Source organism: Taudactylus pleione, unplaced genomic scaffold (assembly GCF_031769625.1).
Source record: "Taudactylus pleione unplaced genomic scaffold, aTauple2 ptg001693l, whole genome shotgun sequence".
NCBI lineage: Eukaryota > Metazoa > Chordata > Amphibia > Anura > Myobatrachidae > Taudactylus > Taudactylus pleione.
The window spans coordinates 1-532,957 of record NW_028286090.1 but is presented as its reverse complement, the minus strand read 5'-3'; the positions used below and the strand labels follow the sequence as shown (position 1 = coordinate 532,957).

General features: G+C 45.7%; 4 protein-coding genes across 7 annotated transcripts; 3 read left to right on the top strand and 1 right to left on the bottom strand.

Moving 5' to 3' along the window:
- Positions 1-115,783: 115,783 nt before the first annotated feature.
- Positions 115,784-217,080, top strand: MSMP (microseminoprotein, prostate associated). Its single transcript, XM_088464584.1, has 3 exons — positions 115,784-115,874; positions 202,266-202,374; positions 216,883-217,080. Exons 1-3 carry the CDS (start codon positions 115,784-115,786, stop codon positions 217,070-217,072), a joined length of 390 nt encoding a protein of 129 aa, XP_088320710.1. The 3' UTR covers positions 217,073-217,080.
- A 1,217-nt stretch (positions 217,081-218,297) lies between these two features.
- RGP1 (RGP1 partner of RAB6A GEF complex) lies at positions 218,298-319,237 on the bottom strand. Of its 4 annotated transcripts, none has more exons than XM_088464579.1 (9): positions 319,136-319,237; positions 288,842-288,981; positions 288,098-288,231; positions 287,932-288,015; positions 234,454-234,603; positions 234,186-234,329; positions 221,130-221,257; positions 220,653-220,830; positions 218,298-219,346 (listed from the first exon to the last, which is right to left on the bottom strand). In XM_088464579.1, the coding sequence occupies exons 2-9, from the start codon at positions 288,955-288,957 to the stop codon at positions 219,123-219,125; spliced, it is 1,158 nt and encodes a 385-aa protein (XP_088320705.1). In that variant the 5' UTR covers positions 288,958-288,981; positions 319,136-319,237; the 3' UTR covers positions 218,298-219,122. The 4 variants fall into 4 exon arrangements, with proteins under 4 accessions (XP_088320705.1, XP_088320706.1, XP_088320707.1 ...); XM_088464580.1 differs by lacking the exon at positions 319,136-319,237 and adding an exon at positions 318,860-318,881; XM_088464581.1 differs by lacking the exon at positions 319,136-319,237 and adding an exon at positions 316,604-316,616.
- A 1,410-nt stretch (positions 319,238-320,647) lies between these two features.
- GBA2 (glucosylceramidase beta 2) lies at positions 320,648-485,203 on the top strand. Its single transcript, XM_088464578.1, has 18 exons — positions 320,648-320,888; positions 358,712-358,983; positions 362,218-362,309; positions 386,493-386,608; positions 415,467-415,685; positions 422,484-422,723; positions 427,825-427,924; positions 433,512-433,665; positions 437,960-438,085; positions 440,848-441,032; positions 454,305-454,409; positions 461,187-461,294; positions 461,419-461,570; positions 461,837-461,943; positions 465,176-465,318; positions 475,959-476,074; positions 476,187-476,378; positions 484,721-485,203. The coding sequence occupies exons 2-18, from the start codon at positions 358,808-358,810 to the stop codon at positions 484,946-484,948; spliced, it is 2,559 nt and encodes an 852-aa protein (XP_088320704.1). The 5' UTR covers positions 320,648-320,888; positions 358,712-358,807; the 3' UTR covers positions 484,949-485,203.
- Positions 485,003-499,472, top strand: LOC148439565 (uncharacterized). The gene is given in 7 exon segments (XM_088464585.1): positions 485,003-485,034; positions 491,319-491,603; positions 491,757-492,152; positions 492,306-492,458; positions 493,230-493,841; positions 493,843-494,559; positions 494,637-499,472. Coding segments are annotated over 7 exon segments (2,526 nt in total). The 3' UTR covers positions 494,968-499,472.
- The last annotated feature ends 33,485 nt before the right edge of the window (positions 499,473-532,957 follow it).

The window sequence follows — 532,957 nt, the reverse complement described above, 5'->3', positions numbered from 1 at the left end:
CCCCAACTGCCTCATCTCACGCTCATTACTACTACTGGCTCCCCCAACTACCTCATCTCACACTCATTACTACTACTGACTCCCCCCCAACTGCCTCATCTTACACTCATTACTACTACTGACTCCCCCCCCAACTGCCTCATCTCACACTCATTACTACTACTGACTGCCCCCCCAACTCCCTCATCTAACACTCACTACTACTGACCCCCCCCAACTGCCTCATCTCACACTCATTACTACTACTGACTCCCCCCAACTGCCTCATCTCACACTCATTACTACTACTGACTCCCCCACAACTGCCTCATCTCACACTCATTACTACTACTGACTGCCCCCCCAACTGTCTCATCTCACACTCATTACTACTACTGACTCCCCCCAACTGCCTCATCTCACACTCATTACTACTACTGACTGCCCCCCCAACTGCCTCATCTCACACTCATTACTACTACTGACCCCCCCCAACTGCCTCATCTCACACTCATTACTACTACTGACTCCCCCCCAACTGCCTCATCTCACACTCATTACTACTACTGACTCCCCCACAACTGCCTCATCTCACACTCATTACTACTACTGACTCCCCCCCAACTGCCTCATCTCACACTCATTACTACTACTGACTCCCCTCCAACATCTCACACTCATTACTACTACTGACTCCCCCCCCCCAACTGCCTCATCTCACACTCATTACTACTACTGACTGCCCCCCCAACTGTCTAATCTCACACTCATTACTACTACTGACTCCCCCCCAACTGCCTCATCTCACACTCATTACTACTACTGACTCCCCCCCAACTGCCTCATCTCACACTCATTACTACTACTGACTCCCCCCCCACCTACCTCATCTCACACTCATTACTACTACTGACTCCACCAACTGCCTCATCTCACACTCATTACTACTACTGACTTCCACCCCAACTGCCTCATCTCACACTCATTACTACTACTGACTGCCCCCCCACCTACCTCATCTCACACTCATTACTACTACTGACTTCCACCCCAACTGCCTCATCTCACACTCATTACTACTACTGACTCCCCCCCAACTGCCTCATCTCACACTCATTACTACTACTGACTCCCCCCCAACTGCCTCATCTCACACTCATTACTACTACTGACTCCCCCCCACCTACCTCATCTCACACTCATTACTACTACTGACTCCCCCCCAACTGCCTCATCTCACACTCATTACTACTACTGACTCCCCCCCAACTGCCTCATCTCACACTCATTACTACTACTGACTCCCCCCCCACCTACCTCATCTCACACTCATTACTACTACTGACTCCACCAACTGCCTCATCTCACACTCATTACTACTACTGACTTCCACCCCAACTGCCTCATCTCACACTCATTACTACTACTGACTGCCCCCCCAACTGCCTCATCTCACACTCATTACTACTACTGACTCCCCCCCCACCTACCTCATCTCACACTCATTACTACTACTGACTTCCACCCCAACTGCCTCATCTCACACTCATTACTACTACTGACTGCCCCCCCAACTGCCTCATCTCACACTCATTACTACTACTGACTCCCCCCCAACTGCCTCATCTCACACTCATTACTACTACTGACTCCCCCCCACCTACCTCATCTCACACTCATTACTACTACTGACTCCCCCCCCAACTGCCTCATCTCACACTCATTACTACTACTGACTGCCCCCCCAACTGCCTCATCTCACACTCATTACTACTACTGACTGCCCCCCCAACTGCCTCATCTCACACTCATTACTACTACTGACTCCCCCCCAACTGCCTCATCTCACACTCATTACTACTACTGACTGCCCCCCCAACTGCCTCATCTCACACTCATTACTACTACTGACTCCTCCCATCAATAACCATTGGAACTGGTCGTAGAGCTTAAGGTTGACCATATCCTCTCTTAAGCACTACGATCAGGTCAGTGTACAAACCACCCATGTCACGTGTGCCATGACACTACTTTGTTAATTATGCACTCCCATAAAATGCCGTTCGCATAATTAGGCACGCCTGCGTTCGGATCTCCACTCCCCCGTTTTCAAGCACCTTCCCCTGTTACCACCCACAAACGCCTCATTCTGTCACTCAAACTACCGACCTGGCTGTGTTCAAGGAGAGAGAAATTTCTGATCATAGCAGCTAGTTTGTGCACGTGCATTGCGAACTTTACGCATGCGCAGTTTAGCGAACATCGGTGGCGTACGACCGTGCGGCCGCAACGACCGACTCTGAATGAGGTCCATAGTGTGTGCTGGGAGCTGTTTATTACCCCTCATATAGCACTATAATCCCCTCTCCTCTATATAATAATACCACATATAGTGTGTGCTGGGAGCTGTGGGTCTGATTCAGATCCGCTCGCAAGTGCATAGTGCTCGCAAGCGGGTCGATGGTGGCCCAGTGCGCACACGCGGCATGCGCGAGCCCCGGAGCAAGCGCAAAAAGCACTCGCTCCGTGGCTCACTACAAAAGGGGCAGCTGTCGATGTTGGCGGCTTCACAAATGGGGGCGTTCCATGCGAACGCCTGCCATTTGTGGGCAGCCCCACTGACATCACCAGTGTTGTCAATGAGAGAGCTTCTAGTTCTATTAGAGCCAGAAGCTCTCTGGGGCTTTCGGCCACAAGACCCTACCACAAGGGTCTCGTTGCAAGCCCGATGGTCGCGATGGTCTTGACCATCAACCTGACCGCTAGCTATAGCTGTGGGTGGTCACCCACAGCTATTCGAGCGACCAGAAGGCCGCTCCAAAAAAAAACCAAAACGCCCTGATTCAGAGCGAGCGCTCTTTGAGAGCGTCCGGCTCTGAATCAGGGCCTGTGTTCCCTCCCTTCATATATCACTATATAGTCCCCTATATTGTAAATAATAAAATAATACCCCATGTCATTGTGTCCTGGGAGTTGATGATTAATACGGACTCCCTCAACTAAACCATCTCAGGCCAGTGGGAAGTCTCCACAGTCACTCACCAGTTTCTCATGACTCTGGATCTCACTGCTCCGACAATTATAGCGTGGCTGCCATAGAGGAGGAAGCAGGTCCTGCTGCATTGTGACCAGGAGCCATCACAGAGGAAAGGTAATCGCACCGTGGCCATACAGGCTGCGCTTCCGCAGCACGGCACTGCTGGCCACTGGCCCATTTATCACTTGTGTTCACACATACAGCCAGACGCACTGGGACTTGGCTCCGGGGAAGGCACTGTAACAGTGCAAATGTGTGCTAGTGTGATACCCCTAAGTTTGGGGGTCTCTTTAGTTACTTATTAGGGCCCCTTGTCTCACCAAATAGTACACAGGTTAGGGATGGAAATATATATATCTGGCAGAGATACACTAACATAATGATGGGTTTATGCAGTTCCACCCCTCATAGCCCCAGTTTTTTTTTATTTAAGTGTAAAAGGCAGCCCTACAGGACCTCATAGGCAGGCTGGTCTCCCTGGTGCTCCCTGGTCGCCTATAGAGTATGTGCAGACCAGGGGAGATTTTGTCCTAGGCCAGCAACCCATCTAGCCCGGGAAAGACTGTCCTCACCCATTGGTAGCTGTGTGTGGTAACCCCTGGGGCAGTCTGCCACCAAGGCCCCTTGTCCACTCAGGAGAGCCGTACTGGACCCTGTATGCAGGCCAAAGAGGGAACTGCAGTATAAGAAGCTGCACACTGTGGGGGGGGGGGGGGATTGATTGCTGGACGGAGCAGGGGGGTTAATGCTGGACTTGCCACCCCAGGGAGATGAGCTTGACACCGGAGAGAGATGAGCTTAACATAGTAGGGACACTAACCTGCCTCACTGCGGACCGCGGGGAGACGGACCTCGCCAGAAAACACTGTGTGCCACCACCGGAGTTCCCCTCCTCTGTCATCAGAAGCTGGGACACTGGCACCTTCTCAGCAGTGTCTCATCTGCCAGCCAATCTGCCGGAGAGCAGATCTGCTGTCACCGGGAACTGCTGGGAGAGCAGAAGGACCCAGAGGAAGATCCCATCGGCTGCCGGCTGCCCAGAGGAGTGCCTGAAGGCCAGAAGACTTCCACTAAGGACCGGAGGGAAGAGCCACCATGGCAAAGGACTTCACGCTGCTACTGCCCGTAATAAGGAAGACCTTATTAAGTAGTAGACCCCGCCAAGGAGCCCGGAGGGACAGCCTGACAGCCGCAGGCAGAAGAACAGCTAGTCCCTAAAGAGGACCACTGGGAAGAGGATGCTTTGGGGGCTTCCATGCGTGGGGGGAGAAGAGGCCACAACTGCCACATCTGCTACTGCTGTGACTGAAGCAGCCTCCGTCACCGCCAGAGGTACAGTCCCAACATCGATGCTAGACGGCCACCGGTCCACTATCCTAACCTCACAGTGGCCGGCCTTCACGTCACACATCCCCGCCCCCCGGCATTTCCAGCCTCGCGCATGCGCAGTCCGTATTTTGGGGGGCTCAGGAAAACCGGGAGTAGCGCTAAGGTTTGCGGGGCAGCGGGAGCCTGAGTTAGAAAGCGGGAGGGTAGGCATGTATGACGTAGGGATGGGTGCCGACCCCGTGTTTTGGTTTTGGATCTGGATCTCCCCTGGTTTTGGATCTGGATTGGTTTTGCCAAAACCTTACCTCCGTGTTTTGTTTTTCAGTTTTGGTTTTGGATTTTGTCTTAAAAAATCATAAAAACAGCTAAAATCACATAAAATTGCCCATTTTTTGTTCCTACAGTATTATTAACCTCAATATCATTTATTTCCACTCGTTTCCAGTCAATTTTGACCACCTACTGTAACAGCTCACAATATTGTTTTAATCCAGTTTTAGCCCAAAATTTGCACCAAGCTAGCTGCCTGACTAAGCTAAGCGGCAGCAGTGGGCGGCACAAACACGTGGCAGTTCAACTTCCTACATGGAGCACATCAGGAAACATATGTTTTTACTATTCAAGAGAGGCCTGAGGGAGTTGGAGTATGCATGTACCCAGTGGCGTAACTTCATCCCAGGTGCCCGGAGGCAAGATAAATGTTGGTGCCCCCCCAAATTAAAATGAACCCTCCCAGCACCTATGCCAGCCCCAGCTGCCACCGCCCCTATGCAGTTGCCCCAGTAGTGGTCCCCCTGTGCAGTTCCCTCTGCAGAGGTCCCCCTGTGCAGTGCCCGTCTATGTCATGCCCCCCAGTAATGGTTCCCCTATGCAGTACCTCCAGTAGTTGTCCCCCCTATGCAGTGCCCCTGTTAGTAAGGGCCCCTGTAGTGCCCCCAGTAGTAATGCTTCCTGCAGTGCCCCAGTAGTAATGCCCCTTGAAGTGCCCCCAGTAGTAAGGGCCCCCAGTTGTAGTGCTCCCAATAATGTCCCCAGTAGTAAGGTCCCTGCAGTGCCCTCAGTAATTCCCCCAGTAGTAAGCCCCCTGTAGTGCCCACAGTATTAAGCCCTCTGTAGTGCCCCCAGTAGTAAGCCCCTGTAGTGACCCCAGTAGTGTGCCCCCAGTAGTAAGCCCCCTGTAATGCCCTCAGTGGTAAGCCCCCTGTAATGCCCCTGTAGTGCCCCCAGTAGTAAGCCCCTGTAGTGACCCCAGTAATGCCCCCTGTAGGCCCCCAGTAGTAAGCCCCCTGTAGTGACCCCAGTAATGCCCCCTGTAGGCCCCCAGTAGTAAGCCCCCTGTAGTGACCCCAGTAATGCCCCCTGTAGGACCCCAGTAGTAAGCCTCCTGTAGTGACCCCAGTAATTCCCCCTGTAGGCCCCCAGTAGTAAGTCCCCTGTAGTGACCCCAGTAATGCCCCTTGTAGGCCCCCAGTAGTAAGCCCCTGTAGTGACCCCAGTAATGCCCCCTGTAGGCCCCCAGTAGTAAGCCCCCTGTAGTGACCCCAGTAATGCCCCCTGTAGGACCCCAGTAGTAAGCCTCCTGTAGTGACCCCAGTAATTCCCCCTGTAGGCCCCCAGTAGTAAGTCCCCTGTAGTGACCCCAGTAATGCCCCTTGTAGGCCCCCAGTAGTAAGCCCCTGTAGTGACCCCAGTAATGCCCCCTGTAGGCCCCCAGTAGTAAGCCCCCTGTAGTGACCCCAGTAATGCCCCCTGTAGGACCCCAGTAGTAAGCCCCTGTAGTGACCCCAGTAATGCCCCCTGTAGGACCCCAGTAGTAAGCCTCCTGTAGTGACCCCAGTAATGCCCCCTGTAGGCCCCCAGTAGTAAGCCCCTGTAGTGACCCCAGTAATGCCCCCTGTAGGCCCCCAGTAGTAAGTCCCCTGTAATGACCCCAGTAATGCCCCCTGTAGGCCCCCAGTAGTAAGCCCCCTGTAGTGACCCCAGTGATGCCTCCTGTAGACCCCCAGTAGTAAGTCCCCTGTAGTGACCCCAGTAGCGAGCACCCCCCGCAAGCATGTGTGTGCACACACAAAAAATAAAAACAAAATACGTACCTTAAGCCCTGTCCCAGAGCTGCTGCCGTGCGCCCCGGCGCCCGCTTCTCGGAACTATGGGAGTGATGTCATGACGTCACTCCCATAGTGCATTGCGGGGCCCAGAGCTCAGGAGTGAGCTTCAGCTGCCACTGACACCAGGGGACGGAAAAAGGAGCGGGCGCCCGCTGCTAACACACTCAGCGGGTGCCCAGCAAATGGAGGGTGCAGGGGGTACGACCGCACCCCCTGCACTGCCCGTAGTTATGCCATGGGAGGTGGAGCGTGGATCAGCGGCCAGGTGCTCCCTTCATGGCTGGCGCCCAGCGGCAAATGACTCAATTGTCTCCCGTAGTTCTGCCACTGCATGTACCTGTAGTTGTATGAAAAAATCTGCTTTAGAGCGTGATCTTCTCCACTGTCGCTCCTTCTGAAAAAGCATTTCCCAACCTGTACAGGGACAGTAAAAAAAACATAGTTAGTTAGTGGCCTTCAGTTCAAACTGCTGTTGTACCCACTGTTTACTTAACCGGAACAGATATTGTGGACAAGCGGAACAGAGTAGCAAATGCAACATTTAAGATTTAAGTTTTACGTTGTGTCTTGAGCACCATGCCTGCTGCTGGATTTTCAGCCCAGAAGACATTGTTTTTTCTTCCCAACGGACACAGATTTGAAGAGATGTAAATAACTACTGGCAGGAAAGAGAGGCAATGTGGAGGCCCTTACACAAAACTGCCTTTGCTTTACTTGAGCTGCCCACCCTCCAGTGTGCACTCAGAAAGAGTTTTCAGCACAGCCGGGAACCTTGTCAGTGATCAGCCTGAGACTACTTCCCCAAAATGTGTAAAAGATGATTCCATCAAAATGAACTACAAATTCTACGAGAAAGACCTTTACCGTCAATTACATGCAAAAATGACAGAGGCGCCTGTAATGGTGGATTCCAGCCGGGACAAATTAATATTGTGTGAAAAAGATGATGTATACATCACCAGGGGCGCCGAGAGGGGGGGAGCAGGTACAAATTACCCGGGTTTCCTGAGGGACCCGGAGGGGGCCCGGGTCCGACGCTGCCCCCCCTCCCTCACAGCAGTCCAGCACACAGCGTATGCTGAGCTGCAGTGGGAGACTGCTCGTGGCTGCCGAGCAGCAGCCACAGCAGAATCCTATGCCTGTGGGGGGGAGCGATCACACTGATCGCGCCCCCCCTGGCTTTGCGCCGGGCTGAGGGGGCTCAGAGCGCCCCCCTCGCCAACACGCAGTGCCACTTAGCAGCGCTGAGAATACATTTTTTCCCCCAAAGGGGGCGTGGCCACGTCTCCCGTGATTAGGCCACGTCCCCTGTTACCTGTGCACACCTTGGCTCTTGGCGGGCCTGTACATCACCCCAGATTATACCATCACCCAAACCTATATCGTCATCCCATCCTGTGCTGTGTATAAGTTACAGCTGCGCTCCCTGTTAGATTGGGGATTCATTGTGCACGTTAGTGGGTGTGAGCTCCATTATTAGTCCATATCACCACACACTACACATCTTCTGACCTGGGCTACAGGAGGAGCAGCTGCACTCTGGAATACAGCTGCATGGAGTTGCCCCTCTGACTCACTGAAATTCAGGTAGAGAGGCCATGGGTAGGGACTGGGAGTAGGGACACTATAATCAGAGAACACAGTTTTAGCCGTTTAGTTCCATTTTTTTAAACCATATCCTCTATTTTCACCAAAAATGTTTATGCAAATCTCAGCAGAGGCGTTTGTGATGCCACGGCTAACGCGCACATACACAGAAAAAAAACACCTTGATTGATTAATTAATAATTTTTTGGGGGGCACTTGGGAGGGACAGCACCCGAACGAGGCAGCAGCCTCTTGATAAACAACACAGGCAGCACAGCACCCCAGCGCAGCTACGTTGCTGATAACTGTGGATACCGCACACACACACACACAAAATAGTTTTTATTTTTTTTCACACTGGGGTGAAGAGCACCCCTGATGGACAGAGCTCCCCCTGGACAACACAGCAGCACAGCCAGTCCGCCCCTATATGGACAACAGCCAGCCCCTATGGACATTAAGCAGCCAGCGCCTGAGTGACAACATAACTGTATGCACAATAGCAGCACAGCTCCCAGCTCCCTCCCTCTTCACTCTCCACAGCCGGAAGGAAAAATGGCAGCGATCGCGGCACCTTTTATACAAGCCAAAACCCGTGAGAATCCGAAAGTGGGATGATGATGTTTTGACTCGTTTTGAGATCCGAGACAGCCGGGAAAACCCGTGCCGGCTCGGATCTGACTCGGATCCCCTAAGTTTTCTGAAATCCGAACCCGCTCATCTCTAATTACAGGTGATTGGTGGTTTTCATTGCATGGGGCGTATGTATTTGTTATTTACATTGGTATCCTGGGATTGCAGCATATTGTAATGTCTGCATGGTAAGCTGCTGGGACATTAGGTGGTATGATCCATGGGGTGGTATGATCCATGGGGTGGTATGATCCATGGGGCCTAATGAACATGTGTCACATGAAATATGCAGGGTTTTTGGGTGTTGGGGTGTTGGGGTGTTTGGGTGTTTGGGTGTTGGGGTGTGGGTGGTGGATGTCGTATAAAACTATGGGGGGTGGAGTTTTCTCCATATCTTACACTAGAAGGTAATAAATAAGTAATAGGTGTTGTAGGCTGCATTTATTACATGCCCATAATACAGTACATTAACCCTAGAAAGCTAACCAGGGTCTGCACCCCGGCCATTTGTAACTTTCCAATAAGATCAGTCAAGTGGCGACTTTATCTTGCGCAGTTAAGATGTTGTTACAGGATAATCCGCAAAGTGCACCAGCAGTTGGAACCAATATATGGTTGAGATGTGCGATGTGTCCATCAAAAAAAGACTGGAAGATATCATACCAATGTCACCAGCCGATGTGCAGGATACATCAGCCAATGGTTTGTTCTGATTGTATTTGAATGAAAATATCTTTGTTGCCATTCTCCCTCCATGTGCTCTCAGTCTCCCTCCATGTGCTCTCACTCTCCCTCCATGTGCTCTCAGTCTCCCTCCATGTGCTCTCAGTCTCCCTCCATGTGCTCTCAGTCTCCCTCCATGTGATCTCAGTCTCCCTCCATGTGATCTCAGTCTCCCTCCAAGTGCTCTCAGTCTCCCTCCAAGTGCTCTCAGTCTCCCTCCATGTGATCTCAGTCTCCCTCCATGTGATCTCAGTCTCCCTCCATGTGATCTCAGTCTCCCTCCATGTGCTCTCAGTCTCCCTCCATGTGCTCTCAGTCTCCCTCCATGTGCTCTCAGTCTCCCTCCATGTGCTCTCAGTCTCCCTCCAAGTGCTTTCACTCTCCCTCCATGTGCTCTCAGTCTCCCTCCATGTGCTCTCAGTCTCCCTCCATGTGCTCTCAGTCTCCCTCCATGTGATCTCAGGGCCTGATTCAGAGCCGGACGCTATTTGCGCTCGCTCGTTAAGAAAAAGGGACCGGATATTTAAATAGAGCACTCGCTCTTTGCGGTCTGTTGACGCCTCTATGGTGAACGAGTGAACGAAACATGTGCTCGCTATTTTGTAAAGACGCCCCCTGTCCGCTTGCATCCTACGTCATCTCCGCTATTAGATTAATCGAGTACATCGAAAGGCGTATGAACTGCTCGCAGTGCTGGTGGTAGGATTTTCCTACCACAATCAAGTGAGCAGTTCAGGCTAAAAGTGAACCAAGTGACGTGGCCGATGACGCTGCTTTGTTAATTATGCACACCCTTAAAACGCTCATTTTGACCATTTGGCACGCCTGCGTTCGGATCTCCACTCCCCATTTTCAAGCACCTTCCCCTGTTACCACCCACAAACGCCTCAATCTGTCACTCAAATTAGCAGGCATTCGCTAATTTGGGAGAACACAATTTCCGACCGCAATGACTGGTTCGCGCATGCGTATTACAAACAATACGCATGCGCAGTTGTGCGAACATCGCTCAGAGCGAACGAGCGGCCGCTTACGAGCGGCTCTGAATCAGGCCCTCAGTCTCCCTCCATGTGCTCTCAGTGCCCCTCCATGTGCTCTCACGCTCCCTCCATGTGCTCTCACTCTCCCTCCATGTGCTCTAACTCTCCCTCCATGTGCTCTAACTCTCCCTCCATGTGCTCTCACTCTCCCTGCATGTGCTCTCACTCTCCCTCCATGTGCTCTCAGTGCCCCTCCATGTGCTCTCAGTCTCCCTCCATGTGCTCTCAGTCTCCCTCCATGTGCTCTCAGTCTCCCTCCATGTGATCTCAGTCTCCCTCCATGTGCTCTCAGTCTCCCTCCATGTGATCTCAGTCTCCCTCCATGTGCTCTCACTCTCCCTCCATGTGCTCTCAGTGCCCCTCCATGTGCTCTCAGTCTCCCTCCATGTGCTCTCAGTGCCCCTCCATGTGCTCTCAGTCTCCCTCCATGTGCTCTCAGTGCCCCTCCATGTGCTCTCAGTGCCCCTCCATGTGCTCTCAGTCTCCCTCCATGTGCTCTCAGTGTTCCTCCATGTGCTCTCAGTGTTCCTCCATGTGCTCTCAGTCTCCCTCCAAGTGGTCTCAGTCTCCCTCCATGTGATCTCAGTCTCCCTCCATGTGCTCTCAGTGCCCCTCCATGTGCTCTCAGTCTCCCTCCATGTGCTCTCAGTCTCCCTCCATGTGCTCTCAGTCTCCCTCCATGTGATCTGTGTCCCTCCATGTGCTCTCAGTCTCCCTCCATGTGCTCCCAGTCTCCCTCCATGTGCTCTCAGTCTCCCTCCATGTGCTCTCAGTGCCCCTCCATGTGCTCTCACTCTCCCTCCATGTGCTCTCAGTCTCCCTCCATGTGCTCCCAGTCTCCCTCCATGTGCTCCCAGTGCCCCTCCATGTGCTCTCAGTGCCCCTCCATGTGCTCTCAGTGCCCCTCCATGTGCTCTCAGTGCCCCTCCATGTGCTCTCACTCTCCCTCCATGTGCTCTCAGTCTCCCTCCATGTGCTCTCAGTCTCCCTCCATGTGCTCTCAGTGCCCCTCCATGTGCTCTCAGTGCCCCTCCATGTGCTCTCAGTCTCCCTCCATGTGCTCTCAGTCTCCCTCCATGTGCTCTCAGTCTCCCTCCATGTGATCTGTGTCCCTCCATGTGCTCTCAGTCTCCCTCCATGTGCTCCCAGTCTCCCTCCATGTGCTCCCAGTCTCCCTCCATGTGCTCTCAATGCCCCTCCATGTGCTCTCAGTGCCCCTCCATGTGCTCTCAGTGCCCCTCCATGTGCTCTCAGTGCCCCTCCATGTGCTCTCACTCTCCCTCCATGTGCTCTCACTCTCCCTCCATGTGCTCTCACTCTCCCTCCATGTGCTCTCACTCTCCCTCCATGTGCTCTGTGTCCCTCCATGTGCTCTCAGTGTTCCTCCATGTGCTCTCAGTCTCCCTCCATGTGCTCTGTGTCCCTCCATGTGCTCTCAGTCTCCCTCCATGTGATCTCAGTCTCCCTCCATGTGATCTCAGTCTCCCTCCATGTGCTCTCAGTCTCCCTCCATGTGCTCTCAGTCTCCCTCCATGTGCTCTCAGTGCCCCTCCATGTGCTCTCAGTCTCCCTCCATGTGATCTGTGTCCCTCCATGTGATCTGTGTCCCTCCATGTGCTCTCAGTCTCCCTCCATGTGCTCCCAGTCTCCCTCCATGTGCTCTCAGTCTCCCTCCATGTGCTCTCAGTGCCCCTCCATGTGCTCTCACTCTCCCTCCATGTGCTCTCACTCTCCCTCCATGTGCTCCCAGTCTCCCTCCATGTGCTCCCAGTCTCCCTCCATGTGCTCTCAGTGCCCCTCCATGTGCTCTCAGTGCCCCTCCATGTGCTCTCAGTCTCCCTCCATGTGCTCTCAGTCTCCCTCCATGTGCTCTCAGTGCCCCTCCATGTGCTCTCAGTCTCCCTCCATGTGATCTGTGTCCCTCCATGTGCTCTCACTCTCCCTCCATGTGCTCCCAGTCTCCCTCCATGTGCTCCCAGTCTCCCTCCATGTGCTCCCAGTCTCCCTCCATGTGCTCTCAGTGCCCCTCCATGTGCTCTCAGTGCCCCTCCATGTGCTCTCAGTGCCCCTCCATGTGCTCTCACTCTCCCTCCATGTGCTCTCACTCTCCCTCCATGTGCTCTCACTCTCCCTCCATGTGCTCTCAGTGCCCCTCCATGTGCTCTCAGTCTCCCTCCATGTGCTCTCAGTGCCCCTCCATGTGCTCTCAGTCTCCCTCCATGTGATCTGTGTCCCTCCATGTGCTCTCAGTCTCCCTCCATGTGCTCCCAGTCTCCCTCCATGTGCTCCCAGTCTCCCTCCATGTGCTCTCAATGCCCCTCCATGTGCTCTCAGTGCCCCTCCATGTGCTCTCAGTGCCCCTCCATGTGCTCTCAGTGCCCCTCCATGTGCTCTCACTCTCCCTCCATGTGCTCTCACTCTCCCTCCATGTGCTCTGTGTCCCTCCATGTGCTCTCAGTGTTCCTCCATGTGCTCTCAGTCTCCCTCCATGTGCTCTCAGTCTCCCTCCATGTGCTCTGTGTCCCTCCATGTGCTCTCAGTCTCCCTCCATGTGATCTCAGTCTCCCTCCATGTGATCTCAGTCTCCCTCCATGTGATCTCAGTCTCCCTCCATGTGATCTCAGTCTCCCTCCATGTGCTCTCAGTCTCCCTCCATGTGCTCTCAGTCTCCCTCCACCCTGCATTCTCTCCCTGTAGCCCATCCCCTTGGAGACTGGTAAATGTCAATGTAAAACATTATTCATTTTACATCTTTGTGTGAATTCATTTAGATCTCAGGTATTTGTACACACTGCATATGTAATTAATGGAAATACAGTATATAACCATTTAGCAACAATGTCACTAGCTGTTTCAATGGAATCGGTATACAATACCGACAGACGGTATCCAGGCGGTCAGAATCCCGACACCTGCATCGCCACAGGGTTATCATACGGACACTTGGGGGTATTTTTTTTAAATAGTGACATAAGATATAAGATAGTGCACCTGAGAGAGGACCATGGCCTCATGGGGAAGGGCCAGGGAAGAGATAGGGGAGGCCAGGAGATGCTGGGGATAAATAGGGACATAATATAGTGCACCTGAGAGAGGGCCATGGCCTCATGGGGAAGGGCCAGGGAAGAGATAGGGGAGGCCAGGAGATGCTGGGGATAAATAGGGACATAATATAGTGCACCTGAGAGAGGGCCATGGCCAATTGGGGAAGGGCCAGGGAAGAGATGGGAGAGGCCAGGACATGCTGGGGATAAATAGGGACATAATATAGTGCACCTGAGAGAGGGCCATGGCCTCATGGGGAAGGGTTAGGGAAGAGATAGGAACTCTCCATCGGATGCTGTACCAGGTTGAGCATATGTAATGATGACTGTCTGGGACCATGTGAAAAGGAAAATGGCTGCTTACAGCTCCTTTAGCCCAGAATGCATTGCTAGACTACTATGAGAGGGACAAAATAGATCAGATTTAAGATGCTACTGTCCTAACCACTAGGTGGGGCTGCTAATGTGAATTAGTGTAACATAACAAACCCTATGGTGAAGGTATGACACTCCCCGTCTGGTATCGTTGATACCACAAATTGAAACTCTAAGTAGGTAACAGTAAAAACAGTTCAGACACTGGTCTGAGAAACGACTTAGTCTCTCCTTGCTTACGGATCTTGACCTCGACCTTACGAACTTTTCCGTCCTTGCTCGGGAACGTCTTGGTGACAATACTCAAAGGCCACTCGTTACGTTGTGACTGACAATCTCTGACAAGCACAATGTCACCAGGTTTTAGGTTGGGTTTGGCAACTTGCCACTTGGTCCTTGGCTGCAGGGTAGAGATATATTGTCTTTTACACCTGTCCCAAAAGGTATTTGCTAGGCTTTGAACTTGCCTCCATTGTCGTTTGAATAAGTCTTTGTTGGTGAACTCTCCAGGCGGAGCATAGATAGTCCCAGTCTTCTGAGTAAGAAGAGTAGCAGGAGCAAGCAGAAGCGGATCTTCTGGGTCATTAGAAACTGAAGTCAAAGGTCTAGCACTGACGATAGCTGAGACTTCAGCCAGGAAAGTTGTTAAACTCTCGTGAGTAAGTCTTGCAGTACCTACTTGTAGGAATATGGACTCAAGGATTGTGCGTATGATGCCAATCATCCTTTCCCTTGTACCTCCCATATGAGAAGAATGAGGCGGGTTGAAAGTCCATGTACAACTTTGCTCACTGAGGTATCTCTCTACACCTTTAGTGTTGATGTTTGAGTGAATTTGTAGTTCTTTGGCTGCATAAATATTTTGACAGTGATGCCAACCTTTACATTCAGTCACTCTTAGAGATGTGGCACGTTTAAATGAACGGGCGTTATGATCTAGGCAGGTAATTGGTCTAAGAAGTGATTTCCAAGTTGAGAATCTTTGGAATCTGTGTGGCTCAAGTTGACAATGTGAGATCATGGTATGGATCATTGTCACAGCTAGCACTGCAGCACAAAGTTCTAGCATGGGTATGGTGTGCTCTGGAAGTGGTGCTAACTTCGCTTTGCCCATGACAAACCCAATATGACACTGGCCTCTACTATCCACAGTTTTAAGATATGCAACAGCAGCAATTGCTTGGATTGAAGCATCAGAAAATACACATAGTCTCTGGTTTTGTACTTCTGTAGAAGGCACAGGAGCATATGAACGTGTAATATAAAGGTTGGTTAAGGTGGACAGAGAACTTTTCCACTCCTCCCATAAATCTCTTTCCTGAGGAGACAGTGGCGCATCCCAGTCAGATGACTCGCAGATTAGGTCTCTGAGCAAGGCTTTACCTTGGATAGTGACAGGAGCAGCAAATCCTAAGGGGTCATACAAGCTGTTTATAACAGACAAGACACATCTGCGAGTGTAGGGTCTTTCCTCACTGTTCACTTGGAAGGTAAAGTCCCATAAGACTCCAAGGCTACGTTGAACTGGTGGAGATTCAGTTCCTAAATCTAAATCCCTTAAGTCATTGGTATGATCTTGAGAAGGAAAGGCTTCCATCACTCTTTTGCTGTTGGAAGCTATTTTGTGAAGCCTGAGATTAGAGCATTCAAGCATTTCCTGAGCTCTCTTGAGGAGGCTGATTGCTGTCTCATCCGTTGGCATAGATTTTAAACAGTCATCTACATAGATATTTTTTTACACAAGTTGTCTAACATCAGAACCATACTCTAGCTCACCCTCTTGAGCTGAACATCTGAATCCATAGATGGCAACTGCAGGGAAAGGGCTGTTACCAAAGATGTGTACCCTCATGCGGTACTCTGCAATATCTTTAGAGGGGTCGTTGTCTCTGAACCAAAGGAATCTTAGGAAATGCCTGTCACTTTCCCTCACGAGGAAGCAATGAAACATTTGTTGAATGTCAGCTGTGAAGGCAATAGAGTCCTTACGGAAACTCCAAGGAGTCTGTTGTTAAGGTCTGGTCCTGTCAGGAGAACATCATTTAAGCAGATGCCTTCGAACTTGGCACTGGAATCAAACACGACTCTGATCTGACCTGGTTTCTTTGGGTGGTATACTCCAAACATTGGTAAGTACCAGCATTCATCTGTGTCTTTAAGAATGGGAGCTATCTCAGCATGACTGTTCTGAAATATTTTGTCCATGAAAGAGAAGAAGTGATCTTTCATTTCTGGCTTCCTGTGGAAGTTGCGTATTAGTGAAGAGAAGCATTTAAATACTTGTTCTCTGTTGTTAGGTAGGCACCGTCTGTGTGTTTTAAAGGGTAGAGGTGCAACCCAACTGTTGGCATCATCTTTGACTAGTCCCTTTTTCATTATATCCAGGAATAGATTGTCCTCTATGGACATTGTGACTTGGTCATCTCTTTTTGTTCTTTGGACGACTGTGCACCCCAAATGTTCTTGGTAGCTGTCACAGATGTGGTTGTCACTAGGAGAGACTATGACAGTGCAGTGTGGTAGTTCCTTTATGAGGAAGTGATTGTGATATGGTTGAAATAGAGAAGGACGTCCATTTTCTAAATACAGGTAAGCATGCTGTTGACGGTAACTGGTTTATGCACCTTTCCAAGACATACTTCTCCTATTATGACCCATCCTAGGTCTAATCTTTAAGCATAAGGAGCATTGTGTGGACCGTTAATCTGACTTCTGGCTTTGTGGATTTGTAAGGTATCTCTCCCAATGAGTAGAATTATCTGGGCTAGTGGGTCCAGTTCTGGTATCAGATGTGCTATACGTTTTAAATGTGCCTGATGGATAGCTGCGTCTGGTGTAGGGATTTCAGACCTATTATCAGGGATATAATTGCATTCATTGATAGTGGTAAGGGAAGGCGTGTCTTTCTGTCTAAGGACTTGACTTGATAGCCGATTACTCTCCTCCCCATTGTCTCAAAACTTCCTGCACAAGTCCTTAAGAAGTATGGAGTGCTGGGTCCTTTTATGTTAAAGGTCTCAAAGAAGGTTGCTCTGGCTAGAGACTTGTTACTTTGGTCATCTAGGATTGCATAAAGTTTGACGGCTTTCTCTGGTTGGCCATTGGGGTAGACTCTGACTAAAAATATTTTGGAGCAAGATTTGCCACTAATAGTGTCTTTGCAGACTTCAGTACATTGTGAAGTTATCTCTGGTATGACTGCAGTAGTGTCTCTTTGCTCCACACTGAGCTCCCCGCCATGCTCTGTGCCACCATAACTGTGTTGTAAAGTCAATGGGGAAGGTCCAGGGTGTAGAGCTGTGTTGTGTTCTGTGCTGTGACATTCTATGCAGTTAACAGTAACCTTACAATCCTTGGCAAGGTGGTTGTAGAAGAGCAGCACTTGTAGCAGATGCTATTATCTCTTAGGAATGCTTTGTGGTTCTCCGGGGACTTTTCTCTGAAGGTTCTGCATTTCAGGAGAGGATGCGGTTTGTTATGCAGGGGACACTGCTTGGCAGGATCTTTATCTTTGTTCTCTTGATGAGTAGAATAGGTAGACCTGTGGGAAGAATCTGTATAATGCACATTAGTCTTGTGAACTGCGACTGACATTTTGCGGGGGTTAGGTAGAATAGGGGTTGAGCTGGTCAGTGTAAAGGAAAAACTAGGATCATTCCTGGTCTAAGCTTGTTGGTGCACAAAGTCCACAAAAACAGAGAATGGTGGAAATGGTAAGTTGTGCCGCTGCTTATATTTATAACCATGGGTGAGCCATTGCTCCTGCAGATTGTAAGGTAGCTTTTGCACTATAGGGTTAATGCCTCTGGCTGTGTTGAGGAAGGCAAGTCCTGGTAAGTCTCCCTCACACTTGGCTACTTGAAGCTCCATTAGTAAGTCACTTAATTCTCTCAGGGCCTGATTCAGAGCCGCTCGTAAGCGGACGCTCGTTCACTCCGAGTGATGTTCGCACATCTGCGCATGCGTATGGGTCGTATTGCGCATGCGCCAACCAGTCATTGCAGTCAGAAATCGTGTGAAAGGCCTAACCCTTTGATTACATTTTGGAAAGAGGATTGCCAGGCTCTGAAGCTCTCAGGGCGATCATTGAACTTTGAGAGTCCGTTTGTGACCAGCTCACAGCGAGCAAGAAACTTGGCAAAGTCTAATGTGTCTTGATTGGCTCTAGGAGATGCTGTTTGTGCAGTAAATGGTGCGTGGTCATACCTGTTAGGATTGTTTGGTTCCTGTTGGCTTGTATCATACCACTTTTGTGTGCGGGTAGTTGTGCCTTTGTTGCAGTTTGCAGATTCAGACACCTGGTGTGGGGGAAGGTTGTTCCTCATGGGTTCCTTGTGTCTAGAAATATCTTGTTTGCAAGTTTGCAGTTCACTGTTGACTAGTGGGGGCCCTGCATAGTGTGTTTGGCTTGTTTCACTGATGAAATCTGAATGCATGCTTTGTACTGATTGAGGTTTGCTGTCCATTTTGGATGCTTGATTTACATATTCTGATGTGCGTTGCAATGAATTCTGCGATCTAAGCTCTGCGTCAAGCACATAGATCTTCCTTATATTAAGAAGTTCTACAGACTCTAAGAATTGTGCTTCAGCGACAGCAGCTGCTGCCTCCTTCTCTGCAGTGAGCTTCTCACTAATTGCTTCTAGGCGCTGTTTCTCCATAACTCTTTCTGCATCAGACGTGACCTCTCCATGTCTCTTTCTGCATCAGACGTGACCTCTCCATGTCTCTTTCTGCATCAGACGTGACCTCTCCATGTCTCTTTCTGCTTCCAGATGTGATCTCTCTATTCCTTTCTCTGCTTCTAAACCTGATTTTTCTATTTTCAATCCCATCTCTTGTTCAGCAAAGGTGGCCCACACTTTTGCAGCTTCCACTTTTGCGCGTGCCATTATGGCTGCATTGCTGACAGATAAAGATTTGGAGGAACTAGAGACTTGGGACCTTGTTTTGTATGAAGATGTCATTTTCTGTGACATGATGATGGAACGGAAATGCATGACTGTGTAGAGGCTGCTGTATTGTAATGTGCAGATAACTGAGCTGACACTGTAGCAGGTCTCTGAGCAGTCAGGGTATTGGGACTGTTGTTAGGCTGTTTGACTGTGCAGGGACTGTTGTCTTGCCATATGCAGGTGGCTGTACTGACAGCGTGAAAGTCCTGTGTAGTCAATGGCGGTACTCCTATTGCTGAGCTACCATGGATAGACTGTATAGAAACTCTTGTGCTGTCATATGCAGGTGGCTCTGGCTGGCAGTGTAACAGATCTGTGAGTCTGTATGTGTCCCACTTGCTGACAGACAAAGTTGCTGACGAAGTCAGATATATGCATCACACGCTGGGAGCCCGATGTTTTACTGTTCTGCCCCACAAGTGTCTGACATCTTCCAATAATCCAGTCAGATGTGATCTGAAGAACTGAGTTTATTATTCGATAGAGGAACTTGTGCGGATGTACACAGATCAATGCGTATAAACAAGTGTGTATGTGTGTGATGTGATGTGATGAGATTAAATCATAAGTGATGATGAGTGATGTGGTAAAACAATAAAAAGCTATTACTATATGTACATGGGAATGCAAGGCAAACATATACATTACATGGGATATGCAAACAACATGTAACATACAGTATGCAAAGTACAGCCTGCAATGTCACATAGTACAGCTAACATGCATTACTGACTTAGCAGATCTACAATATGATGGCACAGTTGAAGCTTAGAACTCACCATCGGATGTTGTACCAGGTTTAGCATATGTAATGATGACTGTCTGGGACAATGTGAGAAAGGAAAATGGCTGCTTACAGCTCCTTTAGCCCAGAATGCATTGCTAGACTGCTATGGAATGCTAAGAAGGTCAAAATGGATCAGATTTAAACTACTGCTGTCCTGACCACTAGGTGGGGCTGCTAATGTGAATTAGTGTAACATATCAAACCCTATGCTGAAGGCATGACAGTGATCCTATGAAGGGATACTACGTGTATGTGATCCTATGAAGGGATACTACATGTGTGTGTGATCCTATGAAGGGATACTACGTGTGTGTGATGCTATGAAGGGATACTACGTGTGTGTGTGATCCTATGAAGGGATACTACGTGTGTGTGATCCTATGATGAGATACTACGTGTGTGTGTGATCCTATGAAGGGATACTACATGTGTGTGTGATCCTATGAAGGGATACTACGTGTGTGTGATCCTATGAAGGGATACTACATGTGTGTGTGATCCTATGAAGGGATACTACGTGTGTGTGTGATCCTATGAAGGGATACTACGTGTGTGTGATCCTATGATGAGATACTACGTGTGTGTGTGATCCTATGAAGGGATACTACGTGTGTGTGTGATCCTATGATGAGATACTACGTGTCTGTGTGATCCTATGAAGTGATACTACGTGTGTGTGATCCTATGATGAGATACTACGTGTGTGTGTGATCCTATGATGAGATACTACGTGTGTGTGTGATCCTATGAAGGGATACTACGTGTGTGTGTGATCCTATGAAGGGATACTACGTGTGTATGTGATCCTATGAAGGGATACTACGTGTGTGTGTGATCCTATGATGAGATACTACGTGTGTGTGTGTGTGATCCTATGAAGGGATACTACGTGTGTGTGTGATCCTATGATGGGATACTACGTGTGTGTGTGATCCTATGAAGGGATACTACGTGTGTGTGTGATCCTATGAAGGGATACTACGTGTGTGTGTGATCGTATGAAGGGATACTACGTGTGTGTGTGATCGTATGAAGGGATACTACGTGTGTATGTGATACTATGAAGTGATACTACGTGTGTGTGTGATCCTATGATGAGATACTACATGTGTGTGTGATCCTATGAAGGGATACTACGTGTGTGTGTGATCCTATGATGGGATACTACGTGTCTGTGTGATCCTATGAAGTGATACTACGTGTCTGTGTGATCCTATGAAGGGATACTACGTGTGTGTGTGATCCTATGAAGGGATACTACGTGTGTGTGTGATCCTATGAAGGGATACTACGTGTGTGTGTGATCCTATGAAGGGATACTACGTGTGTGTGTGTGTGATCCTATAAAGGGATACTACGTGTGTGTGATCCTATGAAGGGATACTACGTGTGTGTGTGATCCTATGAAGGGATACTGCGTGTGTGTGTGATCCTATGATGATACTACGTGTGTGTGTGATCCTAAGAAGGGATACTACGTGTGTGTGTGATCCTATGATGAGATACTACGTGTGTGTGTGATCCTATGAAGGGATACTACGTGTGTGTGTGATCCTATGAAGGGATACTACGTGTGTGTGTGATCCTATGAAGGGATACTACGTGTGTATGTGATCCTATGAAGGGATACTACGTGTGTGTGTGATCCTATGATGAGATACTACGTGTGTGTGTGTGTGATCCTATGAAGGGATACTACGTGTGTGTGTGATCCTATGATGGGATACTACGTGTGTGTGTGATCCTATGAAGGGATACTACGTGTGTGTGTGATCCTATGAAGGGATACTACGTGTGTGTGTGATCGTATGAAGGGATACTACGTGTGTGTGTGATCCTATGAAGGGATACTACGTGTGTATGTGATACTATGAAGTGATACTACGTGTGTGTGTGATCCTATGATGAGATACTACATGTGTGTGTGATCCTATGAAGGGATACTACGTGTGTGTGTGATCCTATGATGGGATACTACGTGTCTGTGTGATCCTATGAAGTGATACTACGTGTCTGTGTGATCCTATGAAGGGATACTACGTGTGTGTGTGATCCTATGAAGGGATACTACGTGTGTGTGTGATGCTATGAAGGGATACTACGTGTGTGTGTGATCCTATGAAGGGATACTACGTGTGTGTGTGTGATCCTATGAAGGGATACTACGTGTATGTGTGATCCTATGATGAGATACTACGTGTGTGTGTGTGTGTGTGATCCTATGAAGGGATACTACGTGTGTGTGTGATCCTATGATGAGATACTACGTGTGTGTGTGATCCTATGAAGGGATACTACGTGTGTGTGTGATCCTATGAAGGGATACTACGTGTGTGTGTGATCGTATGAAGGGATACTACGTGTGTGTGTGATCCTATGAAGGGATACTACGTGTGTGTGTGATCCTATGAAGTGATACTACGTGTGTGTGTGATCCTATGAAGGGATACTACGTGTGTGTGTGATCCTATGATGGGATACTACGTGTCTGTGTGATCCTATGAAGGGATACTACGTGTGTGTGTGATCCTATGAAGGGATACTACGTGTGTGTGTGATCCTATGAAGGGATACTACGTGTGTGTGTGATCCTATGAAGGGATACTACATGTGTGTGTGATCCTATGAAGGGATACTACGTGTGTGTGTGATCCTATGAAGGGATACTACGTGTGTGTGATCCTATGAAGGGATACTATGTGTGTGTGTGATCCTATGAAGGGATACTACGTGTGTGTGTGATCCTATGATGAGATACTACGTGTGTGATCCTAAGAAGGGATACTACGTGTGTGTGTGATCCTATGATGAGATACTACGTGTGTGTGTGATCCTATGAAGGGATACTACGTGTGTGTGTGATCCTATGAAGGGATACTACGTGTGTGTGTGATCCTATGAAGGGATACTACGTGTGTGTGTGATCCTATGATGAGATACTACGTGTGTGTGTATAGGTACTACGTGTGTGTGATCCTATGAAGGGATACTATGTGTGTATGTGATCCTATGAAGTGATACTACGTGTGTGTGTTCCTATGAAGGGATACTACATGTGTGTGTAATCCTATGAAGGGATACTACGTGTGTGTGTGATCCTATGAAGGGATACTACGTGTGTGTGATCCTATGATGAGATACTACGTGTGTGTGTGATCCTATGAAGGGATACTACGTGTGTGTGTGATCCTATGATGAGATACTACGTGTCTGTGTGATCCTATGAAGTGATACTACGTGTGTGTGATCCTATGATGAGATACTACGTGTGTGTGTGATCCTATGATGAGATACTACGTGTGTGTGTGATCCTATGAAGGGATACTACGTGTGTATGTGATCCTATGAAGGGATACTACGTGTGTGTGTGATCCTATGATGAGATACTACGTGTGTGTGTGTGTGATCCTATGATGAGATACTACGTGTGTGTGTGATCCTATGAAGGGATACTACGTGTGTGTGTGATCCTATGAAGGGATACTACGTGTGTGTGTGATCCTATGAAGGGATACTACGTGTGTGTGTGATCATATTAAGGGATACTACGTGTGTGTGTGATCCTATGAAGGGATACTACGTGTGTGTGTGTGTGATCGTATGAAGGGATACTACGTGTGTGTGTGATCCTATGAAGGGATACTACGTGTGTATGTGATCCTATGAAGTGATACTACGTGTGTGTGTGATCCTATGATGAGATACTACGTGTGTGTGTGATCCTATGAAGGGATACTACGTGTGTGTGTGATCCTATGAAAGGATACTACGTGTGTGTGTGATCCTATGATGAGATACTACGTGTGTGTGTGATCCTATGAAGGGATACTACGTGTGTGTGTGATCCTATGATGGGATACTACGTGTCTGTGTGATCCTATGAAGTGATACTACGTGTCTGTGTGATCCTATGAAGGGATACTACGTGTGTGTGTGATCCTATGAAGGGATACTACGTGTGTGTGTGATCCTATGAAGGGATACTACGTGTGTGTGTGATCCTATGAAGGGATACTACGTGTGTGTGTGATCCTATGAAGGGATACTACGTGTGTGTGTGATCCTATGATGAGATACTACGTGTGTGTGTGTGATCCTATGAAGGGATACTACGTGTGTGTGTGATCCTATGATGAGATACTACGTGTGTGTGTGATCCTATGAAGGGATACTACGTGTGTGTGTGATCCTATGAAGGGATACTACGTGTGTGTGTGTGTGATCGTATGAAGGGATACTACGTGTGTGTGTGATCCTATGAAGGGATACTACGTGTGTATGTGATCCTATGAAGTGATACTACGTGTGTGTGTGATCCTATGATGAGATACTACGTGTGTGTGTGATCCTATGAAGGGATACTACGTGTGTGTGTGATCCTATGATGGGATACTACGTGTCTGTGTGATCCTATGAAGTGATACTACGTGTCTGTGTGATCCTATGAAGGGATACTACGTGTGTGTGTGATCCTATGAAGGGATACTACGTGTGTGTGTGATCCTATGAAGGGATACTACGTGTGTGTGTGATCCTATGAAGGGATACTATGTGTGTGTGATCCTATGAAGGGATACTACGTGTGTGTGTGATCCTATGAAGGGATACTACGTGTGTGTGTGATCCTATGAAGGGATACTACGTGTGTGTGTGATCCTATGAAGGGATACTACGTGTGTGTGATCCTATGAAGGGATACTACGTGTGTGTGTGATCCTATGAAGGGATACTGCGTGTGTGTGTGATCCTATGATGAGATACTACGTGTGTGTGTGATCCTAAGAAGGGATACTACGTGTGTGTGTGATCCTATGATGAGATACTACGTGTGTGTGTGATCCTATGAAGGGATACTACGTGTGTGTGTGATCCTATGAAGGGATACTACGTGTGTGTGTGATCCTATGAAGGGATACTACGTGTGTGTGTGATCCTATGATGAGATACTACGTGTGTGTGTATAGGTACTACGTGTGTGTGATCCTATGAAGGGATACTATGTGTGTATGTGATCCTATGAAGTGATACTACGTGTGTGTGTGATCCTATGAAGGGATACTACGTGTGTGTGTGATCCTATGAAGTGATACTACGTGTGTGTGTGATCCTATGATGAGATACTACGTGTGTGTGTGATCCTATGAAGGGATACTACGTGTGTGTGTGATCCTATGATGGGATACTACGTGTCTGTGTGATCCTATCAAGTGATACTACGTGTGTGTGTGATCCTATGAAGGGATACTACATGTGTGTGTGATCCTATGAAGGGATACTACGTGTGTGTGTGATCCTATGATGAGATACTACGTGTGTGTGTGTGATCCTATGAAGGGATACTACGTGTGTCTGTGTGATCCTATGAAGGGATACTATGTGTGTGTGATCCTATGATGGGATACTACGTGTCTGTGTGATCCTATGAAGTGATACTACGTGTCTGTGTGATCCTATAAAGGGATACTACGTGTGTGTGTGATCCTATGAAGGGATACTATGTGTGTGTGATCCTATGAAGGGATACTACGTGTGTGTGTGATCCTATGAAGGGATACTACGTGTGTGTGTGATCCTATGAAGGGATACTACGTGTGTGTGTGATCCTATGAAGGGATACTACGTGTGTGTGTGATCCTATGAAGGGATACTACGTGTGTGTGATCCTATGAAGGGATACTACGTGTGTGTGTGATCCTATGAAGGGATACTACGTGTCTGTGTGATCCTATCAAGTGATACTACGTGTGTGTGTGATCCTATGAAGGGATACTACATGTGTGTGTGATCCTATGAAGGGATACTACGTGTGTGTGTGATCCTATGAAGGGATACTACGTGTGTGTGATCCTATGAAGGGATACTACGTGTGTGTGTGATCCTATGATGAGATACTACGTGTGTGTGTGTGATCCTATGAAGGGATACTACGTGTGTGTGTGATCCTATGATGGGATACTACGTGTCTGTGTGATCCTATGAAGTGATACTACGTGTCTGTGTGATCCTATGAAGGGATACTACGTGTGTGTGTGATCCTATGAAGGGATACTATGTGTGTGTGATCCTATGAAGGGATACTACGTGTGTGTGTGATCCTATGAAGGGATACTACGTGTGTGTGTGATCCTATGAAGGGATACTACGTGTGTGTGTGATCCTATGAAGGGATACTACGTGTGTGTGTGATCCTATGAAGGGATACTACGTGTGTGTGTGATCCTATGAAGGGATACTACGTGTGTGTGATGCTATGAAGGGATACTACGTGTGTGTGTGATGCTATGAAGGGATACTACGTGTGTGTGTGATCCTATGAAGGGATACTACGTGTGTGTGTGATCCTATGAAGGGATACTACGTGTGTGTGATCCTATGATGAGATACTACGTGTGTGTGTGATCCTATGATGAGATACTACGTGTATGTGATCCTATGAAGGGATACTACGTGTGTGTGTGATCCTATGAAGGGATACTACGTGTCTGTGTGATCCTATGAAGTGATACTACGTGTATGTGTGATCCTATGAAGGGATACTACGTGTGTGTGTGATCCTATGAAGGGATACTACGTGTGTGTGTGATCCTATGAAGTGATACTACGTGTGTGTGATCCTATGAAGGGATACTACGTGTGTGTGTGATCCTATGAAGGGATACTACGTGTGTGTGTGATCCTATGAAGGGATACTACGTGTGTGTGATCCTATGAAGGAATACTTTGTGTCATCCAGCCATGGGGCGTGCTCCCATACATACATACATACACCTGCGCGTGTCATGCACATGTTATATGGAATTAGCTCTCGTCAGTGGATGTGATACAGAGTGGGAGGATTGTGAATACCCAGCACCGTGGACTGCGCTGGATTTATAAGCTTTATCATTTGGAAATATTGTGTTTATGTCAGACCTGAATCACCCGCTGGGGCTGCCAGTCCTGGAGGCCAATGATAAGTAACAGCCAACACAAACACATAAAACCTGAGTCCTGGGCAAACACATAAAACATGGATTTTATTTCTATAGCGGGAGAACAACCTGCACAAAAAGCCAGAGCAACATGTGCTAAACAATGACCTGGACAGCGTGTGCTGTACATGTACATATATGTAAGGACGGCAGCGAGGCTGGGGACACGGACGCCCATCAGAAGGGTAAAACCAGTGTAAATAGTTTTATTATTTCTCACTTTCCTGTAATTTGGCTGCAGGGAGTTTTGCTTATTACAAAGTACTAAAAGTCATTATGTAACTTCAGCGCCAGTCACTCAGCAATGTCAGTAAATTTATGTCCAGTCAGTAAATAATTTGTGAAATAAAAACAGAGATCAGTAAAATAAATAGGAGAGGTTGTGAGGGCGTAAGTGCGCATATTGTGCTCGGGGCAAGTTCCCTTGTTTCACTACACAGAACTATTTTCCTTCAGAAGTGACTATTTTACTGTTACTATTATCACTATTATCATTTATTTATAAGGCGCCACAATGCCGGTAATTCTCCATAGAACCACTGTTGTGAGTCACCATTGTGTCCTGGAGATGTTCTGGATGGGCACCATAGTGAGGACCTCTATCTATCTCAGATCTGTGTGGAAGGCTTCCTATATATCTCTGTATCTTTATATTCTGGTCGCTGCTCGGTGGGGACGATAGCTGGGCAGTAGGTCTCCCTGAAACAAGCTCCATCTTCAGCCGGCGCTTGTTCCCGTAGCCCCGCTCCCTCCTATGAGATGGAGTTCCGGGGATGCGTGGAGGGATCCCTCCTCCGCCTTCTCATGGACTCTGTGGTGGCTGTGCGCATGCGTAGCTGGGCCGACAGGGAGGAGGTACGTATTACAGCTACATTGCAGCTCGCAGCGAGTTCAATACTTCATCATACAGCCTCCGATGATGAATATGCCGCTAAAGCACTTGAGTTACCGTAAGTTTAACAAAGCACCACAGGAGATGACAGAGACAGCGAACAAGAGGGGGAAAGAGGAAGAGCCAGGGGCGTATTTATAAAGGGTTCAGAGGGGGCCAGTACCGCACACCTTGCACCCATATTATACTGACCTCTGTGGACTCCTACGTCGGCTCCGGTGTCAGGGCTGTAAAAATGCCTGCAAAATGGCTGCCGCGGCCATTTCCCGGTGACCTGCGAATGCGCTAAAGACTCTGGGCACACTCTTGTGCTTAGTGCGCTCCGGCCACCGGACTGAGAGGAGGGGGCCCATGACGGAGACTGCACATAGCCCCCTCCTCTCAGCATAGACCAATTAGTCTCCAAGTCTAGGATGACAATTTGCTAGTTGATGTGAGAGCTAGAATCTACCTTAGGCTGAAACAAGGGATCAGACCTTGAGAGAACTGACCCCTCACACTTTCTGGGGACGGTATGACTGGAACCTTAGATCTGGGGGCATTAACAGGTAAGAGGAAACTTTTGCCTCTTGGGGCCAAATAATGATGTTATCCAGCTCTTGATCAAACAAGGCCCCACCAGTAAAGAGAAACAATTCCAGGGTCTTCTTGAACTCTGTATCTATGTCCCAGGTTTTGAGTCAAATGGTAAATGTAGCAACGACTGGTGATGCTTAGAAATGTGCCTTCACTTCACTGTCATCTTATGCCAAATCACCTAAATAATCCAGATAATCCTTAACATGCTCCACGAATGTGAGTAGCTCTGTGGTTGCATGATTAGCATGTAAACCCTCTCAGAGGTCTACCATCCACTTGTCTCCTACCTTAATAACCTATGCTGAAGCCATGCTATACCTCAGAGATGCCATAGCCATTAGAGAGATGGGTCTTATACCTTTTATATGAGCAATTCATAAAAGATGCAGCACAATGATTGGAATAGTGGTGGCCTAGGATAATGGAGAATAATGGAGTTGTTGACTCATAATGGAAGTATACACCATCGGAGAGAATTCCAACAGCTATATCCTCACTGAGAAGAGGGTAAGTAGCCAGAAATCTGTGGGGGACATGGAAATTATGCTCCAGTTGAGCACAAGCCTGTTTATCTAAATGTAAAAGATCTGGAGAGGAGGGAAAATAAACAGAGGGTTTACTCAATGCTTAAAGTGGAACGTGGCATAACTTCCAACAACTCTTATACCTGGATTTTCAATGTCTGGTGCACAGCCATGTCCAAGACATCTGTTTAAAGCTCTGATCCTACCTCCCCCCCCACATGCACCTATCCTGCCACTACCTTACCTTACCACATCTAGCCTGTACCTACCTCACACCTATCTTGCCACTTTCCCACCATTTCCCTCATCTTTCCTGCCACTACCTCACCTTCCCCACACCTACAGTATCCTCTCACTACCTCCCCCTCATCTATCCTGCCACTACCTTCCTCTCCCCACACCTATCCTGTCACTACTTCACCTTCCCCCACACCTATCCTGTCACTACCTCACCTTCCCCCACACCTATCCTGTCACTACCACCTTCCCCCACACCTATCCTGCCACTACCTCACCTTCCCCACACCTACAGTATCCTCTCACTACCTCCCCCTCATCTATCCAGCCACTACCTTCCTCTCCCCACACCTATCCTGTCACTACTTCACCTTCCCCCACACCTATCCTGTCACTACCTCACCATCCCCCACACCTATCCTGCCACTACCTCACCATCCCCCACACCTATCCTGCCACTACCTCACCTTCCCCCACACCTATCCTGTCACTACCTCACCTTCCCCACACCTATCCTGCCACTACCTCACCATCCCCCACACCTATCCTGCCACTAACGCACCTTCCCCACACCTATCCTGCCACTACCTCACCATCCCCCACACCTATCCTGCCACTACCTCACCATCCCCCACACCTATCCTGCCACTACCTCACCATCCCCCACACCTATCCTGCCACTACCTCACCTTCCCCCACACCTATCCTGTCACTACCTCACCTTCCCCACACCTATCCTGCCACTACCTCACCATCCCCCACACCTATCCTGCCACTAACGCACCTTCCCCCACACCTATCCTGCCACTACCTCACCATCCCCCACACCTATCCTGCCACTACCTCACCATCCCCCACACCTATCCTGCCACTACCTCACCTTCCCCACACCTATCCTGCCACTACCTCACCTTCCCCCACATCTATCCTCTCACTACCTCATCTTCCCCACACCTATCCTGCCACTAACGCACCTTCCCCCACACCTATCCTGCCACTACCTCACCATCCCCCACACCTATCCTGCCACTACCTCACCTTCCCCCACACCTATCCTGTCACTACCTCACCTTCCCCACACCTATCCTGCCACTACCTCACCTTCCCCCACACCTATCCTGTCACTACCTCACCTTCCCCACACCTATCCTGTCACTACCTCACCTTCCCCACACCTATCCTGCCACTACCTCACCATCCCCCACACCTATCCTGCCACTACCTCACCTTCCCCCACACCTATCCTGCCACTACCTCACCTTCCCCCACACCTATCCTGTCACTACCTCACCTTCCCCACACCTATCCTGCCACTACCTCACCATCCCCCACACCTATCCTGCCACTAACGCACCTTCCCCCACACCTATCCTGCCACTACCTCACCATCCCCCACACCTATCCTGCCACTACCTCACCATCCCCCACACCTATCCTGCCACTACCTCACCATCCCCCACACCTATCCTGCCACTACCTCACCTTCCCCCACACCTATCCTGTCACTACCTCACCTTCCCCACACCTATCCTGCCACTACCTCACCATCCCCCACACCTATCCTGCCACTAACGCACCTTCCCCCACACCTATCCTGCCACTACCTCACCATCCCCCACACCTATCCTGCCACTACCTCACCATCCCCCACACCTATCCTGCCACTACCTCACCTTCCCCACACCTATCCTGCCACTACCTCACCTTCCCCCACATCTATCCTCTCACTACCTCATCTTCCCCACACCTATCCTGCCACTAACGCACCTTCCCCCACACCTATCCTGCCACTACCTCACCATCCCCCACACCTATCCTGCCACTAACGCACCTTCCCCCACACCTATCCTGCCACTACCTCACCATCCCCCACACCTATCCTGCCACTACCTCACCATCCCCCACACCTATCCTGCCACTACCTCACCATCCCCCACACCTATCCTGCCACTACCTCACCTTCCCCCACACCTATCCTGTCACTACCTCACCTTCCCCACACCTATCCTGTCACTACCTCACCTTCCCCACACCTATCCTGCCACTACCTCACCTTCCCCCACACCTATCCTGCCACTACCTCACCTTCCCCCACCTCTACCCCAGTAGTTTCACCTTTTCCTCCTCTCTTATTGGCTGGAGCTGACGGCCTGTTTCTATGTTTCCTGTCTGTAGTGGAAAATGCAGAGTTAATCACCGTATTGTAATGTGTATGATACCCAGGACAGACTGCCATCATATCTGCGATTACCTAGGTACACGCATGTTACCAGCATTGCTCAGACATGTACACAGATTCCTATTACCACGTAATATCTGCAATGTATATGCTGTATGTATATACTCCTAGAATCTATATACACTACAGTACCTATATATATATATATATATAATATATATATATATATATAATGTATGTATATACTGATATTAATATTTAGGCAGAGTCTGCATCTGCCCCCGTGAGAGCTCTGCACTTGCCCCTGTTCTGATATGAAGTTGTGCAGAGCTGGTGGCTCCAGGGTCCTGTAAAAGCACATTCTGCTGTCACCAGAAAGGAATGCCATGTCCCCCAGGGCTTGTCCTGCCACAGGAAATGCCCAGACTTATAGCTGCTCTGATGTTAGAGGCATGACCGGGAAGCTGGCACCAGTGTCTGCCACCGAGGTGCTGGCAAAAAACCCTCTCAGCCCTTCCAGCTGCCCACTTAACCGGCAATTTATATTTACAATATGCACTAATTGAAGGGACAGAGGAGAGAGGAATTCCAAGTGACCGAGTCAGCGCCCGTGCAGGGGTCGAGGCTGAATAACAAGAGCAGATTATTCATGAACCGGGCTGGCACCACTGCTAAGCAGCAGATGCTTTGAATGCCAGTGGGTGAGGGATGCTGTTCCTGCACAGAATTTACAATCCCAGCTTGGCCATGGCCTCATGTACTGATTTGTGACATTGAGAAGCTATAACATAGATGATGGTGGATTGAGACTAAAATGACCCCATTAAATGCCCCCCTCCTGTCCTCTGAAAGCCCTTTAACCCCAGTACTGTTATATGGGGAGCCTCTGCAAGGCATGTATTTCTTCTTTCCTTGTACATTAAGGGGTATATTTACTAAGAATTGTGTTTGCTAGAGATTGCATTCTCATGCAAATTTAGTTTGTTTTTCAACTCGCAAATTAACTAAAGCAAAACATGGGAGTAAAAACATGATCCAATCAGTGGTCGAAGTGGGGCGGTATACTGCGGTATGACATACCGCCACTTCCCGACCCCACTTCATTTTAGCCGCAGAAAAGAATGCACCAGCGCTGGGATGCAGTATGGCATCCCAGCGCTGGAACAGTGGCGGAAATGTGTAGAGATGTGTCCCGCAGGGGACACATCTCGATCGGTGGCAGTGGACACGCTGGCATGTAGCCGGGACAAAGCATCCAGTCACGGCTAGAGTCAGCACACACTGGCCGCCAGCCAATCGCAAGGCTCGCGGCTACAAGCCAATCACAGGGCTCGCAGCCATCAGCAAATCACAGGACTCGCGGCAGCCAGCCAATTACAGGGCTCGCGGCCGCCAGCCAATGAGAAGCTGCCAAGTGGCAGCTTCTCATTGGCTCGCACAACTGCACCAGCAACGTGGGACCCGGTGGTCCTGAGTCCTGGCAGCTCCATTCCAGCAGCGCACTGAGCGCAGGACAGAGGTTAGTGAGAGGGAATAGAGAGAGGGGCAGACAGAGGGGCAGAAGAGGGAGGCAGGCAGTTAGTATTGTAGGGGTGACAGAGAGGGACTTAGTGAGAAGGGCAGGGTGTGAGAGAGGGGAGCAGGCAGGGAGAGTGGGGTGGGGGGGTGAGATGTACAATGGGGTGATATGGAAGCAGGGGCCCAAGGGGAAGGGGGGGGAGAGATTAATTCGCCATACACCCACCTCTAAATTCCCACTTCGAGCACTGATCCAAATAGAAATAGATGACCAAACATACAAATAGAAGTCAATAGACCAACGGACCAACTCACAAGTGCTTTCCATTAGAGATGAGCGAATCCGTTTCTCCGAGAACCGGGCCCACCCGAACTTGCAGGTCCGAGGCCAGATCATAGTCCGGCTCAGGTTTTCCCTCCTGACTCGGGTCTCAAAGCGAGGTAAAACGTCATCATCCTGCTGTCAGATTCTCGCGGGTTATGGATTGTATAAAAGTCCCTCCCCACGGTGTTAGTGGAAAACGCAGTGTATTCGTAAAAACTATTGACACCGTTAGTGGAAACGCAGTGTATTCGTAAAACATATTGTGACACTGTTAGTGGAAGCGCAGTGTATTCGTAAAAAATATTGTGACACTGTTAGTGGAAGTGCAGTGTATTCGTAAAAAATATTGTGACACTGTTAGTGGAAGCGCAGTGTAGACGCAAAAAAAATTGTGACACTAAGTGGAAACCAGTGTATTCATAAAAAATATTGTGACACTAAGTGGAAAACCAGTGTATTTGTAAAAAATATTGCCTCTAACACCTGCCCTTGCAGTGTGGGGACAGAAGCTTCCAAAACCTGACCTTGCAGTGTGGGGAATCAGGACAGGAGCCTCTAATGCCTGCCCTTGCAGTGTGGGGACTCAGGTGCCTCTAATGCCTGCTCTTGCAGTATGTGAAATCAGGAGCCTCTAATGCCTACCCTTGCAGTGTAGGGAATCAAGAGCCTCTAATGCCTGCCCTTGCAGTGTGGGGACTCAGGAGCCTCTAATGCCTGCCCTTGCAGTGTGGGGACTCAGGAGCCTCTAATGCCTGCCCTTGCAGTGTGGGGACTCAGGAGCCTCTAATGCCTGCCCTTGCAGTGTGGGGACTCAGGAGCCTCTAATGCCTGCCCTTGCAGTGTGGGGACTCAGGAGCCTCTAATGCCTGCCCTTGCAGTGTGGGGACTCAGGAGCCTCTAATGCGTGCCCTTGCAGTGTGGGGACTCAGGAGCCTCTAATGCCTACCCTTGCAGTGTGGGGACTCAGGAGCCTCTAATGCCTGCCCTTGCAGTGTGGGGACTCAGGAGCCTCTAATTCCTGCCCTTTTACTTATTCCTTCCTTGCAGTTCATTTCACCTATTTCTGCAACACTGTCCTCTGTTGGAAATAAGTGTGTATAGGTTTTAGGTGTAGCAGAGTCCAGTACACACCAGCGGATGCCCTGAGAGTGGTTTTATTGGTGTTATATGAGATACTGCCAAACTCACTGTTATACACTGGTTTCATGGAGCAGAGCTGGAAAGGAGCAGGGTGATATACAAATGACCAGCCCGTGACTGTATCTGGTTACAGGGTAGCAATACATGGATGCTGCAAGGTGTTGTGGGTGGCGGGACTCTATGGAACTACTGTCTCCCACTGTCACACTCAATACAGTGACAAGATGGTGCCATGCATGTGCAGTAGCTAAGTCCGGCAACCATCTTAGATTATGGAATGAAACCTCCCTAGATGAAGGAAATGGAGTGTAGGAGTATGCACTCTCCACTTTCAGCACCCACCCCTCCCGCTGCAATCTTCACCATTCTACACAGACATTTAAATAAAGCTTCTGTGTAGTATGAAAGAAGGTTAATCCACATATCATGTGACTCTGATCCAGTCTTCATAGTAGACACATCAGCAAGATTTCCTCACTGAAGGCATGAGCTATAACAACAGTATTTTGACCCACAAACTCAGAACTGCTGTCACTCTCATGATTCCTGATTTCTTCCTTGTTGAAAGTGTAGTGCGCTGCTGCACAGACTCTATATTACTGTCCTTCATTGCCTGTACCAAGATGGCTGCCAAGGTTAGTACTATGCATGTGTGGTGCCATCTTGTCACTGTGTTGAGTGTCACAATGGGAGACAGGTGTCTCCTATTTAACTCCATATAGAGACCCACGATTACCTGCGATAGTAAAGCTGTGGTCATGCCAACCATATGCAAGTCAACCTTTGACCCGTTGACCTTCTTACATGTCGACATGCTTTCGAGAGCTTTTTCGAAAGTACTAGGTTTATAGCCTTTTTTAATAAAATGTGTAGACATCTCAGTATTTTGGGAATCACAAATGTTTTTTAGGTATAGTTTTGTTTAATCCTCAAAAACTGTCCATATGGAATACCCTCATGCCACATATGGTGATGCTGGCTTGACCTCTCAATGTATCCATTGTAATCTGTGGGTTTCCTATAATTTTTTGTACAAATCTCCCCATCTTTAATATAAATACTGAGATCTAAAAATTATATCTCTGTTTTACTAATCATAAAATGTAAAACTATAATACAATAATTCTTATTAAGCTCTTCACATAAAATGTTAAGGTCCTGCTCTGATCCCTTCCAAATAAAAAGGATATCGTCAATATATCTTTGCCAGGATACCAGGCCTGCCCTCAGCTGTTCATCATGCCAAATGGTTTGTTTCTCCCAAATGCCATGAAGAGATTGGCATAGCTGGGGACAGCCACTCAGGCAGCCCGCATGACTTGAAGATCTTTGGAGTGGAACAAGTGAGTATGGGCATTAGAGGTGAAGACATCACAAGAGCACTTTTAAGGAAGTAGAGTGCATGGACTTTCATATTGGGAACATTAACTCCCAATGGACTCAATGAAAATATAAAGTATAGTGTCTTTTTGAGGGACTAATATGAATTACAATATGCATGATTAATATCCATGATTGTCAACAAAGTCTAACACAGTAAATCCCAATGTACTAATATAACAAACTAAATAAACTACCAAAATAAATATGATCAATAAATTATAACATTTATGGATATCACACTTTTCCAACACATAATAATTTACATAATTAAACCTTTCTATTTTTAAAAAAAATTTTTACAGTGACTTCTCTTTCACATAAGTATCTGTATAAGCATGAGTGTCACAGCAATTTCATTTCTTTCATTACTTTTTTTGCACATAACCAAATATAGATAACCAATAACACTAAAATATATATACACCTAATTTATAATTTTTTTTTAACTTGCACAAAGTAGTTAAAAGCTACATATAATATCAAATTCTACATAGAACACATAGGGCCATATTCAATTGCCAGTGAAAAGTCAGTTGCCAGACATTTCACTGTCATTGCCGCTTTTGGGTGTGAGAAAGTTTCGCGCTCGTTCCCCATTATCAATTCCTAAATTGGTGAAAACTGGACCCAGCAAAAAATAAATGAGCAAAAATAACCTGTCATTTTTGGGGAAATCAGCCTGACACCCCCAAAAAGATGCACTGACATGGGGGATCACTATGGCTACCCCCAATTAGACCTGTTGAAGGTATTTGGGGTACTTAAATGGTCTCAATGGGTGCTGTTTAGCGTCTTTGAAAAAGTGATAAAGAATAGTATTTAGCAAGTTTTTGGGGGGAAAAATGAGTATACTCGTCAGGTCTGTATAATGTATCTGTGCTTGTGCTGTGAGAATACAATGTATATGAATTATATGTATCCTTACATAATATTTCCTCCTCTGATGGGTAAGTATATACTCGTCAGGTCTGTATAATGTATCTGTGCTTGTGCTGTGAGAATACAATGTATATGAATTATATGTATCCTTACATAATATTTCCTCCTCTGATGGGTAAGTATATACTCGTCAGGTCTGTATAATGTATCTGTGCTTGTGCTGTGAGAATACAATGTATATGAATTATATGTATCCTTACATAATATTTCCTCCTCTGATGGGTAAGTATATACTCGTCAGGTCTGTATAATGTATCTGTGCTTGTGCTGTGAGAATACAATGTATATGAATTATATGTATCCTTACATAATATTTCCTCCTCTGATGGGTAAGTATATACTCGTCAGGTCTGTATAATGTATCTGTGCTTGTGCTGTGAGAATACAATGTATATGAATTATATGTATCCTTACATAATATTTCCTCCTCTGATGGGTAAGTATATACTCGTCAGGTCTGTATAATGTATCTGTGCTTGTGCTGTGAGAATACAATGTATATGAATTATATGTATCCTTACATAATATTTCCTCCTCTGATGGGTAAGTATATACTCGTCAGGTCTGTATAATGTATCTGTGCTTGTGCTGTGAGAATACAATGTATATGAATTATATGTATCCTTACATAATATTTCCTCCTCTGATGGGTAAGTATATACTCGTCAGGTCTGTATAATGTATCTGTGCTTGTGCTGTGAGAATACAATGTATATGAATTATATATATCCTTACATAATATTTCCTCCTCTGATGGGTAAGTATATACTCGTCAGGTCTGTATAATGTATCTGTGCTTGTGCTGTGAGAATACAATGTATATGAATTATATGTATCCTTACATAATATTTCCTCCTCTGATGGGTAAGTATATACTCGTCAGGTCTGTATAATGTATCTGTGCTTGTGCTGTGAGAATACAATGTATATGAATTATATGTATCCTTACATAATATTTCCTCCTCTGATGGGTAAGTATATACTCGTCAGGTCTGTATAATGTATCTGTGCTTGTGCTGTGAGAATACAATGTATATGAATTATATGTATCCTTACATAATATTTCCTCCTCTGATGGGTAAGTATATACTCGTCAGGTCTGTATAATGTATCTGTGCTTGTGCTGTGAGAATACAATGTATATGAATTATATATATCCTTACATAATATTTCCTCCTCTGATGGGTAAGTATATACTCGTCAGGTCTGTATAATGTATCTGTGCTTGTGCTGTGAGAATACAATGTATATGAATTATATGTATCCTTACATAATATTTCCTCCTCTGATGGGTAAGTATATACTTGTCAGGTCTGTATAATGTATCTGTGCTTGTGCTGTGAGAATACAATGTATATGAATTATATGTATCCTTACATAATATTTCCTCCTCTGATGGGTAAGTATATACTCGTCAGGTCTGTATAATGTATCTGTGCTTGTGCTGTGAGAATACAATGTATATGAATTATATGTATCCTTACATAATATTTCCTCCTCTGATGGGTAAGTATATACTCGTCAGGTCTGTATAATGTATCTGTGCTTGTGCTGTGAGAATACAATGTATATGAATTATATGTATCCTTACATAATATTTCCTCCTCTGATGGGTAAGTATATACTCGTCAGGTCTGTATAATGTATCTGTGCTTGTGCTGTGAGAATACAATGTATATGAATTATATATATCCTTACATAATATTTCCTCCTCTGATGGGTAAGTATATACTCGTCAGGTCTGTATAATGTATCTGTGCTTGTGCTGTGAGAATACAATGTATATGAATTATATGTATCCTTACATAATATTTCCTCCTCTGATGGGTAAGTATATACTCGTCAGGTCTGTATAATGTATCTGTGCTTCTGCTGTGAGAATACAATGTATATGAATTATATATATCCTTACATAATATTTCCTCCTCTGATGGGTAAGTATATACTCGTCAGGTCTGTATAATGTATCTGTGCTTGTGCTGTGAGAATACAATGTATATGAATTATATGTATCCTTACATAATATTTCCTCCTCTGATGGGTAAGTATATACTCGTCAGGTCTGTATAATGTATCTGTGCTTGTGCTGTGAGAATACAATGTATATGAATTATATGTATCCTTACATAATATTTCCTCCTCTGATGGGTAAGTATATACTCGTCAGGTCTGTATAATGTATCTGTGCTTGTGCTGTGAGAATACAATGTATATGAATTATATGTATCCTTACATAATATTTCCTCCTCTGATGGGTAAGTATATACTCGTCAGGTCTGTATAATGTATCTGTGCTTGTGCTGTGAGAATACAATGTATATGAATTATATGTATCCTTACATAATATTTCCTCCTCTGATGGGTAAGTATATACTCGTCAGGTCTGTATAATGTATCTGTGCTTGTGCTGTGAGAATACAATGTATATGAATTATATATATCCTTACATAATATTTCCTCCTCTGATGGGTAAGTATATACTCGTCAGGTCTGTATAATGTATCTGTGCTTGTGCTGTGAGAATACAATGTATATGAATTATATGTATCCTTACATAATATTTCCTCCTCTGATGGGTAAGTATATACTCGTCAGGTCTGTATAATGTATCTGTGCTTGTGCTGTGAGAATACAATGTATATGAATTATATGTATCCTTACATAATATTTCCTCCTCTGATGGGTAAGTATATACTCGTCAGGTCTGTATAATGTATCTGTGCTTGTGCTGTGAGAATACAATGTATATGAATTATATGTATCCTTACATAATATTTCCTCCTCTGATGGGTAAGTATATACTCGTCAGGTCTGTATAATGTATCTGTGCTTGTGCTGTGAGAATACAATGTATATGAATTATATATATCCTTACATAATATTTCCTCCTCTGATGGGTAAGTATATACTCGTCAGGTCTGTATAATGTATCTGTGCTTGTGCTGTGAGAATACAATGTATATGAATTATATGTATCCTTACATAATATTTCCTCCTCTGATGGGTAAGTATATACTTGTCAGGTCTGTATAATGTATCTGTGCTTGTGCTGTGAGAATACAATGTATATGAATTATATGTATCCTTACATAATATTTCCTCCTCTGATGGGTAAGTATATACTCGTCAGGTCTGTATAATGTATCTGTGCTTGTGCTGTGAGAATACAATGTATATGAATTATATGTATCCTTACATAATATTTCCTCCTCTGATGGGTAAGTATATACTCGTCAGGTCTGTATAATGTATCTGTGCTTGTGCTGTGAGAATACAATGTATATGAATTATATGTATCCTTACATAATATTTCCTCCTCTGATGGGTAAGTATATACTCGTCAGGTCTGTATAATGTATCTGTGCTTGTGCTGTGAGAATACAATGTATATGAATTATATATATCCTTACATAATATTTCCTCCTCTGATGGGTAAGTATATACTCGTCAGGTCTGTATAATGTATCTGTGCTTGTGCTGTGAGAATACAATGTATATGAATTATATGTATCCTTACATAATATTTCCTCCTCTGATGGGTAAGTATATACTCGTCAGGTCTGTATAATGTATCTGTGCTTCTGCTGTGAGAATACAATGTATATGAATTATATATATCCTTACATAATATTTCCTCCTCTGATGGGTAAGTATATACTCGTCAGGTCTGTATAATGTATCTGTGCTTGTGCTGTGAGAATACAATGTATATGAATTATATGTATCCTTACATAATATTTCCTCCTCTGATGGGTAAGTATATACTCGTCAGGTCTGTATAATGTATCTGTGCTTGTGCTGTGAGAATACAATGTATATGAATTATATGTATCCTTACATAATATTTCCTCCTCTGATGGGTAAGTATATACTCGTCAGGTCTGTATAATGTATCTGTGCTTGTGCTGTGAGAATACAATGTATATGAATTATATGTATCCTTACATAATATTTCCTCCTCTGATGGGTAAGTATATACTCGTCAGGTCTGTATAATGTATCTGTGCTTGTGCTGTGAGAATACAATGTATATGAATTATATGTATCCTTACATAATATTTCCTCCTCTGATGGGTAAGTATATACTCGTCAGGTCTGTATAATGTATCTGTGCTTGTGCTGTGAGAATACAATGTATATGAATTATATGTATCCTTACATAATATTTCCTCCTCTGATGGGTAAGTATATACTCGTCAGGTCTGTATAATGTATCTGTGCTTGTGCTGTGAGAATACAATGTATATGAATTATATGTATCCTTACATAATATTTCCTCCTCTGATGGGTAAGTATATACTCGTCAGGTCTGTATAATGTATCTGTGCTTGTGCTGTGAGAATACAATGTATATGAATTATATGTATCCTTACATAATATTTCCTCCTCTGATGGGTAAGTATATACTCGTCAGGTCTGTATAATGTATCTGTGCTTGTGCTGTGAGAATACAATGTATATGAATTATATGTATCCTTACATAATATTTCCTCCTCTGATGGGTAAGTATATACTCGTCAGGTCTGTATAATGTATCTGTGCTTGTGCTGTGAGAATACAATGTATATGAATTATATGTATCCTTACATAATATTTCCTCCTCTGATGGGTAAGTATATACTCGTCAGGTCTGTATAATGTATCTGTGCTTGTGCTGTGAGAATACAATGTATATGAATTATATGTATCCTTACATAATATTTCCTCCTCTGATGGGTAAGTATATACTCGTCAGGTCTGTATAATGTATCTGTGCTTGTGCTGTGAGAATACAATGTATATGAATTATATGTATCCTTACATAATATTTCCTCCTCTGATGGGTAAGTATATACTCGTCAGGTCTGTATAATGTATCTGTGCTTGTGCTGTGAGAATACAATGTATATGAATTATATATATCCTTACATAATATTTCCTCCTCTGATGGGTAAGTATATACTCGTCAGGTCTGTATAATGTATCTGTGCTTGTGCTGTGAGAATACACTGTATATGAATTATATGTATCCTTACATAATATTTCCTCCTCTGATGGGTAAGTATATACTCGTCAGGTCTGTATAATGTATCTGTGCTTGTGCTGTGAGAATACAATGTATATGAATTATATATATCCTTACATAATATTTCCTCCTCTGATGGGTAAGTATATACTCGTCAGGTCTGTATAATGTATCTGTGCTTGTGCTGTGAGAATACAATGTATATGAATTATATGTATCCTTACATAATATTTCCTCCTCTGATGGGTAAGTATATACTCGTCAGGTCTGTATAATGTATCTGTGCTTGTGCTGTGAGAATACAATGTATATGAATTATATGTATCCTTACATAATATTTCCTCCTCTGATGGGTAAGTATATACTCGTCAGGTCTGTATAATGTATCTGTGCTTGTGCTGTGAGAATACAATGTATATGAATTATATGTATCCTTACATAATATTTCCTCCTCTGATGGGTAAGTATATACTCGTCAGGTCTGTATAATGTATCTGTGCTTGTGCTGTGAGAATACAATGTATATGAATTATATGTATCCTTACATAATATTTCCTCCTCTGATGGGTAAGTATATACTTGTCAGGTCTGTATAATGTATCTGTGCTTGTGCTGTGAGAATACAATGTATATGAATTATATGTATCCTTACATAATATTTCCTCCTCTGATGGGTAAGTATATACTCGTCAGGTCTGTATAATGTATCTGTGCTTGTGCTGTGAGAATACAATGTATATGAATTATATGTATCCTTACATAATATTTCCTCCTCTGATGGGTAAGTATATACTCGTCAGGTCTGTATAATGTATCTGTGCTTGTGCTGTGAGAATACAATGTATATGAATTATATATATCCTTACATAATATTTCCTCCTCTGATGGGTAAGTATATACTCGTCAGGTCTGTATAATGTATCTGTGCTTGTGCTGTGAGAATACAATGTATATGAATTATATGTATCCTTACATAATATTTCCTCCTCTGATGGGTAAGTATATACTCGTCAGGTCTGTATAATGTATCTGTGCTTGTGCTGTGAGAATACAATGTATATGAATTATATATATCCTTACATAATATTTCCTCCTCTGATGGGTAAGTATATACTCGTCAGGTCTGTATAATGTATCTGTGCTTGTGCTGTGAGAATACAATGTATATGAATTATATGTATCCTTACATAATATTTCCTCCTCTGATGGGTAAGTATATACTCGTCAGGTCTGTATAATGTATCTGTGCTTGTGCTGTGAGAATACAATGTATATGAATTATATGTATCCTTACATAATATTTCCTCCTCTGATGGGTAAGTATATACTCGTCAGGTCTGTATAATGTATCTGTGCTTGTGCTGTGAGAATACAATGTATATGAATTATATGTATCCTTACATAATATTTCCTCCTCTGATGGGTAAGTATATACTCGTCAGGTCTGTATAATGTATCTGTGCTTGTGCTGTGAGAATACAATGTATATGAATTATATGTATCCTTACATAATATTTCCTCCTCTGATGGGTAAGTATATACTCGTCAGGTCTGTATAATGTATCTGTGCTTGTGCTGTGAGAATACAATGTATATGAATTATATGTATCCTTACATAATATTTCCTCCTCTGATGGGTAAGTATATACTCGTCAGGTCTGTATAATGTATCTGTGCTTGTGCTGTGAGAATACAATGTATATGAATTATATATATCCTTACATAATATTTCCTCCTCTGATGGGTAAGTATATACTCGTCAGGTCTGTATAATGTATCTGTGCTTGTGCTGTGAGAATACAATGTATATGAATTATATATATCCTTACATAATATTTCCTCCTCTGATGGGTAAGTATATACTCGTCAGGTCTGTATAATGTATCTGTGCTTGTGCTGTGAGAATACAATGTATATGAATTATATGTATCCTTACATAATATTTCCTCCTCTGATGGGTAAGTATATACTCGTCAGGTCTGTATAATGTATCTGTGCTTGTGCTGTGAGAATACAATGTATATGAATTATATGTATCCTTACATAATATTTCCTCCTCTGATGGGTAAGTATATACTCGTCAGGTCTGTATAATGTATCTGTGCTTGTGCTGTGAGAATACAATGTATATGAATTATATGTATCCTTACATAATATTTCCTCCTCTGATGGGTAAGTATATACTCGTCAGGTCTGTATAATGTATCTGTGCTTGTGCTGTGAGAATACAATGTATATGAATTATATGTATCCTTACATAATATTTCCTCCTCTGATGGGTAAGTATATACTCGTCAGGTCTGTATAATGTATCTGTGCTTGTGCTGTGAGAATACAATGTATATGAATTATATATATCCTTACATAATATTTCCTCCTCTGATGGGTAAGTATATACTCGTCAGGTCTGTATAATGTATCTGTGCTTGTGCTGTGAGAATACAATGTCGTTTTTGATTCCTCAACTGGAAATGTTGAACTCCTATAAAATATAATCATAGTGGTAATAATGCTGTTGGAATAGGCAGAGTCTTATTGCAGTCACAATACTGAGACAATAAAACTAGCACTACCCATATGTATAATTCCTTCCACTAGGCAGCTCATACACCTGTACACTACAGCCTCTAGGCTCAGCTATGTACTGACATGCCAGGTTTTCTTACACTACATACAGCCCAGTCATGAAAGTCTGCATTGTATTATCACTTAAAGGCTGTAATGAGATCTTTACAGTCAGGGCTGGTGATTTGTTTTGTAGAGACAACCAGGGCGATGCTCCTTAAGAAATCCACGTAGGTATCCATATACACAAAAATAGAAAAAGGACGCTCACCGCGTAGATGAAAACATTGAAATCACATCTTTATTGAACTCTTTTACATCACCATAATAGAAGTCGACGTTTCGATCCTCACATGGACAGTTATCAGGACACATGTGTTATTGTGTACTGTGCATCTGATGTTGCTGTCCTGATGACTATCCATGTCAGGACCGAAACGTCGACTTCTATTATGGTGATGTAAAAGAGTTCAATAAAGATGTGATTTTAATGTTTTCATCTACCTGGTGAGTGCCCTTTTTCTATTTTTGTATATACAGTGTATATATATATATATATATATATATATATTCCATAGACAAAAAACTTTACGGTTTCACATGTCCCATTAAGGCTCCTTAGACATGATCTGAAACTTCACAAAATCTACTGAATTTCTGCCACTCCAACTTCAAAAAGCAATGAAATTACAATCATTAAGGCTGACACCTTAATGGACGTGCTCCTTGCGTAATACAGATATGGTATGCCAGGTTCAGCACTCTCACAGAGTCAGATTGCTGTCACTCACAAAATGGTGGAGCTGCTAATTCACAGATTTGTGTGCTCATTGGAATACACACATGCAGTTTATGCAACTGAGGTCTGAGCAGAATATAGAGCTGTGCAGATGGGATAATAGTATGGTGGATGGGGGGAGAAGACACAACGGTGTGGGTAGGGCAGACAGAAAGGCGTGGAGAGGGGAAGATTAGGCAATACAGATAGGGGTGAGCCAAAGGGATGCAGATTGGTGGAAAAAAGTGGTGCACATGGGGGGGGGAGACAGAGTGGTACAGTTTGGGGGAACAGAGCGACATGAATGAGGGGTACAGAGCGACATGAATGAGGGGTACAGAGTGGCATGAATGCGAGAAGTCAGAGCAGCACACATGGGTAAAGCCAGATTAGTGTGGATGAGATATACAGACTAGCACAGTGGGAGAAAACACAACAGAAGGGATTGGGGTAGACAGATTGGTGCAGATGGGAGGGGAAATACAGAGTGGGATGGTTGGGGGGGGGACAGAGTGGTATACATGTGGGAAGACAGAGCAGCGCACATGGGTAAAGCCAGATTGGTGTGGATGTGTAATCAGTGGGTTAAATAGTTAATTTCTACATAGGCATATAAGTTACAAACACATATATATAGTAACCCTTGCTAGGCCTCTTGAGGTTTGAAATGAGATTGTCTTATTACAGTTGCTGTTTTTCCATAGAATGGTCAAATAACCTTTTGGGGTCAAAGAAGACATAAATCGAGGCCTAGCTCATACCTGCCACTGCTTTTAGTAGAAGTAGAATGAGCCATTCATAGCTTACATGTTCTTATCAGTTAGCTACATTCCATTGTAAGATGTGTAGAGATGCTAAGCATTATGGGTAATTAGCAGTGATGTCTACACTCTACACAAAGAAGCTTTGAAACAGTTAATCTCCAGACATTAGGATATGTCATTACTGTATGTCTTTGTCTGGTAATATCTTAGTGCTTACGGAGTATGTGCAAGAGGGATAAGTTTGGTCAATGCTATGCTGGACCAATGAGTGCTTGATACCTAGCACTGTATGTAACTGATATGGGCTTAATATCCGGCAAGCCAACACCCCAGACTAAGGTATATAAACCAGAGGTACACAAAGGACCCATTAGCTCGTGGTAGACCTGAGTCTGCAGTAGGATGCTGCCAATGTAAATTGAATAACCTGGGCATTGGATACAATGGGCTCCCCAGAGAGAACATAAGATGAAGTACATCTTATGCTGAAGACGATGATTTACCAGTGTCATCTGAATACACAGACAAAAGTTGAGTATACAGTATACTTTGTATGTTGTTTGTTTATTGATTGTTTGTTACTTGTAAATAAAGTGTGTTCATTTGTACTCACTCATATTGGTCACATGTGTGTACTATTTCATTTCGATCAGAATGAAACCCACCGTTATGCAGGATGAGATATACAGACTAGCACAATGGGAGAACACATAACCAAAAGGATTGTGGAAGACAGAGTGGTGCAGATGGAGGAATAAAGAGTGGCAGAGATGAGGGGAAGACAAAGTGGTGTGACTAGGGGGAAGGTGGTGGTGGAGATAGAAGGAAACAGAGTGGCACGGAGGCAGGAAGACAGGGCAGTGTGAATGGGAAAAGACATATTGGTGTGGATCAGGGCATGCAGACTAGCACACTTGGGAAAACACACAGCTGTAGGGATTGGGGAAGTTATAGCAGCATGGAGGAGAAGATAGTATACATAGACAGAGTATGATAGTTTTAGCAATTGGGAAGCTGAATGTGTATAATGAGTGAGATGGATGTATGGAGTGAGAAGGATGTTGGAAACCAGTGGGATTATTGTTGTGACTGAATGGGAAGATTGTGGGCACTGAGAGCCACATAACTGCTCAGACCTCAGTTGCATAGACTGCATGTGTGTATTACAATGAGCACACAATTCTGTGAATTAACAGCTCCACCATTTTGTGAGTGACAGCAATCTCATTCTGTGAGAGTGCTGAATCTGCAGTTAACCACAGGGTGTGATGGCATACCATATCTGTATTACGCAAGGAACACATCCAGTAAGGTGTCAGTCTTAATTATCGTAATGTCATTGCTTTTTGGAGTATGAGTGGCAGAAATTCATTAGGTTTTGTGAAATTTCAGATCATGTCTAAGCAGCCTTAATGGGACATGTGAAACCGTAAGGTTTTTTTAAATGTATTAAAAATCAATGTTTGGGTGAGCAAACCGGGCCCCCTGCAAGGGAGAAGGGCAAGAAAATGGTACACTAGCGCAGGTGGAAGAGGGGCCAGCACACAGGTGGTGGTTTGGGAGGTGCAGGATGAGAGACAGCTGCAGAGGCAGGCTGTGGACATGCGGGGTAGCGACAGCAGCGGGAGTGCGGAGCAGTGGTAGAAGTGGTGCAGTGCACAGGGGCATCAGCGCATGACAGAGAGCTCACCGGTACTGTGCATGCACCTGAGAAAATAAAATCAATAAGTCACAGATGCACAGATGCATCAGTGAGATCCATCTATGTATATATATATATATATATATATATATATATATATGTTAAAAATTTAATGTGTAAAATTAGAAAATCCATGCACAACCAGCTCTAGGCTTTTCACAGCCAGTCCTGGTTGTAAAAATACAGGGTACAAAAAAAAACATAGGTGTCCCCTGTATCTAGCACAACCAGCACCGGGCTAGTCAGAACCAGCCCTGGTTGCCAAAATATGGGGGACAAACTACATAGGGGTCCCCCGTACTTTGCGCAACCAGCACTGGGCTCTAATCAGGTCCCTGGTTCTGGAAATATAGGGGAAAAATGCATAGGGTCCCCTTGTATTTTCCAGAACTAGTACCGCTCTCCGGGTTCTGCCCAGCATCCCCAGGTCAAAGTTCTGCCCAGCGTACACCAACGGGAAGTCTGCCCGGGACCTTAATCAACCAGTATGTCTTCTGGGAACCAATGTTACCACTCTGAAGTTTTTGTCCAAATCCATCCAGTGGAAGGCTTAGAACAGGCTCCCCAGGTCAAATTTCTGCCCAGCGTACACCAACGGCAGGTCTGACCGGGACCTCAACCCCCTGGTATGTGTTCTGGGATCCAATGTTACCACTCTGTAAAGTTTTGACCTGGGGAGCTTAGAACAGGCTCCCCGGGTCAAAGTTCTGCCCAGCGTACACCAATGGGAGGTCCGACTGGGACCTTAATCCCCTAAAGCCTGGCCAGGATCCAACTGGACCACCTCGTGTTGGTTTCATCCGATTCATGCAGGGGTGTTTGACAAACAATTGTCACGGCCAGCGCTACAGAAAGCTGCACTGCTCCTCTGCTGTCTGTGACGGCCGGGGCCTCTGCTGGTCCCTCTTGGCACATGCGTAGTATGCGGAAATCTGCAAGATCCGTGCGCATTGTGACCTGTGTGCGAATCAGAATCAGCCCCTAGATTGGTAAGTAGATCTAGGACAAGCTTTTCTTTAGTCACACAATAACCAGCAATATCACTTGTCTGCCACATGAATTCCAGGCCAGTAGAATCTACATAAGATCTGTCTTTCCACATAAATGTGCCACTTCTACTACCAGCGTAACATGCATCCATGGTATCACTGGCTCTTACCTCTCCCATGGTACAATAAGCCAGCTGGAAACCTCTTACCACAGCTCTAACTGCATTGCTACACTGGCAAAGTCCTGTAAGGGGAACTGTCCTAGTATCAGGCTAAAGTCCTCCTCTCTTACTCCGGCCACCAGCATTCTCCCTCTCTCTGCTAGACGGTGCTGTCCCTCTTTCGAACTTCCAATTCCATGATTTTTTCGCAATTGCTTAATCACGTCTCCTAGGTGAGCCTCCTGGAAGCACCACTCATTCAGACCAGCATCCTCCTTCCTCAATGGGTTATGGAGGACTCATAGGAGAGAGGAAAGTCTCGCTCCTACATAAGGGAACATGATAGTATTGTAACTATGGGCCTGATTCAGCAAGGAGCGCACGGATGCAGATGCACGCAATCGGTCAATGTTTTTGCTCTGTGCAAGTGTATGCATCGCAGTGGGCATGCGCGAACTAGCATTGCGATGGAAACTGCGTTTACAGAGGCTACGCAGACCCAGAGCACAGCCATGGACAGGAAGTGCCATTTGTGGGAGGTGACGGGAGGGTGGCCTGGCAAACGCAGGTGTGCTTGTGTGTTTGGACGGCATTTCAGGGGCATGCACAATTACGCCCTTGTGGTGACGGACGCAGCCTAAGGTCTAGTTGCACACACGAAGTCTCGCTATGTCTGTGGGAGGGTCAGGTCAACCACCATTGTGCATATGGTTCTGAAGGTTCTCGACGTTTCCGCTGTCCTGCCAGGTGTGGAGGACGCAAGTAAAGGGAAGTGGGTGGTATTATGTAGTGATGGGCGTCTGTTTATATTGCTGCGATTGCCGTGCGTATGCCTTCATTAGCATATTCTCACAGCGGCCGGGTGCGTGCGTCTGCATCTGTGCGTTTCTTCCTGGATCATGCCCTATGGCAGCTACAACCATGACACTCCCTATTTCCAATGGTGTCAGTGTCCCCCAGAGAAATGGATTGAAGTGTGGTGGTGGTTGGTCCAGGACCTCAGAGTTATTTTCAGGGGGTGGGAGGAATGTGGCCTAATTGCGGGAGATGTGGCCATGCCCCCCTTAGGAGGGGGAGGGGGGGTGCTGTGAGCCCTTCAGACGGGCAAATCCAGGGGGGGGTCACAATCAGTGTGAATGCTACATTGCCACCCCTGCACAGGCAGATGAGACTGCTGCTACTTCTCAGCGGCAGGAGCCCCCATAGCCCCACTGACAGGTAAGAGAGAGGGGATGGAGGTGGCGGCTGCGCCGGCTCCACTGGGCCCTCCTACAATCTTGGCCCTGGGTAATTATATCCCTCTCCCCCCGTCTGGTCAGGTCTCACCGATACCCCTGTGTGCATGCTGATAAATGCAGATTCTTGACACACTTCGGCTAATGACAAACAGCTTCTAACACAATCCGGCCAAATGCAGTAACGTATTAATGTCTCAGAATGAATATAAGTCATAACCACGCAGAACTGACCACTACGACATAATGGCTCTGTATATAGGGCAGATTACATAGGTACACAATGGCTCTGTATATAGGGCAGATTACATAGGGTACACAATGGCTCTGTATATAGGGGAGATTACATAGGTACACAATGGCTCTGTATATAGGGGAGATTACATAGGTACACAAAGGCTCTGTATATAGGGCAGATTACATAGGTACACAATGGCTCTATATATAGGGCAGATTACATAGGTACACAATGGCTGTGTATATAGGGCAGATTACATAGGTACACAATGGCTCTGTATATAGGGCAGATTACATAGGTACACAATGGCTGTGTATATAGGGCAGATTACATAGGTACACAATTCCTCTGTATATAGGGCAGATTACATAGGTACACAATGGCTCTGTAGCACAGTATATAGGGCAGATTACATAGGAACACAATGGCTCTGTATATAGGGCAGACTGCAGATTACATAGGTACACAATGGCTCTGTATATAGGGCAGATTACATAGGTACACAATACTCTGTATATAGGGCAGATTACATAGGTACACAATACTCTGTATATAGGGCAGATTACATAGGTACACAATGGCTCTGTATATAGGGCAGACTACATAGGTACATAATGGCTCTGTAGCACAGTATATAGGGCAGATTACATAGGTACACAATTCCTCTTTATATAGGGCAGATTACATAGGTACACAATGGCTCTGTATATAGGGCAGATTACATAGGTACACAATGGCTCTGTATATAGGGCAGATTACATAAGTACACAATTCCTCTGTATATAGGACAGATTACAAAGGTACACAATGGCTCTGTAGCACAGTATATAGGGAAAATTACATGGGGTACACACTGGCTCTGTAGCACAGTATATAGAGCAAATTACATAGGGTACACAATGACTCTGTAGCACAGTATATAGGGAAGATTACATAGGTACACAATGACTCTGTATATAGGGCAGATTACATAAGTACACAATTCCTCTGTATATAGGGCAGATTACATAGGTACACAATGGCTCTGTATATAGGGCAGATTACATAGGTACACAATGGCTCTGTATATAGGGCAGATTACATAGGTACACAATGGCTCTGTATATAGGGCAGATTACATAGGTACACAATGTCACTGTATATAGGGCAGCTAACATAGGTACACAATGGCTCTGTATATAGGGCAGATTATATAGGTACACAATGTCACTGTATATAGGGCAGATTACATAGGTACACAATGGCTCTGTATATAGGGCAGATTATATAGGTACACAATGTCTCTGTATATAGGGCAGATTACATAGGTACTCAATGGCTCTGAATATAGGGCAGATTACATAGGTACACAATGGCTCTGTATATAGGGCAGATTACATAAGTACACAATTCCTCTGCATATAGGGCAGATTACATAGGTACACAATGGCTCTGTATATAGGGCAGATTACATAAGTACACAATTCCTCTGTATATAGGGCAGATTACATAGGTACACAATGGCTCTGTATCACAGTATATAGGGCAGATTACATAGGTACACAATGTCTCTGTATATAGGGCAGATTACATAGGTACACAATGTCTCTGTATATAGGGCAGATTACACAGGTACACAATGGCTCTGTATATAGGGCAGATTACACAGGTACACAAAGGCTCTGTATATAGGGCAGATTACATAGGTACACAATGGCTCTGTATATAGGGCAGATTACACAGGTACACAAAGGCTCTGTATATAGGGGAGATTACATAGGTACACAATGGCTCTGTATATAGGGCAGATTACACAGGTACACAAAGGCTCTGTATATAGGGCAGATTACATAGGTACACAATGGCTCTGTATATAGGGCAGATTACATAGGTACACAATGGCTCTGTATATAGGGCAGATTACATAGGTACACAAAGGCTCTGTATAAAGGGCAGATTACATTGGTACATAATTCCTCTGTATATAGAGCAGATTACACAGGTACACAAAGGCTCTGTATATAGGGCAGATTACATAGGTACACAATACTCTGTATATAGGGCAGATTACATAGGTACACAAAGGCTGTGTATATATAGGGCAGATTACATAGGTACACAATGGTTCTGTAGCGCAGTATATAGGGGAGATTACAAAGGTACACAATGGCTTTGTATATAAGGCAGATTACATAGGTGCACAATGGCTTTGTATATAGGGCAGAATACATAGGTACACAATGGCTCTGTATATAGGGCAGATTACACAGGTACACAATGGCTTTGTATATAGGGCAGAATACACAGGTACACAATGGCTCTGTATACAGGGCAGATTACATAGGTACACAATGGCTCTGTATATAGGGTAGATTACACAGGTACACAAGGGCTGTGTATATAGGGCAGATTACATAGGTACACAATGGCGCTGCATATAGGGCAGATTACATAAGTACACAATTCCTCTGTATATAGGGCAGATTACATAGGTACACAATGGCTCTGTATATAGGGCAGATTACATAGGTACATAATGGCTCTGTATATAGGGCAGATTACATAGGTACACAATGGCTCTGCATATAGGGCAGATTACATAGGTACATAATGGCTCTGTAGCACAGTATATAGGGCAGATTGCATAGGTACACAAAGGCTCTGTATATAGGGCAGATGACATAGGTACACAATTCCTCTGTATATAGGGCAGATTACATAGGTACACAATGGCTCTGTATATAGGGCAGATTACATAGGTACACAATGGCTCTGTATATAGGGCAGATTACATAAATACACAATTCATCTGTATATAGGGCAGATTACATAGGTACACAATGGCTCTGTATATAGGGCAGATCACATAAGTACACAATTCCTCTGTATATAGGGCAGATTACATAGGTACACAATGGCTCTGTATATAGGGCAGATTACATAGGTACACAATGGCTCTGTATATAGGGCAAATTACATAGGTACATAATGGCTCTGTATATAGGGCAGATTACATAGGTACACAATGGCTCTATATATAGTGCAGATTACATAACTACACAATTCCTCTGTATATAGGGCAGATTACATAGGCACCCAATTCCTTTGTATATAGGGCAAATTACATAGGTACACAATGGCTTTGTATATAGGGCAGATTACATAGGTACACAATGGCTCTGTATATAGGGTAGATTACGTAGGTACATAATGGCTCTGTAGCACAGTATATAGGGCAGATCACATAAGTACACAATGGCTCTGTATATAGGGCAGATTACATAGGCACACAATGGCTCGGTATGTAGGGCAGATTACATAGGTACACAATGGCTCTGCATATAGGGCAGATTACATAGGTACACAATTCCTCTGTATATAGAGCAGATCACATAGGTACACAATTCCTCTGTATATAGAGCAGATTACATAGGTACACAATGGCTCTGTATATAGGGCAGATTACATAGGTACACAATGGCTCTGTATATAGGGCAGATTACATAGGTACACAATGGCTCTGTATATAGGGCAGATTACATAGGTACACAATGGCTCTGTAGCACAGTATATAGGGTAGATTGCATAGGTACACAAAGGCTCTGTATATAGGGCAGATTACATAGGTACACAATGGCTCTGTATATAGGGCAGATTACATAGGTACACAATTCCTCTGTATATAGGGCAGATTACATAGGTACACAATGGCTCTGTATATAGGGTAGATTACATAAGTACACAATTCCTCTGTATATAGGGAAGATTACATAAGTACACAATTCCTCTGTATATTGGGAAGAATACATAGGTACACATTGGCTCTGTATATAGGGCAGATTACATAAGTACACAATTCCTCTGTATATAGGGAAGATTACATAGGTACACAATGGCTCTGTATATAGGGCAGATCACATAAGTACACAATTCCTCTGTATATAGGGCAGATTACATAGGTACACAATGGCTCTGTATATAGGGCAGATTACATAGGCACCCAATTCCTCTTTATATAGGACATAGGGTACACAATGGCTCTGTAGCACAGTATATAGGGAAGATTACATAGGTACACAATGTCTCTGTAGCACAGTATATAGGGCAGATTACATAGGTACACAATGGCTCTGTATATAGGGCAGATTACATAGGTACACAATGGCTCTGTATATAGGGCAGATTACGTAGGTACACAATGGCTCTGTATATAGGGCAGATTACGTAGGTACATAATGGCTCTGTAGCACACTATATAGGGCAGATTACATAGGTACACAATGGCTCTGTATATAGGGCAGATTACATTGGTACACAATGGCTCTGTATATAGGGCAGATTACATAGGTACACAATTCCTCTGTATATAGGGCAGATTACATAGGTACACAATGGCTGTGTATATAGGGCAGATTACATAAGTACACAATTCCTCTGTATATAGGGCAGATTACATAGGTACACAATTCCTCTGTATATAGGGCAGATTACACAGGTACACAAAGGCTCTGTATATAGGGCAGATTACATAGGTACACAATGACTCTGTATATAGGGCAGATTACATAGGTACACAATTCCTCTGTATATAGGGCAGATTACACAGGTACACAAAGGCTGTGTATATAGGGCAGATTACATAGGTACACAATGGTTCAGTAGCGCAGTATATAGGGGAGATTACAAAGGTACACAATGGCTTTGTATATAAGGCAGATTACATAGGTACACAATGGCTTTGTATATAGGGCAGAATACATAGGTACACAATGGCTCTGTATATAGGGCAGAATACATAGGTACACAATGGCTCTGTATATAGGGCAGATTACACAGGTACACAATGGCTCTGTATATAGGGCAGATTACATAGGTACACAATGGCTCTGTATATAGGGCAGATTACATAGGCACACAATGGCTCTGTATATAGGGCAGATTACATAGGTACACAATGGCTCTGTATATAGGGCAGATTACACAGGTACACAATGGCTCTGTATATAGGGCAGATTACATAGGTACACAATGGCTCTGTTTATAGGGCAGATTACATAGGTACACAATGGCTCTGTATATAGGGCAGATTACATAGGTACACAATGGCTCTGTATATAGGGCAGATTACACAGGTACACAATGGCTGTGTATATAGGGCAGATTACATAGGTACACAATGGCTCTGTATATAGGGCAAATTACATAGGTACATAATGGCTCTGTATATAGGGCAGATTACATAGGTACACAATGGCTCTGTATATATTGCAGAATACATAACTACACAATTCCTCTGTATATAGGGCAGATTACATAGGTACACAATGGCTCTGTATATAGGGCAGATCACATAAGTACACAATTCCTCTGTATATAGGGCAGATTACATAGGTACACAATTCCTCTGTATATAGAGCAGATTACACAGGTACACAAAGGCTCTGTATATAGGGCAGATTACATAGGTACACAATACTCTGTATATAGGGCAGATTACATTGGTACACAATGGCTGTGTATATAGGGCAGATTACATAGGTACACAATGGCTCTGTATATCGGGCAGATTACATAAGTACACAATTCCTCTGTATATAGGGCAGATTACATAGGTACACAATTCGTCTGTATATAGGGCAGATCACACAGGTACACAAAGGCTCTGTATATAGGGCAGATTACATAGGTACACAATGGCTCTGTATATAGGGCAGATTACATAGGTACACAATTCCTCTGTATATAGGGCAGATTACACAGGTACACAAAGGCTGTGCATTTAGGGCAGATTACATAGGTACACAATTCCTCTGTATATAGGGCAGATTACACAGGTACACAAAGGCTGTGTATATAGGGCAGATTACAAAGGTACACAATGGCTCTGTATATAGGGCAGATTACATAACTACACAATTCCTCTGTATATAGGGCAGATTACATAAGTACACAATTCCTCTGTATATAGGGTAGATTACAGAGGTACACAATGGCTTTGTATATAAGGCAGATTACATAGTTACACAATGGCTTTGTATATAGGGCAGATTACATAGGTACACAATGGCTCTGTATATAGGGCAGATTACATAGGTACATAATGGCTCTGTATATAGGGCAGATTACATAGGTACACAATTCCTCTGTGTATAGGGCAGATTACACAGATACACAAAGGCTCTGTATATAGGGCAGATTACATAGGTACACAATGGCTCTGTATATAGGGCAGATTACATAGGCACACAATGGCTCTGTATATAGGGCAGATTACATAGGTACACAATGGCTATGTATACAGGGCAGATTACATAGGTACACAATGGCTCTGTAGCACAGTATATAGGGCAGATTACATAGGGTACACAATGGCTCTGTAGCACAGTATATAGGGCAGATTACATAGGTACACAATGGCTCTGTAGCACAGTATATAGGGCAGATTACATAGGGTACACAATGGCTTTGTAGCACAGTATATAGAGCAGATTACATAGGCACACAATGGCTCTGTATATAGGGCAGATTACATAGGCACACAATGGCTATGTATACAGGGCAGATTACATAGGTACACAATGGCTCTGTAGCTCAGTATATAGGGCAGATTACATAGGTACACAATGGCTCTGTAGCACAGTATATAGGGAAGATTACATAGGTACACAATGGTTCTGTAGCACAGTATATAGGGCAAATTACATAGGTACACAGTGGCTCTGTACATAGGGCAGATTACATAGGTACACAATGGCTCTGTAGCACAGTATATAGGGCATATTACTTAAGTACACAATGGCTCTGTAGCACAGTATATACGGCAGATTACATAGGCACACAATGGCTCTGTAGCACAGTATATAGGGCAGATTACATAGGTACACAATGGCTCTGTAGCACAGTATATAGGGCAAATTACATAGGGTACACAATGGCTCTGCAGCACACTATATAGGGCAGAATACATAGGTACACAATGTCTCTGTAGCATAGTATATAGGGCAGATTACATAGGTGCACAATGGCTCTGTAGCACAGTATATAGGGCAGATTACATAGGTGCACAATGACTCTGTAGCACAGTCTATAGGGCAGATTACATAGGGTACACAATGGCTCTGTAGCACAGTATATACGGCAGATTACATAGGCACACAATGGCTCTGTAGCACAGTATAAAGGGCAGATTAAATAGGTACACAATGGCTCTGTAGCACAGTATATAGGGCAAATTACATAGGGTACACAATGACTCTGTAGTACAGTATATAGGGCAGATTACACAGGGTACACAATGGCTATTTAGCACAGTATATAGGGCAGATTACATAGGTACACAATGTCTCTGTAGCACAGTATATAGGGCAGATTACATAGGTACACAATGTATCTGTAGCATAGTATATAGGGCAGATTACATAGGTACACAATGGCTCTGTGTATTGGGCAGATTACATAGGTACACAATGGCTCTGTATATAGGGCAGATTACACAGGTACACAATGGCTGTGTATATAGGGCAGATTACATAGGTACACAATGGCTCTGTATATAGGGCAGATTACATAGGTACACAATGGAACTGTATATAGGGCAGATTACATAGGTACACAATACTCTGTATATAGGGCAGATTACATAGGTACACAATGGCTCTGTATATAGGGCAGATTACACAGGTACACAATGGCTGTGTATATAGGGCAGATTACATAGATACACAATGGCTCTGTATATAGGGCAAATTACATAGGTACATAATGGCTCTGTATATAGGGCAGATTACATAGGTACACAATGGCTCTGTATATAGTGCAGATTACATAACTACACAATTCCTCTGTATATAGGGCAGATTACATAGGTACACAATGGCTCTGTATATAGGGCAGATCACATAAGTACACAATTCCTCTGTATATAGGGCAGATTACATAGTTACACAATGGCCTTGTATATAGGGCAGAATACATAGGTACACAATGGCTGTGTATATAGGGCAGATTACATAGGTACACAATGGCTGTGTATATAGGGCAGATTACATAGGTACACAATGGCTCTGTATATAGGGCAGATTACATAGGTACACAAATCCTCTGTATATAGGGCAGATTACACAGGTACACAAAGGCTGTGTATATAGGGCAGATTACATGGGTACACAATTCCTCTGTATATAGGGCAGATTACACAGGAACACAAAGGCTGTGTATATAGGGCAGATTACAAAGGTACACAATGGCTCTGTATATAGGGCAGATTACATAATTACACAATTCCTCTGTATATAGGGCATATTACATAAGTACACAATTCCTCTGTATATAGAGCAGATTACACAGGTACACAAAGGCTCTGTATATAGGGCAGATTACATAGGTACACAATGGCTCTGTATATAGGGCAGATTACATAAGTACACAATGGCTCTGTATATAGGGCAGATTACATAGGTACACAATGGCTCTGTATATAGGGCAGATTACATAGTTACACAATTCCTCTGTATATAGGGCAGATTACACAGATACACAAAGGCTCTGTATATAGGGCAGATTACATAGGTACACAATGGCTCTGTATATAGGGCAGATTACATAGGCACACAATGGCTCTGTATATAGGGCAGATTACATAGGTACACAATGGCTCTGTAGCACAGTATATAGGGCAGATTACATAGGTACACAATGGCTCTGTAGCACAGTATATAGGGCAGATTACATAGGGTACACAATGGCTCTGTAGCACAGTATATAGGGCAGATTACATAGGCACACAATGGCTCTGTATATAGGGCAGATTACATAGGCACACAATGGCTATGTATACAGGGCAGATTACATAGGTACACAATGGCTCTGTATATAGGGCAGATTACATAGGCACCCAATTCCTCTGTATATAGGACATAGGGTACACAATGGCTCTGTAGCACAGTATATAGGGAAGATTACATAGGTACACAATGGCTCTGTAGCACAGTATATAGGGCAAATTACATAGGGTACACATTTCCTCTGTATATAGGGCAGATTACATAGGTACACATTTCCTCTGTATATAGGGCAGATTACATAGGTACACAATGGCTCTGTATATAGGGCAGATTACATTGGTACACAATGGCTCTGTATATAGGGCAGATTACATAGGTACACAATTCCTCTGTATATAGAGCAGATTACACAGGTACACAAAGGCTCTGTATATAAGGCAGATTACATAGGTACACAATACTCTGTATATAGGGCAGATTACATTGGAACACAATGGCTGTGTATATAGGGCAGATTACATAGGTACACAATGGCTCTGTATATAGGGCAGATTACATAAGTACACAATTCCTCTGTATATAGGGCAGATTACATAGGTACACAATTCCTCTGTATATAGGGCAGATTACACAGGTACACAAATGCTCTCTATATAGGGCAGATTACATAGGTACACAATGGCTCTGTATATAGGGCAGATTACACAGGTACACAAAGGCTGTGTATATAGGGCAGATTACATAGGTACACAATTCCTCTGTATATAGGGCAGATTACACAGGTACACAAAGGCTGTGTATATAGGGCAGATTACAAAGGTACACAATGGCTCTGTATATAGGGCAGATTACATAACTACACAATTCCTCTGTATATAGGGCAGATTACATAGGTACACAATGGCTCTGTATATAGGGCAGATTACATAAGTACACAATTCTTCTGTATATAGGGGAGATTACAAAGGTACACAATGGCTTTGTATATAAGGCAGATTACATAGTTACACAATGGCCTTGTATATAGGGCAGAATACATAGGTACACAATGGCTGTGTATATAGGGCAGATTACATAGGTACATAATGGCTCTATATATAGGGCAGATTACATAGGTACATAATGGCTCTGTATATAGTGCAGATTACATAGGTACACAATGGCTTTGTATATAGGGCAGAATACATAGGTACACAATGGCTGTGTATATAGGGCAGATTACATAGGTACACAATGGCACTGTATATAGGGCAGATTACATAGGTACACAATGGCACTGTATATAGGGCAGATTACATAGGTACACAATGGCACTGCATATAGGGCAGATTACATAGGTACACAATGGCTCTGTATATAGGGCAGATTACATAGGTACACAATGTCTTTGTATATAGGGCAGATTACACAGGTAAACAATTCCTCTGTATATAGAGCAGATTACACAGGTACACAAAGGCTCTGTATATAGGGCAGATTACATAGGTACACAATGGTTCTGTATATAGGGCAGATTACATAAGTACACAATGGCTCTGTATATAGGGCAGATTACATAGGTACACAATGGCTCTGTATATAGGGCAGATTACATAGGCACACAATGGCTCTGTATATAGGGCAGATTACATAGGTACACAATGGCTATGTATACAGGGCAGATTACATAGGTACACAATGGCTCTGTAGCACAGTATATAGGGCAGATTACATAGGGTACACAATGGCTCTGTAGCACAGTATATAGGGCAGATTACATAGGTACACAATGGCTCTGTAGCACAGTATATAGGGCAGATTACATAGGGTACACAATGGCTTTGTAGCACAGTATATAGAGCAGATTACATAGGCACACAATCGCTCTGTATATAGGGCAGATTACATAGGCACACAATGGCTATGTATACAGGGCAGATTACATAGGTACACAATGGCTCTGTAGCTCAGTATATAGGGCAGATTACATAGGTACACAATGGCTCTGTAGCACAGTATATAGGGAAGATTACATAGGTACACAATGGCTCTGTAGCACAGTATATAGGGCAAATTACATAGGTACACAGTGGCTCTGTACATAGGGCAGATTACATAGGTACACAATGGCTCTGTAGCACAGTATATAGGGCATATTACATAAGTACACAATGGCTCTGTAGCACAGTATATACGGCAGATTACATAGGCACACAATGCCTCTGTAGCACAGTATATAGGGCAGATTACATAGGTACACAATGGCTCTGTAGCACAGTATATAGGGCAAATTACATAGGGTACACAATGGCTCTGCAGCACACTATATAGGGCAGATTACATAGGTACACAATGTCTCTGTAGCATAGTATATAGGGCAGATTACATAGGTGCACAATGGCTCTGTAGCACAGTATATAGGGCAGATTACATAGGTGCACAATGACTCTGTAGCACAGTCTATAGGGCAGATTACATAGGGTACACAATGGCTCTGTAGCACAGTATATACGGCAGATTACATAGGCACACAATGGCTTTGCATATAGGGCAGAATACATAGGTACACAATGGCTCTGTATATAGGGCAGAATACATAGGTACACAATGGCTCTGTATATAGGGCAGATTACACAGGTACACAATGGCTCTGTATATAGGGCAGATTACATAGGTACACAATGGCTCTGTATATAGGGCAGATTACATAGGTACACAATGGCTCTGTATATAGGGCAGATTACATAGGTACACAATGGCTCTGTATATAGGGCAGATTACACAGGTACACAATGGCTGTGTATATAGGGCAGATTACATAGGTACACAATGGCTCTGTATATAGGGCAAATTACATAGGTACATAATGGCTCTGTATATAGGGCAGATTACATAGGTACACAATGGCTCTGTATATATTGCAGATTACATAACTACACAATTCCTCTGTATATAGGGCAGATTACATAGGTACACAATGGCTCTGTATATAGGGCAGATCACATAAGTACACAATTCCTCTGTATATAGGGCAGATTACATAGGTACACAATTCCTCTGTATATAGAGCAGATTACACAGGTACACAAAGGCTCTGTATATAGGGCAGATTACATAGGTACACAATACTCTGTATATAGGGCAGATTACATTGGTACACAATGGCTGTGTATATAGGGCAGATTACATAGGTACACAATGGCTCTGTATATCGGGCAGATTACATAAGTACACAATTCCTCTGTATATAGGGCAGATTACATAGGTACACAATTCCTCTGTATATAGGGCAGATCACACAGGTACACAAAGGCTCTGTATATAGGGCAGATTACATAGGTACACAATGGCTCTGTATATAGGGCAGATTACATAACTACACAATTCCTCTGTATATAGGGCAGATTACATAACTACACAATTCCTCTGTATATAGGGTAGATTACAGAGGTACACAATGGCACTGTATATAGGGCAGATTACATAAGTACACAATTCCTCTGTATATAGGGGAGATTACAAAGGTACACAATGGCTTTGTATATAAGGCAGATTACATAGTTACACAATGGCTTTGTATATAGGGCAGATTACATAGGTACATAATGGCTCTGTATATAGGGCAGATTACATAGGTACACAATGGCTCTGTATATAGTGCAGATTACATAGGTACACAATGGCTTTGTATATAGGGCAGAATACATAGGTACACAATGGCTGTGTATATAGGGCAGATTACATAGGTACACAATTCCTCTGTATATAGGGCAGATTACATAGGTACACAATGGCACTGTATATACGGCAGATTACATAGGTACACAATGGCACTGTATATAGGGCAGATTACATAGGTACACAATGTCTTTGTATATAGGGCAGATTACATAGGTACACAATGGCTGTGTATATAGGGCAGATTACACAGGTACACAAAGGCTCTGTATATAGGGCAGATTACATAGGTACACAATGGCTCTGTATATAGGGCAGATTACATAAGTACACAATGGCTCTGTATATAGGGCAGATTACATAGGTACACAATGGCTCTGTATATAGGGCAGATTACATAGGTACACAATTCCTCTGTGTATAGGGCAGATTACACAGATACACAAAGGCTCTGTATATAGGGCAGATTACATAGGTACACAATGGCTCTGTATATAGGGCAGATTACATAGGCACACAATGGCTCTGTATATAGGGCAGATTACATAGGTACACAATGGCTATGTATACAGGGCAGATTACATAGGTACACAATGGCTCTGTAGCACAGTATATAGGGCAGATTACATAGGGTACACAATGGCTCTGTAGCACAGTATATAGGGCAGATTACATAGGTACACAATGGCTCTGTAGCACAGTATATAGGGCAGATTACATAGGGTACACAATGGCTTTGTAGCACAGTATATAGAGCAGATTACATAGGTACACAATGGCTCTGTATATAGGGCAGATTACATAGGCACACAATGGCTATGTATACAGGGCAGATTACATAGGTACACAATGGCTCTGTAGCTCAGTATATAGGGCAGATTACATAGGTACACAATGGCTCTGTAGCACAGTATATAGGGAAGATTACATAGGTACACAATGGCTCTGTAGCACAGTATATAGGGCAAATTACATAGGTACACAGTGGCTCTGTACATAGGGCAGATTACATAGGTACACAATGGCTCTGTAGCACAGTATATAGGGCATATTACATAAGTACACAATGGCTCTGTAGCACAGTATATACGGCAGATTACATAGGCACACAATGGCTCTGTAGCACAGTATATAGGGCAGATTACATAGGTACACAATGGCTCTGTAGCACAGTATATAGGGCAAATTACATAGGGTACACAATGGCTCTGCAGCACACTATATAGGGCAGAATACATAGGTACACAATGTCTCTGTAGCATAGTATATAGGGCAGATTACATAGGTGCACAATGGCTCTGTAGCACAGTATATAGGGCAGATTACATAGGTGCACAATGACTCTGTAGCACAGTCTATAGGGCAGATTACATAGGGTACACAATGGCTCTGTAGCACAGTATATACGGCAGATTACATAGGCACACAATGGCTCTGTAGCACAGTATAAAGGGCAGATTAAATAGGTACACAATGGCTCTGTAGCACAGTATATAGGGCAAATTACATAGGGTACACAATGACTCTGTAGTACAGTATATAGGGCAGATTACACAGGGTACACAATGGCTATTTAGCACAGTATATAGGGCAGATTACATAGGTACACAATGTCTCTGTAGCACAGTATATAGGGCAGATTACATAGGTACACAATGTATCTGTAGCATAGTATATAGGGCAGATTACATAGGTACACAATGGCTCTGTGTATTGGGCAGATTACATAGGTACACAATGGCTCTGTATATAGGGCAGATTACACAGGTACACAATGGCTGTGTATATAGGGCAGATTACATAGGTACACAATGGCTCTGTATATAGGGCAGATTACATAGGTACACAATGGCACTGTATATAGGGCAGATTACATAGGTACACAATACTCTGTTTATAGGGCAGATTACATAGGTACACAATGGCTCTGTATATAGGGCAGATTACACAGGTACACAATGGCTGTGTATATAGGGCAGATTACATAGATACACAATGGCTCTGTATATAGGGCAAATTACATAGGTACATAATGGCTCTGTATATAGGGCAGATTACATAGGTACACAATGGCTCTGTATATAGTGCAGATTACATAACTACACAATTCCTCTGTATATAGGGCAGATTACATAGGTACACAATGGCTCTGTATATAGGGCAGATCACATAAGTACACAATTCCTCTGTATATAGGGCAGATTACATAGTTACACAATGGCCTTGTATATAGGGCAGAATACATAGGTACACAATGGCTGTGTATATAGGGCAGATTACATAGGTACACAATGGCTCTGTATATAGGGCAGATTACATAGGTACACAAATCCTCTGTATATAGGGCAGATTACACAGGTACACAAAGGCTGTGTATATAGGGCAGATTACATAGGTACACAATTCCTCTGTATATAGGGCAGATTACACAGGAACACAAAGGCTGTGTATATAGGGCAGATTACAAAGGTACACAATGGCTCTGTATATAGGGCAGATTACATAACTACACAATTCCTCTGTATATAGGGCAGATTACATAAATACACAATTCCTCTGTATATAGAGCAGATTACACAGGTACACAAAGGCTCTGTATATAGGGCAGATTACATAGGTACACAATGGCTCTGTATATAGGGCAGATTACATAAGTACACAATGGCTCTGTATATAGGGCAGATTACATAGGTACACAATGGCTCTGTATATAGGGCAGATTACATAGTTACACAATTCCTCTGTATATAGGGCAGATTACACAGATACACAAAGGCTCTGTATATAGGGCAGATTACATAGGTACACAATGGCTCTGTATATAGGGCAGATTACATAGGCACACAATGGCTCTGTATATAGGGCAGATTACATAGGTACACAATGGCTCTGTAGCACAGTATATAGGGCAGATTACATAGGGTACACAATGGCTCTGTAGCACAGTATATAGGGCAGATTACATAGGTACACAATGGCTCTGTAGCACAGTATATAGGGCAGATTACATAGGGTACACAATGGCTCTGTAGCACAGTATATAGGGCAGATTACATAGGCACACAATGGCTCTGTATATAGGGCAGATTACATAGGCACACAATGGCTATGTATACAGGGCAGATTACATAGGTACACAATGGCTCTGTATATAGGGCAGATTACATAGGCACCCAATTCCTCTGTATATAGGACATAGGGTACACAATGGCTCTGTAGCACAGTATATAGGGAAGATTACATAGGTACACAATGGCTCTGTAGCACAGTATATAGGGCAAATTACATAGGGTACACATTTCCTCTGTATATAGGGCAGATTACATAGGTACACATTTCCTCTGTATATAGGGCAGATTACATAGGTACACAATGGCTCTGTATATAGGGCAGATTACATTGGTACACAATGGCTCTGTATATAGGACAGATTACATAGGTACACAATTCCTCTGTATATAGAGCAGATTACACAGGTACACAAAGGCTCTGTATATAAGGCAGATTACATAGGTACACAATACTCTGTATATAGGGCAGATTACATTGGAACACAATGGCTGTGTATATAGGGCAGATTACATAGGTACACAATGGCTCTGTATATAGGGCAGATTACATAAGTACACAATTCCTCTGTATATAGGGCAGATTACATAGGTACACAATTCCTCTGTATATAGGGCAGATTACACAGGTACACAAAGGCTCTGTATATAGGGCAGATTACATAGGTACACAATGGCTCTGTATATAGGGCAGATTACATAGGTACACAATTCCTCTGTATATAGGGCAGATTACACATGTACACAAAGGCTGTGTATATAGGGCAGATTACATAGGTACACAATTCCTCTGTATATAGGGCAGATTACACAGGTACACAAAGGCTGTGTATATAGGGCAGATTACAAAGGTACACAATGGCTCTGTATATAGGGCAGATTACATAACTACACAATTCCTCTGTATATAGGGCAGATTACATAGGTACACAATGGCTCTGTATATAGGGCAGATTACATAAGTACACAATTCTTCTGTATATAGGGGAGATTACAAAGGTACACAATGGCTTTGTATATAAGGCAGATTACATAGTTACACAATGGCCTTGTATATAGGGCAGAATACATAGGTACACAATGGCTGTGTATATAGGGCAGATTACATAGGTACATAATGGCTCTGTATATAGGGCAGATTACATAGGTACATAATGGCTCTGTATATAGTGCAGATTACATAGGTACACAATGGCTTTGTATATAGGGCAGAATACATAGGTACACAATGGCTGTGTATATAGGGCAGATTACATAGGTACACAATTCCTCTGTATATAGGGCAGATTACATAGGTACACAATGGCACTGTATATAGGGCAGATTACATAGGTACACAATGGCACTGCATATAGGGCAGATTACATAGGTACACAATGGCTCTGTATATAGGGCAGATTACATAGGTACACAATGTCTTTGTATATAGGGCAGATTACACAGGTAAACAATTCCTCTGTATATAGAGCAGATTACACAGGTACACAAAGGCTCTGTATATAGGGCAGATTACATAGGTACACAATGGTTCTGTATATAGGGCAGATTACATAAGTACACAATGGCTCTGTATATAGGGCAGATTACATAGGTACACAATGGCTCTGTATATAGGGCAGATTACATAGGCACACAATGGCTATGTATACAGGGCAGATTACATAGGTACACAATGGCTCTGTAGCACAGTGTATAGGGCAGATTACATAGGGTACACAATGGCTCTGTAGCACAGTATATAGGGCAGATTACATAGGTACACAATGGCTCTGTAGCACAGTATATAGGGCAGATTACATAGGGTACACAATGGCTTTGTAGCACAGTATATAGAGCAGATTACATAGGCACACAATGGCTCTGTATATAGGGCAGATTACATAGGCACACAATGGCTATGTATACAGGGCAGATTACATAGGTACACAATGGCTCTGTAGCTCCGTATATAGGGCAGATTACATAGGTACACAATGGCTCTGTAGCACAGTATATAGGGAAGATTACATAGGTACACAATGGCTCTGTAGCACAGTATATAGGGCAAATTACATAGGTACACAGTGGCTCTGTACATAGGGCAGATTACATAGGTATACAATGGCTCTGTAGCACAGTATATAGGGCATATTACATAAGTACACAATGGCTCTGTAGCACAGTATATACTGCAGATTACATAGGCACACAATGGCTCTGTAGCACAGTATATAGGGCAGATTACATAGGTACACAATGGCTCTGTAGCACAGTATATAGGGCAAATTACATAGGGTACACAATGGCTCTGCAGCACACTATATAGGGCAGATTACATAGGTACACAATGTCTCTGTAGCATAGTATATAGGGCAGATTACATAGGTGCACAATGGCTCTGTAGCACAGTATATAGGGCAGATTACATAGGTGCACAATGACTCTGTAGCACAGTCTATAGGGCAGATTACATAGGGTACACAATGGCTCTGTAGCACAGTATATACGGCAGATTACATAGGCACACAATGGCTCTGTAGCACAGTATAAAGGGCAGATTAAATAGGTACACAATGGCTCTGTAGCACAGTATATAGGGCAAATTACATAGGGTACACAATGACTCTGTAGTACAGTATATAGGGCAGATTACACAGGGTACACAATGGCTATTTAGCACAGTATATAGGGCAGATTACATAGGTACACAATGTCTCTGTAGCACAGTATATAGGGCAGATTACATAGGTACACAATGTATCTGTAGCATAGTATATAGGGCAGATTACATAGGTACACAATGGCTCTGTGTATTGGGCAGATTACATAGGTACACAATGGCTCTGTATATAGGGCAGATTGCACAGGTACACAATGGCTGTGTATATAGGGCAGATTACATAGGTACACAATGGCTCTGTATATAGGGCAGATTACATAGGTACACAATGGCACTGTATATAGTGCAGATTACATAGGTACACAATACTCTGTATATAGGGCAGATTACATAGGTACACAATGGCTCTGTATATAGGGCAGATTACACAGGTACACAATGGCTGTGTATATAGGGCAGATTACATAGATACACAATGGCTCTGTATATAGGGCAAATTACATAGGTACATAATGGCTCTGTATATAGGGCAGATTACATAGGTACACAATGGCTCTGTATATAGTGCAGATTACATAACTACACAATTCCTCTGTATATAGGGCAGATTACATAGGTACACAATGGCTCTGTATATAGGGCAGATCACATATGTACACAATTCCTCTGTATATAGGGCAGATTACATAGTTACACAATGGCCTTGTATATAGGGCAGAATACATAGGTACACAATGGCTGTGTATATAGGGCAGATTACATAGGTACACAATGGCTCTGTATATAGGGCAGATTACATAGGTACACAAATCCTCTGTATATAGGGCAGATTACACAGGTACACAAAGGCTGTGTATATAGGGCAGATTACATAGGTACACAATTCCTCTGTATATAGGGCAGATTACACAGGAACACAAAGGCTGTGTATATAGGGCAGATTACAAAGGTACACAATGGCTCTGTATATAGGGCAGATTACATAACTACACAATTCCTCTGTATATAGGGCAGATTACATAAGTACACAATTCCTCTGTATATAGAGCAGATTACACAGGTACACAAAGGCTCTGTATATAGGGCAGATTACATAGGTACACAATGGCTCTGTATATAGGGCAGATTACATAAGTACACAATGGCTCTGTATATAGGGCAGATTACATAGGTACACAATGGCTCTGTACATAGGGCAGATTACATAGTTACACAATTCCTCTGTATATAGGGCAGATTACACAGATACACAAAGGCTCTGTATATAGGGCAGATTACATAGGTACACAATGGCTCTGTATATAGGGCAGATTACATAGGCACACAATGGCTCTGTATATAGGGCAGATTACATAGGTACACAATGGCTATGTATACAGGGCAGATTACATAGGTACACAATGGCTCTGTAGCACAGTATATAGGGCAGATTACATAGGGTACACAATGGCTCTGTAGCACAGTATATAGGGCAGATTACATAGGTACACAATGGCTCTGTAGCACAGTATATAGGGCAGATTACATAGGGTACACAATGGCTCTGTAGCACAGTATATAGGGCAGATTACATAGGCACACAATGGCTCTGTATATAGGGCAGATTACATAGGCACACAATGGCTATGTATACAGGGCAGATTACATAGGTACACAATGGCTCTGTATATAGGGCAGATTACATAGGCACCCAATTCCTCTGTATATAGGACATAGGGTACACAATGGCTCTGTAGCACAGTATATAGGGAAGATTACATAGGTACACAATGGCTCTGTAGCACAGTATATAGGGCAAATTACATAGGGTACACATTTCCTCTGTATATAGGGCAGATTACATAGGTACACATTTCCTCTGTATATAGGGCAGATTACATAGGTACACAATGGCTCTGTATATAGGGCAGATTACATTGGTACACAATGGCTCTGTATATAGGGCAGATTACATAGGTACACAATTCCTCTGTATATAGAGCAGATTACACAGGTACACAAAGGCTCTGTATATAAGGCAGATTACATAGGTACACAATACTCTGTATATAGGGCAGATTACATTGGAACACAATGGCTGTGTATATAGGGCAGATTACATAGGTACACAATGGCTCTGTATATAGGGCAGATTACATAAGTACACAATTCCTCTGTATATAGGGCAGATTACATAGGTACACAATTCCTCTGTATATAGGGCAGATTACACAGGTACACAAAGGCTCTGTATATAGGGCAGATTACATAGGTACACAATGGCTCTGTATATAGGGCAGATTACATAGGTACACAATTCCTCTGTATATAGGGCAGATTACACAGGTACACAAAGGCTGTGTATATAGGGCAGATTACATAGGTACACAATTCCTCTGTATATAGGGCAGATTACACAGGTACACAAAGGCTGTGTATATAGGGCAGATTACAAAGGTACACAATGGCTCTGTATATAGGGCAGATTACATAACTACACAATTCCTCTGTATATAGGGCAGATTACATAAGTACACAATTCCTCTGTATATAGGGCAGATTACATAGGTACACAATGGCTCTGTATATAGGGCAGATTACATAAGTACACAATTCTTCTGTATATAGGGGAGATTACAAAGGTACACAATGGCTTTGTATATAAGGCAGATTACATAGTTACACAATGGCCTTGTATATAGGGCAGATTACATAGGTACACAATGGCTCTGTATATAGTGCAGATTACATAGGTACACAATGGCTTTGTATATAGGGCAGAATACATAGGTACACAATGGCTGTGTATATAGGGCAGATTACATAGGTACACAATTCCTCTGTATATAGGGCAGATTACATAGGTACACAATGGCACTGTATATAGGGCAGATTACATAGGTACACAATGGCACTGCATATAGGGCAGATTACATAGGTACACAATGGCTCTGTATATAGGGCAGATTACATAGGTACACAATGTCTTTGTATATAGGGCAGATTACACAGGTAAACAATTCCTCTGTATATAGAGCAGATTACACAGGTACACAAAGGCTCTGTATATAGGGCAGATTACATAGGTACACAATGGTTCTGTATATAGGGCAGATTACATAAGTACACAATGGCTCTGTATATAGGGCAGATTACATAGGTACACAATGGCTCTGTATATAGGGCAGATTACATAGTTACACAATTCCTCTGTATATAGGGCAGATTACACAGATACACAAAGGCTCTGTATATAGGGCAGATTACATAGGTACACAATGGCTCTGTATATAGGGCAGATTACATAGGCACACAATGGCTCTGTATATAGGGCAGATTACATAGGTACACAATGGCTATGTATACAGGGCAGATTACATAGGTACACAATGGCTCTGTAGCACAGTATATAGGGCAGATTACATAGAGTACACAATGGCTCTGTAGCACAGTATATAGGGCAGATTACATAGGTACACAATGGCTCTGTAGCACAGTATATAGGGCAGATTACATAGGGTACACAATGGCTCTGTAGCACAGTATATAGGGCAGATTACATAGGCACACAATGGCTCTGTATATAGGGCAGATTACATAGGCACACAATGGCTATGTATACAGGGCAGATTACATAGGTACACAATGGCTCTGTATATAGGGCAGATTACATAGGCACCCAATTCCTCTGTATATAGGACATAGGGTACACAATGGCTCTGTAGCACAGTATATAGGGAAGATTACATAGGTACACAATGGCTCTGTAGCACAGTATATAGGGCAAATTACATAGGGTACACATTTCCTCTGTATATAGGGCAGATTACATAGGTACACATTTCCTCTGTATATAGGGCAGATTACATAGGTACACAATGGCTCTGTATATAGGGCAGATTACATAGGTACACAATGGCTCTGTATATAGGGCAGATTACATAGGTACACAATTCCTCTGTATATAGAGCAGATTACACAGGTACACAAAGGCTCTGTATATAAGGCAGATTACATAGGTACACAATACTCTGTATATAGGGCAGATTACATTGGAACACAATCGCTGTGTATATAGGGCAGATTACATAGGTACACAATGGCTCTGTATATAGGGCAGATTACATAAGTACACAATTCCTCTGTATATAGGGCAGATTACATAGGTACACAATTCCTCTGTATATAGGGCAGATTACACAGGTACACAAAGGCTCTGTATATAGGGCAGATTACATAGGTACACAATGGCTCTGTATATAGGGCAGATTACATAGGTACACAATTCCTCTGTATATAGGGCAGATTACACAGGTACACAAAGGCTGTGTATATAGGGCAGATTACATAGGTACACAATTCCTCTGTATATAGGGCAGATTACACAGGTACACAAAGGCTGTGTATATAGGGCAGATTACAAAGGTACACAATGGCTCTGTATATAGGGCAGATTACATAACTACACAATTCCTCTGTATATAGGGCAGATTACATAAATACACAATTCCTCTGTATATAGGGCAGATTACATAGGTACACAATGGCTCTGTATATAGGGCAGATTACATAAGTACACAATTCTTCTGTATATAGGGGAGATTACAAAGGTACACAATGGCTTTGTATATAAGGCAGATTACATAGTTACACAATGGCCTTGTATATAGGGCAGAATACATAGGTACACAATGGCTGTGTATATAGGGCAGATTACATAGGTACATAATGGCTCTGTATATAGAGCAGATTACATAGGTACATAATGGCTCTGTATATAGTGCAGATTACATAGGTACACAATGGCTTTGTATATAGGGCAGAATACATAGGTACACAATGGCTGTGTATATAGGGCAGATTACATAGGTACACAATTCCTCTGTATATAGGGCAGATTACATAGGTACACAATGGCACTGTATATAGGGCAGATTACATAGGTACACAATGGCACTGCATATAGGGCAGATTACATAGGTACACAATGGCTCTGTATATAGGGCAGATTACATAGGTACACAATGTCTTTGTATATAGGGCAGATTACATAGGTAAACAATTCCTCTGTATATAGAGCAGATTACACAGGTACACAAAGGCTCTGTATATAGGGCAGATTACATAGGTACACAATGGTTCTGTATATAGGGCAGATTACATAAGTACACAATGGCTCTGTATATAGGGCAGATTACATAGGTACACAATGTCTTTGTATATAGGGCAGATTACATAGGTAAACAATTCCTCTGTATATAGAGCAGATTACACAGGTACACAAAGGCTCTGTATATAGGGCAGATTACATAGGTACACAATGGTTCTGTATATAGGGCAGATTACATAAGTACACAATGGCTCTGTATATAGGGCAGATTACATAAGTACACAATGGCTCTGTATATAGGGCAGATTACACAGATACACAAAGGCTCTGTATATAGGGCAAATTACATAGGTACACAATGGCTCTGTATATAGGGCAGATTACATAGGTACACAATGGCTATGTATACAGGGCAGATTACATAGGTACACAATGGCTCTGTAGCACAGTATATAGGGCAGATTACATAGGGTACACAATGGCTCTGTAGCACAGTATATAGGGCAGATTACATAGGTACACAATGGCTCTGTAGCACAGTATATAGGGCAGATTACATAGGGTACACAATGGCTCTGTAGCACAGTATATAGGGCAGATTACATAGGCACACAATGGCTCTGTATATAGGGCAGATTACATAGGCACACAATGGCTATGTATACAGGGCAGATTACATAGGTACACAATGGCTCTGTAGCTCAGTATATAGGGCAGATTACATAGGTACACAATGGCTCTGTAGCACAGTATATAGGGCAAATTACATAGGGTACACATTTCCTCTGTATATAGGGAAGATTACATTGGTACACAATGGCTCTGTAGCACAGTATATAGGGCAGATTACATAGGTACACATTTCCTCTGTATATAGGGCAGATTACATAGGTACACAATGGCTTTGTATATAGGGCAGATTACATTGGTACACAATGGCTCTGTATATAGGGCAGATTACATAGGTACACAATTCCTCTGTATATAGAGCACATTACACAGGTACACAAAGGCTCTGTATATAAGGCAGATTACATAGGTACACAATACTCTGTATATAGGGCAGATTACATTGGAACACAATGGCTGTGTATATAGGGCAGATTACATAGGTACACAATGGCTCTGTATATAGGGCAGATTACATTGGTACACAATGGCTCTGTATATAGGGCAGATTACATAGGTACACAATTCCTCTGTATATAGAGCAGATTACACAGGTACACAAAGGCTCTGTATATAAGGCAGATTAGTTGGTACACAATACTCTGTATATAGGGCAGATTACATTGGAACACAATGGCTGTGTATATAGGGCAGATTACATAAGTACACAATTCCTCTGTATATAGGGCAGATTACATAGGTACACAATTCCTCTGTATATAGGGCAGATTACACAGGTACACAAAGGCTCTGTATATAGGGCAGATTACATAGGTACACAATGGCTCTGTATATAGGGCAGATTACATAGGTACACAATTCCTCTGTATATAGGGCAGATTACACAGGTACACAAAGGCTGTGTATATAGGGCAGATTACATAGGTACACAATTCCTCTGTATATAGGGCAGATTACAAAGGTACACAATGGCTCTGTATATAGGGCAGATTACATAACTACACAATTCCTCTGTATATAGGGCAGATTACATAAGTACACAATTCCTCTGTATATAGGGCAGATTACATAGGTACACAATGGCTCTGTATATAGGGCAGATTACATAAGTACACAATTCATCTGTATATAGGGGAGATTACAAAGGTACACAATGGCTTTGTATATAGGGGAGATTACAAAGGTACACAATTCCTCTGTATATAGGGCAGATTACACAGATACACAAAGGCTCTGTATATAGGGCAGATTACATAGGTACACAATGGCTCTGTATATAGGGCAGATTACATAACTACACAATTCCTCTGTATATAGGGCAGATTACATAAGTACACAATTCCTCTGTATATAGGGCAGATTACATAGGTACACAATGGCTCTGTATATAGGGCAGATTACATAAGTACACAATTCATCTGTATATAGGGGAGATTACAAAGGTACACAATGGCTTTGTATATAAGGCAGATTACATAGTTACACAATGGCTGTGTATATAGGGCAGATTACATAGGTACATAATGGCTCTGTATATAGGGCAGATTACATAGGTACATAATGGCTCTGTATATAGGGCAGATTACATAGGTACACAATGGCTCTGTATATAGGGCAGATTACATAGGTACACAATGGCTCTGTATATAGTGCAGATTACATAGGTACACAATGGCTTTGTATATAGGGCAGAATACATAGGTACACAATGGCTGTGTATATAGGGCAGATTACATAGGTACACAATTCCTCTGTATATAGGGCAGATTACATAGGTAAACTATTCCTCTGTATATAGAGCAGATTACACAGGTACACAAAGGCTCTGTATATAGGGCAGATTACATAGGTACACAATGGCTCTGTATATAGGGCAGATTACATAAGTACACAATGGCTCTGTATATAGGGCAGATTACATAGGTACACAATGGCTCTGTATATAGGGCAGATTACATAGTTACACAATTCCTCTGTATATAGGGCAGATTACACAGATACACAAAGGCTCTGTATATAGGGCAGATTACATAGGTACACAATGGCTCTGTATATAGGGCAGATTACATAGGTACACAATGGCTATGTATACAGGGCAGATTACATAGGTACACAATGGCTATGTATACAGGGCAGATTACATAGGTACACAATGGCTCTGTAGCACAGTATATAGGGCAGATTACATAGGGTACACAATGACTCTGTAGCACAGTATATAGGGCAGATTACATAGGTACACAATGGCTCTGTAGCACAGTATATAGGGCAGATTACATAGGGTACACAATGGCTCTGTAGCACAGTATATAGGGCAGATTACATAGGTACACAATGGCTCTGTAGCACAGTATATAGGGCAGATTACATAGGGTACACAATGGCTCTGTAGCACAGTATATAGGGCAGATTACATAGGCACACAATGGCTCTGTATATAGGGCAGATTACATAGGCACACAATGGCTATGTATATAGTGCAGATTACATAGGTACACAATGGCTGTGTATATAGGGCAGATTACATAGGTACATAATGGCTCTGTATATAGGGCAGATTACATAGGTACATAATGGCTCTGTATATAGGGCAGATTACATAGGTACACAATGGCTCTGTATATAGGGCAGATTACATAGGTACACAATGGCTCTGTATATAGTGCAGATTACATAGGTACACAATGGCTTTGTATATAGGGCAGAATACATAGGTACACAATGTCTGTGTATATAGGGCAGATTACATAGGTACACAATGGCTCTGTATATAGGGCAGATTACATAGGTACATAATGGCTCTGTATATAGGGCAGATTACATAGGTACACAATGGCTCTGTATATAGGGCAGATTACATAGGTACACAATGGCTCTGTATATAGTGCAGATTACATAGGTACACAATGGCTTTGTATATAGGGCAGAATACATAGGTACACAATGGCTGTGTATATAGGGCAGATTACATAGGTACACAATTCCTCTGTATATAGGGCAGATTACATAGGTACACAATGGCACTGTATATAGGGCAGATTACATAGGTACACAATGGCACTGTATATAGGGCAGATTACATAGGTACACAATGGCACTGTATATAGGGCAGATTACATAGGTACACAATGGCACTGCATATAGGGCAGATTACATAGGTACACAATGGCTGTGTATATAGGGCAGATTACATAGGTACACAATTCCTCTGTATATAGGGCAGATTACATAGGTACACAATGGCACTGTATATAGGGCAGATTACATAGGTACACAATGGCTCTGTATATAGGGCAGATTACATAGGTACACAATGTCTTTGTATATAGGGCAGATTACATAGGTAAACAATTCCTCTGTATATAGAGCAGATTACACAGGTACACAAAGGCTCTGTATATAGGGCAGATTACATAGGTACACAATGGTTCTGTATATAGGGCAGATTACATAAGTACACAATGGCTCTGTATATAGGGCAGATTACATAGGTACACAATGGCTCTGTATATAGGGCAGATTACATAGTTACACAATTCCTCTGTATATAGGGCAGATTACACAGATACACAAAGGCTCTGTATATAGGGCAGATTACATAGGTACACAATGGCTCTGTATATAGGGCAGATTACATAGGCACACAATGGCTCTGTATATAGGGCAGATTACATAGGTACACAATGGCTATGTATACAGGGCAGATTACATAGGTACACAATGGCTCTGTAGCACAGTATATAGGGCAGATTACATAGGGTACACAATGGCTCTGTAGCACAGTATATAGGGCAGATTACATAGGTACACAATGGCTCTGTAGCACAGTATATAGGGCAGATTACATAGGGTACACAATGGCTCTGTAGCACAGTATATAGGGCAGATTACATAGGCACACAATGGCTCTGTATATAGGGCAGATTACATAGGCACACAATGGCTATGTATACAGGGCAGATTACATAGGTACACAATGGCTCTGTAGCTCAGTATATAGGGCAGATTACATAGGTACACAATGGCTCTGTAGCACAGTATATAGGGCAAATTACATAGGGTACACATTTCCTCTGTATATAGGGAAGATTACATAGGTACACAATGGCTCTGTAGCACAGTATATAGGGCAGATTACATAGGTACACAATGGCTCTGTATATAGGGCAGATTACATTGGTACACAATGGCTCTGTATATAGGGCAGATTACATAGGTACACAATTCCTCTGTATATAGAGCACATTACACAGGTACACAAAGGCTCTGTATATAAGGCAGATTACATAGGTACACAATACTCTGTATATAGGGCAGATTACATTGGAACACAATGGCTGTGTATATAGGGCAGATTACATAGGTACACAATGGCTCTGTATATAGGGCAGATTACATTGGTACACAATGGCTCTGTATATAGGGCAGATTACATAGGTACACAATTCCTCTGTATATAGAGCAGATTACACAGGTACACAAAGGCTCTGTATATAAGGCAGATTAGTTGGTACACAATACTCTGTATATAGGGCAGATTACATTGGAACACAATGGCTGTGTATATAGGGCAGATTACATAAGTACACAATTCCTCTGTATATAGGGCAGATTACATAGGTACACAATTCCTCTGTATATAGGGCAGATTACACAGGTACACAAAGGCTCTGTATATAGGGCAGATTACATAGGTACACAATGGCTCTGTATATAGGGCAGATTACATAGGTACACAATTCCTCTGTATATAGGGCAGATTACACAGGTACACAAAGGCTGTGTATATAGGGCAGATTACATAGGTACACAATTCCTCTGTATATAGGGCAGATTACACAGGTACACAAAGGCTGTGTATATAGGGCAGATTACAAAGGTACACAATGGCTCTGTATATAGGGCAGATTACATAACTACACAATTCCTCTGTATATAGGGCAGATTACATAAGTACACAATTCCTCTGTATATAGGGCAGATTACATAGGTACACAATGGCTCTGTATATAGGGCAGATTACATAAGTACACAATTCATCTGTATATAGGGGAGATTACAAAGGTACACAATGGCTTTGTATATAAGGCAGATTACATAGTTACACAATGGCCTTGTATATAGGGCAGAATACATAGGTACACAATGGCTGTGTATATAGGGCAGATTACAGAGGTACATAATGGCTCTGTATATAGGGCAGATTACATAGGTACATAATGGCTCTGTATATAGGGCAGATTACATAGGTACACAATGGCTCTGTATATAGGGCAGATTACATAGGTACACAATGGCTCTGTATATAGTGCAGATTACATAGGTACACAATGGCTTTGTATATAGGGCAGAATACATAGGTACACAATGGCTGTGTATATAGGGCAGATTACATAGGTACACAATTCCTCTGTATATAGGGCAGATTACATAGGTACACAATGGCACTGTATATAGGGCAGATTACATAGGTACACAATGGCACTGCATATAGGGCAGATTACATAGGTACACAATGGCTCTGTATATAGGGCAGATTACATAGGTACACAATGTCTTTGTATATAGGGCAGATTACATAGGTAAACAATTCCTCTGTATATAGAGCAGATTACACAGGTACACAAAGGCTCTGTATATAGGGCAGATTACATAGGTACACAATGGCTCTGTATATAGGGCAGATTACATAAGTACACAATGGCTCTGTATATAGGGCAGATTACATAGGTACACAATGGCTCTGTATATAGGGCAGATTACATAGTTACACAATTCCTCTGTATATAGGGCAGATTACACAGATACACAAAGGCTCTGTATATAGGGCAGATTACATAGGTACACAATGGCTCTGTATATAGGGCAGATTACATAGGCACACAATGGCTCTGTATATAGGGCAGATTACATAGGTACACAATGGCTATGTATACAGGGCAGATTACATAGGTACACAATGGCTCTGTAGCACAGTATATAGGGCAGATTACATAGGGTACACAATGGCTCTGTAGCACAGTATATAGGGCAGATTACATAGGTACACAATGGCTCTGTAGCACAGTATATAGGGCAGATTACATAGGGTACACAATGGCTCTGTAGCACAGTATATAGGGCAGATTACATAGGCACACAATGGCTCTGTATATAGGGCAGATTACATAGGCACACAATGGCTATGTATACAGGGCAGATTACATAGGTACACAATGGCTCTGTAGCTCAGTATATAGGGCAGATTACATAGGTACACAATGGCTCTGTAGCACAGTATATAGGAAAGATTACATAGGTACACAATGGCTCTGTAGCACAGTATATAGGGCAAATTACATAGGGTACACAAAGGCTCTGTAGCACAGTATATAGGGCAAATTACATACGGTACACAATGGCTCTGTAGCACAGTATATAGGGCAAATTACATAGGGTACACAATGTCTCTGTAGCACAGTAAATAGGGCAGATTACATAGGTGCACAATGGCTCTGTATATAGGGCAGATTACATAGGTACACAATGGCTCTGTAGCACAGTATATAGGGCAGATTACATAGGTACACAATGGCTCTGTAGCACAGTATATAGGGCAGATTACATAGGTACACAATGGCTCTGTAGCATAGTATATAGGGCAGATTACATAGGTACACAATGGCTCTGTAGCATAGTATATAGGGCAGATTACATAGGTACACAATGGCTCTGTATATAGGGCAGATTACATAGGTACACAATGGCTCTGTAGCATAGTATATAGGGCAGATTACATAGGTACACAATGGCTCTGTATATAGGGCAGATTACATAGGTACACAATGTATCTGTAGCACAGTATATAGGGCAGATTACATAGGTACACAATGGCTCTGTAGCACAGTATATAGGGCAGATTACATAGGTACACAATGGCTCTGTAGCACAGTATATAGGGCAGATTACATAAGTACACAATGGCTCTGTAGCACAGTATATAGGGCAGATTACATAGGTACACAATGGCTCTGTAGCACAGTATATAGGGCAGATTACATAGGTACACAATGGCTCTGTAGCACAGTATATAGGGCAGATTACATAGGTACACAATGTCTCTGTAGCACAGTATATAGGGCAGATTACACAGGTACACAATGGCTCTGTAGCACAGTATATAGGGCAGATTACATAGGTACACAATGTCTCTGTAGCACAGTATATAGGTCAGATTACATAGGTACACAATGGCTCTGTAGCACAGTATATAGGGCAGATTACATAGGTACACAATGTCTCTGTAGCACAGTATATAGGGCAGATTACATAGGTACACAATGACTCTGTAGCACAGTCTATAGGGCAGATTACATAGGTACACAATGACTCTGTAGCACAGTATATAGGGCAGATTACATAGGTACACAATGGCTCTGTAGCACAGTCTATAGGGCAGATTACATAGGTACACAATGACTCTGTAGCACAGTCTATAGGGCAGATTACATAGGTACACAATGACTCTGTAGCACAGTCTATAGGGCAGATTAAATAGGTACACAATGGCTCTGTAGCATAGTATACAGGGCAGATTACATAGGTACACAATGGCTCTGTAGCACAGTATATAGGGCAGATTACACAGGTGCACAATGACTCTGTAGCACAGTATATAGGGCAGATTACACAGGTACACAATGGCTCTGTAGCACAGTATATACGGCAGATTACACAGGTACACAATGACTCTGTAGCACAGTATATAGGGCAAATTACATAGGGTACACAATGGCTCTGTAGCACAGTATATAGGGCAGATTACATAGGTGCACAATGACTCTGTAGCACAGTCTATAGGGCAGATTACATAGGTGCACAATGACTCTGTAGCACAGTCTATAGGGCAGATTACACAGGTACACAATGGCTCTGTAGCACAGTATATAGGGCAGATTACAAAGGTACACAATGGCTTTGTATATATGGCAGATTACATAGGTACACAATGGCTCTGTAGCACAGTATATAGGGCAGATTACATAGGTACACAATGGCTCTGTAGCACAGTATATAGGGCAGATTACATAGGTACACAATGACTCTGTAGCACAGTATATAGGGCAGATTACATAGGAACACAATGGCTCTGTAGTACAGTATATAGGGCAGATTACATAGGTACACAATGGCTCTGTAGCATAGTATATAGGGCAGATTACATAGGTACACAATGACTCTGTAGCACAGTATATAGGGCAGATTACATAGGTACACAATGACTCTGTAGCACAGTATATAGGGCAGATTACATAGGTACCCAATGGCCAAACAAGACAGTTCTGCCCTGGCTGTAAGTATAGTGCTGGTCTCAGTGCCGGTACTTCCTTATAACCGATTCACCCAACACTACAGATGGGGTCTAGACTATAGAAGTAAAGAAAGAAAATAACTATAACTGCCCTAGAGGCAGCCTATTATGGGGGCTATTCCAGCAGCACTTAAAGAACTGAGGAGGGGTAAAAGGAACGAGCTTTTAGGTGACAGCTGCTGCCTCCGGAGCACAAAGCACAAAATTTGATGGTAGGAGAACATGAGGTGTTGAAATTAAATGAATAACTAGGCGCATAACATATAATTAAAAGTAAATAAATATTAATGCTGCTCTAATTAAGCAACTGGTACCCAAAGTTAGTAAAGCCATCACTAAGAAATGGAAAATGGTCATTTACTAAACCACCACTAGGAGCGCACTAAATTCAATTGTCTAACATAAAAATTAGAGATGAGCGAGTCTGGTTCCCAGAGAACCCAGACCTGCCCAACCATCGCTATTTCGATTCAGATCAGAGTCCGGCCCGGTGTTTCCCATCTGACTCGGATCCCAAAACAAGGCAAAACTTCATCCTCCCGATTTTGTTTTCTCGAAGGTTTAGGATTCAATAAAGGTCCCTGTGATCGGTGCCATTTTCACTCCAAAGGGGGCTCTTAAGTGTTATTCATCAAGGGGCTGCTGTGTCCATCCAGGGCAGGGGCTGCTGTGTCCATCCAGGGCAGGGGCTGCTGTCTCCATCCAGGGCAGGGGCTATGGTGTCCATCCAGGGCAGGGGCTGCGGTGTCCATCCAGGGCAGGGGCTGCGGTGTCCATCCAGGGCAGGGGCTGCTGTGTCCATCCCGGGCAGGGGCTGCTGTGTCCATCCATGGCAGGGGCTGCTGTCTCCATCCAGGGCAGGGGCTGCTGTCTCCATCCAGGGCAGGGGCTGTGGTGTCCATGCAGGGCAGGGGCTGCGGTGTCCATCCAGGGCAGGGGCTGCGGTGTCCATCCAGGGCAGGGGCTGCGGTGTCCATCCAGGGCAGGGGCTGTGGTGTCCATCCAGGACAGGGGCTGCGGTGTCCATCCAGGGCAGGGGCCGCTGTCTCCATCCAGGGCAGGGGCCGCTGTGTCCATCCAGGGCAGGGGCCGCTGTCTGCATCCAGGGCAGGGGCTGCAGTCTCCATCCAGGGCAGGGGTTGCTGTCTCCATCCAGGGCAGGGGCTGCTATATTCATCCAGGGGCTCTGCTGTGTCTGTCCAGGGGCTTTGCACCAGTGTAAAAAAACATATAAGTTTAAAAAATTTTGTGCTGTACCACAGTGTAATATTCATACAAGTACTGTGAAACTGCAGGCCTTACCGCAGTGTAATATTCATACATGTATTGTGACACTGTAGGTCATGCTCCAGTGTAATATTCAATTTCATATAAGTATTGTAACGCTGTAGGTCATACTCCAGTGTAATATTCATACAAGTGTTTTGACGATGTAGGTCGTACAGTAGTGTAATAGTCATACAAGTATTGTGACACTGCAGGCCGTACCACAGTGTAATATTCATACAAGTATTGTGACACTGCAGGCCGTACTACAGTGTAATATTCATACAAGTATTGTGATGCTGTAAGTTGTACCACAATGCACTCACATAAGCAGTGTGACTCCGCAGTGTCATTTGTGAACAGTTTAAAAAAAAAGTTAAAGTAAAAAATTTTTTTTACAAATTGTGTTGTGTGCTGTACCCCACTTCGTTTGTGTTTGTTGATATGAAGAACGATCAGTTGAGAGGAGAGCAGGAACCACATACTAATGCTGGAGCTGCTGTCACCAGTCATGATGATAATAGTCCGTCAACATCATCATCAACTAAAACTGATGCTCAGGGGCATAGAGGGCTTAAATCAGGGCATCTAAAATCAAAGAAGCAATATTTTAGAGTGGTAAAGAAGAAAACATCAAAGGGAAAGTTAGCTGCAGAAAGGCATAAAATTGCCAATATGCCATTCACCACAGTAAGTGGCAAGAAAAGGCTAAGGCCTTGGCTTCTATTTATGACTGGTGGTTCTGCCTCTTATGATGATGTAAGCCCTTCACCCTGTAGAAGTGTCAAAAATTAAAATCGTTAAGACAGAGGAACCAATTGTGTGCTAAGAAACATCGCAAATTCCTGAGGAGAGTCTAAGTATGTCCACAGGTGCCATGTGTGAGCCTGACCTTTCCAAAACTGTACTCGAAGAGGAGCCTCCTTCCACCATTTGTGCGCCCTCTGCAAATGTGGGGATGAGCAGCACAACACGCTGACATAGAAATTGAGGATGTTGCTGTGATAGTGCACCAGGATGAGGAGGATATTTGTGTAGCTGACACTAATTAGGATGTTGATGATGAGAATGTTGATAAGGATGTTGTTTGTGTAAATCAGGCACCAGTGGAAACAGTTGTTGCCCCTGATAAGAAAAAGCCCATTGTCATGCCTGGGCATAAGACAAAAAAATCCAATTCTTATGTGTGGAATTATTTCTATCCAAATCCAGACAACAATTGTCAAGTCATCTGTAGCAATTGTAAAGCCAGAGTAAGTAGAAGTAAGGACCTTAACCACCTAGAAACCTCCTCCCTGTTACGTAATCTGCAGTGCATTCATCAAAAGTTTATGCTAAATTCAGAAACTTTGGCTAAAAAAGTAACAAGCAGTCCAGCGTCAGCTAGCTCCCTTCTCTCTGCTAGATCCAAGCACCTGTCATCTCCACCACCAACACCTTCATCAACAATATCCTCAATCATGATCTGAAGTAGTCCTGCATCCAGCTTGATAAGGCTAACTGAGTCCACCCCTATCCAGGATTCCTCAGAAGAATCCTTGAGCGCTATGCTGCTGGGAGTGAATCTTCATCCCAGAAGGGGACCAGGAAGTAGTAGTTTAAAAAAAGAATTGACTGTTAAACAATCCTTTGCAAGGGAGAGCAAGTATGACAGCGGTCACCAAGTTGCACAGCGGAGCACTGACACCATAACATCTATGCTGGTATTAGATTTGTGTCCCATATCCGGCATTAATGTAGTGGGTTTTAGACAGTTAATTGAGGTCCTGTGTCCCTGCTACCAAATCCCATATAGGTTCCACTTCACTAGAAAAGCAATTCCCAGGATGTACAGGGTCGTTAAAAAAATTAGTGTCCTCCAAGATGCTGTTGTACCCACTGTCCACTTTACCACAGTTAATGTGGACAAGCAGAACAGGGCAAACTAAATATTACATGACTGTAACAGCCCACTAGGTGGGTGTATTGCCTTCAGCGGCACAAACAGCAGCAGCATCTTAAAAACAGCAGGTTATTCAGAGGCAGGCTACTCTGTGTATCACCAGTTTCACCAAGAGGCATACTGCTGACACCCTCTTACAAAAACTCAGGGAAGTCATTGCAAAATGACTTACCCCGCTTGGACTCTCCTCGGAATTTGTTATTTCTGATGCCACAATAATGTGAGAACATTACAGCAGGGTGAATACCAGCACAGCCCATGTTTTGCTCACACAATCAACTTGGTGGTGCAAAATAAAAAAAATGACAGGGCTATGCAGGAGACAAATAATGGATGAGTGCAATGCGCTTGTTGTGTAAAAGCAGCTCAGTATTATTCATAGTATATAAAAATGAGAATGAGCGCTATATGGATAAATTAGGCATAATAAACGTGTAACATAAAATAAACATAAATGATATTGATGTTTATAGTCTTTTGACTAATGTGGGAGGAAAGTCAGGACCCGGTCCGGGTGATGGTCCGCCTATGCCCGTACTACCTGTCCCTACCTTACCGCCGATCTTCTTAGGGGTTACCTCCGTCGGGGACTTCCCTCTGCTTCTTTGGCGGGGACTTGTTGTGGGCAGTCGGCTGTGCCGCGGCGCTGGTTGATGACGTCTAGCGCCCGGCGCCGGATGTAATACTCAAGTCCTGTTAGGCGTTTGTCAGAATTGAATGTACTGCTTCCTCTTTCCTCCTTGCTTCTACGCGTTTCAGACCATCTAGGTCCTTTCTCAATAATGGGAGAGACCTCTCCCACAGCTCTTTAAATAGGTAAGGCTACGAGATTTTATCTTTCCACACAGACAAACATCCCAAACAGACAAATTAATTTTATAATGGAAAACATCGATTTTATTCTTACGCACAATTATTTTTGGAACAGTGATGAATTCTTTTTACAAATCAAGGGAACCGCCATGGGGACTTCATTTGCACCCAGTTACGCTAATCTGTTTGTAGCGTACTGGGAAGACAATAATATATGGACAAATAATCCCTTTTTAGACAAATTGATATGCTGGCGTAGATATACAGACGACCTGTTTTTTATTTGGAACGGTTCAAATGAAGAATTACAACAATTCATTCTACACATGGGAAACAATAAATACAATCTGGAGTTTACAACTACACAAAGTAAAGACTCAGTTATTTATTTGGACTTGGAAATTTTTATTAAAGACATAGATAACCATATTCATACTCGTAATCACATAAAAGAAGTTAACGGGAATAATATCCTACCAATCGAAAGCAACCATCATAGGAAATGGATTCATAATATTCCAGGAGGACAATTCAGACAAATTACCATTGTGCTCAAGTGTGTTCAGAATATCTCTCCTGTGCTTGCAGCAATTACCTAATCATTGTGCTCCGGCGTGTTCAGAATATCTCTCCTTTGTTGCAGCAATTACCAAATCATTGTGCTCAAGTGTGTTCAGAATATCTCTCCTGTGCTTGCAGCAATTACCAAATCATTGTGCTCAAGTGTGTTCAGAATATCTCTCCTGTGTTGCAGCAATTACCAAATCATTGTGCTCCAGTGTGTTCAGAATATCTCTCCTGTGCTTGCAGCAATTACCAAATCATTGTGCTCCAGTGTGTTCAGAATATCTCTCCTTTGTTGCAGCAATTACCAAATCATTGTGCTCAAGTGTGTTCAGAATATCTCTCCTGTGCTTGCAGCAATTACCAAATCATTGTGCTCCAGTGTGTTCAGAATATCTCTCCTGTGCTTGCAGCAATTACCTAATCATTGTGCTCAGTGTGTTCAGAATATCTCTACTGTGCTTGCAGCAATTACCTAATCATTGTGCTCCGGCGTGTTCAGAATATCTCTCCTGTGTTGCAGCAATTACCAAATCATTGTGCTCCAGTGTGTTCAGAATATCTCTCCTGTGCTTGCAGCAATTACCAAATCATTGTGCTCCAGTGTGTTCAGAATATCTCTCCTGTGCTTGCAGCAATTACCAAATCATTGTGCTCCAGTGTGTTCAGAATATCTCTTCTGTCCTTGCAGCAATTACCTAATCATTGTGCTCCAGTGTGTTCAGAATATCTTTCCTGTGTTGCAGCAATTACCAAATCATTGTGCTCAAGTGTGTTCAGAATCTCTCTCCTGTGCATGCAGCAATTACCAAATCATTGTGCTCCAGTGTGTTCAGAATATCTCTTCTGTGCTTGCAGCAATTACCTAATCATTGTGCTCCAGTCTATTCAGAATATCTCTGCTGTGCTTGCAGCAATTACCAAATCATTTTGCTCCAGTGTGTTCAGAATAGCTCTCCTGTGCTTGCAGCAATTACCAAATCATTGTGCTCCAGTGTGTTCAGAATATCTCTCCTGTGCTTGCAGCAATTACCAAATCATTGTGCTCCGGTGTGTTCAGAATATCTCTCCTGTGTTGCAGCAATTACCAAATCATTGTGCTCCAGTGTGTTCAGAATCTCTCTCCTGTGCTTGCAGCAATTACCAAATCATTGTGCTCGGTGTGTTCAGAATATATCTCCTGTGCTTGCAGCAATTACCTAATCATTGTGCTCCAGTGTGTTCAGAATCTCTCTCCGGTGTTGCAGCAATTACCAAATCATAGTGCTACACTGTGTTCAGAATATCTCTCCTGTGCTTGCAGCAATTACCTAATCATTGTGCTCCAGTGTGTTCAGAATCTATCTACTGTGCTTGCAGCTATTACCAAATCATTGTGCTCCAGTGTGTACAGAATATCTATCCTGTGCTTGCAGCAATTACCAAATCATTGTGCTCAAGTGTGTTCAGAATCTCTCCTGTGTTGCAGCAATTACCAAATCATTGTGCTCCAGTGTGTTCAGAATCTCTCTCCTGTGCTTGCAGCCATTACCAAATCATAGTGCTACAGTGTGTTCAGAATATCTCTCCTGTGCTTGCAGCAATTACCTAATCATTGTGCTCCAGTGTGTTCAGAATCTCTCTCCTGTGCTTGCAGCCATTACCAAATCATTGTGCTACAGTGTGTTCAGAATCTCTCTCCTGTGCTTGTAGCAATTACCTAATCATTGTGCTCCAGTGTGTTCAGAATAGCTCTCATGTGCTTGCAGCTATTACCTAATCATTGTGCTCCACTGTGTTCAGAATATCTCTCCTGTGCATGCAGCAATTACCAAATTATTGTGCTCCAGTGTGTTCAGAATCTCTCTCCTGTGCATGCAGCAATTACCAAATTATTGTGCTCCAGTGTGTTCAGAATATCTTTCCTGTACTTGCAGCAATTACCAAATCATTGTGCTACAGTGTGTTCAATATATCTCTCCTGTGCTTGCAGCAATTACCAAATCATTGTGCTTCAGTGTGTTCAGAATATCTCTCCTGTGCATGCAGCAATTACCTAATCATTGTGCTCCAGTGTATTCAGAATATCTCTGCTGTGCTTGCAGCAATTACCTAATCATTGTTCTCCAGTGTGTTCAGAATAGCTCTCATGTGATTGCAGCTATTACCAAATCATAGTGCTACAGTGTGTTCAGAATCTCTCTCCTGTGCTTGCAGCAATTACCTAATCATTGTGCTCCAGTGTGTTCAAATATCTCTCCTGTGCTTGCAGCAATTACCTAATCATTGTGTTCCAGTGTGTTCAGAATCTATCTACTGTGCTTGCAGCTATTACCAAATCATTGTGCTCCAGTGTGTACAGAATATCTCTTCTGTGCTTGCAGCAATTACCAAATCATTGTGCTCCAGTGTGTTCAGAATCTCTCCTGTGTTGCAGCAATTACCAAATCACTGTGCTCCAGTGTGTTCAGAATCTCTCTCCTGTGCTTGCAGCCATTACCAAATCATAGTGCTACAGTGTGTTCAGAATATCTCTCCTGTGCTTGCAGCAATTACCTAATCATTGTGCTCCAGTATGTTCAGAATCTCTCTCCTGTGCTTGTAGCAATTACCTAATCATTGTGCTCCAGTGTGTTCAGAATAGCTCTCATGTGCTTGCAGCTATTACCTAATCATTGTGCTCCAGTGTGTTCAGAATATCTCTCCTTTGCATGCAGCAATTACCAAATTATTGTGCTCCAGTGTGTTCAGAATATCTCTCCTGTGCTTGCAGCAATTACCAAATTATTGTGCTCCAGTGTGTTCAATATATCTCTCCTGTGCTTGCAGCAATTACCAAATCATTGTGCTCCAGTGTATTCAGAATATCTCTGCTGTGCTTGCAGCAATTACCTAATCATTGTTCTCCAGTGTGTTCAGAATAGCTCTCATGTGATTGCAGCTATTACCAAATCATAGTGCTACAGTGTGTTCAGAATCTCTCTCCTGTGCTTGCAGCAATTACCTAATCATTGTGCTCCAGTGTGTTCAAATATCTCTCCTGTGCTTGCAGCAATTACCTAATCATTGTGTTCCAGTGTGTTCAGAATCTATCTACTGTGCTTGCAGCTATTACCAAATCATTGTGCTCCAGTGTGTACAGAATATCTCTTCTGTGCTTGCAGCAATTACCAAATCATTGTGCTCCAGTGTGTTCAGAATCTCTCCTGTGTTGCAGCAATTACCAAATCACTGTGCTCCAGTGTGTTCAGAATCTCTCTCCTGTGCTTGCAGCCATTACCAAATCATAGTGCTACAGTGTGTTCAGAATATCTCTCCTGTGCTTGCAGCAATTACCTAATCATTGTGCTCCAGTGTGTTCAGAATCTCTCTCCTGTGCTTGTAGCAATTACCTAATCATTGTGCTCCAGTGTGTTCAGAATAGCTCTCATGTGCTTGCAGCTATTACCAAATTATTGTGCTCCAGTGTGTTCAATATATCTCTCCTGTGCTTGCAGCAATTACCAAATCATTGTGCTCCAGTGTGTTCAGAATATCTCTTCTGTGCTTGCAGCAATTACCTAATCATTGTGCTCCAGTCTATTCAGAATATCTCTGCTGTGCTTGCAGCAATTACCAAATCATTTTGCTCCAGTGTGTTCAGAATAGCTCTCCTGTGCTTGCAGCAATTACCAAATCATTGTGCTCCAGTGTGTTCAGAATATCTCTCCTGTGCTTGCAGCAATTACCAAATCATTGTGCTCCGGTGTGTTCAGAATATCTCTCCTGTGTTGCAGCAATTACCAAATCATTGTGCTCCAGTGTGTTCAGAATCTCTCTCCTGTGCTTGCAGCAATTACCAAATCATTGTGCTCGGTGTGTTCAGAATATATCTCCTGTGCTTGCAGCAATTACCTAATCATTGTGCTCCAGTGTGTTCAGAATCTCTCTCCGGTGTTGCAGCAATTACCAAATCATAGTGCTACACTGTGTTCAGAATATCTCTCCTGTGCTTGCAGCAATTACCTAATCATTGTGCTCCAGTGTGTTCAGAATATCTCTCCTGTGCATGCAGCAATTACCAAATTATTGTGCTCCAGTGTGTTCAGAATATCTCTCCTGTGCTTGCAGCAATTACCAAATTATTGTGCTCCAGTGTGTTCAGAATATCTCTCCTGTACTTGCAGCAATTACCTAATCATTGTGCTCCAGTGTGTACAGAATATCTATCCTGTGCTTGCAGCAATTACCTAATCATTGTGCTCCAGTTTGTTCAGAATATCTCTCCTGTGCTTGCAGCAATTACCTAATCATTGTGCTCCAGTGTGTTCAGAATAGCTCTCATGTGATTGCAGCTATTACCAAATTATTGTGCTCCAGTGTGTTCAGAATATCTCTCCTGTGCTTGCAGTAATTACCTAATCATTGTGCTCCAGTGTGTTCAGAATATCTCTTCTGTGCTTGCAGCAATTATAAAAGCATTGTGCTACAGCATCCAGCCTCAGTACCGCTGTCACCACAGCATCCAGTCCTCAGTGCCATTGAGCTTTCTAGATCCTCCGATGTATATATTGGAAGCTATACAAGGGTATAGCCTAATCCTTGTAGAAGTATCCTCTAGGGCCACGGTAGCAAGGCTCTCTATTCCCGTGAGTACCAGTCCGCGACCTGCCACCTGGGTGCAGCTAAACCCATATTCCGCTTGGAGGGGTCACTGGAGAACACCTCCCGGCTGGTTAGACTCCACGCCTTTGGTCAGGTCTTGTCAATGACTGGTACTTGTGGATGAGGAGACCTTGTGTACAGGCCCCACGTCTCAGACTTCCTCTAGCCCTGAACCTCAGCTTGCACCCCTCCGTAGGGGTTTCCATACAGCCGGTCATGACAGCCAGTAGAGATCATTGCCAGCAATGTCAGCTGCCCATTGGTAACTTGTTTTGTGGGGGCCCAAACAAACCAATCGCTTCAGCCACAATTGGCAGTCCCTGTCGCTGAAGTGATTGGTTTGTTAAACTGTGAATGTCCTGTTTACTATATACAACATAAGGGTGAGTGGGAGGGCTCAAGGACAATTCCATCCAGCACCTCTTTTCTTTGCCTTATGCGCTGTTTGGGGCATTGCTGACTGTCTTTTTGCATAGATGACGAGCATTTTTTTATAGTCTATTAAACTGCCATCCTGTCTGCCACTGCAGTGCCACTCTTGTTTCCTAGATGTGCCATTTTGAAATTTTCTACATGCGGTTGATGAATCCCAAAAGTGTCCAGAAATTGTTATGGCCACGGACAGCATCCTCTGTATGCCCCTTTCATTTAAAAACAAAAAAAAATTCTGAACCAACAAGTTAATTGAATGGGCAAAACCTAGATTTTCAAATGTACCCAGTTTTTTTATTGCTCCCCACACCCAACCCAAACCCCAGGACCCTGGTGAATTGATAGGCTGTTATTATAAATAACGTTTCAGCTCAATAAACGCCTGCCTCCTTTGTATGTAGGGGACTCTAAGTGGAATAACTGGATAATGTAGATGGTGGGTGTCATGCGAGAGATCAGAAATATGAGCAGCAGCAGCACAGAGCATCTTCCGGCCAGGATGTGTGCAATAAAGTGCAAATACGGTACAAAAATTAGTAATGTATATTGGTCACATACATACACATTTACATGGTACATACCATGCGTAAAGCAGGTTGAGGTAACCTGAGGTACGCAACCCATTGTTGACAAAACTTCCAGCAGGCCCGGCAAAAAGCATGGATGCTGGGAGTTGTAGTTTAGCCAGAGAGCTACAGGATGCTTTGCTCTGATGTAAACAGCAAGTCTTGGTCCCATTATCCTTAACAACCTACCTGAGCACAAAGTAAACATCTGTTACAGCGTGTACTATTTAATAGCACCTCCACAAGCAAGGCCTCCACATTTCTATTAGATGTATAAAAAAAACTTCCTCCAGATCAAAGATGTCTTTCAGGAACTGAAGAACTTGATCCTAGATTGATTCTCCCTCAAATTTTCTTTAGAATCAAAACCTTAAAATAAATACATTTACAAACTAATCAATCTTTCCATCCTTTCCCTGTCTTCAGTCCATAAACATATTCCAACTCCCTCGGGCCTCTGACCTAGTTCTTGATTAATTAAAACATTCTTGGTTTTTAAACTTCCTATGTTGTCATATAGTTTATTAAACTGCCATCCTGTCTACCACTGCAGTGCCACTCTGTGCCATGTTGGAAGCCACATGTTAGTGCCACCCACTGTTGTCGCTTAGCTTAGTCAGCCAGCTAGCTCGATGCAACCTTTTGGCCTAAACTGGTTAAAATCAATATTGTGAGTTGGGAGGTGGTCGATATTGACTGGAAATGAATGTTATTGAGGTTAATAATACTGTAGGAACAAAAACAGGCCCAAATTATGTGATTTCAGCTGTTATTATTTAGAAAAAATACAGATACAAAACCAAAACACACAAGGGCGGTTTTGGCAAAACCAAATCCAGATCCTTTACCTGACGGAGATACAGATCCAAAATCAAAATACAGGGGTCGGCGCACATCTCTAATGAAAATATCACATTTTATAACTAATACATGAAAAACTAACAGACCTAAGAACATCACACTGACATAACTGTATTACATACATGTATATATCAGCACATAGAAACATCATATTAATACTCCCTGTAAGAAGTATAGGTAGATTATGTGTCCTTGTTGCTGTACTGATAAATGATCTACCTCACAGTCACACAGGGGCCAGGCAATCATACATGCGAGGGAAGAAAATCTGACTGCGCTTATTAGATGGTGTATCCTGGGCAATGACATTATGGACATTATATGAGAACGAGGACTGTTTCGGTAATAGATTGCTGTGAGATGGGTGATGATTCTGTACCCCTGTGCAATAGTGATAAGGCACACAGTATCAATGTTGAACCCTGCAGTTAGGGGCATAACCAGATCCTGAGCCCATAGCAAAATTTCCTCGGGGGCCCCTGCCCTCCAACCCTGTAATATCTACACCCACCCAGCCCTGTGATACTTACAACCCCTCCCTAGCCCCGTGATATCTACCTCCTGAGTGCGGTGCGCCGATGTCATTTTTAATCAGGCGCCGGTTGCGCGCCAATAAGAACTCACGGACCAGCATCCGCTGCTGATTGGCTGCTGGTCCACGAATTCCTATTGCCTCACGACAATCTCCTGAATGAAAAAGACATCGATGGCAGCAGCGCTGTACTTGGCTATGTACAGGCTGCAGGGGTTGCTTGCTGGGCAAACGGGCCCCATAGAAAGCGAACCCCTTGCACCCTCTATAGTTACGCAAATCTGGGAGTGCAATACGGACAGTAATTTGGCCCAAGAAAGGTGTTCTGATGTGAGATTGCTATGTGTCTGCCAGGAGGAGGAGCAGAGGGAAATGGGTGTGTCCCTCTGGGCTAGAATTAGTGATCTCTGTTAAGCTGGGTACACACTGGCAGATATGTCAGTCGATCAATTGATCTGCCAATATATCGGGTTCCCCATCGGCCAGTGTGACGTAGTTCACAGAGCTATTGCGTCGGCTCTGCTGCACAGCTGAAAGCAGATATATCTGTCTATCGGGCAGTGTGTACGGGCAGTCTGCCAACTGCCCGTACACTTGCAGCAGAGGCCGCAGGGAGGGGGGTGGAACACCCCCCCCTGACAGCAGGACCCACGGCTAGAGACAGATGATGGTCAGTCAATGTGTATGAACGACCATCATCGGCAGATAGATCTGCTCAGTGTGTACCCACCTTTAGCTGGAGATATCCCTGTGAGATCAGGGAGAGTGCATCAGCCGATAGACAGGAAGGAGGGGTCAGGCAGAGCTGGGTGTCAGAGCCTCTGCGTTCACAAAAAGTCCATTTATCTGAGATGAAAGCTTTTGGCAAGAGGCAGAATCCATAGCAGATGCTAAGGGGCAGGGGCATCTTAAGAGAGGAGGGGGCCCATGTGCATTTCCCATCCGGGGCCCCATCCTCTCTTCCCGGCAGCTGACTGACATGGCTGGCCGGCCACCACAGCATCAGTAGACTCTGGGCACTACAGTTTGCCCAGAGTCTACTGCACATGTGCAGATTACCAGGTAAATGGCGCAGCCGCCATTTTCCCGGTGATTTTCTCACTGAACATGCACACTATGCCAGAAAAATGGCAGCGGCGGTCATTTCTGATGTTTTGAGCAGCGCTGAGACCCCCCGACATGAACCATCGGAGATACGTTTTACATAATATGGGTGCAGGGTACGCCCCTGGGTACTAGTGAAATGACCTAGTGGGGCATTCCCCCTGCCTCCTCTTATTGGGGAATATAGATATTAGAATAGGGCTTGTTGCTGTTAGATTATCTGCCTCTCCCAGTGGCATACCTTCCCGTGGAGTCACCCAGTACGGGGAGGGATGCTGCCGCCAAAAAGGGAATGTGGCCTTCATACAGGAAGCGTGGCTACGCGGGAAGGGGCGTGGTTGCGCTGCCCGAACCACCGTCATCCTGGGGGTGGGGGGCTGCCAGGTGTGAACTGCCCTGTGTGCAGTGCCAGCTGGCTCCCTCAGTGTCAGGAGCCGAGTGCTGCACTTAATGCTACAGTGCAACACTCGGCTCCTCAATGTGAAGGAGCCAGCCGGCACTGCACGCACCTCTGGCACCCCCTAGTGATGACAACGGGATCAGGGGGTTCGGCTGCAAAGCCACACCCCTTCCCGTGAGGCCACACCCTTTCCCACGAGGCCACACCCCCTTTTATCCCTCCCCGCACCAGGTGACACCATGGGGAGAGACGCCATTGGGGCAGGGAATAGTTTTCATGTGATATTAGTTGTGAGGGCCGGATATGCGATGGGCATCACGCAGATGCACAAAACCTCAGTGTCCGGTGGAAGTCACCGGACAGGGGCGGAAGCAAACGTAATTTGAATGATGGCGAATTCTCCAGCAGTCAAGCTCTGAAAATATTATATTTTCAAAGCTTTATCTTAGAGGTCCCCATACTAGTATATAGGGACATCGGGACAGATCGGGGCTAAAAGGTAAGCAGGAGATATCAGTGAGACCTTCTACATTACCTGTATGGCCCAGATCCTTAATTTATACAAAAGTAGATGAAGCGGTTAATTCTCACCAGTTTTTGTAGAAATGAAGTGATGATGAAATACCCAAACCAAATGTCTATCAAAAATGTATCAAACACAAGATGTATTTTCAAAGCATATATCTTTACATTTCAGGATTGGGGAAATTTTGTGGCCAATTTACGGTCTAAATAGCAGAAATATATAATGTGTGTGAATTAGGAGAAACTGATGCACAGAGACCAATGTTAATCAGGTATCTGCTGTAGGGAAGAATATAAATGCCACAAAACTGTCATGTGTTAAAGCAAACTGTTCGGGAGGTTATGACTTATATAGTGGGGTTGGAATTATGTTTCAGTTTGAATTATCCTGGGTGACAATAATACACACATAGATGCAATTTCCTCCCTCTTATTAGCATCTGGACCTAGGGGCGTAGGGAGGGTGGCTCCGGTGGAGCGCATGGCTAGAGGGCGAGCCGCAGCCTGACTCCGGCACCTACCGCCTGGCCGCCCGCAGCTGTCTAGCATAAGCTTCCTCCCTCCGTGCTCCAGACCCATGTGTTCCGATGTCGTGCGTGTGACGTCAGATGGACAGAGACTGCGCAGGAGACTGGAGCCGCACGGGATGCACCGACCCAGAAAAAAGAAATGTGCATTCTGGCTGAACTGTTGTGCACTTTGTATATAGCGGCTTTATAATTTATAGTGCCTCCCCCCCAACGCTCACTGTTTGTAGCGGGTCCCCATCCCTTATATTTATTATTACACCCATCAGTCAGTGTCCTGTTGATTATATATCTGTAGGCCACTGATATATAATTAACAGGTCACTGACTGATGGGTTTAATAATAAATATAATGGATGGGGACCTGCTACAAATCGGTGAGGGGGGAGGAGGCACTGCCACTTTCAGGCCACCGGGAGCAGTTCCCATAAGATAATACATTGGTTTATTGCTTCTAAACCTTAACAACCTTCTATAACTTATTTACTTAACTAATAACGACACAGACAACAAGAGCTTGGCTTAATTATTTATAATTAATTCACCTAACCAGGGTGGCAAAGAGACACTGCAGACTCAGTTCCAGCTTTCACCTCACTCAAATACTCGGGGAACGACTGACGCACTAACAATGCGAGGGTCTCACTTCCCCCCAGGGCCAATCCAAGGCGCTTATGCACAGAAAGGCGCCCAGGTCCCCCCACATGGAGAAGGACAAAATTCACCAGGTTCTTCGGGGGTAAGTGTCCCCACAAAGTTATTTTGCGCCACATAAAGCCACTGAGCTGCACCGTACTCCCGACAAAGCCAGACTCCAATGGAAACTGGCCCGCCACTCAAAACGACCAAGCCCCAGAAACACAAGTCCTTATTGCTCACAAAGACCAAGGCCAATTACTAAGCCTTCCAACCAGACGGAAAATTCCAAGTTGAAGTTCCAACAAAAAGCTATGACAGAGAACCAAGCTACCCAGTGACATAGCATGACGGTCACTGACACATTCACCCTAGACTCTCTCTGACCAACACACCATACTTGCGCGCCACTTTCCAAGTCAAAAACAAGGCACCCTTTTGACCACACACTCCTCCCATCCAACGTTTATTCCAATAATACTCTCACCACGAATAATCGACTAGACACCTGCCTATTTTGTAGTCCTGGGCCCACAATTTCTGATGGCAGCCCTGGCAACCGATGTCGCAGGCTGGGATCACCATTGCGACTGATGGTCATGATGGTTGCTCCTTTGGTCAGGTTGTGGGAGCTGAAGCTACCGGGTGCTGGTCACGTTAGTGGTCAGGAATTTGTGTCAGTTGACAGACCCTGGTCTCATCCTTCTTGGAAACAGGGACCAGGCACTCCTACACTCCGCTGCCCAAACATTGCCAATCATGCAGCGCTTTGGGGGATCTGCAAGTGAGATTGCAAGATCCGTTCTGCACATGCGCACAAAGGATCCTGCGCAGGGGCAGAAACGTAACAATCGGATATGTACATCTCTGAATCAGGCCTATTGCTTGCAGCCATAATCAGTATCTGATATAAACTTTACAGCACATCTGAAGTATGTATGGAGCTGCAAATTGCTCAGGCAGAGTCTGTGGTACTATAGAGAGTAACAGCGGCTGTGCTCCTGTACTCCCCATCAGGAGGCACACTGCATAAGCTTTGCCTCAGAGATATAATTCTGCAGGTGCTTACCCCAGGTCCGCATCTCGTACCAGCAGATATGTCCAAGATGCTGAAGAGTGGTAGGTATTGGTGCTGTTCACGGTTCAGTGGCCTAACTAGTTTCTCCACAGTTATATAGGGCAGTTTCTTAGGAGGAAATGGGACTAGAAATAGTTGACACCTGACAATAAAGCAAGTAACGCACCTAACCATGCTGAACTCCTTCATTTCATTCCAATAATCTGCAAAATAAAAACACGTTTTTCACCATTCACAGAAAACAGGCGCAGTTGTGTGCTTACTGCGTCCTTCATGAGAAACCATCTTCCCAGAGCCCATCACCAGCTGAAGCAGACTTCTGTCCCTCCACATGTTGCCACTCCGAAAACACTTGGTTTCAGCACAAATCTGGACTGCGCTATTAGAGGTGCAGAGGATGTTTTGTGCAGGATCTTCTGTTCGCTTGTTGCGAGTTACTGTTACTAATTAACCCTCAAAGACGTAGATAGATAAATTTGTCCATCATGGGGCTTTTACAGTATAAGGTGCTGCATGTAAATGGTGCACAGCAGACGTTTGCAGTAACCCGAGTACGAGCGAGGGGTGTGTAGTAAGATTCTGGATGTGCAGTGCATAGGGAGGGTAGATGCAATCTGACTGCTTGTAAACTGTAATCTCTGACAAAAGTTCTTGTGAAATGTCAGGGCACAGAACCGTATATCAGCAGCACTGCACACCAGTGGCGTCACAAGGGGGGGGTGGGCCGCACCCGGGTGTCAACCGCCGAGGGGTGACACCAAGGTGCAGACTGACACTCCCCCACAGTGACAGGAACCGGCACTGCAACACAAGCAGTCAGCACCCCCTGCACCCCCCCCCCCAGTAATATTAAAAACGGGACCATGACATGGGATCGTGCTACGAGGCCACGCCCCGTCCTGCAAAACCATGCCACATCCCATGAGGCCATGCCCACTTTTCAGGGCGTGCGTGGCCACACTCAAAGCATTCCTCCCCGCGCCGGGTGACACCACGGGGAGGGACACCACTGCCGCACACCAAATAAGTTAGATTACAAACTCCAAATAAGTCCTTTACAAACTCATTATGGAGCTCAACAGAGGCCACTGGAGAGCCATGATCTTCTGCAACTACAAGAGTGGTATGAGACAGCAGGACAATTTTGACGAACTATGAGTTGGTTTTGGGGAGGAAGCTCCTTACCAAACCACTGTGTTTGAGTGGTTTAAGGAATTTTGGCACAGGAGACGGTCCCTGGCAGACGAGGAACTGTGCCCGTCATCACCGAGGATAATGTTGCTGCCATGTAATTGAGGTGGATGCCAGGGTGGCCCAGTTTAAGGAGATGGTATCTCATCAAGATCCATCAGCTCGAACTGTCAGAGTCTGTATTTGTTGTGGACCCGGGGTGGAAACAAGAGCAGACACAGATTTAAACTGAAAGGTGGGTTGTTTAATGTGACTGTTTGTAGACATGAATAAAGATAAACTAAAACAAGAGATATGGTAAGAACTTACCTTTGTTATCTCTGTTTCTACGAAGTCCATAGGGTCCACAGGGTTGACCATGGGGTATAGCTGGATCTGGATCCACGGGCACCACGCAGTTAAAGCTTTCACTGCTCCCAGGATGCACTTGGGTCCATCCTCCTCTATACCCCGCCCCCGAGCCACAGGCACCTCAGTTGGTAAGCAGCCAAGGCCGAAGGAGGAGACTAAACAGAGAGAAGGAAGACTGGAACACACAAGAAACCATACTCACAAAATTGAGAGACGGAAAAACCGGTGACCAGCCACACAGCCCATGTGAAGCCAGGTGCGTCAGTGCGGGCGCCCTGTGGACCCTATGGACTTCGTAGAAACAGAGATAAAGGTAAGTTCTTACCATATCTCTTGTTCTCTACTTCAGGGTCCATAGGGTTAACCTTGGGGATGTCCCAAAGCAGTTCAACTAAGGGTGGGGACGCTCCTGTGCAGAAAGGAGAATCCTGCGCCTGAAGGATGCATCCTGAGAGGCAAAGGTGTCAAACGCATAAAACCTCAAAAATGTCTGAATGGAAGACCAAGTGGCCACCTTACATAGCTGAACAGCAGAGGCGCCATGTCTAGAAGCCCAAGAAGGACCCACAGACAGAGTGGAATGAGCCTTAACAGAGGCTGGAACAGGTAAACCTTCCTGTATATAAGCCTCACGAATAACAGAACAAAGCCAACGGGCAACAGTTTGTTTGTTGGCAGGCCAACCCCTCCTGTGAAAAACAAAGAGGACAAACAAAGAATCGGACCTCCTAACAGAAGCTGTCCGATCCACATAAATTCTAAGAGCACGGACGACGTTCAACGAAGCCTCACCAGCTGTAAGAGCAAGTGACTGAAAAGCTGGCACAACAAGTTCCTGATTGATGTGGAACTTAGAGACCACTTAAGGCAAAAACTCAGGACGAGTGTGAAGCACTGCTCTGTCCTAGTGAAAAATCAAGAAGGGGGACTACAGGAGAGCGTCCCCAACTCTGACACCCTCCTGGCTGAAGCAATTGCCAGGAGAAAAACAGTCTTAAGTGTTAACCACTTGAGGTCAACCGACTCAAGGGGCTCAAAAGGAGGGCCCTGCAGGACCCGAAGAACCACCGCCAAATCCCACAGAGCCACTGGAGGCACAAAGGGAGGCTGGATTCTAAGAACCCCCTGGAAAGAGGTGTGTACATAAGGCAGTGTAGCGTTGAAACCACACTGACAAAGCCGACACATGAACCTTCAGGGAAGCAAGACGCAAGCCCAGGTCCAGTCCTGACTGAAGAAATGCCACAATCCTAGAAACCCTGAACACCTGAGGATCAAAGTTTCTGGACTCACACCACTGAAAGTAAGTGTGCCACACTCTATGGTAAATCTGTGCTGAAGCGGGCTTATGCGCCTTCAGCATGGTACTGATGACAGAGCTTGAAAAGCCCTGGGACCGTAAGATGGCTGTCTCAAGAGCCACGCCGTCAAAGACAGCCAACCCAGATCCGGGTAAAAGACAGCAGGTCCCAACGCTGAGGCTGAAGATATGGAATGTCTATGGACAAGCTCCTGAGATCGGAGTACCAAGGACATCTGGGCCAAGCTGGAGCCACCAGCAGAAACATGCCTCCGTCTTGTTTGATTTTTCATAGAACCCGAGGCAGCAGGGAGATCGGAGGAAACAGGTACACTAGGTGAAATGTCCATTTCATGGACAGTGCGTCCACCAGTCTAGCGCCTGCGTCTCTTGTCCTTGAGCCGTAAACGGGCAACTTGTAACTGTGACGGGAGGCCATCAGGTCCAACTCCAGCAGTCCCCATTTGTCCACGAGAAGTTGAAATACCTCCGGGTGAAGTGACCATTCCCCGGGATGCACGTCGTGACGGCTGGGGAAGTCCGCCTCCCAATTGAGACTGCAGTAAGGTGGCACTCCGCGCAAGCCAGGATGCGAGACACCTCCGACATCGCTGCTCGACTGCAAGTTCCTCCCTGGTGATTGATGTACGTCACCGTAGTGGTGTTGTCAGATTGCACCTGAACCTCCCTTCCATGAAGAGCAATGCCTGATGACAGAGCCCTGTACATGGCCCGCAGCTCCAGAACATTTATGGGAAAAGTTGCTTCCTCCGCAGGCCAACGGCCCTGAAGAGGCAACGAGCCGGTCACTGCCCCCCAACCCCGGAGACTAGCATTTGTTGTGAGCAGAACCCAGTCAAGGATCCAAAGGGGCGACCCTTGATGAGATGAGCTGCCTGAAGCCACCAAGCTAGACACAGGCGCACTTCCGGAGACAACACCAGTCTCTGAGATAGGATCCGGTGAGGTAACCCGTTCAATTCTGATAGAATCTGCCCCTGCAGGAGTCTGGAATGGAACTGGGCAAATTCCACCATGTCGAATGCCGACACCACGGACCCTAGAACTCTCATCGCCAAGTGGACCGACACCCTGCAACTGTTCAGGCAACTGTGTATCCTCAGCTGTAGGGAGGAGACCTTTTCTGGAAGATCCTTTGCTGACGAGAATCCAGAAGGGCTCCCAAATGGACCATCCATTGTGATGGGATCAGAGAGGACTTCTTCCAATTTATTAACCACCTGTGTGCTTGAAGACAAGCAATGGTCAGGTGGAGATGTCGAAGCAGTACCTCTGGGGAGCTCGCCAGCAGTAGAAGATCGTCCAGATACGGCAACAGCCGTATACCCTGGCTCCGAAGGTGGGCGGCCATAATTGCCATCACCTTGGTGAACACCCTTGAAGTCGTGGAAAGACCAAAAGGCAACGCCCGAAACTGGTAATGATGTTGCAGAATAGCAAACCTCAGATACCGCTGGTGTGCAGGTGCTATGGGCACGTGGAGGTAGGCATCCTGGATATCCAGGGAGACCATGTAATCCCCGGGTTCCATCGCCAGAATGATGGAACGTAACATTTCCATCCTGAATTTGGGAACTCTGAGGTATTTGTTTCTGGTGCAGAAGCCCAATGGTTCTCACCACCCTATCCTCAATTTGAAGTCTCTGAACAGAGTAGAGTAGTACCCCGTCCCACGTTGAGACTGTGGAACAGGAACAATGACCTCTGCTTGCAGCAAGGACTCTATAGATACCTGAAACTGTGAGGCTTTGGTCTTGTCCAGAGAAGGACTCGTGCAGAAAAACCGGTGGGGCGGCCTGAGCCGAAAAGACAGGGAGACTACTGGGAGACTAGTATCCAAAAGGGGCGACAGGGAGACTACTTCTCGAACCCAGGCATCCGTGGTGGTATTGTGCCAGCACTGGGTGAATTGAAGAAGTCGGCCTCCCATTCTGAGGTCCCCCAAAGGGAGGCCCGTCCCATCAGGCAGCAGGTTTATCCTCCTGCTTGGAAGAAGGGCGCCTAGCACTCCATGCCTGGTTCTTGGGCTTTGAGATGGCCTTGGTTGCCGAATGCCTTGGGAATGACTGACCCTTGGCCTTATCCTGAACCCGAAAGGACCAAAAAGCAGAGCTCCTCACCTTAGCCGGCGCTGAAGCCGAAGGGAGGAAAGTCCGACTTGGATTTAGCCAGGGTATCTACTATTTTGTCCAAGTCTGGACCAAATAGCAACTCACCATTAAACGGCAAAGCCTCCAAGCCCTTTTTAGAGTCTGCATCAGCCATCCAGGACCTCAGCCACAAGGACCGACGAGCAGACACAGCTGCAGCCGAAACCCTAGAGGTCAGCAGACCGGCATCCAACGACGCCTCCCCAATATAGAAAGCCGCATCCCTCATCCTATTAACGCTCTCTGGATGTCCGGAGCATCCTCAGGAAAGGAATCCTCTAAAGCGTTGGCCCAGCTCTCAATGGTTTAGCCACCCAGGAGATGGATATGGACGGGCGAGCCACCGCCCCTGAGAGAGAGTAAATGGACTTCAAACAAGTCTCCACCTTCCTGTCCGTGGGATCCTTCAAATAGGAGATGGACAGCAATGGCAGCGTAGCACTTTTAATCAAGCGGGTGACATGGGAATCCACCGCCGGTGGGGTTTCCCATTTCCTGCAATGAGTTTCAGGAAAAGGATAATTAAACGCCAACCTTTTCTGTGGTTGGAATCTCTTACTGGGCAACTGCCAGACAACCGCCATATGATCCGCCAATTGGTCAGACAGGGGAAAAACATTCGAAGTTACCTTAGCTTTTTTTTAAATTAGGATACTTCGACCTAGGAGCCGGCGCATCATCCTCTATATGGAGGATAGCCCGCACCGCCCTAACCAAAGCCGGCACATTAAGGGAGGACTTAAGCCCTCATTCAGAGGCGGTCGGAGGATGCAAGCGGTCGCTCAGAAACTGGGCGGCCGCTTGCCTCCTGACCGGCCGCCTCTGTTTCGGTCGTTAAGCTGTGGGTTTACACCCACAGCTCTAACGACCGCTAGGGTGATGGTCTATGACCATCGCGACCGTCGGGGCTTATGACGAGACCCTAGGGTAGGGTCTCACTTGTCATAAGCCCCAGAGAGCTTCTGGCTCTGTCAGAGCTGGAAGCTCTCCACTGACATCACTAGTGATGTCAGTGGGGCCTCCCCCATGGGAACGCCTCTGTTTGGGCTGCCACCCCCCCGGCCCGCCTTCCAAATGGGACGAGCTGTCAATCAACATCGACAGCTCGCCCCCTTTGGAAAGAGACCCGCTACGACCGGCGCTGTCGGTCGTAGCGGGTCTCACGCATGCGCACGAAGGAGCCGGCTCCCTCGTGCGCATGCGCACTGCACAAACATCGAGGTGGCCGTGCAGTCATAGACCGTACGGCCGCCTCTGAATGAAGCCCTTAGTCTCTACCTCCTGGACCATGGCATCAGAGTCAGAGTCCTCATGAATCTCTTCGTCATCTGAAGATACATGGATGCCTTTGGTGGCAGATCACTGTGCAACATCGACTGGAACGCCGAAGATGAGGCCGACAGACTCTGAACAGAGCTGGAGAGAACATCCACCCAGGGTGGAGGAGCCACCTGAGGAAAACTCTGAAAAGGCACCACAGTCTGGGATCTGGGGGGAGACTGCAATAATTGCGGAATACCTGGGGAATGGGGGATGGTGGGCTGGGGCAACGCCCTGGAAGGGACCATTGTTGGGACAGATAAACGGTCCACAATTGACGCCAGCACCTGGGAAAACATCGCCCAAGGAGGATCCTGCGCTATAGGGGGTTTAGAGGGGCCAGATACCAGCTGGCACCGCCCGCACAGACCATCCTGTGATAAATTCTCCCTATCAACCCCTGCCGAACAGCGTCTGCAGGAAACCAACACAGGAGCCACAGAGCGCTCAATCTCCTCATCAGAAACGATACAGTAAATACTCAATGAATACGTATCACCAGAAAAATAATGGTGCCAACACCCGCGCACTCACCAGTATGCAACACAAACAGCCCAAAATATGGTACTGTGTAGCACACAACTGTATGTGACTAACCCCACAAATACGTGCTTTATATATGTGAGGTCCACACAAAATGCCCTTCCCCCACACACCTGCCGGGCCGTAGGAGAAGGAAAGGGATAGGTATAAGCTGACAGTAAGTAGAAAGAAGTCACAGACAGCAGCACTAGCAAAGGTCACATACCATGCAGGAAGTTATACTCACTGCACCTTTCACTACAATCAACCGCCCAGATTCAGTGTCTGGGAGGACTATAGTGTACACTGTCCTTCAGCAGGGGAGAGGTACACAGGGGGACCACTTGTACCACCTAGGAGCTCTGCAATCTGCCAAAAGAAGATGGCCGCCGGAGACCTCAGTGGAGGAGTGGCCAAGAGATAACAACAGCTCAGCGACGCCAGACCAGAGTAGAAAGGCGCGCTGAGCTGAGAGGAGGAACCGCTAGACAGGGAACGCTGCCTCCCCTGGCTAGCAATTAACCCTAGGGTTGCCAGTCCTGCTTCCAGCCTGTTACCATGATGGTCTAGCGGTCACGCGGGGTATGCCTCAGAGAGGGGGAGCACGCCGCCGCTGCTAGCGCCTCCGGTCTGTCCCCAGAGACCGGAGGCAGCCAACTGCATACCAAGTATCCGCGGGTCGCCTTGATCCCCGGCGCTTCTAGCAGCAGTCTTGGGAATCCCCAGAGCCTGGCTAGTACAGACTCTGGGGTCCCGCCGCGATCCCCAGATCTGTACTGGCGTCACGGCGCCAGCAGGGATAGGAGTGGCAGCGTGGATGTCCTAAAGGACAGTCTGATGCTGCCGCTCTTACAGTGTAAAGTTAGAGAAATGTTTTTTTTTTTTCTTCCATTAAAAAAAAAAAGCTTTAGGGGCTGCTCCTACAACCCCACTGCGACAGGTGACCCGACTCAGGCCGGGCACCAACTAAAACTGAGGTGCCTGTGGCTCGGGGGCGGGGTATAGAGGAGGATGGACCCAAGTGCATCCTGGGAGCAGTGAAAGCTTTAACTGCATGGTGCCCGTGGATCCAGATCCAGCTATACCCCAAGGTCAACCCTGTGGACCCCCTATGGACCCTGAAGTAGAAAGAAGAGCATTTTGCTCTATTCTAGTGGTCACGTGATACAAGCAGAAACATTGCAAGAGGTTTATTGTTCAAATGTCTTTAAAAAGACCATTCTCCCTCGCTGAAGGTTCTCAGGGTAAATCCCAGCATACAGGTGTTACAGAAGTATTCTCAGAGTCAGAGCTCACCATTATTATAGCAAGAGGGCACAATACAACAGGCTACAACCTCCTCCTTTGGATGCATGCAGGCTATAGATATATGATGTATACACGCAGGCTATAGATATATGATGTATGCACGCAGGCTATAGACATATGATGTATGCACGCAGGCTATAGATATATGATGTATGCACGCAGGCTATAGACATATGATGTATGCACGCAGGCAATAGATATATGATAATACATTTATTTTAAAACTTGCAACATAAAATACATAAATAACAAATTATATATATATATATATATATATATATATATATATATATTATAATATACATGATAACAAGAAAAACTTAGGTACACATAATATTACCACATACTATGCCCCCTCCAAAATGAATATCACCTAACTTAACCATATCATCTAACACCTACAAAGAGAGACTAAGCAAGGATTTATAACACACATCACCTGTTCTAAATCACACAACTAACAAACTTAACTCTACCTGCCATCATTACCCGCCACCTCCAGGCAGATGTATGCAAAACTTTCTCATTAAAAAGTAATAACGAAATCTACGGGGTGTGTAAGAAGAAAAAGACTCCCAGCTGGACAAAAAGAGGCTATCCACCACCCACTCAAGGGGGCTTCGACTGACCCCACTGACGGAACGAGATAACAGCGTCTAGCCTCCCCCTATCCGGATCCATCATCCTCTTCACCTCTTGTAGAATCGAACCCACCACCACTTCACAGAGGAGGACTTTTCTCCATATGGAGACATGACACCGTGTGCCCCACGTGTGGTATCTAACCGCTAAACTAACTAAAAAATTGTGGTTAAATCAAATCCACCGTACCTTCTGAATACCCCATAAGCCCACTCAGGGTAACTAAGACCCGAAAGGCACAGGATTCCAATGGCCCTTGAAACCTACTCATAAACTTTTACATTAAAGGGGCACTCAAGCGGGAAGTGTTCCATTGTCTCCTCCACCCCTGGACATTCCTCCCATGGACAACCACGTTCACTGGCACTTCGCCACCTGAGGTACTCTCCAAAGTAAAGCTTTCCATGAAAATAGATCCAAGCAATATTTTTAAACTTCAGCGGTATCCTCTGTGAATTTAACAGCTAACCTGTCCGAAGCAACATCACCCGGGCAGTCCCTCAGTGACAGCTGGACATGAAAGCGAGTCTGCAAAGTTCTGTCCCCCCAACTCACTCCTGGAATCGTTTTTGACTTCACTCACTTCCATACCATATCGCTTTATCACCTTCAAGCTCTGGATGACATAGATCGGAAGGTAACCATGCCGAATCTGAAAACTTTTCACTTGACCTCCATCTATCCATAGACTAAGGAAGGGAGACACCCCTGGTCTGAATCCCTCTACCCGTCCAAGGGGGAGCATCCAAAAACATGCTCCCAACATTGAATTTTATAAAGGCTGTTTCAAAAAAGACCACTGGGTTTACCATATCTAAACACCTGTCTTTCCTCGGTTTGTAGGGAATACTCCTCTTGACTATGTTGGTCCTATTCCCCCACAACAGCAGAAAGAATAAAGAATTCAAGTTAGCCCACATGGATTGAGGCAAAAAACACACATAAATGACATACAAAAATATAGGGACCAGGTAAGTTTTGCACAGGTCAACCTTTTCCCTAAAAGATAACTTCTATCTTTTCCAACACTCTACCTTCTTGGCAGCATCTTCCAGTCTTTTAACTCAGTTTAAGGTGGCATAATCACCATGATCGAATTTGATGCCTAGGATTTTAATCTGATCATTGACCTGAGGGAAGCTGTCCGGAAAGGAAAATTCATCACCCCCCTCCCCCATCCAAAAAACTTCACACTTTTCCCGATTTACCCTGAAGCACGAGGCTTCAGAAAATTCACAGATAGGATGTACCATGTCATTGGCCTCAGCTTGAGAAGTCAAAACCACAGTGACATCATCTGTGTAGGCTACTACCCTCAAGGGACACTGCAGACTCCGCTGCACCCCCCCCCCCCGCCAGTTACACTCTCTACCCTTCTGATGAAGGGGTCAATCGCAAAAACATATAAGAGGGGGCTCAGGGGACAACTCTAATGAACTCCAGAACATACCTCAAAGGCAGGGCCCACCCAACCGTTCACAAGCGGGAAGCTTTTGGCCAGCTGATAAAGAGTCTGTAACCAATTAACCAACCGCCCTGGAAGACCATACCATTCCAGCAAAGCTCAAAGGTACTTGTGGTTTACCCGGTCAAAAGCAGACTGATTCAAAGCCAGTAGGTACTTTCCCCACTTCTCAGCCCTGCACCGCTCAATGGCCTCCCGGACACAAAGGACAGCACTAAAAGTGCTTCGACCCTTCACAGTACAGTGCTGAGAAGGTGAAAGCAAAGACTCAGAAAATTCTGAAAGCCTATTAAAGAGTATTTTTGCCAAAATCTTTCTGTCTGTATTAAGAAGGTCTATGGGGTGCCAATTCTCAATACGAGATGGGTCTTTCCCTTTGGATAGCAAAATAAGTGCAGATAACTTCATGGAAGGAGGGAGAATTCTCTCATCCAGGCTCACATTAAATACTTCCACTAGGCGGAGAATTAGGAGGTCTGAAAAGGTCTTATAAAACTCAAATGTTAAACCATCTGGTCCTGGTGATTTTTTTGGGTTCAACCCCATTATAACTTTCTTAACTTCCTCTGCGGTTATATCACAAGCCAAAGAGTCAAGAGAAGTACCTTGAGAATTCAGATCAGGGGTCTCCCTCAGAAATGACTCCATCCTCTCTCTAATAAGTGGCTGCTCAGACAACAGACCCGAATAGTAGGACACCACTACGTCCAAAATGCCCAGTCCGTCAACCAGTCCTCTAACATGTTTAGCATCGACCGACGCCCTACAGTTCTGGTAAGGATCTGGCGAGTGGTACGAACCATAATCCCTCTCCAAAACCAAAGACGTCAATCAGTTATATTGAACTTCTCTCATCTGAGCCTTTACTCAGGAGATTTCCCCACAATCCCCCTTCTCAGAGATCAAGAAATCCAATTTTCTTCTTAGACTGTGATAGACATTTTTCTTTATTAAGTTTCTTTTATCTAAAAGGCCACGGAAAAACTTAGAGATTCTCTTTTTTATTACCTCCCACCACTCCGATCTACTCCAACCAGCCTCCAAAAGCGTCTCATGAGATTGAAAGAAGACCCTAAAAGGACTGCCTAACTCCCTCTTCTTCTAGAAGCTCCGAGTTCAAATGCCAAAGACCCCGCCATTTCTGAGGGGTTTCTGAGGTATTCAAAGTTACTGAGCGAAAACAGTGATCGGAGAATTCCACCAACCTCACCCCAAGGGATGAAGTTACTGAAGTCTCCTTAACAAAAAACCTATCTATCCTAGACCTATGACTGCCACTAAAGAAAGTGAAACCCCTGAGGTCTGGGGAGTGACGAATATGCACATCCACCAGACCCGCCTGTCTAGCCATACTAACTAAAAAAATTAGAGTCATAGCCCAGAGGTCTCCTTGAGCCTCCTCCGTCCTTTGGCCTAATTATGGTATTAAAATCACCACCGAAGACAGCTGGGCCGTAAAAAGATAAGGTTTTATCTCCATGAAGAGACATTTCCTCTCCCATTGTGACTGAGGACCACAGATATTAATTAACCTAAGATCCTGTCCCTTCATGTTGACATCCAAAATCATACATCTGTCTGCTTGTAACTCTATAACCTTGTGCATAGTTACCATATCAGTAAAAAGAACTGCCACCTCACCGTATGGCTCGGCTGCAAGAGACCAGTAAGAAGGACCTCTTCTCCACTCCGGCTTCACCCTATGGAGAAGATCCAACTTACTAATCCGGGTCTCCAGCAAAAATTAAAAATCAACCTCAACCGTGCTGAAAAAATCAAAGGCCATCTTACGAGACATTCGGAAACCACGGAAGCCACGTTAATCGTGGCACATCATATAGGATGGGGATCCATGTTTTTAGGTTATAAAAAACAAGACCTTGCTTGCTTCTCCTTTGTCCAAAAAAATCACAAATCCAAAAAACCACAGCAAAAAACTTAACCCTACAAACCGACCCTCTGCGGGCCAGCTGTCACTCCTACTCCCCCGTCCCTCCCTGGGACAGAACACCTACTAAAAGGTTCAGGAGGCATCACTGTACCTTTACTATTCTGATGTTCATTTCCAACCACCATCACACCCCCAAATTCATTACAACCTTCTGCTAAATGTTTTTGAGAAGAAACCTCACACCTTTCCTCCAATTCTTCCGACTGGGTCTCCTCTACTAGATCTATCTCTTCCCCTTCATCCTCTAAAGTCTCTTTATTGTTCACCAAATCTGTCTCTCCGAAACCAAATATGGACTACTGCATTTTCCACAATGAACCCTTGCGCCACTTCCTTCCTCTTTTTCCCTTGATCACAATTCTGCATATTTCCTAATTTATCTCTCCTTTTTGCATTCCCTCTATCTTTCCCTGAGTTTTGCATCAACTCACCACCTACTCTAAACACCTCCCCCTCATCATCCGAGGAAAAAACATCAAACTCATTGGACGAGACCACCTGTTCCTCAACATTCTTCCTTTTCTTTTTCCTCTTCCCCATCACTATTTGTAAAGGTTCCTCTTCCGTATTTACCTTACTCACCCTCCCACCAACACTGTCCTGTTTTCCGTCTACTATCTCTTTCACAATTTCTATTGGATTTTCATCCCCACTTGCTTCTGCCTCCTCTTGCCCAGACATCTTAGACTCTGTATTATGGCTAGCCTTAGGACACCTACTATACAGGTGTCTTTCTTCACCACATAAATTACACCTCACCATGTTACATGACCTTGAAACATGCCCAATCTTCCCGCACAAGCAGCATTTTGTCACATTACAGTCTCCGCTAAGGTGGCGAAAATCCCCGCATTTGAAACACGTCCTCGGCTGCCCAGGGTAAAAGCATTGAACTCTATTATTACCTATATAGGCAGCCAAGGGAACATGCACAATACCAGAGTCTGACAACCGCAATTTAACCATAATCTCCCATGCTCCTCCCCATACCCCTAATGTATGTCCAGACTTCACCAAATTTGATAGCAATTCGCAATACCTCGACAGCCAAAAGGATATGTCCTCTGGTGGTAAGGACTCATTCCTTACCAACACCGTAATTTTCACTCTATCTTGGCGAGTAACCAAACTTGCAATAAAGTTTTTATAAGGGCAATTGTTTCTGTATGCCTGCCATACCACCCAAAAAGCTTGTAAACCTTGGTACAATAGGAAATTTAGATCATAATCCGGGGATCTCACTGGATGTATACAGGCGTACAGATCACCAGCCTCAAACCCCAAGCCGAAAAACATTAAAAAAAAACCCTCTGTATTCGGGCTCTCCCCTCCCCCCCCCACTTAAACTGGATAAGATTCCGCCTCTTACCAACATTCCCAGACCCCACATTCACAATTGGTTGCACATTTTGGCATAGGATATCCCACTTGGTGCTGGTTCGTTAACTGTACTGCTAGCCGATCTTAGCGTCCTGGCTGTAATGTCTTTCACAATTATTTCCACCACCTTCTTTGCCCTTACTGGGACAGACATCTTGTCACCATAAATAGTCTCTATTACAGTTATTTCAGCCATAGGGACCGCGCACAAATTTAACACCGGCATACCTTGCGCCCTTCTCTCTGTACCTATCAACCTCCGACCTATATCGATAGCGCCCTGCTCTTCGCAGGGACCGGCCCCTGATGTCTCCCCAGCTGCCTGCAAACTACAAACAGCGGACAACTTATCTTTGGGGCCCCCCTCCATGCTACTCTCTGCTAGTACCACCGCTTGTACTAGCTCCATATCTGTGGCCTCTACATGCCTTTCAGAACCGGCACCCACCTGTTCTCCTATGCCACCTGCCTTTCCTGCCTGCGGGACTGATTCACATGCGGCCTCAAGGACAACAGATGAAGCACCTATACCCTTTACCTTCCGAGAACCCCATGCATCGTCACTCACCAGACAGTCGGCACTGCGAATGCCCTTTCCACCGCACACCGTCTCCTGTTCCATTATCTGAGGTTCCGTCACCATCACTGCTGACTCAACTTGCTCCGATAATATCACAGGTTCACCACCAGATGCTGTACTGGATTCATTATTTTGTAATTGTTCCACCATTTTTTTGCCCCTTCCTTCCGACAGCTGGAAGTAAGCTTTTCCCTGCAGTCTCCTTTTTAATTTCTCTTAGTAGAACCAATTTCTTTCTTGCGTTTTCCAACACATCATACAAAACTGCAATCTCATCTTTCAGTACATCTCGCGCCCATTTGCAGCAAGAATTTTTTTTCTTCTTTTTTCTTTATTGTTTATCTTTGCATTTATCCTCCTTATTTCTTTCTGCATTTCTTCGATGCTATATGATGCATAGATATAACTTTCACCACCTTCAGAAGACTGCTCCCCACTCTCCTCCGTTTCTAATGACATGCTTCCTTCCACTACACCATCTGCGGAATCCAGCCCTTCCTCCTGAATTATATTCAGGTACTCCCCCCCCACCCCCACCAGCAGACCTGAGATTTATTTCAGCTTGGTCATGGGTCACCAGCACTGCCACTGTAGAAACATCCGACCCCTGACCTCCCAGGACCCCTGGGCCTCCTACAACCGGCTTCACCAGAACCCCCACAGCCGGGACGAATTCCGTTTGGGCTGGAGACCCTGACACCTGAGTTCCAGCTCAGCGCCTACCAGACATTGCTCCCCTGCAGACGCTGCCGGGATCTACCCGCCCGCGGCATCTATCTCCAGGCACAAGATCATTAGAGCCTGGGTCACCTGACTGGCATCTTCCGGCCCGCGGACTTCCTCCCTATCCACTGCCGGGTCACATGTGGCCAGGGAATCCAGCCGCCGCCGACTCTATCATGCAGACAGTGGCCGCTTACTGGTGAGACTCACCTCCTACTTCCATCTTTGCTGGTGCTGACGGCTCCGACGAAACCTCCGCCGATAAGCGCTGAACAGCCATAGCCAGTCCTGCACCTCTGGCTTTGTCCGGACCACCCCGGGACTTAGTTTTCTTTGGGGTCTTTGGCATTTCCTTATGCCTCCCCAGCCAAGTAGTCACTGGACCACACAGGGGGAGGATACTTAAAACTTTTAGTAATATAAACGGCAGTTCATAAGCCGAAGAACAAGGTCGAATAAGCTGCCCCACAGCAGCGGCCACACTTCCCCAGGCAGAGGCAACTTGCCTGGAGAAGCTCACAGGGGAAAGCCCCCTCCCACACCTACGTTCACCAGGAGCTGCAGCAACACACACCCTCTCCTGATGGATGCAAGCAGGCTATAGATATATGATGTATGCACGCAGGCTATAGATATATGATGTATACACAGGCTATAGATATATGATGTATACACAGGCTATAGATATATGATGTATGCACGCAGGCTATAGATATATGATGTATGTACTCAGGCTATAGATATATGATGGATGCAAGCAGGCTATAGATATATGATGTATACACGCAGGCTATAGATATGATGTATGCACGCAGGCTATAGATATATGATGTATACACGTAGGCTATAGATATATGATGTATGTACTCAGGCTATAGATATATGATGTATGCACGCAGGCTATAGATATATGATGTATGCGAACAGGCTATAGATATATGATGTATGCAAGCAGGCTATAGATATATGATGTATGCACGCAGGCTATAGATATATGATGTATGCATGCAGGCTATAGATATATGATGTATGCACGTAGGCTATAGATATATGCACGCAGGCTATAGATATATGATGTATACACTCAGGCTATAGATATATGATGTATGCACGCAGGCTAGATATATGATGTATGCACGCAGGCTAGATATATGATGTATACACGCAGGCTGTAGATATATGATGTATGCACGCAGGCTATAGATATATGATCTATACATGCAGGCTATAGATATATGATGTATACACGCAGGCTATAGATATATGATGTATACACGCAGGCTATAGATATATGATGTATACACGCAGGCTATAGATATATGATGTATGCACGCAGGCTATAGCTATATGATGTATACACGTAGGCTATAGCTATTTGATGTATACACGCAGGCTATAGATATATGATGTATACACGCAGGCTATAGATATATGATGTATACACGTAGGCTATAGATATATGATGTATACACACAGGCTATAGATATATGATGTATACACGCAGGCTATAGATATATGATGTATGCACGCAGGCTAGATATATGCTGTATGCACGTAGGCTATAGATATATGATGTAAACACGCAGGCTATAGATATATGATGTATACACGCAGGCTATAGATATGTATGCACGCAGGCTATAGCTATATGATGTATGCACGCAGGCTATAGATATATGATGTATACACGCAGGCTATAGATATATGATGTATGCACGCAGGCTAGATGTATGATGTATACACACAGGCTATAGATATATATGATGTATACACGCAGGCTATAGATATATGATGTATGCACGCAGGCTATAGCTATATGATGTATACACGTAGGCTATAGCTATATGATGTATACACGCAGGCTATAGATATGATGTATGCACGCAGGCTATAGATATATGATGTATACACGTAGGCTATAGATATATGATGTATGTACTCAGGCTATAGATGTATGATGTATGCACTCAGGCTATAGATATATGATTTATGCACGCAGACTATAGATATGATGTATACACACAGACTATAGATATATGATGTATACACGTAGGCTATAAATATATGATGTATACACTCAGGCTATAGATATATGATGTATGCACTCAGGCAGCTTTGCAAGTGCGACCCTTGCAGATATGGTAATGCAGGAGGAGGCATCACACCTCCTGTGCATTACTTATCCAAGCTGCGTTGTCCAATGCAGCATCGGATAATCTGCGTACCATTGGCCGGCTGCAGTGACCCATGCACAGAACGGGTCTGGCTCCTACGCAAATTCCCGAACATCGGGAATCTGCGTTGAGTGGTGCACTGCTGAGTTAGGCCCTTAAATCGGTGCTGCATTGTATGCTTGACCAAAACATTATTAAAAAAAACATTTACAGTACATAAAACATGATAGTTCATATGAAATTGGTGCAGCAGCACTAGATATTATCCCTCTCAGTACCACAGTCACCACAATCATTTATAATCTGTTATTTATGTGTAATTAAGAAACTGGTTTTACTACAGTGAGAAGGAAATCTATTGTAATTACACTACATGGTAAAACAGCAATAGGGGGGAATACTTTCCCCTTCAGGTTACAGCGCCGCTCCCTGCGCACCTGTTGTCATTGCTATGATCACACTCCGCACAGCAGGACCCACGTATACAGAGAGTGCAGCAGAGGTACCTATAGATACTATGCATGTGTACCACATATTGCCGGATGTAGCCCCTGTGCTGCAGAGCTTATGCTCTAATTCCCAATAACAGGTGTCTCATTTCCCTTCTCTCTCTTGACTAGGGCATTATAGCTGGTATGTGGTGTCACTACGAGACATGCAGCGCTCTGATGTGTGAGAGGTCCAGAGAGGGTTCCTCAGGATGAGTGCCAGCCCTGGGACCGACCCCCTCAGAGGGGCACTGAATCACATTTTCACACCTTGTTAAAAACAAAAAGAGCCTTCATCAGGGGGTTTGTTTTTCTGCCTTTCAAATCAGGAAATGAGTTTTATGGGATTTCCAGGTTCTGGCCGGAGCCGCCACCAAAATGATATAAATATGTGAGAGTGAGAGAGAGAGCGCGATATCTGTGTTCATAGAGAGACCCTGACACCCCAGGATCCAGGGCGAGACACTGCGAGATGCTGCACCCATCACCCTGCCTCCTTCTCCCTGTCCTCCTGAGCCTGTTCCTAGCACATGGGCAGTGTCGCTGCTACTTCCAAGCCCGAGGTGAGTGCCGCACGCTGCCAGAAATGCTCAGCACAGAAATATTCTCCGTGTCAGTAACCACAGACGCATATCACACTGACACTCACATGATGCTGCAATATATCACACTGGCACTCACATGATGCTGCAATATATCACACTGACAGTCACATAATGCTGCAATATATCACACTGACACTCACATGATGCTGCAATATATCACACGGCCACTCACATGATGCTGCAATATATCACACTGACACTCACATGATGCTGCAATATATCACACTGACACTCACATGATGCTGTAATATATCAGATACAGGAAATGCCCAGCACAGAAATATTCTCCATGTCAGTAACCACAGACACATATCACACTGACACTCACATGATGCTGCAATATATCACACTGACACTCACATGATGCTGCAATATATCACACTGACAGTCACATGATGCTGCAATATATCAGATACAGCAAATGCTCAGCACAGAAATATTCTCCATGTCAGTAACCACAGACACATATCACACTGACACTCACATGATGCTGCAATATATCACACTGACACTCACATGATGCTGCAATATATCAGATACAGCAAATGCTCAGCACAGAAATATTCTCCGTGTCAGTAACCACAGACACATATCACACTGACACTCACATGATGCTGCAATATATCAGATACAGCAAATGCTCAGCACAGAAATATTCTCCGTGTCAGTAACCACAGACACATATCACACTGACAGTCACATGATGCTGCAATATATCACACTGACAGTCACATGATGCTGCAATATATCACACTGACAGTCACATGATGCTGCAATATATCACACTGACACTCACATGATGCTGCAATATATCACACTGACACTCACATCATGCTGCAATATATCACACTGACACTCACATGATGCTGCAATATATCAGACACAGCAAATGCTCAGCACAGAAATATTTTCCGCGTCAGTAACCACAGACACATATCACACTGACACTCACATGATGCTGCAATATATCACACTGACACTCACATGATGCTGCAATATATCAGATACAGGAAATGTTCAGCACAGAAATATTCTCCGTGTCAGTAACCACAGACACATATCACACTGACACTCACATGATGCTTCAATATATCACACTGACACTCACATGATGCTGCAATATATCAGATACAGCAAATGCTCAGCACAGAAATATTCTCCGTGTCAATAACCACAGACGCATATCACACTGACACTCACATGATGCTGCAATATATCACACTGACAGTCACATGATGCTGCAATATATCACACTGACAGTCACATGATGCTGCAATATATCACACTGACACTCACATGATGCTGCAATATATCACACTGACACTCACATGATGCTGCAATATATCACACTGACACTCACATGATGTTGCAATATATCACACTGACACTCACATGATGCTGCAATATATCAGATACAGCAAATGCTCAGCACAGAAATATTCTCCGCGTCAGTAACCACAGACACATATCACACTGACACTCACATGATGCTGCAATATATCAGATACAGCAAATGCTCAGCACAGAAATATTCTCCATGTCAGTAACCACAGACACATATCACACTGACACTCACATGATGCTGCAATATATCACACTGACACTCACATGATGCTGCAATATATCACACTGACAGTCACATGATGCTGCAATATATCAGATACAGCAAATGCTCAGCACAGAAATATTCTCTGTGTCAGTAACCACAGACACATATCACACTGACACTCACATGATGCTGCAATATATCACACTGACACTCACATGATGCTGCAATATATCACACTGACAGTCACATGATGCTGCAATATATCAGATACAGCAAATGCTCAGCACAGAAATATTCTCCGTGTCAGTAACCACAGACACATATCACACTGACACTCACATGATGCTGCAATATATCAGATACAGCAAATGCTCAACACAGAAATATTCTCCGTGTCAGTAACCACAGACACATATCACACTGACAGTCACATGATGCTGCAATATATCAGATACAGCAAATGCTCAGCACAGAAATATTCTCTGTGTCAATAACCACAGACACATATCACACTGACACTCACATGATGCTGCAATATATCACACTGACACTCACATGATGCTGCAATATATCACACTGACACTCACATGATGCTGCAATATATCAGATGCAGGAAATGCTCAGCACAGAAATATTCTCCGTGTCAGTAACCACAGACACATTTCACACTGACACTCACATGATGCTGCAATATATCACACTGACACTCACATGATGCTGCAATATATCAGATACAGCAAATGCTCAGCACAGAAATATTCTCCGTGTCAGTAACCACAGACACATATCACACTGACACTCACATGATGCTGCAATATATCAGATACAGCAAATGCTCAACACAGAAATATTTTCCGCGTCAGTAACCACAGACACATATCACACTGACACTCACATGAAGCTGCAATATATCACACTGACACTCACATGATGCTGCAATATATCACACTGACACTCACATGATGCTGTAATATATCAGATACAGCAAATGCTCAGCACAGAAATATTCTCCGTGACAGTAACCACAGACACATATCACACTGACACTCACATGATGCTGCAATATATCACACTGACACTCACATGATGCTGCAATATATCATATACAGCAAATGCTCAGCACAGAAATATTCTCCGTGTCAGTAACCACAGACACATATCACACTGACACTCACATGATGCTGCAATATATCAGATAGAGCAAATGCTCAGCACAGAAATATTCTCCGTGTCAGTAACCACAGACACATATCACACTGACACTCACATGATGCTGCAATATATCACACTGACACTCACATGATGCTGCAATATATCACACTGACACTCACATGATGCTGCAATATATCACACTGACAGTCACATGATGCTGCAATATATCAGATACAGGAAATGTTCAGCACAGAAATATTCTCCATGTCAGTAACCACAGACATATATCACACTGACACTCACATGATGCTGCAATATATCAGATACAGCAAATGCTCAGCACAGAAATATTCTCCGTGTCAATAACCACAGACACATATCACACTGACACTCACATGATGCTGCAATATATCAGATACAGCAAATGCTCAGCACAGAAATATTCTCCATGTCAGTAACCACAGACACATATCACACTGACACTCACATGATGCTGCAATATATCACACTGACACTCACATGATGCTGCAATATATCAGATACAGGAAATGCTCAGCACAGAAATATTCTCCGTGTCAGTAACCACAGACACATATCACACTGACACTCACATGATGCTGCAATATATCAGATACAGCAAATGCTCAGCACAGAAATATTCTCCATGTCAGTAACCACAGACACATATCACACTGACACTCACATGATGCTGCAATATATCACACTGACACTCACATGATGCTGCAATATATCAGATACAGCAAATGCTCAGCACAGAAATATTCTCCGTGTCAGTAACCACAGACACATATCACACGGACACTCACATGATGCTGCAATATATCACACTGACACTCACATGATGCTGCAATATATCACACTGACACTCACATGATGCTGCAATATATCAGATACAGCAAATGCTCAGCACAGAAATATTTTCCGCGTCAGTAACCACAGACACATATCACACTGACACTCACATGATGCTGCAATATATCACACTGACACTCACATGATGCTGCAATATATCACACTGACACTCACATGATGCTGCAATATATCACACTGACAGTCACATGATGCTGCAATATATCAGATACAGCAAATGCTCAGCACAGAAATATTCTCCGTGTCAGTAACCACAGACACATATCACACTGACACTCACATGATGCTGCAATATATCACACTGACAGTCACATGATGCTGCAATATATCAGATACAGCAAATGCTCAGCACAGAAATATTCTCCGTCTCAATAACCACAGACACATATCACACTGACACTCACATGATGCTGCAATATATCAGATACAGCAAATGCTCAGCACAGAAATATTCTCCATGTCAGTAACCACAGACACAAATCACACTGACACTCACATGATGCTGCAATATATCACACTGACAGTCACATGATGCTGCAATATATCAGATACAGCAAATGCTCAGCACAGAAATATTCTCCGTGTCAATAACCACAGACACATATCACACTGACACTCACATGATGCTGCAATATATCACACTGACACTCACATGATGCTGCAATATATCACACTGACACTCACATGATGCTGCAATATATCACACTGACACTCACATGATGCTGCAATATATCAGATACAGCAAATGCTCAGCAAAGAAATATTCTCCGTGTCAGTAACCACAGACATATATCACACTGACACTCACATGATGCTGCAATATATCACACTGATACTCACATGATGCTGCAATATATCACACTGACACTCACATGATGCTGCAATATATCACACTGACACTCACATGATGCTGCAATATATCAGATACAGCAAATGCTCAGCAAAGAAATATTCTCCGTGTCAATAACCACAGACACATATCACACTGACACTCACATGATGCTGCAATATATCACACTGACAGTCACATGATGCTGCAATATATCACACTGACAGTCACATGATGCTGCAATATATCACACTGACACTCACATGATGCTGCAATATATCACACTGACACTCACATGATGCTGCAATATATCAGATACAGCAAATGCTCAGCACAGAAATATTTTCCGCGTCAGTAACCACAGACACATATCACACTGACACTCACATGATGCTGCAATATATCACACTGACACTCACATGATGCTGCAATATATCAGATACAGGAAATGTTCAGCACAGAAATATTCTCCGTGTCAGTAACCACAGACACATATCACACTGACACTCACATGATGCTGCAATATATCACACTGACACTCACATGATGCTGCAATATATCACACTGACACTCACATGATGCTGCAATATATCAGATACAGCAAATGCTCAGTACAGAAATATTCTCCATGTCAGTAACCACAGACACATATCACACTGACACTCACATGATGCTGCAATATATCACACTGACACTCACATGATGCTGCAATATATCAGATACAGCAAATGCTCAACCCAGAAATATTCTCCGTGTCAATAACCACAGACACATATCACACTGACACTCACATGATGCTGCAATATATCACACTGACACTCACATGATGCTGCAATATATCACACTGACACTCACATGATGCTGCAATATATCAGATACAGCAAATGCTCAGCACAGAAATATTCTCCGCGTCAGGAACCACAGACACATATCACACTGACACTCACATGATGCTGCAATATATCAGATACAGAAAATGCTCAGCACAGAAATATTCTCCGTGTCAGTAACCACAGACACATATCACACTGACACTCACATGATGCTGCAATATATCAGATACAGCAAATGCTCAGCACAGAAATATTCTCCGTGTCAGTAACCACAGACACATATCACACTGACACTCACATGATGCTGCAATATATCAGATACAGCAAATGCTCAGCACAGAAATATTCTCCGTGTCAGTAACCATAGACACATATCACACTGACACTCACATGATGCTGCAATATATCAGATACAGCAAATGCTCAGCACAGAAATATTCTCCATGTCAGTAACCACAGACACATATCACACCGACACTCACATGATGCTGCAATATATCACACTGACACTCACATGATGCTGCAATATATCACACTGACAGTCACATGATGCTGCAATATATCAGATACAGCAAATGCTCAGCACAGAAATATTCTCCGTGTCAGTAACCACAGACACATACCACACTGACACTCACATGATGCTGCAATATATCACACTGACACTCACATGATGCTGCAATATATCACACTGACAGTCACATGATGCTGCAATATATCAGATACAGCAAATGCTCAGCACAGAAATATTCTCCGTGTCAGTAACCACAGACACATATCACACTGACAGTCACATGATGCTGCAATATATCAGATACAGCAAATGCTCAGCACAGAAATATTCTCTGTGTCAAGAACCACAGACACAGATCACACTGACACTCACATGATGCTGCAATATATCACACTGACACACATGATGCTGCAATATATCACACTGACACTCACATGATGCTGCAATATATCAGATGCAGGAAATGCTCAGCACAGAAATATTCTCCGTGTCAGTAACCACAGACACATATCACACTGACACTCACATGATGCTGCAATATATCAGATACAGCAAATGCTCAGCACAGAAATATTCTCCGTGTCAGTAACCACAGACACATTTCACACTGACACTCACATGATGCTGCAATATATCACACTGACACTCACATGATGCTGCAATATATCAGATACAGCAAATGCTCAGCACAGAAATATTCTCCGTGTCAGTAACCACAGACACATATCACACTGACACTCACATGATGCTGCAATATATCAGATACAGCAAATGCTCAGCACAGAAATATTTTCCGCGTCAGTAACCACAGACACATATCACACTGACACTCACATGAAGCTGCAATATATCACACTGACACTCACATGATGCTGCAATATATCACACTGACACTCACATGATGCTGTAATATATCAGATACAGCAAATGCTCAGCACAGAAATATTCTCTGTGACAGTAACCACAGACACATATCACACTGACACTCACATGATGCTGCAATATATCACACTGACACTCACATGATGCTGCAATATATCACACTGACACTCACATGATGCTGCAATATATCACACTGACACTCACATGATGCTGCAATATATCATATACAGCAAATGCTCAGCACAGAAATATTCTCCGTGTCAATAACCACAGACACATATCACACTGACACTCACATGATGCTGCAATATATCAGATACAGCAAATGCTCAACCCAGAAATATTCTCCTTGTCAATAACCACAGACACATATCACACTGACACTCACATGATGCTGCAATATATCACACTGACAGTCACATGATGCTGCAATATATCAGATACAGCAAATGCTCAGCACAGAAATATTCTCCGTGTCAGTAACCACAGACACATATCACACTGACACTCACATGATGCTGCAATATATCACACTGACAGTCACATGATGCTGCAATATATCACACTGACACTCACATCATGCTGCAATATATCACACTGACAGTCACATGATGCTGCAATATATCAGATACAGGAAATGTTCAGCACAGAAATATTCTCCATGTCAGTAACCACAGACATATATCACACAGACACTCACATGATGCTGCAATATATCAGATACAGCAAATGCTCAGCACAGAAATATTCTCCGTGTCAATAACCACAGACACATATCACACTGACACTCACATGATGCTGCAATATATCAGATACAGCAAATGCTCAGCACAGAAATATTCTCCATGTCAGTAACCACAGACACAAATCACACTGACACTCACATGATGCTGCAATATATCACACTGATAGTCACATGATGCTGCAATATATCAGATACAGCAAATGCTCAGCACAGAAATATTCTCCGTGTCAATAACCACAGACACATATCACACTGACACTCACATGATGCTGCAATATATCACACTGACACTCACATGATGCTGCAATATATCAGATACAGGAAATGCTCAGCACAGAAATATTCTCCGTGTCAGTAACCACAGACACATATCACACTGACACTCACATGATGCTGCAATATATCACACTGACACTCACATGATGCTGCAATATATCAGATACAGCAAATGCTCAGCACAGAAATATTCTCCGTGTCAGTAACCACAGACACATATCACACTGACACTCACATGATGCTGCAATATATCAGATACAGCAAATGCTCAGCACAGAAATATTCTCCGTGTCAGTAACCACAGACACATATCACACTGACAGTCACATGATGCTGCAATATATCACACTGACAGTCACATGATGCTGCAATATATCACACTGACAGTCACATGATGCTGCAATATATCACACTGACACTCACATGATGCTGCAATATATCACACTGACACTCACATCATGCTGCAATATATCACACTGACACTCACATGATGCTGCAATATATCAGACACAGCAAATGCTCAGCACAGAAATATTTTCCGCGTCAGTAACCACAGACACATATCACACTGACACTCACATGATGCTGCAATATATCACACTGACACTCACATGATGCTGCAATATATCAGATACAGGAAATGTTCAGCACAGAAATATTCTCCGTGTCAGTAACCACAGACACATATCACACTGACACTCACATGATGCTTCAATATATCACACTGACACTCACATGATGCTGCAATATATCAGATACAGCAAATGCTCAGCACAGAAATATTCTCCGTGTCAATAACCACAGACACATATCACACTGACACTCACATGATGCTGCAATATATCACACTGACAGTCACATGATGCTGCAATATATCACACTGACAGTCACATGATGCTGCAATATATCACACTGACACTCACATGATGCTGCAATATATCACACTGACACTCACATGATGCTGCAATATATCACACTGACACTCACATGATGTTGCAATATATCACACTGACACTCACATGATGCTGCAATATATCAGATACAGCACATGCTCAGCACAGAAATATTCTCCGCGTCAGTAACCACAGATACATATCACACTGACACTCACATGATGCTGCAATATATCAGATACAGCAAATGCTCAGCACAGAAATATTCTCCATGTCAGTAACCACAGACACATATCACACTGACACTCACATGATGCTGCAATATATCACACTGACACTCACATGATGCTGCAATATATCACACTGACAGTCACATGATGCTGCAATATATCAGATACAGCAAATGCTCAGCACAGAAATATTCTCCGTGTCAGTAACCACAGACACATATCACACTGACACTCACATGATGCTGCAATATATCACACTGACACTCACATGATGCTGCAATATATCACACTGACACTCACATGATGCTGCAATATATCACACTGACACTCACATGATGCTGCAATATATCAGATACAGCAAATGCTCAGCACAGAAATATTCTCCGTGTCAGTAACCACAGACACATATCACACTGACACTCACATGATGCTGCAATATATCAGATACAGCAAATGCTCAACACAGAAATATTCTCCGTGTCAGTAACCACAGACACATATCACACTGACACTCACATGATGCTGCAATATATCAGATACAGCAAATGCTCAGCACAGAAATATTCTCTGTGTCAATAACCACAGACACATATCACACTGACACTCACATGATGCTGCAATATATCACACTGACACTCACATGATGCTGCAATATATCACACTGACACTCACATGATGCTGCAATATATCAGATGCAGGAAATGCTCAGCACAGAAATATTCTCCTTGTCAGTAACCACAGACACATTTCACACTGACACTCACATGATGCTGCAATATATCACACTGACACTCACATGATGCTGCAATATATCAGATACAGCAAATGCTCAGCACAGAAATATTCTCCGTGTCAGTAACCACAGACACATATCACACTGACACTCACATGATGCTGCAATATATCAGATACAGCAAATGCTCAACACAGAAATATTTTCCGCGTCAGTAACCACAGACACATATCACACTGACACTCACATGAAGCTGCAATATATCACACTGACACTCACATGATGCTGCAATATATCACACTGACACTCACATGATGCTGTAATATATCAGATACAGCAAATGCTCAGCACAGAAATATTCTCCGTGACAGTAACCACAGACACATATCACACTGACACTCACATGATGCTGCAATATATCACACTGACACTCACATGATGCTGCAATATATCATATACAGCAAATGCTCAGCACAGAAATATTCTCCGTGTCAGTAACCACAGACACATATCACACTGACACTCACATGATGCTGCAATATATCAGATACAGCAAATGCTCAGCACAGAAATATTCTCCGTGTCAGTAACCACAGACACATATCACACTGACACTCACATGATGCTGCAATATATCACACTGACACTCACATGATGCTGCAATATATCACACTGACACTCACATGATGCTGCAATATATCACACTGACACTCACATGATGCTGCAATATATCAGATACAGGAAATGTTCAGCACAGAAATATTCTCCATGTCAGTAACCACAGACATATATCACACTGACACTCACATGATGCTGCAATATATCAGATACAGCAAATGCTCAGCACAGAAATATTCTCCGTGTCAATAACCACAGACACATATCACATTGACACTCACATGATGCTGCAATATATCAGATACAGCAAATGCTCAGCACAGAAATATTCTCCATGTCAGTAACCACAGACACATATCACACTGACACTCACATGATGCTGCAATATATCACACTGACACTCACATGATGCTGCAATATATCAGATACAGGAAATGCTCAGCACAGAAATATTCTCCGTGTCAGTAACCACAGACACATATCACACTGACACTCACATGATGCTGCAATATATCAGATGCAGCAAATGCTCAGCACAGAAATATTCTCCATGTCAGTAACCACAGACACATATCACACTGACACTCACATGATGCTGCAATATATCACACTGACACTCACATGATGCTGCAATATATCAGATACAGCAAATGCTCAGCACAGAAATATTCTCCGTGTCAGTAACCACAGACACATATCACACGGACACTCACATGATGCTGCAATATATCACACTGACACTCACATGATGCTGCAATATATCACACTGACACTCACATGATGCTGCAATATATCAGATACAGCAAATGCTCAGCACAGAAATATTTTCCGCGTCAGTAACCACAGACACATATCACACTGACACTCACATGATGCTGCAATATATCACACTGACACTCACATGATGCTGCAATATATCACACTGACACTCACATGATGCTGCAATATATCACACTGACACTCACATGATGCTGCAATATATCAGAAACAGCAAATGCTCAGCACAGAAATATTCTCCGTGTCAGTAACCACAGACACATATCACACTGACACTCACATGATGCTGCAATATATCAGATACAGCAAATGCTCAGCACAGAAATATTCTCCGTGTCAGTAAACATAGACACATATCACACTGACACTCACATGATGCTGCAATATATCACACTGACAGTCACATGATGCTGCAATATATCACACTGACACTCACATGATGCTGCAATATATCACACTGACAGTCACATGATGCTGCAATATATCAGATACAGCAAATGCTCAGCACAGAAATATTCTCCGTGTCAGTAACCACAGACACATATCACACTGACACTCACATGATGCTGCAATATATCACACTGACAGTCACATGATGCTGCAATATATCAGATACAGCAAATGCTCAGCACAGAAATATTCTCCGTCTCAATAACCACAGACACATATCACACTGACACTCACATGATGCTGCAATATATCACACTGACACTCACATGATGCTGCAATATATCACACTGACACTCACATGATGCTGCAATATATCACACTGACACTCACATGATGCTGTAAAATATCAGATACAGCAAATGCTCAGCACAGAAATATTCTCCGTGTCAGTAACCACAGACACATATCACACTGACAGTCACATGATGCTGCAATATATCACACTGACAGTCACATGATGCTGCAATATATCACACTGACAGTCACATGATGCTGCAATATATCACACTGACACTCACATGATGCTGCAATATATCACACTGACACTCACATGATGCTGCAATATATCAGATACAGCAAATGCTCAGCACAGAAATATTTTCCGCGTCAGTAACCACAGACACATATCACACTGACACTCACATGATGCTGCAATATATCACACTGACACTCACATGATGCTGCAATATATCAGATACAGGAAATGTTCAGCACAGAAATATTCTCCGTGTCAGTAACCACAGACACATATCACACTGACACTCACATGATGCTGCAATATATCACACTGACACTCACATGATGCTGCAATATATCACACTGACACTCACATGATGCTGCAATATATCAGATACAGCAAATGCTCAGTACAGAAATATTCTCCATGTCAGTAACCACAGACACATATCACACTGACACTCACATGATACTGCAATATATCAGATACAGCAAATGCTCAACCCAGAAATATTCTCCGTGTCAATAACCACAGACACATATCACACTGACACTCACATGATGCTGCAATATATCACACTGACACTCACATGATGCTGCAATATATCACACTGACACTCACATGATGCTGCAATATATCAGATACAGCAAATGCTCAGCACAGAAATATTCTCCGCGTCAGTAACCACAGACACATATCACACTGACACTCACATGATGCTGCAATATATCAGATACAGAAAATGCTCAGCACAGAAATATTCTCCGTGTCAGTAACCACAGACACATATCACACTGACACTCACATGATGCTGCAATATATCAGATACAGCAAATGCTCAGCACAGAAATATTCTCCATGTCAGTAACCACAGACACATATCACACTGACACTTACATGATGCTGCAATATATCAGATACAGCAAATGCTCAGCACAGAAATATTCTCCGTGTCAGTAACCATAGACACATATCACACTGACACTCACATGATGCTGCAATATATCAGATACAGCAAATGCTCAGCACAGAAAAATATTCTCCATGTCAGTAACCACAGACACATATCACACCGACACTCACATGATGGTGCAATATATCACACTGACACTCACATGATGCTGCAATATATCACACTGACAGTCACATGATGCTGCAATATATCAGATACAGCAAATGCTCAGCACAGAAATATTCTCCGTGTCAGTAACCACAGACACATATCACACTGACACTCACATGATGCTGCAATATATCACACTGACACTCACATGATGCTGCAATATATCACACTGACACTCACATGATGCTGCAATATATCAGATGCAGGAAATGCTCAGCACAGAAATATTCTCCGTGTCAGTAACCACAGACACATATCACACTGACACTCACATGATGCTGCAATATATCAGATACAGCAAATGCTCAGCACAGAAATATTCTCCGTGTCAGTAACCACAGACACATTTCACACTGACACTCACATGATGCTGCAATATATCACACTGACACTCACATGATGCTGCAATATATCAGATACAGCAAATGCTCAGCACAGAAATATTCTCCGTGTCAGTAACCACAGACACATATCACACTGACACTCACATGATGCTGCAATATATCAGATACAGCAAATGCTCAGCACAGAAATATTTTCCGCGTCAGTAACCACAGACACATATCACACTGACACTCACATGAAGCTGCAATATATCACACTGACACTCACATGATGCTGCAATATATCACACTGACACTCACATGATGCTGTAATATATCAGATACAGGAAATGTTCAGCACAGAAATATTCTCCATGTCAGTAACCACAGACATATATCACACAGACACTCACATGATGCTGCAATATATCAGATACAGCAAATGCTCAGCACAGAAATATTCTCCGTGTCAATAACCACAGACACATATCACACTGACACTCACATGATGCTGCAATATATCAGATACAGCAAATGCTCAGCACAGAAATATTCTCCATGTCAGTAACCACAGACACAAATCACACTGACACTCACATGATGCTGCAATATATCACACTGATAGTCACATGATGCTGCAATATATCAGATATAGCAAATGCTCAGCACAGAAATATTCTCCGTGTCAATAACCACAGACACATATCACACTGACACTCACATGATGCTGCAATATATCACACTGACACTCACATGATGCTGCAATATATCAGATACAGGAAATGCTCAGCACAGAAATATTCTCCGTGTCAGTAACCACAGACACATATCACACTGACACTCACATGATGCTGCAATATATCACACTGACACTCACATGATGCTGCAATATATCAGATACAGCAAATGCTCAGCACAGAAATATTCTCCGTGTCAGTAACCACAGACACATATCACACTGACACTCACATGATGCTGCAATATATCAGATACAGCAAATGCTCAGCACAGAAATATTCTCCGTGTCAGTAACCACAGACACATATCACACTGACAGTCACATGAAGCTGCAATATATCACACTGACAGTCACATGATGCTGCAATATATCACACTGACAGTCACATGATGCTGCAATATATCACACTGACACTCACATGATGCTGCAATATATCACACTGACACTCACATCATGCTGCAATATATCACACTGACACTCACATGATGCTGCAATATATCAGATACAGCAAATGCTCAGCACAGAAATATTTTCCGCGTCAGTAACCACAGACACATATCACACTGACACTCACATGATGCTGCAATATATCACACTGACACTCACATGATGCTGCAATATATCACACTGACAGTCACATGATGCTGCAATATATCAGATACAGGAAATGTTCAGCACAGAAATATTCTCCATGTCAGTAACCACAGACATATATCACACTGACACTCACATGATGCTGCAATATATCAGATACAGCAAATGCTCAGCACAGAAATATTCTCCGTGTCAATAACCACAGACACATATCACACTGACACTCACATGATGCTGCAATATATCAGATACAGCAAATGCTCAGCACAGAAATATTCTCCATGTCAGTAACCACAGACACATATCACACTGACACTCACATGATGCTGCAATATATCACACTGACACTCACATGATGCTGCAATATATCAGATACAGGAAATGCTCAGCACAGAAATATTGTCCGTGTCAGTAACCACAGACACATATCACACTGACACTCACATGATGCTGCAATATATCAGATACAGCAAATGCTCAGCACAGAAATATTCTCCATGTCAGTAACCACAGACACATATCACACTGACACTCACATGATGCTGCAATATATCACACTGACACTCACATGATGCTGCAATATATCAGATACAGCAAATGCTCAGCACAGAAATATTCTCCGTGTCAGTAACCACAGACACATATCACACGGACACTCACATGATGCTGCAATATATCACACTGACACTCACATGATGCTGCAATATATCACACTGACACTCACATGATGCTGCAATATATCAGATACAGCAAATGCTCAGCACAGAAATATTTTCCGCGTCAGAAACCACAGACACATATCACACTGACACTCACATGATGCTGCAATATATCACACTGACACTCACATGATGCTGCAATATATCACACTGACACTCACATGATGCTGCAATATATCACACTGACAGTCACATGATGCTGCAATATATCAGATACAGCAAATGCTCAGCACAGAAATATTCTCCGTGTCAGTAACCACAGACACATATCACACTGACACTCACATGATGCTGCAATATATCACACTGACAGTCACATGATGCTGCAATATATCAGATACAGCAAATGCTCAGCACAGAAATATTCTCCGTCTCAATAACCACAGACACATATCACACTGACACTCACATGATGCTGCAATATATCACACTGACACTCACATGATGCTGCAATATATCACACTGACACTCACATGATGCTGCAATATATCACACTGACACTCACATGATGCTGCAATATATCAGATACAGCAAATGCTCAGCAAAGAAATATTCTCCGTGTCAGTAACCACAGACACATATCACACTGACACTCACATGATGCTGCAATATATCACACTGATACTCACATGATGCTGCAATATATCACACTGACACTCACATGATGCTGCAATATATCACACTGACACTCACATGATGCTGCAATATATCAGATACAGCAAATGCTCAGCAAAGAAATATTCTCCGTGTCAATAACCACAGACACATATCACACTGACACTCACATGATGCTGTAAAATATCAGATACAGCAAATGCTCAGCACAGAAATATTCTCCGTGTCAGTAACCACAGACACATATCACACTGACAGTCACATGATGCTGCAATATATCACACTGACAGTCACATGATGCTGCAATATATCACACTGACAGTCACATGATGCTGCAATATATCACACTGACACTCACATGATGCTGCAATATATCACACTGACACTCACATGATGCTGCAATATATCAGATACAGCAAATGCTCAGCACAGAAATATTTTCCGCGTCAGTAACCACAGACACATATCACACTGACACTCACATGATGCTGCAATATATCAGATACAGGAAATGTTCAGCACAGAAATATTCTCCGTGTCAGTAACCACAGACACATATCACACTGACACTCACATGATGCTGCAATATATCACACTGACACTCACATGATGCTGCAATATATCACACTGACACTCACATGATGCTGCAATATATCAGATACAGCAAATGCTCAGTACATAAATATTCTCCATGTCAGTAACCACAGACACATATCACACTGACACTCACATGATGCTGCAATATATCACACTGACACTCACATGATGCTGCAATATATCAGATACAGCAAATGCTCAACCCAGAAATATTCTCCGTGTCAATAACCACAGACACATATCACACTGACACTCACATGATGCTGCAATATATCACACTGACACTCACATGATGCTGCAATATATCACACTGACACTCACATGATGCTGCAATATATCAGATACAGCAAATGCTCAGCACAGAAATATTCTCCGCGTCAGTAACCACAGACACATATCACACTGACACTCACATGATGCTGCAATATATCAGATACAGAAAATGCTCAGCACAGAAATATTCTCCGTGTCAGTAACCACAGACACATATCACACTGACACTCACATGATGCTGCAATATATCAGATACAGCAAATGCTCAGCACAGAAATATTCTCCGTGTCAGTAACCACAGACACATATCACACTGACACTCACATGATGCTGCAATATATCAGATACAGCAAATGCTCAGCACAGAAATATTCTCCGTGTCAGTAACCATAGACACATATCACACTGACACTCACATGATGCTGCAATATATCAGATACAGCAAATGCTCAGCACAGAAATATTCTCCATGTCAGTAACCACAGACACATATCACACCGACACTCACATGATGCTGCAATATATCACACTGACACTCACATGATGCTGCAATATATCACACTGACAGTCACATGATGCTGCAATATATCAGATACAGCAAATGCTCAGCACAGAAATATTCTCCGTGTCAGTAACCACAGACACATACCACACTGACACTCACATGATGCTGCAATATATCACACTGACACTCACATGATGCTGCAATATATCACACTGACAGTCACATGATGCTGCAATATATCAGATACAGCAAATGCTCAGCACAGAAATATTCTCTGTGTCAGTAACCACAGACACATATCACACTGACAGTCACATGATGCTGCAATATATCAGATACAGCAAATGCTCAGCACAGAAATATTCTCTGTGTCAAGAACCACAGACACAGATCACACTGACACTCACATGATGCTGCAATATATCACACTGACACACATGATGCTGCAATATATCACACTGACACTCACATGACGCTGCAATATATCAGATGCAGGAAATGCTCAGCACAGAAATATTCTCCGTGTCAGTAACCACAGACACATATCACACTGACACTCACATGATGCTGCAATATATCAGATACAGCAAATGCTCAGCACAGAAATATTCTCCGTGTCAGTAACCACAGACACATTTCACACTGACACTCACATGATGCTGCAATATATCACACTGACACTCACATGATGCTGCAATATATCAGATACAGCAAATGCTCAGCACAGAAATATTCTCCGTGTCAGTAACCACAGACACATATCACACTGACACTCACATGATGCTGCAATATATCAGATACAGCAAATGCTCAGCACAGAAATATTTTCCGCGTCAGTAACCACAGACACATATCACACTGACACTCACATGAAGCTGCAATATATCACACTGACACTCACATGATGCTGCAATATATCACACTGACACTCACATGATGCTGTAATATATCAGATACAGCAAATGCTCAGCACAGAAATATTCTCTGTGACAGTAACCACAGACACATATCACACTGACAGTCACATGATGCTGCAATATATCACACTGACACTCACATGATGCTGCAATATATCACACTGGCACTCACATGATGCTGCAATATATCAGATACAGGAAATGCTCAGCACAGAAATATTCTCCGTGTCAGTAACCACAGACACATATCACACTGACACTCACATGATGCTGCAATATATCACACTGACACTCACATGATGCTGCAATATATCACACTGACACTCACATGATGCTGCAATATATCACACTGACACTCACATGATGCTGCAATATATCATATACAGCAAATGCTCAGCACAGAAATATTCTCCGTGTCAATAACCACAGACACATATCACACTGACACTCACATGATGCTGCAATATATCAGATACAGCAAATGCTCAACCCAGAAATATTCTCCTTGTCAATAACCACAGACACATATCACACTGACACTCACATGATGCTGCAATATATCACACTGACAGTCACATGATGCTGCAATATATCAGATACAGCAAATGCTCAGCACAGAAATATTCTCCGTGTCAGTAACCACAGACACATATCACACTGACACTCACATGATGCTGCAATATATCACACTGACACTCACATGATGCTGCAATATATCACACTGACACTCACATCATGCTGCAATATATCACACTGACAGTCACATGATGCTGCAATATATCAGATACAGGAAATGTTCAGCACAGAAATATTCTCCATGTCAGTAACCACAGACATATATCACACAGACACTCACATGATGCTGCAATATATCAGATACAGCAAATGCTCAGCACAGAAATATTCTCCGTGTCAATAACCACAGACACATATCACACTGACACTCACATGATGCTGCAATATATCAGATACAGCAAATGCTCAGCACAGAAATATTCTCCATGTCAGTAACCACAGACACAAATCACACTGACACTCACATGATGCTGCAATATATCACACTGATAGTCACATGATGCTGCAATATATCAGATACAGCAAATGCTCAGCACAGAAATATTCTCCGTGTCAATAACCACAGACACATATCACACTGACACTCACATGATGCTGCAATATATCACACTAACACTCACATGATGCTGCAATATATCAGATACAGGAAATGCTCAGCACAGAAATATTCTCCGTGTCAGTAACCACAGACACATATCACACTGACACTCACATGATGCTGCAATATATCACACTGACACTCACATGATGCTGCAATATATCAGATACAGCAAATGCTCAGCACAGAAATATTCTCCGTGTCAGTAACCACAGACACATATCACACTGACACTCACATGATGCTGCAATATATCAGATACAGCAAATGCTCAGCACAGAAATATTCTCCGTGTCAGTAACCACAGACACATATCACACTGACAGTCACATGATGCTGCAATATATCACACTGACAGTCACATGATGCTGCAATATATCACACTGACAGTCACATGATGCTGCAATATATCACACTGACACTCACATGATGCTGCAATATATCACACTGACACTCACATCATGCTGCAATATATCACACTGACACTCACATGATGCTGCAATATATCAGACACAGCAAATGCTCAGCACAGAAATATTTTCCGCGTCAGTAACCACAGACACATATCACACTGACACTCACATGATGCTGCAATATATCACACTGACACTCACATGATGCTGCAATATATCAGATACAGGAAATGTTCAGCACAGAAATATTCTCCGTGTCAGTAACCACAGACACATATCACACTGACACTCACATGATGCTTCAATATATCACACTGACACTCACATGATGCTGCAATATATCAGATACAGCAAATGCTCAGCACAGAAATATTCTCCGTGTCAATAACCACAGACACATATCACACTGACACTCACATGATGCTGCAATATATCACACTGACAGTCACATGATGCTGCAATATATCACACTGACAGTCACATGATGCTGCAATATATCACACTGACACTCACATGATGCTGCAATATATCACACTGACACTCACATGATGCTGCAATATATCACACTGACACTCACATGATGTTGCAATATATCACACTGACACTCACATGATGCTGCAATATATCAGATACAGCAAATGCTCAGCACAGAAATATTCTCCGCGTCAGTAACCACAGACACATATCACACTGACACTCACATGATGCTGCAATATATCAGATACAGCAAATGCTCAGCACAGAAATATTCTCCATGTCAGTAACCACAGACACATATCACACTGACACTCACATGATGCTGCAATATATCACACTGACACTCACATGATGCTGCAATATATCACACTGACAGTCACATGATGCTGCAATATATCAGATACAGCAAATGCTCAGCACAGAAATATTCTCCGTGTCAGTAACCACAGACACATATCACACTGACACTCACATGATGCTGCAATATATCACACTGACACTCACATGATGCTGCAATATATCACACTGACACTCACATGATGCTGCAATATATCACACTGACAGTCACATGATGCTGCAATATATCAGATACAGCAAATGCTCAGCACAGAAATATTCTCCGTGTCAGTAACCACAGACACATATCACACTGACACTCACATGATGCTGCAATATATCAGATACAGCAAATGCTCAACACAGAAATATTCTCCGTGTCAGTAACCACAGACACATATCACACTGACAGTCACATGATGCTGCAATATATCAGATACAGCAAATGCTCAGCACAGAAATATTCTCTGTGTCAATAACCACAGACACATATCACACTGACACTCACATGATGCTGCAATATATCACACTGACACTCACATGATGCTGCAATATATCACACTGACACTCACATGATGCTGCAATATATCAGATGCAGGAAATGCTCAGCACAGAAATATTCTCCGTGTCAGTAACCACAGACACATTTCACACTGACACTCACATGATGCTGCAATATATCACACTGACACTCACATGATGCTGCAATATATCAGATACAGCAAATGCTCAGCACAGAAATATTCTCCGTGTCAGTAACCACAGACACATATCACACTGACACTCACATGATGCTGCAATATATCACACTGACACTCACATGATGCTGCAATATATCACACTGACACTCACATGATGCTGTAATATATCAGATACAGCAAATGCTCAGCACAGAAATATTCTCCGTGACAGTAACCACAGACACATATCACACTGACACTCACATGATGCTGCAATATATCACACTGACACTCACATGATGCTGCAATATATCATATACAGCAAATGCTCAGCACAGAAATATTCTCCGTGTCAGTAACCACAGACACATATCACACTGACACTCACATGATGCTGCAATATATCAGATAGAGCAAATGCTCAGCACAGAAATATTCTCCGTGTCAGTAACCACAGACACATATCACACTGACACTCACATGATGCTGCAATATATCACACTGTCACTCACATGATGCTGCAATATATCACACTGACACTCACATGATGCTGCAATATATCACACTGACAGTCACATGATGCTGCAATATATCAGATACAGGAAATGTTCAGCACAGAAATATTCTCCATGTCAGTAACCACAGACATATATCACACTGACACTCACATGATGCTGCAATATATCAGATACAGCAAATGCTCAGCACAGAAATATTCTCCGTGTCAATAACCACAGACACATATCACACTGACACTCACATGATGCTGCAATATATCAGATACAGCAAATGCTCAGCACAGAAATATTCTCCATGTCAGTAACCACAGACACATATCACACTGACACTCACATGATGCTGCAATATATCACACTGACACTCACATGATGCTGCAATATATCAGATACAGAAAATGCTCAGCACAGAAATATTCTCCGTGTCAGTAACCACAGACACATATCACACTGACACTCACATGATGCTGCAATATATCAGATGCAGCAAATGCTCAGCACAGAAATATTCTCCATGTCAGTAACCACAGACACATATCACACTGACACTCACATGATGCTGCAATATATCACACTGACACTCACATGATGCTGCAATATATCAGATACAGCAAATGCTCAGCACAGAAATATTCTCCGTGTCAGTAACCACAGACACATATCACACGGACACTCACATGATGCTGCAATATATCACACTGACACTCACATGATGCTGCAATATATCACACTGACACTCACATGATGCTGCAATATATCAGATACAGCAAATGCTCAGCACAGAAATATTTTCCGCGTCAGTAACCACAGACACATATCACACTGACACTCACATGATGCTGCAATATATCACACTGACACTCACATGATGCTGCAATATATCACACTGACACTCACATGATGCTGCAATATATCACACTGACACTCACATGATGCTGCAATATATCAGAAACAGCAAATGCTCAGCACAGAAATATTCTCCGTGTCAGTAACCACAGACACATATCACACTGACACTCACATGATGCTGCAATATATCAGATACAGCAAATGCTCAGCACAGAAATATTCTCCGTGTCAGTAAACATAGACACATATCACACTGACACTCACATGATGCTGCAATATATCACACTGACAGTCACATGATGCTGCAATATATCACACTGACACTCACATGATGCTGCAATATATCACACTGACAGTCACATGATGCTGCAATATATCAGATACAGCAAATGCTCAGCACAGAAATATTCTCCGTGTCAGTAACCACAGACACATATCACACTGACACTCACATGATGCTGCAATATATCACACTGACAGTCACATGATGCTGCAATATATCAGATACAGCAAATGCTCAGCACAGAAATATTCTCCGTCTCAATAACCACAGACACATATCACACTGACACTCACATGATGCTGCAATATATCACACTGACACTCACATGATGCTGCAATATATCACACTGACACTCACATGATGCTGCAATATATCACACTGACACTCACATGATGCTGCAATATATCAGATACAGCAAATGCTCAGCAAAGAAATATTCTCCGTGTCAATAACCACAGACACATATCACACTGACACTCACATGATGCTGTAAAATATCAGATACAGCAAATGCTCAGCACAGAAATATTCTCCGTGTCAGTAACCACAGACACATATCACACTGACAGTCACATGATGCTGCAATATATCACACTGACAGTCACATGATGCTGCAATATATCACACTGACAGTCACATGATGCTGCAATATATCACACTGACACTCACATGATGCTGCAATATATCACACTGACACTCACATGATGCTGCAATATATCAGATACAGCAAATGCTCAGCACAGAAATATTTTCCGCGTCAGTAACCACAGACACATATCACACTGACACTCACATGATGCTGCAATATATCACACTGACACTCACATGATGCTGCAATATATCAGATACAGGAAATGTTCAGCACAGAAATATTCTCCGTGTCAGTAACCACAGACACATATCACACTGACACTCACATGATGCTGCAATATATCACACTGACACTCACATGATGCTGCAATATATCACACTGACACTCACATGATGCTGCAATATATCAGATACAGCAAATGCTCAGTACAGAAATATTCTCCATGTCAGTAACCACAGACACATATCACACTGACACTCACATGATGCTGCAATATATCACACTGACACTCACATGATGCTGCAATATATCAGATACAGCAAATGCTCAACCCAGAAATATTCTCCGTGTCAATAACCACAGACACATATCACACTGACACTCACATGATGCTGCAATATATCACACTGACACTCACATGATGCTGCAATATATCACACTGACACTCACATGATGCTGCAATATATCAGATACAGCAAATGCTCAGCACAGAAATATTCTCCGCGTCAGTAACCACAGACACATATCACACTGACACTCACATGATGCTGCAATATATCAGATACAGAAAATGCTCAGCACAGAAATATTCTCCGTGTCAGTAACCACAGACACATATCACACTGACACTCACATGATGCTGCAATATATCAGATACAGCAAATGCTCAGCACAGAAATATTCTCCGTGTCAGTAACCACAGACACATATCACACTGACACTCACATGATGCTGCAATATATCAGATACAGCAAATGCTCAGCACAGAAATATTCTCCATGTCAGTAACCACAGACACATATCACACTGACACTTACATGATGCTGCAATATATCAGATACAGCAAATGCTCAGCACAGAAATATTCTCCGTGTCAGTAACCATAGACACATATCACACTGACACTCACATGATGCTGCAATATATCAGATACAGCAAATGCTCAGCACAGAAATATTCTCCATGTCAGTAACCACAGACACATATCACACCGACACTCACATGATGCTGCAATATATCACACTGACACTCACATGATGCTGCAATATATCACACTGACAGTCACATGATGCTGCAATATATCAGATACAGCAAATGTTCAGCACAGAAATATTCTCCGTGTCAGTAACCACAGACACATATCACACTGACACTCACATGATGCTGCAATATATCACACTGACACTCACATGATGCTGCAATATATCACACTGACACTCACATGATGCTGCAATATATCACACTGACAGTCACATGATGCTGCAATATATCAGATACAGCAAATGCTCAGCACAGAAATATTCTCCGTGTCAGTAACCACAGACACATATCACACTGACAGTCACATGATGCTGCAATATATCAGATACAGCAAATGCTCAGCACAGAAATATTCTCTGTGTCAATAACCACAGACACAGATCACACTGACACTCACATGATGCTGCAATATATCACACTGACACTCACATGATGCTGCAATATATCACACTGACACTCACATGATGCTGCAATATATCAGATGCAGGAAATGCTCAGCACAGAAATATTCTCCGTGTCAGTAACCACAGACACATATCACACTGACACTCACATGATGCTGCAATATATCAGATACAGCAAATGCTCAGCACAGAAATATTCTCCGTGTCAGTAACCACAGACACATTTCACACTGACACTCACATGATGCTGCAATATATCACACTGACACTCACATGATGCTGCAATATATCAGATACAGCAAATGCTCAGCACAGAAATATTCTCCGTGTCAGTAACCACAGACACATATCACACTGACACTCACATGATGCTGCAATATATCAGATACAGCAAATGCTCAGCACAGAAATATTTTCCGCGTCAGTAACCACAGACACATATCACACTGACACTCACATGAAGCTGCAATATATCACACTGACACTCACATGATGCTGCAATATATCACACTGACACTCACATGATGCTGTAATATATCAGATACAGCAAATGCTCAGCACAGAAATATTCTCTGTGACAGTAACCACAGACACATATCACACTGACAGTCACATGATGCTGCAATATATCACACTGACACTCACATGATGCTGCAATATATCACACTGGCACTCACATGATGCTGCAATATATCAGATACAGGAAATGCTCAGCACAGAAATATTCTCCGTGTCAGTAACCACAGACACATATCACACTGACACTCACATGATGCTGCAATATATCACACTGACACTCACATGATGCTGCAATATATCACACTGACACTCACATGATGCTGCAATATATCACACTGACACTTACATGATGCTGCAATATATCATATACAGCAAATGCTCAGCACAGAAATATTCTCCGTGTCAATAACCACAGACACATATCACACTGACACTCACATGATGCTGCAATATATCAGATACAGCAAATGCTCAACCCAGAAATATTCTCCTTGTCAATAACCACAGACACATATCACACTGACACTCACATGATGCTGCAATATATCACACTGACAGTCACATGATGCTGCAATATATCAGATACAGCAAATGCTCAGCACAGAAATATTCTCCGTGTCAATAACCACAGACACATATCACACTGACACTCACATGATGCTGCAATATATCAGATACAGCAAATGCTCAACCCAGAAATATTCTCCTTGTCAATAACCACAGACACATATCACACTGACACTCACATGATGCTGCAATATATCACACTGACACTCACATGATGCTGCAATATATCACACTGACACTCACATGATGCTGCAATATATCAGATACAGCAAATGCTCAGCACAGAAATATTTTCCGCGTCAGTAACCACAGACACATATCACACTGACACTCACATGATGCTGCAATATATCACACTGACACTCACATGATGCTGCAATATATCAGATACAGGAAATGTTCAGCACAGAAATATTCTCCGTGTCAGTAACCACAGACACATATCACACTGACACTCACATGATGCTGCAATATATCACACTGACACTCACATGATGCTGCAATATATCACACTGACACTCACATGATGCTGCAATATATCAGATACAGCAAATGCTCAGTACAGAAATATTCTCCATGTCAGTAACCACAGACACATATCACACTGACACTCACATGATGCTGCAATATATCACACTGACACTCACATGATGCTGCAATATATCAGATACAGCAAATGCTCAACCCAGAAATATTCTCCGTGTCAATAACCACAGACACATATCACACTGACACTCACATGATGCTGCAATATATCACACTGACACTCACATGATGCTGCAATATATCACACTGACACTCACATGATGCTGCAATATATCAGATACAGCAAATGCTCAGCACAGAAATATTCTCCGCGTCAGTAACCACAGACACATATCACACTGACACTCACATGATGCTGCAATATATCAGATACAGAAAATGCTCAGCACAGAAATATTCTCCGTGTCAGTAACCACAGACACATATCACACTGACACTCACATGATGCTGCAATATATCAGATACAGCAAATGCTCAGCACAGAAATATTCTCCGTGTCAGTAACCACAGACACATATCACACTGACACTCACATGATGCTGCAATATATCAGATACAGCAAATGCTCAGCACAGAAATATTCTCCATGTCAGTAACCACAGACACATATCACACTGACACTTACATGATGCTGCAATATATCAGATACAGCAAATGCTCAGCACAGAAATATTCTCCGTGTCAGTAACCATAGACACATATCACACTGACACTCACATGATGCTGCAATATATCAGATACAGCAAATGCTCAGCACAGAAATATTCTCCATGTCAGTAACCACAGACACATATCACACCGACACTCACATGATGCTGCAATATATCACACTGACACTCACATGATGCTGCAATATATCACACTGACAGTCACATGATGCTGCAATATATCAGATACAGCAAATGTTCAGCACAGAAATATTCTCCGTGTCAGTAACCACAGACACATATCACACTGACACTCACATGATGCTGCAATATATCACACTGACACTCACATGATGCTGCAATATATCACACTGACACTCACATGATGCTGCAATATATCACACTGACAGTCACATGATGCTGCAATATATCAGATACAGCAAATGCTCAGCACAGAAATATTCTCCGTGTCAGTAACCACAGACACATATCACACTGACAGTCACATGATGCTGCAATATATCAGATACAGCAAATGCTCAGCACAGAAATATTCTCTGTGTCAATAACCACAGACACAGATCACACTGACACTCACATGATGCTGCAATATATCACACTGACACTCACATGATGCTGCAATATATCACACTGACACTCACATGATGCTGCAATATATCAGATGCAGGAAATGCTCAGCACAGAAATATTCTCCGTGTCAGTAACCACAGACACATATCACACTGACACTCACATGATGCTGCAATATATCAGATACAGCAAATGCTCAGCACAGAAATATTCTCCGTGTCAGTAACCACAGACACATTTCACACTGACACTCACATGATGCTGCAATATATCACACTGACACTCACATGATGCTGCAATATATCAGATACAGCAAATGCTCAGCACAGAAATATTCTCCGTGTCAGTAACCACAGACACATATCACACTGACACTCACATGATGCTGCAATATATCAGATACAGCAAATGCTCAGCACAGAAATATTTTCCGCGTCAGTAACCACAGACACATATCACACTGACACTCACATGAAGCTGCAATATATCACACTGACACTCACATGATGCTGCAATATATCACACTGACACTCACATGATGCTGTAATATATCAGATACAGCAAATGCTCAGCACAGAAATATTCTCTGTGACAGTAACCACAGACACATATCACACTGACAGTCACATGATGCTGCAATATATCACACTGACACTCACATGATGCTGCAATATATCACACTGGCACTCACATGATGCTGCAATATATCAGATACAGGAAATGCTCAGCACAGAAATATTCTCCGTGTCAGTAACCACAGACACATATCACACTGACACTCACATGATGCTGCAATATATCACACTGACACTCACATGATGCTGCAATATATCACACTGACACTCACATGATGCTGCAATATATCACACTGACACTTACATGATGCTGCAATATATCATATACAGCAAATGCTCAGCACAGAAATATTCTCCGTGTCAATAACCACAGACACATATCACACTGACACTCACATGATGCTGCAATATATCAGATACAGCAAATGCTCAACCCAGAAATATTCTCCTTGTCAATAACCACAGACACATATCACACTGACACTCACATGATGCTGCAATATATCACACTGACAGTCACATGATGCTGCAATATATCAGATACAGCAAATGCTCAGCACAGAAATATTCTCCGTGTCAGTAACCACAGACACATATCACACTGACACTCACATGATGCTGCAATATATCACACTGACAGTCACATGATGCTGCAATATATCACACTGACACTCACATCATGCTGCAATATATCACACTGACAGTCACATGATGCTGCAATATATCAGATACAGGAAATGTTCAGCACAGAAATATTCTCCATGTCAGTAACCACAGACATATATCACACAGACACTCACATGATGCTGCAATATATCAGATACAGCAAATGCTCAGCACAGAAATATTCTCCGTGTCAATAACCACAGACACATATCACACTGACACTCACATGATGCTGCAATATATCAGATACAGCAAATGCTCAGCACAGAAATATTCTCCATGTCAGTAACCACAGACACAAATCACACTGACACTCTCATGATGCTGCAATATATCACACTGATAGTCACATGATGCTGCAATATATCAGATACAGCAAATGCTCAGCACAGAAATATTCTCCGTGTCAGTAACCACAGACACATATCACACTGACACTCACATGATGCTGCAATATATCACACTGACACTCACATGATGCTGCAATATATCAGATACAGCAAATGCTCAGCACAGAAATATTCTCCGTGTCAGTAACCACAGACACATATCACACTGACACTCACATGATGCTGCAATATATCAGATACAGCAAATGCTCAGCACAGAAATATTCTCCGTGTCAGTAACCACAGACACATATCACACTGACAGTCACATGATGCTGCAATATATCACACTGACAGTCACATGATGCTGCAATATATCACACTGACAGTCACATGATGCTGCAATATATCACACTGACACTCACATGATGCTGCAATATATCACACTGACACTCACATCATGCTGCAATATATCACACTGACACTCACAGGATGCTGCAATATATCAGATACAGCAAATGCTCAGCACAGAAATATTTTCCGCGTCAGTAACCACAGACACATATCACACTGACACTCACATGATGCTGCAATATATCACACTGACACTCACATGATGCTGCAATATATCAGATACAGGAAATGTTCAGCACAGAAATATTCTCCGTGTCAGTAACCACAGACACATATCACACTGACACTCACATGATGCTTCAATATATCACACTGACACTCACATGATGCTGCAATATATCAGATACAGCAAATGCTCAGCACAGAAATATTCTCCGTGTCAATAACTACAGACACATATCACACTGACACTCACATGATGCTGCAATATATCACACTGACAGTCACATGATGCTGCAATATATCACACTGACAGTCACATGATGCTGCAATATATCACACTGACAATCACATGATGCTGCAATATATCACACTGACACTCACATGATGCTGCAATATATCACACTGACACTCACATGATGTTGCAATATATCACACTGACACTCACATGATGCTGCAATATATCAGATACAGCAAATGCTCAGCACAGAAATATTCTCCGCGTCAGTAACCACAGACACATATCACACTGACACTCACATGATGCTGCAATATATCAGATACAGCAAATGCTCAGCACAGAAATATTCTCCATGTCAGTAACCACAGACACATATCACACTGACACTCACATGATGCTGCAATATATCACACTGACACTCACATGATGCTGCAATATATCACACTGACAGTCACATGATGCTGCAATATATCAGATACAGCAAATGCTCAGCACAGAAATATTCTCCGTGTCAGTAACCACAGACACATATCACACTGACACTCACATGATGCTGCAATATATCACACTGACACTCACATGATGCTGCAATATATCACACTGACAGTCACATGATGCTGCAATATATCAGATACAGCAAATGCTCAGCACAGAAATATTCTCCGTGTCAGTAACCACAGACACATATCACACTGACACTCACATGATGCTGCAATATATCAGATACAGCAAATGCTCAACACAGAAATATTCTCCGTGTCAGTAACCACAGACACATATCACACTGACAGTCACATGATGCTGCAATATATCAGATACAGCAAATGCTCAGCACAGAAATATTGTCTGTGTCAATAACCACAGACACATATCACACTGACACTCACATGATGCTGCAATATATCACACTGACACTCACATGATGCTGCAATATATCACACTGACACTCACATGATGCTGCAATATATCAGATGCAGGAAATGCTCAGCACAGAAATATTCTCCGTGTCAGTAACCACAGACACATTTCACACTGACACTCACATGATGCTGCAATATATCACACTGACACTCACATGATGCTGCAATATATCAGATACAGCAAATGCTCAGCACAGAAATATTCTCCGTGTCAGTAACCACAGACACATATCACACTGACACTCACATGATGCTGCAATATATCAGATACAGCAAATGCTCAGCACAGAAATATTTTCCGCGTCAGTAACCACAGACACATATCACACTGACACTCACATGAAGCTGCAATATATCACACTGACACTCACATGATGCTGCAATATATCACACTGACACTCACATGATGCTGTAATATATCAGATACAGCAAATGCTCAGCACAGAAATATTCTCCGTGACAGTAACCACAGACACATATCACACTGACACTCACATGATGCTGCAATATATCACACTGACACTCACATGATGCTGCAATATATCATATACAGCAAATGCTCAGCACAGAAATATTCTCCGTGTCAGTAACCACAGACACATATCACACTGACACTCACATGATGCTGCAATATATCAGATACAGCAAATGCTCAGCACAGAAATATTCTCCGTGTCAGTAACCACAGACACATATCACACTGACACTCACATGATGCTGCAATATATCACACTGACACTCACATGATGCTGCAATATATCACACTGACACTCACATGATGCTGCAATATATCACACTGACAGTCACATGATGCTGCAATATATCAGATACAGGAAATGTTCAGCACAGAAATATTCTCCATGTCAGTAACCACAGACATATATCACACTGACACTCACATGATGCTGCAATATATCAGATACAGCAAATGCTCAGCACAGAAATATTCTCCGTGTCAATAACCACAGACACATATCACACTGACACTCACATGATGCTGCAATATATCAGATACAGCAAATGCTCAGCACAGAAATATTCTCCATGTCAGTAACCACAGACACATATCACACTGACACTCACATGATGCTGCAATATATCACACTGACACTCACATGATGCTGCAATATATCAGATACAGGAAATGCTCAGCACAGAAATATTCTCCGTGTCAGTAACCACAGACACATATCACACTGACACTCACATGATGCTGCAATATATCAGATACAGCAAATGCTCAGCACAGAAATATTCTCCATGTCAGTAACCACAGACACATATCACACTGACACTCACATGATGCTGCAATATATCACACTGACACTCACATGATGCTGCAATATATCAGATACAGCAAATGCTCAGCACAGAAATATTCTCCGTGTCAGTAACCACAGACACATATCACACGGACACTCACATGATGCTGCAATATATCACACTGACACTCACATGATGCTGCAATATATCACACTGACACTCACATGATGCTGCAATATATCAGATACAGCAAATGCTCATCACAGAAATATTTTCCGCTTCAGTAACCACAGACACATATCACACTGACACTCACATGATGCTGCAATATATCACACTGACACTCACATGATGCTGCAATATATCACACTGACACTCACATGATGCTGCAATATATCACACTGACACTCACATGATGCTGCAATATATCAGAAACAGCAAATGCTCAGCACAGAAATATTCTCCGTGTCAGTAACCACAGACACATATCACACTGACACTCACATGATGCTGCAATATATCAGATACAGCAAATGCTCAGCACAGAAATATTCTCTGTGTCAGTAAACACAGACACATATCACACTGACACTCACATGATGCTGCAATATATCACACTGACAGTCACATGATGCTGCAATATATCACACTGACACTCACATGATGCTGCAATATATCACACTGACAGTCACATGATGCTGCAATATATCAGATACAGCAAATGCTCAGCACAGAAATATTCTCCGTGTCAGTAACCACAGACACATATCACACTGACACTCACATGATGCTGCAATATATCACACTGACAGTCACATGATGCTGCAATATATCAGATACAGCAAATGCTCAGCACAGAAATATTCTCCGTCTCAATAACCACAGACACATATCACACTGACACTCACATGATGCTGCAATATATCAGATACAGCAAATGCTCAGCACAGAAATATTCTCCATGTCAGTAACCACAGACACAAATCACACTGACACTCACATGATGCTGCAATATATCACACTGACAGTCACATGATGCTGCAATATATCAGATACAGCAAATGCTCAGCACAGAAATATTCTCTGTGTCAATAACCACAGACACATATCACACTGACACTCACATGATGCTGCAATATATCACACTGACACTCACATGATGCTGCAATATATCACACTGACACTCACATGATGCTGCAATATATCACACTGACACTCACATGATGCTGCAATATATCAGATACAGCAAATGCTCAGCAAAGAAATATTCTCCGTGTCAGTAACCACAGACACATATCACACTGACACTCACATGATGCTGCAATATATCACACTGATACTCACATGATGCTGCAATATATCACACTGACACTCACATGATGCTGCAATATATCACACTGACACTCACATGATGCTGCAATATATCAGATACAGCAAATGCTCAGCAAAGAAATATTCTCCGTGTCAATAACCACAGACACATATCACACTGACACTCACATGATGCTGCAATATATCACACTGACAGTCACATGATGCTGTAAAATATCAGATACAGCAAATGCTCAGCACAGAAATATTCTCCGTGTCAGTAACCACAGACACATATCACACTGACAGTCACATGATGCTGCAATATATCACACTGACAGTCACATGATGCTGCAATATATCACACTGACAGTCACATGATGCTGCAATATATCACACTGACACTCACATGATGCTGCAATATATCACACTGACACTCACATGATGCTGCAATATATCAGATACAGCAAATGCTCAGCACAGAAATATTTTCCGCGTCAGTAACCACAGACACATATCACACTGACACTCACATGATGCTGCAATATATCACACTGACACTCACATGATGCTGCAATATATCAGATACAGGAAATGTTCAGCACAGAAATATTCTCCGTGTCAGTAACCACAGACACATATCACACTGACACTCACATGATGCTGCAATATATTACACTGACACTCACATGATGCTGCAATATATCACACTGACACTCACATGATGCTGCAATATATCAGATACAGCAAATGCTCAGCACAGAAATATTCTCCATGTCAGTAACCACAGACACATATCACACTGACACTCACATGATGCTGCAATATATCACACTGACACTCACATGATGCTGCAATATATCAGATACAGCAAATGCTCAACCCAGAAATATTCTCCGTGTCAATAACCACAGACACATATCACACTGACACTCACATGATGCTGCAATATATCACACTGATACTCACATGATGCTGCAATATATCACACTGACACTCACATGATGCTGCAATATATCAGATACAGCAAATGCTCAGCACAGAAATATTTTCCGCGTCAGTAACCACAGACACATATCACACTGACACTCACATGATGCTGCAATATATCAGATACAGAAAATGCTCAGCACAGAAATATTCTCCGTGTCAGTAACCACAGACACATATCACACTGACACTCACATGATGCTGCAATATATCAGATACAGCAAATGCTCAGCACAGAAATATTCTCCGTGTCAGTAACCACAGACACATATCACACTGACACTCACATGATGCTGCAATATATCAGATACAGCAAATGCTCAGCACAGAAATATTCTCCATGTCAGTAACCACAGACACATATCACACTGACACTCACATGATGCTGCAATATATCAGATACAGCAAATGCTCAGCACAGAAATATTCTCCGTGTCAGTAACCATAGACACATATCACACTGACACTCACATGATGCTGCAATATATCAGATACAGCAAATGCTCAGCACAGAAATATTCTCCATGTCAGTAACCACAGACACATATCACACCGACACTCACATGATGCTGCAATATATCACACTGACACTCACATGATGCTGCAATATATCACACTGACAGTCACATGATGCTGCAATATATCAGATACAGCAAATGCTCAGCACAGAAATATTCTCCGTGTCAGTAACCACAGACACATATCACACTGACAGTCACATGATGCTGCAATATATCAGATACAGCAAATGCTCAGCACAGAAATATTCTCTGTGTCAATAACCACAGACACAGATCACACTGACACTCACATGATGCTGCAATATATCACACTGACACTCACATGATGCTGCAATATATCACACTGACACTCACATGATGCTGCAATATATCAGATGCAGGAAATGCTCAGCACAGAAATATTCTCCGTGTCAGTAACCACAGACACATATCACACTGACACTCACATGATGCTGCAATATATCACACTGACACTCACATGATGCTGCAATATATCAGATACAGCAAATGCTCAGCACAGAAATATTCTCCGTGTCAGTAACCACAGACACATATCACACTGACACTCACATGATGCTGCAATATATCAGATACAGCAAATGCTCAGCACAGAAATATTTTCCGCGTCAGTAACCACAGACACATATCACACTGACACTCACATGAAGCTGCAATATATCACACTGTCACTCACATGATGCTGCAATATATCACACTGACACTCACATGATGCTGTAATATATCAGATACAGCAAATGCTCAGCACAGAAATATTCTCCGTGACAGTAACCACAGACACATATCACACTGACACTCACATGATGCTGCAATATATCACACTGACACTCACATGATGCTGCAATATATCACACTGGCACTCACATGATGCTGCAATATATCAGATACAGGAAATGCTCAGCACAGAAATATTCTCCGTGTCAGTAACCACAGACACATATCACACTGACACTCACATGATGCTGCAATATATCACACTGACACTCACATGATGCTGCAATATATCACACTGACACTCACATGATGCTGCAATATATCACACTGACACTCACATGATGCTGCAATATATCATATACAGCAAATGCTCAGCACAGAAATATTCTCCGTGTCAATAACCACAGACACATATCACACTGACACTCACATGATGCTGCAATATATCACACTGACACTCACATGATGCTGCAATATATCACACTGGCACTCACATGATGCTGCAATATATCAGATACAGCAAATGCTCAGCACAGAAATATTCTCCGTGTCAATAACCACAGACACATATCACACTGACACTCACATGATGCTGCAATATATCAGATACAGCAAATGCTCAACCCAGAAATATTCTCCTTGTCAATAACCACAGACACATATCACACTGACACTCACATGATGCTGCAATATATCACACTGACAGTCACATGATGCTGCAATATATCAGATACAGCAAATGCTCAGCACAGAAATATTCTCCGTGTCAGTAACCACAGACATATATCACACTGACACTCACATGATGCTGCAATATATCACACTGACAGTCACATGATGCTGCAATATATCAGATACAGCAAATGCTCAGCACAGAAATATTCTCCGTGTCAATAACCACAGACACATATCACACTGACACTCACATGATGCTGCAATATATCACACTGACACTCACATGATGCTGCAATATATCACACTGACACTCACATGATGCTGCAATATATCAGATACAGCAAATGCTCAGCACAGAAATATTCTCCGTGTCAGTAACCACAGACACATATCACACTGACACTCACATCATGCTGCAATATATCAGATACAGCAAATGCTCAGCACAGAAATATTCTCTGTGTCAGTAACCACAGACATATATCACACTGACACTCACATGATGCTGCAATATATCACACTGACAGTCACATGATGCTGCAATATATCAGATACAGCAAATGCTCAGCACAGAAATATTCTCCATGTCAGTAACCACAGACATATATCACACTGACAGTCACATGATGCTGCAATATATCACACTGACACTCACATGATGCTGCAATATATCACACTGACAGTCACATGATGCTGCAATATATCACACTGACACTCACATGATGCTGCAATATATCACACTGACACTCACATGATGCTGCAATATATCACACTGACACTCACATGATGCTGCAATATATCAGATACAGCAAATGCTCAGCACAGAAATATTCTCCATGTCAGTAACCACAGACACATATCACACTGACACTCACATGATGCTGCAATATATTACACTGACACTCACATGATGCTGCAATATATCAGATACAGCAAATGCTCAGCACAGAAATATTCTCTGTGTCAGTAACCACAGACACATATCACACTGACACTCACATGATGCTGCAATATATCAGATACAGCAAATGCTCAGCACAGAAATATTTTCCGCGTCAGTAACCACAGACACATATCACACTGACACTCACATGATGCTGCAATATATCACACTGACACTCACATGATGCTGCAATATATCACACTGACACTCACATGATGCTGCAATATATCACACTGACACTCACATGATGCTGCAATATATCAGATACAGCAAATGCTCAGCACAGAAATATTCTCCGTGTCAATAACCACAGACACATATCACACTGACACTCACATGATGCTGCAATATATCACACTGACACTCACATGATGCTGCAATATATCACACTGACAGTCACATAATGCTGCAATAAATCACACTGACACTCACATGATGCTGCAATATATCAGATACAGCAAATGCTCAGCACAGAAATATTCTCCGTGTCAATAACCACAGACACATATCACACTGACACTCACATGATGCTGCAATATATCACATTGACAGTCACATGATGCTGCAATATATCAGATACAGCAAATGCTCAGCACAGAAATATTCTCCGTGTCAATAACCACAGACACATATCACACTGACACTCACATGATGCTGCAATATATCAGATACAGAAAATGCTCAGCACAGAAATATTCTCCATGTCAGTAACCACAGACACATTTCACACTGACACTCACATGATGCTGCAATATATCACACTGACACTCACATGATGCTGCAATATATCACACTGACAGTCACATGATGCTGCAATATATCAGATACAGCAAATGCTCAGCACAGAAATATTCTCCATGTCAGTAACCACAGACATATATCACACTGACAGTCACATGATGCTGCAATATATCACACTGACACTCACATGATGCTGCAATATATCACACTGACAGTCACATGATGCTGCAATATATCACACTGACACTCACATGATGCTGCAATATATCACACTGACACTCACATGATGCTGCAATATATCACACTGACACTCACATGATGCTGCAATATATCAGATACAGCAAATGCTCAGCACAGAAATATTCTCCATGTCAGTAACCACAGACACATATCACACTGACACTCACATGATGCTGCAATATATTACACTGACACTCACATGATGCTGCAATATATCAGATACAGCAAATGCTCAGCACAGAAATATTCTCTGTGTCAGTAACCACAGACACATATCACACTGACACTCACATGATGCTGCAATATATCAGATACAGCAAATGCTCAGCACAGAAATATTTTCCGCGTCAGTAACCACAGACACATATCACACTGACACTCACATGATGCTGCAATATATCACACTGACACTCACATGATGCTGCAATATATCACACTGACACTCACATGATGCTGCAATATATCACACTGACACTCACATGATGCTGCAATATATCAGATACAGCAAATGCTCAGCACAGAAATATTCTCCGTGTCAATAACCACAGACACATATCACACTGACACTCACATGATGCTGCAATATATCACACTGACACTCACATGATGCTGCAATATATCACACTGACAGTCACATAATGCTGCAATAAATCACACTGACACTCACATGATGCTGCAATATATCAGATACAGCAAATGCTCAGCACAGAAATATTCTCCGTGTCAATAACCACAGACACATATCACACTGACACTCACATGATGCTGCAATATATCACATTGACAGTCACATGATGCTGCAATATATCAGATACAGCAAATGCTCAGCACAGAAATATTCTCCGTGTCAATAACCACAGACACATATCACACTGACACTCACATGATGCTGCAATATATCAGATACAGAAAATGCTCAGCACAGAAATATTCTCCATGTCAGTAACCACAGACACATTTCACACTGACACTCACATGATGCTGCAATATATCACACTGACACTCACATGATGCTGCAATATATCAGATACAGGAAATGCTCAGCACAGAAATATTCTCTGTGTCAGTAACCACAGACACATATCACACTGACACTCACATGATGCTGCAATATATCAGATACAGCAAATGCTCAGCACAGAAATATTCTCCATGTCAGTAACCACAGACACATATCACACTGACACTCACATGTTGCTGCAATATATCACACTGACACTCACATGATGCTGCAATATATCAGATACAGCAAATGCTCAGCACAGAAATATTCTCCGTGTCAGTAACCACAGACACATATCACGCTGACACTCACATGATGCTGCAATATATCACACTGATACTCACATGATGCTGCAATATATCACACTGACAGTCACATGATGCTGCAATATATCAGATACAGCAAATGCTCAGCACAGAAATATTCTCCATGTCAGTAACCACAGACACATATCACACTGACACTCACATGTTGCTGCAATATATCACACTGACACTCACATGATGCTGCAATATATCAGATACAGCAAATGCTCAGCACAGAAATATTCTCCGTGTCAGTAACCACAGACACATATCACACTGACACTCACATGATGCTGCAATATATCAGATCCAGCAAATGCTCAGCACAGAAATATTTTCCGCGTCAGTAACCACAGACACATATCACTCTGACACTCACATGATGCTGCAATATATCACACTGACACTCACATGATGCTGCAATATATCACACTGACACTCACATGATGCTGCAATATATCAGATACAGCAAATGCTCAGCACAGAAATATTCTCAGTGTCAGTAACCACAGACATATATCACACCGACACTCACATGATACTGCAATATATCAGATACAGCAAATGCTCAGCACAAAAATATTCTCCATGTCAGTAACCACAGACACATATCACACTGACACTCACATGATGCTGCAATATATCAGATACAGCAAATGCTCAGCACAGAAATAGTCTCCGTGTCAATAAGCACAGACACATATCACACTGACACTCACATGATGCTGCAATATATCAGATACAGCAAATGCTCAGCACAAAAATATTCTCCATGTCAATAACCACAGACACATATCACACTGACACTCACATGATGCTGCAATATATCACATTGACAGTCACATGATGCTGCAATATATCAGATACAGCAAATGCTCAGCACAGAAATATTCTCCATGTCAGTAACCACAGACACATATCACACTGACACTCACATGATGCTGCAATATATCACACTGACACTCACATGATGCTGCAATATATCACACTGACACTCACATGATGCTGCAATATATCAGATACAGCAAATGCTCAGCACAGAAATATTCTCCTTGTCTGTAACCACAGACACATATCACACTGACACTCACATGATGCTGCAATATATCACACTGACACTCACATGATGCTGCAATATATCACACTGACACTCACATGATGCTGCAATATATCAGATACAGGAAATGCTCAGCACAGAAATATTCTCCGTGTCAGTAACCACAGACACATATCACACTGACACTCACATGATGCTGCAATATATCACACTGACACTCACATGATGCTGCAATATATCAGATACAGCAAATGCTCAGCACAGAAATATTCTCTGTGTCAGTAACCACAGACACTTATCACACTGACACTCACATGATGCTGCAATATATCAGATACAGCAAATGCTCAGCACAGAAATATTTTCCGCGTCAGTAACCACAGACACATATCACACTGACACTCACATGATGCTGCAATATATCACACTGACACTCACATGATGCTGCAATATATCACACTGACACTCACATGATGCTGCAATATATCAGATACAGCAAATGCTCAGCAAAGAAATATTCTCCGTGTCAGTAACCACAGACACATATCACACTGACACTCACATGATGCTGCAATATATCACACTGATACTCACATGATGCTGCAATATATCACACTGACACTCACATGATGCTGCAATATATCACACTGACACTCACATGATGCTGCAATATATCAGATACAGCAAATGCTCAGCAAAGAAATATTCTCCGTGTCAATAACCACAGACACATATCACACTGACACTCACATGATGCTGCAATATATCACACTGACAGTCACATGATGCTGTAAAATATCAGATACAGCAAATGCTCAGCACAGAAATATTCTCCGTGTCAGTAACCACAGACACATATCACACTGACAGTCACATGATGCTGCAATATATCACACTGACAGTCACATGATGCTGCAATATATCACACTGACAGTCACATGATGCTGCAATATATCACACTGACACTCACATGATGCTGCAATATATCACACTGACACTCACATGATGCTGCAATATATCAGATACAGCAAATGCTCAGCACAGAAATATTTTCCGCGTCAGTAACCACAGACACATATCACACTGACACTCACATGATGCTGCAATATATCACACTGACACTCACATGATGCTGCAATATATCAGATACAGGAAATGTTCAGCACAGAAATATTCTCCGTGTCAGTAACCACAGACACATATCACACTGACACTCACATGATGCTGCAATATATTACACTGACACTCACATGATGCTGCAATATATCACACTGACACTCACATGATGCTGCAATATATCAGATACAGCAAATGCTCAGCACAGAAATATTCTCCATGTCAGTAACCACAGACACATATCACACTGACACTCACATGATGCTGCAATATATCACACTGACACTCACATGATGCTGCAATATATCAGATACAGCAAATGCTCAACCCAGAAATATTCTCCGTGTCAATAACCACAGACACATATCACACTGACACTCACATGATGCTGCAATATATCACACTGATACTCACATGATGCTGCAATATATCACACTGACACTCACATGATGCTGCAATATATCAGATACAGCAAATGCTCAGCACAGAAATATTCTCCGCGTCAGTAACCACAGACACATATCACACTGACACTCACATGATGCTGCAATATATCAGATACAGAAAATGCTCAGCACAGAAATATTCTCCGTGTCAGTAACCACAGACACATATCACACTGACACTCACATGATGCTGCAATATATCAGATACAGCAAATGCTCAGCACAGAAATATTCTCCGTGTCAGTAACCACAGACACATATCACACTGACACTCACATGATGCTGCAATATATCAGATACAGCAAATGCTCAGCACAGAAATATTCTCCATGTCAGTAACCACAGACACATATCACACTGACACTCACATGATGCTGCAATATATCACACTGACACTCACATGATGCTGCAATATATCAGATACAGCAAATGCTCAGCACAGAAATATTCTCCGTGTCAGTAACCATAGACACATATCACACTGACACTCACATGATGCTGCAATATATCAGATACAGCAAATGCTCAGCACAGAAATATTCTCCATGTCAGTAACCACAGACACATATCACACCGACACTCACATGATGCTGCAATATATCACACTGACACTCACATGATGCTGCAATATATCACACTGACAGTCACATGATGCTGCAATATATCAGATACAGCAAATGCTCAGCACAGAAATATTCTCCGTGTCAGTAACCACAGACACATATCACACTGACAGTCACATGATGCTGCAATATATCAGATACAGCAAATGCTCAGCACAGAAATATTCTCTGTGTCAATAACCACAGACACAGATCACACTGACACTCACATGATGCTGCAATATATCACACTGACACTCACATGATGCTGCAATATATCACACTGACACTCACATGATGCTGCAATATATCAGATGCAGGAAATGCTCAGCACAGAAATATTCTCCGTGTCAGTAACCACAGACACATATCACACTGACACTCACATGATGCTGCAATATATCACACTGACACTCACATGATGCTGCAATATATCAGATACAGCAAATGCTCAGCACAGAAATATTCTCCGTGTCAGTAACCACAGACACATATCACACTGACACTCACATGATGCTGCAATATATCAGATACAGCAAATGCTCAGCACAGAAATATTTTCCGCGTCAGTAACCACAGACACATATCACACTGACACTCACATGAAGCTGCAATATATCACACTGTCACTCACATGATGCTGCAATATATCACACTGACACTCACATGATGCTGTAATATATCAGATACAGCAAATGCTCAGCACAGAAATATTCTCCGTGACAGTAACCACAGACACATATCACACTGACACTCACATGATGCTGCAATATATCACACTGACACTCACATGATGCTGCAATATATCACACTGGCACTCACATGATGCTGCAATATATCAGATACAGGAAATGCTCAGCACAGAAATATTCTCCGTGTCAGTAACCACAGACACATATCACACTGACACTCACATGATGCTGCAATATATCACACTGACACTCACATGATGCTGCAATATATCACACTGACACTCACATGATGCTGCAATATATCACACTGACACTCACATGATGCTGCAATATATCATATACAGCAAATGCTCAGCACAGAAATATTCTCCGTGTCAATAACCACAGACACATATCACACTGACACTCACATGATGCTGCAATATATCACACTGACACTCACATGATGCTGCAATATATCACACTGGCACTCACATGATGCTGCAATATATCAGATACAGCAAATGCTCAGCACAGAAATATTCTCCGTGTCAATAACCACAGACACATATCACACTGACACTCACATGATGCTGCAATATATCAGATACAGCAAATGCTCAACCCAGAAATATTCTCCTTGTCAATAAACACAGACACATATCACACTGACACTCACATGATGCTGCAATATATCACACTGACAGTCACATGATGCTGCAATATATCAGATACAGCAAATGCTCAGCACAGAAATATTCTCCGTGTCAGTAACCACAGACATATATCACACTGACACTCACATGATGCTGCAATATATCACACTGACAGTCACATGATGCTGCAATATATCAGATACAGCAAATGCTCAGCACAGAAATATTCTCCGTGTCAATAACCACAGACACATATCACACTGACACTCACATGATGCTGCAATATATCACACTGACACTCACATGATGCTGCAATATATCACACTGACACTCACATGATGCTGCAATATATCAGATACAGCAAATGCTCAGCACAGAAATATTCTCCGTGTCAGTAACCACAGACACATATCACACTGACACTCACATCATGCTGCAATATATCAGATACAGCAAATGCTCAGCACAGAAATATTCTCTGTGTCAGTAACCACAGACATATATCACACTGACACTCACATGATGCTGCAATATATCACACTGACAGTCACATGATGCTGCAATATATCAGATACAGCAAATGCTCAGCACAGAAATATTCTCCATGTCAGTAACCACAGACATATATCACACTGACAGTCACATGATGCTGCAATATATCACACTGACACTCACATGATGCTGCAATATATCACACTGACAGTCACATGATGCTGCAATATATCACACTGACACTCACATGATGCTGCAATATATCACACTGACACTCACATGATGCTGCAATATATCACACTGACACTCACATGATGCTGCAATATATCAGATACAGCAAATGCTCAGCACAGAAATATTCTCCATGTCAGTAACCACAGACACATATCACACTGACACTCACATGATGCTGCAATATATTACACTGACACTCACATGATGCTGCAATATATCAGATACAGCAAATGCTCAGCACAGAAATATTCTCTGTGTCAGTAACCACAGACACATATCACACTCACTCACATGATGCTGCAATATATCAGATACAGCAAATGCTCAGCACAGAAATATTTTCCGCGTCAGTAACCACAGACACATATCACACTGACACTCACATGATGCTGCAATATATCACACTGACACTCACATGATGCTGCAATATATCACACTGACACTCACATGATGCTGCAATATATCACACTGACACTCACATGATGCTGCAATATATCAGATACAGCAAATGCTCAGCACAGAAATATTCTCCGTGTCAATAACCACAGACACATATCACACTGACACTCACATGATGCTGCAATATATCACACTGACACTCACATGATGCTGCAATATATCACACTGACAGTCACATAATGCTGCAATAAATCACACTGACACTCACATGATGCTGCAATATATCAGATACAGCAAATGCTCAGCACAGAAATATTCTCCGTGTCAATAACCACAGACACATATCACACTGACACTCACATGATGCTGCAATATATCACATTGACAGTCACATGATGCTGCAATATATCAGATACAGCAAATGCTCAGCACAGAAATATTCTCCGTGTCAATAACCACAGACACATATCACACTGACACTCACATGATGCTGCAATATATCAGATACAGAAAATGCTCAGCACAGAAATATTCTCCATGTCAGTAACCACAGACACATTTCACACTGACACTCACATGATGCTGCAATATATCACACTGACACTCACATGATGCTGCAATATATCACACTGACAGTCACATGATGCTGCAATATATCAGATACAGCAAATGCTCAGCACAGAAATATTCTCCATGTCAGTAACCACAGACATATATCACACTGACAGTCACATGATGCTGCAATATATCACACTGACACTCACATGATGCTGCAATATATCACACTGACAGTCACATGATGCTGCAATATATCACACTGACACTCACATGATGCTGCAATATATCACACTGACACTCACATGATGCTGCAATATATCACACTGACACTCACATGATGCTGCAATATATCAGATACAGCAAATGCTCAGCACAGAAATATTCTCCATGTCAGTAACCACAGACACATATCACACTGACACTCACATGATGCTGCAATATATTACACTGACACTCACATGATGCTGCAATATATCAGATACAGCAAATGCTCAGCACAGAAATATTCTCTGTGTCAGTAACCACAGACACATATCACACTGACACTCACATGATGCTGCAATATATCAGATACAGCAAATGCTCAGCACAGAAATATTTTCCGCGTCAGTAACCACAGACACATATCACACTGACACTCACATGATGCTGCAATATATCACACTGACACTCACATGATGCTGCAATATATCACACTGACACTCACATGATGCTGCAATATATCACACTGACACTCACATGATGCTGCAATATATCAGATACAGCAAATGCTCAGCACAGAAATATTCTCCGTGTCAATAACCACAGACACATATCACACTGACACTCACATGATGCTGCAATATATCACACTGACACTCACATGATGCTGCAATATATCACACTGACAGTCACATAATGCTGCAATAAATCACACTGACACTCACATGATGCTGCAATATATCAGATACAGCAAATGCTCAGCACAGAAATATTCTCCGTGTCAATAACCACAGACACATATCACACTGACACTCACATGATGCTGCAATATATCACATTGACAGTCACATGATGCTGCAATATATCAGATACAGCAAATGCTCAGCACAGAAATATTCTCCGTGTCAATAACCACAGACACATATCACACTGACACTCACATGATGCTGCAATATATCAGATACAGAAAATGCTCAGCACAGAAATATTCTCCATGTCAGTAACCACAGACACATTTCACACTGACACTCACATGATGCTGCAATATATCACACTGACACTCACATGATGCTGCAATATATCAGATACAGGAAATGCTCAGCACAGAAATATTCTCTGTGTCAGTAACCACAGACACATATCACACTGACACTCACATGATGCTGCAATATATCAGATACAGCAAATGCTCAGCACAGAAATATTCTCCATGTCAGTAACCACAGACACATATCACACTGACACTCACATGTTGCTGCAATATATCACACTGACACTCACATGATGCTGCAATATATCAGATACAGCAAATGCTCAGCACAGAAATATTCTCCGTGTCAGTAACCACAGACACATATCACACTGACACTCACATGATGCTGCAATATATCAGATCCAGCAAATGCTCAGCACAGAAATATTTTCCGCGTCAGTAACCACAGACACATATCACTCTGACACTCACATGATGCTGCAATATATCACACTGACACTCACATGATGCTGCAATATATCACACTGACACTCACATGATGCTGCAATATATCAGATACAGCAAATGCTCAGCACAGAAATATTCTCAGTGTCAGTAACCACAGACATATATCACACCGACACTCACATGATACTGCAATATATCAGATACAGCAAATGCTCAGCACAAAAATATTCTCCGTGTCAGTAACCACAGACACATATCACACTGACACTCACATGATGCTGCAATATATCAGATACAGCAAATGCTCAGCACAGAAATAGTCTCCGTGTCAATAAGCACAGACACATATCACACTGACACTCACATGATGCTGCAATATATCAGATACAGCAAATGCTCAGCACAGAAATATTCTCCATGTCAATAACCACAGACACATATCACACTGACACTCACATGATGCTGCAATATATCACATTGACAGTCACATGATGCTGCAATATATCAGATACAGCAAATGCTCAGCACAGAAATATTCTCCATGTCAGTAACCACAGACACATATCACACTGACACTCACATGATGCTGCAATATATCACACTGACACTCACATGATGCTGCAATATATCACACTGACACTCACATGATGCTGCAATATATCAGATACAGCAAATGCTCAGCACAGAAATATTCTCCATGTCTGTAACCACAGACACATATCACACTGACACTCACATGATGCTGCAATATATCACACTGACACTCACATGATGCTGCAATATATCACACTGACACTCACATGATGCTGCAATATATCAGATACAGGAAATGCTCAGCACAGAAATATTCTCCGTGTCAGTAACCACAGACACATATCACACTGACACTCACATGATGCTGCAATATATCACACTGACACTCACATGATGCTGCAATATATCAGATACAGCAAATGCTCAGCACAGAAATATTCTCTGTGTCAGTAACCACAGACACTTATCACACTGACACTCACATGATGCTGCAATATATCAGATACAGCAAATGCTCAGCACAGAAATATTTTCCGCGTCAGTAACCACAGACACATATCACACTGACACTCACATGATGCTGCAATATATCACACTGACACTCACATGATGCTGCAATATATCACACTGACACTCACATGATGCTGCAATATATCACACTGACACTCACATGATGCTGCAATATATCAGATACAGCAAATGCCCAGCACAGAAATATTCTCCGTGTCAGTAACCACAGACACATATCACACTGACACTCACATGATGCTGCAATATATCAGATACAGCAAATGCTCAGCACAGAAATATTCTCCGTGTCAGTAACCACAGACACATATCACACTGACACTCACATGATGCTGTAATATATCAGATACAGCAAATGCTCAGCACAGAAATATTCTCTGTGTCAGTAACCACAGACACATATCACACTGACACTCACATGATACTGCAATATATCACACTGACACTCACATGATGCTGCAATATATCACACTGACACTCACATGATGCTGCAATATATCAGATACAGCAAATGCTCAGCACAGAAATATTTTCCGCGTCAGTAACCACAGACACATTTCACACTGACACTCACATGATGCTGCAATATATCACACTGACACTCACATGATGCTGCAATATATCAGGTACAGCAAATGCTCAGCACAGAAATATTCTCCGTGTCAATAACCACAGACACATATCACACTGACACTCACATGATGCTGCAATATATCAGATACAGCAAATGCTCAGCACAGAAATATTCTCCGTGTCAGTAACCACAGACACATATCACACTGACACTCACATGATGCTGCAATATATCACACTGACACTCACATGATGCTGCAATATATCACACTGACAGTCACATGATGCTGCAATATATCACACTGACACTCACATGATGCTGCAATATATCACACTGACACTCACATGATGCTGCAATATATCACACTCACAGTCACATGATGCTGCAATATATCAGATACAGCAAATGTTCAGCACAGAAATATTCTCCATGTCAGTAACCACAGACACATATCACACTGACACTCACATGATGCTGCAATATATCACACTGGCACTCACATGATGCTGCAATATATCACACTGACAGTCACATGATGCTGCAATATATCAGATACAGCAAATGTTCAGCACAGAAATATTCTCCGCGTCAGTAACCACAGACACATATCACACTGACACTCACATGATGCTGCAATATATCAGATACAGCAAATGCTCAGCACAGAAATATTCTCCGTGTCAGTAACCACAGACACATATCACACTGACACTCACATGATGCTGCAATATATCACACTGACACTCACATGATGCTGCAATATATCACACTGACAGTCACATGATGCTGCAATATATCAGATACAGCAAATGCTCAGCACAGAAATATTCTCCGTGTCAGTAACCACAGACATATATCACACTGACACTCACATGATGCTGCAATATATCACACTGACACTCACATGATGCTGCAATATATCACACTGACACTCACATGATGCTGAAATATATCACACTGACACTCACATGATGCTGCAATATATCAGATACAGCAAATGCTCAGCACAGAAATATTCTCCGTGTCAGTAACCACAGACACATATCACACTGACACTCACATGATGCTGCAATATATCACACTGACACTCACATGATGCTGCAATATATCACACTGACACTCACATGATGCTGCAATATATCACACTGACACTCACATGATGCTGCAATATATCAGATACAGCAAATGTTCAGCACAGAAATATTCTCCGTGTCAGTAACCACAGACACATATCACACTGACAGTCACATGATGCTGCAATATATCAGATACAGCAAATGCTCAGCACAGAAATATTCTCCGTGTCAGTAACCACAGACACATATCACACTGACACTCACATGATGCTGCAATATATCACACTGACACTCACATGATGCTGCAATATATCACACTGACACTCACATGATGCTGCAATATATCAGTTACAGCAAATGCTCAGCACAGAAATATTTTCCGCGTCAGTAACCACAGACACATATCACACTGACACTCTCATGATGCTGTCATATATCACACTGACACTCACATGATGCTGCAATATATCACACTGACACTCACATGATGCTGCAATATATCAGTTACAGCAAACGCTCAGCACAGAAATATTCTCCATGTCAGTAACCACAGACACATATCACACTGACACTCACATGATGCTGCAATATATCACACTGACACTCACATGATGCTGCAATATATCAGATATTGGAAATGCTCAGCACAGAAATATTCTCTGTGTCACTAACCACAGACACATATCACACTGACACTCACATGATGCTGCAATATATCAGATACAGGAAATGTTCAGCACAGAAATATTCTCTGTGTCAGTAACCACAGACACATATCACACTGACACTCACACGATGCTGCAATATATCACACTGACACTCACATGATGCTGCAATATATCACACTGACACTCACATGATGCTGCAATATATCACACTGACAGTTACATGATGCTGCAATATATCACACTGACACTCACATGATGCTGCAATATATCACACTGACAGTCACATGATGCTGCAATATATCACACTGACACTCACATGATGCTGCAATATATCAGATACAGCAAATGCTCAGCACAGAAATATTCTCCGTGTCAGTAACCACAGATACAAATCACACTGACAGTCACATGATGCTGCAATATATCAGATACAGCAAATGCTCAGCACAGAAATAGTCTCCGTGTCAATAACCACAGACACATATCACACTGACACTCACATGATGCTGCAATATATCACACTGACACTCACATGATGCTGCAATATATCACACTGACACTCACATGATGCTGCAATATATCAGATACAGGAAATGCTCAGCACAGAAAAATTCTCTGTGTCAGTACTCACAGACACATATCACACTGACACTCACATGATGCTGCAATATATCACACTGACACTCACATGATGCTGCAATATATCACACTGACACTCACATGATGCTGCAATATATCAGATACAGCAAATGCTCAGCACAGAAATATTCTCCGTGTCAATAACCACAGACACATATCACACTGACACTCACATGATGCTGCAATATATCACACTGACACTCACATGATGCTGCAATATATCACACTGACAGTCACATAATGCTGCAATAAATCACACTGACACTCACATGATGCTGCAATATATCAGATACAGCAAATGCTCAGCACAGAAATATTCTCCGTGTCAATAACCACAGACACATATCACACTGACACTCACATGATGCTGCAATATATCACATTGACAGTCACATGATGCTGCAATATATCAGATACAGCAAATGCTCAGCACAGAAATATTCTCCGTGTCAATAACCACAGACACATATCACACTGACACTCACATGATGCTGCAATATATCAGATACAGAAAATGCTCAGCACAGAAATATTCTCCATGTCAGTAACCACAGACACATTTCACACTGACACTCACATGATGCTGCAATATATCACACTGACACTCACATGATGCTGCAATATATCACACTGACAGTCACATGATGCTGCAATATATCAGATACAGCAAATGCTCAGCACAGAAATATTCTCCATGTCAGTAACCACAGACATATATCACACTGACAGTCACATGATGCTGCAATATATCACACTGACACTCACATGATGCTGCAATATATCACACTGACAGTCACATGATGCTGCAATATATCACACTGACACTCACATGATGCTGCAATATATCACACTGACACTCACATGATGCTGCAATATATCACACTGACACTCACATGATGCTGCAATATATCAGATACAGCAAATGCTCAGCACAGAAATATTCTCCATGTCAGTAACCACAGACACATATCACACTGACACTCACATGATGCTGCAATATATTACACTGACACTCACATGATGCTGCAATATATCAGATACAGCAAATGCTCAGCACAGAAATATTCTCTGTGTCAGTAACCACAGACACATATCACACTGACACTCACATGATGCTGCAATATATCAGATACAGCAAATGCTCAGCACAGAAATATTTTCCGCGTCAGTAACCACAGACACATATCACACTGACACTCACATGATGCTGCAATATATCACACTGACACTCACATGATGCTGCAATATATCACACTGACACTCACATGATGCTGCAATATATCACACTGACACTCACATGATGCTGCAATATATCAGATACAGCAAATGCTCAGCACAGAAATATTCTCCGTGTCAATAACCACAGACACATATCACACTGACACTCACATGATGCTGCAATATATCACACTGACACTCACATGATGCTGCAATATATCACACTGACAGTCACATAATGCTGCAATAAATCACACTGACACTCACATGATGCTGCAATATATCAGATACAGCAAATGCTCAGCACAGAAATATTCTCCGTGTCAATAACCACAGACACATATCACACTGACACTCACATGATGCTGCAATATATCACATTGACAGTCACATGATGCTGCAATATATCAGATACAGCAAATGCTCAGCACAGAAATATTCTCCGTGTCAATAACCACAGACACATATCACACTGACACTCACATGATGCTGCAATATATCAGATACAGAAAATGCTCAGCACAGAAATATTCTCCATGTCAGTAACCACAGACACATTTCACACTGACACTCACATGATGCTGCAATATATCACACTGACACTCACATGATGCTGCAATATATCAGATACAGGAAATGCTCAGCACAGAAATATTCTCTGTGTCAGTAACCACAGACACATATCACACTGACACTCACATGATGCTGCAATATATCAGATACAGCAAATGCTCAGCACAGAAATATTCTCCATGTCAGTAACCACAGACACATATCACACTGACACTCACATGTTGCTGCAATATATCACACTGACACTCACATGATGCTGCAATATATCAGATACAGCAAATGCTCAGCACAGAAATATTCTCCGTGTCAGTAACCACAGACACATATCACACTGACACTCACATGATGCTGCAATATATCAGATCCAGCAAATGCTCAGCACAGAAATATTTTCCGCGTCAGTAACCACAGACACATATCACTCTGACACTCACATGATGCTGCAATATATCACACTGACACTCACATGATGCTGCAATATATCACACTGACACTCACATGATGCTGCAATATATCAGATACAGCAAATGCTCAGCACAGAAATATTCTCAGTGTCAGTAACCACAGACATATATCACACCGACACTCACATGATACTGCAATATATCAGATACAGCAAATGCTCAGCACAAAAATATTCTCCGTGTCAGTAACCACAGACACATATCACACTGACACTCACATGATGCTGCAATATATCAGATACAGCAAATGCTCAGCACAGAAATAGTCTCCGTGTCAATAAGCACAGACACATATCACACTGACACTCACATGATGCTGCAATATATCAGATACAGCAAATGCTCAGCACAGAAATATTCTCCATGTCAATAACCACAGACACATATCACACTGACACTCACATGATGCTGCAATATATCACATTGACAGTCACATGATGCTGCAATATATCAGATACAGCAAATGCTCAGCACAGAAATATTCTCCATGTCAGTAACCACAGACACATATCACACTGACACTCACATGATGCTGCAATATATCACACTGACACTCACATGATGCTGCAATATATCACACTGACACTCACATGATGCTGCAATATATCAGATACAGCAAATGCTCAGCACAGAAATATTCTCCATGTCTGTAACCACAGACACATATCACACTGACACTCACATGATGCTGCAATATATCACACTGACACTCACATGATGCTGCAATATATCACACTGACACTCACATGATGCTGCAATATATCAGATACAGGAAATGCTCAGCACAGAAATATTCTCCGTGTCAGTAACCACAGACACATATCACACTGACACTCACATGATGCTGCAATATATCACACTGACACTCACATGATGCTGCAATATATCAGATACAGCAAATGCTCAGCACAGAAATATTCTCTGTGTCAGTAACCACAGACACTTATCACACTGACACTCACATGATGCTGCAATATATCAGATACAGCAAATGCTCAGCACAGAAATATTTTCCGCGTCAGTAACCACAGACACATATCACACTGACACTCACATGATGCTGCAATATATCACACTGACACTCACATGATGCTGCAATATATCACACTGACACTCACATGATGCTGCAATATATCAGATACAGCAAATGCCCAGCACAGAAATATTCTCCGTGTCAGTAACCACAGACACATATCACACTGACACTCACATGATGCTGCAATATATCAGATACAGCAAATGCTCAGCACAGAAATATTCTCCGTGTCAGTAACCACAGACACATATCACACTGACACTCACATGATGCTGTAATATATCAGATACAGCAAATGCTCAGCACAGAAATATTCTCTGTGTCAGTAACCACAGACACATATCACACTGACACTCACATGATACTGCAATATATCACACTGACACTCACATGATGCTGCAATATATCACACTGACACTCACATGATGCTGCAATATATCAGATACAGCAAATGCTCAGCACAGAAATATTTTCCGCGTCAGTAACCACAGACACATTTCACACTGACACTCACATGATGCTGCAATATATCACACTGACACTCACATGATGCTGCAATATATCAGGTACAGCAAATGCTCAGCACAGAAATATTCTCCGTGTCAATAACCACAGACACATATCACACTGACACTCACATGATGCTGCAATATATCAGATACAGCAAATGCTCAGCACAGAAATATTCTCCGTGTCAGTAACCACAGACACATATCACACTGACACTCACATGATGCTGCAATATATCACACTGACACTCACATGATGCTGCAATATATCACACTGACAGTCACATGATGCTGCAATATATCACACTGACACTCACATGATGCTGCAATATATCACACTGACACTCACATGATGCTGCAATATATCACACTCACAGTCACATGATGCTGCAATATATCAGATACAGCAAATGTTCAGCACAGAAATATTCTCCATGTCAGTAACCACAGACACATATCACACTGACACTCACATGATGCTGCAATATATCACACTGGCACTCACATGATGCTGCAATATATCACACTGACAGTCACATGATGCTGCAATATATCAGATACAGCAAATGTTCAGCACAGAAATATTCTCCGCGTCAGTAACCACAGACACATATCACACTGACACTCACATGATGCTGCAATATATCAGATACAGCAAATGCTCAGCACAGAAATATTCTCCGTGTCAGTAACCACAGACACATATCACACTGACACTCACATGATGCTGCAATATATCACACTGACACTCACATGATGCTGCAATATATCACACTGACAGTCACATGATGCTGCAATATATCAGATACAGCAAATGCTCAGCACAGAAATATTCTCCGTGTCAGTAACCACAGACATATATCACACTGACACTCACATGATGCTGCAATATATCACACTGACACTCACATGATGCTGCAATATATCACACTGACACTCACATGATGCTGAAATATATCACACTGACACTCACATGATGCTGCAATATATCAGATACAGCAAATGCTCAGCACAGAAATATTCTCCGTGTCAGTAACCACAGACACATATCACACTGACACTCACATGATGCTGCAATATATCACACTGACACTCACATGATGCTGCAATATATCACACTGACACTCACATGATGCTGCAATATATCACACTGACACTCACATGATGCTGCAATATATCAGATACAGCAAATGTTCAGCACAGAAATATTCTCCGTGTCAGTAACCACAGACACATATCACACTGACAGTCACATGATGCTGCAATATATCAGATACAGCAAATGCTCAGCACAGAAATATTCTCCGTGTCAGTAACCACAGACACATATCACACTGACACTCACATGATGCTGCAATATATCACACTGACACTCACATGATGCTGCAATATATCACACTGACACTCACATGATGCTGCAATATATCAGTTACAGCAAATGCTCAGCACAGAAATATTCTCCGTGTCAGTAACCACAGACACATATCACACTGACACTCACATGATACTGCAATATTTCACACTGACACTCACATGATGCTGCAATATATCACACTGACACTCACATGATGCTGCAATATATCAGATACAGCAAATGCTCAGCACAGAAATATTTTCCGCGTCAGTAACCACAGACACATTTCACACTGACACTCACATGATGCTGCAATATATCACACTGACACTCACATTATGCTGCAATATATCAGGTACAGCAAATGCTCAGCACAGAAATATTCTCCGTGTCAATAACCACAGACACATATCACACTGACACTCACATGATGCTGCAATATATCAGATACAGCAAATGCTCAGCACAGAAATATTCTCCGTGTCAGTAACCACAGACACATATCACACTGACACTCACATGATGCTGCAATATATCACACTGACACTCACATGATGCTGCAATATATCACACTGACAGTCACATGATGCTGCAATATATCAGATACAGCAAATGCTCAGCACAGAAATATTCTCCATGTCAGTAACCACAGACACATATCACACTGACACTCACATGATGCTGCAATATATCACACTGACACTCACATGATGCTGCAATATATCACACTGACACTCACATGATGCTGCAATATATCAGATACAGCAAATGTTCAGCACAGAAATATTCTCCGCGTCAGTAACCACAGACACATATCACACTGACACTCACATGATGCTGCAATATATCAGATACAGCAAATGCTCAGCACAGAAATATTCTCCGTGTCAGTAACCACAGACACATATCACACTGACACTCACATGATGCTGCAATATATCACACTGACAGTCACATGATGCTGCAATATATCAGATACAGCAAATGCTCAGCACAGAAATATTCTCCGTGTCAGTAACCACAGACATATATCACACTGACACTCACATGATGCTGCAATATATCACACTGACACTCACATGATGCTGCAATATATCACACTGACAGTCACATGATGCTGCAATATATCAGATACAGCAAATGCTCAGCATAGAAATATTCTCTGTGTCAGTAACCACAGACACATATCACACTGACACTCACATGATGCTGCAATATATCACACTGACACTCACATGATGCTGCAATATATCAGATACAGCAAATGCTCAGCACAGAAATATTCTCCGTGTCAGTAACCACAGACACATATCACACTGACACTCACATGATGCTGCAATATATCACACTGACAGTCACATGATGCTGCAATATATCAGATATTGGAAATGCTCAGCACAGAAATATTCTCCGTGTCAGTAACCACAGACACATATCACACTGACACTCACATGATGCTGCAATATATCACACTGACACTCACATGATGCTGCAATATATCACACTGACACTCACATGATGCTGCAATATATCACACTGACACTCACATGATGCTGCAATATATCAGATACAGCAAATGTTCAGCACAGAAATATTCTCCGTGTCAGTAACCACAGACACATATCACACTGACAGTCACATGATGCTGCAGTATATCAGATACAGCAAATGCTCAGCACAGAAATATTCTCCGTGTCAGTAACCACAGACACATATCACACTGACACTCACATGATGCTGCAATATATCACACTGAAACTCACATGATGCTGCAATATATCAGATACAGCAAATGTTCAGCACAGAAATTTTCTCCGCGTCAGTAACCACAGACACATATCACACTGACACTCACATGATGCTGCAATATATCAGATACAGCAAATGCTCAGCACAGAAATATTCTCCGTGTCAGTAACCACAGACACATATCACACTGACACTCACATGATGCTGCAATATATCACACTGACACTCACATGATGCTGCAATATATCACACTGACAGTCACATGATGCTGCAATATATCAGATACAGCAAATGCTCAGCACAGAAATATTCTCCGTGTCAGTAACCACAGACATATATCACACTGACACTCACATGATGCTGCAATATATCACACTGACACTCACATGATGCTGCAATATATCACACTGACAGTCACATGATGCTGCAATATATCAGATACAGCAAATGCTCAGCACAGAAATATTCTCCGTGTCAGTAACCACAGACATATATCACACTGACACTCACATGATGCTGCAATATATCACACTGACACTCACATGATGCTGCAATATATCACACTGACACTCACATGATGCTGCAATATATCACAATGACAGTCACATGATGCTGCAATATATCAGATACAGCAAATGCTCAGCACAGAAATATTCTCTGTGTCAGTAACCACAGACACATATCACACTGACACTCACATGATGCTGCAATATATCACACTGACACTCACATGATGCTGCAATATATCACACTGACAGTCACATGATGCTGCAATATATCAGATACAGCAAATGCTCAGCACAGAAATATTCTCCGTGTCAGTAACCACAGACACATATCACACTGACACTCACATGATGCTGCAATATATCACACTGACAGTCACATGATGCTGCAATATATCAGATATTGGAAATGCTCAGCACAGAAATATTCTCCGTGTCAGTAACCACAGACACATATCACACTGACACTCACATGATGCTGCAATATATCACACTGACACTCACATGATGCTGCAATATATCACACTGACACTCACATGATGCTGCAATATATCACACTGACACTCACATGATGCTGCAATATATCAGATACAGCAAATGTTCAGCACAGAAATATTCTCCGTGTCAGTAACCACAGACACATATCACACTGACAGTCACATGATGCTGCAATATATCAGATACAGCAAATGCTCAGCACAGAAATATTCTCCGTGTCAGTAACCACAGACACATATCACACTGACACTCACATGATGCTGCAATATATCACACTGACAGTCACATGATGCTGCAATATATCACACTGAAACTCACATGATGCTGCAATATATCACACTGACACTCACATGATGCTGCAATATATCAGATACAGCAAATGCTCAGCACAGAAATATTTTCCGCGTCAGTAACCACAGACACATATCACACTGACAGTCACATGATGCTGCAATATATCAGATATTGGAAATGCTCAGCACAGAAATATTCTCTGTGTCACTAACCACAGACACATATCACACTGACACTCACATGATGCTGCAATATATCAGATACAGGAAATGTTCAGCACAGAAATATTCTCTGTGTCAGTAACCACAGACACATATCACACTGACACTCACACGATGCTGCAATATATCACACTGACACTCACATGATGCTGCAATATATCACACTGACACTCACATGATGCTGCAATATATCACACTGACACTCACATGATGCTGCAATATATCACACTGACAGTTACATGATGCTGCAATATATCACACTGACACTCACATGATGCTGCAATATATCAGATACAGCAAATGCTCAGCACAGAAATATTCTCCGTGTCAGTAACCACAGATACAAATCACACTGACAGTCACATGATGCTGCAATATATCACACTGACACTCACATGATGCTGCAATATATCACACTGACAGTCACATGAGGCTGCAATATATCAGATACAGCAAATGCTCAGCACAGAAATATTCTCCGTGTCAATAACCACAGACACATATCACACTGACACTCACATGATGCTGCAATATATCACACTGACACTCACATGATGCTGCAATATATCACACTGACACTCACATGATGCTGCAATATATCAGATACAGGAAATGCTCAGCACAGAAATATTCTCTGTGTCAGTAAACACAGACACATATCACACTGACACTCACATGATGCTGCAATATATCAGATACAGCAAATGCTCAGCACAGAAATATTCTCCATGTCAGTAACCACAGACACATATCACACTGACACTCACATGTTGCTGCAATATATCACACTGACACTCACATGATGCTGCAATATATCAGATACAGCAAATGCTCAGCATAGAAATATTCTCCGTGTCAGTAACCACAGACACATATCACACTGACACTCACATGATGCTGCAATATATCAGATACAGCAAATGCTCAGCACAGAAATATTTTCCGCGTCAGTAACCACAGACACATATCACACTGACACTCACATGATGCTGCAATATATCACACTGACACTCACATGATGCTGCAATATATCACACTGACACTCACATGATGCTGCAATATATCAGATACAGCAAATGCTCAGCACAGAAATATTCTCAGTGTCAGTAACCACAGACATATATCACACCGACACTCACATGATACTGCAATATATCAGATACAGCAAATGCTCAGCACAGAAATATTCTCCGTGTCAGTAACCACAGACACATATCACACTGACACTCACATGATGCTGCAATATATCAGATACAGCAAATGCTCAGCACAGAAATAGTCTCCGTGTCAATAACCACAGACACATATCACACTGACACTCACATGATGCTGCAATATATCAGATACAGCAAATGCTCAGCACAGAAATATTCTCCATGTCAATAACCACAGACACATATCACACTGACACTCACATGATGCTGCAATATATCACATTGACAGTCACATGATGCTGCAATATATCAGATACAGCAAATGCTCAGCACAGAAATATTCTCCATGTCAGTAACCACAGACACAAATCACACTGACACTCACATGATGCTGCAATATATCACACTGACACTCACATGATGCTGCAATATATCACACTGACACTCACATGATGCTGCAATATATCAGATACAGCAAATGCTCAGCACAGAAATATTCTCCATGTCTGTAACCACAGACACATATCACACTGACACTCACATGATGCTGCAATATATCACACTGACACTCACATGATCCTGCAATATATCACACTGACACTCACATGATGCTGCAATATATCAGATACAGGAAATGCTCAGCACAGAAATATTCTCCGTGTCAGTAACCACAGACACATATCACACTGACACTCACATGATGCTGCAATATATCACACTGACACTCACATGATGCTGCAATATAGCAGATACAGCAAATGCTCAGCACAGAAATATTCTCCATGTCTGTAACCACAGACACATATCACACTGACACTCACATGATGCTGCAATATATCACACTGACACTCACATGATCCTGCAATATATCACACTGACACTCACATGATGCTGCAATATATCAGATACAGCAAATGCTCAGCACAGAAATATTTTCCGCGTCAGTAACCACAGACACATATCACACTGACACTCACATGATGCTGCAATATATCACACTGACACTCACATGATGCTGCAATATATCACATTGACACTCACATGATGCTGCAATATATCACACTGACACTCACATGATGCTGCAATATATCAGATACAGCAAATGCCCAGCACAGAAATATTCTCCGTATCAGTAACCACAGACACATATCACACTGACACTCACATGATGCTGCAATATATCAGATACAGCAAATGCTCAGCACAGAAATATTCTCCGTGTCAGTAACCACAGACACATATCACACTGAAACTCACATGATGCTGTAATATATCAGATACAGCAAATGCTCAGCACAGAAATATTCTCCGTGTCAGTAACCACAGACACATATCACACTGACACTCACATGATGCTGCAATATATCAGATACAGCAAATGCTCAGCACAGAAATATTTTCCGCGTCAGTAACCACAGACACATATCACACTGACACTCACATGATGCTGCAATATATCACACTGACACTCACATGATGCTGCAATATATCACACTGACAGTCACATGATGCTGCAATATATCAGATACAGCAAATGTTCAGCACAGAAATATTCTCCGCGTCAGTAACCACAGACACATATCACACTGACACTCACATGATGCTGCAATATATCAGATACAGCAAATGCTCAGCACAGAAATATTCTCCGTGTCAGTAACCACAGACACATATCACACTGACACTCACATGATGCTGCAATATATCACACTGACACTCACATGATGCTGCAATATATCACACTGACAGTCACATGATGCTGCAATATATCAGATACAGCAAATGCTCAGCACAGAAATATTCTCCGTGTCAGTAACCACAGACATATATCACACTGACACTCACATGATGCTGCAATATATCACACTGACACTCACATGATGCTGCAATATATCACACTGACACTCACATGATGCTGCAATATATCACACTGACAGTCACATGATGCTGCAATATATCAGATACAGCAAATGCTCAGCACAGAAATATTCTCCGTGTCAGTAACCACAGACACATATCACACTGACACTCACATGATGCTGCAATATATCAGATACAGCAAATGCTCAGCACAGAAATATTCTCCGTGTCAGTAACCACAGACACATATCACACTGACACTCACATGATGCTGCAATATATCACACTGACACTCACATGATGCTGCAATATATCAGATACAGCAAATGCTCAGCACAGAAATATTCTCCGTGTCAGTAACCACAGACACATATCACACTGACACTCACATGATGCTGCAATATATCACACTGACAGTCACATGATGCTGCAATATATCAGATATTGGAAATGCTCAGCACAGAAATATTCTCCGTGTCAGTAACCACAGACACATATCACACTGACACTCACATGATGCTGCAATATATCACACTGACACTCACATGATGCTGCAATATATCACACTGACACTCACATGATGCTGCAATATATCACACTGACACTCACATGATGCTGCAATATATCAGATACAGCAAATGTTCAGCACAGAAATATTCTCCGTGTCAGTAACCACAGACACATATCACACTGACAGTCACATGATGCTGCAGTATATCAGATACAGCAAATGCTCAGCACAGAAATATTCTCCATGTCAGTAACCACAGACACATATCACACTGACACTCACATGATGCTGCAGTATATCAGATACAGCAAATGCTCAGCACAGAAATATTCTCCGTGTCAGTAACCACAGACACATATCACACTGACACTCTCATGATGCTGTCATATATCACACTGACACTCACATGATGCTGCAATATATCACACTGACACTCACATGATGCTGCAATATATCAGATACAGCAAATGCTCAGCACAGAAATATTTTCCGCGTCAGTAACCACAGACACATATCACACTGACACTCACATGATGCTGCAATATATCAGATACAGCAAACGCTCAGCACAGAAATATTCTCCATGTCAGTAACCACAGACACATATCACACTGACACTCACATGATGCTGCAATATATCACACTGACACTCACATGATGCTGCAATATATCAGATACAGCAAATGCTCAGCACAGAAATATTTTCCGAGTCAGTAACCACAGACACATATCACACTGACACTCACATGATGCTGCAATATATCACACTGACAGTCACATGATGCTGCAATATATCAGATACAGCAAACGCTCAGCACAGAAATATTCTCCATGTCACTAACCACAGACACATATCACACTGACACTCACATGATGCTGCAATATATCAGATACAGCAAATGCTCAGCACAGAAATATTTTCTGCGTCAGTAACCACAGACACATATCACACTGACACTCACACGATGCTGCAATATATCACACTGACAGTCACATGATGCTGCAATATATCACACTGACACTCACATGATGCTGCAATATATCACACTGACACTCACATGATGCTGCAATATATCACACTGACAGTTACATGATGCTGCAATATATCACACTGACACTCACATGATGCTGCAATATATCACACTGACAGTCACATGATGCTGCAATATATCACACTGACACTCACATGATGCTGCAATATATCAGATACAGCAAATGCTCAGCACAGAAATATTCTCCGTGTCAATAACCACAGACACATATCACACTGACACTCACATGATGCTGCAATATATCAGATACAGCAAATGCTCAGCACAGAAATATTCTCCGTGTCAGTAACCACAGACATATATCACACTGACACTCACATGATGCTGCAATATATCACACTGACACTCACATGATGCTGCAATATATCACACTGACACTCACATGATGCTGCAATATATCAGATACAGCAAATGTTCAGCACAGAAATATTCTCCGTGTCAGTAACCACAGACACATATCACACTGACAGTCACATGATGCTGCAATATATCAGATACAGCAAATGCTCAGCACAGAAATATTCTCCGTGTCAGTAACCACAGACACATATCACACTGACACTCACATGATGCTGCAATATATCAGATACAGCAAATGCTCAGCACAGAAATATTCTCCGTGTCAGTAACCACAGACACATATCACACTGACACTCACATGATGCTGCAATATATCACACTGACACTCACATGATGCTGCAATATATCACACTGACACTCACATGATGCTGCAATATATCAGATACAGCAAATGCTCAGCAAAGAAATATTCTCCGTGTCAGTAACCACAGACACATATCACACTGACACTCACATGAGGCTGCAATATATCACACTGACACTCACATGATGCTGCAATATATCACACTGACACTCACATGATGCTGCAATATATCAGATACAGCAAACGCTCAGCACAGAAATATTCTCCATGTCAGTAACCACAGACACATATCACACTGACACTCACATGATGCTGCAATATATCACACTGACACTCACATGATGCTGCAATATATCACACTGACACTCACATGATGCTGCAATATATCAGATACAGCAAATGCTCAGCACAGAAATATTTTCCGAGTCAGTAACCACAGACACATATCACACTGACACTCACATGATGCTGCAATATATCACACTGACAGTCACATGATGCTGCAATATATCAGATATTGGAAATGCTCAGCACAGAAATATTCTCTGTGTCACTAACCACAGACACATATCACACTGACACTCACATGATGCTGCAATATATCACACTGACACTCACATGATGCTGCAATATATCAGATACAGGAAATGTTCAGCACAGAAATATTCTCTGTGTCAGTAACCACAGACACATATCACACTGACACTCACATGATGCTGCAATATATCACACTGACAGTCACATGATGCTGCAATATATCAGATACAGCAAACGCTCAGCACAGAAATATTCTCCATGTCACTAACCACAGACACATATCACACTGACACTCACATGATGCTGCAATATATCAGATACAGCAAATGCTCAGCACAGAAATATTTTCTGCGTCAGTAACCACAGACACATATCACACTGACACTCACACGATGCTGCAATATATCACACTGACAGTCACATGATGCTGCAATATATCACACTGACACTCACATGATGCTGCAATATATCACACTGACACTCACATGATGCTGCAATATATCACACTGACAGTTACATGATGCTGCAATATATCACACTGACACTCACATGATGCTGCAATATATCACACTGACAGTCACATGATGCTGCAATATATCACACTGACACTCACATGATGCTGCAATATATCAGATACAGCAAATGCTCAGCACAGAAATATTCTCCGTGTCAATAACCACAGACACATATCACACTGACACTCACATGATGCTGCAATATATCAGATACAGCAAATGCTCAGCACAGAAATATTCTCCGTGTCAGTAACCACAGACATATATCACACTGACACTCACATGATGCTGCAATATATCACACTGACACTCACATGATGCTGCAATATATCACACTGACACTCACATGATGCTGCAATATATCAGATACAGCAAATGTTCAGCACAGAAATATTCTCCGTGTCAGTAACCACAGACACATATCACACTGACAGTCACATGATGCTGCAATATATCAGATACAGCAAATGCTCAGCACAGAAATATTCTCCGTGTCAGTAACCACAGACACATATCACACTGACACTCACATGATGCTGCAATATATCAGATACAGCAAATGCTCAGCACAGAAATATTCTCCGTGTCAGTAACCACAGACACATATCACACTGACACTCACATGATGCTGCAATATATCACACTGACACTCACATGATGCTGCAATATATCACACTGACACTCACATGATGCTGCAATATATCAGATACAGCAAATGCTCAGCAAAGAAATATTCTCCGTGTCAGTAACCACAGACACATATCACACTGACACTCACATGAGGCTGCAATATATCACACTGACACTCACATGATGCTGCAATATATCACACTGACACTCACATGATGCTGCAATATATCAGATACAGCAAACGCTCAGCACAGAAATATTCTCCATGTCAGTAACCACAGACACATATCACACTGACACTCACATGATGCTGCAATATATCACACTGACACTCACATGATGCTGCAATATATCACACTGACACTCACATGATGCTGCAATATATCAGATACAGCAAATGCTCAGCACAGAAATATTTTCCGAGTCAGTAACCACAGACACATATCACACTGACACTCACATGATGCTGCAATATATCACACTGACAGTCACATGATGCTGCAATATATCAGATATTGGAAATGCTCAGCACAGAAATATTCTCTGTGTCACTAACCACAGACACATATCACACTGACACTCACATGATGCTGCAATATATCACACTGACACTCACATGATGCTGCAATATATCAGATACAGGAAATGTTCAGCACAGAAATATTCTCTGTGTCAGTAACCACAGACACATATCACACTGACACTCACATGATGCTGCAATATATCACACTTACACTCACATGATGCTGCAATATATCACACTGACACTCACATGATGCTGCAATATTTCACACTGACACTCACATGATGCTGCAATATATCACACTGACACTCACATGATGCTGCAATATATCACACTGACACTCACATGATGCTGCAATATATCAGATACAGCAAATGCTCAGCACAGAAATATTCTCCGTGTCAATAACCACAGACACATATCACACTGACACTCACATGATGCTGCAATATATCACACTGACACTCACATGATGCTGCAATATATCAGATACAGCAAATGTTCTGCACAGAAATATTCTCCGTGTCAGTAACCACAGACACATATCACACTGACAGTCACATGATGCTGCAATATATCAGATACAGCAAATGCTCAGCACAGAAATATTCTCCGTGTCAGTAACCACAGACACATATCACACTGACACTCACATGATGCTGCAATATATCACACTGACAGTCACATGATGCTGCAATATATCACACTGAAACTCACATGATGCTGCAATATATCACACTGACACTCACATGATGCTGCAATATATCAGATACAGCAAATGCTCAGCACAGAAATATTCTCCGTGTCAATAACCACAGACACATATCACACTGACAGTCACATGATGCTGCAATATATCAGATATTGGAAATGCTCAGCACAGAAATATTCTCTGTGTCACTAACCACAGACACATATCACACTGACACTCACATGATGCTGCAATATATCAGATACAGGAAATGTTCAGCACAGAAATATTCTCTGTGTCAGTAACCACAGACACATATCACACTGACACTCACACGATGCTGCAATATATCACACTGACAGTCACATGATGCTGCAATATATCACACTGACACTCACATGATGCTGCAATATATCACACTGACACTCACATGATGCTGCAATATATCACACTGACACTCACATGATGCTGCAATATATCACACTGACAGTTACATGATGCTGCAATATATCACACTGACACTCACATGATGCTGCAATATATCACACTGACAGTCACATGATGCTGCAATATATCACACTGACACTCACATGATGCTGCAATATATCAGATACAGCAAATGCTCAGCACAGAAATATTCTCCGTGTCAGTAACCACAGATACAAATCACACTGACAGTCACATGATGCTGCAATATATCACACTGACACTCACATGATGCTGCAATATATCACACTGACAGTCACATGAGGCTGCAATATATCAGATACAGCAAATGCTCAGCACAGAAATATTCTCCGTGTCAATAACCACAGACACATATCACACTGACACTCACATGATGCTGCAATATATCACACTGTCACTCACATGATGCTGCAATATATCACACTGACACTCACATGATGCTGCAATATATCAGATACAGGAAATGCTCAGCACAGAAATATTCTCTGTGTCAGTAACCACAGACACATATCACACTGACACTCACATGATGCTGCAATATATCAGATACAGCAAATGCTCAGCACAGAAATATTCTCCATGTCAGTAACCACAGACACATATCACACTGACACTCACATGTTGCTGCAATATATCACACTGACACTCACATGATGCTGCAATATATCAGATACAACAAATGCTCAGCATAGAAATATTCTCCGTGTCAGTAACCACAGACACATATCACACTGACACTCACATGATGCTGCAATATATCAGATACAGCAAATGCTCAGCACAGAAATATTTTCCGCGTCAGTAACCACAGACACATATCACACTGACACTCACATGATGCTGCAATATATCACACTGACACTCACATGATGCTGCAATATATCACACTGACACTCACATGATGCTGCAATATATCAGATACAGCAAATGCTCAGCACAGAAATATTCTCAGTGTCAGTAACCACAGACATATATCACACCGACACTCACATGATACTGCAATATATCAGATACAGCAAATGCTCAGCACAGAAATATTCTCCGTGTCAGTAACCACAGACACATATCACACTGACACTCACATGATGCTGCAATATATCAGATACAGCAAATGCTCAGCACAGAAATAGTCTCCGTGTCAATAACCACAGACACATATCACACTGACAATCACATGATGCTGCAATATATCAGATACAGCAAATGCTCAGCACAGAAATATTCTCCATGTCAATAACCACAGACACATATCACACTGACACTCACATGATGCTGCAATATATCACATTGACAGTCACATGATGCTGCAATATATCAGATACAGCAAATGCTCAGCACAGAAATATTCTCCATGTCAGTAACCACAGACACAAATCACACTGACACTCACATGATGCTGCAATATATCACACTGACACTCACATGATGCTGCAATATATCACACTGACACTCACATGATGCTGCAATATATCAGATACAGCAAATGCTCAGCACAGAAATATTCTCCATGTCTGTAACCACAGACACATATCACACTGACACTCACATGATGCTGCAATATATCACACTGACACTCACATGATCCTGCAATATATCACACTGACACTCACATGATGCTGCAATATATCAGATACAGGAAATGCTCAGCACAGAAATATTCTCCGTGTCAGTAACCACAGACACATATCACACTGACACTCACATGATGCTGCAATATATCACACTGACACTCACATGATGCTGCAATATAGCAGATACAGCAAATGCTCAGCACAGAAATATTCTCCATGTCTGTAACCACAGACACATATCACACTGACACTCACATGATGCTGCAATATATCACACTGACACTCACATGATCCTGCAATATATCACACTGACACTCACATGATGCTGCAATATATCAGATACAGCAAATGCTCAGCACAGAAATATTTTCCGCGTCAGTAACCACAGACACATATCACACTGACACTCACATGATGCTGCAATATATCACACTGACACTCACATGATGCTGCAATATATCACACTGACACTCACATGATGCTGCAATATATCACACTGACACTCACATGATGCTGCAATATATCAGATACAGCAAATGCCCAGCACAGAAATATTCTCCGTGTCAGTAACCACAGACACATATCACACTGACACTCACATGATGCTGCAATATATCAGATACAGCAAATGCTCAGCACAGAAATATTCTCCGTGTCAGTAACCACAGACACATATCACACTGACACTCACATGATGCTGTAATATATCAGATACAGCAAATGCTCAGCACAGAAATATTCTCCGTGTCAGTAACCACAGACACATATCACACTGACACTCACATGATGCTGCAATATATCAGATACAGCAAATGCTCAGCACAGAAATATTTTCCGCGTCAGTAACCACAGACACATTTCACACTGACACTCACATGATGCTGCAATATATCACACTGACACTCACATGATGCAGCAATATATCAGGTACAGCAAATGCTCAGCACAGAAATATTCTCCGTGTCAATAACCACAGACACATATCACACTGACACTCACATGATGCTGCAATATATCAGATACAGCAAATGCTCAGCACAGAAATATTCTCCGTGTCAGTAACCACAGACACATATCACACTGACACTCACATGATGCTGCAATATATCACACTGACACTCACATGATGCTGCAATATATCACACTGACAGTCACATGAGGCTGCAATATATCAGATACAGCAAATGCTCAGCACAGAAATATTCTCCATGTCAGTAACCACAGACACATATCACACTGACACTCACATGATGCTGCAATATATCACACTGACACTCACATGATGCTGCAATATATCACACTGACAGTCACATGATGCTGCAATATATCAGATACAGCAAATGTTCAGCACAGAAATATTCTCCGCGTCAGTAACCACAGACACATATCACACTGACACTCACATGATGCTGCAATATATCAGATACAGCAAATGCTCAGCACAGAAATATTCTCCGTGTCAGTAACCACAGACACATATCACACTGACACTCACATGATGCTGCAATATATCACACTGACACTCACATGATGCTGCAATATATCACACTGACAGTCACATGATGCTGCAATATATCAGATACAGCAAATGCTCAGCACAGAAATATTCTCCGTGTCAGTAACCACAGACATATATCACACTGACACTCACATGATGCTGCAATATATCACACTGACACTCACATGATGCTGCAATATATCACACTGACACTCACATGATGCTGCAATATATCACACTGACACTCACATGATGCTGCAATATATCAGATACAGCAAATGCTCAGCACAGAAATATTCTCCGTGTCAGTAACCACAGACACATATCACACTGACACTCACATGATGCTGCAATATATCAGATACAGCAAATGCTCAGCACAGAAATATTCTCCGTGTCAGTAACCACAGACACATATCACACTGACACTCACATGATGCTGCAATATATCACACTGACACTCACATGATGCTGCAATATATCAGATACAGCAAATGCTCAGCACAGAAATATTCTCCGTGTCAGTAACCACAGACACATATCACACTGACACTCACATGATGCTGCAATATATCACACTGACAGTCACATGATGCTGCAATATATCAGATATTGGAAATGCTCAGCACAGAAATATTCTCCGTGTCAGTAACCACAGACACATATCACACTGACACTCACATGATGCTGCAATATATCACACTGACACTCACATGATGCTGCAATATATCACACTGACACTCACATGATGCTGCAATATATCAGATACAGCAAATGTTCAGCACAGAAATATTCTCCGTGTCAGTAACCACAGACACATATCACACTGACAGTCACATGATGCTGCAGTATATCAGATACAGCAAATGCTCAGCACAGAAATATTCTCCATGTCAGTAACCACAGACACATATCACACTGACACTCACATGATGCTGCAGTATATCAGATACAGCAAATGCTCAGCACAGAAATATTCTCCGTGTCAGTAACCACAGACACATATCACACTGACAGTCATATGATGCTGCAATATATCACACTGAAACTCACATGATGCTGCAATATATCACACTGACACTCACATGATGCTGCAATATATCAGATACAGCAAATGCTCAGCACAGAAATATTTTCCGCGTCAGTAACCACAGACACATATCACACTGACACTCTCATGATGCTGTCATATATCACACTGACACTCACATGATGCTGCAATATATCACACTGACACTCACATGATGCTGCAATATATCAGATACAGCAAATGCTCAGCACAGAAATATTTTCCGCGTCAGTAACCACAGACACATATCACACTGACACGCACATGATGCTGCAATATATCAGATACAGCAAACGCTCAGCACAGAAATATTCTCCATGTCAGTAACCACAGACACATATCACACTGACACTCACATGATGCTGCAATATATCACACTGACACTCACATGATGCTGCAATATATCAGATACAGCAAATGCTCAGCACAGAAATATTTTCCGAGTCAGTAACCACAGACACATATCACACTGACACTCACATGATGCTGCAATATATCACACTGACAGTCACATGATGCTGCAATATATCAGATACAGCAAACGCTCAGCACAGAAATATTCTCCATGTCACTAACCACAGACACATATCACACTGACACTCACATGATGCTGCAATATATCAGATACAGCAAATGCTCAGCACAGAAATATTTTCCGCGTCAGTAACCACAGACACATATCACACTGACACTCACACGATGCTGCAATATATCACACTGACAGTCACATGATGCTGCAATATATCACACTGACACTCACATGATGCTGCAATATATCACACTGACACTCACATGATGCTGCAATATATCACACTGACAGTTACATGATGCTGCAATATATCACACTGACACTCACATGATGCTGCAATATATCACACTGACAGTCACATGATGCTGCAATATATCACACTGACACTCACATGATGCTGCAATACATCAGATACAGCAAATGCTCAGCACAGAAATATTCTCCGTGTCAATAACCACAGACACATATCACACTGACACTCACATGATGCTGCAATATATCAGATACAGCAAATGCTCAGCACAGAAATATTCTCCGTGTCAGTAACCACAGACATATATCACACTGACACTCACATGATGCTGCAATATATCACACTGACACTCACATGATGCTGCAATATATCACACTGACACTCACATGATGCTGCAATATATCAGATACAGCAAATGTTCAGCACAGAAATATTCTCCGTGTCAGTAACCACAGACACATATCACACTGACAGTCACATGATGCTGCAATATATCAGATACAGCAAATGCTCAGCACAGAAATATTCTCCGTGTCAGTAACCACAGACACATATCACACTGACACTCACATGATGCTGCAATATATCAGATACAGCAAATGCTCAGCACAGAAATATTCTCCGTGTCAGTAACCACAGACACATATCACACTGACACTCACATGATGCTGCAATATATCACACTGACACTCACATGATGCTGCAATATATCACACTGACACTCACATGATGCTGCAATATATCAGATACAGCAAATGCTCAGCACAGAAATATTCTCCGTGTCAGTAACCACAGACACATATCACACTGACACTCACATGAGGCTGCAATATATCACACTGACATTCACATGATGCTGCAATATATCACACTGACACTCACATGATGCTGCAATATATCAGATACAGCAAACGCTCAGCACAGAAATATTCTCCATGTCAGTAACCACAGACACATATCACACTGACACTCACATGATGCTGCAATATATCACACTGACACTCACATGATGCTGCAATATATCACACTGACACTCACATGATGCTGCAATATATCAGATACAGCAAATGCTCAGCACAGAAATATTTTCCGAGTCAGTAACCACAGACACATATCACACTGACACTCACATGATGCTGCAATATATCACACTGACACTCACATGATGCTGCAATATATCACAATGACACTCACATAATGCTGCAATATATCACACTGACACTCACATGATGCTGCAATATATCAGATACAGGAAAATCTCACCTGGAGTTTTCCTTTTAAACTACTATAAAATAAATTTTTAAACTTAGGAGACTGGAGCATAGAGGGAAATGATGTTACCCATATTACCTGCCTCTGGTATATTCAGCTACATCTGCCCCTACATTAGCAAAGCTCAGAACAGGCAGAGCGAGCAGCCCGGGCCGTGTATCCAGACACTCTGGTCTATTAAAGATAGTTCTGTATAGTTTAAGCAACACAGCAATTTAACAAGCCTGACCGCAAGAGATATCGGAGGTTACCTAAAGCAGCGGGACTGCGGTCAGGTTCAATTTACCAACTTTGGCACTAATGGCCAACGCCATCTTCAGTGTGGAGTGATTAGCACTGAAGGGATCTACTGATCCCTCCCCGGCCTATTAGAGAGATTTTACTATATATACTATAGGGGTCAGCACACTGAGATGAGCGGCAGTAACAGGTGGTACAATGAGATATGAGAATGAGATATGCAGCGGGATAGGGGTCAGCACACTGTGAGATGAGCGGTAGTAACAGGTGGTACAATGAGATATGAGAATGAGATATGCAGCGGGATAGGGCTCAGCACACTGTGAGATGAGCGGCAGTAACAGGTGGTACAATGAGATATGCAGCGGGATAGGGGTCAGCACACTGATATAAGCGGCAGTAACAGGTGGTAGGATGAGATATGCAGCGGGATAGGGGTCAGCACACTGAGATGAGCGGCAGTAACAGGTGGTACAATGAGATATGCAGCGGGATAGGGGTCAGCACACTGATATAAGCGGCAGTAACAGGTGGTAGGATGAGATATGCAGCGGGATAGGGGTCAGCACACTGAGATGAGCGGCAGTAACAGGTGGTACAATGAGATATGCAGCGGGATAGGGGTCAGCACACTGTGAGATGAGCGGCAGTAACAGGTGGTACAATGAGATATGAGAATGAGATATGCAGCGGGATAGGGGTCAGCACACTGTGAGATGAGCGGCAGTAACAGGTGGTACAATGAGATATGCAGCGGGATAGGGGTCAGCACACTGTGAGATGAGCGGCAGTAAAAGGTGGTACAATGAGATATGCAGCGGGATAGGGGTCAGCACACTGAGATGAGCGGCAGTAACAGGTGGTACAATGAGATATGCAGCGGGATAGGGCTCAGCACACTGTGAGATGAGCGGCAGTAACAGGTGGTAGAATGAGATATGCAGTAGGACAGGGGTCAGCACACTGATATAAGCGGCAGTAACAGGTGGTACAATGAGATATGCAGTGGGATAGGGGTCAGCACACTGAGATGAGCGGCAGTAACAGGTGGTACAATGAGATATGCAGCGGGATAGGGGTCAGCACACTGATATAAGCGGCAGTAACAGGTGGTAGGATGAGATATGCAGCGGGATAGGGGTCAGCACACTGAGATGAGCGGCAGTAACAGGTGGTACAATGAGATATGCAGCGGGATAGGGGTCAGCACACTGATATAAGCGGCAGTAACAGGTGGTAGGATGAGATATGCAGCGGGATAGGGGTCAGCACACTGAGATGAGCGGCAGTAACAGGTGGTACAATGAGATATGCAGCGGGATAGGGGTCAGCACACTGATATAAGCGGCAGTAACAGGTGGTAGGATGAGATATGCAGCGGGATAGGGGTCAGCACACTGAGATGAGCGGCAGTAACAGGTGGTACAATGAGATATGCAGCGGGATAGGGGTCAGCACACTGATATAAGCGGCAGTAACAGGTGGTACAATGAGATATGCAGCGGGATAGGGGTCAGCACACTGATATAAGCGGCAGTAACAGGTGGTAGGATGAGATATGCAGCGGGATAGGGGTCAGCACACTGAGATGAGCGGCAGTAACAGGTGGTACAATGAGATATGCAGCAGGATAGGGGTCAGCACACTGTGAGATGAGCGGCAGTAACAGGTGGTAGAATGAGATATGCAGTGGGATAGGGGTCAGCACACTGAGATGAGCGGCAGTAACAGGTGGTACAATGAGATATGCAGCGGGATAGGGCTCAGCACACTGAGATGAGCGGCAGTAACAGTTGGTAGAATGAGATATGCAGCGGGATAGGGGTCAGCACACTGAGATGAGATACAGTAACAGGTGGTAGAATGAGATATGCAGCGGGATAGGGCTCAGCACACTGTGAGATGAGCGGCAGTAACAGGTGGTAGAATGAGATATGCAGCGGGATAGGGGTCAGCACACTGAGATGAGCGGCAGTAACAGATGGTACAATGAGATATGCAGCGGGATAGGGGTCAGCACACTGAGATGAGCGGTAGTAACAGGTGGTACAATGAGATATGCAGCGGGATAGGGGTCAGCACACTGAGATAAGCGGCAGTAACAGGTGGTAGAATGAGATATGCAGCGGGATAGGGGTCAGCACACTGAGATGAGCGGCAGTAACAGATGGTACAATGAGATATGCAGCGGGATAGGGGTCAGCACACTGAGATGAGCGGTAGTAACAGGTGGTACAATGAGATATGCAGCAGGATAGGGGTCAGCACACTTTGAGATGAGGGTCAGGAATAGGAGGTACAATGAGATATGCAGCGGGATAGGGCTCAGCACACTGTGAGATGAGCGGCAGTAACAGGTGGTACAATGAGATATGCAGCGGGATAGGGCTCAGCACACTGTGAGATGAGCGGCAGTAACAGGTGGTAGAATGAGATATGCAGCAGGATAGGGGTCAGCACACTGAGATGAGCGGCAGTAACAGGTGGTACAATGAGATATGCAGCGAGATAGTGGTCAGCACACTGAGATGAGCGGCAGTAACAGGTGGTACAATGAGACATGCAGTGGGATAGGGGTCAGCACACTGAGATGAGCGGCAGTAACAGGTGGTACAATGAGATATGCAGCGGGATAGGGCTCAGCACACTGAGATGAGCGGCAGTAACAGGTGGTACAATGAGATATGCAGCGGGACAGGGGTCAGCACACTGTGAGATGAGCGGCAGTAACAGGTGTTACAATGAGATATGCAGCGGGATAGGGCTCAGCACACTGAGATGAGCGGCAGTAACAGGTGGTACAATGAGATATGCAGCGGGATAGGGGTCAGCACACTGATATAAGCGGCAGTAACAGGTGGTAGGATGAGATATGCAGCGGGATAGGGGTCAGCACACTGAGATGAGCGGCAGTAACAGGTGGTACAATGAGATATGCAGCGGGATAGGGGTCAGCACACTGATATAAGCGGCAGTAACAGGTGGTAGGATGAGATATGCAGCGGGATAGGGGTCAGCACACTGAGATGAGCGGCAGTAACAGGTGGTACAATGAGATATGCAGCGGGATAGGGGTCAGCACACTGATATAAGCGGCAGTAACAGGTGGTAGGATGAGATATGCAGCGGGATAGGGGTCAGCACACTGAGATGAGCGGCAGTAACAGGTGGTACAATGAGATATGCAGCGGGATAGGGGTCAGCACACTGATATAAGCGGCAGTAACAGGTGTTACAATGAGATATGCAGCGGGATAGGGGTCAGCACACTGATATAAGCGGCAGTAACAGGTGGTAGGATGAGATATGCAGCGGGATAGGGGTCAGCACACTGAGATGAGCGGCAGTAACAGGTGGTACAATGAGATATGCAGCGGGATAGGGGTCAGCACACTGTGAGATGAGCGGCAGTAACAGGTGGTAGAATGAGATATGCAGTGGGATAGGGGTCAGCACACTGAGATGAGCGGCAGTAACAGGTGGTACAATGAGATATGCAGCGGGATAGGGCTCAGCACACTGAGATGAGCGGCAGTAACAGTTGGTAGAATGAGATATGCAGCGGGATAGGGGTCAGCACACTGAGATGAGATACAGTAACAGGTGGTAGAATGAGATATGCAGCGGGATAGGGCTCAGCACACTGTGAGATGAGCGGCAGTAACAGGTGGTAGAATGAGATATGCAGCGGGATAGGGGTCAGCACACTGAGATGAGCGGCAGTAACAGATGGTACAATGAGATATGCAGCGGGATAGGGGTCAGCACACTGAGATGAGCGGTAGTAACAGGTGGTACAATGAGATATGCAGCGGGATAGGGGTCAGCACACTGAGATAAGCGGCAGTAACAGGTGGTAGAATGAGATATGCAGCGGGATAGGGGTCAGCACACTGAGATGAGCGGCAGTAACAGATGGTACAATGAGATATGCAGCGGGATAGGGGTCAGCACACTGAGATGAGCGGTAGTAACAGGTGGTACAATGAGATATGCAGCAGGATAGGGGTCAGCACACTTTGAGATGAGGGTCAGGAATAGGAGGTACAATGAGATATGCAGCGGGATAGGGCTCAGCACACTGTGAGATGAGCGGCAGTAACAGGTGGTACAATGAGATATGCAGCGGGATAGGGCTCAGCACACTGTGAGATGAGCGGCAGTAACAGGTGGTAGAATGAGATATGCAGCAGGATAGGGGTCAGCACACTGAGATGAGCGGCAGTAACAGGTGGTACAATGAGATATGCAGCGAGATAGTGGTCAGCACACTGAGATGAGCGGCAGTAACAGGTGGTACAATGAGATATGCAGTGGGATAGGGGTCAGCACACTGAGATGAGCGGCAGTAACAGGTGGTACAATGAGATATGCAGCGGGATAGGGCTCAGCACACTGAGATGAGCGGCAGTAACAGGTGGTACAATGAGATATGCAGCGGGACAGGGGTCAGCACACTGTGAGATGAGCGGCAGTAACAGGTGTTACAATGAGATATGCAGCGGGATAGGGCTCAGCACACTGAGATGAGCGGCAGTAACAGGTGGTACAATGAGATATGCAGCGGGATAGGGGTCAGCACACTGAGATGAGGGGCAGTAACAGGTGGTACAATGAGATATGCAGTGGGATAGGGGTCAGCACACTGAGATGAGATACAGTAACAGGTGGTACAATGAGATATGCAGTGGGATAGGGGTCAGCACACTGATATAAGCGGCAGTAACAGGTGGTACAATGAGATATGCAGCGGGACAGGGGTCAGCACACTGATATAAGCGGCAGTAACAGGTGGTACAATGAGATATGCAGCGGGATAGGGGTCAGCACACTGATATAAGCGGCAGTAACAGGTGGTACAATGAGATATGCAGCGGGATAGGGGTCAGCACACTGAGATGAGCGGCAGTAACAGGTGGTACAATGAGATATGCAGCGGGATAGGGCTCAGCACACTGAGATGAGCGGCAGTAACAGTTGGTAGAATGAGATATGCAGCGGGATAGGGCTCAGCACACTGAGATGAGTGGCAGTAACAGGTGGTACAATGAGATATGCAGTGGGATAGGGCTCAGCACACTGAGATGAGTGGCAGTAACAGGTGGTACAATGAGATATGCAGTGGGATAGGGGTCAGCAAACTGATATAAGCGGCAGTAACAGGTGGTAGAATGAGATATGCAGTGGGATAGGGGTCAGCACACTGATATAAGCGGCAGTAACAGGTGGTACAATGAGATATGCAGTGGGATAGGGCTCAGCACACTGAGATGAGCGGCAGTAACAGGTGGTAGAATGAGATATGCAGCGGGACAGGGGTCAGCACACTGAGATGAGATACAGTAACGGGTGGTAGAAAGAGATATTATGCAGGATAGGGGTCAGCACACTGAGATGAGCGGCAGTAACAGGTGGTACAATGAGATATGCAGCGGGATAGTGGTCAGCACAGACTGAGATGAGCGGCAGTAACAGGTGGTACAATGAGATATGCAGCAGGATAGGGGTCAGCACACTGAGATGAGCGGCAGGAAAAGGAGGTACAATGAGATATGAGAATGAGGTATGCAGCGGGATAGGGCTCAGCACACTGAGATGAGCGGCAGTAACAGGTGGTAGAATGAGATATGCAGCAGGATAGGGGTCAGCACACTGAGATGAGCGGCAGTAACAGGTGGTACAATGAGATATGCAGCGGGATAGCGGTGAGCACACTGAGATGAGGGGCAGTTACAGGTGGTACAATGAGATATGCAGTGGGATAGGGCTCAGCACACTGTGAGATGAGCGGCAGTAACAGGTGGTAGAATGAGATATGCAGTGGGATAGGGGTCAGCACACTGAGATGAGCGGTAGTAACAGGTGGTACAATGAGATATGCAGCGGGATAGGGGTCAGCACACTGTGAGATGAGTGGCAGTAACAGATGGTACAATGAGATATGCAGCGGGATAGGGGTCAGCACACTGAGATAAGCGGTAGTAACAGGTGGTACAATGAGATATGCAGCGGGATAGAGGTCAGCACACTGTGAGATGAGCGGCAGTAAAAGGTGGTACAATGAGATATGCAGCGGGATAGGGCTCAGCACACTGTGAGATGAGCGGCAGTAACAGGTGGTAGAATGAGATATGCAGTGGGATAGGGCTCAGCACACTGAGATGAGCGGCAGTAACAGGTGGTACAATGAGATATGCAGCGGGATAGGGCTCAGCACACAGAGATGATCGGCAGTAACAGGACGTAGAATGAGATTTTCAGCGAGATAGGGGTCAGCACACTGAGATGAGCGGCAGGAAAAGGAGGTACAATGAGATATGAGAATGAGATATGCAGCGGGATAGGGGTCAGCACAGACTGAGATGAGCGGCAGTAACAGGTGGTACAATGAGATATGCAGCAGGATAGGGGTCAGCACACTGAGATGAGCGGCAGGAAAAGGAGGTACAATGAGATATGAGAATGAGGTATGCAGCGGGATAGGGCTCAGCACACTGAGATGAGCGGCAGGAAAAGGAGGTACAATGAGATATGAGAATGAGATATGCAGCGGGATAGGGGTCAGCACACAGTGAGATAAGCGGCAGTAACAGGTGGTACAATGAGATATGCAGCGGGATAGGGCTCAGCACACTGAGATGAGCGGCAGTAACAGGTGGTAGAATGAGATATGCAGCATGATAGGGGTCAGCACACTGAGATGAGCGGCAGTAACAGGTGGTACAATGAGATATGCAGCGGGATAGGGGTCAGCACACAGAGATGATCGGCAGTAACAGGACGTAGAATGAGATTTTCAGCGAGATAGGGGTCAGCACACTGAGATGAGCGGCAGGAAAAGGAGGTACAATGAGATATGCAGCGAGATAGGGCTCAGCACACTGAGATGAGCGGCAGTAACAGTTGGTAGAATGAGATATGCAGTGGGATAGGGGTCAGCACACTGAGATGAGCGGCAGTAACAGGTGGTACAATGAGATATGCAGCGGGATAGGGCTCAGCACACTGAGATGAGCGGCAGTAACAGTTGGTAGAATGAGATATGCAGTGGGATAGGGCTCAGCACACTGAGATGAGCGGCAGTAACAGGTGGTACAATGAGATATGCAGCGGGACAGGGGTCAGCACACTGAGATGAGATACAGTAACAGGTGGTACAATGAGATATGCAGCGGGATAGGGCTCAGCACACTGAGATGAGCGGCAGTAACAGTTGGTAGAATGAGATATGCAGTGGGATAGGGCTCAGCACACTGAGATGAGCGGCAGTAACAGGTGGTACAATGAGATATGCAGCGGGACAGGGGTCAGCACACTGAGATGAGCGGCAGTAACAGGTGGTACAATGAGATATGCAGCGGGACAGGGGTCAGCACACTGAGATGAGATACAGTAACAGGTGGTACAATGAGATATGCAGCAGGATAGGGGTCAGCACACTGAGATGAGATACAGTAACAGGTGGTAGAATGAGATATGCAGTGGGATAGGGGTCAGCACACTGTGAGATGAGCGGCAGTAACAGGTGGTAGAATGAGATATGCAGTGGGATAGGGGTCAGCACACAGTGGGAAGAGCGACAGTAACGGGTGGTAGAATGAGATATGATGCAGGATAGGGGTCAGCACACTGAGATGAGGGGCAGTAACAGGTGGTACAATGAGATATGCAGCGGGATAGGGGTCAGCACACTGAGATGAGCAGCAGGAAAAGGTGGTACAATGAGATATGAGATATGCAGCGGGATAGGGGTCAGCACACTGTGAGATGAGTGGCAGTAACAGATGGTACAATGAGATATGCAGCGGGATAGGGGTCAGCACACTGTGAGATGAGCGGCAGTAAAAGGTGGTACAATGAGATATGCAGTGGGATAGGGGTCAGCACACTGTGAGATGAGCGGCAGTAAAAGGTGGTACAATGAGATATGCAGCAGGATAGGGGTCAGCACACTGAGATGAGCGGCAGTAACAGGTGGTACAATGAGATATGCAGCGGGATAGGGGTCAGCACACAGAGATGATCGGCAGTAACAGGACGTAGAATGAGATTTTCAGCGAGATAGGGGTCAGCACACTGAGATGAGCGGCAGTAACAGGTGGTAGAATGAGATATGCAGCGGGATAGGGGTCAGCACACTGAGATGAGCGGCAGTAACAGGTGGTAGAATGAGATATGCAGTGGGATAGGGGTCAGCACACTGAGATGAGCGGCAGTAACAGGTGGTAGAATGAGATATGCAGCGGGATAGGGGTCAGCACACTGTGAGATGAGCGGCAGTAACAGGTGGTAGAATGAGATATGCAGTGGGATAGGGGTCAGCACACTGAGATGAGCGGCAGTAACAGGTGGTAGAATGAGATATGCAGCGGGATAGGGGTCAGCACACTGAGATGAGCGGTAGTAACAGGTGGTAGAATGAGATATGCAGTGGGATAGGGGTCAGCACACTGAGATGAGCGGCAGTAACAGGTGGTAGAATGAGATATGCAGCGGGATAGGGGTCAGCACACTGTGAGATGAGCGGTAGTAACAGGTGGTACAATGAGATATGCAGCGGGATAGGGGTCAGCACACTGAGATGAGCGGCAGTAACAGGTGGTAGAATGAGATATGCAGCAGGATAGGGGTCAGCACACTGAGATGAGCGGCAGTAACAGGTGGTACAATGAGATATGCAGCGGGATAGGGGTCAGCACACTGAGATGAGCGGCAGTAACAGGTGGTAGAATGAGATATGCAGCGGGATAGGGGTCAGCACACTGAGATGAGCGGCAGTAACAGGTGGTACAATGAGATATGCAGCAGGATAGGGGTCAGCACACTGAGATGAGCGGCAGTAACAGGAGGTACAATGAGAAATGCAGCGGGATAGGGGTCAGCACACTGAGATGAGATACAGTAACAGGTGGTAGAATGAGATATGCAGCGGGATAGGGGTCAGCACACTGAGATGAGCGGCAGTAACGGGTGGTACAATGAGATATGCAGTGGGATAGGGGTCAGCACACTGAGATAAGTGGCAGTAACAGGAGGTACAATGAGAAATGCAGCGGGATAGAGGTCAGCACACTGAGATGAGCGGCAGTAACAGGAGGTACAATGAGATATGCAGCAGGATAGGGGTCAGCACACTGAGATGAGCGGCAGTAACAGGAGGTACAATGAGAAATGCAGCGGGATAGGGGTCAGCACACTGATATAAGCGGCAGTAACAGGTGGTAGAATGAGATATGCAGCGGGATAGGGGTCAGCACACTGAGATAAGCGGCAGTAACAGGTGGTAGAATGAGATATGCAGCGGGATAGGGGTCAGCACACTGAGATGAGATACAGTAACAGGTGGTACAATGAGATATGCAGCGGGATAGGGATCAGCACACTGTGAGATGAGCGGCAGTAACAGGTGGTAGAATGAGATATGCAGTGGGATAGGGGTCAGCACACTGAGATGAGCGGCAGTAACAGGTGGTAGAATGAGATATGCAGCGGGATAGGGGTCAGCACACTGAGATAAGCGGCAGTAACAGGTGGTAGAATGAGATATGCAGCGGGATAGGGGTCAGCACACTGAGATGAGCGGCAGTAACAGGTGGTACAATGAGATATGCAGCAGGATAGGGGTCAGCACACTGAGATGAGCGGCAGTAACAGGAGGTACAATGAGAAATGCAGCGGGATAGGGGTCAGCACACTGAGATGAGATACAGTAACAGGTGGTAGAATGAGATATGCAGCGGGATAGGGGTCAGCACACTGAGATGAGCGGCAGTAACGGGTGGTACAATGAGATATGCAGTGGGATAGGGGTCAGCACACTGAGATAAGTGGCAGTAACAGGAGGTACAATGAGAAATGCAGCGGGATAGGGGTCAGCACACTGAGATGAGCGGCAGTAACAGGAGGTACAATGAGATATGCAGCAGGATAGGGGTCAGCACACTGAGATGAGCGGCAGTAACAGGAGGTACAATGAGAAATGCAGCGGGATAGGGGTCAGCACACTGATATAAGCGGCAGTAACAGGTGGTAGAATGAGATATGCAGCGGGATAGGGGTCAGCACACTGAGATAAGCGGCAGTAACAGGTGGTAGAATGAGATATGCAGCGGGATAGGGGTCAGCACACTGAGATGAGATACAGTAACAGGTGGTACAATGAGATATGCAGCGGGATAGGGCTCAGCACACTGTGAGATGAGCGGCAGTAACAGGTGGTAGAATGAGATATGCAGCAGGATAGGGGTCAGCACACTGAGATGAGCGGCAGTAACAGGTGGTACAATGAGATATGCAGCGGGATAGGGGTCAGCACACTGAGATGTGCGGCAGTAACAGGTGGTACAATGAGCCATGCATCGGATAGTGGTCAGCACACTGAGATGAGCGGCAGTAACAGGTGGTACAATGAGCCACGCATCGGGATAGTGGTCAGCACACTGAGATGAGCGTCAGTAACAGGTGGTACAATGAGCCACGCATCGGGATAGTGGTCAGCACACTGAGATGAGCGGCAGTAACAGGTGGTACAATGAGCCACGCATCGGGATAGTGGTCAGCACACTGAGATGAGCGGCAGTAACAGGTGGCACAATGAGATATGCAGCGGGATAGGGATCAGCACACTGATGAGCGGCAGTAACAGGTGGTACAATGAAACGCAGTGGAATAGGGGTCAGCACACTGTGAGATGAGCGGCAGTAACATGTGGTACTATGAGATATGCAGCAGGCTAGGGGTCAGCACACTATAATAATACACAATACAGAGGGAGCAGATAGAGGAACAAATTTGACAGATATAGTAGAAGTGTATTGGGCTAATATAAGGGAGAAAACCTCTTTATAGTGTCACTCTACCACGTCTGTCCTCCTGTTTTACAGCTCCATGTCGCTATGTCGGTAAGAGTTTTGGATTGGGGGAGTCATGGCTGGGAAGGGACTGTCAGCTCTGCACGTGCCTGCACCCTGTGGGAGTAGGATGCTGTGATATGTGAGTATCTATATCTCAACGTTAGTGTACACATCAGACAAGCTGAGGGTTTATGCTACAATGTGTCAGGTAGGGGCAATTATCCAATCCATAGGCAGGACATGAAGCAAGACTGCTGTACACAGACCAGACACTCCCTGCAGATCTGTGCGTGGCTCGCTCTCCCTCATCTGTGTATATATATATATACACACACACAGATATGTCCTCAAACATCTAGCATCAATACGCTATGCAGCATGACTTACCTGGCGTGGGTGATCTGACGGGTCCCATGTTACTCTAATAGCGTTGGGTGTCTTTTTTCCTTGAAAATGCTTTTAAGTCGCAATGCGATGCGACTAGGAGGAACCAGCAGACTGTAGGGATTAATGTGATATGTGACACCTGTATATCTGTGTGCTCCTGAGTCTGTATATGGGAGACTGCGCTGAGTAATGTGATATGTGACACCTGTATATCTGTGTGCTCCTGAGTCTGTATATGGGAGACTGCGCTGAGTAATGTGATATGTGACACCTGTATATCTGTGTGCTCCTGAGTCTGTATATAGGAGACTGCTCTGAGTAATGTGATATGTGACACCTGTATATCTGTGTGCTCCTGACTCTGTATATAGGAGACTGTGCTGAGTAATGTGATATGTGACACCTGTATATCTGTGTGCTCCTGAGTCTGTATATGGGAGACTGTGCTGAGTAATGTGATATGTGACACCTGTATATATATGTGCTCCTGAGTCTGTATATAGGAGACTGTGCTGAGTAATGTGATAGGTGACACCTGTATATCTGTGTGCTCCTGTGTCTGTATATGGGAGACTGCGCTGAGTAATGTGATATGTGACACCTGTATATCTGTGTGCTCCTGAGTCTGTATATAGGAGACTGTGCTGTGTAATGTGATATGTGACACCAGTATATCTGTGTGCTCCTGAGTCTGTATATGGAGACTGCTTTGAGTAATGTGATATGTGACACCTGAATATCTGTGTGCTCCTGAGTCTGTATATAGGAGACTGCGCTGAGTAATGTGATATGTGACACCTGTATATCTGTGTGCTCCTGAGTCTGTATATGGGAGACTGCGCTGAGTAATGTGATATGTGACACCTGTATATCTGTGTGCTCCTGAGTCTGTATATGGGAGACTGCGCTGAGTAATGTGATATGAGACACCTGTATATCTGTGTGCTCCTGAGTCTGTATATAGGAGACTGCGCTGAGTAATGTGATATGTGACACCTGTATATCTGTGTGCTCCTGAGTCTGTATATAGGAGACTGCGCTGAGTAATGTGATATGTGACACCTGTATATCTGTGTGCTCCTGAGTCTGTATATAGGAGACTGTGCTGAGTAATGTGACACCTGTATATCTGTGTGCTCCTGAGTCTGTATATGGGAGACTGCGCTGAGTAATGTGATATGTGACACCTGTATATCTGTGTGCTCCTGAGTCTGTATATGGGAGACTGCGCTGAGTAATATAATATGTGACACCTGTATATCTGTGTGCTCCTGAGTCTGTATATAGGAGACTGCACTGAGTAATGTGATATGTGACACCTGTATATCTGTGTGCTCCTGAGTCTGTATATGGGAGACTGCGCTGAGTAATGCGATGTGTGACACCTGTATATCTGTGTGCTCCTGAGTCTGTATATGGGAGACTGCGCTGAGTAATGCGATGTGTGACACCTGTATATCTGTGTGCTCCTGAGTCTGTATATGGGAGACTGCGCTGAGTAATGTGATATGTGACACCTGTATATCTGTGTGCTCCTGAGTCTGTATATGGGAGACTGCGCTGAATAATGCGATATGTAACACCTGTATATCTGTGTGCTCCTGAGTCTGTATATGGGAGACTGCGCTGAGTAATGCGATATGTGACACCTGTATATCTGTGTGCTCCTGAGTCTGTATATGGGAGACTGCGCTGAGTAATGCGATATGTGACACCTGTATATCTGTGTGCACCTGAGTCTGTATATGGAGACTGCGCTGAGTAATGCGATATGTGACACCTGTATATCTGTGTGCTCCTGAGTCTGTATATGGAGACTGCGCTGAGTAATGCGATATGTGACACCTGTATATCAGTGTGCTCCTGAGTCTGTATATGGAGACTGCGCTGAGTAATGTGACACCTGTATATCTGTGTGCTCCTGAGTCTGTATATGGGAGACTGCGCTGAGTAATGTGATATGTGACACCTGTATATCTGTGTGCTCCTGAGTCTGTATATGGAGACTGCGCTGAGTAATGTGATATGTGACACCTGTATATCTGTGTGCTCCTGAGTCTGTATATAGGAGACTGCGCTGAGTAATGTGATATGTGACACCTGTATATCTGTGTGCTCCTGAGTCTGTATATAGGAGACTGCGCTGAGTAATGTGATATGTGACACCTGTATATCTGTGTGCTCCTGAGTCTGTATATAGGAGACTGTGCTGAGTAATGTGATATGTGACACCTGTATATCTGTGTGCTCCTGAGTCTGTATATAGGAGACTGCGCTGAGTAATGTGATATGTGACACCTGTATATCTGTGTGCTCCTGAGTCTGTATATAGGAGACTGTGCTGAGTAATGTGACACCTGTATATCTGTGTGCTCCTGAGTCTGTATATGGGAGACTGCGCTGAGTAATGTCATATGTGACACCTGTATATCTGTGTGCTCCTGAGTCTGTATATGGGAGACTGCGCTGAGTAATATAATATGTGACACCTGTATATCTGTGTGCTCTTGAGTCTGTATATAGGAGACTGTGCTGAGTAATGTGATATGTGACACCTGTATATCTGTGTGCTCCTGAGTCTGTATATGGGAGACTGCGCTGAGTAATGTGATATGTGACACCTGTATATCTGTGTGCTCCTGAGTCTGTATATGGGAGACTGTGCTGAGTAATGTGATATGTGACACCTGTATATCTGTGTGCTCCTGAGTCTTTATATGGGAGACTGCGCTGAGTAATGTGATATGTGACACCTGTATATCTGTGTGCTCCTGAGTCTGTATATGGAGACTACGCTGAGTAATGTGATATGTGACACCTGTATATCTGTGTGCTCCTGAGTCTGTATATGGGAGACTGCGCTGAGTAATGTGATATGTGACACCTGTATATCTGTGTGCTCCTGAGTCTGTATATGGGAGACTGTGCTGAGTAATGTGATATGTGACACCTGTATATCTGTGTGCTCCTGAGTCTTTATATGGGAGACTGCGCTGAGTAATGTGATATGTGACACCTGTATATCTGTGTGCTCCTGAGTCTGTATATGGAGACTACGCTGAGTAATGTGATATGTGACACCTGTATATCTGTGTGCTCCTGAGTCTGTATATGGGAGACTGCGCTGAGTAGTGTGATATGTGACACCTGTATATCTGTGTGCTCCTGAGTCTGTATATAGGAGACTGCGCTGAGTAATGTGATAAGTGACACCTGTATATCTGTGTGCTCCTGAGTCTGTATATGGGAGACTGCGCTGAGTAATGTGATATGTGACACCTGTATATCTGTGTGTACCTGAGTCTGTATATGGGAGACTGCGCTGAGTAATGTGATATGTGACACCTGTATATCTGTGTGCTCCTGAGTCTGTATATGGGAGACTGCGCTGAGTTGATATATGACACCTGTATATCTGTGTGCTCCGGAGTCTGTATATGGGAGACTGCGCTGAGTAATGCGATATGTGACACCTGTATATCTGTATGCTCCTGAGTCTGTATATGGGAGACTGCGCTGAGTAATGCGATATGTGACACCTGTATATCTGTGTGCTCCTGAGTCTGTATATGGGAGACTGCGCTGAGTAATGTGATATGTGACACCTGTGTATCTGTGTGCTCCTGAGTCTGTATATGGGAGACTGCGCTGAGTAATGCGATATGTGACACCTGTATATCTGTGTGCTCCTGAGTCTGTATATGGGAGACTGCGCTGAGTAATGTGATATGTGACACCTGTATATCTGTGTGCTCCTGAGTCTGTATATAGGAGACTGCACTGAGTAATGTGATATGTGACACCTGTATATCTGTGTGCTCCTGAGTCTGTATATGGGAGACTGCGCTGAGTAATGCGATGTGTGACACCTGTATATCTGTGTGCTCCTGAGTCTGTATATGGGAGACTGCGCTGAGTAATGCGATGTGTGACACCTGTATATCTGTGTGCTCCTGAGTCTGTATATGGGAGACTGCGCTGAGTAATGCGATGTGTGACACCTGTATATCTGTGTGCTCCTGAGTCTGTATATGGGAGACTGCGCTGAGTAATGTGATATGTGACACCTGTATATCTGTGTGCTCCTGAGTCTGTATATGGGAGACTGCGCTGAATAATGCGATATGTAACACCTGTATATCTGTGTGCTCCTGAGTCTGTATATGGGAGACTGCGCTGAGTAATGCGATATGTGACACCTGTATATCTGTGTGCTCCTGAGTCTGTATATGGGAGACTGCGCTGAGTAATGCGATATGTGACACCTGTATATCTGTGTGCACCTGAGTCTGTATATGGAGACTGCGCTGAGTAATGCGATATGTGACACCTGTATATCTGTGTGCTCCTGAGTCTGTATATGGAGACTGCGCTGAGTAATGCGATATGTGACACCTGTATATCAGTGTGCTCCTGAGTCTGTATATAGGAGACTGCGCTGAGTAATGTGATATGTGACACCTGTATATCTGTGTGCTCCTGAGTCTGTATATGGAGACTGCGCTGAGTAATGTGACACCTGTATATCTGTGTGCTCCTGAGTCTGTATATGGGAGACTGCGCTGAGTAATGTGATATGTGACACCTGTATATCTGTGTGCTCCTGAGTCTGTATATGGAGACTGCGCTGAGTAATGTGATATGTGACACCTGTATATCTGTGTGCTCCTGAGTCTGTATATGGAGACTGCGCTGAGTAATGTGATATGTGACACCTGAATATCTGTGTGCTCCTGAGTCTGTATATGGGAGACTGCGCTGAGTAATGTGATATGTGACACCTGTATATCTGTGTGCTCCTGAGTCTGTATATAGGAGACTGCGCTGAGTAATGTGATATGTGACACCTGTATATCTGTGTGCTCCTGAGTCTGTATATGGGAGACTGCGCTGAGTAATGTGATATGTGACACCTGTATATCTGTGTGCTCCTGAGTCTGTATATAGGAGACTGTGCTGAGTAATGTGACACCTGTATATCTGTGTGCTCCTGAGTCAGTATATGGGAGACTGCGCTGAGTAATGTCATATGTGACACCTGTATATCTGTGTGCTCCTGAGTCTGTATATGGGAGACTGCGCTGAGTAATATAATATGTGACACCTGTATATCTGTGTGCTCTTGAGTCTGTATATAGGAGACTGTGCTGAGTAATGTGATATGTGACACCTGTATATCTGTGTGCTCCTGAGTCTTTATATGGGAGACTGCGCTGAGTAATGTGATATGTGACACCTGTATATCTGTGTGCTCCTGAGTCTTTATATGGGAGACTGCGCTGAGTAATGTGATATGTGACACCTGTATATCTGTGTGCTCCTGAGTCTGTATATGGAGACTACGCTGAGTAATGTGATATGTGACACCTGTATATCTGTGTGCTCCTGAGTCTGTATATGGGAGACTGCGCTGAGTAGTGTGATATGTGACACCTGTATATCTGTGTGCTCCTGAGTCTGTATATAGGAGACTGCGCTGAGTAATGTGATAAGTGACACCTGTATATCTGTGTGCTCCTGAGTCTGTATATGGGAGACTGCGCTGAGTAATGTGATATGTGACACCTGTATATCTGTGTGTACCTGAGTCTGTATATGGGAGACTGCGCTGAGTAATGTGATATGTGACACCTGTATATCTGTGTGCTCCTGAGTCTGTATATGGGAGACTGCGCTGAGTTGATATATGACACCTGTATATCTGTGTGCTCCGGAGTCTGTATATGGGAGACTGCGCTGAGTAATGCGATATGTGACACCTGTATATCTGTGTGCTCCTGAGTCTGTATATGGGAGACTGCGCTGAGTAATGCGATATGTGACACCTGTATATCTGTGTGCTCCTGAGTCTGTATATGGGAGACTGCGCTGAGTAATGTGATATGTGACACCTGTATATCTGTGTGCTCCTGAGTCTGTATATAGGAGACTGCACTGAGTAATGTGATATGTGACACCTGTATATCTGTGTGCTCCTGAGTCTGTATATGGGAGACTGCGCTGAGTAATGCGATGTGTGACACCTGTATATCTGTGTGCTCCTGAGTCTGTATATGGGAGACTGCGCTGAGTAATGCGATGTGTGACACCTGTATATCTGTGTGCTCCTGAGTCTGTATATGGGAGACTGCGCTGAGTAATGTGATATGTGACACCTGTATATCTGTGTGCTCCTGAGTCTGTATATGGGAGACTGCGCTGAATAATGCGATATGTAACACCTGTATATCTGTGTGCTCCTGAGTCTGTATATGGGAGACTGCGCTGAGTAATGCGATATGTGACACCTGTATATCTGTGTGCTCCTGAGTCTGTATATGGGAGACTGCGCTGAGTAATGCGATATGTGACACCTGTATATCTGTGTGCACCTGAGTCTGTATATGGAGACTGCGCTGAGTAATGCGATATGTGACACCTGTATATCTGTGTGCTCCTGAGTCTGTATATGGAGACTGCGCTGAGTAATGCGATATGTGACACCTGTATATCAGTGTGCTCCTGAGTCTGTATATGGAGACTGCGCTGAGTAATGTGACACCTGTATATCTGTGTGCTCCTGAGTCTGTATATGGGAGACTGCGCTGAGTAATGTGATATGTGACACCTGTATATCTGTGTGCTCCTGAGTCTGTATATGGGAGACTGCGCTGAGTAATGTGATATGTGACACCTGTATATCTGTGTGCTCCTGAGTCTTTATATGGGAGACTGCGCTGAGTAATGTGATATGTGACACCTGTATATCTGTGTGCTCCTGAGTCTGTATATGGGAGACTGTGCTGAGTAATGTGATATGTGACACCTGTATATCTGTGTGCTCCTGAGTCTGTATATAGGAGACAGTGCTGAGTAATGTGATATGTGACACCTGTATATCTGTGTGCTCCTGAGTCTGTATATGGGAGACTGCGCTGAGTAATGTGATATGTGACACCTGTATATCTGTGTGCTCCTGAGTCTGTATATGGGAGACTGCGCTGAGTAGTGTGATATGTGACACCTGTATATCTGTGTGCTCCTGAGTCTGTATATGGGAGACTGCGCTGAGTAATGTGACATCTGTATATCTGTGTGCTCCTGAGTCTGTATATGGGAGACTGCGCTGAGTAATGTGATATGTGACACCTGTATATCTGTGTGCTCCTGAGTCTGTATATGGGAGACTGCGCTGAGTAATGTGACATCTGTATATCTGTGTGCTCCTGAGTCTGTATATGGGAGACTGCGCTGAGTAATGTGATATGTGACACCTGTATATCTGTTTGCTCCTGAGTCTGTATATAGGAGACTGCGCTGAGTAATGTGATATGTGACACCTGTATATCTGTGAGCTCCTGAGTCTGTATATAGGAGACTGTGCTGAGTAATGTGATATGTGACCCCTGTATATCTGTGTGCTCCTAAGTCTGTATATGGGAGACAGTGCTGAGTAATGTGATATGTGACACCTGTATATCTGTGTGCTCCTGAGTCTGTATATAGGAGACTGCTCTGAGTAATGTGATATGTGACCCCTGTATATCTGTGTGCTCCTGATTCTGTATATGAAGCACAAAGGAATTTGGAATGAAAAAGCTGCGGCCGCTACATTGTAGCACTTCATATACAGATTCACAGACTCAGTAGCACACAGATATACCGGTGTCGCATTGTGTTTTATGCTGCTCATACACTAGTACGACCAGCATAAGATGAGATTCATTTTACGATTTCCCTTGATCTCCCCGGCAGCTCCCTGACAGTCCCGGCCATACGATTTGGTGCTTTGGACACACGATGTACATATGATCAGACAATGCTATTGATCGTGTGCCTGCTGAAATACTGATCATCATCTCTCCGTACAGTCACTCAAATGACGCCGGTCGGACGAACAATGCATCGCATGCACAAATACACGGCACGATCTGCATATGATTACGATAGATAATATGGGCTGCACATCTAATCATACGATACGTTTTAAGAGTGACGGGAGCGCACATCGGATCGTATCCTACCTAAATACTACACAATTTCCACACAATTCATTGTACGACGCATCTAAAATCGGGCAATCGGCACGTGCTCGTGTATGGCCAGCATTAGACTCATTTTTGGAGAAAAAGATGTGTTCTACGAGAGTCTCACGGAACGTGGCGCATCAAGAGGGAATTTTTACTGCGGCTGCAAAAAAGATGTATAATGTGTACACAGTCACTGCTCTAATCTATGCTGTGTCACTGCTCTAATCTATGCTTTGTGACTGGTCTAATCTATGCTGTGCCACTGCTCTAATCTATGCTTTGTGACTGCTCTAATCTATGCTGTGCCACTGCTCTAATCTATGCTTTGTGACTGCTCTAATCTATGCTGTGCCACTGCTCTAATCTATGCTTTGTGACTGCTCTAATCTATGCTGTGCCACTGCTCTAATCTATGCTTTGTGACTGATCTAATCTATGCTGTGCCACTGCTCTAATCTATGCTTTGTGACTGATCTAATCTATGCTGTGCCACTGCTCTAATCTATGCTTTGTGACTGCTCTAATCTATGCTTTGTGACTGATCTAATCTATGCTTTGTGACTGCTCTAATCTATGCTTTGTGACTGCTCTAATCTATGCTGTGACTGCTCTAATCTATGCTTTGTGACTGCTCTAATCTATGCTTTGTGACTGCTCTAATTTAGGCTGTGCCACTGATCTAATCTAGGCTGTGCCACTGCTCTAATCTAGGCTGTGCCACTGCTTTAATCTATGCTTTGTGACTGCTCTAATCTGTTTTGTGACTGCTCTAATCTATACTGTGCCACAGGTCTAATCTATGCCTTGTGACTGCTCTAATCTATGCTCTGTGACTGCTCTAATCTATGCTTTGTGACTGCTCTAATCTATGCTGTGCCACTGCTCTAATCTATACTGTGCCACTGCTCTAATCTATGCCTTGTGACTGCTCTAATCTATGCTCTGTGACTGCTATAATCTATGCTTTGTGACTGCTCTAATCTAGGCTGTTCCACTGCTCTAATCTATGGTGTGCCACTGCTCTAATCTATGTTTTTTGACTGCTCTAATCTATGCTTTGTGACTGCTCTAATCTATGCTTTGTGACTGCTCTAATTTATGCTTTGTGACTGGTCTAATCTATGCTTTGTGACTGCTCTAATCTATGCTTTGTGACTGCTCTAATCTATGCTGTGCCACTGCTCTAATCTATGCTTTGTAACTGCTCTAATCAATGCTGTGACTGCTCTAATCTATGCTGTGACTGCTCTAATCTATGCTTTGTGACTGCTCTAATTTAGGCTGTGCCACTGCTCTAATCTAGGCTGTGCCACTGCTCTAATCTATGCTGTGCCACTGCTTTAATCTATGCTTTGTGACTGCTCTAATCTGTTTTGTGACTGCTCTAATCTATACTGTGCCACAGGTCTAATCTATGCCTTGTGACTGCTCTAATCTATGCTCTGTGACTGCTCTAATCTATGCTTTGTGACTGCTCTAATCTATGCTGTGCCACTGCTCTAATCTATACTGTGCCACTGCTCTAATCTATGCCTTGTGACTGCTCTAATCTATGCTCTGTGACTGCTATAATCTATGCTTTGTGACTGCTCTAATCTAGGCTGTGCCACTGCTCTAATCTAGGCTTTGTGACTGCTCTAATATATGCTCTGTGACTGCTATAATCTATGCTTTGTGAAATGACCATGACACACATCTAGAAGCTCACATAAACCAGTGCAGGCCAGTTACCCTACTATGCAGTATCGTGCTGGGGTATGAAGGGCCTACCAGGGAAATGCAGTGGTAGGGGCCCATGCTTTAAGGGTATGGCCAGCCAGCACAGAGACTTGGATATCTATTAGGGTGCACGGTCTGAGCACCTTTATATATATATATATATATATATATATATATATAGTAAATACTGATAATTCATGCATTATAATGTACTAAACTAATAATAGTAATGCACTGTAGTGATTACATCTAAAGTTCTGGGAACACAGTATAATATAACATGTGAATAATAATTACACAATAGAGTAACAATGTATAATATGAGTACACAGTCTGGATCCTGACCCCTAGAGAAGGGAATGGGCTTGCAGGCACTGAGGATCTCCCCTGTACCCCTGTAGGTCAGTCCAACCCTGCTGCTATGACAGCGTTGTCCCATGTATGGAGCTGCAGCCTTCACCTAGGAATCTGGCCTCCACTAGCCCAACTAGAGACCAAAACTTCTATAAAGTAGAGAAGTTGCCCATAGCTTCTAGTTATCATATAGCAAGTCCTGGCCCTTGGGCGGCATGATGCCCTAGCAGTGCCAGCTCCTTATTGCTAAGTGGTCACATTGGGCTGTTGTAGCATGCAGTACTTGCTGATATCTTATTACAGATAGGTGTCTCCTTTGCTGATTGTATTAATGTAACTTCGTTACTGAGAGTAATGCTGGGTACACACTGACAGATACATTGGCCGAGCAATTGATCGGCCAATATATCTGCTGCCCGTCAGCCAGTGTGTACCCACGATATGTCGGTGAACGTTGTTGTACACCGACATATCGCATTGGCTGTGCTGCACAGCCGATAGACAGATATAGCTGCAGACATACAGTATCTGTCCATCGGCACGTGTGTACGGGTGGTCTGCAGACATATCTGTCCATCGGCACGTGTACGGGTGGTCTGCAGACATATCTGTCCATCGGCACGTGTGCATGGGTGGTCTGCAGACATATCTGTCCGTCAGCACGTGTGTACGGGTGGTCTGCAGACATATCTGTCCGTCAGTACATGTGTACGGGTGGTCTGCAGACATACAGTATCTGTCCATCGGCACGTGTGTACGGGTGGTCTGCAGACATACAGTATCTGTCCATCGGCACGTGTGTACGGGTGGTCTGCAGATATACAGTATCTGTCCATCGGCACGTGTGTACGGGTGGTCTGCAGACATATCTGTCCATCGGCACGTGTACACGGGTGGTCTGCAGACATATCTGTCCATCGGCACATGTGTACGGGTGGTCTGCAGACATATCTGTCCATCGGCACGTGTGCATGGGTGGTCTGCAGACATATCTGTCCGTCAGCACGTGTGTACGGGTGGTCTGCAGACATATCTGTCCGTCAGTACATGTGTACGGGTAGTCTGCAGACATACAGTATCTGTCCATCGGTACGTGTGTACGGGTGGTCTGCAGACATATCTGTCCATCGGTACGTGTGTACAGGTGGTCTGCAGACATATCTGTCCATCGGCACGTGTACACGGGTGGTCTGCAGACATATCTGTCCATCGGCACGTGTGCATGGGTGGTCTGTAGACATATCTGTCCATCGGCACGTGTAAAGATGGTCTGCAGACATATCTGTCTATCGGCACGTGTGTATGGGCGGTCTGCAGACATATCTGTCCATCGGCACGTGTGTACGGGTGGTCTGCAGACATATCTGTCCATCGGCACATGTGTACGGGTGGTCTGCAGACATATCTGTCCATCGGCACGTGTGTACGGGTGGTCTGCAGACATATCTGTCCATCGGCACATGTGTAAAGGCGGTCTGCAGACATATCTGTCCATCAGCACATGTGTAAAGGCGGTCTGCAGACATATCTGTCCATCGGCACATGTGTACGGGTGGTCTGCAGACATATCTGTCCATCGGCACATGTGTAAAGGCGGTCTGCAGACATATCTGTCCATCGGCACGTGTGTATGGGTGGTCTGCACATATCTGTCCTTCAGTACATGTGTACGGGTGGTCTGCAGACATACAGTATCTGTCCATCGGCACGTGTGTACGGGTGGTCTGCAGATATACAGTATCTGTCCATCGGCACGTGTGTACGGGTGGTCTGCAGACATACAGTATCTGTCCATCGGCACGTGTGTACGGGTGGTCTGCAGATATACAGTATCTGTCCATCGGCACGTGTGTACGGGTGGTCTGCAGACATACAGTATCTGTCCATCGGCACGTGTGTACGGGTGGTCTGCAGATATACAGTATCTGTCCATCGGCACATGTGTACGGGTGGTCTGCAGACATATCTGTCCATCGGCACGTGTGCATGGGTGGTCTGCAGACATATCTGTCCGTCAGCACGTGTGTACGGGTGGTCTGCAGACATATCTGTCCGTCAGTACATGTGTACGGGTGGTCTGCAGACATACAGTATCTGTCCATCGGCACGTGTGTACGGGTGGTCTGCAGATATACAGTATCTGTCCATCGGCACGTGTGTACGGGTGGTCTGCAGACATATCTGTCCATCGGCACATGTGTACGGGTGGTCTGCAGACATATCTGTCCATCGGCACATGTGTACGGGTGGTCTGCAGACATATCTGTCCATCGGCACATGTGTAAAGGCGGTCTGCAGACATATCTGTCCATCGGCACATGTGTATGGGTGGTCAGCAGACATATCTGTCCATCGGCACATGTGTACGGGTGGTCTGCAGACATATCGGTCTATCGGCATGTGTGTACGGGTGGTCTGCAGACATATCTGTCCACCAGCACATGTGTAAAGGCGGTCGGCAGACATATCTGTCCATCGGCACGTGTGTACGAGTGGTCTGTAGGCATATCTGTCCATCGGCACGTGTGCATGGGTGGTCTGCAGACATATCTGTCCGTCAGCACGTGTGTACGGGTGGTCTGCAGACATATCTGCCCGTCAGTACATGTGTACGGGTGGTCTGCAGACATACAGTATCTGTCCATCGGCACGTGTGTACGGGTGGTCTGCAGACATATCTGTCCATCGGCACGTGTGCATGGGTGGTCTGCAGACATATCTGTCCGTCAGCATGTGTGTATGGATGGTCTGCAGACATATCTGTCCGTCAGTACATGTGTACGGGTGGTCTGCAGACATACAGTATCTGTCCATCGGCACGTGTGTTTACGGGTGGTCTGCAGACATACAGTATCTGTCCATCGGCACGTGTGTACGGGTGGTCTGCAGACATATCTGTCCGTCTGCACGTGTGTACGGGTGGTCTGCAGACATATCTGTCCGTCAGTACATGTGTACGGGTAGTCTGCAGACATACAGTATCTGTCCATCGGTACGTGTGTACGGGTGGTCTGCAGACATATCTGTCCATCGGTACGTGTGTACAGGTGGTCTGCAGACATATCTATCCATCAGCACGTGTGTACAGGTGGTCTGTAGACATATCTGTCCATCGGCACGTGTGTAAAGGTGGTCTGCAGACATGTCTGTCTATCGGCACGTGAGTATGGGCGGTCTGCAGACATATCTGTCCATCGGCACGTGTGTACGGGTGGTCTGCAGACATATCTGTCCATCGGCACATGTGTAAAGGCGGTCTGCAGACATATCTGTCCATCGGCACATGTGTATGGGTGGTCAGCAGACATATCTGTCCATCGGCACGTGTGTACGGGTGGTCTGCAGACATATCTGTCCATCGGCACATGTGTACGGGCGGTCTGTAGACATATCTGTCCATCGGCACATGTGTACGGGTGGTCTGCAGATATATCGGTCTATCGGCATGTGTGTACGGGTGGTCTGCAGACATATCTGTCCACCAACACATGTGTAAAGGCGGTCGGCAGACATATCTGTCCATCGGCACGTGTGTACGGGTGGTCTGTAGGCATATCTGTCTATCGGCACATGTGTACGGGTGGTCTGCAGACATCTGTCCATCGGCACGTGTACGGGCGGTCTGTAGGCATATCTGTCTATCGGTACATGTGTACGGGTGGTCTGCAGACATCTGTCCATCGGCACGTGTACGGGCGGTCTGTAGACATATCTGTCCATCGACGTGTACGGGCGGTCTGCAGACATATCTGTCTATCGGCATGTGTGTATGGGCGGTCTGCAGAACACACAGCGGCATCCGTGAGGAGGGGGGCGGGATCTGCCCCCGCCCCGCCCCCTGGCCGCCGGGACCCGAGTGCACAAGCAGATGATGGCCGTATTTGCAGATATCTATGTCAGGTGTCTATGTGCAGCCCTTACACGGTTAGTGGGCCGCCTATCAATGCTATAAGATGCAACCTCCAAGCTGATTGGTTGCTATGGGTTGATACATGTCCCTCGCAGTTAGTCACCCTCACCCCTTGTCTATTACATTGCTACTACGTGTATATCCTGTATGGCGCAGTAATAATAAGGCGCAAAGAGCTCAGATTACATATAAATATAGATTTTATTTACACACAAATATGGCAGTTGGGAGGATGGAGTGAGTAACTGCGTGTCATGTTTTCCTCTAGCACCCAGCATCCCATTGACTTTCCCTCATGGTGTGAAGCTCGGTACGACCCTCGGACCTGTCACATCTCGGTGGTACAGAAGGCCAATCCTAACCTGCCGTGTGTACACAGCGCAGAGTACGAGTGGGGCTCAGCGGGAGCTCCGGAAGCGACTCCAGAGAGTGTCTACCCCACACACCTGGGCAGATAGAAGGGTCCCCCCCCATGGACTGGGACATCTCTAATCTTACAGCATCTCAGCTTATTCTCCCTCCAAACAAAAACCACTTCACCTGTGGCTCCAGTCAGCGAGCGAGCTGCCATTGCAGGACTAATACAAACCCTTGTGCTTTATCATGTCTGCAGTGTTAGATGTAGGGATTACCCGCTATGGAACCTATAGAGGAACCGGCAGGCAATATGTGCTTCAATGTAATACGCTGTATGACCACTGTGCACCTTCTGTGACTTCTATATAAATGTATATTACCACTTCCAGTGTGACGGTCTAATACACAGAAACACTGCACTCCCCCGCATGGGTAACACAAGCTGCCCCACCCCCTAGAGGGCAACAGTGCCACTCCCACTACAGGGTAATACAGAGCTATGAACCTTCTCCAGCAGGGTGATCGATAGAAAGAAGACAGTATGGGATAGATCCCCCCTCTGTAGGGTTACATCTATAGGGCACTGAGGCAGTAGGGATCTTAAGGGCAAAGAGGCTGCCCACCCCCTGCAAGTTTACATCTATAGGAAACAGAGGCTGCCCCTCCCCCTGCAGGGATACATCTATAGGACAAAGGGGCTGCCCCTCCCCCTGCAGGGTTACATCTATAGGACAAAGAGGCTGCCCCTCCCCCTGCAGGATTACATCTGTAGAGAACAGGGGCTGCCCCTCCCCTGCAAGGTTACATCGATAGGGAACAGAGGCTGCCTCTCCCCTGCAGGGATACATCTATAGGGAACAGAGGCTGCCCCTCCCCTGCAAGGTTACATCTATAGGGAACAGTTACTGCTCCTCCCCTGCAGGGTTACATCTATAGGGAACAGAGGCTGCTCCTCCCCTGCAGGGTTACATCTATAGGGAACAGAGGCTGCTCCTCCCCTGCAGGGTTACATCTATAGGGAACAGAGGCTGCTCCTCCCCCTGCAGGGTTACATCTATAGGGAACAGAGGCTGCCCCTCCCCTGCAAGGTTACATCTATAGGGAACAGAGGCTGCTCCTCCCCCTGCAAGGTTACATTTATAAGGAAAAGAGGCTGCCCCTCCCCTGCAGGGTTACATCTATAGGGAACAGAGGCTGCCCACCCCTGCAAGGTTACATCTATAGGGAACAGAGGCTGCCCCTCCCCCTGCAAGGTTACATCTATAGGGAACAGAGGCTGCCCCTCCCCCTGCAAGGTTACATCTATAGGGAACAGAGGCTGCCCCTCCCCCTGCAAGGTTACATCTATAGGGAACAGAGGCTGCCCCTCCCCCTGCAAGGTTACATCTATAGGGAACAGAGGCTGCCCCTCCCCCTGCAAGGTTACATCTATAGGGAACAGAGGCTGCCCCTCCCCTGCAAGGTTACATCTATAGGGAGCAGAGGCTGCCCCTCCCCTGCAAGGTTACATCTATAGGGAACAGAGGCTGCCCCTCCCCCTGCAAGGTTACATCTATAGGGAACAGAGGCTGCCCCTCCCCCTGCAAGGTTACATCTATAGGGAACAGAGGCTGCCCCTCCCCTGCAAGGTTACATTTATAAGGAAAAGAGGCTGCTCCTCCCCTGCAGGGTTACATCTATAGGGAACAGAGGCTGCTCCTCCCCTGCAGGGTTACATCTATAGGGAACAGAGGCTGCTCCTCCCCTGCAGGGTTACATCTATAGGGAACAGAGGCTGCTCCTCCCCCTGCAGGGTTACATCTAGAGGGAACAGAGGCTGCCCCTCCCCCTGCAAGGTTACATCTATAGGGAACAGAGGCTGCCCCTCCCCTGCAAGGTTACATCTATAGGGAACAGAGGCTGCCCCTCCCCCTGCAAGGTTACATCTATAGGGAACAGAGGCTGCCCCTCCCCTGCAAGGTTACATCTATAGGGAACAGAGGCTGCCCCTCCCCCTGCAAGGTTACATATATAGGGAACAGAGGCTGCCCCTCCCCTGCAGTGTGACACAGGAAGAGGGATGCTACAAGACAGGGTAACACAGCAGCAGGTAGACAGTACACAAGTGTATATATAAGTACTACAGATGAAGGGAACAACAGATACATATATTTATATGCTGATGGAATGGGATGAGGGCACTGGAGACACATAGGAGGCCAGTAAGGGATTGGTAGGCAGTACTTTGATGGGTAGGTCCCAGCTAAAAGTATCCACATCTATGTGTTCTGCTCCAGTCCAAGTGATGATTTCAGACTGGTTCTCAGGCACAGTAGGAGCCTCCACCGGCTCACGGGCCGTAACAAACTCGAAGTGAAGACGCCACTTGAGGGAAACTACATGGAGACCAGAAGAAGAGGATGTTATCAAGTAACAGTGACCGTCCGGTTATATAAGCACTCATCCTACAACATAACATATGTGGGTACACAACCCAGTGCTCCCTACATTTCCCATAAAGAATCCATGTGCACTATACTTTATACACATACCTGCCACTCAATGTCCATTTACTAACAGTGTACTCCTCTCCTCCCCACAAACAGCACCTCAATGCCCAAGCAGGGGGCCTGTATGCCCAAGCAGCAGATCCTTCCTCCCCTCCTCTGTATGCCCAAGCAGCAGGACCTTCCTCTCCTCCTCTGTACGCCCAAGCAGCAGACCCTTCCTCGCCTCTTCTGTACGCCCAAGCAAAAGACCCTTCCCTCCACCTCTATACGCCCAAGCAGCAGGACCTTCCTCTCCTCCTCTGTACGCCCAAGCAGCAGACCCTTCCTCTCCTGATCTGTATGCCCAAGCAGCAGACCCTTCCTCCATCTCTATACACCCTAGCAGTGGGCCTATACTCTCCTCCTCTCTACGTCCTAGCAGAGTCCTTCCTCTCCTCCTCTCTACGTCCTAGCAGAGTCCTTCCTCTCCTCCTCTCTACGTCCTAGCAGAGTCCTTCCTCTCCTCCTCTCTACGTCCTAGCAGAGTCCTTCCTCTCCTCCTCTCTACGTCCTAGCAGCAAACCCTTCCTCTCCTCTCTACGCTCAAGCAGCAGGACCTTCCTCTCCTGATCTGTATGCCCTAGCAGCAGGCCCTTCCTCTATCTCTATACACCCTAGCAGCGGGCCTATCCTCTCCTCCTCTCTACGTCCTAGCAGAGAGTCCTTCCTCTCCTCCTCTCTACGTCCTAGCAGAGTCCTTCCTCTCCTCCTCTCTACGTCCTAGCAGCAAACCCTTCCTCTCCTCTCTACGCTCAAGCAGCAGGACCTTCCTCTCCTGATCTGTATGCCCTAGCAGCAGGCCCTTCCTCTATCTCTATACACCCTAGCAGCGGGCCTATCCTCTCCTCCTCTCTACGTCCTAGCAGAGAGTCCTTCCTCTCCTCCTCTCTACGTCCTAGCAGCAAACCCTTCCTCTCCTCTCTACGCTCAAGCAGCGGGCCCTTCCTCTCCTGATCTGTATGCCCTAGCAGCAGACCCTTCCTCTCCACGCCCCAGCAGCGGGCCCTTCCTCTCCACGCCCCACCAGCGGGCCCTTCCTCTCCACGCCCCACCAGCGGGCCCTTCCTCTCCCCCTATAGGCCCAAGCATTGGTCCTTTTCGCCTTTCACCTCTAGACCTGGGCTGCACCCCTCCTCCTCCTCATGATACCCACCGATGTTAGTGCTGAAGCCCGGGCAGGAGCTCAGAGGCACAGGAAGACTGAAATGACTGCTGGCTGTATGTAGACAGGACTCATGATGCTGAGCGTGAGTACTGATAGATACAGGCTGTCCACGTGAGCGTCTGTACTCTTCCTGCACACTCTCCTCAGTCTGAAGAGAGACCGAATACTGTACACAGAGAAGGAAGAAAGCAGCAGTTATAAGAACAATGTGTCCATCCTATAACAGATTTATGGCATGCCTCACATTTACAATCCTTTATAAGCCCTCTTCATTTATATAAACCACCAACATATTACACAGAGCAATAAGCAACATAATGGGCAGCCCTGGGTGAGCAAAGTAACATTGTAAGCACCAACTATCATAGCAGTGCCCTAAAGAAAACAAAGTCCTTCTGAAAGTGTGTCATTGCCGGGAGCGAGCAGTATGATGTCAGCAATTCTAGCGCTATGGCTGGTGCTCACCTGCAGACAGGGGATTTCGCCATCGGAGAAATTAAACGTGCCGATAACATCCTCTCCGATCTTATAGACAGTCTTAAAAATGCAGAAAGTTCCAACGCGGCCGCGCGTGTTACTGATATTATACTGGTCTGTAAGAAGAAGCGCAGGTTACAAACTATATACACAACACGGCCGCGTGTTACTGATATTATACTGGTCTGTAAGAAGAAGAGCAGGTTACATACTATATACACAACACGGCCGTGCGTGTTACTGATATTATACTGGTCTGTAAGAAGAAGGGCAGGTTACATACTATATACACAACACGGCCGCACGTGTTACTGATATTATACTGGTCCGTAAGAAGAAGCGCAGGTTACATACTACATATACAACACGGCCGCGCGTGTTACTGATATTATACTGGTCTGTAAGAAGAAGGGCAGGTTACATACTATATACACAACGCGGCCGCGCGTGTTACTGATATTATACTGGTCTGTAAGAAGAAGCGCAAGTTACATACTATATACACAACATGGCCGCGCGTGTTACTGATATTATACTGGTCTGTAAGAAGAAGGGCAGGTTACATACTATATACACAACGCGGCCGTGCGTGTTACTGATATTATACTGGTCTGTAAGAAGAAGCGCAAGTTACATACTATATACACAACGCAGCCGCGCGTGTTACTGATATTATACTGGTCTGTAAGAAGAAGGGCAGGTTACATACTATATACACAACGCGGCCGTGCGTGTTACTGATATTAAACTGGTCTGTAAGAAGAAGCGCAAGTTACATACTATATACACAACGCGGCCGCGCGTGTTACTGATATTATACTGGTCTGTAAGAAGAAGGACAGGTTACATACTATATACACAACACGGCCGCACGTGTTACTGATATTATACTGGTCTGTAAGAAGGGCAGGTTACATACTATATACACAACGCGGCCGCGCGTGTTACTGATATTATACTGGTCTGTAAGAAGAAGGGCAGGTTACATACTATATACACAACGCGGCCGTGCGTGTTACTGATATTATACTGGTCTGTAAGAAGAAGCGCAAGTTACATACTATATACACAACGCGGCCGCGCGTGTTACTGATATTATACTGGTCTGTAAGAAGAAGGGCAGGTTACATACTATATACACAACATGGCCGCACATGTTACTGATATTATACTGGTCTGTAAGAAGGGCAGGTTACATACTATATACACAACGCGGCCGCGCGTGTTACTGATATTATACTGGTCTGTAAGAAGAAGCGCAAGTTACATACTATATACACAACGCGGCCGCGCGTGTTACTGATATTATACTGGTCTGTAAGAAGAAGGGCAGGTTACATACTATATACACAACGCGGCCGTGCGTGTTACTGATATTATACTGGTCTGTAAGAAGAAGGGCAGGTTACATACTATATACACAACGCGGCCGCACGTGTTACTGATATTATACTGGTCTGTAAGAAGGGCAGGTTACATACTATATACACAACATGGCCGCACGTGTTACTGATATTACACTGGTCCGTAAGAAGCGCAGGTTACATACTATACATACACAACATGGCCGCACGTGTTACTGATATTATACTGGTCTGTAAGAAGGGCAGGTTACATACTATATACACAACGCGGCCGCGCGTGTTACTGATATTATACTGGTCTGTAAGAAGAAGCGCAAGTTACATACTATATACACAACGCGGCCGCGCGTGTTACTGATATTATACTGGTCTGTAAGAAGAAGGGCAGGTTACATACTATATACACAACGCGGCCGTGCGTGTTACTGATATTATACTGGTCTGTAAGAAGAAGGGCAGGTTACATACTATATACACAACGCGGCCGCACGTGTTACTGATATTATACTGGTCTGTAAGAAGGGCAGGTTACATACTATATAAACAACACGGCCGCGCGTGTTACTGATATTATACTGGTCTGTAAGAAGAAGGACAGGTTACATACTATATACACAACGCGGCCGCGCGTGTTACTGATATTATACTGGTCTGTAAGAAGAAGAGCAGGTTACATACTATATACACAACACGGCCGTGCGTGTTACTGATATTATACTGGTCTGTAAGAAGAAGGACAGGTTACATACTATATACACAACACGGCCGCACGTGTTACTGATATTATACTGGTCCGTAAGAAGAAGCGCAGGTTACATACTATATATACAACACGGCCGCGCGTGTTACTGATATTACTGGTCTGTAAGAAGAAGCGCAAGTTACATACTATATACACAACGCGGCCGCGCGTGTTACTGATATTATACTGATCTGTAAGAAGAAGAGCAGGTTACATACTATATACACAACACGGCCACACGTGTTACTGATATTATAATGGTCTGTAAGAAGAAGGGCAGGTTACATACTATATACACAACACGGCCGCGCGTGTTACTGATATTACTGGTCTGTAAGAAGAAGCGCAGGTTACATACTATATACACAACGTGGCCGCGCGTGTTACTGATATTATACTGATATGTAAGAAGAAGCGCAGGTTACATACTATATACACAACATGGCCACGCGTGTTACTGATATTATACTGATCTGTAAGAAGAAGCGCAGGTTACATACTATATACACAACACGGCCACGCGTGTTACTGATATTATACTGGTCTGTAAGAAGAAGGGCAGGTTACATACTATATACACAACACGGCCGCACGTGTTACTGATATTATACTGGTCTGTAAGAAGAAGGGCAGGTTACATACTATATACACAACGCGGCCGTGCGTGTTACTGATATTATACTGGTCTGTAAGAAGAAGCGCAAGTTACATACTATATACACAACGCGGCCGCGCGTGTTACTGATATTATACTGGTCTGTAAGAAGAAGGACAGGTTACATACTATATACACAACACGGCCGCACGTGTTACTGATATTATACTGGTCTGTAAGAAGGGCAGGTTACATACTATATACACAACGCGGCCGCGCGTGTTACTGATATTATACTGGTCTGTAAGAAGAAGGGCAGGTTACATACTATATACACAACGCGGCCGTGCGTGTTACTGATATTATACTGGTCTGTAAGAAGAAGCGCAAGTTACATACTATATACACAACGCGGCCGCGCGTGTTACTGATATTATACTGGTCTGTAAGAAGAAGGGCAGGTTACATACTATATACACAACATGGCCGCACGTGTTACTGATATTATACTGGTCTGTAAGAAGGGCAGGTTACATACTATATACACAACGCGGCCGCGCGTGTTACTGATATTATACTGGTCTGTAAGAAGAAGCGCAAGTTACATACTATATACACAACGCGGCCGCGCGTGTTACTGATATTATACTGGTCTGTAAGAAGAAGGGCAGGTTACATACTATATACACAACGCGGCCGCGCGTGTTACTGATATTATACTGGTCTGTAAGAAGAAGGGCAGGATACATACTATATACACAACACGGCCGCACGTGTTACTGATATTACACTGGTCCGTAAGAAGAAGCGCAGGTTACATACTATATATACACAACATGGCCGCACGTGTTACTGATATTATACTGGTCTGTAAGAAGGGCAGGTTACATACTATATACACAACGCGGCCGCGCGTGTTACTGATATTATACTGGTCTGTAAGAAGAAGCGCAAGTTACATACTATATACACAACATGGCTGCACGTGTTACTGATATTATACTGGTCTGTAAGAAGAAGGGCAGGTTACATACTATATACACAACGCGGCCGCGCGTGTTACTGATATTATACTGGTCTGTAAGAAGAAGGGCAGGTTACATACTATATACACAACATGGCCGCACGTGTTACTGATATTATACTGGTCTGTAAGAAGAAGGGCAGGTTACATACTATATACACAACGCGGCCGCACGTGTTACTGATATTATACTGGTCTGTAAGAAGGGCAGGTTACATACTATATACACAACACGGCCGCGCGTGTTACTGATATTATACTGGTCTGTAAGAAGAAGGGCAGGATACATACTATATACACAACACGGCCGCACGTGTTACTGATATTACTGGTCTGTAAGAAGAAGCGCAGGTTACATACTATATACACAACGCGGCCGCGCGTGTTACTGATATTATACTGGTCTGTAAGAAGAAGGACAGGTTACATACTATATACACAACGCGGCCGCGCGTGTTACTGATATTATACTGGTCTGTAAGAAGAAGAGCAGGTTACATACTATATACACAACACGGCCGTGCGTGTTACTGATATTATACTGGTCTGTAAGAAGAAGGACAGGTTACATACTATATACACAACACGGCCGCACGTGTTACTGATATTATACTGGTCCGTAAGAAGAAGCGCAGGTTACATACTATATATACAACACGACCGCGCGTGTTACTGATATTACTGGTCTGTAAGAAGAAGCGCAAGTTACATACTATATACACAACGCGGCCGCGCGTGTTACTGATATTATACTGATCTGTAAGAAGAAGAGCAGGTTACATACTATATACACAACACGGCCACACGTGTTACTGATATTATAATGGTCTGTAAGAAGAAGAGCAGGTTACATACTATATACACAACACGGCCGCGCGTGTTACTGATATTACTGGTCTGTAAGAAGAAGCGCAGGTTACATACTATATACACAACGTGGCCGCGCGTGTTACTGATATTATACTGATATGTAAGAAGAAGCGCAGGTTACATACTATATACACAACATGGCCACGCGTGTTACTGATATTATACTGATCTGTAAGAAGAAGCGCAGGTTACATACTATATACACAACACGGCCACGCGTGTTACTGATATTATACTGGTCTGTAAGAAGAAGGGCAGGTTACATACTATATACACAACACGGCCGCACGTGTTACTGATATTATACTGGTCTGTAAGAAGAAGCGCAGGTTACATACTATATACACAACGCGGCCGCGCGTGTTACTGATATTATACTGGTCTGTAAGAAGAAGCGCAGGTTACATACTATATACACAACGCGGCCGCGCGTGTTACTGATATTATACTGGTCTGTAAGAAGAAGCGCAGATTACATACTATATACACAACGCGGCCGCGCGTGTTACTGATATTATACTGGTCTGTAAGAAGAAGCGCAGGTTACATACTATATACACAACGCGGCCGCGCGTGTTACTGATATTATACTGATCTGTAAGAAGAAGCGCAGGTTACATACTATATACACAACATGGCCGTGCGTGTTACTGATATTATACTGGTCTGTAAGAAGAAGGGCAGGTTACATACTATATACACAACGCGGCCGCACGTGTTACTGATATTATACTGGTCTGTAAGAAGGGCAGGTTACATACTATATACACAACACGGCCGCGCGTGTTACTGATATTATACTGGTCTGTAAGAAGAAGGGCAGGATACATACTATATACACAACACGGCCGCACGTGTTACTGATATTACTGGTCTGTAAGAAGAAGCGCAGGTTACATACTATATACACAACGCGGCCGCGCGTGTTACTGATATTATACTGGTCTGTAAGAAGAAGGACAGGTTACATACTATATACACAACGCGGCCGCGCGTGTTACTGATATTATACTGGTCTGTAAGAAGAAGAGCAGGTTACATACTATATACACAACACGGCCGTGCGTGTTACTGATATTATACTGGTCTGTAAGAAGAAGGACAGGTTACATACTATATACACAACACGGCCGCACGTGTTACTGATATTATACTGGTCCGTAAGAAGAAGCGCAGGTTACATACTATATATACAACACGGCCGCGCGTGTTACTGATATTACTGGTCTGTAAGAAGAAGCGCAAGTTACATACTATATACACAACGCGGCCGCGCGTGTTACTGATATTATACTGATCTGTAAGAAGAAGAGCAGGTTACATACTATATACACAACACGGCCACACGTGTTACTGATATTATAATGGTCTGTAAGAAGAAGGGCAGGTTACATACTATATACACAACACGGCCGCGCGTGTTACTGATATTACTGGTCTGTAAGAAGAAGCGCAGGTTACATACTATATACACAACGTGGCCGCGCGTGTTACTGATATTATACTGATATGTAAGAAGAAGCGCAGGTTACATACTATATACACAACATGGCCACGCGTGTTACTGATATTATACTGATCTGTAAGAAGAAGCGCAGGTTACATACTATATACACAACACGGCCACGCGTGTTACTGATATTATACTGGTCTGTAAGAAGAAGGGCAGGTTACATACTATATACACAACACGGCCGCACGTGTTACTGATATTATACTGGTCTGTAAGAAGAAGCGCAGGTTACATACTATATACACAACGCGGCCGCGCGTGTTACTGATATTATACTGGTCTGTAAGAAGAAGCGCAGGTTACATACTATATACACAACGCGGCCGCGCGTGTTACTGATATTATACTGGTCTGTAAGAAGAAGCGCAGGTTACATACTATATACACAACGCGGCCGTGCGTGTTACTGATATTATACTGATCTGTAAGAAGAAGCGCAGGTTACATACTATATACACAACATGGCCGTGCGTGTTACTGATATTATACTGGTCTGTAAGAAGAAGGACAGGTTACATACTATATACACAAGACGGCCGTGCGTGTTACTGATATTATACTTATCTGTAAGAAGAAGGGCAGGTTACATACTATATATACAACACGGCCGTGCGTGTTACTGATATTATACTGGTCTGTAAGAAGAAGCGCAGGTTACATACTATATACACAACATGGCCGTGCGTGTTACTGATATTATACTGGTCTGTAAGAAGAAGGGCAGGTTACATACTATATACACAACATGGCCGTGCGTGTTACTGATATTATACTGGTCTGTAAGAAGAAGGGCAGGTTACATACTATATACACAACGCGGTCGCGCGTGTTACTGATATTATACTGGTCTGTAAGAAGAAGGGCAGGTTACATACTATATACACAACGCGGCCGCGCGTATTACTGATATTATACTGGTCTGTAAGAAGAAGGGCAGGTTACATACTATATACACAATGCGGCCGCGTGTGTTACTGATATTATACTGGTCTGTAAGAAGAAGGGCAGGTTACATACTATATACACAACGCGGTCGCGCGTGTTACTGATATTATACTGGTCTGTAAGAAGAAGGGCAGGTTACATACTATATACACAACATGGCCGCACGTGTTACTGATATTATACTGGTCTGTAAGAAGAAGGGCAGGTTACATACTATATACACAACGCGGCCGCACGTGTTACTGATATTATACTGGTCTGTAAGAAGAAGGGCAGGTTACATACTATATACACAACGCGGTCGCGCGTGTTACTGATATTATACTGGTCTGTAAGAAGAAGGGCAGGTTACATACTATATACACAACGCGGTCGCGCGTGTTACTGATATTATACTGGTCTGTAAGAAGAAGGGCAGGTTACATACTATATACACAACATGGCCGCACGTGTTACTGATATTATACTGGTCTGTAAGAAGAAGGGCAGGTTACATACTATATACACAACGCGGTCGCGCGTGTTACTGATATTATACTGGTCTGTAAGAAGAAGGGCAGGTTACATACTATATACACAACGCGGCCGCGCGTGTTACTGATATTATACTGGTCTGTAAGAAGAAGCGCAGGTTACATACTATATACACAACGCGGCCGCGCGTGTTACTGATATTATACTGGTCTGTAAGAAGAAGCGCAGGTTACATACTATATACACAACATGGCCGTGCGTGTTACTGATATTATACTGATCTGTAAGAAGGGCAGGTTACATACTATATACACAACATGGCCGCGCGTGTTACTGATATTATACAGATCTGTAAGAAGAAGCGCAGGTTACATACTATATACACAACGTGGCCACCTGTTACTGATATTATACTGGTCTGTAAGAAGAAGCGCAAGTTACATACTATATACACAACCCGGCCACACGTGTTACTGATATTATACTGATATGTAAGAAGAAGCGCAGGTTACATACTATATACACAACACGGCTGTGCGTGTTACTGATATTATACTGGTCTGTAAGAAGAAGTGCAGGTTACATACTATATACACAACGCGGCCGCGGGTTACTGATATTATACTGATATGTAAGAAGAAGCGCAGGTTACATACTATATACACAACATGGCCGCACGTGTTACTGATATTATACTGGTCTGTAAGAAGAAGCGCAGGTTACATACTATATACAAAACGCGGCCGCGCGTGTTACTGATATTATACTGGTCTGTAAGAAGAAGCGCAGGTTACATACTATATACACAAGACGGCCGTGCGTGTTACTGATATTATACTGATCTGTAAGAAGAAGCGCAGGTTACATACTATATACACAACATGGCCGTGCGTGTTACTGATATTATACTGATCTGTAAGAAGGGCAGTTTACATACTATATACACAACGCGGCCGCGCGTGTTACTGATATTATACTGGTCTGTAAGAAGAAGAGCAGGTTACAAACTATATACACAACGCGGTCGCGCGTGTTACTGATATTATACTGGTCTGTAAGAAGAAGGGCAGGTTACATACTATATACACAACGCGGTCGCGAGTGTTACTGATATTATACTGGTCTGTAAGAAGGGCAGGTTACATACTATATACACAACATGGCCGCGCGTGTTACTGATATTATACTGGTCTGTAAGAAGGGCAGGTTACATACTATATACACAACATGGCCGCACGTGTTACTGATATTATACTGGTCTGTAAGAAGAAGAGCAGGTTACAAACTATATACACAACATGGCCGCGCGTGTTACTGATATTATACTGGTCTGTAAGAAGAAGGGCAGGTTACATACTATATACACAACGCGGCCGCGCGTGTTACTGATATTATACTGGTCTGTAAGAAGAAGGGCAGGTTACATACTATATACACAATGCGGTCGCGCGTGTTACTGATATTATACTGGTCTGTAAGAAGAAGGGCAGGTTACATACTATATACACAACATGGCCGCGCGTGTTACTGATATTATACTGGTCTGTAAGAAGAAGGGCAGGTTACATACTATATACACAACACGGCCACACGTGTTACTGATATTATACTGGTCTGTAAGAAGAAGGGCAGGTTACATACTATATACACAACGCGGCCGCGCGTGTTACTGATATTATACTGGTCTGTAAGAAGAAGGGCAGGTTACATACTATATACACAATGCGGTCGCGCGTGTTACTGATATTATACTGGTCTGTAAGAAGAAGGGCAGGTTACATACTATATACACAACATGGCCGCGCGTGTTACTGATATTATACTGGTCTGTAAGAAGAAGGGCAGGTTACATACTATATACACAATGCGGCCGCGCGTGTTACTGATATTATACTGGTCTGTAAGAAGGGCAGGTTACATACTATATACACAATGCGGCCGCGCGTGTTACTGATATTATACTGGTCTGTAAGAAGAAGGGCAGGTTACATACTATATACACAACGCGGCCGCGCGTGTTACTGATATTATACTGGTCTGTAAGAAGAAGGGCAGGTTACATACTATATACACAACGCGGTCGCGCGTGTTACTGATATTATACTGGTCTGTAAGAAGAAGCGCAGGTTACATACTATATACACAATGCGGCCGTGCGTGTTACTGATATTATACTGGTCTGTAAGAAGAAGGGCAGGTTACAAACTATATACACAATGCGGCCGCGCGTGTTACTGATATTATACTGGTCTGTAAGAAGAAGGGCAGGTTACATACTATATACACAACATGGCCGCGCGTGTTACTGATATTATACTGGTCTGTAAGAAGAAGGGCAGGTTACATACTATATACACAACATGGCCGCGCGTGTTACTGATATTATACTGGTCTGTAAGAAGAAGGGCAGGTTACATACTATATACACAATGCGGCCGCGCGTGTTACTGATATTATACTGGTCTGTAAGAAGGGCAGGTTACATACTATATACACAACGCGGCCGCGCGTGTTACTGATATTATACTGGTCTGTAAGAAGAAGGGCAGGTTACATACTATATACACAATGCGGTCGCGCGTGTTACTGATATTATACTGGTCTGTAAGAAGAAGGGCAGGTTACATACTATATACACAACATGGCCGCGCGTGTTACTGATATTATACTGGTCTGTAAGAAGAAGGGCAGGTTACATACTATATACACAACGCGGCCGCGCGTGTTACTGATATTATACTGGTCTGTAAGAAGAAGGGCAGGTTACATACTATATACACAATGCGGTCGCGCGTGTTACTGATATTATACTGGTCTGTAAGAAGAAGGGCAGGTTACATACTATATACACAACATGGCCGCGCGTGTTACTGATATTATACTGGTCTGTAAGAAGAAGGGCAGGTTACATACTATATACACAACGCGGCCGCGCGTGTTACTGATATTATACTGGTCTGTAAGAAGAAGGGCAGGTTACATACTATATACACAACGCGGTCGCGCGTGTTACTGATATTATACTGGTCTGTAAGAAGAAGCGCAGGTTACATACTATATACACAATGCGGCCGTGCGTGTTACTGATATTATACTGGTCTGTAAGAAGAAGGGCAGGTTACAAACTATATACACAATGCGGCCGCGCGTGTTACTGATATTATACTGGTCTGTAAGAAGAAGGGCAGGTTACATACTATATACACAACGCGGTCGCGCGTGTTACTGATATTATACTGGTCTGTAAGAAGAAGGGCAGGTTACATACTATATACACAACGCGGCCGCGCGTGTTACTGATATTATACTGGTCTGTAATTAGAAGGGCAGGTTACATACTATATACACAACATGGCCGCACGTGTTACTGATATTATACTGGTCTGTAGGAAGAAGGACAGGTTACATACTATATACACAAGGCGGTCGCGCGTGTTACTGATATTATACTGGTCTGTAAGAAGAAGCGCAGGTTACATACTATATACACAATGCGGCCGTGCGTGTTACTGATATTATACTGGTCTGTAAGAAGAAGGGCAGGTTACAAACTATATACACAATGCGGCCGCGCGTGTTACTGATATTATACTGGTCTGTAAGAAGAAGGGCAGGTTACATACTATATACACAACGCGGTCGCGCGTGTTACTGATATTATACTGGTCTGTAAGAAGAAGGGCAGGTTACATACTATATACACAACGCGGCCGCGCGTGTTACTGATATTATACTGGTCTGTAATTAGAAGGGCAGGTTACATACTATATACACAACATGGCCGCACGTGTTACTGATATTATACTGGTCTGTAGGAAGAAGGACAGGTTACATACTATATACACAAGGCGGTCGCGCGTGTTACTGATATTATACTGGTCTGTAAGAAGAAGGGCAGGTTACATACTATATACACAATGCGGTCGCGCGTGTTACTGATATTATACTGGTCTGTAAGAAGAAGGGCAGGTTACATACTATATACACAACATGGCCGCGCGTGTTACTGATATTATACTGGTCTGTAAGAAGAAGGGCAGGTTACATACTATATACACAACGCGGCCGCGCGTGTTACTGATATTATACTGGTCTGTAAGAAGAAGGGCAGGTTACATACTATATACACAACGCGGTCGCGCGTGTTACTGATATTATACTGGTCTGTAAGAAGAAGCGCAGGTTACATACTATATACACAATGCGGCCGTGCGTGTTACTGATATTATACTGGTCTGTAAGAAGAAGGGCAGGTTACAAACTATATACACAATGCGGCCGCGCGTGTTACTGATATTATACTGGTCTGTAAGAAGAAGGGCAGGTTACATACTATATACACAACGCGGTCGCGCGTGTTACTGATATTATACTGGTCTGTAAGAAGAAGGGCAGGTTACATACTATATACACAACGCGGCCGCGCGTGTTACTGATATTATACTGGTCTGTAAGAAGAAGGGCAGGTTACATACTATATACACAACATGGCCGCGCGTGTTACTGATATTATACTGGTCTGTAAGAAGAAGCGCAGGTTACATACTATATACACAACACGGTCGTGCGTGTTACTGATATTATACTGGTCTGTAAGAAGAAGGGCAGGTTACATACTATATACACAACACGGTCGCGCGTGTTACTGATATTATACTGGTCTGTAAGAAGAAGGGCAGGTTACATACTATATACACAACGCGGCCGTGCGTGTTACTGATATTATACTGGTCTGTAAGAAGAAGGGCAGGTTACATACTATATACACAACACGGTCGCGCGTGTTACTGATATTATACTGGTCTGTAGGAAGAAGGGCAGGTTACATACTATATACACAAGGCGGTCGCGCGTGTTACTGATATTATACTGGTCTGTAAGAAGAAGGGCAGGTTACATACTATATACACAACGCGGCCGTGCGTGTTACTGATATTATACTGGTCTGTAAGAAGAAGGGCAGGTTACATACTATATACACAACACGGTCGCGCGTGTTACTGATATTATACTGGTCTGTAAGAAGAAGGGCAGGTTACATACTATATACACAACGCGGCCGTGCGTGTTACTGATATTATACTGGTCTGTAAGAAGAAGGGCAGGTTACAAACTATATACACAATGCGGCCGCGCGTGTTACTGATATTATACTGGTCTGTAAGAAGAAGGGCAGGTTACATACTATATACACAACGCGGTCGCGCGTGTTACTGATATTATACTGGTCTGTAAGAAGAAGGGCAGGTTATATACACAAATACTGTACATACAGGCAGATTGCATTACAGCCCTGGCACAGAGCCAGCAGTATCCGTACCCTTGCCATGCCCGCTAAAAGAAAGGCTTCTGCATCTTCATCTCAGAAATGAATAAGAGAGTGACTGCATTATCTATACTGAATGTGAAATGTAGTTCCCCTCATTCGTCGCACACGCTTCACATTAAACGCTACGGCTGTAAGCATGAGGAGCTATATAACAAGTGTTTAGGTCAGAGAGTGAAATATGTACCCACGTAAGGTTCTTCGGGATGTGACCGTCATGAGAATCTCCACGGCGGAGTCCAGGAGCCTGGAGTCTTTCTTACACATCTCCTCGTCCAGGAAGGGATTGGAAGGGGCCACCTCATCCTCCTGTGATGGCTGAAAGCCCTGCAGCGCTGGGAAACATGTCCATGAGGACAGAAAGGTTATTACCCTGCCTAATGTAATTATAATGAGTAATAGATATTCTTCTGCTGCTCCCAGGATGTGCTAGCGTGTAGTCACTTAGTGAGCTCTCACCATGCAGTAACAGGACTCTAAACGGGACCCGCAGGAGCTGGATGGGGCAGTTCACCCTCTGGCAGCCAATAGTGAGTTTGTAGACGTATTTGACAGACTGACCTCGGAATGAGGGGGGAGCTGTGAGAGGCAGGCTTTCACTATAGGAATCTGAAAGAAGAGGAACACACACCAGTCACCTTTGTCTGTAAATATACAGGACTTTCAGCAAACAGGTCTCTCTCTATGGGGGCGATTCAATTAACTACGAGGGAAGTTGGTCCCGGAGCTATTCAATTCACTGCACTGTTTAGTCCGACTATAACAACTTAAGTCAGTGAATGCCGGTTCTCACGACTTAACCTGGGTGTTTAGTCGAGAGAACCGGCATTCTCCGACTAAAGTGCCGGCCACGAGGCTGATAGCGCCACTAACAGCCTCCAGCACTATATTATATATATACACACACACATACATACATATGCACACACACACATACATATGCACACACACACACATACATACATATACACACACACACACACATACATACATATGCACACACACACACATACATACATATGCACACACACACACACACACATACATATGCATGCACACACACACACACACACACATACACATACATATGCATGCACACACACACACACACATATACACACACACACAAACACACACATACATATGCACACACACACACACACATACACACACACACAGTACTGTGCAATAGTTTTAGGCAGGTGTAGAGACAATGCTGCACAGTAAGAGTGCTTTCAAAAATAGAAGTGTTAATAGTTTATTTTTTATCAATTAACAAAATGCAAAGTGATAGAACAGAAGAGAAAACAGGAGATATGGTAAGAACTTACCTTTGTTATCTCCGTTTCTACAAAGTCCTTAGGGTCCACAGGGATACCTTGGGGTATAGGGCTTGGCTCCAGCCATGGGCACCACAGAGTTAAAGATGTCCCTCCCAGGATGCTCCGGGCCCCCTCCTACACCCCGCCCCCAGGCCAAGGCACCTCAGTTTTAGTATCAAGCCATAGGCCGGGAGAGAGGAAAAAGGAAGAAGAAAGTCTGGAACACACAAGATTCACATTCTCATAGAAAAGGGAGACAGAAACTGGTGACCAGAACACCCCCCTACGGAAGCACAGGGCGTCAGAGCGGGCGCCCTGTGGACCCTAAGGACTTCGTAGAAACGGAGATAACAAAGGTAAGTTCTTACCATATCTCCTGTTTTCTACCTCAGGGTCCTTAGGGATCCACAGGGATACCTTGGGGATGTCCCAAAGCAGTATCCTTCAAGGGAGGGGACGCTCCTGTGCCGAGAGGAGAATCCGCCGCCCGAAGGAAGCATCCTGAGAAGCAAATGTGTCAAAAGCGTAATGCTTGACGAAAGTATGGACAGAGGACCACGTGGCCGCCTTACAAAGCTGAAGAGCTGTGGCGCCACGTCGAGCTGCCCACGAAGGTCCCACAGATCTTGTAGAATGAGTTTTCACAGAGGGTGGCACTGGAAGTCCCTCATGAGTGTATGCCTCAGAGATCGTCATGCAGATCCAGCGTGCCAAAGTCTGTTTATTGGCAGGCCAACCCCTCTTATGAAATCCATATAGGACAAACAAAGAGTCCGATTTTCTCAAAGAACTGGTACGGTCCACGTAAATCCGCAGAGCCCGTACAACATCCAAAGAAGCCTCACCAGCTGAGAGATCAGATGAATTAAAGGCTGGGACCACAATTTCCTCGTTAATGTGGAAACTAGAAACCACTTTAGGAAGGAATTCGGGACGGGTACAAAGTACCGCCCTATCCGAATGAAAAATTAGAAAAGGGGGACGACACGAAAGAGCTCCCAAATCCGACACCCTTCTGGCTGAAGCAATAGCCAAAAGAAACAAACACTGTCTTTGTCGTAAGCCATTTCAGATCCACAGAACCCAAAGGTTCAAATGGAGGAACCTGGAGCGCCTTCAGGACCAGAGCCAGATCCCATGGAGCTACCGGATGGACATAGGGCCTGATTCAGAGCCGGACGCAATTAGCGCTCGCTCGTTCAGAAAAAGGGGGTGGCTATTCAAATGAACCGTTCGCTCTTTGCAGTCTGTTCACACCTCTATGTCTGAACGAGCGAACAAAACTTGCGGTCGTTTTTTTGAAAACTACGCCCCCTGGCTGCTCGCATCCTACGTCATGTCCGCTATTTATTAGATTAATCGAGTACATCGACCAGCGTATGAACTGCTCACTATTCTTGTGGTTGGTTTTTCCTACCACAATCTTGCGAGCAGTTTTGACTATAAAATAACCCAGTGACGTGGTCAATGACGCTGCTGTATTAATTATGCACACCCATAAAACGCCTGTTTTGACCTTTAAGCACGCCTGCGTTCTGATCTCCACTCCCCGTTTTCAAGCACCTTCCCCTGTTACCACCCACATACGCCTCATTCTGTCACTCAAAATAGCAGGCATTCGCTATTTAGCAAACAAATGATTTTCGGCCGCACTGACTGGTTCGCGCATGCGTATTACGATCCGTACGCATGCGCAGTTGGGCAAACATCGCTGGATGCGAAGGACACTCTGCATAAAGGTATGGATATCAGGCCGCGTAGCAATCCTTCGTTGAAACAAAACCGACAGGGCAGAAACATGCACCTTCAGTGAAGCAAGGTGTAGACCTAAATCCAAGCCTGCCTGAAGGAAAGCCAACACTCTCAATATTCTAAACTCATGAGGATCGTATGCTTTAGGGCGACACCACTCAAAATAGGTATGCCACACCCTGTGGTAAATTCTAGCTGAAACCAGCTTACGAGCATGTAACATGGTATTGACCACCGCTCTAGAGAAACCCTTGGACCTCAAGAGGGAAGTCTCAAGAGCCACGCCGTCAAAGATAGCCGAGTCAGGTCCGGGTAGAGACAATGACCCTGAGACAATAGGTCCGGCCTCTGAGGTAACAGCCAAGGAGTGTCGATTGATAGACACTGGAGATCCGAGTACCAACTCCTTCTGGGCCACGCAGGGGCCACCAGCAGGATCTTGCCTCCTTCCTGCCTGAACTTTCGAATTACTCGAGGCAGCAGGGAGAACGGAGGAAACAGGTACGCGAATTGGAAGTTCCATCGTGCCGACAGAGCGTCCACCAGGAGAGCTCCTGCGTCTCTTGTTCGGGATCCGTACGCCCACAGCTTGCGGTTGTGTCTGGAGGCCATGAGGTCTATTTCGGGAAGACCCCACTTGTCCACCAGGAGTTGGAACACCTCCTGATGAAGAGACCATTCCCCCGGGTGTACATCGTGGCGGCTGAGGAAGTCCGCCTCCCAGTTGAGCACACCCAGAATGAAGATGGCCGAAATGGCCGGAAGAATGCCTTCTGCCCAAGTCAGAATCTGGGACACCTCCCTTAGAGCCGCCTGGCTTCGAGTTCCTCCCTGACGATTTAGGTAAGCCACCGTGGTGGCGTTGTCTGACTGAACCTGCACAGGTTTCCCCAGCAGGAACGGTCTTGCATGCTGCAGCGCCCTGAACACTGCTCGAATTTCCAATATATTGATTGGCAGATCCGATTCCTCTGACGTCCACCGTCCCTGGAAGACGTGTGGGCCTGTCACAGCGCCACAGCCCCGAAGGCAGGCATCCGTTGTTAGAAGGACCCAATCCGAAATCCAAAACGGACGTCCCCTGCTGAGATGAGACTTTTGAAACCACCACGTCAAAGACAGGCGCACTTCCGGAGTGAGCCTGATCATCTGTGTCTTTATTCGATGGGGATTTCTGTCCCATCTGGAAAGGATCAACATTTGTAGAGGCCTAGAATGGAACTGGGCATACTCCACCATGTCGAACGTTGACACCATGGACCCCAGTAACTTCATCGCTGAGAGAAGAGACACTCGGCAACTGCTTAGAACATTGCGTATTTTGGACTGCAACAGGGCTATCTTTTCCTCCGTCAAGAAGATCCTCTGTTGCGAAAGTCCAACAATGCCCCGAGATGGACCAGTCTCTGAGAGGGAATTAGAGAGGACTTCTTCCAATTCACTATCATGCCGTGAGCCTGCAATACAGATATTGTCAGTTGTAGATGGCTGCAAAGGACTTGTGGCGATCCTGCCAACAACAGAAGGTCGTCCAAGTAAGGGAACAGGCGAACTCCCTGCAACCGTAGGTGTGCCGCCATAACCGCCATTACTTTTGTGAACACCCGAGGAGCCGTGGAAAGGCCAAACGGTAGAGCCTGAAACTGGTAATGGAGGTCAGACACTGTAAATCTGAGGTAACGCTGATGAACCCTGGCAATGGGGATATGCAGGTAAGCATCCTGACTATCCAGGGACACCATAAAATCCCCAGGTTGCATAGCTAAAACAATAGGGACCCTTAAGAATTTGTTCAGGAACTTGAGGTTGAGTATAGGTCGGTATGATCCATTTGGTTTTTGAACCAGAAAAAGGTTGGAGTAATATCCGGTCCCTCTCAGGGATAACGGAACAGGTTCTATTACTCCCATCTGAAGCATAGAACGCACCGACTCTTGGATCGCTAGAGCCTTCGTTGGATCTGAAGGACCTGCTGTTACAAAGAACTGATGAGGAGGCCTTCTGCGGAAGGAGAGTGTCACGCTTGGCGCTGGGGGAGTGGAAACTCTGGGTCCGGGTTGCGGCTGGAAACGAAGGCGAGGGGCCTGGATATATGTTCTCCTCATCCACAGCTCTCGAGTGTTGACGAGACCTGGGCAATGGTGCGGAGTCTAACCCACAGGATGGTGTTCGCCAGTGACCCCTCCAATCGGGATTTGGGCTTAGCTGCACCCTGTGAGCAGGTCGCGGTCCTTTGACCAGGTACCCGAGCTCAGTGGGAATTGGAGACACAAATAACCGTGGCCCTAATAAGAGATGCCTAAGGTTTAAGGCACTGTGGAGTGATCCACAAACAACGTAAAGAAGTCTGGCAATACTGTAGCACAAAGTTCACTAGTGACACGTTTAACACACAAGCAGATATGGTAATTCACTGTTGTATGAAGTTCACTAGAGGCTCGTTTAGCACACAGGCAGCTGGTAATTAACTGTTGCACCTGGTTCACTAGAGACTTGTTTAGCACACAGGCAGATGGTAATACACTGTTGCACAAGGTTCACTAGAGACACGTTTTAGCACACAGGCAGATGGTAATTCACTGTTGCACAAGGTCACTAGAGACGTTTAGCACACAGGCAGATGGTAATACACTGTTGCAAGAAGTTCACTAGAGACACGTTTAGCACACAGGCAGATGGTAACTCACTGTTGCACAGGGATCACAGTAACGTCTTGGCACACAGGCAGAGATGGAACACACTGTAGAGGAAATAGAACGCCAGGAACCTGGACCATAACTCAACTAGGGACTAGGAGACAACCGTTGTTCAGGCAGTTTGCAGAAAGGTGGAAGCAGGCTATATACCCCACAGAACCCTTTGATAGGTGCACAGCGATCAGCTGACGCTCACCTATCCCAGGCCAGAAGTACAGTCACATGGGCCGACTGACATGGCGGCGCCCATGCTGGGAACCCCGAGTCCAGACACCGGACCGCCCGCAGTCCCCTATGCACGGGGAGAATGCTCAGCGTCCTCTCAGCCGCCGCGCCAGCTGCCCGACCGCCCGGGAGATCAAAGGAAGCCGGCGAGGAGGTAAGGCCGCGCTGATCCCCGGCAGAGCCCTGACAGTACCCCCCCCTTTCAGGGAGGGCACCGAACACCCCATAGGCTTATTTGGAAATTTCCTATGGAAGTCTCGGACCAACCGTGGAGCATGCTCATCGGAAGCCTTGACCCAAGCCCTTTCTTCGGGACCATAGTCCCTCCAATCGATGAGGTATTGAAGACTATTAAACTTAAGGCGTGAATCCAAGATCTTCTCCACTTCAAACTCAGTACCCTGTAAAGTCTGTACTTGAGGCAATTTGGGAGGAACAATTTGAAATCGATTGAGCACCAGAGGACGTAAAAGAGAAATATGGAATGTATTTCAGATTTTCATTTGTGGAGAAAGTTCCAACTTATACACTACTGGATTGATTATCTTAATGATGCGATAGGGGCCAATAAAGCGTGGAGCAAGTTTCATCGTGGGTACCTTCAAACGAATGTTCTTGGAAGATAACCAAACCCTATCCCCAACTTTTAAAAAGGGAACAGCCAAACGTTTCCTATCGGCAAATCTCTTGTAATTCTTTGAGGATTGTACCAAGGAATGGTGAATCTTATTCCACAGGGTTGAAAATGACTCAATCTCCTTGACTGCTGCCGGAACTTCTACCGCTGGAAGATGTTCAAAGTCACGGACTCGGGGATGTCTACCGAAGACAGTGAAGAAGGGTGTGGACTTGGATGACGAATGATACTTAAAATTGTGAGAAAATTCTGCCCATGGTAAAAGGTCCACCCAATCATCCTGAGAAGATGATACTAAAAGCCTGATGAAGGTCTCAAGTTCTTGATTAACCCTTTCGGTTTGCCCATTCGTCTGAGGGTGGTATGCTGAAGAAAATTTTAATTCAACTCCACATGTATTGCACAGGGCTCTCCAAAATTTGGCCACGAATTGGACCCCACGATCAGAGATTATCTCCTTAGGGAGACCGTGTAATCTGAAGATATCCCGGATGAATATTTTAGCCAATTGAGAGCCGATGGAAGACCAACCAGAGGAACAAAATGTGCCATTTTTGAGAAGCGATCCACTACTACCCATACCGTATTGTGTCCCTTGCATCGAGGTAGCTCGGAAATGAAGTCCATAGAGATATGAGTCCATGAGTCAACAGGAACCGGTAATGGGCGTAATGGACCCATCACCCTCCTGCGAGGTGTCTTATGCTGCGCACATTTAATACAGGACAGGACAAATTCTCTGACATCTCCCTTCATGGTGGGCCACCAGTAGGAACGTAGTAGGAATTGGTAAGTTTTAGTGATTCCTGTATGACCAGCAAATAACGATGCGTGAGCCCATGTCAACAGTTTTTTACGTAAACTGGGGATAACAAAAATTTTTCCCGGAGGCGGAGTGGATATCTGTGTAGGAGCGAAAACAATTGGATCAAGAATTGGACGTATCTGCGGATGGTCCTCTTCCTCTACCATAGTCATAAAAGAACGGGAGAGAGCATCTGCTTTTTTGTTTAAAATGCCTGGTCGAAATTGAAGCCTTAGATTGAACCTGGAAAAAAAAAAAAAGAGACCATCGGGCCTGCCTGGCATTCAATCTATGAGCAGTTTGTAGATAAGTTAGGTTCTTATGGTCTGTAATGACCGGAACTGGAAATCTAGCTCCTTCCAGAAGATAACGCCATTCCTCTAGTGCCAAGCGTATAGCTAATAGTTCCTGATCTCCAATAATATAATTTTTCTCTGCGGGAGAGAATTTCCGGGAGAAGAATCCGCAGGGGTGGATCTTCCCATCTTCAGCGATCTGAGACAATACGGCCCCAATTCCAACAGAGGATGCGTCCACTTCTACCGTAAATGGTTGATCCAGCTGAGGCTGGCGGAGAATTGGGGCTGTGGAAAATGCAATTTTTCATTTTTTAAAAGCTTGTATTGCTGGATCAGGCCAAGAGGATGGGCTGGCTCCCTTCCTTGTGAGAGAAGTGATAGGAGAGACCAATGTGGAGAAATGTGGAATTAACTTCTTATAATAATTTGCAAAACCCAAGAAACGTTAAGTAGCTTTCAACGAAGTAGGCTGAGGCCAATCGGCAATAGCTTTCAGTTTATCAGGGTCCATTTGAAGAATTTTTCCAGAGATTATATGCCCCAGGAAAGGTACCGAGGTCTGATTAAAGAGGCATTTTGACAACTTTCCAAAGAAACGATGATTTCGGAGACGAGACAACACTTCTAGTACATGCCGATGATGGTCTTGTAAGTTTGTAGAAAAAATTAAAATATCATCGAGATAAACTACCACAAATTTAGAGAGAGAGAATGTCCCGAAAAATCTTGTTGATGTAGCTTTGAAATACAGCTGGCGCATTACAGAGTCCAAAAGGCATTACCAGGTACTCAAAGTGTCCATCCCTAGTATTAAAAGCGGTTTTCCACTCATCCCCTGCCTTTATTCGAATTAAATTGTAGGCCCCGCGTAAGTCTAGTTTGGTGAAATTCTGAGCTCCTCGGACCTTGTCGAAAAGTTCGGAAATCAAGGGTAGTGGATACCGATTCTTTATCGTAATTTGGTTTAGGCCCCGATAATCTATACAAGGGCGGAGCCCTCCGTCCTTTTTTCCTACGAAGAAGAACCCTGCTCCAGCAGGAGAGGATGACGGCCGGATAAATCCTTTAGCAAGGTTGTCCTTAATGTACTCTGCCATAGCGGTAGTCTCAGGAACAGATAATGGATAAACACGGCCACGAGGAGGGGTCTTCCCCGGAAGCAGGTCAATAGCACAATCCCATGGTCGATGCGGAGGGAGTTTATCTGCCGCTTGTTCGCAGAATACATCAGCGAAATCCTGATAGGGTTCTGGTAAATTGGACTGAGAGGGACCCACAGAGATAGAGGGTGGAGAGAACATCTCGGATGGACAGGTAACTGTGGTTAACTTACGCAAAGGAACCACCTTGGTCAAACACTTCTGTAAACAACTTGATCCCCAGGACAAAATTTGCATCTTATTCCAATTGAACACAGGGTTGTGCTTTTTTAACCAGGGTAGCCCCAACACCAGCTCATAGGCAGATTTAGGTAACACAAATAATTCCAGCCATTCCTGATGAAGACATCCAATCTTGATGGATACTGGATGGGAGAGAGAAGAAAGAGATTCTCCTAGCACTGTTTTACCATCTAAGCCGGAGAGTACTAGTTTATTGGGTAATGGAACGACAGGAATACCTAGAGTCCGAATGAGAGTATCTGAAATTAAATTGCCTGCCGCTCCGGAATCAATTAGAGCTTTAACCCTCTTTGTCCTGGACCCAAGGGAAAGCGACACTGGTAGAAGACTGTCTGTTATTTGGGATGACTTGGACATAACCCCTAACTGAATGCTCCCTACTTCAGTCATGGTCTCGCATTTCCCGCAAGCAGAGGACAATTCTTCAAAATGTGGTCGGGAGCAGCACAATAAATACATAATTTATTTTGGAAACGCCGGTTGCGTTCTACAGCTGTAAGCTTGTTCGCTGTGCGAACCCCAATTGTGGAAACGTAGGAGGGGCTGTAAGCCTATTTACAAGAACAGTCAGGGCTTGTGCTAAACAAGCCCAAGGTGGTTCCTGAGATGTGCTGAGAACAGCCGAGGTACCAGGGACGGCAAAACATGCAGCACATAACCCATCGGAGTATCGCCCACTCCCCCACACCTGCTTTAAATCTGGAGCAGGAAAATAGGAGAGGTGCTCCTCTAACAGAGTCCTCACTGGACATAGTGGTATGTGACTCTCCTCTCACAGAAATAAAAACTGTGAGGTAAATTCCTACCCTGACAGTACTGGCACTGAGAGGGCTGGTCAGGAGAAAGAAATAGGGATAGCTAAAATGGCTGACAGGAGAAAGATCAGGCACACAGCGCTAGCATATAGTCACATACAATGCAGAAACCCTGCACTAAGTGCACTATCACATACACTGACTTACAGCCTGGCAGTGATAGCGCTACATACGCTGACCTTTACTGGAGGAGAGGTATGTAAGGGGCACCCCAGGCTCCGCACCCTGTCACCACAGCGGCTGTCACATAAAATGGCCGCCGGAGGATGAAGGGAGGCCAAAACCTTAATGTAAGGCGGAGGAGAGCAGTGATGGGGAGGAGCCTCCTGTGTGCTACAGGGAAGGCATCCCCTGGCAGGCCATTAACCCCCCGGGATGCTGGAGCGTGTTCCGCAAAGCTCCAGCCCTGTATCTCTGGTGGTCTAGTGGAGAGCGCAGGCATCCGCCTGACTCCACTATACTGCCGTCCACAGGGAGCCCCCAGTGTCGGAGCGGTAGCATAGACGTCCGCTGGACAGTCCTATGCTACCGCTCTTGAAGATCTTCAGGGGCTGTATACACTCTGCGATGACCGGCTCCCGGCCGGGCACCTACTGAAACTGAGGTGCCTTGGCCTGGGGCGGGGTATAGGAGGGGGCCCGATGCATACTGGGAGGATATCTTTAACTCTGTGGTGCCCATGGCTGGAGCCAAGCCCTATACCCTGAGGTAAAAATACAGTATGTATAAAGTGACTGTCCTATAAGGCAGTGTGTGTACAGATGTACCATATATACAGTATGTATAAAGTGGCTGTCCTATAAGGCAGTGTGTGTGTACAGATGTACCATATATACAGTATGTATAAAGTGTCTGCCCTATAAGGCAGTGTGTGTACAGATGTACCATATATACAGTATGTATAAAGTGACTGTCCTATAAGGCAGTGTGTGTGTACAGATGTACCATATATACAGTATGTATAAAGTGGCTGTCCTATAAGGCAGTGTGTGTGTACAGATGTACCATATATACAGTATGTATAAAGTGACTGTCCTATAAGGCAGTGTGTGTGTACAGATGTACCATATATACAGTATGTATAAAGTGACTGTCCTATAAGGCAGTGTGTGTGTACAGATGTACCATATATACAGTATGTATAAAGTGGCTGTCCTATAAGGCAGTGTGTGTGTACAGATGTACCATATATACAGTATGTATAAAGTGTCTGCCCTATAAGGCAGTGTGTGTGTACAGATGTACCATATATACAGTATGTATAAAGTGACTGTCCTATAAGGCAGTGTGTGTGTACAGATGTACCATATATACAGTATGTATAAAGTGGCTGTCCTATAAGGCAGTGTGTGTGTACAGATGTACCATATATACAGTATGTATAAAGTGACTGTCCTATAAGGCAGTGTGTGTGTACAGATGTACCATATATACAGTATGTATAAAGTGACTGTCCTATAAGGCAGTGTGTGTGTACAGATGTACCATATATACAGTATGTATAAAGTGTCTGTCCTATAAGGCAGTGTGTGTGTACAGATGTACCATATATACAGTATGTATAAAGTGGCTTCCTATAAGGCAGTGTGTGTACAGATGTACCATATATACAGTATGTATAAAGTGTCTGTCCTATAAGGCAGTGTGTGTGTACAGATGTACCATATATACAGTATGTATAAAGTGACTGTCCTATAAGGCAGTGTGTGTGTACAGATGTACCATATATACAGTATGTATAAAGTGGCTTCCTATAAGGCAGTGTGTGTACAGATGTACCATATATACAGTATGTATAAAGTGTCTGTCCTATATGGCAGTGTGTGTGTACAGATGTACCATATATACAGTATGTATAAAGTGGCTGTCCTATAAGGCAGTGTGTGTGTACAGATGTACCATATATACAGTATGTATAAAGTGTCTGTCCTATAAGGCAGTGTGTGTGTACAGATGTACCATATATACAGTATGTATAAAGTGTCTGCCCTATAAGGCAGTGTGTGTGTACAGATGTACCATATATACAGTATGTATAAAGTGTCTGTCCTATAAGGCAGTGTGTGTGTACAGATGTACCATATATACAGTATGTATAAAGTGTCTGTCCTATAAGGCAGTGTGTGTGTACAGATGTACCATATATACAGTATGTATAAAGTGTCTGTCCTATAAGGCAGTGTGTGTGTACAGATGTACCATATATACAGTATGTATAAAGTGTCTGTCCTATAAGGCAGTGTGTGTGTACAGATGTACCATATATACAGTATGTATAAAGTGACTGTCCTATAAGGCAGTGTGTGTGTACAGATGTACCATATATACAGTATGTATAAAGTGGCTGTCCTATAAGGCAGTGTGTGTGTACAGATGTACCATATATACAGTATGTATAAAGTGACTGTCCTATAAGGCAGTGTGTGTGTACAGATGTACCATATATACAGTATGTATAAAGTGACTGTCCTATAAGGCAGTGTGTGTGTACAGATGTACCATATATACAGTATGTATAAAGTGTCTGTCCTATAAGGCAGTGTGTGTGTACAGATGTACCATATATACAGTATGTATAAAGTGGCTGTCCTATAAGGCAGTGTGTGTGTACAGATGTACCATATATACAGTATGTATAAAGTGTCTGCCCTATAAGGCAGTGTGTGTGTACAGATGTACCATATATACAGTATGTATAAAGTGACTGTCCTATAAGGCAGTGTGTGTGTACAGATGTACCATATATACAGTATGTATAAAGTGACTGTCCTATAAGGCAGTGTGTGTGTACAGATGTACCATATATACAGTATGTATAAAGTGGCTGTCCTATAAGGCAGTGTGTGTGTACAGATGTACCATATATACAGTATGTATAAAGTGTCTGCCCTATAAGGCAGTGTGTGTGTACAGATGTACCATATATACAGTATGTATAAAGTGACTGTCCTATAAGGCAGTGTGTGTGTACAGATGTACCATATATACAGTATGTATAAAGTGGCTGTCCTATAAGGCAGTGTGTGTGTACAGATGTACCATATATACAGTATGTATAAAGTGACTGTCCTATAAGGCAGTGTGTGTGTACAGATGTACCATATATACAGTATGTATAAAGTGACTGTCCTATAAGGCAGTGTGTGTGTACAGATGTACCATATATACAGTATGTATAAAGTGTCTGTCCTATAAGGCAGTGTGTGTGTACAGATGTACCATATATACAGTATGTATAAAGTGGCTTCCTATAAGGCAGTGTGTGTACAGATGTACCATATATACAGTATGTATAAAGTGTCTGTCCTATAAGGCAGTGTGTGTGTACAGATGTACCATATATACAGTATGTATAAAGTGACTGTCCTATAAGGCAGTGTGTGTGTACAGATGTACCATATATACAGTATGTATAAAGTGGCTTCCTATAAGGCAGTGTGTGTACAGATGTACCATATATACAGTATGTATAAAGTGTCTGTCCTATATGGCAGTGTGTGTGTACAGATGTACCATATATACAGTATGTATAAAGTGGCTTCCTATAAGGCAGTGTGTGTACAGATGTACCATATATACAGTATGTATAAAGTGTCTGTCCTATAAGGCAGTGTGTGTGTACAGATGTACCATATATACAGTATGTATAAAGTGGCTGTCCTATAAGGCAGTGTGTGTGTACAGATGTACCATATATACAGTATGTATAAAGTGTCTGTCCTATAAGGCAGTGTGTGTGTACAGATGTACCATATATACAGTATGTATAAAGTGTCTGCCCTATAAGGCAGTGTGTGTGTACAGATGTACCATATATACAGTATGTATAAAGTGTCTGTCCTATAAGGCAGTGTGTGTGTACAGATGTACCATATATACAGTATGTATAAAGTGTCTGTCCTATAAGGCAGTGTGTGTGTACAGATGTACCATATATACAGTATGTATAAAGTGTCTGTCCTATAAGGCAGTGTGTGTGTACAGATGTACCATATATACAGTATGTATAAAGTGGCTGTCCTATAAGGCAGTGTGTGTGTACAGATGTACCATATATACAGTATGTATAAAGTGTCTGTCCTATAAGGCAGTGTGTGTGTACAGATGTACCATATATACAGTATGTATAAAGTGACTGACCTATAAGGCAGTGTGTGTGTACAGATGTACCATATATACAGTATGTATAAAGTGACTGTCCTATAAGGCAGTGTGTGTGTACAGATGTACCATATATACAGTATGTATAAAGTGACTGTCCTATAAGGCAGTGTGTGTACAGATATACCATATATACAGTATGTATAAAGTGGCTGTCCTATAAGGCAGTGTGTGTGTACAGATGTACCATATATACAGTATGTATAAAGTGACTGTCCTATAAGGCAGTGTGTGTGTACAGATGTACCATATATACAGTATGTATAAAGTGGCTGTCCTATAAGGCAGTGTGTGTGTACAGATGTACCATATATACAGTATGTATAAAGTGACTGTCCTATAAGGCAGTGTGTGTGTACAGATGTACCATATATACAGTATGTATAAAGTGACTGTCCTATAAGGCAGTGTGTGTGTACAGATGTACCATATATACAGTATGTATAAAGTGTCTGTCCTATAAGGCAGTGTGTGTGTACAGATGTACCATATATACAGTATGTATAAAGTGGCTTCCTATAAGGCAGTGTGTGTACAGATGTACCATATATACAGTATGTATAAAGTGTCTGTCCTATAAGGCAGTGTGTGTGTACAGATGTACCATATATACAGTATGTATAAAGTGTCTGTCCTATAAGGCAGTGTGTGTGTACAGATGTACCATATATACAGTATGTATAAAGTGACTGTCCTATAAGGCAGTGTGTGTGTACAGATGTACCATATATACAGTATGTATAAAGTGGCTTCCTATAAGGCAGTGTGTGTACAGATGTACCATATATACAGTATGTATAAAGTGTCTGTCCTATATGGCAGTGTGTGTGTACAGATGTACCATATATACAGTATGTATAAAGTGGCTTCCTATAAGGCAGTGTGTGTACAGATGTACCATATATACAGTATGTATAAAGTGTCTGTCCTATAAGGCAGTGTGTGTACAGATGTACCATATATACAGTATGTATAAAGTGTCTGTCCTATAAGGCAGTGTGTGTACAGATGTACCATATATACAGTATGTATAAAGTGACTGTCCTATAAGGCAGTGTGTGTGTACAGATGTACCATATATACAGTATGTATAAAGTGTCTGTCCTATAAGGCAGTGTGTGTGTACAGATGTACCATATATACAGTATGTATAAAGTGTCTGTCCTATAAGGCAGTGTGTGTGTACAGATGTACCATATATACAGTATGTATAAAGTGGCTGTCCTATAAGGCAGTGTGTGTGTACAGATGTACCATATATACAGTATGTATAAAGTGTCTGTCCTATAAGGCAGTGTGTGTGTACAGATGTACCATATATTCCGTATGTATAAAGTGACTGACCTATAAGGCAGTGTGTGTGTACAGATGTACCATATATACAGTATGTATAAAGTGACTGTCCTATAAGGCAGTGTGTGTGTACAGATGTACCATATATACAGTATGTATAAAGTGACTGTCCTATAAGGCAGTGTGTGTACAGATATACCATATATACAGTATGTATAAAGTGGCTGTCCTATAAGGCAGTGTGTGTGTACAGATGTACCATATATACAGTATGTATAAAGTGGCTGTCCTATAAGGCAGTGTGTGTACAGATGTACCATATATACAGTATGTATAAAGTGTCTGTCCTATAAGGCAGTGTGTGTGTACAGATGTACCATATATACAGTATGTATAAAGTGTCTGTCCTATAAGGCAGTGTGTGTGTACAGATGTACCATATATACAGTATGTATAAAGTGGCTGTCCTATAAGGCAGTGTGTGTGTACAGATGTACCATATATACAGTATGTATAAAGTGACTGTCCTATAAGGCAGTGTGTGCACAGATGTACCATATATACAGTATGTATAAAGTGACTGTCCTATAAGGTAGTGTGTGTGTACAGATGTACCATATATACAGTATGTATAAAGTGTCTGTCCTATAAGGCAGTGTGTGTGTACAGATGTACCATATATACAGTATGTATAAAGTGACTGTCCGATAAGGCAGTGTGTGTGTACAGATGTACCATATATACAGTATGTATAAAGTGACTGTCCTATAAGACAGTGTGTGTGTACAGATGTACCATATATACAGTATGTATAAAGTGTCTGTCCTATAAGGCAGTGTGTGTGTACAGATGTACCATATATACAGTATGTATAAAGTGACTGTCCTATAAGGCAGTGTGTGTGTACAGATGTACCATATATACAGTATGTATAAAGTGGCTGTCCTATAAGGCAGTGTGTATAGATGTACCATATATACAGTATGTATAAAGTGACTGTCCTATAAGGCAGTGTGTGTGTACAGATGTACCATATATACAGTATGTATAAAGTGACTGTCCTATAAGGCAGTGTGTGTACAGATGTACCATATATACAGTATGTATAAAGTGACTGTCCTATAAGGCAGTGTGTGTACAGATGTACCATATATACAGTATGTATAAAGTGTCTGTCCTATAAGGCAGTGTGTGTGTACAGATGTACCATATATACAGTATGTATAAAGTGACTGTCCTATAAGGCAGTGTGTGTGTACAGATGTACCATATATACAGTATGTATAAAGTGACTGTCCTATAAGGCAGTGTGTGTGTACAGATGTACCATATATACAGTATGTATAAAGTGACTGTCCTATAAGGCAGTGTGTGTACAGATGTACCATATATACAGTATGTATAAAGTGACTGTCCTATAAGGCAGTGTGTGTACAGATGTACCATATATACAGTATGTATAAAGTGACTGTCCTATAAGGCAGTGTGTGTGTACAGATGTACCATATATACAGTATGTATAAAGTGTCTGTCCTATAAGGCAGTGTGTGTGTACAGATGTACCATATATACAGTATGTATAAAGTGACTGTCCTATAAGGCAGTGTGTGTACAGATGTACCATATATACAGTATGTATAAAGTGACTGTCCTATAAGGCAGTGTCTTTACAGATGTACCATATATACTGTATGTATAAAGTGACTGTCCTATAAGGCAGTGTGTGTGTGTGTACAGATGTACCATAACAAGAGATATGGTAAGAACTTACCTTTGTTATCTCTGTTTCTACGAAGTCCATAGGGTCCACAGGGTTGACCTTGGGGTTATAGCTGGAACAGGATCCATGGGCACCACACAGTTAAGCTTTTAGCTCCCAGGATGCACTTGGGTCCTCCTCTATACCCCGCCCCCGAGCCACAGGCACCTCAGTTGGTAAGCAGCCTAGGCCGGAGGAGAATATGGAACAGAGAGAAGGAAGACTGGAACACACAAGAAACCATACTCACAGAAAAAGGAGACGGAAATACCGGTGACCAGCAACACAGCCCATTAGAAGCCAGGTGCGTCAGGGCGGGCGCCCTGTGGACCCTATGGACTTCGTAGAAACAGAGATAACAAAGGTAAGTTCTTACCATATCTCTTGTTTTCTACTTCAGGGTCCATAGGGGGTCCACAGGGTTGACCTTGGGGATGTCCCAAAGCAGTTCAACTAAGGGCGGGGACGCTCCTGTGCAGAAAGGAGAATCCTGCGCCCGAAGGATGCATCCTGAGAGGCAAAGGTGTCAAACGCATAAAATCTTAGAAACGTTTGAACCGAAGACCAAGTGGCCGCCTTACACAGCTGAACAGCTGAGGCACCACGTTTAGCAGCCCAAGAAGGGCCCACAGAACGAGTGGAATGAGCCTTAACAGAGGCTGGAACAGGTAAATGCTCTCGTATCTAAGCCTCCCTAATAACAGAACAAAACCAACGGGCCAAAGTCTGGTTGTTGGCAGGCCAACCCCTCTTATGAAAACCAAAGAGGACAAACAAGGAGTCGGACTTTCGAACAGAAGCAGTCCGATCAACATAAACTCTGAGAGCACAGACAATGTCCAACGAAGTCTCCCCTGCTGTAAGATCAGGGGACTGAAAGGCTGGGACCACCAGTTCCTGATTGATATGGAACTTAGAGACAACCTTAGGTAAACACTCAGGACGAGTGCGAAGCACTGCTCTGTCCTGGAGAAAATAATTAAGAAGGGGGGACTACATGAAAGTGCCCCAACTCGGAAACCCTCCTTGCTGAAGCAATAGCCAGGAGAATCCTGAGAACACCCCGGAAAAAAAGTCTGTACGTCAGGTAACATAGCAATTCTACGTTGGTACCAAACCGATAAAGCAGACACGTGCACCTTCAGAGAGGAAAGGCGTAAACCTAAGTCCAAACCCGACTGAAGAAAAGCCAGAATCCTTGAAACTCTGAATACCTGAGGATCATAAGTTTCTGGACTCACACCACTGAAAGTACGTGTGCCACACTCTATGGTAAATCCTTGCAGAAGCAGGCTTGCGTGCCCTCAGCATGGTGGAAATAACGGAACTAGAAAAGCCCCGGGACCTTAAGACGGCCGTCTCAAGAGCCACGCCGTCAAAGACAGACGACCCTGATCCGGGTAAAGGTAGGGCCCCTGAGACAACAAGTCCTGCCGCTGAGGAGGAAGGTACGGAACGTCGATGGACAGACTCTGTAGGTTGGAGTACCACGGACGTCTTGGCCACGCTGGGGCCACCAGTACCAGAGTGCCTCCGTCCTGATAGAACTTGCGCAGGACCCAAGGCAGAAGGGATATCGGAGGAAACAGATATGCCATCTGACCTACAGAGCGTCCACCAGACTGGCGCCGTCGTCCCTTGTCCTTGACCTGTACACGGGCAACTTGTGACTGTGACGAGAGGCCATCAAGTCCATCTCCGGCAGTCCCTACTTGTCCATGAGTAGTTGGAATACCTCTGGATGAAGCGACCATTCCCCTGGATGCACGTCGTAACGGCTGAGGAAGTCTGCCTCCCAATTGAGGATTCCGGGAATGAAGACTGCAGAGATCGCTGGAAAGTGGCACTCCGCCCAGGTTAGGATGTGAGACACTTCTGCCATCGCAGCCTGGCTGCGAGTTCCTCCCTGGTGATTGATGTACGCCACCGTGGTGGCGTTGTCTGACTGCACTTGCACCGCCCTTCCGTGAAGAGTGGTGCCGGCCGACTGCAGAGCCCTGTACACGGCTCTTAGTTCCAGAACATTAATGGGGAGAGCCGCTTCCTCCGCTGTCCAACGACCCTGAAGTGACAAGGAGCCTGTCACCGCCCCCCAACCCCGAAGACTGGCATCTGTCGTGAGCCGAACCCAGTCCGGGATCCAAAAGGGGCGAACCTCGAGAAGGTGAGCTGTTTAAAGCCACCAATTCAGGGACTGTCGTACATCCGGAGATAGCACCAGGGTCTGTGACCGAATCCGGTGAGGCAACCCATTCCAGTTTGCTAGAATCAGCCTCTGCAGAGGCCTGGAGTGAAACTGGGCAAATTCCACCATGTCGAATGCCGACACCCTGGAACCCAGCACTCTCATTGCCGAGTGTACCGAAAGACTGGCACAATCCAGGCAACTGCGTATCCGCAACTGTAGGGAAGATACTTTTTCTGGAGTTAGAAAGATCCGCTGCTGATGAGAGTCTAGGAGGGCCCCCAGATGGACCCTCTGCTGAGATGGGATCAGGGATGACTTCCTCCAATTTATTAACCACCCGTGCATCTGCAGACAAGCCACCGTCAGTTGGAGATGTTGCAGCAGAACCTCCGGAGAGCTTGCCAGCAATAGGAGGTCGTCCAGATACGCTAACAACCGTACCCCCTGGTTCCGAAGGTGGGCAGTCATAACTGCCATCACCTTGGTGAACACCCTCAGCGCTGTGGAGAGCCCGGAACTGGTAGTGACGGTGCAACAGAGCGAACCGCAGACACCTCTGATGTGACGTTGCTGTCGGCACATGGAGGTAAGCGTCCTGGATATCCAGGGAGACCATGTAATCCCCTGGTTCCATAGCCAGAATTATGGAACACAAGGTTTCCATTCTGAACCTGGGAATCCTGAGAAACCTGTTCAAAAGACTTTAAATTTAGAACGGGTCGATGGGAGCCATTGGGTTTCTGTACCAGAAACAGCAGAATAGTACCCCATCCCATGCTGAGATTGTGGAACAGGTACAATGACCCCTGCAGTCAGCAAGGAGTCTATAGCTTCCCTGATCAGCATAGCCTTGGCTATGTCCTGAGAAGGACTCGTGCAGAAAAACTAGTGAGGCGGTCTGCGCCGAAAAGACAGGGCGTACCCCTGGGAGACCACTTCTCGCACCAAGGCATCGGTGGTGGTATTGTACCAGCTCTGGGCGAAATAAAGAAGTCGGCCTCCCCTCTGGGATCCCCCAGAGGGAGGCCCGTCCCATCAGGCGGAAGGCTTATCTTCCTGTTTGGAAGAGGGACGCCTGGCACTCTAAGCTTGTTTCTTGGACCTAGCCAGTCTATCCACGATCCTATCCAAGTCTCGACCAAAAAGTAATTCCCCATTAAAAGGTAAGGCCTCCAGGCCCTTGTTTGAATCAGCGTCTGCTCTCCCGGACCTCAGCCATAAGGAGCGGCGGGCATGCACAGCCGCAGCCGACACCCTAGAGGTTAGCAGACTAGCGTCCAAGGAAGCTTCTCCAATATAAGAAGCCGCATCACCCATCTGTCCTAGTAATGCCCTCTGGACTTCCTGAGTATCCTCAAGAAAAGTGTCCCCTAAGGCATTGGCCCAACCCTAATGGCCTTAGCCACCAGGAAATGGCTCTGGACGGGCGAGCAATTGCTCCCGAGAGGGAATAAATAGACTTAAGGCAAGCCTCAACCTTTCTGTCCGTGGGATCCTTTAACGAGGAAACTGACGGTATTGGCAGCGTAGCACTCTTAATAAGGCGTGCGACATGGGAATCCACCGCCGGTGGAGCTACCCACTTCCTACAATGCGCCTCCCGGAATGGATAATTGGAAGCCAACCTCTTTTGAGGCACAAATCTCTTACTGGGTGTCTGCCAAGCCACCGCCATATGATCCGTTAATTGATCAGATAGGGGGAATACCGCCGAAGTCACCTTATTTTTTATTTTTTTTTAAAAACTTGGGAATTTCTACTTAGGATCAGGTGCCTCATCCTCTATTAGGAGAATGGCACGCACCGCCCTAACCAGAGCTCGTACATTAATAGACGACCGAGATTCCAACTCCTGAACCGAGGTGTACGAATCGGAGTCGTCCTGGACATCACCCTCATCTGAGGACCCCTCAGTGTCCGAAATCTGTGCCGCATGCAACTTATGTGCACGCTTAGACGCCCCTGCAGACCTGTCATTGTGCAGCATCGACTGAAAAGTCGAAGATGCAGCTGCCAGACTCTGGACTGAACTGGAGAGCATGTCCACCCATGGTGGAGGAGCTGCCACATTGGTCTGGAAAGGCATCACAGACTGTTGTGTAGCAGGAGAGGCCTGAAAATAGATAGGCAATCCTGAATAAGGGTCCACAGTCTGTGACCCAGAGGAACTCTGCAATAATTGCGGGGTACACTGGTAATGGGAAATGGTAGGCTGGGACAGAGTCCTCGTAGGGACAGCAGACGGAGCCGCAAGGCGGTCCGCCAGAGACACCAGCACCTGTGAAAACATAGCCCATGGTGGCTCCTGTGTCATAGGGGGTCTGGATTGACCAGGAGTCAACTGACACCGCTCATAAAGGCCATCCAGAGATGCCTCTTCCCTATGTGATCCCGCAGAGCAGCGCCTGCAGGAAAACAACACTGGAGTCCCGGAGTGCTCAACTTCACCCTCAGACATAACCAAATATAATGTACAGACAAAATATATATGGCAATAGAGGAAAAAAGAACTGCACTTCCCTGTGTGCTGAACAACAGTCCTGAATATGGCACTGTGTAGCACACAACTGTATGTGACAGACCTCACAAATACTTGATTTATATATGTGAGGTTAGTAGAAAAGCCCCTCCTCCACACCTGTAGGGCTAAGGAAGAAGGAAAGAGATAGATATAAGCTGACAGTAATAAGAGAAAAATACAGACAGCAGCACTAGCAAAAGTCACATACCATGCAGGAAGATATACTCACTGCACCTTTCCACTACACTCAACCGCCCAGATTCAGTGTCTGGGAGGGCTATAGTGCTGTGTACGCCGTCCTAACAGGGGAGAGGTACACAGGGGGACCGGTCCGCGTGCTCCCTGAGGGATCTGCGCTGCCACATGTAGAAAAAAATGGCCGCCAGAGACCTCAGAGGAGGAGTGGCCGAGTGAACTGCAGCTCAGGGACGCTAGACATGCAGGCTGAAAAGCGCGCTGAGCTGAGGGGAGGAGCCGCTGAACAGGGAAGGCTTCCTCCCCTGGCTGGCCATTAACCCCAGGGATGCTGGCTTCCCGCTTGCAGGTTATCCCTGGTGGTCTAGTGGTCCCACGGGTTATGGGGGGGGGGGGCCCGCCGCCACTGCCAGCAGCCTTCGGTCTGTCCCCAGGACCGGAGGCTAAAGGACTGCATTTAAGGTATTCCGCGCGCCGCTGCTAGCCAGCGACGCGCGGCTTACCTGAATCCCCGGCGACTCCGGCAGCAGTCCTGGGAGGTAGACAGAGTCCGGCTAGTACGGACTCTGTCCTCCCGCCGCGATCCCCAGATCAGTACTGGCGTCGCGGCGCCAGTCGGGGATCAGAGCGGCAGCGTGGGCGTCTGTACAGACAGCCCTTCGCTGCCGTCTGTAGTAAAAAGAGAAACTAAAATAAATAAAATCTATTAGAAAATAAAAAGCTTCTGGGGGCTGCTCCTGCAGCCCCCCTGCGCGGTGACCGAGTCCGGCCGGGCACCAGCTTACACTGAGGTGCCTGTGGCTCGGGGGCGGGGTATAGAGGAGGACCCAAGTGCATCCTGGGAGCTAAAAGCTTAACTGTGTGGTGCCCATGGATCCTGATCCAGCTATATCCCCAAGGTCAACCCTGTGGACCCCCTATGGACCCTGAAGTAGAAATATACAGTATGTATAAAGTGGCTGTCCTATAAGGCAGTGTGTGTACAGATGTACCATATATACAGTATGTATAAAGTGTCTGTCCTATAAGGCAGTGTGTGTACAGATGTACCATATATACAGTATGTATAAAGTGACTGTCCTATAAGGCAGTGTGTGTGTGTACAGATGTACCATATATACAGTATGTATAAAGTGTCTGTCCTATAAGGCAGTGTGTGTGTACAGATGTACCATATATACAGTATGTATAAAGTGTCTGCCCTATAAGGCAGTGTGTGTGTACAGATGTACCATATATACAGTATGTATAAAGTGACTGTCCTATAAGGCAGTGTGTGTACAGATATCACATATATACAGTATGTATAAAGTGGCTTCCTATAAGGCAGTGTGTGTGTACAGATGTACCATATATACAGTATGTATAAAGTGTCTGTCCTATAAGGCAGTGTGTGTGTACAGATGTACCATATATACAGTATGTATAAAGTGTCTGTCCTATAAGGCAGTGTAGTGTGTGTGTACAGATGTACCATATATACAGTATGTATAAAGTGACTGTCCTATAAGGCAGTGTGTGTGTACAGATGTACCATATATACAGTATGTATAAAGTGGCTGTCCTATAAGGCAGTGTGTGTGTACAGATGTACCATATATACAGTATGTATAAAGTGGCTGTCCTATAAGGCAGTGTGTGTGTACAGATGTACCATATATACAGTATGTATAAAGTGACTGACCTATAAGGCAGTGTGTGTGTACAGATGTACCATATATACAGTATGTATAAAGTGGCTGTCCTATAAGGCAGTGTGTGTGTACAGATGTACCATATATACAGTATGTATAAAGTGGCTGTCCTATAAGGCAGTGTGTGTGTACAGATGTACCATATATACAGTATGTATAAAGTGGCTGTCCTATAAGGCAGTGTGTGTGTACAGATGTACCATATATACAGAAACCATACTCACAGCAATAGGAGACGGAAAACCGGTGACCAGCCACACAGCCCATTTGAAGCCAGGTGCGTCAGGGTGGGCGCCCTGTGGACCCTATGGACTTCGTAGAAACAGAGATAACAAAGGTAAGTTCTTACCATATCTCTTGTTTTCTACTTCAGGGTCCATAGGGGGTCCACTGGGTTGACCTTGGTGATGTCCCAAAGCAGTTCAACTAAGGGCGGGGACGCTCCTGTGCTGAAAGGAGTACCCGGCGCCCAAAGGAAGCATCCTGAGAGGCGAAGGTGTCAAACGCATAGAACCTCAAAAACGTTTGAATAGAAGACCAAGTGGCCGCCTTACACAGCTGAACAGCAGAAGCGCCACGTCTAGCAGCCCAAGAGGGACCCACAGAACGAGTGGAATGAGCCTTAACAGAGGCTGGCACAGGTAAACCCCTCTTGTGCATAAGCCTCACAAATAACGGAACGAAGCCAACGGGCTAACGTTTGTTTGTTGGCAGGCCAACCCCTCTTGTGAAAACCAAAGAGGATAAACAAGGAATCAGACTTCCTAACCGAAGCCGTCCGGTCTACATAAATTCTAAGCGCCCGGACCACATCTAAGGAAGTCTCACCAGCTGAAAGACCAGGGGACTGAAAAGCTGGCACAACAAGTTCCTGATTAATGTGGAACTTCGAGACCACTTTGGGCAAAAACTCAGGACGAGTGCGGAGCACCGCTCTGTCCTGGTGAAAAATCAGGAAAGGAGGGCGACAGGAAAGCGCCCCCAATTCAGACACCCTCCTGGCCGAAGCAATTGCCAGGAGAAAAACCGTCTTAAATGTCAGCCACTTGAGCTCCACCGCCTCAAGAGGCTCAAACGGAGGACCCTGCAGGACCCGTAGCACCACCGCCAAGTCCCAAGGAGCCACAGGAGGCACAAAGGGAGGCTGGATCCTGAGAACACCCTGGAAAAAGGTGTGAACGTCTGGTAGTATTGCAATCCGCCGTTGAAACCACACGGACAAGGCGGACACATGAACCTTCAGAGATGCAAGGCGTAAGCCGAGATCCAATCCTGACTGAAGAAATTCCAAGATCCTAGAAACTCGGAACACCTGAGGATCATAATGTCTGGACTCACACCACTGAAAGTAAGTGTGCCACACTCTGTGATAAATCCGTGCTGAAGCAGGCTTGCGTGCCCGGAGCATGGTACCAATAACCGAACTGGAGAAGCCCCGAGACCTCAAGACGGCTGTCTCAAGAGCCACGCCGTCAAAGACAGCCAACCCAGATCCGGGTAAAGGCAGGGCCCCTGAGACAACAGGTCCCGACGCTGAGGAAGAAGGTACGGAGCGTCGATGGAGAGGCTCCTGAGATCGGAGTACCAAGGACGTCTGGGCCACGCCGGAGCTACCAGCACGAGCATGCCGCCGTCCTGCTTGAATTTCCGCAGAACCCGAGGAAGCAGGGATAGCGGAGGAAACAGATACGCCAGGTGAAACGTCCATTTCACCGACAGCGCGTCCACCAGACTTGCGCCTGCGTCTCTTGTCCTTGACCCGTAAACGGGCAACTTGTGATTGTGACGGGAGGCCATCAAGTCCAGCTCCGGCAGTCCCCACCTGTCCACGAGTAGCTGAAACACCTCTGGGTGAAGCGACCATTCCCCGGGATGCACGTCGTGACGGCTGAGGAAGTCCGCCTCCCAATTGAGGACTCCGGGGATGAAGACCGCCGAGATCGCCGGAATGTGACCCTCCGCCTAAGTCAGGATACGAGACACCTCCGACATCGCTGCCTGACTGCGAGTTCCGCCTTGGTGGTTGATATACGCCACCGTGGTGGCGTTGTCGGACTGCACCTGTACCGCCCTTCCGTGAAGAGCGGGGCCGGACGACTGCAGGGCCCTGTATACTGCCCGCAGTTCCAGGATGTTGATGGGGAGAAGTGCTTCTTCCGCTGACCAACGACCCTGAAGCGACAAAGAGCCGGTCACTGCCCCCCAACCCCGGAGACTGGCATCCGTCGTGAGCAGGACCCAGTCCGGGATCCAAAATGGGCGCCCCTCGACCAGATGAGCTGTCTGAAGCCACCAAGCCAAAGATTGCCGAACGTCCGGAGACAACACCAGCATCTGAGAGCGGGTCCGGTGAGGTAACCCGTTCCATTCTGATAGAATCAGCCCCTGCAGGGGCCGGGAATGGAACTGGGCAAATTCCACCATGTCGAATGTCGACACCATGGACCCCAGAACTCTCATAGCCGAATGGACCGACAGGCGGCAACGGCTCAGGCAACTGTGTATCCGCAGCTGTAGGGAGGCGACCTTCTCCGGAGTCAGGAAGATCCTTTGCTGACGCGAATCCAGCAGGGCTCCCAAATGAACCATCCGCTGAGATGGAATCAGGGAGGACTTTTTCCAATTTATCAACCACCCGTGTGCTTGCAGGCAAGCGATCGTCAGGTGGAGATGTTGAAGCAGTACCTCCGGGGAGCTCGCCAGCAACAGGAGGTCGTCCAGATACGGCAGCAGCCGTACATTCTGGTTCCGAAGATGTGCGGCCATGACCGCCATAATCTTCGTGAACACCCTCGGTGCCGTGGAGAGACCAAAGGGTAGCGCCCGGAACTGATAGTGGTGTTGAAGGATAGCGAACCTCAGATACCGCTGGTGTGAAGATGCTATCGGAACATGGAGGTAGGCGTCCTGGATGTCCAGGGACACCATGTAGTCCCCCGGTTCCATCGCCAGAATGATGGAACGTAACGTTTCCATCCTGAACTTGGGAACTCTGAGGAATCTGTTCAGAGACTTCAAGTTGAGGATAGGGCGATGAGAACCATTGGGTTTCTGCACCAGAAACAGAGACGAATAATACCCCGTCCCTCGTTGTGATAGAGGAACGGGAACAATGACCCCTGCTTTCAGCAAGGACTCTATAGCCTCCTGAACCTGTAACGCCTTGGTCCTGTCCTGAGAAGGACTTGTGCAGAAAAACTGGTGGGGTGGTCTGTGCCGAAAAGACAGGGCGTACCCCTGGGAGACCACTTCTCGAACCCAGGCATCTGTGGTGGTATTGTGCCAGCACTGGGCAAATAGAAGAAGTCGGCCTCCCACTCTGAGGTCCCCCAGAGGGAGGCCCGTCCCATCAGGCCGCAGGTTTATCTTCCTGCTTGGAAGAAGGGCGTCGAGCACTCCAGACTTGCTTCTTGGGTTTAGAGGCAGTCTTACTCGCAGACTGTCTCGGGAAGGACTGACCTTTCGCCTTACCCTGAACCCGAAAGGAACGTAAAGCCGAACTCCGAACCTTAGCAGGCAGTGCTGCCGAAGGGAGGAAGGCCGACTTGGATTTAGCCAGGGTGTCCACTATTTTGTCCAAGTCCGGACCAAATAGTAATTCACCATTGAAAGGTAAGGCCTCCAGACCCTTCTTTGAATCAGAGTCCGCTCTCCAGGACCGCAACCACAAGGATCGGCGGCCAGACACCGCTGCAGCCGATACCCGCGAGGTCAGCAGACTAGCATCTAAAGAAGCTTCACCAATGTAAGAAGCAGCGTCCCTCATTTGTCCCAACAACGCCCGCTGGACATCCGGAGCGTCGTCTGGGAAGGTATCTTCCAATGCATTGGCCCACCCCTCAATGGCCTTGGCCACCCAGGAGATGGCCATGGACGGTCGGGCCACCGCCCCGGAGAGGGAGTAAATAGACTTTAAGCAAGTCTCAACTTTCCTGTCCGTGGGATCCTTCAGCGAGGATATCGACGGTAATGGTAAGGTGGCGCCCCAAGTTAAACGGGTGACATGGGAATCCACCGCCGGTGGAGTTTCCCATTTTTTACAATGTGCCTCAGGGAAGGGGTAATTAGAAGCCAACCGCTTCTGAGGAAGGAAGCTCTTACTGGGCGCCTGCCAAGCTACCGCCATATGATCCGTCAACTGATCCGACAGGGGAAACACCGCAGAAGCCACCTTAGTTTTTTTGAAACTAGGAAACTTCGACTTAGGAACCGGTGCCTCATCCTCTATAAGAAGAATAGCTCGCACCGCCCTAACTAGTGCTCGCACATTAATGGACGACTTGGTATCCATTTCCTGGACCGAGGCGTCCGAGTCAGTGTCATTAGGGACCTCCCCATCATCTGAGGAACCCTCCGAGTCCGATACCTGAGCAGCCCGTGTCATGAGTGGGCGTTTAGAAATCCTATAAGGCATGTCAGTCTGCAACATTGACTGAAAAGCCGAGGAAGCGGCCGCCAAATTTTGCACGGAGTTGGAGAGCACATCCACCCATGGTGGAGGCGTCGCCATAGGGGCCTGAAAAGGTACCACAGGCTGCTGCGGCACAGGGGAAGCCTGTATATACATAGGCAACCCTGCATAGGGACCAACTGATTGAGACCCAGGAGGACTCCGCAATAACTGCGGGACACCCGGGGAATGGGGGATGGTCGGCTGGGGCACCGCCCTAGTAGGGAGAGCAGTCGGGACCGACAGACGGTCCGCAATAGACACCAGCACTTGAGAAAACATCGCCCACGGTGGTTCCTGCGCCAGAGAAGGTCTGGATGGGCCAGGAGCCACCTGGCATCGACTACACAGGCCATCCTGTGACAAATCCTCCCTATCTACTCCTGCAGAACAGCGTCCGCAGGAGGCCAACACCGGAGCCACTGAGCGCTCAACCTCCTCGTCTGACATGACAGAATATATTATATATCTGGCACCAGGGTAGAAGTTAAACGCACTCACCGGTGTGCTGAACAACAGCCCACAATATGGCACTGAGTAGCACACAACTGTATGTGACGGACCTCACAAATACGTGATCTATATAAGTGAGGTCAGTAGAAACGCCCCTCCCCCACACACCTGTAGGGCTTGTAGGAGAAGTAAAGGGATAGGTATAAGCTGACAGTAAGCGGAAAATAAGCACAGACAGGCAGCACTAGCAAAAGTCACATACCATGCAGGAAGATATACTCACTGCACCTTTACACTACAATCAACCTGCCCAGATTCAGTGTCTGGGAGGGCTATAGTGCTGTGTACGCTGTCCTTAATCAGGGGAGAGGTACACAGGGGGACCGGTCCGCGTGCTCCCTGAAGATCTGCGCTGCCACTGGGAAAATGGCCGCTGGAGACCTCAGAGGAGGAGTGGCCGTGTAACTGCAGCTCAGCGACGCCAGACTGCGTGCTGAAAGGCGCGCTGAGCTGAGGGGAGGAGCCGCTGAACAGGGAAGGCTTCCTCCCCTGGCTGGCCATAACCCCAGGGATGCTGGCTTCCCGCATGCCCCTTTATCCCTGGTGGTCTAGTGGTCCCACGGGTTATGGGGGGGGCCCGCCGCCACTGCCAGCAGCCTCCGGTCTGTCCCCAGGACCGGAGGCTAAAGGACTGCATTTAAGGCATTCCGCGCGCCGCCGCTAGCCAGCGACGCGCGGCTTACCTGAATCCCCGGCGACTCCGGCAGCAGTCCTGGGAGGTAGACAGAGTCCGGCTAGTACGGACTCTGCCCTCCCGCCGCGATCCCCAGATCAGTACTGGCGTCGCGGCGCCAGTCGGGGATCAGAGCGGCAGCGTGGGCGTCTGTACAGACAGCCCTTCGCTGCCGTCTGTAGTAAAAAGAGATTAAAAATAAATAAAATCTAACTTAAAATAAAAAGCTTCTGGGGGCTGCTCCTGCAGCCCCCCTGCGCGGTGGCCGACTCCGGCCGGGCACCAGCTTACATTGAGGTGCCTGTGGCTCGGGGGCGGGGTATAGAGGAGGACCCAAGTGCATCCTGGGAGCTAAAAGCTTAACTGTGTGGTGCCCATGGATCCTGTTCCAGCTATAACCCCCAAGGTCAACCCTGTGGACCCCCTATGGACCCTGAAGTAGAAACAGTATGTATAAAGTGTCTGCCCTATAAGGCAGTGTGTATAGATGTACCATATATACTGTATGTATAAAGTGACTGTCCTATAAGGCAGTGTGTGTACAGATATACCATATATACAGTATGTATAAAGTGGCTGTCCTATAAGGCAGTGTGTGTGTACAGATGTACCATATATACTGTATGTATAAAGTGACTGTCCTATAAGGCAGTGTGTGTGTACAGATGTTCCATATATACAGTATGTATAAAGTGGCTGTCCTATAAGGCAGTGTGTGTGTACAGATGTACCATATATACAGTATGTATAAAGTGACTGTCCTATAAGGCAGTGTGTGTGTACAGATGTACCATATACACAGTATGTATAAAGTGACTGTCCTATAAGGCAGTGTGTGAACAGATGTACCATATATACAGTATGTATAAAGTGTCTGTCCTATAAGGCAGTGTGTGTACAGATGTACCATATATACAGTATGTATAAAGTGACTGACCTATAAGGCAGTGTGTGTACAGATGTACCATATATACAGTATGTATAAAGTGACTGTCCTATAAGGCAGTGTGTGTGTACAGATGTACCATATATACAGTATGTATAAAGTGTCTGTCCTATAAGGCAGTGTGTGTGTACAGATGTACCATATATACAGTATGTATAAAGTGACTGTCCTATAAGGCAGTGTGTGTGTACAGATGTACCATATACACAGTATGTATAAAGTGACTGTCCTATAAGGCAGTGTGTGAACAGATGTACCATATATACAGTATGTATAAAGTGTCTGTCCTATAAGGCAGTGTGTGTACAGATGTACCATATATACAGTATGTATAAAGTGACTGACCTATAAGGCAGTGTGTGTACAGATGTACCATATATACAGTATGTATAAAGTGACTGTCCTATAAGGCAGTGTGTGTGTACAGATGTACCATATATACAGTATGTATAAAGTGTCTGTCCTATAAGGCAGTGTGTGTGTACAGATGTACCATATATACAGTATGTATAAAGTGACTGACCTATAAGGCAGTGTGTGTGTACAGATGTACCATATATACAGTATGTATAAAGTGTCTGTCCTATAAGGCAGTGTGTGTGTACAGATGTACCATATATACAGTATGTATAAAGTGTCTGTCCTATAAGGCAGTGTGTGTACAGATGTACCATATATACAGTATGTATAAAGTGACTGTCCTATAAGGCAGTGTGTGTGTACAGATGTACCATATATACAGTATGTATAAAGTGACTGTCCTATAAGGCAGTGTGTGTGTACAGATGTACCATATATACAGTATGTATAAAGTGACTGTCCTATAAGGCAGTGTGTGTGTACAGATGTACCATATATACAGTATGTATAAAGTGACTGTCCTATAAGGCAGTGTGTGTGTACAGATGTACCATATATACAGTAGGGGTGTGCACCGGCCACTTTTCGTGTTTTGTGTTTTGGTTTTGGATCTGGATCTTTCTTCGTGTTTTGGATCTGGATTGGTTTTGCCAAAACCACCCTTCCGTGTTTTGGGTTCTGGGTTTTGTGTTTTGGATCTGTATTTTTTTGAAAAAAAGCATAAAAACAGCTAAAATCACAGAATTTGTAGGTTTCTCTGCTCCTATGCTATTATTAACCTCAATAACCTTAATTTCCACTAATTTCCAGTCTATTCTGAACACCTCACACCTCACAATAGTGTTTTTATGTCCAAAAGGTTGCACCGAGGTAGCTGGATGACTATGCTAAGCGACACGAGTGGGCGGCACAAACACGTGACCCATCTAGGCGTGAAACTGCAGTGGCAGACAGGATGGCATTGAAAAACTAGGCCCCAAACTGTACATAATGCAAAGAAAAAAAAGAGGTGCAAGATGGAATTGTCCTTGGGCCCTCCCACCCACCCTTATGTTGTATAAACAGGACATGCACACTTTAACAAACCAATCATTTCAGCGCCAGGGTCTGCCACACAACTGTGGCTGAAATGATTGGTTCGTTTGGGCCCCCACAAAACAAGCTGGCAATTTATCTGTCCCTGCACAAACTGGCTCTACGGAGGCAAGATGTCATCCTCATCCTCCTCATCCACCGATTCCTCACCCTCTTCAGTGTGTACATCCTCATCCTCACAGAGTATTAATTCGTCCCTGCTGGAACCACAGGTCCCTCTGTACGTTCTGGAGGCTGGTCTCCCTGGAAGAGTTGATAATTCATTTTATGAACATCATCTTCTCCACATTTTGTGGAAGCAACCTCCTACGCCTTTCGCTGACAAGGTTCCCGGCTGCACTAAACACTCTTTCGGAGTACACACTGGAGGGGGGGCAACTCAGGTAAAATAGAGCCAGTTTGTACAGGGACCTCCAAATTGCTTCTTTTTCCTGCCAGTACAGGTACGGACTGTCTGACATGCCTACTTGGATGCTGTCACCGATGTAATCCTTTAACAGACAGACGCACGCTTGTCGCTGCTGCTTTGAGGATTCAAGTGCGGCTACAGCCCACACAATTCACAAAGACAGAAAAAAATAAAGAATATTTTTATTGTTTGTGGAGCACACTTTGAGGGTTACACCACCCTTTAACAGACAGACGCACGCTTGTCGTGCTGCTTTAAGGATGCAGGTGCGGCTACAGCCCACACATTTCACAAAGACCGAAAAAAAAAGAATAATATTTTAATTGTTTGTGTAGCACACTTTGAGGGTGTCACCACCCTTTAACAGACAGACGCACGCTTGTCGCTGCTGCTTTAAGGATGCAGGTGCGGCTACAGCCCACACAATTCACAAAGACAAAAAAGAAGAATATTTTTATTGTTTGTGTAGCACACTTTGAGGGTGTCACCACCCTTTAACAGACAGACGCACGCTTGTCGCTGCTGCTTTGAGGATGCAAGTGCGGCTACATCGCACACAAGTCACAAACACATTAAAAAAATAGTTTTTTATTTTTTGGAGCACTTTGAGAGTTACACCACCCTTTAACAGACAGACGCACGCTTGTCGCTGCTGCTTTAAGGATGCAGGTGCGGCTACAGCCCACACATTTCACAAAGACCGAAAAAAAAAGAACAATATTTTAATTGTTTGTGTAGAACACTTTGAGGTGTCACCACCCTTTAACAGACAGACGCACGCTTGTCGCTGCTGCTTTAAGGATGCAGGTGCGGCTACAGCCCACACAATTCACATAGACAGAAAAAAGAAGAAGAATATTTTTATTGTTTGTGTAGCACACTTTGAGGGTGTCACCACCCTTTAACAGACAGACGCACGCTTGTCGCTGCTGCTTTAAGGATGCAGGTGCGGCTACAGCCCACACAATTCACATAGACAGAAAAAAGAAGAAGAATATTTTTATTGTTTGTGTAGCACACTTTGAGGGTGTCACCACCCTTTAACAGACAGACGCACGCTTGTCGCTGCTGCTTTAAGGATGCAGGTGCGGCTACAGCCCACACAATTCACATAGACAGAAAAAAGAAGAAGAATATTTTTATTGTTTGTGTAGCACACTTTGAGGGTGTCACCACCCTTTAACAGACAGACGCACGCTTGTCGCTGCTGCTTTAAGGATGCAGGTGCGGCTACAGCCCACACATTTCACAAAGACCAAAAAAGAAGAATATTTTTATTGTTTGTGTAGCACACTTTGAGGGTGTCACCACCCTTTAACAGACAGACGCACGCTTGTCGCTGCTGCTTTGAGGATGCAAGTGCGGCTACATCGCACACAAGTCACAAACACATTAAAAAAATAGTTTTTTATTTTTTGGAGCACTTTGGAGAGTTACACCACCCTTTAACAGACAGACGCACGCTTGTCGCTGCTGCTTTAAGGATGCAGGTGCGGCTACAGCCCACACATTTCACAAAGACCGAAAAAAAAAGAACAATATTTAAATTGTTTGTGTAGCACACTTTGAGGGTGTCACCACCCTTTAACAGACAGACGCACGCTTGTCGCTGCTGCTTTGAGGATGCAGGTGGAATCTAGACGGGATTTGGAACCGAGGACACACTACCTCCATCAATTGTCTAAATCCCACTGCACTAATGTCGGATACCGGACGCACGTCTAACACCAACATAGCAGTCAAGGCCTCAGTTATACGTTTTGCTTCAGGATGACTGCTGTCGTACTTCATCCTCATCGCTAGGGACTGTTGGAGGGTCAATTGTTTAGTAAAAGTAGTGATGTTCCTACTTCCTCTCTGGGATGATGGACAACTCCCAGCAGCAGCAACAGCACTAGGAGGAAGTGGTTCTTGATCTTTCCCTATTTTATTTTTATCGGAGAAAGTTTGGTCCTCCATTTATGTTATATTGATATATATACGTGCGGCTAAAGCGCACACAAACACAGAAAATATTTTTTTATTTTTGCTGGAGAGTAGTGCACTTTGTGGGTTACACCACCCTTTAAGAAATGAGCCAGCCAGCTCTTTACTTATGGGACACAGGCGCACGCTTGGCGCTGCTCCTTTGTTGATGCACGTGCAGCCACAGTGCACACAAGTCACAAACACAGAAAATATATATTTTTTTGGTTTGGAGTGTACTTTGGGGGTTACAGAACCCTTTAACGGTCAAGCCTGCCGGCCCTTTACTTATGACACAGGCGCACGCTTGGCACTACTTTGTTGATGCACGTGCGGCTACTGCGCACACAATTCACAAACACAGAAAATAATTTTTTTTTTGGTTTGGACTGGAGTGTACTTTGGGGGTTACAGCACCCTTTAACGGTCAAGCCAGCCGGCCCTTTACTTATGACACAGGCGCACGCTTGGCACTACTTTGTTGATGCACGTGCGGCTACTGCGCACACAATTCACAAACACAGAAAATAATTTTTTTTTTGGTTTGGACTGGAGAGTACTTTCGGGGGTTACAGCACCCTTTAACGGTCTAGCCAGCCGGCCCTTTACTTATGACACAGGCGCACGCTTGGCACTACTTTGTTGATGCACGTGCGGCTACTGCGCACACAATTCACAAACACAGAAAATTATTTTTTTTTTGGTTTGGACTGGAGTGTACTTTGGGGGTTACAGCACCCTTTAACGGTCAAGCCAGCCGGCCCTTTACTTATGACACAGGCGCACGCTTGGCACTACTTTGTTGATGCACGTGCGGCTACTGCGCACACAATTCACAAACACAGAAAATAATTTTTTTTTTTGGTTTGGACTGGAGTGTACTTTCGGGGGTTACAGCACCCTTAACGGTCAAGCCAGCCGGCCCTTTACTTATGACACAGGCGCACGCTTGGCACTACTTTGTTGATGCACGTGCGGCTACTGCGCACACAATTCACAAACACAGAAAATAATTTTTTTTTTGGTTTGGACTGGAGTGTACTTTCGGGGGTTACAGCACCCTTAACGGTCAAGCCAGTCGGCCCTTTACTTATGACACAGGCGCACGCTTGGCACTACTTTGTTGATGCACGTGCGGCTACTGCGCACACAATTCACAAACACAGAAAATAATTTTTTTTTTGGTTTGGACTGGAGTGTACTTTGGGGGTTACAGCACCCTTTAACGGTCAAGCCAGCCGGCCCTTTACTTATGACACAGGCGCACGCTTGGCACTACTTTGTTGATGCACATGCGGTTACTGCGCACACAATTCACAAACACAGAAAATATATTATTTTTTTAGCACTTGGGGGGAGCACCCCTGATGGACAGAGCACCCCCTGGACAACACTACAGCACCCCTTTAGGACTGGGACACTGCACAGGACTTTGGAGTGGACACAGCCCCTATGGAGAACTGACTGCACAACACAGTCCAGCCAGCCCCTATGGACTTTGAAGTAGTGGACACAGCCCCTATTAACAACAGCAGCACAGCACAACACAGCCAGCCCCTATGGACTTTGAAGTAGTGGACAACAGCAGCACTACACTACACTACACAGCCCTAACTCCCACCCTCCCTCTTCACTGTCCACAGCCGAGTGAGAAAATGGCGCCGACGCGGGTACCTTATATAGGATCCAAATCCCGCGAGACTCGGAAGGCGGGATGATGACGTTTTGCCTCGATTTCAGATCCGAGTCAGGCGGGAAAAGTCGAGCCTGATTCGGATCGGACTCGGATCGGGGGGGCTCGGGGGGGTTCGGATTTCAAACCCGCTCACCCCTAATATACAGTATGTATAAAGTGACTGTCCTATAAGGCAGTGTGTGTGTACAGATGTACCATATATACAGTATGTATAAAGTGACTGTCCTATAAGGCAGTGTGTGTGTACAGATGTACCATATATACAGTATGTATAAAGTGACTGTCCTATAAGGCAGTGTGTGTGTACAGATGTACCATATATACAGTATGTATAAAGTGACTGTCCTATAAGGCAGTGTGTGTACAGATGTACCATATATACAGTATGTATAAAGTGTCTGTCCTATAAGGCAGTGTGTGTGTACAGATGTACCATATATACAGTATGTATAAAGTGACTGTCCTATAAGGCAGTGTGTGTGTACAGATGTACCATATATACAGTATGTATAAAGTGACTGTCCTATAAGGCAGTGTGTGTGTACAGATGTACCATATATACAGTATGTATAAAGTGTCTGTCCTATAAGGCAGTGTGTGTACAGATGTACCATAAATACAGTATGTATAAAGTGGCTTCCTATAAGGCAGTGTGTGTGTACAGATGTACCATATATACAGTATGTATAAAGTGGCAGTCCTATAAGGCAGTGTGTGTGTACAGATGTACCATATATACAGTATGTATAAAGTGACTGTCCTATAAGGCAGTGTGTGTACAGATGTACCATATATACAGTATGTATAAAGTGTCTGTCCTATAAGGCAGTGTGTGTACAGATGTACCATATATACAGTATGTATAAAGTGGCTTCCTATAAGGCAGTGTGTGTGTACAGATGTACCATATATACAGTATGTATAAAGTGGCTTCCTATAAGGCAGTGTGTGTGTACAGATGTACCATATATACAGTATGTATAAAGTGTCTGTCCTATAAGTCAGTGTGTGTGTACAGATGTACCATATATACAGTATGTATAAAGTGACTGTCCTATAAGGCAGTGTGTGTGTACAGATGTACCATATATACAGTATGTATAAAGTGACTGTCCTATAAGGCAGTGTGTGTGTACAGATGTACCATATATACAGTATGTATAAAGTGACTGTCCTATAAGGCAGTGTGTGTGTACAGATGTACCATATATACAGTATGTATAAAGTGGCTTCCTATAAGGCAGTGTGTGTGTACAGATGTACCATATATACAGTATGTATAAAGTGGCTGTCCTATAAGGCAGTGTGTGTGTACAGATGTACCATATATACAGTATGTATAAAGTCACTGTCCTATAAGGCAGTGTGTGTGTACAGATGTACAATATATACAGTATGTATAAAGTGGCTGTCCTATAAGGCAGTGTGTGTGTACAGATGTACCATATAACAAGAGATATGGTAAGAACTTACCTTTGTTATCTCTGTTTCTACGAAGTCCATAGGGTCCACAGGGTTGACCTTGGGGTATAGGTTGGGAACCAAATCCGGGCACCACGCAGTTAAAGCTTTTAGCTCCCAGGATGCACTTGGGTCCACTCTCCCTATAACCCCGCCCCCCAGCCAGAGGCACCTCAGATTGTAAGTAGCCAAAGGCCGGAGGAGGAGAGAAAAAGAGAGAGAAAACTGGAACACTCTAGAACCATACTCACAGAAAAGGAGACGGGAAGCCGGTGACCAGTAACACAGCCCATATGAAGCCAGGTGCGTCAGGGCGGGCGCCCTGTGGACCCTATGGACTTCGTAGAAACAGAGATAACAAAGGTAAGTTCTTACCATATCTCTTGTTTTCTACTTCAGGGTCCATAGGGGGTCCACAGGGTTGACCTTGGGGATGTCCCAAAGCAGTTCAACCAAGGGTGGGGACGCTCCTGTGCTGAGAGGAGAATCCGTCGCCAAAAAGGAAGCATCCTGAGAGGCAAAGGAAACCAATGCCTAGAACCTTAAAAAGGTATGGACAGAAGACCACGTGGACACCTAGTAAGGCAAAACAGCCGAGGCGCCACGACGAGCCGCCCACGAGGGTTACACGGCCCGAGAAAAAAACAAGCCTCAACGACAGAAATGCCCACCCATGGGTAGGCCCCTGAGGAAGACATACGAGGCCATCCAGTCAACATTTCATTATAGGCCGGCCATCGTTTCCTGTTAAAACCAGAAACCGCAGACCACCAATAAGGAGTCTGCTTACCATAAGGAACTTGAACGGATCACATAAAGCCAAAGAGGCCGGACCACAGTCCATGAGGCCACAACAGCCGAGAGGACTGGGAACTGAATGGCCATACCATAAGTTCCAGAATAATATGGAACCTAAAAATCACTAAGAAGAAACACAGGGTGAGAGCAACTCACACCCTGACATGATGCCCTCCAGAAGAGGGAGCCACATGAGAACGCTCCCCATTCAGACACTCTCCTGGTTGATTTAAACACCCTGAGAGAGAGAGAGAGAGAGCTTAAACAATAGACCATGTAATGGCTATCACAACCAGCGGTTCCATTGACTGTCCCCGGAGGGAACAAAGAACCACTACTAACTCCCCAGGAGTCCCTAGGGAGGACAAGTGGAGACATAATCCAGAAAACACTCCAAAGGATGAACTGGATACCAGAGCGGAGCAATTCCATATCTTAACCATACCGACAGTGTAGAGATCCGCACTGTCAGGAAGGCCAGGCCAAGGGTGAAACCCAAGCCAGCTGGAAGGAATGCCAGAATATCTGGAAATCCTGGACACCGGAGGATCGTATCGACAGGTACGATACCATAAGAATTATGTATGCCACAGTCCGTGGCAGATCCCAGCAAAGTCTGGCCTATCTGCTCTAAACATCTCAATGAAGACAGAGCCAGGGAAGCCCGAGGACCACAGTAGGGGCGCAGTTAAAGACAAGCGATCCAGATCCAGGGAAAAACAAGGACCCTGAGACAACAGGTCCAGATAGTGAAGCAGTAGGAACGGAGCATCGAGGAGGAGACTCCGAAAATCTTAGTACCAATGATGTCTGGGACGACCTGGAGCCCCCAGAAGGAAAGCCCCTCCGTCTCGAATTAAACTTCCGAAGACCTCGAGGAAGAAGGGAGACCGGAGGACACAGGTACACAAAGTGGAAGGACCACTTCACTGACAAAGAGTCACTGAAGGTAGCTTCAGTACTCCTAGAGCTGGACTGTAACACCGGTAATGTGTGATCGAGTCAGAAGGCCATGGGGATCAATCCCCTCAGGGAGGCCCCCTCTGCTCACCAGGAGTTGAAACCTCTCTTGGAGAAGAGACTAGTCCCCGGGATGCACGCCGTGACGGCTGAGGAAGCCCGCTTCCCAATGGAGAGCTCCGGGAATAAACACCGCAGAGTTGGCCAGGAGAAGACCCTTGGACTATGTCAGAATGGGTGACATTCCTAACATTGCCACCCAACTACCAGTGTTGCCTAGATGGAAGCCACTGTTGTGACACTGTCGGACTGAACCTATTCAGGTTAACCGTGACAAATGGGTTAGGCCAGAGTGAAAGTCCAAGACAGCTTAAAGTATCAACAAGGTAAGTGGCAGGGCAGAAGCGACAGACGTCCAACTGCCCCGAAATGAATGCGGACCAGACACTGTCTTTAGCAAAGAACACCCTGGACGAGATGGCCATAGCCACCCGGACAGAGACCAACTCGCCTCCGTAGAAAGTATCATCGTTCGAACAGCGATCCGATGGAAAAAACTCGATCCATCTGGAGGGGAGTCAATTATGGCAAGGCCTGGAATGGAACTGAGCACATTCCACCCTACCAAAAGGTAGACACTCTGGTAGACCGCGCATCACAAAGAGTAATGACATATGTCGACTGCGTAGATATCCGCACCCTCGAAGTTGAAGAGTGGAGATCTTGTCTTACGCCAGAAAAATTCTCAGATTCTGAGAATCCAGCAGTGCTCCCAGATGAAGAAAACCCTGTGAGGGATGCAGGGAGGACTTTTCTGTGACGAGAAGAAGCCCCGGTTATCCTGACCTGGCGGTAAAGTACCTTGGTGATCCTGCTAAAAGTAGGAGACCGTCCAGAGAAAGGAGCATTCGGATACACTGAACAGGTGAACTGTCAGAAAATCCATAAAGCTGGTAAACCCCGGTGGAGTTGAGGACAGCCCCAAAAGGCAGAGCCCGAAACTTACAAGTGTTGCTGTGGCACAGCAAACCTGAACCCATGCTGATGAGAGGGCTCTGTATGTACCCGTAGGTACGTATCCTGAATACTCGGATATACCATAAAATCCCCAGGTTCCAAACATCGGATGATGGAGCATGGACGATTCCACCTGAGTCAAGGCACCGTTGGAATCTGATTCAGGGATTTGAGACAGAGTATAGGCAAAGGAGGACCAGTCGGTCACCGCCCCAAAAAGAAAGTAGAACAACCAGTCCCTCACTGAGATAGTGAGGTTGGCCGAAATAGCTCTGCTTACCACAAAGACTGTATAGCTTTCTGGGATTGTAAGGCCCTGATCAGTTCTGAAGAAGGGCCCGTGTAACAATGCCTGTGAGGAGGCTGCATGAGCAATGAGAGGCCGTTGAGAATCAGTACCTCACTCTGGAAATTCCCCAGATGTAGACCTGTCCCGTCAGGCTGAGGGTATATCCTCAGGTGTAGAAACAGGGTCGTCCGGAAGTCCAGGACTGCTCGGTACTGGATATGGTGGCCCCCGTGGAGGCCGACAGCCTAGGAAAAAACAGGCCTTTAGGCTGACCCTGAGGACAAAAAGACTTAACAGAGTTAGTCCGAATGTAGTGGGAGTAGCTAAAGACGGTATCTCCCCATTAGTGATACTGCCAATGATGCAACGATCTTGTCAAGGTCAGGACCAAACAAGAACTTCCCCCTGGAAGGAGTGTGCACCTCTGCTTTCCCATAACGCAGCCATAGGGTACTGCGGCGGATACAGACGCCGCCGAAACCCTGAAAGTTAGAAGACCGGCATCCCATGAGGTAATCCCACATATGACCACTGCATATTTTGTGAGCGGCAAAAAGATATTTGAACCTCAGACGTGTTGGAGGGGAAAAACGTCACAAAAGAATCACCATGCGATGGCCATGGTAGGACGGGCAACAGGCCCTGAAAACGAGTACATTGATTTCAGGCAAAGTTACCACCTACGGATCCGTAAAAATTCGTCCAGGCCGGGATGGGAGGCGTATTAATGCCTGTAACCCGATGATTAACATACAAATCCATCCCAGAAGGGAATTTCCATTACTTGTGAGGACCCTCAGGGAATGGGAAACAGGAGGCCTTTGTGACTCCTCGTATCTGGGGACAGCCAGACTCCCGCTATGAGATCCACCCGCTGGGCAGAAAACGGGAGATGTATGATACTGGTGCAGGATCGACATTCTCTATATCCAGAATGAGCCTGGCTACCAGCCCCAAAGCAGGGATAATAATACTTGAGATCGGCTCCCCCCCATGTGAGAGGGAAAGAGCCGAATATACCATCCAGTTCACGGCAGAGCCACTGGTCAGTAACCACAGGGCGTATATCACGCCAATTAGTATTTCGTATAAAAAGACATCCACCAGGGTGGCCGTTGTGGTAATCCCTGCAAGGGGAATGACAGACCGATGTGGTATCGGAGGTAATTCATGTACTGTGAAAAACCCCGGCAGGGAGCGATAGTCTGTGACACAGGGGTAAGTTGCAAGAAATTGCGAGATACCCCGAGTTCAAAAGGGCAGTATGGTGAAGTAACTCCAAGCGAGTGACGACAATGGGGCCCGCCCGGCGATCCTCAAAGGAGAGGATCCTGAGAAACAACGCCCTTTAAGGGGGTCGTGCAAGGGGCCCGGCACCAGATGGTGCCGCATACGTAAACCTTTCTGAGTTAAAATCCTCCGCACTAATTCCTGCAGGCTATGACTTGCAGGATAGCAATAATGGGTGCAGTATCGTGTGCAATCTCCTGGTCAGATATATCTGACTATCTTGACGGAAATATTAAGCAGCGCCATACCGGTCCTGACTGACGCTAAGATTAGCTGCAGGAACCCATTATCAGCGTACGCAACTCACAGTTCCATCTAAAATATGGCAACGTGCAGCACGCAACAGTATGTGACAAACCTCACAGATATTAACAAATATATATATGTGAGGTCTCAGAACCACCCCAGGTACACCTGTATTAGGGCAGATAAAGAAAAGGGATAGATATACACTGACAGGTGAGAGAAAAAGCAGACAGTCAGCACTAGCATAAGTCACATACAATGCAGAAAAATATATATACATACAATAATATACTGCACAATGTCGCTACATTCAACTGCCCAGATTCAGTGTCTGGGAAGGCTATAGCGCTGTGTACACTCACCCAAAATGGCCAGGTACGCAGGGGGACTGGGCTCACTGACATCCTAAGAGTTCTGCAGCACCACAGAGAGAAAATGGCCGCTGGAGACCTCAGAAGAAGCGTGGCCCGCGGAGGAAGCAGCTCAGCGACGCCAGACTGTAGTATTGAAAGGCGCGCTGAGCTGAGGGGAGGAGCCGCTAGACAGGGAAGGCTTCCTCCCCTGGCTAGCAATTAACCCCCTGGGATGCCGGCTCCCGCTGCCGCTATAATCCCTGGTGGGCTGTGGACACGCGGGGTATGCCTCCATGGAGGGGGAGCCCGCCGCCACCGCTAGCGCCTCCGGTCTGTCCCCAGAGACCGGAGGCATAAGGCTGCATGTACACGCGGGTCACCGCAAGCGGTGACCACGCGACTTACCTGTCCCCGTCGATCCGGCAGCAGCCCAGGGATTCCTCCAGAGCCCGGCTAGTACAGACTCTGGGGTCCCGCTGCGATCCCCAGATCTGTACTGGCGTCGCAGCGCCGGCGGGGTGTAGGAGCGGCAGCTCAGACGTCCATTGGACAGTCTGACGCTGCCGCTCTGAAGAGTAGTAAAAAAAAAATAATAAAATAAAACTCTTTTAAGCTTAGGGGCTGCTAAGCAGCCCCCCTGCAGTAACGGTGACCCGACTCCGGCCGGGCACCAACTTAAACTGAGGTGCCTCTGGCTGGGGGGCGGGGTTATAGGGAGAGTGGACCCAAGTGCATCCTGGGAGCTAAAAGCTTTAACTGCGTGGTGCCCGGATTTGGTTCCCAACCTATACCCCAAGGTCAACCCTGTGGACCCCCTATGGACCCTGAAGTAGAAATACAGTATGTATAAAGTGGCTTCCTATAAGGCAGTGTGTGTGTACAGATGTACCATATATACAGTATGTATAAAGTGGCTTCCTATAAGGCAGTGTGTGTGTACAGATGTACCATATATACAGTATGTATAAAGTGACTGTCCTATAAGGCAGTGTGTGTGTACAGATGTACCATATATACAGTATGTATAAAGTGTCTGTCCTATAAGGCAGTGTGTGTGTACAGATGTACCATATATACAGTATGTATAAAGTGACTGTCCTATAAGGCAGTGTGTGTGTACAGATGTACCATATATACAGTATGTATAAAGTGACTGTCCTATAAGGCAGTGTGTGTGTACAGATGTACCATATATACAGTATGTATAAAGTGGCTTCCTATAAGGCAGTGTGTGTGTACAGATGTACCATATATACAGTATGTATAAAGTGGCTGTCCTATAAGGCAGTGTGTGTGTACAGATGTACCATATATACAGTATGTATAAAGTGGCTGTCCTATAAGGCAGTGTGTGTGTACAGATGTACCATATATACAGTATGTATAAAGTGACTGTCCTATAAGGCAGTGTGTGTGTACAGATGTACCATATATACAGTATGTATAAAGTGACTGTCCTATAAGGCAGTGTGTGTGTACATATGTACCATATATACAGTATGTATAAAGTGGCTTCCTATAAGGCAGTGTGTGTGTACAGATGTACCATATATACAGTATGTATAAAGTGGCTTCCTATAAGGCAGTGTGTGTGTACAGATGTACCATATATACAGTATGTATAAAGTCACTGTCCTATAAGGCAGTGTGTGTGTACAGATGTACCATATATACAGTATGTATAAAGTGGCTGTCCTATAAGGCAGTGTGTGTGTACAGATGTACCATATATACAGTATGTATAAAGTGGCTGTCCTATAAGGCAGTGTGTGTGTACAGATGTACCATATATACAGTATGTATAAAGTGGCTGTCCTATAAGGCAGTGTGTGTGTACAGATGTACCATATATACAGTATGTATAAAGTGACTGTCCTATAAGGCAGTGTGTGTGTACAGATGTACCATATATACAGTATGTATAAAGTGGCTGTCCTATAAGGCAGTGTGTGTGTACAGATGTACCATATATACAGTATGTATAAAGTGGTTTCCTATAAGGCAGTGTGTGTGTACAGATGTACCATATATACAGTATGTATAAAGTGGTTTCCTATAAGGCAGTGTGTGTGTACAGATGTACCATATATACAGTATGTATAAAGTGACTGTCCTATAAGGCAGTGTGTGTGTACAGATGTACCATATATACAGTATGTATAAAGTGTCTGTCCTATAAGGCAGTGTGTGTGTACAGATGTACCATATATACAGTATGTATAAAGTGGTTTCCTATAAGGCAGTGTGTGTGTACAGATGTACCATATATACAGTATGTATAAAGTGGCTGTCCTATAAGGCAGTGTGTGTGTACAGATGTACCATATATACAGTATGTATAAAGTGACTGTCCTATAAGGCAGTGTGTGTGTACAGATGTACCATATATACAGTATGTATAAAGTGTCTGTCCTATAAGGCAGTGTGTGTGTACAGATGTACCATATATACAGTATGTATAAAGTGTCTGTCCTATAAGGCAGTGTGTGTGTACAGATGTACCATATATACAGTATGTATAAAGTGTCTGCCCTATAAGGCAGTGTGTGTGTACAGATGTACCATATATACAGTATGTATAAAGTGGCTGTCCTATAAGGCAGTGTGTGTGTACAGATGTACCATATATACAGTATGTATAAAGTGACTGTCCTATAAGGCAGTGTGTGTGTACAGATGTACCATATATACAGTATGTATAAAGTGTCTGTCCTATAAGGCAGTGTGTGTGTACAGATGTACCATATATACAGTATGTATAAAGTGGCTTCCTATAAGGCAGTGTGTGTGTACAGATGTACCATATATACAGTATGTATAAAGTGTCTGTCCTATAAGGCAGTGTGTGTGTACAGATGTACCATATATACAGTATGTATAAAGTGTCTGTCCTATAAGGCAGTGTGTGTGTACAGATGTACCATATATACAGTATGTATAAAGTGTCTGTCCTATAAGGCAGTGTGTGTGTACAGATGTACCATATATACAGTATGTATAAAGTGTCTGTCCTATAAGGCAGTGTGTGTGTACAGATGTACCATATATACAGTATGTATAAAGTGTCTGCCCTATAAGGCAGTGTGTGTGTACAGATGTACCATATATACAGTATGTATAAAGTGACTGTCCTATAAGGCAGTGTGTGTACAGATGTACCATATATACAGTATGTATAAAGTGTCTGTCCTATAAGGCAGTGTGTGTACAGATGTACCATATATACAGTATGTATAAAGTGACTGTCCTATAAGGCAGTGTGTGTGTACAGATGTACCATATATACAGTATGTATAAAGTGTCTGCCCTATAAGGCAGTGTGTGTGTACAGATGTACCATATATACAGTATGTATAAAGTGACTGTCCTATAAGGCAGTGTGTGTGTACAGATGTACCATATATACAGTATGTATAAAGTGACTGTCCTATAAGGCAGTGTGTGTGTACAGATGTACCATATATACAGTATGTATAAAGTGTCTGTCCTATAAGGCAGTGTGTGTACAGATGTACCATATATACAGTATGTATAAAGTGGCTTCCTATAAGGCAGTGTGTGTGTACAGATGTACCATATATACAGTATGTATAAAGTGTCTGTCCTATAAGGCAGTGTGTGTGTACAGATGTACCATATATACAGTATGTATAAAGTGTCTGTCCTATAAGGCAGTGTGTGTGTACAGATGTACCATATATACAGTATGTATAAAGTGTCTGTCCTATAAGGCAGTGTGTGTGTACAGATGTACCATATATACAGTATGTATAAAGTGTCTGTCCTATAAGGCAGTGTGTGTGTACAGATGTACCATATATACAGTATGTATAAAGTGTCTGTCCTATAAGGCAGTGTGTGTGTACAGATGTACCATATATACAGTATGTATAAAGTGTCTGCCCTATAAGGCAGTGTGTGTGTACAGATGTACCATATATACAGTATGTATAAAGTGACTGTCCTATAAGGCAGTGTGTGTACAGATGTACCATATATACAGTATGTATAAAGTGTCTGTCCTATAAGGCAGTGTGTGTACAGATGTACCATATATACAGTATGTATAAAGTGACTGTCCTATAAGGCAGTGTGTGTGTACAGATGTACCATATATACAGTATGTATAAAGTGTCTGCCCTATAAGGCAGTGTGTGTGTACAGATGTACCATATATACAGTATGTATAAAGTGACTGTCCTATAAGGCAGTGTGTGTGTACAGATGTACCATATATACAGTATGTATAAAGTGTCTGTCCTATAAGGCAGTGTGTGTACAGATGTACCATATACACAGTATGTATAAAGTGACTGTCCTATAAGGCAGTGTGTGTACAGATGTACCATATATACAGTATGTATAAAGTGGCTGTCCTATAAGGCAGTGTGTGTGTACAGATGTACCATATATACAGTATGTATAAAGTGACTGTCCTATAAGGCAGTGTGTGTGTACAGATGTACCATATATACAGTATGTATAAAGTCACTGTCCTATAAGGCAGTGTGTGTGTACAGATGTACCATATATACAGTATGTATAAAGTCACTGCCCTATAAGGCAGTGTGTGTACAGATGTACCATATATACAGTATGTATAAAGTGACTGTCCTATAAGGCAGTGTGTGTGTACAGATGTACCATATATACAGTATGTATAAAGTGACTGTCCTATAAGGCAGTGTGTGTGTACAGATGTACCATATATACAGTATGTATAAAGTGTCTGCCCTATAAGGCAGTGTGTGTGTACAGATGTACCATATATACAGTATGTATAAAGTGTCTGTCCTATAAGGCAGTGTGTGTACAGATGTACCATATATACAGTATGTATAAAGTGGCTTCCTATAAGGCAGTGTGTGTGTACAGATGTACCATATATACAGTATGTATAAAGTGTCTGCCCTATAAGGCAGTGTGTGTGTACAGATGTACCATATATACAGTATGTATAAAGTGACTGTCCTATAAGGCAGTGTGTGTGTACAGATGTACCATATATACAGTATGTATAAAGTGTCTGTCCTATAAGGCAGTGTGTGTACAGATGTACCATATATACAGTATGTATAAAGTGACTGTCCTATAAGGCAGTGTGTGTACAGATGTACCATATATACAGTATGTATAAAGTGGCTTCCTATAAGGCAGTGTGTGTGTACAGATGTACCATATATACAGTATGTATAAAGTGTCTGTCCTATAAGGCAGTGTGTGTGTACAGATGTACCATATATACAGTATGTATAAAGTGTCTGTCCTATAAGGCAGTGTGTGTGTACAGATGTACCATATATACAGTATGTATAAAGTGTCTGTCCTATAAGGCAGTGTGTGTGTACAGATGTACCATATATACAGTATGTATAAAGTGTCTGCCCTATAAGGCAGTGTGTGTGTACAGATGTACCATATATACAGTATGTATAAAGTGACTGTCCTATAAGGCAGTGTGTGTACAGATGTACCATATATACAGTATGTATAAAGTGTCTGTCCTATAAGGCAGTGTGTGTACAGATGTACCATATATACAGTATGTATAAAGTGACTGTCCTATAAGGCAGTGTGTGTGTACAGATGTACCATATATACAGTATGTATAAAGTGACTGTCCTATAAGGCAGTGTGTGTGTACAGATGTACCATATATACAGTATGTATAAAGTGACTGTCCTATAAGGCAGTGTGTGTGTACAGATGTACCATATATACAGTATGTATAAAGTGTCTGTCCTATAAGGCAGTGTGTGTGTACAGATGTACCATATATACAGTATGTATAAAGTGTCTGTCCTATAAGGCAGTGTGTGTACAGATGTACCATATATACAGTATGTATAAAGTGTCTGTCCTATAAGGCAGTGTGTGTGTACAGATGTACCATATATACAGTATGTATAAAGTGTCTGTCCTATAAGGCAGTGTGTGTGTACAGATGTACCATATATACAGTATGTATAAAGTGTCTGTCCTATAAGGCAGTGTGTGTGTACAGATGTACCATATATACAGTATGTATAAAGTGTCTGTCCTATAAGGCAGTGTGTGTGTACAGATGTACCATATATACAGTATGTATAAAGTGTCTGTCCTATAAGGCAGTGTGTGTGTACAGATGTACCATATATACAGTATGTATAAAGTGTCTGCCCTATAAGGCAGTGTGTGTGTACAGATGTACCATATATACAGTATGTATAAAGTGACTGTCCTATAAGGCAGTGTGTGTGTACAGATGTACCATATATACAGTATGTATAAAGTGTCTGTCCTATAAGGCAGTGTGTGTACAGATGTACCATATATACAGTATGTATAAAGTGGCTGTCCTATAAGGCAGTGTGTGTGTACAGATGTACCATATATACAGTATGTATAAAGTGTCTGCCCTATAAGGCAGTGTGTGTGTACAGATGTACCATATATACAGTATGTATAAAGTGACTGTCCTATAAGGCAGTGTGTGTGTACAGATGTACCATATATACAGTATGTATAAAGTGTCTGCCCTATAAGGCAGTGTGTGTGTACAGATGTACCATATATACAGTATGTATAAAGTGACTGTCCTATAAGGCAGTGTGTGTGTACAGATGTACCATATATACAGTATGTATAAAGTGACTGTCCTATAAGGCAGTGTGTGTGTACAGATGTACCATATATACAGTATGTATAAAGTGACTGTCCTATAAGGCAGTGTGTATGTGTACAGATGTACCATATATACAGTATGTATAAAGTGACTGTCCTATAAGGCAGTGTGTATGTGTACAGATGTACCATATATACAGTATGTATAAAGTGACTGTCCTATAAGGCAGTGTGTGTGTACAGATGTACCATATATACAGTATGTATAAAGTGTCTGTCCTATAAGGCAGTGTGTGTGTACAGATGTACCATATATACAGTATGTATAAAGTGACTGTCCTATAAGGCAGTGTGTGTACAGATGTACCATATATACAGTATGTATAAAGTGGCTGTCCTATAAGGCAGTGTGTGTGTACAGATGTACCATATATACAGTATGTATAAAGTGGCTTCCTATAAGGCAGTGTGTGTGTACAGATGTACCATATATACAGTATGTATAAAGTGTCTGCCCTATAAGGCAGTGTGTGTGTACAGATGTACCATATATACAGTATGTATAAAGTGACTGTCCTATAAGGCAGTGTGTGTGTACAGATGTACCATATATACAGTATGTATAAAGTGACTGTCCTATAAGGCAGTGTGTGTACAGATGTACCATATATACAGTATGTATAAAGTGACTGTCCTATAAGACAGTGTGTGTGTACAGATGTACCATATATACAGTATGTATAAAGTGGCTGTCCTATAAGGCAGTGTGTGTACAGATGTACCATATATACAGTATGTATAAAGTGGCTGTCCTATAAGGCAGTGTGTGTACAGATGTACCATATATACAGTATGTATAAAGTGACTGTCCTATAAGGCAGTGTGTGTGTACAGATGTACCATATATACAGTATGTATAAAGTGACTGTCCTATAAGGCAGTGTGTGTGTGTACAGATGTACCATATATACAGTATGTATAAAGTGACTGTCCTATAAGGCAGTGTGTGTGTACAGATGTACCATATATACAGTATGTATAAAGTGTCTGTCCTATAAGGCAGTGTGTGTACAGATGTACCATATATACAGTATGTATAAAGTGGCTGTCCTATAAGGCAGTGTGTGTGTACAGATGTACCATATATACAGTATGTATAAAGTGTCTGCCCTATAAGGCAGTGTGTGTGTACAGATGTACCATATATACAGTATGTATAAAGTGACTGTCCTATAAGGCAGTGTGTGTGTACAGATGTACCATATATACAGTATGTATAAAGTGACTGTCCTATAAGGCAGTGTGTGTGTGTACAGATGTACCATATATACAGTATGTATAAAGTGGCTTCCTATAAGGCAGTGTGTGTGTACAGATGTACCATAAATACAGTATGTATAAAGTGTCTGTCCTATAAGGCAGTGTGTGTGTACAGATGTACCATAAATACAGTATGTATAAAGTGACTGTCCTATAAGGCAGTGTGTGTGTACAGATGTACCATATATACAGTATGTATAAAGTGTCTGTCCTATAAGGCAGTGTGTGTACAGATGTATCATATATACAGTATGTATAAAGTGTCTGTCCTATAAGGCAGTGTGTGTACAGATGTACCATATATACAGTATGTATAAAGTGACTGTCCTATAAGGCAGTGTGTGTACAGATGTACCATATATACAGTATGTATAAAGTGACTGTCCTATAAGGCAGTGTGTGTACAGATGTACCATATATACAGTATGTATAAAGTGGCTTCCTATAAGGCAGTGTGTGTACAGATGTACCATATATACAGTATGTATAAAGTGACTGTCCTATAAGGCAGTGTGTGTACAGATGTACCATATATACAGTATGTATAAAGTGGCTTCCTATAAGGCAGTGTGTGTGTACAGATGTACCATATATACAGTATGTATAAAGTGGCTGTCCTATAAGGCAGTGTGTACAGATGTACCATATATACAGTATGTATAAAGTGACTGTCCTATAAGGCAGTGTGTGTGTACAGATGTACCATATATACAGTATGTATAAAGTGGCTTCCTATAAGGCAGTGTGTGTGTACAGATGTACCATATATACAGTATGTATAAAGTGTCTGTCCTATAAGGCAGTGTGTGTACAGATGTACCATATATACAGTATGTATAAAGTGGCTTCCTATAAGGCAGTGTGTGTGTACAGATGTACCATATATACAGTATGTATAAAGTGTCTGTCCTATAAGGCAGTGTGTGTGTACAGATGTACCATATATACAGTATGTATAAAGTGTCTGTCCTATAAGGCAGTGTGTGTGTACAGATGTACCATATATACAGTATGTATAAAGTGACTGACCTATAAGGCAGTGTGTGTGTACAGATGTACCATATATACAGTATGTATAAAGTGGCTTCCTATAAGGCAGTGTGTGTGTACAGATGTACCATATATACAGTATGTATAAAGTGTCTGTCCTATAAGGCAGTGTGTGTGTACAGATGTACCATATATACAGTATGTATAAAGTGTCTGTCCTATAAGGCAGTGTGTGTGTACAGATGTACCATATATACAGTATGTATAAAGTGTCTGTCCTATAAGGCAGTGTGTGTACAGATGTACCATATATACAGTATGTATAAAGTGACTGTCCTATAAGGCAGTGTGTGTGTACAGATGTACCATATATACAGTATGTATAAAGTGACTGTCCTATAAGGCAGTGTGTGTGTACAGATGTACCATATATACAGTATGTATAAAGTGTCTGCCCTATAAGGCAGTGTGTGTGTACAGATGTACCATATATACAGTATGTATAAAGTGACTGTCCTATAAGGCAGTGTGTGTGTACAGATGTACCATATATACAGTATGTATAAAGTGTCTGTCCTATAAGGCAGTGTGTGTACAGATGTACCATATATACAGTATGTATAAGTGACTGTCCTATAAGGCAGTGTGTGTACAGATGTACCATATATACAGTATGTATAAAGTGGCTGTCCTATAAGGCAGTGTGTGTACAGATGTACCATATATACAGTATGTATAAAGTGGCTTCCTATAAGGCAATCTGTGCAGGCGATTGTGTTAATGCTTCCGCATATCTTATTTCTATGTATTACTGTACTTCAATAGGATTGTTTTTAACATGTAAATATTGTATGTATATGACGATCATCCTGGGGGGCTATGTTTAGTAACTCTCCGGTCATGATCGCTTTTGTCTGTCTTGCTTTGTATTCATTGTAAGTGTTACCTTATTTGTGTTAGGCTATTAGGCACATACGATCACTGTACAGTATGTTCACACTACATGTCTATTGTTTATATTGTTTAACAGTTTAGCTGTTCTGTGTATGTATCACTAGGGCAGCGCGGGGGGAGACTGACGCAGCTTCCGGTGCGATCGCCTGTTGGCGCCGCACACCAGGTAGTGGACGTCTGATGTAAGGGTGGTTTGCTATTTAAGGTCAGTAAGTTTTACCACTTTGTATAATTAGCTTGATTAAAAAGGGCTACTAAAGGCGCTGACACGTCGCTTCACTAACGCTATGTGATTTGATGAGCATTTCTTCCAGAGTGCCGCCATTAAGGTTTCTATATGTAATATATCCTCCAATTTCGATGTCACTCTCGTAATTTAAAAACAAAACCAATGTTTCAGGTGCACTTGTATAGAGATGACTGGTACGGTCATTAGTATAATAGTTGCAGCGCCTAATATTATAACACTGTGACACCATTAAGAAAGGAATGGTGAATAATCAGCAATCTAAGTGCACAGATACTATAATATGTGAGACAAAGAAATGTAACAGTAATAATAAATGATTAAATACACATAAATGGCAACAATGTATTAGGTACAGATATTAAATAGGTAAAACCAATGTACTGCACAGCACTGGTGAGAATACCTAGAATTACCCGACTGCTGCGGGGTAGTGCCATTAGCCGACTGCTGCGGGGTAGTGCCATTTCCCGACTGCTGCGGGGTAGTGCCATTACCCGACTGCTGCGGGCAGAGAGGTCAGGACACTGAGTAGGGGAGACGGTAATGTGCGATGTAATGCCAATCACTGTCACCAGGCTGTAATAGATGTAGTGTCACCACAATCCCCAGAGCGGCAGCACTCGGTCACAGAGGTCAGGGCACTGAGTAGGGGAGACGGTAATGTGCGCTGTAATGCCAATCACTGTCACCAGGCTGTAATAGATGTAGTGTCACCACAATCCCCAGAGCGGCAGCACTCGGTCACAGAGGTCAGGGCACTGAGTAGGGGAGACGGTAATGTGCGCTGTAATGCCAATCACTGTCACCAGGCTGTAATAGATGTAGTGTCACCACAATCCCCAGAGCGGCAGCACTCGGTCACAGAGGTCAGGGCACTGAGTAGGGGAGACGGTAATGTGCGCTGTAATGCCAATCACTGTCACCAGGCTGTAATAGATGTAGTGTCACCACAATCCCCAGATCCGCAGCACTCGGTCACAGAGGTCAGGGCACTGAGTAGGGGAGACGGTAATGTGCGCTGTAATGCCAATCACTGTCACCAGGCTGTAATAGATGTAGTGTCACCACAATCCCCAGAGCGGCAGCACTCGGTCACAGAGGTCAGGGCACTGAGTAGGGGAGACGGTAATGTGCGCTGTAATGCCAATCACTGTCACCAGGCTGTAATAGATGTAGTGTCACCACAATCCCCAGAGCGGCAGCACTCGGTCACAGAGGTCAGGACACTGAGTAGGGGAGACGGTACTGTGCGATGTAATGCCAATCACTGTCACCAGGCTGTAATAGATGTAGTGTCACCACAATCCCCAGATCCGCAGCACTCGGTCACAGAGGTCAGGGCACTGAGTAGGGGAGACGGTAATGTGCGCTGTAATGTGAGCCTGCCACCTGCTGATATTGTTCACTGTTACTGCCTCCTATTGCACATACTATTACCATTCTATGTATACTAAATATATTACAATTACATTGCCTCCGATTGTATAGTATCTGCGCTCCTAGGAATGCGGATTATCACTCCATTATTACATACATGATTTTGTTTCCCCAGGATCCAGACGCAGGTCACAGAACAAGATTTTGGGGGGAGTGGAGAGGATGCACTGACCCCGTTCACCTGAGGAGAAGGGAAGAGAAGTTGATGGATGCTGTATGGAGCAGAGGAAGAAATGACTGGGGACATGAAGGACATCAGTCACCTCTGTTAGGGATGAAGACGGTCTCATTCTCCGCCTGAACATCCTGTCGTTCCTCGCTTGCTGGAAGTTGCACCCTGCTGTCACTGGCATGTAACTGGCAGTGTATCTGTGCACTGGCCCACGCCAGGCTCTCACTGCAAGAAAGGAAACAGCAGCAGGAGAGACACAGAACATAGAGAGATGATGAGACCATGCGCCCATCCAGTCTGCCCCTTTAGGGTTACATTATATGGGTCAGGGTTGTTAGGGGGCACCCCTGAGCAAGAGGCCTCACTCACTTTAGTATGGACTAACAGCACCCCAGAGCAAGGGGCCTCACTCACTTTAGTATGGACTAACCGCTCCCCTGAGTAAGAGGCCTCACTCACTTTAGTATGGACTAACAGCACCCCTGAGCAAGAGGCCTCACTCACTTCAGTATGTTACACAAATGTAAAGTGTTCCTACATGGACACAGTTATAGGAAATATGGGAATACAGATCATTAATACAGAAACTGGCAGAATTAGGCATTTACACAGTATGAAACTTATGTACATAATATAGTATGCACTAACACTGCTATGACAAAGCTTCCACAGAATGGCCCTTGTTGTGTATGACTGTATAAGTATCAGGAGATGCGGAAGTACCAGAAATCCTCCCAAACCATCAGTGAAAGATGCTGAATATGCAGGGAGCCACCTCAGTGACAAGCAAGGAGCGCTATGTACGAGCCAAGGGTCCTGGGACGGCGCCACCTACCTGCTGGCAGACGTGGACAGAGCAGACAATGGGTTGGTGAAACTCACTACACACTCCAGACTCTCCCCAGCTAAGAACACTGGGCCACGGACCAGCTTGGCCACAACTTCAATCATGTTGTAGATGATGAAGAATGAAACCTGAGAAACACAGGAGGGGGAAGTGTAAGGTACAGCTGCAGCATAAAGGGAGAGCAGGAGTCCGCACATGGGGAAAACAGCGATTGAGGCTGGGAGAGAGCTAGACCTTTCCCAACTCACTGTAACCTACACAAGAGGAAAAGCAGGGTCGCTATACATGGCGAGTAGCAGGAAACAGACTGTATGCATGATAAATCACCTTTGTATAAGGCACAGATATAGCAGACACTAAATGCAGGATATATACCTAGTGTTCATTCTAGCACCCTGCACCTGTCACAAGCCTCTTTCCTCTGGTGCATCTAGCACACTCTGGTATGTTCATGAGCAGTTTGTTGCATCAGCTGAGTGTGCTAGAAGCACCAGAGCAGAGAGTGACATCCCAGGCAGAAGAGGAACTGCACAGGTTGTGACAGGTGAAGGGTGCTAGAATGAAGACTGTGTATAAGGCGTAACTATAAACAGACACTAAGGAGTAAATATAATATCTGCATGTGATGTGACCTGATGACTTCAGCTCTTGCCGCTCGATCATCGATTGGATTTTGATCCCCACTGGTTCTTGGGGCATCAGGGATTCCCGCTTACCGTCAGTGACCGCCTGTCACTGACTACGTCCACTGCGCTGTGTGCGTGTAATGATGCTGATACCAACAAACTCTACAATCGATGTTTGGAACCGCTTCTTAATGTACTCAGCCTCCTACCGCCGGCGCCTGGAACCGCTTCTTCTGTGTATGCGTCGACTAGCTGCGGCCACACCCCCCGATTGGTGTCAGCTGATTCCTCCTGATCCCTCGCAATGGACCAGGCTCTGCACATTAGCTGGCAGAGGGCTTGAACTAGGGAGACGCTGAGCTCCACCCATAACAGCAGGAGAACGGAACAGCGTTTTGCGCAATTCTATTGGTCACAGGATGCAGATGCAGTCGAATAAGCAACAAAGTATATTGCTCACAGCCTTGAAAAAGACTCTTCCCTTTAGCTTCAAGGGGTTACAGCATACAGAGATGATACAGCAGTCTTGATTTTCCAAAGATACAAAAAGATGTACAGTACCCAGGCTCGCAGGCCTGGTATATGTCACTACAATACACATCATCACAGGGGGTAAGTCCGCCCTGTGTTCCTTCTAGCCAATCATGCTATCTCACAGAATATAAATAAACACATCTTACATTTTAAAGATAGTAACATAATTTCCTCATCACCACCCAAAATCAGTTGCTTTGCCTAAAGCACAAACGGAGTTAGCATATACTGTTTCTAAAAGGTAAATATAATGCAAATTTTCAATGGCATTCGTCCTTTGAAATGTCTATGACTAAAAACAAGAGATATGGTAAGAACTTACCTTTGTTATTTCTGTTTCTACGAGGTCCATAGGGTCCACAGGGTAGACCTTGGGGTACAGCTGGATCTGGATCAATGGGCACCACGCAGTTAAAGCTTTGCTGCTCCCAGGATACCCTGGGTCCATCCTTCTCTATACTCCACCCCAGCCACAGGCACCTCAGTTGGTAAGCAGCCCAGGCGGGAGGAGGAGACTAAACAGTGAGAAGGAAGACTGGAACACACAAGAAAACCATACTCACAGAAATGGGAGACGGAAAACCGGTGACCAGGCACACAGCCCATATGAAGCCAGGTGCGTCAGGGCGGGCGCCCTGTGGATCCTGTGGACCTCGTAGAAGCAGAGATAACAAAGGTAAGTTCTTACCATATCTCTTGTTTTCTACTTCAGGTTCCATAAGGGGCCCACAGGGTTGACCTTGGGGATGTCCCAAAGCAGTACAACTAAGGGCGGGAATGCTCCTGCGCTGAAAGGAGAATCCGGCACCAGAAGGAGAGGCGAAGGTGTCAAACTTAAAGAGCACTAGAAAAGTCTGTATGGAAGACCAGGTGGCTGCCTTACACAGCTGAACAGCCGAGGCGCCACGGCCAGCAGCCAACGAGGTACCCACAGACCCAATGGAATGAGCCTTAACAGAGGCCGGAACAGGTAAACCCTCCTGTGAATAAGCCTCACAAATTACCAAACGAAGCCAACGGGCCAAAGTTTGTTTGTTGGCAGGCCAACCGCTCTTATGAAAACCAAAGAATCAGATTTGCGAATGGAACTAGTGCGATCAATATAAACTTTGAGAGCACGGACAACATCATCTAAGGAAGCCTCACCACCCGAGAGATCAGATGACTGAAATGCCGGCACAACAATTTCCTGATTAATGTGGAACTTGGAAACGACCTTAGGAAGAAGCACCGCCCTGTCCTGGTGAAAAATCAGAAAAGGAGAACGGCAAGAAAGTGTGCCTAATTCTGACACTCTCCTGGCTGAAGCAATTGCCAGGAGAAAAACCAGTCTTAAGTGTCATCCACTTGAGTTCCACCGGCTCAAGAGGTTCAAATGGAGGACCCTGCAAGGCCCGAAGCACCACTGCCAAATCCCAGGGAGCCACTGGTGGAACAAAGGGAGGCTGAGTCTGAGGACACCCTGCAAAAAGGTACGGCTATCAGGCAGCGTAGCGATTCTACGCTGGAACCACACAGGAAGTGCAGACACATGAACTGTCAACGAAGCGGGCGTAACCCCAAGTCCAATCCAGACTGAAGGAACGCCAAAATCCTAGAAACGCGAAAAGCATGAGGGTCGTAGTTTCTGGACTCACACCATTGAAAATAAGTATGCCACACCCTGTGGTAAATCCTGGCGGAAGCAGGCTTGCGTGCCTTCAGCATTGTGCTGATGACTGAGCTGGAAAAACCCGGGCCCTTAAGACGGATGTCTCAAGAGCCACGCCGTTAAAGATAGACGACCCAGATCCGGGTAAAGGCAGGGCCCCTGAGACAACAGGTCCTGACGTTGAGGCAGAAGAAACGGAACTTCGATAGATAGGCCCCGAAGATCGGAGTACCAGGGACGTCTGGGACAAGCCAAAGCCACCAGCAGAAGCGTGCCGCCATCCTGTTTGAATTTCCGAAGGACCCGAGGCAGCAAGGCTATCGGAGGGAAAAGATACGCCAGCTAAAATGTCCATTTCACTGACAGTGCGTCCACCAGGCTTGCACCGGCATCTCCGTACATAGGCAATTTGCGATTGTGACGGGAGGCCATGAGGTCCACCTCCGGCAGTCCCCACTTGTACACGAGCAGTTGAAATACATATGGGTGAAGGGACCATTCCCCGGGATGCATGTCGTGACGGCTGAGGAAGTCCGCTTCCCAGTTGAGAACCCCTGGAATGAAGACTGCCGAGAGCGCCGGAAAGTTGTACTCCGCCCAAGACAGGATGCGTGACACCTCCGACATTGCTGCTCGAATGCGAGTCCCCCCTTGACGGTTGATGTACACCACTGTGGTGGCGTTGTCGGACTGAACTTGCACTAACCTTCCATGAAGAGTGTGACCGGACAAAGGGAAGGCCCTATATACGGCCCGAAGTTCCAGAATATTGATGGGGAGAACCGCTTCTTCCGCCGTCCTACGGTCCTGAAGTGAAAGGGGACCCGACACCGCCCCCAACCCCGGAGACTATCATCCGTCGTGAGCAGGACCCAGTCCGGAGTCCAAAAGGGGCGGCCCTTGGTGAGATGAGTTGTCTGAAGCCACCAGGTCATCAACAGGCGCACCTCCAGAGACAACACAAGCATCTGAGTCCTGATTCGGTGTTGTAACCCATTCCATTTGGATTGAATCAGCCCCTGCAGGGGCCTGGAATGAAATTGGGCATACTCCACCATGTCGGTCGACACCATGCACCCCAGAACTCTTATTGCCGAGTGAACCGACACTTAGGAAGATTTCAGACAACTGCTCACCTGTAGTTGTAGGGAGGAATCCTTTTCCGGAGTCAGGAAGATCCTTTGCTGACGAGAGTCTAGAAGGGCTCCCAAATGAACCATCCTCTGTGATGGAATGAGAGAGGACTTCCTACAGTTTATCAGCCACCCATGCGCTTGAAGACAAGCGATCGTCAGGTGTAGATGTTGCAAAAGGACCTCCGGAGAGCCTGCCAGCAATAGGAGGTCGTCCAGATACGGCAGAAGCTGTATACCCTGGCTGCGCAGAAGGGAAGCCATGACAGCCATCACTTTGGTGAACACCTTCGGAGCAGTGGAAAGACCAAAGAGTAGAGCCTGAAACTGGAAGTGAAGATGTTGTATAGCAAACCTCAGATACTGCTGGTGTGAAGGGGCTATAGGAACATGGAGGTAGGTGTCCCGGATATCCAGGTAGACCATATAATCTCCTGGTTCCATAGCCAGAATGATGGAGCACAAGGTTTCCATCCTCAAAGTGGGCACTCTGAGGAACTTGTTCAACGATTTCAGGTTGAGAATGGATCGATGAGACCCATTGGGTTTTGGAACCAGAAATAGAAAAGAGTAGTAACCCAGAACGGGCACAACTACCCCTGCTTTCCGCAAGTCCTCTATGGCTTCCTGGATCTGCAATGCCTTGGTCTTGTCTTGGGAAAGACTCGTGCAGAAGAACTGTTGAGGGGGTCTGTACCGGAAGGACAGGGCGTACCCCTGAGAGACCACTTCTTGTACCCAAGAATCCGTGGTGGTACTGCACCAGCACTGGCCAAATTGAAGAAGTCGGCCCCCCACTCTGGGATCCCCCAGAGAGAGGCCCGTCTCATCAGGCTGAAGGCTTATCTTCGGGCTTGGAAGCAGGGCGTCTAGTGCTCCAGGCCTGCTTCTTTGGTTTAGGGGCAGTCTTGGTTGACGACTGCCTCGGGAAGGATTGACCCTTGAACTTATCCTGAGTCCGAAAGGACCGAAAAGCTGAGGTCCTTGCTTTAGAAGGCGCAGCTGCTGATGGCAGAAACGCCGATTTAGACTTTGCTAAGGTATCAACAATTTTGTCCAGGTCAGGACCGAACAAAATCTCCACATTAAAGGGTAAGGCCTCCAGGCTTTTCTTGGAATCCGCATCCGCTCTCCAAGAACGAAGCCACAAAGACCTACGAGCAGAGACCGCTGCCACCAAAACTCTAGAAGTGAGGAGACTGGCACCCAAAGACGCCTCCCCCCTATAGGAAGCGGCATCCCTCATTTGAGCAACCAAAGCCCTCTGAACCTCCGGCGCTTCTTCAGGAAGCGTATAATCCAGTACAATGTCCCAGCTCTCAGTGGCTTTAGTCACCCAAGAGATGGCCGGAGACCTCAGTGGAGGAGTGGCCGATGGAGGAAGCAGCTCAGCGTCGCCAGAACACAGGAGAAAGGCGCGCTGAGCTGACGGAAGGAGCCACTAAACAGGGAAGGCTCACTCACCTGGCTAGCGTTTAACCCCCGGGACGTCGGTTCCCGTTGCTGGCATGTTTTCCCTGGTGGTCCAGTGGTCTCGCGGGGTATGCCTCCAGGGAGGGGGAGCTCGTCGCCACTAGCTAGAGCCTCCGGTCTATCCCCAGAGACCAGAGGCATGCGACTGCATTTAAAAGGCTATACACACGCGGGTCACCGCAAGCAGTGACCCGCGGCTTACCTTGTCCCCGGCGCTCCGGCAGCAGTCGAGGGAGAGCCCAGAGCTGGTGCTAGTGCTGACTCTAAGGTGCCGCCACGATCCCCAGATCTGTACTGGCATTGCGGCGCCAGCAGGGTTGTAGGAGCGGCAGCTTAGACATCCAATGGACGCTCTGAAGAGTCCAAAAAATAAAAAATAATGAACTCTAAAAATAACTCCGGCCGGGCCCCAACTAAAACTGTGGCTGGGGCGGGGTATAGAGTAGGACCCAGTGCATCCTGGGAGCAGAAAAGCTTTAACTGCGTGGTGCCCGTGGATCCAGATCCAGCTATACCCCAAGGTCAACCCTGTGGACCCCCTATGGAAACTGAAGTAGAAACAAGTTTTGGCTTTCCCAGTCTTAATACTTCTTACACAAAATAGGAGCTTCTTAAACACAAACAAAATTGCTTTCCCCAAACTTGCTGGGTATTGTACATAGAGACACACTGGAGACCTCTGCATTGCTTTTCAATGAAATAGCTATAAACAAAGGTTTGGTCAGTACATCAGGATAACTAACATATCACTAGGAGGTGAGAAGTGTCTCACAACTATTTGGTTCTAAAAGTTACAGCCTCCTAACGTATACATTCCTTAGAAGTGCATAGGCTAGACATTTAAAAAGTACATTTCCACAACTGCGCACAGCACATTGAATATAACACATTCAAACACATTACATATACATTCGCAGTACGTGGTGCACTGCGCCTAATGGTCCCTTTAAAAATGGTGCCGCGGCATGAGGGTTAATCCCTCCAGTGCCGTGGCAGTCATTTTAATCACGTGTGGTCGGGCTCCGGCCACACTGCATATTCGTTAACAAAATTAAACTGAATCAGGTTTAAATAGCTAAATATATATATATATATATATATATATATATATATTAGCGTTCACTCTAGCTCCGGCGTGAGGCAGGGCGCCGGAGCTAGAGAGGGCACTATCGTGCGCGCGCACGACCGAGAAGGGGACGTGGTCATCGAAAAGGGGGCGTGTCTATAAGACGCGTCCCCTTTTCGACACTCTTGGGGGCGTGCCCAGCACTTACGGACACGCCGGGCAGACCCCAAGCCCTGCAGACATGGAGAATAGATGCCGGGCGCATGCGCCCGGCATCTATTCTCCGGCGGTGACTGGGTCACCGAACATTTCTTCACCCGCGGGTCACTGCGACCCGCGGGTGAACACGGCTCCCGCAGGCTGTTAGGGCTTTTTGCCTTCCAGAAGGAGGGCAGGGCGCCGCACCCCGCTAAAACAGCCAAGAGGGAACGCTATATATATATATATATATATATATATATATATATATATATATATATAGCAACCCCCAGGAAAAAAACAAAACACAGGAGGCACTCCCTTACAAAAATGTAAACAATTTTGTATACTTATATCATGGTGAACAAATAGTACAGCAGCATGTCATGTACAGAGCTGTACATCTGATTACCCCACATAGCATCACACCTCCCCACAGGTCCCTACAATGCACCTCAGCCCTCACTATACCACTAAGCTGTACATTTGGGGAGGTGTGATGCTATGTGGGGTAATCAGATGTACAGCTTAGTGGTATAGTGAGGGCTGAGGTACATTGTAGGGACCTGTGGGGAGGTGTGATGCTATGTGAGGTAATCAGATGTACAGCTTAGTGGTATAGTGAGGGCTGAGGTACATTGTAGGGACCTGTGGGGAGGTGTGATGCTATGTGGGGTAATCAGATGTACAGCTTAGTGGCATAGTGAGGGCTGAGGTACATTGTAGGGACCTGTGGGGAGGTGTGATGCTATATGGGGTAATCAGATGTACAGCTTAGTGGTATACTGAGGGCTGAGGTACACTGTAGGGACCTGTGGGGAGGTGTGGTGCTATGTGGGGTAATCAGATGTACAGCTTAGTGGTATAATGAGGGCTGAGGTGCACTGTAGGGACCTGTGGGGAGGTGTGATGCTATGTGAGGTAATCAGATGTACAGCTTAGTGGTATAGTGAGGGCTGAGGTACACTGTAGGGACCTGTGGGGAGGTGTGATGCTATGTGAGGTAATCAGATGTACAGCTTAGTGGTATAGTGAGGGCTGAGGTACATTGTAGGGACCTGTGGGGAGGTGTGATGCTATGTGGGGTAATCAGATGTACAGCTTAGTGGTATACTGAGGGCTGAGGTACATAGTAGGGACCTTTGGGGAGGTGTGATGCTATGTGGGGTAATCAGATGTACAGCTTAGTGGCATAGTGAGGGCTGAGGTACATTGTAGGGACCTGTGGGGAGGTGTGATGCTATGTGGGGTAATCAGATGTACAGCTTAGTGGTATACTGAGGGCTGAGGTGCATTGTAGGGACCTGTGGGGAGGTGTGATGCTATGTGAGGTAATCAGATGTACAGCTTAGTGGTATACTGAGGGCTGAGGTGCATTGTAGGGACCTGTGGGGAGGTGTGATGCTATGTGAGGTAATCAGATGTACAGCTTAGTGGTATACTGAGGGCTGAGGTGCATTGTATGGACCTGTGGGGAGGTGTGATGCTATGTGGGGTAATCAGATGTACAGCTTAGTGGTATACTGAGGGCTGAGGTACAATGTAGGGACCTGTGGGGAGGTGTGATGCTATGTGGGATAATCAGATGTACAGCTTAGTGGTATACTGAGGGCTGAGGTACACTGTAGGGACCTGTGGGGAGGTGTGGTGCTATGTGGGGTAATCAGATGTACAGCTTAGTGGTATAATGAGGGCTGAGGTGCATTGTAGGGACCTGTGGGGAGGTGTGATGCTATGTGAGGTAATCAGATGTACAGCTTAGTGGTATAGTGAGGGCTGAGGTGCATTGTAGGGACCTGTGGGGAGGTGTGATGCTATGTGGGGTAATGAGATGTACAGCTTAGTGGTATACTGAGGGCTGAGGTACATAGTAGGGACCTTTGGGGAGGTGTGATGCTATGTGGGGTAATCAGATGTACAGCTTAGTGGCATAGTGAGGGCTGAGGTACATTGTAGGGACCTGTGGGGAGGTGTGATGCTATGTGAGGTAATCAGATGTACAGCTTAGTGGTATACTGAGGGCTGAGGTGCATTGTATGGACCTGTGGGGAGGTGTGATGCTATGTGGGGTAATCAGATGTACAGCTTAGTGGTATACTGAGGGCTGAGGTACAATGTAGGGACCTGTGGGGAGGTGTGATGCTATGTGGGATAATCAGATGTACAGCTTAGTGGTATACTGAGGGCTGAGGTACACTGTAGGGACCTGTGGGGAGGTGTGGTGCTATGTGAGGTAATCAGATGTACAGCTTAGTGGCATAGTGAGGGCTGAGGTACACTGTAGGGACCTGTGGGGAGGTGTGATGCTATGTGAGGTAATCAGATGTACAGCTTAGTGGTATACTGAGGGCTGAGGTACAATGTAGGGACCTGTGGGGAGGTGTGATGCTATGTGGGATAATCAGATGTACAGCTTAGTGGTATACTGAGGGCTGAGGTACACTGTAGGGACCTGTGGGGAGGTGTGGTGCTATGTGAGGTAATCAGATGTACAGCTTAGTGGCATAGTGAGGGCTGAGGTACACTGTAGGGACCTGTGGGGAGGTGTGATGCTATGTGAGGTAATCAGATGTACAGCTTAGTGGTATAGTGAGGGCTGAGGTACATTGTAGGGACCTGTGGGGAGGTGTGATGCTATGTGGGGTAATCAGATGTACAGCTTAGTGGCATACTGAGGGCTGAGTTGCATTGTAGGGACCTGTGGGGAGGTGTGATGCTATGTGGGGTAATCAGACGTACAGCTTAGTGGCATAGTGAGGGCTGAGTTGCATTGTAGGGACCTGTGGGGAGGTGTGATGCTATGTGGGGTAATCAGATGTACAGCTTAGTGGTATACTGAGGGCTGAGGTACATTGTAGGGACCTGTGGGGAGGTGTGATGCTATGTGGGGTAATCAGATGTACAGCTTAGTGGTATACTGAAGTCTGAGGTACATTGTAGGGACCTGTGGGGAGGTGTGATGCTATGTGGGGTAATCAGATGTACAGCTTAGTAGTATACTGAGGGCTGAGGTACATTGTAGGAACCTGTGGGGAGGTGTGATGCTATGTGGGGTAATGAGATGTACAGCTTAGTGGTATACTGAGGGCTGAGGTACAATGTAGGGACCTGTGGGGAGGTGTGATGCTATGTGGGATAATCAGATGTACAGCTTAGTGGTATACTGAGGGCTGAGGTACAATGTAGGGACCTGTGGGGAGGTGTGATGCTATGTGGGGTAATCAGATGTACAGCTTAGTGGTATACTGAGGGCTGAGGTACAATGTAGGGACCTGTGGGGAGGTGTGATGCTATGTGGGGTAATGAGATGTACAGCTTAGTGGTATACTGAGGGCTGAGGTACAATGTAGGGACCTGTGGGGAGGTGTGATGCTATGTGGGATAATCAGATGTACAGCTTAGTGGTATAGTGAGGGCTGAGGTACACTGTAGGGACCTGTGGGGAGGTGTGGTGCTATGTGAGGTAATCAGATGTACAGCTTAGTGGTATAGTGAGGGCTGAGGTACATTGTAGGGACCTGTGGGGAGGTGTGATGCTATGTGAGGTAATCAGATGTACAGCTTAGTGGTATAGTGAGGGCTTAGGTGCATTGTAGGGACCTGTGGGGAGGTGTGATGCTATGTGGGGTAATCAGATGTACAGCTTAGTGGCATACTGAGGGCTGAGTTGCATTGTAGGGACCTGTGGGGAGGTGTGATGCTATGTGGGGTAATCAGATGTACAGCTTAGTGGTATACTGAGGGCTGAGGTGCATTGTAGGGACCTGTGGGGAGGTGTGATGCTATGTGGGGTAATCAGATGTACAGCTTAGTGGTATACTGAGGGCTGAGGTACACTGTAGGGACCTGTGGGGAGGTGTGGTGCTATGTGGGGTAATCAGATGTACAGCTTAGTGGTATAATGAGGGCTGAGGTGCATTGTAGGGACCTGTGGGGAGGTGTGATGCTATGTGAGGTAATCAGATGTACAGCTTAGTGGTATAGTGAGGGCTGAGGTGCATTGTAGGGACCTGTGGGGAGGTGTGATGCTATGTGGGGTAATGAGATGTACAGCTTAGTGGTATACTGAGGGCTGAGGTACATAGTAGGGACCTTTGGGGAGGTGTGATGCTATGTGGGGTAATCAGATGTACAGCTTAGTGGCATAGTGAGGGCTGAGGTACATTGTAGGGACCTGTGGGGAGGTGTGATGCTATGTGAGGTAATCAGATGTACAGCTTAGTGGTATACTGAGGGCTGAGGTGCATTGTATGGACCTGTGGGGAGGTGTGATGCTATGTGGGGTAATCAGATGTACAGCTTAGTGGTATACTGAGGGCTGAGGTACAATGTAGGGACCTGTGGGGAGGTGTGATGCTATGTGGGATAATCAGATGTACAGCTTAGTGGTATACTGAGGGCTGAGGTACACTGTAGGGACCTGTGGGGAGGTGTGGTGCTATGTGAGGTAATCAGATGTACAGCTTAGTGGCATAGTGAGGGCTGAGGTACACTGTAGGGACCTGTGGGGAGGTGTGATGCTATGTGAGGTAATCAGATGTACAGCTTAGTGGTATACTGAGGGCTGAGGTACAATGTAGGGACCTGTGGGGAGGTGTGATGCTATGTGGGATAATCAGATGTACAGCTTAGTGGTATACTGAGGGCTGAGGTACACTGTAGGGACCTGTGGGGAGGTGTGGTGCTATGTGAGGTAATCAGATGTACAGCTTAGTGGCATAGTGAGGGCTGAGGTACACTGTAGGGACCTGTGGGGAGGTGTGATGCTAGGTGAGGTAATCAGATGTACAGCTTAGTGGTATAGTGAGGGCTGAGGTACATTGTAGGGACCTGTGGGGAGGTGTGATGCTATGTGGGGTAATCAGATGTACAGCTTAGTGGCATACTGAGGGCTGAGTTGCATTGTAGGGACCTGTGGGGAGGTGTGATGCTATGTGGGGTAATCAGACGTACAGCTTAGTGGCATAGTGAGGGCTGAGGTGCATTGTAGGGACCTGTGGGGAGGTGTGATGCTATGTGGGGTAATCAGATGTACAGCTTAGTGGTATACTGAGGGCTGAGGTGCATTGTAGGGACCTGTGGGGAGGTGTGATGCTATGTGGGGTAATCAGATGTACAGCTTAGTGGTATACTGAGGGCTGAGGTGCATTGTAGGGACCTGTGGGGAGGTGTGATGCTATGTGGGGTAATCAGATGTACAGCTTAGTGGTATACTGAAGTCTGAGGTACATTGTAGGGACCTGTGGGGAGGTGTGATGCTATGTGGGGTAATCAGATGTACAGCTTAGTAGTATACTGAGGGCTGAGGTACATTGTAGGAACCTGTGGGGAGGTGTGATGCTATGTGGGGTAATGAGATGTACAGCTTAGTGGTATACTGAGGGCTGAGGTACAATGTAGGGACCTGTGGGGAGGTGTGATGCTATGTGGGATAATCAGATGTACAGCTTAGTGGTATACTGAGGGCTGAGGTACAATGTAGGGACCTGTGGGGAGGTGTGATGCTATGTGGGGTAATGAGATGTACAGCTTAGTGGTATACTGAGGGCTGAGGTACAATGTAGGGACCTGTGGGGAGGTGTGATGCTATGTGGGATAATCAGATGTACAGCTTAGTGGTATACTGAGGGCTGAGGTACACTGTAGGGACCTGTGGGGAGGTGTGGTGCTATGTGAGGTAATCAGATGTACAGCTTAGTGGTATACTGAGGGCTGAGGTACACTGTAGGGACCTGTGGGGAGGTGTGATGCTATGTGAGGTAATCAGATGTACAGCTTAGTGGCATACTGAGGGCTGAGTTGCATTGTAGGGACATGTGGGGAGGTGTGATGCTATGTGGGGTAATCAGATGTACAGCTTAGTGGTATACTGAGGGCTGAGGTGCATTGTAGGGACCTGTGGGGAGGTGTGATGCTATGTGGGGTAATCAGATGTAAAGCTTAGTGGTATAGTGAGGGTTGAGGTGCATTGTAGGGACCTGTGGGGAGGTGTGATGCTATGTGGGGTAATCAGGTGTAAAGCTTAGTGGTATAGTGAGGGTTGAGGTGCATTGTAGGGACCTGTGGGGAGGTGTGATGCTATGTGGGGTAATCAGATGTACAGCTTAGTGGTATACTGAGGGCTGAGGTACATTTTAGGGACCTGTGGGGAGGTGTGATGCTATGTGGGGTAATGAGATGTACAGCTTGGTGGTATACTGAGGTCTGAGGTGCATTGTAGGGACCTGTGGTGAGGTGTGATGCTATGTGGGGTAATCAGATGTACAGCTTAGTGGTATAGTGAGGGCTGAGGTACATTGTAGGGACCAGTGGGGAGGTGTGATGCTATGTGGGGTAATCAGATGTACAGCTTAGTGGTATACTGACGGCTGAGGTACATAGTAGGGACCTTTGGGGAGGTGTGATGCTATGTGGGGTAATCAGATGTACAGCTTAGTGGCATAGTGAGGGCTGAGGTACATTGTAGGGACCTGTGGGGAGGTGTGATGCTATGTGGGGTAATCAGATGTACAGCTTAGTGGTATACTGAGGGCTGAGGTGCATTGTAGGGACCTGTGGGGAGGTGTGATGCTATGTGAGGTAATCAGATGTACAGCTTAGTGGTATACTGAGGGCTGAGGTGCATTGTATGGACCTGTGGGGAGGTGTGATGCTATGTGGGGTAATCAGATGTACAGCTTAGTGGTATACTGAGGGCTGAGGTACAATGTAGGGACCTGTGGGGAGGTGTGATGCTATGTGGGATAATCAGATGTACAGCTTAGTGGTATACTGAGGGCTGAGGTACACTGTAGGGACCTGTGGGGAGGTGTGGTGCTATGTGGGGTAATCAGATGTACAGCTTAGTGGTATAATGAGGGCTGAGGTGCATTGTAGGGACCTGTGGGGAGGTGTGATGCTATGTGAGGTAATCAGATGTACAGCTTAGTGGTATAGTGAGGGCTGAGGTGCATTGTAGGGACCTGTGGGGAGGTGTGATGCTATGTGGGGTAATGAGATGTACAGCTTAGTGGTATACTGAGGGCTGAGGTACATAGTAGGGACCTTTGGGGAGGTGTGATGCTATGTGGGGTAATGAGATGTACAGCTTAGTGGTATACTGAGGGCTGAGGTACAATGTAGGGACCTGTGGGGAGGTGTGATGCTATGTGGGATAATCAGATGTACAGCTTAGTGGTATACTGAGGGCTGAGGTACAATGTAGGGACCTGTGGGGAGGTGTGATGCTATGTGGGGTAATCAGATGTACAGCTTAGTGGTATACTGAGGGCTGAGGTACAATGTAGGGACCTGTGGGGAGGTGTGATGCTATGTGGGGTAATGAGATGTACAGCTTAGTGGTATACTGAGGGCTGAGGTACAATGTAGGGACCTGTGGGGAGGTGTGATGCTATGTGGGATAATCAGATGTACAGCTTAGTGGTATAGTGAGGGCTGAGGTACACTGTAGGGACCTGTGGGGAGGTGTGGTGCTATGTGAGGTAATCAGATGTACAGCTTAGTGGTATAGTGAGGGCTGAGGTACATTGTAGGGACCTGTGGGGAGGTGTGATGCTATGTGAGGTAATCAGATGTACAGCTTAGTGGTATAGTGAGGGCTTAGGTGCATTGTAGGGACCTGTGGGGAGGTGTGATGCTATGTGGGGTAATCAGATGTACAGCTTAGTGGCATACTGAGGGCTGAGTTGCATTGTAGGGACCTGTGGGGAGGTGTGATGCTATGTGGGGTAATCAGATGTACAGCTTAGTGGTATACTGAGGGCTGAGGTGCATTGTAGGGACCTGTGGGGAGGTGTGATGCTATGTGGGGTAATCAGATGTACAGCTTAGTGGTATACTGAGGGCTGAGGTACACTGTAGGGACCTGTGGGGAGGTGTGGTGCTATGTGGGGTAATCAGATGTACAGCTTAGTGGTATAATGAGGGCTGAGGTGCATTGTAGGGACCTGTGGGGAGGTGTGATGCTATGTGAGGTAATCAGATGTACAGCTTAGTGGTATAGTGAGGGCTGAGGTGCATTGTAGGGACCTGTGGGGAGGTGTGATGCTATGTGGGGTAATGAGATGTACAGCTTAGTGGTATACTGAGGGCTGAGGTACATAGTAGGGACCTTTGGGGAGGTGTGATGCTATGTGGGGTAATCAGATGTACAGCTTAGTGGCATAGTGAGGGCTGAGGTACATTGTAGGGACCTGTGGGGAGGTGTGATGCTATGTGAGGTAATCAGATGTACAGCTTAGTGGTATACTGAGGGCTGAGGTGCATTGTATGGACCTGTGGGGAGGTGTGATGCTATGTGGGGTAATCAGATGTACAGCTTAGTGGTATACTGAGGGCTGAGGTACAATGTAGGGACCTGTGGGGAGGTGTGATGCTATGTGGGATAATCAGATGTACAGCTTAGTGGTATACTGAGGGCTGAGGTACACTGTAGGGACCTGTGGGGAGGTGTGGTGCTATGTGAGGTAATCAGATGTACAGCTTAGTGGCATAGTGAGGGCTGAGGTACACTGTAGGGACCTGTGGGGAGGTGTGATGCTATGTGAGGTAATCAGATGTACAGCTTAGTGGTATACTGAGGGCTGAGGTACAATGTAGGGACCTGTGGGGAGGTGTGATGCTATGTGGGATAATCAGATGTACAGCTTAGTGGTATACTGAGGGCTGAGGTACACTGTAGGGACCTGTGGGGAGGTGTGGTGCTATGTGAGGTAATCAGATGTACAGCTTAGTGGCATAGTGAGGGCTGAGGTACACTGTAGGGACCTGTGGGGAGGTGTGATGCTAGGTGAGGTAATCAGATGTACAGCTTAGTGGTATAGTGAGGGCTGAGGTACATTGTAGGGACCTGTGGGGAGGTGTGATGCTATGTGGGGTAATCAGATGTACAGCTTAGTGGCATACTGAGGGCTGAGTTGCATTGTAGGGACCTGTGGGGAGGTGTGATGCTATGTGGGGTAATCAGACGTACAGCTTAGTGGCATAGTGAGGGCTGAGGTGCATTGTAGGGACCTGTGGGGAGGTGTGATGCTATGTGGGGTAATCAGATGTACAGCTTAGTGGTATACTGAGGGCTGAGGTGCATTGTAGGGACCTGTGGGGAGGTGTGATGCTATGTGGGGTAATCAGATGTACAGCTTAGTGGTATACTGAGGGCTGAGGTGCATTGTAGGGACCTGTGGGGAGGTGTGATGCTATGTGGGGTAATCAGATGTACAGCTTAGTGGTATACTGAAGTCTGAGGTACATTGTAGGGACCTGTGGGGAGGTGTGATGCTATGTGGGGTAATCAGATGTACAGCTTAGTAGTATACTGAGGGCTGAGGTACATTGTAGGAACCTGTGGGGAGGTGTGATGCTATGTGGGGTAATGAGATGTACAGCTTAGTGGTATACTGAGGGCTGAGGTACAATGTAGGGACCTGTGGGGAGGTGTGATGCTATGTGGGATAATCAGATGTACAGCTTAGTGGTATACTGAGGGCTGAGGTACAATGTAGGGACCTGTGGGGAGGTGTGATGCTATGTGGGGTAATGAGATGTACAGCTTAGTGGTATACTGAGGGCTGAGGTACAATGTAGGGACCTGTGGGGAGGTGTGATGCTATGTGGGATAATCAGATGTACAGCTTAGTGGTATACTGAGGGCTGAGGTACACTGTAGGGACCTGTGGGGAGGTGTGGTGCTATGTGAGGTAATCAGATGTACAGCTTAGTGGTATACTGAGGGCTGAGGTACACTGTAGGGACCTGTGGGGAGGTGTGATGCTATGTGAGGTAATCAGATGTACAGCTTAGTGGCATACTGAGGGCTGAGTTGCATTGTAGGGACATGTGGGGAGGTGTGATGCTATGTGGGGTAATCAGATGTACAGCTTAGTGGTATACTGAGGGCTGAGGTGCATTGTAGGGACCTGTGGGGAGGTGTGATGCTATGTGGGGTAATCAGATGTAAAGCTTAGTGGTATAGTGAGGGTTGAGGTGCATTGTAGGGACCTGTGGGGAGGTGTGATGCTATGTGGGGTAATCAGGTGTAAAGCTTAGTGGTATAGTGAGGGTTGAGGTGCATTGTAGGGACCTGTGGGGAGGTGTGATGCTATGTGGGGTAATCAGATGTACAGCTTAGTGGTATACTGAGGGCTGAGGTACATTTTAGGGACCTGTGGGGAGGTGTGATGCTATGTGGGGTAATGAGATGTACAGCTTGGTGGTATACTGAGGTCTGAGGTGCATTGTAGGGACCTGTGGTGAGGTGTGATGCTATGTGGGGTAATCAGATGTACAGCTTAGTGGTATAGTGAGGGCTGAGGTACATTGTAGGGACCAGTGGGGAGGTGTGATGCTATGTGGGGTAATCAGATGTACAGCTTAGTGGTATACTGACGGCTGAGGTACATAGTAGGGACCTTTGGGGAGGTGTGATGCTATGTGGGGTAATCAGATGTACAGCTTAGTGGCATAGTGAGGGCTGAGGTACATTGTAGGGACCTGTGGGGAGGTGTGATGCTATGTGGGGTAATCAGATGTACAGCTTAGTGGTATACTGAGGGCTGAGGTGCATTGTAGGGACCTGTGGGGAGGTGTGATGCTATGTGAGGTAATCAGATGTACAGCTTAGTGGTATACTGAGGGCTGAGGTGCATTGTATGGACCTGTGGGGAGGTGTGATGCTATGTGGGGTAATCAGATGTACAGCTTAGTGGTATACTGAGGGCTGAGGTACAATGTAGGGACCTGTGGGGAGGTGTGATGCTATGTGGGATAATCAGATGTACAGCTTAGTGGTATACTGAGGGCTGAGGTACACTGTAGGGACCTGTGGGGAGGTGTGGTGCTATGTGGGGTAATCAGATGTACAGCTTAGTGGTATAATGAGGGCTGAGGTGCATTGTAGGGACCTGTGGGGAGGTGTGATGCTATGTGAGGTAATCAGATGTACAGCTTAGTGGTATAGTGAGGGCTGAGGTGCATTGTAGGGACCTGTGGGGAGGTGTGATGCTATGTGGGGTAATGAGATGTACAGCTTAGTGGTATACTGAGGGCTGAGGTACATAGTAGGGACCTTTGGGGAGGTGTGATGCTATGTGGGGTAATCAGATGTACAGCTTAGTGGCATAGTGAGGGCTGAGGTGCATTGTACGGACCTGTGGGGAGGTGTGATGCTATGTGAGGTAATCAGATGTACAGCTTAGTGGTATACTGAGGGCTGAGGTGCATTGTAGGGACCTGTGGGGAGGTGTGATGCTATGTGGGGTAATCAGATGTACAGCTTAGTGGTATACTGAGGGCTGAGGTACAATGTAGGGACCTGTGGGGAGGTGTGATGCTATGTGGGGTAATGAGATGTACAGCTTAGTGGTATACTGAGGGCTGAGGTACAATGTAGGGACCTGTGGGGAGGTGTGATGCTATGTGGGATAATCAGATGTACAGCTTAGTGGTATACTGAGGGCTGAGGTACACTGTAGGGACCTGTGGGGAGGTGTGGTGCTATGTGAGGTAATCAGATGTACAGCTTAGTGGTATAGTGAGGGCTGAGGTGCATTGTAGGGACCTGTGGGGAGGTGTGATGCTATGTGAGGTAATCAGATGTACAGCTTAGTGGTATAGTGAGGGCTGAGGTGCATTGTAGGGACCTGTGGGGAGGTGTGATGCTATGTGGGGTAATCAGATGTACAGCTTAGTGGCATACTGAGGGCTGAGTTGCATTGTAGGGACCTGTGGGGAGGTGTGATGCTATGTGAGGTAATCAGATGTACAGCTTAGTGGTATAGTGAGGGCTGAGGTACATTGTAGGGACCTGTGTGGAGGTGTGATGCTATGTGGGGTAATCAGATGTACAGCTTAGTGGTATACTGAGGGCTGAGGTACATTTTAGGGACCTGTGGGGAGGTGTGATGCTATGTGGGGTAATGAGATGTACAGCTTGGTGGTATACTGAGGTCTGAGGTGCATTGTAGGGACCTGTGGTGAGGTGTGATGCTATGTGGGGTAATCAGATGTACAGCTTAGTGGTATAGTGAGGGCTGAGGTACATTGTAGGGACCTGTGGGGAGGTGTGATGCTATGTGGGGTAATCAGATGTACAGCTTAGTGGTATACTGAGGGCTGAGGTACATAGTAGGGACCTTTGGGGAGGTGTGATGCTATGTGGGGTAATCAGATGTACAGCTTAGTGGCATAGTGAGGGCTGAGGTACATTGTAGGGACCTGTGGGGAGGTGTGATGCTATGTGGGGTAATCAGATGTACAGCTTAGTGGTATACTGAGGGCTGAGGTGCATTGTAGGGACCTGTGGGGAGGTGTGATGCTATGTGAGGTAATCAGATGTACAGCTTAGTGGTATACTGAGGGCTGAGGTGCATTGTAGGGACCTGTGGGGAGGTGTGATGCTATGTGAGGTAATCAGATGTACAGCTTAGTGGTATAGTGAGGGCTGAGGTACATTGTAGGGACCTGTGGGGAGGTGTGATGCTATGTGGGGTAATCAGATGTACAGCTTAGTGGTATACTGAGGGCTGAGGTACAATGTAGGGACCTGTGGGGAGGTGTGATGCTATGTGGGATAATCAGATGTACAGCTTAGTGGTATACTGAGGGCTGAGGTACACTGTAGGGACCTGTGGGGAGGTGTGGTGCTATGTGGGGTAATCAGATGTACAGCTTAGTGGTATAGTGAGGGCTGAGGTGCATTGTAGGGACCTGTGGGGAGGTGTGATGCTATGTGAGGTAATCAGATGTACAGCTTAGTGGTATAGTGAGGGCTGAGGTGCATTGTAGGGACCTGTGGGGAGGTGTGATGCTATGTGAGGTAATCAGATGTACAGCTTAGTGGTATAGTGAGGGCTGAGGTGCATTGTAGGGACCTGTGGGGAGGTGTGATGCTATGTGGGGTAATCAGATGTACAGCTTTGTGGTATACTGAGGGCTGAGGTGCATTGTAGGGACCTGTGGGGAGGTGTGATGCTATGTGGGGTAATCAGATGTACAGCTTAGTGGTATAGTGAGGGCTGAGGTGCATTGTAGGAACCTGTGGGGAGGTGTGATGCTATGTGGGGTAATCAGATGTACAGCTTAGTGGTATACTGAGGGCTGAGGTGCATTGTAGGGACCTGTGGGGAGGTGTGATGCTATGTGAGGTAATCAGATGTACAGCTTAGTGGTATACTGAGGGCTGAGGTGCATTGTAGGGACCTGTGGGGAGGTGTGATGCTATGTGAGGTAATCAGATGTACAGCTTAGTGGTATACTGAGGGCTGAGGTGCATTGTAGGGACCTGTGGGGAGGTGTGATGCTATGTGGGGTAATCAGATCTACAGCTTAGTGGTATACTGAGGGCTGAGGTACAATGTAGGGACCTGTGGGGAGGTGTGATGCTATGTGGGATAATCAGATGTACAGCTTAGTGGTATACTGAGCGCTGAGGTACACTGTAGGGACCTGTGGGGAGGTGTGGTGCTATGTGGGATAATCAGATGTACAGCTTAGTGGTATACTGAGGGCTGAGGTACACTGTAGGGACCTGTGGGGAGGTGTGGTGCTATGTGAGGTAATCAGATGTACAGCTTAGTGGTATAGTGAGGGCTGAGGTACACTGTAGGGACCTGTGGGGAGGTGTGATGCTATGTGGGGTAATCAGATGTACAGCTTAGTGGTATACTGAGGGCTGAGGTGCATTGTAGGGACCTGTGGGGAGGTGTGATGCTATGTGGGGTAATGAGATGTACAGCTTAGTGGTATAATGAGGGCTGAGGTGCATTGTAGGGACCTGTGGGGAGGTGTGATGCTATGTGAGGTAATCAGATGTACAGCTTAGTGGTATAGTGAGGGCTGAGGTGCATTGTAGGGACCTGTGGGGAGGTGTGATGCTATGTGAGGTAATCAGATGTACAGCTTAGTGGTATACTGAGGGCTGAGGTGCATTGTAGGGACCTGTGGGGAGGTGTGATGCTATGTGAGGTAATCAGATGTACAGCTTAGTGGTATAGTGAGGGCTGAGGTACACTGTAGGGACCTGTGGGGAGGTGTGATGCTATGTGGGATAATCAGATGTACAGCTTAGTGGTATACTGAGGGCTGAGGTACACTGTAGGGACCTGTGGGGAGGTGTGATGCTATGTGAGGTAATCAGATGTACAGCTTAGTGGCATAGTGAGGGCTGAGGTGCATTGTAGGGACCTGTGGGGAGGTGTGGTGCTATGTGAGGTAATGAGATGTACAGCTTAGTGGTATAGTGAGGGCTGAGGTGCATTGTAGGGACCTGTGGGGAGGTGTGGTGCTATGTGAGGTAATGAGATGTACAGCTTAGTGGTATAGTGAGGGCTGAGGTACATTGTAGGGACCTGTGGGGAGGTGTGGTGCTATGTGAGGTAATCAGATGTACAGCTTAGTGGCATAGTGAGGGCTGAGGTGCATTGTAGGGACCTGTGGGGAGGTGTGATGCTATGTGAGGTAATCAGATGTACAGCTTAGTGGTATAGTGAGGGCTGAGGTACATTGTAGGGACCTGTGGGGAGGTGTGATGCTATGTGGGGTAATCAGATGTACAGCTTAGTGGTATAGTGAGGGCTGAGGTGCATTGTAGGGACCTGTGGGGAGGTGTGATGCTATGTGGGGTAATCAGATGTACAGCTTAGTGGTATACTGAGGGCTGAGGTACACTGTAGGGACCTGTGGGGAGGTGTGATGCTATGTGGGGTAATCAGATGTACAGCTTAGTGGTATACTGAGGGCTGAGGTGCATTGTAGGGACCTGTGGGGAGGTGTGATGCTATGTGAGGTAATCAGATGTACAGCTTAGTGGTATACTGAGGGCTGAGGTGGATTGTATGGACCTGTGGGGAGGTGTGATGCTATGTGGGGTAATCAGATGTACAGCTTAGTGGTATAGTGAGGGCTGAGGTACACTGCAGGGACCTGTGGGGAGGTGTGATGCTATGTGGGGTAATCAGATGTACAGCTTAGTGGTATACTGAGGTCTGAGGTACATTGTAGGGACCTGTGGTGAGGTGTGATGCTATGTGGGGTAATCAGATGTACAGCTTAGTGGTATACTGAGGGCTGAGGTGCATTGTAGGGACTTGTGGGGAGGTGTGATGCTATGTGAGGTAATCAGATGTACAGCTTAGTGGTATACTGAGGGCTGAGGTACATTGTAGGGACCTGTGGGGAGGTGTGATGCTATGTGAGGTAATCAGATGTACAGCTTAGTGGTATACTGAGGGCTGAGGTGCATTGTAGGGACCTGTGGGGAGGTGTGATGCTATGTGGGGTAATGAGATGTACAGCTTAGTGGTATAGTGAGGGCTGAGGTACATTGTAGGGACCTGTGGGGAGGTGTGATGCTATGTGAGGTAATCAGATGTACAGCTTAGTGGTATACTGAGGGCTGAGGTACATTGTAGGGACCTGTGGGGAGGTGTGATGCTATGTGGGGTAATCAGATGTACAGCTTAGTGGTATACTGAGGGCTGAGGTACATTGTAGGGACCTGTGGGGAGGTGTGATGCTATGTGAGGTAATCAGATGTACAGCTTAGTGGTATAGTGAGGGCTGAGGTGCATTGTAGGGACCTGTGGGGAGGTGTGATGCTATGTGGGGTAATGAGATGTACAGCTTAGTGGTATACTGAGGGCTGAGGTACATAGTAGGGACCTTTGGGGAGGTGTGATGCTATGTGGGGTAATCAGATGTACAGCTTAGTGGCATAGTGAGGGCTGAGGTACATTGTAGGGACCTGTGGGGAGGTGTGATGCTATGTGAGGTAATCAGATGTACAGCTTAGTGGTATACTGAGGGCTGAGGTGCATTGTATGGACCTGTGGGGAGGTGTGATGCTATGTGGGGTAATCAGATGTACAGCTTAGTGGTATACTGAGGGCTGAGGTACAATGTAGGGACCTGTGGGGAGGTGTGATGCTATGTGGGGTAATGAGATGTACAGCTTAGTGGTATACTGAGGGCTGAGGTACAATGTAGGGACCTGTGGGGAGGTGTGATGCTATGTGGGATAATCAGATGTACAGCTTAGTGGTATACTGAGGGCTGAGGTACACTGTAGGGACCTGTGGGGAGGTGTGGTGCTATGTGAGGTAATCAGATGTACAGCTTAGTGGCATAGTGAGGGCTGAGGTACACTGTAGGGACCTGTGGGGAGGTGTGATGCTATGTGAGGTAATCAGATGTACAGCTTAGTGGTATACTGAGGGCTGAGGTGCATTGTAGGGACCTGTGGGGAGGTGTGATGCTATGTGGGGTAATCAGATGTACAGCTTAGTGGTATACTGAGGGCTGAGGTACATTGTAGGGACCTGTGGGGAGGTGTGATGCTATGTGAGGTAATCAGATGTACAGCTTAGTGGTATAGTGAGGGCTGAGGTACATTGTAGGGACCTGTGGGGAGGTGTGATGCTATGTGGGGTAATCAGATGTACAGCTTAGTGGCATACTGAGGGCTGAGTTGCATTGTAGGGACCTGTGGGGAGGTGTGATGCTATGTGGGGTAATCAGACGTACAGCTTAGTGGCATAGTGAGGGCTGAGGTGCATTGTAGGGACCTGTGGGGAGGTGTGATGCTATGTGGGGTAATCAGATGTACAGCTTAGTGGTATACTGAGGGCTGAGGTGCATTGTAGGGACCTGTGGGGAGGTGTGATGCTATGTGGGGTAATCAGATGTACAGCTTAGTGGTATACTGAGGTCTGAGGTACATTGTAGGGACCTGTGGGGAGGTGTGATGCTATGTGGGGTAATGAGATGTACAGCTTAGTGGTATACTGAGGGCTGAGGTACATTGTAGGGACCTGTGGGGAGGTGTGATGCTATGTGGGGTAATCAGATGTACAGCTTAATGGTATAGTGAGGGCTGAGGTGCATTGTAGGGACCTGTGGGGAGGTGTGATGCTATGTGGGGTAATCAGATGTACAGCTTAGTGGTATACTGAGGGCTGAGGTACATTGTAGGGACCTGTGGGGAGGTGTGATGCTATGTGAGGTAATCAGATGTACAGCTTAGTGGTATAGTGAGGGCTGAGGTACACTGTAGGGACCTGTGGGGAGGTGTGGTGCTATGTGGGGTAATCAGATGTACAGCTTAGTGGTATACTGAGGGCTGAGGTACACTGTAGGGACCTGTGGGGAGGTGTGGTGCTATGTGGGGTAATCAGATGTACAGCTTAGTGGTATACTGAGGGCTGAGGTACATAGTAGAGACCTGTGGGGAGGTGTGATGCTATGTGGGGTAATCAGATGTACAGCTTAGTGGTATACTGAGGGCTGAGGTACATTGTAGGGACCTGTGGGGAGGTGTGGTGCTATGTGGGGTAATCAGATGTACAGCTTAGTGGTATAGTGAGGGCTGAGGTACAATGTAGGGACCTGTGGGGAGGTGTGATGCTATGTGGGGTAAGCAGATGTACAGCTTAGTGGTATAGTGAGGGCTGAGGTACACTGTAGGGACCTGTGGGGAGGTGTGATGCTATGTGAGGTAATGAGATGTACAGCTTAGTGGTATAGTGAGGGCTGAGGTACATTGTAGGGACCTGTGGGGAGGTGTGATGCTATGTGGGGTAATCAGATGTACAGCTTAGTGGTATACTGAGGGCTGAGGTACATAGTAGGGACCTGTGGGGAGGTGTGATGCTATGTGGGGTAATCAGATGTACAGCTTAGTGGTATACTGAGGGCTGAGGTGCATTGTAGGGACCTGTGGGGAGGTGTGATGCTATGTGGGGTAATCAGATGTACAGCTTAGTGGTATACTGAGGGCTGAGGTACAATGTAGGGACCTGTGGGGAGGTGTGATGCTATGTGGGATAATCAGATGTACAGCTTAGTGGTATAGTGAGGGCTGAGGTACACTGTAGGGACCTGTGGGGAGGTGTGATGCTATGTGAGGTAATCAGATGTACAGCTTAGTGGTATACTGAGGGCTGAGCTACACTGTAGGGACCTGTGGGGAGGTGTGATGCTATGTGAGGTAATGAGATGTACAGCTTAGTGGTATACTGAGGGCTGAGGTGCATTGTAGCGACCTGTGGGGAGGTGTGATGCTATGTGGGGTAATCAGATGTACAGCTTAGTGGTATAGTGAGGGCTGAGGTACACTGTAGGGACCTGTGGGGAGGTGTGATGCTATGTGGGGTAATCAGATGTACAGCTTAGTGGTATAGTGAGGGCTGAGGTACACTGTAGGGACCTGTGGGGAGGTGTGATGCTATGTGGGGTAATCAGATGTACAGCTTAGTGGTATAGTGAGGGCTGAGGTACATTGTAGGGACCTGTGGGGAGGTGTGATGCTATGTGGGGTAATGAGATGTACAGCTTAGTGGTATACTGAGGGCTGAGGTACATTGTAGGGACCTGTGGGGAGGTGTGATGCTATGTGGGGTAATCAGATGTACAGCTTAGTGGTATACTGAGGGCTGAGGTACATTGTAGGGACCTGTGGGGAGGTGTGATGCTATGTGGGGTAATCAGATGTACAGCTTAGTGGTATACTGAGGGCTGAGGTGCATTGTAGGGACCTGTGGGGAGGTGTGATGCTATGTGGGGTAATCAGATGTACAGCTTAGTGGTATACTGAGGGCTGAGGTACACTGTAGGGACCTGTGGGGAGGTGTGGTGCTATGTGAGGTAATCAGATGTACAGCTTAGTGGTATAATGAGGGCTGAGGTGCATTGTAGGGACCTGTGGGGAGGTGTGATGCTATGTGGGGTAATCAGACGTACAGCTTAGTGGTATACTGAGGGCTGAGGTACATTGTAGGGACCTGTGGGGAGGTGTGGTGCTATGTGAGGTAATCAGATGTACAGCTTAGTGGTATACTGAGGGCTGAGGTACATTGTAGGGACCTGTGGGGAGGTGTGATGCTATGTGGGGTAATCAGATGTACAGCTTAGTGGTATAGTGAGGGCTGAGGTACACTGTAGGGACCTGTGGGGAGGTGTGATGCTATGTGGGGTAATCAGATGTACAGCTTAGTGGTATACTGAGGGCTGAGGTACATTGTAGGGACCTGTGGGGAGGTGTGATGCTATGTGGGGTAATCAGATGTACAGCTTAGTGGTATACTGAGGGCTGAGGTACATTGTAGGGACCTGTGGGGAGGTGTGATGCTATGTGGGGTAATCAGATGTACAGCTTAGTGGTATACTGAGGGCTGAGGTACATTGTAGGGACCTGTGGGGAGGTGTGATGCTATGTGGGGTAATCAGATGTACAGCTTAGTGGTATACTGAGGGCTGAGGTGCATTGTAGGGACCTGTGGGGAGGTGTGATGCTATGTGAGGTAATCAGATGTACAGCTTAGTGGTATACTGAGGGCTGAGGTGCATTGTAGGGACCTGTGGGGAGGTGTGATGCTATGTGAGGTAATCAGATGTACAGCTTAGTGGTATAATGAGGGCTGAGGTACATTGTAGGGACCTGTGGGGAGGTGTGATGCTATGTGAGGTAATCAGATGTACAGCTTAGTGGTATACTGAGGGCTGAGGTACACTGTAGGGACCTGTGGGGAGGTGTGATGCTATGTGAGGTAATCAGATGTACAGCTTAGTGGTATACTGAGGGCTGAGGTACAATGTAGGGACCTGTGGGGAGGTGTGATGCTATGTGGGGTAATCAGACGTACAGCTTAGTGGTATACTGAGGGCTGAGGTGCATTGTAGGGACCTGTGGGGAGGTGTGATGCTATGTGGGGTAATCAGATGTACAGCTTAGTGGTATAGTGAGGGCTGAGGTACATTGTAGGGACCTGTGGGGAGGTGTGATGCTATGTGGGGTAATCAGATGTACAGCTTAGTGGTATACTGAGGGCTGAGGTGCATTGTAGGGACCTGTGGGGAGGTGTGATGCTATGTGGGGTAATGAGATGTACAGCTTAGTGGTATAATGAGGGCTGAGGTGCATTGTAGGGACCTGTGGGGAGGTGTGATGCTATGTGGGATAATCAGATGTACAGCTTAGTGGTATACTGAGGGCTGAGGTGCATTGTAGGGACCTGTGGGGAGGTGTGATGCTATGTGGGGTAATCAGATGTACAGCTTAGTGGTATACTGAGGGCTGAGGTGCATTGTAGGGACCTGTGGGGAGGTGTGATGCTATGTGAGGTAATCAGATGTACAGCTTAGTGGTATACTGAGGGCTGAGGTGCATTGTAGGGACCTGTGGGGAGGTGTGATGCTATGTGAGGTAATCAGATGTACAGCTTAGTGGTATACTGAGGGCTGAGGTACATTGTAGGGACCTGTGGGGAGGTGTGATGCTATGTGGGGTAATCAGATGTACAGCTTAGTGGTATACTGAGGGCTGAGGTACACTGTAGGGACCTGTGGGGAGGTGTGATGCTATGTGAGGTAATCAGACGTACAGCTTAGTGGTATAGTGAGGGCTGAGGTACATTGTAGGGACCTGTGGGGAGGTGTGATGCTATGTGAGGTAACGTAGCCCAGCCCACCCCTGTATTGGACAACACGGCCCAGCCCACCCCCGTATTGTACAACACAGCCCCCTTGGACGAAGCACAGCCCTGACAGCCCGGGACTCAGCAAGCAAATGGCGCCGATCACCGCAGGGTGGGACTTATATACAATCCAAAACCCGTGAGACTCCAACAGCGGGATGATGACTTTTTGCTTCGTTAAAAGATCCGAGTTAGGGGTAAAACCCGAGCTGGAGTCAGATTCCGGCCCGCATCATGAAGTTCGGGTGGGTTCGGTGAACCGGACTCGCTCGTCTCTAGATAATATATGACCTCAGTATGATGGGATATAGATATATATGATAAATTACCTCAGTATAAGGATGGTATATAGATATACAGGATATATGACTTCAGTATAAGGATGGAATATAGATATATAGGATATATTACCTCAGTATAAGGAGGGGCTATAGATATATAGGATATATTAACTCAGTATGAGGATGGGATATAGATATATAACCTCAGTATAAGGATGGGCTATAGAGATCTAGAATATATTACCTCAGTATAAGGATGGGCTATAGAGATATATAATATATTACCTCAGTATAAGGGTGGGCTATATAAATATAGAATATATTACCTCAGTATAAGGATGGGATATAGATATACAGGATATATTACCTCAGTATAAGGATGGGATATAGAGATATAGGATATATTACCTCAGTACAAGGATGGGATATAGCGCCTATAGCTATGATAGATTACCTCAGTATAAGGATGGGATATAGATATAGGATATTTTACCTCAGTATAAGGATGGGATATAGAGATATAGGATATTTTACCTCAGTATAAGGATGGGATATAGAGATATAGGATATATTACCTCAGTAGAAGGATGGGATATAGAGACATAGGATATATTTCCTCAGTATAAGGATGGGATATGGATATAGGATATATTTCCTCAGTATAAGGATGGGATATAGAGATATAGGATAGATTACCTCAGTATAAGGATGGGATATAGAGATATAGGATAGATTACCTCAGTATAAGGATGGGATATAGAGATATAGGATAGATTACCTCAGTATAAGGATGGGATATAGAGATATAGGATAGATTACCTCAGTATAAGGATGGGATATAGAGATATAGGATAGATTACCTCAGTATAAGGATGGGATATAGGCTATATTACCTCAGTATAAGGATGGGCTATACCGCCTATAGATATGATATATTACCTCAGTGTAAGGTTGGGATATAGCGCCTATAGCTATGATAGATTGCCTCAGAATAAGGATGGGATATAGGATATATTACCTCAGTATAAGGATGGGATATAGATATGTAGGATATATTACCTCAGTATAAGGATGGGATATAGAGTTATAGGATAGATTACCTCAGTATAAGGATGGGATATAGAGATATAGGATAGATTACCTCAGTATAAGGATGGGATATAGAGATATAGGATAGATTACCTCAGTATAAGGATGGGATATAGGATATATTACCTCAGTAGAAGGATGGGATATAGAGATAAAGGATATATTACCTCAGTATAAGGATGGGATATAGCGCCTATATATATATGATATATTACCTCAGTATAAGGATGGGATATAGCACCTATAGATATGATATATTACCTCAGTATAAGGATGGGATATAGCACCTATATATATATGATATATTACCTCAGTATAAGGATGGGATATAGCGCCTATAGATATGATATATTACCTCAGTATAAGGATGGGCTATAGCGCCTATAGATATGATATATTACCTCAGTATAAGGATGGGATATAGCGCCTATATATATGATATATTACCTCAGTATAAGGATGGGATATAGCACATATAGATATGATATATTACCTCAGTATAAGGATGGGATATAGAAATAAAGATATATTACCTCAGTATAAGGATGGGCTATAGCGCCTATAGATATGATATATTACCTCAGTATAAGGATGGGATATAGCGCGTATAGCTATGATATATTACCTCAGTATAAGGATGGGATATAGCGCCTATAGCTATATATTACCTCAGTATAAGGATGGGATATAGAGATATAGGATAGATTACCTCAGTATAAGGATGGGATATAGGATATATTACCTCAGTAGAAGGATGGGATATAGCACCTACATATATGATATATTACCTCAGTATAAGGATGGGATATAGCACCTATAGATATGATATATTACCTCAGTATAAGGATGGGATATAGAAATAAAGGATATATTACCTCAGTATAAGGATGGGCTATAGCGCCTATAGATATGATATATTACCTCATTATAAGGATGGGATATAGCACCTATAGATATGATATATTACCTCAGTATAAGGATGGGCTATAGCGCCTATAGATATGATATATTACCTCAGTATAAGGATGGGATATAGCGCGTATAGCTATGATATATTACCTCAGTATAAGGATGGGCTATAGCGCCTATAGCTATATATTACCTCAGTATAAGGATGGGATATAGAGATATAGGATAGATTACCTCAGTATAAGGATGGGATATAGGATATATTACCTCAGTAGAAGGATGGGATATAGCACCTACATATATGATATATTACCTCAGTATAAGGATGGGATATAGCACCTATAGATATGATATATTACCTCAGTATAAGGATGGGATATAGAAATAAAGGATATATTACCTCAGTATAAGGATGGGCTATAGCGCCTATAGATATGATATATTACCTCATTATAAGGATGGGCTATAGCGCCTATAGATATGATATATTACCTCATTATAAGGATGGGATATAGTGCCTATAGATATGATATATTACCTCAGTATAAGGATGGGCTATAGCGCCTATAGCTATGATATATTACCTCAGTATAAGGATGGGATATAGCGCCTATAGCTATGATATATTACCTCAGTATAAGTATGGGATATAGCACCTATAGCTATGATATATTACCTCAGTATAAGGATGGGATATAGCGCCTATAGCTATGATATATTACCTCAGTATAAGGATGGGATATAGCGCCTATAGCTATGATATATTACCTCAGTATAAGGATGGGATATAGCGCCTATAGCTATGATATATTACCTCAGTATAAGGATGGGATATAGCGCCTATAGCTATGATATATTACCTCAGTACAAGGCCCTTAGGTTCCCCCGGAAGTGTAGTACAGCGCATGACCACGCCCACAGATATTTGCAATACACACATTGGCGCTGGCTGGCCACACCCACATCTTGCCTGCTGCTCCATAAACTGCGCCCATTGCCACGTGACCCTCTTCCCCGATTAGTCAGGAGACGTTTGCTGTATCCAGCACTGCGCATGCGCTTGGCTGTACGCGCAACCCTCCTAGTGTATGTGGGTTACACTCTGTTACTGACTGTCTGTGATGTCTCTAACACTGGGGGGCAGAGTGTGCAGGACGGCCATGTCTATGGAGACCGATTTCCCTTCTGTCACACGGTATCAGCGCAATGCACATGACTTCCTGTATGGAGACAGTGGTTCCTCTGTGGTGTTGGAGCTCTTCTTTCCAGCAGGGATCAGTGTGTGTGTTGTGTTCTGCAGCAGCCGGTGATTGGGAGACAGGAAGAGACAGACTGGAGGTAGAGAGAAGACAACACAGGTGGAGAGAGCGAGAGAGACGGACAGGCAGGAGACTGGAGGGAGGGAGAGAGGAAAAGAGACAGACTGGAGGTATAGAGAGGACAACCCAGAGAGAGAGAGAGAGACAGGAGTCTGGAGGGAGGGAGAGAGGAAAAGAGACTGACTGGAGGTAGAGAGAGGACAACCCAAGGAGAGAGAGAGACAGACAGGAGACTGGAGGGAGGGAGAGAGAGAGAGGTAAGAGGGAGAGGGGGGTAAAGAGAGACAGACTGGAGGTAGAGAGAGGACAACCCAGAGACAGGAGACTGGAGGGAGGGAGAGAGGGGAACAGAGACAGACAGTAGTAAGAGGGAGAGACAGACCGTAGTAAGAGGGAGAGATAAAGAGACAGACCGTAGTAAGAGGGAGAGATAAAGAGACAGACCGTAGTAAGAGGGAGAGAAAGAGACAGACCGTAGTGATGAGGCAGAGAGAGACAGACAGGCTGGGGTAACAGTGGGGACAGATGGAGACATACAGGAGAGACCAGTATTAATAGCACCAGCGTAAGGACAATAGTATAAGTGACAGGAGACATGATAAGGAATGGATAAATGATGTCACGTAACAAGATAATAATTATATAAAGGACAACACAGAACTGAGGCCATATTCATAGGCATCATACTAGGTACTGAGAGAGAGAGACGAGGGCAGAGGCATCGCCGAGTGATGGATGTCTACTGAGACCTCCATGTCAGAGGGGTACAAGGCATCTGCTGAGACCTCCGTGTGAGAGGAGTACGAGGCATCTGCTGAGACCTCCGTGTGAGAGGAGTACGAGGCATCTGCTGAGACCTCCGTGTGAGAGGAGTACGAGGCATCTGCTGAGACCTCCGTGTGAGAGGAGTACGAGGCATCTGCTGAGACCTCCGTGTGAGAGGAGTACGAGGCATCTGCTGAGACCTCCGTGTGAGAGGAGTACGAGGCATCTGCTGAGACCTCCGTGTTAGAGGGGTACGAGGCATCTGCTGAGACCTCCGTGTGAGAGGAGTACGAGCCATCTGCTGAGACCTCCGTGTGAGAGGAGTACGAGGCATCTGCTGAGACCTCCGTGTGAGAGGAGTACGAGGCATCTGCTGAGACCTCCGTGTGAGAGGAGTACGAGGCACACCGCATCACCACTTCTACATTGCATGTTCCACTCATTCACATAAAGGACTGTGGCACTCTGAGGACACCTCATGGAAGAGTCTACATGTGCCAAAGACGACATCCATCGTGTGTACCAAAAAGTAAGCAAAAATTTTGTGTTTTCCAATAAGCGATATGAGTGATAACAGAAAAATTGCTGATTACCCTGCAAAATCCATGGGAACAATACAAGTGGCAGCACTGAAAGAGACCGTACAGGTGAGAGCAGTGGGGACAGCACAGGTGAGAGCAGTGGGGACAGCACAGGTGAGAGCAGTGGGGAGAGCACAGGTGAGAGCAGTGGGGAGAGCACAGGTGAGAGCAGTGGGGAGAGCACAGGTGAGAGCAGTGGGGAGAGCACAGGTGAGAGCAGTGGGGACAGCACAGGTGAGAGCAGTGGGGACAGCACAGGTGAGAGCAGTGGGGACAGCACAGGTGAGAGCAGTGGGGACAGTACAGGTGAGAGCTCAGTGTGAGCAGTAGATGTAAGAGGTCGGTGGGAACCGTATAGGTGAGAGGTCCGTGGGAACTATATAGGTGAGAGATCTGCAGAACAGTACAGGCAAAAAGTCATTGGGAACCATATACAGTCAGGTGCATAAATATTGGGACATTGACAGAATTGTCATATTTTGTCCTCTATTCACCACCACAATGGCTTTGAAATGAAACAAACAAGATGTGATTTACCTGCAGACTTTCAGATTTAATTTGAGGGTAATTACATCCAAATCAGGTGAACGGTGTAGGAATTACAACGGTTTCTATATGTGGCCCCCACTTTTTAAGGGGCCAAAAGTAATGGGACAAACTAAACAATCCTAAATCTAACTTTCACTTTTTAATACTTTGTTGCAAATCCTTTGCAGGCAATTACAGCCTGAAGTCTGGAACGCATAGACATCACCAGACGCTGGGTTTCATCCCTGGTGATGCTCTGCCAGGCCTCTACTGCAAATGTCTTCAGTTCCTGCTTGTTCTTGGGGCATTTTCCCTTCAGTTTTGTCTTCATCAAGTGAAATGCATGCTCAATCTGATTCAGGTCAGGGGATTGACTTGGCCATTGCATAACATTCCACTTTTTAGCCTTAAAAAACTCTTTGGTTGCTTTTGCAGTATGCTTCGGGTCATTGTCCATCTGCACTGTGAAGCGCCGTCCAATGAGTTCTGAAGCATTTGACTGAATATGAGCATATAATATTGCCCGAAACACTTCAGAATTCATTCTGCTGCTTTTGTCAGCAGTCACATCATCAATAAATACAAGGGAACCAGTTCCATAGGCAGCCATACATGCCCACGCCATGACACTACTACCACCATGCTTCACTGATGAGGTGGTATGTTTTGGATCATGAGCAGTTCTTTTCCTTCTCCATCACTCTTCTCTTCCCATCACTCTGGTACAAGTTGATCTTTGTCTCATCTGTCCATAGGATGTTGTTCCAGAACTGTAATGGCTTTTTTAGATGTTGTTTGGCAAACTCTAATCTGGTCTTCCTGTTTTTGAGGCTCACCAATGGTTTGCATCTTGTGGTGAACCCTCTATATTCACTCTTGTGAAGTCTTCTCTTGATTGTTGACCTTGACACATATACACCTACCTCCTGGAGAGTGTTCTTGATTTGGCCAACTGTTGTGAAGGGGTTTTTCTTCACCAGGGAAATAATTCTTCTGTCATCCACCATAATTGTTTTCCGTGGTCTTCCGGTTCTTTTGGTGTTGCTGAGCTCTCCGGTGCGTTCTTTCTTTATAAGAATGTTCCAAACAGTTGATTTGGCCACACCTAATGTTCTTGCTATCTCTCTGATGGGTTTGTTTTGATTTTTCAGCCTAATGATGGCTTGCTTCACTGATAGTGACAGCTCTTTGGATCTCATATTGAGAGTCGACAGTAACTGATTCCAAATGCAAATGTCTCACCTAGAATCAACTCCAGACCTTTTACCTGCTTAATTGATAATGAAATAACGAGGGAATAGCCCACACCTGTCCATGAAATAGCTTTTGAGTTGATAGTCCCATTACTTTTGGCCCCTGAAAAAGTGGGAGGCACATATAGAAACCGTTGTAATTCCTACACCGTTCACCCGATTTGGATGTAATTACCCTCAAATTAAACCTGAAAGTCTGCAGGTAAATCACATCTTGTTTGTTTCATTTCAAAGCCATTGTGGTGGTGAATAGAGGCCAAAATATGAAAATTCTGTCAATGTCCCAATATTTATGCACCTGACTGTATGTGAGAGATCTGCAGGAAACGTACAGGTGATAAGTAATTGGGAACCGTATAGGGGAGAGATCTGAGAAGTCGTTGGAAACCATATAGGTGAGAAGTCATTGGGAGTCATAGGTGAGGTCTGTGGAAACCATATAGGTCAGAATTCGTTGGGAACCACAAAGGTGAGAGATCCACAGGAACCGTACAGGTGAAAAGTAATTGGGAACTGTATAGGTGAGAATTTGTTGGAAACTGCATAGGTGGGAGTTCGGGGGGAACGGCATAAACAAGAGGTCGGAGGGAATGGTACATGTAATACAGTAGCTCAGTAGTAATTTTACTAGATAGACAAGAAATTGATGGGAACTCAGCATAGAGCCAAGAAGATGGAGGGAACATTACCAGTTAACGATTGGTGGGTAAAGGACAGACGATAATTTGGTAGGCAGTGCTAGGTGCGGGGTTGGCGGGAATATTGCAGCAGGACATTGAGAGGTGGGAGAGAACAGGACAGGCGAGAGATGGAAGTGTACAGGAAAGACTAGAGGTGGGAGAGAACAGGACAGGCGAGAGATGGAAGTGTACAGGAAAGACTAGAGGTGGGAGAGAACAGGACAGGCGAGAGATGGAAGTGTACAGGAAAGACTAGAGGTGGGAGAGAACAGGACAGGCGAGAGATGGAAGTGTACAGGAAAGACTAGAGGTGGGAGAGAACAGGACAGGCGAGAGATGGAAGTGTACAGGAAAGACTAGAGGTGGGAGAGAACAGGACAGGGGTGTGATGAGAGGGAACAGGACGGGTGTGATGAGAGGAAACAGGACAGGCGAGAGATGAGAGATTAGAGGGGACAGGAGTGATGAGAGAGAACAGGACAGGCGAGAGATGAGCGGAAACAGGACGGGTGTGATGAGAGGAAACAGGACAGGCGAGATAAGAGCGAACAGGACAGACTAGAGATGAGCAGAAACAGTACAGGCAAAATGGAACAGAAGAGGCGAGAGATGAGAAGGAACAGTGCTGGCGAGATATAAGGGAATAAGATGGATGAGAAATTAGAGGGAAAGGGCAGGCCAGAAGCAACAGGACAGTCAAGAGATGAGAGAGAACAGGACAGGCGAGAGATGAGAGAACAGGACAGCCAAGAGATGAGAGAGAACAGGACAGGCGAGAGATGAGAGAACAGGACAGTCAAGAGATGAGAGAGAACAGGACAGGCGAGAGATGAGAGAACAGGACAGGCGAGAGATGAGAGAACAGGACAGGCGAGAGATTAGGGGGAACAGAACAGAGGAGTGATGAGAGGAAACAGAACAGGCGAGTGATGAGAGGAAACGGAACAGGCGAGTGATGAGAGAGAACAGGACAGGCGAGAGATGAGAGAACAGGACAGGCGAGAGATGAGAGAACAGGACAGGCGAGAGATGAGAGAACAGGACAGGCGAGAGATGAGAGAACAGGACAGGCGAGAGATTAGGGGGAACAGGACAGAGGAGTGATGAGAGAGAACAGAACAGGCGAGTGATGAGAGGAAACAGGACAGGCGAGTGATGAGAGGAAACAGGACAGGCGAGTGATGAGAGGAAACAGGACAGGCGAGATATGAGAGAGAACAGCAAGGTCGGATGTGGGTCTCAGGTGTGATGTTCAGCAAGTTCTTTTCTAATACAGTGTTACAGAGCAGAGGGGTCTGTATAATGTAATTTTGCTCCATCACTCACCATATAGGGGCCCAGACACGTTCCATCCAGGGTCCCATCTTCTTTAAATGAGCTCTAAGCTATAAAGTTGCATATCATTGCATTATTGTTTCTGTAAATCTCAGCGATCGTCCTATTCGTGGACTCTCCCACTTGCATGAAGTGGCGCCTTGTCTGGGGTTCTTGTCACAATGTTATTTGGGGTGGTGGCAGAGTTGTGTTTTAGGACCAGATGTAACTAAAATGGGACGCAAATCACTTCCCTAACTGACGGGGTCCTCTGGAATATTTCACATATACGTTATCAATATGTATTGGGGCCGAATCGGAGAATTGACTCTAGGGGGGGAAATTTACTAAGATTCCTGTTTGACTTCTGAACAAAATTGCTGGAAATTTACCAAATGTTTTGGACGGATTTACTAAGCAGCGTTTTTGTCTGTTTAGCGTCAGTGGTGGTACCCATAGGTTTCAGGTGTGTACGAGATCAGTTAATTTGCCCCATTTGTAAAAGTGGTTTCAACAGATCTATAACATTCATTGTTCTCTTTGCTTGTCTGGGATTGGGATGAAAAAAACGCGAGGTGGTCTAGTTGGATCCTGGCCATGTTTTCGGGTGGTTAGGGTCCCGGTTGAACCTCCCGTTAGTGTACGCTGAGCAGAACTTTGATCCAGGGAGCCTGTTCTGGAGCTTCCACTGGATGCATTTGGACGACATTACATAATAAAACGTAATAACTTGAAGATTTAAACACGGGCAACACTGGATACTTCAGCCAGTTATTTATAAGTTTGCGCAAAGCCATGTTTATTATGTATGTTGCAATAATCAAATTATTCCAGAATAAAATACATATATTATCTCCAGAGATTAATGGCACACCCTATTTCATTGTGGAAAAGTAATTAGCTAGATATATTTTACTTCTATGTATGGTGTTCCTGACGAAATGATTTATATCATGAAACATTGATACCGACACTGCTGTGTCTGCCTCATATTTTTTTTTCTGCATTCGCAAGACTTCAGGAGTGCCGTCCTGCCTGTGTTTTATATATAATATAGTGCCTTGCAAAAGTTTTGTTTTTACCTTTTTTGTTACATTACACCCTGTAATTTATTTTTTTTATCTGAATTTTATGTGCTGGATCTGCGCAAAATAGTATAATTTGGTGATGTGAAATGATAAAAAACAAATAAAAAAAAAATATATATATATATATATATATATATATATATAACGCAATACTTGGGGCAGCACTCCATGGACTTTACAGCAACAAAAAGTTTTTGCAACGTTTCAGATTTATTAAAAATCTTTTGTCAAGCCAGCAGTATACAAAATTCACTCACCTTAAATACTTGTGATCACCCCTGAATGTGACTGCAAGCGGGCGGGCATCCTTCCCCTCCGGCGCCATGCGCCATGACGACACACGTCATCCGTCGGGTCAGGTGACCGCACGCTGCTCAGCAAGAACGTGCAAAGAACCATCACCATGGTGACAATAAAAACAAAAACAAAACAACATATACACAATCGGTTAAGCATCAGTGTCACACGCCGCCCTGGAGACCCCAGAATCAGACCCCGTCACCTACCTTTGCGGGTGCTGACCCACGCTGTCTTCCCTCTCTCTCTGGCCGGTCTCCGCTGTCCTCTGGAAGGTCCCGCTGCTCTGCTGCTCCCACGCTGGCTCCTGCTGGTCGCTGGTCCCCGCTGACTTCTTCTGAGAAGCGCTGTCCTCCGGTCCACGGGCGCGGCCATCTTGGATTGCCCATGTGACACGCTACCACCAATGAGGAGTCTTCTCCTTCTCTCTCAGCCTGTCAGCTCCCAGCGTCCACTATATAAGGTTCCCCAATGCTGACACAAGTTGCCAGTGCAACTAGTTTCCTAGTGAGCTTTCCCACTGTGCTCCAGCGGCTCCACGTAGCCACCCAGCTACCAACGTCTACCCACGGCTATCCAGCCGCTCCACGTAGCCACCCAGCTACCAACGTCTACCCACGGCTATCCAGCCGTTCCACGTAGCCACCCAGCTACCAACGTCTACCCACGGCTATCCAGCCGCTCCACGTAGCCACCCAGCTACCAACGTCTACCCACGGCTATCCAGCCGCTCCACGTAGCCACCCAGCTACCAACGTCTACCCACGGCTATCCAGCCGCTCCACGTAGCCACCCAGCTACCAACGTCTACCCACGGCTATCCAGCCGCTCCACGTAGCCACCCAGCTACCAACGTCTACCCACGGCTATCCTGCCGCTCCACGTAGCCACCCAGCTACCAACGTCTACCCACGGCTATCCAGCCTCTCCACGTAGCCACCCAGCTACCAACGTCTACCCACGGCTATCCAGCCGCTCCACGTAGCCACCCAGCTACCAACGGCTACCCACAGATATCCAGCCGCTCCATGTAGCCACCCAGCTACCAACGGCTATCCAGCCGCTCCACGTAGCCACCCAGCTACCAACGTCTACCCACGGCTATCCAGCCGCTCCACGTAGCCACCCAGCTACCAACGTCTACCCACGGCTATCCTGCCGCTCCACGTAGCCACCCAGCTACCAACGTCTACCCACGGCTATCCAGCCGCTCCATGTAGCCACCCAGCTACCAACGTCTACCCACGGCTATCCAGCCTCTCCACGTAGCCACCCAGCTACTAACGTCTACCCACGGCTATCCAGCCGCTCCACGTAGCCACCCAGCTACCAACGTCTACCCACGGAAATCCAGCCGCTCCATGTAGCCACCCAGCTACCAACGGCTATCCAGCCGCTCCACGTAGCCACCCAGCTACCAACGTCTACCCACGGCTATCCAGCCGCTCCATGTAGCCACCCAGCTACCAATGTCTACCCACGGCTATCCAGCCGCTTCACGTAGTCACCCAGCTACTAACGTCTACCCACGGCTATCCAGCCGCTCCACGTAGCCACCCAGCTACCAATGTCTACCCACGGCTATCCAGCCGCTCCACGTAGTCACCCAGCTACTAACGTCTACCCACGGCTATCCAGCCGCTCAACGTAGCTTCTCAGCTCCTAACGTCCACACAAGGCTATCCAGTCTTTCCAAGTGGCTTCCAAGCTACCACACCACTTCTAGCAGTACTCAAATTCCCTATTAGTTCACTGCTCCCTCTCATGTGGAGGAACTTTATTAAACCAAGTCTCCTCCTGCGGGCGTCTGCGCCAAGTGATACAGGTCCAAGGCCCAGTCCGGGAACACAGTCTTTAAATCCCACGATTGTGACAGTTTGCACTGGCCAGATGGACTCGGCAAGTGGTCAAGGATCTGGGGTAGATCCCTCGCAGGATGTACTATCTCGTCTGGAAAGACAGGAGACCTCTCAGGCCCAGTTGATCCAGTTCATCCAAGATATGTCGTGACGCTTGGACAACATTCAGTCCTTATTGGCTCATCCCACTCCCGCTGGCTCCCAAGCCGCCTCTCCTCCTGTGGTGTCACCTGCTCCCCCGCTTCTACCTCCTGCTCGTCTTCAGCTTTCCCCTCCGAGCAAGTTCGATGGCAACCCCAAATTATGCAGGGGTTTTTTAAACCAATGCGAAATCCAGTTCGAGCTACAATCAGCCAATTTTCCAACAGCCAGAACCAGGGTGGCATATATCATCTCTCTGCTCTCTGGCCAAGCACTCGACTGGGTCTCGCCCCTTTGGGAGAAATCAGATCCTTTGCTCTCCAACTACCCTGAATTTATTTCCACGTTTCGCAAGATCTTTGACGAACCTGGAAGAACCACTTCCGCATCAGCTGATATTCTACGCCTCCGTCAGGGTAGCAGGGCCGTCGGTCAATATGTAGTGCATTTCCAAACTCAGGCCTCAGAACTCAATTGGAACGAGGACGCTCGCATCGCTGCCTTCTGGAGTGGTCTTTCAGAAAGACTCAAAGACGACCTAGCTTCCCGTGACCTTCCAACCAATTTGGATGATTTAATTTCCCTTTGCAACAAGGTGGATCTTCGTCACAGGGAGCGTGCCTTGGAAAGAGGCAAACTTGACCGAGAAGGCCAGGTCCAGCTTCCCATTTACCTTCTCCTCCTATGGGCGAAGAACCCATGCAGGTCAACCGCTCTCGTCTATCGGCTGAGGAACGACAGAAAAGGCAGAGACAGAACCTCTGTATGTACTGCGGATCTCCTCAACACTTAGTTAGATCCTGTCCCATCCGTCCAATTCGTCCGGGAAACGCCTCCTCCTAACTTATGACAGAGAGGTTTAGTTAGGAGTTGCCATTGAATCACATAGGAAGTCTGATTCCACCATCCAGGCTCACTTAAAGCTTCCCCGAGGTTCCAAAGCTGTATTAGCTCTTCTGGATTCTGGAGCAGCAGAGAACTTTGTCACTACGGACTTTGCCCAGAAACATCAAATCCCCATAGAAGCGTTGCCTCGTGTCAACACTTTAACCGCCATCGATGGTAGTCGCATTACTAGTGGATCCATCACCCATCGTACAGCACCACTTAGACTTACCATTGGGGTGCTCCATACCGAACAACTGTCCTTCCTAGTGATTCCCAAAGCCTCTCATTCTTTAGTCCTTGGACTACCCTGGCTACAGAGACATTCACCACAAATTGATTGGACCACCATGCAAATAACCTCTTGGGGCTTCAAAGGCTGCCTTCAGCGGGTAGTACCTGTCCGATCTACTGTCATACAGGATTCTACTGACCTGCCCACAGCTTATGGTGGGTTTTTGGATGTCTTCAGCAAACAGAGTGCAGACCTATTACCTCCCCATCATGATTGGGACTGCCCCATAGATCTGATTCCCGGGAAGAATCCTCCTAGAGGCCGAACCTACCCTCTATCTCTCCATGAGACTCAAGCTATGTCGGAGTACATTAAAGAGAACTTAAGTAAAGGCTTCATTCGACCCTCCACGTCTCCAGCCGGGGCTGGATTTTTCTTCGTAAAAAAGAAAGATGGTGGGCTGCGCCCGTGTATTGACTACCGGGGTCTTAATGAAATAACTATTAAGAATTGCTACCCTCTTCCTCTCATAACAGAGTTGTTCGATAGAGTCAAGGGAGCCACAGTTTTTACCAAACTCGACCTAAGAGGGGCCTATAATTTAATTCGTATCCGTCCAGGCGATGAATGGAAAACGGCCTTCAACACCAGGGATGGGCACTACGAATATCTTGTTATGCTCTTCGGCCTCTGTAATGCTCCAGCCGTCTTCCAGTTTTTCGTCAACGAAATTTTACGGGATCTTTTGTACAAGAGTGTGGTCGTGTACTTGGACGACATTTTTGATTTTTTTCTCAAGACCTCCAAACTCATCGAGACCAGGTGAAGGAAGTCCTTCTGAGATTGCGGTCCAATCAACTATTTTGCAAATTAGAGAAGTGTCTGTTTGAAGTCTCAAGTGTACCATTCCTGGGGTACATCATCTCCGGAACAGGCCTTCAAATGGATTCCTCAAAACTACAAGCCATTCTTGATTGGTCTCTTCCTTCTTCCTTAAAATCCATACAAAGATTCCTAGGATTCGCCAACTATTATCGCAAGTTTGTGAAAGGTTTTTCAACACTGGTAGCTCCTATTACAGCTCTCACCCGTAAGGGAGCAGATCCTACTAAGTGGCCCGTCGAAGCTACCTCGGCATTTCAACTCCTTAAGCAAGCCTTCATCTCCGCTCCCATCTTAAAGCAACCGGATTCCACCCGGCCATTTATCCTGGAGGTGGACGCATCCTCCGAAGGTGTCGGTGCTGTGCTTTCCCAGCGGTTTGAAGATGAAAAACTTCATCCCTGTGGTTTCTTTTCCCGGAAGTTTTTGCCTGCAGAAAAAAACTACACCATCGGGGATCAAGAGTTACTCACCATGAAACTAGCCCTCGAAGAATGGCGATATCTTCTAGAAGGAGCCCATTACCCCATTACCATTTTCACAGACCACAAGAACCTGCTTTATCTTAAATCCGCAAATTGCCTGAACCCTCGTCAAACCCGGTGGGCAATGTTTTTCTCCAGGTTTAACGTCAAACTCTCCTATCGCCCTGGCTCACAAAACCTCAAAGCAGACGCACTCTCCCGTTCCATGACAAGCGACCCTGATCTACCCATGGAACAGCCCCAACCTGAATCCAGCTTTCTTCGCCTCCACCAAATTATCTTCTATACCCCCGGTTGGGAAGACCTTCGTCGCTCCAGAACTCCACAAGAATTTGCTGCATTGGGCCCATGCTTCCCGGTTCTCTGGACACTTGGGTATGGATAAAACCCTTGAATTCATCCAGTGGTCCTATTGGTGGCCTTCAATGAAAAAGGACGTCAGGTCTTATGTATCGTCATGCATCAAATGTGCTCAACACAAAATACCTCGGCGGGTTCCACATGGTCAACTCCAGCCTCTAGCAATTCCATCTAAGCCATGGACTCACCTCTCTATGGATTTCATCTCTGAGCTTCCTCCATCTCGGGGCCACAACACCATTTGGGTTATCGTGGATCGCTTTTCTAAAATGGCTCATTTTGTACCTCTTACTGGGCTCCCGTCTGCACCTCTACTCGCCCAGAGTTTTATAAAAGAGATCTTCAAGCTCCACGGCCTTCTTCAAGAGATCATCTCAGACAGGGGAGTACAGTTCGTAGCGAAGTTCTGGAGGTCACTCTGCTCAGCCCTTCAAATTAGACTAAAATTTTCTACCGCTTATCAATGGTCAGACCGAAAGGGTCAATCAAGACCTGGAACAATTCCTGCGCACTTTTGTCTCCTCCTCCCAAGATGACTGGATTGACCTTCTTCCTTGGGCCGAATTTGCTCACAATAATCATTATCACACGTCCACCAACTCTACTCCTTTTTTTACAGTTTTTGGTCATCATCCTCGAGTGCCAGATTTTCCTCTTCTTCCAACAGTATACAGTATACACATGTCCCTGTTGGTTTTTCTGCATGCTAATATATATGATCATATTGGTCACCATTATAGGCATTATGCAATCTATTGGCATAACAATTTGCTATTTATATGATTACTACCCATGATACGATGCTTGGTAAGCTGACGCTTAACCAATTGTGTATATGTTGTTTTGTTTTTGTTTTTATTGTCACCATGGTGATGGTTCTTTGCACGTTCTTGCTGAGCAGCGTGCGGTCACCTGACCCGACGGACGACGTGTGTCGTCATGGCGCATGGCGCCGGAGGGGAAGGATGCCCGCCCGCTTGCAGTCACATTCAGGGGTGATCACAAGTATTTAAGGTGAGTGAATTTTGTATACTGCTGGCTTGACGAAAGATTTTTAATAAATCTGAAACGTTGCAAAAACTTTTTGTTGCTGTAAAGTCCGTGGAGTGCTGCCCCAAGTATTGCTTTGTTGGATTTATGACCTGCCTCTGCCTGTCATAACGGAGCTTGCACCCCGGCTGCTGTACCTTCTGCAAGGAGTGCCGGTCCACTTGTTATATATATTCTGCATGATCTGGTGAGAGTATGGGACAAGGCACCCTTTATTAACTAGTCTTGAATGTCAATGCTTGGATGTGTTGTTATATACAATCTTCCAACACCTAGTATCACTTATGAAACTCCACTAGCTCATTGAGAGCTGCTTCATAGGATTATATCATGGACTATGTACTAATGCATTTTCTACTTCAGGGTCCATAGGGTATCCACAGGATACCTTGGGGTATAGGTGTGACGTCAGTCATCGGGCACCATAGAGTTAAGCTTTCAGCCTCCCAGGATGCACTAGGGTCCCCCTCCTATACCCCACCCCCGAGCCAAGGCACCTCAGTTTAGTTTGGTGCCCGGCCGGAGTCGGGTGCACCTGTTGGAGTGGGGGCTAGAAGAGCCCCTGAAGCTTTTTCTTCATGCAGCTGTGGCTGCACATCTGGATGAACAGCATGGACAGTCAGTCCTGACGTCCATGCTGTCTTCCATACACCCCCGCCGGTACCAGAACGCCGGTACTGATCCGGGGATGCTGGTGAGCATCTGGGGTCACAGCTAGCGGTGACCCCAGAAGTTCTGGACCATGGCCGGAATCAAGGGGGACAGCAAGGTAAGCAGCGGGGTCCCGCAGTGGGTCCCCGCTGTTAGATGGTCCAGAGTCCCCAGGCAGGGGGCTCCCTGGGGACTGGCTGCAGCGTGGAGCCAGGTACTAACCTGCGCTTCCACTACCCCCCTGGGACAGCGGACCGCAGCAGTGCGGTAGCGCTGCGGCGTCCCGGGGGTTAAAAGCATGCCAGGGGAGCGCGCCTTCCCTGTCTCACAGCCGGCGCCTCCCCCGCTGCACACAGCCCTCTCTGCACGCTGCCGACTGGTCAGCGCTCCTCCCCCAGGCCAGCCTCCTCTCTGCTCCTCGGCGGCCATCTTCCTGAACGCATGGTGAACGCTGCTGGAAGCCTGGACGGAAGCATCGTGGTCTGGGTCCCCCCGCATACCTCTCCTCCGCTGTGGTCAGGTCTGTGTATGCTGCGCTGTGTCCTACCAGACTCTGTGTAGTTGAGTGATCAGCGCTGTTAGTGCAGGGATTGATTTTCTTTGCATTGTATGTGACTGTGCTAGCGCTGCTGCCTGTATCTTCTATTCTGACTGTCAGCTTTATTACTGTCCCTGTTCTTTCTGCTAAAGCCCTTGCGGTGCGGTGCTGCAGGGTGGTCTCTCGCCTTTTTAAAAACAATTGGTGAGAGGGGTCACATACTTTGTGCCATCATGTCTGAAAGTGACTTTCCTCTCCGGCTACAGTGTACTACGTGTAAAGTACCTTTAGCGGGGGGGGGGAGGGTATCGCGGAGGGCCTCTGCCGGCAGTGTTTGTCAATGGCGCGGCCTATTACGGTTACAGCACCGGTACAGGAGCCGCCCTGGGCTTGTTTCGCTCGGGTGCTTACAACCTTAGTGGACAAGTTAGCTCCGCAGCCCGCGTTTACGCAGATGGGTTTGTCCCAGCAATCAGTGGTGTCGTCACCCATGCAGGGTTTCCCACGACAATTGGTGGTACCCCGCAGTCTCCCTATTTCCCCTCTCCCGGTTTCTCAGGAGCCGGCGTGGGTTAACTCCCTGACGAGTTCTGTACAGCACTTGTCGGATGTGTTGCAGGGGGAGGCTGTGATGCGGCCACATAAACGGCCGGTGGCGTCTCTGTCGGCTCCTTTATGAGGATGACGAAGGGACGTCTGATGATGGGGAGATTCTGGATCCTTACGATCAGGAACCTCTCCATACTAAGGACGCAGACGCTAGGTCCAAGGTGTATATTCCTGGACTTATTCGGGCAGTCCGCACAACCTTGGTGATTGAGGACGAAGTTCCCCCAGCGGCTAAATCCAAGTATGCCTTTTTTAAGGATGTGAAGGGCGACACCACAGTCTTTCCTCTTTCGGGTCAGTTGGTGGACCATTTGGAGGAGGCGTGGAAACAGCCTGGCAAGCGATACCAGCCGCAGAGGCGCCTGGCGGTGGCTTATCCATTCGCGGATAATTAGTTTGCTAAGTGGGAATCCCCTCCACAGGTGGATTCTCATGTGACCCGTCTTGTCCGTAGTGCCACATTACCGATGCCATCCATGTCCTCCCTTAAGGATGCTACGGACCGCAAGGTGGAGATCTGCCTGAAGTCCGCTTATTCCCTTGTGGGGGGGGCAGCGCGGCCGGCTATGGCCATTTGCTGGGTTGCCAGAGCTATGGAGCGCTGGGCGGATTCGTTGGAGGCGTCCTTCGATTCCAGTGTTGGTCGGTCACCACGACAGACACTTGGGTTCTCGAGGTGGTCTCCCACGGGTACGCCATCTCTTTCCGGCACAGACCCCCGGCTCGATTTTTCACCACGGGTCTACCATCAGACCGGAACAAGGCCACGGAGCTGCGGAAGGTCTTGCACACTATGCTCCAGGCTGGAGTTATAGTGCCTGTTCCACTCTCCCAGAGGGGCCAGGGTTTCTATTCAAATCTCTTTTTGGTGCAGAAACCCAATGGGTCGTATCGTCCGATTCTCAACCTCAAAGCTCTCAACAAGTCTTTGAGGGTGCCGAAGTTTCGGATGGAGACCCTACGGTCCATCATTCTGGCGCTGGAACCTGGGGACTACATGGTGTCATTGGACATACAGGACGCTTACCTGCATGTCCCTATTCTTTTGCGCCATCAACAGTTCCTCAGGTTTGCTATCCGCAGCGACCCCTTTCAGTTTCGGGCGTTGCCTTTTGGCCTGGCGACAGCACCGCGTGTGTTCACCAAGGTGAATGGCGGTCATGGCGGCTTCTCTGCGGCTGCAGGGAGTCCGCATGTTGCCGTACTTGGACGACCTTTTATTAGTGGCAAGATCTCCGGAGCTCCTTCTGCGCCACTTGGACCTGACCATTGCGCTACTGCAACGGCACGGCTGGTTAATATACTGACAGAAGTCCACTCTAATCCCGTCTCGGCGGTCATGGCGGCTTCTCTGCGGCTGCAGGGAGTCCGCATGTTGCCGTACTTGGACGACCTTTTATTAGTGGCAGGATCTCCAGAGCTCCTTCTGCACCACTTGGACCTGACCATTGCGCTACTGCAACGGCACGGCTGGTTAATATACTGGCAGAAGTCCACTCCAATCCCGTCTCGGCGGATTCTGCACCTCGGAGCCTTATTGGACTCGGGACAGCAAAGGATCTTTGTGACGGGGGAAAAGATCTCTGCTTTACAGTCGAGGGTGAGCAGTTGTCCGCACAGCCGCCGGGTGTCTCTACACTCGACATGGTGGAATATGCCCAGTTTCACTCCAGACCTTTGCAGCACCTGATCCTGTCCAAGTGGAACAGGCTGCCTCAGTCTCTGAAGTCCCAGACGATTGTGCTCACCCCGGAGGTTCGCCTGTCCCTTGCCTGGTGGTTGCAGACGACCCATCTCAGCAAGGGACGTCCGTTCTGGGTACCAAATTGGGTCCTGTTGACAACGGACGCCAGTCTTCGGGGCTGGGGAGCAGTTTCGGGTCCACACTTGTTCCAGGGCAGGTGGACTCTGACAGAAGCGGAACTTCCAATAAATATCTTGGAACTCCATGCGGTCTTCAATGCTCTCCAGCAGGCACATCGGGTTGCAGGTCCAGTCGGACAACGCTACCACCGTGGCCTACATAAACGGGCAAGGAGGAACCCGAAGTCGGGCGGCTCTCGTAGAGGTGTCTCGGATCCTGGTATGGGCGGAGCGCAATCTTCCGGCCATATCAGCGGTCTTCATCCCGGGAGTGCTAAATTGGGAGGCGGACTTTCTCAATCGCCAGGACGTTCATCCGGGGGAATGGTCCCTGCACCCGGACGTTTTTCAACTGCTGGTGGACAAGTGGGGTCTTCCAGGGATCGACCTTATGGCGTCCCGGCACAACAACAAGTTGCCGGTGTACGGGTCTCGCACAAGAGACGAAGAGGCGTCTCTGGTGGATGCTCTGTCCGTCCGGTGGACGTTCCGGTTCGCATACCTGTTCCCTCCGGTCTTCCTTCTTCCACGGGTAATCCGGAAATTCAAACAGGAAGGAGGGACGCTCCTGTTGATAGCTCCCGCGTGGCCCAGACGGCACTGGTTCTCAGACCTTCAGGGTCTGTCCGTGGACAGTCCTCTGCGGTTGCCGCTACGACTGGACCTTCTGTCGCAGGGTCCTTGTCTTCACCCGGACCTGACTCAGCTGTCTTTGACGGCGTGGCTGTTGAGACAGCCATGTTGAGGTCCAGGGGGTTTTCCTGCTCTGTAGTGCGTACCATGTTATGAGCTCGGAAACCGTCTTCCACGAGTATATACCATCGCGTGTGGCATACGTTCTTCCAGTGGTGTCGACCGAGAGGTTATGCACCGCGGGAGTTTCGTCTGTCTCGGATACTCGCCTTCCTACAAGCGGGACTAGATCATGGGCTTCGCCTTGCTTCTTTGAAGGTACAGGTTTCGGCCCTGTCTGTCTGGTTTCACCGTAGGATTGCTACAATCCCGGATGTGCGCACCTTTATGCAAGGTGTTCTCCGCATTCATCCGCTCTTTGTTTCACCTGTGGCGCCTTGGGATTTGGCTGTGGTCCTGAGGGCTCTCCAGGGACCACCGTTTGAACCACTGGGCTCAGTGGATCTTAAATGGCTAACAGCTAAGACTGATTTCCTTCCTGCCATTGCTTCGGCCAGACGTGTTTCAGATTTAGGGGCTCTTTCTTGTAGACCCCCTTTCTTGATTTTTCATGGGAACAGGGCAGTGCTCCGCACTCGGCCTGAATTTCTTCCCAAAGTTGTTTCCCAGTTTCATGTTAACGAGGAAATAGTTGTTCCGGCCTTTAACTCACCTGGCCTTTCAGTGAGTGAGGCCACTTTGGATGTTGTGCAGGCCTTAAGGACTTATGTTGACCGCACTTCTTCGTTTAGGAAGTCGGACGCCTTGTTTGTCCTCTATGGCTTCCGTAAAAAGGGTTGGTCTGCTTCAAAGCAAACTTTGGCAGCCTGGATCCGTATGGCTATTTCTGAAGCTTATCTTCATGAAGGTCTGCCGGTTCCTCCTTCTTTGAAGGCTCATTCCACTAGGTCTGTGGGTCCTTCGTGGGCAGCTCGACGTGGTGCCTCTGCAGTCCAGATCTGCAAGGCTGCTACGTGGTCCTCTGTCCATACCTTCGTGAGGTATTACAGGTTTGACACCTTCGCCTCTCAGGATGCTTCCTTCGGGCGGCGGATTCTCCTTTCAGCACAGGAGCGTCCCCACCCTTAAAGGATACTGCTTTGGGACATCCCCATGGTATCCTGTGGATACCCTATGGACCTTGAAGTAGAAAATATGAGATATGGTAAGAACTTACCTTTGTTATCTCTATTTCTACGAAGTCCATAGGGTTTCACAGGACTCCCGCCCTGTCGCACCTGTGCTGCAGATGGGCTTTGTTCTGGTCACCGGTTTTTCCGTCTCCCTCTGGTGAGAGTGTGATTCTTGTGTGTATCCAGATCTTCTTTCTCTCTCTTTTTTTCTCCTCCTCCGGCCTATGGCTTGGTAACTAACTGAGGTGCCTTGGCTCGGGGGCGGGGTATAGGAGGGGGACCCTAGTGCATCCTGGGAGGCTGAAAGCTTAACTCTATGGTGCCTGATGACTGACGTCACACCTATACCCCAAGGTATCCTGTGGAACCCTATGGACTTCGTAGAAATAGAGATAACAAAGGTAAGTTCTTAACATATCTCATATTATTAACATTATGCTTGCTTTAAACACTATAATTGACTAAAAACACTGGAGTTTTGGTTATAAGGACTTGTGTTATCTATTTGGACATACAACAGCTTTTTTCAAAAATGGCTATATATTTGGAATATGCTTTGGATTATTGAAGTACATAAGTGATTATACTTTTGGCTGAGAGATTAACACCCTTTCCTCACGTTTTGTGAAGACAGATGATTTTTTCTCATTTTCCATAATACTAAGGGGTGTTCTGCCGTTTTTATCCATGTCTCAAAGTAATGCCAGCCATGATGCGGGGGCTTCTCCCCTATTACTCTACCATTGGGTGAGATCTTGAGTTTTTCAGACTCAGACGCTGATTTATTATTGATTAAGGAGAATTTCAAAGATGCAGCAGGTGTTGATACACCAGAGGATGCTTATCATGCACTCCTTAAACTTAAAAGACGGGAGCTGGATTTCCACTTACATGCCATTACACTTTCGGACTATCATAGGGACCGTAAAATCCCAAGGGGATTCCGTATTAAGAACGTCCCCACGATAGGTCGGGGCAATGTTGAGTTCTGCCACCGTTGGGTGGCAGTACTCAATAAATGCTCGTTTGACCTTATTTTGTTGGTGGTGGAGTCCTCAAGAGAGTTGGCGGAAATCCGAAAGAAAATATCAGAGATGGAATCATCAGCGAAGACTATCTTAATTAAAGACACCTCCACTAACTGGCTGGACAAATGAAATGCAAATGTCGAAAATTACCGCAAGGAGTTGATCTCCTTTAAGAAGAATAAACTGATGACGGAAAACAGAGATTATCAAGAACAGATGGTGTACGCGTGGGCTACTGGCAGACAACCACTAAATAAACCAAGATCATTTAGATACAGAAAAAACTATGACACTTATATCTCATCAGAAAATTCCTCTATTAACAACAGTCAAACAACAAGTGAGAGTGATTGCACCCCTGGTCCATCTAAAACTAAACCCCTTTGGGGGTAACTACCCACGCACATGGCGTGGGAGGTTCAGAACGTGGACAAGTCGAGGTGGCCAGAGGCAGAGGCAAGCGTGTGTACAAATGCAGAATTTAGTGGTGAGCCTTTCATCCTACACCTTAACAGCTATTGAAGAAAAAGTGCTAAATAAGGGCTTATCATATGTGCCTTATCACAAATTTAACAGTTTCAATTGGAAAAAGGATCTGTGGAAACACAATAGATATCTGCGGCTTAAAGAATATTTTGATAATAATCCCTCTGTTACGAACATTCCGACCAATCATCCATTTAGAACATCTTCATCTTTTGATCCTTCCTCATCTAATATTGCAATTAAAAACTACACCAGAATTTTGGACCATCAAGTATCTAATGCTGCATTAAACAACATACACGACCACACTTCAATCTTACGAAGGAGGAACATGTTGCGCTTAAAAACCTGAGTAAATGTGATACTGTGGTGATCGCTGAAGCGGATAAGGGAGGGGCAATTGTCCTACAGGATAAAGCTAAATACAAGTTAGAACTGTATAACCAATTGGGAGACGCTTCTGTATATAAGAAGCTACCTGGCGATCCAACTCCTCAATATAAGGCGGAAATTGATGCAATTCTAATTAAAGCGTTTGAGGAATTAATCATAGACCGCCCTACAATGAATGCACTATCAATTGACCACCCTTTGGTTCCAATGCTCTACTCCTTACCCAAAATACACAAGGACTTATATAATCTCCCTGGGCGCCCCATAATTTCCGCCAGAAATTCCATCTACTCCATGATTGCTAAATACTTGGACTTTTTTTTACAGCCCATTATACAATCACAGGAGACATTTCTAAAAGATACCACAGATTTTTTGTTAAAATTACAGGGCTTGTCTAATTTACCTGAAACTTACTGTGTTGTATTGATGTAGTTAGTCTCTACACAAAAATCCCACACAGACAGGGGTTAGATGCTGTTCATGCGTTATTGTTGGATAACAATGACTTTAAGGGCCCGGATTTGTCATTTTTCCTATGCCTATTGGAAAAAACACTAACACGCAATTTCTTTTTCTTTGATAGCGCATTCTATTTGCAATTGCAGGGGATGCGCAATGGGCTCTAACGTGGCACCTGCTTTTGCGAATTCCTACATGTTCCAGATTGAACGGAGGTTGTTTTTGCTGAATAAGCTATTTTCAGAAAAATTGTTATTTTACACCCGCTACATTGACGACATTTTCGTCCTGTGGGCGGGTGATAAGGAACAATTTCAAAATGTCATGCTCACTATTAACCAGATGGATGATACAATTAAATTTACGTTTAATTGTGACTATACATCGATTATCTGGATGTGAACATCCGTAGAGATGCTTTAGGTCTAAATACCAGTCTTTTTACGAAAGTTTCTGACAGAAACACTTTTACATGCCAGTAGTTACCACCCCCCAGCAATGAAAAGAGGTCTCCCCTTTTCACAATTCCTCCGCATTAGACGTATAGCTAGTAATGAAGACAACGCTAACTTACAGATGGAGCGTATGTCCAATAAATTCTTAGCCAGGGGCTATCACTATAGGGACTCGGAATTAGCAAAATCCAGGGCTTTATATATAACGCGTGAGGAGAGTTTGAAAAAGAAGGATAAGATTAGACAGGATATTTTTCCTTTTGCTACTGATTATACAAATGTGAGCAAACTTGTAAAAAAGACTTCAAAAAAATTCTGGCCGCTTATCCAGAGTGACAAAAATATTCCCTCACTAAAGAATTCTCGTCTGTTACCTTGTCTCAAAAGAGGCAAACATTTGAGGGACTATTTAGTTAAAAATGATGTCACTGATAACCTGTTAAATCCTCAACATTTTTTATCTAAAAAACCTGGTTCATATCGTTGCATAGGATGTATGACGTGTCGTTATCTAGAGGTTGGAAATTTTTTTACTCATCCAAACTTGGGAACCAAGATTCCGATTAAATATGTCCTTACATGCTCCAGTAGTTACGTTGTTTATTTGATCAAATGCCCATGTGGCCTTGCCCTATGTGGGCAAGACGATCTGCCCCTTTAAGGAACGAGCAGCCCAACATAGGTCCTCTATCAGACTTGCGCTGGAGGGTAGAACCAGTGACCAACCGGTCGCGAGACACTTTGCCACCGTGAGGCACAATCTGGCATCCCTCAAATACAAACTTATAGACCATGTGCCACCATCCTTTAGGGGGGGAGATAGGGCCAAAAGGCTTCTTTGTCTTGAATCCTATTGGATTCATCAATTAAATACGGTAGCCCCTGGGGGCTTAAATGAACAATTAAATCTGGCATGTTTTCTTTGATTCATTGGCTGATTTTTAATACACTTTTCTCCTATTAGGTTCTGTGGGAACTATTTTAGGAGGATGGTGGGTTTGATTGATGTCTAACATTTATGTCTTATTATATTGGGTATGTCGCACGTTCTTAGCCCAATTATATTGTGTATTTTTATGATCTGTGGGATTAGTTCCTACCTTTCATTATAATGATCAGTAGGATTAGCTCCTACCGCTTTTTACATGCTGCAGTCGCCATTATGAAAGCTGCTTTACGCTATACCAATAAATTACTCTGAGGTAGTGTTAGTAAATACTGTGTCCTAAGTCCCTTTAGATGTTTAGTTCAAAAATAACTTCTACTATTTAATGAATGTTGATACCCAAAACTAATCCAATATTGGGCATAATCATTTAAACATCCGGAGTATACACATGTCCCTGTTGGTTTTTCTGCATGCTAATATATATGATCATATTGGTCACCATTATAGGCATTATGCAATCTATTGGCATAACAATTTGCTATTTATATGATTACTACCCATGATACGATGCTTGGTAAGCTGACGCTTAACCGATTGTGTATATGTTTTGTTTTTGTTTTTATTGTCACCATGGTGATGGTTCTTTGCACGTTCTTGCTGAGCAGCGTGCGGTCACCTGACCCGACGGACGACGTGTGTCGTCATGGCGCATGGCGCCGGAGGGGAAGGATGCCCGCCCGCTTGCAGTCACATTCAGGGGTGATCACAAGTATTTAAGGTGAGTGAATTTTGTATACTGCTGGCTTGACGAAAGATTTTTAATAAATCTGAAACGTTGCAAAAACTTTTTGTTGCTGTAAAGTCCGTGGAGTGCTGCCCCAAGTATTGCTTTGTTGGATTTATGACCTGCCTCTGCCTGTCATAACGGAGCTTGCACCCCGGCTGCTGTACCTTCTGCAAGGAGTGCCGGTCCACTTGTTACATACACATATATATATATATATATATATAATATTATACATAAGAATCTTTATAAATAAATTTCTGAAAATTGGCATGTGCATATGTAATCACCCCCTTTGCTATGAAACCCCTCAAAAGTTCTGGTGCAGCCAATTACCTTCAGAAGTCACATAATTAATGAAATGAAGCCCACCTGTGTGACATCTAAGTGTCACATGATCTGTCAGTATAAACTCACCTTTTCTGAGAGGCCCCAGAGGCTGCAACACCACTAAGCAAGAGGCATCACACCATGAGGACCAAGGAGCTCTCCAAACAAGTCAGGGACAAAGTTGTTGAGAAGTACAATTCTGGGTTGGGCTATAAAAGTATATCCAAATCTCTGATGATTCCCCAGAGCACCATCAAATCCATCATCATCAAATGGAAAAAACATGGTACCACAACAAACCTGCCAAGAGAGGGCCGCCCACCAAAACTCACAGACCGGGCAAGGAGGGCATTAATCAGAGAGGCAGCACAGAGACCAAAGGTAACCCTGAAGGAGCTGCAGAGTTCCACCGCAGAGACTGGTGTATCTGTGCCTGTGACCACAATAAGCCGTACACTCCATAGAGCTGGGCATTATGGAAGAGTGGCCAGAAAAAAGCCATTACTTAGTGATAAAAATAAGAAGACACGATTTGAGTTTGCCAGAAGGCATGTGGGCGACTCCCCAAATGTATGGAGGAAGGTGCTCTGGTCAGATGAGACTAAAATTGAACTTTTCGGGCACCAAGGAAAACGATATATCTGGCGCAAACCCAACACATCCCATCACCCCAAGAACACCATCCCCACAGTGAAACATGGTGGTGGCAGCATCATGCTGTGGGGAGGTTCACCTTCCAGCAGGACAATGACCTCAAGCCTGCTGCTAAAGCAACGCTCGAGTGGTTTAAGAGGAAACATGTACATGTGTTGGAATGGCCTACTCACAGCCCAGATCTCAATCTAATTGAGAATCTGTGGTCAGACTTGAAGATTGCTGTTCACAAGCGGAAACCATCCAACATGAAAGAGCTGGAGCAGTTTTGCCTTGAGGAATGGGGAAAAATCCCAGGGGCAAGATGTGGCAAGCTCATAGAGACTTATCCAAAGCGACTTGCAGCTGTAATTGCCGCAAAAGGTGGCTCGACAAAGTACTGACTATAGGGGTGTGAATAGTTATGCACGCTGAAGTTTTCTGTTATGTTGTCCTAAATGTTATTTGATTCACAATATAAAAAAAACACAACGTCACAGCTGTAGGCATGTTGTGTGAATGAAGTGATGCACACCTTCACACAATCCAGCTTAATTCCAGGTTGTGAGGAAACAAAACATGAAAAATGCAAAGGGGGGGGGGGTGAATACTTTTGCAAGGCTATATATATATATATATATATATATATATCAATTGTATTTCTTAATGAAAAGAAAAAAAGCACTCTCCAGATTTTCAGCAACATTAATCAGCTTTTAATACCAATGTAATTTGCCAGCCAACGTTTCGGTCCAACATGGACCTTTGTCAAGGCATTGAATTTCTAGACATCATAGTAACTGCAAGGGAGTACATATAAACAACGTCAGCATGCATTATTCCATTATATGGCTAAACACTGCTCTCATGATCCATTTATAAACACAGAGATTATGGCATTTATACACATGTATGATTGAAGGGCCTGTTAGACTTTGCATGCTGACGTTGTCTGGTTAAATTCGGCAATATATGCAGTGAATGTAATTGAGCGACATTCATGTCAATTGGACAAGTTTAATTGGTTGGCATATGGTATATACCTTTACACCCTAGGGGGTAATCACAGGATATAATGTGACCAAGCCTCTAAAGGTGAAACGTACGTCATTAAAGGCTATTCCCACTGAGGACTAGAAGGACCCAAGCAATTCTGATTGCCAATGTACCGGAGGTTACAAAGTCGGCAGAAGCTGCAGGCTCCCGCCAGCATACAGCGCCAGATCCGCAAGTAATCCTTTATGGGCACCAGACCGGTACAGAACCTAATCTTTTCTATACCTCACTACCCACTCCTCAGATGCTTTCTCATCAGTGCCAGCATGATTCCCTGTAATGCAATAGTAACAGGGCTTATTTTGTGATCCACTACAGAAAGCAGAGGCGCCCTTGTTCCTTCTATCATCAGTCATTCTCTGCAATGCTAATGATGTGACAGCAGTCTCCCCCCCTACAGCTGTGCGCTGGGTACTTACTATATACTTATATACTATATACTTACTCTTTTCCCCCCTGATAAGCAGAGGCGCCCCTTGTTCCTTCTATCACAGTGCGGCTGCGGGGAGCACTCATCAGTCATTCTCTGCAATGCTAATGATGTGACAGCAGTCTCCCCCCCTACAGCTGTGCGCTGGGTACTTACTATATACTTATATACTATATACTTACTCTTTTCCCCCCTGATAAGCAGAGGCGCCCCTTGTTCCTTCTATCACAGTGCGGCTGCGGGGAGCACTCATCAGTCATTCTCTGCAATGCTAATGATGTGACAGCGACCACTGGTATAAATGTTCTGCCTTGCTAAGGAAAACGCTGCACAACTAAAGATTACTGCGTCTCAGATGATTAGTGCTACTCTAATATAAGAGAACTAACTGGGCTTTTCTCACTGGACCTGATCACAGCATCTGAGTATAGTCCGGTGCCGTCCGGTGTCGCTCTGGTACAAAATAGATCTGTGACTGAAAACACTTTAGTACAATTCCACTACATTTTGGTAGCATAGATTTCTAAAACTAAAATTTTTTATTGATTATAGAAATATTTCATTGTTGCAACATCAGATATTAATAATCTTTTTGTAGATGAAAGAAATTTGGTAACTGTATAGGGTAAATTTACTAAGATTCCAGTTTGGTCGAGATGACAATCTCGGGTGAGTTTAGGCATGTTTTTCATCTCGCAAATTTACTAAAACTCAGGTGAATTTGGGAGAGAGTTCTCATTTCTTACTGAATAAACTCACCATCGGCCAGAACTCACCATCGGCCAGAACTCACCATCGGCCAGAACGCGCCATCGGCCAGAACTCTGAATTACTTTTCATGAAATAGATGCAACTCGGCATTTACCAAGAATCGAGATTGCAATCTCTGGTGAGATTGTAGCAAACTCGCTGTGACATTGAGGTTTAAAACACTCACCCTCCCGTGCTGCGAGTTTGCCAGAAACATACACAGATCAGTGGGATCTGTGTATGTATCTGCCTTCAATCACTATTGTAATTGTTAATGTAAATATAAATGCCGTAGGGTCCCCCCCCCCTTCTTGGGGGGGGGGGTCTCCACCTCCCCTGAGATTCCCTGGCTTGGGCTGACCGGCTTGGGGTGTGAATGCTTTGGCCGTGGAGACACGGTGATAGGGTCTCCTGGCTGTGGCATTACACCCTAGTTGGTTTGGGTCCAGTGTTGTTTTTAAATATAGACGGACCTCTATGCAATTTCCCCCCCCCTATGTTTAAAATCAGGACTGGCCCTGCAGCCAGGTAGGTTAGGCACTTACCGGAGGGTTAGGGTCAGGCACCAGGAGGGAGGGTTAGGGTCAGGCACCAGGAGGGAGGGTTAGGGTCAGGCACCAGGAGGGAGGGTTAGGGTCAGGCACCAGGAGGGAGGGTTAGGGTCAGGCACAAGGAAGGAGGGAGGGTTAGGGTCAGGCACCATTTTTGTGTTGACCTTTTGTACCTGTCGACGACCTATTGCCTTTCTACCAGTTGGTGTCTACCAGTGCGCTAGTTATAGCAGTGTAGTCGCTGTCACCACGAGGCTCGCACACGGCAGGAGTAGAGCAGAATCTTACTGGATGAGCAGTGGCTATTGGGGTCTACAGAGATGGGGAACCTCAGGCCCGGGGGCCGTATAATGCCCTCGGAATCATTTGTAATCACAAAAACACCTCGGCGCCTATTAGGATCTCTTGATGAGAATTGCTCAGAGGATGTAGCAGCTGATTTGCAGGTTTATTCCTGTCTCCAATACAAAAAGAGCTAAAACAGAGAGATACTGCAAAGGCGCTTAAACCATTATGAACTCCGTATCAATCTGTAATTCCAATAAAATACACTTATTAAATACAAGAAATATAGCATAGAAACAAACTTATTGACTAAATGACTAACACATAACATCCAGTATATCAATCATGTAAGAGCATAAGAACTTGTATCCAATAAGTAGCATTTAGTGTATAGAAAATTCAATGTTGCTAAAGGAAAAAGTGTGGTATACAGTCTCCAATATGAAACTAAGTGGCAAGTAACTTGTATCCAAATGTTGTAATATGGAGATCTTCTATAGATGTGTAAAGAATGCGGTAATTATCCTTTAGAGGTGAATGGAATACATTGAAAGCAGCACCTGGGAGAAATCCTTGTTACTCACGGCAGCAGCACAATCTTCAGTCTGTAAATCTGCTGGGTATTCCAGCGTCCGTGGGAAGTACGGTAACGGACAGTCGTTCCTGAATAGCCACCGGTCGGGCCACGCCGGGCCTCCGTGTGCAGGCTGTAACCACTTCCTCCAGCAGACAGTCTGACTGTGGATAGGTTTGCAGTACGTGCTCCAACGTGGAAGACACCTGAGCAATAATGCAATAGCCCAGGAATCGCTAACCTTATCGCACACAGGACCTCATTCAGAGCCGCTCGCAAAATGCTAGCCCTCGCTCTGAATGAGGGCGGCCACTTCTCTGTAAAGCTCCGGCCTCCTGGCCACTCGCTAAGCTGTGGGTGACCACCCACAGCTTTAGCGAGCTGCCAGGTTGATGGTCGCGATGGTCAAGACCATCGCGACCATCGGGGCTTGCGACGAGACCTTTGTGGTAGGGTCTCGTCTGCCGCAAGCCCCAGTGAGCTTTTGGCTCTAATAGAGCCAGAAGCTCACCACTGACGTCACGAATGATGTCAGCGGGGACGCCCCCAAACGGCATGCGTTCATTCGGGAACACCTCCTTTTGGCCAGCCACCCCGCCTACAAAATGGTCATGACAGCCGCCTCTTTTGTAGTGAGCCCCGGAGCGAGAGAATTTCTCTCTCGCTCCGGGGCTTGCGCACGCGCAGTGCGACCGCTGCGCGTGCGCAGGGCCTCAACATGGACCCGCTTGCGAGCGGGTCTGAATGAGGCCCAGAGTGAGTACTCGAGCAGCGTATGGCATCGCAGCAGCTAATTTATGCATTCCTCTGTAATGGCGTTCAAACACATTGGCGCGCCTGTGTTTCGCCGACCATCCCACGTCACCACCCCCAAACAGTCACTTACCCGTCAATCACTCTGCGATGGATCTGCGTGGTCACTGCGATCACAGTCCCGATTGCAGAGGAGTGTTCGTGTACTCGCACTGCTATGCATGCTCAGAACGCGACAATCGCTCGATTGCGTGCATAATCGCAGCTGTGATCCTTTGCTGAATGGGGCCCAATATGTCCTTAGTTCCAAAGGTTAGTTCTCTAGAATAAGATAAAAAACTGTTTCCCCAAAGGTCCTGGAACCAAATACTGTAATAATGTTACACAGAGACTCACTGGAGCCCCCTGCTGGGCATTTCATAGATAGGATTAGGCACAGAAACAGACAAATCTCAGGTGCACAACTCCAAATTATTAATAATATATATAAATGCAATATAATTTTGCAATCAATAGAGGTTTTTAGCATAATCATGGCCAAGGTTATGGGCCTACCCACCATATCCAGGTAACCTCTTTCGGGTAGGTCCCTAACATACTAAGGGTCAAATCTAGAGCGCAGGACCCCCCAAAACCGGCCCAGCTAAGCCGCCCCAGGGCACCACCATAGTAAGAAAAGTGCAGTGTAAAGAGATAGTTAGGAGCAGCTGCTGCTGCATATAAAGAATGAAAATAAAAAAGTGAGGTACATATATTATAAACTCACACAGTGAAGGGTTAAAATGTGTTATAAAGGAAAATGTGTTATAATGCAGTGCCCTGAGACAGATCAACCAACGCAATCCAGGGGGACCCACGCCCCAAAAATGAACCAAAGTTGCACTACAGTATATAACTTGTAGGACTTACCTAGAATTGTGCCTAATACAGTGTGCATATACATTACCATACTCCATGCTTTTACACCAATAAGGAAGGGTGCTAGCCCAGAATGAGGGCAATAAAGCACATTAAATGGAGTATATGGGAAAGATTTCAGGATTAGCTCTGATCCCAGCATATAACATATGGCTTTCTAATGGCAAAGTACATAAAGTTGCTGTTCCTCGGTGGGTGCGTAGCACCAGGGCGTAATCCCCTTTGGTGCTGCTGGAACGGCAGCTATTCCAGTGCAAAATGATGACATATATGATATAACAGGATTGCACTGGATCGCCTGGCAGGTACTGACCCGCTGTAATAATGATTATGACTGACTAATAAATGACAGAGGGAGTGTCTGACCCTGCCCTGTGTGTTATGCATGGTATGTATCAATTTATTGTTTCATACAATTAGTGCCAATTTTTCTTGAATGTTAGTGTTCCTATTTTTAATTCCTTAAGCCGGCCATACACGGTGCGATATTGCCGCCGATCCGACGGAGTGACACGATATAGCTGCTATATTGTACCGTGTATGGGCATTATATCGTCCTGTGTGCGCTCCTGTGGGGTCGTACATCGCATCCCCAGATCTTACGGCAAATTCTCTCGATCAGGGGAAGTGATGTACGACCCCATGTTGCGCTATGTGGGTGAGGGAGGGGGGTCCGCCATATTGGGCGGTCGGCTACCACTTTGCTCCGTGTGTGGGGACGGCCCGATATGTCGGGCATCGGGTCGGCCGTCGTCATACAGTACATGGTGCATATCACACCGTGTATGCCCCGCTTTAGCCTGGCATAGTGCCTATAATCCTTCCCTGGTCAGCCGGCTGGTATACGGTCAGGTTTGTATTCTTACTACCGGAAGAGCAGGCTGTGGGGTATTTCCTATGGCGCAGAGACATAAGGACGAGGGGCAGCTGTGTTGCGCACTACAGTGTGCCATAATGTACATATATTTGGGTTGCTCACTGCACTGTGCCAGATTGTGTGCTATATTATCCTTGCAGCTATGTCTAGCAGAGGAAAGAATAACAAGCAGCTGCTGCTCCCGCTCTGGTGTCTTGTAAAGGTGCGTACACGCTACACCATATGCTCCATGAACGATATCGTCTAGTGTGTCCCCGGCAGGGTGCGCTCAATGTCGTTCATGAAATTAAGCACAGCCGCTGAACGATATCATTAACGATAACGTTCAGTGACGTCCTCTCTCCCCCATTTCCCAACATGCAGCCAGCTGGCGATCTCATCTGATTGGGCTGCATGTTTGCCAGATGAACGATAAAGACGAACGACCTGTGGGAACACGCATCGTCGTTATCATTCATCGTATTGGTGTAAAAAATGGACGATATAGTGAACGACTGAATAATAACAATATCGTTATCGATCAGTCGTCCACTTTATCGCCCAGTGTGTACGCGCCTTTAGTCCTGCTCAGCTTCAGAGAACCTCATTCAGGATGGTCTTCGTGCATCTTGTTATACTGCCCTGGGCCCATCAGCGTCGGTGTCCTCTCCTCAGGACCCACCCTGGGCTACTTTTTCTCAGGTGCTGGCAAAAATTGCGGACCACCTAGCGGTCCCTGTTGAATCCCCCCTATGGGATGGCCACAGCAGGTACTCCCTTAGTGTTCACTCTAGGTCCGGCAGCAGGCAGGGTACCGGGCCTAGAGCTAGGGCCCTTCTGCTTGCGCCCAAAAAGGTGCGTGGCCAAAAGGGGGCGTGTCTTTATGGCGCGTCCCCTTTTCGTCACTCCTGGGGGCGTGCCCGGCACTTACAGACATGCCGGGCAGCCCCCAAGCCCTGCAGTCACAGTGCATCGATGCCGGGTGGTGACCACTGCGCTGCCGTTTTGACCACCTGCGGGACAGTGTGACCCGCGGGTGGAGACAGAACCCGCAGGCTGTCTCAGCGGTGCGCTGCGCTGGAGGACAGAGTGCTTTCTGCCCTTCAGAAATTGGGCAGGGTGCAGCGCCCTGCTGAAACAGCCTAGCGGGAACGCTACTCCCTGCACATCCTTTGCATCCCCCATAGGTAGACTTTCTATGGCAGTACAGAGTTTGGCAGATACCTCTATAGCCTTTCATCAAATGCTGCAAAAGGAGAGACCCTTACCCAGTAACCTACTAAGCGTGCTGTGTTATCTGCCCAGTCCTCCCAGCTATCAGAGTCTGATGTATCTTCTGGGGAGGCAGAAGACACAGACCTCTCTCACTCTGACTCCCCCTCGGGAGATGAGGAACCCCCCCTTACCTAGTAACCCTACTAAGCGTGCTGTGTTATCTTCCCAGTCCCCCCAGCTATCAGAGTCTGATGTATCTTCTGGGGAGGCAGAAGACACAGACCTCTCTCACTCTGACTCCCCCTCAGGATACGAGGAACCCCCCCCCCCTTACCTAGTATCCCTACTAAGCGTAATGTGTTATCTTCCCAGTCCTCCCAGCTATCAGAGTCTGATGTATCATCTGGGGAGGCAGAAGACACAGACCTCTCTCACTCGGGATACGAGGAACCCCCCTCTAAGTTGAATATACCTGCACTTGTGAGAGCTGTAAAATATATTCTCCAAATAGAAGAAGCAAAACCCGCTCCTAAGGCAAAAGAACCGCTCTATAAGTGACAAAAGGTAGATTTACCAGAGTTTCCTCACTCGGACCAGCTATCTGATCATATGAGTGACGCATGGAATATGCCCAGTAAAAGGTTTCAGCTGCCTAAACGCTTGATTTCTTTTTACCCGCTTCCAGCGACTGGTAGCACTAATGGGAAGTTTCTCCAGCAGTGGATTCCCACGTAACACGTCTGGTTAAGAACACTACCTTACCTATCCATACTGCAACCTCCTTAAAGGAGACTGCGGATAGAACGATGGAAGCTTGCCTGAAGTCTATATACTCTTCCAGGATCTATTACTCGTCCTGCCAGGGCTGCGGCCTGGGTGGCAAAAGCCATTGAGAGTTGGGCGGAGGCTCGAGAAGATACCTTTCCCTCTGATGCTTCCAGGGAACAGCTGCCCTACATATCTCACATTAGAGATGCAGCCTCCTATTTGGGTGAAGAAGCTATGGATACTGGTCTCCTAGCCCGCCGTATTGCTTGGCTTTGCTCATGGAAGGCAGATTCGGAATCTAAAAAGGTTTTGGAGTCTCTCCCTTATTCTGGGGAGATTCTATTTGGCCCAGAATTGGACACGATTGTGACTACCTTGACAACTTCCAAGATGACTATCTTTCCCTCTGCATCTACTACGAAGCCTTGGATGTCATCTTTTCAGTCCTATCTTCCCCAAGGAAAATCTAAAGGTCAGTCCTTTCCACAGCAGCCGGCATCCACTAAGGCCTCCAAGCCTAGAAGCAAACAGGCCTGGGCTACTAGACATCTACCTACCAAATATGAGGACAAGCCTACAGCCTGATGGGGTAGGCCTCTCACTGGGGGCTCCCAGAGTGGGAGGCCAACTTCTTCAGGTCGCCCAGTCCTGGTGTCAGACCACCTCAGACGCCTGGGTAAAAGAAGTGGTCTCCCACGGATACACCCTCTCATTTCTGAGATGGCCTCCCCCAGCCGTTCTTTTGCACAGGATCTCCATCAGATCCAAGCAAAGCCCTGCTCCTCCAGAAGGCCATTCAGTCCTTACTGCTCTCGGAGGTAATAATTCCGGTCCTCTCATCACAGCGAGGGAAGGGCTATTATTCTACCCTTTTTTTGGTTCAGAAGCCCACCGGATCTCATCGGCCTATCCTCATCTTCAAGTCTCTGAACAAGTTTATCAGGGTTCCCAGGTTTCATATGGAAACCGTTCGCTCTATTGTCCTGGCTATGGAGCCCGGGGACTCTGTGGTGTCTCTGGACATTCAGGACGCTTACCTTCATGTACCTATAGCGCCTTCTTATCAGCAGTATCTCCGGTTTGCTATCCTACAGCAACATTACCAATTTCAAGCACTGCCTTTGGTGATTTTTACAGCTCCTTGGGTCTTTACCAGGATCATGGCAGTTATGGGGGCCTATCTTCGTCGTCAAGGGATCAGACTGCTCCCATACTTGGACGATCTCTTGCTTTTCTCAAGCTCCCCAGAAATTCTTCACCGCCGTCTACAAGTAACAATGGCCTTTCTACAAACGCACAGTTGGCTGATCAACTGGAAAAAGTCTTCCCTGACCTCTTCTCAAAGAATAGTACATCTGGGAGCACTCCTGGACTCTCAGGTTCAGAGAATCTTCCTGAAAGCAGATAAAATCTCTGCACTACAGTACCGAGTGCACAGGTTACTCCCCAATTGCCGAGTGTCAATTCACTCTGCAATGCAGACCTTGGGATCCATGGTGTCCACCTTCGACATGGTAGAGTTCGCTCAGTTCCACTCCAGGTCCCTACAACACCTGATCCTCTCCAGGTGGAATGGGCTGCCCCATCTGCTCAGAACACAGACGATGGGCCTCTGTCCGGAGGTTCGCTTATCCCTATCCTGGTGGCTACAGATAGAAATAAACAAGGGTCGCCCCTTTTGGATCCCGGACTGGGCACTCCTCACAACGGATGCAATTCTCTGTGGTGGGGCGCAGTGACCGGCCAGCACTACTTCCAAAGACGCTGGACTCCAGCCAAGCCGATATTACCAATCGATGTCCTGGAACGCCTAGCCATTTACAAAGCCCTCACTCTGGCTCAGGATATTCTTCAAGGCAGGCCAGTACAGGTACAGTCCGACAACGCCACGGCAGTGGCCTACCTCAATCACCAAGAGGACACTCGAAGTCGGTTAGCAATGGCAGCATTCTCACATGGGCCGAACGCCATCTCCCAACCATCTCTGCGGTGTTCATCCGGGGATTCTCAATTGGGAGGCGGATTTTGTGCATGCAGGGGAGTGGTCTCTTAATCCAGAAGTCTTTCAGCTCCGGGTGGACAAATGAGGTCTACCAGATGTGGACCTCATGGCCTCTCGCCACGACCACAAGCTTCCAGTATACAGGGTCAGGACGAGGGACCCCGATGCAACCTTCTTGTACGCATTATCTGTGAGGTGGACCTTCCATTTTGGCTTACCTCTTTCCTCCAGTCTTCCTTCTACCTCGGGTTCTTCGGAAGTTCAATCAAGAGGGGGGCACGGTCCTGTTGGCCGCTTTGGCCCAGACACCATTGGTACTCCGATCTTCAAAGTATCTCCATAGACGTTCCTCTCTAACTTCCTTTTATGACCAGACCTGTTGTCTAAGGGTCCCTGTCTACATCCGGACCTGGCCCGTCTGTCTTTAACGGCTTGGCTCTTGAGGCATCCCTCCTAAGGTCTTTCTATCTCTGTGGTCCAGACCATGCTCAGAGTGCGTAAACCGGCCTATTCCAGGATTTATCACCGGGCGTGGCATACATATTTTCCAGTGGTGTGCTACTGGAAACTATGACCCTCAGGTTATTTTTAGGGTTTCTAGAATCCTTGCCTTTTTTCAAGCTGTATTGGATCTCTGACTCCGCCTAGCCTCTCTGAAAGTGCACGTCTCTGCTCTGTCCATCTTGTTCCAGCACAGAATTGCTCCTCTACCAGATGTTCAAACATTCCATCAAGGTGTTCTATGTATACAACCTCCCTTTGTCCCTCCTGTGGCTCCGTGGGATTCGTCAGTGGTGCTCAAAGCACTTCTGGAACCTCCATTTGAACCCCTGGATTCAGTATATCTCAAATAGCTCTCTGCGAAGACTGTTTCTTCTGGCTATAGCATCTTCCTGTAGGGTATCTGATTTAGGGGCTCTCTCCTGTCGCTTCCCATTTCTAACCTTTCATCTGAACATGGATGTTCTTCGAACGCGCCCTGGCTTCCTTCCAAAGGTATTCTCTCATTTCCACCTTAATGAGGAAAGTGTGATTCCTGCCTTTCAATCACCAGACCTCTTGGCAGGGAAGGCCTTTTTGGATGTGGTCCGTTCTCTGAAGATCTTCGTCTACTGTACTAGTTCCATCAGGAAATCAGACTCTCTCTTTGTCCTATATGGATTCCACAAGAAGGGATGGTCAGCTAACAAACAGACTCTGGCCATATGGCTTCGTATGACTATCTCACAGACTTACACACAGACTGGCCTTGCTGTGATGGCTACAGTATCTGCTCATTCTACTCACTCTGTGGGCAGCCCACCGTGGCTTGTCTGCCTAACAAGTATGCAAGGTGGCCACGTGATCTTCTGTCCACACCTTCGTTAGGTTCTATGCCTTTGATACATTTGTCTCTCAGGATGCTTTCCTTCAGGCTCTGGGTTCTCTCAGCTCAGGAGCATCCCTGTCCTTGAACAACTGCTTTGGGACATCCCCATTGTCTCCCTGTGGAGCCATATGGACCCTGAAGAAAAAAGGAGAGTTATGGTAAAACGTACCCTTGTTAACTCTTTCTTCGAAGTCCATAGGGTCCACAGGGTACCCGCCCTGACACACCTGGCTTCTATGGGTTTCTTCTCTTGGTCACTTGTTTCCTTCTCTGTGTGAGAGTGATTCCTCAGTGTACCTGTCTTCCTTCTCTCCTATCCTGCTCCTGCCTTGGGCTTGTTAACAAAACTGAAGTGCCCTCAGGCTGTGGGCGGGGTATAGGGGGAAGGACCGGAGCATCCTGGGATAGGAAAAGCTTTGCTGTTGGTGTCTGGCCCGACAGGTCCCACCTACACCCCAGTGTCTCCCTGTGGACCCTATGGACTTAAAAGAAAGAGAGATAACAAGGTAAATTTTACCATGAAGCATGAAGCAGGAGGTGATCCTCCATTACAGAATGGGGATCCGGAGAGGTCAGGTAACGCACTCCAGGCTGCGGTCACATCTCATGCGTTAGTGCCAGGGAAGTGGGTAAATAAATATGCCAAAAATTAGAATTTCCTGTGTTTGTGTGTGTGCAGTAAAATAAGAATAAGGTAATACAAATATTATGACCACTGCCCCATTCAAACTACCATAGGGAACATTTAGGGGTAGAATTACTAAGGAGTAGTTTGTCAGAGGCGCTGATCATCGGCCAGTCATTCCCATTGCTGTTTTACCACGCCGATAGTCAGCTGCTCCCTAGTCATCAAAAGATTAGAGGTGGTCATATTACTATAAGCCAAGACGTTCTATATATCACATAATGCATTCAGGAGATATAAGTGTATACAGTGTACGCAGCAGACACTGTATATACACATCATAGTACACACTTTATATACACATCATGGTACACACTGTATATACACATCATAGTACACACTTTATATACACATCATAGTACACACTGTATATACACACTGTATATACGCAGCAGACACTGTATATACACATCATAGTACACACTGTATATACACATCATAGTACACACTTTATATACACATCATAGTACACACTGTATATACACACTGTATATACGCAGCAGACACTGTATATACACATCATAGTACACACTGTATACACACACAATGTATATACGCAGCAGACACTGTATACACACATCATAGTACACACTGTATACACACATCATAGTACACACTGTATACACATCATAGTACACACTGTATATACACATCATAGTACACACTGTATACACACATCATAGTACACACTGTATACACATCATAGTACACACTGTATATACACATCATAGTACACACTGTATATACACATCATAGTTCACACTGTATACACACATCATAGTACCTGTGTACCATAGTACACACGCAGCAGACACTGTATATACACATCATAGTACACACTGTATATACATATCATAGTACACACTGTATACACACACAATGTATATACGCAGCAGACACTGTATATACACATCATAGTACACACTGTATATACACATCATAGTACACACTGTATATACGCAGCAGACACTGTATATACACATCATAGTACACACTGTATATACACATCATAGTACACACTGTATATACACATCATAGTACACACTGTATACACACACAATGTATATACGCAGCAGACACTGTATATACACATAGTACACAATGTATATACACTTCATAGTACACACTGTATACACACACAATGTATATACACATCATAGTACACACTGTATATACACATCATAGTACACACTGTATATACACATCATAGTACACACTGTATATACACATCATAGTACACACTGTATATACACATCATAGTACACACTGTATGCACACATCATAGTACACACTGTATGCACACATCATAGTACACACTGTATATACACATCATAGTACACACACTGTATACACACATCATAGTACACACACTGTATACACACATCATAGTACACACTGTATACACACATCATAGTACACACTGTATATACACATCATAGCACACACTGTATGTACACATCATAGTACACACTGTATACACACAGCATAGTACACACTTTATATACACAGCATAGTACACACACTGTATATACACATCATAGTACACACACTGTATATACACATCATAGTACACACACTGTATATACACATCATAGTACACACACTGTATATACACATCATAGTACACACACTGTATATACACATCATAGTACACACACTGTATATACACATCATAGTACACACACTGTATATACACATCATAGTACACACACTGTATATACACATCATAGTACACACTGTATATACACATCATAGTACCTGTGTACCATAGTACACACGCAGCAGACACTGTATATACACCATAGTACACACTGTATATACATATCATAGTACACACTGTATACACACACAATGTATATACGCAGCAGACACTGTATATACACATCATAGTACACACTGTATATACACATCATAGTACACACTGTATATACACATCATAGTACACACTGTATATACACATCATAGTACACACTGTATATACACTTCATAGTACACACTGTATACACACACAATGTATATACGCAGCAGACACTGTATAATACACATCATAGTACACACTGTATATACACATCATAGTACACACTGTATACACACATCATAGTACACACGCAGCAGACACTGTATATACACATCATAGTACACACTGTATATACACATCATAGTACACACTGTATATACACATCATAGTACACACGCAGCAGACACTGTATATACACATCATAGTACACACTGTATATACACATCATAGTACACACTGTATATACACATCATAGTACACACACTGTATATACGCATCATAGTACACACACTGTATATACACATCATAGTACACACACTGTATATACACATCATAGTACACACTGTATATACACATCATAGTACACACTGTATATACACATCATAGTACACACACTGTATATACACATCATAGTACACACTGTATATACACATCATAGTACACACTGTATATACACATCATAGTACACACACTGTATATACACATCATAGTACACACACTGTATATACACATCATAGTACACACACTGTATATACACATCATAGTACACACTGTATACACACATCATAGTACACACTGTATATACACATCATAGTACACACTGTATACACACACAATGTATATACGCAGCAGACACTGTATATACACATCATAGTACACACTGTATACACACATCATAGTACACACGCAGCAGACACTGTATATACACATCATAGTACACACTGTATATACACATCATAGTACACACGCAGCAGACACTGTATATACACATCATAGTACACACTGTATATACACATCATAGTACACACACTGTATATACGCATCATAGTACACACACTGTATATACACATCATAGTACACACACTGTATATACACATCATAGTACACACTGTATATACACATCATAGTACACACACTGTATATACACATCATAGTACACACTGTATATACACATCATAGTACACACTGTATATACACATCATAGTACACACACTGTATATACACATCATAGTACACACACTGTATATACACATCATAGTACACACACTGTATATACACATCATAGTACACACACTGTATACACACATCATAGTACACACACTGTATACACACATCATAGTACACACTGTATACACACATCATAGTACACACTGTATATACACATCATAGCACACACTGTATGTACACATCATAGTACACACTGTATACACACAGCATAGTACACACTGTATATACACAGCATAGTACACACACTGTATATACACATCATAGTACACACACTGTATATACACATCATAGTACACACACTGTATATACACATCATAGTACACACACTGTATATACACATCATAGTACACACACTGTATATACACATCATAGTACACACACTGTATATACACATCATAGTACACACACTGTATATACACATCATAGTACACACACTGTATATACACATCATAGCACACACACTGTATATACACATCATAGCACACACACTGTATATACACATCATAGCACACACTGTACAGTGACAGCTGCTCTCTGATCTCTGCTCTCAGGAATCCTGATAGACCTTTGTCCCTGTGGGTGTGCCCAGCGCTGAGCACCTAACCTGGCACATCTCTCTGTGACACACACCTGACTGGCATCCTGACATGGACACTACCAGGGAACTGATGGAAAGATACCAGGGGGCATCCCCGGGGTACAGGGTGCCCGGGCACGGCTGGAGGATCTGCCTAGCCCATGAATTTACAGAGAAGAGGAAACCATTTCAGATGGAGCATGTGTCCCCCTCCAAATTAGTGTCCCACCTCCCGCTGGGTGTCAGGTGAGTCCTCCCCGCACTGTATATAGTGTATACAGTGTGTGTCTGTGTATATAGTGTGTATAATGTGTGTCCCCCTCCAAATTAGTGTCTCACCTCCCGCTGGGCGTCAGGTGAGTGCTCCCCGCACTGTATATAGTGTATACAGTGTGTGTCTGTGTATATAGTGTATACAGTGTGTGTCTGTGTATATAGTGTGTATAGTGTATATAGTGTGTGTCTGTGTATATAGTGTGTATAATGTGTCCCCCCCCCCCTCCAAATTAGTGTCTCACCTCCCGCTGGGCGTCAGGTGAGTGCTCCCCGCACTGTATATAGTGTATACAGTGTGTGTCTGTGTATATAGTGTGTATAATGTGTCCCCCCCTCCAAATTAGTGTCTCACCTCCCGCTGGGCGTCAGGTGAGTGCTCCCCGCACTGTATATAGTGTATACAGTGTGTGTCTGTGTATATAGTGTGTATAATGTGTGTCCCCCTCCAAATTAGTGTCTCACCTCCCGCTGGGCGTCAGGTGAGTGCTCCCCGCACTGTATATAGTGTATATAGTGTGTGTGTGTGTATATAGTGTGTACAGTCTGTGTCTGTGTATATAGTGTATACAGTGTGTGTCTGTGTATATAGTGTGTATAATGTGTGTCCCCCTCCAAATTAGTGTCTCACCTCCCGCTGGGCGTCAGGTGAGTGCTCCCCGCACTGTATATAGTGTATACAGTGTGTGTCTGTGTATATAGTGTATACAGTCTGTGTCTGTGTATATAGTGTATACAGTGTGTCTGTGTATATAGTGTGTACAATGTGTGTCTGTGTATATAGTGTGTGTCTGTGTATATAGTGTGTACAGTGTGTGTCTGTGTATATAGTGTATATAGTGTGTGTCTGTGTATATAGTGTGTACAGTGTGTGTCTGTGTATATAGTGTGTACAATGTGTGTCTGTGTATATAGTGTATATAGTGTGTACAATGTGTGTCTGTGTATATAGTGTATACAGTGTGTGTCTGTGTATATAGTGTATACAGTCTGTGTCTGTGTATATAGTGTATACAGTGTGTCTGTGTATATAGTGTGTACAATGTGTGTCTGTGTATATAGTGTGTGTCTGTGTATATAGTGTGTACAGTGTGTGTCTGTGTATATAGTGTATATAGTGTGTGTCTGTGTATATAGTGTGTACAGTGTGTGTCTGTGTATATAGTGTGTACAATGTGTGTCTGTGTATATAGTGTATACAGTGTGTGTCTGTGTATATAGTGTGTACAATGTGTGTCCCCCTCCAAATTAGTGTCTCACCTCCCTCTGGCCGTCAGGTGAGTGCTCCCCGCACTGTATATAGTGTATACAGTGTGTTTCTGTGTATATAGTGTGTACGTATCTCTCTATATAGAGTGTATGCATATAGTGTATGTCTGTGTATATAGTGTGTACGGGTCTCTCTATGTAGCGTACATGCAGTCTGTATATAGTGTGTACGATGTGTATCTGTGTACGGTGTGTGTCTGTATATAGTCTTTGTGTATATAGTGTGTACGTGTCTCTATGTAGCGTACATGCAGTCTGTATATAGTGTGTACGGAGTGTGTCTGTATATAGTGTGTACGGTGTGTGTCTGTATATAGTGTGTACGGTGTGTGTCTGTATATAGTGTGTACGGTGTGTGTCTGTATATAGTGTGTACGGTGTGTGTCTGCATATAGTGTGTACGGTGTGTGTCTGCATATAGTGTGTACGGTGTGTGTCTGTATATAGTGTGTACGGTGTGTGTCTGTATATAGTGTGTACGGTGTGTGTCTGTATATAGTGTGTACGGTGTGTGTCTGCATATAGTGTGTACGGTGTGTGTCTGCATATAGTGTGTCTGTATATAGTGTGCACGGTGTGTCTGTATATAGTGTGTACGGTGGTTGTCAGTGTGTAGTGTGTACGGGGTGTGTCTGCGTATAGTGTGTACGGTGTGTGTCTGTATATAGTGTGTACGGTGTGTGTCTGCGTATAGTGTCTGTATATAGTGTGCACGGTGTGTGTCTGCGTATAGTGTGTACGGTGTGTGTCTGCGTATAGTGTGTACGGTGTGTGTCTGCGTATAGTGTGTCTGTATATAGTGTGCACGGTGTGTCTGTTAGATAGTGTGTACGGTGGTTGTCAGTGTGTAGTGTGTACGGTATGATTGTGTGTATGTAGATAGTGTGTGTGTCAGTGTATAGTTTATGTATATAGAGTGTACGGTGTGTGTCTGTATATAGTGTGTACGGTGTGTGTCAGTGTATGCAGTGTGTTTCTGCTTATAGTGTGTGTGTCAGTGTATAGTGTGTACGGTGTGTCAGTGTATAGTGTATACAGTGTGTTTCTGTGTATAATGTGTGTTTTTGTATAGTGTATACAGTGTGTTTCTGTGTATAGTGTGTACGGTGTGTCAGTGTATAGTGTGTGTTTTTGTATAGTGTATACAGTGTGTTTCTGTGTATAGTGTGTACGGTGTGTCAGTGTATAGTGTATACAGTGTGTTTCTGTGTATAGTGTGTGTTTTTGTATAGTGTATACAGTGTGTTTCTGTGTATAGTGTGTACGGTGTGTCAGTGTATAGTGTGTGTTTTTGTATAGTGTATACAGTGTGTTTCTGTGTATAGTGTGTACGGTGTGTCAGTGTATAGTGTATGCAGTGTGTTTCTGTGTATAGTGTGTGTCAGTGTATAGTGTGTACGGTGTGTCAGTGTATAGCGTGTGTTTTTGTATAGTGTATACAGTGTGTTTCTGTGTATAGTGTATGTTTTTGTATGGTGTGTTTCTGTGTATATAGAGTGTACAGTGTGTGTTTTTGTATGGTGTGTTTCTGTGTATATAGAGTGTACGGTGTGTGTCAGTGTATAGTGTGTGCCTGTGTATATAGTATGTACGGTGTGTCAGTGTATAGTGTATACAGTGTGTTTCTGTGTATAGTGTGTGTCAGTGTATAGTGTGTCCGTTGTGTGTCTGTATATAGTGTGTACAATGTGTGAGCGTGTAAGCCTACGAGCAGGGCCCTCTGTCTGTTACTGCCCAGTCTTGTGTTATTACTGTTTGGTCCCTATTGTAAAGCGTAAGGTAATATGCAGCGCTATATCAGTAACTGTTAGTAAGTACAACGTGTGTGCAGTGTCTCTATACAGTGTGTACAGGTTGTTGCTTTGTATAGTGTGTCTGTTTATAGTGTGTACAGTGTCTCTTAGTCACTATGTAATCTATGCTGTCCTAACAATATAGGTACATCTTCTTTTGGTGCCGGAAGACCTATGTAGAGAAGAAAGCACCATTTATAGACATATTCAACTCCATCCCATTGCGGCAAATCTACGGTAAGTCTGCAATATATAGGAATGTACCATAGTATGTCCCCCATTCTATATATATATCCCACCATGGCCAAATGCCCAACTGATTTACTGTTATATTACCCCCTGTAACTCCTATACTGAGACCCCCTTCATCTCTGTGTCTCCAGTACTGCCATATCCCCCTGTATATCTCTAGTACAGATATAGTCTCCCCCCCTTCCCCGGTATCTTCAGTACTGCCATATCCCCCTGTATATCTCTAGTACAGATATAGTCTCCCCCCCTTCCCCGGTATCTTCAGTACTGCCATATACCCCTGTATATCCCTAGTACAGATATAGTCTTCACCCTTCCCCGGTGTTTCCAGTACTGCCATATCCCCCTGTATATCTCTAGTACAGATATAGTCTTCCCCCTTCCCCGGTGTCTCCAGTACTGCCATATCCCCCTGTATATCCCTAGTACAGATATAGTCTTCCCCCTTCCCCGGTGTCTCCAGTACTACCATATCCCCCTGTATATCTCTAGTACAGATATAGTCTCCACCCCCCCCCTTCCCCGGTATCTCCAGTACTGCCATATCCCCCTGTATATCCCTAGTACAGATATAATCTCCCCCCCCCTTCCCCGGTATCCCCAGTACTGCCATATCCCCCTGTATATCTCTAGTACAGATATAGTCTCCCTCCCCTTCCCCGGTATCTTCAGTACTGCCATATCCCCCTGTATATCTCTAGTACAGATATAGTCTTCCCCCTTCCCCGGTATCTCCAGTACTGCCATATCCCCCTGTATATCTCTAGTACAGATATAGTCTCCCCCCCTTCCCCGGTATCTCCAGTACTGCCATATCCCCCTGTATATCTCTAGTACAGATATAGTCTCCCCCCCTTCCCCGGTATCTCCAGTACTACCATATCCCCCTGTATATCTCTAGTACAGATATAGTCTCCCTCCTTCCCCGGTATCTCCAGTACTACCATATCCCCCTGTATATCTCTAGTACAGATATAGTCTCCCTCCTTCCCCGGTATCTCCAGTACTACCATATCCCCCTGTATGTCCCTAGTACAGATATAGTCTCCCCCCTTCCCTGGTATCTCCAGTACTACCATATCCCCCCCTGTATATCCCTAGTACAGATATAGTCTTCCCCCTTCCTCGGTGTCTCCAGTACTACCATATCCCCCGTATATCCCTAGTACAGATATAGTCCGTCCCCCCCCCTTCCCCGGTGTCTCCAGTACTGCCATATCCCCCTGTATATCCCTAGTACAGATATAATCTCTCCCCCCCCCCCCTTCCCCGGTATCCCCAGTACTGCCATTTCTACTTCAGGGTCCATAGGGGGTCCACAGGGTTGACCTTGGGGGGGTATAGCTGGATCTGGATCCACGGGCACCACGCAGTTAAAGCTTTGCTGCTCCCAGGATGCACTTGGGTCCGTCCTCCTCTATACCCCGCCCCGGCCACAGGCACCTCAGTTTTAGTTGGTGCCCGGCCGGAGTCGGGTCACCCTGTCGCAGTGGGGCTGCAGGAGCAGCCCCTAAGCTTTATTTTAAAAGAGAAATTTTTTATTTTTTTCTACTTTTTTTACACTGTTAGAGCGGCAGCATCAGACTGTCCTTTAGGACGTCCACGCTGCCGCTCCTTCTCCCCGCTGGCGCCGCGACGCCAGTACAGCTCTGGGGATCGCGGCGGGACCCCAGAGCCTGTACTAGCCGGGCTCTGGGGACTCCCTTGACTGCTGCCGGACGCGACGGGGATCAGGTAAGCCGCGGGTCGCCGCGTGCGGCGGCCCGCGGATACTTCAATGCAGTCAGGAGCCTCCGGTCTCTGGGGACAGACCGGAGGCGCTAGCGGCGGCGGCGGGCTCCCCCTTAATTGAGGAATACCCCGCGTGTCCGCTAGACCACCAGGGTATCAGGCTGGTAGCGGGACCGGCAACCCGGGGGTTAATTGCTAGCCAGGGGAGGCAGCCTTCCCTGTCTAGCGGCTCCTCCCCTCAGCTCAGCGCGCCTTTCAACTAGGAGTCTGGCGTCGCTGAGCTGCTCTTATCTTACGGCCACTCCTCCTCTGAGGTCTCCGGCGGCCATCTTTACTGGCACATCGCAGACTCCCAGGCGGTATCAAGTGGACCGGTCCCCCTGTGTACCTCTCCCCTGCTAAAGGACAGTGTACACAGCGCTATAGCCCTCCCAGACACTGAATCTGGGCGGTTGATTGTAGCGGAAGGTGCAGTGAGTATAACTTTTCTGCATTGTATGTGACTATTGCTAGTGCTGCCTGTCTGTGACTTATTCTCCTTACTGTCAGCTTATAACTATCCCTTTCCTTCTCCTACGGCCCGGCAGGTGTGTGGGGGAAGGGTGTTTTTCTGAGACCCTCACATATATAAAACACGTATTTGTGGGGTCAGTCACATACTGTTGTGTGCTACACAGTACCATATCTGGGCTGTTGTGTCGCATACTGGTGAGTGCGCTGGTGTTAAAACCGTAATTCCTCTGGTGATACCTGTTTCTTGTGATTTACGGTATCATGTCTGATGAGGAGACTGAGCGCTCTGTGGCTCCTGTGCTATTTTCCTGCAGACGCTGTGCTGCTGGAGTTGATGGGGAGGACTTATCTCAGGATGGTCTGTGCGGGTGGTGCCAGCTGGTACCGGGCCCCTCCAACCCCCCTGTATCACAGGACCCTCCTTGGGCGATGTTTTCACAGGTGCTGGCGTCTATTGCGGACCGGTTATCAGTCCCATCAGCGGTCCCTTCTAGGGCGTTACCGCAGCCCACCATCCCCCATTCCCCGAGGGTTCCACAAATGTTGCGGTCTTCCCCCGGGGCCCAGACTGTGGGTCCTTACTCGGGACTGCCTGTGTATGTGCAGTCTTCCCCAGGGACGTGTCAGTCTGTAGTGCCTTTGCAGCCTCCGCCTTGGGTGGATGTTCTATCCAGCTCCGTACAGAGTCTGGCGGCTTCATCCTCGGCGTTTCAGTCCATGTTGCAAGGTGATGTGCCACCAAGGGTGTCTAAACGTCCGGTTGTGAGTTCACTAGCTGCGCAGTTGTCGGACTCGGAAGTGTCCTCAGATGATGGAGAAATCCATGAGGACTCTGACTCTGATGTCATGGGGCAGGAGGTGGAAGCTAAGTCCTCCCTTAATGTTCCAGCCTTAGTTAGGGCGGTGCGGGCTATCCTACATGTTGAGGATGATGCGCCGGCCCCTAGGTCGAAGTTTCCTAATTTTAAAAAGGCCAAGGTGACCTCAACTGTGTTCCCCCTGTCTGATCAATTATCGGATCATATGGCGGCGGCCTGGCAATTACCTAGTAAGAGGTTCCATCCACAGAAGAGGTTGGCGGCGAACTATCCTTTTCCTGAAGCTCATTGCAGGAAATGGGAAACTCCGCCGGCGGTGGATTCCCACGTTACCCGCTTGATCAAAAGCGCGACGTTGCCATTGCCGTCTATCTCCTCTTTGAAGGATCCCACGGACAGGAAGGTGGAGACTTGTTTAAAGTCCATTTATTCTCTTTCCGGGGCGGTGGCTCGCCCGTCCATGGCTATCTCCTGGGTGGCTAAAGCCATTGAGGATACCTTGGAGGATACCTTTCCTGATGAGGCTCCGGATATCCAGAGAGCGTTAGTGGGACAGATGCGGGATGCAGCTTCCTATATTGGGGAAGCGTCTTTGGATGCCAGCCTGCTCACTTCTAGGGTGTCGGCTGCAGCGGTATCTGCTCGGCGCTCCCTGTGGCTGAGGTCCTGGAGGGCTGATGCAGATTCAAAAAAGGGTCTGGAGGCCTTGCCTTTTAATGGTGATTTACTATTTGGTCCGGATTTGGACAGAATAGTGGATACTTTGGCTAAGTCCAAGTCGGCTTTTCTCCCTTCGGCCTCTGCGCCGGCTAAAGTGAGGAGCTCTGCCTTTCGGTCCTTTCGGGTTCAGGGTAAGGCCAAGGGCCAGTCCTTCCCGAGACATTCGGCGACCAAGGCCGCACCCAAGCCCAAGAAGCAAGCATGGAGTGCTCGACGCCCTTCTTCCAAGCAGGAGGATAAGCCTGCTGCCTGATGGGACGGGCCTCTCTCTGGGGGACCCCAGAGTGGGAGGCCGACTTCTCCAATTCGCCCAGTGTTGGCACAATACCACCACGGATGCCTGGGTTCGAGAAGTAGTCTCTCAGGGGTACGCCCTGTCTTTTCGGTTCAGGCCGCCGCACCAGTTTTTCTGTACGAGTCCTTCTCTGGACAAGACCAAAGCTGGTCAGATTCAGGTAGCTATAGAATCCTTGCTACAAGCAGGGGTCATTGTTCCCGTTCCGCAGTCTCAGCGCGGGACGGGGTACTATTCTACTCTGTTTCTGGTACAGAAACCCAATGGTTCTCATCGCCCTATCCTGAATTTGAAGTCTCTGAACAGATACCTCAGAGTTCCCAGGTTCAGGATGGAAACGTTACGTTCCATCATTCTGGCGATGGAACCCGGGGATTATATGGTCTCCCTCGATATCCAGGACGCCTATCTCCATGTGCCCATAGCACCGGCACATCAGCGGTATCTGAGGTTCGCTATCCTGAACCATCACTACCAATTTCGGGCGTTGCCTTTTGGCCTTTCCACGGCTCCGAGGGTGTTCACCAAGGTGATGGCGGTTATGGCTGCCCACCTTCGGGGTCAGGGTCTACGGCTGTTGCCGTACCTGGACGATCTTCTGCTGCTGGCGAGCTCCCCGGAGGTGCTTCTTCGACATCTCCACCTGACCATTGCTTGTCTTCAAGCACACGGGTGGTTGATAAACTGGAAGAAGTCCTCCCTGATTCCATCACAGCGGATGGTTCATTTGGGAGCCCTGCTGGATTCTCGTCAGCAGCGGATTTTCCTGACTCCAGAGAAGGTCTCCTCCCTGCAGCTGCGGATACACAGTTGCCTGAGCAGTTGCCGCCTGTCGGTCCATTCAGCTATGAGAGTTCTGGGGTCCATGGTGTCGACATTCGACATGGTGGAATTTGCCCAGTTCCATTCCCGGCCCCTGCAGGCGCTGATTCTATCGGAATGGAACGGGTTACCTCACCGGATCCGCTCTCAGATGCTGGTGTTGTCCGCGGAGGTTCGGCAGTCTTTGGCTTGGTGGCTTCAGAGTGTGCATCTGGTCGAGGGGCGCCCCTTTTGGATCCCGGACTGGGTCCTGCTCACGACGGATGCCAGTCTTCGGGGTTGGGGGGCAGTGACCGGCTCATTATCGCTTCAGGGTCGTTGGTCCGCGGAAGAAGCACTTCTCCCCATCAACATCCTGGAACTGCGGGCTGTGTACAGGGCCCTGCAGTCGTCAGGCCCCGCTCTTCACGGAAGGGCGGTTCAGGTGCAGTCCGACAACGCTACCACGGTGGCGTACATCAACCACCAAGGGGGAACTCGCAGTCGGGCAGCAATGTCGGAGGTGTCTCGCATTCTTGCTTGGGCGGAGTGTCACGTTCCAGCGATCTCGGCAGTCTTCATTCCCGGAGTCCTCAATTGGGAGGCGGACTTCCTCAGCCATCACGATGTGCATCCCGGGGAATGGTCGCTTCACCCAGAGGTGTTTCAGCTACTCGTGGACAGGTGGGGGCTGCCGGAGCTGGACTTGATGGCCTCCCGTCACAATCACAAGTTGCCCGTTTACGGGTCAAGGACAAGAGACGCAGGCGCCTGTCTGGTAGACGCTCTGTCGGTGAAATGGACGTTTCACCTGGCGTATCTGTTTCCTCCGATATCCTTACTTCCTCGGGTTCTGCGGAAATTCAAGCAGGACGGCGGCACGCTCGTGCTGGAGGCTCCGGCGTGGCCCAGACGTCCTTGGTACTCCGATCTGAGGTGCCTCTCCATCGACGCTCCGTACCTTCTTCCTCAGCGTCGGGACCTGTTGTCTCAGGGGCCCTGCCTTTACCCGGATCTGGGTCGGCTGTCTTTGACGGCGTGGCTCTTGAGACAGCCGTCTTGAGGTCTCGGGGTTTCTCCAGTTCAGTGATTGGTACCATGCTTAGGGCACGCAAGCCTGCCTCCGCGCGGATTTACCACAGGGTGTGGCGCACTTATTTTCAGTGGTGTGAATCCAGAAACTATGATCCGCAGGTGTTCCGGGTTTCCAGAATCTTGGAATTTCTTCAATCGGGTTTGGACCTCGGCTTACGCCTGGCCTCTCTGAAGGTTCATGTGTCTGCTTTGTCCGTGTGGTTTCAGCGACGGATTGCTACACTGCCAGATGTTTACACCTTTTTCCAAGGTGTTCTCAGGATCCAGCCTCCCTTCGTGCCTCCGGTGGCTCCGTGGGACTTGACGGTGGTACTGAGGGTCTTGCAGGGTCCTCCTTTTGAGCCGCTTGAGTCGGTGGAGCTCAAGTGGCTGACGTTTAAGACCATTTTTCTCCTGGCAATTGCTTCGGCCAGGAGGGTTTCAGAATTGGGGGCGCTTTCCTGTCGCCCTCCTTTTCTGATTTTTCACCAGGACAGGGCAGTGCTCCGCACGCGTCCTGAGTTTTTGCCCAAAGTGGTTTCAAAGTTCCACATTAATCAGGAACTTGTTGTGCCAGCTTTTCAGTCACCTGATCTTTCTGCTGGTGAGGCTTCCTTGGATGTGGTCCGGGCACTTAGAATCTATGTGGACCGGACTGCTTCGGTTAGGAAGTCGGATTCTTTGTTTGTCCTCTTCGGTTTTCACAAGAGGGGTTGGCCTGCCAACAAGCAAACGTTAGCCCGTTGGCTTCGTTCAGTTATTTGTGAGGCTTATGCGCAGGAGGGTTTACCTGTGCCAGCCTCTGTTAAGGCTCATTCCACTCGTTCTGTGGGTCCCTCTTGGGCTGCTAGACGTGGCGCCTCCGCTGTTCAGCTGTGTAAGGCGGCTACTTGGTCTTCAATTCAGACGTTTTTGAGGTTTTATGCGTTTGACACCTTCGCCTCTCAGGATGCATCCTTTGGGCGCCGGGTACTCCTTTCAGCACAGGAGCGTCCCCGCCCTTAGTTGAACTGCTTTGGGACATCCCCAAGGTCAACCCTGTGGACCCCCTATGGACCCTGAAGTAGAAAACAAGAGATATGGTAAGAACTTACCTTTGTTATCTCTGTTTCTACGAAGTCCATAGGGTCCACAGGGCGCCCGCCCTGACGCACCTGGCTTCAAATGGGCTGTGTGGCTGGTCACCGGTTTTCCGTCTCCCATTTCTGTGAGTATGGTTTCTTGTGTGTTCCAGTCTTCCTTCTCTCTGTTTAGTCTCCTCCTCCGGCCTTAGCTGCTTACCAACTGAGGTGCCTGTGGCCGGGGCGGGGTATAGAGGAGGACGGACCCAAGTGCATCCTGGGAGCAGCAAAGCTTTAACTGCGTGGTGCCCGTGGATCCAGATCCAGCTATACCCCCCCAAGGTCAACCCTGTGGACCCTATGGACTTCGTAGAAACAGAGATAACAAAGGTAAGTTCTTACCATATCTCTTGTTATCCCCTTGTATATCTCTAGTACAGATATAGTCTCCCTCCCCTTCCCCGGTATCTCCAGTACTGCCATATCCCCCTGTATATCTCTAGTACAGATATAGTCTCCTCCCTCCTTCCCCGGTATCTTCAGTACTGCCATATCCCCCTGTATATCTCTAGTACAGATATAGTCTCCCTCCTTCCCCGGTATCTCCAGTACTACCATATCCAACCCTGTATGTCCCTAGTACAGATATAGTCTCCCCCCTTCCCTGGTATCTCCAGTACTACCATATCCCCCCCTGTATATCCCTAGTACAGATATAGTCTTCCCCCTTCCTCGGTATCTCCAGTACTGCCATATTCCACTGTATATCTCTAGTACAGATATAGTCTCCCTCCCCCCTTCCCCGCTATCTCCAGTACTGCCATATCCCCCTGTATATCTCTAGTACAGATATAGTCTCCCTCCTTCCGCGGTATCTCCAGTGCTGCCATATCCCCCTGTATATCCCTAGTACAGATATAGTCTCCCCCCCCCCCCCCCTTCCCCGGTATCTCCAGTGCTGCCATATCCCCCTGTATATCCCTAGTACAGATATAGTCTCCACCCCCCCCCCTTCCCCGGTATCTCCAGCACTGCCATATCCCCCTGTATATCTCTAGTACAGATATAGTCTCCCCCCTTCCTCGGTATCTCCAGTACTGCCATATTCCCCGTATATCCCTAGTACAGATATAGTCTCCCCCCTTCCCCGGTATCTCCAGTACTGCCATATCCCCCTGTATATCTCTAGTACAGATATAGTCTCCCCCCTTCCCCGGTATCTCCAGTACTGCCACATCCCCCTGTATATCTCTAGTACAGATATAGTCTCCCTCCTTCCCCGGTATCTCCAGTGCTGCCATATCCCCCCTGTATATCTCTAGCACAGATATAGTCTCCCCCCCCCCCCCTTCCCCGGTATCTCCAGTACTACCATATCCCTAGTACAGATATAGTCTCCCCCCCTTCCCCGGTATCTCCAGTACTGCCATATCCCCCTGTATATCCCGAGTACAGATATAGTCAACCCCCCCCCCCTTCCCCGGTATCTCCAGTACTGCCATATCCCCCTGTATATCCCTAGTACAGATATAGTCTCCCTCCTTCCCCGGTATTGATTCCCTGGGGCTGTCCAATTAGCCCCAAAGCCCGACTGCATCAGGAATTGACCTTAGCAGGCTCCATAAAAAATTCCCAGGTAATTTGCCTGTTTTTGGGATGCAGCAAGCGAAATATATAGCTCCATGAACCTCTCACGGATTCCATGTGTTTTCCATGTGTTTGCACCCAAAAACAGATATGTTTCCGGGGGGGGGGGGGTGCTCTAATTAAATTGCCTGAAACGTAAAACATGGGTCCCATTTTTCACTCGCGAAAATTTATTGGGACTAATTTAATACCGGCCTATGTCAAGCGAAAAGGGGTGCAAACACGTTCAGTCTCCACATTAGCCCGGTGTGGTTATCGTTAGGGTTATTTTCAGGGACTTAGGATAATGGGACAGATGTATGAATCTCTGGGACGTGATAAAGTGCAGAGTGATAAACAACCAACCTATCAGCTCGTAACTCATTTTTCAAACACAGCCTGTAACATGACAGTTAGGAGCTGCGTGGCTGGTGGTTTATCACTCTGCACTTTATCACTTCCCAGAGCTTAGTACATCTGCCCCTGTGTGTTGTAGTATCCAAGTAAAGCATACAACCACCATACAACCGTCTAATAACTATACATCATACTGTATAGGAGGGTTTGGGGATAAATGTGGCCAAAGTTATGAGCTTACCCACCAACGTCAAGGTAACCACCTCGGGTAAGTCCCTATCCTTATAGGGGTTCATGTCTGGGGCGTGGGGCACCCCGACACCAGCCCAGCCAGACCACCCCACATTTGAAAGATAGCAGTGAAGTGTTAGAAAAGTGACAAATTTATGAAAATGTTACATAAATAGAAAACAAACATAGAGTGATATAAAGTGTTAAAAATAAGTGTTATCACTTTATATCACTTTGTTTTTTATTTATGTAACATTTTCATACATTTTTCACTTTTCCTTCACTTTTAACACTAAGCAGCCACTCTCACTTACCTAGCACTAAGCAGCCACTCTCACTTACCTAGCACTAAGCAGCCACTCTCACTTACCTAGCACTAAGCAGCCACTCTCACTTACCTAGCACTAAGCAGCCACTCTCACTTACCTAGCACTAAGCAGCCACTCTCACTTACCTAGCACTAAGCAGCCACTCTCACTTACCTAACACTAAGCAGCCACTCTCACCTACCTAACACTAAGCAGCCACTCTCACTTACCTAACACTAAGCAGCCACTCTCACTTACCTATCACTAAGCAGCCACTCTCACTTACCTAACACTAAGCAGCCACTCTCACTTACCTAGCACTAAGCAGCCACTCTCACTTACCTAACACTTAGCAGCCACTCTCACCTACCTAGCACTAAGCAGCCACTCTCACTTACCTAGCACTAAGCAGCCACTCTCACTTACCTAGCACTAAGCAGCCACTCTCACTTACCTAGCACTAAGCAGCCACTCTCACTTACCTAGCACTAAGCAGCCAATCTCACTTACATAACACTAAGCAGCCACTCTCACTTACCTAGCACTAAGCAGCCACTCTCACTTACCTAGCACTAAGCAGCCACTCTCACTTACCTAGCACTAAGCAGCCACTCTCACTTACCTAGCACTAAGCAGCCACTCTCACTTACCTAGCACTAAGCAGCCACTCTCACTTACCTAGCACTAAGCAGCCACTCTCACTTACCTAACACTAAGCAGCCACTCTCACTTACCTAGCACTAAGCAGCCACTCTCACTTACCTAGCACTAAGCAGCCACTCTCACTTACCTAGCACTAAGCAGCCACTCTCACTTACCTAGCACTAAGCAGCCACTCTCACTTACCTAGCACTAAGCAGCCACTCTCACTTACCTAGCACTAAGCAGCCACTCTCACTTACCTAGCACTAAGCAGCCACTCTCACTTACCTAACACTAAGCAGCCACTCTCACTTACCTAACACTAAGCAGCCACTCTCACCTACCTAACACTAAGCAGCCACTCTCACTTACCTATCACTAAGCAGCCACTCTCACTTACCTAACACTAAGCAGCCACTCTCACTTACCTAGCACTAAGCAGCCACTCTCACTTACCTAACACTTAGCAGCCACTCTCACCTACCTAGCACTAAGCAGCCACTCTCACTTACCTAGCACTAAGCAGCCACTCTCACTTACCTAGCACTAAGCAGCCACTCTCACTTACCTAGCACTAAGCAGCCAATCTCACTTACATAACACTAAGCAGCCACTCTCACTTACCTAGCACTAAGCAGCCACTCTCACTTACCTAGCACTAAGCAGCCACTCTCACTTACCTAGCACTAAGCAGCCACTCTCACTTACCTAGCACTAAGCAGCCACTCTCACTTACCTAGCACTAAGCAGCCACTCTCACTTACCTAGCACTAAGCAGCCACTCTCACTTACCTAGCACTAAGCAGCCACTCTCACTTACCTAACACTAAGCAGCCACTCTCACTTACCTAGCACTAAGCAGCCACTCTCACTTACCTAGCACTAAGCAGCCACTCTCACTTACCTAGCACTAAGCAGCCACTCTCACTTACCTAGCACTAAGCAGCCACTCTCACTTACCTAGCACTAAGCAGCCACTCTCACTTACCTAGCACTAAGCAGCCACTCTCACTTACCTAGCACTAAGCAGCCACTCTCACTTACCTAACACTAAGCAGCCACTCTCACTTACCTAGCACTAAGCAGCCACTCTCACTTACCTAACACTAAGCCACTCTCACTTACCTAACACTAAGCAGCCACTCTCACCTACCTAACACTAAGCAGCCACTCTCACTTACCTAACACTAAGCAGCCACTCTCACTTACCTAACACTAAGCAGCCACTCTCACTTACCTAGCACTAAGCAGCCACTCTCACTTACCTAGCACTAAGCAGCCACTCTCACTTACCTAGCACTAAGCAGCCACTCTCACTTACCTAGCACTAAGCAGCCACTCTCACTTACCTAGCACTAAGCAGCCACTCTCACTTACCTAACACTAAGCAGCCACTCTCACTTACCTAACACTAAGCAGCCACTCTCACTTACCTAACACTAAGCAGCCACTCTCACTTACCTAACACTAAGCAGCCACTCTCACTTACCTAGCACTAAGCAGCCACTCTCACTTACCTAGCACTAAGAAGCCACTCTCACTTACCTAACACTAAGCAGCCACTCTCACTTACCTAACACTAAGCAGCCACTCTCACTTACCTAGCACTAAGCAGCCACTCTCACTTACCTAGCACTAAGCAGCCACTCTCACTTACCTAGCACTAAGCAGCCACTCTCACTTACCTAGCACTAAGCAGCCACTCTCACTTACCTAGCACTAAGCAGCCACTCTCACTTACCTAGCACTAAGCAGCCACTCTCACTTACCTAACACTAAGCAGCCACTCTCACTTACCTAACACTAAGCAGCCACTCTCACTTACCTAACACTAAGCAGCCACTCTCACCTACCTAGCACTAAGCAGCCACTCTCACTTACCTAGCACTAAGCAGCCACTCTCACTTACCTAGCACTAAGCAGCCACTCTCACTTACCTAGCACTAAGCAGCCACTCTCACTTACCTAGCACTAAGCAGCCACTCTCACTTACCTAACACTAAGCCACTCTCACTTACCTAACACTAAGCAGCCACTCTCACCTACCTAGCACTAAGCAGCCACTCTCACTTACCTAGCACTAAGCAGCCACTCTCACTTACCTAGCACTAAGCAGCCACTCTCACTTACCTAGCACTAAGCAGCCACTCTCACTTACCTAGCACTAAGCAGCCACTCTCACTTACCTAACACTTCACTGCTATCTTTCTTCTGTGTGATGCCCTGGGGTGGCTCATAACTTTGGGCAAATGTATGCTAAAACCTGGTATATGATGTATAATTATGACTGGTTGTATGATGTACCTGCTCTCCTTTATTTCGTTGTTGTAGTATTAAGTCTCAGTTAGGTAGCACATCCCATTACGAGTAGCTAGGGGGTGCAGTCCAGGCCCCCCCCCCCCTAAACTATCCAAGTAAGCAAAGAAGCATCAGCACCCAAATACAGGAGAGAGCGACATCCCCATCGTGATGATTCCAGAGCCCCAGGGTTCAGGAGGAATAAACCCAAAAATACGTTTTATTTGTTAGTTTGTAAATTTTTGTTTTGTTTTTTAAACTGTTTTTTTTTTTTTTTCGCAGTAATGTTTTAATGGAAAAAAATGGAATCCTGCTTATTACATTAATACTATAAAGCATTGCTCGGTATTACACACCTTCATCAGCCATGTTTTAATGCTTTCTAACATTAACAACCCAAAATTAATAGGATTTTTTATCTCATCAAAAGAGCCAGACTAAGGGCTAAATGTAATAGAGCGCGAGCCGGCGCCACTGCGGAAATACACGTGAGAATGCTAAGTATGTTAGAGGCTGACCCAAGCTGGTTATACAGGCATAGCCGCATATATTCCCCCAGCGGCTCGCGCTCTATTACATTTATCCCTAAGTCTTCCTTCCTTCCGCTCGTCTCTGTAGGACTGGAGGGTTTGTACTGAAATAAACATGAAGGAGATTACAACATGAGCTGTCTCTCTGGGGATTGTCACTTTAATGCGTTATGCTGCACATACACGTAAAGATTATCTGTCCAACCAGCCAACTAGCTGATTGGTTGGAATGAGAATCTGGTAACGTATCGGAGTATATGATCAGTAATTTGCTCCTAAATGCCAGAAAACAGATGAAAATGACGTCAGACAAGTTTGTTAAATGTTTGATCTAAACTATTTGTTCCAACAACAGTTTTTGTCCATTTTCCGGCGTCTGAGAGCAAATTGCTGATTGTCATTTGCTATCATACGTTACCAGATTCTCATTCCAACCAATGAACTAGTTGTCTGGTTGGACAGATGATCTTTATGTGTGTATGTAGCTTTAGAGTGTTTACCCTTTAAGATTGAGAATGTTAGTTGTGGTTTTCTCCTGTCCTATAGGATTGTTAGGGGAGGAGTTTGTGGAGTATTAGCTGACGTTAGGCAGATATAGTACCTATATGATGTGGTTCACCCTCCCTATTTCTATGTTGTGTGTTCATTTACTGTATTGGCTCAGCTTACTCAAATGAAGACCACAAGCAACAAGAATAATACCAGGAGGGTTCCCTTATAACAGGATTTTTAGTTAAGAAGCCCCGGTGCCTATGGTCACAGCATAATATAAAAAAAATAATATATATTTTTTTAAATCATTTGGGTTAAATCAGACAACTCTGCTGCTGGGTTTTGCCTCATATATGATTGAAATGAAAAATGAACGATCAGAGTGATGAGAATGTGGCTTGTCGTACTGTGTGTACATGTAGGTATTATAGTGTGATAATGGCTCAGATCATCCGTGCACAGACACCGCTATAGGTAACTGTGTGTACATGTAGGTATTATAGTGTGATAATGGCTCAGATCATCCGTGCACAGACACCGCTATAGGTAACTGTGTGTACATGTAGGTATTATAGTGTGATAATGGCTCAGATCATCCGTGCACAGACACCGCTATAGGTAACTGTGTGTACATGTAGGTATTATAGTGTGATAATGGCTCAGATCATCCGTGCACAGACACCGCTATAGGTAACTGTGTGTACATGTAGGTATTATAGTGTGATAATGGCTCAGGTCATCCGTGCACAGACACTGCTATAGGTAACTGTGTGTACATGTAGGTATTATAGTGTGATAATGGCTCAGATCATCCGTGCACAGACACCGCTATAGGTAACTGTGTGTACATGTAGGTATTATAGCGTGATAATGGCTCAGATCATCCGTGCACAGACACCGCTATAGGTAACTGTGTGTACATGTAGGTATTATAGCGTGATAATGGCTCAGATCATCCGTGCACAGACACCGCTATAGGTAACTGTGTGTACATGTAGGTATTATAGCGTGATAATGGCTCAGATCATCCGTGCACAGACACCGCTATAGGTAACTGTGTGTACATGTAGGTATTATAGTGTGATAATGGCTCAGATCATCCGTGCACAGACACCGCTATAGGTAACTGTGTGTACATGTAGGTATTATAGCGTGATAATGGCTCAGGTCATCCGTGCGCAGACACCGCTATATGTAACTGTGTGTACATGTAGGTATTATAGTGTGATAATGGCTCAGATCATCCGTGCACAGACACCGCTATAGGTAACTGTGTGTACATGTAGGTATTATAGCGTGATAATAGCTCAGATCATCCGTGCTCAGACACCGCTATAGGTAACTGTGTGTACATGTAGGTATTACAGCGTGATAATGGCTCAGATCATCCGTGCACAGACACTGCTATAGGTAACTGTGTGTACATGTAGGTATTATAGTGTGATAATGGCTCAGATCATCCGTGCACAGACACCGCTATAGGTAACTGTGTGTACATGTAGCTATTATAGCGTGATAATGGCTCAGATCATCCGTGCACAGACACCGCTATAGGTAACTGTGTGTACATGTAGGTATTATAGCGTGATAATGGCTCAGATCATCCGTGCACAGACACCGCTATAGGTAACTGTGTGTACATGTAGGTATTATAGTGTGATAATGGCTCAGGTCATCCGTGCGCAGACACCGCTATATGTAACTGTGTGTACATGTAGGTATTATAGTGTGATAATGGCTCAGATCATCCGTGCACAGACACCGCTATAGGTAACTGTGTGTACATGTAGGTATTATAGCGTGATAATAGCTCAGATCATCCGTGCTCAGACACCGCTATAGGTAACTGTGTGTACATGTAGGTATTACAGCGTGATAATGGCTCAGATCATCCGTGCACAGACACTGCTATAGGTAACTGTGTGTACATGTAGGTATTATAGTGTGATAATGGCTCAGATCATCCGTGCACAGACACCGCTATAGGTAACTGTGTGTACATGTAGGTATTATAGTGTGATAATGGCTCAGATCATCCGTGCACAGACAACGCTATAGGTAACTGTGTGGACGTGTGACAAGTCAGAGCTGGTTAGAACACAGTAGCTGTAACGTTGCCCTCAGCAACACAAAAGTAGTGTATGTACATATCCTATTTATTAGGTGACATCCCCAGGCCTATGACAGAGCAGTCTGGTAGCACCATGGCTCCCGCACCCTGCCTGGCTCGTGTTGAGTCAGCTTCTGCCCTGTCATTGGCAGAGACGGCCATTGGCACAGTACAGAGCACGTTACTGTTACTGGTGACAGGTGCACTATAATGGAGGTACACAGAAGAGACGGCCAGTGGCGCAGTACAGAGCACGTTACTGTTACTGGTGACAGGTGCACTATAATGGAGGTACACAGAAGAGACGGCCAGTGACGCAGTACAGAGCACGTTACTGGTGACAGGTGCACTATAATGGAGGTACACAGAAGAGACGGCCAGTGGCGTAGTACAGAGCACGTTACTGTTACTGGTGACAGGTGCACTATAATGGAGGTACACAGAAGAGACGGCCAGTGGCGCAGTACAGAGCACGTTACTGTTACTGGTGACAGGTGCACTATAATGGAGGTACACAGAAGAGACGGCCAGTGGCGTAGTACAGAGCACGTTACTGTTACTGGTGACAGGTGCACTATAATGGAGGTACACAGAAGAGACGGCCATTGGCGCAGTACAGAGCGCATTACTGTTACTGGTGACAGGTGCACTATAATGAAGGTACACAGAAGAGACGGCCATTGGCACAGTACAGAGCACGTTACTGTTACTGGTGACAGGTGCACTATAATGGAGGTACACAGAAGAGACGGTCAGTGGCGCAGTACAGAGCACATTACTGTTACTGGTGACAGGTGCACTATAATGGAGGTACACAGAAGAGACGGCCATTGGCACAGTACAGAGCGCATTACTGTTACTGGTGACAGGTGCACTATAATGAAGGTACACAGAAGAGACGGCCATTGGCACAGTACAGAGCACGTTACTGTTACTGGTGACAGGTGCACTATAATGGAGGTACACAGAAGAGACGGTCAGTGGCGCAGTACAGAGCACATTACTGTTACTGGTGACAGGTGCACTATAATGGAGGTACACAGAAGAGACGGTCAGTGGCGCAGTACAGAGCACATTACTGTTACTGGTGACAGGTGCACTATAATGGAGGTACACAGAAGAGACTGTCAGTGGCGCAGTACAGAGCACATTACTGTTACTGGTGACAGGTGCATTATAATGGAGGTACACAGAAGAGACGGCAGCAGTTAGTGGTTAGTGTACAGAGTGCTGTTGCTGTGACTCCTGCTGATGAGGGCAGAGTACATAGTGAAGGACAGATAATACATAAGCCATGATATGTCACACAGAGATAACGTTTAGTGTCCTGCACTTTGTACACCATTGGGCTCCAGGATGGTTGTTTTGGATATAAAATGATATGTATATAATAAGCGAGAGAGCATGTCAGTCTGTCTGTCTATCTGTCCTTTATGCATGCACAGAGGTTTGGACCTAGCTCCAACAAATTTGGCATGGTGGTGTAATGTGACCAAGATTAGGTTTGAATTTCGTCAGGGCCGCACACTGTCACAGAATCCCTAAAAATGGGGACATACTTAAATTACACAGGTTCAGAGGAAACTGACAGTCTGCCAAAAACCTGTGAGAAAGCTACAATAGTATAATTTTGCCCTCAGTCTTAGCAAACTTGGTGACTCATGCATATTCATATTAAATCCAGAGCCTCTGTGTTTGCATGCAAGGGCGTAACTAGAACTTTGTGGGCCACATAGCAAGATCTTGACAGGGCCCCCCCTAGCAGTAAAAAAAAATGAAAATACACACACATTTGCACCCACACAGAGCCCATTCATTTTATATCACACTGACCCCATGCAGGTTATGCCACACAGAGCCCATTCATTTTATATCACACAGGTTATGCCACACAGAGCCCATTCGGGTTATGCCACACAGAGCCCATTCGGGTTATGCCACACAGAGCCCATTCGGGTTATGTCATACAGAGCCCATTCAGGTTATGTCACACAGAGCCCATTCAGGTTATGTCACACAGAGCCCATTCATTTTATATCACACAGAGCCCATTCAGGTTATGCCACACAGAGCCCATTCAGGCTATGCCACACAGAGACCATTCAGGTTATGTCACACAGAGCCCATTCATTTTATATCACACAGAGCCCATTCAGGTTATGTCACACAGAGCCCATTCAGGTTATGTCACACAGAGCCCATTCAGGTTATGCCACACAGAGCCCATTCAGGTTATGCCACACAGAGCCCATTCAGGTTATGCCACACAGAGCCCATTCAGGTTATGTCACACAGAGCCCATTCATTTTATATCACACAGAGCCCATTCGGGTTATGTCATACAGAGCCCATTCAGGTTATGTCACACAGAGCCCATTCAGGTTATGTCACACAGAGCCCATTCATTTTATATCACACAGAGCCCATTCAGGTTATGCCACACAGAGCCCATTCAGGTTATGTCACACAGACCTCATTCAGGTTATGCCACACAGAGCCCATTAATTTTATATCACACGCCCCATTTAGGTTATGCCACAGTAATACCCCTGGTACACATCATACCATGCAGTAGTAGTGCCCCTTGCACATTATACCACACAGTAATGCCCTTTACACATAATGTCACATAGTAGCAGTCAGGGCCATAACTAGAAAGGTGCGGCCGGTGCACCTGCACAGAGCGCACATGCCCTATTGGCGGAACTGTCCGCCTCCACCTGCGATCACCCCCTCTGATCTGCCGCATCCGCCTGCTGTAATGTATAATAGTAGCGGTGTGTCTGGTAGATGGAGGTGTTCCCGGAATATACTGTGAGGAGACAAGGGAAAAGGACTTCTAGGACTTGCCTGCATGTTGAAAAGAGTTAACCCCATGACCCAGTTCTGTGTTCTTAAATTGAAGCCCTCAGTCTGCATAAGTCTCATACAGGGAGTTTGTCAGCAGCAGACAGCAAGGGAGTGTTCCTGTTACAAAGCCCTCCTCCTTCCTCTCTGTTACAGCTGCCATTGCTGGCCAGGTAGGGAGGAAATATACAGCAGCTCTGTGTGCTCTGCTGCAGCTGCCATTGCTGGCCAGGTAGGGAGGAGATATGCAGCAGCTGTGTGCTCTGCTACAGCTGTCATTGCTGACCAGGTAGGGAGGAGATATACAGCAGCTCTATGTGCTCTGCTACAGCTGCCATTGCTGGCCAGGTAGGGAGGAGATATGCAGCAGCTGTGTGTGCCCTGCTACAGCTGTCATTGCTGGCCAGGTAGGGAGGAGATATATATAGAGCAGCTCTGTGTGCCCTGCTACAGCTGCCATTGCTGGCCAGGTAGGGAGGAGATATACAGCAGCTCTGTGTGCCCTGCTACAGCTGCCATTGCTGGCCAGGTAGGGAGGAGATATACTGCAGCTCTGTGTGCCCTGCTACAGCTGTCATTGCTGGCCAGGTAGGGAGGAGATATATATATAGAGCAGCTCTGTGTGCCCTGCTACAGCTGCCATTGCTGGCCAGGAAGGGAGGAGATATACAGCAGCTCTGTGTGCCCTGCTACAGCTGCCATTGCTGGCCAGGTAGGGAGGAGATATGCAGCAGCTGTGTGCCCTGCTACAGCTGTCATTGCTGGCCAGGTAGGGAGGAGATATACTGCAGCTCTGTGTGCCCTGCTACAGCTGTCATTGCTGGCCTGGTAGGGAGGACATATAGAGCAGCTCTGTGTGCCCTGGTACAGCTGTCATTGCTGGCCAGGTAGGGAGGAGATATACAGCAGCTCTGTGTGCTCTGCTACAGCTGCCATTGCTGGCCAGGTAGGGAGGAGATATACAGCAGCTCTGTGTGCCCTGCTACAGCTGTCATTGCTGGCCAGGTAAAGAGGAGATATACAGCATCTCTGTGTGCCCTGCTACAGCTGCCATTGCTGGCCAGTTAGGAAGGAGATATACAGCAGCTGGAAAAGACTTTGCTGAGCTCTGAGTGGAATATAATGATATAACCCTGCTTACTCTGTGCTGGATTTCTGTGTCTCCATGAATAAAGTTCATCTTGCTTTCATTATAACCCGCTCCACTGTGTGATCCCTGAACCCCAGGATACCCAGGTCACCTGGTATCCTCACATATACATCTATCTGCCATCTGGTAGACGTTGGCGGAATATACATCTATCTGCCATCTGGTAGACTGAGGTGTTCCAGGTATATACATCTATCTGCCATCAGGTAGACTGAGGTGTTCCCGGAATATACGTTATCTGCCATCTGGTAGACGGAGGTGTTCCCGGAAAATATACATCTATCTGCCATCTGGTAGATGGAGGTGTTCCCGGTATATACGTCTATCTGCCATCTGGTAGATGGAGGTGTTCCCGGTATATACGTCTATCTGGTAGACGGAGGTGTTCCCGGTATATATGTCTATCTGCCATCTGGTAGACGGAGGTGTTCCCGGTATATACGTCGTATCTGCCATCTGGTAGACGAAGGTGTTCCCGGTATATACGTCGTATCTGCCATCTGGTAGACGGAGGTGTTCCCGGTATATACGTCTATCTGCCATCTGGTAGACGGAGGTGTTCCCGGTATATACGTCGTATCTGCCATCTGGTAGACGGAGGTGTTCCCAGTATATACGTCTATCTGCCATCTGGTAGACGGAGGTGTTCCCGGTATATACGTCTATCTGCCATCTGGTAGATGGAGGTGTTCCCGGTATATAAGTCATATCTGCCATCTGGTAGACTGAGGTGTTCCCGGATACATCTATCTGCCATCAGGTAGACGGAGGTGTTCCCGGTATATACGTCTATCTGCCATCTGCTAGACGGAGGTGTTCCCGGTATATACGTCTATCTGCCATCTGGTAGACGGAGGTGTTCCCAGAATGTACGTCTATCTGCCATCTGGTAGACGGAGGTGTTCCCGTTATATACGTCTATCTGCCATCTGGTAGACGGAGGTGTTCCCGGTATATACGTCTATCTGCCATCTGGTAGACGGAGGTGTTCCCGGTATATACGTCTATCTGCCATCTGGTAGACGGAGGTGTTCCCGGTATATACGTCTATCTGCCATCTGGTAGACGGAGGTGTTCCCGGTATATACGTCTATGTGGTAGACGGAGGTGTCCCCGGTATATACGTCTATCTGCCATCTGGTAGGCGGAGGTGTTCCCGGTATATATTTCTATCTGCCATCTGGTAGACGTTGGCGGAATATACATCTATCTGCCATCTGGTAGACGAAGGTGTTCCCGGTATATACGTCGTATCTGCCATCTGGTAGACGAAGGTGTTCCCGGTATATACGTCGTATCTGCCATCTGGTAGACGGAGGTGTTCCCGGTATATACGTCTATCTGCCATCTGGTAGACGGAGGTGTTCCCGGTATATACGTCTATCTGCCATCTGCTAGACGGAGGTGTTCCCGGTATATACGTCTATCTGCCATCTGGTAGACGGAGGTGTTCCCGGTATATACGTCTATCTGCGATCTGGTAGACGGAGGTGTTCCCGGTATATACGTCTATCTGCCATCTGGTAGACGGAGGTGTTCCCGGTATATACGTCTATGTGGTAGACGGAGGTGTCCCCGGTATATACGTCTATCTGCCATCTGGTAGGCGGAGGTGTTCCCGGTATATATTTCTATCTGCCATCTGGTAGACGTTGGCGGAATATACATCTATCTGCCATCTGGTAGACGAAGGTGTTCCCGGTATATACGTCGTATCTGCCATCTGGTAGACGAAGGTGTTCCCGGTATATACGTCGTATCTGCCATCTGGTAGACGGAGGTGTTCCCGGTATATACGTCTATCTGCCATCTGGTAGACGGAGGTGTTCCCGGTATATACGTCTATCTGCCATCTGCTAGACGGAGGTGTTCCCGGTATATACGTCTATCTGCCATCAGGTAGATGGAGGTGTTCCCGGTATATACGTCTATCTGCCACCTGGTAGACGGAGGTGTTCCCGGTATATACGTCTATCTGCCATCTGGTAGACGGAGGTGTTCCCGGTATATACGTCTATCTGCCATCTGGTAGACGGAGGTGTTCCCGGTATATACGTCTATGTGGTAGACGGAGGTGTTCCCGGTATATACGTCTATCTGGTAGACGGAGGTGTTCCCGGTATATACGTCTATGTGGTAGACGGAGGTGTTCCCGGTATATACGTCTATCTGGTAGACGGAGGTGTTCCCGGTATATACGTCTATCTGGTAGAAGGAGGTGTTCCCGGTATATACGTCTATCTGCCATCTGGTAGACGGAGGTGTTCCCGGTATATACGTCTATCTGCCATCTGGTAGACGGAGGTGTTCCCGGAATATACGTCTATCTGCCATCTGGTAGACGGAGGTGTTCCCGGTATATACGTCTATCTGCCATCTGGTAGACGGAGGTGTTCCCGGTATATACGTCTATCTGCCATCTGGTAGACGGAGGTGTTCCCGGTATATACGTCTATCTGCCATCTGGTAGACGGAGGTGTTCCCGGTATATACGTCTATCTGCCATCTGGTAGACGGAGGTGTTCCCGGTATATACGTCTATGTGGTAGACGGAGGTGTTCCCGGTATATACGTCTATGTGGTAGACGGAGGTGTTCCCGGTATATACGTCTATGTGGTAGACGGAGGTGTTCCCGGTATATACGTCTATCTGCCATCTGGTAGACGGAGGTGTTCCCGGTATATACGTCTATCTGCCATCTGCTAGACGGAGGTGTTCCCGGTATATACGTCTATCTGCCATCAGGTAGATGGAGGTGTTCCCGGTATATACGTCTATCTGCCACCTGGTAGACGGAGGTGTTCCCGGTATATACGTCTATCTGCCATCTGGTAGACGGAGGTGTTCCCGGTATATACGTCTATCTGCCATCTGGTAGACGGAGGTGTTCCCGGTATATACGTCTATGTGGTAGACGGAGGTGTTCCCGGTATATACGTCTATCTGGTAGACGGAGGTGTTCCCGGTATATACGTCTATGTGGTAGACGGAGGTGTTCCCGGTATATACGTCTATCTGGTAGACGGAGGTGTTCCCGGTATATACGTCTATCTGGTAGAAGGAGGTGTTCCCGGTATATACGTCTATCTGCCATCTGGTAGACGGAGGTGTTCCCGGTATATACGTCTATCTGCCATCTGGTAGACGGAGGTGTTCCCGGAATATACGTCTATCTGCCATCTGGTAGACGGAGGTGTTCCCGGTATATACGTCTATCTGCCATCTGGTAGACGGAGGTGTTCCCGGTATATACGTCTATCTGCCATCTGGTAGACGGAGGTGTTCCCGGTATATACGTCTATCTGCCATCTGGTAGACGGAGGTGTTCCCGGTATATACGTCTATCTGCCATCTGGTAGACGGAGGTGTTCCCGGTATATACGTCTATGTGGTAGACGGAGGTGTTCCCGGTATATACGTCTATGTGGTAGACGGAGGTGTTCCCGGTATATACGTCTATGTGGTAGACGGAGGTGTTCCCGGTATATACGTCTATCTGGTAGACGGAGGTGTTCCCGGTATATACGTCTATCTGGTAGACGGAGGTGTTCCCGGTATATACGTCTATCTGGTAGAAGGAGGTGTTCCCGGTATATACGTCTATCTGGTAGACGGAGGTGTCCCCGGTATATACGTCTATCTGGTAGACGGAGGTGTCCCCTGTATATACGTCTATCTGGTAGACGGAGGTGTTCCCGGTATATACGTCTATCTGCCATCTGGTAGACGGAGGTGTTCCCGGTATATACGTCTATCTGGTAGACGGAGGTGTCCCAGCACACAGTATGATTCAGCACTTCTGTTTTACTTTGCAGGCATAATACATTGTTCTTGAAAAACTAAGGTCTGGCCCATCCAATTTCATATTGTTGTGTCCAGAACAGCTGGATCTAGGTCCTTTCATGTCCTGAAGAACTTGGAGCAGTAAATTCTGGCGTCTGCCTTCTGCCCAGTTTTTATCACAGATCCAACCATTTGGGGTAAATAATCCAGGGACACCAGCGCCTCTAACACCGGGTGTACGGGATTATATACTGCATCTTCTGTCCAGTAGGTGGGTGGCTTCATGCTGGACGTTGCTAAAGGAACATATTCCGTAAATATCTTCCAGTACAATATCATTAATAACAGAAGGGTTGTATATTGGTAACTAGCTGTCAGGTTGTATTTAAGGGTTGAAATAAATAAGGTGTCTTTGGCCTAGATATGAGGGATAGTACCCACATTGCCCCCATGTCCACAGCTAGAAGCTGCTCCATTCTACTGGGTGTATTCCGAACAGTGTGACAGCAGGATCCCCATAGGTGGTGTTGTCCTCATCCACAAGAGCCGCTCTGCGATGTAACATTCCCTATATGGTGACATAGTCCTTATCCACAAGAGCCGCTCTGCCATGTAACATTCCCTATATGGTGCCATAGTCCTCATCCACAAGAGCCGCTCTGCCATGTGACATTCCCTATATGGTGACATAGTCCTCATCCACAAGAGCCGCTCTGCCATGTAACATTCCCTATATGGTGACATAGGGGATCTCCCACTGACTGTAAGTGTCTCTTCCAGGGGCTCCTCTTGGCGGAATCGGGGGAGGAACCATCACACGTAGCTGGCGTGGAGAATTCTGTCGCTGGCAGCTGAATCCGGGTCTTTACCACTACAAGACGGTTACAGAAAACCAGGTGATTTGAGCGTGTATGGCAGCGTCACTACCACACTTAGGCCTGAAGTACTGGGGGGGTAGTAGATGTCACATCTGTAATACGCTTCTATCACTGCAGAGAGGGCGAGTGAGGGTCTCAGAATAATGATGTCTAATGATGATCACTTGTGTCAGAGTTTATAATGCAAGCGTCCATGTCTGGGGATAATGTCTTTTATTCAGGCTGCAACCATTATACTGGAGACTTACAGTGCAGTCTATAACTGGGGGCGTGCGATCAGCACTAGGTGCTAGTACACCTCCGCACGCTGCCATAATGCACCTATGAGCAGGTGCTCGCTGCACACACTTACTAATGCTTTTGGAAACCCCCATGGCACAGACACACTGTTTAGTTGGCACCTATAAAGGAAGGAGGCGCATTTATAGCATGTCTATAATACTCCAGCAAATATACCAATGACTATTTCATAAGTAATAATAATAACTCATTAATGCGCCACTAACAAACTCCCACTTTCCCAAAGTATCACAATCTCATCATATCAACAAATGTGCATGTTACATCATCAAACACACTATGTCTATCTGTCTTATGTGTTTGTGTCCAGGAAAGACAGATATTGTTCTACAATTTGTTATAATTACTGATATATAAAATGTACAGGTTATTTGCAGAAAAAGAAAAACACGTAACGATAACTATTGTAATAAACGTAGAGACGTAGTGATGTAGAGTGTTACACATAAGTGTCTCAGTGCTGCTCTCATTCCCTCACCTGTATTCTGTGTGTTACCCCAGAGACGTAGTGATGTAGAGTGTTACACATAAGTGTCTCAGTGCTGCTCTCATTCCCTCACCTGTATTCTGTGTGTTACCCCAGAGACGTAGTGATGTAGAGTGTTACACATAAGTGTCTCAGTGCTGCTCTCATTCCCTCACCTGTATTCTGTGTGTTACCCCAGAGACGTAGTGATGTAGAGTGTTACACATAAGTGTCTCAGTGCTGCTCTCATTCCCTCACCTGTATTCTGTGTGTTACCCCAGAGACGTAGTGATGTAGTGATGTAGAGTGTTACACATAAGTATCTCAGTGCTGCACTCATTCCCTCACCTGTATTCTGTGTGTTACCCCAGAGACATAGTGATGTAGAGTGTTACACATAAGTGTCTCAGTGCTGCACTCAGTCCCTCACCTGTATTCTGTGTGTTACCCCAGAGACGTAGTGATGTAGAGACGTAGAGTGTTACACATAAGTGTCTCAGTGCTGCTCTCATTCCCTCACCTGTATTCTGTGTGTTACCCCAGAGACGTAGTGATGTAGAGTGTTACACATAAGTGTCTCAGTGCTGCTCTCATTCCCTCACCTGTATTCTGTGTGTTACCCCAGAGACGTAGTGATGTAGAGATGTAGAGTGTTACACATAAGTGTCTCAGTGCTGCTCTCATTCCCTCACCTGTATTCTGTGTGTTACCCCAGAGACGTAGTGATGTAGTGATGTAGAGTGTTACACATAAGTGTCTCAGTGCTGCTCTCATTCCCTCACCTGTATTCTGTGTGTTACCCCAGAGACGTAGTGATGTAGAGTGTTACACATAAGTGTCTCAGTGCTGCTCTCATTCCCTCACCTGTATTCTGTGTGTTACCCCAGAGACGTAGTGATGTAGAGTGTTACACATAAGTGTCTCAATGCTGCTCTCATTCCCTCACCTGTATTCTGTGTGTTACCCCAGAGACGTAGTGATGTAGAGATGTAGAGTGTTACACATAAGTGTCTCAGTGCTGCTCTCATTCCCTCACCTGTATTCTGTGTGTTACCCCAGAGACGTAGTGATGTAGAGTGTTACACATAAGTGTCTCAGTGCTGCTCTCATTCCCTCACCTGTATTCTGTGTGTTACCCCAGAGACGTAGTGATGTAGAGATGTAGAGTGTTACACATAAGTGTCTCAGTGCTGCACTCATTCCCTCACCTGTATTCTGTGTGTTACCCCAGAGACGTAGTGATGTAGAGATGAAGAGTGTTACACATAAGTGTCTCAGTGCTGCTCTCATTCCCTCACCTGTATTCTGTGTGTTACCCCAGAGACGTAGTGATCTAGAGTGTTACACATAAGTGTCTCAGTGCTGCTCTCATTCCCTCACCTGTATTCTGTGTGTTACCCCAGAGACGTAGTGATGTAGAGTGTTACACATAAGTGTCTCAGTGCTGCACTCATTCCCTCACCTGTATTCTGTGTGTTACCCCAGAGACGTAGTGATGTAGAGTGTTACACATAAGTGTCTCAGTGCTGCTCTCATTCCCTCACCTGTATTCTGTGTGTTACCCCAGAGACGTAGTGATGTAGAGATGTAGAGTGTTACACATAAGTGTCTCAGTGCTGCACTCATTCCCTCACCTGTATTCTGTGTGTTACCCCAGAGACGTAGTGATGTAGAGATGTAGAGTGTTACACATAAGTGTCTCAATGCTGCTCTCATTCCCTCACCTGTATTCTGTGTGTTACCCCAGAGACGTAGTGATGTAGAGTGTTACACATAAGTGTCTCAGTGCTGCTCTCATTCCCTCACCTGTATTCTGTGTGTTACCCCAGAGACGTAGTGATGTAGAGTGTTACACATAAGTGTGTCAGTGCTGCTCTCATTCCCTCACCTGTATTCTGTGTGTTACCCCAGAGACGTAGTGATGTAGAGATGTAGAGTGTTACACATAAGTGTCTCAGTGCTGCACTCATTCCCTCACCTGTATTCTGTGTGTTACCCCAGAGACGTAGTGATGTAGTGATGTAGAGTGTTACACATAAGTGTCTCAGTGCTGCACTCATTCCCTCACCTGTATTCTGTGTGTTACCCCAGAGACGTAGTGATGTAGAGTGTTACACATAAGTGTCTCAGTGCTGCTCTCATTCCCTCACCTGTATTCTGTGTGTTACCCCAGAGACGTAGTGATGTAGAGTGTTACACATAAGTGTGTCAGTGCTGCACTCATTCCCTCACCTGTATTCTGTGTGTTACCCCAGAGACGTAGTGATGTAGAGACGTAGAGTGTTACACATAAGTGTCTCAGTGCTGCTCTCATTCCCTCACCTGTATTCTGTGTGTTACCCCAGAGACGTAGTGATGTAGAGATGTAGAGTGTTACACATAAGTGTCTCAGTGCTGCACTCATTCCCTCACCTGTATTCTGTGTGTTACCCCAGAGACGTAGAGACGTAGAGTGTTACACATAAGTGTCTCAGTGCTGCTCTCATTCCCTCACCTGTATTCTGTGTGTTACCCCAGAGACGTAGTGATGTAGAGACGTAGAGTGTTACACATAAGTGTCTCAGTGCTGCTCTCATTCCCTCACCTGTATTCTGTGTGTTACCCCAGAGACGTAGTGATGTAGAGTGTTACACATAAGTGTCTCAGTGCTGCTCTCATTCCCTCACCTGTATTCTGTGTGTTACCCCAGAGACGTAGTGATGTAGAGACTTAGAGCGTTACACATAAGTGTCTCAGTGCTGCTCTCATTCCCTCACCTGTATTCTGTGTGTTACCCCAGAGACGTAGTGATGTAGTGATGTAGAGTGTTACACATAAGTGTCTCAGTGCTGCTCTCATTCCCTCACCTGTATTCTGTGTGTTACCCCAGAGACTTAGTGATGTAGAGACGTAGAGTGTTACACATAAGTGTGTCAGTGCTGCTCTCATTCCCTCACCTGTATTCTGTGTGTTACCCCAGAGACGTAGTGATGTAGAGATGTAGAGTGTTACACATAAGTGTCTCAGTGCTGCACTCATTCCCTCACCTGTATTCTGTGTGTTACCCCAGAGACGTAGTGATGTAGTGATGTAGAGTGTTACACATAAGTGTGTCAGTGCTGCTCTCATTCCCTCACCTGTATTCTGTGTGTTACCCCAGAGACGTAGTGATGTAGAGTGTTACACATAAGTGTGTCAGTGCTGCTCTCATTCCCTCACCTGTATTCTGTGTGTTACCCCAGAGACGTAGTGATGTAGAGACGTAGAGTGTTACACATAAGTGTCTCAGTGCTGCTCTCATTCCCTCACCTGTATTCTGTGTGTTACCCCAGAGACGTAGTGATGTAGAGTGTTACACATAAGTGTGTCAGTGCTGCTCTCATTCCCTCACCTGTATTCTGTGTGTTACCCCAGAGACGTAGTGATGTAGAGACGTAGAGTGTTACACATAAGTGTCTCAGTGCTGCTCTCATTCCCTCACCTGTATTCTGTGTGTTACCCCAGAGACGTAGTGATGTAGAGTGTTACACATAAGTGTGTCAGTGCTGCACTCATTCCCTCACCTGTATTCTGTGTGTTACCCCAGAGACGTAGTGATGTAGTGATGTAGAGTGTTACACATAAGTGTCTCAGTGCTGCTCTCATTCCCTCACCTGTATTCTGTGTGTTACCCCAGAGACGTAGTGACGTAGAGTGTTACACATAAGTGTCTCAGTGCTGCTCTCATTCCCTCACCTGTATTCTGTGTGTTACCCCAGAGACGTAGTGATGTAGAGTGTTACACATAAGTGTGTCAGTGCTGCTCTCATTCCCTCACCTGTATTCTGTGTGTTACCCCAGAGACGTAGTGATGTAGAGACGTAGTGATGTAGAGATGTAGAGTGTTACACATAAGTGTCTCAGTGCTGCTCTCATTCCCTCACCTGTATTCTGTGTGTTACCCCAGAGATGTAGTGATGTAGAGACGTAGAGTGTTACACATAAGTGTGTCAGTGCTGCACTCATTCCCTCACCTGTATTCTGTGTGTTACCCCAGAGACGTAGTGATGTAGAGTGTTACACATAAGTGTGTCAGTGCTGCACTCATTCCCTCACCTGTATTCTGTGTGTTACCCCAGAGACGTAGTGATGTAGAGACGTAGAGTGTTACACATAAGTGTGTCAGTGCTGCTCTCATTCCCTCACCTGTATTCTGTGTGTTACCCCAGAGACGTAGTGATGTAGAGACGTAGAGTGTTACACATAAGTGTGTCAGTGCTGCACTCATTCCCTCACCTGTATTCTGTGTGTTACCCCAGAGACGTAGTGATGTAGAGTGTTACACATAAGTGTCTCAGTGCTGCTCTCATTCCCTCACCTGTATTCTGTGTGTTACCCCAGAGACGTAGTGATGTAGAGTGTTACACATAAGTGTCTCAGTGCTGCACTCATTCCCTCACCTGTATTCTGTGTGTTACCCCAGAGACGTAGTGATGTAGTGATGTAGAGTGTTACACATAAGTGTCTCAGTGCTGCTCTCATTCCCTCACCTGTATTCTGTGTGTTACCCCAGAGACGTAGTGATGTAGAGTGTTACACATAAGTGTCTCAGTGCTGCACTCATTCCCTCACCTGTATTCTGTGTGTTACCCCAGAGACGTAGTGATGTAGAGTGTTACACATAAGTGTCTCAGTGCTGCACTCATTCCCTCACCTGTATTCTGTGTGTTACCCCAGAGACGTAGTGATGTAGAGTGTTACACATAAGTGTCTCAGTGCTGCTCTCATTCCCTCACCTGTATTCTGTGTGTTACCCCAGAGACGTAGTGATGTAGAGTGTTACACATAAGTGTGTCAGTGCTGCACTCATTCCCTCACCTGTATTCTGTGTGTTACCCCAGAGACGTAGAGACGTAGAGTGTTACACATAAGTGTGTCAGTGCTGCACTCATTCCCTCACCTGTATTCTGTGTGTTACCCCAGAGACGTAGTGATGTAGAGTGTTACACATAAGTGTCTCAGTGCTGCTCTCATTCCCTCACCTGTATTCTGTGTGTTACCCCAGAGACGTAGTGATGTAGAGTGTTACACATAAGTGTCTCAGTGCTGCTCTCATTCCCTCATCTGTATTCTGTGTGTTACCCCAGAGACGTAGTGATGTAGAGTGTTACACATAAGTGTCTCAGTGCTGCTCTCATTCCCTCACCTGTATTCTGTGTGTTACCCCAGAGACGTAGTGATGTAGAGTGTTACACATAAGTGTCTCAGTGCTGCACTCATTCCCTCACCTGTATTCTGTGTGTTACCCCAGAGACGTAGTGATGTAGAGTGTTACACATAAGTGTCTCAGTGCTGCACTCATTCCCTCACCTGTATTCTGTGTGTTACCCCAGAGACGTAGTGATGTAGAGTGTTACACATAAGTGTCTCAGTGCTGCTCTCATTCCCTCACCTGTATTCTGTGTGTTACCCCAGAGACGTAGTGATGTAGAGTGTTACACATAAGTGTCTCAGTGCTGCACTCATTCCCTCACCTGTATTCTGTGTGTTACCCCAGAGACGTAGTGATGTAGAGTGTTACACATAAGTGTCTCAGTGCTGCTCTCATTCCCTCACCTGTATTCTGTGTGTTACCCCAGAGACGTAGTGATGTAGAGATGTAGAGTGTTACACATAAGTGTCTCAGTGCTGCACTCATTCCCTCACCTGTATTCTGTGTGTTACCCCAGAGACGTAGTGATGTAGAGTGTTACACATAAGTGTCTCAGTGCTGCACTCATTCCCTCACCTGTATTCTGTGTGTTACCCCAGAGACGTAGTGATGTAGAGTGTTACACATAAGTGTGTCAGTGCTGCTCTCATTCCCTCACCTGTATTCTGTGTGTTACCCCAGAGACGTAGTGATGTAGAGTGTTACACATAAGTGTCTCAGTGCTGCACTCATTCCCTCACCTGTATTCTGTGTGTTACCCCAGAGACGTAGTGATGTAGAGTGTTACACATAAGTGTCTCAGTGCTGCACTCATTCCCTCACCTGTATTCTGTGTGTTACCCCAGAGACGTAGTGATGTAGAGTGTTACACATAAGTGTGTCAGTGCTGCTCTCATTCCCTCACCTGTATTCTGTGTGTTACCCCAGAGACGTAGTGATGTAGAGTGTTACACATAAGTGTCTCAGTGCTGCTCTCATTCCCTCACCTGTATTCTGTGTGTTACCCCAGAGACGTAGTGATGTAGAGTGTTACACATAAGTGTGTCAGTGCTGCTCTCATTCCCTCACCTGTATTCTGTGTGTTACCCCAGAGACGTAGTGATGTAGAGTGTTACACATAAGGGTCTCAGTGCTGCTCTCATTCCCTCACCTGTATTCTGTGTGTTACCCCAGAGACGTAGTGATGTAGAGTGTTACACATAAGTGTCTCAGTGCTGCTCTCATTCCCTCACCTGTATTCTGTGTGTTACCCCAGAGACGTAGTGATGTAGAGTGTTACACATAAGTGTCTCAGTGCTGCTCTCATTCCCTCACCTGTATTCTGTGTGTTACCCCAGAGACGTAGTGATGTAGAGATGTAGAGTGTTACACATCAGTGTCTCAGTGCTGCTCTCATTCCCTCACCTGTATTCTGTGTGTTACCCCAGAGACGTAGTGATGTAGAGTGTTACACATAAGTGTCTCAGTGCTGCTCTCATTCCCTCACCTGTATTCTGTGTGTTACCCCAGAGACGTAGTGATGTAGTGATGTAGAGTGTTACACATAAGTGTCTCAGTGCTGCTCTCATTCCCTCACCTGTATTCTGTGTGTTACCCCAGAGACGTAGTGATGTAGAGTGTTACACATAAGTGTCTCAGTGCTGCTCTCATTCCCTCACCTGTATTCTGTGTGTTACCCCAGAGACGTAGTGATGTAGAGATGTAGAGTGTTACACATAAGTGTCTCAGTGCTGCACTCATTCCCTCACCTGTATTCTGTGTGTTACCCCAGAGACGTAGTGATGTAGTGATGTAGAGTGTTACACATAAGTGTCTCAGTGCTGCACTCATTCCCTCACCTGTATTCTGTGTGTTACCCCAGAGACGTAGTGATGTAGAGTGTTACACATAAGTGTCTCAGTGCTGCACTCATTCCCTCACCTGTATTCTGTGTGTTACCCCAGAGACGTAGTGATGTAGAGTGTTACACATAAGTGTCTCAGTGCTGCTCTCATTCCCTCACCTGTATTCTGTGTGTTACCCCAGAGACGTAGTGATGTAGTGATGTAGAGTGTTACACATAAGTGTCTCAGTGCTGCACTCATTCCCTCACCTGTATTCTGTGTGTTACCCCAGAGACGTAGTGATGTAGAGTGTTACACATAAGTGTCTCAGTGCTGCTCTCATTCCCTCACCTGTATTCTGAGTGTTACCCCAGAGACGTAGTGATGTAGAGTGTTACACATAAGTGTGTCAGTGCTGCACTCATTCCCTCACCTGTATTCTGTGTGTTACCCCAGAGACGTAGTGATGTAGAGACGTAGAGTGTTACACATAAGTGTCTCAGTGCTGCTCTCATTCCCTCACCTGTATTCTGTGTGTTACCCCAGAGACGTAGTGATGTAGAGATGTAGAGTGTTACACATAAGTGTCTCAGTGCTGCACTCATTCCCTCACCTGTATTCTGTGTGTTACCCCAGAGACGTAGAGACGTAGAGTGTTACACATAAGTGTCTCAGTGCTGCTCTCATTCCCTCACCTGTATTCTGTGTGTTACCCCAGAGACGTAGTGATGTAGAGACGTAGAGTGTTACACATAAGTGTCTCAGTGCTGCTCTCATTCCCTCACCTGTATTCTGTGTGTTACCCCAGAGACGTAGTGATGTAGAGTGTTACACATAAGTGTCTCAGTGCTGCTCTCATTCCCTCACCTGTATTCTGTGTGTTACCCCAGAGACGTAGTGATGTAGAGACTTAGAGCGTTACACATAAGTGTCTCAGTGCTGCTCTCATTCCCTCACCTGTATTCTGTGTGTTACCCCAGAGACTTAGTGATGTAGAGACGTAGAGTGTTACACATAAGTGTGTCAGTGCTGCTCTCATTCCCTCACCTGTATTCTGTGTGTTACCCCAGAGACGTAGTGATGTAGAGTGTTACACATAAGTGTGTCAGTGCTGCTCTCATTCCCTCACCTGTATTCTGTGTGTTACCCCAGAGACGTAGTGATGTAGAGACGTAGAGTGTTACACATAAGTGTCTCAGTGCTGCTCTCATTCCCTCACCTGTATTCTGTGTGTTACCCCAGAGACGTAGTGATGTAGAGTGTTACACATAAGTGTGTCAGTGCTGCTCTCATTCCCTCACCTGTATTCTGTGTGTTACCCCAGAGACGTAGTGATGTAGAGACGTAGAGTGTTACACATAAGTGTCTCAGTGCTGCTCTCATTCCCTCACCTGTATTCTGTGTGTTACCCCAGAGACGTAGTGATGTAGAGTGTTACACATAAGTGTGTCAGTGCTGCACTCATTCCCTCACCTGTATTCTGTGTGTTACCCCAGAGATGTAGTGATGTAGAGTGTTACACATAAGTGTCTCAGTGCTGCTCTCATTCCCTCACCTGTATTCTGTGTGTTACCCCAGAGACGTAGTGACGTAGAGTGTTACACATAAGTGTCTCAGTGCTGCTCTCATTCCCTCACCTGTATTCTGTGTGTTACCCCAGAGACGTAGTGATGTAGAGACGTAGTGATGTAGAGATGTAGAGTGTTACACATAAGTGTCTCAGTGCTGCTCTCATTCCCTCACCTGTATTCTGTGTGTTACCCCAGAGATGTAGTGATGTAGAGACGTAGAGTGTTACACATAAGTGTGTCAGTGCTGCACTCATTCCCTCACCTGTATTCTGTGTGTTACCCCAGAGACGTAGTGATGTAGAGTGTTACACATAAGTGTGTCAGTGCTGCACTCATTCCCTCACCTGTATTCTGTGTGTTACCCCAGAGACGTAGTGATGTAGAGACGTAGAGTGTTACACATAAGTGTGTCAGTGCTGCTCTCATTCCCTCACCTGTATTCTGTGTGTTACCCCAGAGACGTAGTGATGTAGAGACGTAGAGTGTTACACATAAGTGTGTCAGTGCTGCACTCATTCCCTCACCTGTATTCTGTGTGTTACCCCAGAGACGTAGTGATGTAGAGTGTTACACATAAGTGTCTCAGTGCTGCTCTCATTCCCTCACCTGTATTCTGTGTGTTACCCCAGAGACGTAGTGATGTAGAGTGTTACACATAAGTGTCTCAGTGCTGCACTCATTCCCTCACCTGTATTCTGTGTGTTACCCCAGAGACGTAGTGATGTAGTGATGTAGAGTGTTACACATAAGTGTCTCAGTGCTGCACTCATTCCCTCACCTGTATTCTGTGTGTTACCCCAGAGACGTAGTGATGTAGAGTGTTACACATAAGTGTCTCAGTGCTGCACTCATTCCCTCACCTGTATTCTGTGTGTTACCCCAGAGACGTAGTGATGTAGAGTGTTACACATAAGTGTCTCAGTGCTGCTCTCATTCCCTCACCTGTATTCTGTGTGTTACCCCAGAGACGTAGTGATGTAGAGTGTTACACATAAGTGTGTCAGTGCTGCACTCATTCCCTCACCTGTATTCTGTGTGTTACCCCAGAGACGTAGAGACGTAGAGTGTTACACATAAGTGTGTCAGTGCTGCACTCATTCCCTCACCTGTATTCTGTGTGTTACCCCAGAGACGTAGTGATGTAGAGTGTTACACATAAGTGTCTCAGTGCTGCTCTCATTCCCTCACCTGTATTCTGTGTGTTACCCCAGAGACGTAGTGATGTAGAGTGTTACACATAAGTGTCTCAGTGCTGCACTCATTCCCTCACCTGTATTCTGTGTGTTACCCCAGAGACGTAGTGATGTAGAGACGTAGAGTGTTACACATAAGTGTCTCAGTGCTGCTCTCATTCCCTCACCTGTATTCTGTGTGTTACCCCAGAGACGTAGTGATGTAGAGTGTTACACATAAGTGTCTCAGTGCTGCTCTCATTCCCTCACCTGTATTCTGTGTGTTACCCCAGAGACGTAGTGATGTAGAGTGTTACACATAAGTGTGTCAGTGCTGCACTCATTCCCTCACCTGTATTCTGTGTGTTACCCCAGAGACGTAGTGATGTAGAGATGTAGAGTGTTACACATAAGTGTCTCAGTGCTGCTCTCATTCCCTCACCTGTATTCTGTGTGTTACCCCAGAGACGTAGTGATGTAGAGTGTTACACATAAGTGTGTCAGTGCTGCTCTCATTCCCTCACCTGTATTCTGTGTGTTACCCCAGAGACGTAGTGATGTAGAGTGTTACACATAAGTGTCTCAGTGCTGCACTCATTCCCTCACCTGTATTCTGTGTGTTACCCCAGAGACGTAGTGATGTAGAGTGTTACACATAAGTGTCTCAGTGCTGCACTCATTCCCTCACCTGTATTCTGTGTGTTACCCCAGAGACGTAGTGATGTAGAGACGTAGAGTGTTACACATAAGTGTGTCAGTGCTGCACTCATTCCCTCACCTGTATTCTGTGTGTTACCCCAGAGACGTAGTGATGTAGAGTGTTACACATAAGTGTGTCAGTGCTGCTCTCATTCCCTCACCTGTATTCTGTGTGTTACCCCAGAGACGTAGTGATGTAGAGTGTTACACATAAGTGTCTCAGTGCTGCTCTCATTCCCTCACCTGTATTCTGTGTGTTACCCCAGAGACGTAGTGATGTAGAGTGTTACACATAAGTGTGTCAGTGCTGCTCTCATTCCCTCACCTGTATTCTGTGTGTTACCCCAGAGACGTAGTGATGTAGAGTGTTACACATAAGGGTCTCAGTGCTGCTCTCATTCCCTCACCTGTATTCTGTGTGTTACCCCAGAGACGTAGTGATGTAGAGTGTTACACATAAGTGTCTCAGTGCTGCTCTCATTCCCTCACCTGTATTCTGTGTGTTACCCCAGAGACGTAGTGATGTAGAGTGTTACACATAAGTGTCTCAGTGCTGCTCTCATTCCCTCACCTGTATTCTGTGTGTTACCCCAGAGACGTAGTGATGTAGAGATGTAGAGTGTTACACATCAGTGTCTCAGTGCTGCTCTCATTCCCTCACCTGTATTCTGTGTGTTACCCCAGAGACGTAGTGATGTAGAGTGTTACACATAAGTGTCTCAGTGCTGCTCTCATTCCCTCACCTGTATTCTGTGTGTTACCCCAGAGACGTAGTGATGTAGTGATGTAGAGTGTTACACATAAGTGTCTCAGTGCTGCTCTCATTCCCTCACCTGTATTCTGTGTGTTACCCCAGAGACGTAGTGATGTAGAGTGTTACACATAAGTGTCTCAGTGCTGCTCTCATTCCCTCACCTGTATTCTGTGTCTTACCCCAGAGACGTAGTGATGTAGTGATGTAGAGTGTTACACATAAGGGTCTCCGTGCTGCTCTCATTCCCTCACCTGTATTCTGTGTGTTACCCCAGAGACGTAGTGATGTAGTGATGTAGAGTGTTACACATAAGTGTGTCAGTGCTGCTCTCATTCCCTCACCTGTATTCTGTGTGTTACCCCAGAGACATAGTGATGTAGTGATGTAGAGTGTTACACATAAGTGTGTCAGTGCTGCTCTCATTCCCTCACCTGTATTCTGTGTGTTACCCCAGAGACGTAGTGATGTAGAGTGTTACACATAAGTGTCTCAGTGCTGCTCTCATTCCCTCACCTGTATTCTGTGTGTTACCCCAGAGACGTAGTGATGTAGAGTGTTACACATAAGTGTCTCAGTGCTGCACTCATTCCCTCACCTGTATTCTGTGTGTTACCCCAGAGACGTAGTGATGTAGAGTGTTACACATAAGTGTCTCAGTGCTGCACTCATTCCCTCACCTGTATTCTGTGTGTTACCCCAGAGACGTAGTGATGTAGAGTGTTACACATAAGTGTCTCAGTGCTGCACTCATTCCCTCACCTGTATTCTGTGTGTTACCCCAGAGACGTAGTGATGTAGAGATGTACAGTGTTACACATAAGTGTCTCAGTGCTGCTCTCATTCCCTCACCTGTATTCTGTGTGTTACCCCAGAGACGTAGTGATGTAGAGTGTTACACATAAGTGTCTCAGTGCTGCACTCATTCCCTCACCTGTATTCTGTGTGTTACCCCAGAGACGTAGTGATGTAGAGATGTACAGTGTTACACATAAGTGTCTCAGTGCTGCTCTCATTCCCTCACCTGTATTCTGTGTGTTACCCCAGAGACGTAGTGATGTAGAGTGTTACACATAAGTGTCTCAGTGCTGCACTCATTCCGTCACCTGTATTCTGTGTGTTACCCCAGAGACGTAGTGATGTAGTGATGTAGAGTGTTACACATAAGTGTCTCAGTGCTGCACTCATTCCCTCACCTGTATTCTGTGTGTTACCCCAGAGACGTAGTGATGTAGAGTGTTACACATAAGTGTCTCAGTGCTGCTCTCATTCCCTCACCTGTATTCTGTGTGTTACCCCAGAGACGTAGTGATGTAGAGTGTTACACATAAGTGTCTCAGTGCTGCTCTCATTCCCTCACCTGTATTCTGTGTGTTACCCCAGAGACGTAGTGATGTAGAGTGTTACACATAAGGGTCTCAGTGCTGCTCTCATTCCCTCACCTGTATTCTGTGTGTTACCCCAGAGACGTAGTGATGTAGAGTGTTACACATAAGTGTCTCAGTGCTGCTCTCATTCCCTCACCTGTATTCTGTGTGTTACCCCAGAGACGTAGTGATGTAGAGTGTTACACATAAGGGTCTCAGTGCTGCTCTCATTCCCTCACCTGTATTCTGTGTGTTACCCCAGAGACGTAGAGATGTAGAGTGTTACACATAAGTGTCTCAGTGCTGCACTCATTCCCTCACCTGTATTCTGTGTGTTACCCCAGAGACGTAGTGATGTAGAGACGTAGAGTGTTACACATAAGTGTGTCAGTGCTGCACTCATTCCCTCACCTGTATTCTGTGTGTTACCCCAGAGACGTAGTGATGTAGAGTGTTACACATAAGTGTCTCAGTGCTGCTCTCATTCCCTCACCTGTATTCTGTGTGTTACCCCAGAGACGTAGTGATGTAGAGTGTTACACATAAGGGTCTCAGTGCTGCTCTCATTCCCTCACCTGTATTCTGTGTGTTACCCCAGAGACGTAGTGATGTAGAGTGTTACACATAAGTGTCTCAGTGCTGCTCTCATTCCCTCACCTGTATTCTGTGTGTTACCCCAGAGACGTAGTGATGTAGAGTGTTACACATAAGTGTCTCAGTGCTGCTCTCATTCCCTCACCTGTATTCTGTGTGTTACCCCAGAGACGTAGTGATGTAGTGATGTAGAGTGTTACACATAAGTGTGTCAGTGCTGCACTCATTCCCTCACCTGTATTCTGTGTGTTACCCCAGAGACGTAGTGATGTAGAGTGTTACACATAAGTGTGTCAGTGCTGCTCTCATTCCCTCACCTGTATTCTGTGTGTTACTCCAGAGACGTAGTGATGTAGAGTGTTACACATAAGTGTCTCAGTGCTGCTCTCATTCCCTCACCTGTATTCTGTGTGTTACCCCAGAGACGTAGTGATGTAGAGATGTACAGTGTTACACATAAGTGTGTCAGTGCTGCTCTCATTCCCTCACCTGTATTCTGTGTGTTACCCCAGAGACGTAGTGATGTAGAGTGTTACACATAAGTGTCTCAGTGCTGCACTCATTCCCTCACCTGTATTCTGTGTGTTAACCCAGAGACGTAGTGATGTAGAGTGTTACACATAAGTGTGTCAGTGCTGCTCTCATTCCCTCACCTGTATTCTGTGTGTTACCCCAGAGACGTAGTGATGTAGAGTGTTACACATAAGTGTCTCAGTGCTGCACTCATTCCCTCACCTGTATTCTGTGTGTTAACCCAGAGACGTAGTGATGTAGAGTGTTACACATAAGTGTGTCAGTGCTGCTCTCATTCCCTCACCTGTATTCTGTGTGTTAACCCAGAGACGTAGTGATGTAGAGTGTTACACATAAGTGTCTCAGTGCTGCTCTCATTCCCTCACCTGTATTCTGTGTGTTACCCCAGAGACGTAGTGATGTAGTGATGTAGAGTGTTACACATAAGTGTCTCAGTGCTGCTCTCATTCCCTCACCTGTATTCTGTGTGTTACCCCAGAGACGTAGTGATGTAGAGTGTTACACATAAGTGTCTCAGTGCTGCACTCATTCCCTCACCTGTATTCTGTGTGTTACCCCAGAGACGTAGTGATGTAGAGTGTTACACATAAGTGTCTCAGTGCTGCACTCATTCCCTCACCTGTATTCTGTGTGTTACCCCAGAGACGTAGTGATGTAGAGACGTAGAGTGTTACACATAAGTGTCTCAGTGCTGCTCTCATTCCCTCACCTGTATTCTGTGTGTTACCCCAGAGACGTAGTGATGTAGAGTGTTACACATAAGTGTCTCAGTGCTGCACTCATTCCCTCACCTGTTTTCTGTGTGTTACTCCACAGACGTAGTGATGTAGAGTGTTACACATAAGTGTCTCAGTGCTGCTCTCATTCCCTCACCTGTATTCTGTGTGTTACCCCAGAGACGTAGTGATGTAGAGATGTAGAGTGTTACACATAAGTGTCTTAGTGCTGCTCTCATTCCCTCACCTGTATTCTGTGTGTTACCCCAGAGACGTAGTGATGTAGAGTGTTACACATAAGTGTCTCAGTGCTGCTCTCATTCCCTCACCTGTATTCTGTGTGTTACCCCAGAGACGTAGTGATGTAGAGTGTTACACATAAGTGTCTCAGTGCTGCTCTCATTCCCTCACCTGTATTCTGTGTGTTACCCCAGAGACGTAGTGATGTAGTGATGTAGAGATGTAGAGTGTTACACATAAGTGTCTCAGTGCTGCTCTCATTCCCTCACCTGTATTCTGTGTGTTACCCCAGAGACGTAGTGATGTAGAGTGTTACACATAAGTGTCTCAGTGCTGCTCTCATTCCCTCACCTGTATTCTGTGTTTTGTTACCCCAGAGACGTAGTGATGTAGAGACGTAGAGTGTTACACATAAGTGTCTCAGTGCTGCTCTCATTCCCTCACCTGTATTCTGTGTTTTGTTACCCCAGAGACGTAGTGATGTAGAGACGTAGAGTGTTACACATAAGTGTCTCAGTGCTGCTCTCATTCCCTCACCTGTATTCTGTGTGTTACCCCAGAGACGTAGTGATGTAGAGTGTTACACATAAGTGTCTCAGTGCTGCACTCATTCCCTCACCTGTATTCTGTGTTTTGTTACCCCAGAGACGTAGTGATGTAGAGACGTAGAGTGTTACACATAAGTGTCTCAGTGCTGCTCTCATTCCCTCACCTGTATTCTGTGTGTTACCCCAGAGACGTAGTGATGTAGAGTGTTACACATAAGTGTCTCTGTGCTGCTCTCATTCCCTCACCTGTATTCTGTGTGTTACCCCAGAGACGTAGTGATGTAGAGACGTAGAGTGTTACACATAAGTGTCTCAGTGCTGCTCTCATTCCCTCACCTGTATTCTGTGTGTTACCCCAGAGACGTAGTGATGTAGAGTGTTACACATAAGTGTCTCAGTGCTGCATTCATTCCCTCACCTGTATTCTGTGTTTTGTTACCCCAGAGACGTAGTGATGTAGAGACGTAGAGTGTTACACATAAGTGTGTCAGTGCTGCACTCATTCCCTCACCTGTATTCTGTGTTTTGTTACCCCAGAGACGTAGTGATGTAGAGACGTAGAGTGTTAAACATAAGTGTCTCAATGCTGCACTCATTCCCTCACCTGTATTCTGTGTGTTACCCCAGAGACGTAGTGATGTAGAAACGTAGAGTGTTACACATAAGTGTCTCTGTGCTGCTCTCATTCCCTCACCTGTATTCTGTGTGTTACCCCAGAGACGTAGTGATGTAGAGTGTTACACATAAGTGTCTCAGTGCTGCACTCATTCCCTCACCTGTATTCTGTGTGTTACCCCAGAGACGTAGTGATGTAGAGACGTAGAGTGTTACACATAAGTGTCTCAGTGCTGCACTCATTCCCTCACCTGTATTCTGTGTGTTACCCCAGAGACGTAGTGATGTAGAGTGTTACACATAAGTGTCTCAGTGCTGCACTCATTCCCTCACCTGTATTCTGTGTGTTACCCCAGAGACGTAGTGATGTAGAGATGTACAGTGTTACACATAAGTGTCTCAGTGCTGCACTCATTCCCTCACCTGTATTCTGTGTGTTACCCCAGAGACGTAGTGATGTAGAGTGTTACACATAAGTGTGTCAGTGCTGCTCTCATTCCCTCACCTGTATTCTGTGTGTTACCCCAGAGACGTAGTGATGTAGAGTGTTACACATAAGTGTCTCAGTGCTGCTCTCATTCCCTCACCTGTATTCTGTGTGTTACCCCAGAGACGTAGTGATGTAGAGTGTTACACATAAGTGTCTCAGTGCTGCACTCATTCCCTCACCTGTATTCTGTGTGTTACCCCAGAGACATAGTGATGTAGTGATGTAGAATGTTACACATAAGGGTCTCAGTGCTGCTCTCATTCCCTCACCTGTATTCTGTGTGTTACCCCAGAGACGTAGTGATGTAGAGTGTTACACATAAGTGTCTCAGTGCTGCTCTCATTCCCTCACCTGTATTCTGTGTGTTACCCCAGAGACGTAGTGATGTAGAGTGTTACACATAAGTGTGTCAGTGCTGCTCTCATTCCCTCACCTGTATTCTGTGTGTTACCCCAGAGACGTAGTGATGTAGAGTGTTACACATAAGTGTCTCAGTGCTGCACTCATTCCCTCACCTGTATTCTGTGTGTTACCCCAGAGACGTAGTGATGTAGAGTGTTACACATAAGTGTCTCAGTGCTGCTCTCATTCCCTCATCTGTATTCTGTGTGTTACCCCAGAGACGTAGTGATGTAGAGTGTTACACATAAGTGTGTCAGTGCTGCTCTCATTCCCTCACCTGTATTCTGTGTGTTACCCCAGAGACGTAGTGATGTAGAGTGTTACACATAAGTGTCTCAGTGCTGCACTCATTCCCTCACCTGTATTCTGTGTGTTACCCCAGAGACGTAGTGATGTAGTGATGTAGAGTGTTACACATAAGTGTCTCAGTGCTGCTCTCATTCCCTCACCTGTATTCTGTGTGTTACCCCAGAGACGTAGTGATGTAGAGACGTAGAGTGTTACACATAAGTGTTTCAGTGCTGCACTCATTCCCTCACCTGTATTCTGTGTGTTACCCCAGAGACGTAGTGATGTAGAGACGTAGAGTGTTACACATAAGTGTGTCAGTGCTGCTCTCATTCCCTCACCTGTATTCTGTGTGTTACCCCAGAGACGTAGTGATGTAGAGTGTTACACATAAGTGTCTCAGTGCTGCTCTCATTCCCTCACCTGTATTCTGTGTGTTACCCCAGAGACGTAGTGATGTAGAGTGTTACACATAAGTGTCTCAGTGCTGCACTCATTCCCTCACCTGTATTCTGTGTGTTACCCCAGAGACGTAGTGATGTAGAGTGTTACACATAAGTGTCTCAGTGCTGCTCTCATTCCCTCACCTGTATTCTGTGTTTTACCCCAGAGACGTAGTGATGTAGTGATGTAGAGTGTTACACATAAGTGTGTCAGTGCTGCTCTCATTCCCTCACCTGTATTCTGTGTGTTACCCCAGAGACGTAGTGATGTAGTGATGTAGAGTGTTACACATAAGTGTCTCAGTGCTGCTCTTATTCCCTCACCTGTATTCTGTGTGTTACCCCAGAGACGTAGTGATGTAGAGTGTTACACATAAGTGTCTCAGTGCTGCACTCATTCCCTCACCTGTATTCTGTGTGTTACTCCAGAGATGTAGTGATGTAGAGTGTTACACATAAGTGTCTCAGTGCTGCTCTCATTCCCTCACCTGTATTCTGTGTGTTACCCCAGAGACGTAGAGATGTAGAGTGTTACACATAAGTGTCTCAGTGCTGCACTCATTCCCTCACCTGTATTCTGTGTGTTACCCCAGAGACGTAGTGATGTAGAGATGTACAGTGTTACACATAAGTGTCTCAGTGCTGCTCTCATTCCCTCACCTGTATTCTGTGTGTTACCCCAGAGACGTAGTGATGTAGAGACGTAGAGTGTTACACATAAGTGTTTCAGTGCTGCACTCATTCCCTCACCTGTATTCTGTGTGTTACCCCAGAGACGTAGTGATGTAGAGACGTAGAGTGTTACACATAAGTGTCTCAGTGCTGCTCTCATTCCCTCACCTGTATTCTGTGTGTTACTCCAGAGACGTAGTGATGTAGAGTGTTACACATAAGTGTCTCAGTGCTGCTCTCATTCCCTCACCTGTATTCTGTGTGTTACCCCAGAGACGTAGTGATGTAGAGTGTTACACATAAGTGTCTCAGTGCTGCTCTCATTCCCTCACCTGTATTCTGTGTTTTGTTACCCCAGAGACGTAGTGATGTAGAGACGTAGAGTGTTACACATAAGTGTCTCAGTGCTGCTCTCATTCCCTCACCTGTATTCTGTGTTTTGTTACCCCAGAGACGTAGTGATGTAGAGACGTAGAGTGTTACACATAAGTGTCTCAGTGCTGCTCTCATTCCCTCACCTGTATTCTGTGTGTTACCCCAGAGACGTAGTGATGTAGAGTGTTACACATAAGTGTCTCTGTGCTGCTCTCATTCCCTCACCTGTATTCTGTGTGTTACCCCAGAGACGTAGTGATGTAGAGACGTAGAGTGTTACACATAAGTGTCTCAGTGCTGCACTCATTCCCTCACCTGTATTCTGTGTGTTACCCCAGAGACGTAGTGATGTAGAGACGTAGAGTGTTACACATAAGTTTCTCAGTGCTGCGCTCATTCCCTCACCTGTATTCTGTGTGTTACCCCAGAGACGTAGTGATGTAGAAACGTAGAGTGTTACACATAAGTGTCTCTGTGCTGCTCTCATTCCCTCACCTGTATTCTGTGTGTTACCCCAGAGACGTAGTGATGTAGAGTGTTACACATAAGTGTCTCAGTGCTGCACTCATTCCCTCACCTGTATTCTGTGTGTTACCCCAGAGACGTAGTGATGTAGAGACGTAGAGTGTTACACATAAGTGTCTCAGTGCTGCACTCATTCCCTCACCTGTATTCTGTGTGTTATCCCAGAGACGTAGTGATGTAGAGTGTTACACATAAGTGTCTCAGTGCTGCACTCATTCCCTCACCTGTATTCTGTGTGTTACCCCAGAGACGTAGTGATGTAGAGTGTTACACATAAGTGTCTCAGTGCTGCTCTCATTCCCTCACCTGTATTCTGTGTGTTACCCCAGAGACGTAGTGATGTAGAGTGTTACACATAAGTGTGTCAGTGCTGCACTCATTCCCTCACCTGTATTCTGTGTGTTACCCCAGAGACGTAGTGATGTAGAGTGTTACACATAAGTGTCTCAGTGCTGCACTCATTCCCTCACCTGTATTCTGTGTGTTACCCCAGAGACGTAGTGATGTAGAGTGTTACACATAAGTGTCAGTGCTACTCTCATTCCCCCACCTGTATTCTGTGTGTTACCCCAGAGACGTAGTGATGTAGAGTGTTACACATAAGTGTCTCAGTGCTGCACTCATTCCCTCACCTGTATTCTGTGTGTTACCCCAGAGACGTAGTGATGTAGTGATGTAGAGATGTAGAGTGTTACACATAAGTGTCTCAGTGCTGCTCTCATTCCCTCACCTGTATTCTGTGTGTTACCCCAGAGACGTAGTGACGTAGAGTGTTACACATAAGTGTGTCAGTGCTGCTCTCATTCCCTCACCTGTTTTCTGTGTGTTACCCCAGAGACGTAGTGATGTAGAGTGTTACACATAAGTGTCTCAGTGCTGCTCTCATTCCCTCACCTGTATTCTGTGTGTTACCCCAGAGACGTAGTGATGTAGAGACGTAGTGATGTAGAGACGTAGAGTGTTACACATAAGTGTCTCAGTGCTGCTCTCATTCCCTCACCTGTATTCTGTGTGTTACCCCAGAGACGTAGTGATGTAGAGTGTTACACATAAGTGTCTCAGTGCTGCACTCATTCCCTCACCTGTTTTCTGTGTGTTACCCCAGAGACGTAGTGATGTAGAGTGTTACACATAAGTGTCTCTGTGCTGCTCTCATTCCCTCACCTGTATTCTGTGTGTTACCCCAGAGACGTAGTGATGTAGAGACGTAGTGATGTAGAGACGTAGAGTGTTACACATAAGTGTCTCAGTGCTGCTCTCATTCCCTCACCTGTATTCTGTGTGTTACCCCAGAGACGTAGAGATGTAGAGTGTTACACATAAGTGTCTCAGTGCTGCACTCATTCCCTCACCTGTATTCTGTGTGTTACCCCAGAGACGTAGAGATGTAGAGTGTTACACATAAGTGTGTCAGTGCTGCTCTCATTCCCTCACCTGTATTCTGTGTGTTACCCCAGAGACGTAGTGATGTAGAGTGTTACACATAAGTGTCTCAGTGCTTTACTCATTCCCTCACCTATATTCTGTGTGTTACCCCAGACACGTAGTGATGTAGAGACGTAGAGTGTTACACATAAGTGTCTCAGTGCTGCTCTCATTCCCTCACCTGTATTCTGTGTGTTACCCCAGAGACGTAGTGATGTAGAGTGTTACACATAAGTGTCTCAGTGCTGCTCTCATTCCCTCACCTGTATTCTGTGTGTTACCCCAGAGACTTAGTGATGTAGAGACGTAGAGTGTTACACATAAGTGTCTCAGTGCTGCACTCATTCCCTCACCTGTATTCTGTGTGTTACCCCAGAGACGTAGTGATCTAGAGTGTTACACATGTTTCTCAGTGCTGCTCTCATTCCCTCACCTGTATTCTGTGTGTTACCCCAGAGACGTAGTGATGTAGAGACGTAGAGTGTTACACATAAGTGTGTCAGTGCTGCACTCATTCCCTCACCTGTATTCTGTGTGTTACCCCAGAGACGTAGTGATGTAGAGTGTTACACATAAGTGTCTCAGTGCTGCACTCATTCCCTCACCTGTATTCTGTGTGTTACCCCAGAGACGTAGTGATGTAGAGTGTTACACATAAGTGTCTCAGTGCTGCACTCATTCCCTCACCTGTATTCTGTGTGTTACCCCAGAGACGTAGTGATGTAGAGACGTAGAGTGTTACACATAAGTGTGTCAGTGCTGCTCTCATTCCCTCACCTGTATTCTGTGTGTTACCCCAGAGACGTAGTGATGTAGAGTGTTACACATAAGTGTCTCAGTCCTGCACTCATTCCCTCACCTGTATTCTGTGTGTTACCCCAGAGACGTAGTGATGTAGAGACGTAGAGTGTTACACATAAGTGTCTCAGTGCTGCTCTCATTCCCTCACCTGTATTCTGTGTGTTACCCCAGAGACGTAGAGATGTAGAGTGTTACACATAAGTGTCTCAGTGCTGCTCTCATTCCCTCACCTGTATTCTGTGTGTTACCCCAGAGACGTAGTGATGTAGAGACTTAGAGTGTTACACATAAGTGTCTCAGTGCTTTACTCATTCCCTCACCTGTATTCTGTGTGTTACCCCAGAGACGTAGTGATGTAGAGACGTAGAGTGTTACACATAAGTGTCTCAGTGCTGCTCTCATTCCCTCACCTGTATTCTGTGTGTTACCCCAGAGACGTAGTGATGTAGAGTGTTACACATAAGTGTCTCAGTGCTGCTCTCATTCCCTCACCTGTATTCTGTGTGTTACCCCAGAGACGTAGTGATGTAGTGATGTAGAGTGTTACACATAAGTGTCTCAGTGCTGCTCTCATTCCCTCACCTGTATTCTGTGTGTTACCCCAGAGACTTAGTGATGTAGAGACGTAGAGTGTTACACATAAGTGTCTCAGTGCTGCACTCATTCCCTCACCTGTATTCTGTGTGTTACCCCAGAGACGTAGTGATGTAGAGACGTAGAGTGTTACACATAAGTGTGTCAGTGCTGCACTCATTCCCTCACCTGTATTCTGTGTGTTACCCCAGAGACGTAGTGATGTAGAGTGTTACACATAAGTGTCTCAGTGCTGCTCTCATTCCCTCACCTGTATTCTGTGTGTTACCCCAGAGACGTAGTGATGTAGAGTGTTACACATAAGTGTCTCAGTGCTGCACTCATTCCCTCACCTGTATTCTGTGTGTTACCCCAGAGACGTAGTGATGTAGAGTGTTACACATAAGTGTCTCAGTGCTGCACTCATTCCCTCACCTGTATTCTGTGTGTTACCCCAGAGACGTAGTGATGTAGAGACGTAGAGTGTTACACATAAGTGTCTCAGTGCTGCTCTCATTCCCTCACCTGTATTCTGTGTGTTACCCCAGAGACGTAGTGATGTAGAGTGTTACACATAAGTGTCTCAGTGCTGCTCTCATTCCCTCACCTGTATTCTGTGTGTTACCCCAGAGACGTAGTGATGTAGAGTGTTACACATAAGTGTCTCAGTGCTGCACTCATTCCCTCACCTGTATTCTGTGTGTTACCCCAGAGACGTAGTGATCTAGAGTGTTACACATGTTTCTCAGTGCTGCTCTCATTCCCTCACCTGTATTCTGTGTGTTACCCCAGAGACGTAGTGATGTAGAGACGTAGAGTGTTACACATAAGTGTGTCAGTGCTGCACTCATTCCCTCACCTGTATTCTGTGTGTTACCCCAGAGACGTAGTGATGTAGAGTGTTACACATAAGTGTCTCAGTGCTGCACTCATTCCCTCACCTGTATTCTGTGTGTTACCCCAGAGACGTAGTGATGTAGAGTGTTACACATAAGTGTCTCAGTGCTGCTCTCATTCCCTCACCTGTATTCTGTGTGTTACCCCAGAGACGTAGTGATGTAGAGTGTTACACATAAGTGTGTCAGTGCTGCACTCATTCCCTCACCTGTATTCTGTGTGTTACCCCAGAGACGTAGTGATGTAGAGTGTTACACATAAGTGTCTCAGTGCTGCTCTCATTCCCTCACCTGTATTCTGTGTGTTACCCCAGAGACGTAGTGATGTAGAGTGTTACACATAAGTGTCTCAATGCTGCTCTCATTCCCTCACCTGTATTCTGTGTGTTACCCCAGAGATGTAGTGATGTAGAGACGTAGAGTGTTACACATAAGTGTCTCAGTGCTGCTCTCATTCCCTCACCTGTATTCTGTGTGTTACCCCAGAGATGTAGTGATGTAGAGTGTTACACATAAGTGTCTCAATGCTGCTCTCATTCCCTCACCTGTATTCTGTGTGTTACCCCAGAGACGTAGTGATGTAGAGTGTTACACATAAGTGTCTCAGTGCTGCTCTCATTCCCTCACCTGTATTCTGTGTGTTACCCCAGAGACGTAGTGATGTAGTGATGTAGAGTGTTACACATAAGTGTGTCAGTGCTGCACTCATTCCCTCACCTGTATTCTGTGTGTTACCCCAGAGACGTAGTGATGTAGAGTGTTACACATAAGTGTCTCAGTGCTGCTCTCATTCCCTCACCTGTATTCTGTGTGTTACCCCAGAGACGTAGTGATGTAGAGTGTTACACATAAGTGTGTCAGTGCTGCACTCATTCCCTCACCTGTATTCTGTGTGTTACCCCAGAGACGTAGTGATGTAGAGTGTTACACATAAGTGTCTCAGTGCTGCTCTCATTCCCTCACCTGTATTCTGTGTGTTACCCCAGAGATGTAGTGATGTAGTGATGTAGAGTGTTACACATAAGTGTGTCAGTGCTGCTCTCATTCCCTCACCTGTATTCTGTGTGTTACCCCAGAGACGTAGTGATGTAGAGTGTTACACATAAGTGTCTCAATGCTGCTCTCATTCCCTCACCTGTATTCTGTGTGTTACCCCAGAGACGTAGTGATGTAGAGACGTAGAGTGTTACACATAAGTGTCTCAGTGCTGCTCTCATTCCCTCACCTGTATTCTGTGTGTTACCTCAGAGACGTAGTGATGTAGAGTGTTACACATAAGTGTCTCAGTGCTGCTCTCATTCCCTCACCTGTATTCTGTGTGTTACCCCAGAGACGTAGTGATGTAGAGTGTTACACATAAGTGTCTCAGTGCTGCACTCATTCCCTCACCTGTATTCTGTGTGTTACCCCAGAGACGTAGTGATGTAGAGTGTTACACATAAGTGTCTCAGTGCTGCACTCATTCCCTCACCTGTATTCTGTGTGTTACCCCAGAGACGTAGTGATGTAGAGTGTTACACATAAGTGTCTCAGTGCTGCACTCATTCCCTCACCTGTATTCTGTGTGTTACCCCAGAGACGTAGTGATGTAGAAACGTAGAGTGTTACACATAAGTGTCTCAGTGCTGCTCTCATTCCCTCACCTGTATTCTGTGTGTTACCCCAGAGACGTAGTGATGTAGAGTGTTACACATAAGTGTCTCAGTGCTGCACTCATTCCCTCACCTGTATTCTGTGTGTTACCCCAGAGACGTAGTGATCTAGAGTGTTACACATGTTTCTCAGTGCTGCTCTCATTCCCTCACCTGTATTCTGTGTGTTACCCCAGAGACGTAGTGATGTAGAGACGTAGAGTGTTACACATAAGTGTGTCAGTGCTGCACTCATTCCCTCACCTGTATTCTGTGTGTTACCCCAGAGACGTAGTGATGTAGAGTGTTACACATAAGTGTCTCAGTGCTGCACTCATTCCCTCACCTGTATTCTGTGTGTTACCCCAGAGACGTAGTGATGTAGAGTGTTACACATAAGTGTCTCAGTGCTGCTCTCATTCCCTCACCTGTATTCTGTGTGTTACCCCAGAGACGTAGTGATGTAGAGTGTTACACATAAGTGTGTCAGTGCTGCACTCATTCCCTCACCTGTATTCTGTGTGTTACCCCAGAGATGTAGTGATGTAGAGTATTACACATAAGTGTCTCAATGCTGCTCTCATTCCCTCACCTGTATTCTGTGTGTTACCCCAGAGATGTAGTGATGTAGAGACGTAGAGTGTTACACATAAGTGTCTCAGTGCTGCTCTCATTCCCTCACCTGTATTCTGTGTGTTACCCCAGAGATGTAGTGATGTAGAGTGTTACACATAAGTGTCTCAATGCTGCTCTCATTCCCTCACCTGTATTCTGTGTGTTACCCCAGAGACGTAGTGATGTAGAGTGTTACACATAAGTGTCTCAGTGCTGCACTCATTCCCTCACCTGTTTTCTGTGTGTTACCCCAGAGACGTAGTGATGTAGAGTGTTACACATAAGTGTCTCTGTGCTGCTCTCATTCCCTCACCTGTATTCTGTGTGTTACCCCAGAGACGTAGTGATGTAGAGTGTTACACATAAGTGTGTCAGTGCTGCTCTCATTCCCTCACCTGTATTCTGTGTGTTACCCCAGAGACGTAGTGATGTAGAGTGTTACACATAAGTGTGTCAGTGCTGCACTCATTCCCTCACCTGTATTCTGTGTGTTACCCCAGAGACGTAGTGATGTAGAGTGTTACACATAAGTGTGTCAGTGCTGCTCTCATTCCCTCACCTGTATTCTGTGTGTTACCCCAGAGACGTAGTGATGTAGAGTGTTACACATAAGTGTCTCAGTGCTGCACTCATTCCCTCACCTGTATTCTGTGTGTTACCCCAGAGACGTAGTGATGTAGAGTGTTACACATAAGTGTCTCAGTGCTGCTCTCATTCCCTCACCTGTATTCTGTGTGTTACCCCAGAGACGTAGTGATGTAGAGTGTTACACATAAGTGTGTCAGTGCTGCACTCATTCCCTCACCTGTATTCTGTGTGTTACCCCAGAGACGTAGTGATGTAGAGTGTTACACATAAGTGTCTCAGTGCTGCTCTCATTCCCTCACCTGTATTCTGTGTGTTACCCCAGAGATGTAGTGATGTAGTGATGTAGAGTGTTACACATAAGTGTGTCAGTGCTGCTCTCATTCCCTCACCTGTATTCTGTGTGTTACCCCAGAGACGTAGTGATGTAGAGTGTTACACATAAGTGTCTCAATGCTGCTCTCATTCCCTCACCTGTATTCTGTGTGTTACCCCAGAGACGTAGTGATGTAGAGACGTAGAGTGTTACACATAAGTGTCTCAGTGCTGCTCTCATTCCCTCACCTGTATTCTGTGTGTTACCCCAGAGACGTAGTGATGTAGAGTGTTACACATAAGTGTCTCAGTGCTGCTCTCATTCCCTCACCTGTATTCTGTGTGTTACCCCAGAGACGTAGTGATGTAGAGTGTTACACATAAGTGTCTCAGTGCTGCTCTCATTCCCTCACCTGTATTCTGTGTGTTACCCCAGAGACGTAGTGATGTAGAGTGTTACACATAAGTGTGTCAGTGCTGCACTCATTCCCTCACCTGTATTCTGTGTGTTACCCCAGAGACGTAGTGATGTAGAGTGTTACACATAAGTGTCTCAGTGCTGCTCTCATTCCCTCACCTGTATTCTGTGTGTTACCCCAGAGACGTAGTGATGTAGAGTGTTACACATAAGTGTCTCAATGCTGCTCTCATTCCCTCACCTGTATTCTGTGTGTTACCCCAGAGATGTAGTGATGTAGAGACGTAGAGTGTTACACATAAGTGTCTCAGTGCTGCTCTCATTCCCTCACCTGTATTCTGTGTGTTACCCCAGAGACGTAGTGATGTAGAGTGTTACACATAAGTGTCTCAGTGCTGCTCTCATTCCCTCACCTGTATTCTGTGTGTTACCCCAGAGACGTAGTGATGTAGAGTGTTACACATAAGTGTCTCAGTGCTGCTCTCATTCCCTCACCTGTATTCTGTGTGTTACCCCAGAGACGTAGTGATGTAGAGACGTAGAGTGTTACACATAAGTGTCTCAGTGCTGCTCTCATTCCCTCACCTGTATTCTGTGTGTTACCCCAGAGACGTAGTGATGTAGAGTGTTACACATAAGTGTGTCAGTGCTGCACTCATTCCCTCACCTGTATTCTGTGTGTTACCCCAGAGACGTAGTGATGTAGAGTGTTACACATAAGTGTCTCAGTGCTGCACTCATTCCCTCACCTGTATTCTGTGTGTTACCCCAGAGATGTAGTGATGTAGTGATGTAGAGTGTTACACATAAGTGTGTCAGTGCTGCTCTCATTCCCTCACCTGTATTCTGTGTGTTACCCCAGAGACGTAGTGATGTAGAGACGTAGAGTGTTACACATAAGTGTGTCAGTGCTGCACTCATTCCCTCACCTGTATTCTGTGTGTTACCCCAGAGACGTAGTGATGTAGAGTGTTACACATAAGTGTCTCAGTGCTGCACTCATTCCCTCACCTGTATTCTGTGTGTTACCCCAGAGACGTAGTGATGTAGAGTGTTACACATAAGTGTGTCAGTGCTGCTCTCATTCCCTCACCTGTATTCTGTGTGTTACCCCAGAGACGTAGTGATGTAGAGTGTTACACATAAGTGTGTCAGTGCTGCACTCATTCCCTCACCTGTATTCTGTGTGTTACCCCAGAGACGTAGTGATGTAGAGTGTTACACATAAGTGTCTCAATGCTGCTCTCATTCCCTCACCTGTATTCTGTGTGTTACCCCAGAGACGTAGTGATGTAGAGTGTTACACATAAGTGTCTCAGTGCTGCACTCATTCCCTCACCTGTATTCTGTGTGTTACCCCAGAGACGTAGTGATGTAGAGACGTAGAGTGTTACACATAAGTGTCTCAATGCTGCTCTCATTCCCTCACCTGTATTCTGTGTGTTACCCCAGAGACGTAGAGATGTAGAGTGTTACACATAAGTGTGTCAGTGCTGCTCTCATTCCCTCACCTGTATTCTGTGTGTTACCCCAGAGACGTAGTGATGTAGAGACGTAGAGTGTTACACATAAGTGTCTCAATGCTGCTCTCATTCCCTCACCTGTATTCTGTGTGTTACCCCAGAGACGTAGTGATGTAGAGTGTTACACATAAGTGTCTCAATGCTGCTCTCATTCCCTCACCTGTATTCTGTGTGTTACCCCAGAGACGTAGTGATGTAGTGATGTAGAGTGTTACACATAAGTGTCTCAATGCTGCTCTCATTCCCTCACCTGTATTCTGTGTGTTACCCCAGAGACGTAGTGATGTAGAGACGTGGCGATGTAGAGACTCTTTATTGTACCCTTCTGCTTAGTTCACAGTATGTATCCGGCGCAGGGAGCAGACGGTGTACCAGCAGGTGCTCTCCATGGAGCGGCCACACACCCTGCAGGGATGGAACTGGGGTTACTGTGGCAATCATGCTTTCTATCATGCCTTGTACCCTCGGGCCTGGACTGTCTACTATCTCCCGGGACAGAGCATCACACTCACCTGCCGTCAGGTGTCCCCAGTTATCCCTCATGACTATAAGGTAAGAGATCATCGCCAGAGTATATTGTATGTAATTATGTCCCCCAGCGTTTCCTCTGTACCTTCGGGACTGTCTCCAGTAGCTCCCATCTCTGCCGATCTCTCCCACCACAATCCCCTTTATCTCTGTATCCTGAGTGTTAATAATTCTACACCCCTTTCATTCACTAGTGTCCCCTTATCCTTATTAGAGTGTAAGCTCTTGCTACCAGCATCCTTTCTTACATTGTGTTATGATCTATTCCTGTACTGTATCTGAAATTAGTTTTTTGTCTCCCACCTATATGGCGTTGCCGGCTATGAGTCGCACTGCGCATGCGCCAAGGTACTTGGGTGGCAAAAGCGTACGGGATGACAGCTGGGTGGTATTAGCGTACGGAATGACAGCTGGGTGGCATCTGAGTACACAGACATACCCAGATCACAGCCTAGAGCTACACATTCCCAGATCGCAGCCTAGAGCTACACATTCCCAGATCACAGCCTAGAGCTACACATTCCCAGATCGCAGCCTAGAGCTACACATTCCCAGATCGCAGCCTAGAGCTACACATTCCCAGATTGCAGCCTAGAGCTACACATTCCCAGATTGCAGCCTAGAGCTACACATTCCCAGATTGCAGCCTAGAGCTACACATTCCCAGATTGCAGCCTAGAGCTACACATTCCCAGATTGCAGCCTAGAGCTACACATTCCCAGATTGCAGCCTAGAGCTACACATTCCCAGATTGCAGCCTAGAGCTACACATTCCCAGATTGCAGCCTAGAGCTACACATTCCCAGATTGCAGCCTAGAGCTACACATTCCCAGATTGCAGCCTAGAGCTACACATTCCCAGATTGCAGCCTAGAGCTACACATTCCCAGATTGCAGCCTAGAGCTACACATTCCCAGATTGCAGCCTAGAGCTACACATTCCCAGATTGCAGCCTAGAGCTACACATTCCCAGATTGCAGCCTAGAGCTACACATTCCCAGATTGCAGCCTAGAGCTACACATTCCCAGATTGCAGCCTAGAGCTACACATTCCCAGATTGCAGCCTAGAGCTACACATTCCCAGATTGCAGCCTAGAGCTACACATTCCCAGATTGCAGCCTAGAGCTACACATTCCCAGATTGCAGCCTAGAGCTACACATTCCCAGATTGCAGCCTAGAGCTACACATTCCCAGATTGCAGCCTAGAGCTACACATTCCCAGATTGCAGCCTAGAGCTACACATTCCCAGGTCGCAGCCTAGAGCTACACATTCCTAGGTCGCAGCCTCGAGCTACACATTCCTAGGTCGCAGCCTAGAGCTACACATTCACATTCCCAGATCGCAGCCTAGAGCTACACATTCCCAGGTCGCAGCCTAGAGCTACACATTCCCAGGTCGCAGCCTAGAGCTACACATTCATATTCCCAGGTCGCAGCCTAGAGCTACACATTTCCAGATCGCAGCCTAGAGCTACACATTCCCAGATCGCAGCCTCGAGCTACACATTCCCAGATTGCAGCCTAGAGCTTCACATTCCTAGATCGCAGCCTAGAGCTACACATTCCCAGGTCGCAGCCTAGAGCTACACATTCATATTCCCAGGTCGCAGCCTAGAGCTACACATTTCCAGATCGCAGCCTAGAGCTACACATTTCCAGATCGCAGCCTAGAGCTTCACATTGCTAGGTCGCAGCCTCGAGCTACACATTCCTAGGTCGCAGCCTAGAGCTACACATTCACATTCCCAGATCGCAGCCTAGAGCTACACATTCCCAGATCGCAGCCTAGAGCTTCACATTCCCAGGTCGCAGCCTAGAGCTTCACATTCCCAGATCGCAGCCTAGAGCTACACATTCCCAGATCGCAGCCTAGAGCTTCACATTCCCAGGTCGCAGCCTAGAGCTTCACATTCCCAGATCGCAGCCTAGAGCTACACATTCCCAGATCGCAGCCTAGAGCTACACATTCCCAGATCGCAGCCTAGAGCTACATATACCAGGACACCCCTTTTTCCTGCAGGACACTATTATCCTCTCTATTGTATTAGTATTTTTCGCTGTGACTCTGCGGAGGTAATATATGTTTAACTACATTAAATATATACTGTATTACATCATACTGTATATTATCTGATCCCACCCTGATTATAACAGAACCAATGTTGCATAATTACCTTGTGATCCACGGATAACCCCCAATCACTGATAACCTCATTGTTATCAGATGGCTCTTTTTATTAGGGCTGTGGCTGCTGCTCTTTGTACTTTGTGCTTGCATTGCAGTGTGAGGTTATTGGGCCTATGTCTCTATTACCTTTACATACACATCCTATGTACGATACACAACCAGTGTTCCGAGTGTGTTACACATTGTGTAGTATAGTCATAGTCATTGAGTGTGTTACACATAGTGTAGTCAGTCATAGTGTGTTACACATAGTGTAGTCAGTAATAGTGTGTTACACATAGTGTAGTCAGTCATAGTGTGTTACACATAGTGTAGTCAGTCATAGTGTGTTACACATAGTGTAGTCAGTCATAGTGTGTTACACATAGTGTAGTCAGTCATAGTGTGTTACACATAGTGTAGTCATAGTGATTTACACATTGTGTAGTCAGTCATTGAGTGTGTTACACATAGTGTAGTCAGTCATAGTGTGTTACACATAGTGTAGTCAGTCATAGTGTGTTACACATAGTGTAGTCAGTCATAGTGTTACACATAGTGTAGTCATAGTGATTTACACATTATGTACTCAGTCATTGAGTGTGTTACACATTGTGTAGTCTATTGCAGCTACCTTCTGTCTGGACCTCTCCTCATCTGTCTTTCTCCTCTATAATGCTTTCTAAATGCCACAGGAGACCTACCTTACTCTCTCACCACTGTGTTCTAAATGCCACAGGAGACCTACCTTACTCTCTCACCACTGTGTTCTAGATGCCACAGGAGACCTACCTTACTCTCTCACCACTGTGTTCTAAATGTCACAGGAGACCTACCTTACTCTCTCACCACTGTGTTCTAAATGCCACAGGAGACCTACCTTACCCTCTCACCACTGTGTTCTAAATGTCACAGGAGACCTATCTTACTCTCTCACCACTGTGTTCTAAATGTCACAGGAGGCCTACCTTACTCTCTCACGACTGTGTTCTAAATGTCTCAGGAGACCTACCTTACTCTCTCACCACTGTGTTCTAAATGCCACAGGAGACCTACCTTACTCTCTCACCACTGTGTTCTAAATGTCACAGGAGACCTATCTTACTCTCTCACCACTGTGTTCTAAATGCCACAGGAGACCTACCTTACTCTCTCACCACTGTGTTCTAAATGTCACAGGAGACCTACCTTACCCTCTCACCACTGTGTTCTAGATGCCACAGGAGACCTACCTTACTCTCTCACCACTGTGTTCTAAATGTCACAGGAGACCTACCTTACTCTCTCACCACTGTGTTCTAAATGCCACAGGAGACCTACCTTACCCTCTCACCACTGTGTTCTAAATGTCACAGGAGACCTATCTTACTCTCTCACCACTGTGTTCTAAATGTCACAGGAGGCCTACCTTACTCTCTCACGACTGTGTTCTAAATGTCTCAGGAGACCTACCTTACTCTCTCACCACTGTGTTCTAAATGCCACAGGAGACCTACCTTACTCTCTCACCACTGTGTTCGAAATGTCACAGGAGACCTATCTTACTCTCTCACCACTGTGTTCTAAATGCCACAGGAAACCTATCTTACTCTCTCACCACTGTGTTCTAGATGCCACAGGAGACCTACCTTACCCTCTCACCACTGTGTTCTAAATGCCACAGGAGACCTACCTTACTCTCTCACCACTGTGTTCTAAATGCCACAGGAGACCTATCTTACTCTCTCACCACTGTGTTCGAAATGTCACAGGAGACCTATCTTACTCTCTCACCACTGTGTTCTAAATGCCACAGGAAACCTATCTTACTCTCTCACCACTGTGTTCTAGATGCCACAGGAGACCTACCTTACCCTCTCACCACTGTGTTCTAAATGCCACAGGAGACCTACCTTACTCTCTCACCACTGTGTTCTAAATGCCACAGGAGACCTACCTTACTCTCTCACCACTGTGTTCTAAATGCCACAGGAGACCTACCTTACTCTCTCACCACTGTGTTCTAAATGTCACAGGAGGCCTACCTTACTCTCTCACCACTGTGTTCTAAATGCCACAGGAGACCTACCTTACTCTCTCACCACTGTGTTCTAAATGTCACAGGAGACCTATCTTACTCTCTCACCACTGTGTTCGAAATGTCACAGGAGACCTATCTTACTCTCTCACCACTGTGTTCTAAATGCCACAGGAAACCTATCTTACTCTCTCACCACTGTGTTCTAGATGCCACAGGAGACCTACCTTACCCTCTCACCACTGTGTTCTAGATGCCACAGGAGACCTACCTTACTCTCTCACCACTGTGTTCTAAATGCCACAGGAGACCTACCTTACTCTCTCACCACTGTGTTCTAAATGCCACAGGAGACCTACCTTACTCTCTCACCACTGTGTTCTACATGTCACAGGAGACCTACCTTACTCTCTCGCCACTGTGTTCTAGATGCCACAGGAGACCTACCTTACTCTCTCGCCACTGTGTTCTAGATGCCACAGGAGACCTACCTTACTCTCTCGCCACTGTGTTCTAAATGTCACAGGAGACCTACCTTACTCTCTCACCACTGTGTTCTAAATGTCACAGGAGACCTATCTTACTCTCTCACCACTGTGTTCTAAATGCCACAGGAGACCTATCTTACTCTCTCACCACTGTGTTCTAAATGCCACAGGAAACCTATCTTACTCTCTCACCACTGTGTTCTAGATGCCACAGGAGACCTACCTTACTCTCTCACCACTGTGTTCTAGATGCCACAGTAGACCTACCTTACTCTCTCACCACTGTGTTCTAAATGCCACAGGAGACCTACCTTACTCTCTCACCACTGTGTTCTAAATGTCACAGGAGACCTACCTTACTCTCTCACCAATGTGTTCTAAATGTCACAGGAGACCTACCTTACTCTCTCACCACTGTGTTCGAAATGTCACAGGAGACCTACCTTACTCTCTCACCACTGTGTTCGAAATGTCACAGGAGACCTACCTTACTCTCTCACCAATGTGTTCTAAATGTCACAGGAGACCTACCTTACTCTCTCACCACTGTGTTCGAAATGCCACAGGAGACCTACCTTACTCTCTCACCACTGTGTTCTAGATGTCACAGGAGACCTACCTTACTCTCTCGCCACTGTGTTCTAGATGTCACAGGAGACCTACCTTACTCTCTCGCCACTGTGTTCTAAATGTCACAGGAGACCTACCTTACTCTCTCGCCACTGTGTTCTAAATGTCACAGGAGACCTACCTTACTCTCTCGCCACTGTGTTCTAAATGTCACAGGAGACCTATCTTACTCTCTCACCACTGTGTTCTAAATGCCACAGGAAACCTATCTTACTCTCTCACCACTGTGTTCTAGATGCCACAGGAGACCTACCTTACTCTCTCACCACTGTGTTCTAGATGCCACAGGAGACCTACCTTACTCTCTCACCACTGTGTTCTAAATGCCACAGGAGACCTACCTTACTCTCTCACCACTGTGTTCTAAATGTCACAGGAGACCTACCTTACTCTCTCACCAATGTGTTCTAAATGTCACAGGAGACCTACCTTACTCTCTCACCACTGTGTTCTAGATGCCACAGGAGACCTACCTTACTCTCTCACCACTGTGTTCTAAATGCCACAGTAGACCTACCTTACTCTCTCACCACTGTGTTCTAAATGCCACAGGAGACCTACCTTACTCTCTCACCACTGTGTTCTAAATGTCACAGGAGACCTACCTTTCTCACCACTGTGTTCTAGATGCCACAGGAGACCTACCTTACTGTCTCACCACTGTGTTCTAAATGTCACAGGAGACCTACCTTACTCTCTCACCACTGTGTTCTAAATGCCACAGGAGACCTACCTTACTCTCTCACCACTGTGTTCTAAATGTCACAGGAGACCTATCTTACTCCCTCACCACTGTGTTCTAAATGTCACAGGAGACCTACCTTACTCTCTCACCACTGTGTTCTAAATGTCACAGGAGACCTACCTTACTCTCTCACCACTGTGTTCTAAATGCCACAGGAGACCTATCTTACTCTCTCACCACTGTGTTCTAAATGTCACAGGAGACCTATCTTACTCTCTCACCACTGTGTTCTAGATGCAATAGGAGACTCATCGTTCTTTTTGACCATATAATTTTATACTTTCCGTCTTATCTTTTTAGATGTGCCTCTGACCTTTCTGTATTCCTCCTCACTAGTAACCACCTACCACTCTCCTCCCCATGGCTTCTCTCATATTACTCCCCACCTATGTAACTGCTTACCCTGCCTGACGAAACTGTCCTCTGACCGTCTCCCTCTGCACGTTCTACCAGCCGCAGCCCTACCAGCTCTTATTGCCTCCTCACTCTAGACTGTAAGCTCTTCTCCACAGTGCCACACACTATCTCACCTCATGTATGCTGCTTCTGTGTGTACAGATACACCATGATGATGATGTTCCTGGCTCTTGGTATTTGACGGTGACGGTCCGAGTGGAAGTATTACTCTCTCTGCCCCTTTGTATAAATACGTGTTGTTATGTCACCATCCTCAGCTGTGTGCTATGCATTGTCCTGGTACAGAGTGTAACACAATTGTGCCGCTATGTTCTGTGACCTTGTATCTGAGTCACGTCTCCTCTTTACACAGGACTCCTCTTTGCCTCTGGCTGTCTTCATTTGGGATGTGGAGAACTCGAGTGATGAGGAGACTGAGGTTTCCATTATGTTCTCTATGAGAAATGGCAGCGGGGCCAAAAGTGACCGAGCTGGGGGCCACTGGAATGAACCATTTAATCTGCATAACACTGGGGATCCAGTCACTGGTGTCTTGTTACATCACTGTGCCAGCTGCAACCCCTTCACTCTCGGGATTGCCGTGCGAGAGAGGGTAAGATAGACTATGAATGTGACTTATCTCTATCCCCACCTGCTGGAGGGTCAGGGTAAGAGAGACTATGAATGTCTCATCTCTCGTCTCATCTGCTGGTGGGAGGGGGGTAATAGAGACTATGAAAGTGACTTATCTCTAGCCCCACCGGCTGGAGGGACAGGGTAGGTGAGATTATGAATGTGACTTATCTCTAGCCCCACCTGCTGGAGGGAGGGGGTAAGAGAGACTATGAATGTGACTAATCTCTACCCCACCTGCTGGAGGGACAGGGTAGGTGAGACTATGAATGTGACTTATCTCTATCTCCACCTGCTTGAGGGTCAGGGTAAGATAGACTATGAACGTGACTCATCTCTCATCCCACCTGCTGGTGGGAGGGGGGTAATAGAGACTATGAATGTGAGTTATCTCTAGCCCCACCTGCTGGAGGGACAGGGTAGGTGAGATTATGAATGTGAGTTATCTCTAGCCCCACATGCTGAAGGGACAGGGTAAGAGAGGCTATGAATGTGATCTAGCTCCACCTGCTGGAGGGACAGGGTAGGTGAGACTTTGAATGTGACCTAGCTCTAGCTCCACCTGCTGGAGGGACAGGGTAGGTGAGACTATGAATGTGACTTATCTCTCGTCCCACCTGCTGGAGGGACAGGGTTGGTGAGACTATGAATGTTACTTATCTCTAGCCCCACCTGCTGGATGGACAGGGTAGGTGAGACTATGAATGTGACTCATTTCTAGCCCAACCTGCTGTAGGGACAGGGTAAGAGAGACTATGAATGTGACTTATCTCTAGCTCCACCTGCTGAAGGGACAGGGTAAGAGAGACTATGAACGTGACTTAGCTCTAGCCCCACCTGCTGAAGGGACAGGGTAAGAGAGACTATGAATGTGACTTATCTCTAGCCCCACCTGCTGAAGGGACAGGGTAGGTGAGACTATGAATGTGACTTATCTCTAGCCCCACCTGTTGAAGGGACAGGGTAAGAGAGACTATGAATGTGACTTATCTCTATCCCCACCTGCTGAAGGGACAGGGTAAGAGAGACTATGAATGTGGCCTAGCTCTAGCCCCACCTGCTGGAGGGACAGGGTAAGAGAGACTATGAATGTGGCCTAGCTCTAGCCCCACCTGCTGGAGGGACAGGGTAGGTGAGACTATGAATGTGACTTATCTCTATCCCCACCTGCTGAAGGGACAGGGTAAGAGAGACTATGAATGTGGCCTAGCTCTAGCCCCACCTGCTGGAGGGACAGGGTAAGAGAGACTATGAATGTGGCCTAGCTCTAGCCCCACCTGCTGGAGGGACAGGGTAGGTGAGACTATGAATGTGACTTATCTCTAGCTCCACCTGCTGAAGGGACAGGGTAGGTGAGACTATGATTGTGACTTAGCTCTAGCCCCACCTGCTGAAGGGACAGGGTAAGAGAGACTATGAATGTGACTTATCTCTAGCCCCACCTGCTGGAGGGACAGGGTAAGAGAGACTATGAATGTGACTTATCTCTAGCCCCACCTGCTGGAGGGACAGGGTAAGAGAGACTATGAATGTGACTTATCTCTCGTCCCACCTGCTGGAGGGACCGGGTTGGTGAGACTATGATCGTGACTTAGCTCTAGCCCCACCTGCTGAAGGGACAGGGTAAGAGAGACTATGATCGTGACTTAGCTCTAGCTCCACCTGCTGGAGGAAGGGGGTAAGAGAGACTATGAATGTGACTTATCTCTAGCCCCACCTGCTGGAGGAAGGGGGTAAGAGAGGCTATGAATGTGGCCTAGCTCTAGCTCCACCTGCTGAAGGGACAGGGTAAGAGAGACTATGAATGTGACTTATCTCTATCCCCACCTGCTGGAGGGACAGGGTAAGAGAGACTATGAATGTGACCTAGCTCTAGCTCCACCTGCTGGAGGTACAGGGTAAGAGAGACTATGAATGTGGCTTAGCTCTAGCCCCACCTGCTGGATGGACAGGGTAAGAGAGACTATGAATGTGACTTATTACCCATCAGTATGTACAGCACACACAGTACTAATAGTAACATCACCTGCTCCCTGTATGTAGGACTTATTGTCCAGACTGTCCAGTGCTGCTGACTCTTTATAAATACATTAGGATTATTCTTATTATCCTTTATATGGCACCACAAGGGTTCCGCAGCGCCTTACAAAGTACATAGACAAATGAGCACACAAGAAAAACAGTTATTAATACAACTAACACAGGACAAATACATGATTTATACATTGCTGCATAACACTTGAATAAGCAGCATGGTGTCAGCAACCAAGGGTTAGGTGCTGTTGTTAATTAAATTGGGAGTAAGTGAGGGAGAATCACATGAGGGAAGAGGGCCCAGCTTGTGAGAGCTTATATTCTAAATGGGAGGGGGCAGACAAACAGGGATGACACAGATGGGCTGGATTGTTAGGAAGGAGCATGGAGTAGTGGGTTAGGATGAGAGCTGGAAAGCTTTGAGGAAGAAAGGGGTCTTGAGAGCCCATTTCAAGGTTAGAAGCCAAGAAGCAAAGTTAATATGGAATTTTGAGCTAAGGTCAGGGGGACGAGGAAAGTCAGCTACTCGAGGATGTTGGAAAAGACAACTGATATGAGTATTGAATGCAAATAATGAAGTGGAGAGTTTAGAAGGTAAGAGTTGGTGGGAGTGACCAGATGATAGAAGTACCCCAACACCAACACTGTGCCAACCTCCAGGCCAGGGAGTGTGAAAGAATGTGAGGCTGCCAAAGGAGATAGCTGCAGGAGAAGTGGTGTCAAATAGGTAAGTCCAGGATTTGGTGATGGCTAGGAGATTGAAGGAGTTGAATAAGAAGCCGTCATGGACTGGGGCCAGTTGATTATAGACAGGACTGGCTTTCCAGAGGAGACAGTGGAGAGGGACATAGTTGGGAGGAGAGAGAAGATTGTTAGGGTTGCTGTAGCGTGGGGTTGAGATTGATTTAGAGTAGGGGTATAAGGAGAGCTTGGGTACGTTGTGGGCTTCTGAGTGAGGAAGGGTGACATCAGGTGGTGGGCAAGGTGGAGGTTTAGTGTGGTGTGGGTTGAGAAGAAGAAGAGGTAACTTGGAGAAAAGGGAGGTTGCAGGGCTTAGGAGTTATGGGAGATGCGGTGGAGAGTACTAGATGGGATGAAGGGAGATGGAGGAGAGGAGACTGTGGAGGGAGGAAAGAGATGGGAACTGGTAGTAGATGAAAGTATGTAGCTTCTGAGTGAGGGGGCGAGTAGAAGAAAAGAGACATTGCGTAGATGAGGGATTAGGGGGGAGAAAACAGCAGTAGTAGTGATGAGAGTGAGGTACAGGAACAGTACAGTTAAAATGTCTAAAAATCAGATAAAAGGAAGAACAGTGTTAGTAAATGTAAATGCACAACTACAAGAGTATCTAATAAACAAAATGAGTTTAGAGCTGTTAAAGTTGCAGGACTTTAAATTAAGGATAAAGCATTCTTATAGATGAGAAGGTGTTTAAAAATGGTAGATACTACAGTGGTGTAGAGATAAACGCACAGTCGTATAGGAATAATATAAACAGTGTAGGGTCAAAAAACATACATTCAAAAATTAAAGTGCCGCAATCCACCTGGTAGTTGCTTGCAATGCTGAAGTAGGCTGTTTTCATAAGGTGTGTTCAGGTTATAATGAAAGCTGGTGGCTGACTTGCAGGGTATCCAGAAGTTTTAAGTTTTTAAGTTGTGTAGTAGGGGTGGGGAACCTTTTTTCTGGCGAGGGCCATTTTGATATATATAACATTATTGCGGGGCCGATGCAGACCACGCCCCATCCGTCTGACATCACACTTGGGCAGGACCACAATCGCTGGTGATTACAGCAGTGCCCGAAGCATCCTCAGGATGCTCCGGGAACTGTAAGGGCAGCAGTGTGTGACCATCTGAAGCATCCTAAGGAGGCTCCAGGCAGCACTGCTGCATAGATTCTGGCTGCAGGATGCCATTCTAGGGACCCTGCTAGCCAGATGAGGCTAGCAGAAAAAAAGCTCAGAGGGCCACACCAAATGATTCCAGGGGCCTTATACAGCCCCCGGGCCTGAGGTTCCCCATCCCTGTTAAGAGTTCTATGTTAAATGTTGTCCTCCTGTCTTCCTCCTGTTTAACTGTTGTCTAACTCTTTAAATTATGCTGTGCAAATAATACCACTTAGAAAAAAAAAAACTACTGTATGCAGCCTTAAACAGGCCTGCAGCCTGAAACCTACTGAGTATATAGTGACGCATACATGTGTAGTCACTGATTACACGCCAGCCCCCAATAACCTCACCCACACCAGATACAAGTCATACAAATCTAATACAAACAAACAGACCCTAAACAGCATCTCACATATGTCTAGGAGTTAAAAAAAAAAAAAAAAAAAAAAATTAAATTGCAAGACCTTAAGTCACTCTGGTTTTTGCAGATAATAGTTAATAACAAAATACCTATAAAATCAGTATAATCATACAGCAATGGTATTTCTATGTCAGACTGGTCCCAATAGATAACCTATAAAATCAGTATAATCATACACAGTGGCGGAACTTCCGAAGACAATGGAGTCATTTGCCGCCGGGCGCCAGCCCTGAAGGGGGCACCTGGCTCCATTGTCACCCGGAGCTCCATGGAGAAAGAGCGCCGCTGATCGGCGCTCCACCTCCAGTGGAGTAACTACGGAGGATGCAAGGGGTTACTCCACTGGAGTAACCCCTTGCATCCCCCTGCACCCTCCATTTGCCGGGCGCCCGCTGAGTGTGTTACCAGCGGGCGCCCGCTCCTTCCCCACCCACCCCGGTATCAGCGACAGCCGGAGCTCACTACTGAGTTCCGCGTCCTGCAGTGCTCTATGGGAGTGTAGTTATGCCACTGATCATACAGTAATGGTATTTCTATGTCCCATAGATTACCTGCAGGGATTATGATTATAAAGCTCTGAGTATTGCTAGCTGGTGTAGGCGATGGCTGTGGAAATGGTTAGCAGATGTTCATTCTCCCATCCCCTGTCTATCAGTGATTACCGGTCACCTCACCGGACGGTCACCAATGATGAATATGCCCTGGTAATAATTCGGTCTCTGTTTGTCTCCAAAGCCAGGCACTCACATCTCTCACTGTACTGAGTTTGACCCGTGCGGGATGGGACAGGAGATCTGGAAAGACTTGCTGGATGACGGGCGCCTGAACGCTGCAGGTGAGCAGGATGTTAGCGTCATCACTATTACTGAGCAGACAGTATGGAGGGAGCGGAGACAGACTGACGTACATCCAGTGTCACTATTTATTACACCTCCGTGCAGCCTTCAGTATATTGAACAAACATCATTATTATTATTATTATCAGTTACTTATATAGCGCTAGCATATTCCGTTACGCTTTACAATTGGGAACAAACAGTAATAGAACAAGACTGAGTAGTACCAGACAGACATAGAGGTAGGAGGGTCGTCCCGCAGGCTTACACTCTATTGTAATATCACCGTCGCAGTGTGTGACCACCCCCTCCCACGGCAGCTATTCAATAGTGACCCAGCTCTCGTCCTGAGATATAATGTTTCTTTTTTGTCTGTTTAATATGTCTATATTTTATATGTGTATAATATATATATATATATATATCTCCAAAAAATGAGGGTGCACTCACCAGGCTTCAACAAATGTTCATAAAATATTGATTTTATTTAGATCATCATAAAACGTATAGCCATCAACGTTTCGGTCCGGTCCAGGGACCTTTGTCAAGATGCAAGTACATGTAACACTAAGCACTCGGCACTTTTGTGAACGAATGCATCCATTATCCACTTTGAAATGTATTATTATTGACTGGGTGCCACCACCAAGTAGAGAAGGAGACCGCGGCAAATTGCTTCTACAGAGGGAAGCATTATGGACACATAAACTTGACACTATTTATCCTAAGGGTCTTAACGAAGCAGCCCATTGGAGTATGTTCTTGTGATTTTTCTATGAGGGGTGCACTTCCAGCATTTTTTGATTCATTCATTTTTTCAGTTATTTTTTATTTTGTATTTTTATTATTATTTATTTTTTGGAGAATCATGGAGTTATGTGTCAGTGTGTTACAATAAATCTATTTGTTTTGTGCTTGTTTGATATGCATTTTTTGCATTCTTTACACACACATGGTATATGGTTTATATAATATATCTTTAGCTTATTACACTATATTTATTTATTTTTTCTTCTTTTTTATTTCATTTTTTTTAGTCCATTAATAACACCAATATCTATTCAGAGTCGCTCCATGGGCGTGTTGTCCAGTAAAAGAAAAGGACTGGTACACACGCGATTGATATATAGATCTGGTATTATTACCTTTTCTTGTTATTCATGTTTCCATGGCAGCAGGGGAGCTTGTAGTGCTGCCAGTATACTAGACTGTGCTTTAGCAACCATCACTTCCTGGATGCTTTTCAGTGTTGCCATGGTAACCAGTGTGTGCGCGTTCCAGGAGGAAGAAGCAGCAGCAGCTGGAACGCACGCTGTTACTACACGTGGGAATATGTTACACAGAATGGTGGCTTTTCAGTGTTGCCATGGTAACCAGTGTGTGCGCGTTCCAGGAGGAAGAAGCAGCAGCAGCAGCTGGAACGCACGCTGTTACTACACGTGGGAATATGTTACACAGAATGGTGGCTTTTCAGTGTTGCCATGGTAACCAGTGTGTGTGCGTTCCAGGAGGAAGAAGCAGCAGCAGCAGCTGGAACGCACGCTGTTATTACACGTGGGAATATGTTACACAGAATGGTGGCTTTTCAGTGTTGCCATGGTAACCAGTGTGTGTGCGTTCCAGGAGGAAGAAGCAGCAGCAGCAGCTGGAACGCACGCTGTTATTACACGTGGGAATATGTTACACAGAATGGTGGCTTTTCAGTGTTGCCATGGTAACCAGTGTGTGTGCGTTCCAGGAGGAAGAAGCAGCAGCAGCAGCTGGAACGCACGCTGTTATTACACGTGGGAATATGTTACACAGAATGGTGGCTTTTCAGTGTTGCCATGGTAACCAGTGTGTGTGCGCGTTCCAGGAGGGGGAAGAAGCAGCAGCAGCTGGAACGCACGCTGTTATTACATGTGAGAATATGTTACACAGAATGGTGGCTTTTCAGTGTTGCCATGGTAACCAGTGTGTGTGCGTTCCAGGAGGGGGAAGAAGCAGCAGCAACTGGAACGCACGCTGTTATTACATGTGAGAATATGTTACACAGAATGGTGGCTTTTCAGTGTTGCCATGGTAACCAGTGTGTGTGCGTTCCAGGAGGAAGAAGCAGCAGCAGCTGGAACGCACGCTGTTACTACACGTGGGAATATGTTACACAGAATGGTGGCTTTTCAGTGTTGCCATGGTAACCAGTGTGTGCGCGTTCCAGGAGGAAGTAGCAGCAGTTGGAACGCACGCTGTTACCACACGTGGGAATATGTTACACAGAATGGTGGCTTTTCAGTGTTGCTATGGTAACCAGTGTGTGTGCGTTCCAGGAGGAAGTAGCAGCAGCTGGAACGCACGCTGTTACTACACGTGGGAATATGTTACACAGAATGGTGGCTTTTCAGTGTTGCCATGGTAACCAGTGTGTGCGCGTTCCAGGAGGAAGTAGCAGCAACTGGAACGCACGCTGTTACTACACGTGGGAATATGTTACACAGAATGGTGGCTTTTCAGTGTTGCCATGGTAACCAGTGTGTGTGCATTCCAGGAGGAAGTAGCAGCAACTGGAACGCACGCTGTTACTACACGTGGGAATATGTTACACAGAATGGTGGCTTTTCAGTGTTGCCATGGTAACCAGTGTGTGCGCGTTCCAGGAGGGGGAAGTAGCAGCAGCTGGAACGCACGCTGTTATTGCACGTGGAAATATGTTACACAGAATGATGGCTTTTCAGTGTTGCCATGGTAACCAGTGTGTGCGCGTTCCAGGAGGAAGTAGCAGCAGCTGGAACGCACGCTGTTACCACACGTGGGAATATGTTACACAGAATGGTGGCTTTTCAGTGTTGCCATGGTAACCAGTGTGTGTGCGTTCCAGGAGGAAGAAGCAGCAGCAGCTGGAACGCACACTGTTATTACATGTGGGAATATGTTACACAGAATGGTGGTTTTTCAGTGTTGCCATGGTAACCAGTGTGTGTGCGTTCCAGGAGGGGGAAGTAGCAGCAGCTGGAACGCACGCTGTTATTACATGTGGCAATATGTTACACAGAATGGTGGCTTTTCAGTGTTGCCATGGTAACCAGTGTGTGTGCGTTCCAGGAGGGGGAAGTAGCAGCAGCTGGAACGCACGCTGTTATTACATGTGGGAATATGAGCGATTGTATATGCTGATTAAGCTGCATGTATATTCATTATTCATTGGTTTTTGAGTTTTGTTTAACTTAGAAGAGTGATATGATTGCATTAGTATATTGGTAGATCACAGGTGTTTTGATGAGGGAGGTACTGGTTTATGCTAATTGTTTAATCATGTGATTAGTATGTGTATTTATATGTGCTTAGTGTTACATGTACTTGCATCTTGACAAAGGTCCCTGGACTGGACCGAAACGTCGATGGCTATACGTTTTATGATGATCTAAATAAAATCAATATTTTATGAACATTTGTTGAAGCCTGGTGAGTGCACCCTCATTTTTTGGAGATTGACTTTTGGCAAGGTTTTTTCCTTGCTTGGGATAGCTACCCCAGCATTGTATTTTAATAAGACGTCAGTGTGGACATTATGTGGTACCATCTCCTGGGGTAGATGGCACTGCGCAGCAGCTGAGAAATCACACAAAGTCCACTGGTCTAGTGCAACTGGTCTCCGCCAGGTTTATTAGGCAATGCAAACAAAAATAAACAGAAATAAACACCTTGCCGCCTGGCACTAGCTATACAGAAGTGATCCTAGCTCACTAATAAACAAAGTATAAGAAGGTTTTTCATGTTTAATTTACCTGCTTTCATCAACCTGATTCTCTCACAGAGACACAAAGACTCCTTTCCCCATTCAGTGTCACCCTGTAATGATCAGCCTCACAGCACTAACAACAGCCACACAGAGACATGAAAGTCTGTCCTTTCCCCAGGCAGTGTCTACCTGTAATGATCAGCCTCACAGCACTAACAACAGCCACACAGAGACATGAAAGTCTGTCCTTTCCCCAGGCAGTGTCACCCTGTAATGATCAGCCTCACAGCACTAAAAACAGCCACACAGAGACATGAAAGTCTGTCCTTTCCCCAGGCAGTGTCACCCTGTAATGATCAGCCTCACAGCACTAACAACAGCCACACAGAGACATGAAAGTCTGTCCTTTCCCCAGGCAGTGTCTCCCTGTAATGATCAGCCTCACAGCACTAACAACAGCCACACAGAGACATGAAAGTCTGTCCTTTCCCCAGGCAGTGTCTCCCTGTAATGATCAGCCTCACAGCACTAACAACAGCCACACAGAGACATGAAAGTCTGTCCTTTCCCCAGGCAGTGTCTCCCTGTAATGATCAGCCTCACAGCACTAAAAACAGCCACACAGAGACATGAAAGTCTGTCCTTTCCCCAGGCAGTGTCACCCTGTAATGATCAGCCTCACAGCACTAACAACAGCCACACAGAGACATGAAAGTCTGTCCTTTCCCCAGGCAGTGTCACCCTGTAATGATCAGCCTCACAGCACTAACAACAGCCACACAGAGACATGAAAGTCTGTCCTTTCCCCAGGCAGTGTCTCCCTGTAATGATCAGCCTCACAGCACTAACAACAGCCACACAGAGACATGAAAGTCTGTCCTTTCCCCAGGCAGTGTCTCCCTGTAATGATCAGCCTCACAGCACTAACAACAGCCACACAGAGACATGAAAGTCTGTCCTTTCCCCAGGCAGTGTCGCCCTGTAATGATCAGCCTCACAGCACTAACAACAGCCACACAGAGACATGAAAGTCTGTCCTTTCCCCAGGCAGTGTCACCCTGTAATGATCAGCCTCACAGCACTAACAACAGCCACACAGAGACATGAAAGTCTGTCCTTTCCCCAGGCAGTGTCACCCTGTAATGATCAGCCACACAGAGACATGAAAGTCTGTCCTTTCCCCAGGCAGTGTCACCCTGTAATGATCAGCCTCACAGCACTAACAGTCACACAGAGACACAAAAGTCTGTCCTTTCCCCAGGCAGTGTCTCCCTGTAATGATCAGCCTCACAGCACTAACAGTCACACAGAGACATGAAAGTCTGTCCTTTCCCCAGGCAGTGTCTCCCTGTAATGATCAGCCTCACAGCACTAACAACAGCCACACAGCTGAAAGCCCTAATTAGCCTCCTGTGAAGCTAATAACCCAAAAAGCTCCTCACACAAACACCTTCCTGAGGTTTCAAAAGACATAGGTCAGGAATCTAGGGCAAATATTCCTGCCTTCCACTATGATGCCAGTGGCCTTGTCACAATATAGATCCCTACTACTATATACAATTGAAATGTATTGATCAATCACAGCCAAACATTTGAATCGATTGACTTGACAATTGGCATAAGAATAGTTTCCATGCTGTGGTGGAACATAGGCTGTGTGTACCCATACCTCCCACTCCCATTCACGTCTCTTAGTTATTGGCGTACCAACTCCAGCGCACGGCAAGGAACGCACCACGCAGAGCACATAAGAGGTAGTGCTGCTAGTTGCGTGGCTATCACACGTGAGCGTACAGTAGTGATGCACGCCAGTTCAGGCACAGCGCTTTTCACTTTGCTCAAATCTTCACCGTGTAGGGACTATTCCGTAGGTCCGAGCTCTCCCTCCAAGTCGGGTAAGAAGACGGCGGCGGCGGTGGCAGCAGGCTGCACGGTGAGCCCAGGAGGACGAGGAACCCTGGAATTCTGTCTGAGCTGGGATATGCCTAAGATTCGCTTTGGTTCTGGAGGAAAGGAATATTGCAGGTATGTATTTCTCTCCATTGTGAGTACTTTCCGGAGCATAATGAGAAACTCAGCTCTGTCAGAGACGGAGAAGCTACAGCGAGCTATCCAGCGACACAACATTGCAGCTTGCAGAGCGCGATTACTGATAAAGGAGTGTAGGGGTGTACATTGGTGAGCATAGAAAGGACTCGGGCTAGTACTCTTATGTGATGTATGTGACTGGCTGCCCCACTGTAATGTGATGTATGGGGCTGGCTGCCCCGCTGTAATGTGATGTATGGGGCTGGCTGCCCCGCTGTAATGTGATGTATGGGGCTGGCTGCCCCGCTGTAATGTGATGTATGGGGCTGGCTGCCCCGCTGTAATGTGATGTATGGGGCTGGCTGCCCCGCTGTAATGTGATGTGTGGGGCTGGCTGCCCCGCTGTAATGTGATGTGTGGGGCTGGCTGCCCCGCTGTAATGTGATGTGTGGGGTGGCTGCCCCGCTGTAATGTGATGTATGGGGCTGGCTGCCCCGCTGTAATGTGATGTATGGGGCTGGCTGCCCCGCTGTAATGTGATGTATGGGGCTGGCTGCCCCGCTGTAATGTGATGTATGGGGCTGGCTGCCCCGCTGTAATGTGATGTATGGGGCTGGCTGCCCCGCTGTAATGTGATGTATGGGGCTGGCTGCCCCGCTGTAATGTGATGTATGTGACTGGCTGCCCCGCTGTAATGTGATGTGTGGGGCTGGCTGCCCCGCTGTAATGTGATGTGTGGGGCGGGCTGGCTGCCCCGCTGTAATGTGATGTGTGGGGCGGGCTGGCTGCCCCGCTGTAATGTAATGTGTGGGGCGGGCTGGCTGCCCCGCTGTAATGTAATGTGTGGGGCGGGCTGGCTGCCCCGCTGTAATGTAATGTGTGGGGCGGGCTGGCTGCCCCGCTGTAATGTAATGTGTGGGGCGGGCTGGCTGCCCCGCTGTAATGTAATGTGTGGGGCGGGCTGGCTGCCCCGCTGTAATGTAATGTGTGGGGCGGGCTGGCTGCCCCGCTGTAATGTAATGTGTGGGGCGGGCTGGCTGCCCCGCTGTAATGTAATGTGTGGGGCGGGCTGGCTGCCCCGCTGTAATGTAATGTGTGGGGCGGGCTGGCTGCCCCGCTGTAATGTAATGTGTGGGGCGGGCTGGCTGCCCCGCTGTAATGTAATGTGTGGGGCGGGCTGGCTGCCCCGCTGTAATGTAATGTGTGGGGCGGGCTGGCTGCCCCGCTGTAATGTAATGTGTGGGGCGGGCTGCCCCGCTGTAATGTCATGTGTGGGGCTGGCTATAGAGAGATTGGCTCTATGCACCTACACACAGAAGTATTTCCAGCTTTCAGAGCCATCAGCCAATGGTGGAGAGCCTTACTATCTATGGGGCAGACAGCCTCATCCGCGCAAAACTAGGCCACTGCGACGAGTCTGCTGCAGAAATGAGACTCAGTATGAGAAAGATGAGGTCGTGTCTCAGCACAAACCAGAAGAAATGCAATATATAATATACTATAATAGATGTATACAGTATGTGTCTCAAATAGTAATAGAAAAACTGTTGACATTATAGAAAGGGATATAAAGAAGAGTAATGTTGAGATGTATACGTCTGTGATGTCAGGATATAATACATACAGATGTGTCCACATACATTTAGCCTCCTTGTACATTAAACAGCCCTTCTAGTTGCGCCATGCTGCTTCTTGTAGTTCGACTTTTTACATTCAAATGTGTCTTATTCGCAAAGCGATGTGAATATGTCCACATACATCTGCCCTCCATGCGCTGCAAGTCGTGGTACACATAAAGCGTGAGCGTCATGAGATTCAGTAGCGCAGAGCAAAGCGATGTGCATAGGACACACAGGCAGCTTCTGCTGAAGTTAACGATATGCACCTTATATTCTGTGTGTGACTGCGGCTGTATCTGCACGCCTATATTCTGTGTGTGACTGCGGGTGTATCTGCATGCCTATATTCTGTGTGTGACTGCGGGTGTATCTGCATGCCTATATTCTCTGTGTGTGACTGCGGGAGTATCTGCATGCCTGTATTCTGTGTGTGTGACTGTGGGTGTATCTGCACGCCTATATTCTGTGTGTGTGAGTGCTGGTGTATCTGCATGCCTATATTCTGTGTGTGACTACGGCTGTATCTGCATGCCTGTATTCTGTGTGTGACTGCGGCTGTATCTGCATGCCTATATTCTGTGTGTGACTGCGGCTGTATCTGCATGCCTATATTCTGTGTGTGTGACTGCTGGTGTATCTGCATGCCTATATTCTGTGTGTGTGACTGCTGGTGTATCTGCATGCCTATATTCTGTGTGTGTGACTGCTGGTGTATCTGCATGCCTATATTCTGTGTGTGTGACTGCTGGTGTATCTGCATGCCTATATTCTGTGTGTGTGACTGCGGGTGTATCTGCATGCCTGTATTCTGTGTGTGACTGCGGGTGTATCTGCATGCCTGTATTCTGTGTGTGTGACTGCGGGTGTATCTGCATGCTTATGCTCTGTGTGTGACTGCGGGTGTATCTGCATGTCTATATTCTGTGTGTGTGACTGCGGGTGTATCTGCATGCCTATATTCTGTGTGTGACTGCGGGTGTATCTGCATGCCTGTATTCTGTGTGTGTGACTGCGGGTGTATCTGCATGCTTATATTCTGTGTGTGTGACTGCGGGTGTGTCTGCATGTCTATATTCTGTGTGTATGACTGCGGGTGTATCTGCATGTCTATATTCTGTGTGTGTGACTGCGGGTGTATCTGCATGCCTATATTCTGTGTGTGACTGCGGGTGTATCTGCATGCCTGTATTCTGTGTGTGTGACTGCGGGTGTATCTGCATGCTTATGCTCTGTGTGTGACTGCGGGTGTATCTGCATGTCTATATTCTGTGTGTGTGACTGCGGGTGTATCTGCATGCCTATATTCTGTGTGTGACTGCGGGTGTGTCTGCATGCCTATGTTATGTGTGTGACTGCGGCTGTATCTGCATGCCTATATTCTGTGTGACTGTGGGTGTATCTGCATGCCTATATTCTGTGTGTGTGACTGCGGGTGTATCTGCATGCTTATATTCTGTGTGTATGACTGCGGGTGTATCTGCATGTCTATATTCTGTGTGTATGACTGCGGGTGTATCTGCATGCCTGTATTCTGTGTGTGTGACTGCGGGTGTATCTGCATGCCTATATTCTGTGTGTGACTGCGGGTGTGTCTGCATGCCTATGTTATGTGTGTGACTGCGGCTGTATCTGCATGCCTATATTTTGTGTGACTGTGGGTGTATCTGCTTGCCTGTATTCTGTGTGTGTGACTGCGGGTGTATCTGCATGCTTATATTTTGTGTGTGTGACTGCGGGTGTATCTGCATGTCTATATTCTGTGTGTATGACTGCGGGTGTATCTGCATGTCTATATTCTGTGTGTGTGACTGCGGGTGTATCTGCATGCCTTTATTCTGTGTGTGTGACTGCGGGTGTATCTGCATGCTTATGCTCTGTGTGTGACTGCGGGTGTATCTGCATGTCTATATTCTGTGTGTGTGACTGCGGGTGTATCTGCATGTCTATATTCTGTGTGTGTGACTGCGGGTGTATCTGCATGCCTATATTCTGTGTGTGACTGCGGCTGTATCTGCATGCCTATATTCTGTGTGACTGTGGGTGTATCTGCTTGCCTGTGTTCTGTGTGACTGAGGGTGTATCTGCATGCCTCTATTCTGTGTGTGTGACTGCTGGTGTATCTGCATGCCTATATTCTGTGTGTGACTGCCGCTGTATCTGCATGCCTATATTCTGTGTGTGTGACTGCGGGTGTATCTGCATGCCTATATTCTGTGTGTGACTGCGGCTGTATCTGCATGCCTGTATTCTGTGTGTGAATGAGGCTGTATCTGCATGCCTATGTTCTGTGTGTGACTGCGGGTGTATCTGCATGCCTGTATTCTGTGTGTGACTGCGGCTGTATCTGCATGCCTATATTCTGTGTGTGACTGTGGCTGTATCTGCATGCCTATATTCTGTGTGTGTGACTGCGGGTGTATCTGCATGCCTATATTCTGTGTGTGACTGCGGGTGTATCTGCATGCCTATATTCTGTGTGTGACTGCGGGTGTATCTGCATGCCTATATTCTGTGTGTGACTGCGGGTGTATCTGCATGCCTATATTCAATGCAGTGGCTGTATCAGTGGCTGTGGCAGTGTGTGGACATATCTTTATAACAGTATATAGTGCAGTACTGCATGCAATGGAGGAAGGAACATCTGTCATCTTTGTGTATGTCTACCTCATTAGACGGTACACGCGGTTTTTCGGCAGTGAGGGGGATGTGGCTCCAGCCTTGTGCCAGTACGGCTTATCCCACTATGAGGAATGGGAGCAAAAGATAGAAGCCTGGCAAGGTCCTATTCTGCAAGATGTGTAAGTATGGATAGGAGAGTCTGATGTGCTGTGTCTCATAAGTAATCCCACCCACTGCGCAGTAATAATGTCATCAAAGATGTTGCATCCATTGTTTCAGATATGCTGCTTCTGTGAGCAATTTCAGACTCTCCCGGGCTGTGAGTGACTGTCCCCCTGTAATGTCAGACTCTCCTGGGCTGTGAGTGACTGTCCCCCTGTAATATCAGACTCTCCCGGGCTGTGAGTGACTGTCACCCTGTAATGTCAGACTCTCCCGGGCTGTGAGTGACTGTTCCCCTGTAATGTCAGACTCTCCTGGGCTGTGAGTGACTGTCCCCTGTAATATCTGACTCGCCTGGGCTGTGAGTGACTGTCCCCCTGTAATATCAGACTCGCCTGGGCTGTGAGTGACTGTCCCCCTGTAATGTCAGACTCTCCCGGGCTGTGAGTGACTGTCCCCCCTGTAATGTCAGACTCCCCTGGGCTGTGAGTGACTGTCCCCCTGTAATATCAGACTCTCCCGGGCTGTGAGTGACTGTCCCCCTGTAATGTCAGACTCTCCCGGGCTGTGAGTGACTGTCCCCCTGTAATGTCAGACTCTCCTGGGCTGTGAGTGACTGTCCCCTGTAATATCTGACTCGCCTGGGCTGTGAGTGACTGTCCCCCTGTAATGTCAGACTCTCCCGGGCTGTGAGTGACTGTCCCCCTGTAATGTCAGACTCTCCTGGGCTGTGAGTGACTGTCCCCTGTAATATCTGACTCGCCTGGGCTGTGAGTGACTGTCCCCTGTAATATCTGACTCGCCTGGGCTGTGAGTGACTGTCCCCCTGTAATGTCAGACTCTCCCGGGCTGTGAGTGACTGTCCCCCTGTAATGTCAGACTCTCCCGGGCTGTGAGTGACTGTCCCCCTGTAATGTCAGACTCTCCTGGGCTGTGAGTGACTGTCCCCTGTAATATCTGACTCGCCTGGGCTGTGAGTGACTGTCCCCTGTAATATCTGACTCGCCTGGGCTGTGAGTGACTGTCCCCCTGTAATGTCAGACTCTCCCGGGCTGTGAGTGACTGTCCCCCTGTAATGTCAGACTCTCCCGGGCTGTGAGTGACTGTCCCCCTGTAATGTCAGACTCTCCTGGGCTGTGAGTGACTGTCCCCTGTAATATCTGACTCGCCTGGGCTGTGAGTGACTGTCCCCCTGTAATGTCAGACTCTCCCGGGCTGTGAGTGACTGTCCCCCTGTAATGTCAGACTCTCCTGGGCTGTGAGTGACTGTCCCCTGTAATATCTGACTCGCCTGGGCTGTGAGTGACTGTCCCCTGTAATATCTGACTCGCCTGGGCTGTGAGTGACTGTCCCCCTGTAATGTCAGACTCTCCCGGGCTGTGAGTGACTGTCCCCCTGTAATATCAGACTCGCCTGGGCTGTGAGTGACTGTCCCCCTGTAATATCAGACTCGCCTGGGCTGTGAGTGACTGTCCCCCTGTGATGTCAGACTCTCCCGGGCTGTGAGTGACTGTCCCACTGTAATGTCAGACTCGCCCGGGCTGTGAGTGACTGTCCCCCTGTAATATCAGACTTGCCTGGGCTGTGAGTGACTGTCACCCTGTAATGTCAGACTCTCCTGGGCTGTTAGTGACTGTCCCCTGTAATATCTGACTCGCCTGGGCTGTGAGTGACTGTCCCCCTGTAATATCAGACTCTCCCGGGCTGTGAGTGACTGTCCCACTGTAATAATTGACTCGCCCAGGGTGTGAGTGACTGTCCCCCTGTAATATCAGACTCTCCCGGGCTGCGAGTGACTGTACCACTGCAATGTCAAACTCGCCCAGACTGTTAGTGACTGTCCCTCTGTAATGTCAGACTCTCCCGGGCTGTGACTGTCCCCCTGTAATATCAGGCTCGCCCGGACTGTGAGTGGCTGTCCCCCTGTAATGACAGACTCTCCCAGCTGTGTGTGACTGTCCCCCTGTAATGTCAGATTCTCCCAGCTGTGAGTGACTATCCCCCCTGTAATTTCAGGCTCTCCGGAGCTGTGAGTGACTGTCCCCCTGTAATGTCAGACTCTCCCGGGCAGTGAATGACTGTCCCCCTGTAATGTTGGACTCTCACGGGCTGTAAATGACTGTACCACTGTAATATCAGGCTCTCCCAGGCTGTGAGTGACTGTCCCCCGTAATGTCAGACTCTCCCGGGCTGTGAGTGACTGCCCCCCTGTAATGTCATACTCTCCCGGGCTGCGAGTGACTGTCCCCCTGTAATGTCAGACTCTTCCGGGCTGTGAGTGACTGCCCCCCCTGTGATGTCAGACTCTCCTGGGCTGTGAGTGACTGCCCCCCCTGTAATGTCATACTCTCCCGGGCAGTGAGTGACTGTCCCCCTGTAATGTCAGACTCTCCCGGGCAGTGAGTGACTGTCCCCCTGTAATGTCGGACTCTCCCTGGCTGCAAATGACTGTCCCCCTGTAATGTCGGACTCTCCCGGGCTGCAAATGACTGTACCACTCTAATGTCAGACTCTACCGGGCTATAAATGACTGTACCACTGTAATATCATGCTCTCCCAGGCTGTGAGTGACTGTCCCCCGTAATGTCAGACTCCATCGGGCTGTGAGTGACTGCCCCCTTGTAATGTCAGACTCTCCCGGGCTGTGAGTGACTGCCCCCTTGTAATGTTAGACTCTCCCGGGCAGTGGTTGCATTTGCTGTTGTGTTTTTATTTTCTGTATATTTCTTCTCTGTCAGAGCTGGCCTCTGGGATGCCCAAATAACCTGTCCTCTCACAGGCTCCTCCCATCCTGGTACAAGTCCGCTCTTTTTAACGAGTTGTACTTTATGGCGGATGGAGGCACCATCTGGGTGGAGGTTCCGGCTGATGTGACAGACGATGAGCTCATGAAGATTGGGCAGAAGGAGCTGCCTGGCATGGGGAACCTTCTCCATGAATATGGACGCTTTGCCTACCTGGAAGGTTGTTATTGTGCACCTCATTATCCACTAACATTCTCTGCCCCCCATGATCTACCATTATATATTATATATTATATTTTATCCTCCTCCTCATTATACATCTCTCTGCACCTCATTATCCTCCTGCTCCTCATTATACATCTCTCTGTACCTCATTATCCTCCTGCTTCTCATTATACATCTCCCTGCTTCTCATTATCCTCCTGCTCCTCATTATACATCTCTCTGCACCTCATTATCATCCTGCTCCTCCTTATACATCTCCATGCATCTCATTATACATCTCTCTGCACCTCATTATCCTCCTGCTCCTAATTATACATCTCCCTGCATCTCATTATCCTCCTGCTCCTCATTAGACATCTCTCTGCATCTCATTATCCTCCTGCTCCTCATTATACATCTCTCTGCATCTCATTATACATCTCTGCACCTCATTATCCTCCTGCTCCTCATTATACATCTCCCTGCATCTCATTATACATCTCTCTGCACCTCATTATCCTCCTGCTCCTAATTATACATCTCCCTGCATCTCATTATCCTCCTACTCCTCATTATACATCTCTCTGCATCTCATTATCCTCCTGCTCCTCATTATACATCTCTCTGCTCCTCATTATACATCTCTCTGCACGTCATTATCCTCCTGCTCCTCATTATACATCTCTCTCCACCTCATTATACACTAACGTTCTCTTTCTGCACCTCATTATCTACCATTATATATTATTTTTTATCTTCCTGCTCCTCATTGTACATCTCTCTGCTCCTCATTATCCTCCTGCTCCTCATTATACATCTTTCTACACCTCATTATCCTCCTGTTCCTCATTATACATCTCTCTGCACCTCATTATCCTCCTGCTCCTTATTATACATCTCTCTGCACCTCATTATCCTCCTGCTCCTCATTATACATCTCTCTGCACCTCATTATCCTCCTGCTCCTCATTATACATCTCTCTGCACCTCATTATCCTCCTGCTCCTCATTATACAACTCTCTGCACCTCATTATCCTCCTGCTCCTCATTATACATCTCTCTGTACCTCATTATCCTCATGCTCCTCATTATACATCTTTCTACACCTCATTATCCTCCTGCTCCCCGTTATGCATCTCTCTGTATCTCATTATACTCCTGCTCCTCGTTATACATCTCTATATTTCATTATACTCCTGCCCCTCGTTATGCATCTCTCTGCATCTCATTATCCTCCTGCTCCTCATTATACGTCTCTCTGCATCTCATTATCATCCTGCTCCTCATTATACATCTCCCTGCATCTCATTATCCTCCTGCTCCTCATTATACATCTCTCTGTATCTCATTATCCTCCTGCTCCTCATTATACATCTCTCTGCATCTCATTATCCTCCTGCTCCTCATTATACGTCTCTCTGCATCTCATTATCCTCCTGCTCCTCAGTATACATCTCTCTGCTCATCATTATCCTCCTCTCCTCATTATACATCTCTCTGTACCTCATTATCCTCCTGCTCCTCATTATACATCTCTCTGATCCTCATTATCCTCCTGCTCCTCATTATACATCTCTCTGCACCTCATTATCTTCCTGCTCCTCATTATACATCTCTCTGCACCTCATTATCCTCCTGCTCCTCATTATACATCTCTCTGTACCTCATTATCCTCCTGCTTCTCATTATACATCTCCCTGCTTCTCATTATCCTCCTGCTCCTCATTATACATCTCTCTGCACCTCATTATCATCCTGCTCCTCCTTATACATCTCCATGCATCTCATTATACATCTCTCTGCACCTCATTATCCTCCTGCTCCTAATTATACATCTCCCTGCATCTCATTATCCTCCTGCTCCTCATTATACATCTCTCTGCATCTCACTATCCTCCTGCTCCTCATTATACATCTCTCTGCATCTCATTATACATCTCTGCACCTCATTATCCTCCTGCTCCTCATTATACATCTCCCTGCATCTCATTATACATCTCTCTGCACCTCATTATCCTCCTGCTCCTAATTATACATCTCCCTGCATCTCATTATCCTCCTACTCCTCATTATACATCTCTCTGCATCTCAATATCCTCCTACTCCTCATTATACATCTCTCTGCATCTCATTATCCTCCTGCTCCTCATTATACATCTCTCTGCTCCTCATTATACATCTCTCTGCACGTCATTATCCTCCTGCTCCTCATTATACATCTCTCTCCACCTCATTATACACTAACGTTCTCTTTCTGCACCTCATTATCTACCATTATATATTATTTTTTATCTTCCTGCTCCTCATTGTACATCTCTCTGCTCCTCATTATCCTCCTGTTCCTCATTATACATCTCTCTGCACCTCATTATCCTCCTGCTCCTTATTATACATCTCTCTGCACCTCATTATCCTCCTGCTCCTCATTATACATCTCTCTGCACCTCATTATCCTCCTGCTCCTCATTATACATCTCTCTGCACCTCATTATCCTCCTGCTCCTCATTATACAACTCTCTGCACCTCATTATCCTCCTGCTCCTTATTATACATCTCTCTGCATCTCATTATCCTCCTGCTCCTCATTATACGTCTCTCTGCATCTCATTATCCTCCTTCTCCTCATTATACATCTCTCTGCTCATCATTATCCTCCTCTCCTCATTATACATCTCCCTGCATCTCATTATCCTCCTGCTCCTCATTATACATCTCTCTGTATCTCATTATCCTCCTGCTCCTCATTATACATCTCTCTGCATCTCATTATCCTCCTGCTCATTATACGTCTCTCTGCATCTCATTATCCTCCTTCTCCTCATTATACATCTCTCTGCTCATCATTATCCTCCTCTCCTCATTATACATCTCTCTGTACCTCATTATCTTCCTGCTCCTCATTATACATCTCTCTGCTCCTCATTATCCTCCTGCTCCTCATTATACATCTCTCTGATCCTCATTATCCTCCTGCTCCTCATTATACATCTCTCTGCACCTCATTATCCTCCTGCTCCTCATTATACATCTCTCTGCATCTCATTATCCTCCTGCTCCCCATTATACATCTCTCTGCATCTCATTATCCTCCTGCTCCCCATTATACATTTCTCTGGACCTCATTATACATCTATCTGCACGTCATTATCCTCCTGCTCCTCATTATACATCTCTCTGCTCCTCATTATCTTCCTGCTCCTTATTATACATATCTCTGCTCCTCATTATCCTCCTGCTCCACATTATACATCTCTCTGCATCTCATTTTCCTCGTGCTCCTCATTATACATCTCTCTCCATCTCATTATCCTCCTGCTCCTCATTATAAATATCTCTGCTCCTCATTATCCTCCTGCTCCTCATTATACATCTCTCTGCACCTCATTATCTTCCTGCTCCTCATTATACATCTCTCTGCATCTCATTATCCTCCTGCTCCTCATTATACATCTCTGCTCCTCATTATCCTCCTGCTCCTCATTATACATATCTCTGCTCCTCTTTATCCTCCTGCTCCTCATTATACATCTCTCTGCACCTCATTATCCTCCTGCTCCTCATTATACATCTCTCTGCTCCTCATTGTCCTCCTGCTCCTTATTATACATATCTCTGCTCCTCATTATCCTCCTGCTCCTCATTATACATCTCTCTGCATCTCATTATCCTCCTGCTCCTCATTATACATCTCTCTGCACCTCATTATCTTCCTGCTCCTCATTATACATCTCTCTGCTCCTCATTATCTTCCTGCTCCTCATTATACATATCTCTGCTCCTCATTATCCTCCTGCTCCTCATTATACATCTCTCTGCACCTCATTATCTTCCTGTTCCTCATTATACATCTCTCTGCTCCTCATTATCTTCCTGCTCCTTATTATACATCTCTCTGCTCCTCATTATCTTCCTGCTCCTTATTATACATATCTCTGCTCCTCATTATCCTCCTGCTCCTCATTATACATCTCTCTGCATCTCATTATCCTCCTGCTCCTCATTATACATCTCTCTGCATCTCATTATCCTCCTGCTCCTCATTATACATCTCTGCACCTCATTATCCTCCTGCTCCTCATTATACATATCTCTGCTCCTCATTATCCTCCTGCTCCCCATTATACATCTCTGCATCTCATTATCCTCCTGCTCCTCGTTATACATCTCTCCGCATCTCATTATCCTCCTGCTCCTCATTATACATCTCTCTGCTCCTCATTATCCTCCTGCTCCTCATTATACATCTCTCTGTACCTCATTATCTTCCTGCTCCTCATTATACATCTCTCTGTACCTCATTATCCTCCTGCTCCTCGTTATACATCTCTCTGCTCCTCATTATCTTCCTGCTCCTCATTATCCTCTTGCTCCTCATTATACATCTCTCTGCTCTCCATTATACATCTCTCTTCTCCTCATTATCCTCCTGCTCCTCATTATTCATCTCTCTGCTCCTCATTATCCTCCTGCTCCTCATTATACATCTCTCTGCTCCTCATTATCCTCCTGCTCCTCATTATACATCTCTCTGCACCTCATTATCCTCCTGCTCCTCATTATACATCTCTCTGCACCTCATTATCTTCCTGCTCCTCATTATAAATCTCTCTGCACCTCATTATCTTCCTGCTCCTCATTATACATCTCTCTGCACCTCATTATCTTCCTGCTCCTCATTATACATCTCTCTGCTCCTCATTGTCCTCCTGCTCCTTATTATACATATCTGTACTCCTCATTATCCTCCTGCTCCCCATTATACATCTCTGCATCTCATTATCCTCCTGCTCCCCATTATACATCTCTCTGCACCTCATTATCTTCCTGCTCCTCATTATACAACTCTCTGCACCTCATTATCCTCCTGCTCCTCATTATACATCTCTCTGCACCTCATTATCTTCCTGCTCCTCATTATAAATCTCTCTGCACCTCATTATCTTCCTGCTCCTCATTATACATCTCTCTGCACCTCATTATCTTCCTGCTCCTCATTATACATCTCTCTGCTCCTCATTGTCCTCCTGCTCCTTATTATACATATCTGTACTCCTCATTATCCTCCTGCTCCCCATTATACATCTCTGCATCTCATTATCCTCCTGCTCCCCATTATACATCTCTCTGCACCTCGTTATCCTCCTGCTCCCCATTATACATCTCTCTGCACCTCATTATCCTCCTACTCCTCATTATACATCTCTCTGCATCTCATTATCCTCCTGCTCCTCATTAATACATCTCTCTGCTCCTCATTATACAACTCTCTGCACCTCATTATCCTCCTGCTCCTCATTATACATCTCTCTGCACCTCATTATCTTCCTGCTCCTCATTATACATCTCTCTGCTCCTCATTGTCCTCCTGCTCCTTATTATTCATATCTCTGCTCCTCATTATACATCTCTCTGCTCCGCATTATCCTCCTGCTCCTCATTATACATCTCTCTGCACTTTATTATCCTCCTGCTCCCCATTATACATCTCTCTGCATCTCATTATCCTCCTCCTCATTATACATCTCTCTGCTCCTCATTGTCTTCCTGCTCCTCATTATACATCTCTCTGCCCCTCATTATCTTCCTGCTCCTTATTATACATATCTCTGCTCCTCATTATTCTCCTGCTCCTCATTATACATATCTCTGCTCCTCATTATCCTCCTGCTCCTCATTATACATCTCTCTGCTCCTCATTATCCTCCTGCTCCTCATTATACATCTCTCTGCTCCTCATTATCCTCCTGCTCCTTATTATACATATCTCTGTTCCTCATTATCCTCCTGCTCCTCATTATACATCTCTCTGCACCTCATTATCTTCCTGCTCCTCATTATACATCTCTCTGCTCCTCATTATACTCCTGCTCCTCATTATACATCTCTATGCACCTCATTATCCTCCTGCTCCTCATTATACATCTCTCTGCACCTCGTTATCCTCCTGCTCCCCATTATACATCTCTCTGCACCTCATTATCCTCCTACTCCTCATTATACATCTCTCTGCATCTCATTATCCTCCTGCTCCTCATTAATACATCTCTCTGCTCCTCATTATACAACTCTCTGCACCTCATTATCCTCCTGCTCCTCATTATACATCTCTCTGCTCCTCATTGTCTTCCTGCTCCTCATTATACATCTCTCTGCACCTCATTATCCTCCTGCTCCTCAATATACATCTCTCTGCATCTCATTATACATCTCTGCACCTCATTATCCTCCTGCTCCTCATTATCCTCCTGCTCCCCATTATACATCTCTGCATCTCATTATCCTCCTGCTCCTCATTATACATCTATCTGCACCTCATTATACATCTATCTGCACCTCATTATACATCTATCTGCACCTCATTATCCTCCTGCTCCTCATTATCTTCCTGCTCCTCATTTTACATCTCTCTGCTCCTCATTATCCCCCTTCTCCTCATTATACATCTCTTTGCATCTTATTATCCTCCTGCTCCTCATTATACATCTCTTTGCATCTTATTATCCTCCTGCTCCTCATTATACATTTCTCTGCTCCTCATTATCCTCCTGCTCCTCATTATTCATCTCTTGCTCCTCATTATACATCTCTCTGCTCTCCATTATACATCTCTCTTCTCCTCATTATCCTCCTGCTCCTGATTATACATCTCTCTGCTCCTCATTATCCTCCTGCTCCTCATTATACATCTCTCTGCTCCTCATTATCCTCCTGCTCCTCATTATACATCTCTGCTCCTCATTATCCTCCTGCTCCTCATTATACATCTCTCTGCTCCTCATTATCCTCCTGCTCCTCATTATACATCTCTCTGCTCCTCATTATCCTCCTGCTCCTCATTATACATCTCTCTGCTCCTCATTATCCTCCTGCTCCTCATTATACATCTCTCTGCACCTCATTATCCTCCTGCTCCTCATTATACATCTCTCTGCTCCTCATTATCCTCCTGCTCCTCATTATACATCTCTCTGCTCCTCATTATCCTCCTGCTCCTCATTATACTTCTCTCTGCATCTCATTATCATCCTGCTCCTCATTATACATCTCTCTGCTCCTCATTATACATCTCTCTGCTCCTCATTATCCTCTTGCTCCTCATTATACATCTCTCTGCTCCTCATTATACATCTCTCTTCTCCTCATTATCCTCCTGCTCCTCATTATACATCTCTCTGCTCCTCATTATCCTCCTGCTCCTCTTTATACTTCTCTCTGCTCGTCATTATCCTGCTGCTCCACATATGATATGCATATACGTGATAACTGTTATAGCTCTCTCTCTGCAGCCTAGAAGTACCTCAGTAATAACACATATAATAAGTACATATGTGATAACTGTATTAGCTGTCTCTCTGCAGCCCAGAAGTACCTCAATAATAACACATATAATAAGCACGTACGTGATAACTGTTATAGCTGTCTCTCTGCAGCCTAGAAGTACCTCAATAATAAAACATATAATAAGCACATACATTATAACTGTTATAGCTGTCTCTCTGTAGCCTAGAAGTACTTCAGTAATAACATATATAATAAGCACATATGTGATAACTGTTATAGCTGTCTCTCTGCAGCCTAGAAGTTCCTCAGTAATAACACATATAATAAGTACATACGTGATAACTGTTATAGCTCTCTCTCTGCAGCCTAGAAGTACCTCAATAATAACACATATAATAAGCACATACATTATAACTGTTATAGCTGTCTCTCTCTGCAGCCTAGAAGTTCCTCAGTAATAACACATATAATAAGTACATACGTGATAACTGTTATAGCTGTCTCTCTGCAGCCTAGAAGTTCCTCAGTAATAACACATATAATAAGCACATACATTATAACTGTTATAGCTCTCTCTCTCTGCAGCCTAGAAGTACCTCAATAATAACACATATAATAAGTACATACGTAATAACTGTTATAGCTGTCTCTCTGCAGCCTAGAAGTTCCTCAGTAATAACACATATAATAAGCACATACGTGATAACTGTTATAGCTCTCTCTCTGCAGCCTAGAAGTTCCTCAGTAATAACACATATAATAAGCACATACATTATAACTGTTATAGCTGTCTCTCTCTGTAGCCTAGAAGTACTTCAGTAATAACATATATAATAAGCACATACGTGATAACTGTTATAGCTCTCTCTCTGCAGCCTAGAAGTACCTCAGTAATAACACATATAATAAGCACATACGTGATAACTGTATTAGCTGTCTCTCTGCAGCCCAGAAGTACCTCAGTAATAACATATATAATAAGCACATACGTGATAACTGTTATAGCTCTCTCTCTGCAGCCTAGAAGTACCTCAGTAATAACACATATAATAAGCACATACGTGATAACTGTATTAGCTGTCTCTCTGCAGCCCAGAAGTACCTCAGTAATAACACATATAATAAGCACATACGTGATAACTGTATTAGCTGTCTCTCTGCAGCCTAGAAGTACCTCAGTAATAACACATATAATAAGCACATACATTATAACTGTTATAGCTGTCTCTCTCTGTAGCCTAGAAGTACTTCAGTAATAACATATATAATAAGCACATACGTGATAACTGTTATAGCTCTCTCTCTGCAGCCTAGAAGTACCTCAGTAATAACACATATAATAAGCACATACGTGATAACTGTATTAGCTGTCTCTCTGCAGCCTAGAAGTACCTCAGTAATAACACATATAATAAGCACATACGTGATAACTGTTATAGCTCTCTCTCTGTAGCCTAGAAGTACTTCAGTAATAACATATATAATAAGCACATATGTGATAACTGTTATAGCTGTCTCTCTGCAGCCTAGAAGTTCCTCAGTAATAACACATATAATAAGTACATACGTGATAACTGTTATAGCTCTCTCTCTGCAGCCTAGAAGTACCTCAGTAATAACACATATAATAAGCACATACATTATAACTGTTATAGCTGTCTCTCTCTGCAGCCTAGAAGTTCCTCAGTAATAACACATATAATAAGTACATACGTGATAACTGTTATAGCTGTCTCTCTGCAGCCTAGAAGTTCCTCAGTAATAACACATATAATAAGCACATACATTATAACTGTTATAGCTCTCTCTCTCTGCAGCCTAGAAGTACCTCAATAATAACACATATAATAAGTACATACGTAATAACTGTTATAGCTGTCTCTCTGCAGCCTAGAAGTTCCTCAGTAATAACACATATAATAAGCACATACGTGATAACTGTTATAGCTCTCTCTCTGCAGCCTAGAAGTTCCTCAGTAATAACACATATAATAAGCACATACATTATAACTGTTATAGCTGTCTCTCTCTGTAGCCTAGAAGTACTTCAGTAATAACATATATAATAAGCACATACGTGATAACTGTTATAGCTCTCTCTCTGCAGCCTAGAAGTACCTCAGTAATAACACATATAATAAGCACATACGTGATAACTGTATTAGCTGTCTCTCTGCAGCCCAGAAGTACCTCAGTAATAACACATATAATAAGTACATACGTGATAACTGTATTAGCTGTCTCTCTGCAGCCCAGAAGTACTTCAGTAATAACATATATAATAAGCACATATGTGATAACTGTTATAGCTGTCTCTCTGCAGCCTAGAAGTTCCTCAGTAATAACACATATAATAAGCACATACGTGATAACTGTTATAGCTCTCTCTCTGCAGCCTAGAAGTTCCTCAGTAATAACACATATAATAAGCACATACATTATAACTGTTATAGCTGTCTCTCTCTGTAGCCTAGAAGTACTTCAGTAATAACATATATAATAAGCACATACGTGATAACTGTTATAGCTCTCTCTCTGCAGCCTAGAAGTACCTCAGTAATAACACATATAATAAGCACATACGTGATAACTGTATTAGCTGTCTCTCTGCAGCCCAGAAGTACCTCAGTAATAACACATATAATAAGTACATACGTGATAACTGTATTAGCTGTCTCTCTGCAGCCCAGAAGTACTTCAGTAATAACATATATAATAAGCACATATGTGATAACTGTTATAGCTGTCTCTCTGCAGCCTAGAAGTACCTCAGTAATAACACATATAATAAGTACATACGTGATAACTGTATTAGCTGTCTCTCTGCAGCCTAGAAGTACCTCAGTAATAACACATATAATAAGTACATATGTGATAACTGTTATAGCTGTCTCTCTGCAGCCCAGAAGTACCTCAGTAATAACACATATAATAAGTACATACGTGATAACTGTTATAGCTGTCTCTCTGCAGCCTAGAAGTACCTTAGTAATACCACATAATAAGCACATATGTGATAACTGTTATAGCTGTCTCTCTGCCGCCTAGAAGTTCCTCAGTAATAACACATATAATAAGCACATACGTGATAACTGTTATAGCTCTCTCTCTCTGCAGCCTAGAAGTACCTCAATAATAACACATATAATAAGCACATACATTATAACTGTTATAGCTGTCTCTCTGCAGCCTAGAAGTACCTCAATAATAACACATATAATAAGTACATACGTGATAACTGTTATAGCTCTCTCTCTGCAGCCTAGAAGTACCTCAATAATAACACATATAATAAGTACATACGTGATAACTGTTATAGCTGTCTCTCTGCAGCCTAGAAGTTCCTCAGTAATAACACATATAATAAGCACATACGTGATAACTGTTATAGCTGTCTCTCTGCAGCCTAGAAGTTCCTCAGTAATAACATATATAATAAGCACATACGTAATAACTGTTATAGCTGTCTCTCTGCAGCCTAGAAGTTCCTCAGTAATAACATATATAATAAGCACATACGTGATAACTGTTATAGCTGTCTCTCTGTAGCCTAGAAGTACTTCAGTAATAACATATATAATAAGCACATACATTATAACTGTTATAGCTCTCTCTCTGCTGCCTAGAAGTACCTCAATAATAACACATATAATAAGCACGTACGTGATAACTGTTATATCTGTGTCTCTGCAGCCTAGAAGTTCCTCAGTAATAAAACATATAATAAGCACATACATTATAACTGTTATAGCTGTCTCTCTCTGCTGCCTAGAAGTACTTCAGTAATAACATATATAATAAGCACATACATTATAACTGTTATAGCTGTCTCTCTGCAGCCTAGAAGTACCTCAGTAATAACACATATAATAAGCACATACGTGATAACTGTTATAGCTGTCTCTCTGCAGCCTAGAAGTACCTCAGTAATAACACATATAATAAGCACATATGTGATAACTGTATTAGCTGTCTCTCTGCAGCCCAGAAGTACCTCAGTAATAACACATATAATAAGTACATACGTGATAACTGTTATAGCTGTCTCTCTGCAGCCTAGAAGTACCTCAGTAATAACACATATAATAAGCACGTACGTGATAACTGTTATAGCTCTCTCTCTGCAGCCTAGAAGTACCTCAGTAATAACACATATAATAAGTACATACGTGATAACTGTATTAGCTGTCTCTCTCTGTAGCCTAGAAGTACCTCAGTAATAACATATATAATAAGCACATACGTGATAACTGTTATAGCTCTCTCTCTGCAGCCTAGAAGTACCTCAGTAATAACACATATAATAAGTACATACATTATAACTGTTATAGATCTCTCTCTCTGCAGCCTAGAAGTACCTCAGTAATAACACATATAATAAGTACATACATTATAACTGTTATATCTGTGTCTCTGTAGCCTAGACGTTCCTCAGTAATAACATATATAATAAGCACATACGTGATAACTGTTATAGTTGTCTCTCTGCAGCCTAGAAGTTCCTCAGTAATAACACATATAATAAGCACATACGTGATAACTGTATTAGCTGTCTCTCTGCAGCCTAGAAGTACCTCAATAATAACACATATAATAAGCACATACGTGATAACTGTTATAGCTCTCTCTCTGCAGCCTAGAAGTACCTCAGTAATAACACATATAATAAGCACATACATTATAACTGTTATAGATCTCTCTCTCTGCAGCCTAGAAGTACCTCAGTAATAACACATATAATAAGCACATACGTGATAACTGTATTAGCTGTCTCTCTGCAGCCTAGAAGTACCTCAATAATAACACATATAATAAGTACATACATTATAACTGTTATAGATCTCTCTCTCTGCAGCCCAGAAGTACCTCAGTAATAACACATATAATAAGCACATACGTGATAACTGTTATAGCTCTCTCTCTGCAGCCCAGAAGTACCTCAGTAATAACACATATAATAAGCACATACGTGATAACTGTTATAGTTGTCTCTCTGCAGCCCAGAAGTACCTCAGTAATAACACATATAATAAGCACATATGTGATAACTGTTATAGCTCTCTCTCTGTAGCCTAGAAGTACCTCAGTAATAACACATAATAAGCACATACGTGATAACTGTTATAGCTCTCTCTCTGTAGCCTAGAAGTACCTCAGTAATAACACATATAATAAGCACATACATTATAACTGTTATAGCTGTCTCTCTGTAGCCTAGAAGTACTTCAGTAATAACATATATAATAAGCACATACGTGATAACTGTTATAGCTCTCTCTCTGCAGCCCAGAAGTACCTCAGTAATAACACATATAATAAGCACATACGTGATAACTGTTATAGTTGTCTCTCTGTAGCCTAGAAGTACCTCAGTAATAACACATATAATAAGCACATACGTGATAACTGTTATAGCTCTCTCTCTGCAGCCCAGAAGTACCTCAGTAATAACACATATAATAAGCACATACGTGATAACTGTTATAGTTGTCTCTCTGTAGCCTAGAAGTACCTCAGTAATAACACATATAATAAGCACATACATTATAACTGTTATATCTGTGTCTCTGTAGCCTAGAAGTTCCTCAGTAATAACACATATAATAAGCACATACGTGATAACTGTTATAGCTCTCTCTCTGCAGCCCAGAAGTTCCTCAGTAATAACATATATAATAAGCACATACATTATAACTGTTATAGCTGTCTCTCTGCAGCCTAGAAGTACTTCAGTAATAACATATATAATAAGTACATACGTGATAACTGTATTAGCTGTCTCTCTGCAGCCTAGAAGTTCCTCAGTAATAACACATATAATAAGTACATACGTGATAACTGTATTAGCTGTCTCTCTGCAGCCTAGAAGTACCTCAGTAATAACACATATAATAAGCACATACGTGATAACTGTTATACCCGTCTCTCTGCAGCCTAGAAGTACCTTAATAATTAGACGTATGATATCATCATCCATGACAAATGTTATTGCTGTCTCTCTGCAGGCCAGGAGTACCGCATGTACAACACGTATGATGTGCATTTCTACGCATCCTTTGCGCTCATCATGCTATGGCCCCAGTTGGAATTAAGTCTTCAGTACGACATGGGTGAGTAATTCTTCTGATTTGTGGTTTAAATTATAATGGTGATCATTCATTTACAACAGTGGTTCTCAAACTCTGTCCTCAGGACCCCACACTGTTCACATTTTGCAGGTCACCCAGCAGGTGCACAGGTGTAATCATTACTAAGTGACACATTTCCCAGGTCAGCCAGCATGTGTACAGGTGTAATCATTACTCACTGACCCAATTCCCAGGTCACCCAGCAGGTGCACAGGTGTAATCATTACTCACTGACACATTTCCCAGGTCAGCCAGCAGGAGCACAGGTGTAATCATTACTCACTGACCCAATTCCCAGGTCACCCAGCAGGTGCACAGGTGTAATCATTACTCACTGACACATTTCCCAGGTCACCCAGCAGGTACACAGGTGTAATCATTACTCACTGACCCAATTCCCAGGTCACCCAGCAGGAGCACAGGTGTAATCATTACTCACTGACCCAATTCCCAGGTCACCCAGCAGGTGCACAGGTGTAATCATTACTCACTGACACATTTCCCAGGTCACCCAGCAGGTACACAGGTGTAATCATTACTCACTGACACAATTCCCAGGTCACCCAGCAGGAGCACAGGTGTAATCGTTACTCACTGACACATTTCCCAGGTCACCCAGCATGTGTACAGGTGTAATCATTGCTCACTGACACATTTCCCAGGTCACCCAGCATGTGTACAGGTGTAATCATTGCTCACTGACACATTTCCCAGGTCACCCAGCAGGTGCACAGGTGTAATCATTTCTCACTGACACATTTCCCAGGTCACCCAGCAGGTGCACAGGTGTAATTATTACTCACTGACAATAATTAAATTTCCCAGGTCACCCAGCAGGTGCACAGGTGTACTCATTACTCACTGACACATTTCCCAGGTCACCCAGCAGGTGCTGGTGGTCACAGGATACAGCAGGTGCAGATGTCACAGGATCCAACAGGTGCTGGTAGTCACAGGATACAGCAGGTGCAGATGTCACAGGATACAGAAGGTGCTGGTGGTCACAGGATACAGCAGGTGCTGGTGGTCACAGGATACAGCAGGTGCTGGTGGTTACAGGATACAGCAGGTGCTGGTGGTCACAGGATACAGCAGGTGCTGGTGGTCACAGGATACAGCAGGTGCTGGTGGTCACAGGATACAGCAGGTGCTGGTGGTCACAGGATACAGCAGGTGCTGGTGGTCACAGGATGCAGCAGGTGCTGGTGGTCACAGGATACAGCAGGTGCTGGTGGTCATAGGATACAGCAGGTGCTGGTGGTCACAGGATAGAGCTGGTGCTGGTTGTCACAGGATACTGCTGGTGGTCACATGATACAGCAGGTGCTGGTGATCACAGGATGCAGCAGGTGCTGGTGGTCACAGGATACAGCAGGTGCTGTTGGTCACAGGATACAGCAGGTGCTGGTGGTCATAGGATACAGCAGGTGCTGGTGGTCATAGGATACAGCAGGTGCTGGTGGTCACAGGATACAGCAGGTGCTGGTGGTCACAGGATAGAGCTGGTGCTGGTGGTCACAGGATACTGCTGGTGGTCACAGGATGCAGCAGGTGCTGGTGGTCACAGGATGCAGCAGGTGCTGGTGGTCACAGGATGCAGCAGGTGCTGGTGGTCACAGGATGCAGCAGGTGCTGGTGGTCACAGGATGCAGCAGGTGCTGGTGGTCACAGGATACAGCTGGTGCTGGTGGTCACAGGATGCAGCAGGTGCTGGTGGTCACAGGATGCAGCAGGTGCTGGTGGTCACAGGATGCAGCAGGTGCTGGTGGTCACAGGATACAGCTGGTGCTGGTAGTCACAGGATACAGCAGGTGCTGGTGGTCACAGGATACAGCAGGTGCTGGTGGTCACAGGATGCAGCAGGTGCTGGTGGTCACAGGATGCAGCAGGTGCTGGTGGTCACAGGATAGAGCTGGTGCTGGTTGTCACAGGATACTGCTGGTTGTCACATGATACAGCAGGTGCTGGTGATCACAGGATGCAGCAGGTGCTGGTGGTCACAGGATGCAGCAGGTGCTGGTGGTCACAGGATGCAGCAGGTGCTGGTGGTCACAGGATGCAGCAGGTGCTGGTGGTCACAGGATGCAGCAGGTGCTGGTGGTCACAGGATACAGCAGGTGCTGGTGGTCACAGGATACAGCAGGTGCTGGTGGTCACAGGATACAGCAGGTGCTGGTGGTCACAGGATACAGCTGGTGCTGGTGGTCACAGGATGCAGCTGGTGCTGGTGGTCACAGGATGCAGCAGGTGCTGGTGGTCACAGGATGCAGCAGGTGCTGGTGGTCACAGGATGCAGCAGGTGCTGGTGGTCACAGGATACAGCAGGTGCTGGTGATCACAGGATACAGCAGGTGCTGGTGATCACAGGATACAGCAGGTGCTGGTGATCACAGGATGCAGCAGGTGCTGGTGGTCACAGGATGCAGCAGGTGCTGGTGGTCACAGGATGCAGCAGGTGCTGGTGGTCACAGGATGCAGCAGGTGCTGGTGGTCACAGGATGCAGCAGGTGCTGGTGGTCACAGGATGCAGCAGGTGCTGGTGGTCACAGGATACAGCAGGTGCTGGTGGTCACAGGATACAGCAGGTGCTGGTGGTCACAGGATGCAGCAGGTGCTGTTGGTCACAGGATGCAGCAGGTGCTGTTGGTCACAGGATACAGCAGGTGCTGTTGGTCACAGGATACAGCAGGTGCTGGTGGTCATAGGATACAGCAGGTGCTGGTGGTCACAGGATACAGCAGGTGCTGGTGGTCACAGGATAGAGCTGGTGCTGGTGGTCACAGGATACTGCTGGTGGTCACAGGATGCAGCAGGTGCTGGTGGTCACAGGATGCAGCAGGTGCTGGTGGTCACAGGATGCAGCAGGTGCTGGTGGTCACAGGATACAGCTGGTGCTGGTGGTCACAGGATGCAGCAGGTGCTGGTGGTCACAGGATGCAGCAGGTGCTGGTGGTCACAGGATACAGCTGGTGCTGGTAGTCACAGGATACAGCTGGTGCTGGTGGTCACAGGATAGAGCAGGTGCAGATGTCACAGGAGTACAGTCCTTCCTGACAGTCAGAGGGTACACACTACAGAGCCACTTCAGCCCTTTATATAGTCTGAGGACATAATACTGCAGGCTGTAATCCTCCTCATACATCTCTAGGCGGCATGTATTAATCACAGCTATCTCACATGTCACAGAAACTGAACTGCCGTCTTCCTTCCATATATCTACCACCCAAGTCACTACGCGCATTCCTAAACCGCTTCCACAATACATGACTACCCCCGGGGGGCACTGACTGTAATCACAGACTTGGTCATTTCACACGAGGCGTTTTCATAGGTCAGGATAATTACAATCTTATTCCGAAGAAGATGGCAATTCCTTATACATTACTGCACTTACATTTAATCCTGCGTTTCCAAAACACGGTGATTCTACCACTGCGCACAGAATAACGTTAGAATACATTGAATATTTTCATCTGTAACTGCTGATCTTTGCTAACACGTCCCCCAGTCCCGGCTGCAGGGTAACACGTCCCTCAGTCTCGGGTGCAGGGTAACTCGTCCCTCAGTCTCGGCTGCAGGGTAACACGTCCCTCAGTCCCGGCTTCAGAGTACCACGTCCCTCAGTCCTGGCTTCAGAGTACCACGTCCCTCAGTCCCGGCTTCAGAGTACCACGTCCCTCAGTCCCGGCTTCAGAGTACCACGTCCCTCAGTCCCGGCTTCAGAGTACCACGTCCCTCAGTCCCGGCTTCAGAGTACCACGTCCCTCAGTCCCGGCTTCAGAGTACCACGTCCCTCAGTCCCGGCTTCAGAGTACCACGTCCCTCAGTCCCGGCTTCAGGGTAACACGTCCCTCAGTCCCGGCTTCAGAGTACCACGTCCCTCAGTCCCGGCTTCAGAGTACCACGTCCCTCAGTCCCGGCTGCAGGGTAACGCGTCCCTCCGTCCCGGCTGCAGGGTAACGCGTCCCTCCGTCCCGGCTGCAGGGTAACGCGTCCCTCCGTCGCGGCTGCAGGGTAACGCGTCCCTCCGTCGCGGCTGCAGGGTAACGCGTCCCTCCGTCGCGGCTGCAGGGTAACGCGTCCCTCCGTCGCGGCTGCAGGGTAACGCGTCCCTCCGTCGCGGCTGCAGGGTAACGCGTCCCTCCGTCGCGGCTGCAGGGTAACGCGTCCCTCAGTCGCGGCTGCAGGGTAACGCGTCCCTCAGTCGCGGCTGCAGGGTAACGCGTCCCTCAGTCGCGGCTGCAGGGTAACGCGTCCCTCAGTCGCGGCTGCAGGGTAACGCGTCCCTCAGTCGCGGCTGCAGGGTAACGCGTCCCTCAGTCGCGGCTGCAGGGTAACGCATCCCTCAGTCGCGGCTGCAGAGTAACAAAAATGGAATTGCAGAGGTTCTGAGCTGTCCTTGATGAGGAAATCGTCCAGATATGGGATGATTGTCACTTGGATCTCAAGGGCAGAGCCCTGAACTGGTAATGATTTTTGCACATATGAGGAGTCTGTAATTCTCCTTCCAGATTGGGATATGTAGGTGTGCATCTTTTGTATCCATGGCAGCAAGAAACTCGTCTTGCTCCATCGAATTGATGACCGTACAGATGGACTCCATCTTGAACTTAGCAACCCTCTGATAATGTAAGATTTGAGGTTCAAAGTTGCTCGAGAACAGGTGGGACTGAAATCCTGACCCTGCCCCATCTGGCAGAAGATAAACAATCATCCCTGACCGTAGTAGGGAAGTTATTGACCCTTGAGGGATAAGGCGTCTGGACTCGTCCTTTGGAAGTGGCATAGTGAAAAAGGTGGCGGAGGACCAAACAGGTCTAGAATATAACCTTTTTCCATGATGCCCCCACCCACCAATCCAAGTAAGCCGCTTCTCACTGGTCACAAAGCAGAGCAGATGGGCCCCCACCACAGACTGGTCCAGGTGGCGAAGAGCCCTGTTATGCTCATTGCTTTTCAGCAGGCTTTGGCCCGGGACACCTACCCCGTCCTGACCGCCCATCTCTTTGGTCAGCCCCTTTGAGTAGCTGCGACTTACCTTTACGTCCTACCAGAGATGCGAAAGGATCAATACTGTTTTTATCTGGGTTTCGTGGCAAGCTTCACAGGATGGAAAGCGCCCTTACCTCTTGTAGCGTCAGTAATGATGGCAAAAGAGAACAGATCCGGCAAAAAGGAAATTTCCCAAAACCTGTTTCGATTTTACGTCCACCTCCCAGTATTTAGTCCAGAGAGTGCATCTGGCAACCACGGCCAATACAGAAATCCGGGACAAGCCAAGACCCTCGTCATGTAAGCCATCACATCCCTACATAAATCCAGTAAGGACAATTAGTCTGGTCTGAGAGACTCTGACTGTAACTTTTCATTGAGTTGCTCAGCCCATTTCGTCGCCACTTTATTGGCAGGTCATTGCAGCGAACGTGAGGTCCATGAGAGTCGGGCAGCCACCCAGACAGTCCAGAGAGACACCCCAGCAGTGACTTAACAATACCCTCATATTTCCATTCCAAGCTGGCCTTCAAGGACATTGTTTTAGGAGGGGGGGATAGTAGTGACCTAAGCCAGATATCCTCCTCCGAGATGGGATGGGATAAAGTGAAACGCTTCTGCAATTGGAAACTATGATCCAGCTTGAGATTGAAGGAAGAAGAACAGCAGCTTTCTTCCTTCAAACAGGGAGATCGACGGAAGCTCAGGTTCCATATCCACACCCTGCCACATTGCTAATATCAATTCCTCCACATGGTGTGACTGAGTGGCAGAATCCCCTACCTGGTCTTCCAGATCCAAGCCCCCAAGACTCCGTGAGAGCACCACCCCTGGACAGCCTCACGGCCACCTACCGCTCCACGGACCAGAGCAATGCAGCCCAGGGGCAGGACCACAGCGAGCCATGCATCAATCACAGCAAGTGAGATGGGGCTGATGCTGTTATAGCCGCGTCCCCCAGAGCTGCAGTCCTTGCACCCGCGATCGGACTGTGGTGCCTTATGTGTGTGTCCCGCCACTGACAAGATCCGTGACCTGGGATGACCACAGCAGGGGCAGGTGATGGTGGACGGAGCGCTACTAACCTATCCCCCCACAGTGGAGTTCACTAGGAGAACTCCACATAAGCAATGAAGGAGCATTGCTCAATATGAAACATAATAAAACAGTATACCCACAACACTCCCCGGGTACAGAAAAGAAAATAATACACTATAGGATGTAGAGGGGGGAGGTGGCAGCACGCAAACAAGATGACTTTGCAATTGTGCCGGCTCCTTGAACTCCACCTTCTACACCCATTGGTATCCCCGGTCCCTTATATAGGGGCCCATTTATGAATGAAAGCGATCATAGTGCTCGGATGTCACTGCTCATGCGCAGCCGCCATTGCTGGGGGAGGGTCCCATAGGTAAGGCTTGCAATGTGCAGTCCATTGGCTACAATGGGCTAACGCCATCTGCAGCTGCGGGGGCCAGTGTTGGGAATGCTGATATTGGTAAATCTGGTAGCATTGCATCCATCATAGAAACCTATGAGGGAAGCCGCTGCCTGCAGGAAAGGAGGGATCACAGCGGGTATCGGAGATATCTGCTCCGTTCTCTCCTTCATACATCTGGGGAAAACTTAATACTTGCCGGTTAACCCCCTGAAAACGGGTGTTTTCGGGCATTGAGCTGCAAATATACAATGATAAAAGGGCCCTATAAGATGACGGAGAAATGAATTTCTTGGCTCACACTCAATCTTGTATCTTGTCCTCTCCAGCTGCCTCCATTCTGCATGAGGATCTGGAGCAGAGAAAGTATCTTATGAGTGGCTGTGTAGCTCCTGTGAAGATCAGAAATGTGGTTCCCCACGATGTCGGAGACCCAGGTATGCGTTTCTTCGGTCATCCTCCATCATCTTCGCCCTCTGCCATGTTTCCGGTCTCCTATCCATCTTACTTTCTCAAGTATGTACAGATATTTCTCCTCATGTCTCTCTTCCCATCTCCTAGATGATGAGCCTTGGCAGAAACTCAATGCCTACGTCATACATGACACTGCTGACTGGAAGGACCTGAACCTCAAGTTTGTGCTGCAAGTTTATCGAGACTACTGTGTGACCAAGAGTACCACCTACCTCAGGGACATGTGGTCAGTCTGCAAGGTAAGTCTCTTAGGACTAATAGGCTCACCTACCTCAGGGACATGTGGTCACATGGCCAGGTAAAGTATTTTAGGACTGATATGTCCACCTACCTCAGAGACATCTGTTCAGTCTGCCAGGTAAGTGTCACAGGACTTTTACCTCGGGTACACGTAATCAGTCTGTCAGGTCGGATATTGACCCTTGAGACTGGAGTTGGCTGGTGACACATATGTGCTGGTGGGACTCAGAACATTCTTCCATTATTTACTTTCTTCATCTCCCAGGCTGTGATGGACACGTCTTTGAGATTTGATAGTGACGGCGATGGACTGATAGAGAACTCTGGGTTCGCTGATCAGACATACGATGGCTGGGTGATGACTGGGCCGAGGTGAGGACTCGCCATGTTTGCTTAATTTCTCAATACAGTGTAATATTAATATGTCATGTGTAATGTCTGAGAATGGATGGTGGCTCCAGGGCCAACTCTCCGTGTTTGTTCATCTCTCTGGGCATCCTACGTACGAGAGAATATGCCATTCAGAGATGAATGGTCTGCAGGGTGTCAGGTTTCCAGATTCAGAAATGATCATTTCATTCTGATAGATTAATATCTATGTATGTAGTACAACAGAAGTATTGAGACGTGACCCGTTATGTGACACAATGCTACTTCTTCCAGCTAATGTTATGTTTCAGGCGTTGACAACAAGTAGATACTTCTCTAACCTAGCAATAATTACTACCTGGAGTAAATGTGATTTCTAACCATTGGGGACATGTATTCTCACTGTAACTTTACCTTTCTGCCTTCATTAATTACTACAAGGAGATAATGTAAAGCAAGTTCTCTGCCTGTAGCCTGAATGGGTAACGCTGTAATCCCTGGCTGCCATGGAGGGAATGAATGCACGGTGTGAATGAACTTTCTCTGCCTGTAGCCTGAATGGGTAACGCTGTAATCCCTGGCTGCCATGGAGGGAATGAATGCACGGTGTGAATGAACTTTCTCTGCCTGTAGCCTGAATGGGTAACGCTGTAATCCCTGGCTGCCATGGAGGGAATGAATGTACGGTGTGAATGAACATTATCTGCCTGTAGCCTGAATGGGTAATGCTGTAATCCCCTACTGCCATGGAGGGAATGAATGCACGGTGTGAATGAACATTCTCTGCCTGTAGCCTGAATGGGTAACGCTGTAATCCCTGGCTGCCATGGAGGGAATGAATGCACGGTGTGAATGAACATTCTCTGCCTGTAGCCTGAATGGGTAACGCTGTAATCCCTGGCTGCCATGGAGGGAATGAATGCACGGTGTGAATGAACTTTCTCTGCCTGTAGCCTGAATGGGTAATGCTGTAATCCCTGGCTGCCACGGAGGGAATGAATGCACGGTGTGAATGAATATTCTCTGCCTGTAGCCTGAATGTGTAATACTGTAATCCCCGGCTGCCATGGAGGGAATGAATGCACGGTGTGAATGAACATTATCTGCCTGTAGCCTGATTTGGTAATGCTGTAATCCCCGGCTGCCATGGAGGGAATGAACGCACGGTGTAAATGAACATTCTTTGCTTGTAGCCTGAATGGGTAACGCTGTAATCCCCGGCTGCCATGGAGGGAATGAATGCACAGTGTGAATGAACATTATCTGCCTGTAGTCTGAATGGGTAATGCTGTAATCCTTGGCTGCCATGGAGGGAATGAATGTACGGTGTGAATGAACATTATCTGCCTGTAGCCTGAATGGGTAACGCTGTAATCCCCGACTGCCATGGAGGGAATGAATGCACGGTGTGAATGAACATTCTCTGCCTGTAGCCTGATTGGGTAACGCTGTAATCCCCGACTGCCATGGAGGGAATGAATGCACGGTGTGAATGAACATTCTCTGCCTGTAGCCTGAATGGGTAACGCTGTAATCCCTGGCTGCCATGGAGGGAATGAATGCACGGTGTGAATGAACATTCTCTGCCTGTAGCCTGAATGGGTAACACTGTAATCCCTGGCTGCCATGGAGGGAATGAATGTACGGTGTGAATGAACATTATCTGCCTGTAGCCTGAATGGTTAAGCTGTAATCCCCTACTGCCATGGAGGGAATGAATGCACGGTGTGAATGAACATTCTCTGCCTGTAGCCTGAATGGGTAACGCTGTAATCCCTGGCTGCCATGGAGGGAATGAATGCACGGTGTGAATGAACATTCTCTGCCTGTAGCCTGAATGGCTAACGCTGTAATCCCTGGCTGCCATGGAGGGAATGAAAGCACGGTGTGAATGAACTTTCTCTGCCTGTAGCCTGAATGGGTAATGCTGTAATCCCTGGCTGCCACGGAGGGAATGAATGCACGGTGTGAATGAATATTCTCTGCCTGTAGCCTGAATGTGTAATACTGTAATCCCCGGCTGCCATGGAGGGAATGAATGCACGGTGTGAATGAACATTATCTGCCTGTAGCCTGATTTGGTAATGCTGTAATCCCCTGCTGCCATGGAGGGAATGAACGCACGGTGTAAATGAACATTATCTGCCTGTAGCCTGATTGGGTAATGCTGTAATCCTTGGCTGCCATGGAGGGAATGAATGCACGGTGTGAATGAACATTATCTGCCTGTAGCCTGAATGGGTAACGCTGTAATCCCCGACTGCCATGGAGGGAATGAATGCACGGTGTGAATGAACATTCTCTGCCTGTAGCCTGAATGGGTAACGCTGTAATCCCTGGCTGCCATGGAGGGAATGAATGCACGGTGTGAATGAACATTATCTGCCTGTAGCCTGAATGGGTAACGCTGTAATCCCTGGCTGCCATGGAGGGAATGAATGCACGGTGTGAATGAACATTATCTGCCTGTAGCCTGAATGGGTAACGCTGTAATCCCTGGCTGCCATGGAGGGAATGAATGCACGGTGTGAATGAACATTATCTGCCTGTAGCCTGAATGGGTAACGCTGTAATCCCTGGCTGCCATGGAGGGAATGAATGCACGGTGTGAATGAACATTATCTGCCTGTAGCCTGAATGGGTAACGCTGTAATCTCTGGCTGCCATGGAGGGAATGAATGCACGGTGTGAATGAACATTATCTGCCTGTAGCCTGAATGGGTAACGCTGTAATCCCTGGCTGCCATGGAGGGAATGAATGCACGGTGTGAATGAACATTCTCTGCCTGTAGCCTGAATGGGTAACACTGTAATCCCTGGCTGCCATGGAGGGAATGAATGCACGGTGTGAATGAACTTTCTCTGCCTGTAGCCTGATTGGGTAACGCTGTAATCCCTGGCTGCCATGGAGGGAATGAATGCACGGTGTGAATGAACATTATCTGCCTGTAGCCCGAATGGGTAACGCTGTAATCCCTGGCTGCCGTGGAGGGAATGAATGCACGGTATGAATTAACATTCTCTGCCTGTAGCCTGAATGGGTAACGTTGTAATCCCCGGCTGCCCATGGCACTGGTCGCACTACCCTAGTTACGGCCCTGTATACATGTATGATGTGTGTATAATGACGTGTTCCCTGTCTCCCAGCTCATACTGCAGGGGGCTTTGGCTGTATGTAATTATCCCCTTTATACATGTATGATGTGTGTATAATGACGTGTTCTCTGTCTTCCAGCTCATACTGCGGGGGGCTTTGGCTGGCCGCCGTGTGTATGATGTGTCAGATGGCCGATATCCTGGGCGACATCGCTGTGTACAACAAGTTTTCCAGTATTCTCAGTAAGGGAAAAGAAGCTTTTGAGAAGCTCCTATGGAATGGTAAGGTATCTCCTCATGGTGGGTACCAGTAATCTGCTTACTCTCTCCAGGGTACAGTATATGTGTCCTCATGGTGGGTACCAGTAATCTGCCTACTCTCTCCAGTGTACAGTATATGTGTCCTCATGGTGGGTACCAGTAATCTGCCTACTCTCTCCAGGGTACAGTATATGTGTCCTCATGGTGGGTATGGGTAATCTGCCTACTCTCTCCAGGGTACAGTATATGTGTCCTCATGGTGGGTATCAGTAATCTGCCTACTCGCTCCAGTGTACAGTATATGTGTCCTCATGGTGGGTACCAGTAATCTGCCTACTCTCTCCAGGGTACAGTATATATGTCCTCATGGTGGGTACCAGTAATCTGCCTACTCTCTCCAGTGTACAGTATATGTGTCCTCATGGTGGGTACCAGAAATCTGCCTACTCTCCCCAGGTACAGTATATGTGTCCTCATGGTGGGTACCAGTAATCTGCCTACTCTCTCCAGGGTACAGTATATGTGTCCTCATGGTGGGTACCAGTAATCTGCCTACTCTCTCCAGGGTACAGTATATGTGTCCTCATGGTGGGTACCAGTAATCTGCCTACTCTCTCCAGGGTACAGTATATATGTCCTCATGGTGGGTACTAGTAAACTGCCTACTCTCCCCAGGGTACAGTATATGTGTCCTCATGGGGGGTACTAGTAATCTGCCTACTCTCCCCAGGGTACAGTATATGTGTCATGGTGGGTACCAGAAATCTACCTACTCCAGGGTACAGTATATGTTTCCTCACGGTGGGTACCAGTAATCTGCCTACTCTCTCCAGGGTACAGTATATGTGTCCTCATGGTAGGTACCAGTAATCTGCCTACTCTCTACAGGGTACAGTATATGTTTCCTCATGGTGGGTACTAGTAATCTGCCTACTCTCTCCAGGGTACAGTATATATGTCCTCATGGTTGGTATGGGTAATCTGCCTACTCTCTCCAGGGTACAGTATATATGTCCTCATGGTTGGTATGGGTAATCTGCCTACTCTCCCCAGGGATGTACAGCATGGACAGTCAGTCCTGACGTCCATGCTGTCTTCCCTACACCCCTGCCGGTACCAGAACGCCGGTACCGATCCGGGGATGCTGGTGAGCATCTGGGGTCACAGCTAGCGGTGACCCCAGATGTTCCGGACCATATGTGTCCTCATTTTGGATACCAGTAATCTGTCTACTCTCTCCAGGGTACAGTATACATGTCCTCATGGTGGGTACCAGTAAACTGTCTACTCTCTCCAGGGTATAGTATGTATGTCCTCATGGTGCCTACTCTCTCCAGGGTACAGTTTATGTGTCCTCATGGTGGGTACCAGTAATCTGCCTACTCTCTCCATGGTACAGTATATATGTCCTCATGGTGGGTACTAGTAATCTGTCTACTCCCCTCCAGGGTACAGTATACATGTCCTCATGGTGGGTACCAGTAATCTGCCTACTCTCTCCATGGTACAGTATATATGTCCTCATGGTGGGTACTAGTAATCTGTCTACTCCCCTCCAGGGTACAGTATACATGTCCTCATGGTGGGTACCAGTAATCTGTCTACTCTCTCCAGGGTACAGTATACATGTCCTCATGGTGGGTACCAGTAAACTGTCTACTCTCTCCAGGGTATAGTATCTGTGTCCTCATGGTGGGTACGGGTAATCTGCCTACTTTCCCCAGGGTACAGTATATGTGTCCTCATGGTGGGTACCAGTAATCTGTCTACTCTCTCCAGGGTACAGTATATGTGTCCTCATGGTGGGTACCAGTAAACTGTCTACTCTCTCCAGGGTATAGTATCTGTGTCCTCATGGTGGGTACGGGTAATCTGCCTACTTTCCCCAGGGTACAGTATATGTGTCCTCATGATGGGTACCAGTAATCTGTCTACTCTCTCCAGGGTACAGTGTCTGTGTCCTCTTGGTGGGTACGGGTAATCTGCCTACTCTCTCCAGGGTACAGTGTCTGTGTCCTCATGGTGGGTATGGGTAATCTGCCTACTCTCCCCAGGGTACAGTATATCTCCTCATGGTGGGTACGGGTAATCTGTAGGGATGTGCCAGTACTCAGCGTGCTCTAGTGTACAGTATACTGTATGTGTCCTCGTGTGGGTGGGGAAGTACCAATACTCGTAGAACTTTCTACAGTGTACGGTATATATTTCCTTATGGTGGGGAAGTATCAGTACTCTGAGTACTATCTTTAGTTTACACTAAATGTGTCCTCGTGGGTAGTGAAGTACCAGTACTTGGAATACTCTCTCTATTGTACAGTATATGTTTTCTCGTGGGTAAGGAAGTACCAGAACTCAGAGTTCTTTCTCTAGTGTACAGTATATGCTTCTATGTAGGTGGGAAAATACCAGTACTCGGAGTACTCTCACTAGTGTACAGTATACTGTTTATGTCCTCATGGTGGGGATTACCAGTACTTTGATTACTGTCTCTAGTGTACGGTATATGCTCTTTGTGGGTGGGGAAATACCAGTACTCAGAGTTCTCTCTTTAGTGTACACTATATGTTTCCTCATGGGTGTGGAGTACCTTTACTAAGCATACTCTCTGTAGTGTACAGTATATGTGTCCTTTTGGGTAAGGGAGTACTTTCTCCTGTGTTTGGTGTACATGTCTATATGATTGGGAAATACCAGTACTCAGAGTTCTCTCTGTAGTTGTACAGTATTTCTACTTCAGGGTCCATAGGGTTCCACAGGATACCTTGGGGTATAGGTGTGACGTCAGTCGCTGGGCACCATAGAGTTAAGCTTTTCAGCCTCCCAGGATGCACTAGGGTCCCCCTCCTATACCCCGCCCCCGAGCCAAGGCACCTCAGTTTAGTTTGGTGCCCGGCCGGCGTCGGGTGCACCTGTCGGAGTGGGGGGCTAGAAGAGCCCCTGAAGCTTTCTTCAGTGCAGCTGTGGCTGCACATCTGGATGTACAGCATGGACAGTCAGTCCTGACGTCCATGCTGTCTTCCCTACACCCCCGCCGGTACCAGAACGCCGGTACCGATCCGGGGATGCTGGTGAGCATCTGGGGTCACAGCTAGCGGTGACCCCAGATGTTCCGGACCATGGCCGGATCCAAGGGGGACAAAGGTAAGCAGCGGGGTCCCGCGGTGGGTCCCCGCTGGTCACATGGTCCTAAGTCCCCAGGCAGGGGGCTCCCTGGGGACTGGCTGCAGCGTGGAGCCAGGCGACCAACCTGCGCTTTCCACTACCCCCTGGGACAGCGGACCGCAGCAGAGCGGTAGCGCTGCGGCGTCCCAGGGGTTAAATGCATGCCAGGGGAGCGCGCCTTCCCTGTCTCACAGCCGGCGCCTCCCCCGCTGCACACAGCCCTCTCTGCATGCTGCCGACTGGTCCTGTGGCAGCGCTCCTCCCCCAGGCCAGCCTCCTCTCTGCTCCTCGGCGGCCATCTTCTCCAGAACGCATGGTGAACGCTGCTGGAAACGCTGGACGGAAGCATCGTGGTCTGGGTCCCCCCGCATACCTCTCCTCCGCTGTGGCTCAGGTCTGTGTATGCAGCGCTGTGTCCTACCAGGCCCTGTGTCTGTGTAGTTGAGTGATCAGCGCTGTTAGTGCAGGAATTGTTATTTCTCTGCATTGTATGTGACTGTGCTAGCGCTGCTGCCTGTAACTTTTCTTCTCTAAACTGTCAGCTTTATACTGTCCCTGTTCTTTCTGCTAAAGCCCTTGCGGTGCGGTGCGGTGCTGCAGGGTGGTCTCTCGCCTATTTAATACTTAATTGGTGAGAGAGGTCACATACGTGGTGCCATCATGTCTGAAAGTGATTTTCCCCTCCGGCTACAGTGTACCACGTGCAAAGTACCGTTAGCGGAGGGGGAGGGTAGCGCGGAGGGCCTTTGCCGGCAGTGTTTGTCCTTGGCGCGGCCTATTACGGTTACAGCACCGGTACAGGAGCCGCCCTGGGCTTGTTTCGCTCAGGCGTTAACAGCTTTAGTGGGCCAGTTAGCTCCGCAGCCCGCGTTTACTCCGATGGGTTTGTCCCAGCAGTCTGTGGTGTCGTCACCCATGCAGGGGTTCCCACGACAATTGGTGGTACCCCACAGTCTCCCTATTTCCCCGCTCCCGGGTTCTCAGGAGCCAGCGTGGGTTAACTCCCTGACGAGTTCTGTACAGCACTTGTCGGATGTGTTGCAAGGGGAGTCTGTGATGCGGCCTCATAAAAGGCCGGTGGCGTCTCTGTCCGCTCCTTATGAGGATGACGAAGGGACGTCTGATGATGGGGAGATTCTGGATCCTTACGATCAGGAACCTCTCCATACTAAGGACGCTGATGCCAAGTCCAAAGTATATATTCCTGGACTTATTCGGGCGGTCCGCACAGCCTTGGTGATTGAGGACGAAGTTCCCCCAGCGGCTAAATCTAAGTATGCCTTTTTCAAAGATGTGAAGGGTGATGCCACAGTCTTTCCTCTTTCGGGTCAGTTGGTGGACCATTTAGAGGAGGCGTGGAAACAACCTGGCAAAAGATACCAGCCGCAGAGACGCCTGGCGGTGGCTTATCCGTTCGCGGATAATTATTTTGCTAAGTGGGAATCCCCTCCACAGGTGGATTCTCACGTGACCCGTCTTGTCCGTAGTGCCACATTGCCGATGCCATCCATGTCCTCCCTTAAGGATGCTACGGACCGCAAGGTGGAAATCTGCCTGAAGTCCGCTTATTCCCTTGCAGGGGGGGCAGCACGGCCGGCTATGGCCATTTGCTGGGTTGCCAGAGCGATGGAGCGCTGGGCGGATTCATTAGAGGCTTCTTTTGAATCCGACTGTCCGGCCGAACAGGCGGAGTTGATTGGCAATCTCCGTGATTCGGCCACCATCATCAACGAGGCGGCTCTAGACATTAGTACTCTGGTGTCTAGAATTTCTTCAGCAGCGGTAGCTGCTCGTCGCACCTTGTGGCTGTGATCCTGGAAGGCGGACGCAGATTCCAAGAAAGGTCTGGAAGCGTTGCCGTTTACCGGAGAAGTTCTCTTCGGTCCGGATCTGGATAAGATTGTGGCCACGCTGGCGGCAGCCAAATCTGCTTGTCTCCCGTCGGCCGCTGCTCCTTCTGGTTCTGGACCATCGTCCTTTCGGTCATCTAGGGCCCAGGGCAGGCCCAAACCACAGTCGTTTCCTCGACAGGCTGGCCCTAAGAAATCGGTCAAGCCCCGGAAGCAGGCATGGAGTACCAGACGTCCGGCCCCCAAGCCAGATGACAAGCCTGCGGCCTGACGGTCCGGGCCTCCCTTTGGGGGATCCCAGGGTGGGAGGCCGCCTGCTACAGTTCGCCCAGTGTTGGTCGACCACTACGACAGACACTTGGGTTCTGGAGGTGGTTTCCCACGGATACGCCCTCTCCTTCCGGCACAGACCCCCGGCTCGCTTCTTCACCACGGGTCTACCATCAGACCGGAACAAGGCTACGGAGCTGCGGAAGGTATTGCACACTATGCTCCAGGCTGGAGTTATAGTGCCTGTTCCATTCTCCCAGAGTGGCCAGGGTTTCTATTCAAATCTATTTTTGGTACAGAAACCCAATGGGTCATATCGTCCGATTCTCAACCTCAAAGCACTCAACAAGTCTTTGCGGGTCCCGAAGTTTCGGATGGAGACCCTACGGTCCATCATTCTGGCGCTGGAACCTGGGGACTACTTGGTGTCATTGGACATACAGGACGCTTACCTGCATGTCCCTATTCTTTTGCGCCATCAACAGTTCCTCAGGTTTGCAATCAGCAGCGACCACTTCCAGTTTCGGGCGTTACCTTTTGGCCTGGCAACAGCACCACGTGTTTTCACCAAGGTGATGGCGGTCATGGCGGCTTCTCTGCGGCTGCAGGGAGTCCGCATGTTGCCGTATTTGGACGACCTGTTATTGGTGGCAGGATCTCCAGAGCTCCTGTTACGCCACTTGGACCTGACCATTGCACTGCTGCAACGGCACGGCTGGCTAATCAACTGGCAGAAGTCCACTCTAATCCCGTCTCGGAGGATTCTGCATCTTGGAGCCTTATTGGACTCGGGACAGCAAAGGATCTTCGTGACGGGGGACAAGATCTCTGCTTTACAGTCAAGGGTGCGCAGTTGCCTGCACAGCCGCCGGGTGTCCTTACACTCGGCGATGAGGTTACTGGGCTCCATGGTGTCGGTGTTCGACATGGTGGAATACGCCCAGTTTCACTCCAGACCTCTGCAGCACCTGATCCTGTCCAAGTGGAACGGGCTGCCTCAGTCTCTGAAGTCCCAGACGATTGTGCTCACCCCGGAGGTTCGCCTGTCCCTTGCGTGGTGGTTACAGACGACCCACCTCAACAAGGGACGTCCGTTCTGGGTTCCAAATTGGGTCCTGTTGACAACGGACGCCAGTCTTCGGGGCTGGGGAGCAGTTTCGGGTCCACACTTGTTCCAGGGCAGGTGGACGCCGACAGAAGCGGAGCTTCCAATAAATATCTTGGAACTCCGTGCGGTCTTCAATGCTCTCCAGCAGGCACAGCGGTTTCTCCAGGGTCGCCCGGTGCAGGTCCACCGTGGCCTACATAAACAGGCAAGGAGGAACTCTCAGTCGGGCGGCTCTCGTAGAGGTCTCTCGGATCCTGGTTTGGGCGGAGCGCAATCTTCCGGCCATATCAGCGGTCTTCATCCCGGGAGTGCTAAATTGAGAGGCGGACTTTCTAAGTCGCCAGGACGTTCATCCGGGGGAATGGTCCCTGCACCCGGACGTTTTTCAACTACTGGTGGACAGGTGGGGTCTTCCAGAAATCGACCTCATGGCGTCCCGGCACAACAACAAGTTGCCGGTGTACGGGTCTCGCACAAGAGACGAAGGGGCGTCTCTGGTGGATGCTCTGTCCGTCCGGTGGACGTTCCGGTTCGCATACCTGTTCCCTCCGGTCTCCCTTCTTCCACGGGTAATCCGGAAATTCAAACAGGAAGGAGGGATGCTCCTGTTGATAGCTCCCGCGTGGCCCAGACGGCACTGGTTCTCAGACCTTCGGGGTCTGTCCGTGGACAGTCCTCTGCGGTTGCCGCTACGACCGGACCTTCTGTCTCAGGGTCCTTGCCTTCACACGGACCTGACTCGGCTGTCTTTGACGGCGTGGCTGTTGAGACGGCCATGCTGAGGTCCCGGGGGTTTTCCAGCTCTGTGGTGCGTACCATGTTACGAGCTCGGAAACCGTCTTCCGCGAGGATATACCATCGCGTGTGGCATATGTTCTTCCAGTGGTGTCGACCGAGAGGTTATGCACCGCGGGAGTTTCGTCTGTCTCGGATTCTCGCCTTCCTGCAAGCGGGACTAGATCATGGGCTTCGCCTTGCTTCTTTGAAGGTACAGGTTTCGGCCCTATCTGTCTGGTTTCACCGTAGGATTGCTACAATCCCGGATGTGCGCACCTTTATGCAGGGTGTTCTCCGCATTCAGCCGCCCTTTGTTCCACCTGTGGCGCCTTGGGATTTGGCTGTGGTCCTGAGGGCTCTCCAAGGACCGCCGTTTGAACCACTGGGCTCAGTGGATCTTAAATGGCTAACAGCTAAGACTGTTTTCCTTCTGGCCATTGCTTCGGCCAGACGTGTTTCTGAGTTAGGGGCTCTTTCTTGTAGACCCCCTTTCTTGGTTTTTCATGGGAACAGGGCAGTGCTCCGCACTCGGCCCGAGTTTCTTCCCAAAGTTGTTTCCCAGTTTCATGTTAACGAGGAAATAGTTGTTCCGGCCTTTAACTCACCGGGTCTTTCCCTGGGTGAGGCCTCTTTGGATGTTGTGCGGGCCTTAAGGACTTATGTTGACCGCACTTCTTCGTTTAGGAAGTCGGACGCTTTGTTTGTCCTCTATGGCTTCCGTAAAAAGGGTTGGCCTGCTTCAAAGCAAACTTTGGCAGCCTGGATCCGTATGGCTATTTCTGAAGCTTATCTTCATGAAGGCATACCGGTCCCTCCTTCTCTGAAGGCTCATTCCACTAGGTCTGTGGGTCCTTCGTGGGCAGCTCGACGTGGTGCCTCGGCAGTTCAGATCTGCAAGGCTGCTACGTGGTCCTCTATCCATACCTTCGTGAGGTATTACAGGTTTGACACCTTCGCCTCTCAGGATGCTTCCTTCGGGCGGCGGATTCTCCTTTCTGCACAGGAGCGTCCCCACCCTTAAAGGATACTGCTTTGGGACATCCCCAAGGTATCCTGTGGATACCCTATGGACCCTGAAGTAGAAAATATGAGATATGGTAAAAACTTACCCTTGTTATCTCTATTTCTACGAAGTCCATAGGGTTCCACAGGACTCCCGCCCTGTCGCACCTGTGCTGCAGATGGGCTTTGCTCTGGTCACCGGTTTTCCGTCTCCCTCTGGTGAGAATGTGATTCTTGTATGTGTCCAGATCTTTTTTCTCTCTCTTCCTTCTCCTCCTCTGGCCTATGGCTTGATAACTAACTGAGGTGCCTTGGCTCGGGGGCGGGGTATAGGAGGGGGACCCTAGTGCATCCTGGGAGGCTGAAAAGCTTAACTCTATGGTGCCCAGCGACTGACGTCACACCTATACCCCAAGGTATCCTGTGGAACCCTATGGACTTCGTAGAAATAGAGATAACAAGGGTAAGTTTTTACCATATCTCATATTATGTGTCCTCATGGTGGGAAATACCAGTACTGGGAGTTCTCTCTGTAGTTGTACAGTACATGTGTTCTCATGGTGGGAAATACTAGTACTCGGAGTTCTCTCTGTAGTTGTGTAGTATATGTGTCCTCCTGCCCCCTGTGTCTCTCCAGCCTCCTGCCCCCTGTGTCTCTCCAGCCCCCTGCCCCCTGTGTCTCTCCAACCTTGTGCCCCTGTGTCTCTCCAACCTTGTGCCCCTGTGTCTCTCCAACCTTGTGCCCCTGTGTCTCTCCAACCTTGTGCCCCTGTGTCTCTCCAACCTTGTGCCCCTGTGTCTCTCCAACCTTGTGCCCCTGTGTCTCTCCAACCTTTTGCCCCTGTGTCTCTCCAACCTTGTGCCCCTGTGTCTCTCAACCTTCTGCCCCCTGTGTCTCTCCAACCTCCTGCCCCCTGTTTCTCTCCAGCCTCCTGCCCCCTGTCTCTCTCCAGCCTCGTGCCCCCTGTCTCTCTCCTGCCTCATGCCCCCCAACTTTCCATCTTCCTGCCTCGTCACTCCAAAAGCCTGCCCCCTGTGTCTCTCCTGCCCGGTCACTCCAGCGTCCAGTAGTACTGGATAACCTTTTAGCCAGAGCAGGCATCCAATCTGGATGCCTGTACAGCCAGACCCCCTAATTAACTTAACAAGCCGCAGCCAGCAATCAGAGAGGCAGAAGCAGTAGGAGAAAGCATCCCAGCTGCCAGGTAACTGCTGGGACCAGTGTTCAGTGCGGCCGGCATGATGACGTCATCTGGCTTCCCAGCTGCCTAGCAATGGCCAACACTCTTCGGAGGTATGTAAGCTGCTGCGGCTAGCACGACGACTCATAACAGTTACAGGGTTGTGCCCACTTCACAGAAGCCGACAGCTCCAGGAGTGAGGCCATGATGACTGTACACAGTATTTAGGAGGCAGTATGGTCTCAGTCCCTGGACCCAGCTTGATGAGGAGGGCTTTTGAGATTTATCATGGCTTAAGCCCAAAGTCATGCACCAAGGAGTGTCTGTACCAGGCTTAGAAAGGAGTGTCCAGCCAACCTGGATTGTGTTCTTCATCTACATATGAAACAGGCTGAGTAGGGGCTACGGCTCTAGATTCGGACTCCGCAAAACCTGCTGCTTTGTGGGCCTTCCAAAATAATTAGATGTTGGGCTTGGTCTCTGCCTTGTTGGCGTAGGAATATAGGCAGTGTGAGTTGGTAGCTGGAGGGCACAGGGGTGATAGACCTTTAAGGTAGGGTAGACCTTCTGGAGAATCTGGCTGTTATTGCAGGTAACCGTTGTAGTACGAGATACGTATTCTGTGTTTAGTTACATGATAAATGTTTTTTATTTCTTTCCACTTGTCTTTGCCTCAGTGATTCTGAACTGACAGATTATACTGAGAGGACAAAATAGCTCCATGTAAGCCAAATATCCTCTCATCCACTGAACACTGTAGTAGTCTCCACCTAGCAGGTCTCCCTTGAACTTATTCCAGCTATGAGGGAAGATGGTCTGGTCTCAGGTCTGGGCTGGGCTCTTCTCTCTCTAGTCTCCGGCCCCCAGCAGGACACGTCCCAGCTGTAGGCTGAGCTCCAGCTGTAGGATGTGGGGGGCAGGTGGTGTCACCCAGTTTACAATTACATCTTATTATACCAGATTTTCTCCACTTTCCATGAACTCATTTCGTTACTAATATGTGAGGAAACCCACTCACCAGCCCCCACCCATATGGGCACTGCGCCATGGCACTTCTTGCTGGGTGTCTATGCATTGTAGTAGATGTTATACCATCATTGTTGGACCACCCAGTGGAAACAGAATGAGAACGGACAGCACCTGGGCATTTGGCCCCTTGTCTGGTATGATATAGTCACCAAATGGCTGAAGTAATGGGAGTCACCAGGAGCACTTGGCAGGTACTAAATGTAGGGGGCTGGGCAGGAGGAGCGATCACAGGAAATAGAGCAATATTTAGTGATATATATAATATTTTTTTTGTTTCTCCAGGGAAATATTACAACTATGATTGTGGAGAGCAGTCCTACCGTGACAGCGTGATGTCTGACCAGTGCGCCGGACAGTGGTTCCTGCGCTCCTGTGGCCTGGGCCATGGACAGACTGAGGTACTGTGTATTATAAAGTCACTGGGACCTTTTTTACCGTTTTTTTTATGGCATTATTATTGATGAATTGCCTATACATGGACGTCTTATTATGTTTGTATTTTGGTGTTAGGTATTCCCCAATGCGCACGTGGTCAGCGCCCTGAAAACCATCTTTGAATTAAATGTGAAGCAGTTTGGTAATGGGAAGATGGGAGCAGTGAATGGAATGCGCCCAAATGGAAGAATCGACACCTCCAGCGTCCAGTCCGATGAGGTGTGGATAGGGGTGGTGTATGGACTGGCAGCCACAATGATCCATGAGGTACGAGATGTAGAAGATTAGCTTGGTAACATGTTCCACTGATAGCAGGTGACATAATGACAGAGGAGAGATGAAATCAAATATATGTACACAAAGGAGATTTTAGGTGCGCTGGAAGCAGCCGCTGGTGAGAGTCAGTCCTCTATAATATCATATAAAAAAACCAAAAACCAGCGCTGGCTAGAAAAAGCCTAATATTACATATAGACGTGATCCGGAGAAATGTAGGTCCAAATGAGTCAATATTCCATATAGGTCCAAAGTGGTATGGTTTGAAGCCCAACGCGTTTCCCTGGGTAAGTGTAATCCCGGCTTCCTCAGGAGCTCAGCTTTTCTCCGGATCACCGGAGTGCGGCTTATCACATATGGACACCCCTACAGCACACAACAACAAAGACTGAATGCTTACGGACTTTGGGGATCATTCCGCATTCACTGGTGAACATTGCTGCTGATTCATTGGAGGAGGTCCTATACCCAGTAAGACGCAATAGGAACGCTAGCGGTGTATGTTTCCTTTTTTTTTGGCACACATTTGAACTTTTTATCTTTTATCATTAAGTTTTACAGTATTTATTTCCTTGCACAATACCATTTTGGATTTTAATTGATAACAATATAATAAAATATTTTTATAACACCGTCTATATGAAATATTAACCTTTTTCTAGCCAGCGCTGGTTTTTTGTTTGTTTGATTATTTGTGAGAGAGGATATCCCCGGTCCATTATATCCTGACATACCTGGTGCTGCCACACTGATGGTGAGGATCATTCCGACCCTGCTGGAGGGCAGAGGTTACTCCTCACCTACAGTGACAGTCATATCCTGACATACCTGGTGCTACCACGCTGATGGTGAGGATCATTCTGGCCCTGCTGGAGGGCAGAGGTTACTCCTCACCTACAATAACACCGTCATATACTGACATACCTGGTACTGCCACACTGATGGTGAGGATCATTCCGGCCCTGCTGGAGGGCAGAGGTTACTCCTCACCTACAGTGACACAGTCATATCCTGACATACCTGGTGCTGCCACCCTGGTGGTGAGGATCATTCCGGCCCTGCTTGAGAGCAGAGGTTACTGCTCACCTACAGTGACACAGTCATATCCTGACATACCTGGTACTGCCACACTGATGGTGAGGATCATTCCGGCCCTGCTGGAGGGCAGAGGTTACTCCTCACCTACAGTGACACAGTCATATCCTGACATACCTGGTGCTACCACACTGATGGTGAGGATCATTCTGGCCCTGCTGGAGGGCAGAGGTTACTCCTCACCTACAGTGACACAGTCATATCCTGACATACCTAGTGCTGCCACACTGATGGTGAGGATCATTCCGGCCCTGCTGGAGGGCAGAGATTACTCCTCACCTACAGTGACAGTCATATCCTGACATACCTGGTGCTACCACGCTGATGGTGAGGATCATTCTGGCCCTGCTGGAGGGCAGAGGTTACTCCTCACCTACAGTGACACCGTCATATCCTGACATACCTGGTGCTGCCACACTGATGGTGAGGATCATTCCGGCCCTGCTGGAGGACAGAGGTTACTCCTCACCTACAGTGACACAGTCATATCCTGACATACCTGGTGCTGCCACACTGATGGTGAGGATCATTCCGGCTCTGCTGGAGGGCAGAGGATACTCCTCACCTACAGTGACAGTCATATCCTGACATACCTGGTGCTACCACACTGATGGTGAGGATCATTCTGGCCCTGCTGGAGGGCAGAGGTTACTCCTCACCTACAGTGACACAGTCATATCCTGACATACCTGGTGCTGCCACACTGATGGTGAGGATCATTCCGGCCCTGCTGGAGGGCAGAGATTACTCCTCACCTACAGTGACAGTCATATCCTGACATACCTGGTGCTACCACGCTGATGGTGAGGATCATTCTGGCCCTGCTGGAGGGCAGAGGTTAATCCTCAACTACAATGACACCGTCATATCCTGACATACCTGGTGCTGCCACACTGATGGTGAGGATCATTCCGGCCCTGCTGAAGGGCAGAGGTTACTCCTCACCTACAGTGACACAGTCATATCCTGACATACCTGGTGCTGCCACACTGATGGTGAGGATCATTCCGGCCCTGCTGGAGGGCAGAGATTACTCCTCACCTACAGTGACAGTCATATCCTGACATACCTGGTGCTACCACGCTGATGGTGAGGATCATTCTGGCCCTGCTGGAGGGCAGAGGTTACTCCTCAACTACAATGACACCGTCATATCCTGACATACCTGGTGCTGCCACACTGATGGTGAGGATCATTCCGGCCCTGCTGAAGGGCAGAGGTTACTCCTCACCTACAGTGACACAGTCATATCCTGACATACCTTGTGCTGCCACACTGATGGTGAGGATCATTCCGGCCTGCTGGAAGGCAGAGGTTACTCCACACCTACAGTGACACAGTCATATCCTTACATACCTGGTGCTGCCACACTGATGGTGATAATCATTCCGGCCCTGCTGGAGGGCAGAGGTTACTCCTCACCTACAGTGACTGACATACCTGGTGCTGCCACACTGATGGTGAGGATCATTCCGCCCTGCTGGAAGGCAGAGGTTACTCCACACCTACAGTGACACAGTCATATCCTTACATACCTGGTGCTGCCACACTGATGGTGATAATCATTCCGGCCCTGCTGGAGGGCAGAGGTTACTCCTCACCTACAGTGACACAGTCATATCCTGACATACCTGGTACTGCCACACTGATGGTGAGGATCATTCCGGCCCTGCTGGAGGGCAGAGGTTACTTCTCACCTACAGTGACACAGTCATATCCTGACATACCTGGTGCTACCACACTGATGGTGAGGATCATTCCGGCCCTACTGGAGGGCAGAGGTTACTCCTCACCTACAGTGACACCGTCATATCCTGACATAACTGGTGCTGCCACACTGATGGTAGGATCATTCCGCCCTGCTGGAAGGCAGAGGTTACTCCACACCTACAGTGACACAGTCATATCCTTACATACCTGGTGCTGCCACACTGATGGTGATAATCATTCCGGCCCTGCTGGAGGGCAGAGGTTACTCCTCACCTACAGTGACACAGTCATATCCTGACATACCTGGTGCTGCCACACTGATGGTGAGGATCATTCCGGCCCTGCTGGAGGGCAGAGGTTACTCCTCACCTACAGTGACACAGTCATATCCTGACATACCTGGTGCTGCCACACTGATGGTAGGATCATTCCGCCCTGCTGGAAGGCAGAGGTTACTCCTCACCTACAGTGACACAGTCATATCCTGACATACCTGGTGCTGCCACACTGATGGTAGGATCATTCCGCCCTGCTGGAAGGCAGAGGTTACTCCTCACCTACAGTGACACAGTCATATCCTGACATACCTGGTGCTGCCACACTGATGGTAGGATCATTCCGCCCTGCTGGAAGGCAGAGGTTACTCCTCACCTACAGTGACACAGTCATATCCTGACATACCTGGTGCTGCCACACTGATGGTGATAATCATTCCGGCCCTGCTGGAGGGCAGAGGTTACTCCTCACCTACAGTGACACAGTCATATCCTGACATACCTGGTGCTGCCACCCTGATGGTGAGTATCATTCCGGCCCTGCTGGAGGGCAGAGGTTACTCCTCACCTACAGTGACACCGTCATATCCTGACATACCTGGTGCTGCCTCACTGATGGTGAGGATCATTCCGGCCCTGCTGGAGGGCAGAGGTTACTCCTCACCTACAGTGACACCGTCATATCCTGACATACCTGGTGCTGCCACACTGATGGTGAGGATCATTCCGGCCCTGCTGGAGGGCAGAGGTTACTCCTCACCTACAGTGGCACAGTCATATCCTGACATACCTGGTGCTGCCACACTGATGGTGACGATCATTCCGGCCCTGCTGGAGGGCAGAGGTTACTCCTCACCTACGGTGACACCGTCATATCCTGACATAACTGGTGCTGCCACACTGATGGTGAGGATCATTCTGGCCCTACTGGAAGGCAGAGGTTACTCCTCACCCACTGTGACCGTCATATCCTGACATACCTGGTGCTGCCACACTGATGGTGAGGATCATTCCGGCCCTGCTGGAGGGCAGAGGTTACTCCTCACATACAGTGACACAGTCATATCCTGACATACCTGGTGCTACCACACAGATGGTGAGGATCATTCCGGCCCTACTGGAGGGCAGAGGTTACTCCTCACCTACAGTGACACCGTCATATCCTGACATACCTGGTGCTGCCACACTGATGGTGAGGATCATTCCGGCCCTGCTGGAGGGCAGAGGTTACTCCTCACCTACAGTGACACCGTCATATCCTGACATAACTGGTGCTGCCACACTGATGGTGAGGATCTTTCCTGGCCCTGCTGGAGGGCAGAGGTTACTCCTCACCTACAGTGACACCGTCGTATCCTGACATACCTGGTGCTACCACACTGATAATGAGGATCATTCCGGCCCTGCTGAAGGGCAGAGGTTACTCCTCACCTACAGTGACACAGTCATATCCTGACATACCTGGTGCTGCCACACTGATGGTGAGGATCATTCCGGCCCTGCTGGAAGGCAGAGGTTACTTCTCACCTACAGTGACAGTCATATCCTGACATACCTGGTGCTGCCACACTGATGGTGAGGATCATTCCGGCCCTGCTGGAGGGCAGAGGTTACTCCTCACCTACAGTGACACCGTCATATCCTGACATACCTGGTGCTGCCACACTGATGGTGAGGATCATTCCGGCCCTGCTGGAGGGCAGAGGTTACTCCTCACCTACAGTGACACCGTCATATCCTGACATAACTGGTGCTGCCACACTGATGGTGAGGATCTTTCCTGGCCCTGCTGGAGGGCAGAGGTTACTCCTCACCTACAGTGACACCGTCGTATCCTGACATACCTGGTGCTACCACACTGATAATGAGGATCATTCCGGCCCTGCTGAAGGGCAGAGGTTACTCCTCACCTACAGTGACAGTCATATCCTGACATACCTGGTGCTGCCACACTGATGGTGAGGATCATTCCGGCCCTGCTGGAAGGCAGAGGTTACTCCTCACCTACAGTGACACAGTCATATCCTGACATACCTGGTGTTACCACACTGATGGTGAGGATCATTCCGGCCCTGCTGGAGGGCAGAGGTTACTTCTCACCTACAGTGACACAGTCATATCCTGACATACCTGGTGTTACCACACTGATGGGTGAGGATCATTCCGGCCCTGCTGGAGGGCAGAGGTTACTCCTCACCTACAGTGACACAGTCATATCCTGACATACCTGGTGCTGCCACACTGATGGTGATGATCATTCCGGCCTTGCTGAAGGGCAGAGGTTACTCCTCACCTACAGTGACACAGTCATATCCTGACATACCTGGTGCTACCACACTGATGGTAGGATCATTCCGCCCTGCTGGAAGGCAGAGCTTACTCCTCACCTACAGTGACACAGTCATATCCTGACATACCTGGTGCTACCATACTGATGGTGAGGATCATTCCGGCCCTGCTGAAGGGCAGAGGTTACTCCTCACCTACAGTGACACAGTCATATCCTGACATACCTGGTGCTGCCACACTGATGGTGATGATCATTCCGGCCTTGCTGAAGGGCAGAGGTTACTCCTCACCTACAGTGACACAGTCATATCCTGACATACCTGGTGCTGCCACACTGATGGTAGGATCATTCCGCCCTGCTGGAAGGCAGAGCTTACTCCTCACCTACAGTGACACAGTCATATCCTGACATACCTGGTGCTACCATACTGATGGTGAGGATCATTCCGGCCCTGCTGAAGGGCAGAGGTTACTCCTCACCTACAGTGACACAGTCATATCCTGACATACCTGGTGCTGCCACACTGATGGTAGGATCATTCCGCCCTGCTGGAAGGCAGAGATTACTCCTCACCTACAGTGACACAGTCATATCCTGACATACCTGGTGCTGCCTCACTGATGGTGATAATCATTCCGGCCCTGCTGGAGGGCAGAGGTTACTCCTAACCTACAGTGACACAGTCATATCCTGACATACCTGGTGCTGCCACTCTGATGGTGAGGATCATTCCGGCCCTGCTGGAGGGCAGAGTTTACTCCTCACCTACAGTGACACAGTCATATCCTGACATACCTGGTGCTGTCACACGGATGGTGAGAATCATTCCGGCCCTGCTGAAGGGCAGAGGTTACTCCTCACCTACAGTGACACAGTCATATCCTGACATACCTGGTGCTGCCACACTGATGGTGAGGATCATTCCGGCCCTGCTGGAGTGCAGAGGTTTCTCCTCACCTACAGTGACACCGTCATATCCTGACATACCTGATGCTGCCACACTGATGGTGAGGATCATTCTGGCCCTGCTGGAAGGCAGAGGTTACTCCTCACCTTCTGTGACACAGTCATATCCTGACATACCTGGTGCTACCACACTGATGGTGAGGTTCATTCCGGTCCATCAAATGGGACTGGAGAAGTTCTAGCAACCTGTGCATCCATTAATCAATGCAAAACACACTGCAGTTGTGTCATTTAGGAAGCGGCACAAGAACTCTATCCTATGTATCATGAAATGTGATGTCCGGTCACTCACAGTCCTGATTGTGCACCTCCCTTGTCTTATCTAGTTGAGTCCTCTAAGCCTCTCCATGGTTATCAGACCTTTAGAGATGAGAAGAAGCCAGCAGAACAATTACACATGCCGTGGTAATTCATAGGGAATGATGAAGAAAAAATAGTGATGGTTCTATGTACAGCACCCGTCACTGCTACCAATTAGCTGATTAAGTGAGGTCCCGTATCAGCCCCACCAGGTCCATGTCTGACGTGCACCATATGATATAATTGTGATCTGAAGATGATCAAACTTTACTTTTTAGACTGAGGAAGTAAAATTTGTAACCGGGTCTTCTTAGGTGAATCTGTGGATCAATCATTAACGCCTGGCCCGTGGGTCAGCGATAGCATCGGAGGGGGCTGCAGGGGGCACATCCGACCCTCATGCTCAGATACAAAGCAGCCATTGGGAAGACTGATGTGCAACCTGGTAACCCCTGACTTCACCACCAGTCTCTAAATGTAAATAATTCTATATATATATTTTTAGGAATAAAAAACGAAACAGAGGAAGGAACAAGCTTTGTCCCAATTATTTTGATCACCGTAGTAAAGCCTACAGCTGGCTTATTCATTTTGTGCCAAGAGTTCCTAATTTATTTAGTCAAATCCTCTCTCTTCATCCCCAGATGAATGAGGACTAAATATAAGTCACCATCCATAATCAATATCCTCTACTACCCTATAAATCAGGGCCTACACCTCTTCTGACTAAGGTCTGGAGATAAGTTGAAGGCTCGGTATGGCCACTACCAGCATGTTGAATTCATTCTCTTTGCGTAATACCCTCCATTATGTTCTATACCTAGAAAATACCTTCATGTATTCCCACATCTTAGCGGAACATCTTCAGCCCATCTAGACAGTGTCACATCATGTTTGGGAACACATTCTATATGTCGGTCTCAGGAAATGCGACGTGTTCATCCATTTCCTAACTCCCCTCTTTCAAACAAAGGTGCCCCCATCTCTCTTGGTGCCTTGGTTGGGAAAAGCAGAGATTTATAATCCATCCCCATTGATTGGCATTGCTGGTTTTTTCAACTTTAACCTACGTCGGTGCCCAGCGCTTTGAGACCACTCCCACTTATTCTCCAGACTCCCCACCGGTGATTAATGCCGGTGAGGTGACGGTAATTTTTTTTTTTTTTTACGTGGATGACGGGTGGGACTTTTTATCCATCAGTTTAAAGATAAAAGCAGACGACGATTCCTCCTCCTCATCATCCGCTGGGGTCACTGTAGTGCACGCTGAGTAGTCACTATTTAGGTACAATAGGCATTTGTTTTTCATCATACCAAATACATCAGTGTATTCAGTGGGAAGACACATAATACTAACAGTATGTATATATTTCCCTCATCTAATCCATTTATGTGGGTTTATCCCTTATATTAAAGCCTAATAATGTAATGATGACTGGTATAGGTGACAGTCACGTATATTGACCTCTCCAAGTGTGGTAAATGAGTGTGTGTCTGAGGGGTCAGTTCTGAGGCCGTATTCTAGCTAGAGTCTCCGTTATTCCTCTGGGTCTCGGATAAATCCAATGTTCCCCACTCACCTCTTCCACTGACCATGTCCTGTCCTCATACAGCGCTGCAGGATTGTTTTATTTATAATGTTGAGACATTATGTATAATTGTGTACTGATGTGTGTCTTGCATTGTGCTGTTTGCAGGGGCTGCTGGAGGAAGGACTGATGACCGCAGAGGGCTGTTACCGTACTGTATGGGAGCGGCTGGGCATGTCCTTTCAGACACCAGAGGCATACTGCGAGAGGAAGGTCTACCGCTCCCTGGCGTACATGCGACCACTGAGTATTTGGGCGATGCAGCTAGCACTGGAAGAAAAAGCTCGCGGGAAAACTCCAGGAGCTGCTAATGGAGAACCGCAAAGATCGCTATAATTTCTAGTTGCCAAGTGACTGCCCTAAAACCTCTCACACAGTATAGACTGCTACATGGATGGAAGAGGCTATCCTTCTCTCAGATTGTAAATGGAGATGAATATACATCTTGCCATGATTCCTCCATAACCTCTCCATAATTTCCACAGTAGCTAAAAATTGTATTCATCTAAAATTTGCCATTTTGCATTTATTTACCTGACACAGGGCTTATAATATTTGGGTTCTGTGTAATATAGACTCTAAGGAGAGGGAGTTCAGGGAGTACATGCTGTAACTGTCCCTTTTCTACCTCTTTATGTCATTTTGTCCCTCTTGGCTACTTTATACCAGCATTGGTGGCAGCAGTGGGATATTTGTCTGTCTACAAGTCTTTAGAGTTTCACAGTGCTGCTCTTACTCTTGTGTGTATAGAGAATACAATGCTGCTCAATTTGATGTTTTAATCACTGAAAGGTATAAAATTGAGGCTGACCGGAATAGCATATGCATAATGAATAGTTTTAGTCTGTTTATGTTGTTAGTGACAATGGTTCTTCTGGCTGCCTGTTTTCTCTAATGATGGCAGTGATGGTCATTGGTAAAAAATGACGAATTGATAATTGCAGAGTTTTCAGGTTAGTATCATGAAACAGGAGAGTTTGCTAGAGGTAAATAATATAACTGCTTTCCCCGTATAATACAATCTCCTCTCTGATCAGTGTTATAGTGACTCCTGTATTCTATACGCTCCACACTCTTACTGTACAGCACAATCCTCTCTGTATCACACTCTTACTGTACAGCACAATCCTCTCTGTATCACACTCTTACTGTACAGCACAATCCTCTCTGTATCACACTCTTACTGTACAGCACAATCCTCTCTGTATCACACTCTTACTGTACAGTACAATCCTCTCTGTATCACACTCTTACTGTACAGCACAATCCTCTCTGTATCACACTCTTACTGTACAGTACAATCCTCTCTGTATCACACTCTTACTGTACAGTACAATCCTCTCTGTATCACACTCTTACTGTACAGCACAATCCTCTCTGTATCACACTCTTACTGTACAGTACAATCCTCTCTGTATCACACTCTTACTGTACAGCACAATCCTCTCTGTATCACACTCTTACTGTACAGCACAATCCTCTCTGTATCACACTCTTACTGTACAGCACAATCCTCTCTGTATCACACTCTTACTGTACAGCACAATCCTCTCTGTATCACACTCTTACTGTACAGCACAATCCTCTCTGTATCACACTCTTACTGTACAGTACAATCCTCTCTGTATCACACTCTTACTGTACAGTACAATCCTCTCTGTATCACACTCTTACTGTACAGCACAATCCTCTCTGTATCACACTCTTACTGTACAGCACAATCCTCTCTGTATCACACTCTTACTGTACAGCACAATCCTCTCTGTATCACACTCTTACTGTACAGCACAATCCTCTCTGTATCACACTCTTACTGTACAGCACAATCCTCTCTGTATCACACTCTTACTGTACAGCACAATCCTCTCTGTATCACACTCTTACTGTACAGCACAATCCTCTCTGTATCACACTCTTACTGTACAGCACAATCCTCTCTGTATCACACTCTTACTGTACAGCACAATCCTCTCTGTATCACACTCTTACTGTACAGCACAATCCTCTCTGTATCACACTCTTACTGTACAGCACAATCCTCTCTGTATCACACTCTTACTGTACAGCACAATCCTCTCTGTATCACACTCTTACTGTACAGCACAATCCTCTCTGTATCACACTCTTACTGTACAGCACAATCCTCTCTGTATCACACTCTTACTGTACAGTACAATCCTCTCTGTATCACACTCTTACTGTACAGCACAATCCTCTCTGTATCACACTCTTACTGTACAGCACAATCCTCTCTGTATCACACTCTTACTGTACAGCACAATCCTCTCTGTATCACACTCTTACTGTACAGCACAATCCTCTCTGTATCACACTCTTACTGTACAGCACAATCCTCTCTGTATCACACTCTTACTGTACAGTACAATCCTCTCTGTATCACACTCTTACTGTACAGTACAATCCTCTCTGTATCACACTCTTACTGTACAGCACAATCCTCTCTGTATCACACTCTTACTGTACAGCACAATCCTCTCTGTATCACACTCTTACTGTACAGCACAATCCTCTCTGTATCACACTCTTACTGTACAGCACAATCCTCTCTGTATCACACTCTTACTGTACAGCACAATCCTCTCTGTATCACACTCTTACTGTACAGCACAATCCTCTCTGTATCACACTCTTACTGTACAGCACAATCCTCTCTGTATCACACTCTTACTGTACAGCACAATCCTCTCTGTATCACACTCTTACTGTACAGCACAATCCTCTCTGTATCACACTCTTACTGTACAGCACAATCCTCTCTGTATCACACTCTTACTGTACAGCACAATCCTCTCTGTATCACACTCTTACTGTACAGCACAATCCTCTCTGTATCACACTCTTACTGTACAGTACAATCCTCTCTGTATCACACTCTTACTGTACAGCACAATCCTCTCTGTATCACACTCTTACTGTACAGCACAATCCTCTCTGTATCACACTCTTACTGTACAGCACAATCCTCTCTGTATCACACTCTTACTGTACAGCACAATCCTCTCTGTATCACACTCTTACTGTACAGCACAATCCTCTCTGTATCACACTCTTACTGTACAGCACAATCCTCTCTGTATCACACTCTTACTGTACAGCACAATCCTCTCTGTATCACACTCTTACTGTACAGCACAATCCTCTCTGTATCACACTCTTACTGTACAGCACAATCCTCTCTGTATCACACTCTTACTGTACAGCACAATCCTCTCTGTATCACACTCTTACTGTACAGCACAATCCTCTCTGTATCACACTCTTACTGTACAGCACAATCCTCTCTGTATCACACTCTTACTGTACAGCACAATCCTCTCTGTATCACACTCTTACTGTACAGCACAATCCTCTCTGTATCACACTCTTACTGTACAGCACAATCCTCTCTGTATCACACTCTTACTGTACAGCACAATCCTCTCTGTATCACACTCTTACTGTACAGCACAATCCTCTCTGTATCACACTCTTACTGTACAGCACAATCCTCTCTGTATCACACTCTTACTGTACAGTACAATCCTCTCTGTATCACACTCTTACTGTACAGTACAATCCTCTCTGTATCACACTCTTACTGTACAGCACAATCCTCTCTGTATCACACTCTTACTGTACAGCACAATCCTCTCTGTATCACACTCTTACTGTACAGCACAATCCTCTCTGTATCACACTCTTACTGTACAGCACAATCCTCTCTGTATCACACTCTTACTGTACAGCACAATCCTCTCTGTATCACACTCTTACTGTACAGCACAATCCTCTCTGTATCACACTCTTACTGTACAGTACAATCCTCTCTGTATCACACTCTTACTGTACAGTACAATCCTCTCTGTATCACACTCTTACTGTACAGCACAATCCTCTCTGTATCACACTCTTACTGTACAGCACAATCCTCTCTGTATCACACTCTTACTGTACAGCACAATCCTCTCTGTATCACACTCTTACTGTACAGCACAATCCTCTCTGTATCACACTCTTACTGTACAGCACAATCCTCTCTGTATCACACTCTTACTGTACAGCACAATCCTCTCTGTATCACACTCTTACTGTACAGCACAATCCTCTCTGTATCACACTCTTACTGTACAGCACAATCCTCTCTGTATCACACTCTTACTGTACAGCACAATCCTCTCTGTATCACACTCTTACTGTACAGCACAATCCTCTCTGTATCACACTCTTACTGTACAGCACAATCCTCTCTGTATCACACTCTTACTGTACAGCACAATCCTCTCTGTATCACACTCTTACTGTACAGTACAATCCTCTCTGTATCACACTCTTACTGTACAGCACAATCCTCTCTGTATCACACTCTTACTGTACAGCACAATCCTCTCTGTATCACACTCTTACTGTACAGCACAATCCTCTCTGTATCACACTCTTACTGTACAGCACAATCCTCTCTGTATCACACTCTTACTGTACAGCACAATCCTCTCTGTATCACACTCTTACTGTACAGCACAATCCTCTCTGTATCACACTCTTACTGTACAGCACAATCCTCTCTGTATCACACTCTTACTGTACAGCACAATCCTCTCTGTATCACACTCTTACTGTACAGCACAATCCTCTCTGTATCACACTCTTACTGTACAGCACAATCCTCTCTGTATCACACTCTTACTGTACAGCACAATCCTCTCTGTATCACACTCTTACTGTACAGCACAATCCTCTCTGTATCACACTCTTACTGTACAGCACAATCCTCTCTGTATCACACTCTTACTGTACAGCACAATCCTCTCTGTATCACACTCTTACTGTACAGCACAATCCTCTCTGTATCACACTCTTACTGTACAGCACAATCCTCTCTGTATCACACTCTTACTGTACAGCACAATCCTCTCTGTATCACACTCTTACTGTACAGCACAATCCTCTCTGTATCACACTCTTACTGTACAGCACAATCCTCTCTGTATCACACTCTTACTGTACAGCACAATCCTCTCTGTATCACACTCTTACTGTACAGCACAATCCTCTCTGTATCACACTCTTACTGTACAGCACAATCCTCTCTGTATCACACTCTTACTGTACAGCACAATCCTCTCTGTATCACACTCTTACTGTACAGCACAATCCTCTCTGTATCACACTCTTACTGTACAGCACAATCCTCTCTGTATCACACTCTTACTGTACAGCACAATCCTCTCTGTATCACACTCTTACTGTACAGCACAATCCTCTCTGTATCACACTCTTACTGTACAGCACAATCCTCTCTGTATCACACTCTTACTGTACAGCACAATCCTCTCTGTATCACACTCTTACTGTACAGCACAATCCTCTCTGTATCACACTCTTACTGTACAGCACAATCCTCTCTGTATCACACTCTTACTGTACAGCACAATCCTCTCTGTATCACACTCTTACTGTACAGCACAATCCTCTCTGTATCACACTCTTACTGTACAGCACAATCCTCTCTGTATCACACTCTTACTGTACAGCACAATCCTCTCTGTATCACACTCTTACTGTACAGCACAATCCTCTCTGTATCACACTCTTACTGTACAGCACAATCCTCTCTGTATCACACTCTTACTGTACAGTGGCTCCCATATTATGTAACCTCTTTTTGCTTCTGCACAATACAGTCCCGTCTGACTCACTCTAAACTGGGCAGTGTTATTGCATTTAGTGTATTACATACCCTCCTCAATCTGTACAGTGTAACGCTCTGTACACTGGCCAGCATTATTGTGTCTCTGCATTGTATAACCTCCTCCCGCTGCTGCACTGTATAATATGCTGAACACTGGGCAGTGTTATTGTGGTTTCTGTATTTTATACTCTCCTCTGTACAGTAAAACCTCTGACATGCTCTACACTGGCCAGTATTATTGTGGCTCTTGTATTATATACCCTCCTTCTCGCTGTACAGTATAATCTCCTATTGCGGTTCCTGTATTATATACCCTCCATCTGCTGGCTGTACAATCCTCACACTCTAAAGAGTATGCTTCTGCTGTATAGTATAATCTGTATAACATGCTGTAGTGTGGACAGTATTACTGGGGCTCCTGTATTATATATCCTCCTACTGTACAGTATAATCATCTGTATAACATGCTATAGTGTGGACAGTATTACTGGGGATCCTGTATTATATGTTCTCCTCATACTGTACAGTATAATCATCTGTATAACATTATGTAGTGTGGACAGTATTACTGGGGATCCTGTATTATATGTTCTCCTCATACTGTACAGTATAATCATCTGTATAACATGCTGTAGTGTGGATATTATTACTGGGGCTCCTGTATTATATCCTCCTACTGTACAGTATAATCATCTGTATAACATGCTGTAGTGTGGACAGTGTTACTGGGGCTCCTGTATTATATATCCTCCTACTGTACAGTATAATCATCTGTATAACACGCTGTAGTGTGGACAGTGTTACTGGGGCTCCTGTATTATATCCTCCTACTGTACAGTATAATCATCTGTATAACACGCTGTAGTGTGGACAGTGTTACTGGGGCTCCTGTATTATATCCTCCTACTGTACAGTATAATCATCTGTATAACACGCTGTAGTGTGGATATTATTACTGGGGCTCCTGTATTATATCCTCCTACTGTACAGTATAATCATCTGTATAACACGCTGTAGTGTGGATATTATTACTGGGGCTCCTGTATTATATATCCTCCTCCTACTGTACAGTATAATCATCTGTATAACATGCTGTAGTGTGGATATTATTACTGGGGCTCCTGTATTATATATCCTCCTACTGTACAGTATAATCATCTGTATAACATGCTGTAGTGTGGATATTATTACTGGGGCTCCTGTATTATATATCCTCCTACTGTACAGTATAATCATCTGTATAACATGCTGTAGTGTGGATATTATTACTGGGGCTCCTGTATTATATCCTCCTACTGTACAGTATAATCATCTGTATAACATGCTGTAGTGTGGATAGTGTTACTGGGGCTCCTGTATTATATCCTCCTACTGTACAGTATAATCATCTGTATAACATGCTGTAGTGTGAATATTATTACTGGGGCTCCTGTATTATATCCTCCTACTGTACAGTATAATCATCTGTATAACACGCTGTAGTGTGGATATTATTACTGGGGCTCCTGTATTATATATCCTCCTCCTACTGTACAGTATAATCATCTGTATAACATGCTGTAGTGTGGATATTATTACTGGGGCTCCTGTATTATATATCCTCCTACTGTACAGTATAATCATCTGTATAACATGCTGTAGTGTGGATATTATTACTGGGGCTCCTGTATTATATGTTCTCCTCATACTGTACAGTATAATCATCTGTATAACATGCTGTAGTGTGGATATTATTACTGGGGCTCCTGTATTATATGTTCTCCTCATACTGTACAGTATAATCATCTGTATAACATGCTGTAGTGTGGATATTATTACTGGGGCTCCTGTATTATATCCTCCTACTGTACAGTATAATCATCTGTATAACATGCTGTAGTGTGGATAGTGTTACTGGGGCTCCTGTATTATATCCTCCTACTGTACAGTATAATCATCTGTATAACATGCTGTAGTGTGAATATTATTACTGGGGCTCCTGTATTATATCCTCCTACTGTACAGTATAATCATCTGTATAACATGCTGTAGTGTGGATATTATTACTGGGGCTCCTGTATTATACATCCTCCTACTGTACAGTATAATCATCTGTATAACATCCTGTAGTGTGGATAGTGTTACTGGGGCTCCTGTATTATATCCTCCTACTGTACAGTATAATCATCTGTATAACATGCTGTAGTGTGGACAGTATTACTGGGGCTCCTGTATTATACATCCTCCTACTGTACAGTATAATCATCTGTATAACATGCTGTAGTGTGGATATTATTACTGGGGCTCCTGTATTATATCCTCCTACTGTACAGTATAATCATCTGTATAACATGCTGTAGTGTGGATATTATTACTGGGGCTCCTGTATTATATATCCTCCTACTGTACAGTATAATCATCTGTATAACATGCTGTAGTGTGGATATTATTACTGGGGCTCCTGTATTATATATCCTCCTACTGTACAGTATAATCATCTGTATAACATGCTGTAGTGTGGATATTATTACTGGGGCTCCTGTATTATATCCTCCTACTGTACAGTATAATCATCTGTATAACATGCTGTAGTGTGGATATTATTACTGGGGCTCCTGTATTATATATCCTCCTACTGTACAGTATAATCATCTGTATAACATGCTGTAGTGTGGATATTATTACTGGGGCTCCTGTATTATATCCTCCTACTGTACAGTATAATCATCTGTATAACATGCTGTAGTGTGGATATTATTACTGGGGCTCCTGTATTATATCCTCCTACTGTACAGTATAATCATCTGTATAACATGCTGTAGTGTGGATATTATTACTGGGGCTCCTGTATTATACATCCTCCTACTGTACAGTATAATCATCTGTATAACATGCTGTAGTGTGGACAGTGTTACTGGGGCTCCTGTATTATATCCTCCTACTGTACAGTATAATCATCTGTATAACATGCTGTAGTGTGGACAGTATTACTGGGGCTCCTGTATTATACATCCTCCTACTGTACAGTATAATCATCTGTATAACATGCTGTAGTGTGGATATTATTACTGGGGCTCCTGTATTCTATATCCTCCTACTGTACAGTATAATCATCTGTATAACATGCTGTAGTGTGGATATTATTACTGGGGCTCCTGTATTATATATCCTCCTCCTACTGTACAGTATAATCATCTGTATAACATGCTGTAGTGTGGATATTATTACTGGGGCTCCTGTATTCTATATCCTCCTACTGTACAGTATAATCATCTGTATAACATGCTGTAGTGTGGATATTATTACTGGGGCTCCTGTATTATATATCCTCCTACTGTACAGTATAATCATCTGTATAACATGCTGTAGTGTGGATATTATTACTGGGGCTCCTGTATTATATATCCTCCTACTGTACAGTATAATCATCTGTATAACATGCTGTAGTGTGGATATTATTACTGGGGCTCCTGTATTATATATCCTCCTACTGTACAGTATAATCATCTGTATAACATCCTGTAGTGTGGACAGTGTTACTGGGGCTCCTGTATTATATCCTCCTACTGTACAGTATAATCATCTGTATAACATGCTGTAGTGTGGACAGTATTACTGGGGCTCCTGTATTATACATCCTCCTACTGTACAGTATAATCATCTGTATAACATGCTGTAGTGTGGATATTATTACTGGGGCTCCTGTATTATATATCCTCCTACTGTACAGTATAATCATCTGTATAACATGCTGTAGTGTGGATATTATTACTGGGGCTCCTGTATTATATATCCTCCTACTGTACAGTATAATCATCTGTATAACATGCTGTAGTGTGGATATTATTACTGGGGCTCCTGTATTATATATCCTCCTCCTACTGTACAGTATAATCATCTGTATAACATTATGTAGTGTGGACAGTGTTACTGGGGCTCCTGTATTATATGTTCTCCTCATACTGTACAGTATAATCATCTGTATAACACACTGTAGTGTGGATATTATTACTGGGGATCCTGTATTATATATCCTCCTATTGTACAGTATAATCATCTGTATAACATCCTGTAGTGTGGATATTATTACTGGGGCTCCTGTATTATACATCCTCCTACTGTACAGTATAATCATCTGTATAACATGCTGTAGTGTGGATATTATTACTGGGGCTCCTGTATTATATATCCTCCTACTGTACAGTATAATCATCTGTATAACATGCTGTAGTGTGGACAGTATTACTGGGGCTCCTGTATTATATCCTCCTACTGTACAGTATAATCATCTGTATAACATGCTGTAGTGTGGATATTATTACTGGGGCTCCTGTATTATATCCTCCTACTGTACAGTATAATCATCTGTATAACACGCTGTAGTGTGGACAGTGTTACTGGGGCTCCTGTATTATATATCCTCCTACTGTACAGTATAATCATCCGTATAACATGCTGTAGTGTGGAAAGTATTACTGGGACTCCTGTATTATATATCCTCCTGCTGTACAGTATAATCATCTGTATAACATGCTGTAGTGTGGATAGTGTTCCTGGGGCTCCTGTATTATACATCCTACTACTACTGTACAGTATAATCATCTGTGTAATATGCTGTAGTGTGGACAGTATTACTGGGGTTACTGTATTATATATCTTGGCCATCGCATCTGTAGCTGTACTGTAGCATGTTATACTGGCCTTCGTCTCTGCAGCTGTACTGTAGCATGTTATACTGACCATCGCCTCTGCAGCTGTACTGTAGCATGTTATACTGGCCATAGCCTCTGTAGCTGTACTGTAGCATGTTATACTGGCCATCACCTCTGCAGCTGTACTGTAGCATGTTATACTGGCCATCGCCTCTGTAGCTGTACTGTACTGTAGCATGTTATACTGGCCATCGCCTCGCAGCATGTTATACTGGCCATCGCCTCTGCAGCTGTACTGTACTGTAGCATGTTATACTGGCCATCGCCTCTGCAGCTGTACTGTACTGCATCATATTATACTGGCCATCGCTTCTGCAGCTGTACTGTACTGCAGCATGTTATACTGGCCATCGGCTCGCAGTGTGTTATATACTGGCCTTCGTCTCTGCAGCTGTACTGTACCATGTTATACTGGCCATCGCCTCTGTAGCTGTACTGTAGCATGTTATACTGGCCATCACCTCTGCAGCTGTACTGTACTGTAGCATGTTATACTGGCCTTGGTCTCTACAGCTGTACTGTAGCATGTTATGCTGACCATCGCCTCTGCAGCTGTACTGTACTGTAGCATGTTATACTGACCATCGGCTCGCAGTGTGTTATATACTGGCCTTCGTCTCTGCAGCTGTACTGTACCATGTTATACTGGCCATCGCCTCTGTAGCTGTACTGTAGCATGTTATACTGGCCATCACCTCTGCAGCTGTACTGTAGCATGTTATACTGACCATCGCCTCTGCAGCTGTACTGTAGCATGTTATACTGGCCATCGCCTCTGTAGCTGTACTGTAGCATGTTATACTGGCCATCGCCTCTGCAGCTGTACTGTAGCATGTTATACTGGCCATCGCCTCTGCAGCTGTACTGTAGCATGTTATACTGGCCATCGCCTCTGTAGCTGTACTGTAGCATGTTATACTGGCCATCGCCTCTGTAGCTGTACTGTAGCATGTTATACTGGCCATCGCCTCTGCAGCTGTACTGCAGCTGTACTGTACTGTAGCATGTTATACTGGCCATCACCTCTGCAGCTGTACTGTACTGCTTCATATTATACTGGCCATCGCCTCTGCAGCTGTACTGTACTGTAGCATGTTATACTGGCCATCACCTCTGCAGCTGTACTGTAGCATGTTATACTGGCCATCACCTCTGCAGCTGTACTGTAGCATGTTATACTGGCCATCGCCTCTGCAGCTGTACTGTACTGCAGCAAGTTATACTGGCCATCGCCTCTGCAGCTGTACTGCATCATGTTATACTGGCCATCACCTCTGCAGCTGTACTGTACTGTAGCAAGTTATACTGGCCATCGCCTCTGCAGCTGTACTGCATCATGTTATACTGGCCATCACCTCTGCAGCTGTACTGTACTGTAGCATGTTATACTGGCTATCGCCTCTGCAGCTGTACTGTACTGCATCATATTATACTGACCATTGCCTCTGCAGCTGTACTGTACTGTAGCATGTTATACTGACCATCGCCTCTGCAGCTGTACTGTACTGTAGCATGTTATACTGGCCATCGCCTCTGCAGCTGTACTGTACTGCATCATATTATACTGACCATCGCCTCTGCAGCTGTACTGTACTGTACTGTAGCATGTTATACTGACCATCGCCTCTGCAGCTGTACTGTACTGCATCATGTTATACTTGCCATCACCTCTGCAGCTGTACTGTACTGTACTGTAGCATGTTATACTGACCATCGCCTCTGCAGCTGTACTGTACTGTAGCATGTTATACTGGCCATCGCCTCTGCAGCTGTACTGTACTGCATCATGTTATACTTGCCATCACCTCTGCAGCTGTACTGTACTGTAGCATGTTATACTGGCCATCACCTCTGCAGCTGTACTGTACTGTAGCATGTTATACTGGCTGTATCTGGCAGCTGTACTGTAGCATGTTATACTGGCCATCGCCTCTGCAGCTGTACTGTACTGTAGCATGTTATACTGGCTGTATCTGGCAGCTGTACTGTAGCATGTTATACTGGCCATCGCCTCTGCAGCTGTACTGTACGGTAGCATGTTATACTGACCATCGCCTCTGTAGATGAGCATGTTATACTGGCCATCGCCTCTGTAGCTGTACTGTAGCAGTATAATCATCTGTGTAATATGCTGTAGTGTGGACAGTATTACTGGGGTTACTGTATTATATATCTTGGCCATCGCCTCTGCAGCTATACTGTACTGCATCATATTATACTGACCATCGCCTCTGCAGCTGTACTGTACTGTAGCATGTTATACTGGCTGTATCTGGCAGCTGTACTGTAGCATGTTATACTGGCCATCGCCTCTGCAGCTGTACTGTACTGTAGCATGTTATACTAACCATCGCATCTGTAGCTGTACTGTACTGTAGCATGTTATACTGACCATCGCCTCTGTAGTTGTACTGTACTGCATCATATTATACTGACCATCGCCTCTGCTGCTGTACTGTACTGTAGCATGTTATACTGACCATCGCCTCTGCAGCTGTACTGTACTGTAGCATGTTATACTGACCATCGCCTCTGCAGCTGTACTGTACTGTAGCATGTTATACTGGCTGTATCTGGCAGCTGTACTGTAGCATGTTATACTGACCATCGGCTCGCAGTGTGTTATATACTGGCCTTCGTCTCTGCAGCTGTACTGTACCATGTTATACTGGCCATCGCCTCTGCAGATGTACTGTACTGTAGCATGTTATACTGACCATCGCCTCTGCTGCTGTACTGTACTGTAGCATGTTATACTGACCATCGCCTCTGCAGCTGTACTGTACTGTAGCATGTTATACTGACCATCGCCTCTGCAGCTGTACTGTACTGTAGCATGTTATACTGACCATCGCCTCTGTAGTTGTACTGTACTGCATCATATTATACTGACCATCGCCTCTGCAGCTGTACTGTACTGTAGCATGTTATACTGGCCATCGCCTCTGCAGCTGTACTGTACTGTAGCATGTTATACTGGCTGTATCTGGCAGCTGTACTGTAGCATGTTATACTGGCCATCGCCTCTGCAGCTGTACTGTACGGTAGCATGTTATACTGACCATCGCCTCTGTAGATGAGCATGTTATACTGGCCATCGCCTCTGTAGCTGTACTGTAGCAGTATAATCATCTGTGTAATATGCTGTAGTGTGGACAGTATTACTGGGGTTACTGTATTATATATCTTGGCCATCGCCTCTGCAGCTATACTGTACTGCAGCATGTTATACTGACCATCGCATCTGTAGCTGTACTGTACTGTAGCATGTTATACTGGCCATCGCCTCTGCAGCTGTACTGTACTGTAGCATGTTATACTGGCCATCGCCTCTGCAGCTGTACTGTACTGTAGCATGTTATACTGACCATCGCCTCTGCAGCTGTACTGTACTGTAGCATGTTATACTGGCCATCGCCTCTGCAGCTGTACTGTACTGTAGCATGTTATACTGACCATCGCCTCTGCAGCTGTACTGTACTGTAGCATGTTATACTGACCATCGCCTCTGCAGCTGTACTGTACTGTAGCATGTTATACTGACCATCGCCTCTGCAGCTGTACTGCACTGTAGCATGTTATACTGACCATCGCCTCTGCAGCTGTACTGTACTGTAGCATGTTATACTGACCATCGCCTCTGCAGCTGTACTGTACTGTAGCATGTTATACTGGCTGTATCTGGCAGCAGACATATTCTCGCACAGACATTGTTGCACATTTCATATTACAGACCCATGATGCACATATGTTATATGACCCATAGAAGACGGGAGCTTATGATTTATTTCATTTTAAATGTTTTATCTAATTTTGGTATCTTTGGGCGTGATTCAGAGCTGGGAATAGAGTAAGATAGAGCCAGTGAATGTGCCCCTCGTTACTGCGGGGGAGCTGGATGTAATATGTGCAGAGAGTTTAGATTTGGGAGGGGGGTGTCCATACTGACAACTAAATTGCAGTGTATAATAAAGCTGTGCAGGTTTTGTGGGCTACATGCAAAAGCAGCCAGTATTTACCCTGCATGCCAAACAAGTATATATGTTGCATTGCCACATGGTTTGTCCAGGTGCCCAGTTACTTTTTATATCTTACTCTATTCCTAAACGTGAATCAGGCCCCTTTGTCTGTATCAGTTGTATATTCCCACCCCAGGGGACACATGCTGGCGTCACTCCACCCCTCTTATGGGAATTTTAGTTTTTGACTTTGGCTTCTTTGTTTTTTACATGTCCTGCTGCTTTATGTTGGAATTCCAGATGACACTTTGCAGGTAGACACAACAATTGTCAGCGTTGCGCTGGTGAAGAGCTCAGCGCACACATGAAGGCTGAACGTCCACCATATTTTGCATGTTGGCACGATCACAGCTGATAGTGTTGTATAGACACCTCGACCTCCTCCTAAAGAGCCATTTCCTGCGCCTGCTCTGTATATGACGCATTGTAATCACTTCTTCTGGTTGGACAGTAATAAATGTGCGATCATCTTTTCCTGTCTCCTGTGTACTTGCCTCAAGCTGTTGATCTTTGGGTCTGAAACATGTCCCGACTGACGTTTCTGTGGTGTGTTGGACCAGAGACATAATGGAGTATATATAATAAGTTGTGGCTGGAAACAATAGTAATTATAAAATCAGGGGTGATCTGCATTTTATATTATTTATTACCCTTTTAACCATTTGCCTGGTGTGGTCACTTGAGATGCGCCTGTGTCCGAGGAGCCTGCCGGCAGCTACTGGTGGCTAATCTTCCAGCAGCTGCTGGGCTCAGCCCACCAAGCTGGCCCCACGGTTGCCAGCGAGGAGGGGTACAGAACGGGCCCCTGCAGCCCAGGCTCGGGGATTAGGGATGCTCCCTTCCCTGCTCTCCCCTGGCTATGGGGTGTGGCTGCCCCTCCCTTGCCCTCTCCACTTGCCAGCTAGTGACCCAATCCTCTCCCTCTGGGTCTTTGGTGCCACCTCCTCCTCAGGCTCGGTGTCCGGCCCCTGGAGAGACAGTTATGAGCTGCCCAGATTGGTGCTCTCTCTACAGTGAATGTATGTCTCCGGGATGGAGCTGACAGGAGACAGCCACTGCCTCACCGAGTGACAGCAACAGCGTTCCTGTCCTGTGGCGGGGTAACTACTCTGCACTCCACACAGTCAGTGACTCCGCTGCCCCCGACCCTCTGTACTGTGACCTAATCCCTTTATACTGTACCCTGACTCCCAATACTGCACACTGAGGCCATCAGTCATGGTCTTATGCAGTTATATAGAGTATATAGTAACTTTTTTTACTGTATAAAACTATAAAAAGTCCCCAAAATTGTAAATTTTTTTAAAATGATCTAATTATGTCAATTGATAGTTAACCCTTATTTAGTATAATTTTATTAACAATTCTGCATATTTGTTAATAAAATTATTCCGAATTGAGTTTAAACAGCCATTATTTACATAGTCAGATAATAATAAGACAAGTTTGGCAACGTTTTTGGAAAATATATGAGCCAGTTAGTGCAGAAATCCTGCAGCCAAACTGCCCACAAGCAGCGACTTAGTAAATATACCCCAGCGTTTCCCCCCTTATGTTATTCTCACCATTCTTGTACTAGAAATATCTCTTCTGCCCCCATCTATATTATTCTTCCATCCCATCATCTGTAGCTACATCCATGTGGTGACTAATGTCTTTTCTGCTTCAGGGTCCATAGGGCTCCACAGGGAGACAATGGGGTGTAGGTGGGACCTGGAGGACCGGACACCAACAGTAAAGCTTTTCAATCACAGGATGCTCCCGTCCTTCCCCCTATATCCCACCCACATTTCATTGGTGTCCGCAGGAGCTGGGTCACCGTTATAAAGCAGCAGAAGCTTTATTCTATGATTTATTTTCATTTATTTTACTGCTGAGCTGCAGAGTGTGACAGTCCCTTGTACATCTGCACTGCTGCTCCATCACCCGTCCGTGGCGCCGTGACACCAGCCCTCGGCTAGGTACTCCCGGCAGGGCTCTGAGGGGGACTAGCTAGCAGGCTCCCCGGACCCCAGGCTGCAGCCGGGACTCAAGGGGACAGGTAAGGCGCAGTCTTGCCTCCGGTCTTGGGAGACAGACCGGAGGCGCTGATGTGGACACCGGTTCGCCATGGACTCCACTAGACCACCAGGGCATTACAAGCACTGGTGCAGACCACAATTTGAGGCCTTGGGACCTGGTGGTCAATGTCAACATAGCGGAGAAGGCGCTCTCCCTGCGGCCCCTCACCCAGCTCAGGGCGCCATTCCACTGTGATCTTGCTGCTCCTCCCTCACCCTCCACTCCCTCTGAGACTCACGGCAGCCATTTTCTGCATTCAGGCCTCCGGGTATGCTGGGTCCAGTCTCCCTGTATACCTCTCCCAGGAGCCAGGTTATACAGCACTATATCCTACCAGCCACTGCGGTCTGTGTAGGTGAATTTAGTGTCCACTGCAGTTATATAATATACTCTGCATTGTATGTGACTTGTGCTAGCGCTGCTGTCTGTTTTTATCTCTACTGTCAGCTTATACCTTTCACAATAACGGGAGGGGCTGGGCTGCACATCCTAATATTAAACATGATGATAGGTGCTACCATGCTGAGACCAGTAGTTCTACAGCAAAAAGGAGAGGGGGGGGGGGGAGGAGCAGGTGCACACTATAAGCACTAAGAAAACAAATGATCAAAATATCTATAATAGACTAATAATTAACATGGTTTTAATTGTAAGGTTTCTTAGTACATGTTTGCCCACCTACCACGTCACGGTGAACCTTATACAGGTGGGTCCCTAACATCTCTAATACTAACAGCTAGCTCTGCTGTCTGTTTTTATCTCTACTGTCAGCTTATACCTTTCACAATAACCCTGGGATACTGGTGTTTAGGGGGTTCACTGTACTTCACATCTATCTGTATTTGTGAAGGCTGTCACATACTGTGTGTGTTGCATGCAGCTCAGTGCCATATTGTGTGTTATACTGTCCTTGCAGCGATGTCTAGTAAAGGCCAGGGTAACAAACGGGCTGCTGCTCCTATACTGCTCTCATACAGGTCCTGTTCAGCAGGATTAACCCAGGAGGATTTGATTCAAGATGGTCTTTGTGCATCTTGTTAAACTGCCCCAGGACAGTTAGCCCCTCCAGCCCCTGCTCAGGAACCCCCCTGGGCTTCCTTTCACAGATGTTGGCAAAGATTGCGGACCGCCCATCAGTCCCTGCGTTAGCTCCCCCTATGGGATTGTCACAACAGGTACTCCCTGCAATACCAGTAACTCCTATGCCTCCTCCATAGACATACACTCAGTGCAGTGTCTGGCGGCTACTTCTACAGCCTTTCTACAACTGTTGCAAAATGAGAGGCCCTTACCCAGTAATACTACTAAGCGAACAATGCTATACTTACAGTACACACAGTTCTCAGATTCTGAGGTATCGTCTGGGGAGGCAGAAGACGCAGATCTCTCACTGAGTCCCTCTCGGGAGTGGAGGAGCTTCAGTCTAAATTGAATGTTCCTGCATTAGTGAGGGCTGTCAAATCAATTCTTCAAATAGAAGGTGCAGAGCCCATTCCTAAGGCAAAAGAGCCCATCTTTAAGCGACAGAAAGTGGTTTTGGTGAAATTCCACTCTGATCAGCTTTCTCAACTCATCAGCGAAGCATGGAATACGCCAAGTAAAAGGTTCCAGCTGCCAAAATACGTGGTTTCTTTTTATCCTATTCCAGCAGCTGAGTGCGCTAAATCCAGCAGTGGATTCCAACATGACACGTCTAGTTAAAAGCTCTACCTTACGGCATCCTCTCTAAAGGAGATGACGGATAGAAGAATTCAAGCTTGCCTCAAATCTGTGTATTCTCTTACAGGTGCTATTACTCGTCCTGCTATGACTACTGCCTGGGTGGCCAAAGCTATTGAGAGCTGGGCAGATGCTCTAGAGAACACATTTCCCTCTGATGCTTCTCGGGAACAGCTGTCCTACATCTCGCACATGCAGCCTCCTATTTAGGAGAAGCTGCTTTGGATACTGGTCTCCTAGCTTCCAAGGCATCTGCTACTTCGGTGGTAGCCCGCCGTATCATTTGGCATCGATTATGGAAGGCTGACACAAACTCTAAGAAGACCTTGGAATCACTGCCTTACACTGGGGAGATCCTCTTTGGCCCAGAGTTGGACAAGATTGTGGCTACCTTGGCAGCTTCTAAGATGGTGTTCCAGCCCGCAGCATCTACACCAAGGCCTCGAATGTCAACCTAAAAAAAGCTAAAGGTCAGTCCTTTACACAGCAGTCGGCTTCGACAAAGACCTCCAAGCCCAGGACCAAGTAGGCCTGGGCTACTAGACGTCTATTTCTTCAGTTTGCCCAGTTCTGACATCAGACCACCACAGTTGCCTGGGGAGTAGAAGTGGTCTCTCTTGGGTAAGCCCTCTCATTCCTGAGACTGCCCTCCCAGCAGTTCTTTTACACAAGCCCTCCATCAGACCAGAGCAAAGTCCTGCTCCTCCAGATGGCCATTCAGTCCTTGCTGCACTTGGGGGGTCCCGTCGTCACTGCAAGAAAAGTGTTATTACTCTACCCTTTTCTTGGTTCAGAAGCCCAATGGGTCTCATTGGCCTATCAATCTGAACAAGTTTTTCAGGGTGCCCAGGTTTTGTATGGAAACCCTCCGCTCTATTGTTCTAGCTATGGAACCTGGGGACTTTATGGTGTCTCTGGACATTCAGGATGCTTACCTACATGTAACTATAGTGCCTTCTCATCAGCAGTATCTCCGGTTTGCTGTCCTACAGCAACATTTCCAATTTCAAGCACTACCTTTTGGGCTTTCTACAGCTCTGCGGGTCTTTACCAAGATTATGCCAGTTATGGCGGCCCACCTTTGTCGTCAGGGGGTTAGACTACTCCCATACTTGGACGACCTCTTGATATTAGCACACTCTCCAGAGGTCCTTCACCGCCATCTTCAGATAACCATTGCCTTTCTAAAACACACGGTTAATCAACTGGAAAAAGTCCTCCCTGACCCCTTCTCAAAAGATGGTACGTCTGGGAGCCTTTCTGCATTCTCAAGTTAAGAAAATATTCCTGACAGCAGACAAAATCTCCGCACTGCAGCAACGAGTGCGCAGGTTACTCTACAGTCGCAGAGTGTCAATTCACTCAGCATTGCAGACCTTGGAGTCCATGGTATCCACCTTCAACATGGTGGAGTTCACTCAGTTCCACTCTAGGACCATACGACACCTAATCCTCTCCAGATAGAATGGGCTGCCCCATCTGATCAGATCCCAGACGATGATCCTCTCTCCGAAAGTTCGCCTATCCCTCTCCTGGTGGTTACAGACATCCCACTTAAACAAGGGTTGGGGGCTCCTCACCATGGAGGTAAGCCTCCATGGGGGGAGCACAGCGATTGGCCAACACTTCCAGTCAACGTCCTGGAGCTGCGAGCCATCTACAGAGCATTCACTCTGGCTCAGGACATACTTCAGGGCTGGCCAGTACAAGAACAGTCTGACAACGCCATGGCGGTGGCCTACCTCAATCACCAGGGAGGCACTAGCAGTCGATCAGCAATGGCAGAAGTGTCACGCATTCTTACATGGGCCGAATGTCATCTACCGACAATCTCCGCGGTGTTCATCCTGGGGATTCTCAATTGGGAAGCGGATTTCCTCAGCCATTACAACGTGCACACAGGGGAGTGGTCTCTACACCCAGAAGTCTTTCAGCTCCTAGTGGACAAATAGAGTCTACCAGATGTGAACATCATGGCCTCACGACACAACCACGAGCTTCTGGTGTACGGGTCCAGGACAAGGGACCCTTCGTAGATGCCTTGTCAGTGAAGTGGACCTTCCATCTGGCATACCTCTTCCCTCCAGTCTCCCTTCTTCCTCTGGTCCTTTGGAAATTCAAGACGGGGGCACTGTCCTGTTGGTAACTCTAGCTTGGCCCAGATGCCATTGGTACTCTGATTTTCAGAGTCTCTCCATAGATGCTCCTCTCCCACTTCCTCAACAACCAGACCTATTGTCTCAGGGTCCCTGTCTACATCCGGACCTGGCCCGTTTGATGGCATGGCTCTTGGGACATACCTCCTAACGTCCGAAGGTTTTTCTCACTCTGTGGTCCAGACCATGCAAAGCGCATAAGCCGATCTCTGTCTGGATCTATCATCAGGTGTGGCAAACATACTTCCGATGGTGTGCTACCAGAAGCTATGACCCTCTGGTTTTTCAGCTTGTCTTCAATCTGGATTGGATCTCGGACTCCTGGCCTTCCTGAAAGTGCACATCTCTGCTCTGTCCATCTGATTCTAGCACAGAATTGTCAGATGTTTGCACCTTCCTTCTAGGTGTCCTCCATATACAACATCCCTTTGTCCCTCCAGTGGCTTTGTGGGATTTGTCAGTAATTCTTCACGCGCTTTGGGGGCCTCTATTTGAACCCCTGGAATCAGTAGACGTCTAATGGCTCACTTGAAATACTTTTTTCTTCTGGCTATCGTGTCTGCCTGTAGGGTGTCAGATTTGAGGGCGCTCTCATGTCGCTCTCCATTTCTGATGTTTCATCAAGACAGGGCTGTTCTTTCAACTCGTCCTGGCTTCCTTCCCAAGTTGGTCTCTTTTTTTTCCACGTTAACGAGGAAAGTGTAGTTCCAACCTTCCAATCGCCAGACCTCTCGGCAGGTGAGACCTCCTTGGATGTCGTCCATGCTCTTAGGATCAATGTGGACTGTACTAGTTCCATCAGGAAAATGGATTCCCTCTTTGTTAGCTGGCCAGCCCTTCATGTGGAATCCATATAGGACAAACAGTCACTGGCCAGATGGCTTCGCATGACTATCTCACAGGCTTATATGCAGGCTGGCCTTCCTGTACTGGATATTGTATCTGCTCATTCTACTCGCTCTGTCGGTCCCTCGTGGGCAGCTCGCTGTGGTGCGTCTGCCAAACAACTATGCAAGGCGGCCACATGGTCTTCTGTCCACACCTTTCTTAGGTTCTATGCCTTTGATACATTTGCCTCTCAGGATGCTTTGGATGCCGGATTCTCCTCTCAGGAGCATCCCCGCCCTTTAACAACTGCTTGGGAACATCCCGATTGTCTCCCCTGTGGAGCTCTATGGACCCTGTAGAAAAGGAGCGTTATGGTAGATGTACCTTTTGTTAACTCTTTCTTTGAAGTCCATAGGGTCCACAGGGCACCCGCCCTGATGCACCTCGCTTCTATGGGTTTCTTCTCTTGGTCACCGGTTTCCTTCTCTGCTGTGTGAGTGAGTGGTTCCAGTCTTGCTTCTCTCCTATCTTGTTCCTGCCTTGGAATTGTTGACAAAAGTGAATTGCCTCAGGCTGTGGGCAGGGTATATGGGGGAAAAGGACCATAGCATCCTGGGACATGTAAAGCTTTAGATGTTGGTGCCCAGTCCTAACCACCTCCTACACCCCATTGTTTCCCCTGTGGACTTCAAAGAAATACAGTTAACAAAGGTAAGTCTACTAACTCTTCTTTTTTATATGGCACCACCAGGGTGCTTTACAAAGTACATAATAAGCAAATACAAGAGAACAGTGTCAGAACCCAAGGGTTAGATGCTGTTGTAGGGAGTATGCAGTATATGATAGTATAAGGGTAGGAAAAGCACATGAGGGGAGAGGGCCCTGCTTGTGAGAGCTTACATCCTAAAGGAGCAGGGCAGAAATACAGGGGGTGACAGATGGGGGGTAGACACTGAGTATGGTATGGTGGGTTAGAATGAGAGCTGGAAGGCTGTGATGAAGTAGTGGGTCTTGAGAGTCCATTTGAAGATTTGTGGAGAGTTATGAGAGGTAGGGAGCAGCACATGCAAACTCTTGGAGGTGGTTGTGGGAGGAAGTAATCAGTTATCAGAAGAGACGACAGGAGTGTGATGGGTGATATGGTCATAGATGGAAATGGGAAAGGATTGGGTGAGGGCTTTGTAAGTGAGTGAGAAGCTTGAATTCGGTTGTGAAGGGGAGGGGGAGCCAATGTAGCAGGAAGATGTGCTGAGCAGCAGCACTGAGGACATATTGGAGTGGAGAGAGGTGGGAGTCAGGGAGGCCAGATAGGAGGTTGTTACAGTAGTCCAGTTGGGAGATGACCAGTGAGTGGATGAGGATCCTAGTTACATCCAGGGTGAGAGAGGGTCTGATCCTGGAAATTATTTTTGAGCTGAAAATGGCAGGACTGCGAGAGGTGCTCAATGTGTGGTTTGATGGAGAGGGAGGAGTCCAGGATAACTCCAAGACAGCGCACACTGTTAATTGATAATTAACTTGTGGGAAGTGAGCTTATGCGGGAGAGTGGGAAGATAAGCTCAGTCTTAACACATCTAAGTGTGAGAAAGTGCTGGGACTTCCAGGAAGAGATAGCAGAGAGACAGTTGGAGATACAAGTGAGGAGAGAGGGGGAGAGGTCTGGGGAGGAAAGGTAGATCTGAGTATCAGCATAGAGATGATGGAGGTCAAAAGAGCTGATGAGCTCACTTAAAGAGGATGTATAGAGGGAGAATAGGTGAGGTCCAAGAACAGAACCTTGTGGAACACCTACTGTTAGTGAAAGTGGTGTGGGTGGGCGGAGTCATAAGAGAAAACTGAAGGAATAGTCAGAGAGGTACTGTCAGAGTCTGTATTTGTTGTGGACCCGGGGTGGAAACAGGAGCAGACACAGGTTTAAACTGAAAGGTGGGTTGTTTTAATGTGGCTGTTTGCAGACATGAATAAAGATAAAGTCCAGTAATAAATAAAATGATATATGTGGATGAAAGGAGCTGCAGGGAATGGGAGTAACAAATCTCTAGGTCAGAGATGAATCCAGATGAACTGTGGGAGTGAAGTGAAAATCCAGGTTTGCTGAAGGGGATATCCAGTAATGCAGTGATGCTGGCTGAAATGAAGATCCGGAAATGCTGTGAAGCGTGAACTGAGAGTGGTGCAGGCAGGAGTGGGTTAACTGAGGAGACAGGTTCAGGCAGGAGAGGGTCTGGTAGAAGTTGCAGGACTGGTCTCAGCAGTGAGCAAGGCGGGCTATGCAGGGAGCCAGAGACCAACAACGAGCTAGGGCAAGCACCGGAAACACCAGTCTGGGTACAGAAGTGCAGAGAACTCCTTCTCACAGCTATGCTGTGTCATGTTGCACTGGCAACTACAGGGAGCTCCAAACACCCTTAAGTACACAGTAGTGGAACATGATAGGCCAGAGAGAGCAGGTAACCTACAGACGATTGGCCTGCCATGTCACATGGCGAAAGACAACATGGCAGCGCCCAGACACCTGTGACACAGATGCCACTAGACTTACCCTTGCCAGGATGGTCCAATGCTGGCAGACCTCTGTGTACAGCCAATGCCAGTCTCCACACACCAGCTCCCCCGACAGAAGGACCACACCACAGCGCCCTCACCGGTAAGGACCGCAAACCTCCATGCCGCAAAACTCTGGTCGTGACAGTACCCCCCCCCTCCTTTCGGGTGGCCTCAGGACACCTTCCAGGCTTTTCGGAATGAGACAAGTGGAATTTCCTCAGCTCTGGTCCAACAATGCTCTTCCGGACCATAGCCTCTCCAATCAAGCAAGTATTGCAAATGACCATAACGGATACGAGAGTCCAGAATCTGAGTCATCTCAAATTCCACCCCTTTTTCAGTTTGGATCCTGGGGGGGGAACAGGGAGAACGCTGAGAAATTCCTTCAGAACTAGTGGCTTGAGGAGAGATATATGAAATTAATTAGGAATTTTCAAATAAGACGGGAACTGAAGATGATAGGAAACGATTATTTCTGTAATGGAGTATGCTCCAATAAACCGGGGGGCGAACTTCATGGATGGTACCCCGAGGCAACGGTTGTGGGTAGAAAGCCATACTTGATCCCCGACCCGCATCTGAGGGACTTTTCTTCATTTCCCATCAGCTTGGTCTTTGTACTGCAGGGAAGTTTTCACAAGAGCATTTCGCACCTGAGCCTAGACTGAAGCAAAGTCCCGTACAGTGGCATCCACAGCTGGTACGTCAAAGGCGAGTAAAGACCATATACAATGAAAAAGGGAGTCTGTTCGTAGAAGAATGATATGATGCATTGTGCGCAAATTCGGCCCACGGAAGCGACTCAGACCTGTTGTCCTGGGATGAAGACATGAAGATTCTCATAAAGGTCTTGAGATTCTGGTTCACCCTCTCGGTGGACCCATTACTTTGAGGGTGATAGGCCGTGGAGAAGTTGAGTTTAACTTGTAGGACAGAACAGAGGGCTCTCCAGAATTTTGCAACAAATTGGACCCCTCAGTCTGAGACAATTTCTGAAGGAAGTCCATGTTGACTAAATATATTATGTACAAATAGGTGAGCCAAATCAGGTGCTGAAGGTAACTTTTAACAGTATGTAGTGGACCATCTTAGAGAAACGGTCTACTACGACCCAGATGGTGGTATATCCATTTGAACTTGGCAGGTCTGTCACAAAATCCACGGAGAGATGTGTCCACGGACGAGATGGCACAGGAAGGGGCACCAATTCTCCAGCTGGAGACTGTCGAGGAGATTTATGATGTACACACAGGTTACAGGATGAGATCAACTCAGTTACCTCTGTCTTCATCGATGGCCACCAATAGGATATTTTTAGGAACTCCAAGGTTTTGCGAATGCCTGAGTGACCGGCAAAATGAGACGAGTGAGCCCGTGTCAGAAACTGTTTTCTCAATTCCGGGGCAACAAATGTCTTCCCAACAGCTGGTTGTAGTTGTATAGTGGCAAACACCTTTGACTCAAGCACGGGAGTACTCCGCAGTGTTTCTGGACCACTCTCACTGGACAGTGATCGTGACAAGGCATCGGCCTTAAGGTTGAGAGCCCCAGAATGATAAGTCAGGGTAAAAGGAAAGCGGGCAAAAAATATTGCCCATCGGGCCAGACCAGGACTTACACATTGGATGTTTTTCAGGAAAAGATTTCTGTGGTCTGTAAAAACTGTAAAGGGGAACTTTCCCAGGCAACAAGTCGATAGGACAATCCCATTCTCTATGAGGAGGTAAGATGTTAGCTTGTTTTTCGGAGAAAACATTGGTAAATGATTGATATTCTTTAGGTATAGATGGGGCCTCTGATGTATGAATTTTCCTCACAGGGCGAATCTTCGGAAGGCAAGACCCCTGGCATTCCTCACTCCATGACAGAGCCTGCATAGTTTTCCAATCAATTCTGGGATTGTGCTTACGCAGCCATGGGTATCCGAGTATAATCTCATGGGAAGCCTTGGGTATGATTAAGAAGCTGATTTGTTCAACATGAAGGGCTCCAATACGAACTAGAATAGATTGGGTTCTTTTAGACACAGTTCCAATAGAAATAGTCCTACCATTGATAAAGGTCAAGGTGATGCAAGGAATTTGTAATTTATCTGCCAAACGAGAGGACATGAAATTTTCTGCTGCCCCAGAATCCAGGAGGGCAGATACGAATGCAGGACTAGACTTAATGTCTAGAGGTATGGGCAAGACAGTCATTTTGCTTTGGGGACGGAAGTATTACTCCTAACTGAGTGTCCCCGGGACTAGTTAGGAAAGGGAGTTTCCCGGCTTGCGGGTACGGGAGGCCACCAGGTGACCCGTGTCTCCACAGTATAGACAAAGGTTCTTTTGAATGAGTCTCTCGTTCTTCTTTAGAAAGACGGGTGTTATTAACCTGCATGGGTTATTCATCTGTAAAGGAGGGAGGAGAACGGGTAGGAGCAGGTAAATGATGAGGCTCAAAACGATCAGCTCTGTGCTTCTCAGCTTGGCACTCTCTAAAGCGTATATCCACTTTGTTGCAGAGGGAAATTAGATCATTAAGGCTAGAGGGTAAATCACAAGTGGCTAGATCATCCTTTATATGATCCGATAGTCCATGCCAGAAAGCCGATGTTAGGGCTTCTTCATTCCATCTGAGCTCTGATGCCAACGTCTGGAACTGAATGACGTACTGACTGACAGGACGGATACCTTGTTTCATATTCATAATACTGAATGAAGCAGAGGTGGCTCTTCCAGGCTCATCAAAAATCCTCCTGAATGATGTTAAAAATTCTGGATAATTCTCCAGTAGTGGATCTGATCGCTCCTAGAGCGGGGAAGCCAAATCTAAGGCTGAGCCGGACAACAGCGACACAATATAGGCCACTTTGCAACCCTCCAATTTCCCTACTCCTAAAACCAAAGTAAAATGTACATCACACTGGTTGAGAAATCCATGACACCGTTTAGGATTGCCATCAAACTTGCCAGGTGTAGGTAAATACAAATGAGGAGCTCCAGAGGCAGATACCACAGAAGTGAAGGCAAGAGTAACTGCAGGCATACTTGGAGAAGTTAGTGTAGCTTGTAAATTATCCTGATGGCGTGCCATTTCTTGCACATACTGTGCTAATTGCTGTTGCATGGTTCCCAATCCAGGCGAGAAGGCATGCCATGAATTAAATCTGTTCTGGACTCCTGTCCAGCGGCCGAATCCATTAGGTCAGTGCAAAATGTCAGAGTCTGTATTTGTTGTGGACCCGGGGTGGAAACAGGAGCAGACACAGGTTTAAACTGAAAGGTAGGTTGTTTTAATGTGGCTGTTTGCAGACATGAATAAAGATAAACTAAAGTCCAGTAATAAAATGATATATGTGGCTGAAGAGAGCTGCAGGGAATGGGAGTAACAAATGTCCAGGTTAGAGATGAATCCAGATGAACTGTGGGAGTGAAGTGAAAATCCAGGTTTGCTGAATAGTGCCTGAAGGGGATATCCAGTAATGCTGGCTGAAATGAAGATCCGGAAATGCTGTGATGCGTGAACTGAGGAGAGTGATGCGGGCAGGAGTGGGTTAACTGAGGAGACAGGTTCAGGCAGGAGTGAGTCTGGCGGAAGGCACAGGACTGATCTCAGCAGTGAGCAAGGCTAGGCAGAGCGGTGCAGAGCTAGGGCAAGCATCAGAACACCAGTCCGGGTATAGGAGCGCAGAGAACTCCCTCTCACAGCTATGCTGTGAACACGTTGCACTTGCAACTACAGGGAGCTCCAAACACCCTTAAGTACACAGTAGCGGAACGTGATAGGCCAGAGAGAGAAGGTGACCTACAGATGATTGGCCTGCTATGTCACATGGCCAAGGAACATGGCGGCGCCCAGACACCTGTGACACAGATGCCACTAGACTTACCCTTGCCGGGATGGTCCAATGCTGGCAGACCTCTGCGCACAGCCAATGCCAGTCTCCACATGCCAGCTCCCCCGACAAAAGTACTGCGCCACAGCACCCTCTCCAGTAAGGACCGCAAACCTCCATGCCGAGAAACCCTGGTCATGACAGGTAGGAGAACAGTCAGTTGAGAGGGCAGTATCAAAGAGGGAGTGAAGGATTTGCAGAAGGAGAGAGTGGTCCACTGTCAAAAGAAACTGAGAGGTTGAGGAGAATGAGCAGATAGTAGTGACCCTTGTTTTTTACAGCAAGGAGGTCATTGTTGACTTTCGTGAGGGCAGTTTCAGTGGAGTGGGCGGAAGCCAGACTGAAATGGGTCAATCAGGTAGTTTGAGGAAAGAAAGGTGGTAAGGCGGTTGTAGACAATATGCTTAAGGAGTTTGGAGGCTAACGGGAGGAGAGAGAGAGGTCCATAGTTGGAGAGTGGTAGGATCAAGGGTGGGTTTTTTTAGGAAAGGGGGAGATGAGGGCATGCTTGAATGCAAAGGGGACAGTGCCTGATGAGAGGGAGAGATTAAAGTGGTAGGCAAGATGACAAAATGTATGTATATACAGCGGGTAAAATAAGTATTGAACAACACATCAACATTTCTCTCAGTAAATATATTTGTAATGGGGCTATTGTAATGACATTTTCACCAAATGTCAGCAACAACCCATGCAATCCACACATAGAGAGAAATCAAACCATAGATGTCCATAAATTAAGTTATGTGTAATAATGTGAAATGACAGAGGGAAAAAGTATTGAACACATGAAGAAAGGGAGGTGCAAACAGGTATGGAAAGATAAGACACCAGCTGAAATCTATCAGTAATTAGAAAGCAATCCTGCCCCTTGTCAGTGCAAATTAATATAAGCTGGTTCAAACCCAACTGATGGCCTATTAAAAGGTGTCTTATTACCAAGGTGTCACACAAGAAACATCTCATGATGGGTAAAAGCAAAGAGCTCTCTCAAGACCTTTGCAACCTTATTGTTGCAAAAGCATACTGATGGCATTGGTTACAGAAGGATTTCTAAACTTCTGAATGGTCCAGTGAGCACTGTTGGTGCCATAATCCAGAAGTGGAAAGAACATAATTTCGCCATAAACCAGCCACGACCAGGTGCTCCTCACAAGATTTCAGAATTATCAGAAGTGTTGTCCAAGAGCCAAGGACCACTTGTAAAGAGCTTCAGAAAGACCTGGAATTAGCAGGTACTGTACAATTGTTTCAAAGAAAACAATAGTAATGCACTCAACCGCCATGGCCTGTATGCACGCTCACCACACAAGACTCCATTGCTGAAGAAAAAGCATGTTGAAGCTCATTTAAAGTTTGCTGCACAACATTTGGACAAGCCTGTGAAATACTGGGAAAATATAGTCTGGTCAGATGAAACCAAAATGTAACTCTTTGGATGCCATAATACACACCATGTTTGGAGGAGAAATGGCACTGCACATCACTCCAAAAACACCATACCAACAGTGAAGTTTGGAGGTGGGAACATCATGGTGTGGGGCTGTATTTCAGCATACGGTACTGACAGACTTCATATGATTGAAGGAAGGATGAATGGAAAAATGTAACGAGACATTCTTGATAAAAATCTGCTGCCATCTACCAGGATGCTGAGGATGAAATGAGGGTGGACATTTCAGCAAGACAATGATCCCAAACACACAGCCAAGGACACTCTCAATTGGTTTTAGATAAATAAAATAAAGCTGCTGTAATGGCCCAGCCAATCACCTGACTTGTATCCAATTGAAAATCTATGGAAAGAACTAAAGATCAGAGATCATAGAAGAGGCCACAGAACCTTCAAGATTTGAAGAATGTGGAAGACTGGGCCAAAATCCCACCTGAGCAATGCATGCGACTAGTTTCTCCATACAGGAGGCGTCTTGAAGCTGTCATTACCAACAAAGGCTTTTGTACGAAGTATTAAATACATTTCAGTAAGCGTGTACAATACTTTTGTGTCATTTCACATTATTACACATCTATGATTTTATTTCTTTGCATGTGTTGTTGCTGACATTTGGTGAATATTTCATTACAATAGCGCCAAATATATTTACTGAGAAAAATGTTGGTGTGTTCAATACTTATTTTACCCGCTGTATATAAAATCAGATGTTCTGACTCATCAACACTCAGCACAAAACCCTGGACCTAGAAACATGGAAATTAGTTGGTACCTACGTCATGAAAGCAATATTCTACCTAAGAATAGATTTTTCGAAATTCAACTCCCAAGGGGGTGAAAAAGGCTAAAATGTTTCCTCCTTTTGTGCAATGTCCTGTCTGATTATCTCATCGTAGCTGCAGCATGTCACGTCTGAGGGTTGGAACAGGAATGAGATACTGAAGCCAGTCAGAAGCAATGTGTAGCATATGCAGTCCTCTGTGTTATCCTGGAAAGGCACCGGAGTGGTAAGAAAGTGGTTTTATTAGTCCGGAGAGTGACAGCCCCCCTCGTGATGGGTGGCACTAGGACACCTCTTAGGCTTTCGTGGAAACTTGGCACGGAACGCTCGGATCAATTGAGCGTGGACATCAGAGGCAAAAGTCCAGGAAAGTTTTTCTGAGATGTAGACCTTCCAGTCAATTAAGTATTGGAGATGTCCATACCGTATTAGAGAGTCCAGAATCATTGACACTTTGTACTCAACTCCATGATGAGTCTGGACGTTGGATGCCTTTGGAAGTGCAGAATTAAACCAGTTGAGAATGAGTGGTTTAAATAAAGAAATATGGAAATAATTTGGTATCTTCAGGAAGGGAGGTAGCTTGAGTTTGAATGAAGCTTGATTACACGCTCAATGTGGAATGGCCCAATTTAGCGGGTGCAAATTTCATGGATGGCACTCTTAACCAAACTCGATCACCTTCCTTGAGACTGGGGACTGCTCTCCTCTTCATGATGAAAGATACTGGTTGTTGTGACAAGAAAGCAGTTCAGCCCAGTTGTCCTGAGAGGAGGATACAAATAAATGAAGAAATCACTCCAGGTCTTAGTTGACTCTGTCTGACTATTAGACTGGGAGTGATAAGCAGTGGAGAAATTGAGTTTGACTTGAAGTGAAGAACACAAGGAATGCCAAAACTTTGTGACAAACTTCACTCCACGGTCAGAGATTTCCTGAAGTGGTCCATAGAGTCTGAAGATTTCTTGTGTGAATAATTGAGCCAACTTGGGAGCTGTAGGAAGACCGGTGATGGGTATGAAGTGCGCCATCTTGGGGAACTGTCAACTACCACCCAGATGGTGTTGAACTTGTTTGAAACCGGAAGATCGGTAATGAAGTCCATCGACAGATGTGTCCATGGCTGATGTGGAACAGAGAAAGGAATTAACTACCCAGCTGGAGACCGTCAAAGTACTTTATGCTGGGCACACTTGTAACAAGAGGCAATGAAGTCTTGGATGTCTTTTCTGAGAGAGGGCCACCAGTAAGACCTGTAAATGAACATGAAGGTCTTTTGTATGCCTGCATGACCTGCGAAGCGGAAAGCATAAGTCCAATGTAGACGTTTCTTGCATAATATGGGATTGGGTGCCCTGGGGCAGCTTAGCTGGGTTGGTTTAGGGGTGTCCTGCACTCTGGATTTGAATCCTAGTATGTTAGGGACCTACCCTAAAGAGGTTACCTGGATATGGTGGGTAGGCCCATAACCTTGGCCAAGATTATGCTAAAAACCTCTATTGATTGCAAAATGTTATTGCATTTATATATTATCAATAATTTTGAGTTGCGCACCTGAGATTTTGTCTGTTTTTGTGCCTGCAATTAGTCTCATCAGGTAGCACCTCCCAATATATATATATATATATATATATATTCCAGGGTGTGCAGTCCAGGAATCTTTCCCATAATATGGGCTTGACAAGAGTTTTCCCAACAGGTGGTGAGGATTCTATTCCGATTGCAAAGAAGGCCACTGGATTAAGGACGAGATGCTTCATAGCAGATGTAGTCTCATTTTCTTGCTCCATGGAGCAAGAGGGGGCATTGGCCTTTCAGTTCTGGACTCCTGGACGACAAGACAATTTGAAGTTAAATTATGAGAAGAAGAGAGCCCATCTGGCTTGCCTCAAATTCAGACAATGGGCTTCCTTTGCTTCCTCTGACCACCGGGACTGATTGGCACCTTTCTGGGTAAGCGAGGTGATAGGTGTAATGATGGTGGAAAAGTTCTTTCTGAATTTGCGATAGTAGTTTGCAAACCCAAGGAAGCGCTGTCTTGAGAATATTAGGAAGCGGACATTCCTGAATTGCTTGGAGTTTTTCTGGGTCCATTTTGAGACCAGAACCTGAAATTATTTATTCCAGGAAGGGAATAGACTTGACCTCAAAGACACATTTCTCCAATTTGCAGTAGAGATGATTGGAACGGAGATGTGTCAGAACCTCCTTTACTTGACAGCGATGTTCTTCCAGAACATTGACAAATATGAGAATATCGCTCAGATAGACACCAACATGTTTGTACAGCAGATCATGGAAGACCTCATTGACATTGTGCTGGAATACTGCGGATGGGCATAATGAGGTACTCATAGTGACTGTCGTGGGTGCTAAATGCGGTCTTCCATTTGTCTCCCTCCCAAATTCATATGAGATTATATGCTCCTCGCAAGTCCAATTTGGTGAAGATGGTGGCTCTACTGACTCGGTCAAAAAGCTCTGTGATCAGAGGGAGAGGATAGCAGTTTTTAATGGTGATGTCAATCAGTCCCCTGTAGTTGACCTCCATCTTTTTTTTTCTTACGAAAAAGAAGTCCACACCAGCAGGAGAGGTGGTAGGGCAGATGGAACCCTTTTTCCAAATTCTCTTGGATATAGTCAGTCATGGCCTTTGTTTCTGGGAGCGATCGCGAATAAATTTGCCCTCTGGGAGGGGGATTTCCCAGGGTTTAATTGAATTGGACAATCCCATTCATGGTGAGGAAGAAGAATACCAGCACCAGTTTTACTGAAAACATCAGTGAATTATTGAGGAGGAGGAGTAGTATCCGGATGAGACAGTACTGCAGAGCATAATGGAAGAACTTTTTGAAGGCAAGAACTGAAGTAGGAAGGTCCGCAAGCGGTGATTTGTGAGGTCCTCCAGTCAAGTTGAGGATTATGCAGAGCCCCAATCTTGACTCACAGAGGTCGAGTCTGAAGGGTAATGGTACCCCCTAGGATGCAGCTTCCATCAACCACTGCAGAAGATAGGATGAAGCAGACTCTCGTTTGGTAATGCCCATCGCTGGACCAATTGAGATGTGACAAAGTTACTAGCTGTGCCTGAATCCAACAGCGCAGAAGCTTGCTTGAAGCCCTTGGCTACTTAAAGAGAAACTGAGAGAATGCAATCGGTTTTCTTTGGAGTGAAATGAGCTACTCCTAACTTAGCCTCTCCTTGCTGAGTTAGGAGCGGGAGTTTCCTGGACGCTTGGGACAATTGTTGAGCTGATGAGAAGGATCAGCGCAGTATAAACAGAGATTCTCGGACTGACTCCTTCTGTTTTCTGCCTGTGATAGGTGAGAATGGTTGATTTGCATCAGTTACTTTTTGAGAGGAGAAACTGACTGAGGCAAGACTGTCACCTAAGGCTTGGAATTAATGAATCTCCCTCTCTCAATAGCTCGGTCTTTAAAAACGTAAGTCCACCTTGGTGCACAGGGAGATCAAGTCCTACAATTTGTCTGAGAGATCACGAGTAACAAGAACATCTGTATAGAATGCGCCATCATTTCAAGAGAGTTCTGATGCCAGTATTTGAAATTGCACCTGATACTGATTTACAGAATTTGAAACCAAGCGTAGATGAAGGTCTGAAGATGCTGATGACACTCTCCCAGGCTCGTCAAAGATTCAGCGGAATGCTGTGACAAATTCCTTATGGGAAAGATTGGATCCCATCCTAACATCTTATAAGGGTGAAGCCCAGTCTAAGGCAGATCCAGATAAAAGGGAAATGATATATGCCACATGGGTACGGTCTGTAGGAAAATTGCTGGGTTCCCATCAAATTTTGCAGGAGTAGGAATGTGCAGACAAGGTGCTACTGAGTAAACTGTCCATTCCGATTTCTCCGGTTCCAAAGTGGCAGCTCCTGAGCCTCTGAGTGGATTGGAAGTTGTCCAACCAGTTAGTCAGTTCTTGGAGGAACTGTACCACCTGACCCTGCATTGCCTCTTGGTGTTCTAGACGAGCACCAAGATCAGGTGTAAACCCAGCAGCTTGTGCCTGATTCTCGTCTGGATCCATAGGTCAGTACAAACTGTCATGTCTGAGGGTTGGTTTTGGGTTGGAACAGGCATGGGAGACAAGAGAAGATTTGAGAGACCGATGTTGGAGAATTGAAGAACTTAATTGATATGAGTATGATGTTGATGAACTTGATTGGTTGGGACCGATGTTGATGAATTGTGGAACTTAATTGATAACAGTCCGATTTTGGAAGCATCGGATGAGAGGCTGGAACTGATTGTTACTGAAAGAACAAGTCTCAGTGCAATGGGGTATAGGAGACTTGTTTACCAGATCTAGGAACTGGATATAACAGACTTGGGGGCCTGATTCAGCAAGGAACGCAGGGGGGGAGGGCAGCTGTCGGCATTTCATACCCAACCCTTCCATGATTGCCATGTCTCAGACCTCCTTATCAGCTTCTCCATCAACGTTGAGGACTCACCTCAGTGATTGAAGCCCACAAGACTTTAATGCTCTTTTGGCCTACAAATTACACTGAGTCAATTATTTCTACCCCACAATTAATTGGGGTGATTGGAACACTTTCTGTGAGCTTACCGCTACTGGTCAGGCAGTGGTATTGCATTAAGGGCACAAGTCTGGGGTGCTGGAGCTGGGAAAGTCCATCCTGTGGTGCCCAGATCTCCAATAGCTATCACATTTTTTCTCCAGCGAAGAGCAGTGGCAGACTCGTACCTCTGATGGGTGGCTGCTTGGGGGGTGAACACATGAGTGTTCCCCATTCATACAGTCCTTAGGTGCTGGATGGTAGGCTTAAGGTCACAAAACTGGATGATACTCATTTGCTCTGCAAGAGAAACCTTGTTCCCGTGCCCCCTAGGGCCTCCAGCCTTTATTAGTTTGTACTATGTTTCACAGGTCATGCTGTGGATGATGCTCAGCCATCCTCTAGGTCACTGTCACCATCAGCTTCTTCCACCTCTGACCTTTGCTGCTTGTCCTGTCCTATAAATGCTCTTCTCATCTCTTGTCATTTAGCAAATACATGGCGAACTTGGAGACACTGGCCAGAACTCAGGACACACATTTTCCAGGGATAAATCATGTCTTTAAACCTATTGAGATTAGCACACGTGTAGTGCATGCAAATCACTATGGAGGGTTGGAAACATTCACAATTATGATTTTGCATAAATAAGGGATTTCTTATAAAATGGGAGTTTACATTTTAAACTCAATTGACAGCAACCTGGCACCTAATAAAAATGGCAAAATAAAAGCAGTTAACACACAGAATATTTAGACATCAGGCAGCCAATCAAAATATCTATGTGAATTTAAACAGTAAAACTATTATTGAGGAATTTCACAGACATGGGCCGGCAAGAGTGTCGGCATGGACTCCAGACCAGTATTTGGTGTCGTAACTATAGAAGACCCAATACAACTGAATTCATTTACACTGGAATAACAGAGTATAGTGCTCCTATTTGTATAACCAATAATGAATAGCGTGATAGCAAGAGATGGAAGTTTCTGGAAGCTGGGTGGAAGGAGCCAGTTTAGGGACTACAGCAGCAGAAATTACCGGCTGTACTGGAGCCTAGGACGTTGGACAAGGTAACTGGAGCAGTGGCACGCTGCAGGATGACCAGAGGAGAAGCGCATTACAGAACATGGAGAGTACACGGTAGTGCCGGATAGAACTTATCCCACTCTCTTCAGGCTTTGGATTTTGCCGGATGCTGTGGACAGGTTTTGAGATGATGTCCTGGCTCTCCACAATACAAACAGATTATTCTTGAATTGCTGCTCACATTACTTTGGTGACGGATGCGAACACCACAGTTGCATATAGATAGCACTGGAGGTTGGCACCAACTTACCATAGGAAGATGGTCCAGCTCCCTCTCGTGAGTGCACTCCCTGAAGAATGTCTATATTCTTGCAAAGCGTAATAATATCATTAACAGAAGACGCTAATTCCCCGGGAGGCCAAATCAACCTTTAATTGATCACAAAGCCTCTGCTAGAATGTTGCAGCCAGAACCTCATTACTCCAGCTGACCTCCCGAACTACACAGCATACTGACCCAGGCCTGGCATCCACTACCACACAGTATATACACTAGGCAGGATTATAGGCCTGGCGTCCACTACCGCGCAGTATATACACTAGAGAAGATTATAGGCTTGGCGTCCACTACCACACAGTATATACACTAGGGGGGGGATTAGAGGCCTGGCGTACACTACCACACAGTATATACACTAGGGGGGGATTATAGGCCTGTCATACACTACCGCACAGTATACACACTAGGGGGGATTATAGGCCTGGCGTACACTACCACACAATATATACACTAGGGGGGGATTATAGGCCTGGCGTACACTACCACACAGTATATACACTAGAGGGGATTATAGGCCTGCCGTCCACTACTGCACAGTATATACACTAGAGAAGATTATAGGCTTGGCGTCCACTACTGCACAGTATATACACTAGGGGGGGGATTAGAGGCCTGGTGTACACTACTGCACAGTATATGCACTAGGGGGGATTATAGGCCTGTCAGTACAGTATATACACTAGGGGGGATTATAGGCCCGGCATACAGTACTGCACAGTATATACACTAGAGGGGATTATAGGCCTGGCGTCCACTACCGCACAGTATATACACTAGGGGGGATTATAGGCCTGGCGTCCACTACCACACAGTATATACACTAGGGGGGGGATTAGAGGCCTGGCGTACACTACCACACAGTATATACACTAGGGGGGATTATAGGACTGGCATGCAGTACCGCACAGTATATACACTAGGGGGGATTATAGGCCTGTGTGTACAGTATATACACTAGGGGGGGATTATAGGCCTGTCATACACTACCGCACAGTATACACACTAGGGGGGATTATAGGCCTGGCGTACACTACCACACAATATATACACTAGGGGGGGATTATAGGCCTGGCATACAGTACTGCACAGTATATACACTAGGGGGGATTATAGGCCTGCCATACACTACTGCACAGTATATACACCCGGGGGGGGTGGGGGATTATAGGCCCAGCATACAGTACTGCACTGTATATACACTAGGGGGGATTATAGGCCTGGTGTACACTACCGCACAGTATATACACTAGGGGGGATTATAGGCCTGGTGTACACTACCGCACTGTATATACACTAGGGGGGATTATAGGCCTGGCGTCCACTACCACACAGTATATACACTAGGGGGGGGGATTATAGGCCTGGCGTCCACTACTGCACAGTATATACACTAGGGGGGGATTATAGGCCTGTCATACACTACCGCACAGTATACACACTAGGGGGGATTATAGGCCCAGCATACAGTACTGCACAGTATATACACTAGGGGGGGGATTATAGGCCTGGCGTACACTACTGCACAGTATATACACTAGGGGGGGATTATAGGCCTGTCATACACTACCGCACAGTATACACACTAGGGGGGATTATAGGCCTGGCGTACACTACTGCACTATATATACACTAGGGGGGATTATAGGCCCAGCATACAGTACTGCACAGTATATACATTAGGGGAGATTATAGGCCTGTCAGCACAGTATATACACTGGGGGGGGGATTAGAGGCATGGCGTACACTACTGCCCTGTATATACACTAGGGGGGGGGGGATTATAGGCCTGGCGTACACTACCGCACTGTATATACACTAGGGGGGATTATAGGCCTGGTGTACACTACCGTACAGTATATACACTAGGGGGGATTATAGGCCTGGCGTCCACTACCGCACAGTATATACACTAGGGGGGATTATAGGCCTGCCGTACACTACTGCGCAGTATATACACTAGGGGGGGATTATAGGCCCGGCATGCAGTACCGCACAGTATATACACTAGGGGGGATTATAGGCCTGGCGTCCACTACTGCACAGTATATTCACTAGGGGGGATTATAGGCCTGTCAGCACAGTATATACACTAGGGGGGATTAGAGGCCTGGTGTACACTACTGCACAGTATATACACTAGGGGGGGATTATAGGCCTGCCGTACACTACTGCACAGTATATACACTAGGGGGGGGGAATTATAGGCCTGTCAGCACAGTATATACACTAGGGGGGGGGGGGGATTATAGGCCTGGCGTCCACTACTGCACAGTATATTCACTAGGGGGGATTATAGGCCTGTCAGCACAGTATATACACTAGGGGGGGGGGGATTATAGGCCTGGCGTCCACTGCTGCACAGTATATTCACTAGGGGGGATTATAGGCCTGGCGTCCACTACTGCACATTATATTCACTAGGGGGGATTATAGGCCTGTCAGCACAGTATATACACTAGGGGGGGGGGGGGATTATAGGCCTGCCGTACACTACTGCACAGTATATACACTAGGGGGGATTATAGGCCTGGCGTCCACTACCACACAATATATACACTAGGGGGGGATTATAGGCCTGGCGTACTCTACCGCACAGTTTATACACTAGGGGGGATTATTGGCCTGTCAGCACAGTATATACACTAGGGGGGATTATAGGCCCGGCATACAGTACTGCACAGTATATACACTAGGGGGGATTATAGGCCTGCCATACACTACTGCACAGTATATACACCCGGGGGGGTGGTGGATTATAGGCCCAGCATACAGTACTGCACTGTATATACACTAGGAGGGATTATAGGCCTGCCATACACTACTGCACAGTATATACACCCGGGGGGGTGGTGGATTATAGGCCCAGCATACAGTACTGCACAGTATATACACTGGGGGGGGATTAGAGGCCTGGCGTCCACTACTGCACAGTATATACACTAGGGGGGATTATAGGCCCAGCATACAGTACTGCACAGTATATACACTGGGGGGGGATTAGAGGCCTGGCGTCCACTACTGCACAGTATATACACTAGGGGGGGGGAATTATAGGCCTGTCAGCACAGTATATACACTAGGGGGGGGGATTATAGGCCTGGCGTACACTACTGCACAGTATATACACTAGGGGGGGATTATAGGCCCGGCATGCAGTACTGCACTGTATATACACTAGGGATTATAGGCCTGGTGTACACTACTGCACAGTATATACACTAGGGGGGATTATAGGCCTGCCGTACACTACCACACAATATATACACTAGGGGGGGATTATAGGCCTGGCGTCCACTACCGCACTGTATATACACTAGGGGGGATTATAGGCCTGCCGTACACTACCACACAATATATACACTAGGGGGGGATTATAGGCCTGGCGTCCACTACCACACAGTATATACACTAGGGGGGGGGATTATAGGCCTGGCCTCCACTACTGCACAGTATATACACTAGGGGGGATTATAGGCCCAGCATACAGTACTGCACAGTATATACACTAGGGGGGATTATAGGCCTGGCGTCCACTACTGCACAGTATATACACTAGGGGGGGGGAATTATAGGCCTGTCAGCACAGTATATACACTAGGGGGGGGGGATTATAGGCCTGGCGTACACTACTGCACAGTATATACACTAGGGGGGGATTATAGGCCCGGCATGCAGTACCGCACAGTATATACACTAGGGGGGATTATAGGCCTGCCGTACACTACTGCACAGTATATACACTAGGGGGGGATTATAGGCCTGCCGTACACTACTGCACAGTATATACTCTAGGGGGGGATTATAGGCCTGCCGTACACTATTGCACAGTATATACACTGGGGGGGGGATTAGAGGCCTGGCGTCCACTACTGCACAGTATATACACTAGGGGGGGGATTATAGGCCTGGCGTCCACTACTGCACAGTATATTCACTAGGGGGGATTATAGGCCTGGCGTCCACTACTGCACAGTATATTCACTAGGGGGGATTATAGGCCTGTCAGCACAGTATATACACTAGGGGGGAGGATTATAGGCCCGGCATGCAGTACCGCACAGTATATACACTAGGGGGGATTATAGGCCTGCCGTACACTACCGCACAGTATATACACTAGGGGGGGGGGAATTATAGGCCTGTCAGCACAGTATATACACTAGGGGGGATTATAGGCCTGCCGTACACTACTGCACAGTATATACACTAGGGGGGGGATTATAGGCCTGCCGTACACTGTTGCACAGTATATACACTAGGGGGGATTATAGGCCTGGCGTACACTACCGCACAGTATATACACTAGGGGGGGGGATTAGAGGCCTGGCATCCACTACTGCACAGTATATACACTAGGGGGGGGATTATAGGCCTGGCATCCACTACTGCACAGTATATACACTAGGGGGGATTATTGGCCTGTCAGCACAGTATATACACTAGGGGGGGGAGGAGTATAGGCCTGGCGTACACTACTGCACAGTATATACACTAGGGGGGGGGGGGGATTATAGGCCTGGCATCCACTACTGCACAGTATATACACTAGGGGGGATTATAGGCCTGGCATCCACTACTGCACAGTATATACACTAGGGGGGATTATTGGCCTGTCAGCACAGTATATACACTAGGGGGGGGAGGAGTATAGGCCTGGCGTACACTACTGCACAGTATATACACTAGGGGGGGGGGATTAGAGGCCTGGTGTACACTACTGCACTGTATATACACTAAGGGGGATTATAGGCCTGTCAGCATAGTATATACACTAGGGGGGGGGGGGTGGAGTATAGGCCTGGCATCCACTACTGCACAGTATATACACTAGGGGGGGGGGGGGATTATAGGCCTGGCATCCACTACTGCACAGTATATACACTAGGGGGGGGGGATTATAGGCCTGGCGTACACTACTGCTCAGTATATACACTAGGGGGGGGGGAATTATAGGCCTGTCAGCACAGTATATACACTAGGGGGGGGGATTATAGGCCCGGCATGCAGTACCGCACAGTATATACACTAGGGGGGATTATAGGCCTGCCGTACACTACTGCACAGTATATACACTAGGGGGGGATTATAGGCCCGGCATGCAGTACCGCACAGTATATACACTAGGGGGGGGATTATAGGCCTGCCGTACACTACTGCACAGTATATACACTAGGGGGGGGATTATAGGCCTGCCGTACACTACTGCACAGTATATACACTAGGGGGGGGGGAATTATAGGCCTGTCAGCACAGTATATACACTAGGGGGGGGGGAATTATAGGCCTGTCAGCACAGTATATACACTAGGGGGGGGGATTATAGGCCCGGCATGCAGTACCGCACAGTATATACACTAGGGGGGGATTATAGGCCTGCCGTACACTATTGCACAGTATATACACTGGGGGGGGGATTAGAGGCCTGGCGTCCACTACTGCACAGTATATACACTAGGGGGGGGGGAATTATAGGCCTGTCAGCACAGTATATACACTAGGGGGGATTATAGGCCTGCCGTACACTACTGCACAGTATATACACTAGGGGGGATTATAGGCCTGGCGTACACTACCGCACAGTATATACACTAGAGGGGATTATAGGCCTGCCGTACACTACTGCACAGTATATACACTAGGGGGGGGGGATTATAGGCCTGTCAGCACAGTATATACACTAGGGGGGGGGATTATAGGCCTGGCGTCCACTACTGCACAGTATATTCACTAGGGGGGATTATAGGCCTGTCAGCACAGTATATACACTAGGGGGGATTAGAGGCCTGGTGTACACTACTGCACAGTATATACACTAGGGGGGGGATTATAGGCCTGCCGTACACTACTGCACAGTATATACACTAGGGGAGGGATTATAGGCCTGGCGTCCACTACTGCACAGTATATTCACTAGGGGGGATTATAGGCCTGTCAGCACAGTATATACACTAGGGGGGGGGGGATTATAGGCCTGCAGTACACTACTGCACAGTATATACACTAGGGGGGATTATAGGCCTGCCGTACACTACTGCACAGTATATACACTAGGGGGGATTATAGGCCTGGCGTCCACTACCGCACAGTTTATACACTAGGGGGGATTATAGGCCTGTCAGCACAGTATATACACTAGGGGGGATTATAGGCCCGGCATACAGTACTGCACAGTATATACACTAGGGGGGATTATAGGCCTGCCATACACTACTGCACAGTATATACACCCGGGGGGGTGGTGGATTATAGGCCCAGCATACAGTACTACACAGTTTATACACTAGGGGGGATTATAGGCCTGTCAGCACAGTATATACACTAGGGGGGATTATAGGCCCGGCATACAGTACTGCACAGTATATACACTAGGGGGGATTATAGGCCTGCCATACACTACTGCACAGTATATACACCCGGGGGGGTGGTGGATTATAGGCCCAGCATACAGTACTGCACTGTATATACACTAGGGGGGATTATAGGCCTGGTGTACACTACTGCACAGTATATACACTAGGGGGGATTATAGGCCTGGTGTACACTACCGCACAGTATATACACTAGGGGGGGATTATAGGCCTGGCGTCCACTACCACACAATATATACACTAGGGGGGGGGATTATAGGCCTGGCGTCCACTACTGCACAGTATATACACTAGGGGGGGGGGAATTATAGGCCTGTCAGCACAGTATATACACTAGGGGGGGGGATTATAGGCCTGGCGTACACTACTGCACAGTATATACACTAGGGGGGGATTATAGGCCTGTCAGCACAGTATATACACTAGGGGGGGGGGATTATAGGCCTGCCGTACACTACTGCACAGTATATACACTAGGGGGGATTATAGGCCTGGCGTCCACTACCACACAATATATACACTAGGGGGGAATTATAGGCCTGTCAGCACAGTATATACACTAGGGGGGGGGGGGATAAGACGCCTGGTGTACACTACTGCACAGTATATACACTAGGGGGGGGGATTATAGGCCCGGCATGCAGTACCGCACAGTATATACACTAGGGGGGATTATAGGCCTGCCGTACACTACCGCACAGTATATACACTAGGGGGGATTATAGGCCTGTCAGCACAGGATATACACTAGGGGGGATTATAGGCCTGCCGTACACTACTGCACAGTATATACACTAGGGGGGATTATAGGCCTGCCGTACACTACTGCACAGTATATACACTAGGGGGGGGAGTATAGGCCTGGCATCCACTACTGCACAGTATATACACTAGGGGGGGGGATTATAGGCCTGGCGTACACTACTGCTCAGTATATACACTAGGGGGGGGGAATTATAGGCCCGGCATGCAGTACCGCACAGTATATACACTAGGGGGGATTATAGGCCTGCCGTACACTACTGCACAGTATATACACTAGGGGGGATTATAGGCCTGGCGTCCACTACTGCACAGTATATACACTAGGGGGGGGAATTATAGGCCTGTCAGCACAGTATATACACTAGGGGGGGGGGATTATAGGCCTGGCGTCCACTACTGCACAGTATATTCTCTAGGGGGGATTATAGGCCTGTCAGCACAGTATATACACTAGGGGGGGATTATAGGCCTGGTGTACACTACTGCACAGTATATACACTAGGGGGGGATTATAGGCCTGCCGTACACTACTGCACAGTATATACACTAGGGGGGGATTATAGGCCTGGCGTCCACTACTGCACAGTATATACACTAGGGGGGGAGAATTATAGGCCTGTCAGCACAGTATATACACTAGGGGGGGGGATTATAGGCCTGGCGTCCACTACTGCACAGTATATTCACTAGGGGGGATTATAGGCCTGGCGTCCACTACTGCACAGTATATTCACTAGGGGGGATTATAGGCCTGTCAGCACAGTATATACACTAGGGGGGGGGGGATAAGACGCCTGGTGTACACTACTGCACAGTATATACACTAGGGGGGGGGATTATAGGCCCGGCATGCAGTACCGCACAGTATATACACTAGGGGGGATTATAGGCCTGCCGTACACTACCGCACAGTATATACACTAGGGGGGATTATAGGCCTGTCAGCACAGGATATACACTAGGGGGGATTATAGGCCTGCCGTACACTACTGCACAGTATATACACTAGGGGGGATTATAGGCCTGCCGTACACTACTGCACAGTATATACACTAGGGGGGATTATAGGCCTGCCGTACACTACTGCACAGTATATACACTAGGGGGGGGATTATAGGCCTGCCGTACACTGTTGCACAGTATATACACTAGGGGGGATTATAGGCCTGGCGTACACTACCGCACAGTATATACACTAGGGGGGGGGATTAGAGGCCTGGCATCCACTACTGCACAGTATATACACTAGGGGGGGGGAGTATAGGCCTGGCATCCACTACTGCACAGTATATACACTAGGGGGGGGGGATTATAGGCCTGGCATCCACTACTGCACAGTATATACACTAGGGGGGGGGGGGGATTAGAGGCCTGGTGTACACTACTGCACAGTATATACACTAGGGGGGATTATAGGCCTGCCGTACACTATTGCACAGTATATACACTAGGGGGGATTATAGGCCTGTCAGCACAGTATATACACTAGGGGGGGGAGGAGTATAGGCCTGGCGTACACTACCGCACACTATATACACTAGGGGGGGGGGGGGAGGAGTATAGGCCTGGCATCCACTACTGCACAGTATATACACTAGGGGGGATTATAGGCCCGGCATACAGTACTGCACAGTATATACACTAGGGGGGATTATAGGCCTGTCAGCATAGTATATACACTAAGGGGGGAGTATAGGCCTGGCGTACACTACTGCACAGTATATACACTAGGGGGGGAGAATTATAGGCCTGTCAGCACAGTATATACACTAGGGGGGGGGGGGGGATTATAGGCCTGGCATCCACTACTGCACAGTATATACACTAGGGGGGATTATAGGCCCGGCATACAGTACTGCACAGTATATACACTAGGGGGGATTATAGGCCTGTCAGCATAGTATATACACTAAGGGGGGAGTATAGGCCTGGCGTACACTACTGCACAGTATATACACTAGGGGGGGGGGATTAGAGGCCTGGTGTACACTACTGCACTGTATATACACTAAGGGGGATTATAGGCCTGTCAGCATAGTATATACACTAGGGGGGGGGGGTGGAGTATAGGCCTGGCATCCACTACTGCACAGTATATACACTAGGGGGGGGGGGGGGATTATAGGCCTGGCATACACTACTGCTCAGTATATACACTAGGGGGGGGGAATTATAGGCCCGGCATGCAGTACCGCACAGTATATACACTAGGGGGGATTATAGGCCTGCCGTACACTACTGCACAGTATATACACTAGGGGGGATTATAGGCCTGGCGTCCACTACTGCACAGTATATACACTAGGGGGGGGAATTATAGGCCTGTCAGCACAGTATATACACTAGGGGGGGGGGGATTATAGGCCTGGCGTCCACTACTGCACAGTATATTCTCTAGGGGGGATTATAGGCCTGTCAGCACAGTATATACACTAGGGGGGGATTATAGGCCTGGTGTACACTACTGCACAGTATATACACTAGGGGGGGATTATAGGCCTGCCGTACACTACTGCACAGTATATACACTAGGGGGGGATTATAGGCCTGCCGTACACTATTGCACAGTATATACACTAGGGGGGATTATAGGCCTGCCGTACACTATTGCACAGTATATACACTTGGGGGGGGATTAGAGGCCTGGCGTCCACTACTGCACAGTATATACACTAGGGGGGGGGAATTATAGGCCTGTCAGCACAGTATATACACTAGGGGGGGGGAATTATAGGCCTGTCAGCACAGTATATACACTAGGGGGGAGGGATTATAGGCCTGGCGTCCACTACTGCACAGTATATTCTCTAGGGGGGATTATAGGCCTGTCAGCACAGTATATACACTAGGGGGGGATTATAGGCCTGGTGTACACTACTGCACAGTATATACACTAGGGGGGGATTATAGGCCTGCCGTACACTACTGCACAGTATATACACTAGGGGGGGATTATAGGCCTGCCGTACACTATTGCACAGTATATACTCTAGGGGGGATTATAGGCCTGCCGTACACTATTGCACAGTATATACACTTGGGGGGGGATTAGAGGCCTGGCGTCCACTACTGCACAGTATATACACTAGGGGGGGGAATTATAGGCCTGTCAGCATAGTATATACACTAGGGGGGGGGGATTATAGGCCTGGCGTCCACTACTGCACAGTATATTCTCTAGGGGGGATTATAGGCCTGTCAGCACAGTATATACACTAGGGGGGGATTATAGGCCTGGTGTACACTACTGCACAGTATATACACTAGGGGGGGATTATAGGCCTGCCGTACACTACTGCACAGTATATACACTAAGGGGGGATTATAGGCCTGCCGTACACTATTGCACAGTATATACACTAGGGGGGATTATAGGCCTGCCGTACACTACCGCACAGTATATACACTAGGGGGGATTATAGGCCTGTCAGCACAGGATATACACTAGGGGGGATTATAGGCCTGCCGTACACTACTGCACAGTATATACACTAGGGGGGATTATAGGCCTGCCGTACACTACTGCACAGTATATACACTAGGGGGGGGATTATAGGCCTGCCGTACACTGTTGCACAGTATATACACTAGGGGGGATTATAGGCCTGGCGTACACTACCGCACAGTATATACACTAGGGGGGGGGATTAGAGGCCTGGCATCCACTACTGCACAGTATATACACTAGGGGGGGGGAGTATAGGCCTGGCGTACACTACTGCACAGTATATACACTAGGGGGGGGGATTATAGGCCTGGCATCCACTACTGCACAGTATATACACTAGGGGGGTGGGGGATTAGAGGCCTGGTGTACACTACTGCACAGTATATACACTAGGGGGGATTATAGGCCTGCCGTACACTATTGCACAGTATATACACTAGGGAGGATTATAGGCCTGTCAGCACAGTATATACACTAGGGGGGGGGAGGAGTATAGGCCTGGCGTACACTACCGCACACTATATACACTAGGGGGGGGGGGGGGGAAGTATAGGCCTGGCGTACACTACTGCACAGTATATACACTAGGGGGGGAGAATTATAGGCCTGTCAGCACAGTATATACACTAGGGGGGGGGGGGATTATAGGCCTGGCATCCACTACTGCACAGTATATACACTAGGGGGGATTATAGGCCCGGCATACAGTACTGCACAGTATATACACTAGGGGGGATTATAGGCCTGTCAGCATAGTATATACACTAAGGGGGGAGTATAGGCCTGGCGTACACTACTGCACAGTATATACACTAGGGGGGGGGATTAGAGGCCTGGTGTACACTACTGCACTGTATATACACTAAGGGGGATTATAGGCCTGTCAGCATAGTATATACACTAGGGGGGGGGGGTGGAGTATAGGCCTGGCATCCACTACTGCACAGTATATACACTAGGGGGGGGGGGGGATTATAGGCCTGACATCCACTACTGCACAGTATATACACTAGGGGGGGGGGATTATAGGCCTGGCGTACACTACTGCTCAGTATATACACTAGGGGGGGGGAATTATAGGCCCGGCATGCAGTACCGCACAGTATATACACTAGGGGGGATTATAGGCCTGCCGTACACTACTGCACAGTATATACACTAGGGGGGATTATAGGCCTGGCGTCCACTACTGCACAGTATATACACTAGGGGGGGGAATTATAGGCCTGTCAGCACAGTATATACACTAGGGGGGGGGGATTATAGGCCTGGCGTCCACTACTGCACAGTATATTCTCTAGGGGGGATTATAGGCCTGTCAGCACAGTATATACACTAGGGGGGGATTATAGGCCTGGTGTACACTACTGCACAGTATATACACTAGGGGGGGATTATAGGCCTGCCGTACACTACTGCACAGTATATACACTAGGGGGGGATTATAGGCCTGCCGTACACTATTGCACAGTATATACACTAGGGGGGATTATAGGCCTGCCGTACACTATTGCACAGTATATACACTTGGGGGGGGATTAGAGGCCTGGCGTCCACTACTGCACAGTATATACACTAGGGGGGGGGAATTATAGGCCTGTCAGCACAGTATATACACTAGGGGGGGGGAATTATAGGCCTGTCAGCACAGTATATACACTAGGGGGGGGGAATTATAGGCCTGTCAGCACAGTATATACACTAGGGGGGGGGGATTATAGGCCTGGCGTCCACTACTGCACAGTATATTCTCTAGGGGGGATTATAGGCCTGTCAGCACAGTATATACACTAGGGGGGGATTATAGGCCTGGTGTACACTACTGCACAGTATATACACTAGGGGGGGATTATAGGCCTGCCGTACACTACTGCACAGTATATACACTAGGGGGGGATTATAGGCCTGCCGTACACTATTGCACAGTATATACACTTGGGGGGGGATTAGAGGCCTGGCGTCCACTACTGCACAGTATATACACTAGGGGGGGGGAATTATAGGCCTGTCAGCACAGTATATAC

Excerpts from the sequence above, each read along its gene's own strand:
- MSMP (XM_088464584.1), top strand. The coding sequence starts at position 115,784 with ATGCTGCACCCATCACCCTGCCTCCTTCTCCCTGTCCTCCTGAGCCTG. Across the intron at positions 115,875-202,265 it reads CTGCTACTTCCAAGCCCGAG|CTCCATGTCGCTATGTCGGT; the intron begins GTGAGTGCCGCA and ends CCTGTTTTACAG. Across the intron at positions 202,375-216,882 it reads GGAGTAGGATGCTGTGATAT|CACCCAGCATCCCATTGACT; the intron begins GTGAGTATCTAT and ends GTTTTCCTCTAG.
- RGP1 (XM_088464579.1), bottom strand. The coding sequence starts at position 288,957 with ATGATTGAAGTTGTGGCCAAGCTGGTCCGTGGCCCAGTGTTCTTAGCT. Across the intron at positions 221,258-234,185 it reads CACATCCCGAAGAACCTTAC|ACCAGTATAATATCAGTAAC; the intron begins GTGGGTACATAT and ends TTCTTCTTACAG. Across the intron at positions 220,831-221,129 it reads GCGAAATCCCCTGTCTGCAG|TATTCGGTCTCTCTTCAGAC; the intron begins GTGAGCACCAGC and ends CTCTGTGTACAG.
- GBA2 (XM_088464578.1), top strand. The coding sequence starts at position 358,808 with ATGGACACTACCAGGGAACTGATGGAAAGATACCAGGGGGCATCCCCG. Across the intron at positions 362,310-386,492 it reads CCCATTGCGGCAAATCTACG|GGGCTCCTCTTGGCGGAATC; the intron begins GTAAGTCTGCAA and ends TGTCTCTTCCAG. Across the intron at positions 427,925-433,511 it reads CGGGCGCCTGAACGCTGCAG|GTCCGAGCTCTCCCTCCAAG; the intron begins GTGAGCAGGATG and ends ACTATTCCGTAG.